Genomic DNA, 528,946 nt, shown 5'->3' with positions numbered 1-528,946 from the left:
TCTTTTTCAGCTATGTGCTACTCTCTTTAATTCTTTTTTTTTCTTTGCTTTGTTTTACATTCTTTGAAAACGGAAATAAACTGAAACGCTCTTCGGCTAAAATCCAGAACATAATTTAAAAAATGTTCAACCGTCTGTTCTGTCGAACAAAACAAAGAAACAAATGTCAGTTTTGCCTACTGGAAGATTTTTATTCCCATAGGCTACATTTAAGTAATTATGGCTGGATGCTTTTAGAAAACTATCCTCGTTCGTACAAATATTGTGAGTTGTAGCTGAAATATCACAGGAGACATTTCTAAAACAGTCACCAAAAGGTGTTTTTTTGTTGTTTTTTCCCCTCCAGGCTTTACAGCACAGCTATGTGAATATTTGTTCTTCGTTAAAAGTGCTGTTAGGGAAACGCACATTACGGCGTCTGAAATAACTTGTGCTTTTCCTGCACCTGGATTTCCCATCTCCCCAACGGTGGCAGTTAACCTTTGTTCAAACCGAGCGACTCTTGGTGAGGCGTGACCACAGCTTTTTCCAGTCCGTGATATTTTCCCAACGTGAGGGGCAAACCGAGAAAACAAGACAAAGTTTGACTCAGGTTTTATTTTTTGTTAAACTTCGGGAACAAAGCATCATAAGTGTTACAGAAAAAAACAAAAAAAAAAACAAAGCACGAGTCGATGCAAACGACGCGCACAGCCGACGTTACGGAGTGCGTAAATATAGATGTCGTGCAGCCCCGTGAAGGAAAGCCACTTCCCCAAAAAGATTGACATCTGGGGAAGCTCAGGTGGTTTTGCTGTGTAAATATGCACAGTTGTGGGTTTTTCTTTTTTGCTAAGAAAAAAGATTGGCATGGAGACGAGGCGTAGAGGAAATACGTCAGCAGACGGGGGACTACTAACCTCTGAAACAAACCCGTCCTTTCACAGACAGACTGGAGTAAATTCAGGCTCAGTGTGAGGATGTGTGTGTGTGTGTGTGTGTGCGTGCGTGCGTGCGTGTGCGGGTGCGTGCCTGTGTGTGTGTGACTTTGCATAGTCAGGTTCATTGTCTCATAGTGCATGGAAAGGTGGTAAAAACTTGAAATGAAACTTATTTTTATAAGTTGTATAACAATAGTTTTGAGTGCGACTAAATCATATGATTATATAAATGTATATGGAAAAGACTCATCAGTCACAAACGTGACTTTAAAGGCATAAAGACTCTAAGTTAAAGCTGCAGTATGTAACTTTTATTAAAAAAAAAAAAAAATGGACTCTGACCAACTTCTTTGCCCACACTAAAGGATCCCCTCATCATGATGCTGCCACAGTGATGTCGTGTTCAGGCACACGTACAGTTTTGAACTGACCACAGTTCAGTTCTGTTCTCCTCTGTTTAGATCTCTCTCCCACCTGCTTGCCGTGTCTGCTGCCTTGCTCACAGGTCCTCTGCCTTCAGCGCTCCGTCCCCTTTCAGAAAGAACAACATCCACTCTCTGAAAAGTAAATACAATCAGCTTTTCGCGAATGGCTTTTCATGAACGGGCACTTTAAACGCAGCAGAGAGATGGAGAGCCTGAATAAAGTCCTGTGTGCACATGCAAACTAATTATTTAATTTGAGCTCCGGTGCATTCCAGAGGCGCCCAGGTAGTAAGAGCCGGGCTGCTCTCCGGGAAACGGGATCATTTCTCTTCCGTCTCCCTCTCTAGTTGAAGTAGCATTACATCGGACTAGACCCAGCACCTGCCTTAGGAATGAAAAGGTTTTGATCGCACATATTTAACTACCCCAGAGTCCCCAAAATGATTTTTTTTAAGACTTTCACTATATTGTCTTTTTGCCTTGACTTCTGTAACGCCTATTATTTCTGAGTGGAAGACAATCTGACTTCTCATGCAGAAGGAAGCTCCTCGTCTGGTGAAAAACTTTTAAAAAGTTTTCCTGTGAAGTTGGAGTTAAATTTAAAATTTGAATTTTTATTTTTAGATCACTGCACAAGGGAATGTACTGATCATCCTTACTGTTCTTCAGAACTTCTGAGCTGCTTTAAATGGTGTTGCAGAAATAAAGTAATTTGATTATTTGACTTCTAATTTGAATTCCAAGGAAATGTCTGCAAATTTTTTAAATAACGAAGTAAAAATAATAAATAAATAAGAAATCAGCAGCAAACAGAAAAAAAAAAACCCTGAAAAGTTTTTTCTCATTTACTGTCAGACATTGAGGAAAAATGTTGTTTCTGTATATCAGAATCAATGTGAGTTTCTCTTCTGCAGCACTGCAGAATAGAAATTTGATTTTTGTGGGGATAAAAATCACATTTGATTTGCTTGAAGTAAAACCGATTCTTCCGACTTTTAAAAGACCAAATCGTTTGCCGACAAGATGCGACACGACGGCTGTGTTTTCCGTTGCCATGATAGGTTAAAAATCACCTTATGTTGATTATTTTCTTTCTTTATTTCTTGCTCGTCAGTCTCTCTGCTGCAACCTGCTGCCCCAGACGTTTATTTTTTGCACATGCTCACCTGGTTGCCTTAGGACTTGATTTCAGACATGAAATTAAATTAATTCAAGTTCAGGCAGATGATCAGGCCTCAGGAGCAGTGTGATATAAGCAGGGAAGAAATCTTTTTAAATATATTTCCTGTACGGTGTCTGCTTTATCATGATAAATGACTTGAGTGTGGTTTTCACTGATCTGTCCCAATAAGTTTGGCTTAATTTATTACAGCAGATTGCGTCTGCTCACATACTTTATATCCGAATCTGTAATGATAAATACAACAATTAGACAGAAAAACGTATTTTCTACATTTGTTTTTGAGGGCTGATTAATTATTTTGTTATGTAGTGTTGTAATCGCTGAAATGTGTTGTTTCTAATAGAACAGTTTTATTATATAAACTGAGATTATTGTGCATTTCTGAATTAATGTGCTATGTTTTTGATATACTAAGTGTAACTGTTTTCGTACTACTTTTTTATGAGGTGGACCCCAGGATCAGTTGCCATGGTTATGGCGGCAATGGCTAATGTGTACAAACAAACAGCTTTACACAAATCACAAAAATTATTTTTCATAACATTTTATATATATATATATATATATATATATATATATATATATAAAAAGAACTGGTCATCAAATTAAAAGGTGGATGGGTTGAGGAATGGAAATGTGGACGCAGAGAGAAACTAAAAGTGAGGTGACTGACATGAAAAATATTCCAGGCATGCACCTCCATGTAATGGCTAACTGAGCTACACACACACGCACACACACACACAATCTCTGCGTTTTCACTCACTTTCCATAATGTTATCTGATTTAAGGGAACTTCCTGTTTACGCTTCATTAGATGGCAATGGTGCAGCGTTTGCAAGTTGAGCCCGATGACGTTTTTTTTCTCTCCACCTGGCCAACTCTTTCTCCCACATAATTTCTTAAACGAGAAGACGAAAACGTTGTGGTTTTGTGTCGCATTAACAACCGCTGACATCATCCTCACACTCCATCATCCTATTGTGAAGTATCTGTCTCTCCCTCGCTCTCCAGAGAAGTCGAGGAGCAGCACAAAGGGCCAGTGAAAGCAGCTCCTCCGTTCCTTTTGGTCCCTGTTGTCCCTCTGGTTGTTCAGTAGTGGCTTACTGCTAAAGAGCCTCAAATGGCCACATTTTCTTTCATCTCGATCCCTTTCAAAATGGTTTTCATGTCTAATGCAAATAAACACACACACGTTCTGACTCACGCACTGTGCGCACACTCGTTGCTCTCAAATGTCCTGCAGGTGTGTGTTAATCTTTTAAATCCGATAATAATGGCAAGCCTGATCTTCATACAATGCCATTGATTTCAATGGAACAGCTGTGGGGCGTGTTTACAGATTAATAGACAGGTTCACCAGAATAAACATGTGCATATCTGTAACACACACACACACGTATCCCATGCAGTTTACATTTAAAGTTATTTTCAATCAGCTACTGTTTGCTACTGATGGGAAACGATAGGCGACCATCAAAATACCCTAGAAGGAGAATTTTTATTTGTTGAAATTATCCTTATTTACATTTTGTTGACTAATGGCATGCTCTAGTATTATGTATTATTATTAGTAGTAATAGTATTACTATTCACTATAATACAGACCGCTACAAGAAAGGTAGCCATCACTAGCTACAGTAACTCTTAATATGAGTTACAACAGTATTTAAATTCCTCTTAGGAACAATAAAAGTATTTCTGAATTTGAATTGAATTTGAATGTCAGCTTGGTGTTAGCAATAAGCTTCAAGTCTTTGAGGTTGGAAAGCCTCATTGTCATCACCTTAATCTTGAGCTCAATCCAGAGATTTCAGTCCGGACTTTTGCTGGGACACTTTAACACCTTAATATCACTTCCAGGCAGAAGAAAACCTGCTGGTCAAATTAAAGGATTACATTAAAATCTAGATCATCTGGAGGTATGAATACGTTTGGGGTTAGCTGCATGTGTCACAGCATTTATGAAATCAGATTAAAGATAAATTAGGCAAGTGTGACTGAAAATTCCCAGCTTAATCCCTTTTCCCGGTTTTCATCACGCAACCCCCGACCTGGAGATGCCACGCTGCAAATGAAATATCACCGAGGACCAGACAGAGACAAGACCAGGAGCTTTTGTGTCGCTGACTAAATTGCGGTTGCAAGTGTGACGATCAGGAAAGAGGATTGTAGGTAGGGAGCAGAAATAACAACGTGCAGTCAATTGAAACAGTTTGGACACTCCATTAACTGAGGTTTCTCAAAAAAGAACTACTTCAAATACTAATGTCTAATTACTATTTCTTAATCCTGGAAAAAAAAGAGAAATTGAGTAGCTAAGAACAAAGCCAGGACATCCTACTCCCTAACAGCTAATCTTACCTCGTCTATGCTTGATATCAGTGTGAGGCCTTAAATCAACCAGGACTATTTATTTCTTATTTCTCTGCCAGGCTCTGGTGAATTTCGTGGTATGTTTTGGGTCATTGTCATGTTACAGAATTTAGACTCATCTGGCCTGATGTTTTCTGTAGAAACCGTTTGATGCAACGTGACGTCAACAGACCTACGCTCGGTGAACTTGGCTGAAGTTGGCATGTAATTGGTGACGTGGCTAAAGAGCGATTCCACTTAACTTTTTTCCACCACCTTAAGCATCTTTAATCCACTATAGTTTAGAAACTTCCATACTTTGACTCTTAAAACCTGGACCAGATTATTCTACACTAAAAGCATTATATGTGAAAACCCAGTTTGTCTAATTGATTGACGAGTTCTTCGTTTCTTTTAAATGTTTTGTTGCCTCTTAGCAAAGTCACAGACAACTTCTTCAATCTCACCAAAAGTGTTCACTAAACCGAATGGCAAAGAATTAAAGAGGGCAAAGTTACATTGAAATGCTGTGTATTCATGCTAGCCATCTATTACATTTACAGCAAATTCTACCCACTCTGACTGGCTGTGCTGTTCACTTACAAGCAGGGGTGAAAGTAAGGGGGTACGGCAGGGTACTGCATACCCCTAAAAGATTTAGCGGGGGAAGCGGTACCTGCAAGAGAGGGGAGCAGCTGCCTGCTGTAAAACATCAATGGGTTCACTGTGCAGCCGTGAGTTCACCCACTAATCAGCCGTGACTGATTAGTTTTTCAAGAACAATCTAAAACACGACTTAATCAGTTAATAACTACCTTTTTCTCATTTCATATTGTTTCTGAACTGTTCATGCTTTGCTAGAGCAGTGGTGCAATACGTAGATCGCGGAAGGTTTTGAGTCGATCTCGGCATTAGGTGACAAACTGAACGCAGCCAGGACGCTGAGACCAGCAAGTCCTCCTCTGGCTCACTTAAAACGTTTGAAACTTTATGAAAGATCAACAAAAAAAAAAACAACAAAACATGTTCAAATTAATGACCCAACAAACAATCTCAGTGATTTTTGTTTCAACAAGAAGTTGCGCAATTCTGTGCTTTTCGGTTCCATTATCAAAATAAATAGCAGAGCAGGAGTTTAAAATGAACTAATCAACCACCTCTGTGTTCATGAGAGGTTTATTGATGATCGCAAAATAAATATCAACCCTGCAAACCTAATATTGTAACGGACTGAATGTTATATTTTTAACGTCATCTCGGGTCGGCTTGTGGAGCGCAGGAGGTTGCCATGGCAACGGGTGTGCTTAAATGACAGAGAGAGACGGAGAGTAAAAAGGAGCGGGTGGTTTAGAGTTGATTACCTGTTCGGGTTGTTTTACCTTTGCTGTGACTCATCACAGCCGCTGTAGTTTCTGAACATTCAATAAAAGACAAACTTAGACTAATTACCTCGTTCTTTGTGACTATATGTCATTTACAACAAACATCAAACACGGTATATATTTTTCATTAAGTATTTAACAAACAAATGGCTTCTTCCGTGATAATTATGTGAAATTTAATTAATTGTCTAATATAAAAAATAGTTTGGTGCAGTCGAGCTCAGAGTCTGAGAGGCTTGTCCTTTATCAAACAATTTTGTTTTTTGCCTCTTAATGGAAATATTGATGTTGATGAGATTTTCTCCAAAATAATAACCTTTTTCAACCTTTATAGCTCCACTGTTGAAAATGAGGCTCTAACATTCACAAATGACATTTAAATAAAATCCAGTCCAACATCTGGTTTGAGGTGATTCCTCTGGAACCTGTTGGAGGAAAAATATCCCAACTTCAGAAGATGAGCTTTAACCTAACAGAGCTCTGTGGTTCCTCCTATCAGTCTGAGATTCAGGGTGAGGAGGCATCATGTTAGGAAGAGAAATGGAAGCTGCAGGATCTTCAGAACAAACAGGTCATGATGCTAGGCTACTGATTATCCCTCTGTCTGGACACAGGATCAATATAACCAGTTTAAAACCTAAACTGAATGGTTATATGTCAGACATGAAAAACTGGGATGCACTCCATGCCATGATGTTCAGGATTTAGGTCTCATGGCATCTCAAGGTGTCAACATTGCAGCCAGTAGGCTGAGAGAAATACAGCTTTATTTTGTAGCAATACAAGAGCTACCAGCTTTTATTGCTTCGCAAAAAAATTAATCAGCACAGAAACTCCAAAGCACACAAAGAAGTAATATGTATGTATATATATATATTTGTTATAGTACCCCCAATAATTTAAAACTACTTTCACCCCTGCTTACAAGTTTACATGACTGCATGAAATACGACTTATGTATTCACAACAGCACCACGGGAACTGCAAAAACAGATGGAGACTAATACTAACAATATATTTAGTGTCATGTTCAGTTAACAGAGCAACAAGAACCGTTTCCTGTAGATGTCATTACGTAACCTCACGTTTAATTGAAGGGCAAAGCAAATGTTCCCCATCTTGCTTCTCATATTGTACATGAAGACGGATGCAGCGGATAAGTTATTCATGATCTATTGTACGTTATGGAAAAGACTGTTCGTCCAAAAACAGACGGGGGACTTTACAGGTCTGAGACAATGGAAGAAATTTAGGGAAACAAACCCAATGACATCACCACCAAAATCACAGAGAAGCAACTGAACATGTCAGAGGCAGAAAGAAGTAGAAAGAAAAGGCATAAAAAAAGAGTGATGTCAGGAGTGTAGGGGGGATTCGATTACTGGAAAATGTGATTGAGGTAATTAGATATTTTAAATTTATGGCAGGGGGAGTGGCAGCACAGTCGAGACAGAGCAATGTAATGAGGAGAGGGATTAAAAGGAAGATAGAAATCAAGGTGAGAGGATTTAAAATGACGTAAACAAAAAAATAAGTAGGAAGCGAGAAGTGAGAGAAGAAGGAAGGTCAGAAAATGAAATAAAATGGAGGAAGTGGCACTAAAGAAAAAAATTGAGTGGCTGACTGATAAGGACCAAAGGACAGCAACACGGGGGAAATGAACAAATGATGGGAACAAAAAGATAGCGTATTGAGGAAGATGGTAAGAGACGGTACCGAGACAGAGCATGGGGATGAGTGGATGAAATCTAGGTTCATGAAGTAAGAAGTCAAATCAATTAATGAAAGAAGATTGTTCACTATAACCTTTGGGTTCTGATGTCTTCCGATTAGCTTTTCTAAATTATTCCTTCTCAGCTGGAAAAATAAACCAGAAAAGCACACCAACCACCAAAATCATGCATGAAACATGGATGGTTTATGTTTTAAAATCAACGTGTAAAAGTAGCATTACTTCTTAGTTACATTTTCAAAGTATGTAAATGAGTACAATGCTCTGTATGCTAGACCCACAAAAATTCTGAATTGGATTTCAATACAATTCAATCAATGCACTTTAGATCAACTTTGTTAAATCCAGTTCAGTTCAAGCGAGTGTAACTCAGTTCAATTCGATTTGAGTTCAGCTTACTTTGGTCAAGTCAAAGCAGCATTCCTTATTCCTCCTTTTTCAAATTAACTAAATGAGATCTATTGTATGTGTAACAGCATATGATGGTTCTAAGCATTCAGGTTTTAGATTGTCATTAAATTTATCTAAGTTTAGCTAAATTCAAGCCAATTCAATTTTGGTTCAATTCCGTAAATTTTACTCAAATTAGTTGTATTTTTTATTTTTTTCTGTTGCACTTGTTTTATGTAGTTGATTGCGATTCAGTTTTTTCTAATTCGATTCAGTTGAATTCAATTAAGGCCTTTTACGTTTACGACTAATCGGTTAAATTCACACATTCTAATATTTTTATTTTTGGTTCAATTTAACTGCAACACAATATCCGTTCAGTAAACTTAAATAAAATCTTTAAATTCAACTAGATTCAGCTCAGAAATTGGACTTCTGACACAAATCGGTCTGAATCCACAGCGAATCAAACTGTAATACTTTCAATTACTTGTGAGCCTTAAAGCAAAACATATCATTTTAGATTCTGAAAGATCATCCACATTAACACATAGCAGAATCATCCATGAGGACTTTGATTTAAATTTGGGACGTGTTTGGACCGACTCTAGCACATTTCAGTTTAATCGGGAAGAGACTCGTGAAACAAGAAGCAGCAGCAGCAGACGGGAAGCTGAGGCAAGGAAAGAGGCCATGATGTATGGCAGAAAGAAAGACAGGAGGTAATTAGTGCGGGAGAGAAGGAGAGAAAACATGTTCCTCATTAAAGCCACAGCTGAGAGCGAAGCGCCGCAGCTCTTTCATCAGTGATCTGCTGCGTGCCTGCCAAGTGTAAGAGTGCACACAGCCATGCAGCTGCATGCGTGATGTTACGTGTGTCAGGTCAGAGCCGGGGGGGCCGTAACTGAGCGACTGACTAATTGTGCTGTCTGCTCACCATAACAGACACACTCCCAATGCGCGCACACACACACCGTGATTACGCAATCATCATCATCATCAGTATAATCTTCTTGGCTTAAAATTGTTTTCTCTTTTTTTCTTTACCCCCTCAGAGAATGAATATCGGCACGTCTACCCTGTCTTCTAGAAATCCTCCGCTCTGCATGTCTAATCCCTGACCAGTGCTTACATTACACCATGCTGTTACCACACTAAACATGCTTTGAAGGGGGCAGTAGTATGTTACATTGTTGACGTTTTTTTTTTTTGTTCTTTGTTTTTCAGCTCTAGTGCTTACCGGGAGTGTTGCTTCGATTCCTTTATGCATGTTTGAGAAGTCCCTTAATCTCCCGTGGCAACCGTTCAACTGTTCAAAACGCCTGGTGGGACCTAGCCCCGCCTCCCAGGACGAAGTTGAGTCAAAAGTTATTTATGTAGCACATTTACAGCGACTTCAGCAGACCAAAGTGTTTCACAATAATCACAACATCACAGGTAGATAAATGATACGACAAAAACTAAAAGTTTAGTAAAAATATAAGAGAATTGTAAAATTGGCAGAAAGTAGGAAAAACTAATAATATGAATAAAACCCCAATTCATATTATTCAAGTTTTATTCAAATTAGTTTTTCTTACTAATAATAATATTACATGCTCCCACCTCTCCCAATCAGCTCCTTCAGACTAGCCAGCAACAATTAGCAAACACCTGGTGGAACTACGAATCTTCTGAGATACTTCTCACTGCAATGCTAGTAAAACATTGTTAAAGGGTTAATGGAGGAGCCATGTTGTGATGACTTCCTGAAGGCGGCGATTCAGAAAGAACAGGGGCTTCTTAAAGAGACTGGCCCAATTTCAAGGCGTTAAATTACGAAGTCACATTTCTATTAAGTCATACTTGATATCAAAACATTTTTATAACAACTGGAGGTAATATAATTACTTGATTGTGCTGTAAAATGTCACTGTGTGGTTGGAATATAATTTACATAATATTGCCCCTTTGAAATGGCATTTTGCTTTGGTTCAGTGAGATATCTTGTGTTATTTTATCCTGTAAGTTTTTTGTTGTTGTTTTTTTACTTATCACATTACTGCATTTGGAAAAAAATACAGGCCACGTAAAATGCTTTGTCAAATCACGACTGTAATTCCTGCTGTAAAGAAACAGATTTGAATTTTGGCGTACAGACTTTTAATCTGGGTTTTACATAAACACAAAGGGGCAAGAATCAGAAATTATAAGACTCCCACACACAGAGACTGATTTATTTTCATTTCATTGCGCCACTCGCATCAGGTAAATAGTTTATTGTGCCGATTAGTAGCCATCCTAATTTCCAATTTGTGTTATGCCTTAAAATCCAGTAAATCTCTTTCTCTGTTCAGACAGTTTTGACTGGATCAAAAGTGTTGACATGAATTCTATACACTCTTAATTCCCCACAAAGCCAATTTTAGTCGGATTGTCCAAGTATGTTTGCAGAGACAACTTGTCAAGATTTATATTATTCCTCAGAAGAAAGAGAAAGTCTCTTTCTCTCTGTCTGTTGTCTTTTTACAGAGACACACACACTCTAAACGCTCGCACACATGTCCACATACGCCACAGAACTACCTTGAGCATTTGCAATTTGCTGTCTCCAGATTTGAAGGTGATAAAACCTGCTCAGGCGTATAACACCAACAGCCGCCGTTGACATTCATCATATTGCGCTTTTATGTGACATGTCAATGATGTTTATGGCAGCCTGGAGCAGTTTCACCTTCCGTCCATCCTTCCTCAGCTACTGCACGAGTCTCTGTTCGTCCGCGCGTGAGCGCCTGTGTGCGTTAGTCCGCGCGCGCGCAAAGCGAAGTGTCAGCCACAGTTCAGCTGGCGCTTAAACACCGAGCAACAAGTGAAAATCAAAACATGGACAGCTGGTCCCATGCCCAAGGCGGACTGTTTGCTGCGGAAGAGTTAGCACAGACAAATACAAAGTGAAAAGGAGACAGACGGAACGGGAAGGAGGAGAGAGAAAAGGTATTCATGGCTATTCACCGTTAAGACTGATTTTAGAGGCGTCAGAAGAGCGACTCTAGTGAATGCTAATATGAATGCTAACGTCTTAGAAATGGCGTACTCTGAAAGCAAACCTTATTGTTGACGCTAGATATTCCCGTTTCAAGAAATAAATGTGTCTATGTGATAAATGCCTGGATTTTTTTCTATCCTCATCGCATTTTCTTTCATCATAAATTGACGTCAGAGATGGATTCAAATCAGTAGGTTCGTGATGCAGAGCATTAGCAAAGCAAGGAAAACAGAAAATCTTAACAGGTGGGACTAAAATAAGTGAAAATCTACAAAGCAGAATCACAAAACGGAGTAGAGTGGTCACTGACAAAATATGGCCAAATGAAATATAGAAATACCTATATTTCTATATTTCCCTGTGGGGAAAAAAAGACAAACAAATTGTAACATTAATAATAGGTATCATGAACCATTGCTTTTCAAAGATTAAATTGTTACAAATTGCTCTAAGCTTTGTGTATTTATTGTTGTATTTTGATCAATATGAGATTTTCTGTGTGAAATACAAACATTTCTATAATTCCAAATTACCATATCAATGCTGCCAGAGTGAAATGTCCCTCTTTTAATGAATGCTACATCAACAACTGTCAAGTGAAAAGATGGATAACCCATCCTGCAAACTGTCTAATTGCCAATTCTATTATTGGTGCTACTATACCAGACATATTACTCACCTGTGCTGGAACCAAAGAGCCTGGTGATGTGAGGCTTGAATGGAAACATTTCTGTAACTACAGGTGAGTGATGATGATTCAAAACACAACATGCTTTTATTTTTAGCATCATTATTATAATTTTTAGAGGTCAAATATTAAAAAACGGAATGAAACTAAAAGTTCTGTCAAATGAAGAAGAAAACGAGGCTCAAAAGGAGGGGGAAAAAAAATCAATCAGTCCTTCAGGTCACGGCCCGAACAAATATGAGTCTCTGGCGCTTGCTTCATACTCTTCATCTGGCAGATTTGTCCTCATAAATCTCTTTCCATCACACTCTCGGACACACACTCAACATCATGAGTTCAAACACTCACTCCCTCCGTCCGTCCAGTCTTTAATGTATCAATGCCTCCATTGATGCTCGTCCGTGAGTCTCTCTGGGTGGATTCTGCCTTTTGGGGGTCCGGCCTGCCATGAAACATCTTTCCTTGTATAGTAAGGAGAATGGCATCCTTTCAGAGTGATCAGCCACATATCAAAATGAGATCAAATATAACATTCTGGATGTGAATTTTCCAGTTTTTTTGAAAGAGTTGCCAAAGATCTCAGCTTCTAGGAAAAGCCCTAACTCAATCTTCAAGAAGGTAGTTCTGATTCTTGGACAACTCTTCTGATTGTTGGTTTGATTTCTCTGCTACCAGTGTTGAAAGGATTACCTCGTCTAGTATAGTTTATGTTGCATTACATATACTACTTTTTTTTTGTCTAATTGGGAAATTAAGACGTGAGGAAACACATATGTAAGCAATGATTTCCATTTGTTTTACAAAGATGAGGTTGGAATAACTCTCCTGTGTCAATATTCAGCTAATGCCGACAAAACACAATTTAGCAATTTCTGTGCTTTCGTTAAACAAGAAATCACATGAGAATAATTTTGTTCACACAGTAAGTTGTTAAAAAACAAGTCAGGCAATCATCCTGCTACCACTATCTGTCTTTTTCTTCTTCATGGTTTGCGTCAGTGGCAACATCTAGTTGATCACGTGACTTGTGTGATTTTAAAAAAGTGTTTCCATTGCAGCTTTGCGAAAGAAACCAATGTCGATGCGGCTAAATAAAACGCCTCATCCCAGCGTCAAAATTCTTTATCGAGAAACATGGTTTGTTTTGTGTTTGTTTTTTCTGAAATTGAAATTTTTTTGTCATTAAGCGAAAATATTTTAGAAAGGTCGAATTGCACAACTACATGGTCATTGGAAACACAGCTAGAAATACTTTGGCAATAAAAAAAAACCCTTTTACAGGCCATCAATTGGGACGAAACCAATGAAATTGACACTGACTGAGGTCAAGATTGTTTATTGACACATTTGACATATATTTATTTGTGGGTGTGATGATCAAGACATCCCACTGTTTTTTCTGAGTAACTTAAAGCTATTCTAAGGACTGAACTACTGTATCAATTACATTGGAATTTGTTGCATATGCAATTTTAATGCAATTTTGATTTCACGTTCCATGAAAAAAAAAGCAACAGGTTACTGTAAACATAAATGCATTAATGGTAGACAGTACAATGGAATTCATTAGTTATTATATAATATTCTCTAATATTATTAAGCACAAGCTTACCGAATGTTGGTTCTGCAGCGTAATTCATTTTCAGACAGGCAGAGCTCCAGACATGAGCTCACAGGGAGACTCCCTCTGGGGCTTTGGGGAGGTGAGAGGTGAACACTTGTGGTGTCTTCAGCACTCAGGTGGGGCTGCTGTGTTTTGGAAATGGTTGATAAACATTATAACTGCGCTTAGATATGCAGAAACACACACACACACTTTCAGTAAGCGAGCAATGACTTGTACATATCAGCGCATTGACAACAACTAGACCTTCCTTTTGTGCGCAGAAAACAGTTTACAGTCCAGAGCAACTATTTGCTGAAGATTGATTGGTTAGGAGATGTTCTCGCTATTAATTGAAGCTCTTAAATTGAGTTTTGACTGAAATGAGGTCTGGTGTAAAAAAAAAAAATCAGGACTCTGAATCCTGCAGCTGCCTTGTGCCCAGCTTTATACAACTGTGGGATTATAAATCAAATTCCAGGAATTATGCAATAAAGACTAGTCTAGTATGCTCCTATCTTTTATGATTTTGACGATAGTCATTAAAATGGCATTGGAGATCAGCTATTTGGTGATGTGATTGTAAACAAAATAACTGATTGGTAATATAAACAGTTTAACATTTTAACATTCTTTGCTAATGACAATAAAAGGAGAACACACATAAGCTGCCTATCAAATGTAAAATCAACTTTTTTTGAGCTTTGACTCTTTCATGCATGTTTGAAAAATCATTTAGTCTCCCATGGCAACCATTCAGCTGTGCAAAACGCCTGGGTGGAACTAGCCCCGCCTTCAAGAGGCATGTCCTCCTCGGAGCTGCAGTTTCCTTCCCCTAACCTAACTCAGCTCCTTCAGACTAGCCAGCAGCAATTAGCAAACACCTGGTAGAACTGCTCATCTGCTGAATTCATTATAGGAACTTCTTCTCAGTGCGACGCTGTTAAAAATGTTGTTAAAGGGTTAATAGAGGAGCCATGTTGGGATGATTTCTTCAAGGCAGACATTCAGAAAGAGTAGGAGTATTTAAAGTGACAGAGGCCCAATTTCAAGAAGTTACATTAAAAAGACAAATTTCTTTTAAATTTTATTTGGCAAGTATAGTGTTTTTATATAAAAAAATGTGTACAGAAAGCCACAGAGTAACAGAGTTATTTGATTGTGCTATAAAATGGTACTATGTGGCTAGAAAACACCTAATACTGTCCCTTTAAATTGTGAGACATCCACATGTCAGAAACCAGTGTCTCTTTTCATATCAATCTTTTTTACTATCGTTCTCAGTCTTGTTTTTGAAGGCAATGGCAAATCAGTGCATTTTATCCGCTTTCAATTTTAACCTAAAATGTTTTCCGGTAAAAGATGTTTGAACTTTATTTGTTCTTGTCGGTGTAAGTTCCAGATTAACTCAGGATGGCCAGGGTTTGGGAAATAAGTCCAACTTGCTCCCTTAGCTAAAATAATGAATAAACAATGCTTGTGTAAGCAACAATGCTTGTGTTGCTTGTGTAAACAGAATTTACACAAGCAAGTGTGGATAATATTTTTCACAGTCACTGCCTCTGGATAAGATTGAGGCATCTTCCGGTCCACTCAACCTCTGAGACAATCGGAGGAAGCAGAGATGATGTGTCTTAATGTTGCTAAACAGGAACAGCAAAACGGCATCATCGCTCGCCTTTTAAGGTGACTTCTCTCTCATTTCCCAAACCTCTTCGTCGGTCCATACCTGTGATGTCACCGATGAAAAATCTCCCGCTTCCGAGACTGCAGGGAGTTTCTGGTTAATAAGTGACGGGACCTTAAACCAGCTTGGCCCTTATGTCACACTAATACACAGAAAGAGAGACACTGTCTGGATTGTTTCAGTTTCGTAAGAAAACATAGGTCCAGACACACACAATGCGAATTAGAAGCGTGTGTAATACCCAGTCTAGGAAAGAATGGTAAGATATGAAGTTTGAATTAAATATGTCCTACACAGGAATAAACATAAATTCTATGATAAAACATCCGTGCTTGACAGAATTCCACCGTTAAACTATGGGTAAAACATTTTTTATCTTTCACGTTTAGACGGTATTGTCATTGTTTATTTTACAGTAAAAAATGGTGCTGGAATCAATGTACTGTTCTTTTTCCTGAAATGAACATAAAGACAGCCTATAAAATAATGTACAAATGTAATATTTACAAATTACTGCTTTCACCGATTAATTTACTTACGCCAACTTCACATCAAGTCGTCAGTTTTAAATTGTTTTATAGTTTATGTCATAATTGGTGCTGGTGATGGTGGTGAGAGAACGCAGGAGACCCAGGATGTAGATGATGATGATGATGATGATGATGTGATGATGAATTTAATGGTAGAAGTCAAGGTACAGAACAACAGGGAGCACAAGGAAACAGACTGGTACACACGACGACTACGTTAGACAGGATCCAACGAAGAAAGACAACAGGTGAGACTAAATACACATGGGGTAATCAAGGGAACGAGACACACCTGGGAGACAATCAACGGGGAAGCCGCAGAGACAGGACTCACAGGATCACACAGAAAAACTCAAAAATAAACACAGAAACACGGATCATGACAGTTTACAGATTTTTTCCGTCTCTATTTTATTGTTTATTGGTGTTAGATATACAGATCGTTTGAAATTGGAGTAAAATTAATACCAACATAATTTTCTTACAACAAGAAATGTAAAGTACAACACAAAGTATTTTATAACCAAGCTTTTATAATAAGTAGAATGACGTTTATTCAGAGACTTTTACTGAAAAACCGACATTGCTGGCTCCAATTCAGCTTTTATCTATAAAACTAGGTTAAACTTTGCCAAACGATTTGAAAGAAAGTGTTGAATCAAGCTCAAAATAATTTGAAAATCGGATTCCTTTCATTTAATACAGCAAACATGCAAAATCCTTTTTAACTTTTGGATCTGTAATGAGTAACGTCCCTTTCCTACAAAACAAAACAAAAAATTGGAGCGATTTATTTGCTTGATTTTAGTCTTACAGTTACAATATTCAAAATACTGACCCTGAAATACATGCCATAAATTAATGGGAAACTTCAACATGTATTCAGAACAAGCTAAAAGTCACTGGGAGCTTTGGGAAATTGAGTCTTGAAAAGTATTGAAAAATAGCAGAAACCCTACAAAATGCTCTTAGTAAAACTTTGAGGGAGTAACAACCTTCGTTGAATTTCATATAAATGCATATAAATCAAAAACTGAAAAGTGCGGTGTGCAAAATATTTGTCTTTCAGTCAGATCCAGTGACTGAAATTTTTTGCTCATTCTTCTTTGCACAACATCTCAAGCTCGGTCAGATTAGATGGAGAGCACTTTTGCATTTTTTTACTCGTAAAAAATGTCTTGAATCGTGTAATTTTCTTTAACAATAGTGTACCACTTTGTTTTGGTCTTTCACATCAAATTGTGGCTGTAATGTGACAAAATATGGAAAAGTTCTATGGTGCATGAATACTTTTTTGTAAGCCACTGTATAATGCAAAAAAATGTTCATTCAAGCAACCTCATTCGATGACTGGCCTTCTGTTAGAAGTCGCTCTTTTGGCATCTTTCTGTCACGGGCGAATGTGCGGCTGTCTCAGAGTTTCCTCACTTTCTCAGACGTGTCTGACTCACCTTCATGACATCACTGCGGTGAAGTCACTGTCCTGCAAGCGGATTAAGCCGCCGATGGAAGGCTGTCACGATGGGTCCAGGGTAGCTTAGCGCGGTCACACAGATCAGCGTGTGTGTGGCTCAGCAGATTAAAGTACGCGCTGTGCTGCATGATGTCATGAGGTTGAGGCCTGAGCGTGACCTATATTGCCTTTCATCCCCGTGTCTTTGCTTTCCATATAATCTCCACAGTCATTTCGGCGAACCCCAGCCATTGAATGATCATTTTTGAAGTCTGAAGTGAAATTTGAAAGTTAAAATGGTAGCACAGTCTCTTCATATGACTGAAGTCATATGAATTTCATGAGTAAAATAGTCACGTGGTTATAGCAGAGCACCAATCATACATTTGAATTCTGCTGCTTTTTGATACCTGACCACTCCATTATGTTTTGGTAGTTTGCAAGCACTGGCTGGTGTAGTACAAGATGTCCCTAGCTGTGTTTGTATTGACCAAATAATTGCGAAAATTGGAATTCTGAACATAAATTGGCTTAATGGAAACATAAAAAAAAAAAAAACTCACGTTTTTTGCTACATTTTTGAATCATGAGGTGGTTTTCCATCCCATATCAAAATGTATGTAGTTCATAAAAACTGCAATGGAAGCATTTTTTTTTGCATCGCTAGTTATGTGCTCAACAACTGGATGTCGCTACTGGTGGACAAAACAACAAAGATGACAAGAAGTGGTAGGAGGACAATGGCACAGCATGTTTTTTAATGTCGTTGCATGAACAAACTTTTTCATCCTGTGTCTTTTTTAATCAAAACCCCACAATTGCAAATTTGTACAGAGGGGTGGAGCAAGGGCCGGGCTGGGAATCTGTTGCTAACTGCTTGCTATTCTAGTATTTATTAAAGTATTCAAAATTCTATGTTACATGCCACTATTTACACATGAACCCCCCTTACAATGTGGTCAAATGTTGCTTAGCTAGTGGTAAAGAAATTCAACAAGGTTATGGAAATAATGTCACTTAATATTTATTTAGAACAGGGCTGCTGTGTGAGGCAGAAGTTTGAAAGCAACAGCTCTGAGGAGGAGCTGCGCCTTGAAGGCGGAGCTAGGTCCACATGAGCGGTTAGCACGGCTGAATAGTTTCCATGGGAGATTAAAGAATTTCTCAGACATGTAAGAGAGAATCAAGGCAACACTCCAGCTATGTTTTTGATGAAGAAATAATAAAATAATATGATGTAAAGCTTAAAAAAGTTAATCTTACATAATACTGCCTAACTCTATGCCTAAAGACTCTAAACCAGCTTTGTATGGATGTTCAAGTACCTAACAACAGGCTGAAGCCTGTGATAACCTGGAATCTGCTGGAACAACAGCATCACTGTCCACTTAAGTTTAAAGTCAACAAGAGTTAAGAGGGTGTTCACCAGTATAACAGTGTCTGCCCCTAAGTCAACAACTTTGAACACTAAGGACATCTGCCTGTGTGTGTGTGTGTGTGTGTGTGTGCGTGCGTGTGTGTGTGTGTGTTGGGGTGTCCCTTATAAACTGTAAAAGCTTGTCGGCGACTAAGGAAAATCCATCCTGTTTATGGACTTTCCTGAAATTCCAACGGTCATACTTCAGCTATTTTCCTAACAGGAAAACAGATTTTTGGCTGGAAATGTCCTGCCAGCTTCTCATGAAAGGCATCACCGTTCTTAGAGTCTGGGAAGGGGCTCCATTTTCTGGTCAGCTCAGTGATAAAAGTTGGCTCAACGCAACAGTGTTGACTGACAGGCACTTTCTCTGTAAGTCTGCGACGTGAATAAGAAACAATATTAATGCATAAAACTTTTTTTTTTGAGGATATCAAAATTATTGCAAGCAAAACGCAGGTTTCAGTCACTTTTGACTTTTTTCTACAAAACCTTCAAGGAGAAAATTAAGGTTTTTGTTTGAGGCTTAGTGACCACTGAGATTTTCAGCTCTTTTCCTCAAAAACATGTCATCAGGTAGCGGTCGTAAATGTCTGGCTCGGTTCCCAGACTTTCTAAATATAAGCTTCTCAACAGACTTGTGCGATAAAATATTTAGTGAATGTGACCTGAAATAAATGGAGCAAAGCCAGTTTCAGTTGAGTCAGAAAGAGACCATGGGAGCAATGCACGTCTGATAATTCCCTGCTAAATGCTTTATAGAGCATGAATGTCCGTCTCTTCCAGGCATCTTTACAACTTTGGCTTGTTTTCCCATTTGCATCACCCTTGTGTTTTCTTTCTGTAGCCTTAGTGCCTTTCATATAAAATGGCTGATGGCGATTAACATTTTCATGTATTATTCATCTGCTCAACCTTAGAAGTCCTCAGACAAAAGTGGGAGATAAAGGCTCGTATCCTGGGAATTTTTGAATATTTATGATGCAAAGAAAAATGTGATTTCCTTCTGAGAACACAATTTCTGTGGCAAGAGTTTTCTTCAAGTTTTACTCAGCACCAAGAAACTGAACGATTTTGTGATGCTATGATCAACATCGTGGTGTAAAATAATGAAAATCCATTGTGTCTTAAATCATCGCCCTTTGCGTATAGGTACATCACCTTGCAAAAGTATTCCTACTCTTTGAATTTTTGGGACATTTTTTCACATTGCAACCACAAAAATCTTGAGTTTTCTGTTGGTATTTTACACATTGGACCAGTGCAAACAAGTACATTATTGAATTGTGAAGGGAAAATCTGAAATTGTGATTCAGATTTGTATTCCATCCCATTAAGCCAATGCTTTGTTTTACCACCTTATGCTTTAATTACTTTGCCATGGACCTCTAAGCAGTTTCTTTGTTTGCTGCTCTTATTGAATAACTGATAGTTTAGGTGTTAAACACAAAATTTCTGTGAGATGGTCATTTTATTATTGGTTATGCAAAGTAAGCCTTCTTTGTGCTTCTCCTCAACTTTATCCCTGACCTCTTTGTTTCTTGGACTTGTGAACTTTGGTCACAAATATTCTCTAAAACACATTAATTGACTTCTCAAGGCAATCGTATCAACCTTCCAGAGATAGCAGGTCTTCCAGATGTAGCAGGTCTTTGCATCCCCAGAACCAGAACCAAACATGGAGAACATAGTGGAGTTTCTATGCTCCAGTAATCCAGAACAAACTTCCAGAAAACTGCAAAGATGCCAAAACGCTGACTTCCTTTGAAAAGAGGGTGAAAATCCACCTGTTTAGAGTTTACTTTAATTAATAATAAGTGCAGCATTTATCTACACATTGTGTATTTGGTTGCTGATTTTGACAATGGCATTTTACAAAATGTAACGTTTGTTGCTCGTTTAATAATTGGTTACTGTATTTACGTTTCTGCGGCATGAAGCACTTGCTGCCTTGTTGCTGAAATGTGCTATACAAATAAACTTGACTTGACTTGAAGACCCATTAAGATAAACAGAAGTTTGTGGTTGTCATGTGACAAAATGTGGAAAAAATGGCTCTGAGGTAAAACAATGGTTCTGAGGTAAAACAATGGTTCTGTAGGTATAGAATAATTAACCCTGGTAGACTTGTTGCACTAAGTTTTAATGCTTTCTGCTGATGGGACCTTGATAATGGATTGTCAGTGATGACTCAGGCCGTTTGAGTGTGTGCATGTCTGTGTGAGTGGGCCTTGTGTGTCACTGTCTATAGGTGTGTTCTCCCTCCCCCGTCTGTTTTCTTAAAACAAATCACTCTCTCATCTATCCTCCCTGTCTCTGCGCTCATGTTCCTTGATTATACACAACCCCTACTTAAGCTGTCTTGTTGCCTCAAATATACACCCACACACACATTTCACTCACTCTATTTTGATCACATTCCACCCCAATGACATTAGCTAGTGTATGTGTGCATGTGTCCCATGACATCAGCTGTTTGTTTGCATACTGTGATTGTGTCTGGGGCAAAAGCTGGGCAGATAAGCAGGGTGGGAGTCTATGTGTTTGCATGTGTGAGTGTGTGTGCGGGCGTGTGTGTGCGAGAGAGCATTGTGAGAGTTGAAGGGAACTGAGAAGGGAAATACCAGGGCATGAAAGAGAGCATTAAAATGTTCTGTCTGGAAATCAGTGGAGTTGGCACTAGCGATGGGCTTGGAGACTTTATTACAGACACTTTATTGTCGTGGAAACGATGATTGAGTGTAATTGTGTTTATCTGTCTCTGTCGCTCCTTCACCCCGGCTGAAGGAAACTGCAGACTAATGATAACACCTTCTGAGACGGTGGCATACACACTGATGCACGGTGTATTCACAATCATTTTGCTGGTGAAGCTCTGAAGTTATTAATAATTAAAGAAAGGGGCAGTATTATGTGTTTTCCAGGCACATAGTGCCATTTTATTGCATAGTCAAGTAACTATACTTGTCAGTAGTAGTTGTTGTAAGAAAGCTATATAAATCAAATATAACTTAAAAGAAATTTGACTTTCTAATTGAAATTGGGCCTCTGTCTCTTTAAGAAGTTTCTGCTCTTTAAGAAACTCTGCCTTCAGGGGGTCTTAACAAAATGGCTCCTTTATTAACCCTTTAGCAATGTTTTTACCAGCATTGCACTAATAGCTCATATAATGAGCTCAGCAGACGTGCAGTTTCACCAGGTGTTTGCTAATTGCTGCTGGCTAGTCTGAAGGAGCTGAGTGAGGCAGAAGCTCAGAAGCTTGGAAACTGCAGCTCTGAGGTGCAGCTTCACCCTCAAAGGCGGGGCTAGGTCCAACCAGGCATTTTGCACAGCTGAATGGTTGCCACGGAAGATTAAAGGACTTCTCAAAGATGCATGAAAGAATCAGGTATGTTCTGATGAGGGATTAACATTAGAGTATAATGTAAAGCTCAAAGTCCATTTTATATAATACTGCCTCCTTAACGATGTGGGCAGAATTTCTAAGTTTTGTACATCCAGTTTTCCCCTGAAATCACCTGTTGAAGAACCCGACCTGTGCGGTCTGTTCTGTGACTGCAGTGACAAGGTCAGATCGGGTTTATTTTAAGCTGCTTTTACAGAAACCATTCGGGAGCTCCTTAAAAGGTTGTTGTTTTGCTGAGTGTTTTTGGCGACACCTCACTTTGCTTTCTAAAAGGTTTGGCCTCAGGTGGTCACAAGTACCTGCTGCTTGGAGTGTTGGCGTTTCAGAAACGGAAAGTGTGTGTGTGTGTGTGTGTGTGTGTGTGTGTGTGTGTGTGTGTGTGTGTGTGTGTGTGTGTGTGTGTGTGTGTGTGTGTGTGTGTGTGGGTGTGCGTGTGCGTGTGTGTGTGCGTGTGTGTGTGCGTGTGCGTGCGTGTGTGTGTGTGTGTGTTTTTTTTCCTGCGTACTGAAGAAATCAAAGAACATGATTCTTACAGTGAACTGTTATCTCTTTGCTGAGGTGACAGTTTGTTTGTTGAAGCAGGTGTATGACGACGCCTTCAACTCCAACAAAACAGCAATGTGCAAACAGCAGGGGGTTCTGATATGGGCTTGTTTACTTAGTCAGGTGGGCCAGCAGGAGTCTCTCCAGGACCTTCATGTGGGATGTCAGAGTAACAGGTCTATTGTCATTGATGACTGAAGAGTGAGTTTTCTTTGGTACTGGAATAAATCAGGATTTCTTCCACAACACTGAAACCTTTTCTTGGGTCAGGCTATGACTATTGTGGTGCTGCAGAATCCCACATAGCTGCTCTAAAGACCTTCAGAACTCTGGAGCCGCCTTCTTTCAGCCAGCTAACCAACAGTGAGCAGCAAAATGTCAGGGAGTTCCCACGGTGTTTTACTCTGTGCTCAATATAATCGACAAAAACTTTGTTTTGTTGAAATTTTGTCTAATCAAGTAAATTGTAAACGACACAGTTTACAGTATTGTTTACCGTACAGAGTTTTTTTTTATCAGCTCTGTGATGAAAAAAGCTTAGATTTACTTTGGAAACCACAGCTTGTTTGAACCTTGATGTATCTTAAATTTTGTTTTATTTTTACAAGCACCTCTGACTGCATTCAGTTTTTGTGCACTTCTACCTCATCTTGTGTGTCTGTGTTGCCCTGTGATGGACTGGCAACCTGTCCAAAGTGTCCTCTGCCTCTCACCCAGTGACCGCTGAAGATAAGCACCAACCATACCCCTCCCAAACTCCCTGTGACCATGCAAGGGTACGCGGGTCTAGACAATGGATGGATGTATAGTAACAAGTCAACCACAAACACTTTCACCATACCCCATATTTTTATGGAATAACGGTAAAATTAACTGGTAAGATGAATAAACCATGACAATTCTGACATTTAAACAAAATAAATTCTGGCATTTAAATGATCTTAAATTTGATCATTTGAAAACTAAATGGGAGTTCTAGATCTGTAGCAAACGTTTATGTCTTTGATCTGTCTTAGCTAAATGGCTCCCCCTTGTGACAGATGGTTTAAATTACAGCGGGCATACGGGGATACCAGCTACCGACCCCTAACAGCATGACGTCGTTTGGTAGCATTGGTAGCTGCTTACTGCTGGGAAATGCAAAAGCGTCACCGGAAGCAGTTTGAAAGTGAACAACATCACCGGTGTGGTCGTGTACAGCTGCAGATAAATAAATAAATAAATAAATAAATAAATAAATAAATAAATAAATAAATAAATAGAAGGGGGCTGGCTGGCTGTGGTCCACATTTCCGGTGAGATATATATTTTTTGCTTTAACTGATCACATAAATCAATATTACACTTGATGGTTGTTAATTTATTAAATAATAGTAATAATAAACGGCTATCCATTGTTATGCATTACTGCAGTTGCAATACAGAAAATAAAGAAGAAAAGAATACAAAAATAAACTACATAAAAGCATCTAAAGCATTAATGCTGAGAAGTCTTCACTTAGAGCGTTTAATTTAACTATCACAAGTATGAATTTCACATTAGTTTTCAATTGCTATGTGTCAACTACAAAAGAGCGACAATTAAAAAATACTAGCGGAAGGACGGCAATTGAAAGATAAGCAAACAATATTAATAATAAAAGTGCCACTGTCAAATTCCAAAATGTTAACTGGTACTAGCAAACAAGAGTAGATGTACCTAATACTGGCAGTTGTTCACAGCCTTTTCTAAATTATTTTATTGTACTTTATTTGTTAGCTGTAACGTTTCACTTGTCTGAACTACTTCTATTATTAGTATTACTATTATCCTCACAAACGTCTTTATTTTGAAAATCTCACCCGGAAGTCTGTTTTAGCCTGTTAGCTTGACTACTGTCAACAAGCGGCGAAGCGAAGCCATCCCAACGACCGTCAGTGCTTGCACCGCAGCTTTACTCTGCTGTCATGGTATCCAAAATTAAAACCTAACTTAATGAAATACAACGCAGTTTAGTTTTAGCTTCGGCTATTTCGTAGCAGAAACTTGAGCGGGATTATGACGCTTTAAATGAAGCTTAATGGTTGAGTCTAACCTTCCAGAAAGAGGATTATCATCTCCTGAGCAACTGGAAACTGACAGTTGTGTTGGCTGTTAGCGACTTGTTCTGTTTATCTGCGGCAGACGGCTCTACATGACGAGGTAAGTTATGAACGCCCAGTAAACAACCGCTCCTCGTGCCGTGACACGGTTTGCGTTTAGGTTTCACACACTTTCTCCGCTTCATGTGTCCACCACATTGTTCTTCGTGATGCTACTTTTGTCGGTTGGGCACCCTGCTGCGTTCATGAACCACCCCGGCTTGTGGATACTGTGCTGCTTTATTTTATAAACATGTGCAGGCATTTCAAATCTGGATGTTTAAATTTATGTAAAATTTAAATGAAAAAAGACCATTATTTCCAACTTAACGGTTAAAAAAATAGATCTAAAACAATATCAGTATTTTTATGTGGAAAAGTAATTTATTAGAAGAAAAAAACCTGCTTAAATTAGCATTTATTGTCAAATTTATATTAAAAACACTAGTTGATCCTTTATAATTTTAAGCTAGAGTTATTCAGAGCTATTGTAGAGGGTTCAAAGACCCACAGGTTGCAAATATGTAAGATTTTAAATTTGAGTTTGTAAAAAATAAATTTTGGACTCAATAAAACTCACTGAAACAGTCTGTAATTTAGCACAGTAATGATTTACTATGTTGCTCACACACAATTGACATGAACACAAACAAAAAAAAAACTCTTCGTGTACAGTTCAAAAACATCACTCCCTCTTGTGGTGCCCCCTACAGTGTGTCATCCTGGGCTGTTTTTGTGTTGTAGCGTTTCCTTAGAAACGCAGCACCACTGTAGGGGTTTTCCTGAAAATGTGTTTAGTTGTCACACATATGTGACAACTAAACACTGTATCATCCTGAAAATTAAATAAATATATAAAACTTGGTGCAGAACGTCACTGCACCGATTTAGATCCAATCTGGCTACAGCAAAAGAACAGCTGTGCCTTACTGGAGCACAAATGGTTTGAATACATTCCTTATTACCAGGCACGGCTCCAAGGTCTCAAGTAGTTTGATTTCCAATCTAGAAGCACAATTATTCATTCATTCCCAAAAAGAGCCACAGAGTAAGCAAAATGAGACGGAAGAATCAGAAATAAACACAAAGAGGTGAAAAACGACAAAATGATGATGCAGATTCACAAGACTTTTAACCTTTAATATCAAATGTTAAATATAGCCATATTTGAAAACACATCCAGATGAATTTCAAAATTAAACAATGTATGTCCACAATATTGTCATGGTTTAGACAACACGTGGACTCCTGTTTGAACTAAATTATTATTAAATTACTAGGTATAATGATGAGGGCCTTGTACTTTTTCACATGACAAGCTTTATGAGGCACATAATATTCGGCTCATAAAGCTGATTCTCATTTGGTTATTAGGTTTACGACCTAACAACACAAAAAGACCAAAATAATAGTAATGGTTGTTATAGTGGGCTGCACAGTGGTGCAGTTGGTAGCACTGTTGCCTTGCAGCAAGAAGGTTCTGGGTTCGATTCCTGGCCCGGGGTCTTTCTGCATGGAGCTTGCATGTTCTGTGTGTGTGTGTGTGTGTATGGTTGTTTGTCCTGTCTGTCTCTATGTTGCCCTGCGACAGACTGGCGACCTATCCAGGGTGAACCCCGCCTCTCGTCCGAAACGTTAGCTGGAGATGGGCACCAGCACCCTCACTGACCCCACCAAGGGACAAGGGTGTATAGAAAATGGATGAATGGATGGGTTGTTATAGTGCAATTATCCCATTTTTAAAAAATCTGAAAAACTGCTGTTATTATATCTTTATACAACTTGGTTCTTTATTACTTTTTGGTGAAGTTACTATTGCTTCTTTGGATCTTCCACAGTGACCTATGAGGTTATCCTTCCATGAGGAACTACCCTAAACAAACACCAGAGCTACAATGAAATGGTTAAGATCAAAGAGTTTTCATGTGTTTTTCTGGTGATGTATGAGAGTTAAAGCTTCAGTGCTGGATTCACTGATTAGCCCATCTGCTGCTTATTGTAAACCAGAACAAAGAAAACTACCCATTGCCACAGACAAAACCAGAAAGCAACTATAGAAAGTGAGAGAATGCAAAGGAAACATCTGGATGGCACTGATGTAAACAGAATTTATTAGGTAGCAACCAGATCCAAGCGCTTCTGTACCTTCTACGCTGCTTTCAGGGTAACCGAGGAGACGACTTCTTTGTGTTTGAGTCATATTTCACTGGCATTGTCCCAGCAGTGTTGGCCACATCCTCCGCTATTTACCAGCCAGTTTGGCCCTGATTAAAACCAATTCACTGCATTCCATTCTAAGTTTGCCCCTTCCAACTGTACTCACATTCTTCCAAGATGTTTTCCCTTTTCCCCCGCCCCTTCTTTTTCCATTCAAGTTAAACCTAAACGTTCTCTGGCTGTTTTTCTGGCTGGCAGTGTTACCCTCCATTCACTTGCCTTCTGTGGTTTTGTTTCTTTTCCTCTAAAAAGTTCTTGTCTACATCCCTCTTTCATCTTAACCTTTTTTCGTCATTTTATCCACCCATCTTTTTTGTGACCTGTTTCTTCTTTTTTTCGTTTTTCGTCTAGCCTTTTAACAGTCTGGTTCTCACTCTTTTTTTTTTCACCTCTCTCTCTCTCATGCCATTTTTCCGTCTTCGTGTTTTGCCAGTGTCAACAGTTGGGCTCTCAGACCCAGCAGAAACGCCTCACGCTGCCTGCTGCTGAGTTTAAAATGTTACTCTTTATGTGCAAATTGCCCTGTTATTTCTCACCTAATTCCTCATTCGGGCCAGTGGTTTATAAATGTATTGCATTTTTTGTGGTTGTTGCTTTGTTTTACTTTTTTTTTTTTTTTTCACAGACAAATGTTGAGACCAAAATAAGGAGCATAATGTCCTGAGAGAGAATCAATTTCATTATCTCATTAGATGCTTGGTTTGCTGCTAATCTTGTTTGAGGAGAGAAACCAGAAGTGTAAATACACCATATAAAAAGATATGCCTGCTTTTTTCCCTCTCAGTGTTTGAAGTTAAATCCCTTGTAATTACCAAAATTGTTTCTATTTGCTAAATATCACAATAATGAGGGAATGAATATGTCAGAGTTATTGATTAATTTCTTTAAAACCAGAAGTTTATATGCATTTCCTGAGTATTCAGTAGTGTTGCCTTTGAACTGTATGCCTTCGATCAAATGATTTGGGTTTCCTACCATCAGCTTATAACAATAGTTTGTTGGAGTTCTGGTCCATTCCTCCAGACAGATCTGGTGGAACTCAGTCCGGTCTGTATGTTGTTTTGCTCTCACATGCCTTGGCAGATCAGCCCACAAATTCAGTTTAGATCAAGACAACCCCTAAAAAATAACTTTGTTGTCCTTAAGACACTTTGGAACCACTTTTGCTGCATTCTTTGGGCCATTATCCATTTGGACAATTCATTCATTTTAACTTCCTGACTGATATCTTTAGATGTAGCTTCAATAGTGCCGCTTAATGTTCTTCCCTTGTGATGCCATCTATTTTATGAAGTGCACCAGCTCTTCCCCAGTCTTGGGATGGTGTTGATTGGGTACAAGCATCTGTTTTTTTTTTTTTTTTTGGGGGGAGGGGGGGTTCCTCCAAATGTTTTGACAGTCATTATGTCCAAGCAGTTCTACTTTAGTTTCATCAGACCACAGGACATATCTTCAAGAACAAAGACCTTTGTTCCTTTGTGAAACTGCAGTCTGTCATTTTAAGTTAGTTTTGGAGAAATTGCTTCCTCTTTGCTGAGTGGCCTTTCAGCCCAATGACACCACTTGCGCCAGCATCTTCACAAAGCCTTTGACTTTTGTTGTGCTGGCTTTTGACTTTTAATCAGGCACTTTCTTTGGATTCTGATTTACTTCTTCGAAGGTAGATTTTGTACCCAACCTTTTTGTGCTCCTGGTGCCTTGAAAAAGTATTCACATTTGGGATGTTACAACCACAACGTGTTGGGTGTGTAGGTATGCAGTCGGTTGCCTGTTGAACCAACTTCATTCCAATTGGTGCTGAATATCTTTTTGGGTATTTCAATGTGTTCTTGATTTGATGTAGAGTTGGAGAGCCTGTAATATCAACAGGACAGTTAAAAAATGGGAATTACACAAGTTTTGTCCTTTTATTCAACACATAGTACAAACCTTACAAAGCCCAGTTGAACAGTTGTCCTCTCATCATACATAAAGTCTAAGAGTCTATGTAACACATTATCATAAATAATTGCTTAATTTCTTACTGTGACAGGCTTAGTTCCAACAGTCCAAAATCTGGAAAAGGGGACAGATTATCTGTGAAAGAAAAGCAGTAATGTCACCCTGCTTCACATGTATTTGTGTGAAAAGACTGTGCTGCTCATTCTGGATAAAGTCCCCTTTTGTCTGTTTTTGCACATGATCCCTGGTAGAACTTAAATCAGATTTTTTTTTTCCCCAGGGGAATGTTTTCATCTTCCTGACACTGTTTTCTGTTCACATTTTCACACGTCTGCACAGGCGGTTCTGTACGAGGCCTGGAACCCCGTCTCGCCTTTTCATTACAAATACGACTGTCCAACGATTTGAGAAAGAGCGGTGAGTTGTTGTGTTTTGTCTGGCTTTGCAAGATGCAGCTTTTAAAGAAGAGATTAAGCTTTGTGCTGAGGTATCAGGTCATGCTGACCGGGGAGGGAGTTGGCATGTCCACGAATTACAGTGCAAATTGCTCCCTCAGTTCATTTTCAGATGCATTAAAAAAAGGAAATGCTAAAATGGTTTTTTTTTCTTTGCTGTTGCTGTGGAGTCCAAATATTTTGAAACAGTTTTATCTCTATTGTCAGATAGGATCAGTGTTATGGTTTCAAAAATATGCTTCAACTAGAAATGGCATCATTTTGCATCTCTTTTTTTTGTTGATCAGTTGAGTAGCCTTTTCATCAAATACTTTTTTTATAATAGAGTAACTTCTTGGATGTCTACTTTTTACTTTTATTTGAGTAAAAATATGTTGATGTAGTTCTGCTCTTAAGTACAGGCTTTTAGTACCTCAGTAAGTAATGAAGATGTAAATAATTCTCCTTTTCTTGTGGAAGCTGAGATAATTCACTTTTGAATCATAATTTTAAAAGCAAAATTGATAAATATTGCCATTCTGACCCACCCAAAAGATGTTCAGTTAGAGAAAAATGAATGTACAACGCCTTGATGAATCAGTATTTTTTTTACCCACCTGTAGTTTACTGTCCATCGTATCAGAATGACCTTCTCCTGTTGCCTCTGTTGAAAATTTGATAAGATATAAACAATGGACGCTTCCATGCAAATGAATACATTGCACGAGAATCCTGGTCTTTATCATGAGAGAGGGGGGAAAAACTATTAATATCTAATCCCTAAACTCTACCTCAGTGTTGTTTAGTGTTACTGTAGCAGTTCTGACCTTTATTCTTCAGTGTGAAGATGTATTCCACAGTGTGGAGTCACGCCTGTGTGTGCAACATGGTTCAGAAGAGAAACACTCACTGTCCTGTTGTTATTTATTGTAAACAGAGAAAGGCCTGTTTCCACTGCACTGGAAGGCACAGTTAGCATGGTGATGCTATTACTGTCTGCTTGCATAAACATCACCTCTTCCTGGTTTACCTTTTTTGCTTTAACTCGGCGGCGGTTGATAAACAGACAGAAGGTAATGTTAAGCCTTTAAGCCAGACAAGATCTCATTGGAAAAAATGTTTGTGTCTCATTTTCCTACTAATGCTAATTAGTCAATATGAAATGTTTGGACGACAGTGTTTTCTGTGTGCATGCGTGCTGTCATACAGACTTCCTGTCTGTTGGGTCGGGACTGCCACAGCTTCCCCTTCTGTCATCATCTGCCGCTCTTTTTTAGTCAGTGTTGTAGTTGCGCTCGGCTGCACATTCGAACCCACGTTAGTGACTTCAGGATTCCTGCCAACTTTGACCAGGGTAAGAATTTAAGACAATACGAGTTTCTTTCTCTGCTGAAAGTTTGACATCTCGGTTACGTTCTCGTGAGTTGAGCGTTGACTGTCTCTCTGCTGGTTAACACCCTGTCGAGAAGATGGGCTGATGATTAGAACCGGGTTCTTTCTAAGTCTTCGTCTGTTTGAATTACTAAGTTGTAAGTAACTCTGCTCAAATGAGTTTGGTCAGTTTATGGGTCTATTAATATATGGCCATAATGACACCCACAGCTCTGGGAGCCTGTAGTTACAACTTTAGCTCTTCTTAGCATGCTAATGTGTTTCCACTAATGGAGCTTGCATTAAGGTTCATGCTCCTTTTGCTTTTTCTCATTTTATAGCCACAAAATTGAATGTATTTTGAATTTTATTTGATGCACAAACTCAAAGTAGCACATTTTTGTGGAGTGGAAGTATTTATTGTACAGCACATTTCAGCAACACATGCAGTTCAAATTGCTTTACCTGATTAAAAATATAACAATTATGAACATAAAACATCACATTTTCTCAAATGCCATAATCTAAAGTCATTATAGTAAAATATTGGAATGAAGACGAGAACTCTCAGTTTTCAATGTTCCAGTTAATATTGACCAAAAATAACTTTAAACAGATGGGGTTTTGACCTTGCTTTGAAGGAACTCAATGTTTCGGCTTTTTTGCAGTTTTCTGGACATTTGTTTCAGATTTGTGGTGCATGAAGGCAGACCGCTGCTTCTCCGTGTTGGGTTCTGACTCCGGGTAAGCAGAGACTAGAACCAGAGGGAGGTTTACACAAGGACAACAGCTCTATGACGTATTTTTGTTCCACGCCATTCAGTGATTTGTGAACTAACAACAGTATTTTAGAGTCTATCCTCTGAGCTACAGGGAGCCCATGTAGGGACTGAGATGATGTGAACACAAGCAGCAATGTTCTGGATCTGCAGAACATTGCAGATCCAGCTGTCAGATTAACTTCTTAGGCAAACCTATGAAGAAACTATTGCAGTAATCAATGCGACTAGAGATAAATACATGTAAGAGTTTTTCTAGATCTTGCTGTGACATTAGACCTTTAATCCTGGAGATGTTCTTCAGGTGACAGAAGACTGACTTTGTGACTGTCTTAATGTGACTCTGAAGGTTCCGGTCAGAGTCCATCACTACCCCAGATTTCAGGCCTGATCCGTAGTTTTTATCTGTGATACCGAAGCTGTATGCTGACTCTAGATTATTCCTCTCAGTTCCAAAGACAGTAACTTCAACATATCAGGTGTGTAGTTTTAACGTAGAGCTCACCAGAGCGTTGGCACAGTCAGATGTAAAGCTGCGAGCAGTTTACTCTGCTTATCTTCACTGTGAGAACACATCTTTAACCAATCGGACCGCACAGCTTAAAGTTGCTGTTGCATCATCGTTGGGATTCCTTGTGTTACTGGCAGGTGTTACTGTTTGAGCTTATCCTGCAAGTGTGACCACAAGCTAACAAAGCAGCTGAGACCAGGTTGCTCCCTCCTTCTATCAGTCTTTTTTGATTGAACAGTAAGATATTTTCCTTTAAGTTCACCGGCTCTGTTGAGGTCTGCAGGAGGTACGTGTGTGTTTTTGTTTGCATCACATCGCAAGAGCAATTGTTTGCATGTCCTGTACAGTTGCGCTTATGTACTCCTGCTGTGTAACCCCAGGGTGTGGGCAGTATTAGTTGGATTACACATGCGCAAGATTAACTGCAAAAGCGCCTTTTAAAGACTTAACTGTTGGCATGGCTACCACCACCACTGCTGTTTTATGTTTCACTGCTGCTGTGCCACCACAGCGTGTTGCTCCTTCTACGGTTGTATCCACTACTATTATTATGGCTGTGTGAATGAATTATTATTATTATAAATTATTAAACTACTCCCAGCTGGGATGTGGAGAGTCTGCATGTCTTTCCTGTGAGCATGGATTTGTTGTTAAAATCAATTTCAGTTATTGATAGTAAATAAAATAAAAAAATCAATCGGTGTGATCGTAAATGTATTTTTTACTAATTTCTCCTTTGTTCACGGAAGGATCAGTAAATATCAGTAAATTTGAAGATATGATTAAATGCAGTTACTGTGTAAAGTTTAGTAATACAAACCACACTATTTTTAAGTAAGTGTTGTCCAGAAGACGCCTGTTTCAAATGGGAATTTTTTTTAAGAACAATGTGTTTGTGGCGCTATGAATGCTGAGCCATGCAGTCACCTGAAAAATAGGTAATACATAGTTATTGTTGTTTTTTTTTTTTGCATAATCTTTATCGTTATCATGATAGTTCCACAAAATATTGCAATAAAATTCTAAGTCTATATCTCCCACTCGTTATATATTGTCTTTAACTGATATTTACCAATCTTTACTACCCTTCTGACATCTTGAAAAGAAACAGGCAGCCTGCTGGCTTCACCATTGCTTCCCACAATTCTTTGCTACATCACTGTTACTGTCACATGACCAAACATGACGAACCTTTTCCTTTTCCCGTCTAGAAATAAACAGCAACAAGATTTAATTAATTAGCAGTTGTTAATATCGACTCCATTTTATTTATCAAACTGAAACCGATACGTTAAAACTGACTAATTTCAACCAATGCCGATGTTAGTGCCGATATATTGAATATCGCTAGTAAAACTACCTTTCTTAATCCTATGATTTCTTCATCATATCTCTTCAGTCATGGCTCGTAGGAGTTCTCGCCTGGTGTCTGGTGGCTACTACCATTCAGATGAGGAATCCGACTCCAGCAGTGTGACCAACATATCCTACAGAGAAAACCCTGTCAAGCAAGTATCTCCAGTATTTATGTGCAAAGCATAGATTCTGGCTTGGAAATCCAACTCGAGTCCCATGTGTGATTGTTCTCTGACAGCCATTTGTCCTCCAGGGTTTTCAAGAAGAAGTCCGGAGGTCGGAGGTCGGCTTCCCGCACGAGCAGCAACTGCAGTTCTGCCAGCCCAGAAACTCCGGTCCCTGAGCCAGGCCAGTAGACTCTGTGACTCCTGAACATTTAGTCAGATCTCTGTTGTAGAGCTCTTTTCAAAACAGCAAAGCTAAATAATTACTAATTTAACAAAACCATAATAATTAGACAGCTAATTAAATGTCCTGTCGTCCGTCACACTGAGGAAGCACCATCCATGTGGGAATGGGACAATCTGACACGACAGCTCTCTGTTCCCTTCCAGGTCTGACGGCAGGGAGCGCTCCCACCCTGTCGCCCCTGAGGAGCGTCACCTTCGCCCCCACCTCGCCGACCCCTCGGCCGGCTCTGACTCCGTCGCCTCCTCAGAACCACACGTCCAAGCGATGCTACTCGATGACCCCGGAGAGGAGCTCTTCTCCTGGCCACTGCAGCACCGGCCTGCAGCCCAGATCCAAAAACAAGGAACAGAGTCAAAGTGGCGTCGACAGCTCAGGGTACTCGTCTGCCGAGGGCCCCTACAGGAAGCCTTCACCTGCTCCCAGCACAACCAGAACCCTGCCCGGCAATAGTGGTGCAGCTCCCAGTCCAGGATACAGGAGCAGGATCAGTGGTGCCTTTTCTAATCTAATGAGTGAGTACTACTTTGTGTTTTGTGTGCGTGCGTGTGTGTGTGTTTCTGGAGAACCCTAATGAAAGTCTTTGTCTCTACTCTGCAACAGATTCAGCCTCAGTGATGGCTGCTCATGCACACAGAAAAGTGCTTCATCTCACATCTTCAGGTTCGTCATCTTCAGTTGTGTTTCCACTGACCATACAAGTTCACATTTCGAAAATAAATTAGCTTAATGGAAACACATAATTTTTAAACTTTTTTTTTTTTACTAAAAAGTTTTGGCGCTAGGGTAGATAGAGGTAGGGTTTTTTTTTGTTGTTGTTTTTTTTACCGTATTGGTATTTTGCAAAACTGCTAAGTTTGCCATGAGAAGACAAGCAGGTTTGTCATCTATTGCTTTGTTTGGGGACATAGTGAGATTTATGGGCGTTCTAGAAACAGACAACAAAGGTTCTGATTTGGTATGTAAAATACCAAAATACTTTGGTGTGCAAAAAATAATTAAAGCAATTTTTACACCTTACAATCTAGAAATAAACATCGGTTGTCGATATCGGACTGATGCGTTAAAAAAGTGACTAACAATAACATCGGACAGTAACAATATTATTGCCGATGAATGGTGCATAACCTAGACAACGGCAGTATTTTTATTACTTTTTAACATCTGCCTGTGGATCATAAGCTGCTTTCACATGCCAATATTTATGTAAAAATTGCTTCTTGTGATTTTTCTAGCTTATAAAAATATCTCTGTAAGTAAAACATGAGTTCTCTTTCTTGCATCTAACGATTCAGTCAGGGACCGGACGAAGAAGGCTCTCCTGCTGGCCCTCCTGCTCCTCATCATACTTCTGTGTAAGTTACGCCAACATTCAACGTATCTGAGCCTGCTTGGTTATCTGGTTGATGTTTCAGTCTCGTGTTAAAGACACTAACATTATTCTAGCAGATCTGTGGAGATCTCTGCAGATCACGTTTCTTTTTAATGAAAGCAGGACACGCCCTTTTGCGGCGCTGCTAGAGCCGCTGTCGTGTGAAGGGCTTAAAGTGATCGAGAGCAGGGTTTTCCCCAGGAAATCAGAGGAGGTGGCAGGGTCTGACTCAAAGCAGCCGTGTTTCATGTTCCACCCCACAGTGACCCAACGTGTCACGCAGCAGTTCAATGACGCTGTAGTTACTGTGTGTTTCTGACTGCCTTATCTGAAGCGTTGTTTTTCCCTCTTTATTTTTTTCTCCAGGTATTTGGTTGCTTCTTCCTTTTTTCACCTCTTTCGTCATTCGCACACAACCCGGGATTCAACCCAGCACCTTCCACACAACTGTGGTGGTAGGACTCGGCTACAGCTTGTGTGCTTCTCTCTGTGTGTCTGTGCTGGTTAAGCCGGTTTCCACGGTGCCCTGCTGGGAAAAACTATTCTTTCCTCTTACAGATTTGTTCTGTTCTCACTAGAGATGCACCGATCTGATATTAATATCGTTATTGAAATTAATTCTAGATTTGGTTTTTGCGACAATGTGGCTGATCAATAAGAGTCAATCTATTGACTTGGTCTATTGTTAGACCCAGTTTTAAAAAGTAGGTCAAGGTCAGTCCAACGCAGTATTAAAAATGTAATGGGAACTGGAGGGACTGGGGCTGAACAGCTGTATTGTCATAACAAAACCATTAACCAGGGATGGATGGATGGATGGATGGATGGATGGATGGATGGATGGATGGATGGATGGATGGATGGATGGATGGATGGATGGATGGATGGATGGATGGATGGATGGATGGATGGATGATGGATGGATGGATGGATGGATGGATGGATGGATGGATGGATGGATGGATGGATGGATGGATGGATGGATGGATGGATGGATGGATGGATGGATGATGGATGGATGGATGGATGGATGGATGGATGGATGATGGATGGATGGATGGATGGATGGATGGATGGATGGATGGATGGATGGATGGATGGATGGATGGATGGATGGATGGATGGATGGATGAATGGTTGGTGGGATGGATGGATGGATGGATGGATGATGGATGGATGGATGGATGGATGGATGGATGGATGGATGGATGGATGGATGGATGGATGGATGGATGGATGGATGGATGGATGGATGGATGGATGGATGGATGGATGATGGATGGATGGATGGATGGATGGATGGATGGATGGATGGATGGATGGATGGATGGATGGATGGATGGATGGATGGATGGATGGATGGATGGATGGATGGATGGATGGATGGATGGATGGATGGATGGATGGATGGATTCCTAATTGCACTTTGTGAAACAATTGAAATGAAGTGTGTTGCAGTTTATTTGTGTGTGTTTGGCCATGGTTGTCAGCCTGTTGTTTTTGTCAGTTTCTTTATTATTTATTTTACATTGGTTGTTCTACCGACTGAACAAATTAAAGTTGTTTTTCACAACAAGCTTGTGAAGGTATTTGTGTAATTAGCTGTCTTCTTTACTGGTGCAGAGTTATCAAATACATTTGTAATTCGGTACATTTATGTCTGTGTTTAAAAAAAAAAAAGAAACGTTTTAATCCAGTTAGCTGTGTTTCCGTATCAGATCAGTATCAGCTGATACTAAACTTCAGATATCGGTATTGGAAGCGAATAAAGTGGATCCGTGCATCTCTAGTTTTTGCTACTTTGTAAAACGGAAATATTTCAGGTTCTCAAACAAATTCTGATATCAGACAAAAGTTAATCTGAGTAAATTCAAAAGCTGCATTTTACTTTATGAGTCACATGCAGGCCTGATCTCTGCAGAGTTTTAAAGTGAAAACCAGTTCTAGCTAAATACTCCAACTCACATTTAGACTGACGTGAAAAAAACAAACTTTCTGAAGGTTTGTGTTTGCTGTCACATAATAACGTACTTTGTAGAAAGGGCATCATGTCCACAGTCAAAATATGGTTTTAGTAAGTAGTGAGAGCATGAAGAGGTGTGAACATTTATTTACAACCTGCTTGTTTTAAAAGATGCCGTGTGTTCTAGCTTTGCTCACAGCTGTGATGTTTTCTTTTCACCTTTGAGTTGATTATTAAAAGTATATTTTTCTTCCATCCAGGATCCAGATGTCGTTTCTGCTGCTGTACAAGCAAAGATGCAAGATTTTCTGGTAAGACAAAGGAAATGCATCAATAGAGAAAAAACTAGAGAGAAATTTAACATTTGTAATATTTAGTTATTGCAAATGGTATCGAACAATAAATAAAATAAGTTGCTTAGAATGGATTCGAGGCCTGATCCCTGGTCCAGAAACAGATTTTTATTAAATCTGTTTGTGTTTTTCTATCCCAGGTGGCCCTTCAGCTGAAACAGGAACAGCTTCTCTGTCAGGTTGGCTTACTTTTGTGTTTGTTCCTCTTTTTTTTTTTTTTTGGTACATTTATCCAGCTGTCATGGCAGCATCTATGGTGATCAATTCATACAATGTAAAGGAAAATCTAAATCAGAACAACCTTCACCTTCATTTTCTCTTCAGCTGCCAGAGATCACTTGACAAAAAGAGAAAATGTCATTATTGCATTTTAGCATACAAATGGCATACAAAAGTGATTGTTGTATGTTTTGTTGGAGAAACTTTTGGAAAAAACAGCTAAATGAATCCATTCACCAATGATAACAGCAGAAGCAAAATTATGTCATTTTAACCCATCAACAAATTTAGATTTTAATTGGACTGAAAGCATTGTCTTTATATTTATGTATCAGCAAATTGGCTGGAAAACTGAGAATTTGTTCTCATTTGGCTGAACCAAATCCAGTGTCCTGTTTTATTATATTCATTTTTATTTTTTAACGTCCTTTAATGAGACGTTTCTGTTATTTAAGATTCTTTAAAGAAAATGAGGTTCAGTTTAACTTATCTCAGCTGCGCCTATGGTGACCTCTGGTGCCTGAGACGTGAAACTGCAGAAATTAAAGATTTTCTGTTGGATTTTTATTTGCGGTTGCAGGTTTAAAAACGAGCGTGCTTTATTTTTAATAACTTTGATTATATACAATGACAAAAATATATTTAATAGCTCTTATGTCTAATATTTTAACCTCATTACTTTAATTTTCTGACATCACTGGGATTTAATAATAATAATTATACCTTCTATTTACATAGCACTTGTTTCTTTTTTTTTTGATGGATAAATTTCAAATCTGCTCAGATTTCTTTCTTTTTTTTCCAGAGTGAGACACGATGTGTCGGTTTTGATAACTTTTTTGAAGTACATAAAATCATTATTGGAAAACTGCGTTTTGTGTTTATCTTAGTTTGATACTAAAATGTCTCTGAGAATATGAATTGTGAGAGTAATTAAATGAGCCAAAACAGAAGAAATCTGGGAGTGGGGTTGGGAGCGGAGGGCAAATACTTTCTCATAGCTCAGTCTGTACACAATGTGCAGAATGAGTGTGTGATTATTTTGATAAATAACTGCCTGCCCGTAAGGAGCAGCAGTATCCACACCCACCAGCTTCTCTGTATCTTTCTCCCGCAGCTGAAGGAGAAACTTCAGCTGGACGTGGATTTCCTGAAGGCGAAGATCGAGTCGGACTCTGACATCCGCCGCCTCCTGCAGCAGGAGGTTTCTGGTCTGGGGAAGCAGATGGATAATCATCAGCTGGACAGCCGCTCCACTGCTGCCAGCCTCAGCCTCAAGATCCAAACTCTGGAGACCCAGAACGCCAAGGTAACCCACGGAAACGTGTCTGACTGGCAGAGACGTTTCCTCCCTCCCCCAGCATTTTGTTCCGGTTTCACCGAGGCTCCTCTCTGTTGCCGTAGTTGTCCCAGGAGCTGTCCTCCATGCAGGCGACGCCGCCTCCAGACTCCGCCCACAACAAGCTCACACCAGAACTCCAGCAGGCCATGGAGAAGTGGCTCACTGACCGCATCAAGGTAGCCAGTCTGGACATCGTCATGGAAGTGTGAACTCCTAACTGTGTGTGTTTCTTACTGTTGGCTCTGTTCTTCAATCAGGAACAGAAAACAAACAAGCTGGAGTTCAAAATGGACTGCACAGGGTGTAGACGTCCAGAGGCGGACAAAATGCCTGACTTTGCTCTTGAGACTCAAGGTCAGAAGTTTAAAATCTCCTGCATGATGTTTGTGTTTAAAACTCTACCAAGTCTGTTTGGTACGGAAGCCGAGACCACAGATACTTTCCCCCGATGGTTTTCTCCAGATAACGAACTAATTTGATGATAGTTTTCTCCAGATAAGTTAATTTCCAGATCTCTTTGTTGAGATAAGTTGATTAGTGTGTATGTGTGTTTTAAGCCTGATTCCATTCTGCCTGTCATGACAGCCTGAGAGGACTTCTAAGTGTAAGTCATGGCATGTGTGTGTAACCATAACTCATTATCTCCAGAAAACCATTGAAAAACTAAATCACGATAACGGAAGAAGCTATTATCTGAAGAAAAGTTATTTCCTGATAACAAAACATCTTGTTATATTGAGGAGGAGAAATAAACTACGCAAATACGGCATTTCTCGGCTTCCTTAGGTTTTATATTTTTTCAAATAAAAACCCTCCACCCCCCAGAAATATTTAAATATTTATATCAATCTGAATGTTCTTCTGAGTATGTGTAAAATATCTTGTTATTTTTAATTGTGCATTGAAGACGCACAATGACCGTTTCTTCTTTCCATTAACCCGGTCTTTTTGTGTGTGGGTGTGTGTGTGTATGTGTGTGTGTGTCTGTCTGTGAAGGTGCCAGCATCGTCAGCACGCGGTGTTCAGAGACGTATCGCATTCGCTCGGCATGCTTCGTTGTCTTTGGTTTCCCTCTCTGGTATCCGTCTGAGAGCCCGCGCACCGTCATCCAGGTACCACATCCTGTCTGCTCCGTCGCTAAACGTTAGCTTTCCCAGGCAGGCTTGCTAACGAAGCCTGCTGTCCCTCCAGGGTTACCCGGTACTGCTCCCTGGGAAATGCTGGGCGTTCCACGGCGTCCAAGGCACCCTGGTCATCTCTCTGTCTCACCCCATCAGGATAAGTCATGTGACTCTGGACCACCTGCCTCGCTACAACTCCCCCACCGGCCACATCGACTCGGCACCGAAAGACTTTGAAGTCTACGTGAGTTCTACGATGCTCCACGTGTTATTTTTTTGTTTTGTGTGTCCTGGTAGCTCAAACATAACTCTGTGGTGGGACTGGTTGCCCTGCAGTGTCAGTGACACGTTTTGCACTACAAATCTCTCCTTTCAGCTGATTGGAATACATTTGTGGCACCACATGCCTTTCAGGCAGCAAGTCAGCCGGTTACAAAAATGACAATAACACACAGCAACATAAAAGAGGAAAAATGATAAGTGATTCAAATGTCAGTAATGGATAACTTTCTGCAATTATTTCAGCTTGTTCATTAGCAAATATAAAATGTAGAGATTTATTCATCCCTCCCACTGTATTTAAATTGAGGGTAAAAAAAATCCATTGGCAAATATTGGAGCTGACTTTTATAAATCAAATGTGATGCACTGTGTTTATTATGTCATTTCTATTTCAGAAGATCTAACCGAGCCTTAACTGTGCTCCAAACCTTCATATTGCTAATCTTGTATGAAACATATTATTATGATTAATATTTTGTATTTTTGTTATTATCTAATGGTGGAACTTGATTTAAAAAAGAAAAACAACTTGCACACAACAATAGTTTCTTCAGTAAAAAAGTCAAATTGAACTCCCAGTGGCTTTGTCAACCATCGCTGTTGTTTGTAGTTGTGCGTCAGATTTACCAGAAACACGCAAAGACTTTTGTTTAAAAAAAAACAAAATAAAAAAAGAATGTGATTAATTGCGTTAACACACATGTATAGAGCTTCATTAACAGCAGCTTTCCTCTGTTTCTTTCTCTTCCAGGGATTGAAAAATGACACAGAAGAAGGAACGCTGCTCGGGAAGTTTTTTTATGATGAAGACGGAGAGTCAACTCAGACGTTTAAACTGCCTGTAAGTTCAAATTGGTCTGTGTTATACGGCGATGTTTTAGGGATATTGTAAATTTTTTTTAAAAAAACTAAAAAAGAGGAGTGAATTTCCACCAGAAGTTTCAGAAATTTTGAGATTCATCTCAAAAATTTTGTACAAAAGAACTTCAAAGTTTCTGAGTTTGAAAAGTCAAAAATTTTCTAGAAAAAAAAACTAACTTAAAAAACTTTAGATTAATCTCAGAAGTTTCCTAGAAAGAAACATTGAAATTTCAGAGCATCAAAAGTGGAAAATGTTTGACTTGCAAAAAATGTTGTTTTTTTTTGCAAGTTTTTTTTCCAGCAAACTTTTGACTTTTTAAACTCTTTCAATTTCTGAGATTTTTGGCAGAAATGTTCCCCTCCTTCACTTTTCTATCTGCAACATCCCTAATAACCCGTCGTACTATTTACCAGTACATCTCGTTCCTGTTTCCATAGTAACAGAATACAGTCTAACTCTTCATTAACCTCTCTCGCCACTCATCTCTTCCATTTGTCTCCCTCTCCCCTGCTCTCGCTCAGAACCCCAGTGACGAGGTGTATCGGTTCGTGGAGCTGCGAGTTCTCTCTAACTGGGGTCACGTCGAATACACGTGTCTTTACCGGTTCCGTGTCCACGGGAAGCTCGCCGCCCACGTTTGAGAATCCCTTTGCATCACGTGTTTATAGACATGAAAGTTCTCCCTTATTGTCCGATGAGTAAAGGACTCATTTCTACTGAAAAGGTGTTGAGTAACGTTACTCCTGTTCCAGCTGTCCAGCAGCAGGTTGATTTTTTTGCAGTGATTTATTTTTGTTTTTTTTGGTAATATTAAAGTTAGAGGAGCTCTTTGTGCAGCGCACAATTAGCTTAGCGGACAGAAGAATGAAGTTTGATCAAACGTCTGCCTGGTGAAACCTTTTAGTAGCATGAGGTTCTGGTAACTTTATGCTTCCAATCATGAGCGTGCCACTAGATCATTTTTAATATTTTTGCTATTGATTATTTCTATTTATGAGTATTTTCCCGTTTCGTGGTTCAGTGTACTAGCATACGCAAGAATTCTTTTCTAGTTAAGTGGTGTTTTTTTTTGTTCTGCTTTGTTTTACTAGTTCTTCTGATTATAAAACGACTGAGCAAGACTGAATTAATAAATAATATTGTTGACACAAATAAGGTGTCAAAACAAAACAAAAATTTGCACATTGTGACTAACAGGTTCTGTCCATGTTGGACGACTTTTTGAAATAAATTTTCAATTTTTGTCTCACCGCCATGATCGATCACATTTTGATTGACTAGTGAGAATCATGGCAGGCAGCAGTGGAGCAAATTTAATCAGTATTGTGTCTTATTGAGGTAAATTCTAAAAAAAAAATGCAGCTTTGTGTGATTATATTTTGCACTTTTTTAGGAGACTTTAGTGTGCTTATTTAATTTCTGATACTTGAAATACTTGAACATGTTTTTTTAATAGATGCCATGCTAATCGCATGAAAGATCTCTTTCCATTTCCTTGTACTGAGGAGTTTATAGGAACTTTTCAAGCTAAACTGCTGTTTTTATTTGTTAGCCAAAAATATAATTTATAAATCTATATTATTTGCTTTGAAGGATAGACTTGACTACAACTGTATTCTTAAATCATTAAAAATTCTCATAAATGAATCAGAATTTTAATTAATTGGCAGAACTGCCAGTACCTTTTGTTTTATGTCATATACATATTAAGCATATGTATTAATTTACTCAGATACGCACTAGATATGATGGAAGATCATTTATTCCTACCCACCTTTTCAAATCTAAATCTAAATTCAGGATCTGTTTCTTCTCAGAGATCGTAGCACAGGTTTGAGATCGCTTCAAAGTTTAAGGTGATTTCTATTTATTTTTATACATGTCTGACTCATTACCACCCATTTTTAAAAGCCGCTGCACAAATAGAATCAAACAAGATGGCGGGTAAAGTCCAACCGAAGTGCTACTTTTTAAAACAGACTTTGTGTCTTTCATCCTCGTATTAAAGTGCAAAGAACTGAAGTAAAGAAACTCTTTGCTTAATCTCCGATTTTATTTTTTTATCAGTTAAGAAAACTGATCATCCCTGAATACGCTTTACTAAACAATGAATGTCTTACATCTTTACAACATAATGCTTGCGTTTATGTTGTAAATGTTTGGTTTTTTTGTTTTTGTTTTTTTTACGGTGTGTTGAGTTCTTTTACTGGCTTTTCTGTCTCGACAACTCAACATATGTAACTCTTAAGCTTTTGCATAAATAAATCTGTGTGAGAAAGTTGGGGGGGGAGGGATGAATCATATTTTTGCTTTTTTCTGTTTTCTTTAATAAAAACAAAGTAGAAAAATTGCCCAACTGCTTCAATTTTGAAATGAAGTCATCACACATGCAGACTCCGTTAAACTAGAAAATTTGATAAAGTTATTGTTTAATAAAGGATTATAACATCTTTGTTGTTGTTTTTTTTTTCTTTCCTGCTGAAATTGGTAGAGTTGGAAAAATCTGCTCAGAAAAGAAACGTTATGTTGACAGATCGTGAATAATCTAACAGAAAAATGGAAAAAGTTTGACTTAAGACAAATGTCACCATCAGATTTTATTTTTGACTTGGTAATGTAGCAAGGATAAGGCTATTATGTTGTATTTGTACATTAAAAGTTCTCATCAGTCTCATATAATGCTATTAATGATCTGAATGATAAATTACCTTAGTCATTGCACCACCTTGTTGCACAGTTTAAAGAGAAATAAAACATAATTAGTAAAAACATTTCAGAATCACAATGTTGACTCTTCATTTGAAAAAATGTAACAATTAGCTTGGTTTACATTTTCAGAGACAAATGGTTTGGAGGCTACAGACATGTAATATTCAAACTAAAAAAAAAAAGCTTATTCATAGAGGTATAACTACTCACGATTTCATTGTGGTTCTAAACTATCGGAATAAACTTAATGATTTCAGGACCGTTTCGGGTCAGAACACAAAGTTTGGATGATTTGAAGATCTCAAAAAGTTTCAGCTCAGTCTTCTGTCAAGATGGAGACCTCCTGCAGAAGTCATAGTCAGCCAGTGATGCTAAAATACCAGAGAAATATCATCACACTACAATTTGAAAAACCAATTCCATATCTCTCCAACATAATAATGCATCTATTTGTGTCCATTGTGAAGTTCCTTACCTCAGTCGAAGCTCTACAGTAACACCTTGCATTAGATTTCTCATTTGCCAACCTTACATCAGTTGTTTACGGTTTCAGGTTGCATCAGTGAGATGAAGCTTCTGTACGGCTACTGTAGATAAAATACTCATGGGAGAATCATCATGCTGCCAAGAAACATAAAACTTACCATCCAGTTGGTGGCTTATGTTTTATGTGTCCTACTAAAGAGTCTGTAACCTAAAATATAATTTTCTAAACTCCAAAAAAGGAGAAATGTTGGGTAACAGGAAAGCTTTTACAACGTTGTATAGAAAAGTTGCTCCACCTCAACCTAAACACGCCTTTCATCCATCTCCACACCATCCAATCACTGAAGACAGTGACTCAAGTTCATGTAGCTAACCAATTACAACTTAGCTCAATGTTATGAACGTGAATCACATGATCTAAATTCTGTCCCTTTCTTGAAACTGTACACTTGGTCCTTGTAGAGTGAGTTATTTGTCCCAGTGATCATCAGTGCCATCAGGATCAGAGGGTCAGTGCCGTGTTGAGGTAAGGCGTTTGACGAATCAAGTACGATCTGAATGAATTAGACATGAATGACAACCATTAACTTTTACTCCAACTTCTTTCTTCTTCTAGCATTTCCTTCCAGATTTCAAACATGTTGAACACCAGCCTTTATGACAACTCGACCAGCACCGGGGGTCGTGTTCGCCCGCTCTGGTACAATTACCCAGAATGCGTTGTGTCCCCTCAGCCCTTTGCCTTCTACTTTGCGTGCAAGTTGATCAACCTCGTCGTTGGCACTCCAGGCAACATCTACGTCATCTGGCAAATCGCTTCAAAAAAGAAGAACACCTCAACGTCAGACATCTTCTTCTTCAACCTGGCCGTGCTGGACGCCTACTTCTGCTTGATGACCCCTATAGAGTTGGCCAACCGTCTGGATCTGGACAACAAAAAGATCTGGATCTTCCAGAGGTTTGCGTATGGGGTGAAGGACCTAGCACCACTCTTTCTTGTAAGTTTTTCTTGACTTTGTCCTTCTACTGTGACTGTGAGGATCCAACCAACTAGTGGAAAAGGATGAGTGGGGCTTAGTAAAGTATCAATATTATTAGAGGAAGTAATTTATTTGCTAGATTGGTATAGAATCCTTATATTATTAACTGTAAGCTTTAAAAATAATAGGGAAAATCTTTTTTTTTTCTTACCTCTTTTAATGGCGCCCCCTGGACTGGCGCCCTTAGCCTTTGCCTACATCGCCTGGATGGGACTGGTCCTGCTCAAGTTTTAAACATGGCGTTAGGAGCAGTTGGCTTGGTTTCGGTCTCTGTGAGACAAAATCAGTCCTTTGTTCTCAACCAGCTAAGACGCAGATAGTACGTCATGAACAATCTGCTTCTTGGATACAAAAGAATCATCGGTGCTCCGGCTCCCTGTGATGAACTGAGGAAACGGTATCTGAATGTCTGCCCGACCGTCCGTCGAAATATCTATGAACAGAAACGTAGTTTATCTGATGAGAGCGCACGAGCAAAAAAGCATACAAGCAACAAGTTCGTCGAAACACGTGGCCTAATATCACGGTGTCATTGGTTCTCTTGCGACGCGAGCGCAGCGCGCCGCTTGTGAGCTCGCGCGTTTTTTTGTCGCGCGGACTGTTTGAAGCTGTGCTTTGGCGCAGGTGAAACACTGTCTGAATTCAAAACTGCTTTCATCCTGCCTGGTGGTGAACGTAAACACACACCACATTTCACATATTTTATCAATCATTTTCATTTCGCTTTTCACTTTTGCTCTACGTTTTTCCAGTTCATCAGACAAGATCAAATACTCAAAAGTTCATGGTTCTAATGTGAAAAGGTAGTAAGGGTATGAAGGCTTTTATCTAGCTCTGCACAGATACCCAAATTAGATAACATAGCTGAAAAAGCACAAGTAGCCTGCAGTAAATTTACAAGCCTAAAAGCCAAATAAATGAACAGACCTAATAAAAGCTAAGTAGTTCTTCCTCCCTCTGTGTGCCCCCAGGTGTGTATCTGTGTGGACCGCTACATGGCTGTCGTACACCCAGTGTTTTTCTCAAGGTACCAAGAGACCATCACCCGCATCTGCGTTTGTATCATAATCTGGAGTTTGATAATGCCCTACAGCATCTACAAGGGGATCAACGGCATTATGAGCGTGACCGGCATCTTCGGCGGGGTCATCCTCTTTGCATTCGCCGTCATGGTCTTCTGCAACATCTCCGTCATCTGGGTCCTCCGGCACTCGGTGGCGGGGAAGGAAAAGATGCACCCGGTGAAGAAGAGAGCCTTCAAGATGGTGCTGAAGAACCTGGGCATCATCGTCTTCAACTACCTGCCCCCTGTGGCCTTCATGCCCTTTGTGTCTTACTACACGTTATTCGTGTACCGCTGTCTGATCAGCATCAGCGTGTTCGCCATCATGGACCTGAGCTGCAGCATCGAGCCCCTGCTCTACATCTCAAAGTCAGAGGGACTGAACAGTATCTGCTGCAAGAAGGCCTCGGAAACCCCGGCCGACGTCAAGGTTTGACCCGGCCGTGTGTAAAGTCACTGCCCGTCCATCGACACACCTACGGTTACAGATGCACACAAGAGTCTTAAAATAAATAGTTACCATGGAAACTTGGTAAAACCCAAGAAAACGTTTTTCTCCCGTTATCCTCAATCACTTTTTTTTTTTACCAACTGATGAAGATATTCACATTAATCTTGTGCTGAAAAAAGAGAATTGTTGATCCCACTTAAATAAATTGCTTCAATTAGTAACAAGGAATTGAATCATGTTCATCCATGTTAATAATTATGCTGTTAAGTTAAATAAAGACAATAAGTTAACTTGTTTCCCATCACCAGTCATACCTGAGGGAAACATGTTGGCTACTGATTAAACATTCTTTGAGTATTTGGTTAACTCAAAAAGTAAAGTATAACTTAACAAAATCATATTTGAACAGAATAATTTAAAATGAATTTTTTTAGTTTGTTTTTTTTCCCATTGAAAAGACTGCACTCAATAATTGCTAAATGGCTCATTTTCAGATTATGAATCAGCAAAAAAAAAAAAACAGTTGTACATCAAATAAAATATATTTTAAAATTGTTTTAAAAGAAATCATATCTTGCCGCTCGTTTAAATATACCTCTCTCTCGCAGGGGTTTAAATTTATCAGTAATCTTTGCAGCTGAATTACGTTTCACTGCTGGTTGCTACGGAAACTCTTAAGCTTTTTATTTTTAATGAAACTCTAAAGCTGTGTGGGATTTATAAAACTCTTAATGGGCACTTAGGATCTAATTAATTTAGCTCCATAGCAAGAAATGCCCAGTGGAACCAATTAGGAGTGATGTAATGAGGAGTTATGTAGTTTATGCAAGATGATTAACTAAATACGTCAGGAAGTAAATATTCCAGGAAATATGTGGCACTGAAAGCAATTATCCTTCTGGTTTACTCACTTTAATAACGTGTGAATTTCTCTATAATAACTGTTTTTTTTTTTTTGTTTGTTTCATTTATTGGTGGGGGGACATTGTGTTTGTAACTTTTGTGTTGAATATATGATAAAGTTAGAGTTTATATTAAGAAGTTATTTAAAATGCCTACACATGGAGTCTCATTTGTAAAGATCACAACTTTGAAATTTACTGGAATGTTAGTATTCACATTGTTTTAATCAGATCTCTGAATAAAAAGTCAATGTTTTTGATGGAAAGACAAAATACTTGCTTGATGATTTATATTATTTACATGCTTGCCTGAAGGAAAACAAGCACAGTTTTGTGATTAGTCAAGAAAAAAAAAACCTTCACTGAAACGCAGCGACATTAAGCTTCAGTAATTTTAGCATGCATCTCCTTCAGGTTCTCCGGGTCAGCTTCAGGTCCGTCCTCTGACGTGACATAACCCGGGTAAGTGGGGTGGAAGTGCGGGCAGCGAGGCGTAGTGGCTTCGCTTCCTTCCCCTGACGGTGAAGGTGACAGCAGCGGAATCAGCTTGGCGTGAGCGTAGTCGATCTCAAAGCCCTCGAAAATAAGCCCCACCCCCCAGGCGCCGAGTCCTTCCACCAAGAGCAGCGACACCTTCCTGGCAGCCGACGCCAGCGCTTCGTAGTCTCCTCTCTGCAGTCTGAATATGTCGGAGGTCAGAGGTCGCCGCGGAACCAGCACGGTGAAGCCGGGGGAGTTGGGGAACGGAGTGAGAAAGGCGACGTGGCTTTCGTCCTCCCACACGCGCCACTGCTTCTCCTCCCCTCGGACGATGCGCGAGAAGAGGCCGGCGTGAGCCGGGTCGTCGCCCAGGAACGTGAGATCGGGCGGCGCGTCGGGGAGCGGCAGCCTCGCCCTGATTCGGTTCTGGACGTCAGTCAGGCTGGCGTCGCTCCATCGAGGAGCCGTTTTGGAGGTGCAGTATCCCGGGTCGTGAGCGTTGTGCTCCTCCTCTCCGGCCAGGTGGGGGCGCCACTCTGCGTCCAGACCGTGGAGGGGCAGCACACGGATCTGTGGGGAGCAAAGCCAATTCAACTTGATTAACCAAAGCGATGCAAACCAAGAACACCTGAAGTGGAAAAAATATGCAGAACACACTAATTACTTTAACGTTACAGTATTTAAGCTTCAGACATGCACAGCTTAAGTGATACTTAAAACGTTGTTAAGAAACAGCAAATGAAGCCTTAAAAACATAAAATTTTATCAATTTCATTTGTACTGATACAAGCAGCAAATTACCTTGGAGTAATAACAGTTTTAGGTGAGGATATTTTAACTTATTTACAAAAACAAAACATGTACTGTGATCTCTCTTCTTTTTAGTGGTGGGCACAATTCTACTAATGTGCAAATAGCAGAGCTAATCTGTGGTTTACATTAAAGTTTTGGTTATCAACTTAAGAATTATTCAAGTATATAGATGTTTATATTCTACTTTATTAGCATTAGCGAAACTAATATCCGCTACAGCGCTAGATGCCCTAACCTTAAAGCGCCACTAGCTTTTTTGTTAGCTGTGCCCACTGCTGCTTTTTTTTATTTATTTGAACAGCAGAAAATAAAGTATTACCCTATAATATAACATATTCATTAGTATGGTTAAGATATGAATTATCTATTTAGGATAGCTGGTAGATTTAATATAGAACTTTAGGTAAACTTTCTTATTAAGCACAATATTCATCGTTTTAGGTGTTAGCTGCAGCATAACAAGCTAACACTCAGGATGTCTCCATGGTAATCTAGCTAGCTAGCTAGGTAGCCAGGTGGTATGTTGTAGCTTTCACAACAGTAGTTTCAAAACTTAAGTGATCGGTAGAGTTTGTTTGGATTCTGCAACATGAATACCCATTGATTCTGCAGCTGGAATCGTCTAATAGACTCGTATTTTGCAACGGAAAAAATTCTGACTCCATTTTTCTGTGTGATAGAAACTAGCCCCCATGGCTAAGGGCAAATCCTTTAAACCCGAGTTTATTTTTCCTCCAGAGTAATTCTTTTCACCTGAGCAGGTCTGTCTCTGTGGGGTCTGCTGACCAGAGCACACCTCCGAACACCCAGCCTGTCACACAGCAGCTCAGCGACGGTCCTCGCCCCCAGCAGCCAGGTCGAGCACTCAGACTCGCTGAGGTGGAAGATGCTGCCTCCTGCACTGCCTGGAGCGCGGCTCTCCAGGATCACGGAGCCCGGGGTCCAGGGCCGGGGGTTCAGGTAGGCCACCAGCCCCTCGGACTGCCAGATCACATGACGAGTTAGAGCGGAGGACATGCTGCGGAGCCAAGAGATGTAGGAGAAGATAGATGAGGTTACCTTCCAGGTAGAACTGGAAAGTTTTTTTTATTTATTGTGAAATAAAGTCATTAAAAGATATTATACAAGAGATTTTAAATGAGAGGGTTAGGGGTTTTGGTTAAAAAGAGCACTTAAAAAGATGATTGCTGAAAGAACAATATAGTCAGAGCAGTAACAAATCCAAAACTGTACAAAAGAATCTACACATTTTGCATTTAAGACTAAAGAAAAAAACTTTCCCCAAAACTTCTCAAGTGTTATAGTTTTAGCTTCACCTGTTCAACTTCTGTAAAAACAAACAAACAAAAAAAAACTCCTGTTAAGCACATTTTGCTATCCAATTATTAACCAATAATCCAAAAAAAGAATCAACCTCTGTATTTATGTTGAATCAAGCAGAGATTAGAAATATTGTTGTGGCCATTCAAGTTTAATTTTGTAAATTGTAACTTCTGTCAATATAGTTTCTCTTTGGGCAGTTAAGTTAATTTAGAACCAAAATTCATAATTAATTTTTATCTTTGGAATAGTTTAGATCACTTTGGTAACTAGGATCTTCCTATTAATTTAAGTGATTACGAACACACCGGGTAGGTGGAGGTATAGTGTTTGACAAATGTCCGGTGTGATGGCGGAGGTTTTTGGAAACTGATTTTTTTTTTGTTCTTCACCACTTTTTGAAAGCTAAAGGAGCTGCATGAAGCTGACACCCCACCCACGTCAAAAAATCCAGCAGTCAAAATACCATCGATGAGGCACACCTGGTTTTATTCCATGCTACTTTTTTTTTCTTCAATAGTTTCCTCATTTTGGATCTTTTTACATTTTTTACGTAATTTTGCATTTAAGAAATGCGATTAGGTTTTAATAGCTTACATGTCCCACTGACAAGGAATAAAATGTTTAAATGGAATAAAAGTGCCTCATCTTCTGTCTAGTACAGCAATTTCACACTGATTTAGTGTAAATGGGTCACATGACCCAGAAGCTATAAGAAAAACACTAAATTTTGATAAAGAAATGATAAAATGATATCAAAAAAATTAAAATGCAATAACAATGAGTGTGCCTCATAGAACAACAGTTTCACGCTGATTTTGAGTCAATAGGACACATGACTTGGAAGCTATTGAAGAAAAAAGATATACTTTTTAATATTACAATTATTAAAAATATTGAGTATGACTTAAAAATTCACTAGAGAACAGAACTGTGCGTCTCGTGTAACAGCATGAATTGTGTATCAGTTGGTCACAAGGCAATATATCTATTTACATTTGTTTCTTAGTTTGAGTGTTTTGTTCGGAAATGTGTTGACAATCCCTAAGTGAAGCTCCGAGCGCTTAGGAGCGAGAGGGAGAGAACGGCTGGCCGACACTAGCGTTCATAAATCGGATCAAGCTTGAGCTAAACGCCGATGTCCAACTTGGAAACAACTTCGCTGCGGTAGATTTAACGGCACAAACGGAGCGCGGGACTGTGACGTCATCGGTCAAAATTATAACTTTTAATACCTCAGAAACTAAAGCTGCACAAACGAAAACTTTTAACGGCACAAACCTGCACAAACGGAGCATTAACCACTCAGACTATTTGCTGGATTTGTTGACGTGGGTGGGATGTCAGCTTCACGCAGCTGAGGAAGCTTCAGAGTAATTTACTTTCGCTTTCTGTGCAGCGGTTGGCTTACAGTAACTCCAAAGTCTCTGAGAGAGAGAGAGATTATAAAAAGCTTCTGTTGTACGAGTGAAAACCAAACGAAAGTGAAGCACGGAATTATTTAAGATACAATAGGACAGGTTAGTAAAGATTCTGAAGCATCAGCAGTCTAATTTCTTAAAGGCTCATAAATGCCAGGGGGAAAAAAAAAAAAAAAAGCTTTTTAAGAAAACCTGTTATTCTATTGTGCTGAGTCAGCATTGAGTTTGAGTATGGAAACCTGGAACGAAATATATTTCCTTTCGGAACTAGTTCTGACGAGCACAAGAGGAACGGGCGGCGCTGACGTACAGCTAGCAAAGAAGACGGTTATCTGAGACTGAAGATTAGACTAAACCAGCTCAAATGTCGTCAACGGGCACCGATAACGAACAGTGTGAAAGTAACAGTTTTTACTCTACAGCAGTCACGGAGAATTTAATTAGATATTTCAAATTAAATTCTGCCCGCTCGGCAGATGCTACGTGGAGCGGGAACGCGTGCCCTGTCGCGGGAACGCGCATCGCTCTGAACTGTCGCATATGAGAAAACGGACTGAAATATATGACAGAAGAGTTAACTTTTAAAGATATTCGTAACATTATCATGTTTCTTAACCATGTAAGCCCTAAAACGGTGGGTTTTAATTTCGCAAATGAATTTAAATAAATATTTACACCTGTATATAAATATCCATATATGTATGAAGACATATATGTATGGATATTTATATATACATGTATGGAGACATATACGAGTCGAATGTTTTAGTCAGTGTCTGATGAACATGTTCTGCGCTGTTTGCAGTTCCTCGCTTTTTCTTTTAACACCACAATAGATTAACGCATGAAGAGAATATAGGGCCTGTAACAGAATATTTTATATCACCCTGAAGTCTTTTAATATAGGAGATGGTTTTTTTTTTGTTTGTTTTTTTGTTTGGCAATACGATTTCTGCGCCTGCCAATATCTGCACGGTCTATTTTCCCTCATTTTTGACCTATTAATATGAAATCTATCCTCAGAGAAGAAGTGTGAGTATGTAGAAAAGGTGAAATCCCTCTTAACTCGTTATTTCTCCAAATTAGCAGGGGGACGCATATGATTGGTATGAGTTTCATATCAGTAATTACGAATATTTTTCATAAGTTGCCTCTTCGGTCATGTTTCAGTCCACTTTCTCATCAGTCAGTTTCGTTCCCGCGACAGCTTCACACTGCTTCATGTTTCTCGAAAACGCACGCCGAGAAACTGGAGAACCTCAGTGCGGTTATTTCGAACCGCACGAAATAACCGCATTCCGTTGACACAAAATGTTTCTAACAAAATAAACATTTATAGTATACAATTATAAATGTTTTACATTATATCCCCCAAGAATAATTTCTACACGTGAAGATCCCTGCGCATTCAGTCACCTGCATGGAGCCAGAGGTTAAAGTTCACACTTACCTGCGAAAAAGGAGCCTGACCAGCATACAACCTGTAGGGACGAAAACCCATCCGAGACCCGAGCGGCGCTCCACTTCTTTAATCCGCCCCGGACGAGAGAACCACGGAGGAACCGCGTGAATACGGAGTTTCAGGGTCTGAAATCTACTTACTGAAATCTGAGTTTATGATGGCAGGCCGTTTTAACATAAAATCCCTTCCACCACGTTCCAGATATCTGAAGCTAGATGTCTTGGTAAATTTGGGACATCTCTAATTAAATTTTCACAAGACTAAGTGCCAATTTTAGATATTTCAAATTACATTCTGACGAGCATAAATGACGTCAGATTTGCTATTAAGCTATATGGAAGCTTTAATTCAAGATATTTCACCATTTGATACATAGCCTATATTTCAACTAAATTGTGACTAGGCATAAAGTAAATAAAAGATAGCTCACTTTTATTTTGTACTAGTTATGATTCTAAGTAAGAATGTATTGAACGACACCATAATTCAAGATATATTAAAGGTTTTATATAAGAGATTATGGATTTGACTAATATTGCTGATAGCTTGAAAGCAAATAGCGACTAGACAAAACTAAATTAAAGATATGTAGACCTGCAATTTTGACTAGTCAAAATGTATTTTAAAATCAATTACAGACATCTTCAATTAGGTTTTTTTTATTTCAGATATCCTGCATTAACATTCTGAAGAGAGACATACTGATAGTTTGAATTTGCATAGCCATCCAGTCAAAATCTCATTGAAATTTCAGCCGTTTTTAAATACATTGTGTTTGTTGGAATAAGTAAAAAATTATTTGGAGATTTCTGAAGCAATCTTAAAGTCCGTTAATTTTTGCGATTTCCGAATATTTCATACTGTTGAACTCTTTCTACTTTGTGACATTTTTTGACAATTTGATTTCGATATCTACAAAGTCAGAGGAAACCGATTTTATGATACAATGGCCTGCCATACAGCTGCAAAAAAAACGTTCTGGTCTGCTGATAGATCAGAACATAGACATGTTTGTGTAGACGCCGCATGTACTTGCGGGAGGCCGCCATCTTGGAAAGGTCTCCCACTCGACTCAGTGTAAAGAAGTCGCTGAATACCGCAGTGATTTTCACGTCTTTGCTGCAAACCCTATACATATAACAAGATGTATAGCGACACATATTTTTTAAATATATTTTTGAATTGAATTGACACGACTCGTATGACGCATATTTATATCTCACATTTTTTTCCTTTGGAAACCTTTATTGATTCCAGTCATCGTTACAAGCATAATTATGGAGCACAATACACTTGAAACTAATTTGTTCGTTTTACTATTTTTTTTATTATTTAGTTTTTATTAAAGCTCCAGACAACTTTACTTCCTAATCTCCTGCTATTTGTAGTAAAAGTAATTTAATGTCTGCGCAGTTAGCTTAGAGCCAAGTGTGGGAAGGGACAAACAGACAAAAAATATCCACCCATTCACTGTATGTGTGCAGTACTACCTATTTTGTGTAAGCTGAATCACAGATAAAGTAAGAAATTTAGATATTTTTTTTAATTATTATTGTTATTTTTGAGCATATTTTACTTAAGTGGTTCAGACTGCTGCTGTCCCGAACAGAAATGCTGCTTTCCCAGCAAGTAAGAGAAAACAACAGAAGTCTGAAAAGATTTTGTCTTAATCAATTTCTACTTCTTTACAATATGTGATGCTGGGTTTTGGTTTGAGTTTGTTCTGCCTAAAATCAATTATTATTTCTTTAGTTTTTGACGCATTCAGGAGGGGGGGGGGGGAAACTGTCATCACACCAAGCAACTGAAGATGAGAGAACAGGACCATGACTAACCGTCTCACCATGAAGGAGAGAGAGAGACAGAGAGAGAGCAGTGTTGCTGGGTAAGATTTTAATTCAGTGATTGATTTTATTTAACTATCTGTGTATAAGACAGAAAGCAGTGAAGGTAGTGACCAAATCTCTGATCAGAGAAAGTCAGTGGATGGATGAACATTTCTGCTGTGTGCTTTAGAACTAGGTTAGACTGTCAAATGTGAAAACGCGACAGAAAGCATTCGATGATTTTTGACATTTTTAAGTCTTTGTCCTCTTTCCATACAAGTTCTGTGGAAGATGTCGCTTGCAGACAAAAGAAGTGACACAAGGGGGCGCCCTTGAGCTAGAAAAACCATGAGCTTCAAAGGAACTTAAACGTTCTCAATTTTATATATAAAAAAACCCACTTCTAGGAATAAACATTTACGTCAATCACTTACCGTATTTTCTGTTTATGTCCTTCACATATTTAGAATCTCCCCATTTACTCAGCATGCTTTTTCAACAGCATGTCAAAACACTACTAGTAGAATGGCTTAGTGAGTCATGATGACACACAACTACCCACATATTCACTGTTTTCATTGGTCATACAAGAAAACTAACCTTTCCTGTTCTATTGTAACAAAGGCCTGACCAGAAAATAGACTCACCTCCACCCTGTCATTTTAGATTAAAAGAAGGTGGAGTACATTCCACCAAATTCGAATGGATTGATGGGGGAAAAAAAATCAAAGTTTGAGATTGATTTCAGAAATTTTCTTACAAGAAAGCAAAAAAGAACTGATTAGAACTTATTATTATTAAATTCAGACAAAGAAATGTCTGAGTTTAAAAAGTAAAAAATCTGTGAGAAAAACTGTAGAAGTTTTGAGATTATTTTTCATAAATCTTCCATTAAAAAAAAAAAAAACAAGAAAATTTCTGAGTTTGGAAGATAAAATGTGCTAGAAAAAACATAGAAATTTTGAGATTATGTGTGGAAATTTTCCAGAAAAATCAAGGACCTTTCTGAGCTTGAAAAGTCCAAAATTGGCTAGAAAAATCCCCAAAACTTTAAGATTAATCTCAGAAATTTTCCAGGAAAAAAAACGAGGAAATGTATGAGATTGAAAAAAGTCAAAACTTTGTTAGAAAAACTTTTGAAATTTTGAGATTATTCTCAGAAATTTTCTAGTTTGAAAAGATGAAAATGTGCTAAAGCTTCACAACTGGAAAATGTCTGATATTTGAGACTTGAGACTTTTTCTAGAAAATTTCAGAGATTAATCTAAAAATTTCTGAAATTTTACCAAATTTTGGACTCTTGCAACTCCGAAATGTCTTTCTATTTTCATATTGCCCTGATACAGCTGAGCACCAAATTCAGATTATTTGCCAGTGTCTTCACAGAAAGACTTCAATCAGATGTGGTGACCCACTTTGGAGGAGTAAATCTGTCTTCCTAATCCCGCAGCCCATGACCTCAGTAATGATCTGAGCCGCTCAGGTTTCCTCTGTGGACGATGTCAGCCGAAGACGAGGCTGATTCACCCGGCTGAGGAGGAGAGAGGGCGACTCAGCCAAACCTAAAAATGTAGCCGAAATGTAGGAGTTTCAACGGCTGCTGTATTCATACCTCTTGAAATGTTTCGAATGCTGTAGTTTTATTACGACCGGAATCTCAATTCACAGGGGATGGTTTGTTCTACAAACGTTTGACTGTGAACGTCGCATTACAAACCACTTTGAAATCACACATTTTTGACCAAGTTCAAGGCAATGATACTGACTTCCTGGTCTTAAAGGTCACAGATGAATTCTGGTTAATTTTCTGGTAAAGCTTAAAAAAGAAGGAAGAAGTAGGCTACAGATAAAGAGCAAAATGAAGAAATATTTTAAGGAAATTGCATAATACAAACGTCTGATTAAAGGTGAAAATGCTTATCGACAGCCACTTCGCTTTTTCCTCTATTAGCAAGTTTCTGTTTCTCGGGTTCTTTCATTTACTGGTATGAGCCAAAGGTGTTAAGAAGGGAAAAAAAACGTCTTCCTGTTTCAGTGCACAGGAGATGGTACAGTAACACTGAATCATCAGTGTTTTTTTCCTGAGACTGCAGGGGAAAAAAACAGATTCTGACAGAGAAGATGTTAATTTTGATGAGAAATAAAAACTTTATTCATTACAAAAATAAAATAGAGAGGAACAAAGATAAAAAGCTTTGGAAAGACCAACCACCCAGTTAATTTAATGGTAGGCAGTTGCTTCAGGCAGAACTGCTACGGATTTTATCACATCCCGGTTTTCAGGTGATTTTTGATTGTTTGGAGGAAAAACAAGATCACACAGGGAACCTTTACCTGAAATAAAGCTGCTATTGTCATACAGTGCAATCTCGATGGTTTCTATAAAAATACAAAATTACATTATAATTAAAACTGTATTATCTACTGAAATGCTTTATTTCTGGTAAAACATGTCTTTAACAAGGCTTACTTCAATGGTCTTTGGCAACTGGACATGTTTGGTAGTCAGATATTAATCACTGAGCTTTTCTCAGCAACACAACCAACTTTATTTACAGTAAACTGTGTGAACTGTAGCCTCAAACAAACCTCTGACTTGTAGGCAGAGAAAGCTCTGAGGTCTAAGTGATTCCTTTCATATAATATTCCCTAAAACTGTGACATAAAAAAAAACATAGATTAAGGAATTTATTATTATTAGAATATTAATTCAAAGTAAAGGTATAAGGTTTTTAAGAACTAAAAACTATGTTTGAAAAATTCATTGACCTAACCACATTTTAGCAATAAAGCAGTTTAAAGTGCTTTACCTCATAAAAATATAATGCAGTCACCAATAACAGTTCTCATGTGATATCATGAAATCCTCCTGAGACAGCAAAGGATAATATATTTTTTGACCAAGCTATAAAAAACTAAAGATTTTCATTTACTTTTGAGCAGAGACTTAGACACAGAGGACCGTAATGCAAAGCAATTTCACATAAATCATCTTAGGATCACTTATTAAAAATGCCTCATTATTTTTGCCATGTTCAACATAATCCCGGACAAGCCCCCACTTATGTCTATTTGGGGGAACTGTGTATTGTGAAACAATGTTACAGTTACTGTCATCAAAGGCAGCTCTGAACAGGTGTGTTTTTAGACTTGATTTAAAGGAACTGAGCATTTCAGTTGAGTTCACAGTTTTCTTGATGTTTGTCCCCTAAAAATACGTGCAGAATTAAAAAAAAACAAAAACAAAGAAGTGGATATTGTTGAGTTGCATTCCTTTTAATGAAAAGAAAAACTGAAGAATTTTCTACATTTCATTCTCAAATTATCTAAACTTGTAGCTGAAGCCATGAAGTACTATCCAGCTGCCTCAGTTGCATTTCAAATCAGTCAGAAATAGACATGTTAAAATCCAGAGGGTGTCACTGCCCTACAGTAGACGAGCTACAAATAGCTCCCCCATCCTGGCTGTGCAAATGCCAAAACCTCAGGATACTCCCTACAGCTTGAACTGCAACGTTTCGAACACCGAACACGCTGCAAAGGACATGAATCAGAAATAGGTATAGTGATTTTACACCAGGTTTCAACTCTGAACTGTAAATTGAAGACAATACCAGGAAGTAAAGCAGCCACTATGATCATTTTATTAGGTACACCAGTTCAATCAGCATCTAAATGTGGGAAAGGAGACTTGCTTGAGTTTCGACTGAGCATCTGAATGAGGAAGTGCAAAGGCATTCGTTTGACTTCGATTATCATGGTTGTTGGTGCCAAATGTGCTGGTCAGTTAAGTTTATGAGAATCTTGAAGCAGATGGACAGATGGAAATCTTGAAGACCAATTGGAAGAACCTGTCCTTTTGAGTTAACAAATGTTAACACCTCAGCCTTCTTCCTCTCAAAGTAAACCATTATTACCAATAAAGACAAATGATTTACTGCTACAGAATGTCACATCATAATGGCATCAAGAATAAAAACATTTAGATTACCAGGTCAATGCTTAATTTCCACAGTTCAGAAAATGTATGCTGGTAATTTTAAGTTTCTAGGTGTGCAAATTCGGCATAATTTGCACAAGGTTATCCGTTTTTTTTTATTTTTATCTCCCTTCTTTTTTTAAATTGCGTGAGTGTAAATGTGCAGGCACATGACCAGCTGCAACTGCTTTCATTGTTTTTATGTAGAGGAATGTGCAAGAACAAGAGCAACCTGTATTTCTTTTCTTCTTGTAATCATGTGCGTTGTCTGCCTGTTGACTCTAACAGGGCAGGAAATGTCTTTGAAAAATCTTAAATGCCGATACTTCCTGGAAGGCTGTAGGACAACTGGACACTTCCAAATCTCTGTATGATCTCAGTGAAACATTTTCAAAGCTTATCTCATAATAACTAGAATACTCATCATTAGGTGGAGATTTAAAGAGCATTTTGTGTTTGTTTTTCGAACAAAACTGGCACTCGTCCTCAGAGGAAGATATCTTAACTATGTTATTAGAGCTGGTGTTAGGCCACACTGTCCATAGTCAGCACAGATCTGTCAGGTTATTTCAGCTAAAAGTGGGTAACACATCATTCAGGGTATAGGGTGTCCTAACTTTTAGCTAGAATTGGCATTTTGTTGACATAATTTGTGTAATGAGAACAAGGTTAGCTTTGTTCTTTAAATAGAATTACATGAATTTCTTTTCCAGAAAAAAAAAATCTTCAAACATCAATTGAATATTTCTTTTGTATGTATTAACAGTTTTTTTTTTCATGATTATATGTATATCAGATATTTTTTTGTAACTGTGGGGCTTATTTGTATGTGTCTTCTGAAGAGGAGAAAGTTGTTGCTGACAAACACACCAAAGAGAAGTTTATGGTGTAGTTGTGTGCTTAAAGGAGTTTGGTGCCAAGACTAAATTTACACAGCTGCTTTGGAGAAGTCAGCAAACTGACATTGCAGAAGTCAGCAAGCAAATATTTCATTCCCCAACACAAGGGGAATATTGTAATCATATCCAGAAAAAATAAGAGATGTCAGACATTTAAAATGCTGTTTGTTGTACGGCTTTCTGCAGCTTTCTGCGTATTTGGTCAACAGTTTTGTTGTCACGAGGTGAAATGCAACCTGGCGTGTCTGCCTGTCGCAGTCGGGTGCTGAAAAAACGGAACGCATCCCCTACTATCTGCTTCCTGTCCCGCATAGTGTGGGGCCATAATGTGACAGACTAGTCTGGTTCCAGAATTACAAGTTCTGCCATCTGCTTCTCTCCAGCTGTTTCGCTTCTCGTTTTACGGCAGAGATGGACTTTTAGTGCAAGGTGTGAACATGAGACCCTTCCCCCGTATGTCGCAATCCGAGTGCATCTTGCATTTTACAATCTTTACAATTCAAAGGAAAATTTTACAGCAATTCAGACACCGTTTGAAGATGTATTTAATGTGGAGCAACTATTTGGAAGTTTTAAATTCCTTTTAGCACATTAAGTACATTTTTGCCTGAACAATTTTGTGTTTCTTATAGAGTCGATTGGGTCACTTTGTTGAACGGATGAAGTTTGTAGAAACAAAACATGGTGTCACAATTTAACTGTTAGATGTTACCACACACCACTAAGCGGTTGGGGGCTGGCAAAAAATACAGGAAGTGTTTCCTTTCAGATGTGACACTATTAAAAATTAAATAAACAGCCATTTGGTTTGACTTGTTCACTGTTATTTATGCTTCACACCACTGCATAAATAAGGAGTATAACAGAATGGCTGCAACACAAACATACTAAGATTTAACCAGTCTTTTTATATACATCATCAGCTATTCCTGTATCGGTTCTTTTGTCTGTGCCGTGTTCTCAAATCCCGTCGATCATGGAAGATGGCTGCTAGTGTGCCAGGTTCTGCTGGGATCCATCATCAACGATCAAACGAAATATGACTGAATAGAAATTACATTTAAGAGCCTTGAGATGACATCTGTTGTAAATTGGTGCTACATAATCTCAATTACTGATTTCAGAGTACAAACATAAATCTTCCAAGTTCAATGTTGTCAAGAAGTATTTTAGGTAGGAAATAATCCTTAACAGAATCAAATGTTGATACTGTTGCTGTACATATATACACTGCTCAAAAAAAAAAATAAAGGGAACACTTAAACAACACAATATAACTCCAAGTAAATCAAACTGTCCACTTAGGAAGCAGAATTTTTAAGTGCAACATTGTCTGTTTTATGACCAACATGCTCCAGGCTGGTGTCTGACTCAAATGTATTGCCAATGATATTGAAAGGAGGCAGAATGTCATGTTTAGTATCGATAGATCTTTATTAGGAAACAACCCGAAAGCAATGCGTTTTACAAGCCAACCATGTGCATCAAGTCAGGAAACTAAAACAGATATCAAGATTTATCTACCATTAAATAGAGTCACAAATCCACAACCAAGTGATGGGGAGAAAAAAAAAAAAAAAAGACTATTTACACAAATTCTTGTTGACATTTGACCAACCGTTTGAAAATTATTAGGCCCCTTTCTGGACTTGAAGCTTTCAAGAGGAAGATGAAACTGGGGGGTTATAGCAGGTTAAAAAGAACTCTGCAACGTCAAGGTGGAAGGAAAATCATACTTTGCAGAAAAATCACTTGCTACTCTTGGGTCTGGTTGACAACTGAGCTACTTTGATTCCCGTTGTGCATCCCTAGTCTACAAAATAAACACAGAAGCTGCCCGTTTGTACAGGTGGTGATGTAAAGTCACAGTTCAAACAGGGGGCTGAGAGACTAGCATGTACAGATGCTTCACCTAACTACCCCCCAGCCCCCTGTTCCTAGCTAATCTCATTAACTTCCATACTCTTCTCAAACTAAAACATTCCCTGTCAGGAATCCGTTTCAACACCTTCACACACCAACCTCTAATTTCCTAACGCTACAAAATAGTTAACTTCGCTAAAGCGTGCGAACATGGAAGCACAAACTAAAGACACCTCGACTCTTAACTGCGGAGATTGGGCCATATCCTGGTGTCTAGGCGACTGAGGCGGTCTTCCCGCGGTGGTGTTTGCGGACTTCCTCCATCAGGTCCTTGAGGTACTGGATCTCTCGGCTGATGGACTCGGCCTTCTCTTTCAGCTCGTTGTTTCTCTTCTCCAGGTCTTCCAGTTCCGAGCCGAGCTGCTCCTGCTCAACCCTCTTCTTCTGCCGGTAGCGAGTGGCGGCCGTCTTGTTCTGCTCCATCTTTTTCAATTTCTTTTCCACCACCTTGGGCGCACCAGACACTGATTTGATTTTGGGAGTTTTGGGGGATGGAGGCTGTGGTTTGCAGTAGGGTTTGGTTCTGGAGGAACCAGCGACGGGGGAGCTCGGGGGGGACGGGCGACGTGGGGGCGACCCGGCAGCCGACTCTATGCCGGAGTCGCTTTCGGAGTCGCTCGACTGAGCAGTGCTAGGGGACAAGTTGGGGAGAGCATCTTTGTTTGACAGAACCACTACAAAGTGAGTGGTGGGAAGAGAGAGAACAATTGGACTGGTGGTCTGGAGGATTTCACTGGGGTTTGAGATGATGGCCGTGGCGACAGATGGGGACATTTTCTCAACATGCAAGACGTCAACTTCACTCCCCAGCTCCAACGTGTAGGCCGGAGAGGCAGGGGATGACGAAAGGTGTGGGGATGAAGGCTCAGACTTCAGGACAAGTTCCTGATCTAGAACCACCTCGTCTTCAGAAACAGGAGGGACTTCCGGAAGTGGTGATGGGACGTCTGGGTCTGGGCTGATGTGCAGGGATGAGACGGTTTTGTCAAAGGAATCTAGATCCATGTGGGAATCAAGTGAGGCCAGGAGATCTTCAGGGGAGCTTGGCGACTCGGTTGAGCAAGAGCCAATTAGAGATTCCAAATCAAAGTCGCTCAAGTCGATCTTTTCTGACATCCACTCCATGTCGCCCAAATCGTCATCTGTTGACAAAAAGATTGTTAGCTTTGGTAAAGCTTCAACAAAAAAGCATTTCAGACATTTTTTTAAGCAACCATTTACCTCTGCCGACACCTGCTCCGTGGCCACTGAGCAGATCGCTGGCTCCCAGCAGGGACAGCAGCTCGGCTTCAGGCTTGATGGGGTGAGAAAGGGGAGGGGATGGAGGAGGGGAAGCGGAGGAGAATGGGGAGAATGACATTGTCTGATAAGGAGAAGTGGAGGATGCGTAGGAAGAAGACAAAGAGAGGGAGGGCGAAGCAGGCGCCTTCACCTCGAAAGAGGAGGAAGGAGAAAAAGCTTCTTCTTCATCTTGGTCCAGAAGGGGCCCCATGGGGTCAGCCATCAAAAACGAGGACCCTGTGGACAAGCAGTTACCATGAGACTCAAATCTACCAATAAATAACCTCTAATTATATATTTAAAAAAACACAAATTTCTCCCTGCAAAGATTCCAAAGTGAGATGCAAGATGAATGATTTTGCAAAACCTCTGAGTCAAAGGTCTATACTCAATATTCTGTATTGGAAATAAAGCGTCAGTGACATCTGCCACCCAAACACGAACCTAAGTACAGGGCCTCCATGTCCTCCAAGGCTAGCTGGGAGAGCGTCATGGCTGCTGCTGCTGGTCGGTAATGGTCTCAAAAGGGTTTGGGGAAACAAACGGGATTCTGACGTCAGCAAGTCGAGGGGTTTGGTACTGCTGTCGAGGGCAGCAAAGCTGAGGGTGGTTGCTGAGAGAGACCTGGGGGAAAAGCATTGGGTCATGGTTAATAGAAATGTAAAATTTATTCCTACAATTAAAAACTTATTGATTTCAATAAAAAAAAAAAACAATCACATGTGTTCTTAATGGAACAAATGGCATACAACTCTTTCATATGCCAGTCGGGACACCGGCTCCCATTCTAAATGTATTATTTTTATATCAATAATGTCACTAGCTTTTACTTGATGCATTTAGTATGGGACATTTTACAAGACAAGCGAGTTCACTGATCAACCCTTTATTGCACAGAGGCAGACTAGTGTTTTGACATGCACTTTTCTTTAAAGTAAAAACTTCTTAAGGGCTTGTAATCATATTACGCACATAGACCTCATATTTTATTGAGGTGAGAATAATTTATGTGCTGTAAATTAACTAATAGCACAACAAAGTAAATCAGATTAAATCTTTGACATTCCCAAAACTGCATAATACCCGATCCCTATTCTTATGTGTGTATGTAGAAAAGCATATAGTTTATTCTTTGGGATAAAAAAATAAACTAGCATATACATGGTCTGATGTCATAAATTTTGTAAATATTTCTTGTAGTAAGTTCTTGTGCCAAAAATGACATTCATGAAAATAAATGGAAAATTGTTGATATAGAATATTTGTATTGAAATCCACAAGAGGGAATTTGTTTTGTCCAAGAAACAGGTGGAACACAAATTGAAGGAAATTAGCAACTATGAAGCGTGGTGCTACATGATTTGCAAACAATTCAGGTTTGGCCAGTGTCGGTGCTGAAACCAATTCAACATTTTCACTTCCTTGAATGAAGCTACTAAGCTCTTCTGACGATACAAATTCTCGGAATGTAGTGTAACATTTTGGCTACATCTCTGCAGTTGGGGCGGAGGCCAGTTCCAGCTAATTACGCCTAAAGCTTCAATGCGTGTTTGATGGGAAACGCCCCGCCCTCCACCGGGGAATAACGTTTCCTAATTTGGTCATGCATTTGGCGACAGGCTCCTCCCTCTTGTATGAGTCACAGATAAGATGTGGGAGGATGACCGCCATTTTCACAACCGTGCCATCTGTGCATGGCGGTCGAACCAGGGTGAAAAAAAAAGGCCCGCGCCATTTTGGCCACGCCACGTTGACAGTGTCTAATGTATACAAACACGACAACTGTTTAAATACGCACGTGTATTACCGCAGTTATAACACTTTAAATAATAAAAACTATTTTATGAACTTCCATTTAAGTTAGGCGACATGCGCCCTACGTTTGATTAAATACAGTCACCATAAACTGCTGCCGGCTGGTCAGCCGCAGCCGACACGCCGAAATTTGACACCAAACCACTAAATTCTTATAATTTTAAATATTTCCTGTCATCGACAAAACTTCAAAACTCGAGGCCACGTAGCAAAGATAACAATGGGAGACACACAACTGCCCATTATAAAAGCCTCACAATGTGATATAATGAATCAAAAATACTTACGCCATTTTGCAAGAAATAGCCAGTGCACTTAGCCTCTGCACTGCCGAGTTTTTGCCGCTGCAAAAGTTGCTGCCGCACGCCTTTACTCTGCCATTTTTGAGCTTTAGAGCTTCTGACGACTATCCCATTCAATGTACAGCTACAAAACCGAAGAACAGGCAGAGACGGCCGCACCAAGCTATAAGAGAGTCGAAGCACCTCCTCCTGTATTCTTCCGCGATTGCTATTCGTTAGAGGCGTTTGTTTTAATTAAAACGACAGCACGAGGGGGTTCTGTTGGAGAATATGAACGAAGACACGGATAGCTCCGCTCACCAAGTTAATTGTGTAGTTTTAAACAAATGGCCCCTGTGAACGTCATCGACATCTGGCAGAGTTTCAAAACAGAACTCCTAAGTCAAATGTAGGTCAGTGTAGGATGTAAACAGTAAAACAAGAAACAGTTTGTAGGCACTCATCCTTGGTTTTCAGCTGACACAAACATCGTGCCTTAAACCTATATTGTTGCTAAACAGAAAATACCTTAATGGGGAACACTTGAATTAATATTTTCTTTATGCATTTTTACATAATGACAAAATTATTTGTATGCATTTCTATGACGTTTTAACAGTAATCTAAAAATATATAACATTTCATATTCTTTATTGTCTCGTTCTCGCAAGGTTTAGTATATATATGTATACTAATCCAATTGAAGTAAAACTACTTTTATAGAGATAAATTGAACATATTTCTCTTCCATTCACTTCAGTCACAGGTTGGATTTTGTGTTTATTTTGTTGTGTAGTTACGTTTTTCCAATTAAAGTAGTAGTCTTTCTTCGGACTTATTTGTAGTTTCATTCCTTATTTTAGTTAGTCTGACCTTTGCTGATCTGTTGCCTTCCTGTTTTCGTTCTCTTCTGTTTTTGTTTGTTGCAGTGCCTCTTTTTGTTTTATTATTATTATTATTATTATTATTATTATTATGAAGTTGAGTGATTTTCTGTTTGTGTGCGGTTTTCTAGTTTCTTCAAACAAAAACCCAACCTCAACGTCTTCAGACCCGAAGCTTCATGATACAAAATTTAAAGCGTGCAATTGATGCGAGTTAATGCTGCTTCACGCTCATGTACAGTAGATGGCGGTATTCACCTTGAAGTTGCTTGCGATCCGTCATCATAGAAAAGAATAAAGAAGAAGTCGTTGTCGGCAGAGCTGAAAACTGGAGGTTAAAGTGTGCCTTTAACTTACATTTAGTGTGATAGACAACAAAACCAGCCTGAACAGAGACACCAAATAAGCGACACTCATAACACAGTGATGTTTCATGCTTGACTACAGAACTTTATTAAAAAGCTCAAGAGTAAAAATAACATGAAATATCAAAGAAGCCAATAGATCATGGAAAAGTAAATACAAGCTTATTTTCTAGTGTTTATAACCATTACATATAGGGCTGATTAAGCATTTTAAAATATTGCATGAATTGAAAGAAATTGCGATTTCTTTCAAAAATCGCAATTTCTGAAAGGTACAAGATTTATATTTTAAACGTCATTGAACACATCCTTTATCTTATGAAGCTCTTTCAGACCAGAATCAAGGTCTTCTGCTAGTTTGCGGAGCTTCCTGGCGAGCTGCGATGCAAGCTTTTTCTTCACCGTCTGTCCATCTTTGTTGAAGTAGATATCCATGCCAAGTGCGAAGCCATCCAGCAGGCCGGAAGCATTGTTGCTCTTCTCTGAATCTATGGCACTCGCTTTCCCAATAGTCAGCTGCACGGCAGAGGTTGCCTCCTTTGAAACCATCTCGTTTTTGTCCACCATGACTTTGAGAACAGACACACCATGGCACTTCAGCACGTCCATGCCCTCGTTAATGAACTTCAGGCATGTTAGGATTTCTTCATAAGCCTCTTTGAACTCCTGAAGGGTTCTCTCAATTTTCTTTTTGTCTTGATTTAGATTAGCCTGAAAAAACAGATGTTAGAAGTTCAGAAATTGGGTTTGTTGCACTAAAAATAATTATTTATATCGTGTAAACCTCCTATTCACTTCACTTTATTAAGTAGCAACACTGCTGCAGTAAAAAGTCATTCTGTGAGTGGAGCATGTTCAACAACAGTAATGCAAAAGAAGCTAATGACCACAAAAAATTATTGGAACATTGAGATTAAGGAAAAGGTTTGGGAAAATGTGAATTAGCTGAAACTATTCAATAATTTACTAATCGCAATGCAACTGCAGGATTTTCTAATACTGTGGGACTTAAATGAAACCATTAACAAAGTCCTGAATAAGACTTGAGTAAGCCTGAATAAGAGCTTGCAAACAAGGTTACCTTGTTTGCGATGGCTGCTGACGCCCCAGTGACACCGCCAGCTGCAGCCACTCCGGCCCCAACAACGGTCAGGGCCAGTGAGGCTCCCGCTGTGAAAGGGGCCAGGATCACCCCGGCGGCAGCTGCCACTCCTCCTGCTGCTGTTGATGCTCCTCCAGTGATGCCAGCGATCTTTGTTCCCCTTGAAACCTGAAAGTATAATCGTTCTCACGTGACACAATGAACTCAGCTCAGCCAAAAGTCAACAGACTTTCACTACAACGAGAGAGAGAGACATCTTCTTGAACGTTCACGTCTTCTTTTCATAGGATTGTATCGTGTGACATTACCTTGTCCAAGTTATCAGCGATCCTACTTAGCTCCGAGATGAGCACTTTAAGATTTCCATCATGTGTAGACATTAGTTGGATGTAACTCTGGATTGCTTTGTACAGATGCCCAGCTTTAACATTGATGGCCCTGGAACATTGCAAGAATACCTGAGTACTTTGAAGATGTTCAGTTCAGAAAGATGGAACATTTGAACCATTGAAAATATAGACATTGGATATAAGTTTTGAAAACTACTAAATTGGTGTGTTTTTTGTTTTACAACCAAAACTTGTAAATGGTTGTAAATAAAAACGCAGCAATTAGATGAGAACCTGTTCTATGTTCCATCCAATACACATCCATTACTGGATGTGTATTTGGAGGTTTCTCTGTTCATCAATTCATCACAGGGCAATACAGAAACACACCAACATGCATCCACACACTCATAACCAAGGACAATCAACCAGTCAACCAAACAGTCATGTTTGTGAACTGCAGGAGGAAGTTGGAGTACCAGAAGAGAGATCCCACATATGAGGCTTTCCAATCTAGGCAATTCTTTCCATGAGGCAACAGTGCTACCTCTGTTATTTTCTGTAATTTATTCTAAAAATATTCCACATACAATAGAAGATGAGATGCAATAGTCTACTTACTGTTTGTTGGATAATTCTTTAAGTTTGAGGTTCCTCAAAGCCTTGTCCGATGCTGCAAATTAACAAAAAATAGTTCAGCAATAAAGGCCTTCAGGTTAAGTTAGACCCTTCTGCTTTGTCTGCTTCAACAATCTGAACCTCTATTTTTAGCTAGTAGCAAGTTGCACCAAATAGTATTTATTTATTTCTCTTAATAATTTTAATTGGTTGAGTGTTTGATTAGTTATTGAAACAAATAGATATGCTTAAAACAGAAAAATGGCAAAACTGGTGAAGGGCTGGCACCTCAACAAAATGATTTCATTTTACATCGGATGGTAAATTATTTCTACTCACGTGTCATTGGCTTGAAGGAAACAGATGAGACATCCTGCATACAGGGTTACAGCGAAACGTCAATGCTCCATTTGGAGGATCTACTAAAACAATGAAGGATCTACTGTGTTTGTTGAAAATACTCACGTATTTTATAATTTTCCGTGTGGCCTGTTCGCTCGGTGGCTTGGTCGGCAATGGAGGACGTTGTTGGTAACAGTCGTTAAAAGTCTTGCAAAAAAGCAACAGTCCAGTTTTACAATTGGGTCAGTTCTTGCCATTATGGTTCTTGTACAAACTTCTCACAAAGCTTCTTAACTCTTTCAGCACATGTATGTTTAGCTCACGTATGTACTTGGAAAGACTATGTGTTATGATAGCTTTTCTAAAACGTGATAAATTCCACACAGAGTTGTTGAGTCAATAAAAATAAAAACTAAAGAGCAAACATATACCTTGACTAGCTCTTTGACGTTCATGGTTTGCTCTTGTTCAGAGTATTCTTTCTCGACATTCGCCTGTGAGATCACCGGTGGAGGAGTGGAGTCTCCCGAACCGTTCTGAGTTGACGACACAAAAACGAACGTCACCTTGTCTGTTAAAGAATTTTATCCCAAAGACTTTTAGTAATGACCCACACGACTGCATAGAACCCAGCCAGCATACCTGGGCCCCATATGGGAAAAAGAGGGCAGAAAGTATGGGTCCCAAAATGGTTTGTCTGTAGTTTCCATGGTGGCCCTACATGGGCAAACGCATGTAGGGCCCTGTACAAATAAGGGGCCTACATGTAGGGCCCTACATGGAAGCTGCGGACAAACCGTTTTGGGGCCCATATTGTCTGCCCTCTTTTTTCCCATGTGGGGCGCAACTAGGTATACTGGCTGGGGAAGTATGAATTTAAAGATTTCTTCTCTTTCAAACCTCAGACGGAGGAGGGTCACATCTCAGCCACTCATCATCAACGGATAGTGTTTGAAGGTGTATTTTCCTCGGAAGCGGAACAGGAGGCTGCAAATGGTAAGATGTGGCAGGCCAAGCTTATTTGTACAGTCCCATTTGTAAAATGAAGTGATTTACAGGGGGAACAAAAATAAATGAAAAGGAAACTACAATGAAGTTAAGAAAGACATTTAAAAAAGTCCATCCATCCATTTTCTTTGCACCTTTGTCCCTTGGTGGGGTTGGGCGGGTTGCTGGTGCCTATCTAGCTAATGTTCCGGGCAAGGGACAGGGTCACCTGGACAGGTCGCCAGTCTGTCACAGGGCAACACAGAGACAGACAGGACAAACAAACATGCACACACACACTCACACCTAGAGGCAATTTGGAGAGGCCAATTAACCTGACAGTCATGTTTTTGGACTGTAGGAGGAAGCCGGGGTACCCGGAGAAAACCCACACATGCACAGGGAGAACATGCAAACTCCATGCAGAAAGACCGGGGCTGGGAATTGAACCCAGAGCCTTCTTGCTGCAAGGTAACAGCTCTACCAACTGCACCACTGTGCATCCCCCCCATTTAAAAAGTAATTGAAGGAAACATTCAAGTTTGAATTAAGAACAAATAAATGACATCATGGAAATCAACAGATAAAATAATCTACTGCCCCGTATCCTTGGTTCGTTACAGTAAACAAAATTCATGATTTAAATGAGCCCACAGTTTCGACATATCTCAGGGTGCATTCACACCAGACTTTTAGTCCGCTTTAATCGAACTCTAGTTCATTTGTCAAGAAAGTGTGGTTTGTTTGGAGGACGGGGTGAATGCGCAATCCAACTCTGGTCCGCCTAAAAACCTAAGTCTCAGTTCTGTTGAAGTGAACTCTGTTTGGGTTTGAAATGTGAATGGTAAGCGGACCTGGAGACCACTCCAAAAACAGGTAGTGAACTACGGCGCAAAGATCCGGGGTAACTAAAACCAAAACAAACGGCAATCAAGCCAGAGGAAAAAATGGCTTATGGTCTTTTGCCAAAGATAAAAGGGAAATCCTACAACCGCTAAAATTTGACACCACTCAATTCCTGTTTACATTTTCTGAAGAAGGAAGTTGCACTCAGTGTCGTTTTCTCCAGTGGTTTTGGTTGCAGCGCCACCACAGGCGAGGAGGGTAATCAGGTTTTGTCAAAAAGTTTAGTTTGTTTGACACAGTGCAGCATGAAAAACAACCACGCTGCAATTTTAGCCCCCACTGAATCAAGTCTGTCAGACCATGTGTCCAGGGCAGTCTTATGTTTTTTTTAAATTAGTGAGAGTTCAATAAAAATACAATTATAATAATCTTAATGTGCTGAAAATAAAGGTATCTACCGCTATTTTTTTGTTTCTGTCTCAAAACTCTGTCCTACAAATTTTTGAAACTGATTTAGTTGCAGGATGCATATGGATGTGGTTAAATCAAATAGGTGTGAGCCCAGGTGGTTTTTAATCTTAGTGTTGGTCTCTAATCTTACATTTGTGAGGAATACTAACGTCTGTATTTTCTGCATTAGGTGTTAGGCAATTCCAACCCATCTAAGCTAAGATTTGAATACAAACTTAGGGACTGAAGTAACACAGAAATGTAATGCTGTGTGTCATCATCATGTAGGAAATGTAGTAATATTATGTATTCTGAGAAAGAGAAATCAAACCCTAAATAAATGTGCTCCAATAATGGAGTCTTGAGGGTCTGTATTCTTTTGTAACTTTCTTCAAATTCAGAACATTTGGTCAACATCAGAGATAATCATCTTTCAAAACGTATTACTAAATAACTTAAAGCAATTGAATTTTAATCTGATTTAACTTCAGTCAGATAAAATGTGCACATGTCGTCTCATTAGATGTATGTAAGCGTGTTTTCAAATGTAAGAGCTTGAAAAATAATTTCTCAACTTTGTTTGGCATATTTTTTGTGAGTCTTAAAAACAAATCTGAAACCAATATCTGGTACGGCTCGTGCAGCGAGATTAGCTGTTTAGCTGGTAAATCCAGATTTAATACTTTCACTTTTAGTTTTACTAAAAACTACGCAAGAAAGATTAGAAAGTTATGTAAGATAAACAAATTATTTTACTGCCTTCATTTTTATAAGTTTTTCTCCATACACAGAAGCAAATCAGAAATGTCTCAGTGTGAAAAGATGTGGTCTTAAAAAGTTCAGATGGTGGCTCTTAATTACATGCAATGTATTAAAAATGGAGTGGTGACAAAATCACATGAAAAGTCTTCCTGACCTCAGAGAAGAAAGTATTGCTTTGAACATCACAATTTTTGTTAAATTGAATTTTGTGAATCTTTTTTCTGTTCAGTGCAAAGTATTGGATCGTTTTGTGATGTAATGACATTGTAACACCACGCACTGATTTGTGTAAGAACTCTCCAAAAGTATAGTTTTAAAGCAAAATATTATTTTTGAGCCAAATGGTTTCTGATGTAGTATGGAAATGAAAAAAAAAAAAAAAACTAATAAAATCAGCATTTTAGTTTCCCTCCTCATTTCCAAAACTTAAAACCGAATTCAATTCGTCTGTTAGAATTAATTATGAATGCACTACCATGCATTCATGATGAAAACTGAATCTGTGCTTCATTAGGTAAAACGTTTTATGACTATCATTATGAGTTACGGCTTAAGCAGTTAAAAAATGTAAAACAAAACAAAAAAATTAATTTGTTTCTCACCTGCTCCATGATGAAGGCTGCAGTGTCTGGCTGTTCCGCTTTTAAACTGAATGTAGCATAACTAGTACGAACGAGCTGGGTGCATTTTGACGTGCTATCATGATGAATTTGAGGAGATTAAAGGGTGTGACTAGAAAAACAAAATGCCTGAACGCGTAAGAAAAGCCACACATAATTCTGTACTGTTGGATCAAACTATACAAACTAATTTTCTGTCTGACTGCTTCTCCCTCCTCGCTAGAAAAAAATCACAATTTCGCAGTTGCGGTGTTTCCGTTCAATAAGAAATTAAATTAAAATAACACTATGAAATAAACTGCAGTCTTCTTTTACAGAAGAGTTACGGATTCAACATGTTGGAATGACAACTTTTTATGAATTGTGTGATGCTGTGAGAGCCGCGGTGGAGACAGCTGCACATTGACCGAAAAAAAGAGCAAAAAGCAAACTATAAATCATGAAGACTATTTCCTGTCATCTACTTCGTGATTTTCCCTAGTAACTGTTTTGTCACGTGACTCATGTGATGCAAAATAAAGGGTTTCGTTTGCAGTTTGGCCAATTTCAATATGGCAAAAAAAAAAAAAAGACCAAGTGATCCCTTACTGAAACACAAGAAATTTTTCGAAATTGGCGTGTTTCCATTAAGCAAATTTATTTTTTCAATTTCATTTTGCGCAATGCTATTTTTAATATAAAGTTAATAAAAAATACATCATAGAAACCACACCCTCTGTTTTTATGACTGACAGATCAAACGTCATGGTCACTACAGGCATCATTCACACCAAGAAATTAAACAGGACTCCTTTCAGTGGGATTGTTGATCTTTGTTGTACTTTATTAAAAAGACAATTCGAAAAATCACAAAATAACTCAAAGGAATGCAAATAAAAGCTCAGTTTCATAGAATTCATAATCATATTTATCTTGTCTAAACATTCAAAGCTGGTTAAACATTATTTTCATCCCAATGTTAAACCTTGACCTGCACTTTTATTCAAATAGAAAAGAAAAAAAGACTGTTAATCAACATGCTTACGGAACACCTCATTTATTTTCATGAGCTCGTTCAGACCAGTTTCAAGGTCTCCCACTAGTTTGCGGAGCTTTTGCGCGAGCTTCGACTCGAGGCCTTTCTTCAGCTTCTGTCCATCCTTGTCTTTGGTGAAGTAGAAGTCCATGCCAATGGCAAAGCCTTTCAGCATCCCCGAGGCGTTGCTGCTCTTCTCCGAGGCCATGGAGCTCGCCTCGCCGGTGGCCAACTGCACCGCGCAGGCCGCCGCCTTCGAGTCCATCATGGTTTCTTTGAGAAGAGTCACGCCGTGCTGCTTCAGGAGGTCCATGCCTTCGTTGATGAACTTCAAGCAGGTCAGGATCTCTTCATACCGGACGCTAAAGTCGTTTAACGTTTTGTCAATTTTCTTCTTGTCTTGATTTAAATTTGCCTGGAAAAACAGATTTTAGAAATTGTTATAGAAAAGGTTTAAACTAACGCAATGATGGCTGGTTGTGTGACGTCTTCGTTAATATTCTTTAACGTCTTGTGTAAAATATAAAGTACTTAAATTTCTGTCTTTTAGGTGTCTTATGTCAAAAAAACTATTTCACAATTGCGTTTTCGTTTAGTAAGAAATGAAATTAAAATCACACGTAAATAAGCTTGCTTAGGCTTGTTCAAGCCAGCCCAGCCAGCCAGCCAGCCAACCAACCCTGCTTATCCGGGGTCGGGTCGCGGGGGCAGCAGCTTCAGAATGGAGGCCCAGACTTCCCTCTCCCCAGCCACTTCTTCCAGCTCCTCCGGGGGAATCCCAAGGCGTTCCTAGGTCAGCCGAGAGACATAGTCCCTCCAGCGTGTCCTTGGTCTTCCCCGAGGCCTCCTCCCGGTGTGACGTGCCCGGAACACCTCACCAGGGAGGCGTCCAGGAGGCATCCTTACCAGATGCCCGAGCCACCTCTACAGGCTCCTCTCGACATGGAGGAGCAGCGGCTCTACTCTGAGTCCCTCCCGGATGACCGAGCTTCTCACCTTATCTCTAAGGGAGAGGCCCAGCCACCCTTCGGAGGAAACCCATTTCGGCTGCTTGTATCCGTGATCTCGTTCTTTCGGTCATGACCCAAAGCTCATGACCATAGATGAGGATTGGGTACGTAGATCGACCGGTAAATCGAGAGCTTCAATTTTTGACTCAGCTCTCTCTTCACCACGACGGACCGGTACAGCGCCCACTTTACGGCAGACGCTGCCCCAATCCGCCTGTCGATCTCTCGCTCCCTTCCCTCATTCGTGAACAAGATCCCCAGATACTTAAACTCCTCCACTTGAGGCAGGACGACCCCCCTGACCCAGAGAAGGCACTCTACCCTTTTCCGACTCAAGACCATGGCCTCGGATTTGGAGGCACTGAGCCTCATCCCGGCCGCTTCACACTCGGCCGTGAACCGCTCCAGTGAGAGCTGCAGATCACGATCTGATGAAGCCAACAGGACCACACCATCCGCAAAAAGCAGAGATGCGATAACAAGGCCACCAAAACGGATCCCCTCAACACCTCGGCTGCGCCTAGAAATTCTGTCCATGAAGGTAATGAACAGAGTCAGTGACAAAGGGCAGCCTTGGCGGAGTCCAACTCTCACCGGAAACGAGCCCGACTTACTGCCGGCAGTTCAAGTGACAAGTTATTCAAAATCATGGCAGAGATGGATGTAAACAGTTACATAAGATAATTGAGACATAGTTCATCAACAATCAGCCAATCAATCTTATTCAGGCATTGGAGCAACAAGCCTCTTATATTTGGGAGCTATACGTCTGCGGCGTTTTGGGAAATTGTAGTTCTATAAAACAAGTCAACTTTACAGAAAAGCTCTGGATTGAACTTGCTGGAATGACGGTACTTTTTATGAATTGTGTGATGCTGTCAGGTGGAGCCGGCTGCTCATTGTCCGAAAAACAAAAACAAACCACTGCTACTTCCTGTTGTCTTCTTTGACATTTCAGACAGTAGTAACATCCGAGTTTTGATCACAACTTGTGTGATGTGAAAAATCTTTTTCCATTACAGTTCTGCCAAATATACCTATTTGGGTACAGCTAAAAAAATAAAATAAAATTCATTGTAGCACAAAAACTTTTTTTTTTTCCAAAATGTGAGTTTTGTCAAAATTTGCATGTTTCCTTTAAGTGAATAGATTTTCTTAATTTTCATTTGCGCAATTTTATGGTTGATAGAAACCCAGCTGTTGATATAAATCAGTCAGAGATGACAAATTATATTTTACTCAAGTACACATGTACAAATAATTCTGTACAAAGGTACAAAGGATTTTGATCGGTCAGTACTTTTTTTATCCATTGTTGCACATTTATCAAATGTGAAAGATGGCATATTCTAATAACAATCATTGCAAAAATAAACAAATAAGCTGAAAACTATTTCAACACATACTAATCATTGTGTCAGGTTTAGTCTTCAGGTTACCTTGTTTGCGATGGCTGCTGACGCCCCGGTGACACCGCCGGCTGCAGCCACTCCGGCCCCAACAACGGTCAGGGCCAGTGAGGCTCCCGCTGTGAAAGGGGCCAGGATCACCCCAGCGGCAGCTGCCACTCCTCCTGCTGCTGTTGATGCTCCTCCAGTGATGCCAGCGATCTTTGTGTTTTTTGCAAACTTAAAGGAATCCAGATCAAGTTTAAACTTTTAGGCAGCTCAATCAAATTCTAATGATTCTTAAAAGAAAAAAATATATATGAACATTTGGATTTTCAAACCTCTCTGTCATCAGAAAGATTCCCTCACCTTGTTCAAGTTGTTAGAAATGTTGTTCAGCTCATGGATGTGTGACTTGAGATCAATTTGCTAATTTGTTATTTAGCACTTTATAGTATCTGCTAACTTTGAAAGCAATTAGCGCACTTAGCTTCCACTAAATTAATTCTTCCAGATAAAATTGAAAGTACAGATTTACTTGGCTGTTTTGTAAATTTTCTGTTTAATAAGGTTTTACCTCCATGTTAAGGTTTTGGCTATCATCGGGGACGAATGATAGCGTCCCCGATGGTACGTAATTTAAAACTCCACAGATTTTCTTCCAAAAATCCCACAATGCACCAAGACTTCTTACGTCACCAGCTTTTATATAATTGTGTCCATTTAAAACAAGTATAATGTACTTGCGTTTTCTCTGAGAATCCTCTACATTGGAGACCTTCAAGCATATCTTTCCATGCTGCAGTCAACAAGATCGCGGTTTAGCGAATGAGAGTCTTTTTTCAACAACATCAGAAATAACTGAGGCTTCCTACTCACGTTTCATCTCCTCATTAGGGGACGTTTCACCCTTGTAGAAGACAAAAATTACATTATACCATCGCTCGAAGTTTTCAGTTGTATCCAATATCAATATACTATAGGAGTTTTTTTGTAATTACCTGGATAATTTCCAGGTAAACAGGTTCCTGTGAAAGCTGTTTTAGTGGCGGCCTGGCCGGCAGCGGAGGAGGTCGGGGCTTAATGAGCTCCTTATCCACCTTTGAAGAAAAAACAGGTATTCTCCACACTACTCAAATAATAGAAATAGTTATCAAAAAAAGAAAAAAAAAACTGTATACCTGGACTTCATATTGTTCAGAGTATTGTCTTCTAATATTCATGCGCAAGGGCACCGGTGGAGGAGTGGAGTCCCCCGAACCGTTCTGGGTCGATGACACACAAAAACAAATGTCACCTTAAAGACTTTTAACAATGTATCAATAATCAATATTCATGGTAATGACCACACTGCTGCATATGGGTATGAATTTAAAGATTTCTTCTCTCTCAAACCTGAGACTGAGGAGGAGCGGGCTCACACCTCAGCCACTCCTCATCAACGGATTGTGTGTGAAGGCGTATCTTCCTCGGGAGAGGAACAGGAGGCTGCAAATGGTAAGGCATGGCAGGTAAGCTAAATGAACAAAAATCATGATTTAAACGAGCTCCAAGTGTCTGCACATCTCACGTTCAGGACATTTAGTCTATAGGTTACCTCTGTATTTTCTGCCTCAGGTGTTAGGAAATTCTGGCTCATTTACTAAGACTTAGGGAGTGTAATTAACTGTGGTCATGTAGTGACAAACACATCGCTGTGTGTGACCTTCACAGGTAGGAAATGTCATAACATATTCTGATGTGGGGAATCAGACCCTAAACAAATGTGTCCCAATAATGGATCCCTGAGGAACCCCACGTTGTCTTTGTTCATTCAAATTTAGATCTAAACCAGTTTAGAACAAGACAAGGCAATTCTTCCAGGTTTTGCACCTGTATCAAGTGAAGATACGAAGTCTTTATGACAAAACAGAATTTTTATATGTTTGTGTTAATCTTTACCTCTTAGAGTTGTGCTGTGGTCAAAAACCTGACTAGATTAGGCATCCATCATGGAATATGCCGTAGAAGAACGCACCATTAATCGGAGCGTCTAATTGTCTGGTGTGTAACCCATGACACTAACTTTTGCTTTTCACAAAGTTCCAAGTTTTACCAATAAATTATTTATTTGCAAAGGCCAACTTATTTATTCAGTTGATGTAATCAAATGCATTTACATAAATGCTGGAAAAGCGGTTTCTCAACTTGCTTTGCACATTTTTGTGTGTAGATTACGGAGTTAAAAACAAGTCCGAAGCCTTTTACAAAACGTATTCAAGCGTGACGTGGAACGTTTAAAGACCAACGGACAACAGAAATAATGTTGCACGGCTTGTCCAACAAGATTCACCGTCTAGCTGGTACATCCAGATTTAACACTTTCACTTTTAGTTTCAAACACTTAGAAAGTTTCCTAAGATAAACATGGTTACCAATTTATTGTTATTTTGTTTACAGAAACAAATCACTGGAGCAGTTAGGTGTGAAAAGCTGGTGGGTTTAAAATGAGTTCAGAATGTGGTTTTGAATGAATTCAATGAGTTTATTTATTTATTATATAAAGTATTACAATAAACACTTCATATGTATAAAAGTTAGATGTCCTAAAAATGTGTGATGAAATGTGACATTAAAAACCTCCCTAACATGTGAAAACATGAGTAATAAGTGTTGTTTTGAAGATTTTGGTATGGAACATATTTATTTTCACCGTCACATTTGTGTAAAAAAATTTTGTGCAAACGTTTTTTCGTTTTCTGGGTAGGACATGGTGTAGTATTCAAACATTTAAACACATTCTGATTTATGCAAGAAACCTTTAAAAGTACAACTTTAAAGCAAAAATAACCAAACAGTTTCTGGGATTATGTGTACATGAAAAAATGTTCACAAAATTTAAAACTGAATGAAAGCAGTCTGATCTAGAATTTTAATCGTGTAAAAACATGAATATTAATATTCATAGTATTCAAGAATATGAATATTTTGCATTCACAACAAAAGTGACACCTGTGCTTTAATAGGTAATTTTTCTTTCTTTTTACTTTTACTCCCTTGCAACTAGAGAAGTTAAAATTCTCTCACCTGTTCCATGGTGCAGCCTGCAGGTTCTTGTTGTTCTGAGTTAAAACTGATTGTGGCTCATGTGGACATTCGACGTATAAGAATGTAACATTTTAACAGATTAAAGGGCGTGAACAAAGAAACAAAACACCTCTCTTGGCTCTGAGTGAATGAACGTATCGGCACGGTCTCACATAATCCTGATCTGAACCACAAGCTGAGAATTTGTGGAACTGGAAAGGACCTGTATAAACATCCATTTCATATTTTTTTTTATATCTCTGAGTTGTTTTACAGATTCTATTTTAGAAACCTAGCATAACAAAATGCATTTCTTTACAGCATACAGAGATTCAAGTTTTTTCTGGAATGTTAGACATGTAGCAGCTAAGCTTCTAGTGAGACAGAATCAAGTGTATGGAGTCTGAACATTTTCTCCAGGGCAAACAAATAAAAACTTCTTAAAGTAGTCATTAATGTTTGTGTCTCATCAAACATTTGGCTAATCTGAGTCTGTTTGGGTGACTCTCGGTCTTATATTCCTTACGATGCTATGGCAGGATTAATTACGTTGGCATCTCCCAATACAAAGGTGGTAATTATTCTGGTATGTAGCGAGTTGTACTGTTTATACAACTAATTTGCTTAAACAGTTCATACGTTCAGTTTTATTATATTTTGAGTCTGCAACTTTAATCAGATGTGCAATACAAAGGTATAAATATGGCTTATTATAATTTTGGGGATAATTTGATGTCCAGTAAAATATGCTGATAGACCCTAGACATGACAGCAACAACTCAGTTTTTATCACTCGAAAATATATATTAAGCTTTTTTATACGTATCAAGAATCGGGTTTAAAACAAAAGAAAAACGGGAACAAAAATTCCACCTTTTTCAAATCCCAATATGACCTCAATTGCAGCAGGATTTGTATCTTCGGGCAGAAGTGAAAGTACAACACGAAGAGGGGAGGTTACAGTAGAAATAGTGCAATACTTCACACTGTAACATTGTGTCAAGTATTTGAACTCAAACATGATTTCTTTTCTTCATCATTTTTTAATTAGAAAAACATAACGTGCACAAATCATCCATGACTGTTTTCCACAGTAAGTTTTGAAATATCTGATAAACCTGCACACTCCACTTCTAAATACTTTGTATTTCCTGTTTCGGTAATAAAGTATTTCTGTGGAGTGCAGTGGAACTTAATTCTACTACAGTCTCACTGAAAAATCCACTTTGATCCACACATCACAGTCCGGGCTGCTTCCTCTGTGGTTTGCGTCCTTTTTTTATGTTTCCCCTCAGAGTTGGTGTCATTTCTTTTCCTCCACAGTTCTGCCAAAGTATTCCCTCTGGAACTGCTGGAACTCCTCCTCCGTGAACAACGACTGAGCCTCCCTGGACTTTATCACTGGTTTGTCCGGGCGATTTCTTGACTGCCTCCCTCTACTGTGCCCCAAAATCTGAGTCACACCAAGAAAAGGAAAAAAGAAGCAATCGTGTGCGCAGTCATCAAATATCATGGTTTCTTATTTGTGTGAAAGAATACTGAAAACACTAACAGTATGGCTTTGATTTATTGTGCATTTCTTAAATTTTCTTAGAAAGTGCCTTACAATGACATTAGTTTTAAATTTTTCAATAAATAATTATTCATTTTTCAATAAATAAACTAAGCTGAAGAAATAATAAAGGAATCAGCGTCTGACTTAATTGGCCATAAACATGATTTTCAGGACCTGAACGATCCCTCTGATATTTCAGCATCGTTTGGTTAATTTTTGTTTATGTGTATTTTTTTTTGTGAATATTACTAAAAGCTAGCATATTGATAAGTGAGAAATAACTCATCTTTACCTTCTTTGTATCAGAGGCTTCTGCTTTGCCTGCCGTTTCCAAAAAGTACTTCAGATTGGCGTCCAGGTGGCTCTTTCGTTGTTTTTTCCTAAAATCCTCTGCAAGAATACAACATAAAAAGATAATAATTTAAACCACTTCTTTTTACATAGTGCCATAAAGATATGATGGATATAGAATATAAGTAGCCAAGACCATTCTTTTCTCCAGGGTGTTTGAGACCAGCTGTGTAACTTACAACAACTAATCTTGATTCTGGACACAAATAGTTAATATCGACTGAAGTACGAAAGTAGGTTCTGACCCACTGCTGATCTGATCCGCTTGTCTTTGACTGTGGCCTTGCTTTTCCCGGGCCCGAGGCGACCCTGCAGCCTCTTGACCTGTTTGGTGACCCCCTGCCGGTTGGTGCTGACCAGATCCATCACTGCGGCCGAACTGGGGGTCTGCTTCTTCTTCACTTGACTGATGTCTGGAAGAAGCCACGGAAATGTCAGATTAGGATGGAACATGTCCTCAATGTTACTAAGATGATTTAGTTCCTGGTTTGTTGGTTTTATTTATTAACGACAGCCGCAACAAACTATTCTGAAAGCATCGTGCTTTTGTCAAATACTCCACTGACTGCCCAACAGTTCAAAACACACTTTCAAAAAGGTTTTATTACTGACTGAATACTGAATGTTTAGTTTGTCATAAAAAAACATTCAAATAAACTTTCAAACATTATTTAAAACTTAATTTCACCTAGAGCAAATTTAAAATCAGCTCTTAGCCTTAATTTAGCTCCACTGCTAATGTTAGCATCGTGACAAGCTAACAGGCTAAACTGACCTTTAATATCATCATTCAGCAGCTCCAGGCCTCTCCTGATCAATGACGCTGACATCTCCGCTTAAGAATGTCTGATTTGTTGCACCGCATTAAAACTACATCTAAAGTAACCTACTTTAGAACTACCAAACAAACATGTGTCCGTCAGCTTCCTCGTGTGTGCTCACTGAAAGCAGCTCTCCGCACAACAGCTTATAAGCAATTAGTTCCTACCCAACAATAACAATCGCAACCATGCTAGCATAAAGTAAAACTACTACTACTGCTATTACTACTAATAATAATATACTATCTCTTTTATGCTGGTCTTTATTACTAAATAATAATATTAAATAATACACAATAAATACAAACAAGGCAAGCATTGTGGGAAGATAATTTCCGAACTTTTAAAAAATGTGTTTAGGTAAAATTTTGCTAATAAGCTTTTCTTAAAAATCAATGTTTTATGTGTTTTGATAGAAACTGCTTCAGGGTAAATTTGGACTTTGGATAGTGAACAGAAGGCTGACACGCGTTCTTCTCTCCGCTGATTTTACCTTTACACCTACTGCAGTGTTCAACCCCCGGCAGAGGTCCGACTCCATACCCAACCAGACACAAGTGGCTCACTCTCCTCTGCGGGACCGACCATGGCGCTTCAAGCTCGAGCTCTGGTCAGCACTAAATGGCTCGCGGACGCAATAACGACTCGGGGGAAAATGCGCGTCTTGGACAGCTCCTGGTATTTGCCCAAAATGGGGAGAAACGCCAAAAGGGAGTTCAAAGCGAGGCACATCCCCGGCGCCGCGTTCTTCGACATAGACCAGTGCTGCGATAAAACCTCCCCCCTGGACCACATGCTGCCGTCGGAGAAAGTTTTCGCAGATTACGTTGGAAATTTGGGGATAGAAAACGACACACACGTCGTGATATACGACCGCAGCGACTTCGGTGCGTTCTCGGCGCCCCGCGTTTGGTGGATGTTCAGGCTGTTCGGGCATAACGCGGTGTCTCTGCTGAACGGGGGGTTCAGGAACTGGGAACTGGAGGGTCGACCGGTTAGCGACAAGTATGTCAGACCCTCTCCCACCGAGTTCAAGGCGTCCATAAAGCGCTCCTGGATTAAAACCTATGACGACCTGCTGAATAACCTGGACACCAAAGAGTTCCAGGTGGTGGATGCCAGGTCCGCCGGAAGATTCAGAGGAGTGGACCCTGAACCCAGAGACAGTGAGTGTAACATGATCCCCCAAATAACTTTCAACTCTGAGTTGTAAAGTGCCAAAGTGACTGTGACCTTCACAGCCACCTTGGCACCTCAAGACTGAAAGTAATCTCCACGCAACTCTTCATCCAGTTTTTCAGCTACAGTATTCAACTTTTAGGATGTTATTATCATAAAATCACTTCCTCCCAATAACCAACCAATGTAAATCAGACACTTGTTTTGTTTTGTGTACGTTTACTAAACGTACACAAAACTTGCTCTGCAGAAACGTGCAGAGCAAGTTTTTTTTTTTCTTTCCTTTTTGGGGGTGAGGAGAGTAAAAATCTTATAATGTGAACTAAAGGCTTGGGCATTTGTTCAACTTTCTGCATGGCATGGTGAAGTAAGGCAAGGTGGAGGCAGCAGCATCCTGTGGAGATGCCTTTCTTCACCACAGAGTTGAAATGAGCAAAGTTAAAGATGCAGTAACTTTTATTTTAAAAAAAAGTTTTTACATATTTATTTAAACTGTCACCATGTTGTGATAATATGAGGTGGATAATCTGTGAAAAGGTCAATCTCCTCTCTGATTATTACTTTTACGCAAAAAACAATGACGTAAACGCTGATAGAGGCGTAACCCATAAGATGTGTAGCTGTTGCAGAACGTTGACTCTCAGGGGTCAAACATAAATTCTCACTGTGCTTTTCAAATGTTTGTTCTGTAAAACATTTAGAAATAATTTTAAACTGTGCATCATTTCACAACTCTGCAATGCTTCGTGTTGGTGTATCCACACACAATCAAAATAAAGTAGATGGAAAGTTGTGTTAATAAATTGCGAAACATTAGAAAAGTTTAGGAACTTTGAGTTAGCATTTCTAAAAATGTTAAATTTGTTTTTTTTTTTGTTGAAATTCAACATTTTAGTGACTTCTTCATATGAATTAAAAAGAGCTTTGGAAGAATTAAGAGGATAAAAGTATTGTGTTACCTTTGGTAAAATTTGCATAGGCTTACGTGTGGATTGTCAGACAGCTGCTCATGACGTTTCCAGTAAACAAATATGCTGAGTCAGACTGACTCGACACCTACAGTTACAATGCAGTGGACTTTCTTAAAATGATGGCTTTAGTTATATAAATTTGTACTAATTATGATAATGAAGTGATTTTATGAATCTTAGTAAGAAGATGGCATTGGCCATGTTGACGCTACCTGTGTTTAGGGAGATGTGTTGGTTTTCAGTCCTCTGGGTGGAAGTTGAGTGATCACTCTAAAGGTTTTTGTTTCATACAAGGTACACCAGGAGCTGGATAAAGTTTTGAGTTTTAGGATACGTCACTTAAAATGCTTTCTAATGCAAAAAGACCTTAAATTACACCATCAGATGGAATGTTTTGCAAGGTCAAAATGAGGAAATCCCTAAAAAAAACTATGTCAGTGTTTGACTGAGTCCAACAGGTATCGTAATCAACATAAAAACATTAGACCAGTGCATTTCTTTGAGATAATGGAATGGAAGAAATAAAACACTAACCTGCAACATGCAGGTGCAGAACTGGGTTGCAGTTGGTATCGTGAAGTATTGACCAAGAGCCTTCTGCGTATCCGGTGTGACTTCGTATGAATTAAGAAAGGCTTGCGTCACTTGCTGTTAAATGTCATCTGAAAAGTGAGAAATTATAAGTGAAAAAAAAAAAATAAGGAGGAAGTGACTGAGTCAGATCTGTCCTCTTTCTAGTTAACTTAACTGAAATGTGCTTAATACGATGTTCATGTTAAAACTTAAATCACTTTAAGTACCATGGTACTTTAAAAATTAGTGGGGGTTTCCACAAACTGTTTTTAGAAACGGACAAGAATGAACACGGAGGACTGGTGCACATTTACTTAATGTATTAACTGTCTGGGTGCCGTGGTGGGGCAGGGGTTACACACAACCTACATATGGAGGCCTTAGTCCTCAACGTGGCTGTTGCAGGTTCGATTCCCGGCCTGGTGACCTTTGCCGCATGTCTTCCCCTTCTCTCATTACCCTCTTTCCTGTCTATTCACTATCAAATAAAGGCCACTAGAGCCAATAAAACCTTAAAAAATGTATCAACTGTCTAGTGTATTCATTAAAATGACTGGTAATTGTTATTTAGTTGCCTGTTCACAATTAAACCTTCACAATTGAGCTGCAGTCATACTCGTAATTGTAACATCGTTGTGTTCGATATGAAAATCACAAAAGGCTGCAGTTTTTTAAAGGCTGTTATATATCAAGTGCTAAAGGTTCTCACTCTGGATGCTAATCACATAATTGGCTAATTGGATGGACTCTAATCACACCTGGTGTAGATTATAGTGTCTGAGGTGTTGAAGTTCAACAACAGTGGTAGAGAAGAAAGCAAAGAGGAGGACGAATGTGAGATGTTTGACAGTAATAGTCATGTGGGGAAAAAAAGCATACACTCCTAAAAAATGATCATATATTAATGAATAATTGTCCTTTAGTTATTTTTGGGAAATAATCTGATGAAAATGCAAACAAGTGACCAAAGTTAACCTTCTCTTAAAATACTTTTAGCGAGGCGCTTCTAGCAGCTGCTGGTTTGTGTAAAAATGTTCGCCCCACTTTGAGATTCCTCTTCCTGTAATGTTGTATTTGGTTTACGTCTCTGGGGTTCAGATCATTCAGTTTCTCACTCTTCTGTACAACAGACATTATTCTAAGATTTAACTAGTGTTTTTTCTCAAGCCTTTTAGATCATGGTTACACAATGATTCTACAGAAATATCACTGATTTGGTGGGGCTACTTTAGAAACATTTGCAAGGAATTTTTGCAATATTTTCTCCTCATTAAATACCTTCCAAAATCTACAGGTAGAAAACAAAAATACGAGAAAAAGATTCAACATCTTTTTTCCTTAAATAGTTCAAATTGCTCAATTTTTGTCACTCCACATATCAACCACGGACTGTAACTTGAACTTTCTTGTAAAAGAAAAGTCAACACTGTGTCAGTAGTGTTGTAGAAGTTAGAAATGCTGCCACCTGCAGGTGGGAGTTAGGAGTCACTTAAACCCAATATTATTGACTATCTTCGTGAAAACCCCCAGACCCCTCAATTGTGTATTAACACAAAAAAATGCAGGGATCTGTTGATTTTGCTTGAATTCCACAAACTGTAGGTGGGAGTTAGCCGTCACTTAAGCCCAATGTTATTCACTTTTTTTGCAAAAAAAAAAAATCTATTATGAAAAATGCAGGGATCTGTTGCCTTTGTGTGAATTCTGCAAACACAGAATTGCAAAAAAATGTTGTTGCTCTTGCAGTTCAGATGTTTCAGTTCATGTTTTTGTCTCCAAGTGTTATGAGTGTTTGTGAAAATAGATACCCTCATGGAAAGTTAAAACAGGGAAGTTAGCAGTGTACTCAAAATACAACTGTGTTTTCTGTCTTTTTAAATGTCATAAACTGCCTCGTTAGCTCTTGGGAACTGTCTCAAATCAATAAACAATTCCATAATTATCTCTCTCCTTCCTGTTTCACAGACACAGAGCCCGGCCACATCCCTGGTTCCGCCAGCATTCCTTTTCAGTCCTGCCTGTCCGAGTCCGGACACTTCCTGCCCAAGGAGAACCTCCGGGAGCTCTTTGTCCGAGCCGGAGTGGACCTCAGCCGCTCCGTGTGCGTGTCGTGCGGTTCCGGCGTGACGGCGTGCGTCCTGGCGCTGGCGGCATATGAGTGTGGACACCCGGAGGTGTCCGTGTACGACGGCGCGTGGTCGGAGTGGTACACCCGTGCCGTTCCCGAGCACGTCATATCCGAAGGCCGGGGGAAGCATTTGTGATCGGCTGAGAAGACGTAGCGCGGGACTAGATGACGAAAACCTCGTTCAGCACCTCAAGTTACAAAGTTACAGCCAGCCGTGGATCTGGCATGGAAAGAAGCAGATTTCAATTTCTAGTTTAAAGTTACAAAGAAGGTTTTTCATCGGCTCTTAAACTGACACTACGCCACCTCCACCTTTATTTAATCCATGAGTACACAGAAGTATTTACCCATGGATGATTCATCTCAGATAACTACATCCTGTTTTTGTTCATCTTGTGCAAAGATGATAGCACATGTTTTATTGTAACGTATATCCAAAAGTGGAACAGATACTTTTCATCCAATGTGTGTACTAGTAAAGACAAAGCAACATATGAACACTAAAATTTTTTACTCAGTATGTTTACAGTTGGAAAGGTCATTTTTAAAATAAAGTATGTGTTTGCTTTAAGCCGTCTCCTCTGGGTGTTCAACACTGAATGCGTGTTTGAATGTTAACCACTGCGACCTTTGGCCCCGTAGAAAACACACAGCACTGATCCAGAGTTTAGTTTGCATCATTTGCTAAAACGATGAGCTGAGTCAATGGACTTCTGACCTATGACCTGTACTTTCTAAATGCTGTTTTGTGCACATTATGACATTCTGATCATGGAGCATATTTTCCAGTAAGAATTATGCTCAGTGCACATAAAGAAAAAAATAAACCATCATTCACACTGCAAATCCAAAATTCTCCTTTAAACCAGTTACAGCTTTGCTAAAAATAACCTTTAACCTGGTCTTATGCGTAGTTATGTATTTCTATGTATTTAGGTTTTTGGGTAGCTTCAAGGTTTGATCTTTATTTTACAATTTGCACACACACTCAGTGTGAAATTCCTTTGCACAGCTTAAGATGAATAAAGAAGAAAATAACTCAAAATATGGAACTCCCATGCTGTCAATATTGTGTGTTGTCAATATATATAGAATACTTTTAACATATTTAATTCTAGGGGTGAGCAATATTAAGAAAATATGTGATATTGTATAATTACTGGTGAACTGGTGAAAGATGTGACTTACAATAAAAAATATAAACAAGCGATAGAAAAGTATTTCTGCTTTGGTTTCATGGCAAACATGGACCCCAGATAATGAATCTCTCTGGCTACAGGAGAAGAGAAATGAATGTTTTGTTTGTCTGAGCCAGGCCATTAGATCTTTCCGGAACCTAATTTAAATCCTCAAAAAGGTTCTAAAATAAAGCCGCTGTTATGTTTAGCCCCTTAAGCATAATGGAAAGACAAGACTTGGTAAATACAAGACGTACAGCGTTTTGTATCGATTCCTTATTTGGGCGGGGCTTCCTTATTTGGCTCCAACAGTTGAACAGAACAGTTGTTCTGTTCAACTGTTGGACTCGTTTTTTGAGTCATCGTTCACAGCTCATCCTACAGGACGAGTCAGGGACACGTCATCTTGTCAGACGACACAACCAATAAAAATAAACTAAATATGCTATTTTAACAAATTTCACTGAAATCAGAATAACACAAAAGCTCGAATAACTGTCCCTGCCGCCAGTTTGACGCCACGAAGCTAACAGGACATTAACAGCATCCATCGCTATGAGGGGAGAAGAGCCGAGCCGTTAATATCGATCCGATATTTGGAAGTGTGGCCAACATGGACTGAATGACTTCATCCACTTCCTCCGCTGCCATGGCCATGAAACTACAGACTGCAGATCTAAAACTGCACAGAAAATCAACATCATCGTTCACAACTTGTCCTTCTGTTCGCTGATTGACCCGCTTGAAATTCTACTGGAGAAATCCGCTTGATTTGAACGAACAACGCCCATCGTTTGTTCACTGCAGGGAGGTGAGAATCCACAGGAAATGCATTCGAAGGCTGGTAGGGGAAGGAAGCAGTAGAAAGTCTGTGAAAGATCGGAGTTAAAGTCATATGCTCTACAATGAAGAAAAATTCAGTGAATTTCTGTGGACATTTGGTAAAAATATTCTGGATTTAATTAGTGACAGACTCTCATCTGTTCTTTTTTTTTTTTTGCCTCAAAGGCAACTTCCTTCACAGATTTTATTGTAGTCACATGAGAGGAGGCTACTTACAGCCTAGTGCTGCAGTCATAAGTTTAAGATATATTTTAAGATCTGCACCATTTTATTTTACTGGGAAACAAACATAAAAATTTGCCTCAGTCATTCTTTTGTTGCATCGTACTTCTAAAGCATTAAGGTTATTTTCCACATTGGTTCAGATTAAAAAACCCACTTCATTAAATAGTCACAAGCAAGCGTGTGGGTGGGTTCCTCTTCCTTTTTGGTTGCTTCCACAGTTAGGAGTCAGTAGTCTACGCTTAGAACTTTAGTAACCTCTAAGGCTGATGGAGCTACAGATACCAGCAGGGCCATGAAGCCGTCATGTTCTAAGGAGCAGCTGTTCCCTCTGTACCAGGTGAGTATCACTTTCTGATTAATATACATTCATCTTGGCTTGAGCACTTGTATAAGTTCAACTGATTGGGATCCATCCGCTTCGTCCATTTTGTCCTACACAAACCGATCCATCCTCACAGAAGGTGGGTAAAATGATCAAAAGGTCTTTAAACAACTGGATGAAAGTTCAAGACGTGAAACAGGACCAGAGAGATAACTCATTGTTGGGTCTATGACCTGCTAGTTGCTCTTTGACAATCAGCTCTTTGGTGATAAAACAGTATTTGTAGCATTATGCTAGTAAAAATGCCTTAAAGATCCTATTTCTGTTTTGCTAAAGCTACAGTTAAATGGAATTTAATGGGGGCAATGTTATGCGATTTCCAGCTTCAGAATAGTAAATGTTAACTTCAGTTGTTCTAAAAATGCTGAATATATGACTTAAAAACAATTGGACCTCATAATTTATTTATGTTTTTTAATTGGGCAGCTCTCTTTAAAAACATTTTAAAACATTTTACCATCGTTGCACAAAAAAGTAACTGTATAATGAAATAATTATTGGGAAATCTTTAAAAAGAGTCATAGTCAGCTGTGACACAGAGTTTTTCTTTGAATCCCATTTCCTGAGTGCAGAATACTTCCTCTTGCCTTTTCTGACAGTTTTTATTATCACTTAGCTTAACTACAGCATTTTGTGTGTTTACTTATTATTTTAATAATAAATCCCACAGGAAATCATATAATTTTAGATTGACATTATTTTGATTGAGTTCTTTGGATAGCTGTGGTGTAATTGTAACACTGTCCACATGGGGGCAGCAATGTTTGACCAAACAGAGAAGGATCCAGACTGTTTCAATACACATATTTACTATTAGAGTCTCGTCAAGGTGTGTAAGGTTGTTTTAATCTTTTAAAACATCACAGTATTTCTTTGTTTTGTTAAAGGCAAACAAAACAGTTGCAACTGGGGCAACGGGGAACTTCACTAAGTAAAAGACAACATGCAGGAAAATACAGATGTGAAAGTTCGGCAGATTTTCTGTGGCTTAACAGAAAGCTGAAGTTGAACACATTTTGGTATTTCAGAAACAGAAGCATCATGTTTTCCAAGTTTTTCTTACAAGCACTGACTCGTTCCAAACTCTGCAACTTTTAGGTTGGTTTTATGCATCGCAGTCAGAAGTTTGACTTGGTATTTTTAACATTTTCAAAAGAATAAGCAAACAATATTATGGAGGTCGCCATGACATCATGCCTGAGCATGATGTCATGCTCAGGCATGACAACCCATTCGCTAAACGCGAATGGGTTGTCATTTGGTGTCCTACGAGTTATTCTAGAGTTACAATATGTTTTCTTGTTGGTCTGCTTTATTATTGTATGAACAACTGAAACCGGATGTTTTACACAAATCTTTTCTTTTTCTCTGATGTTAATTTATGCTTCTCCTGGTTTTGGTCAACTGGGATTAACAAAATTACTTTGTGATGACAAAGAAATCACATCTTTGGACTGGTCGCCAGTCCACTTTTGAATATGTTTTAAAATAACTTCTTACACGTTAAAAGCTAGATTAAAGTTTTAAAGTGCACTCGTAGATGTTACATTTTGGAGCAATGCATTGTGGTCTGAAAAAGTAAGATTGAAGTGTTTGGCCATTATTAGCATTATTACATTTGGAACAATAAGAGGGAAACTTCACCAGTCTTCTCTGTGACTTATGGGAATTCCAGCATCATGTTTATGGGAGTTTTGCAGCAGGAGGGACTGGTGCACTTCTTAAAACTGTTGATATCACGATGAAGAAAAATACTGTTTCAAAGCCAGTGAAGCCAGTCAGTCTAGGTCAAAAAACATTTGATCTGAGTCATACAATTTAAAATGTGCTTCCAAATATATTTGTACATCTCTGAATTCAAAGAGTTTTAAGAAAATGAATCATAATTACATCAACCTTAACTGTATGTCAACAGGAAGGCTTTAGTCTCATTTAATATTTGTGAGGTAAAAAAAAAGGTTATGCATGTTTTTATACAATGTAAGAAATCATCTGAGCACTAATATGTAGATCTAAATAAATATTCTCGAAGTCAATAGCTTACTCACACCACATGAAAACACACACAACCTTCTTTTCCTTCGTTAGTCGTTCTTTCTAACAAAACCTGCCTCAGCAAAACAAAAAAGGAGGAAAAGAAAGAAGATCCCAAAAAGAGCTGAGGCAAAGGTCAGGTCCATTATACCAGCAGGACTGATTGAGTCTCCATCTGTAAAAAAAACAAAACAAAACCCCACCCCAGAAAACAGAGATAAAATGCTAAAAACCACAATCCACTGTGGTTTTCAGGCTCTTCCGTGTTCATCAGGTCAGGTGGAGGAGCGAATGTTCAACAGTTTCATTAACGCAGCCTGAGACTGGGTGACATGTTGGCTGCGGTGCTGCTACGTTTTATTATGTTGTATATATGAAGGCTTTGCAACTTTATACATTTGCTTTGTTGATACCTTAAAATTAATTATGGGACAGATGAATATGACGCAACTTCTGCAGTCCATTAAAGTCTTTGAGATGTTGTAATGCAAATAGTGCGCCTTAATAATTTATGCAAATTCTGAATTCAGACATATTCACTGCTATATTTAAAATGAAATAAAAAAGCAAATATGTCAGATCTTTTCAATTCTGTATAAATTATTTTAATTATTTTTTTAAATTATACTTTTAATTTAAAGCTGAAATTCTTAAAGCGTTTTGTTGACATTCTGCTTTGAGGTCTGTCTGTGTTCTGTGGGAATTTAAGCGCTCTTGGGCTCCCCCTGCTGGAATCATGGGCTTATGTCACTGTAAGACATGTTATCAGAAAACAATTACCAGAAAAGTTATGATTTGTCAAATGGAGTCACAATTTACAAAAATAAATAAATAAATAAAAATAGTAATTTTTATTCTTTCATATAATTCTTATTTCTCAAGCAGAATCCTCTCACTCTTGCAGATTCTGCTTACAATATTGAGGCAAATGTTAAAAGAATAATGTTCTTAGTAAGTAACATTCAAAGCATAGACCAGGATGTGCTTATTGAAAACACTTTGATGGATGATCTGTCTGTAATTATCACAGATTTAGTTTTCTTTGCCTCTCCTGAATATTTAAACCAAGAGTTTTAAAACTCTTTAAAATTCTACAGCAATGAAGAAATTGGTCTCTCAGAACTGAAATCATCACCACTGCTGCATTTCCATTGAGCATATAATTTGATGTTTCGAAATTAAATTCACTTAATGGTAACATGCCAATTACAAAATAGCTCTCCTTTCTCCCTAAAAGGTTTTGGCGCTAGGACGAGGTGGTTGTTTTTTGGTCATACCAAATTTGGTTTATTTCGCAATGAAAACACTTTCTTCGCATCATGAGTCACATGATCAACAACCGGATGTTGCCTCTGTTGCAAACCATGAAGAAAAAGATGACAGGAAGTAGCTGGGAGGATCGTGGCGCGGTACGTTTGTTTTTTCACAACATTAAAGGAATAGCAGCGGCATTTCCAACTTTGTCTGTATTCTGCTATTGTTGAAACATCACAATTTCTCAAGTGCAGTTTATCCATTACATAAGAAACGCAAATATAATCACACGTGAATAAATTTATGTAGACGATAATTCATTAAAAATCATGCCGCGTTATCATCCTCCAACTACTTCCTGTCGTCTTCTTTTTTGTGGTTTACGCAAGTGTCAACATCCGATTGATGATCATGTGACTTGTGGGATGCGAAAAAAAGAGTTTCCATTACAGTTTTGCAAATTAAACCAATTTCGACACCAACAAAAAACCCACGTCATGTTAGCGCCAAAACCTTTCATTGAAAACCAAGGTTTTTTTTAATTTACAAAAAGTCTAATTGCACAATTATATGGTCAATGAAAACACAGCTACTGTGAACACAGGTCACAGGACAACATCACAATTTCAAATTAGTGTTTTTTTCAACATCAGGGGGATATCGACATCGTTTCACGTGCTTTTGCAATGGAAACGCAGCGACTGGTGACTGCGAAATATGGATTCAGTCTGATTACAAAATTATAGAGTTCCTTCTGAAATTGTGTAAAAACCTCTGAATGATCTTGAAGACTAATGTGTATTTACATAAACACAGTGGCTAATGTAAATTTGATAAAAGGTTAAACTATATTATTACACTGATCTAATTCAAGACAAAATGGGGGAGAAACTAAAAAAAAATGTTCTTTAAAATGTAATACTGGAAAGCAGGAGACAGGTCCTCACGAGAGTTTGATGACTATCTTTCAAGAGCATCTAATTCCTGGTTTGAGGGAAGAAGAAAAAAGAAAACTGCGTAAATCGTCACATGGTAAGCAAAACGCAGCAGTTTCCAAAAAGGCAGGTTCTACTTCCTTCAACTTAGAGATAAAGTGCTGTGAAAAAGGAAACGGAAAAAAAAAAGAGCAAAACAAAAGCTTGGGGTTTTCACCCTGACGTTTCGTATTGCAGATCACACAGTTACTATCAGCAAAACCACACGCCGCAGTCCAGCCACAGCTTTGTTGTCAGCTTTACGTACGTTTCCCCGTCGTCACTTTAGAGAGGGAGAACGAGAAACATGAAAACTACAGACTAGTCACTTTGAGTTCAGGAGGTACGAAGTAATCAGAAAAGCTCAGAACTCTCTACTGAACAGCGCCGCGCAGGTAGGCTGCTTTCCTGACTGATTTTGGTGAACAGGTATTGATTTTAAGCCATCGTTTTTTCACTACAAGTCTTGAATGACTCTGGCGAGAAGCTATGTCATCTCAGTCTTAATATCCTGATGTAGATGACGATAAAGTCGTGTGTTCGGAGAAAACAAAGCGGGTTTCATTGGTGTCTTTTTCGGCTGAGTGAGATAAAGCTGTCATATTGTGATAACAGCTTGACAACATTAAGCAATCGTGAAAGCCTTTTTCTTTAGCTTTTGTTGTGTGTCTCTCTTGAAGTTGTTAAATAAAAAGGTATTTTAATGTGCTGATGAAACATCTCCATTTAAGCCACACGTGTGGTAAACCATGTGAGGTTTTTAAAAAAAGATTTCAGTCATGGTAAACGCTCACAAACATTTAATTCTTACCCTTTGACTGTGTTTTTATAGTAAAATTTTAAATTAAAAGAGAAAAGGGAAAGTTTTTGTCTATTTGAAATGTGCGGTAAATGCAGGAAACGTGTGGAAAGTGCAACAAGATGGAGAAATGACGCTGACAAATGAGGAGGTGGGTAGAAGACAGCCAAACGTCACAGAGTATCCAAAGGTCATCTGCTCAAGGTGGTGACACGACCAGGTGTTGTTGTTTTTTTACTACTGGTGCAGTCAGGGGATTCAAATTATTATTGGGAAAGAACTAGTGAGGGATCGTTTTAAATCCAGCAACAAGCCCACACCTTTTTTCCACCGAGCCGTGCCACGCGGTCTGCTGCCGGGGTTTACATCGCTCACTCCCACATGTCACATCCTGCTGTCGAGCCAGCTTCTCCTTCCATCCACCCACTTTCATTCAGTTATGAAAAAAAGCCATAAATCATCATGTACAACCAGAAACGGAGGTAACAAAGTCTTTGTAAAGTCCTGGCTGAGGAAACTAGATAAGATGTGACTGATTTAAAAGGGAACTCAGCTCTGTTGAAATGCCAGGTTTTTGATGAGACCAGGGCCAGATTTGCAATGATGCGGGGCTCTGGGCTGGATCCAGTTTTGGTGCCCTGTCCTCTAAAAAATATGTTTTTTACTAATTCAAGAACTGTAATTTCTACTAATTACAGTTCATTAATAGGTAGTCATATACACCAACGTGTATGAACTGATTTAATGGTAGGTTTAATACGTTCCCTGTCCAACAGCTCCATGTTGTTCCTAAAGAAACAGCTAAATGTTATAATTTTCAAATATCTTGATATTGTTTTTATTTATAAAATCCCAAAATATTGAGATAACTCACCGGAAAACTTCAGTTTCAGTAATTGTACCATTTCTATATTTTCTATAAATATTGGATAACTGTATTAACTCTTCCGTAGTGTACATATAATCTTGCGGACTTACTTTATACCCTTCTCCTGACTGATACCCTTGTTCAATGTGGTTACATTACCCATCGTAACCTCTCTGTGGACCAGAGCGAAAGTTAAATGATGTAAATGCCAAGATAATTATAGGACAACTGAACCTAACTTTAGTATTATCAGATTATCTGTAAGCAATGTGAGGCTTTTACCCCAGAAGACTGAAGGCTGGAACTAAAACTAAGGCTGTTTTCACACTGGACAGTCCGGTAGGCTGTTTGATTGGGGACCAAAATAGCAACATTTGTTACATTTTCAGCTGGTGTGGTTCGCATTCGCACAGTACTTTGTCAAATGAACCAAACCCTTTGAGAAATCGGTTCCCCCTCTTGCCTGTGGTGGCGCTGCACCGAGAACCACTGCTGAAAATGATACGCAAGCCTCTGAAGAAGACATAAAGCGCAACGTCCTTCGCAAAATGTGAACAAAAATGTAATGGTGTCAGATTTTAGCGATTGCAGGATTTCTCCTCTGTCTTTGCTAAAAGACTGCGAGCCATTTCACCTGCTCTCACATTTGTTTTGGTTGTAGTTACCCAGAATGCCGTGCGCCTTAGACTGCTTCCTCCTTTTGGAGCGGTCTCCGGTCTGCTTGCGTCGCCACCAGAGTGGTGGCGGAGACCTAGGGTGTTAGGAGGACCAGAGTTCGATTGCGTAGTCACACCTCCACAAACGAGGGCTGGTGTGACACCCTGGGGGTGTGAATGCACCCCAATGGGTTCATTCACACCAGTCCTGCTTAGTCTGCTTTAATCAAACTATCAGGTGTGAAAACACCCTAATGTTCTTCAAAAAAGTCCTATATGAAGACCATGTACCCTTCTACACTGTTTTACTGCTAAACCGTACAGTTATTATTAAGGGAAGGAGAGTTTGGGAGTGATTTATAATGTTCTCTAGTTTTTTAGACCTGGAGTTTCAGAGGTATGTTCACTTTTGAGAGCCACTCCGTTTCATAAGAGGTGAACTGGTTCACTGTTTTTTGCAACGCCACCAAAATAGGCCACTCACTTGGCCTATTTTGTGCTCAAACACTCAACCTTTCTTCTTCCACTATACAGCTTTAGTGCAAAATACCAATCACCTTCATAGAATCTGCTTTTCCAAGAATACAAAAACAGTGAAATTTATCAGTAAAGAAAAGGACATGCCTCCGCCTATAGTTCAGCCAGATGAAAGATTTGCACAATATCCCTTCTTTAAATGCCTCAGTTGACAATAAAAAAACAAAACCCTGCACTTTCTCTGTTAGATTTCAGTATTATTATAAGTTACCAGTCAATAAAAGTTATAGATCAGGACATGACCAAAAGGGTTTTTTCTTCGTTTATTTCTTGTCAGAAAACAAAAGTAGATTTCCGGGAAGAAAAATAGGTTAGGAAGTGGGTTTTTTTCTCTACTTTCTGTAGTTTGTGGTTGTTTTCTTGCTTAGGTCTCTATAAAAACAGAGTGAAAAAAAGAGAGTCTGCGTTTTCAGTTTTTCTGTTGGACCTGATCAGGGGAAGTCCAAATGTCAGAGGAAGACAGAAAGAGAGCATGAATGTAGTTTTTTTTTTTAAGCTATAGGCACAGTTTAAGTAGAGCCCTAACAAGTGAGATAAGACTGTTTTAATCTGATTATACTAATAAAAATGTTGTTTCCAAACATGTTACTGCTGTTTTGTACATGGGCTTTAAGGTTAACTGAAGTGAGTCACTCAAATTTCCAAATGTGACTCATTGTACAAAACTAGGCTGCCCTTAATCTCGTTCTGTGGCTTTAAAGCTTGTTGTGCAGAAGCCTAACTGATCTGGACGTGACGCTTTGGGCATGGTGTGTGACGTTTGGGCATTTTCAGCATGAAAGGTACAATGCTGAAAATGTTTGCAGCTTTTCAGTCAGTCCGTCCGTCCATACAGGCCTGAGTTCAAATAAGACTCAGTGTCTCAGCAGCAGAGTTATGTAGTATCATTACTTCAGCAACTTTAGAAATACTCTATTTCTACTATGCTGTACTTTTTTCTTTTACTTAAGTCATTTTATCATGAAGTATTGCTACTCTTACTTGAGAGTAACATTTCTGGATACTCTGCCCACGTTGACTAACTTTACAGAATGAAGAAGAAGGTTGTTTTAACTAAAAATCCACTCATGCCTGCAATTTTTCTTAAAGTTTCATGTTGAAAAAAAAATTGACTTGGAAAAATGTTCACATTTGCCTGATTTTGTTATTTTGTAATCATCTTACCTATAAGAATTATTTTCATTTTGGTCTTTAAAATACTTAAATTTCCAAAAAGCTTTACATTTTGGTCCATCTGATGACGTCATTTAACTTTTTCTTTTTTTAAGTTGCCTGTTTTACCAAATCTTTTTTTTATATCCTTACTTGAGTAATTTCTCAGATGGTTACTTTTTACTCTACCTCAGCAGTAAATGGTTGATAATTTATCTGCTTTCTGACGCTAATATAAACCAAAGGAAATCCCATTATTGAACTGTGGCCTACATTGTTATGGTCTAGTAATTTAAACAGGTTAGTGACATTTTTACACCAGAACCTTGTTCTACGCTTCACTTCATGCGAAGGCTCTCAGCCGTTGATAAACGTTTGCTTCCTGGTGGCATGGACTCTGTTGAAGTTTTGAACTTTACCCAGGCGCTAACATTTGGCTGTGACTTATATAATGTGCCAGTTGGACGCTGTAATGCAGATGCTAATGCTAATTCAATATTTGTAAGAGTGGCCAACAGGGACTGAAAGGCTTCGTTCACTTCCTCCGTTGCTAAAACTATGGGCAGACTATGATTCTGAAACGGCGTGGAAAATCGATGTCATCGTTCACAACTTCTTCTGTTTGCTCATAGAAATTCTGCTGGAGGAATCCAGGTCAACGGGAGAAATCCCAGACAAAGAAGTTAAGGGAGATGAGAATCAGGCAGAACTGAGTAGGAAGGAAATGAACAAGCTAGTTCATTATACCGTCAGTGTTTCAAATAATCTTTCTGTTCCAAACTGGAAAAAAAAAAAGATCTGAAAGAAGCAAAAATAAATCATAAAGAATCATTTTGACTTGGGATATTTTTGCACAAAAGCAAATAGCCGTTAGTTAAGGTAAAGGTTATTGGTGGTAGCTGTAGGTCACCAACCTGATCGGAAAATCTGACTAAAATAAAAGAGTGCAATTTCTTTCCAGAATAACCATTAAATATTACTAAATACTAAAATATCTACTTCTTCTTTTCTTGTTACTGATAACACACCAAAGCAAAAACTACACCCTTCACTTTTTTTAAATGTTGCCTCTTTTCGGTAAACTATATGACTTCTAAAGAAGTCCCACCGTCTAATCAGATTAAAATTGCTTACAGGGGTGGAGGTGTTGTTGAGCAGGATGTGCACCTGTCAGAAATAATGGAACATGTTCTGGTTTTTATAAAAAACACTTTGACCTTTTATTAAACCGCACAAACAGGTGACCGGAGAAGGTGAGAACGCCTGCACATGGAAATGAAAGAACACACACAGCGCTGTGCAGAAATAATTAGAATAATAGCACTGATTAAAAAAAAAAGAGGCAGTCATTAATTGTTCCATTTATTAGTTTGGGGAATAAAAAATATTGCGCCAAAGACATTCATGTTCTCTTGGGATTGCGTTATGACTGGTTAAAAAAAAAAAGTTTTTAAAAATGTCAGCATTAGCACTGACTGAGAATCGTCTCCAGCTGTTGCTCCTGTTGCTGTTGTTGTGCAGAGACGTTTGCAGGGGGGCTCTGGTGTGCTTCCTGGTCGCTTTGCATTAGACTGCAGGAACCGCAGACCACAAATCCTACGTGAACCCACACATGCATTTCTTTTCGTCCTGTTTGTGACTCACTTCGAATGCTCCTGAGATTCTGATGCAGAAGCTTGAGAGCGGCCATGTTCAGTTGGATTGTTTCAAACTGTTGATTGTTGGTCAACAATCGGGTAAAAGTGCGTAGCAGGACGCGAAGGGGGTCGAGGTGGAGAGCGTGCCAAAATCTAATGCATGTTTTGTAATTTGAGATTTCGCATCAAGAATGTCACACACTGACTACATTCACAGCTTGTTTCTTCCTGTGTTCAGGTGCTACGGAGCCCCCTAGGGTACTGCGGAGTACCACTCTCTGTAACTGCAATATTTTCCTTTTGCGAGGGAACACAAAAGACATTTTTTCCCCATTCCCCCTTGGGGGCTCTGTAAGATCCACAGCAGGTGTTATTATAGAAAATCCCTGATCATCACAGGAAGAGACGAAGAGCAAAACACTTCTCTCGAAAATAGATTTCTTACCATTAGAGGATGTTATTTGAAATGCAGAAAGAATCGACTTAAAGTGAGAAAACACGCCTTTTGTTCATGAGGCAGCACTTCTCAGTAGTGATCTGGCACTAGTTCAGACGTTAGTTTCTGTGTTATCAGTTTATCTGTGATTTTTTTCATACTGAAAAAAAACCTTGTCTGACGTTCGTTTCGCAGCAGGTGGGAGGAAATAAATTGAGGAACTTGAAGAAGACGCTGAGCTGCTTCGCAGACAGGTAAGATGCTAAATGTTTCTCGTCTCCGTTCATGTTTATATTCTTCTTCTAAAAGAAAAGATGATTCATTACTTATTGCTGTCAGTTTTGAAAGGGGGATTACTTCCTATCATCAGAGAAAAACAAGCAGAACTAAACACTGATGATTCTGTGTGGCCTGCCACAACGAGTGGTTGAGGCAGGGGAGACTTTTTATTTTTAATTAAAGCAAAGTTATTACTGACAAATTAAAGTTTTCTGCAATGGAAAATATTAAGCGTAACACAAAGTGTTTGACTTTTAGCAACCATGTTTTCTCCTTTCTCTTAAATTTTGTAGTAAATATCAACGGACTGAGAGCACAAATCTGCTTTTATTAATTATTTAATTAAACCTCGCTTGATACAGCAGGTGTTTTTAAAGAGACAGCGACGCAAATCCTGAGAACACGCAGAATCTTTTTCTTTATTTTTGGGTTTGAGTTCTTTTGAGCCCAAAGGAATTAATTTGCAAACTCTTTCTTTTATTAATTTGGAAAAACTCTTTACGTTTTGCATCTACAGTGACTTAAGCTTCCATTTTCTATGAAAACAGAGTTATTTAATTGTTTAATTTGAGTTACTGCATGCTTAGCTTATTGTTGAGCAGTGTAAAATCAAATGCTGGAGTTTTTTTCTGACTTCCCCATTTTGGCCCAAAAAGTTAGAACGCCACTGCGTTATGGGACGTTGGAAGTTCAGAAGTAGATTCAAACAGAGGCAAGACATCAAACACCTTTTTGTTATCAAAACAATTCTCATTAGCAAACTTTAAGAAGTTTAGAAATGACTTTCTGTCTTATTAATCTTATCTGCGGTTGGTTGGTGTGTGTGTGTGTGTGTGTGTGAAATCTGTACTCAGAAGAAGAAAAAAAGTCGTTCGACACTCTTTCGCTGCAGGTGGGAGGAAATAACTTGAGGGATAAAAAGCAGACCTCGTCTCCACTCGGTGTTTTGCTCTTCTGAAAGGAAAAGGATTTTTTACATGTTGTGAGGTGAAGAGAAAAGAGCCGACTTTCTGAAATGTGGGAGTACTTTCTTGTAGAGGACATGTTGCGATGAGATTTGCATACAAGACATTTCGTAGGAAATGTTTTACCAAAGATTTTTCGGTTAGAACATCTTAGTCTGTATACCTCTACACCCACATCTCCAGACACTGTGGGAGACTGTTTTCATTATTCAGCTGAGGAACAACAATTATTATTAAAACAGTCTCACCTTTTTACCACTTCTAGTACATTCTAAGTACTTTCCTCTCCTCACATACGTTTTTGTCAAACAAGAAACAGGAAAAATACACGACAGCAGAAAACAAGATGTAAACATGAATACAATATCTAAGGACATTATAGATCATGTAAATGACATTAAAATTAAATTAGCACTCCAGGGTTGTAGTCTTTTAAGGGCAGATGTCATTTGAAATGAAGTTAGCGCATTAGCTTCTGCTAAATACCACATTGTTCCAGTTCTTTACTGTTTGCGGCGTTAACGTTTATGATTAATGCTCTAAGGTTAATGCAACTAACATTTTAGTTAGTTATCCACCAATGAATCTCCTCAGTTAGCTAGTAGCATGAAGACCAAGAGAAAAGTCAGGGAGTATCCCAACCTTGTATGTAAAGGTTATTATAATGTTTTTTATATATATATTTGTTAAAACTGTGTCACTCTCTCATGACAGTTTAGAATGAGACAGATAACCTGTAAACATTCTAGTGTGGCCAACTGAAGAAAATGCACCTGTCAAAAACAACCAATCAGAGGCAGGAGGAAGGTCTTAGTGCTGTCAACCATGCTGGTGTACACACTGCTAAACGTACTAATGATGGCAAAACATTTACCATTACAGAAAAACTGTTTATCTGACGTCATCTGTGGCTATGCTAACTAAGCTTGGCTGTCATGGCAGATTGTGCCATCAGGAAGATGCTGTAGCGTAGCAACGAGCATTGGGGAGGATGTGAGCGGCACTAACACAAGCATGATTGACAACGCCCGTCTCCTCCTGTCTCCTCCTGTCTGTGATTGGTTGTTTCTGTCTGAGCCACGTAGCTCTGTAGTAGGCACTGGGAGGAGGAGGAGGAGTTTGATTGCTTTCACAGATTATCCGTCTCATGCTGTACTGTCACGACATCGTGACGGTTTTAACAAATATGTAAAAGACACGTTTGTTAAACGTTACCTGCTGCAGCTTTAAATCTACTGGTTCACTCAAATAATGGTGTCGTGTTTGTCGAGTGTAGTATGTGAAGTTGAAGACACTGTGATGTGCCATGAAACACGGTGAAGCGATGTGAGCGGTAAAACTCCCGCTCACAGGTGTTTTCTGACCAGGTGTTTTCTCAGTACGTGTAAGTGGAACCACAGTGCAGTTGACCTGAAACATTTCCTAACCCTTTCAATACGTGTGTTCAGTAAATTGGTGTTGAAAAGAGTAACACTTATTTTCTTTTTTTTTCTATTTGTCAACTACAGGATGAGAAGAAGAACAGCTAGAAAGTGACTGATACCCTCAAACCTTCTGGTCACACATGTTGGAAATCCATCCATCCTGGTGATTCATATCTCAAAGAAAATAACTTGTTAAAAAATGGCGACAACTAGGATAGGACTCTTCCTTTTCCTTGTACTTTGTATCTGCAGATCTAGAGCTGATAATTGCCCCAGCCTTCCTCTAAAGAGTGAGTCATTTAACTCGATATTTGACAAATACCTGAAATTCTTCTTCTTTTTACGTTAATTAAATGCCCACCTTCTTGTTTATAGGTCTCACTTGCTACAATGACTTCAACAATGTTATAAACTGTGTGTGGAACAGCTCTCATGTCCAAAATCCTGCAGACGATGTGTGCACAGTACATGCAAAAAAACTTGGTTTCAAGTAAGAACAGCAGCAGTTTTTTTTCCCCTACATGAAATGCTTCTAAGCAACGCTGAAGAAAATTAATTAATGGTTTTTCTCTTTTAACCAGTCACTACAGTGCTTCATGTGAGCTAAAGCCCATTGATGCATCAAACCCAGCTTTAAAAAACTGCTCAATGAAATTCAGGAAGACCTTTATTGTGAGTATGCAACATTATTCTTTGGCTAAGAAGGTTCAAATTGGCAGCTTCTGCTTCTGGAAAAGCTTTGAATCTTAAATATGTCTCAAATAAAATAAATGTCCTAACTAGCTCTCAATTCTTTTCTACTTTTTCATGTTTAGTCTCAATTTAGCTTTGTCAGGAATCGTGTTCAGTTTTACAGAAGCATAGAGCTGCCACTCAGGCTGATGAAAAACAGACATTTCATGTAGACTGGATTAGTCTGATGTGACATAAGTTAAAAAGTTATGTTGTTCAAAGATGAAACAAATATTATCAGGGGACCCAGATGATTTAACACAGTACTTTAACTGATGTATTTATATTTTTATCCCCTATTTTAATCCATTGCTTGAACCCTTTACTCAAATGATAATGTCTGTATTTGACGAGAAAGAAAAAGGGAAAATTTTTCATTTTCAAAATTTCTAAATGTTTCTATTATGTAGGAATGGCCAACAAAAGCTGATGTAATTGCTTCTTAAAATGTTTAAAATGGCTATGTGTTCTGAAAGTAACAATTATTTTATTAATTTTCAGTTCCAGTCATTTCATAACCTAACCCTTAATGTGAGCTGCATGCCTTCAGGACATCGTGAAGTCATTTACTACGAGCCGGCGTGTCACAGTGAGTATAAACTAAGCACACTGACTTGCTAAAATAAATCCGCTAAAAAGGAGCTGGTTAGTTGTACATTCGAATTTCAGCTGGGATGTGGGTCTTGCTTAGGCGTCTGGCAGCTGAAGGAGGAACAGCTTATCCTGCTCTCTCCCGTCCTTACTGATAACTTTGCTTGTGAATTATTTTTAAAGTCACAATTTTTATGGTTTTGTTCACATTATCGACATCATAACTGGATTACTTCAAACCTAAAGACCAGGAGATTTTCTCACTTTTATTTTTACCTCACTTTTCTTCACCTCCAAGTTGAACTAGGGCAAAATGCCCCCGTCTGACCCCAAGGACATTAGCAGTATTCTACAACGACTTCAGTTTTTAGAAACAAAGATTCAACGGCTGGAGGTGAACTTTGAGATCAACGCTACCTGTGGATATGAAACAACTCTTCCTCAAATCAGCGGAGAAGTCGTACACCCCGCACCAAACAGCTCACCCTGGATCGCTCAGGGAGCCAAGCCAAAACAAAAGTCTCACACTGCAGATCCCATGACGACTAACGGGGAGAACCCCTCACCTGGATGAATCAGCGTGGCCAGCTCTGAGCAGAAACCCACCTTCAACCTCAACACCTGCTCCGCCAAAGAATAGCAAACAAGCAGCTGGAACCAAAACGACTACACCGAGCCCACTCCCAAGGACAAAGCGACCAGCCCGAGCCTCAAAACATCCTGACTCCGTGGGAATCCCACTGAAAAACAGATTTTCTGCACTTCAGCACGAGCCTCTGAGTGAAAACCCACCTTCAAACATCAGCAATGAGGCTAAACCAACGCATCCACCGCACAAAGCTCCGAAGGACAAAGTGACCACCAGGAAAACGAAAGGTATGCCAAGAGTGCTTATTGTTGGAGATGAGGCAGTAAATGGAATCAGTCATGTTTGCAATCCCAAGAAAACGAGAGTGGTTTCTTTTCTTGGTGACACTGTATCTGATTTGACCCGCAAAGTGCTCTCTCTAACCACTGATCAGCCAAACATGGAGACTTTAGTTGTGCATGTTGGAGTCAACGATCTGGCAAAGCAAAAATCCGAGATTCTGAAAAAGGACTTTAATATTCTTCTGGACACTATGGGAAAATTAAAAATGAAGTTATTTCTCAGTGGTCCAATTCCATCGCCTCAATGGGGAGACGAAAAACATTCCAGGCTGCTTATGATAAACAAATGGCTTATTAAAACCTGCTCTGCCAGCTCAGTGACCTTCATCGATAACCTCTGGATCTACTGGCAGCGCTTTCACCTCTTTGGAAGAGGAGGACGCAATCTTAACAAACACGGAATAAGGCTGCTCACTGCAAACATTTTTCATTTTATCAACAAGAACAACAATGTGACCATCGCTTCAGAAGAACAGGCTCAAGGATGTCTGACTAGGATGGAGCCCTCCGCATATCAAGAACAAACTATTCCAATACAAACTGATAAAACATCGGCTGTGAACAGAATGACTGGTTCCCCTCCTCCTTCCCCCATCCCACATCTTTCCCCCCTCCCTCCTCCTTCCCCCCTCCCTCTCTGCTCCTACACTCACTCACAAGATCAGAGTTTCTCAGAAAGTGAACCACTAAAGAGAGTCGGGCTTCACCTGAGCCGCCTGAAAATGCTGGTGGAGAATTCAGGTCAGAGAGAAAGACGGACGGACTCTTTCTCATCCCAGCTGGATAGTATGGATCAACAGGTTCGCCTCGGCACAACTCTCACTTCATCTAAGCCACCTGCCTCTGACCTCCCTGAAGATCCAGCACTCCGCATTTCTGAGGTCTGAGACCGGGGTCCAGATATTATCCTTACACCCGTCTTCCTCCAGAATGTGTCTGGCCCCCCAACATTGCGTAGCAGGACAATACCTGAACAGTTACAAAAAACAGAAATACAAAAAACAGTGGTCTTAATTCAAACCTCAGACTGATCCCCTATCTAAAGGAACCTCAGACTGAAGAGCTTTCAGCCTCCAAGTCACTTAAACTGGCTCTTTTAAATACCAGATCTCTCTGTGCTAAAGCTCTATTAATTAATGATTTCATCACTGAGCATAATATTGATGTTTTATTTCTGACAGAAACATGGCTGAACGACAATAATGAAGCAATCGTACTAATTGAATCAAGGCCTCCTACGTACAATTTTTTAAGTGAAAATAGAAAAGACAAAAAAGGAGGAGGTGTGGCTTTAATATTTAAGAATACCATGAGCTGTAGTAAAATCTCTCTGGGTAATTGTATGTCTTTTGAATATCTTGGAATAGAGGTTTAAAAGGTCACAAACGAACTTTGACAATAACTCTATACAAAACACCAACATATGTGGAAAATGTCTTTGCGGACTTCAATGAGCTTCTATCTCTCATATGTATTGATTACGATTGTTTGATAATTGTCAGTGATTTCAACATTCATGTTGACAGCCCCCAAGACCGAGGGGCTAAAAAGCTCTGTAATATATTAGAGAAATTTGGTTTAACACAACATGTCAAACAAGCAACACACACTCAGGGACACACACTGGACCTGGTTATCAGTAAGAGTGTGAATATTTCCAATGTCTCTGTAACTGATATTGCCCTGTCGGATTATTTTGCTGTTTTCTTTGACAGTTCTTTATCCGTTGACCCACTTGGACAAACAGCTACTATCACAAAACGTACTTTCACAGAAAACACAGCAGAAACATTTAATCAAATCTACTCTTCTTCCTCACTCTTAAGTTATAGTGACGTAGATAAGTTGGTGGATGATTTTCAGTGCAAACTTTCAGATATCATTGATTACGTTGCCCCCACTAAAGTAAAGGTTGTGACTGGTAGGAAGAAATCTCCATGGAGAAATGCACAAATGGTTCAATCTGCAAGACAACTCTGCCGTAGGGCCGAACGGAAATGGCGTAAAGCTCAACTGCACGTTTATTGTGACATCTACAAGGAAAGACTACGTAACTATCACACAACACTAAAACATGCAAGAGAGGCTTTCTTTGCAGATGTCATAAACAAAAACATTAACAATGCTCGAGCTTTATTTGCTACTGTTGACAGGCTCACAAATCCTCCAATGACGTTGCCACCTGAACTTCAATCTATTGCCGCCTGCAACAAGTTTTCAAGTTTCTTTTCAGAGAAAATTCAAAAGATCAGAGGATTAATCTGCACATCCACTCCAAAGCCAGTACCAATGCTGTGCCCAAACAAAACAAATGCAGGAAAAATGACCCAATTTCAACTACTAAATTATAAAACCCTAGAAGAAATTATAAGTCAATTAAGCTCCGTTTCCTGCTGTCTGGATGTCCTACCCACACATTTCTTTAAGAAAGTCCTGCCTGTTGTTGCTAATGATCTGATCCAAATAGTAAACTCATCAGGTGTTTTCCCCCAGGCTTTGAAAACACCGGTTGTCAAACCACTGATAAAAAAGAACAATCTAGACAAATCACTACTGCAGAATTACAGGCCGATCTCCAACCTCCCATTCATCAGCAAAATTATTGAAAAAGCAGTTTTTAAACAATTAAATAACTTCCTAACAATAATGAATCGCTTTGACTCCTTCCAGTCTGGTTTTCGTGCTCACCACAGCACGGAGACGGCCCTTGTAAAAGTGTTCAATGACATCCATATAAATACGGACTGTGGGAGAACCACAGTGCTGGTTCTGTTGGACCTCAGTGCAGCTTTCGACACTGTTGACCATGACATTCTACTTAATTGACTGGAGAGTTGGGTCGGACTCTCCGGTCCAGTGCTCAACTGGTTTGAATCTTACATAAAGAACAGGGATTTCTTTGTTTCAATCGGAAACTTCTCATCAGAGAGGTCAAAGGTCACATGTGGGGTACCCCAAGGTTCAATCCTAGGACCCCTTCTTTTCAATATTTATATGCTCCCACTGGCAAAGATTATAACAGGACATAGGATTAGCTACCACAATTATGCGGATGATGCACAGCTCTACATCACGATGTCACCAGGTGACTCTGAACCCATCCAATCACTGAACAGATCAATGTGTGGATGTGCCAAAACTTTCTCAGCTAAACAGAAACAAAACTGAAGTTATTATCTTTGGACCTAAAGATGAGCGAACTAGAATCAATGCACAGCTTCAGTTATTACAACTAAAAACCAGCGATCAGACCCTGGGAGTAGTGATGGACTCTGACCTGAACCTTCAGAGCCACATTAAGACAATCACAAAGTTGGCCTTCTATCACCTGAAGAACATCTCCAGGGTTAGAGGACTGATGTCTCAGCACGATCTAGAGAAGCTCATCCATGCGTTTATCTTTAGCCGCATTGATTACTGCAACAGCGTCTTCACAGGTCTGACTAATAAATCAATCAAACAGCTGCAGCTGATCCAGAACGCTGCTGCTCGGGTTCTCACTAAAACCAGGAAGATAGAGCACATAACACCCTACACTGGCTCCCTGTAGCTCAGAGAATAGACTTTAAAATACTGATGTTAGTTTATAAATCTCTGAACGGTTTAGCACCACAATATCTTAAAGATCTGTTAATGCTGTACCAACCGTCTAGACCCCTCAGATCTTCTGGTTCTGGTCTGCTCTGCATCCCCAGAACCAGAACCAGACGAGGAGAAGCAGCATTCAGTTTCTATGCACCACAGATTTGGAACAAACTTCCAGAAAACTGTAAAACAGCTGAAACACTGGGTGCCTTTAAATCTCAACTTATAACCCACCTGTTTAGAGTTGCTTATGGCTAAATTAGGGTTAGAGTGTGGGTTTTGATGTCTTCCATGTTTTTATGTCTTTTCGACGTTTTAATGATGTAATGTTTTTTGTTTTTATTTTTTTTTAAATCTCTCCCTTTCTCACTGATTATTTCTGTTTTTATTTTAATTATGTAAAGCACTTTGAAATGCCTTGCTGCTGAAATGTGCTATACAAATAAAATTTGATTGATTGATTGATTGGGCTATTTATTATTGGGGTCTGGCGGTCGGGGGAGGGTGTAATTTTCAGTTGCGGGTTGAAAATCTAAAGTGACAATTATAAAAGTATGAAACTTTTATGATTGCATAAAAGGTTAATCCTTTTCAGAAGCTGTTTCTTCAATCGTAACCTCATTGATTGCTTGTGTGTTTTTAACACGCACTAGCTGAAATCACAGCTTTAGCTTAGTCTAGTTAAAGGTGCTGCTGCCAAAAGCATCAATCAATCAATCAATCAATCAATCAATCAATCAATCAATCAATCAATCAATCAATCAATCAATCAATCAATCAATCAATCAATCAATCAATCAATCAATCAAATTTTATTTGTATAGCACATTTCAGCATCAAGGCATTTCAAAATGCTTTACATCATTAAAAACAAAAACACAGAGTCAACAAGTTGGGTTCTTTTTAACAAGTCCGAGCTTCAAAAGGACACATCTGTAGGTGTAAATGTAGCTAAACTGCTGAAGATTTATTTTTAAAAATACAGCAGTTCTCAGTAAGTCTCTGTAAAAATCACCTAAGTTTTACAGTCAAGTCATTTCCATGTTTATTGAAACAAGCAAACAAACAAACAAAAAAAATAATAAGTGTCCCGTGTAAAAAACACAAAGCACATAGTTTGCAACTAATTAACACAAAATGATAAAAAAAATAAATCCTGTAAGACATTTCATTGTTGACATTTTGTACAGAGGAACTGTTAGAGCCACCATTCATAGGTAGCTATCATTTTGTTATAGCCATGTAGTAAAGAAACTCTCAGATTTTAAAAACCCAATAAGATGATTTTGAGTTTTTGGCTGTAATGTGACAAATTCTGAAAAAGTTCAGTGAGCAGTAAGTGTTTTCGCTAGGAACCGTGTAACCTATTTGTGCATTATCTGATAGCTAACATCTGAATGTTGGATTTTGCAGTAAAATTGGACCCACCAGGACAACCTAATGTAAACCAGACCACTGTGACTTGGACCTTTCAAGCTGAAAACCACAAGAGAATTGACGAGTTCCAGTCTGAGCTACAGTGGAAGCAAAAGGATAAGTCATGGACTGTAAGTAAATATTTTAATATATTATAATACTATAATAAACATACTTCACCTGGTTAACTGCACCAGTGGCAACGAGATCATGTGACCCCTGCGCTGCGGGAAAAAAACCCATTTCCATTGCAGTTTTGCAAAATAAACAAATTTCGGTACGGCTGAAAAACTACCTCTTCCTAGCACCAAAACTTTTTATAAAATAACAGATTTTTTTTTTCTAAATTAGCGTGTTTGCATTAAGTGAATTAATTTTCAAAATGTCAAATTGCTCAATTATATGGTCGATGTAAACGTGGCTAATGAAAAACGATTTGGTCACTTCAGATGAAGTATGCTGGGTCTTAATGGTAGACTGTTGCAATGAGAGATCGAGAAACTACCAGCCTGCTGACTGTGTGTACCTTCTGTTTTTTCTTTACAGGATCACCCTGAAAAGAAAATAAAGGGCATCTATTGTAAAAGTAACTGCAGAGCTCGGCTGGATCCCAGTTGGTTCATAAAAGATGAGACTTACGAAGCTCGTGTTCGAGTGTTCATCTATAACAGATATCTTTCGGGAACCTGGAGTGACTGGAGCCCCACGAGTTCATGGGTGTCAGAAGTGGGAACATTGAAATCAACCCCAGGTAAAATGTTAGCAAACCTGAACAAAGGTTTTGTTGAACCCATTTTGATGATAACAATAATAATGGAAAACAGGAATGTTGCACATCAACTTTCTAAAATTGAACATAAAAACGGTGCATCCATCCCAAACACAACACACTTCTTTACAGAATCTCTACAGCAGTACAAACTTTGTAAGTAATGCCTCTCAACTAATGTGACCTTCTGTGTTTTTCAGAGTTGCATGTGGGTTTTTCCACCACCAGGGGCGTTTTGGCCCTGGCAGTGTTGGGTCTTTTGCTCGCCGGCGTAGGCCTGTGTACTCGCAAAAAACAACTGTGAGAAACTAAGACCATTTTCCAAAAACAGTTTTGTTAGATTTGCCATGTGTTATGTTAAGAGTTTGACCCCCATTGGGTGTCAGTCATCTTTGGCTTCGGTTTATGATGGAGTTTTTAATTGTTTCAGGATCTACGTAGTGAAAAGCTTTAAAGGCGAACCCATACCGGACCCTGGGAAATCTGAAATTTTCCAGGTAATTGAATTTATTTCTCTTAATTCTGTTTTTGTTGTTAATTTAGTGGAATGCTCTTAAAGCAATACTTAATTTAAGAAAAGTCTTGCAAAGCAATTTAAATATCACATTTTTATGCTAACCCACCTTATGTTTCGGCACAGGACTGGTTTTCTCTGAACTCGAAAGGTCAAGAAGTTATTCCTTCTTCAAAGCCCGAAAAATCTGCAGTCCGAGTGAGCTTTTAGGTTTTTTTTCTGGTTGTTTTTCTCAATACATTCACGTAATTGCTGTTAAAAAAGATTCCTCAAAAGATTAGATATTTGTGACACAATACAGAAATGTGAAAGCTTACAAAGTGTTTAACATTTAAGACATCAGTCAAGGAAAATGAGCAGGAAAATGAAAAAAGAAAAAAACATCTGAGCGATTACATATCCTATTTATTTTCATATAAACTTCCTAAAAAGTCTCATTATCATAAGAGTTTCACAACAAAAAGGTCAAACATGTAGATGGTACCATAGGAAGACAGAGTGATTGTACAGCAGTGACAACAACTAAACTAAAACTTTAATACAGAATGTTGTCAAGTTTTACTCTCTATAACGGAGGTAGTTGGTCCATACAAATAAATCTCAACAATTTATTATTGAAATATTATTTTTGGACTATTTCAAAAAGTGAAAGTGGGTTATCTTCCAGGTGTAAAATTTTCTATTAAATATAAGTGATTTCAGCCCACAGTCCTACTTGCTCTTTACCTGCCCATATTAATTAAGAGGGGGGTGGAAGGGAAAATGTAAAAAAAAAAAAAAAAATCCACCACATTTACTCTCACAAATGGAGCATGGCTTCTGCCATGATGGAACACAATTCAACGCCCTAGAAGTCTGCCTCTAGACCTGCAGAAAGAGTGAAAAAACAAAACCACAGCAGCATCACTGGGTAGTGTGCAGTCCAAGTTATTACAAGACGTATTTAGTGGCAACGGTGCTCCAACATAGAGCTCGGTGACATTTAAACTCATTTAAAACATCTGCTTTTTTTGGTTCCATCCATTGAATTCTCCCCCATCTTCATTTGTTTTTTCTGCAGATGTGGCTAAGTTCCCACTTCACCGGGGAATGCGTTCAGTCTTTCTTGAGCTCAGTGAATATTGTCTCCTACGAAGTAACCTCCACTGTGGACGCCATGAAGTTCTGCAGACCAGAAATAAAAACGATGCCAGACAGTGACAGCTATGACTCCAGCTGCTCCAGTTTCTCCAACCCCAGTTACTCCGAGCTCTGCTCTTCAGATTGCACGCCTGCTAAGAAGCTGCAGCCCTGCGCGCCCGACGCCCCTTACAAGCCGGCCGGCGGCCGAGGCGAAGAACGGGACGCTGAAAAGGATAGCGGAGCCACGGCGACAAAAGAACTGGAAATGGTCAAGTTGCTTTTTATGGGCGGTGATAAACAGAAGGCAGTGATTGTTTCAGACTACGAGAAAGTAGAAAAACAGCAACTGCAGCAGCAGGCTGAGAGGCTCAGGCTAAACAGTGTAGATTCGGGTATGTGCAGCTGTGAGGAAGTCAGTCAAGAGAGCATGGAAGCAGACAGCATCAATACGGCCGACGGACACGACGAAGGGACGAAGGAAGGAAAACAGGAGGACGAGGAAGGGGAGGGAGGGAACGCGGCAAAACTAGATTTCCAGATCTTGTTTGGTAGCAGTGGGAACGTCTTGGGCAAAAACTCTATCCAGACTTGTTTAGATTACAAACAAATCCCAAAGATGCAACCTGAGAGCCCCGCACCTCCATGCCAGGATTCAGGTGTTAGCATGATAGCGAAGGAGAACGAGGAACAGGAAAACGGCACAGAGGACGATAACAAACCCTCCGAAACGACCCGCTTCCTTTTCACACCTCATCCTCCAGGGGCCCTACCACAGCAGCCTTTAAGCACCACTCTGAGTTCGTTTTTACCGCCTCTCCACGGTAACGACATCCTGAAGCAGATTGCTCTGTCAGGTAGCATGCTGAGGCAGACCTGTAGCGACGGCTACATGCCGGTGAAGCAGAGAGAGAGCTGATAACGGACAGCAGGCCTTATGTCGCAGTTGGACAGCACTCATTGTTCCAACAGAGGGCGGTGCTCTTAATGAATGTATTTTCTCCGTTTTTATTCCAGCTTATTTATCAGTATGAGATACGAGGCACATGAGTCATAACCTACATGCTATTTGTATGAAAAATGCCTTTCTGTAGTTTGCTGTGGTGGCGCAGGGGCAAAGCACAACACACGTATTGAGGCCTTTGTCCTTGTGCTGGTGGCTGCAGGTTCGATTCCCGGCCTGACAATGTGTGCCGCATGTCTTCCCTCTCTCATTACCTTCTTTCCCGTCGAACTACTTTCAAATAGCGGCCACTAGAGCCAACAAAACCTTTAAAAAAAGCCTTTCCTTGTAACCATGGACACTGCCTTGTTGTGCGCCTGAAGAAACTATGTTACTATGGGTGCACAATATTTTTACATTAAAGTCACAGAACGTCACTTTTGAAAAGTATTTTTTACACGTTTGCTAAAACTGTCACTATGTTATGACAATATAATATATAATAGATAATCAGTGGTCAAACCTACCTCCTCTGCTAGAGACTCTTCCCGATAGTAGAATGCTAGGGCTAGTTAGCATAGCCACCGATGATGGGGGATAAACAGTTTTCATGTCACGATAAGATGTTTCTCCGCCATTAGCACATATCACGAGATTGACTGACAACGCTAGGACCCTCCTCCTGGCTCTGATTGGTTAGTTTACACAGTGCATTTTTTCAGATAATTAAGAATTTATCTTTTCACAGATTATCTGTCTCATGTCACATTTGTAAAAACTGTCACCACATAGTAACAGTTTTTACAAATTTGGAAAAACCTTTTCTTTTTTTTATAAAGGTTACATACTGCAGACTAGCAGATGAAAGCAGTGATCTTATCTCAGTATGGCTAAAGCTAAAAGTGCAACATCTTAATGTTTGATTCACTGTTAAAGTGAAACTGTGAAGGTAAAAAACCTGAAATTGGTACACTGGATCAATTATGATTTCTGTGCAATTCATTAAAAGATATTAATTTACTACTATATCATCAGTACAGCGGTAATAGTGGAGGACCAGGTTCAGTTCTGCTGGGGCTCTGGTCCCTTTATTCCCCCATCTAGAACCGCCCATGATGAGGTCAATTTGCCTTTACACAACTCACAAATTTATTCTTATTACAGCAACTCTATTGTGTAGTTTTGAATAGCATACTTTTATAGATTTTTTTTTTTTTACAAAGAATATTGTAACTTTTTCAGGCGATCCCTTTTCTTTTGTTCTTTCTTTCTTGCTTTTTTTTGGTTTGTTTTGGTCAAAAATTAATAAAAATACATTTCTGTTGTATATGATCTAATGTGAGTAAAAATGTTATCTTTTGGTGACAATGACACCCACACTGATCAGATGACATATTGGCAGCTGATATATTTTCCAATACTTGACCTTATTTATTTCCAAACATGGAGGAGTAGCTGTGCTATTTTTGAAATGACTGTTATGCCTACTAGTAAACAGTTTGTTTCTATTTATCATTTCTTTTTACTTTTAAATGTAGAAAACTTACCTTGCTATCGTGTTTTACTTTTATTTTACTATTTACTATTGCTTACTGACTTTGTATGTCAGTAAGCAAATACCAAATATTTTCCTTCTAAGAAATGTACAACAAATAAGCAGTACATGTAAATGTAGATAAAATACATTAAAATACATTTTAATACACGTATTAAAATGAAAACAGTTCTGTGTTTTGTCTTGCTTTTTTTTATTTAGACTTGAATGGATTTAAATAAATATATTTCCTGAGTAAAATCTTTTAACTTTACCTCTCTTTTTGGCAAAGAAAAGGCTCCTTTCTCCCTGGTTGTACTAACCATTTGACTTTTCAAACAGTGATGCCTCAAATTCACCGTGACATTCTCAATACTAGTTTTACCGGCTGAATATGATTATTTTGATGTTATTAATGAAACAAAAACATTTCCTGAAGACATTTTGACAGAGTCAGATGCTTGTTTTGCTTGAAGACGAGCCCAATGGAGAGTTTTGACCAAAAACCATGAAACCTACAACAACAAAAATCATATTTTCTTATAAAAGCATAAAAATTAGGTGGAAAAAGTTCAATCTGCAGTCACAATAATATCCTAGGTATATTTTTCGGAGAGATTTCCCAAATGTATCTGATTAGTAACTGTGGTAATAAAACAGTGAGCTTGAACATGTGAAAATATAAAATAAAGTTTGCTCCAGGTGTGGTAGGCGTACACACCTGGACAACGATAATCAAATTGTTGTCGCTGTTGTGCTTATTGCACCGCATCCTGCCCGTCGTGTGAAATTTTTCACCACGAATTCAGAAAACGTGCCGGGAAAAATGACAGCAGAAACGAGCAGCAAGTACGACGAAGGCAAAAGGATTCTTAACAGAAATCAAAACCAGACGATGTTTAGAGACGAGAAGGAAAACCAGTGAGATATGCCGCAATTTTAGAAGACATCAGAAAAAAAGAAAAGAACATGCTTCGTCACATTTTGAGGTGACGTTTAGTTTTCACACATGCAAAAAGCCTTCAGAAAAGTATATAAAAGGTTGGGTTCGGATCGATGACTGAAAAGCCACCTCCTGTGGTGGCGTTTCCTGGTAAAGAGGCATAATTTGTCTTATCTGTTGGGAAGATTAGGTGTGAAAAACGTCTTTTTTCTTAATGATTTTACTCTATCACTATATCAAAAACCAAACCCTTTAGATTTTCCGAAACAGATAAGCTAGTTAAAATTAATTTTTGATGTGTTAAAAGGATTTCCTGAATGATAACAGCTAAGCACACGTCAGCAGATGATTATTCAGTCTTACATGATTATTCTTGCAAAAGAGGGATAATAGTAATATGGTGATGTGAACAGAGCAGCCATTCTGGAAAAAAAAGAAGTATGTATTTGTAAGAAAACAACATGCTAATACGAGGTGAAGGCAAGTCGTCAGGTTTTCACACATGCACTGGCTTTCAAAAGTATTCATACCCTTTTAAACTATCCCATATTTTGCCACACAAGTATGAACATATTTAATCAGAGTTTAATGTGAAAGCCCGACACAAAGTGGTACACATTGTGAAGTAGCAAGAAAATAATGCATGATTCAAAATGGGTTTTGTTTTACCACTAAAAAACTGAAAAGTGCGTTGTGCAACATCATTCAGCCCTGCTGAATCAATACTTTGTGGAGCCACTTTTTGCCGCAGGGTTTGTCTCTACCAGCTCTCTGCATCTGCTGACCAGTGGTGCAACTATTACACATTTTCCGAACACAACTGAAAAGGCAGCTGAATACTTTCGCACATCGCACTTTTCATTATTTGATTTGAATCATTCATAATTTTTTTTCTACTTCACAATTGTATGCCATTATGTGTTGGTCTTTCACATTAAATGTCAATGAAATATGTTTATGTTTGTGGTTGTAATGTGACAAAATATGGAAAAGTTCAAGGGGAGAAATGCAATAAAAAAACTCATCTAAATTTCTCTAATCTACATTGACTAATACATGTTGAGCCCTGAATAAGGAAAAACTGCATTTTTAATACTTTATTAAAAATCCAGCAAAACTCTTGAGTTGAAAAACCTTTTTCAGAAACTGAGTTTCTATAAGCATGTAACTGGTTTTCTTAATCAAACAGGATGATTTCATTTCAGCCTGAGTTCTGAAAGAGCCTAGTTTTAAAGGAGAAAAATAGAACTGCATTTAAAATATCAAAAACAAACGATAAAAATACAAACAATTAGTGATATGAAACAAAAATAACTTCTACTTGAAGCTCCAATCACGGGTTAGGAAAATTACCACAACGTTGTGATGAAATGTCACCGTAACTATTCACGTAAAACATGTCTAACTCAATACATGCATCTGCAACCGTCACTAAACCTTCACCTTGGTCCTGCATGCTTTTTTGGGATTTTTTTTGACAAGCTGTTTTCTTTGGAACTGCACATTAGCATATTGATGTTTTGACATGACTCACTGAGAATCATATCAATACAGTTTGTAGTTGTGAGCTGACAAAGTAACAGAAAGATTTCTTTTCAGGCTAGCATTTTAATCAGTAGCAGAGCTAGAAAATCTTCCATGGGGCGGGGGTCTAAGGAGAGGCCCCCCCTCCAGCCCCCGTGTGGAAGGCCTCATCGATTAAAGTATGTTAAAGTCCACCACATGCAAATCGACAAAGTATCCACAAAAACACTTAAAAACTGTTTATTGTACTTCTACTGCTTCCTCTAAGAGAACAGGTATTTTAAAAGTATTTTTGTCTTGTATGGTAAAATGTATAAAAAAACATTTACTTTCTGTTGCTCTCTCTCCTGGTTCCAGCTAAACGGCCCACTCATATTGAACGCTTTCACTGGTATGTTTTGCATTTCTGGGCCACCAAGTATCAGGTTTGCTCATGAGCTTTAACATGTCGTGAAATTCACCTTCTTTTCTGAGGTTTCAGTTTCAGCCTGGCTTTGTGAGAAATGTTTTGAGTGGCTGTCAAAAGCAACGTTTCAGCCAGAGCGTTAATATAATTCTGCTTTTTAAGAATTTTTTATTTTAATAAAATCTTCCTTCCTTTTGAGTACAAATGTAATATTTTTTATATCTGTACTTTGCATTCACTGCATGCTGAAATGGCATTCACATCTGCACAGGCAGTATAACCAGTGGTAAACAAAATATTCCAACGTCAAGATTAAACTCAAGTTATAGCAGCCAAGAAAAAATACAAAAGCATTCAAGAGTACAAATTATATTTTCTAACATCAGTACATTGCTGTGTTGTTTTCTGCGTGTTTTTATGGAACACAGTAACTCTCTGAAACCACACTGTAAAAAAAACAAAAAAAACCCATCTCTAATTTATAGTAAAATACCAGCAGCTGTAGTTGCCAGAATTTTACCATATTTATACGAGAAAATACATATAAATACAGATTTTACCATATTTATGGAGTAAAATTCTGGCCCCCACCCTGTTGGTATTCTTCCATAAATTAGGGATGTCATCAGTGCACCTGATGCTACGCTCACATGTAGAACCACTCTGCTACAAACATGGAAGTCTACATCAGCTGTAAAAATTTAACCATAAAGATGTGATGCAAAACAGGGCTGCTATTTTAATAGTTGTTGCTTCTTTTTTTTTTAACATCCTCACCCAAAAAACTGCCCTTTTTTTCTCCCCACATGTTAACTATGGGGTAGAAGTTTACTGTTGAGTCCATTTCTAAGAACAAACTACATTGCACTTGGCTTTCCCTGTGTGGCCTTGGAAGGGCTGCATATTTCCAAACTACTTGAAGATACGTAAACACAACGCTCTTCCCTCCTCATCCCCTCCTGTTTCCATGGAGCTGTGGAGCTGACGCTCCCAAGGATATTCCTCGATAACAACACCTCTATCAAACTTTGCCAGGAGTGTCAGCGACATCGCTCCATGGCCCTTTGACGTCACCGCCTTCACTCATGTCTTTGTTTTGCCCATTGTTTTGTCTGAATGTTGCCATCTGCCCTAATGTGTCCTTTCCTCTTTTTCCTTTGGTTTGTTATTTTGTTTGTATTTCCTTTTAACTCATGTAAAGCACTTTGAATTGCCTTGTTGCTGAAAATGTGCTATATAAATAAAATTACCTTACCTTACACTGTTTTCAACAACTAAAACCTGTAAAACACAATCATTGTCTGTCCTGCTGTTTTACGTGTATGTGGAAAGTCATGAAAATTGTTAAAAGATTATGCACTTTCAATCTCTTTCCTCAGTTTCAGAATTCATACAGAGCATTGTGTATGTGTGTGAAGGTGCAGGTGTGTGTTGACAGCAACAACTTAATATAGGAAAGGAAACAGTGACGCTGATAACTGAAAGTGCATGGAAGCTTACAAAACAATGAATGCTCTGCACCAGCAAGGTACAAATCTCAACGATTGGCCAACAAAATATGACAGTATAAAACATATGCAGGTTTATTGTTGTTTTGAGGACTTAATCTTATTTCCCAGCTGAAAACATTTTGGTAATTTAGCGTGTTTTCACACCTGATAGTTTGATACACTAGGTTTGATTGGGGGCCAGAGTTGCGTTTGTTTCATTTCCAGCTGATGCAGTTTACTTTGACACAGCACTGTGTTAAACAAACTAAACCCTATGAAAAACTTGTCCCCCCCTCGCTTGTGGCTGAAGGAAGGAAACGATACAAAAACCTCTGAAGACAATGACCAACTTCCTCCTTCACAAAATATAATGTAAAATGGAGTGGTGTGAGATTTTAGAGGTTGTAGGATTTCACATTTTTATCTTCTGCAAAAAGGTAAAAAGCGTCTCGCATTTGTTTTGGTGGCATTTACCCAGAATGCCCTGTGTTGTAGTCCCCTTCCTGCTTTTGGAGCAGTTAACAATCCGCTTGGCATTCACATATACATCGGAACTGAACTAGAGTTCGCTTTAACCAAACAGAGAGCTGGGTTTTTAGGCTGACCAGAGTTCACTTTTCTGACCCATGTTGGAGTTTGATTACGCGTTCACATCTTCCTAGCCTGGCCACTGCCTTCCCACATTGCCCTGCTCGATTCTGCTGGTTTTTACCAAGCCAACACCTTCTCAAATGAACAAAACCTTCTAGGCAAATGAACCAGAGTCTGATGAAAGTGGACTAAAAAGGTCTCATACAAATTCACCTTAAAACTAAAGGTTCAGCGTAGATTTTTGGGTCTTGCCCTCATGCAGATTCACCTCAGATTTTAAACCAGATTTAATAAGCCAAATAAGGTGTGCAAACTATAGTGCAGTTTTTTAAAGCCGTGCACATAAAAATAGCATGTGATGAAAAAAAAGAAATTGTTGCACAAAATGTGACCATGGACCTCCCTGCGGATGCATCTGAAATGATCAGAGATTAGCAATGAATAGCAAGAATTGAGTTTCGTCAGGCACTACCAATAAATATCATTTATTAATATTTGTGACCTGAAGTGGCTACTTTGGCCCTAGCATGAAGACTGATCAAAAGCCCAGCCAGAATCACACCAGAGGCCTGTTGATGGCCACATGTAGTCTAACCCGTTGTTAACTGGAATACATGGAGAAATTTGATCAATTCAAACACGTGCAACAAATTCTTGCTTTTACAAACTCTTTCATATTCATCTTAGTAAAATCTACGGCTCCAAATTAATGACCTTCATCTCTGCTGTGAGTACATTTAAACTTCCAGGGACAGTGGGTATTTAAACAAAATTTGTTGACAGTAACTAAAAACAACTTGCTTATATGTGTTTGAAACATCATCGCACTCAATTAGCTTTCACACTTACTCCTAAAAAGTGTTATGACTCATCCCTCCAGTGACCTTTTCTTGTAGTCGATGCATATTAATAACGTGGCTGTGGTTAAGGTGAGGAGTTAACGTTAGTTATGAGAGTTGCTCCTTCCGTGTCAGTTGCATTGAATGCAGCACCTAAAGTGGATTTATGCGCCTTCCTAAGCAGGTGAGACACACACTTCAATTATTTGTATCGTCTGTTGATTGTTAAACTCTATAGTAAAAGGTTTTTGAGTGGTCGACCGCGTTTGGAGGGGATGAGGTAGGCAAGCAGATAGCTAAAATGTCTTACTGCTGACAGGAAAACAGTAAGAAACAGTTTCTGCTGTCTGACTGTTGAGCACATAGTGGAAATTAGAGGTGGGTGATATGGACTGAAGGTTTTTAACACAATATTTCATTGTTCTATTGTGATAAGGGACAATAAAAACAATTTATTACTTCTTTTCACATAAAGTAGCATTGTATCACTAAATTGCTCACAGCAACTGCCTTTCATCCTGTTTTCTAATGTATTGATAAGTAAGGACATCATTTTTGAACAAACAGTGGAAAAAATGCTAAAACTAACAATCTGGACAGTTCTTCATACACTGAAATGTATCATACAACAATAAATCAAAATTCTTATGTAAGAAATTTATCACAATAAATGATAAACAATATTAATGAGAATATTTTGAAGACTTTTTTTCCCGACGGCTTGTGTTAATCTATTGAAACTAAAAATGCTTCAATAGATTTTTTTATTGTTTTTGGAAATGAAAACGAGTTTTAAAAGTAATATTCTGACATAAATGCCTCGAATCATGTTTCCAAACATTTCAAACAGTTCTAACTTGTCTCAACATACAGTTCAAGTACTGCATGTTGACTTTGGAAATTTTTGAACACAAACATGTTTTTTTTAGTAACCACATGCTAAACCTGACCTGAAATACACACCGGATCTATTAACCCAAGCAGTGCAGGAGCACAAATAAATGAGCAACTATTTGGCTTCAGTCAGGTGTAACAAGGTGAAAAATACTGGATGAAATTAAAATAATACTTAGTAGAAAACCTTGTTTTGATCATGGCAGCCCCAGGTTGCCTCCTGTATGGAGAAACTGGTTGTGTTTATCGCTCAGGTGTGACGTATTCCTCGAAATCGTTCTCAGATCTGTTACGTTCTGTCAGCTCCTTCGATGAACTTTACTTTTCATAGTTCATTGGAAAACTGTACATGCTACTCTTAGATCTTTGCAAGAGGACAACTCTAATATTTTTGACACTGTCAAAAGTTTCATGAGGAGCACCTGCTGGTGGCTGATGAAAGGTGAGATGATTCCTCCAACTTTTAGATTCTGGACTCCACAGTGCCAACAGGAAGATTAGAAAGTTTATGATACAACCACAAGTGAGGGTTTTGTTATGTTTCTCCCGTCACTCTACTTTAATCCAATAACTTAGTTAATTGATGTATTTGTTTTCATTTATTTAAATGTGGGTCTTTATAGGATTGCTATCTACAACTGGTGCACATTTCAAAGCAAAAACACAGCATTATATCTAACCTCTCCTCAGAACAGAATTTTTTTATGTTCACAGCAAATTGACTGAAAACAAAATCCCCTGCACACACTCCTAGGAAATTCTCATCTCCCATCAATGCTCCATCTGGTATTTCTCCCATTGTGCTCGATTTCTCAGAATTTCAACTGGGTCATAGTTGCATAGTGTTGAACTGCCGCATTACATAGCTCATGACCAAACATGTAGTTTACACCATCTTCCATTTTGAAACTGCTGTTGTGTTTGCAAACATGCCTTCCACAGGTAAACATCAAAGAAGGTTTTCCATACTTGCAGACAAACCAGCAATCACTGCCTCCAACATTTAATCCTGTTTTTCTAAATGTTCTCATATCACATATTCAGGTCATGCAGGCTTAAAAGCTGTACCACAGATCTGCTAAAGGAAACACTGGCAGGAAACAGAGAAAAACATGGCCACTCCTTTTCTGTTCATCCTGCTCCATCTGCTTTCAACCTCCGCCGATGATTGCAAGAGCCCTCCACATAACAGTCAGTGCTTTCTTTCACTTGAACTGTGCTGAGTAAATTAAAAAGTTTATACTTTGCTTGTTCTCATCCTCTTTGTCCTAGGTCTCACTTGCTACAATGATTACAGTCATAATATCAGCTGCACATGGAAAAGCTCACGTCATAAGAATGATGCCTGCTCAATATATGCTGAACTGCCCAGAAAAAAGTATTTATTTAAATATAGATATAAGTACTGTATAGAGCCATATACGTTTTATACCACATTCTAACTAATTATTAAAAACACAAGAAAACAATAGAAAAGCTCCATGATTCTCCCTCTTATCTTATTTTTTTACTCAGATATGCTTCCTGTAAGCTGCAGCCTTTTGATAATACCAGACCAGACTTGAAGTGCTCGTTGATTTTTAAGGGAACCGAACTGGTGAGTATTAAAGTACTATTTATACTACAAAACATTTAACATCTCTGTACATTACTGTGCTCTTGAATGTTGTTCTAATACCCAGTGAGCTAAAGACCATTTAATTTGTCATGTGACAAACTGTGTTTTGTCCAACAATCCTTATGTTAAAGGGCTTATGATAAACATTTTTCATTTTATTTTTTAAATATTTCCACATTTATTCTATAAATCTTTTATGAACTCAGAAGGTACAGTTAAGCTGAAAATTATCCATACTAGATCTGGATGTAAAACGATTTCCATTCAACCAAAAATGTTTGCTTCTTTATTTACAGAAAAAGAGACATAAGAGTATCAATTTGGGAAAAATGTGTGAAATTTTAACAATTAAGACATTGTTGGCTTTATAGGAATTACACGCTTCTTGTAAATTTTCAGTTTCAATTCGATCCAGTGTTAGTAAATGTAAGGATTATGTTAAACCCAAATCTGCCAGGGGTATTAACAAATTTGTGATTGACTGTAATATATGGTAATTATCATAAATTGAGAAATAATCTTACTGGACATTTTCTTCCTTAGTCTTTGAGTATGAATAGAGTATATACTCTATTCTAACATTTCTTTATTAACACAGTTACAACTATTTTCTCCTAATTTCTTCAGTTTAGTTGAATGTAAAAATGCACACATTTCTCCATGAAGGAGCTAAATTACTGTCTAAGATAAAGAACTTAAGAAGCTTTGCACATTTCTGAAAATATACATTTAAGAATCAAAAATAAACAGTTTAAGTGTAATCTAGCTATCAGTGCTACTTAGGAATTAAAATTATAGTAATCACACACATGTACTTGCTAATGATTAATCAACCCCAAACCCAAAGGTTATAAACATTATGAAAACTAATTCATACTTAAAAGTTTCTAGAAATGGGAACGATCGACAATCATTTATGGATAAATGATTCTGTTTTTTCTCTGTCTCTTTTAGCTTCTTGCATGCTCGCATACACGCACGCACATACATATTCACACGTATGGTCAAGAAAAGAGAGCGTTCCTTTAGATAGAGGCTTAGAAAAGGAACCAGGAACTGTTGTCCAGGGCCATTTCCTGTTTCTCATAAGAAAGCATGGTGATGTACAAGCGCTGTAATGGTAAACTATAAACCCTCTTGTTCCAAAACAATGTTAGCACTTATTTGGCTTTACTAAATTGGACTGAAGATTTTAACTCAGTTTTTATGGTTGCTTGAGATGATCCCTCCCAAAAAAATTAGTCCAGAACAATAATGTATTAGCTTCTGTGCGTGTATGGCTGTTTCTATTTTGTCCTGAAAACAGGGAGGGCTAACCTGTTTAAGATCCATTGATGTGGATGGATGAAAACATTGCATGTTATTTCTCTTATTTGTGAGAAAGTGTGATAATCGATTAAAACAGAAAAAAATCAATAAAAGGTTGAGAAGATGTTTTAAGATAAATGAAAACAAAAAAGTGGTAAAAATGTAGCCTAAGGGCTTGTCTTGTGTTTGTTTTTCTTTTCTTAAAATGACCTATTTCCTTCCAGTTCAAAAGCAGTACTAATGTGTCCATGAATTTGAGCTGCTTCCCTTCAAAACAAAGTGAAATTATTTTTTACCAGCCAGCATGTCACAGTAAGTAGGAACCATCAATTTTACCATCTTGTCGCATTACCTAGCGAGCCTTTTACATTTTATGATTCTGCAGTAAAGGTGAACCCTCCTCCAAAGCCTGAAGTCAACTTTACCATGGTTTCCTGGTTCTCCCAAGTTCCAAAGCCTACATACATTGAATATTACCGATACAATACAGAGCTACAGTGGAAACGAAAGGGACACGGATGGAGCGTGAGTAGAAAATAATAAAGGATTTAACCATGATGCGTGGTAAACAACCTTTAAAAAAATCCTGCCGTGAGCAACTTTCATAAAAAGAATTGTGCATAAAATACTGTATTTTTCAGACTATAAGCCGCTACTTTTTTGCTTTGAACCACGCGGCTTGTAGCCCGGTGTGGATTTTTCTTCAACCACCAGGGGGCTCTTTAGCAGGAAGTGAATCATTGGAAGTCAAAATTGGAAATCAAAGAATAAAGCGCTAATTTTCATTTAGAAAATCAGCTGCTAGCATGTGCTTGCCTGCTGCTAGCATGCGCAAGATGGAGAAATTTATTCAAACTCATACCCCCTCATCATGGAAACCACACAAAGAAGTTCATATGAAGCTGCTTTTAAGTTGAGGGCTAAAGATCTGTTACAACAGGAGGGAAATGGAGCTGCTGCACGTAAGCTCTGCATGAACGAATCCATGGTTCAGCATTGGAGACGGAGAGCTGCGTCCTTAATAAATCCAGCAGGTTTATTAAGGACGCAGCCCTCTGCTGCATCCTTGGGAAAACTGAGAGCGGCGGCGATACCAGCGGCTTGTAGCCCAGTGCGGCTTAAATATGTACGTTTCCAGTTAAAAAAAAAAAAAAAAAAACTTTGTAGATGTTTCTTATAGTAAGGTGTGCTCTATAGTCCGGAAAATACGGTACATATTTTCTTAAACTTTCCGTGTAATGTGAGACAGATAATGTATGAAAAAATGGAGCTCCTCTGCCTACTGCCACTGTAGCTGTGTCAATACAGAAATAAATGCAGAAACAAATTACCGTAGGAGCAAAACGGGTTATCCACCATCCTTGGTGCTAATGAGACTTAGCATTCACGGCGGGCTCCACCATGTGAGTGGAGCTGTGGCGTAGCAGAGAGTAAGAGAGAGGAGCAAAGAGTTCACAAGCAAATTTGACACAGCCAAGTCCCTCCTCCTGACTGATTGCTCTCAGTCAGAAACAACCAGAGTATTTCTGCATATGGCAGTAGGACCACAGGGAAGAAGCAGATCATCTGTCTCAATTTACACTGTTAGGACATAGTGAAAGTTTAAACATGTGAAAAACATTTTTATAATCTACTGCATCTTTGACTGATGTGAAACGTCTAAAAATATCTGTCTCTATAGGATCTCCAGACCAAAGAGAGTTCATGTCATTGGGAATGTACGGCGCAGCTGGATGAAGACTTGCTTCTAGAAGGCAAGACATATGACGCCCGCGTTCGTGTGTTGGCCAATTATCGCTTTGGCTTGAATGGGGCGAGCTGGAGTGATTGGAGCCCCACTGTGTCTTGGGTGCCCAGACCAAGATCAGGTAAAAAAAAAATAAAAATAAAAATTAGGCCACCTTAAATGAAGCCTGTGGGATTAGTTGGGCAAATTCGTTTGGTGTCCAAATACAGCTCTCCTTTGTTTGTCCTGTCACCATGGAGATATGTTTTCTGAGATTGTGTTGTGTATCAGAAATCTAACAATAAATCCTAAGCATAAAACTCAAAAAGATGTCGCAGAAGAACGCAAACCATCAGGACTTGTACTTTTTTGCGTGTTTCAGGAGAGGATGTGGTTGATCTGAACTGGGTTATTTTGAGCCTAGCAGTGTTTGGTTTGTTGCTGTTGCCTGGCGTGTTCATCGCAATGCGCAAGAAAGCCTGGTAAGTAACAAAAATAAATAAATAAATTCAAATATATCAGACAAATTATCACAGACCTGTATAGATTTAATGTGTGCTTAGTTCCAGGATCTACATACTGAAGAAGATTACAGGCCCACCTCTGCCTGATCCTACAAAGTCAACACAATTCCAGGCAATCTTTTGGTTTTCTTTTATTTTTCTGCTTTGCTTTTTAGCAACAAACATGTGATGGGCTAAATGTAATGCTAACAATTACATAAACAAAAAAACAAACTGGAAATGTGCAAAATCACATTTGAAAATAATGATTTCTTAATTTCTCATATATGAATGTTACACATTTTAAAAACATTTTAATACAATAATGTGAGAAACACAATGGAAGACCGAAAAGACTGAAGGTGATCTATTATATTATGTTATTATAGAATAGTTGTATGGGCTATACAAAGCATGTTCATTACCTCTTTTCAGAATGAGTTTCTTGTTACTTTAAATCCAACTGAGCTGCTGCAGGCCACGCCCCCAACTCAACGTTTAGCTGAATCGTGCCAACTTAAGGATTTTTCTTGGTTTTAGGTCAAAAACCTGACTGGTTTTTAACATTTCTTCCATCTTCTCTTGCTTCCCCACTCTCATATTTCTTTCCACAGACCTGGTTGGATCCGTATTTCACCAGTGAATTCTATCAGTCCTTCTTAAAATTAGCAGATATCGTCTGTGTTGAAGAAACGTCCGCCGTGGACGACATCACACTCTGCACGCCGGACATAAAAATGATGCCAGAGTTCAACGAACACGAGTCCAGTTGTTCCAGCTTCTCCAACCACAGTTACTCTGGGTGTTGTAGTCCTCCTGTGTTCCCTCTCACCGCTGGGAGTCCGAAGCCCCGTGCCATCGAAGCCTCCTACAAGAACGTTCCTGGTCCCGAAGCTGAGGAAAGTAAAAACCGGGACAGTGATGTTGCGAGAAGAGAAGCGGAAATGGTTATGGCACTTCTGATGGATGGAATTAACCATGAGGCAGTGGTGATTTCTGACTACAAAAGTGTTCAGAAACTCCAGACCGAACTCCACAGTTTCCATAGTGTGGACTCAGGCATGACCAGTTATGAAGAAGTCAGTCAGGAAAGCATGGAGGCAGACAGCATCAATATGGTTGAGGGGACACCATGGGCGCAAGAAAACCAGGAAATAAATAATGAAGGGAACGAGACAAAATCAGTTATTCAGAAGTTGTTTGAAGGCAGTGAGAGCATCTTGGGCAAAATCACCGTTGTTTCAGATTACAAACAAATTCCGACAATCCGGGTCGAGAATGCAGAGCTCCTCCGGCTCCACAGCGCAGATTCGGGCATGGACAGTTATGAGGAAGTCAGTCAGGAGAGCATGGAGGAAGACAGCATTTATATGATGGAAGGACATGATGATGGGTCACTGAGCAAGGAGCGGAAGGAGAGTGAAATTCAGAAATTGTTTGGAGGCATTTTCTGTCAAAATCCTCCTCAGGGTTTTTCAGATTACAAACAAGTCCCAACATTCCAGGCTGAAAGCCTTGAGCTTTCCTGGGCTTCCTGCCTGGATTCAGGCATTAACAAGGTAGACTAGGAGAGTCTGGAGGACATCATGGAGGAGGATGATAAGACCGCCAAAGGTACTCGCTTCTTCTTTCCACCTTTTCTTCCCCCTGCTTTGGCAAACCCCTTGATATTTTTGTCACAACAGTCCTTGTATATATCTCAATCAAATCTGGGTTCTGTTTTGCCACCACTGCAAATGTCAGGTAGTGTTGTACACCAGTCCCGTGATAAAGATTACATACCAGTAAGGCAGGGATGGAGCAAAGAATGGGAGGCTTAAGTGTCTGTCCCATGCAAGGCAAACAACAAGCCATAATGCCCAGCAAAATATGACAATATAAAACATATGCAGTTAGTCACTGGTATTATTATTGTTGTGAGGATTTTATCCATTTTCCCATTGTGGAAACTGTGGAAGTTGTGATACTTCAGAGTGTTTTCTGATAATCCAGTAGACTCGGTTTGATTGGGGACCAAAGTTACATTTGTTGCATTTTCAGCAGGTATGATTCACTTTGATGCTGTACTGTGTCAAACGAACCAAGCCATTTGAAAAACCTCTTGCCCCTCCCCATCACCTATGGTGGCGCTGCAACAAGGACCACTGAAGGAAACTACACAGAAACCTCTGAAGAAGACGTAAGCACAACTTCCGAAACGTACAGAAAAATGGAAGGTGCCAGATTTCAGCGGCTGTAGGATTTCTCTTTTGTTCTTGGCGAAAGACCATGAGCCATTTCTGCCACTAGCGCTGGACTCACAGGTTTGGTTTTGTTGTATTTACTAGAGGTGTGCCGATCGATCGGCCACCAATCATAATCGGCCGATTTCCGTGAAAAAGTGTATGATCAGTGATCGCCAATCACAGTCTCTTGTTGCCGATCACACAAACCGATCACCTGCATCTCATTTCGCAGCCGGCCTGTGCAGCTGGTCTCCTCTTTCCTTCACACTGCGCAAACACGCAGAAACAAATCCTAAGCGATGTGGAACTATAACGCACTGAGTGAATGGGGAAGTTTGCGTGTTGCGGCGGAAAATTGAAGCACGTCAAAATGCATCAACACGACGAATCTAATATGGCATAAAAACAATGCCATATTTGACAGAGTTTGGCTACATCGAGGCTCACTGCAGTAAAAATGACATATGGAGGATCAGATAGCAGGTAAAGCAGCGCACAGCTACAAACACTCACCCGGATTAGCATGACGGTCAGAAAGCTAAACAAATAACCCGCAAAATAATTTAAGTCTTCGAGCTGCGAAGTAAGACGCTGGTTCTGCTCTCACTGTTGAACCGCTGCTACGCGCTACAGGTAGTAATATTTCACAGACGGAGCGCCGCTTCTGCTCCACCTGGTAGTGACTCTCACACCGAACCTCTGCTTAAAGCTGCAGCATCTAATCTAAAAAATACATTTTACATACTATTAAAACTTTCGCATGACATGAGACAGATAATCTCTAAAAAAATAATCGATCTCCTCCCTGCTCTGCATAATTACTCCACTCAGTCAGAAACAGCCACTCAGAACTAGCAGTAATCAGATAGCCGCCATGCTATCAAGAAGTTTTCATTCAGTAAGTCTGGATTGTTTATTGTAATGGATCCTGTATTTGCCTTTGAATGTTAAGTTTTATACTTGAATTTTTTGGCAATGTTGAGAGGTTTTATTTTGACTCTGCATTATTTAGCCTCTTCAGAGCCTTCATATGTTATCAGTCTGTTAAAGATAGTATTACTGATAGCAGTACAATTTGCAGAATGCCTGTTTTGTTTAGTTTTCTTCTTGGAAAAAGTTATTAAAAACAAGTTTTTGTCTAAATTAAGGTGAATTCATGGTTCCTTTTTCCACATAATGTAACCGGTAGTGTTTATGATATAAAAAAAAAAATAATAATAATTATTATGTGATCGGTATCGGTGATCGTCCCTCATGGGTTATCGGTATGGGTATCGGCAAGAAAAAACCTGATCGGCACATCTCTAGTATTTACCCAGAATGCCCTGCACCATAGTCTGCTTCCTGCTTTTGGAGTGGTCTCCAGTCCACTTGACGTTCACATATGCATTCAAGCCCCAACATTGTTCCATAGTTCACGGATCAGAATTCGCTTTTTTGGTCCGCATTAGAGTTAGCCTGCACATTCACATCTCTGCAAACAAACCAGACTTTCCAGACTAACAAGCCAGAGTTTGATGAATGCACCCTTAATTGATGCATGTTATCTGACTTTTTTTTTTTTTTTCCTTTATCCCCGCTCTCTCATTAAAAGTAAAAAAAAAACAACAACAACAAAAAAAACAGTAAGCAGTGGCAGTTTTTGCATGTATGCCACCCTGGGCAGCATGTTTGGCCTCTTGCTAACAGCAAAAAGAATGCCACAGGTTGACTTGTACTCCACCTATTGTGGGCTGACTGCCATACCGCCTGAAAATTAATCAAAGCCCAGGATATCCTCTCAGACGTGGGCTGGGCTGAATCATGTTCAGCTCAGCCAGGCAACCCGCCTCCTCTTGCGTCACCAGCAAACAGGATGCAGATCAACACAGGGGGCTGAACAGCACACCACAAATCATGGAGAGGGAGGTAATATGTCAAGTATTGTCTGACTACTTGTGCAGAAGATTGAGTAATCACATGTGCAAAAGGCTATGCAATTTACTTAGGAAGTTCTAAATTGTAAACATTTTTCTTATGTTTTCCATTGTTCTAATACTTCCCCGAGCAACTGCTAATGTTTACCCTTGTCAAAAACTGCCACTGAATATAAGTGAGCTTTGTGAGAGCTTATAATGCATTTATTATACAAAAATGTATTGTCAATACTATATCCAGTGTTATGACAAGTTGTTTATCTTTATTTCTAAGAAAATAATGGGTCTATTGTATGCTAGATCCTAAATCCAGACCATTTTTATTGATAATTTCCTCAAATGTTGCTTAAGAGTTGTTTTTTAAAAGATTTGGCTGCTCTAGTAACATGAGTGGCACTACTCAGGAGGAGATGGAAGCAAATACATACATCCCAAATGTAAAGCTAGTTGATGATAAAGGAATATAAAGTATTTGAAGCAGCAGACTTAAATGTAAGAAATCCCTGTCTGTCTTCTGTTATAAAACATGTACAGTAGCACTTAATTTAATGTTTTTTCTCAGAAAAAAAACAAGGACTTGTGAAGTTTAGATCTGTGGTGCTAAGGTGAACTTTGAACTTCAAAGCAGCTTGGATGGATGATGCGTGTCGATTTGTGATGGAGGGTGGATGTAAATTGCAGAAAATGTTAAGTAGCAATAAATGTTCAACTATTAAATCATAATGCATGACCTACAGCACAGTCAGGTGTTTTACAAATTTTTTCTATTACTTCATTATCAATAGTGCAGGGATTAATGTTTTTGTCTTTAAATGAGATTTTATTTTTTGTTTATACTGCCAATATATTGAATGTATTTTATTCTTTTTATTGGTGTTATTTGTATTGCCTATGCTATCAAGTAAAAACTTAAACAAATGTATGGCACTGTAAGAAGTTTAATTCCAATAAAATAAGTTTTGCATCTTCTCTAGATATACCGCTGTGTGTTTGGCTTTGGGCTTGACATGAACTGCAGAAGCAACCTTCACAATGCCTTGTTCCCAACAGATTTACCTGTGCAGGGGGGGTGTTGACTGGTTACCTTAGTGTTGCTAGGCGATGCCATTAGCGCAACTGCGATGCACCTGACTCTCGCTCCTGTTGCTGTATGTGAATTTGCCAAGCGCTGTGTGGAGATAAAACAAAGCCTTTCTGAGCTTTGCGGATGCCAGCCCTGCCTGACATCAACGTCCGAATTCAACCGAGCCCTGGGAACCTTTGGACTTACAAACACACACAACAGGAGCTGCAGTGGAAAACAGCAGCTTTTGCTGTTTGTAAGCTGAAAACTATTAATAAGAGTCTTATGGTTGAACAACTGCGAGCCCTCCAGGAGGCTACAATGTCTACTCAGGCAACAAGTTACTTGGAGTGATTCAATGGCACTCGGGTGCGGCTCGAAGGAGTCCGTTTCTTGTCACCAGGAGGTTACACCTGCCACTCTGAGCAATGAGGTCAGTAATGCTGAAACGCCAAAAAAGAAAACTTTAAAGCACCGTCTAACATGCAGTTTTTATTGCCTCATATTTCATAATACACGTCCTTGTTTATGGAAACAGAAACTTCTGCTGTGGTTTTAAGTGTAAACTGAAATCTAAGGACATGAAAAATGGGCTTTCACATGGCTTTAGTTTCATGCTAACTTTCGGGTTCCTGTGCTCAAAACCCCTTCCTGTTATGTGTTCGTCAGCCACACTCGAGTTCAGGGGTTTTAAAACCGTCTTGTACACAATTTCACAGAAGCCTAGACAGGGGAACTCCTTCATATATGCAATAAAGTATGGTTCAACTTAATGGAAAAAATGTGCACGTATAAAAAGGCAGGTTGACGTGTAGCTGCCACTCATGAGTCAGAGTCGGCTTTTGGTATTACTTTGAAGATGAGTAAGATAAGAGAAAGAAACCTGTGCTAAACATCAGAGTAGCCACTTAAAAGATCTAAAGATTAATAATCGGTATTACTGCAAAGTATTTTAGCGTGCATAGACATGAAAAACGTTTTTAGAATTAATATGATGACCAGCAAAACCACTAGAAACTTTGAAAATACTAAGTTATACATGCAAATATTCAGTTTCTAGTATAAGTTTTTTTTACATTTTTGTATGACACATTTTTTACAGTGATTGTACATTTAAAACAGTAACATTCTAATTTCTGTTGGGCTTTTTATTAAATAGTATTTGAGCTTAATGTCTTTTTTGGAGTTTTGTCAGAAATCCCTTTTTATAGAGAGCCAGAAAAGAAAATGCATTGCAAACAAGTTCTTAAATATATAGCCACAGCTCCAAAACAATGGTGCTGTAGGGATGATCGACATTAAAATCGAGATTTAACTTGTGGAAAGTTGAAAAGAAGCATAACACAGTATCATGCTCAAAAGGTGCACTTTAGTTATAAAGATCAAATTATCAATACTGTTATTAAAAAACTTTACAAAATAAAAGGGGGCCTAAGAATGACCCTTGTAGGACTCCATTTAAAATCAAAATTTGCGAAACGTTCACTGGAGATAGACACCAGCAACCCTCCTGACCCCACTGGGACAAGGATGTACAGAAAATGGATGGATGGATGAAGGAAGACAAAAGTTTGACTTTAGACATTACTGTAAGCCAAAGCTTGCTGCAGACAAACTCTGTTTTCAGATTCTAGGATTTTGGCAAAAAGTAGAAAGTTTGGAGCATCCCACAGATTTATGGATTTATGAAACTTACTGGGTTTCATTCTGCACTTCTCTCAAAAAGATAAAACATCATTATTTATTAATGGTGATTTAGAAATTAAATGATGTTTTTATAAATATGCATATTCTTTTCATTTTCTGTTTTATAAGAGGGTGAGATCCAAAAATATCAGTTTTTTAGAAAAGCATTATTATTATTATTTTCTACATACTGTATCTCTGTTTAAGCAAATGAGTGTTGATGAATTTAGCCAAAGCAGTTTCTAATTTAAACAGTGATGAAAAGTGTCAATTGAACATCCCTCATGTTCAAACCACATGAGGAATGGGAAAGAAAAAAATCACAAATTTTCTTAACCAAGGGAATTATTGAACATGACTTTGAACTCGTAGCGTCTCAGATTTATTTGCCTTCTGAAGTCAGATTGTTATTGTTATCTCTCAAAAATTTTACCCAGAGGAATAAAATAGCAGCTACCTTACTGTAAAGATTACGTATGGCAACAATCTACTGGTAAACCACCTGAGATCTGTATTTCCCCCTGATGAACCAAGACGTTACACAAGCAAAACATGTCTTATATTACCTAAATTTATGTTTAGATATCATAGTAATTTATATTGGGGACACACATACTGTCATTTTTGTTTTGTTTTGTTCTAAGCAGGTAGGAGCTGCTACACAAAATGAAGAACTACGTATAAAGACGACGCGCACCTGCAAGTGTTTGCTTGCCTCCCTCGTCGTCCTTTTCGTCTTCCTTATAGCGGTCACAGCCACACTGGCCTGGTACTTCCTGGGTGAGCGATTCTTTCCCAGTTTCTCAGTGTGGATTTATTCATCTTTGGCCAAGCAAATACTTTAGAATGTCTGAAATTAAAAAAATAATAACATAAAATAAAAAAGTTATACAGTTTTTGGTCAGATAGTCATCTTAAATCTGGTGATGTACTGACTTCCCATGAATTCACCAAGTGTGGGGATGAAGGGAGGGGTTAAGCACGGCTGTGGTCAAGACAAAAGTAGCACTGTTGTTTACTTAGAAACTTTGTTGCTATATTTAGTGACTGTCCAGAAGCCTATGGTGACTCTTTATCAAAAACAAAACAACAAATGAAAAATCTAGGGAGTTTTTCCTGTGTTGTTGGAGACTTTTAGCTTTGCTGTGTGACATAAAGCGTAAGTCTTTGAATGAAAGCTTGTGAATCATTTGGTCTCTCTGCTGTTGCACTAACATAAGAAAGGAAGTTCCACTAAGATCTTTATCATTGTATGAATTTAAGGTGAAAAACTGTCTTTTTCTGAAGCTCTTTAGGCCACCGTCCACCTTATACCACCTTTTCAATCAGCTGTAAGGCAAGTGGTTGGACTATAATAAAGACCTTTTGGTACCATATTTTCCGCACTATAAGGCGCACCTAAAAACCTTCAATGTCCTCAAAAGCCGACAGTGCGCCTTATAATCTGGTGCACCTTATATATGGACCAATACTGAGCCACAACAGGTCTAGCAACTACGATAAGCAGCCGCCGACTTCATTTTCCCCCATAGAAGAAGAAGTGCGCGGGATGCTGGGATAGTTGTCAGAACGCTGGTTTGTTAATAAAGTTTGATAATACATTTAAAGCCAGGGGGGTGGAGCGGCGGGGGAAGAGAGAAAGAGACTGCTGCGGCAGCGTGTCGGTTGGTCTGTGTTACCCAGAAAGCAGTTGGGCACAATATCGCAACACCAACACTGTGAGTGAAACAATGACTGGGGCAGACTACTATATAAAGCACTCGGGGAGCAATTCTTTATAAATGTGGATGTGTAATAATAGAGTGCGGAACAAATTGGCAACCCAAACTGAAGTGTCTATTCTATGCGCCTTATAATCAGGTGCGCCTTATAGTGCGGAAAATACGGTAGATGTTATTCAGTAAAACATTTGGGACAATTTTTTTATTTTGTTTTTCCAATGAAAGTTGGGGTTTTGACCTGATGTCACATAAGTATGAACAATTTCAAATGTGCCAACTTATTGTCCATATGTACGGATTAAATTCTAATGCGTTTTGTTCTTTATATGTGACAGAATACAGTGTTTGGACGTTAGAGCCTCGTGTCCAGCAGCAGTACACGGCTTACTTGACCATCGTCAACAGGAACTTCTCAGCAGATCTGGCCTCTCACAATAACCCAACGTTTAAGACTGAAGCAAAATATGTACAGAACACGGTGAGCAGGAAACACAGTTTTCTTTCAATACTGGTTTACACTAATTCATGCAGTACTGGTGATTCTGAGATACACTGACGCACAAAATGTACGTCCTGCCTTCAGAATAAAAGCACAGCAATGTTCTCTGTTTACTTTCACTTATTAGTAGCTGCGTTTCCATTAACCATAAAATTGCGCAAATTGAAATTACAAAAATAAATTTGCTAAATGGAAACATTCTGACTTAAAGAGAAACAAAAGTTTTTTGATTTAAAAAAAATTGTGCTAGGATGAGGTGTTTAATCAGCCTATCGAAATAATGTATTTTGCAAAACTGCAATGGAAACACTTTTTTCGAATCACACAAGTCACATGATCAAAAGCCGGATGTTAGTACTGGCAAAACGTTGAAGAAGACAACAGGAAGAAATAGCATTTCATTTCTTATTTAATGGCAACATCACTATTGTGAAATTGTGTTTTTCTGGATATTAGTAGAATATAGATGAAGATGTTTGCACTTTTGTGATGGAAATGCAGTTAGTCACACTAAAATAAAATCACACCAATTCAAAACACAGGATAAAGGCTGCTGAATGTTTAATGTGTTTTTTTATCTTTTAGTTAAAGAAGATCATGAAAGCCTCATTTCTTTCCAGATACTTTAACTACACCACTGTCTTTGCATTTGGGTATGTGGACCTCTGTTTTTCTTGAAGTAGTGGATTAATAAAAGTTAAAACCAAATTGACTGAACATTGCTTCATTTCATAAAGCATACACCTAAAACCTGCTTCCTCTGACAAGTGGGTGATGTCTAAATCAGTAGTGAAAAGTGCTTATGAGCTGCAGAGCAGTTTACTTTTATTTATTTATTTCTCTATTATCAATTGTGTTAATTTAAGGCTTGTCTGTGTGCCTGTAGGCAGGGCAGTGTGGTGGCTCACTTCTGGATAGTGCTGTCGGTCCCCAGCAGTCATGTTGGAAAAGTCACAGTAGAAGAAGTCACAAGAAGCCTGGAGGACGGCCTCAGGTGGTACGGAAGTTCACAGCGCGGGGAGATGGCAAACGTCGATGGCTTCCTGTTCCACCTCCCTACCCTGTTGGTTACTGGTGAGACACAGAATTATGAATGAAGTCATGAAACAGATCGTATTCCTGATATAATTTCGGTTTCACTGGTTTTTTGTTCACCTCCCCACAGAAACTGACTCCAAAGTTGTAGAAGTTTTGACATCTTCGTTTGGTATTACGTCTTTCTTTTTTCCATTTCATCATTTTTTACTTTGTAATTTGTTCATTTTATTATCAATCTGTGGGTTTTATGTCATATAGCGAGTGTCACTAAGGGCACAAGTAACCTGTTTTTGGTTGGAATCAATGTGGATTTTTATTTTTAGTGTCATTTTCCCATATTTTCTAAGATACATTTTATGTTTATCTTTCCTTTAAATCTTAAAAATAGAAATAAAATGGTGGTTCTTTAAAAATGACAACAAATTTCCAATAATAGACATTTATCTAAAATTATGAGTTGTCTTTTTTGATAAAATCGTTTGTTGCTTTCAACAGGTTTCTTTGGTTGGCCTGTGAATAAACAAGGCCCTATGCGTTGTAAATGTTGTAGACTCCCGGATCAGTTAATAAAATCTCCAAAATATACTGAAATCTGTAGCTGTAAAGCGAAAAGAGTTCATACACTGAATTAGTATGAATACTTTCACAACACAGTGAAGATAGATAAGTGCGTTTATGATAGATAAAAGGAAAATATTTTAAGTACAGCCAAGCAGCAAGTTGATGTAATTTTAGGCTGATTTAGTGAAAAACCACAAATTACAACAGAAGACAGAACAGCTGGCAGATTGTCAAACCCTCCATGTTTCTTTCAGCTGAATATTATCAAGGATTTATAAGTGGTCATTTTGCAGAGGCTTTTAGTCAAAGCACCTCAAAAGAAAAGCAAAACAAGATTTTGTGCAGTTATTTTGGTGTTAGCGTGTGGTACCAGAAAAAGACACTGCGTAAAACTAATGCAAATATCATGGCACTACAGTAGTCATTCTGCAATAATTCAGTATTCATTTTTCACTATTTAGTTTTCATCTCTTGATGAGCCCTTAAAGTGTAAATGAAGGGTTTCTTCTTCTTCTTAGCATTAATTGTAAGTTCTGGCTTCTTCGTCCTCAGACTGTTACCGTTACCAGAAGGTGGTGTCCAGCAGTCCCATGGCTTTGCGCGGCCCTGAAACACATCGGCCCTCCTGCTTGTGGCACCTCCAGACCGACCCCGGGTTCCAGCTGGAGCTCCACATGGAGTGGCTGCTCCCCGAGTGCCGAGACCGGCTGGTGGTGTACGACTCCATCACCCCCTCCGATCACCATCTAATTACGTCGTAAGTTGTTTTTTTTCCCCCAACAAATACTACAAACTCGATCGCTTTAAGATCTGAGCTCTATGAAATCCAAAATTCATGACCTCAAAAAAGAACAATCAAGTGGCTACATTTCAGCTTTGTTTTCTAACTGAAGGGTGTATGGCTGCAGCAGACACGAAGACATGGTGCGCGTGCTCTCATCCCGCGAGTGGATGACGGTGGTTTGGAAAAAAGGCCTTTACAATTACAAGGACCCATTTTCTTTGTCTGCGCAAGCTTGGCCCCAACAGGGTAAGACTGAAGCTGCCTGAAAGAAATATTGTTTATGCAGCCGTGGTGTTTATGCAGCCGTGGTGTAGTTTTCAATAGCAACATATTATGTTGCCATCAAAAGCTGTGTTTCCATTACAAACGTGCGACAAACGTTGCCGACATTCCGCTGTCGAAAAAACAAAATTTCGGAATTATAGTGTTTCCACTGAATAAGAAAAGCAATTAAAATCACATCACGAGTAAGTTTCTTCACGCAATGTCATTAAAAAAAACATGACAGTAAGTTTGTAGAAGTACACAGTTTCATTAGCAAACCACATGCAGCTGAATTCCTGAGTTTCATACCACAAGGGCAAACAGATTTATAACCCAGATTTTTTCTGCTCGGTATTCTCAGACTGCATCTCCTCCATTCAGCTGAAGGAAGTACAGGGGGTGCAGGGGACTCTGCAGACGCCTTTCTTCCCCAGCTTCTACCCTCCGAACACCAACTGTACCTGGACTTTCATCGTCAGAGTCCCTTCCATCCGTACCTCTACACTGTTTCTTTTAACACGTAGTTATAGCCGGCAAAATAAACCCCAAACATTTCCTGTTTTCGCTCAGATGCCGGGCGCAGCGCTGGGTTTAGCTCTGGAGTTTGAAGGCTATGAGCTGAGCAGAGCCAGCTACAACCAGGCCTGCACCCAGGGTCAGTGGGTCATCCAGAACCGCAGGTATGGTCTGTTACAATCAGTCTGGATGGCCTTCTTTTTCCACTGTTCAACTAAACCACAGGTTTAAACCACAAACAGAAATCTACTTCTAATGTGAAGACTTTACAGAATCCTAAGTGATTTAAAATAGAAAAAGTTGTGTATTTTAATGTTAAGACAGTCAGGGGGAAAAAACACACAAAAAAACGTCTGGCTTCATAAATATTTCTGTTCCTTTATAAAAAAGTCTTTTTCAGTAAAGTCCAGGTGCTGCACCGCTGAAGTTTAAAGGCAGGTTTATGGTTAAGGCCCACTTCTTTGTTTTTCTTCCTCCATTTAGACATGCAGGTGGCAGCTAAAAGGCCAGTAGACATTACAAAAAATAATCTGCTAACTGGATCTTTCACATTGTGCGTCTCAGTTTAGTTGTAATCACATTAAATTATGTCCATGTGTCAAAACATTTACTATAACATATACTTCTTTAAAGCCTGACTGAATCCCATTCCCAACTAAAATACGTTTTTGTAACTACAATTTCAGATATATTTTTTAAAAATCATTCACAAGACTCAAGTGAGGGGACTGTCAGTCGTCTGAACACAAGGTGGCACTATTGTCACACGAAAGCATCCTAATACAATCTAGTGACCTTTTTATGTTGTTTTTTTTACCTGCAGGTTTCATATTCTCATCCTTATCTACAGAATATGTTTTGATCAGGCAAAAATGAAATCAATCTGTTTGGATAAAAATATATGATTTTCATTTTACATACTGTCTAGCTTAGGTTGTTAAAAACCACTCAGGTATGTGAACATTAACAGCATGACTCTGTGTGTGTGTGTGTGTATGCCAGTGGTTAAGTCTGTACATGTGTGTTTGTGTATTGTGAATAGAAAACAACTCAGTGTTGTATTTTCTATCTTATTTTATTATTGTATGTCCATTTTTATAACAAGTCAAGGTACTGCAGATGCAAATTAGTTTTTACTATAATCTGGTTCAGTGCATCAAATGGCAACATTTATGTTTTGAGTTCTACATTGTCCCTTTTTTATCATTGTAAAAGAATCGATGCTGGTTGAATTCTCAGGCTGTGCGGTACCAGAGGTCTGCAGCCGCACTGTGAACGCCTCTCCCTGCTCACGAACTCAACCACCGTCATTATGACCTCCGAGGTGCCGCTGACCGGGCCAGGCCTTCAGATTCACTACAGTGTCTTTAACCTTTCCGACCGTAAGTCGTGGATGCAGGAAAGATTCCCGAGAAGAGACCCTTTCTCCAACGTGAGTTTCGGTTGTTTTCCGTGTGTGCAGCTTGTCCAGGTCAGTTCCTGTGTACTGTGAGTGGACTCTGTGTCCCCCTGTGTGACGGAATCAAGGACTGCTCCAACGGACTGGATGAGAGGAACTGTGGTACGAAGTTTAGATTTTAAATTCATGACTGCATACATCATTGAGGCTTTTCAACAAAAGAAAACATTGTCAAATCTATAACTGAAATACTCGACACAGAGGCGACCGTTTTGTTGCCAATTCTTGGGAGCTGGCCCAAGGAGATGCCAGCGGGAGCCTTTAAAAACTCTGTAATACAGATCTCAGAACCTTCGGCTGTTTGTATTGAAGCTTACCAAATTGTTGAATGTATTATTACTTAGTCTGTCATAAGATAACTAGTTCATTGATTTATAAATGTCGCCAAAGTAAATGTTTAAATAGCAAGTAAAAGGTTTGCCAACTTTATATATTTACCTCCACTTTAAATATTATGGGTGTTTTCATACCTAGACTCGGTTCGATTGGGGATCAAAGTTGCAACATTTGATTCATTTTCAGCTGGTGTGGTTCACTTTCACACTGCAATGTGTGAAACGATCCAAACTCTTTCAAAATCCCGCTCCCTGTTCATCTCACCTCTGGTGGGGCTGCACCAAAAACCACTGAAGGAAATGACACACAAGCCTCCAAAAATGACACTGAGCACAACTTCCTGCTTGGCAAAATGTAAACAAAAATAGAGTAGGGTCAGATATTAGCGGTTGGAGCATTTCTCTTTCGCAAAAGAGAAATGCTACATTGTTCCCTCTAGCGTTAGCATCACGCATTTGATTTGGTTATAGTTACCCAGAATGCCCTGCACTGTAGTCCTAAATATTTGTCTTCCTAACTAAATACTTAGCTTTAAACCAAATTTTTAGTTTGAAGCTAACTTGTTTGGAGCTAAATATTAATATGGTGAACAAAATATTAATCTTGCTAACTTAATAGTTAGTATCAAACTAACTATTAAGTTACTTGTACTTATTTTCTTTATTTTCTGAAGCTTGGCAACTAAATATTTAGTTTGGAGCTAAATGGTTAACTAGATCATTAACTAAATATTTTTCTTGCTAATTAAATATTTGACTTCAATCTAAATATTTAGTCTGTTGGCTAAACATTTTTTAAAGCTAAATAATTACCTTATTAATTGAATATTTGTAGTTTGAAATGGTCACATTTATAAATGAATGAATATGATTGGTTTGAATATATTGAAAAAAGAGTCAATTTTTTTTCTTACAGGCTACGTAACTCAAATAATTGTGCAAACGGCACCGCATACGGTACCAAATGTATTTATTTAAAAAAATCTATGTATTTAATTTTTAATCAAAAGTAAAATTTATTACAATGTTTTCTAAGACATGTGCAAAGCGATACTTTATCGTGTGTTTCAGTGTGTGTGGCACAGTACACGTGCCCCGAGGACAGTCAGTGTGTCGACTATTATAAAGTGTGTGACCAACACCCAGACTGCCCTGAAGCCTCCGACGAGATGAACTGCACTGCTGGTAACTCTGACCTCCAAGACTCACACACACACATTAGAAGGTGTCACAGCATGAAGAAAATATCCCTTTCCTTTAATCTTTGCAGTAATTCAAAGCAAGCTGCTTGTGATAATTAGATGTGAAACATTAAGTTACAAAATCTCTCCACGTTAGCTTTCTTGAACAGCGTTGGGTTCTCAGTGTGTCTGTTTGTGCGTTCAGGAGTGGAATGCACAGATATGACCTACGTCTGCGCTGACGGCACGTGCCTGAAGAAGCCGAACCCAGAGTGCGACTCTGTCACCGACTGTCCCGACGCCTCGGATGAGAATCGATGCGGTGAGATCAGACAACATTCCATAAGCTGATCTAGGTTTTATCATAATTATTCTGTGGATGTTATGAGGGTAGCACTTTATTTTGCATGTAGACCAATCAATCATACTCTTATAACTTTACACTAAATATTATTCATTGTTTTCCTTTTAAAGGGGTAGTATTATGTAAAAAAAAAAGTTGTTTGAGCTTTACATCATGTTATATTGTTATTCTTTTGTCAAAAACATACCTGGAGTGTTGATTTGATTCTTTCATGCATGTTAGAGAAATCCTTTAATCTCCCTTGGCAACCATTCAGCTGTGCAAAACGCCTGGGTGGACCTAGCTCCGCCTTTCAGAACAAAGCCCCTCCTTGGAGCTGCAGTTTCCAAGCTTCCAAAAACTGGAAGTTTGTTTCAGATTTGTGGTTCATAAAAACTGAATGCTGTTTCTCTATGTTTGATTCTGGTTCTGGGGATGCGGAGCAGACCAGCAGCACAAGACCTGAGAGGTCTGGAAGGGTTGAAAACATCACAACAGGTCTTTAATGTATGCTGGTGGTAGGCCGTTCAGTGATTTATAAACTAACAGAAGTATTTTTAAGTCTATTCTCTAAGCTATATAAAGCCAGTGGAAGAGCTTTAAAACCTTCCACTAGGAAAATATACGGCTGAACTCTAAATGTTACGGAGTTCATAGCGACGGAGTAACTCCCAACCGTTTTAGTTGCCACCTTCTGCTCATGAAAACTTTATAGCTTGTTTGAGTAAACATTTCCAAATAAGGCTAGCTCCTTCAACGTAAATGCTTAAAAGCAGCCATGAAGGAAATGCAGTCAGAGCTTAAAAGCCCCCATGTATTAGAACAATGCAACCCTTGGCCTTACCTTGCGGTTTAATAAATAAATCCATCACATTTTAAATTAGGTCGCTGAGATGTTTCTGTTGAGTTATCTGAGGATTTATGGGTGTGCAACGGTGCAGAAGCATTAATGTCTCTCAAACCTGTTTACATTTTTTCAAGTTAGAACCAAACACCAATCTGTTTTATTAAGACGTGCTGATAGAACATAAAGTACACAATTGTGGAGTGAATGAAAATTAGTTATCTTCTACATTTTGTTACATTAAGTTCTTAAAAGAAGTTTGTAGCTGCGACGAGGCAAAATGTGAAAGGTTTAGAGGGCAGGAATACATTTCAAGGTGTTTTTTCAATGTCTGCCCATGTCCAGAATGTGGTCTGAGACAGTTCTCCACCCGCATCGTCGGGGGCAGCGACGCCTTAGAGGGGGAGTGGCCCTGGCAGACCAGTCTGCAGGTACGAGGGACCCACATTTGCGGAGGAGCGCTGATCTCCAGTCAATGGGTGGCGTCGGCTGCACACTGCTTCTACGACGACAGGTGAGTGCCAACAGCAAACAGACAACCCGAAGAGCTTTGTTGATGCAAATGTCATGTTTTTTCTCCCTGCCTACGCTTTGAAGGATGCTCTTTCATTTCCCTGTTGCTTAAATCAGGATCGTCTCTTTGTTTTATTTTAAACTCCCTCTGTGTTTGGCTCAAGTAATGGATAAGGATGTAGGAGTTAAAACCGTCTCAGAGTGAGTGAGGGAGCAAAGTGAGTGAGTGCATTTCTGGTCTCATCTGCACCCGTCTCTCAAAAACAGCTTAACTGGGATGCAGCCCAAAAGAATTACGGTAATGTTTTGCAGGAGGATTAACACTTTTGAAAATTTTCTTGGGAAGGATTAAAAGCTTTTTGAGTTGTACTGTTTAAGTTTGTTTGATGTATATGGATCAAAAATCTGGGTTGAACAAAGTGGCACCCCTAAGGAGGTTCAGTGGAGTATGTGGCCCCTAGCTGAAAATCTTGCTCAATCCACTGGACCCTTCCTAGGCAATGATGTTCAGGTCACAGAAACCAATATAGTCATGTTCTAACAAGGAATAAATGCAAAGCCTAATAAATTAATAGATACATTTATAAAATAAAAAATGTATTAAAGCTGCAGTATGCAAGTTTTATATATAAAAAATATTTTCTACTTACTTGTCAAAATTATCATTATGCCATGAGAGTATAAGACATAATATGATCATATAATCTGTGAAAGGAAGTGCTTCTACATATATATATATATATATATATATATATATATATATATATATATATATGTGTGTGTGTGTGTGTGTACATATATAGATATGTGGCAGAATGTATTACATGTATATATATGTATATATATATATATAAAATCTGTGCCAGTAACTTTTACAAAATATATTTTTTCCATTTGTGTTCAAACTGTCATCATGTTGTGACAGTAAAATATGAGTCAGATAATCTGTGTAAAGATCAGCCTCCTCCACCACCTTTGCATTATTTTTCCAGTTTCTCTTTCTACCAAAAACTGGATGAAAAAAGTCTTCTGTCTAATGCTTTGGTCTCAACTAGCCCTTTTTTGAAGGACAATTTTGTTTACAGAGACTTAATATTTCATTTTATTTGTTATTTCTGTTTATTTATTTTGGATATATAAAACGTCTTCCGGTTCCAGTGTTAAATGATCATTAGAAGTTAAATTTAACTATCTTTGAGAATGTGCTCTTGCATTACTATGCGATGTATTATCTGAAAATAGTCTCAAAACAGTAACATTATGTTTTATCGCCATAACTTCTGTGACGATTTATGGTGCTGGAACATTTATCACCATGACAGGCCTTTACCCTCTCTCCGATATTCCCGCTGCAGTGTGTACTCCCCCTCGGTGTGGACAGTGTATCTGGGTAAACTGCTGCTCAACCGCAGCAGCTCCATAGAGGAGGTGGCTCGGGTTCAGCAGATCCACCTCCACCAATACTATGACAGCGAGTCCCACGACTACGACCTGGCCCTGCTGAAGCTGGACCGGCCCGCGTACGCACTGCTGAGCGGACACGCTCGGCCCGCCTGTCTGCCGCCGCCCACCCACCAGCTGGAGCCGGGCCTGCTCTGCTGGGTCACCGGCTGGGGAGCGCAGCGGGAGGGAGGTGAGCTGGCCAACAGGTCGGAGGTCTCGGGAAGAGAGCAGAGCAACCCACGAATAGAAGCAAAACCAAAATACTACAGTGTCTGGAAAGATCACGTCATTGAATTCAACGTGTATCAGAGCACGCTTGAGGAAAATGTGAGATAATCTGGGAAAAGATTAAAGCTGAAGTAAAATTGGACGGGGTGACACGACAATGACGTAAAACGTACTGCTAAATTGAATTAAGAAACGAAGAGACCAATTCTGACATAATGCCCAGATCCTTGATTTCACTGAGATGCTGCATGGCAGGGTAACAATTTTCTATTTTGCTTGATATCAAGATCGTGACTGTTCTCACAGGGCCGTTAGTGGCAGAATGTATTCATAAAATATGAATAAATAGCCGTCTCTGCATTCAATAAGAACTTAAGATTAAATAATGTTGAACATCTTTCTAAATTAGCGTCACAAAATTAGTGATTTTGACTGCAAAAAAGTGAAAATCAAAAATTTTGTGGCACTATTTTGGAAATACAAGGAATTTTTATGATATTTCCTCTAAAGCAAATATGAGTTTTTGTTACTCGCCACATCGATCACAGACTTTGACTTGACTTCCAGTGAGGCTGAGGAAGACGGGAAGTAGAAATAAGAAATATTGCAGCCTGCAGGTGGGAGCTAGCAATGACTTTAACCCAATGTCTGTCACGCTTCTTGTGAAAAAAAGGAACTGATAGAGTGATCCTGATGTCTGACCTCTGACCCCCTGCAGGTGGAACCAACAATGTTCTGCAGAAAGTAGACGTTCGCCTGGTCAGCGAGGAAGCCTGTGTTCGCTCTTACGGCTACCTAGTCACTCCCAGAATGCTTTGTGCCGGTTATCGTAGTGGAGGGAAAGACGCCTGTCAGGTACAGACATATGAACACAACACTAAGTGTTTGCTAACCAATCTGCATTGATTTCTTTCTATTAGCAAAGAAAAACTGCATCAGACTACAGGCTGTGAACCACACAGCTCCTCTGTTTTTCTGATCACGGGAACTTTTTTTTCTCTCCGTACTTTTTGTTGTTTTGACTAAGTTTTAGTAACATTGGGTGGACAGAAACACATCTGTTTGGTGACATGCAGAAATTAGAAATATGTCCACTGCCAACTGAATAAGTAAAAACGCTTGATTTAAAACAATGTTCTATAAGTGAAACGTTCTGATTCATATAGATTGTACATGCAAACCCCTTATACAGATCTTTCCATGTACCCACTTCCCAAAAAGAAAATGGAAATTTGTTCCATGTCTTACTTTTATAGTTGCTTTCTAAATTACTTACACTTCTTTACCAATTGAACAGATTCATTGTCTTCAAAATCAGTTTGAAATAAATGTATTATTGCTAAATGACAGAAAACTTAGCAAGAATATTTCGTAGAATTTCTTTAGTCATTTTCCTCAAATTCAAACTTTTACATAGTATCAGTGATAGCTGTCTTTTAAAATGTATGTTTTGGGTCAAACCTTCTAGGTTTTCTTCCTCAAGAACTGGTGGAGCCGTTTGTAGGCCGCCAATCTCACACACACACACACACACACACACACGCCTTTTCAGAAATTCCCACAACTTCTCCAAACTTTTGAATTCGAGGAACTTTACAAATAAACTATTTTTTTATATATTTCTGCCAAGTATTTTGGCATTTACCAAACAGAAGCAATTTTAGTAATTCTAACTAAGCTAAAACAAAAGAAGTCTGGTCTGATTTCACTTCAGATACTAAGAAAAAAAAGATATATGTGTGTTGTTACTCAGTTTATGTTAATATCTGGTTTCAACCATACCTCAAAAAACGAAGATGGTTCTAGGAAGTATTGACTGAATTAACTTTTCTGACTTTTATTTGCAAAACTTTTTTTGAAAATTGTATCATTTTCTTAATTTATTATTATACAGTTATTTGTGTCATTAATAACTATAAAAACTATGAAAGCTTTCTTTGTAACTTGATAAAATATGACAAGGTTCAAAGGGTAGAAATAACTTTGTAAGGTGCAAATATATAAAACACATAGTTTAGGTTAACGTAATCTGTCACAAGTTACAGGCTGATATGCGTTTATTTTCTACTAATACTAAAGAGACGTAGCAGTATTCCACAATGAAATTCTGCTGCATTACAAATAATAAAAAAGTATAATAATAGTAACTAATTTACCTCTTTTAGATATTTGTATGATATTTCTCCTTCTTTAATTCTGTGACTGTCTGTGCCAGGGGGACTCTGGCGGGCCCCTGGTCTGCCAGGAGCCGTCAGGGCGCTGGTTCTTGGCCGGAGTGGTGAGCTGGGGCAAAGGCTGCGGCCGTCCAGATTACTACGGCGTCTACACTCGCATCACCAGACTGACCAACTGGATCAAGCAGGTCATCAGCAGCCCGTAAATCACTGGGGATCAGTCCCACAGCGGCGATGCATAAGTTTCAACCAATCAGAGAAGCCTCTAGGTAAAATGGAGGAGACTTCTGTTTAAAAGTCAACAAGTAATAAAGCTTATATCATTATTTATTTGGCACCTTTAAAACTAATTTGGACAGTTTTTGTCCCTATTACTTATAAATCCCATATCCTGATATATACATATGTTTTCCCCCTTAAAAATATATTTGTAATAAAAATACAAAGCAGGAGAAAAAGTTCATAAAAATGCTAACAGCTGAGAGGAAATGTACAACTGAGAATGAGAATTTTATGCTTTCGGAACAAATCTTTAAAAATGTGTTGTTGTTTTTTTTTTACATATGGTTCTTGCCCAGGGCGACACTGCCTATGGGGGACCACAATGTAGAAAAATATATATATATACAGTATATATATAATCTGTGTATTCTAGCCTAATTGCTTTTTTGTCGTTTGTGAATATGTCCAGTCAATTAGGAGTCACTGCCCCCATGTGGTGAACACAATGAAAGCACTGAAAAAAAATACTGTAAAGTCATATTCAATAAATTTGAATATGACTTCATGTTTGTTGGATTAAAATTACATTTAAAAATAACATCCTAAAGTAGGCATTAAACATATTTTTTATAAAGCCCATAGTTCTGTATTAAAAATGTTTTTTTTATTGGTCCGATGGAACATTCTAAATTAAAATGTCGTGTTTTCATTTGCTGTAAGCAGAAATCATCATAATTAGCAGAAATAAAGGCTTTCTAGCATCCACCTGTGTGTAATTAATCTATATAATGTGATAAAGTTTTGAAATAAATTGACTTTTCAATATTATCTAATATTTATCAAATGGATCTTTGCACTTCATATTTGTTATTTCACTGAAGTTAGTATATGGTTTGAAGGTTATGAATAAGCACAAAATTAAAGGTCTACTCTGGTCTTTTAAAGCGTAGATAATATTTAACTCACTCTTATCCACTTTTTAAATCATTCATTCATTAAATATATAAAAACACAAAAATTGCACTCAAAATACTTTTTTCGCCTCTACCTCAAATTGAAAAGCTCTATATGTACCTCGGTTACAGCTTGTAATTAGTGAAACTCAAACTTTAATTTAAAAAAGTTTCATTGATCAGATCAATATTTTTGCTCAATCATGCAGCTGACATGTAACTGTTTAAACATGCGTCACTGTTAGAGAGAGCAGAACAAGTTCGCATTTTGACGTCTAGATTCCAACTTTAGTTTCATCATATGTCCCGTTATCATATTTGAACGCTTCTTTTCCATTTCTAATCACATAACCCAACAAATAAAACATTGTTGCATATCCTTCATGTTCAAGAGTATCACCCTGTGAGCTACCAGTGAAGCAAAGGCAACAATATTAGACTGACAATGGTGGGACACAGAAAATCGCAAAGGTCTAAATACAAATTTCTTTTACCAGTATGAGAAAAGCATTGAAGATACCATCCCAATAGTCAGGTAAGGCGATGCGAGACCAAACATGTGACTAGTGGGGACCAGTGATCATTATCCAGGGTAGCGCATGTCAGCCAGTTTGACTTTAGTTAAATGATCACGGTGAAACACTTTAAACTCTGTCAGACGTATACAAACATCATTTCCATTTTTAACAAGCAAAAATGTCCAAATACAAAGTTAGATAAATTGAACAAAAAAGACAGCTGTGTGAAAGAGGGTTCTCACCAACTCTCACCCCAGAATCCAAAATACCTTAAACATGCTGCTTTTATTGATCACAAGGTCTCCAGGCTTTAACATGGCCATTATAAGATCTATATCTTATCAAATCTTTCTCAATGTTCCATAAAACCCACTTTAGCAGAAGCAACCACAGCAATTGTCGCTGGTATAAAGTTATCAACTTCATACACCTCAATCCGGGAGTTCCCTCAATGCACATCTGTTTTGACAGGTTTATGAAGAAACAAACATCAATTTGCTTTAAAAGCTTTTTTGGCTGCTCATGCTTCATACATCTACATCACACTAAATGTGCTTCTCTTTACCTCTCATGTCATTTATATCAAAGATTCTTCTGAGTACCTCCAAAAGGCAGCCAAAGCACCACAATTAGTCCTTTCACTACAGCTTTAGAACCATCTCCAACAAACACTTTCAGACCTAAATGTAAAATTTTGTAATTTGTCACCGTGGAAAGTAAATTCACCTGAAGTATTATGCAAGCAAACAGCTCTGGATATGAATACTAACATCATTCCTGGAACCGTAATGATGAAAACTCCCATCACTTCAGCCGTTCACACACCAGAGAGTAACGGCGCTCTCAGTTGAAAATCAATGAATCTGCAGCCAAGAACATACATCACTCGACAATATTTTATTAATCAAAACACGGTACTAATGTGAGGTGCAATGCCTACATTAGCACTCCAGCTGTTTCTTCATTCTGGCTGAACTTCGTTGGCAAGGCTTTGTTTCAAGCAGACTTGTTTAATTTCAGGCATTTCTGCAATTGTCTTATGCTTCTCTGTGGAAACGAGTCCCTATCCTCAGGGAAAGTTTCCTCATCCACAAGTTCCCATTTTGAGCTTTTACTAGGCTGTAAAACATTGCAGTAGTTCTGCTCTATGAAGCACAACTACAGCCACAAAACAAGACTTCAGTGAGAACAGACACGATCAATCAAAACAACTGCTTCCAGTAATGTTTGAACTACCCACAGTTTCCTGTTTAGTGTGTTTCAAATAGCCGTGATGGCTGGGATTCATTTGTAAAACCGTAACTGAACAAATATTTCTAAGGGTGCGTTCACACCAGACCCGTTCAGTCGGCTTTCATCAAACTCTAGTCAAGTCCGGTTCGTTTGGGAAGGTCTGAGTGGGAAAAGGCCCACTCTAGTTCACTGAAAAACTTAGAAAGCAGAGCATTCTGAGTAATTACAGCCAAAACAAATACGCTAAGCTAGCACTAGCGGGAGAAATGGTCTTTTACCAACGACAGAGAAATTCTACAGCCGCTAAAATCCGGCACCACTCCATTTGTATTTACATTTCATGAAGAAGGAAGTTGTACTTGTGTCTCCTTCTGCGGTTTTTGTGCCATTTCTTTCAGTAGCTCTTGGTGCAGCACCAACACAGGCCAGTAGGGGAAAAGTTTTTTTAAGGGTTTGGTTAATTTAAAAAAGTAGACTGTGAAGGCAAACCGCACCAGCTGAAAATGTAACAAATGTTGGAAATTTGGTCCCAAATCGAACCGAGTCTACTGGACTATCAGGTGTGAAAACAACCTAAGGACAATGCTAAGCACAAGTAAACATTTTATTTACCTCAGGTGTCTTTTGAAAAACAAGTAGATACTTTTTGAAATTTAGACTGGACTATGTTCATAAGCAAGTAGGGGAGAACATTTATCTTATCGTTTATCATTTATTGGGATAAATTTAATCTTTTTGTTTATTATTAGGTTTATAGTAATATTTAAAAAAAACAAGAAATTGTCTGTATTTTCAGGATTATATTTACTATTTTTCACCACCATTAGTTCAATAAAGGAGTATCAATAAATACTAAAGAATTTTAAAATATTACTAAATATGTGTATTACAAATGGGTATGTTTTTCAAGAGCAGACCAAAAAAAGTAATAGTCACTTTTATTGTTATCACAATAGTACTAGAAAATATTGTGATAAAACTCATATCACCCACTCACATAAGCAAAGCATTGTTAATACTACACAGTCTCAGACTGTTTGTCTGCAAAGGTCATTTAGATTTTTATCATTAAAAAACATTGCCTTCACAGCTACCCTATTACATCTATCTAAACCAGCTGTAGTGCATGAAGTGAAACAGACTCCCGATTTCACACAAATCACAAGATATTCTGATATAAAGTTCACACTGACCTCCAAAAATGTAAGACTTCTGCAAAAAAAAAAAAAAAAAGTGTGTGTTTCTGGGTTTGTTGTTTGTTGTGCTGCATAATCGACTGTGCCAGACTCAGCCTTGGGGAGGTTAATCATTTCCATGCCACTGATAGACAGCTATGCTAAAAAGAGTGGCAGCTGGGGAGGAGAAGTAAACAGATCGTTCTGCCAAAGGGTGGCCAGAAGCTCCTTCAGATTTATTCTCTGCTGGGTCAAATCACCAGATATGTGGGAATACAGATTCATATAAATGAGTGAATAATGCGGAGAATGAATTAGCATTGCATACCAAAGACCAGTAAACCTAGAGTGGGGTGTTTATTAAATATTTGGCATGGATTCAGCTTGTTGATCTGTTGCATTTTCGTTTCTTTTTTTTTTAAAGGCAATTATGAAAGATGAATTTGGTTTAATTTAAGCTAATGAGGCATAATGATGCTCGTCATTACCAGACTCAAGCTCTCCTTTCACGCACTAACTACAATATTTATGAGCCAATTTCAGCATATTTCCATGAGTTACACTTGGAATTAAAGGGAAGGAGCTTGTATTAAGTGACATGCCATTTCATACGTTGTGTATACATACAGAGAATAATGCTTTGACGTTTAGCTGAGCATCAGCATGTAGGTTTCACTTCTGGATGGACTAATGTTAGCAGGAAGTGGAAAGGAAAACTCCCCTCAAGATGTCTGTTATCTTTCACAGATCATTGAAACTCATCTTCATCATTAAACAAAACAAATCAATCCGTAGCACAAAGAAGCAAAAGCTGTTCGCTTTTTAAAATGTTTTTGGAAAATTATATTATCAGATAAAAGGTGTTGAGTAAAGAGGTAAGCTTGTATTTTACCCAAGAAGAGGATAAATCCTGATATGACTGAAAATATTAAAGGAGCAGTGTTATGTAAAATTACATTTTTTGAGCTTTACATCATGCTACCATGTGATCCCCTCTTACATGGAGTGTTGCCTTGATTGTTTCATGCATGTTTGAGAAATTCTTTTAATCTCCATGGCAACCATGCAGCTGGGTAAAACAACTGGGTAGACCTAGCCCCGCCTTTGAGAGCTAAGCTCCTCCTCTGAGCTACAGTTTCGAAGCTGCCACCTCACAGAGCAGTCCCCCCATGATTTCCCCACTCAGCTCCTTCAGATTAGCCAGTTGGCAAACATCAGGTAAAACAGCACATCTTCTGAGCTCATAATACAAACTACTTCTTATACAATGCTGGTAAAAATGTGGTTAAAGGGTTAATAGAGGAGCCATGTTGTGATGACTTCCTGGAGGCGGAGTTTCAGAAAGAGCAGGAGTTTCTTAAAAAGACAGAGGCGTTCATTTACCAAGTCAAATTTCTTTTAAGTCATATTTGACATGTAAGTAACATATTTACTAGATTGTGCCATAAATTGGTTCTATGTGGCTGGAAAATACATAGTACTGCCCCTTTAAGGATACGCATTTGAACAGGAGATACCACCAAGTCTTTCTTCAGAGGATGTACCAAATGTTTGGTTTCTTTTTTTCCATTTTGAGCAGTTTATCTGTGCTGAAATGAGAGAAAACAGAGGAGTGAAGAACATCAAGAGCTGAAGCTTTGAAAAACAAAAACAAGCTGTGGTCACTGTTTTTCTTCTTTTTTTCTGAGTATGACTTCCAGATGTGTTTGTGGTCACTCAGCAACTTTTGGAGATTAGTAGACTTTGTGTTTCTCTATAGTTTAAAGGAGGATATGGTTTGACCTTTGCAGTTATTTCTATTCTCTGCTTGTTTCACAATAACTTTGTGAAAGTGTTGCACCCCGAACTGGTCAGGTTTCCTGTAACGGTGCTAAATTAGCTTTAGCTCTAAAAGAATTAGGTATAGCTATGACTTTAAAATAAATCCCAAACGCTTCATATAAAAATAAAAAATAAAAAAACTAATGGGGTTTTATAAACAGTCGTATCAAATGCCCCCGACTCCCTGGCTAGAAAGGGGACTGTTGCTGCTCCGTCACCCCGTTTACTTCATGGATTGACGTTGTTGAACAAGAGTTAAGTGCACTTTTACAAGCTTTTCTTACTGGGTTGCTGTGTTCTTTAGTGACACGAACAAAACATTTTCTCTTAAAGATCAAAATGTTAAATCCCTTTCATGTTTTACAATAGCTGCTCTTAGAATGCGCTCCTTTTCTGGTAAATGTTTACATCCCGCGGCTATAAGGAGGATGTTGACCTTTCTTTCCGGTGCCTGATGTGTAAGACATAAGTTTTAGCACTCTCTGAAGACAAACAGAGCTCGAAATACTGCAACTAAATCCTACTGATGAGGTGGAGAAATCAGCTCCCAACACATTTAACTCTCTTCTGATTGACAAAAGCTAATAGCTCTTTCTCAAACTGGCAGGAGATGAACCCTGATGGAGCGACGTTATCCTATTCTGGTGAGGTTTTTAACCTTGGTAACTTAGTGATGGATGTTCAGCAATATCTAACAGATGGGTCGACAGATAGCACTGCTCCCACACAGTAATTACGATGAAAACTCAAACAAAAACAGCCAAATATATCAGAATCTTAACTTGTAAATACCAGTAGAGAAGAATTTATATTTTTATTTTATCATTTATCCATTATAAGACGAATAATCTTCACTCAACACCTGCTGCACCACCTAATCGTCATGTGTTTCACATCATGTGTTGACTTTTCACTGTTCAGCGTCGGATTCTCTGTTTTTATGCCATAATTCACATCTAGTTCGTCGCTCCATTTATGTCCCGCTTCTCCTGTTTCTGAGTTTTGCGCAATGTGCGCTTCGTTTTTTTTTTTTTTTTTTTAAGCCCCTAAGGTGGCAGTCGGGAAGCGTATCGATGGGGAAAAGGCAGACTGACATAAACCTTTTAAAACAACGGAAACAATTTCTGCATTCTGATTATTGAAATGTAAAAGTGCTGTGTTGTTCTATCACCCCCATTTCATACCGGACCACTTACAGCACCGGTGTTAACGCTATAAAATGAACGCTCTCTGTCGTGGTATCACCCATGGAGGGATTTCTTGCTTTCTTTATTTAAATGGGTTCATTTTTCAGAGGGATACACAGTGAGGGTATCGTGATTTTAGCTACCAGTAGCAGGAGAACGGAGCTGCGCCAAGAAGCTAACAGAAGCTAACAAACACTGAATAGCAGAAGAGCTGCCATCGATACAGTTGCAGCCAAGCATGATTTAATGTTACACAATACAGTTTTACCAAGTTGCTCAAAGTCTAAACTGGCATTGTTGTGCATTTAAGGTGTAAAGTTTACCTTCGACCAAATGCCCCCCAAAGGCATCTGAGCGCCCCCCTTTTGTAAAAATTCCCGCCACCGCCCCCTGCTGTCCTCTGAACGCCCCCTGGGGCGCAGTACCGCCCACGTTGAGAACCACTAAGCTACAATGTATTTTATTAGGATGTGATTCAGTAGACCAACACACAGTACTTTTGAAATAAATGGGTAAATGGTTTTCTTGACAAGTTGACCTCACTTTAAAAAAATCTAGGAAACCGACTGAATACAAAAATGTAAGTATCTATTAGCTTTCTATTTTGTTTGTTTAATTGTGGATATTCTTACCATAACAAAACAGGCAATAACCCAACAGGAACCTGGGTGAAGTCTGCCATGTCTAGGCGAAAAAGATAAAAAAATGACTTTTTGACAGGCTTTTATTTTGAAATTAAACATCAGATCTTGTTGCCACTTTCTGGTTCTGTTCTAGAGGTGTCCCTCTGTCACTCTGAAGTGGTAGCAGTCTTTGAAACAGAGAGTTTCTCAGCAATGGGCACGGCAACTTAGAGAAAAGATACAAAGTACTATTTTAATAGTGTTTTATTTTGAAATTACACATCAGATCTAGTTGCCACTTTCAGGTTCTGTTCTAGAGGTGTCCCTCTGTCACTCTGAAGTGGTAGCAGTCTTTGGAAACAGAGTTTCTCAGCAATGGGCACGGCATCTTAGACGAAAAAGATAAAAAAATGACTTTTTGACAGGCTTTTATTTTGAAATTAGACATCAGATCTTGTTGCCACTTTCTGGTTCTGTTCTAGAGGTGTCCCTCTGTCACTCTGAAGTTGTAGAAGTCTTTGGAAACAGAGAGTTTCTCAGCAATGGGCATGGGAACTTAGGGGAAAAAGATTTTTTTTAATACTTTTTAAGGCTTTTATTTTGAAATTATACATCAGATCATGTTGCCACTTTCTGGTTCTGTTCTAGACGTGTCCCTCTGTCACTCTGAAGTGGTAGCAGTCTTTGCAAACAAAGAGTTTCTCAGCAATGGGCATGGGAACTCAGGGAAAAAAGATTTTAAAAATGACTTTTTAAGGCTTTTATTTTGAAATTAGACATCAGATCTTGTTGCCACTTTCAGGTTCTGTTCTAGAGGTGTCCCTCTGTCACTCTGAAGTGGTAGCAGTCTTTGGAAACAAAGAGTTTCTCAGCAATGGGCATGGGAACTTAGGGAAAAAAGATTTAAAAAAAAACTTTTTAAGGCTTTTATTTTAAAATTAGACATCCGATCTTGTTGTCACTTTCTGGTTCTGTTCTAGAGGTGTCCCTCTGTCACTCTGAAGTGGTAGCAGTCTTTGGAAATAGAGAGTTTGTCAGCAATGGGCACGGCAACTTAGAGAGAAAAGATACAAAGTACTATTTTAATGGTGTTTTATTTTGAAATTAGACATCAGATCTAGTTGCCACTTTCAGGTTCTGTTCTAGAGGTGTCCCTCTGTCACTCTGAAGTGGTAGCAGTCTTTGGAAACAGAGAGTTTCTCAGCAATGGGCATGACAACTTTGGGGAAAAAGATTAAAAAATGACTTTTTTGACAGGCTTTCATTTTGAAATTATACATCAGATCTAATTGCAACTTTCTGATGTATATATAAGAGAAAGAGAGAGAGAGAGAGAGAGAGAGAGAGAGATATTAGTTTTTATTTTGAAATAGTTTTTCAGCATATATTATTTTCTGTTTGCAAATGCAGCGGCTGGAAACCTATTTTGAGTATCTCAAACATGGACAGGATGTGCGCTTTTATTGTGAAAGCAGCACGTAAATGGGTTTACCATAATGTCTTGCGCTACCGCGCACTTGTATATCGTGTGCTGGGCCGGCTGGAAGCAGAGCCGGCTAGCTTTACCGCGGTAAAAATCGAATACATTTGTAAAAAATAATTGTATTTCTTTTTGAATAATCATTTGAAGATTAAAAGAAAGCAATGAAATCAAGAAAATAAAAATACATAAAATTAACAAGTGAGAGATTTTTAGTGGAATGCATTTTTTTCTTCCATGCTACATGTGCAACAAGCAAAGTCATAAAAAAAACAAAGAACGGCTCTCACAAACTGAGACCTGAGTCCTAAGGTTCACGGAATAGAGCCGTTCAAAAGAATCGAAATGTTTGTGAATGCCGCAACGGCCGAATGAAATTAATGCTACATGAGTGTTGGCAGTCTTGGTTTATGCTTACATACATGCTAAAGGGCTACAACTGAAAGACAAGTAATATTTTGCCAGAGCTCTTATCATGGACGAAAACATTAATAAAGGCTCTCAAGTTAAACATATGGCAGTTTTAGCTAATGTTAGCCTCAGAAGCATATGCTAATATTAGCATAATAGTCTGCAAAGACTTTTATGCATCATCTTTTATGAGAAAAATTAATATGTAATAGTAAATGTGAATATTAATGGCCTCCATGACACATGAAAATAAATCGTAGACGAATGACTCACCTTTAGAGAAGCTCTGCTTCTTCCAATATGCAAGTCCACAAACCGTCTGGAAGCTTCCCTCGCTACTTTAATGCGCATGCGCACTGCTGCGCTCACGCATACTGCAGTAACGTCCAGTTTACACGCAAGAACTTAGTCCTGTACCCCTCTCAGGCTAAAACACGTATACATTACTCAACAAATTACTTGAGAAAAGCACACAAACATAATTTAAGTGAGAACAGATGTTGCCTTTTAGAGTGCAGACATAGCCAAAAAAACTACACAGATCCAAAGTTCGAGGTAGGGGTGGGGGGAGAGGAGGGGGCATAGAAACAATGAAAGAAAAGCAAATACGCAATCCAACTAACATGTTCAGAATGTAAAAGTTCAGATGAGACCAAAATTGAACTTCTTATAAATATAAACAAAAGTAACTGTTCATTACCCTAAACAAACTATCCTTACAATGAAACATGGTGATGGCTGCATGATGTTGCAGGCACAGGAACTAATAATAGATGGAGGAAAAAATGACCTGGTCCAAGAAAAAATCAAAATTGAAAATCTGTGGAATTTACCAAATTTTGCAAAGAAAGGATGTACAGACATTTTTATACACTTACAAATATTACAACTGTTATTGCAAAGGGGTCATTTAGGGGCCATGAATATAAATGTTTCAGATTTGTATTTTATAAATTGTAATTTATTCCCTACTATCGATTAAAGTCCAACTGAAATACATTCAAGGTTTTCAAAAACTATTGCGAAGCACTGCAAGTCAATTTCGTCTTTTTAAAACAATATATTTTTTTCCCTTTCTCTTCATGTATCCTTTTCTCCGTCGCTCCCTTGGGATCCTCTCCCCGGATGATGGTTTCCACAGCTGAAGCCTGTGTGGGTGTTTTTGCTAACAGCGGTTCGGATTTATCTTGGGAGTAGTGGTTAGGCTCAGAAGGACGTGGGAGGAGGGTGTTTCAAGTGCATAGAGGTCACAAAGAATATACAAGCACAGAGGACAAAAGGATTTGTAAAAACAAACAATAAAAAAAAAACTGCAAGCAGAAATTTGAAGACAGCATTTTTTACATTCTCTGGACAAAAGTATAGGCAGAACAGTCTCTGGTTAAACTATTTGAGTTTGTTTAAATAAAAAGAAAACTATTCAAATCCTCTGCTAAATCTTACTAAATTATCAATTGAAAACTCTTTTTGCAACGACTCTGTTTGGGTTTTTAAATCGCTCAACTACCTCAGGAATAAAACCATTCCCACATCAAAAGTAAAATAATTAAACTTTCTCTGCCACTTCACTGGGTTTAAAAAAATCAAAAACATTCTCATATCAAATTTACAACTAACACAAAACCTTCTCATTGAGTCAATAAATCAGTGGTTACATTGCAATTTTTTTCTTAAATATAAATTTAAGAAATGTACTTGCAGTTTTTGGAGAAAGTGTGAGACACTTTCTCCTGGTTTTGGTTTTTCTTACATCAAGTTAAAGAAAGCTCCTGCCGGAAATGCTGAGAGTCAGATATAACATATCGCATACAGGGATCATTTCTGACTTAAAAATACTGCATTGATTAATTTGACCTACATCCACTGTCTGAGGAAGTGAAACTTGACCTGAGGTCTGCAGCTGTAGTGTAATGATGTGTTGAGTCATACATCTGAACTGTTCCAGAGTCCATCAGTCTATTCCAGACTTATCAGATTTATATTCCTAACACCTATTGACCCCAATCTAAAACAGAGAAGCTTGAAAAAATAACAACGTTTAACTGGCCTAAAAAAAAAAAAATCAGCAAAAGGAACATTTTCATGCATTTGTTCACAAAAAACTATACTGAATTCCTAAGTCTACAGGTATTTATTTCCTTGTTATATTGATACCATTGTTGTTAGTTGTTGGATACAAAATGGAACGCAAACCCATCAATCCTGTTTTCAGAAACAATGGGACAAAATTTACTTCAGTGAAACAACATAAAGCTGAGATACCAATAGATTAAAAGTTTTTATTGGAATATGAGGAGAATAAGCAGCTATTTTACCCTGTAACTCACTGAAAGATTCTGTGGTTATTGGGGAGAGACAAACAACGACGTTTAACATAATGTGACTTTTAAAGCGTTTTTCAGTCATGCTGAATTTTAGATGACATGAAGGTTTTAAAATGATAAAATCTGTCTATCAGTTTCTTGCAAAGTTGGAACTGCCAGTTAAATGGAAAATAAAACATGTGAGATAAAAGCAAAAGAGGAGGCAAACCAAATAATGAGCTCAACTCAGATATACTGTAAAATCATTGAAATAAACAAGCTCTATTTAAATGATTTACTTGCAGGTCAAGTAGTAATCAGACCTGGGTGTGGCTTGCTAAAATGAGCCAAAAGTGTTTTTGCTCATAATTATGATTTAACAAGGGTTGCTTGGGCGAGGCTGCTTTACATAAATTATTCCCTTAAAGTTATTAATTTTAACGTATTGTAAAAGTACATTTTTTGTTTTCTTTTACATGTTAGCAATGTAACATGACAGTGTAATATAAGGCAGGTAATCTGTGAAAAGATCAGGTTTCTCCTCCTCCTAATGCTTCTATAGCCGTCTGAGGAAATGCACCAGTCCCGGTCAGAAACAACCAATCAGAGCCAAGGGGAAGGTCTTAGCGCTGTCAATCAACCTTGTTTACATGCTGCTAAATGTCCTAATGACAGAAACAGTTACCAAAAAACGTTATCTGACGTCAACAGTGTCTATGTTAACTAGCTTGAGTTAGTATGGCAGGGTCTGTTGTTGGGAAGAAGCGGTAGCACAGCAGAGAACAAGTGGCAGGGTGTAAGTAGCATATATAAGCGTGATTGACAGCGTTAAGACCTTCCTACTGACTCTGATTGGTTGTTTCTGACCGAGAAGTGTATTTCTGTAGCAGAGGACCTCAAAGTTTGTTATGAGACATTATCTGTCTCATAACAACAAACTGTCACAAATTAATGGCAGTTTTAACAAATATAAAAAAAAATCTAAATTATATATGTATATATCTATACGTATATATGTGTGTGTGTGTGTGTGTGTGTGTGTGTGTGTGTGTGTGTGTGTGTGCGTGGGTGTGTGTGTGTGTGCATGTGCGTGTGTGTTTTATATAAAAGTTACACGCTACAAACACTTTAACGAACACAATTATTTGAAATCTGCTTTTTTTCATTTTCTCAGGTTATCTGATAAAAATAGGAGAAACAGAATTCATAATGCTGCATAGGGAGAGGAAAAAGGATATCTGCGAAAATGTTTGGAGAAAAAAAGGATCCAAAGTGTTGTGAAAAAGAGGAATTTAGAAGGAGATTTGCAAATTGAAACAGACAAAAAAGTGATCTCAAAGCTGCAGACTTCTGACGGCAAATCCCAGTGAAGAAGACAGCATGACAGAAAGATGAAAAGAGCTGAAAAGTGTGAAGGAGTGCGGCTGCCGGCGCAGGAGATGACGGGAGGAAGGAAGATGGGAAAATTGGATCTAACAAGTGAAAAACAGATGAAAGAAAAAGAAAAGTGGTGGGTGCAGACAGACAGATGGAGGTGAAGGATGGAGCTGAGATATGGGGCAAAACACATCATATATTATTAGTTTGGCCACTATGGTAGTCAGTTACAATTCACGGGAGAATGAAGACACTCGTTCATTACGATGCAAGATAGGTTCAGTTCGATTCAAATGACAATCGGGGCTAAATAATGAAAGGAAATTTGTGGAATTTAAGGGAAAAAACACAGAAAGGGTCAAAATGAAACAGCAAAAAGCAAAATCTATAGGATTCACAGGGAGAAACAGGTGAGTTCACTGCAAAAACAAAAAATCTTACAGAGTAGTTTTGTTCTACTTTTTAATGCAAATATCTTAGTTCACTTGAAATAAGATAACACTAACTGTTCAGAAAGATGCAGGAGTTTGTTTGAGGTAAAAAAAAATTCAGTACTAGTTTCACTGGCAGGTTATTTTAATTAAGGAAAAATGTCTTGTACTTAAGGATGTTTTTTTAAACTTAAAATAAACTCCTGCATCTTTCTGAAAAGTTATCTATAAGTCAGTTTTATCTTATTTCAAGTGAACCAAGATATTTCACATTAGAAAGTAGACAAAAAAACAAATTTATGTTAAAACTTTGCGTTTTTGCATAGTGCATTACCAGACTGAAGACGATTCAAGGGAAGCAGCCCCAATGAATCACTGTAAATGTGAAGAACGAAACCCTGAAGCTTGGTGGACAAACCACACGTGACTCAGTGTGAAGCATGGAGCAGGAATTCAGCAACAAAGTTAAAGAGCCTCTGGTAACAAATACACTTTACGAGGCAACGCATGGGGCGATCGGCGTGTAATTATCTGTCTTTACCATCAAAGCCCATCGTTCTGCGTTTTAGTCGATGAGAACTGCATGAACTGGCTTCAGGCTGATGGCACCAAAGTGGGAATTTACTCCACTTCACTTTGATTTGTTTGTGGAGACCAAGGCTCGTGTCATCTCATCTCAAATTGAATTAAACCATCATGTTTCACTCTTTTTTTTCTTTCTAATTTATCTGTACTTATCAGAAATTAATTAACATTAATCAGGACAATTTCATCCAATCCATTTTTGTCAGTAGAGGTTGTTCTGTAATTGTAGCTTTTCGTTCACGTTAGGCAGTGGTATTAATTGAATGATTGTGTTAGCACAACGGCTTGGGATTAAGGCCTGTAAAAATGTTTTATTAGCTCCAATAAACGAGACGTTTCTTTAGTAAGCCCCGCAAACAATCAATAGGCTCTGGGCATAAAACAAAACACTCAATTAGCCGTAAGAAATGAGCCCATTTGCTTTGCAGATGTCAGTGGTGATCAGAGGGATTTTTTTGTTCACAGATTTCTTTTTTTTTTTGTCAAATTGTGGGCTGAAAAAGTGTGAAGATACTTTGAATTTATTTTCCTAACTAAAACTATGCACTATGTCTGGACATAAATGTATCATTTTTAGATTTTAATGTTGGTTAATGTGATGTTTTACATGAAAACACAGAGGATGCATCATCACACATCGTAAAATGCAATCCAGAGTGAGAAAACGAAGTAACAGATAAATGTAACATTTTTAAATGAAAGAAATACTCAAAAAAGAAACAGAAAATATAAAGGAGTATGACAAACGTATGTAATTCTTCAAAGGGGCAGAAATACCTAAAACTGACTTTTTGATCTTCACATCATGTTATAAAGGTTTTTTTTTCATCAAAAATATATCTGGAGTGTTGCCTTGATTCTTTAGTGCTTTTTTGAGAAATCATTGAATCTCCCCTATGAAACACTCAGTTGTGCCGCCCCCTGATGAGATGCAGCCCTGGGCGGTGCCCAAGTTGCCCATTTCAGAAACCATCAACGGTTCCTCACACCAACCACCAGCAAACTATCTTACATCAATTAGATTGATCAAAATTAATTTCGCAATATTAATAGCAATATGACAAAAGACCCTAACAGTATTTTCTTTTAATTAACAATGTTCATTAAATCACACATTTATTGTGAACTTTTTTTTACCTGATCAACAATTATCTAATCCTGATGCATCTGTAAATCACTGTAGATCCCAAATGAAATGAATCTCACGTTTTCTGTATTAAAGCATACAATTTCCAAAAGTTTTTGGTTGACTGTTTTTGATGTTTTTATTTTACAAAAAAAGAAAAAGAAAAAGATTGGGTTAAATTTTTGCGCCAGCAGGATTTTTCGAGCAATGGTTGCTAGATGCTTGTGATCCTTCATAGCATCACATTCAGCTCAAAATAGACAAATACTTGGTGCTTTACCCAAAATGCAATATTTTAAGAAGAGTTTAAGCTGTCAAGTAAAAAGTATAGGTCTACCAACTTTTTGTGCTGGTTGACCAGTTTTGTGTCATTCTTAAATTGTGATTACAGAGGCCACACTATCATTTCAGATGCCTCAAATTGTCCACAGGACACACTTTGGACATCCCTGCTTTCAGTCAAAATCTGCAATCAAGTTTATCAGGGTAAAGAAGAGAAGGAGCTCCGTCGTTCTTCACAAAGCGCCATTTTGAATAATAAAATGACTTGATCATAATTTGTTGAATCTTTTCAATAGGATAAAATAAGAAATGGTAAGAGAATGAAATTATGTTGCATTATTTATTTTTTTCTCCCATTGAACTGAATTTCATTCAGCCAATCAGGGGGAAGATGACGTCCCTTTTCTGTGTTTTAGAATAGTAGAATTCTATTTTTAGCAGCAGAGGAAACATCTTTCTTCGCAGTTAGTTAAGTGAGGGATGGTTGTTTACAACGAAGCCTATTTCCGATATCGTCGATTGGCCAAACGTTATAGCGATTGTAAAGTTTAAAACTTCAACATAGCCCACGCTTCCAGGAAGCAAATGTTTCTCAATACCATATCAAGCAAATAGCAGTCGCTTTTTAAGTTCTCAATGTTTTTAACCCAACCGTGTTGAGTGTATTTAATGAAATAATCCTACACAACATGGCCTTTTCAGCAGGAGCTCGAGAATTAAACCAGCAGATGACGGCTTGGTGTGCAATTAAGATTGCTGAAATTAAAGGTCCGCATTGGGGCTGTATATTAGTACAGATGGAAAGCACCATGTAAACACCAAATTCAATGCATAAAACACACCGTATAGAAGTGCAGTGTGTAGGCAGAAGGCAGAGAGGGAGGAGTAATGACTTAAACACACTTCTCTTTAAGTTGTCAGTGCCACTCTCTGCTCTCAACAGAACATCTGGAAGGAGGAACAGCAGCCTAAACCTCTGCAGTAGGGGGGAGACTGGTGTGCAGGAAGATAAACTTCTGACTTCTGGAGTTTCATGATGGAGGGAGGACTGCAATGGGTTTGCGTGTGTCGTGTGTGAGTGTACAGATTTGAGCAGTAGGGAGAGAGAGTGTGTGTGTTTTTAGAGAGGTTTCCTCTAAGTCGTTCCACCGCTCAATCTGACAGCAGCAGCAGCAACAGCAGCACTGCCTCTTTTCCCCCCTCCTCCTCCTCGACTGTGGAGAAAATCCACCAGGTAAGAGAAGCGACCCGCACACTCTCTCGCGCGCGCGCGTTGTGACAGCTAGCGACCTGCGACGAGCGCGCGAGCGTCTGCAAAAAATTCTCGGAAGACAGAGACGGAGGGAAGAAAGGGAGGAAAAATGTCAAAGAGGGCCGGGAAGGAGGGAAAAGAAAAGAAACACCCGGCGGCGCGTTTGCGTGCCTGCAGAGACGCGCAGGATTGTTGAAGTTCCTCACAAGTCGCCAACTCAGCAGAAGTTTTCTTTGTTCAAAAGTTACAGTAACGGCGCCCGCGCGCGTTCTCACGCGCCCCGACGCTCTACCCGGCTTTTAGTTTGTGTGTGTGTGAGAGCGTGTGTGCGTGTGCGTAAGGGAGTTGTGTAACTCTTTCTGTCGGGTTTATCCGGACTCCCGCTGCATGCCAAATTGATGCTCTGGCGTTGTAGACGTGGCTTCCACAATGAAATCCCTCTGACTGCTGGATGTGGTTGACTCAGTTCCAGTAGAGTGTGTTCACTTCGTTGAAGCGCTATAGCTAGGACTAAGTTGGACAAGTTGTACATAGATTGTTTGGGGAAAGGAAGGAGTTTTAGAATGAGGGTAGTTCAGATACCGCAGTAACTGTGAGTGCAGTAAATTTAAGCTTCTTTGTCAGAGCAGGCGGTTTTTGGGTGTGGACATATCTGAACTTGACCCTTCTCTAACACGGGGTCAAAGCCAACGATGATGCAACAGATAGAGCTCAGTTAAATGAGTCAAAGTTATTACCCTGATTCTGTGCTCCACTTTTTTTTTTTTTTTGCCAAGGTTTAGAAAAAGCATGATTGTATGTTGTGAAAGTACAGTTCAGAGTAACTGAGTCAAGTCAAATTTATTTGTAGAGCGCATTTCAGCGACTATCCAACGTGCTTTATGTCATAAAACGCAATAGAGCAAGTAATTATGAAACAAGCAATGAACATTACATTTTGTTAAATGCCATCAAGTAAATATACATCAATCAATGCTCCAGTTATTATGAATCAAAATCAACTCTAAACAGGTGGGTTTTTAGCCTTGATTTAAAGCCACTCTGTGTTTCAACTGTTTTGCAGTTTTCTGGAAATTTGTTCTAGATTAGTGGCGCATAGAAGCTGAATGCTACTTCTCCATGCTTAGTTGTGGCTCTGGGGATGCAGAACCAGATACCTGTAAGAGCGCTCACTTGAGATTTCTGGGAGAAGTAAGAACGCTGTGTTGCCGATTTGTGGAAGAATGCATTGCCATTTTATGCATTTATTTATTTATTTTTTTGTGAAAAAAATAAATAAATAAATGCATTTATTTATTATTTACCTACCTACAGCAGGTAGGAAGAATACCTGCTGTAGGTATTCTTCCTACCTACAGCAGTAGCCCCTGGTGCTCTATGGTCACAGATATTTTAGATTTAAAGATTTCAGGGTCATATAACTAGACATTGGTGCTGGGTTTATATAAAGGTTGATGAGCTGGCTTTTCTGTGCTCTGTGAGACATTCTCATCTTTATGCTAGCAAGAGCTCAAAACAACCCAAATAGTGTTTTATTTTTAGTAACTTCTATTGGTACACTTGTACAATATCTATAGCCTCATGGATACCCATAATGCAACACCTAAAGACATGTCAAGGGACTGTTTGCGTCTGTTGTGGATGATCTGGTAAATGTATAACACTTTGCGTTTCTGTATCTTTACTTTTGACACAAGGTGAAATTTCCTGCAGAAGACCATCACAAAACACACACTCCAAAAAACACACACCTGTTACATTTTCATAAAGAAGTCGCTCGCAGCCGATCTTGAGATGTGGAGAGGTATTTTATGAAAATGTCAAGTCTGGTTACAGCAGTCAGGCTACACACTGCAGATCAGGTTTTATGTGTTGTAGCTTTGGTGTCAAACCTCATTGCATTCAGCAAGTTAATAAGTCTTTTGACTCACAGCCAGAAAATGCAAACCGCTCATAGTTTCTAACATCTGAGGTAAAACAATTCACCCTGGAAGAGCACGCTTAATGGAAATCTTCTGTATCCATGTCCAGGTGACGATCAGTCCTGCTCCAGCTGTAAGGGACATTAATGTGGTCAAGATTAGGACAAAATGCAGGCCAGCTAAAATGACGCATATTAAAACAAGATGTTTTAATGATAACCAGCAAATCAACTTTCCTTCGTCTGTCAAACTTTGGTTCATCTGAAGTGAAATCGTCACTTGTTAGAGGAGCTAAAGGATGTTTTTTGGGGGGGGGATTTTAACCAAGAAAAAAGAAAACAAAGTAAATGCGAGCTAATTAAATCTGCCCAAATTATTGTAACAGTTGTTCTTGATGAATGCTGTTCAATTCAGCTGATTCATGTGGCGCCAATTCACAACAAACGTCTAAGCAAGCATCTGGCGACAGTTGAAAGGAAGGGCTTTCTTTTAAACGGGAGGAAAAAAAACCCACCAACCGTCTGTCTCAACCGACTGGGACTCTATTTGAAAAATATAGCTTAAGAATATCAAAACTCCATATTTGCTGCAATCTGTGTAGACCAGCAGGACAATAAATACTCCAGTATATGTCAACACTAAGAAGAGAAGTTTTAAATCAACAACATGAATATAATTGGAAAAGTTAGCAGTAGCTTGTCTTCTGACAGCAGGCCGACTTCAACAGTGACACAGATGCTCATTATAACTACAGTGGTTGTGTTTTACTGGCAGAAGTCGGATAGAAACGTTGAGGCGGAGCTCCAAACATTTCATTTTCTCACTGTCAAGCTCCATCCGTCATCTGAAATATTAACATTCATCCATCATTGGAAAAACACAAGAGGAGCTCTGTTATTTCCCTCCTGTGTCTCATCACGCTTTATTTTATATCCTTGCTTTCTACGTCCCGTAAATAAAGGCTATTGGAGAAAGTGGTAGAAAAGAGGAGGAGAGATTCAAAGATGGAGATGAAGTACACTGGAAACTGAGAAAGAACATGCAATGAAGAGGGGAAAAAAACAATGAACACAGTGATGCAATCTGGCTTTTATATCCAAAATGTCCACTCGTTAGCTTTGTTAATTTAATCAGAAAAGAGCGTATGGGGTCACATTATGGTGATCAGCGTTAATCAGATAATTCTAATAAATAAACTTAATGATTTGGATGTTTATTTGTCTTGCAGGAGTTAAAACTTCCTCCACGTTTCAAGTCTATTTCAGGTTTTCTTCCATGATTACCAGGCATGCACAATATATCGGCACTGACATTGGCCAATATTAATCTTTTTTTTTTTACGCTTAATGGAATCAGTTTTGTTCTACACATGCCATTTTCCACAGGGTTTGTTTGTTCTCCACTGAGCTGGGCACTTTATTCCATGTCTCCCCAACATGGCAAACCTCCCATTTGATTTATTGTGACAGCATTTTGTGTTTTCCAGGCATAAAGTGCCATTTTACAGCTCAGTCAAGTAACTGTTAGCTTTAATTGCTATAAAAATTTTATAAATGGCAAATATAACTTCCCGATATAATGCCTTGAAATTATACCTTTATCTCTTTAAGAAACTCCTGCTCTTTCTGAAACTCCACCTCCAAGGCGTCACCACACCATCACTCTTCTGTTGACGTTTTTACCACCATTGCCCTGAGAAGTAGCTCCTATAATGAGCTCAGCAGATAACAGTTCCACCAGGTGTTTACTAATTGCTGCTGGCTAGTCTGAAGGAGCTGTGAGGGGAAGTCGCAGGGGAGAGCTGCTCTGTAACGCAGAAGCTTGGAAACTGCAGTTCAGGGGAGGAGCTTCCTCTCGAAGGCGGGACTAGGTTCACCAAAACATTTTACACAGCTGAATGGTTGCCATGGAGATTAATGGATTTCACAAACATGCATGAAAGAATCAAAGCAACACTCCAGGTATGTTTTTGATGAGGGAATAACATTATTACATGGTATAAAGCTATAAAAAAGTATTTAACATAATACTGCTCCTTTAACAACAGCTCTCATTCATCCATAAAGTGTAAAATGTTGAGAACGACTAATAGCTCACCTGTCAACTGACTGTCCACCTTAACGCTGGAACTCTGCCACTCCTCTATTTCATTCCATTAAATGAAAGAGAGATGAAGAAAAAAACAACAAATGTTTGTTGTCAGAGATCTACCATATATTTGGGCATTTCTGAAACAGATAAAGTCAGTATGGAGATTAGGAGGCTGGATTTGTTTCGATGAATATAATTCTGTCGTTTATTGTTCTGCGTTTTGGACCATATTTGCATTTGAATGCCCTGGGAAGCTGCTACTTTGTCACATTTTCATGCAAATCAAACAAATCTCTGAGGTGGTTCAGGAAAATCATGCACAGAAATCTGTGGGCTTAGAAAGCGCACACATTTCCCCTGGAAATATTTGTGAAAGCAAATCAAAGGATCAAATCCATACTTTTTTTTTGGTTTGTTTGTTTGCATTCACTTGAATGCAATCTGAAAGCAATCCTGCAGCATATCCTCATTTTTAGTCTCGAAGTTTGCCTCATGTTTTTTTGGTCCAACACCTCCAAATGGCCAAGAATCAGGCATAGAGGTTTTTAAGATTTGCTTCGGTTTTTATGTTTGCAAGTCTGAATCCCTGGAGAAATCACAGTAAACGCAGCATGCACTTCATCCTGCGTGTCTCGGATGTGCAGCACGTTCCAGGCCTCCATTAAATGAGAAGAGTTATGGCCAGATCCATAACGTTTGGCAGTCATGTGTGAGAATTACTTTTGGAGGAGGATATTCTTATTGTCAAAGAAGTATTTGCACATTTGACCAGAAATCCACAGGAATGTGAAAGAAAAAAAAAATCTAACACAGTCAAAACCAACAAAGAAAATCGTGGTTTTAGTTTTAGCTTGATGTTTCAGACGTTCAATGGAAGAAAAAAACCCCATCAATGTTAAAAAAAAACATTTTATGATTTTTTTCAGCATAGTTCAGTGAGTATGTTTTTTTGTTTTTCTGTTCTCCCTCCTCAGGTGATGGCAGCCATGTTGACTGCTAGCTCCAGCCTGCTGTTCCTCCTTGCCTTGGTGTGCTGCGTCTCCTCTTCACCCAGATCGCCGTCTCGGCTCTGCAGGCGATGCTGTGACCAGCTGGATCCACCGGATCCACCGGACACCACCGCTCATTACCAAATGCCTGAAGTCAGAACTGTCATCAACATGACCATTCTCAAAGGTACCGCAAGTCTAGCTAGCTAACTTACTGCGTCACGGTGGTACTTCTCCAAACTGTGTTGGTTGTAGGAAGAAGCTTAAAGATCAGAGAGAAATTCAGGGTTTTACTTTTCTTCTGATTCCTAAAGCCCAGAAAATCCATGCAGGAAGAAATGCAGAAGGCATATTGTGTTTTACTGTGACTTTTTAATCCCTGTGTATCTGCAAGTATTTCATTTCTATGACGACGTACTGGGGCCTTTGTATAGAAAATAGGAAGAGCAGTAAATCTCTGCTAAAGTATCCCAGACAACTAAGAAACTTCTGAGTTTGTAAAATCAAAAAATTGCTGGAATAAACTTAAATATTTTGACATTAATCACTAAAATGTGGACATGTGAGTTTGAAAAGCTGCAAATTTTCTAGAATTTTCAAGTTTTTTTCTCAAAAATTTCTGAGTTTAATCTCAAAAGTTTTGTGTTTTTTTTTTGAGCAAATGTTTTACTTTTCAAACTGAGAAATTAACTTGTTTTTACTAGAAAATTTCTGAGATTGATCTTAAAATTTAAAACTTTTTAAGTGTGAAATGTACTCCTTTTTATTTCTGTCTATAATGACACCTGTACACTGTCGTATCTCTGCGCCGCTTTGCTTTAATCACTTGTTCGACTTAAAGCAGAAGGCCGTGTGCCTGGTGTAGTAGTGCTTAATCAGAAGAGCAATCATCCTGGAACTGTGCAGCCGACTGTAACGATGCATTCATGGTTAAGTGGAAATGAGATACGAGACGTGCTGTTGAAAAGGAAATTAGATGCTCCATTGATAGAAACGACCAGGAACCACTTTTAAAATCAACCACAGTTCAATGACTCTTGGTAAACAATCAGTGCCAGTAATCTTTACAACTTTTGACAATTTCTATCGAAGGGAAATGCATCAAAAAATATAGATTCAGAGAAGCCCTGGATGCTGATTTATTTAAAGTGCTGAAGCATACACCTGTATTTGCATTGTCAACATGCCATTTGTAAGCAGGCCTTAGTGCATACATCATTTTGTGCTCTATGTGAAGTGGACCCAACACATAACTGATATAAACATAAATTCATTAGAAATTAAGGTCTGATGAGGTCAGGAATAGTCTAAATTAAACCTAAAAATAAATAAATAAATTATGCTAAGTAAAACATTGACTCGCTCATTTTGTTTATAATATGTAAAATTACCCAATTTAAATTTAATAGGTTACTTAAGCCAAGCAGAACAAGGTTCATACAAAAAAAATACATTGAACTTTTTTTTTTTTTAATGATTTTTTTAGGATCAATTTGATCCTAAACATAACAGGAGCCTTAAAGAGACAGAGGCCAATTTCAAGATACTTGATGCCTGGATTTGGTGCAAAGTGTAGTAACGTTATTACATATAGATCAGAAAGCATAACAAAATGTGTTCAAGGATTTTATTACATTTGTGCCATTTACTATATACTTTGGTTTCAGTGATATTTTACTACATTTTGAAGCCTGGTTTTATTACATAAAACGTTGTTTCAGATGCTTCACAACCAACTTAACCAGAGTAGTTTAAACACTATATGATCATTTTTGTGGTTTCACATGCTGGACCTTTAGCAACTAAAACATCACATCTTCTCTGACCTTTTGTCTTTTGGATTTAATGTTTAAAAAAAAAAGCGCCAAAAGTCAACAATCATAACCTCTGAACTACGACAGATTCACTCTTAGTAAGGCTTAATGGTAATGTTTCAAACCCAAAGTCCACATCTTTATTCAACATTAAACATAAAGACTTTTGAGCATCTAAGTCAGAACTTCACACACTGTAGAAAGATTGTGAAGCGTAATGGAGAGAAACCATCCACACCAATCAGCTCATGCACACAGTTCTGGCTAAAACTATTAGCAGTTTTGTTATGAAGTTTTTTTTTGTAGATTTAGATAGTGTAACCTTCAAGCCAAAAGAGAGCATACCAAAAGAGAACAGAGTGTTCAGTCATATCAGGAGTAGTTCTTCAAAAATGCAAATCTGCAATTACATTCAATTCAGTTTATTCAGACTGCGTCATTTTTACAACAAATGCATCAGATTATTATTAAAATTTTAGGTCTAAAGAACTTCAGCAGATGCCTTGTAGCATTCACTCCTGGACGAGTACATGGAGTGTACTCTAGCTTTGCAGCAATGCTTCACACCGAGCATGCCTGTAGTGACAGAAAAAAAAACTATCATTTAACAGGAAGAAAACTCCAGCAGAACCAGAACCTGGCTCAGTCCAAGCGACCAACTCAGGGTTTGACAGAGCAGAGACACACAAAAGGAAGAAGAGCTGATATTGGAGAACTTTCTATGTTAATGAGAAGAAATAAGTTAATAGCAGGAGATGGTGAGAGTTCATTCAGGAAGGATTCACAACCAAACAGAACGTCAAACCAGGTGTAACTTGTACAGAAACAGAAAACCCCTAAAAGTTAGCAAAAATAATAAATTGGAGAGTAGCAGAAGAAGAAAGTGAGGAAAAGTTTCTTTCTCCCATCAGCCGGTCTCAGAAGTCATTTAAATGAGCAAAACCCTTTAGAGGTTTTTTTTTTTTTTTATCTGCATGTGTAACGGAAATTATTTTAACTTATCAGTTAAAACTGAATCAGAGAACATGTGGCCTCTTCTGAAAGCTCACATTTCCAAGAAATTTTATAATTAGCTTTAGCTTAAAAAGCATAAACTGTCATAATGTGTGTTTTGATGGTGGACCCAAATGCAGAAAGGTAAACATGTTGAGTAAATAAAAAATGTTTAATGAAAAAAATGATGGACAAACTTACAAAAATCACAGGGAGCCAGAGAAAAACAAAAACCATAAATACAAGGAAAAAAGCCAGCAGGGAACACAGGGAAGAAACAGAGAAAATAACAGGGTGTAACGGGAGCAACCAGCAAGGAGTGACTGAGAATGAGGAGCTTAAGTACTGGGAGTTTGAATGCTGAACAAAAGACCTGGGCTTATTGGCTAACTGGTTGCAGGTGTGAGGGGAGGGAGAGCGAGAAATAGGAAGAGACACATTGAGGATTAGAAAATTAAGCTAACAAAATAACAAAAAAAAACATAGCATATGCATAGCTATCATTGCTATGTGCAACGAAATTGCTTGTGTCATTGTCTTCTATGTAGATAGCAAATTCCTCCATCAAACTTCCCCCTGTTCCTGTGTCTGCAGGTGACAAAGGCGACCGAGGAGACAAAGGCACACCCGGGAAGCCGGGTCTGGAAGGGCCCGCCGGGCAGCGAGGACCCCTTGGGCCAAAGGGCAGCAAAGGCCATGTGGGCGCCCCCGGCGACGCCTGCAAGATCCCGCACTCTTCCTTCTCCGTTGGGCGTCGCAAGTCCCTGCACAGTGTGGAGTACTACCAGGCGCTGGTCTTCGACACGGTGTTCGTCAACCTCCACGAGCACTTCAACATGTTCAAGGGGAAGTTCTACTGCTATGTGCCGGGGATCTACTTCTTCAACGTCAACATCCACACCTGGAACTTCAAGGAGACCTACCTGCACCTCATGCACAACGACAAGGAGAAGGTGATTCTGTACGCGCAGCCCAGCGAGAGGTCCATCATGCAGAGCCAGAGCGTCATGCTGGACCTGGCCCTGAACGACGAGGTGTGGGTCCGCCTCTACAAGCGGGAGCGCGAGAACGCCATCTACAGCGACGACGTGGATGTTTACATCACGTTCAATGGATACCTGGTGGCGCCGGGCATCCAGTAAGACTGGAAGTGAAATCGGGATTGGCGGAGCATCTAGGTTCGGTTATTCACTTTTTTTTTTCTTTCAATTCTCTCAATGTTCTCTACTAGAATATTGTGTAGTAGAAAACATTGTACAAGTGGTGCTATTGAATATTCCTTTCACCAGTGAGAGGAAATGTGCTGCTTTCATAAATAGAGGCTGTCCAAAAAAATAAAAATAAAGAGGAACAATAAATAAGTAGTATTTGGGAAAGAAAGCAGAGAAATCTTTTTGTACTTGAATTATATTTTTGTACAAATTATGTCATGTTTGATGTTCTTTGTGCTGCTAAAAATTTCCTCTGAAATCCTTTTCACAGGGTTTATGGAAGAAAAATTAGTTTAAATGCAATCAGACCAACTATAAAATATTTATAGGGCCATCTCTTGTGGACCAAATTTAGTTATTAGCTATTAGCTTTAGTAGTTAGCTACTAGCTATAGTCATTCGCTATTAACTTAATAATTAGATATTATCTCAATTATTAGCTTTAGTAGTTAGCTATTAGCTATTAACTTCTTTATAAGCCATTAGTGTTAGTTGTTAGCTACTAGCTATTGCGTTTAGCCTTAATTATTACCCGTTAACTTTAGTTATTTTCTATTAGCTAGAGTTATTAGCTATTGACATTTGGCCATCAAAAGTAGACTCCATCATGGTAATGTTCAAATCCCAATATCATCTCTCCGTGTTTTTAAAAAATTTAATTGCACACTTTATGACAAATGAAATCAAATCTATTTTTCATAATTTTGTCTATTTGTTTTCTCTCACATTAGAAATTAACTGAGTGCATTCTTTTTACACTTGATTAAAAAAAATTAATTCTCACCCTGAATAAAAGATGAATGCTACTTTGATAAATCATTAAGTGGAAATCAATAATGATGATCAATATCAAAGAGATCTGAAGCACGAACGACACATATGCTGCATAAAAAACTCTCTAAAACAACCTGACACTAATTTAGCAGTACAAACAAGTACAGACGTCATGCCAGTGTGAACACTGCTGCAGCATTTCTTTCCAATTCCCATGCAGGCCTTGTCTTACTCTTCATTAATTTTTCCCAAGATGCATTTTGTTTGGTTTAAAAATTGGAATACCTCTGGAGAGAGTCCTCCATATTGTAAGTTTGACTGTCAGAAGTTTCCGTTTATTGCTCATAGCTATACTTTGTCTGACCTAGATTTTAATAAGATTCTTCAAAACTGTCTGACAGGCCAGGAGTATTTTTCTGTTTGCTTGTTTTCTCAGAGTGCTGCATTAATTATAAATGGAATGAAAAGAGGCGCGGCTGAATACAATCTTGTAAAAAAAAAAAAAAAAAAAGATATTTTCAGCAATTACAGTATCAAAATATTGTGAACCTCGTTTGTCCCATTGCTAAGTTGCAAAAACCTGACCCATTAGCCTCTTCAGCTGAATGCGAAAACATTCAAAATTAGGCCAAGCTTCATCACAAACGAATATCTTTTTCAACATTTATTGTACATTTAATTTCGTAAAATTCACAAAAAAGAAAATCATCACTAACTATCATCACTAACTGTTGCTTTTCTTTCACATGTAAACCTGTATTTTTTTTTATTATGTTAGTGAACTGAATATTAGAAAAATGAACAACAAATCTGCTGTGTGTTCTAATCCAAGCATACGTCAGGGATATACTAAAGAAACGCCTTGTATTCTTGCTGGACGGACTACAAACTGCAGAGCAGTTTTATGTAAATATTTGTATATTTTCTGTCTGTAATGGCTTCCAGATTTGCAATCACTCATGTTGTTGAGGCTGTAAACTATTTGTAAACAGTTTTCCTCTTTATAAGGTCATCTTGTATTGTGTCACTGACACACGCAAATAAAGAAATATTGCATAATTTCATCTGTCCCTCATAAAAGAAGGTGGCTCTTCTGTCCAGATCTTGATTGAAATCTTTTTGCAAAGGAGTGAGTTTGTTTCGCACTTCTGCTGTGAAGAGTTACCTCACCGTTTGGTTCTTGATGCTTTTTGGCTCCCGACGAAGCGCTTGAAGCCCACGAGGAGAGACCGGATTCGAGATTAACCCCATAAACGAGCCACTTCTCCAGCACAAACAAATAAAAGCCCATTTAAACATCTCGGAGACAGCAGATGAGTCTGCGGCTCCATCTGTTTGGCCGCACCTCTCCCATTAGTGATGCCGTCCAACGGGACGCTTCGCTGGAGGAAAACACACTGCGGCGTTGTAAATACTTTAGATTTTCAGAGGAGATCCGCAAAGCTCTGCGGGAGAAACAACACATGGCATTTTTCCTGCTTTGTCAGCCCAGAATGATGGAGGCTGTTCCAACAGGCACAACAGACGAGCTGTGCGAGTTGGAGGACGACTGAAAGTTTCTAAATCTCACATACTTCAGGTTGTTTTGACTTTGTTTTGGTCGTTAGTGCTTCCTATCCAAACACAGAATGGCAAAATTTGAGATAAATGTCCATTTAGCAAATGGTAAGTGAAGACTACATATTGGATTACCATTAATCTGATTAGAATATTTTATTGCTATACTGAGCCAATTTCAGTTACGAAAAAATTTAAAAATTGACAACCGTCAAAGATTCAACCTGCAAATTTCTAACTTTAAGATTAAAAAAGAGACTTCTATTGATTCAAAAAACAGCAAAACAAGTCAGGGAGACTGATGTACGTACCAGTGTCCAAATAACGGATTTAATAAGTTATAAGAGCAAGCGTACTTTGACTTTCTTCAAACTGTCGACCAATCAAACGACTGTTCTTACCAGCTCACTTTCTATAAGACAGCTACATTTGAGGCAGCCTTCCTTTTTAGCTGGAACACAAGATGGCTGCCACAGAGGACACACCCACACGGTAAACATTCTAACCATATTAGCACAAAACAGAATGTTTACAATTCCTCCCACACTGTGGAACTAACATAGAAAACTTAAAGTGGAACATAGTTCTTCTTAACAAGCTTCATTATCTGTTTGGGCCAGTCAACAGGAAAACGATTACATTATTGGGAATCCGGCCTGGTTTTCAATCACACAGGACTTGCATTACTTAGCTTTATGTAGATAACATTCTGAGCATAACCTGCACCACACAGCGTAGTGATCTGGTGTTTTAAAGTTGTGCCAGCACACCTCTAAAGATGCGTTCACACCAGCCCCGTTTAGTCCGCTTTAATCAGACGACTAAAATCACGGTTTGGTTGAACTGAACTCCGGTGCAGTTCGAATGCAAGCGGACTGGAGACCGCTCCAAAAGCAAGAAGTGACTAGTGGAAGAAATGGCTCAAAGGTTTTTTATCAACGACAAATGAGAAATCCTACAACCGTTAAACTCCAATTTGGTTTACATTTTGTGAAGATGTAAGCTGCATTCATGTCTTCTTCTGTGATTTTTGTGTCATTTCCTTCAGTAGTTCTTGGTGCAGCGCCACCACAGGCCAGGGGTGGAACAAGTTTTTCAAAGGGTTTGGTTGGTTTGACACAGTGCAGTGTGAAAGATAACCACAGCAGCTGAAAATGTAAAAAAAAAATGCTGGTCCCAATCGAATCGAGTCTACCAAGCTATCAGATGTGAAGACATCATAAAACTCCATACTTATATCTATGCCGGAAGACCCGGGGGCCAATGTAGACACTATATATATATATATATATATATATATATATATATATATATATATATATATATATATATATATATATATATATATATAAGATCAGACCTAAGAACACATTTGGATCCCCTGTTGAGCTGGTGGAGAGAGTTATCAGGTATTGGACAAATGTGGAGTGGAGGTTTGGATTTCCCTCCTGGACCTGTTCACCCCACGACCCAACCTTATACATAGGGAAGATGAAGGACTGATGTTTTAAATTTTCAAAAACACCTCAAAAAGTCAAGAGTTGTATTCAGAGGAAATGTCCAAGCCATATAGAACTAAATACTTTATCTCAACGTGACACAAAGACAAATTTGAATTTCGTCGTGAAGCCAAACAAGTTCTGAAAAAAGCTTTCTTTGGACAGAAAACGCCGATCTGCTGCAGAGAAGGAAGGAAAACTGTACGAGTGAGGCTTGAAAACGGCTCAGGATCTGAAGGCATTCGGCATTATCCGTGTCAAAGCATTACGGTGATGCAATCAGGCCGAGGATGTGAGGGAAGCGGCTTTATCGCTTCCACTGTGAAAATAGATAATGTTTGTTTGTAAGGTGAATCGGAGGGCACCGAAAGCTGCAGGAGGACGGAAGTCAGAAAGAGTGCAAAAGCAGCGAGAGCAGCAGAGAAAATAAAACGCAACACTGTGCACTGGCTGACGCAACACCTCAGCTTCGTCCTTTTGTTTTCCTGACGGCAGCCAGCTCACAAACAGACAACAACTGAAGAAAGTTACAGTGAAGGCTTACCAAAATACATTTTCCACATCTTTATAGACATATTATCCAATGGGTTATGTTGGGAATTTATGTGAGAGACCAACACTAAGTATTTCTTCATTCTGGGTATGAAGAGAACCGTACATTGTCTCCAATATATGAAAAACACAGTCTGCATGTTTGTTCACAAACAGCTCTGTGTGCAGAGCAGAAAATGTCTGAGTGTGAGCAAGGCAGTCTATAAAGGTTATTTGTGGAAAAATACAGCTGTAAATTTGGACTTATTTTTCTTAATAAATTCTCAGACTCAATTGGAAATAAGCGTGTCAGTGTGAAGGGTTTCTGAGTTCATTCCTTCAAGAGAGACGAAGTTTGACTCATAATACTCAAAAGTTTTGCAAGGTAGCGCAAAAGAAAAATCTTCCCCATGTCCTCTAGGGGGCTCTGGGGGAGAAAGTACTCAAAAAATTTACTTAAGTAAAAGTACAAATACACAGACAAAACTGTACTCAAGTAAAAGTCAAAGTACCACATTAACATTTTACTTAAGTAAAAGTAAAAAAGTACTGGCTTTTAAAAATACTTAAGTATTAAAAGTAAAAGTACTTGCTGAATGGATTACCTAATCACTAATATCATTAAGTGAACCGATTGTTTTTAATTTTAATACATCAGTAATGTACCATTTTAATGAACAATGCCACAGATAAAGCATGTTTTTATTGTTTACTCTGTAAAATAGTTTAGACTTAGATATATGATTCTATGCATCATAATTTCATGGATGGAAACATTTTGTCTCCTGTCCTAACATAACATGAACTTCACTTTTTTTTTTTGCCTCTAGTGGCATTTATTTTGAAAGAAATCCAACTGGCAGAGGATGACATGGAACCAAGGAGCCACGTAGCAGAGTTGTAGTCTAGACCAGACCACCAAACCCAAGACCAAATCTCAGCACCCCATGCTACATGACACAATAAAATTAAGTGCACCTATCAAAATTGCTTCTCAAATTGATCTGAAAGATCCACATTCCCATAAAAACACCTAGATATTAAATACCTAGGGCTGAAATAAATTTAACCAGTATTAATTCAAACTCTTCATTCTGTTTTGCTTTCATCTCTGTGCCACAATCCAGAGGTCTCCTGCCATCCCTAAAAAAAATAATGCCCTGGGCGGTTGCCCATATTGCCAATGTCAGAAACCACAGCTGTCTGCACCATTAAACATAGCAATTAACGGTAAACAAGGCTCAACTATGAACACTGTCCAAGGCCCAATAAGCAAGAAGTAACCAAGCAGAAGGAGCACTGTGACTGTTTTCATCCTCCCTCCTGCTGCGAAGTGACGAAAACAAAGAGGAATGAGCATGCTCTGTGTTCTTACGTTCTGTTTTATTTATTCGCCAATTAAATATATATATGAAATAAAATAACTGCAGTGTGTACGCACGCATTGAGGCTTCAGTCTTATCAACCTTAGTAAAGATCCGTCCAGAAGAATCGGATTGTTCCTGAATGTCATATCACTATATTGCCGACTTTGGTCACAGCGTTGTCCCATAAATGCGACACCTCAGTCAACACCTCCACACAATAATTCAGTGCATGAGTGACGACTTTTTTTCATTGCGGATGCAACATGTGTCTCAGTCAGTACAGGTAGCTTTGCTGGCATCACGTCCACGGACCTTTCTTGACCTTTCTTTAAGCTTTCCTTCCAAGTGACGCTAAAAAGTGGACGAAGTCCCCACCGTCTGTGAAAGCAAAGCGCTGCTGATTTTACATGTCGCCATATCTTATGATTTATGCAGCGCTATTATATTACTGACAATTAGACAGACATCTTCTCCCGCTCAGAAGAAACCACTGCGCATTTCTTGGAGCTCCGCGAGCGAGTAAAGGGGGAGGTGATAGGTGACAAGACACTCAAGTCACGTTATTGCTTGGATTTTACGGCGCCACCTTAAGTCCCTGAACTTCACATTTTAACGGACAAAAAGCGCAACGCGACTTGGATGTAACGAGTAACGTGACAGCTTTGTAGAAATGTAGTGAAGTAAAAAGTACAGATACTTACTGTAAAATGTAGTGGAGTAAAAGTAGAAAGTATCCATTATTAAAACTACTTGAGTAAAGTACAGATACACGAAAATTGTACTTAAGTACAGTAACAAAGTAGCTACTTGTACTTCGTTACTTCCCACCACTGCAGTTCAGTCACTCATTTGTGAAAATGTAAGTGTGGAATGTTTTTGTATAAAAAAACCTGCAATCTGCAGCTGTTAAACGCAAGTACATAAAAATTACAACAACTTAAAATTGTGTTTAAAAAAATGCTACTTATTTAAGTAAGTGTTTGCAGTTTCCGCTCCTCTGCTGTGGTCCTAGACAACAACAACAACAAAAAGGAAATGCGTTTTCAACAGATGTTGCCGTCCTTACGGGAGGCAGGAGGCACATCCGACTTGATGCAGCTTGTATCTTGATGTAGGTACTTTACATAATTCTCCACTCGTCTCTACGGCAGTAAAACATTCAACTTCTCTTTCATGCAGCAGCCTCTTCATTTGCCAGATGTTTAGGGGACTTCCCTGCATCACTTCAGATTTCTCCCAAAGTGTTTCAACTGGATTCAACTCAAATTTTTTACTTTGGCTCCCTAACAGAGAGCCTGGGTCTATTAGGCGAATCCACAATGAATTAATCATGTTGTCGGAAGGTTAGCTTACAGTTCACTTTCAGCTTTTCATTCACTTTTGATTTTAGGTGGAAAAGTTGAGCAGCAACTGTGAGCTGCAGCGTCCCAGAGGGAGCAGAGCGATCCAAACTGCAACATTCCACAATTATGTTTCACATCTTGCTTGATGTTACATTTCTCCTGCGAAAGATTCGGTCGGCACCAAACTTAAAAACATAAAACAATTTCTCTATCTGAAAACAACTCTTTCATTTATCTGTACAAATAGTTTTATTCTCCAGAGACGCCGTTCTGACGATCTTGTTCAGCAGAAAACTGTTGTTGTGTTCTAATCTTGCGTTTGGTTTCACGAATCTCTTTCCTGGCAGGCCTCCGGATCAAAATCAGCTCAGCTCTTTTGCTGCAAGTCGATACATGTAACTTGAAACCGACCAGCGGAGTCCAGGGAAAATCCTGCAGGGAGGTCTTGAGATTGTCAGGGACTTCTTTTCACATCAAACGTTCAGCAAATTGATCTTAATTTAGTTGGACCAGCCACCACCAGCAAACATTTCACAACCGATTACCTGTGAAGGCTAAGATAAAAGATATTTTTATCATTATTACGTTGCACTTGATGATCTTTTGTATTTAAATGTCCTCTTTGACTTTGCATTGAATTCAGGGCTGATATAATTAATCAGATTAATCGGAATAATCAATTAATGAAATAATCGTCAACTAATTTAGTAATCGACTAAACTTAAGCTGTTAATTGGGGCATGCAGACTCCTAAAAAAAGAATATTTGATGAAAGAACTAAAGGCAGAAATGAAACCAAAACTGTAAAAAGTAAGATAAATAAAAAAAGAAGACATCTTTACTCCTAAATATGTCATCTGCAAATTGTATAGTTTCACCTGGTTCAGATTATGTAAAAAGAAAACAAAAATTGTATTAACCAATTTAGTGCATTACGGGAATTTAATGAATCCCCATACTGCACTAAATTGGTTAATACAAAAAGAATTGCTAGTATTGTGTAGTATTAATCTGCAGAATGTGCCCGTTTTTTTTTTTTTTTACCAGATTAATCAATAAACCGTCAGATAGAATAAGTGATTACTAAAATAATTGTCAGCTGCAGCCCTGATTGAATTATGGATTTTATGCAAAGGCACAACAACAGAGATGATGTTTCTGGTACCAAACCTGAAATCTGACACCGTCTTAAATCTCAGACTCAGGAGTCCATCTCAGGCCTCAAGTCTTCAGGTGAACAAGTCAAAGTCGAGTTTGAGCTTTTTCATTGTTGGGACTTAACTAATAATTATTTGACCACTTGAGGCACTCGTGTTAGATAATCTTTTGTCATGAAAAAGATGACCTCTTCAAAGGGAGATTAGCGCACCCCATCATGATGCGTCTGAAAATGACCATTTCCACACCTTTGATCCCAACAGACATGCACCTTTCAAATCATCAAAAGCCACACGCATAATTCAAACACGTGGACGGACATGAAGTGAAAAAAACCCGAAAAACTCCCCATATACTTCCTCATGTTTAGAAACAGAAAAGTGTTTTCTGGTACATCAGCACACATAAGAGCGGAGATAGTCCAACAGCTGAACAGATTTCTCACTACCAGCTGCAGTAAATTAAACTGTTTGAACTCTTCAGTATAAATGCGAAATGTAAGTTGATGGTAAATAATTAATGTAAAACCGAGGCTGTATAACAGTGAGACAAAGCATTTTTGCTGCTTCCTCCATAACATCCTTGTTATCTTTCAAATGTAAACACTCATGAACATCGGCATGTTTTCACTCTGCATTTCCGCTGTCAGTGATTAGAAATGGGCTAGCCAAAGTACATCCTGTTTAGCACTGTACACAAATGGCAGGATTTCAGGACGGGAGAGGGAAAACAGACTGAAATACAGCGCTCTTTTGGAATCACTAAAAAAAATACTTAAGGACACTGATAGCAAAAACCATCAAGCCATTAAACTGCCTCTGTTAGACTGCTGAATTTTCCCATCAACTTATCCTCCCCCCTCTTTCCTCCATAAATAGCTGCTTTGAAGGGGTCATCACACAACATGATCTTCCAGAAAACATACTGCAGGCTGGAAAAAGACTAAAGCTGACAAGAACGACCTCTAAACTTACACAGGTTCTTGACTGAATGAACCGGAGGAGACCGTGGAGGTGCCTGACACCCTATCAGCCTTTATGAGATGATAAAGTTCACTTCAAAACATAATTGAGGAGATTTTCAGAAAGTTGCCATGGTGATAAGATCTAGTCAGGAAGTACAAAGCACTTAGGGTCACAAGAGGACAGTCTTCCTTCTTCTACTCAGTCAAGAAAATGACTATATCATGAGTGCCTTGCAAAAAGGTTCATACTGAGACCAAGTGGTGCCCTTTAAACCGTGACCTTAGCCCTAGTACTATCATAGCGGTACTACCTACTGCTATGACAGGGGCCGTATTAGTATCTGTGGTGGGACAGAGTCAGACTTGTCTGGAAACGACAGGCAGTTTCATACTTTGCAGCAGCAAAGTGCGAAGCAGAACAGCCATCAGATGCAAACTTAGCAAAACTGTTGTTGTATTTATACTTTTCAGACATTTCTTTTTCAAAAAAGTGACTAGAAAAGGCACCAGCATTCAAAATAAAGCATTTGCTTTTCGTTTTATGCATGATCCGCATTCAGCATTAGTGTGCATGCTTTTAATTCCTTCCTCCAGATAAATGAAGGTCTTCAGACTGAACTCAGCGCTCGGTCAGTGTCAGTAAGAGGCAAGAGGATTCCAGTGGGCAGTGCTGCAGTTATGTAACCGACCCAGCAAGAAAGGGAAATGACTGAGCGGCGAGCTGGGCTGTCGGTGGAAACCTTACAGTACGAGTTATGAGACTATAAAAGACAGTTTTATTTCAATTTAAGAGTTTGAGGAGCGAGCCCCGGGGCTAACAGCTGTTTTCAGGGCTGGCTGGGCTGCAAGACGATCTGTTGTAGTCTGGAAACAGGAAACGGGGTCTATCGCTCCGGCACAGCCCTCCTAATTACAACCACATAACCTCTGACCACACTCATATGTCAGCTGGAGACACAGCCAAGGGGGACATGAGGGGAAAAAAAAAAGATAAAAGTGCTGAGGTGGAATGGAGCGATGAGGGAGCAAGGAAGCTTTAATAGGAACAAACAAGCTTACTGTTGAATAAAAATGTAAATATTACTTCAGTTTCTTTTGGAAAACAATACAATGTGAAGATCTGCAGCATAAGTAGAGAAGACAGGAAAGCAAAGGAAATGACATAATTTCTAGAATCTCATGTATGTATTTCTTACATAATGGAGACACATTTAGGTTGTTTTGACTTTCTACTGGCATCAGTTATGTTTTTTTTCACTTATATATATATAACTTTTACCCAAAATGATGGTGTCTAGACATTGGATTACACAAGTACGCCCTAAAGTAGAACAAGAAGAAACAGTGCAATCTAATCTGGAGATTAAATTGAAGTTTGGTTTATAGGTCCCAAAGAGTACATGTTTGACCTGTAGAAAAATGTTCTCTGTGTCCTTATTTTGTGGAAATCTAGATTTGTTAGTTCCTGAGGGTGAAATGATGGTAACTGTAGTCTCAAAAGCATAATAGCATTTTATGCTAACAATATTTTATGAACTTTCAGTCTGCCTTTACACCTGCACTGAGCAGTTCTTTACAAAGAGGTCAGTGATTATTTGCAAGAGAAATAGAGTTTGGAGGCAGTGCGCCACCATTTATCGTCCTATGAGAAACACAGAGCTTTGTGGGGGCGCCCTGGTTTATCATGCAGAGATTCCTAACTCCGTTGACGACGCACTACAATAACACCATTTGTTATATTTTACAAACAAAACAGGCCCCAGTTAAAGTTACACATCTTGATGTGAATTACATCTCCACTTCTCCTGCCCACAACGTCATCAAACCTGCTGTTTTTATCTTTTGGCTGTCTTCCTTTCTTCCTTCCTAACGTTTCTTTTTTCTTTCTGTTTTTCCAAGCCACTGATGCGTCACCAAACTTCTTTTGGTTGCTAACTGTCTGGTTTCATTTTGTTGCTAATGGGTAGCTGTCATCATAACTGTCTGTGGTCCGCTACACCGCTCCATGTAACAGCACGGTCCAATAACAAGAACCTAAAAGTGGCAGCGACAAAAAAAAAATAGACCTGGCAAGGTTAGTCTTTGCAGTTTAATCTATTTATATCCAATATTTATAGTATTACTTACAAAATATGTGATAAATACAGATAGACAGGACACTTTAGTTTTTCTGAGACGAGGTGGAACGTGTAGCTTTAGCGCCCTCTTGTGGCAGCCACTAAAGTTTGCTTGTAGCAGAAGCCGACCCTGGAAACATATAGGCATGTAAAATGTTGTTTGCCTGAAATAAAAGTATTATTTGCTATGGGTTACTGTTGGGAAGGACCAAAGGCCCACATGAGGCAGGCAGGTTGTGCTTTGAATGGATTTTATTGATAAATTAGAGAACTGGATCTACCGACCAAATGTTGTTACGTAATGCTGCTAACAGCAGGATCCGACAAAGAACAATGGACAAGTACATTTATGCTAGAGGTGATTACTAGATTAGAAACATGTGTGAGCTTATGCAAAATACAGGAAACATGCCAGGCCAACTTTATTTCTAAATCACTTTTCAAACAGCAGGCACTGACGGAAATGCTGACCAGAAAGAAACATAAATGATCAGGAAATGTCATTGATTATTTAACTTCCTGCTTTTATTTTGGCTTCTTTCCTACTGTCTGGATTGACAGTAAATAAACATGCCAGGACAGTTATCCACTGCAGATAGGTGAATGAATCTTACCACTTCAAAAACTCTGCACTATCCCTTTAAAACCTCTCGAGTGACAGAAACAACCAGGTTGATAAGAGCGTATGATGACAAAAGGTGCAGTTTTACAGGACAGTCAGAATCAGGTCGCTCAGCTTTATTTCATACATGTGCTCCAAGTCGATCTCTAAATTTAATTGGGCGGTATATTACCACAACGTTTACTCATTTAAAATCTATAATATGCCATTTATTTGTTACATTTATGTAAGCAGGAATTATATTTGCTGCTGCTCTCTTCAGTGTCTTCTTGTGATCCGCCACAAAGCTGGAGATTAATTTAAATCCTCAGGATCTCTGCTGTATTGGTTTTATTAAAAGATGTCATTACATAAGTCAGGACATAAGAAGAAGAAGAAGAAGAAGAAAAGGAAGAAGACCACGATGGTGTTTGTTGATAGTAAAAACAACCAGAGTCCTCATTACTTAAAAAGTCATCATAATGTTTGAAACTTCCCATAAGCTTTTCAAGTAACAGCAGTCAGTTTTTCTTTTATCCTTTTTTAAATTACATAACAGGAACTGAAATGCTATTACACACGTCAACAACAAACACCAAGAACTTAAATGTGTTTTAATATTACATTTGCGAACAGGTCCACTCACTCTGTCATGTATTTTCTCTATAATTTGTTGGTACTTCTTGCTAAAAAAGTTGCGTTCGCAGAAACTCTTCATAGTTTTGAACTGATACAACCTGCAGGGACGTGATTGGTCCCCTTCTCTGATACGAAATAAGCTTTGACTAAACAAACAGGTCCAATTCAAATCTAGACTCAGTTCACACCAAACTTCAGTACAATAGTATTCAAAAATCAAACATTAGCCACAATGAGAGTCAGTTATGGTACATTATGAAATGTTTGAAGTCGACTGATGTGACGAATGTCTGATGTGATGCTAATGAAAAGTGTGACTTTGGTTACCTAAATGGGTTTTATTTTCAGTTTAAATAAAATTACCACACGAAGGAAATAAAGAAAACGGCCTCATAGTGCATTATAAGACTTATTTAACGAACGTTTGAATTTGTATAATAAAGTTTATTGAATCTGTTTTGAGTTTGTGAGCGATTCTTTGTCAAAATGTGAATGTTGATCCAGTGACATTAGTCATGTTAGAAAACATTATTTGGTCTGTTTATTTCTCGTTTCGTCAGATTCAGTGAAGAAGTGTGACGAGGTCATAAAGTTCAAGATGGCGGCCCGTGGAGAATCAGTCTCCTCTGTTTTTGTGTGATACATGATCTGAATTACACTTTATGGCTGTATAATAAAACACAGATTCAGCATTTTCAGCATTTTATCTTTGAGGTGGATCTTTCTTACATCCACCTTAAAGAGGTTTTAATCTATTAAAATCCCAAAGTATTTTATACCTCTATTGTTCCAGCACTCTGCCTCGCTTTATGACTTTCTTTCAACCTTCACCTTTCTGTATCTGCTCTGTTCAAAAAAAGGAAAATAAAAAAAAAGAACAAAAAGTCTGCATTGGCTCTGAGGAGAGAGCTGCGGGGTAAGCTGGGGAAAGAAACCACATGGCTGCTGTTCCACGCTCCGTTAGCTTCATTTCGCTCATGTTCGAGGGTCAGATCGGAGCAGATGAAGGCTTGTGAAAACAAAGTGAAGCGCTGAGTCAACAGAGACGGCCGGTGGGTCGAGGACACGGGCAGATGGAGCTGCTCCGAAAACTTATGAGATCAACACATTTAAATGCTTACATTTGATTGTTTTTTATTTTGTTTTTTTATTATTTTGGATCCATTTTTAAACTGGTCATGAAGCTAAAAAATGTACATTAGCATTATTAGCATTTGATAGTGAACCTCTTTTTGTTCCTGTTGGACGTGTGCCTCTGTACGTATTTGAAACATTGTAATGAAGTCGTCGTTGTGACAGTAAATGTCTGGATGAGTCAGGTTTCTGCTTGGTCACATGAAGGAAAAGTGGTTTTTAGTCAGACTCCTCTCTATCTGTGGCTAATTTAGTTTGGCATTTAGAGGCAGATGGGTTTTTTTTTTCCTCCTCTCATCCAAGCCCTGATCTGCCCTGCAGGCGGCCTCTGTCCACTGAAAACACACAATATGCCAGGAGTAAAACACACACCTCGGGTCAGAAGTTTCATTTACCCTCTGGATGCAGAATAGTGTTGAGTTTTTTTTAAAAAAAGAAGCTGATTCGGTGGTCAAAGTCTGCTTTCTGGGGTGTAGAGTTACACTTCAAACCAGATATATGTATGCAAAATAAAATAAAATATTTTATTAAAGTTACATACTGCAGTTTAGGAATATTTTGGTGTTTTTTTTATGTGAAAAAATTATGGCGAACAATTTCACCGTGTTTGCTCTTTAGATTAACCGACTTCCTTGATACCCAGGAAGTGTTTTTTCTCTCTCTCTCTCTCTCTCTCTCTCTCTCTCTCTCTCTCTCTTGATCTGTTTGGGTGAGAGATTTCCCAGAGACCACTGGAGACATTTCTCACTCCCATGTGTTGGGCAAAGGTAATGAAAGGTCTGAAAAAAAAAGAAGAAAAAAATCAGTGTCATATTTTTGAGCAACTCAAGATGCTCAGAGTGACTGTTTGTTAAATTCTTCACCTAGAGGCAGAATAACTGTACACAATTAAGATGAATTAATCGATCAATTTACGTTTATTATTTCATTCTGCTGTTGAGTAATAGGGCGCCTTTTAATTTACACAGCTTTAAGTTTAAGTTGTTTTTTTCCTCTCAGGCAGTGAAAGGGCACCCTGATCTCAGATCTGGGAGTTGGTCGGGTAGAGTCAAAGAAACACGTGTGAAAACGGCTAATTATGAGAAGGGCCGTCATCAGGTGTGAAGTTTGGCACATTAGTGTCAGCCAACGTCTCAGACGCTTGAGGCAAACTTGAACTGAGACACTGGAGGAAGAATAATCTATTGTTTAAAGAACAGCTTTTTTTTTCTTCTACCAGGTGTGCAGCAGCACACTGAGTACTCCAGGTCTTTTATTGTTCCCGTTACACCTGAACTGTTTAGAGCAGGAGTTCTTCAAAAACTTAATGCGGCGTAAAATCACCGTGTGGTAGCTGATCCTTATAACTCGCTGTTTATCGACTCCAGATGTACAGCAGCTTAAAGCAGATGGGATTTACTAGATATCAGCAGAGCATCTTCAAAATACCAATTATGCAACCAAAACCTGTTTTACTTTGTCTTTTATTTCTATCAAATTATGTGTTACATTGTTTTATGTCATCAGTTCATTAGTCAGAGATAAAACTGATATAAACAACTTGAAAACATTTTTTACACTTTCTAAGATGCTCTAGATTCGACTCACCTGAATGACGAACATGACTGGTGTCCAACGTTTGTGCAGTAAAAGTTTTCGTTTGTGCCGCCATCATCCAGAGGTCATTATCAATACCTTCAAATCAAAAGCAGCACAAACAAAAATCTGTGCTGCACAAATGTAACTTGAGTCGATTGGCACCAAATTCGTTTGATTTCCTAAATGTGTGTAAATCTTTTGGGTTTGGGAGGTTGACCTCTGATGACCTCTGGAAACATATTTATTAATGTCTTTAAAATGACAGTGGCACAAATGAAAATTCGTGCTGCACAAATCAGCACGAACGTTTGACACCAAATTTGTTCAATTTGAAGAAGGGACAGGGGTTGTGACCTCACTGAGGTCTCTATTTGTAGCTGTAGCCTGCTAGCTAAGATAAATACTGACCTCCCCTCCCGCTAATTGTGAGCTGATGTTTCCCTTTGTGTGAGACCGCCAACCGGACCAGACCGAGGACTGTAAATACAAGTTGGTAGGAAAAACACTGGCAGCCAAATGTTAAGAAAAGCAAACGAAAATATCTTTTTTTGGTTCTGCTTTGGTTCGTTCTGATAAATACAGTCTCTGATTTAGCCGGCACTTTGGATTTTCATTTTTGCCCTCCTTTCTTTTATTTCAGTCTGTTTTGGTGACTTGTATAGAAACTTTTATATAAAGTCATGTTTAACTTTTTCTTGTTTTCCCTTCCATCATTTTGCGTGGTTATTTTTCCTTTATTTGCTATACAATCTCTTTTCCATGGGTATAACCACTCACCTTTTAAAACTCCACTAATCACCAGTGGTGGGAAGTAACAAAGTACTTTGTTACTGTATTTAAGTACAATTTTTGTGTATCTGTACTTTACTTAAGTAGATTTAATAATGGATACTTTCTACTTTTACTCCACTACATTTTACAGTAAGTATCTGTACTTTCTACTTCACCAGTGGCGGAGCTAGACTTTTAAAGTTGGGGGGGCTAAGGGGGGGCCAGGACTACCTCTGGGGGGGCAACATTTAAAATGTGTGTGTACATCTATCTATCTATCTATCTATCTATCTATCTATCTATCTATCTATCTATCTATCTATCTATCTATCTATCTATCTATCTATCTATCTATCTATCTATCTATCTATAATTTAAAAAAATAACCAAACTGAATATTTGGTTATTTTTAAGCCCCTCTGTCATTTGACATGTTATAATTAACACCTTTGACTGGCGCACATGGAGACATGATAGACTTTATGCAGAGTTCATCGCAGAGGAAACTAAAATCAATCAAATAAAAGATCCTTTCTGAATATCATCTCATGGACACTGAACTAAATGCGTCTTTCTGACCGAGAGCTGACAGCGTGTTGAAGAGTTATGGACACCTTGGTTAGGAAGCTCTGTTTGGACAGGTAATTTGACAGGTAACAATATTTCGGGTCGGACCAGAATTATTTGCCTGATGGAGGCTCAGGCTTCTAATGAGTTTACATTTAATGAGTTTGCAGCACACAGAGAAAACCTAAAGAGAATGTGATCTACTTATTGTAGTTTAAGTAGAGGAATAGCAGCTGACTGTTGAGAGAGGAAAGAATTTAAAGTGCAGATCCGTTAGGCAGAAACAAGCGCAGAGCGCTGGGCAATAAATGCGCGTAAATGCTCCACCGTTACGCTCCAACTAATCACACATGAGATGACAAACGCCAAATATACAATTTATAGTTACACTGCTTAGTTAATGGTGTTTTAAAAACAAAACCAGTAAAAACTAGTTAATATGTCAGATTCCCTCCTCAGCCTCGTCTTGATAAGAACAGAGAGCAGTCCGCTGGTTTCTGTCCAGACTGTGGTCAGCTGACCACTTGGTGCGCAGACAGTTTCAACTTTACGCACAAAGAACATCGTGGAGCTCATTATTAATCATACTAAGAACAATATCAGTCAGAGAATCATCTCTGATCTGGACGCTTTAACGGACCAGAGACTTTGGAGCTTCTAGCTCAGCTGATCCGCTTCTGCGGAGTTTTTCTCCCGCTGAGGGAAGTCAGTGCGGGATCAGGAAACGATCAGAGTTCTGTCGTCTTCTAATCACGTCATTTCGTGAATTGTTACCTGATTTCAAAAACGTTCTAACAGAGAAATAATAAATGTTTCGTTTGATGACTACAAATTGGAAATAAAATTATGTTTTTCTTTGACGGACAACGAAAAAACTCTAGCGCCACCTCTCCTCCAAACTACGAACATCGTCGGCCCCTCTTCGGTTTTTTCTTTTTTTTTGCGGAGGATCAATAAATAACTTATTGGTGTTTTACAACCACCAGGTATGAAGTGCTTTAGCCTTTGAGTTGCACCACAGCGCAGCACAACTGAAACACCCAGGACAAGAATTTCAGCTTGTTTTTATGAGTATAAAGGAGGCTGGTATCGCGCCTGATCTAAATCTATTTATTTATGTCATCACATGGACTTATATAAAGTTTTATACATTTTCTTTTGATATATTTATTATTGTCTTTCTTCTTTAGATATTAGGTTGACTTAGAATGATTCCAAATAATGTACAGGAATAACCTGGTGCTGTTACATGTCAATCATCTGGGGGGGCCACTGGGGGGGCCAATCAGATGACAGGGGGGGCACTGGCCCCCCTGGCCCCCCCTCTGGCTCCGCCACTGTACTTCACCACATTTCTACAAAACTGTTGCATTACTCGTTACATCCAAGTCGTGTTGCGCTTTTTGTCCGTTAAAATGTGAAGTTCAGGAACTTGAGGTGGCGCCGTAAAATCCAAGCAATAACGGGATTTACGTGTCTGTTGTCACCCATCGCCTCCCCATTTACTCTCACGCGAAGCTCCAAGACATGCGCAGTGGTTTCCTCTGAGCGGGAGGAGATGTCTGTCTAATCGTCAGTAATATAATAGCGCTGCATAAATCATAAGATATGGCGACATGTAAAATCAGCAGCGCTTCGCTTTCACAGACAGTGGGGACTTCGTCCAACTTTTAGCGTCAATTGGAAGGAAAACTTAAAGAAAAGTAAGATCTGTGGACGTGATGCTAGCTAAGCATCACGTCCACAGAGACACATGTTGCATCTGCGATGAAAAAAAAGTTGTCACTCATGCGCTGAATTATTGTGTGGAGGTGTTGACTGAGGTGTCGCATTTATGCTGTGACCAAAGTGCAATATAGTGATATGACATTCAGGAACAATCCGATTCTTCTGGACAGATCTTTCCTGATTTTTTTTTCTAATTATTCAGATTCATTTGTTGAACCTCTAAAGATGGAGTCGCAGGGTGACCACCAGGGGGCAGAGTTGCAGCCTGACACGCTTCCTTGCCGCTAACGTCTGAACACGCCATTGACGCTACATAGAGGAATGAATACTTAAAAACGTCGACATTCCTCAAACCAACAGCAGAGAAGAAAGAGGAGCAGTGGGCCTTTAAAAGCAGACATGCTAGTTAGCATCAAACGTAAGTTGTTTTTGTTTTTTTTACATTCCAAAAATTGGGAAAAAGAAGGTTTTTCTTGTAATGTACCATAAAGTGTAAGGCATTAGCAAACCTGTAACTATGGAGAACAGTCTTTAACTGTATTTGAGTTGACTTTGTGACCACATGCCTCCAGAACAAAAACAAAAACCTGCAATCACTCATTTTGCTATTTACACCAGATCTCAAACCTTCTGGATTACATTTGTAATTCTTGAGTCACAAATTACAGACTTATTTGAATGAGTGGCAGAACCCTCTAAACACTTTTCTGAAAAGCCACAGACTTACAAACACAGAGATTTGTTTAGCCTGAGGCTTTTTACGCAGCTCTGCACAGCAATTTTGGAAGTGTTCCAGCAACTCCTACAGTTAAATTTTACACTTTTAAGGTGTCTATATGGGTCCACACTAGATGATGTAGAACAGGGGTGTCAAACTCCAGTCCTCAAGGGCCGCTGTCCAGCAGTTTTTAGATGTGCGACGGGAACAAAACACTGGAATGAAATTACTTAATTACCTCCCTCTTGTTTAAATAAGTTCTCCAGAGCCTTGCTAACGACCTAATTATTCTATTCAGCAGCAGAGACACATCTAAAAGTTGCAGGACAGTGGCCCTTGAGGACTGGAGTTTGACACCTGTGATGTAGAAGTTACACTTTTGAAAGTGTTATTTGTGATAAGAGTTGAATCAACACTCAGTAGTTGAAATCAAATACAATTCAGTGTTAATTTAACCAAAAACTAGTGTATATTGTCAAAAGTTAACACTATGAATGTGTTAATCCAACACAGAATGCTTTAAAGTATATATTAACATAGAAATCTGAGTTTTGAAATACTACTGGCAGGCAGGGTACGCTGTGGTGGTGCAGGGGTTAAGCACAGCCCACATATGAAGGCTCTAGTTTTCAATGCGGCTGTCATGGGTTCGCTTCCCGGTCTTCCCCTTGTCTCATCACTCACTTTTTTTTGTCAATTTACTACCAAATAAAAGCCACTAGAGCAATTAAAACCTTTTTCCCCCCAGAAACTACTGGCCATCAATAATCTCCAAATTCAAGACATTAGATGCTACAAAAACACCAGCACCATTCTCAGAATATAATCTACTTTTATTTCAAAACATCAAACAGCACTGACAGCAATATTCAACAAAGGTCATACATTCATGGTACTTTGCACTGAAGGTGAAGTGTGCTTTGAAAGTTCATTGGAATCTAATGACCGGGAGCAAATAATAAAGCTCATGATAATTTAACTTTACAACATAGACGAGCTAACAAGTTTCACCACCACAGAGAGCGACTATGTAATTTTGAAGTCCATCTGACATGAAGTACAATAAACCAAGAGAAGAACAGAAACATCAGGATACTAGTCACTAATGATGAAACAACACAAATTCAAAACATGTTAACGTTCCGTAGCTCTAGCTAGTTTGCCATTTGCTGCCAAGTGACTGATGATGACGTTGGTGACAAGCTTCACCCAGAATGCACCTGGAGAAAATAAGGACGATTAATTTGTAGTTTTGTGTGTCATAAAGTCAAATATAAGAGTGAAAATAAAATAAAGCCAGTCATGTGGCACAACATTTTATTCCATATTTTACACCTGTTATGTCACTAAAATCAGTCAGTCTGGTAAAGTTTTTAGCAACCAGGAGTCAACAATGGGGCACCCTACTATATAAGCTATCTAAATCAACGCCAGACTGAGTGTTGAGTTAGGACTGGACTAACTCTTTGGAACTCTTAGGGAATCTAACACTCACCAACACTCGTGTTGTTGAATTAACGTCAACAAGTGTTGGACTGATGCCGTATTTTTAATGTACAACACTTTCACTGGAAATCTGACACTTCCAAATTTGCTGTGTGCAGCTTCTCTGAGGTTTTTTATTTTTATCTGCAGGAGGTCGCAGTTCTTTCTGATCATTGGAACCGACGTGGCAGGGTTGTAAGTTTTGATCTTGTTTGATTGTTCTGACAGTGTTGTTCTGCTATATGTTCTCGAGCCCGACTACAACAACGGATTGGCAGCAAAATCAGCATCTACAAGCCTGAGGTTTTCCCAGTGAGGAAATGTTTACATTTTCCAACAAGAGCTCTCCGAAAATACTGAGAAGTAACTTTAAAAAACGAAAAACTTAGATAGATAAAATTCAAATCAGAAGATATTTCTCTGGCAGAAGGAATAACACAAAAACAACTTGTGTGTATTTGAATTAAAGGGGAGGTATTCTGAAAAGTTGACTTTTTTTTTAGCATTTCCCCCCAATCAGCTCCTTCAGACTAGTCAGCAGCAATTAGCAAACACCTGGTGGAATTGAACATCTGCTGAGCTCAGTATGCTGACTACTGCTCAGTTCAACGCTGGTAAAAACGTTGTTATAGGGTTAATAGAGGAGCCGTGTTGTGATGACTTCCTGAAGGAGGAGTTCCAGAAAGACCAAGAGTTCTTAGAGACAGAGGCCCAATTTGAAGACGCGAAATTGCAAAATCTAATTTCTTTTAAGTCAAATCTGATTCTTGTGGCATTTTCTTAATAACAGAATATACCTGATCATGCTATAAAATAGCACTATGTGCCTGGATAATACGTAATATTACTCCTTTAATACTTTTTTTTAGCATTTATTTTGGTCTTCATCACTGAGGCCAAAACAGTCTGGTGCTTAGACGCTTTTCCAAACCAACACAAAAGGGCTGCTTACCCTAAAAAAGTGACTAAGCAAAGTCTGGAGAACATGGTGTAATCTGAGGTCCAACTAATGAAAATGAACGCCAACATTTTTATTGTTATTTTTTGATCAGCCTTAAGCTAGGACGTCAAAGACATGAAACGCTACGATGTAATGTCATGGTCCATTAGCATGCTTACTAGCACAAAGTTTAGGTGCTGAGGAGCTTAGTTCATATTTCTGAACTTTGACCTCATAAAGCACACACAGTATGTACAGCTAGATTTGTGCCACAGAGGTTTCCATGGAGACAGTCAAAAACAAAATCACAGTCTTGTTTTACCTGCAAATGTACATGCTGTGCGGGTACTTCCAGCTGTTAACCGCCTGTCTAATGGTGTAACGCAGGAACAACGGCAGGATGACGGTGTTGGAGTAGTTCTGCGCTCACGCACCTGCGTGGTTAGCATCTCTGTTCCCAGCATTATGTTTCCCCAGCCGGCTGCCACTTCACCAGCTGTGTGTCTTTAATGCTCTTCTACGACTCACCAAATATACTCTTGTTTTCATGCTGGGTTTCAGGCTTCCACCGATTCTACTCGTAGTGGCGTCTAGCCTCTATTTCATCTCTTTCTTGACATGACCCGATGTGGGAGTGATAGCACAGAAACACAACTCTTACTCATAGGTGTTTGAGCTTCACACCAGGGTTCTGCTCTGGCTTGTTCTGGTTTTATTCGTAGACGTTTCTTGGAGTGTTACTCAAACTGTGAAGCTGCTTTCTGCTTCGGCTGCTCAGAGTTTAAATTACCGTCTTTCTAGAAATTGAGATCAGAATTTATTAATATGAGTTTCATTCCTTTCACGATGATTCACATGCACAGGCGGCAAGTGTGAATGAGAATCATAGGTCAAAAAAAATCAATTGGGCCGGCAGATGATAAAAAGCTTCAAATTGACAAATAAACTGAAGAAGGGATCATTATTCTGATGGATTCGACAGAGATGAGAACATTTTACGGATGAGGTGTTGAAAGAGTGCTTTGTTCTACAATCATTGGCACAAACATAAACTGAATGCAGCTAATAAGATTTTAAAAAATTCACCTGCAGGGGATTTCAGCACTTCAGCTGAACAAAAGACCAAATCTACACGATCGTTTATTTGAATTTTATGATGATTACTAATATTCCCTGCTGTCCTGCAGCACATTTCCCCCCTCACCGCTCGTTTCTGTATGTGATTTCATGTCAATTGCACATCCAGATGTTGATAGTTTCCATGAGACGATCTTCGTTACTTAAAGGTCTTTTTCCTTTTTCTTTTCTTTTTGTTTTTTTAAGTTCAATGTTTCCTCCTCATAATGAGAAAAACAGCATGAGCAGATTTCTTTGTGTGTGTGGCTGATTTGGGGCACAACCGGACCGCTGACCTATCGTATTGTTTTAGGAAGCATTCTGTGGTTACTTTTTATTATTATAATTATTGCGAACGTTGCTGGACGTTTCTGATGTAATGCTCAGGGTCACGTACCGTTTCAAAGCTAGTCGGACATTTCCCACTGCGAGACGACAATCAGTCGACCTTTAACTCCGTTTTTAAAGGCTACATTTTATCGCTGTTGTTCAGAAAACTGCCGACATGATTCGCTGCCAGCGGTTGAACGCATTTTAAATCGGCTGCTAGCTAACAGAGTTCGCAGTAAGTGCTGTGTTAAGACCTTGAAGGTTTTCACATGTTATGCTACAACCTTGGTGACTGTTATTAGGATTTTAGGTGAGAGACAAATACAAAGTACCCCTCCTGACCCCACTAAGGGACAAGGGTGTAAAGAAAATGGATGGATGGATGGACAAAGTTGTACAAAATTGTGAAGTGGAAGCAAAATTCTAACAGTTTGTGACAAACCATGAAGAAGACAAGCCTGTGGGAGAAGGGAGGCTGTCATCCTCACAGCGGAACATGGTGGTGGCACCATCATGCTGTGGGGAGGCTTTTTACTTTTTTTTTGGTAAAAACTGGAACACTGCTCAGACTTGTGAAGATGGATTGAACTATATTCAAAAATCCCACTATAGTTGGTGGAATGGTTTGGATTTAGAAAGACCCAGTCGAAGTCCAGGACTAATCTGAGAATCTGTGGCATTGAAAACTGCAATCCACAGACGCTCGCTATGTGACCGCCTCACGGTTATGAGACGTTTTACTTGTGAATTTTTTTTCTAAATATTATGAGTAACCAAAAGCATATTAAAACACATTAAAGCCAGGGTGTCCAAAATGTGGCCCATGGGCTATTTGTGGCCCTTTGAATTGATTTTGACCGGCCTCTCCTGTCCACAAGTCAAGAAAAGTACAAATTTGGCCAACCACATAGAAAACAACTGATGACTTCCCCACATTTGTTTTGCTTATAATGCAAGCGAAACTAAAACAAAAAGAGGGAGAAAAAACTCCCAATACACTCATTTTTGCATTTTAAATTTAATTAATATTTTCAGTCTACCAGTTGTGGCAGAGATTGACAGTTTGGACACCCACTGCATTAAAGTCTGAGTTTATCAAGTGAATACAAAGGAAAAAGTTCACAAAATGGTTAATATAACATGTCAGTTTTTACCTCACATTCATAATTTCAGGCTCAAAACTGATTTTTAATCACACAAAACTGAGATGTTCCAGTTAAATCAACGCTTTTGTGAGTTTTCTCAGTCTGTTGAATAAGGCTCTTAAAGTGTTCAAATCTCCATCTTAAAGTGAGAACCTCTCACTTTAGAACTTCTCACTTTTTTAACCTTTTTATTTGAAATGTTTCTTGTATTCGGAGCAGAACACAAAGCATTAAAGTTAATAAAAACACCCAGTGGAACTTGTCCAACAAAAAAATGAGTTGGATCAGATGACATTTTATTCTAAATTTAAAAACAAAAAATCTGCTTCTTCCAACCATAACATCACAGTTTTTTATTTGAGTTTTAGATATAAATTTCAGTGAGTCGAATTAAGTATAAACATTTTGCTAAACTGAAGTAAATCCAAAGTTCCACAGTTTTTTCCCCTGTGATGACTCCTATCCAGGTGAATTGATGTGTTTTACAGTGCTGCCCTCTAGTGTTACGACTGACTGATGATGCGAACCATTGACATGCAGAGCAGAGAAACATTTTACCACCAACATTTCCACAGATGCTTTCAAGAAGAAACGAGAGAAAAAAAACATGCCGACAATGTCACATTTTCATATTTAATTTATTTCCTTTTTTAATGGTAGATCTCATTGCTTTTTCATGGTTAACATACAGCCATTCGTATAGAGAACAAATAAGATTCAGTTTTCAATTAACTTAGAAATATACACACTTCTTTGTGACCACACCCAGGAGAAAAATATCCTTTATTCAAAAGTATCGTCTCTCTTTTGGGGAAAGTTTGTTTGTTTTTTTCTCCTGATGGAGAATGTGTTCATTTTTATCCTCCTGCTAACTCTGCATGTTCCCTCCGTTTCCGATTCTGTTTGTTTGGATCAGCGGACATGGAGGTCAGGGAACACCTGGACACACCGGCACGACGACGAGCTGAGCACTAAACGGCTCCATTTCCACTCACGTCCCGCTCACTGTACAGAAACTAAATGAACATCTCACATCGACAAACACAGTTCAACAGAGCGCCGCTTGTAAAGCTACAAAAAAATAAATAAAAAAATTAACAGCAATAATTTGGTCTATTTAGCCTGACAGAGAGAAAACAAAAATATGTGTGAGTTATATTTTTGCCTTTTTATTCCAAAATTTATGAATGCCAGAGTTTCAACTAAGAAACCAAGTATTTAATTCACCAGCTAAATATTGAGTTTACACACAGCAGGGCTTATAAAGCCCAGCTTTTATATCCCACTTCTGCTTGTCGGCAAGTTCATTTGCATGTTAGCTAAATACTTAGCTTAGCCTTAAATATTCAGCTAAAGTTAGATATTTAGCTAGCAACCTAAATATTTAGATTGAAAATTAAATGCTTAGTTTGGAAATTAAATATTTAAATTGGGCCTAAATATTTAGATGCGAGTTAAATATTTAGCTAGCAACCTAAGTATTTGCAAGCAAGAAATATTCAGTTTAGAAAATAAATATTTGGTTTGAAAATTAAATGTATAGTTTGGAAAATATTTCATTTGGAGCCAAATATTTAAGTAAATCTTCAGCTTCAAATTAAATATTCCCTTGGGAACTAAATATTTTTGCAAACTAAATAACTCGTATCTATGTATTTAGGTCCAAATTTATAAACGAGTGAATGACATGGTGAAAATATGACCTTAAAAAATGAACATCATGTCTTTATGACCGGCTAAATAAACTAAATTAGTGCTGTTGTGCAACTTTACAAACGGCATCTCATACAGTTCCTCCTGCCACAAGTTAAATGTAAATAAAAAAGACCCCAAAATGTGACCAAAACACCAGCAGTGATATGAAAAAAAGAAAGAAATTATGTAAAATTACAGTCAGTGCATGGGAACAAAACAATAGAAATTATTTTCTTTCCTTCGTTTGAACAAGTTCACTTCATCGTTTTAGCATAAAGAGCAGCAAAAATAAGACAATCTGAGAGCTTCCAGAAACTGTTGCTCCAGCTCTGTAAACAGCATTTAGTCAGAGAAAGAGCCGACGGGTCAATTTGGCAAAGCGATGGAAGGGATGGAGGGAGGATTAGACCTGGCAGGCGCCGCTGCTAGTCGATTGGCCGCGGACAGAACTCTGGCCTGAGGACATGGGACCGGGTGGCAGTGCTGCGCCGAGCGCCAGGCTTCTGCCAAATTTGGACTGCTAATGCGTGCGTGTGTGTGTGTGTGTGTGCGTGTGAGTTTGTTTGTAATACCTTGTGGGGACCATTTTCCTGACACTACGTTGTGAGGACCCATTGCTTCTTATGGGACTGAAGCCTGGTCCCCACAAGAGGAAATGCTGTTTTTGTGTCAGGGGTCATATTTAGGACTAAGGTGTGAATTGAGTTTTGGTTAGGGTTAAGTATGTAATGGATAGAGTTAGGATAAGGGTAAAGCTGTAGAAATGAATGGAAGTCAATGGAAAGTCCCCACAACGATACCCACGCAAACGTGTGCGTGTGTGAGAGTGAGAGAGTGTGTGTGTGTGTATGAGTGCATCTTCCCAGTTCAAAATGGACACGCAGTGGAGGGGAATGTTTATGTTGACTATACAAAGTGACATGCAAAGTGTCTCATAGTGGTCACGGGTCCAAAACGGACCAGGTGTGTGGGTGCGGCGACGCAAATAGGAAATCTCCACACAGCTCCATAGCAGTGCACGTTGTTTAAAAGGCAAACACACAACTGCTAACTTATTGCGTCATAAAAAACCCCCACATTTTGATTATTTGATTAATTTAAATGTTTTTATATTACATAATTTAAGGAAAAAAGTCAAGAAAGGATTGTTTGTGACTGGAAACGGTAGGCACAAAATGGGAATGTACCACCAGGTATAGGGGTGCTGCGTTAGAGGGGGCGCCAAACGAAGGAGTAAAAATGATTTCTGGTCAGCATTTTCAGTATTTGACAGCTGTTTCTGCATGTGCAAATGATGTGATTTATAACAGAGGCACGCCTGCAGTGTGTCAGAAAGCAGAAAGTTTAGTCCCGGACACCAGCACTGGAGGAAACTAATCATTTCAAACAAATCATGTGCCATTGCACGTTTGCTTTTCCTTTAGTTAACCATTTCTTGCTTAAAGGACACACAGTTACATAAAATGCCTAAATCTCACCTATAATTCAACCTAATATATTGTTTCCTGGAAACATGATAATATTTTTTATTTATTTCATCCTCTTACCAGTTTGGAGTCTTTATGCTAAATTCAAACTCCTGATCAAATCAAAATAACTGAGAGATCCTGACATGTTGGAGTTGTGAAAACACACATATAAAATAAATTATGAGCACATCTTCCAAAATTTGTCTGATTGCTCAGAATGAAACGCTGGGCGGCTCCGTTACCTGGAAACGAAACGGCGAAGGCACCAAATGACCAGAACCGCTGCAGGCTTGTTTACACGCTGCATCAAGCCTTAACGGGTTGAAACCAGTATCAACATGGAAACCAGTAGTTACCAGTTAGTGAATTATTTCTAACTTGGGCTCAATGAAAGCTCATTGGCTGATTAGGTGAAGAACAAGAAAACATTAAAGAGGACAAACAGCAAAGAAAATAAATTAGAACCCTGTTTAAGATACATAATGTGCACCGAGTAGCTCTTTTATAAAACACACACACACATGCACACACACACTCATATATAAATACATGTATGTATGCATAAAGAAAAAAACAAAACCACATCCTTCCAATAAGGTGCAACACATGATTTTGCAGGCAGTTGAATTGTTAACATGGAAAACAACAGGTAAAGGTTACTGTGATATCTTTATAGATCTGGAAGGAAATGAGGACAAAAAAAAGCAACTTTATGACAAATACAGATCATAGATGAGAGCAATGTTATCAATATCCTGAATTATTTATTATTAATAATGATACGTTTTTTTTGTGTGCGCCAAACAAGTGGAAGCCTTCACAGTAATCAGTGAGGGCACAAACCGAGTGCCTAGTAGTCAGAGTTATAAAAAATGATTATATATTTTCTAGCAATAAGTTTTTTTTTGTCTTGCTTTATATTCTGGGTTCATTTTTAAGTTATTGTCATCAAGTAACTAAAACAGATTCTGAAGCAGATAAGCGTCATGGAAAAACCGAGTGCTGATGAAAACCAGTAGAGAACGGCTTGATCTGAGCGACGGCGTGAACAAGACGGAAACAAAAAAGAGCCACTGAAACCAGAGCCGAGGGACCCCGACCTCACACAGCACCCCGAAGAGATGTTAGAGACAGAGCCGCCGATTAGATGGACCTACAAAATAAAGTACAAAAAATAGTGGAATTTTGGGGGGGGAAACCAAACATTCCCTGTCAATTTACATAAAAAAATATTTTATAAATATAAAAAAGAAAAAAAAACCTTTATCTGAGTCCACTCAAAATGCATAGGTGCAAATCAAAACCAAAACAAGCAGAGCAAACACAGAAAGTGTGGCGTTTGAGTGGAAAATCCCTCCTTCTCTCTGTTTCTGACTGCGGGGAACTCAAAGCTCTCCAGAGGATCGCCTCCCCTTCACTCGCCTTTTCCCTGAACCCGCCACCCTCTCTGTGTGCTGGGCGCTGAGGCAAGATACAAGCAAAACAAAAAACCTCCAGCAGTATGCAGACATGAGAATTATAGTTTCTGTTGGATTTCCTGGTAAAGATGTGCAAAAGAAAAAAAAAAAAAAAGCCTCGAGTTCATCAGAATGGTCAAAAACTGAACAACTTTTAATTTGAGTAAGTTTATTCCATTTTAAAAATGGAAAGAATAATAAAATTGTGATTTAATACAAAATCACAATTATGGTCCTTTAAATTCATGAAAGCTAAAAATATAAAGAAGCATTTTGTTCTAATTACTGCTTTTCTTTTTTTCCCCCCGCTGAGTCTGAATCCAAAAATATTTCATTAGTAATCCATGACTTCCTGTTTGACTTTGACAAGGAAGACCCTTTAACATCCGAGTCATTTAGCAATCCATGTTTTATGGTAGGTGAGTGAGTGCAAGGTCAGAATTCATTTAGTTCTCTGTGTCCGTCTCTACCAGCAGCTGTACTGTGTGTTAAACAAATGGCAGTGATCTGAAAAATAACAATAAAGATGGTGTGTTTTTCCCCAGGTGAGCTACTTTCTGATCATTTTCTTTATAATAATGGACAAAATTTGAGCCACAAGCTCCAACTTGGATGTAATTCAGCGTAACTAGAAAGACCTCAGGACAGGTAGTAGTTGAAATTGGAAGTCTGCGTGTTAAATGATCGCAGGTCATGACAGCAGGAAAACGGCGGCAAATGTCCCGGCGCCAGTCCACACGAGCGAAAGCGGCCAAATCCTCCATTATTTCAGGATGAAAACGGGATCATCAAAGAGAGGGGGCTCAGCTGAGGGTTCTGATCCGATTCATCTAAACAGTGAGTAAAAAAAAAAATAAAAATCCCCGAACTAAAACTGTTTCCTTTTCTTTTTTCTCACAGTCCGTCAGTCAGACCGGTCCCCTCCCCTCCGGCTTCAGACGGGAACCGATCCGCGGCGGGGCCAGGTGCCGGCGGCTGGTTCCGCCCACTCGCTTTCTCAGGCCCGTATGTGTCACTGCACCCGTCTCGTCTTTCTGTTGTGTCACTCTGACTTTCATCATTTTTAAAAAAAATTATTTTGATCTTTTTATCATCTGCTGTGCCACAACATATGGAGCCCTGGACCTGATTTGCCTAATACCCGCCCCAGAGCCAAACAATCTGCTGCGGAGCACTTTCAGAAACGCAGAGACTAACAAACACATACCACAGATTCCAGACATCCGTATGCTAAACGCCACCATGTTGACAGAGGAGCTGTCTCCAAGTCACAGAGCAGCGAATCTTAGCTGCTTGTTGATTCAATGAGTTTCTTCTACCAATGAGCCCATCCGTTCTCTGACGGAGAAGATTTTATTAACGGGGCTGTATTTTGTAAAATGGACTTTTTTGAGCTTTATAGCTTGCTATAATTTTTTTCCTTCACCCACGTTTGAGAAATCTGTGAATTTCCATGACAACCATTCAGCTGTACAAAGCGCCTGGGAGGAACCAACGCCACCATTGCCACCAACGCCACCATTCAGCTCCTTCAGACTAGCCAGCAGCAATTACAGACAGAACACCTGGTGAAACTGTCCATCTTCTGAGCTCATTATAGGAGCTACTTCACAGAGCAACGCTGGTAAAAATGTTGCTAAAGTGTTAACATAGGAGCCGTGTTGTGGTGACTTTCTGAAGACGGGGTTTCAGAAAGAGCACAACCTTCTTAAAGAGACAGAGGCCCAATTTCAAGGCGTTAACTTGCAAAGTCAAATTTCTTTTATATATACGGCTTTATTATAACAACTGAAGATAACATAGTTCCTCGATTGTGCTATAAAATGGCAGTATGTGCCTGGAAAATACACAACACTGCCCGTTTGACCTTTTACACCAGTTGGCTGGACTTTGTTCAGCAGAACTATTCAGTTGTGTGTATTCTCAATATTTTTAATCTGTGAATTAAGTAAACTCTGATAACGGCCAGTACAAAATTTGTGTGGGTTAAAAATTTAATGCCAAAAAATGATGGCATAGTATGAATTTAATAAAGAACAATCATTGGGAGCACATTACTTCCTACCAGGACTCTCCATATAAAACAACTTAACTTTTTTTGATAAATAATCACACAATGCAATCATGACAGATTTAAAAGTGAATTAAATAGTCTGGATGAACCGTTTTAGCGTTTTTAAGATCAGAGTTGTTTTAAAGGTTTGTTTTGGTCTTAGTCCTTTCTGGATTAGCCACCAGCTAGCCATTAGCTTGAACCTCAAAGCCCAAGCTAATGCCTAGCCACGCATATTAGCTTAAAAACTTTCAACACAACTTCACCCCAGGTTTTAAAGTGAATTAAACAGTCTTTGGATTAAATGTTCTGATGTTTTAAATTCAAAGTTGTTTTAAACGTTTGTTTTAATCTTAGTTCCTCCCAGATTAGCCATTAGTGTCAACCTCAAGGTTTAAGCTAATGCCTAGCGACAAATATTAGCTTAAAAACTTTCAGCAGAAGCTCACTTAAAGAATTCCTTTAAATACATTAGCAATAGGAAGGTTTTATTCTAACATACATACTCTGAACATTACAGATCTACAATGATGCTAACAGCTTGCCTGAAAGAATTTTGCGACTAAACCCCAGTTTTATTTGTGCTGGCATATTAATGTAGCCATTTGATTCGGCGCTGTAATGCATTTTTCTGAATGTAAGTTTTCCCATTTTAGTTTCAGCCTCTATGAAGGATTCTTAAAGTTTACGTTTCATCACAGATTTCTGACATTGGCTAGATCTTAACTCCACATTTTCCAAACCCACATAAGAACCGATCAAATATGACAAAAACAAAACCGTAACATAAGAAAACAAAAACTTGAGAATGAACTCTATTAAACATTCAGTCCCTTTCCTCGACACCCCCAAGCATTGACTTCTCTTTTCATTTCCACTCCAGTAGCTGCCAATGTTTTTTTTTTTTGTTTTTTTTTTAAGAAAGCTGTTTTCTGTCTTTTTTTTGTTTGTTTGTTTGCTGTTTTTTTAATAAAACAGCTTATTAGTGGAAGCAACAATGCTGGACGGGGTCCAGAGTCATGTAGGAATGTCGGCTGAGTGCGCAGGCGGCCAATCAGCTTTAATGACACAACAAAAACAGATGGGAGAGAGGTCAGCGCTACCCAGAATGCCATCTGAATAGAAAGCGCACGTGCTGAACTCCACAAATATATTAAATGTATTGTGAATTCATCTTAAGAGTTGATTCAACTTCTATTTTATTTGTTTTCAAGTCGTGCGCAGAAACATTCCCTGCCGACTTAAAATCACTCCCATTTTTGCCAAAAAAGGAATTCAAGGACCTCTGACCAATGTCCAGCTACTAATTATGAACTGATGAACTACAGTAACGCTGCGCACTAAATAGGAAACCCTTCCCTGGTATCCCTTTACAGTCTAAGTTTAGACACCACTGGTTTCATACTCTGAATGCCCGTTCCCCGTCGCTAACATCAATAACTCCAAGCAATTAAAGCTTGCACAGAGCCGTTTCCTAGCAACTCCAAAACCCCTCTGCAGCAGGATCGCTCTGTCTTCTCTACAGTTTTGCATTTTATGCTTAATAAATCCCCTCTTTTCCAGTCAACAGAATCAAGTCAGCCACATTTACTGCAGCGGATGCCCGATAAAGGATAATACATCAAGTCTGTCACTTATGTTGGATACGCTGTGAATAAAAGAATAAAGTTCATTTTGCTCAAACATTTACCCATGAAGAAAAAGAGCAACATGTTACTCACTATTAATAAGAGAGAACAGGGATAATCCTAGCTTTGATTTTAAATGCACAGTCAAAGGTCTGTTTGACCAGGCAGTCATAATCTGGAAAGTCAGTTCTATGAAAAAGAACTCCATGGGTCAGTTATTACTCTTTATTAATACAGAATGAGAATCCTGGGTTTCTTTTCAGTCGTAGCTCTGCTCGTCCAGCCGTTCCTTTAGTACTCAGAGATGTTTTCATGGGATTCTGTGAAAATAAAACAGTTTCTGCCAGAAATAAAATTTACAATATGTTATGTGCTTTAAACTGAATGAGGCAGTCTTTAGGTGTCTTCACACCTGATAGTGCGGTAGACTCGATTCGATTGAGGCCCAAAATTACATTTGTTATATTTTCAGCTGTCGGTTTTCACTTTTACACTGCATCAAACCAACTAAACCTTTTGAAAAACTTGTTCCCCTCCTCGCCTGTGGTGGCGCTGCAGCAAGAACCGCTAAAGGAAACGACACAAAAACAACAGAAGACATGAGTGCAACTTTCGTCTTCAATAAATGGAGTGATGTGAGGCTTTAGGAGTTGCAGGATTTCTCTTTCGTCACCGACAAAAGACAAGACATTTCTCCTGCCAATGTTAGACTAGTGTCTGTTTTGGTCATATTTACCCAGAATGCCTTGCACTATAGTCCTCTTTCTCCTTGTGGAGCAGTCTCCGGACCACTTACATCCACATATGCTTTCGAACCAAACCAGAGTTCACTTCAAGCGAACCAACCCAACCAACCATCTTGGTTCGTCTTGGTTCGCTTCTGAAGAGCAAAGTGTTGTAGAGACACAACAGCTCCGTAAAAACGCTGACTAGAGCAATGGTCCCGTGAACTCTGGAAGACTTGGAGGGATGTTTGAATTCGTCCACTCCCATTTAACTTCGGCATCATTATTTCTTTGCCAATTCAAGGCTTGATTATAATAAAACGAGACAGCAAACTGGCGAGGGTTGCAGTCGGACTGTCCGCACGCATCAAGGCCTCATCGCTTTTAACATCTGCTGAGCGGACGCAATCTGCAGCGAGGTCCTTGAGCGAGACAGACCTTCCAATTCGGAGAACGGCTTAAAAAAAGAATAAAAAAACCCCCCAGAAATAAACAAAAGGAAGAAATTACTGCAAGCCCAGCGAGGAGGCACCGCCTCAAAACATTGCAACTTCATCCGGGCTGCATCCGTCACCGCTTTATAGATTTTCTTTTCCAGGGATGACGTACGGCTCGATTCACTTTGGACGGCTTTCGTTTCATCACTGTGATGACTCTACTTCAAAGTGAAAAAAATCAAGCCCTCCCTCTCTCTTCCACACAAACACGTTTCACACAATAAAGCTGTGAAATATCTCCCTGCTTTACAAGCTGCTCCACATTCTCTCGGTTTTGATCTGCCCATGTTTTATTTGCAGTTTGCGCTACAGAGGTGGCACCTGCGCTGCTCTTCATGCATAATAACGGGGCTACTGGCCACGAGCGCACAACCGCTCCGAGCATCTACTTCTTTATTTTCACTAGGCTCTGCATCAGCTGCTGAGGAAGGAAGTGGTCTGTGATTTCTCCCGATAACTGCCTCTTGAACCACCGGTCCGCAGTCTTGATGACCTCAGGCTGTTGAGGATCTCGGGAACCCGAGGGGGGATTGCTGCCATGGCGATAAAGCCGGTAACCGGCCGAGCCTTGAAGCGGATAAACTTCCTTGGATGGCCCAGGCTGGCACAGGCTGCTGCTCTCAGACAAAGGCTCAAAAAATGTACGCAGAAATGTAAACATGGGCGCTGTTCACCAGATGTTTGGCGTGATGTGACTGCAGCAGACTGGGAGCGGGGTGTTAACTCAAAGTCAATACCTCCTGGCAAGGCGAGAGCACAAATAGCCGCCCACGTTCTTTTATGGGGACCCTGCTTGTGGTTTTGTTTCTCAGATGCCGTTGAGCTAATGCAAAACTTTTCTCTCTCCACTTTTTAAATGGTAGCACCACAAAGACCGATAGGGCAGAGGGCATGAAGCCAGAGATGAGGAGGGTGGGTAATTTAACTGCTCAGTGGGATTTTTCTTACTTCAAATGTTCAGAAAGTCAAATACTTTTTTTTTTTTTTTTTTAAATCTGCACCAGATTAATGCAGTTTCCCCCAAAAATTCAGGAAAAATACAGCTGATAATTATGTTTTTTGATGCGAACGTGATTCCCTGAATAAATCTGCATGTGCTAACACTGCAACCACGCTGCACATGCCTCACAGCTCAATCAGGAATAACTAGGGAAAGCCCACTCCAGTCCCAAAGTCTGGATCAGGGCCTTGTTCACATTGTTTTCCAATGAACAGTAAATAAATCCTGGTCTAATCTCAGCTCCCAGTTCCTGCGGTTGTACTGTCTGTGATTTTACATCAGCAACACCCCCAGCGAGCCTGTGGGCAGCAATTTGCACGGCACTCTTTCAGTGTGTGCACAGCTAGCAAAGACATATTAGAGACCGTCCAGTTTATTTGGTTGATATAATAAAGTTCCCTGTGTCGGTTTCCTGTGACCTGCTGCGGCTGGAAAGCTCTCAGTGTGGGAGACGGCTGGACCTAAAGCAGCCGAAACGCGAGTCATTAAAGTTTATGCCGTTCAAATCAAATTGTTTAGTTAGTAAAGCAGAACAACGACTTAATCGTTGTCTGCATGTGATGAACTGAAACTGCACAGAAATGTGTTATCAAATTACCAATGAATGTCGGTGGAGAGAAACTTACGTTGGATTTAGCTCTCCTACTGCGACATGTCGTTCTTTGACTGGACCGTCTAAAGCTACAGATTTTTCAAGCATTTACCAGGCCCCCCAGCCAGCTGCAGATTTGGGAGGTGCACACCAAATCAGCAATTGGTTTCTGAAACTTTCTTCAACTCAAATTTAAGACATCTTTAAGATTAAAAAGTAACATTTAAAACCTATATATTGATGGAAAAATATGCCATTAAGCACACTTGCTAAAATACACTTACTTTAACGTGCTTATTCAGTCATTTCCTGTTGCATGCCCCATTTCTGGACCATAGTTGCTCCCTCTCCCAAAAACTTTAGTGTAGGTCTCATTGTTTGGTTCCTGTAGTTTGATTTTAGATTTTTGGACTCTAAGTTGCACTTAGCTTCATTTACAACATTCGTTTACAACAGAAGTGAATCGATGGAGAAAACTAACCAACTGGCGATAAATTTGCACTTTTACCCATGATAAAAAAAAATAAAAAGCTAGCTAGCTAAGGTATGTTTGCTACTGGTAACCTCAACTTCTTGAAGTCACAGAATACATTGAAAGTGTCTGACTCAAGAATTTGCCTGATGGGAATGTTCTGCAGGAAAACATATAGCCTACGAGTTAAGCCGAAATTAAACAGAACTGCCATGAAGAAATTTAAGACCTGTGGTTAATGTATTTAAGGCCAACTTTTGTTTCTTTAAATGAATTTAAGATGTTTTAAGGCCTTAGTTTTAAACACATGAATTTAAGACTTTTCAAGAATATGCGGACACCCTGGTATTCTTAAATGACCCAGATTTGTGTTAGAGTCGTCCTTACCCAACATCGACCTTTTCCAAATCACGCGCACACAAAAAACTACAATCTAATTTAAAGCCTCCCACAAAGAGTCCCTGGCCATCTGATTTCAAATCCTATTTGGAGCTAATTTCTCTGCTGCCTCCCAGGAATTAGATGGTTGATACCAACACCAAACCCCCGACAGCTGCTGCTGTTGCATTCCACTGTACGCCGTCGGAGCAGCCGTCCAGCCCAGAAACAGAATCCAGCATCACCGGCCTTCTGACTAATCTCATTTTCTCCTCCCCGAGCAAAGAGGCCAACAATCTCAGGCCAACATCCGGCCTCCAAATCAAATCACAGCTTTAAGAGAAAACTTTTTGCCTGGAGAGGGTTTAATAAAATGGTAAATATAATGGAAAATGATTACTTCTTAAACTGAAGAGAACGTTTTCTGTTTTAGGTCTTAGCAACACTAAGTTACCTCTAGATGGAGCTGGTCAATCTGCTTAAAAAAAAAAATCATTAAGGTTTTTCTCATTTTTAGTCGCTGTGTTCCTTGTAAAGTTTTTCATTTGGGTTTGTGGTGATGTCAACATTTCTGCCATGATTTGCTTCACCCTTGACAAGAACGAAAACAGAGCAGACTTTTGAAGTGAGGCTCTGGTGGTTCCGATATCCCACCTGCACTATGTAGTTTCTTGCTATAATTTGTTGAGATTAAAACTAATGGCTAGTCAGAGAAGGGCAGAGCTCTACAGTGTTAAAAAGAACCCTGGAAACGGTTTGTGTGTATGTTTTTTTAAAGTAAGGCCACCGATTAATTACACAGGAAATTGAGGTCGGAGGAGGCGCGCCATCGATGATCTTCCAGAGTGAAACGTCGAGAAAAGAACATGTAAAGGGAAACTAATAATTTAAGCATTCTGAAGAGCAAAAATATTACTGATTGAGACAAACTGCCTTATTTAATTTATTTTTTGCTAGGTTAGCTGCAAATGTTTTTGTTTTTAAGCATTTTTCACACATTATGATTATCGGTGGCGCACCGCCTTCGACCTCCTGTTTCCATGTTTACCAGCCTCTTTGCAAAAAAGAAGATTTTAAATAAAGATGATTTAAAAATCAATAAAATAACTTTCATATAAATGCTTTGATATACAACAGCCGCCAAGCTTCCACTTTCAGTACTAATTTCAACGTATGCTGAGTTAAGATGCAAAGTTTTTTTTAGTTTGTTTTTTTTCAGCTGGTAAGATATTATCTGAATTTATGAATCAAAGCATATGTTCCTAACCTGCATTAAGTTTATTAGACTCAAAATAAATGAATCAATGCAGATGAGGTCAGTTGGTGTGTCCTTTGAGAAAAACGGTGGGAAGCAAGTTTGTAACTAATTAAAGGCAAAATGAATTAAAATTCACTGGATAATTTGAATTCTGATGATATTTGTTTACAGAAACTTCATAATCCATTTTATTTATGTTGCGGTTGCGTATGTTTTTTTATTTTCATTTTATTTATTATTTTTGTTTTTATTTGGATATTTAATATGTCTTCTGGTTACAGTGTGGATTTTCTGTACAAAATTAAATCTAGTCTTTGAGACAGTGAACGTAAATTATTATGCCATTATCATTATACAAGTTGAAAATTGACTCAAAATGACATTATTGTTTATCGCAATAATTACTGGGACAATTTATCGTCCAGCAAAATTAGTTATTGTGACATTTTTTCCCATACTCATTGATCAGAGCCGATCAGGAGAATATTGGCAGGTTCCAATGTCTTCCTGAATGACTGGCGCATTTCTAACAGATAGCAAAATTGAAAACGGAGCCATTTTCAGCTCATCTGACTTAACACATGAAAATAAGGAATTTAAAGAGCATAAAAATGGAGAATGGAAAACAAGACGGGACTTAAGAAGGAATATGGAGACAAGAAACGCTCAGAGGAGCCTCCAGCAGACATTCGACCATTGGCAGCGACGCATAAAGACTCGTCCAGGGGACTTTTAGTGTTCAGAAGCATCTAAGCGCCGATGTGTGAACATCCTCGCACCGCACCACCACCAGTCCTTCTCCGCAAGATTCCAAGGAAAACCCGGCGACCCCAGCTGCTAATCTGACAGATCTGAAAACCCAAGGCTGCAGCTTCTCCTCTGATGGGACCAAAACGCTTCGCTCCAATCTGTCCGCAAGCTCCGGAAAACACACTCCCAACTCAGTACACACCATCCATGTGGTATTTCATTTTATTTCCTTTTCATTACGGCACACTTTTTCCTTCATGAACCTTTTTCACTCGCATTGATTTTTTTAGTCCGAACGGCACAAACAGAGCACGCACGCACACACACACACACGCACACTATTTACAACCACGCAGACGAGCTTAAGGTGCATGATCATGAACGTGAGCAGAAACCTGTGACACTTGTTTGGTACTCTCAGCAGACCTTAAGGTCTCCATGTTTTGCCTCTGAACCTGCGTCCGGCTCTGGAAGGAGGTCACTGAGAATGACAGGAAGACATCAGAGGGCGAGGGGGTTGAAAGCCGAGCGTCTGGCAGGCTGTAAACTTCAGTGAAAGCAGACAGGAATAGGCAGAAAATTAAATAAAAACGCTTGTTGCTTCCCTGCCTTTTTTTTTTTATTATTTATTTTTCTTCCTACAAGTGTGTCCAGTGGTGGATGAGATACAAAGTAAGCGGGCGCGGAGAAATAGCTTGGCCTCTCACTGTGACGACGGAACGACGGGGAAAGCAGTGATTTTTTTATTTTTGTTCATCCACTGGTTTCGTCCTGCCGATGCTGAATTTGTAAACCCATTGTTGTCATGTTCCCTTTTTAAAACCCCCAAATAATTTGAAGAGCTTTTAAATCCCTGCATCACCTTCATTGTCGTCATCCGTCGAGATTTCGTCCGTCGGTGTCAGCCCACCTCCAGAGCTCAGTGCGAAGGCCTCTCTCCGGCACTTCTGTTAGGTATGTTCCCAAAGCATGGTCTCTTAGACTTCATTCGTTCTGGACTTTGTGTTTATAAGGGTTCTCTAGGAGGTAGTGATACCTTTTGTGGTTCTCCAGCATGTACTTGGGGGCGAACATGTGCTCTTTGGGGTCCGCAGGGGGATATTCCTGCACGGAGCCGTCAAACCAGCCCCCTGTCCGGATCAGTTCCCGGATGTAGTTGAGGTCGCGTTTGTCTTCGTAGTCCCCCCACCTGGGGAAGTCCCCATTCTGCGCCGACACCAGCTTGAAGTAAATCCCCTCGGGTGTGAAGCACCAGGAGCAGTGCCAGCCAGCGAAGTGGAAGGGGCTTCCCACGGACCACTGCACCAGGATGTGGCCCGTGTCGTTCTCGTACTTGCGGAAGCCTGGCATGGTGTAGTACTCGCGGCGCCGCAGCTTGATGCCGTCGCCGTCGTAGACGTCACGGAGCATCCTGAGTGTGCAGCCGGACACCACCTCCAGAGTCCCAAACTGCTTCCAGAAGAAGCCGTACAAAGACTGGAGACAGAGAGACAACCACAGTTACAAACAGCTCTGCCATATGGTCGCTGTGCACACGCCACTCCGTGGGGTACCGCTTGCGTACCTTTCGCATGTGTATGGCGAACGGTTCGGTCCAACCGTCGAACAGCTTGAGGAAAAGGAGGCCTTCCTGCGCCGGGATTTCGTCTGCGTCGTTGATGACGAACACGTCGTCTGATCTGGCCCCCTTCACCCTGGACAAGCCATTGCGCGTCAGGAACGTCCGCAGATAGTCGTCGGCTATCCATCCGTCCTGCCGGCCGCCATCGGGGAAGTGGTCGAGGAACACATAGAGGATCTTATGACGGACGTAGTCGTACGTTCCGTTCAGAAGGAGACGCAGGAAACTAGGGAGACAGATAAAAGGAAATTGTCAAAGCTAAAGTCGCCATTTCCAATTCTCTTAACTTCGGCCAGTCATGTCAAACTTACAGTGCCTCATTTCGTTACACTTATGTATTTAATACAAGTAAATGTGATAGGTCAACACAAACCGGTTGGTCTATCAACAACTGATAGACCAACGGGTTTATCCAAAACGACACATGGTTTTCAGTATTTGTTTTACAAAAAAAATAAAGGAATGGTGTGTAGCTGTATTCAACGAAGTCAGCACTTTGTAGACCTTTTACTCCAATGACAACCAGAAGTGTTTTGGGCTGTGTCTCTGCCAGCTTTACACATCTAGAATAAACATAGATTTTCAATTCATTCTACAGACTCTTAATTGAAGTTAGGTCTGGATTTCAACTGGGACAACACTTCAACATTATTTGATTTTAACTCCAGTTTAGGCAGGTTTGTAGTCAGTGTAAAACTATTTTCATTTTCAGACAAACTGAACTTTGCTGTTAGATGTTTGGGGAAAAAGTTGTAGAACGCTGGTTTAAACATCCTGGCTGACCCGTCTCAGGCGTTCTTTGGTCTCTGTGTTGCTTTTCATTTATAGATCTTGTCCAATAAATCTCTCTGGCCTTCATAGAAAAATTTCAGATTTTTATTTGGAATGAAGAGTCTCTTTAAAGCTGCTAAAATCACATTTCTCTACCTAACCATTTCCCTTGGTGAATTAAAAATGAATTATGATTGTGGTTATTCTGTCTAACGGAAACCGACGAGGTCAGATGATCACTGCTGGGTTGAAAACCAAATGGAGATCCAAAACGAATCCGCTGGGCATTCGCTTGACAAACACCAGCTCTCTGCTCAACACACACCAGACTTCCTGAGAGGACCAACTCTATTAACCTGTTGATATGTGTAGCCAAAAAAAAAAAAAAACCAAGGCGTGTAGCTGCTTTCATGCTGTGCCACATCCTGTGATTGAACACACCAATCTCCCTCCTCGCCCAGTCAATCATGCCGCTCGTCATAATCTCCTGGAAAATTGCTTTCAAGGTGTTTCACGTCGTTGCCAAAGAAACCAAACTGTAATTATTATTCTGCACACCGAGTCTCAACAAGCATGAAGAATGACTGTGTACAACAGAGGGAAGGTAGAAGGAAAAAAAAGAAAAAGAAAAACACTCAAAGCCTTAGGATCGCATCTCTGCTTTTTACGGATGATGTGGTCCTGTTGGCTTCATCAGATCGTGATCTGCAGCTCTCACTGGAGCGGTTCGCGGCTGAGTGCGAAGCGGCCGGGATGAGGCTCAGTGCCTCCAAATCCGAGGCCATGGTCTTGAGCCGGAAAAGGGTAGAGTGCCTTCTCCGGGTCAGGGGGGTCGTCCTGCCTCAAGTGGAGGAGTTTAAGTATCTGGGGATCTTGTTCACGAATGAGGGAAGAAGGGAGCGGGAGATCGACAGGCGGATTGGGGCAGCGTCTACTGTGAAGCGGGCGCTGTACCGGTCCGTTGTTGTGAAAAGAGAGCTGAGTCAAAAAGTGAAGCTCTCGATTTACCGGTCGATCTACGTACCCAATCCTCATCTATGGTCATGAGCTTTGGGTCATGACCGAAAGAACGAGATCACGGATACAAGCAGCCGAAATGGGTTTCCTCCGAAGGGTGGCTGGGCTCTCCCTTAGAGATAGGGTGAGAAGCTCGGTCATCCGGGAGGGACTCAGAGTAGAGCCGCTGCTCCTCCATGTCGAGAGGAGCCAGTAGAGGTGGCTCGGGCATCTGGTCAAGATGCCTCCTGGACGCCTCCCTGGTGAGGTGTTTTGGCCACGTCCCACCGGGAGGAGGCCTCGGGGAAGACCCAGGACACGCTGGAGGGATTACGTCTCTCGGCTGACCTAGGTACGCCTTGGGATTCCCCCGGAGGAGCTGGAAGAAGTGGCTGGGGAGAGGGAAGTCTGGGCCTCCATTCTGAAGCTGCTGCACCCGCGACCCGACCCCGGATAAGCAGAAGAAAATGGATGGATGGACTCAAAGCTCAACAGTTTGTTTTTGCCATCTGAATGGGAACATAGAGCATGAATAGAGCTCCTCTGGTATTGATGACCTTAAAGCAGGCATTCAGCAGAGCATCAACAGGTACAGCAGCATCAGAACAGCTGCAGCAGCAACACACATTTGATGCTCTGCACTATCCAATTTCAAAATTAATTACCAGATACCAAAAAAAAAAAAAAAATCAAAAGAAGTGGTCACAGAACATCCATCCATCCATTTTCTTTACACCTTTGTCCCTTAGTGGGGTCGGGAGAGGTGCTGGTGCCTATCTCCAGTTAATGTTCTGGGCGAGAGGTGGGGTACAGAACCTTTTAGCACAAATTTATAATGTGTCATTAAAAAGAAACTAAAAATTAAAACAATAAGTAAATAAAATCTGATGCCGATCAGATTTTATTTACTTATAAAAAATAAGTAAATTTTTTATAAGTAAAAAATTTTAGACACTGCTCATGTCTAAAATTGTTAGACATGAGCAGTTATTGTAAAACCAAAGTACAACCACTATCAATTCAACAACTTTACTTATCAGCTCAGTAATTTATTGAGTGTCTAAATTTAATCTAAAAAGCACAAAAACACACAATTGATCCAAAACTCATTGATTATTCAACAAAAATAAAGCTGAGAGGAGTGAGTAACCTGAGGCAGCAGCCATTTGTTGATGATTAAATGCATTTATTTAACTGTTTAGGTTTAATAGGAGTGTCTCAGTAAAGACCATGACCCCAAACAACTGAAAACCCTACAACCAAGTGTTAGAAAAAGAAAAACAACGGTGTTGTAATTAGGTCTAAGGTTCAGACCTAAACCTGACGCTACGCCTGTGCAGAGACACGTCGGTAAACCTCCAACGACGGCATGGATGCTGTAAAGTTGGTCACAATTCCTCTGCAATAATGTGAGAGACTGACGGAGGAAAACACATTTCTGACTCTGATAAATGTTAAAGACTTCGACACAAGCTGTTGACTCGGGCCGCGTACTTTGTTTAACCACCCACAGCTTTTCATTGTGGATTTATTTGTGCTGGATAAATAATAAAGTGTAATAAGTTGTATGTTTTTCAATCTTAGAGATATGTTAACCCTGATCTGTAAAGCCTTAGCCTGTCACAATAAGCTATAAATCAATTCATCACATGAGAAATGAACAAATTTCATTTGGACGACAGTCGTCAAAGAGACGCTCCCATTTCATATCGTTGAAGAGCCTTGCAACATTCAGCCTTGCAAACATTCAACACCTGGTGTGAAGTATTTGGTCTGCACTGTCTGCCACTTTTGCCTGTTTTCCCTGTTGAGACAGATTGACCGTAACAGAAAGTGCTCCGTTTTCTTTCTTTTTTAATATTTAAAATGTCTTCTGGTATCAGTGTTAAATTTTCTTTTCGAAATTCAAGTTTGTTTGACTTTTCAGTATGTGTGCTCGCATTATTATGCCATTATTATTATGAGTTGAAACTGGTCTTAACATGACAATATTATCGTTCATCGAGATAATTTCTGGAGCAATTTATCGTGCTGTAAACTTTATTGTCGTGATCGTGCATTACATCCCGCTCCCAAATGAAGAAATGAAGATCATGCCATACCTCAGCGGCCGTTTCTCTCCGTATGCGGTAAAGTTTGACTCGCACACCAGGAACAAGTCCACGGACTGTGAAAGCTCGTGAAAGCGCGTATGCAGCAGGTCGAACTCGTGGTTGATGTTGATGGCGTTGATGACTCTCCGCGGCGTCTTTCTGGGCGTCAGCCGCTCCTTCGTCGGCAGGTTGGAGTGGTACACCATGGTGGGAACCCCACAATAAGGTCCGTGCCAGCCCGGCCGGCAAACACACTTCACCAGCTGCTTCCCGCTGCCCAAAGGCTGACCTTTGCCCCTTATCTTTCCGGGCTGCTGCTGAAGCCCCAGAGGTTTCCGCTGAGCGGCTTTATCCACATCCAAAACGTCACCAGCCGCACCCGCTGCTGCTTTTGCAGAGGATTCCTTGATCTCTGTCCCCTGTCTGAAACAGTAGGCCCCACGACTCGTACGCACAAAATACGAGGTTTTGTCATCCTGGAGCTGGTGACTGCGGGTGTGAAGGTCTCCCATGGACTTTATCGGGTCGGGCAGCTTTTCTTTTCCTAATTGTTCCCGCAGTTTTTGTAGGTTGGGTTCAACGTGACTACCGTCACTTTTTTTCTAGAAGGAAGAAGATAAGAAAGAGTTCAGGTACACTTCAGGTAAATACTCTGGCATTTCATTTACCACGATTTTACTATTAGCACTCATTGTGCTAACTCTCAAAGTAAGTTTATTTGTAAAATGACTGCTCTAGAAATGAGTGGCGTACGCTAAACCTTCAAAAGATTTTGTTTTTTAAAGTTCTGAATTACATAAAAAATATATATATAAAAGTTGACAGTGCCAACTAAAACATTAGCTGCACTAACCCCAAAGCACTGATAATGAAACATCAACTCTATTTGCGGAAAGCGCTATGCCAACATGGTACTTAGTGCTAATGCTACACCGCTAACTTCAACCAAGAGGAGAATGTGAGATCTCACACACAAGACGTTTTGTATATGCATAATTAACAGCCATGCTTGTTAATTTCCCTCTGGGATTAATAAAGTATTTTTGAATTTGTTTATGAGTGCTATATTCTGCTTAAAATATATCCAGAAAAACTAATTTAGTGGACGCTAAGTGCTCTTAGCATTTTCAAAGTTAGCTAAACAAATAATTAGCTTCCCTATTAGCACATTAGCAGAGGGGTACCCACCACTGCTTACATATTTGTATATATATTCTCTGTGCAACGGGCACAAAATTATGTTGTGCTTGTGGAGGCTTTTAGGTCACAGAGTTCATATGAAGGAGAAAAATCTGAAATCTAGCCTTCATATGGCTCTCTGGTCTGGTGTAGAATTGATCAGAGAAACAACTAAGAGTGTAAAAAAAGTGTTAGAATAGAATATATACTGCTCAAAAAAATAAAGGGGAACACTTAAGTGTTCACTTAAGTGTTTAAGTCTTCCCTTTATTTTTTGAGCAGTGTACTTTATTGATCCCCAAGGGGAAATTGCTTATTTGTTGAAAGCTACTCCATCTTAGGTAATTAATACAAACTTTGTAAAATATATATATACCCAAGAGTGATAAGTTAAAAATGACTAGATATAAATTAATTAATTAATAACAAGCAATCACATGCAATATATTAATCAATAAATAACCTATAAATGAGCGCAGAAACAATTTGAATCAATTAGCACAGACTTGGGCATTATGAAGCCTGATGGCAAAAGGCAGGAATGACTTTCTGTGGTTCACTTTGGCAAAATGAGTCTCTGGCTGAAGCTGCTCCTGTATCTGGCCAGCAGGTCATGGAGTGGATGAGACTCGTTGTCCAAGATGGCCTGCATCTTGGACAGGATCCTCCTACAGCTTGTGTCAATATTTTTTCCCCTCCTGGACTTAATATTTACCGGTCCACATAAGAGACAGATTTTTATCTTTCAAATTTAGATATGTTTACAAACCAAACACAAAATCTATTTTCGTCAGAATAAATTTGGCTCATCTCGATGATGGGAGAGAGAAGGTCTTATGTTACGTCACCTTCCTTAGATGATGGTCTAAGTCTTTTTTTTTTGCCAAAAGATGATTTAGGCAAAAAAAGAAAAAAAAAAAGAAAAATCACATTTGGCAAAATAAAATAAGTGACGTAGGCCATCATTTTAGAAAGGTGACAATATCATGAATCCATTTAAACCTGTGTTGATAATACTCTAATATGAGCTATTCAACAAAGAGTAAATTAAAGCTAAAAAAATCTTTAAAACATCTATGTTGTAAACTGAGGTCACCATCCTACTCTGCCTTCATTTGGACAAAGACAAATCGACCATCCCAACAACAACAACAAAAAAAGACAAGTCTAAGCTTTTCTCTTGTAACAGGATTCATCTTTAAGTTCTGATGCCGAAGCTGGAGGCCTCAGCCATATATTCCATTTTGCATGCACTGTTAGCATGCAGTAACTCAGAAAGCCAGGGTGTTGAACCTCTCTTGGCGAGTCTCCCAGCTGGTTCTCCTCTGGTTTTTCCCAGGGATGCGGAGGCTCCGGCTCCTTCATCGCTCTCACCTCGAAATGTTTAAGGCCGGCCACACCGGCCACTCTGATGTTGGTGTCCAATGCTCCTGGGTCTACCGCTCCCCCTCCTCCGCCTCCGTCCCCCAGAGACCCCGCCCCTCCGCCAGGCTTCATCGCGCCCTGGCGGAGGACGGGCAGCGGCGGGGCCTCTTCAGGAGAGGCGGGACTGAGCGGGGTGGCAGCGACGCCCTTCTCCCTCCAGAAGAAGCCCGAGACCATGATGAAGGACTTGATGTTGGGGTACGGAGCGGAGAGCTCACGCAGCAGGGAGACGTAGTGCAGGGCCTTGTAGTAATGGAGGAAGGAGATGACACACAGACCCACCGTGCACAGCAAGAACACTCTGTGCCGCCGCATTTTCATCCTGACGGGGGAAAAAGCGGACAGAAACGAGGAAACGTGTCAATAAAAACGTGACATCCTCCACCAGTCCACAGGCTGATGAAGCTAGCTCAGCACACACACACAGTAAAGTACCAGGCTCTGCAGCTCCATAATTCCTTGATATTAATTTTTTTTTAAAGTACTAGTTCTACTGGTAGATTATTTAATTCATAACATGAGAAAAACGTCTCGTTATAAATGAAATAATCTGCCATTTGAACTAGTATTCTTTTCTTATATTAATAAATAACTGACCTCTTGCTTGTTTTACATCCTGCTGAAAAGTTATTTATAAGTTAGTTTTGTCTTATTTCAGTTGTACTGAGATATTTGTTCTAGAAACTCGACCAAAAATATTTGGTAAGATTTTGTGTTCTTTGCAGTGTGTCAGACTTTGACTAGGCCAGAATATGAATAAGCCTTAAGCTAATGCTAGGTGATTTTAGCATAACATGGTTTGTGACGACGACATGGATAATAACAAACCCTAATGTGTTTTTTTCTCAGGCTCCAACAGCTTTTTTTTTTTTAAGCGTTTTGATATCAAGAAGCATGATGCTGCCACTGCCATGTTTTCCACCAGGTTGCCTTCAGGATGATGTGCAGAGTTCAGTTTCTTCCAGGCATATTTAGCAAATTGTTCAATCTTGGGTCTCATTTGGACACAATATCTTTTATGAACAGCCCATTTCAGCTTTAAAGTGAGGTTTCCCAAATTTTGGGATATTGCTTTTGTAACCTAATCATGCTTTCAACCCATCCACAACCAAACTACACGGACTCGTGCAGTTTATTTCTATATAAATTACACAAAAGTAAACTTCATTCACTAATTAGGCAAGAGCTGGAGGGAGTTTGTTGTACTGGGTTTCATTCATTTGTATAAGGGGGGCTAAAAACAAAACCACACCACACTTTTCAGATTTTTAGTGGCTAAAAATGCCGTTGCTACTGCTACCAAAACCACGTGTCACTACTTTGTGTCAACATGTCTATTAAAAGTTATAATATACAATGAAGGTTGACATTTTAACATGACAAAATATAGAAAAATGTTCCACATCATGAAATACTTCTGCAATAAACTGAATGGGAAGTGAGTGTTACGCATAAAAAGGAAGTCAGAACAGCAATGACCAAAACGCAGATGACAAGGTGAGCAGTGAGAAAGAGTTTCAGCTTTCCAAGCTCAGATCAAACAAGTCCCAGAAATTGGTCTGTTTTCAAATGTTTTCCATTTTCATAAAAGTTTCCATGAATAAAAAAAATAAAATAAAAAAATAGAGCAGCTGCAAGAATTCGCTCTCGACTTGAGTGGACTGGAAGGTTCACTTTCAAACGGGCTTGACCGAGCGCCACTGGAGTGGAAAGTCCTCCAGATCCAGGGGAAGAGCAGATGTGTGACGACTCCACAGATCCGGTCTCACACACTCCCAGCGTCCTCAGCATCCTTTCTGTACGGGAACCCAGCAGTGAAGTGTGTGAGCACCAGAAGATTCCAGACATTCCTAACAAAAATGTCTCTTTTGTGCGTAAAAACAAGCAACGCATTAAATCACTACCACATTTACAGCTGAGACTGCACCAACAGGCTGCGCACATGTGGAGAACTTGTGATAAAACAGAACGCATTTAATGAAAAGCAAAAAATCACACATGCGTGTTGGAATATCAGAGAGGCAGCCGTGACCCGGTCACATCCGCTTCAAACCTTCCACTTGCAAAATGACCTGTAACTCTAGCAGCGGGAGTCAAAGCCAGCAGCGTCAAACGCTTGTGAATCCAGAGCGCCAAGCGCGGGGTTCAGGAAAAACAGACCGGCAGTCTGGAACTAAATACTGCTGCGGTTGCTCGGTTGCAAATAAAACCACATTTAACAACGGTGCAAAGCACATATGACTAAGACAGGCCGCCTGCGCTCGGGCCAGAGCAGAAATCAATTTAGGGCTCAACCACGGCCCTAAATTGGCTTTTAAATTCTGGTAAATCCTGCAGATTAAGGCGGCCCAGCCTGTCGCTCTCCTTTACTACTTTTGTGGCACTCGCAGGTTGTGAAACAGTTATTTGTTTTGATTTGGTCGAGTTAATGCCAAGAGAAAAATGTACACACGTTTCAACAGGCACGGAAGAAGGAAAGAGTTTTCAAATTTAGAAAAAAAGCAAAAGATGCCTAAGTGACAGACAAAGACGTAAGAGACAGCTCGTGTCATACTTTTCTCATAAACTATTTTTACTAACTTATTTATACAAGCTGTCTCATTTAGATCCAAGATCTCATTAACTAGACAGACCAGTTTTCATAACAAAACAAATGATTAAGAAATTTGACTCAATAAGATAAGCTAATGAAATATAAGCTTAAAACAAGAGCAAGTTTCAGAAGATTTCTCTTTTTGTCTTGAAGTTTGAATCGTCCCAAAGGAATCAAAGTGGGTGTTGACCGCGTAGATTAAGAAAATGCCTTTTTTATTTTTACATTTACGAAATCTTGTGGAGAAGCCAAATTTTCTCCAGGTATTCAGAAATAATTTAAAATGTTGACACCAAAAAATGTACGGTGAAAACGTGTGAATGCTACACATCTATTCAGACACGCACTAAAAAGAACAAGACATCTACACATTTCTTATGCTGAAGTTCATTTTAATACGTTTGGTCACATTTTAAACTTTCAGCTCTTCATAAACGCTTAATTGCTTTGTGTTAATGCTGGGTTTAAATTTGTGTATGTAAAAGTTTTCAATGCAGAAATGACAAAAAAAAAAAAATTTAAAATTTGTAAATAAACTATTTTGGGAATAAGGCGCAGAAGCTGTAGCCTGGTCCTAGAGTTGAAAAATAGAGTTTAAAAAAAGTCTATTTTCAGAGACAATGTGCTCGATCCATAAGGGAAGATCTATTCAGTCTAGTTCTACGCTTTGGCTTCCTGTTGTTTATTTCTACATGTTCTACAAAGGTAGTCAACCTATTGGTTTTGTCATTTTATAATTTATTTTCCATTGGCTGTTCTGGTGACTGAACAAACTAACGTTGTTTTTACATGTTTGATCAACCTTCAGAAGCTTTTGGTGTGTTTAAGTGTGCTGTAATGGTGCAGTTATCTGATAAATTTGTAATTTAGTACATTTACGTCTTAAGAAAAAGAAACGTTATAATTAGTTCAGCTTTGGTTTTCAGTATCGGAATCAGCCGATACAAAATCTGTATCGGTATCAGGAGTGAAAAAAAAGTGGATTGGTGCTTGTCTACTTAAAATTCCCCTTCATGTTTTTTTTTTCCCACACCCAGTTTTGAATTTGAAAAGCTCAACAGCAGAGAGAAGAATCCCAAGCCGCAGGCCCAAAAGTCCAAAAGGCGGCAGCAGCAGGTAGTTCAGCAAGCAGAGCCCACCACCAGTCCTTACACAAAAATCACTTACGGATGGAGCAGCCGTCGCCATTTTTGCGTTGAATTCAGCAGGCCGAGGCATACCCTGGGCCACCTAAGCCAAGTCATGACTGTCAAAATTAATCCAGGTTGCTCATGTCAGCGGTTGCTTCCACACTGTTGCCGCCGAGCGATCCTGCCTGTCGGATAACGTACAGGGTCGAGTTTTACAAGTCAAGCAGAGTCTGCAATGCCGCAACTGCGATTAAAAAGAGGCAACACATCTCTCCTTCAAGTTCAACAAACGTCCCCGCCCACCAGTCACCCGCATGGGGTGACTGGACACAAGCCGCACACACAAAAGAAAAAATGTTGGCCTTCTGGAATAACTCACCAAGCCAGCTGAAAATATTATAACGTAATACTTCTGGTTTTTTTCCTCCCCCATTGGTGTTTAAACACACCAACGTTTCAAAAAGCCGTCAAAAGATTGACATTTAGTCAAGCAGAACGTTAAAAACAGTCAACCGAAGAAAGAGGGAAGTTTCTCTTCTTTGCTCTATTTAAGCGGCTGAAGTTCCTGTATTTACACAACCGGCGACTGTTAATAGAGGCACGGCTCTTATCAGAATGATCTCTGCTCCCAACCTGCAATAAATGTTTCATCATGTGTTTTTTTTTTTTTTTTTTTTTATAGCTTCACACCTTTTGAACAAACAACAACCCGCCAGAGAGTTTGTAAGCTTCGACCGCAAACAACCCTCTGGTATGCAGAGTCACAAACACTGAAGAGGGACAATTCTCCCTGTTCACAGTGAACATGTGAACCTGCAAACATTGAACGTTTTACCAAAGTTTTTCATATAAATTCATTCACCATAAATGTTGCAAAAAAAACAAAACATGGAGACGATTAACTAAAAGTTTTGTAGGAAATCCGCAGGAACTGCAGCAAAGAGTGGAGCGTTGGGGTCTTCAGGTTTCTATAGCAACCGCTTTAAAACTGGAGGCCATTTTTACAAGACGAAACGTTCACCTGCTGATTAACTGTAAGGTCACATGGCGTCCAAATGTTTCCCAACGTGGGCCGGAGTGCCACAGTTGAAAATAAGCTAATTGTTGTTCAAAATTAAAATGCTAAATAATTCTGTAGTTATCCCCCCCATCTGGGGTTTATAATTGTTTTGGTTTTTTCATTATTGTATTTTTACATTGTAACTTTTTATTTGTTTGATTCAATTAGGTTTTAAGAGTGTGTTTTTATTATTTGTTAGTTAAATGTTTAGTTTTAGTCTTTATTATAGTAGTAGTTATTGCTTTGGTTCATTTTTAGGTGCAAAATTCAAAAAGGCTAATAAATATATTCATAAACACAAAGACAAAATATGTTATAGCTATGATTTCAGAACGTTTTAGCGAGTTCTATAAACAAGCATTATAGTTCCAGTTAGTTTAAGTTTTCATTATTTTGTTAGTTCAATGTTAATTATAATAACCTTGCAAAAAGGCACCATTTTTTTAACAAAAGGTGGACAGTTTCCTAACTTTATTTTCTTTTAGTTTATTTGGTCTATTAAATCTTTGCAAAAAAAAAAAAAGGAAATTTTCCTCAAAAAAAGTTTATATTAATGTTTAACAAAGTAACTTGTCCCTGGATGTGTATAGTTCTATTTCTATTAAATTAAATTAAAAAGAAAAACCCTTTTAGTCAAAGAAGAATCAGATTTGTCATTGAAATTGACATGATAAAAAAAAAAAAGACATAAGTGTCCACTGGAGGGCCAAATTTGTACTATTTCTGAACTGCATTGGTTAAGTAGTGGGCGGCACATAAATATGCTCAAAGGGCCAAAAACGTTTCCAGGGAAACACTTTGGACACCCTGAATTAACAGATGATCATGAAATGACGGCACATCCATCCAAAATGGACAAATATATTCTGCAGGTGTAAAATGTGATTGGTTGAGCCTTCCATGTGCGCCTATGTCAGTGTGAGATAAATTGATTAGTAGCAGTAGGAAAGATGTCTGATGGAACATTTGATATTATATATAATATGCATCAAACTCTGATATAGAACCTCACAGCATTCTGGGAGATGGAGGCAGAGGAAAGACTTTAGTTGCTCAACCTCTCACCCTATGGCGAGCTAACTAGCCGGTAGCACCAACTCACTTGCTCTTTGGTTACCTAGCAACAACCTGTTGAGTAACTTGTGCAGCAGCAGTTTCAAGTTTTTCTTTAACCGCTTAAAAATAAAGAAGAAAAAAAAACAACGGTGTGGAGACAAAACTATAAAACAGGGAAGGTTTGGTGGTATTTCAGACATTTGAAACAAAAAACTAAAATCAATAATTATCGCCATGGGCTGATATGAAACGCTTGTATCGTGATACATTTCTCATATTGTCCAGCCCTATGGCAAATATTAGCAAATCCACTTTTTTAACTGTATACATTTTTATTTCTGTTTTAATGATCAGCCATTTCTTTAACAAATTATCTACTCTGCTCATTCCATACGAGTGTATATGCAAATAGTTTTAGAAAAAACAAAAACAATCCCATGTAAAAACCTCTAAATTATTATTTTTTTGCATGTACACACACACACACACACACACACACACACACACACACACGCACACGCACACACACACGCACACACACACCCTTTAGTTCTAGAAAAGCTTCGCTTTGTCTGGGCTTCAAAGCTCCTTTCTGATTATATAGTAGCACACCGACCCCTCTGGCCAGTCTGCTGATCTCACCTAACAAGCCCCCAGGGGGAATCGAAAAGCAAAAACAAGACACCTTGCAGCTGCTGGAGAGAGAGGCTTCCTGCTAGAAAATCGCTCATCTGTAAAACTTTCAGCTGCAAGTGGTCACTGTAGTGAAACTCATAGATTTAGCTTAGTCAGACTCTCAGAATGAAACTCGGGAAGAGAGAAACACATTATCCATAGAGATAAAAAAAAAAAAAAAGTTTTACTAACCTGATCCCCCTGCTGCTACACGAATTAATGATCTTTTTATACACCGCTCACATGAGCCACTTTCCAGCTGCTCATATGACTTTTATGTGGCTGGGCTCTCACCTGACAAACGCATATGTTTTCCTGTTAATATTCTGAAGAGGTCAATGTTCAAATGAGCCTGGTGGAGCCCCTGCAGATGATGAGATCGTGCAAACTGTCATTGACAAAAACAAAACCTGCCTCAGGTAAAAACACAGGACTCTGTTTACAGACGCATGCTTCTACAAGGTAAAGATATACTGATACGCTCTCATGGCGCTGCGGTTAAACGATGCAGGACGAATGACAGAAGTCTTTGATCATGAACTGTCAAAAAAAATCAACTAACTTATGTCCGTCTATGAAGCTGCTCACTCATACAGTAAATGAATTCTGAAGAAAACATCTGGGTTATTTCTTCAGCCCAAATGCAAGTTAGTTTTAACCCAAGCGTCCTGCACATTTACCAGGTAAAAATTACAGACTTTTCCAGAATTAGTTTACCTGTCAGTCCACTATGTTCAAATAAAATTATAGAGATCACTTTAAATTCAACACACATATTGGTACAGTGGTTTGCCTGGAAAACCACTGTACCACTGGAAGGAAGGAGAAACAAAAAAAAGCAAGAAAAAGAAATGAAAATGGGATTGGAAATCAAGTTGAAATTCAGAGTTATTCCCCAAACTCTTATTTTCTTTACTTAATCAGACCTGAAAAATACTAGAAACAAATTCAGAACATGTGTGAAATAAAGAAAAATCTACTGAAAGATCTGGTGACCTCCTGTTCACCTCAGTAGTTTCAAAGGTTTTGCTGGTTTTCCTTTTTTTTTTTTTCTTCTTCCGAGAAGTCAACACCTTGTTGAACCTCAAAGCCTGGCTCGCTTTGGCAGCAAAAGCAGGAAATCCATCTCATCTTAGAAGTACACGGACCACAAAGCAACCTTCGGAAGTTTCCTTAAGCAAATGCAGTTTCACACGTGTGCGTTTGTGAAACTGTGTTTGTGTAATAATAATAATTTTTTAAAAAGGACACACTTCTTTAAGAGTAGAGGTCTGGAGTTGAAGTATGAATGTGTGAAACCTCTGAGCTTCAAGGCAGCATGCACAGTTTGTTGGCTTAGTATGAATGTGTGCGTGTCTGTGTGTGTGTGTGTGCTCCTAAGTGATGGCGCTTGAACTGAGGTGGGACGATGGGGTAAGCCAGAGGAGTGCCTCCATGTCTCTAACCTCATCTATAATTCAGTGCCGGGGCCGTCCACCAGGCCTTTCCAGCTTTCCCCACAACAGCAGCTGGAGAGAACTGCTCAAGTGTTCTGTGTTACGTCTCACCATCGATCTATTTTTATACACTAATGCCTCTCTCAAGGGTCATCGTGTACATGGGCAGCGGCATTGTAATCTTTTCCACAATGAGCCATGTTGAAAATGGAGAAACGCTACAAAAAAAGAGAGAGGAAATATCAGGCAATCATAAGGGCGACCTGAAGTGAGGTGCACTTTAAATTTCCAAAAAGCAAGTGCTAAAGAGGCAATTGAAAACAGAACTGCAGCCACCAATAGAAAAGCACCGGGTGAACTTATGCTCAGTTCACCCATGTTCCTCAAACAATCTAAATAAAATTTTTTAATATATGGTTGGAATAATATATTCTTCACAGTTCTTTGGGATTAAATGTTCACAATATGCTGTGGGAATGTGTTGACAGCAGTGAAAGAAAGAAAAATCCCAGCAAAATCTTTTAAAATGATCTAAAAGAAGCAAATAATGCACAAAAAAAAAAACAGACAGAAATGTGTTCAAGATGTCTCCTTCTGTGACATTCATTAATTCAGTTCAGCTTATTTATATACTGCCAATTCACAACAAATGTCATTACGAAAAAATAATTTCAGTTCAATCACAAATGCATTCTCATTGATCCTAGTTATCAAACTATTATGCTCAATAATTAATCAAAAAGTTTCTAGGAAACCACGGCCAGCAGACCGCTTTAAAAACAAGAACGTCCAACTAAAGCTCCATTCACAGACATATTCTACAGCTCAGCGGTAAAGCTATCGCGCCAACAGTTTTATCAGCTTCCTAATGAAAACTGCATCCACAATCATCTGTTTTCACAGGCAGCTGACCTTGTCCCAACTTTGTTTGGTGGGAAAAATGCAGCCAAGCTGATTTAGCTGCAACAGCTCAAATGGTAAAACGATGACTAGGCCCTTTAATTTTAACGAGATATATTCTTCACATGCTCTCAGATGAATTTGAACTGAAACCATTTGAGGGACCTAAACATCTGATTTGTGTTTGTGATGATCTCAGCCAGCTGCTCCCAATCAGTCCACAGCCAGTAAAGATGGTAAGTTTATCATGATTTGTGAAGTCAAACCATTTCATGACTGTTTCATTTAATTTAGGAACTTTAGCAACCATGCACAGTTGATGGTTGCATTTAAAACTATTATGCATAGTTTCCTGCTACACTTATCATGTCGTCCCTTTGTGAGTTACCTGGGCTGGGCATCGACTGCTTCCTGCTTCAGCAAAAGGTGTGGCCAAGATCTGAGGAAACCAAAATCACAAAGTCTGATCCTCAGGGTGAACCAGCAGCTTGGCATTTATTCGAGTTCAGATGGTTTATCTCAGGTTTAGCTAGTATTAATGTCCAGCTGTGACTTTCCCTGTTATTGGTAAATATTTTGACCACTAGATGTTAAGATGGCCTTAGGTCATTTTTGTGAGTTTAAAGGGAACATTTCAATACATTAAAAGTGATCTTTCATGTCTAACTACAAAAACATAGCTACCTATTGCTGTGAACAGAAATGGGATTGGAGACCAGGCTGTAAGAAACAGCTCCAGTTGGAAGAAAGAGGAAAGAGTTCTTCAGTCTATCTGCTGTTTTTACTACAGGATAATGAAAAAGTTGGATTCCTTAATCCAAGAATGAGAACACAGCACAGATAAACACTGGTGTCTGTGGGAATACTGTTTCTAAGTCAAAAATGTACAAGGTGGTTTCAATTCTTCAAATGCTCTCCCGTGAATGCAAAATGTCTGCCCACATCGAACTGAGTGGAATTAAATTAAAGACGGACATTTTTATTTCCTCCACTTTTGAGCCAAAGTCAGATTTCTATACATTGCGTTATCACTTTTGTCCTCAAGTTTTCCTTAATTACTGAACTTTTCAGGTAAACAAAGGAAGAGAAAAAAAAAACTTTTCCAGTGTCGCCGTCAGGCCTTTAACAATGTTTATAAGTCTTAAATCTAGACAGTAAGTCCCCCTCTCGGTCTGCGGAGACGAAACTGAATTCTACTTTTTTCCTCAAGTCGAATCAGCCATTTTAACTTTTTTTTTTGTTCACTTCCTTGCCTCCTTTCATTTCAGCTTACTGTCACTGGTTCTCAGCTGCATCGCTGACACCAGAGGTTCACACAGGCAGTCGAGGCATATTCACATCCCAATCTTCCCCTCAGCTGAACTGAATCTTTTCCTTTGCTCTGTCTGTGCAGCGCCTGGTTCCTGTGGAGAGGGTGGCTCTCGCTGAATTGAACCCTCCTCCCCCCGCTGCCATTCCCCCTCTAATTACATTTCCTCCACTTACTGAAGGTCACTGCAGAGATTTTAATGCTGATAGATGCTTTTCAAAAATCTGTCAGCCCATGATTTATTACAGAGCCTGCTATTTTTAGAAGCAACCAAATGATGTCAAAGGCTGCTGGAGTCTGCAGTTGGAGTTTTTTTTTTTTTTATTGGATTTTCATGTAATTCCATCATTTTTGCGTGATTGCTTGATTTTTCAACAGACAATCCTGCACAAGCGGATAAGGAAACAGACTTGCATACAAAGAAAATCTTTAAAAAAAGCACAATAAAACAGTTTGAGAATACTTTTTTTTCAGTTTTGTAGGATTACACTGAGGAATCCTGTTATTTGGTTACCATAATTGATGCTGAGAGTTTAAAATCTTTAATGCAACACAAGAGGAAATCTATTAAAGATTTGAACCAATTTGTCTATCAAACACATTTATTTCATATTAAAAAAAAATTGTTTATGGGTTAAAAAAACAAAATGTTAACAGCTGCATAAAATCAGTCAAATTCAATTAAGAAGTTTCCTTTCTGACACTAAAAGGGAATTATATGTTGCTGTAACTCATATTAAAGTGATAAGTCTCCTTCCCTCAAAAATGTTGATGAAAAATGACAATGCCATGAGTGTTGAAGCATCAAAACTTGCAGTTTGTTTTCTACAACTGAATGTTTTAGTGAAGCTCCGCTTACAAAGAGCTTCTTTCTTTATTGTGATTTCCCCCTTTTTTTGTCTCACCCACTCACTCCCTTCTCCATGAGAAACTGAATCAGTTAAAGGTACTGCGGGCGTGATTTGACTGTGTAGTGAACCGAAAACAAACAGAAAAGAAAAAATCTGTGGTAATGTCTGAACTTTACTCCCTATACATGTCTTTATTTTTAATTTTGCATAAAATCCAAAATCGTTTTATTTTTTCTTCCATCTTGTCTACTTTCATCTTTTCTAAAGACTGCCGAATTAAAAATTGTTTTGGACAAAACAAACTGCACAGACTGATTTTAAGCGATACTTATTCTGGATATTCAACTGTGTACTGTGTATATGGGGGCAGAAACGACACCACATTCCCTGCTAAAACACACATCAAGCTAGAGAAATGCCCACCTCTATTGCATCCTCTCAAACTGACAGATAACAATCACAAAATAACGCTCCATCAAAACTGCTGACACATCACTGCTTGTTTTTTTAATTTCAGCTGCATGTAAGCGTGTACAAGCAGGCCAGGGATTAACTAAAGTAGGTCAGCTGGCATTAAAAAAACAAATCAGGCTCCTATTGTCTCTCCTGCTATCAATGTTATTATGGAAACAGGAAGATTGAAGCCATTAGAAATATTCCATTTTGGCCTTATGGTCTCTTGCGGTCGCCGTGGTAATTGCTGAATCAGGCCTGATACAGTGGGAGAACGGCGCCGTTGTGTCCGTTACTGTCCAGTGTTGTGGCCCCGGTGCTGATAAGTGGCTTACGCTGGTTCAAGACACAGCAATTTGTTTGGTCACAAACTGATGAGTAAACATCCAGTTCTCGCCAGCGGCTCTCCCCCGCACCGATAAGCATTTTGGGTGACGAGAGGAGGAAGTTCTGCAGGAGAGGCTAAGCGGCAAATGAGCCCTCCACCAAAGAACGGCGGCACGCTTCAGTCAGAAGAGTTGCACCTGAACGCAACTCTTCAGCCCAGACAGCGGTTTGTAATTACAGGTGTACAAAGGAGGCCAATGAAGAAACGGCACCGCAGGGCGAGACGGTTCAGGAAACGGACAAAGCCAGAGCCACAAGGGTCAAAGTGGAGAGAAAGTAGAGATGCACCGATCCGATATTAATATCTGTATCGGTCAGATATTAATATTATTGAAATAAATTCTTCATCGGGTATCGTTGACAACGTACCCGATCCATAGGGGCAGATCTCCTCGCTCTAGTTCTATGCTTTGCACTCTATTAGGTGTTTAGTCCTTAAAATGTTACATTTTCTTTTGTTTCATTTCATTCATCTATGGAACAAACTTCCAAAACTTCCAGAAAACAACAAAAATGCCCATTTAACCCATTTGTTTTAAAAACCCATTTGTTTAGAGTTGCCTTTCACTCATAATACCAACTGATATTCATTTGTCTTTAGTTCAACTTCTCTCTACTTTTATTTGCGACATCACTGCGCTGTGCTCTTTTATGTTTTCATAATTTAAAGTACTTTGAACTGTTTTGGTGGAGAAATGTGTTCTACGAGTAAGCTTACCCAGCATCGCCATTAAGACTGTCGTGTTTTTTTTTTTTAAGGTCAAAGTAAAGCTCGGCTTCATCCCGCCATCCGACAAAGTTCTCCAACTGCTGGCGTGTGCTTGCAATGAACGGAGCAAGCGAGTATCTTCTCTGTGACATGTTAAACTTCCTGAAATCTGCTGATATCTAACTTCCTGTTTCGGCAGCCTTGAAGTACCAACAATAATCCACAGTAATGCAGTTTCCTGTGTAGAAGGATCCTTTGCGCTTCATCTAATTTTCATACAAAACTCCATGTTGATGAAAATAAAACTACCGAAAGTTTCGTCTTAGTCTCTGTGGTAACAACTTCCACGCTGAAGAGCGTTAACGAGGCGCTTCACTGAGCACAAAAAGATCAAGATTTAAATTTCTTATCATCCTATCATGCAAAAAAGGAAATAAAAAAAAAACTGAATCCAGTTATAAGTCTGTTTCTGCATAATTTACATTAATTCAGTTAACTGGGTTTTTTGTTGTTGTAGGTTTCCTTTGCTAGGCCTTTTCAGTTTCACTTGTAGAAATTAGCTTTAGTCATATTGTAACATACAAAATGGCTAAAGTTAAAAATAACTAAAGTTAATTTGAACTGAACCGACCTAAAAAAAAAGGTCATTAGTGGCCATTTGTTCATACAAAACAATAACTTTGACAATAATCCATCCATTTCAATTCTTATTTAAATGTTTAAGATGGTTGCATATTGGGAGTTAATTGCATCATTCTGCTTACATGCTACGTATTGCCAGTTCAATAAGTGGCGCCGATTTTACGTCTCCTTAAACCACAGAAAAATTTCTCCATTAAAATAGAAAATTTACTCCATATCTCTGAAGCCGCACAGAGTAACTTGGGTTTCTCCGTTTCTCCTTTGCTTGAGGCCTTTCTGCTTCGTGCTGACTGAATGTTTTCGGTGTTTGCAGAACTCAACTGGAACACGAGCCGCTCTATGAAAACAAACCCAGAAAGGGGGCGACAGGGTTACAACTAAAAAAGAAACCTTAAAAAGTTACTGGTAATACCTGGCAGCTCCTGAATTAACATTCCTCACGAAGCAGCAAAATCTGCCACCAAATCCCAGACAGGATGTGGTGCTGAGTTTTCAAAGAGCAACTGAGATTTGCCAACACTAGTCAGTCACTTTAAACCTATTGCAATTTGTTATACGTTGGTTTAATTTAAAATGGACTTTAAATCAAAAGATACTAATTCTAGAGGTACCAAAGAGAAAAAACAAACAAAGATGAGAAATAATTATGAACAGTAGTCTGACATTTTCATTTAGGCATTTGTTGTAATGTAATGTAGAAAAACAGTGCTTCTGCCTTGGGCCACAAAAAAGTAGCAACCTTTTATTTCCAGAACCAAGTCTTGAGGTGTGGTAAGAGCTAAGAGGCATTAGGAAAAACCCAACTAAGTTAATTGAGTTCCACTTGTGTGATTACAAATTTAATCTGAGTTAAACAACCCTTAAGGGATTCTGGCAGCTGGAATATTACCCTGCTGGCTCTAATCTCCCCCATAAAAACGAATGTAAACAGAGCGGAGTACACAGAGGGGAAGGAGGAGGAGTGAGGGACGCATGGCAACAGATGGACATTTTGTTTCAAGTGAAGTAAGAAAAGAAGATGCTGACAAGGATATGTAAAACTTTTCTGACTCCTCTCAGAAAGTTCCCATTGGCAATCAACCCTTTGATTGCCAGTCAGCAATCTCACTCTCCCATTCGCACCTCCAGCTATTTAAACATGGATTAAAATCAGTTTAAGCACTTTATATTGGACAAGATTCTTCATATACATGAGACAATAGGTTTCCGCTTTCCCTATACTTCAGGCTTGAATATAGAGGACCCCCCCCCACCCAGAAAAGTCATTGGCTGAACATATGTCGTTCTGTATTTCGAAAACAAACTGACTCTACCGGCATCGTTGTGTATAACGCTACGTTTACACAAGACCTCTGTCTGAAAACTGACGGTAATTTCAGAGAGGAGCTCAGCATACAGACTGTGCCTCCAAGACACCTGAAATTCACTGTAGTTGTCATCCCAGCGCACTAGATGGCGCTGTCATTTTAGCATGTAGTTGAAACGAGCCCACACTTTTGACTATTCGCTTCCACCTCGTTTAGAAAACAGTAACCCGTCTCCGATGAACCAACAAAACACTTTTCAGAGGGAGTTTCGAAAAGTACCAAACATGTGTAAATACGTTGCTGGACCGCAACAAAAATGCTACGGTTTCACTAGGCGTTGGAGCGACAAGCTGCTTATAAGAGGGACCGGATACGTGTTTGGTTCTACTACTTCCTGTCATCTTCTTCATCATTTTTGCCAGTAGGTCACATGACTCAAGATGCAAAAAAGTGTTTAAATTGCAGTTTTGCAAAATACATCTATTTCAGTACGACTGACAAACCATTTCGTTGAAGCGCTGCAACTTTATATCTAAAAAAAATTTTGTTTTTTATTGGAGTGTTTTTGTTAAGTAAATTTATTTGCATAATTTCAATTTGCTAAATTTTAAGGTTAATGGAAAATGTTACTGAAACTCGTCTCCATGTAAAGGAGTCCAAAGAGTGCACCTGTTGAATTTACAGCTTTACTGCTATCAGTCAGACTTAAACACAAATCGGTACAAGTAGCACTGGTATGGAGTAAAGTCACCTTCGGACCAGTAACCACTTTTCTATGGCAGATATTCTTCTCGCCGAGGGTGCCTTGTTGTTGCAACGTGGCATGAGTGTTTGGGAAATTTGCCTCCAATTAAATTTTTATTGCTTAGTAACATGTTATTATTTGCAATAGGGAGTGGGTGCCGCCCTCCCTGTTGCTTGTTGTGCGCATTACAAACCCCATCATAACATATGAACATTTACCACGGCAGCCAACGATCCTCATGTTAGTGTCCGATTTCCAATTCAGCCCTTCACAGTTTTGTAAAGAAAACTGAACTCAGTTGTTATTCATCAATTAGAAATTCCTGAGAAACAGTGAAAACTTAAGGCTACTACGACGAGTACAAAGCAGTTGAAGATATAGTATTTTTATGGTAAAGATAAATTAGTTCTTGGACTATAATCGGGTTGGAAAGATGACTATATTTTCAGGTTACTATGATGTAAAACGTCTTGTTTTCCTGAGCAGCCGGCATCAAAGCTGTACACTACACCACCACAGCTAAAAACATTCAATTATGTGATTATTTCCCCAGCGTTCGATAATATTTTTCTAAACTCAGCTGGAATTCAGGAAACATTTTCACGCCTGCGGCTCATTCTTTGATTGTTCCACTCTTTTTTCCTCTCCTTTCACTGGTCACCAGCTACCTGTAATTAAGCGGCTGATTTCTATGAAAACTTTTGAGCGGCCGAACGCAGCTCTGAAAACCCTCATGAAAGGATCACAAAGGTTCCCACTTCAAAAGTGGACAAGTGCTAATTAACGGCCATCTGCGGGATTTAGATTTTCTTTTTTTGTTTTTTTCTTGTGACTTTGCCGTTATAATTACGATTAAATTACTTTAAAATGTGTTTTTCTTTTAGGATTCTATTGAGTTGTCAGCTAACGAATGACGAGATGAAGTGAACATGTTCAGCTGTTGGTTAGAAATCACGCTGGGCAAGTTTTTTTTTAACATGTTTTTTGACACGAACCAGTTATATACCTCACCTCACATGACCCCCGGAGAACACATTCTATCCTACACTACACACACACACACACACACACACACACGCACACACACACACACACACACACACACACACACACACACACACACACACACACACACACACACACACACACACACACACACACAGAGACTTACCAAAGACCTCCTCTGTTTCCTGCTCTGTGTGTGTTACTCCCAGCTCCGCTCCCAAACGGAGAGCAACTTTCCAGGCACAGTGACAGATTGATCTGCCATCGCTGCCGCTCATGTGAGGGCGACAGTGTCCGATGAAGAGTGGCAGACTGCAGAGAGCGGTTAGTGTTACACGTTTGTAACAACTCCAATTGCCAAAGGCAAAAACAAGGGTCCCTATTCGCACCGGTGGGCTAACTTATCTGAGATGAGAACAGGTCAGGACGTTAGGCAACACTCTGGGTTTGTGTGAAAGATGTCCAAGTGGGAAAAAAAAAAAAAAAAACTCTCCTGGGTACCTTCCAAGTTGCACGTGTATACATGTCTGTTTGAGAAACTGTAAAATGTTTGTTACTTGAGATCATGCCACAACACAAAGCTTATTTTCACCACACCCTCTCGTGTGCAGACTTGACCTGCCATTCAACTTAGCTAATTTTAAACACAAAGAGGAGGGAGGGGAAATGTCTGCAGCCATATGATGAATAAAGATGTAATTTCAATCTCACTACATCGTTGTCCTCGGTGGAGCAAAATCCCGTTTTGACCTCTGAGACTCTTGTAAGAACAGTAATCGAGATCCTGACAAGAAAGCAGCCTCCATCCAAAACACTGTTGATTCCTTATGTTGCAGCATCATAAAGTCATTTTTATCATATCATTTAACGGCAATATATCCACAGGAATGACAGCAGGAGCTTTTTTCTGCATTCTGGGACCCGTAACAGCCTCTGTGTTTATATGTAGCATCTCTCCTGCTGACAGTGACATGAATATAGTCATTGCAGGGCCTTTTATTAAATTATATTTTGCTCTTTATGCATCTTTTCTTCTGCTTTGCTTTGTAAATGCATTAAAAATGCAGACGCATTAAAAGTCAACAGTGGATAAAAACCCGCAAGATATGATGGAGACATATTCAAATGTCGGGTTTTGTCTACTTTCTCTTGTTCTGCTTGAAGCAACGGTCAATATTTTACATCACACAGTAGATTGTGACCACGAAGGGTGCAAACAGCTTCAGCAAAAATTTTACTTCTGCTTTCTTTACTCAAGTGTTGCTACAAAATATTAAAAAATGTCCCTGCATGTTACTGCAGAGATATGATAATACAGGAACTAAAAAAGAAAAATAAAGCATAGTGTAGTATACAATTTAACAAAAACTACGCTCTCTCTAACTCTCTGAAGCATCTTTCTCAGTTTTGAATGTGAATTAGTGTAAGCCGACACCCCTACAGGCTCCGTCTTATTTAAAAGACTCCTTTGTCCTGTAGCAGCCCACAAGATCACTTTACTTCCAGGTTTACGAGTCATTCCCCGAATTAAAAATTCAGTGAATGACGAGCAAAATGCCATCGTAACGGGAGATTACCTGTTTCGTGGAAGCAGCTCTCCCTTTGGGTGTGGCACACAGACACCATCTCTTTGTCTGAAGCCAAGATCAAAACTTACTCTATCAAAGAGGAGTAGTTCAATCTAACTCTGTGTTTACTAATTGCTTAAATATGCTCGTCTTCTCAAATTTACAGTTTTCCTGCTTTTGATATAAATTTTTCAGTCATCACACACTGACATTATTAATATTCTTAACCCTTTTTTCCCCATTTCTGATGTTTAAATCCTGTTGCAACTTTACTTTAATGCCTAGATTTTTTTTTTTAAGGGAGTGTGGTTAAATTCTAAGCTTTTGTCAGCAGATAGCCAGGACCAAATAGTGCTCTGCAGTGCCATCAAGCAGCTTTTATGGGTTTATCACAGATGTTGCTAATAGTAACGGGCTCCATAATGATGAGAACAAAGGTTGTGAGTGGTTGAACAAAAAGGTACATAATAGTTGTGTGTTGATTTAAGACTGGTTGAAAAAAACAAACAAAAAATGAAATAATTTCAACTTTACAAATATTGTGTTTATAATTCTTTTAAAAAACGACACAAAGCTGTTAACCTTAAATTAAGGACCAGTAAGTGAGCTAACTTACTAACATTGAAGCTTAAGACCTTTGAAAAGCAGAGAGGAGCAGGTGTTATCACTCAGCCTGTCACAATAATCAATAAATCAATTAATTGCATCATAAATGAAAATGAGCACAACAATTTCTGTTTGGACGGCAGTTCTTAAAGGGACGGTCCCTTCGATCTCGTAGGAAAGCCGGCACTTTGAGAAATGCTGCAAACGTTTGCAGCACAAAGTAGTTAGCTTACTCTTACCTGCCGCTTTGGCCTGCGCTTGCATTAATATGTTGCTATTATTGTTATATCTGTTGAAAATAGACACAAAATGACAATATTATCATCTTTTTCGATAATTTCTGAAACAATTTCTCGTCCAGTGAAAATTATTATCATGAAAGGCCTAGTTGTTCCATTTCCATATTTTCTTTCTTGCTTGCTTTCATCCTTAGTTTTTAGTTTTGTCAATAATTTTTTTTGTAGGTCCCTAATTAGCCAAAGGCAGCATAAAGTCAGTAGTCAATGACTTTTTTTCCTAGATTGAAGCTTTGCACTGAGCTCATGTTTCCCTGCTGGTGGAAACACGACCATTTAGCAAGCTCAGGAAGTCGACTGAAATCTGTCTCTGTGCTCATGTCGGCCAATCTGTCTTTGTTTACAGTACAAACCGGAAAGGTCACAGAGGAAGAGGAAAAAGAAAACTGAAAGGAAAAGAAAAAAAAGCAGCATGCTAGCATATCCAGACAACCTGAGAGTCTAAACAACCCAGGGCCATTTCCTGGCCTCCTCTCCACTCCAATGTTTATGCTAAGTTTCACAGAGGCGAACAAACAAACCTGCCAACATTTTTAACCTTCCCCTGTCATTTATTCCCAATTCCCGTCTCTCCTGATAACATTTCCCTCAAATTTTCATCTTAATTTCTTTAACAAAGTTTGAAAAACACAACATAAAAAATCCCTCACACAATATTTTGATGTCGCAAAGGACAAAAGATGGATATTAATTATTAACAAACCAGAAAAAGTATAAGAATAGGTTTAAAATAAAAAAGAAACCAAAACATAAACCTCGTGTCCTGCTTTAATCCAGACCGGATTGCTGGTGTTTACACTCATTTGCAGTTTTTGTCCCTGAGCTCCACCGTAGGGTACAGGAAAACACAGCAGTGGTCAGGCTGTTCCAGATCAATGGTGAAGGAGAGGGAATAACCAAATTGTTTCCTAGTCTACGTTTGAATACAAAAGCTATCAAACGAACCGCAACAAAGCTGAAAGTGCCTCGCTGTGTTTTGCATCAGATAGGAAAAGAAAACAGAGTCACTGGCGTGTGTGAGACACTGGGAAAGTTTACTTCAAAACTGGCAAACATTTAGACAACGTCCCATGTCAGGGAAATCAGACAAAACCAACAGGCACGTTAAATATAGACGGAATGTGGATGTGATTTGTTGCTAATTCTTATCCTATACAGGTATATCTCAATTAACCAGAATATCATCAAAATGGTCATCTATTTCACCAAAACTTAAGTGAAACACATTTACATTGGATTAGGCACTCTAAGAGTCATGTATGTCAAGCTTTTTATGTTTGTTTTCCGGTGACAATAAATGTGAAACATTTCTCAGCAGTCTAGCATGACCTGAATTCATTCTTGATAACAATCTTGGTCAGAGCTCTCTGGAGGTCCAGCAGATTTGAGGTATGGAGGAGTTACATGGAAGAAGTGCGAGTTTATCTGGATGCAGTAAGCTACGCTAATGTACACAAACAACCTAGAACCACCACAGGCAAAAGATGCTGACACAGACACAGAGTATGAAAATGCCTTTATCATTTTAGTAGTTGGATCAGCACTTGGGGAAAAGGAGTTGAAAGAACAGATTAAGTCAACCGTAATAGCATAAAGAGTTTAAGAAGTATTTTTTCAGGTTATTGTTTATTCATCCTCCGTGTTTTCAAGTGTTTATGAAAAAGCAAAACTTAAGAAAATTTGCAATAACGTTACATTATGTCAAGCTAAGCTATGCAGACTCTTTGTCTGCACTGATAAAGATTAGTCAGAGCTACGCAGTATACAAAATTGCAATCATCGATAAGAGTGTGCACAATATGGCAAAGGGAAAGCACTCTGTATGTTTTAGAAAGGGGCATTATGCAAGTGAAGAAACAGCCAGAAAAATTAAGCTGTGCAATTTTCAGCAATAGTACGGTATTCTGCATTTTCCTGGTATTGTGCAAAACAAGCATTTTTGTATCTTACTCACAATTCTTGCAACATCATTCTGCCATCTCCAATGACAAACCACAACGCATCCTTTGTTAGATCTTAGGCCATTTTCACGCCTTAGTTTGATAGGTTTCAGCTGATGCAGTTTGTTTTCACGCTGCTCTTTGTCAAACCAACCAAACACAGAAAAACCTGTTCCACCTCCTCGCCTGTGGCGGCGCTGCACCAAGAACCACTGAAGGAGACACTAAGCCCAACTTTCTTTTTCACAACATGTAAACAAAAATGGAGAGGCGTTATTTTAGGATGTTGGCTTTCTCTTTTGCTAGCACACACACTCGCGTTTGTTTTTGGGTTGTATTTATCCAAGATGCCCTGCTCTTGGAGCGATCACCAGGTCGCTTATATCCTCAGATGCATTTGAATCGCACCAGAATTCACTTCAGCTGGACCAAGACCTAGGAATGTAGGCGGACCAGAGTTCACTTTCACACCTTCCCAAACAAGCCAAACTTCCTAGGTAAACAAACTAGGGTTCCATTAAAACCAGGCTACTGGATTACATAAATATACATGTTCAATTTGTGCATGCAGACCTAATACGGTTTTTAGAAAGCATCCGATTCACTGCACTGTTTCGAGAAGTTGAACTGATGCCACAGTGACACAAAACCAGACTGACCGGGCATATGCGGAAGATTTTCTCCCCTCAAAACTGACACATTAGCAAATGAGCATTGCTCCCATTGGGCCACAGTGGCTGTCTCTGTGGGAATATGTGTGAGGAGAGATATCCTGCAGGCAGCTAATTATACAGCACAACCAGTAATGATGTGGGCCGTGGTTACATCTGAGGCCTATCGCTGGAGATACTCCTGAGCTTCTATATCTATCAATAAAGACTCTTTACAGCCGGGGATTTTAATGTGCGGGGCAAGACCCCTGATGAGAGAAGTGGGGTTTGAGGGAAGGGGGTGTGTGTTGTTCTGACAAAATAATCTTATTTTTTACAAATGGAAGTATAGTCTACCCTGGCCTATTTTTCCAAATTACACAATCAACGAAGACCTCTGTGTTGCATCTGATGGCATGAAACTTATAAAATATTTGTAAACACTCTACTTAAAACAAGTCATACAAATTGAAAAAAAAAGAGATGATTAATTTTATATACTATGACTAAAGTAAAATGTATTGTTTCAGTTTTGTCCAGTAAGGAGGCCTAGAAAATGCTCTTCTCCTCTTAAGAACTGTTTTAAAACATTATCGCTTTTTTACACATCCAGATACATCCCAGCATCAGATATTATATTTATGGGGTAGTAAATCTAACAAAGTAGTAAAGTCTAATTAAACCCATGCCAATGCTGCTAAATCTGTCCAAATATCAGACTTGGGTCATCTATAAACAGAAACTACAACACGCATACATGGGGTAACAATCTTCATCTTCTTCTTAGGTAGGCTGAAAGAGTTCGTCTATAATCACTGCTGTAGATTTACAGACCTAATGAACAGAGTGTGAGTGCTTTACAAACCTGATAGATTAAGTTTGCAACCTGAGTCAGGACTCCACAGTTCTCTTTCTCATTTCCTGTTCTTTGGATTGCTTACCACGTACATTTTTGGCATTCGGAGAATAAACTTCATTTCCTGGATCACTTCAGTTTTTATTTTTTTCTCACGAAACGCGGGATAAAAAGCTCAGGCCCACATCGTTGAAGATGGAACACCAAATACCTTGGACCTCGGACAGATCTTAGTGAGAAGAGCTAAACATGTGGCAGTAAAAAGCGGACTTTAGAGACGAGTTGATGGTGTGAATGGAGGTGGACGGTGATGGAGATGGAGTGCGGTTCAGTGTGGCGGTATGGGGTTACTCTTTGTTTAAGAAGTGTGAAAGAGCAACCCCGTTGTCATTGTTATCTCAGTTTGTCAATATGTCGCTCAGTGACCCTGTTTTAATACACAGCGGAGAAACTTTTCAATTAAAGGGACACAAAAACTGTCAATAAATCCCTGAATCAGGAGACGCGGTCAAGCAACCAGTGCTGTTAAAGTTTTTATGCACAAATGCGTGGCTGTATGCTGGATAAAATAAAAAAAAGATAATTTAGATTCACACAAAGCCTCCCTCTTCTTCACTGAAATGCTGCATTGTGCTCCTGAAACAGTGCGCTCCTTTTTTTCCAAATTCAGCTGTCATCAGTGAGTAAAAGAGCAAAGTATGGACATTCCAGTACATAAGCAGGCATATTCACTCAAGCAAAGAAAAATACAATGGCTCTCCGGTGTTTGCAGGGTTAGGGACCACAGAGGCCTGCAAGTAGCACAACTTCGCAAATATTTGAGTACAAATGCTTCTAAATGCCTTTTATAACCCTTCCGCAGTCTTAAGAGATGGCATCCCCGTGCGCTTTTACAAGGTTTCTTTTTTGTGTCTGTGTGGTTTCGAGAATTGACGGTCTGAGGGTATATCATTTTGTATGATTACTAAATCCTAGGGATACAATGATATGAAAATTTGGCCCAATATCAATATTCGACATTAATATTGTTGTTATGGCCCGAAACAGACATTTACTCATATTATGCATATATAACTAACCTTTTGACACCATTAAGAACAACCCGCACTGCATGTGTAGCTGCGTTTCCATTTCAATTGTGTGCAAAACTTTGTTGATATTCCGCTATTGTTGAAATAACACAAATTTGCAATTGTAGTGTTTCCATTAAATAAAAACACAATTGAAATCACACCTGAGTGATTAAGATTTTCCATGCGGTAACTGACTAAAAGAACATGCCATACCATCATCCTCCAACTACTTCCTGTCGTCTTCTTCATTCTTCCAACATCCAGTTGTCGGTGACGTGACTTTTGTGTTGCAAAAAAATATTCCATTGTAGTTTTGCGAAATACACTAATTTTGATGCAAGCACCTCATCCAAACACAAAAACTCTACTGTAGTACTTGAGTTTTTCAGCAATTGGTGCGTTTCCAACAAAATTATTTCCATAATTCCAATTTTGCAAAATTTTATGATAAATGGAAACACGGCTACCGTCACTGTCACACCACCAAACAAAGGCTAAAATAAAACTCTGAGCAGCCTCTCTGTCACCACACCACAACGACGAAGATCACTAATGACACGCTGACAGTAGTAGAAGGAGAGGCGCAGCAGGACAACTCCCAGACAGAGAAGAAGACATAAATAGTAAAGGAGCTGATGGGGAAAGAAGTGGAGGCCGGGGGTTGACACAGATGTGTGTGTGTGAATTACAAAAGGTGAGTGGACTACTGATTACAGGCACGACCTTGTGATCACAAGAACCCTGTCAAGAAGAAGGATAAATGTTTTACTAACGCTCGTTTCTGGGAGCAAAATGCACAAAAGAGAGCAAAGCATGGTAGAATAAATATTCCCCACTACCAACAATCATACGTGAGCTCACAGAATATTTTTCTCTCAAAACGGTCCGATTGTCAGATAAGAAATTATTCCTGTGTTGCCCAAGTAAACAAAAGCAAGTAGCTGATTTAGCTTGACTGATTATCATATTCAAAAACCCAATGACTGAGTCCGGCGGAGCACGGTGCAACATATAGCAACCGTACTTCAGCCCTGCTTGTGGGGCTCGCCGTAACAACCAGGCATTTGTCAAATGAAATGAGGGCAGAATGATTTTGGGTGTAATTTATTGGGTTTGACACAGTCGGCGGGAACATTTTTTTTCAGGCTCTATCTTTTTCCAACAAGCTGATTTATATTCAAATAGTGTATAGCTGTGGGCTGTAAATCCACCAAGAGTGCTATAGAACACCGGAGGGGAGAGAGGGAGCTTTTGTTATGTGTGTGTGTGTGTGGGGGGGGGGTGCGGGTGTGTGTGTGTGAGGTGCTGAAATTGAATTACCACAGTGTGTATGTGTGGCGAACGTAATATTAATTTCTGTAACCAAAGCTTAAGCGTTTTACTTGCACTGCTTTACAAAAGTGTTGATATTTTGATATTGAAATTTTCCACCAATTGTTTTCACATTAGAGCCGCAAACTTCACTGGGATTTTTATGTGGTGGATAAACACAAAATGATACATAACTAGGAAATGTAAATGTAAAAGTTGTGCTGTGTAATTGTACTTTGATAAATGCAATCCAGAGCAACCGAATGCCCTAATTAGTAACCAGAGGCCAACTGTGTGTAATTTAACTTCAGTGTAGCTACAGCTTGTCTTGTGAAGGCATCAGATGTTTTGTTAGAGAACATTAGTGAACAAAGGCCCTCATGAAGACCAGCTAGCACAGCAGACAGGTCAGGGAAATTGTTGTGGAGAAGATTAAAGCAGGGTTAGGTCAGAAAACAATACAGTAGTGATACATCGATTGTAGTTTTCTGGACGATCACAGACAGGCGATATTTTTAAAAGTCTAGGCTGCCAATTTCAATGTTGGCTGAAACCATAAAAAGTTGCTTACTTCATAACAATGGGCTGACTATTGTTAACCGTGCAAGTGCAGATGTGGCCTGGTGAGCGCGGTCTGTCAGTCAGCCCTCTCTCACAGCAGAGCGATGGGACAATAACTGTGTTTCTATTACAAATGTCCACATATCTCTGTCAATACTGTGCTAATGTAAAAATATTAATAAATTTCGCAAGTGCAGTGTTTCCATGAAATAAGACGTGAAAATGAAAATCATAAGTGAATAAACTTGTTCATGCAATAAGACGTTAAAAATCATGGCAGTGACGGATGTAAACAGTTACATGGGATATAGTCATAACTCAGCCAATCAGAGGAGACGTTTGCGTTATTGCGCCTCAACTTAGCGCAATAACTTTTTGTCATGTGTTTTTCCAAACTGTCACTCATACATGTTTCCATTTTCCATTTTTTTTTTTTGTAATTTCAATTGGCTCAATTTTATGGTCAATGGAAACACAGCTATTGGAAATCGTCTGTATTTAAGCAAGTCCAAAGCGCAAGGTATTGACTTTACACATGCAGGCAAAATTCCTATGATATGGTTTAGATCACAGCATATACATGTGCTAAATGGCCCAGTCAAAGTTTTCTGTATGTTTGTTTCATCTAAACAGGTCTCTTGTGCGATCTTGGATCTCAATGAGACGACCTGCATAAATAAAGGTAAAAAATTCAAAGAAATACAAGTCCAGGTCTAAAACAAAAGGTGACAAGTTATACTGCAGTCTAACTGAGCTTGATCTGTTTTGCAAAGATAATTTAACCTCATCCAATGCCTGCAGCCAACAACAAAGCCAGCAGCTATCTTTGCACCGCATCACCATAGCAATCATTCGCCTTCTTTAATAAGCTTATTTCATTTTTTAGCTGTTAGGTACGCTAAACCTAGCAGCAGGTAAACAGCAGAACACACTCAGCAGCACATCAAAAATTAACCATAAAATTTAATCACAAATAGGGTTAGAGAAGCCATGAACCGAGTCGAGAAGTAAAATAGTGCCGCACCAAAACAAAAAGAATATTCAGGTTAGTTTTTTTGTTTTTCCATTCCACCCGGAACACCGACAGAAAAATATTAACAGCAGGCTACGTTTTCATTTGATCTCCACGCTGTTCAAAAATGAAGACATCATAATTACCAACATCTCTGCCGAAGATTATTTTTTTCCAGCAAACACAACGAGCTCAAACGGCATAAACATGCAACACTTACTAGAAAACAAGATTTTCCATTAATTCCTCTACAGCGCCCTTCATTATGTGTGTGTGTCTGGATGCATGTGGTGTGTATATGAGAATGTGCACCACCAAGACAGTGCTGCTGGAAAACAACAGGGCTCATTCAATCCAACGACCTGTGGGTTAAAGAAGTGCTGTCCCCCTCAGAATGGGCGGGACGCACACACACTCATCCTCAGTCACACACCATTTCTAAATAATCCTCATGATGAATAAATTTCACTGCAGGAGATTGTTACGCAGAGAGTGACCACGGGGAGTTGCTGTTTTTTATTTTTTTTTTATTTTTTAATAAACGTAAAACCGAATACCGCTTCAGGAATTCTTGAAAAACAACAATAACTCATCTTATCTCAGCTATAAATGCAAAAAGCATGTTGGTGGGTGTTGTAAATTCTTCATGGCGAGAGCAGATATGATCAATAAAAAGGCTTCTGTGAGGGAAAGGGTCAAGGCTCAACTCATTTCTGAAACTTCATATAATGCAGCACCCTAGGCAATTATTAGCATGCCTGGTAAATTCATGGCCAGTGGTCTAAATATCACTTGTTGTTGCTATGGTTACTTGGTGACCCAAGGATGCCGTTCTTCATTTCAAGATAAGAGCATGAACCTAAATGTCTAGATACCTGAAGATAATCAAAACCTCATCACGGATGTCAAACTTTATTTGAGTGAAAGATTACAAAACAGACAAGTAAGTTAGTGCTTTAGAATTTATCTCCTAAATTAATTTAGGGGAAGCTAAGTGTGCTAAAGCGCTAACCGAAAAACTAGCTTTGGTAATAGTACGTTAGCAGAAAGTGTGCCTGTGAGTTTAGTCATTCCCCGACTTATAATGATCAACACAATGCCTTACTTAAATAACATGTTTTCCATTGTTTCCCATTTATTTTACAGAAATTGTTACGGGTTTTTTTTTCACCCACATAATAAATGCACTTAAATGAAACATTGTACTTTTCAGAAATCTTCAACTGTAGCTGAAATACCTTTGTTTTAAGGCTTCTTATTAATTTTTATTAGCCATGCTAATAAGTGTAGAGTGTGTGGTATTTCCCAAAGGTTGCAAGTGAAATGCTTTTATGCTCACTTTATGACTAAACTGGTTACAGTGAAACATTTACAGGTGCATTATTTCTCTAACTATTGACTGGTTCAGACAGTAATGATCCCCACAAGGCTTAACTCGACTAAATGTACCTTAGCTGATTAGATTTTGTTTAATTCGCTGGCCTGTGACCAAATGCCTGTAACATTTTTGCCAACTTCATGTTTGCTGGTAACAAATGTTAAAACCCTAAAAAGGGGTGGCTGCTTTAAACACTCATACATGACAGACAACAGGACGTTAGCCAAAAAGGAAAACAAAATAACAAAAACCAAACATCACTGGAGTCAATTAAAAAGTCATTCTGTGGGATATTTAAACAGCTTTTAAGAGAATGTATTTTATATTAAACAATAAAGAAGTTATTCATTTTTAAGAGTCACTAATTTTACTTCCAATACTTTATTAAAAAATGTTAGCATAATTACAAAACCACATATAATGGTTTTATGAGCATTTTTCTTTTCCTTCTAAAACTGACAGTAAAAAAATTATGTATTATTTATCTATTGATTTTCAGTATTTTCAGTACATTTTTTGTTTGTGTTTGAGTGCACATTTTAGCTTAATCATGAGAAAGCAATCTAATTTTGGGGTACAACTAAAACTTTCATTTTAGCTGTGTGTTAAGCTTGACTTTTGTTGTAAGAACTATTAAAAAAACTTTAAATAAAATATTGATCTTAAAATGCTAGGTGTCACCGTTTGACAAGCACAATTGTTAGGTTAAATTAAAGACATGTCTCTAACGTCAGCAGAGAAAAATCAAACGGTAGGTTCTTTCCTGCAGCATCATATTATTTTACTCATTCATAATCTATTGCTTTAGGTGACAAGTTTTCTTAGGTGTTGGTTCGGTAAAGGATCTATTCACAAGGTGAGACAGGAAATGCCCTGCTGATATAGTGGTTAGCGGTTAGTTTTTAGCTGTGTCTACTTGATGCGACCTAGTTCCTGCAAACACACACCAAGTCCCAAACCACACCTGATCGTTGTCATTCTTAGCTTTCCTCCCAATCTGTCAGCGATTAAAGCCCCTGCGTTGTCTTTAATCTGTCTACAACCAAGATATCATCCCAGAGGGACTGGTGTCCTCTTATGGATTCTTTACAGAACAATGCTCATCCCGCTGGGCTGAGCCCTCAAACAGAAACACAATCTGATCATTATTTGACAATGAGGCAGGAAGCGGGGCTGCTCTTAAATAGGATGCATTGTTATGGTGGAAACTCAAGACTGAGCAGAATGCTGACTGCGCAAAGTCGGAAGAGTCACTTTCTGGCACAACAGCAGCAGCCAATGGTTAAATTAGTCCAAATTTCTCCAATATGTACATATTTATAACAAGATGATAAAGTTAAGTTTCTTTCAATAAGCTAGGACTTTTCATTTTAATCTTTTGAATTATGTAATCTGTGTATTTTTGCTATGTAAACATGTTCAAGAAGTGAAAAGAACAAAACCACCTAATTCTTCAGAGGCCCCTTCTTTTTTTTGTTTTAAATGTTATATTGATTATGGTTATATTTACCAATAAGCAACACTTTGGATGGAGCTGCTGGTCAGCAAATAAGCAATTTTCCCTTTAGGATCAATGAAGTATAATATATTCATATTCAATTTTGTTTTCTGTGTTTCTTGGATACTTTTTTTGGGAAGAGATGTTATGCAAGTGTCAAAATTAGCAACACTGTTAATTCTTTGTAAATAAGTTTACAAAGAATTGATCTGACGCAAAATGTAGTCTTTTAAAGATAGAAATATTTGCTTTATCAATCTAGTTCTTCAATTCTTTTATGAATGTTATTATTAGCACACTAAGTATGCTAGTGCACGTCTTACAATCCTGAGGGTTTTTTATTAATTTGCATTATTTTGACTTTACTCAAGTACAAGTTTATTCTTATAATATGACTTTATTCTTGTAATTTAATGCTTTTTATTTTCTTATTGTGGCCCTAATACTCTGTCATATTTTCTTTCTTTGGCAGTGTCAATAAAAGTTATCAACAACTTGAATTGTTGCCAACTTTTAGTAAGTGGTCATTTTAAATTTACAGTAAAATTACATTTAGGAAAAAAAAACTTAAAGCACATAATTTCAACATCATGACCTGAAAAATTAGAATCCAGGTGTATTTTTGAATCTGGTTGCCAGGAAAAAAAAAAAAAAAAAAAAACGGCTGGCGTGCCCACAATGGTCTGTTTAGATCAAAAGTAGCTGATCCAGAAGAGAACTAGAAGAAAAACACTGAAAGATAAAATCTTCCCCTGAAATTACACAACCTTACCACATTTTATGCAATTTGTATGACAAAAGCCAAACTTGTGCAAAACAGGCCGAATAAAATAACGTCAACAAGGTTGAGGAGTTTATGCCAAAGTCCAATACTTTAAAGAAATAGCAAAAGGTTATCTTTAGTTTATAATAAATCTGTTTATAATAAGTAAAATATCTCAGTCTTTTCTTTGTCCTGTTTTTAAAAATATGTTAATGTGGAGGCCTTGAGTGAAGGTCCAGGATGTTTGAAGTGCAGCTCATCTCTCTGAAGTGTGTCAGTGTTGCAGAGGAGAAAGACGTGAAGCACTTGACATTGTGCGAATATATCAAGTCAGATCCCCAAGATATTTTTATAAATCTAACAAGCAAATCCATTACTTTCTACTGCGGTATGGTTTACATTCTGATTCAGTCTATGCGGTTTCATTTTACTGCCGTCTCTAGACCAAAAAATACTAAACCAAACCCAGCATTTATTCATGGCCGCATGTTGTAATCTGTTGAGTATTTTAAGCTAAAATAAAACAGAAAATGAAAAATAATAACTAGCTACAAGATAACAGTGATAAGAGTGTAAAAAAGAAACATCACTGATACAGTAAATTCAAACTTTGTTATGTTTTAAAGATCTATGTGTGGGCTCTCTCAATTTCCTTACAGCAGATGTATCCATTTAGATGCTTGTCAATAAGCTACTTTTCCTCCTGACAATAATGCTACTGCTGTAGCAGAGCAGAGTCCTTAGTAGCTGCCCTTTTACCACCAGGAAAGGTGTTTCTTTAGATGATTGATCAGGCAACAGACCAACGGCTTGTTTGTCTTTTGCTGTAGGTGTGGACAGGCTAACATTGTAGTCCTATAATTCCAACTCTTTCAGAAGGAATTGTTTTTTCTGTAGCAGCAGCTGAGGAGGGACAACACATCCATCTTTAGGTAAGAGGCGATACATTTTGTTTTTACACCTTTGTTTTAAAGAATCTTTAGGTCCCACGGTGACAGCAGTTTGATAGTCTTGTGGGACAGGCTTAGAAAATAATCAGGGTTTCTCCTAATGTATTTTAAGTCTGGTGGGTCACCAGGCTTTATTTGCCCCCCACCAGGCTAAGAGTTGTTTATTGAGTAACAGTGACAAATTAAGCCAATACTACCGCTTTAAGCAAAGCAGGTGGCTCTTGCACCTCCAAATTTTTGGATCATTTTTCAGCAAAAAGCTCAGGTGGGCTGCCGTAGCGCCCCTACCACCAGGCTTAGCAGGTTTTCTGGGGGAAACCCTGTATAACCTTTAGTTAGTGCAGCATGTCAAGCCACAAGATCCTTGAGGCACTAGTGCTTCTGCAAGTCGTGAATCTACATCACTGCCTCATATTTTCGTCAGTTAACTTTTAATGCAGGGGTGTCCACAGTGCGGCCCGGGGGTCATTAGTGGCCCTTGGACTGAGTTTGTGTGGCCCCCCAAATACAATTAAAAAATTATCCAAATTTGGCCAGTGTTTCTCTTTTTATAACAGAGTTTTAAGAAAATGTGAAATCATGTTTATTTAGAGACTTTTAATGAAAAGGCAATTTTGATTCACACAAATCAACTTTTATTTAATTTATTAAATTTGGCTAAATCTAGCAAATGTTTTGAAAGAAAGTGACCCAAATTCTTATTACTGAAAATAGATTTGCTAAATCGAGCCCAAAGGAAACAGAAAACTAGTTGTTTTTCCTACAACAGCGTATTGGAAAAACAAGGAGAAGTAAAAAAAAAAGTTGAAATTTTTTAGATTAATCTCAGAAATCTTTTACAAAAAGCTTGGACAGTTCTGGGCTTTAAAACTTGAAAATTTTTGTCATTTTACTAGAAAATTTCTGAGATGAATATCAATTACTAAGTTTTTTTGGTGGAAATGTACTTTTTTATTTTTTATTATCTACAACGGCTCTAACACATCATCATAAAAATTCCTTTTAAGCTTTGGAACTACAAGCTAACTACAAGCTTTGGAACTATTTCAGAAAAAAAAAATTCAAAAATGGGGGCTACTTCATTTGCCTAATTTGAGGTTGGGTTTTTTTTTTATTTTGGCCCATCACTACTTTTGACTCAACAATATTGGCCCACGTGACAAAAAGTTTGGACACAACATACGTCTCAAATACTGCAGTGTGACATCCGTATGTCAAAGTCCAGAAGCAGCTCTGTGGCTCTAGTCCCTGCATGTGCGTACCGTCAGCAGAGGAATGCAAAGCACGGAAAAGCCGTTGAGGGTTTCCTCCTGGCTGTGGCCTGCTGGTGGGCAGGAGTCTGGGGATATGCGAAGAATAAACAGTGTAATCAAGTGGGAGGAATTCCAGGGAGACACGGCATAGCGAGCAGACAAACAAAGCACGTAAACACATACGTACCATTTCAGAGCGCGGTACTGTGCGGTCAAGTGGCCGTGTCTTTCTGGAAAAGCTGCGGCGGTTTTTCTTTTTCTTTTGAGGGTTGAGGGTATGCTTGTTTTTATTTGCTCCATAAGCACTGGGCTACTTTCCCAGGTGATATTCTGTACTGCAAGGTAATCCTTCCGCTCAGTCATTATTTCTCCATACGTGAGCCCAACCCTCAAACATGCAGCTTCTCTTCCTTTCCTGTCTATTTCTACTTTCCCTTTGCAAAACGGTCAATGGCAGCCTACTCTCTGACGTCTACGTCTCACACAGCAGAAGATGAAAAATGAATGCCTCAAACCTGCGTCAACAAGGGTAAACGATGAATGTGCCGCTTTGTTGCTCAGACTGACTCATATTCTTGTCCTCCTAACTTCACCTTATCTGAGCGTTTGCCTTGGCCTCCGGGGGATTTACTACAATTGCTCCGTTTCTTTCGTTTGCTCTTCTATCTCTTTCACTAACATTGATACAGCACTGGAAGCAGATGATACAAAAAATGATTGCTACATGCATTCTTAGTTGGATAAGAACATTTTTTTATAGCTTAAAGCGGAGTTGCAAAACTCAAATTCTGCTAAGCAACAATGACTCATACGTTTGTAACTTCCATTTGGGACAGTAACTCCTCTTGAAAAGCCCTTACTTAGCTTGAATATTGTAGACACTCATCGAAAGTAGCTGTGGTATGCATATTGGGGATTTCGGCGTAACATTAAAGCTTAAAAATGCTTTTTAGCTTCTCCTTGTCCAACACGACATGGCCAGGTCACCCAGCAGTTATTATGATATGTATACCAAAACATTAACAACGATCACAGAAGAAGAAACAGCATCATCATCATCAACAATTAAAAAAAGAAATCTTAGCGACATTTATCCTGAGCATCATTAGCATCATGCTAACCAGAGCATCGTAAGCGTTCAGAATTGATTCAGAACTGACAGAAAAAGTTAATGAGAAAGGAGAGGAGTAACTATTGAAACTAAAACTAATAAAAGAAATTGTAAGTTTGGTCTAAGTTTGGAACCATTTATCTTCTAAATGAAATAATTGATCAAAATAATGACTGAAGCATCACCCAAATGTCACGTCCCTCTGACTGTTTCAACAACTGGAAGTTTTTGAGCTCATCTCTGACAGGGATGATGATGGACTTGACTTTTTGCAAATCTCAACGTAGTAATCTATAATCTGAAGATGGTACACAGAGAGAACGATGGTAGCAATGATTGCTGCTAACACTCCTAAAAACGCTGTTTAAGCTGCTAGCCTGGTGAATTTCTCATTTAATGTTACTTAGACATAAGTCCAAACTTATTCATACTTGTGGCCGATTGAGGTTCAAAATATTCTAAATTTTATCAAAGTGTTTCTTCTGACTGGAAATAGTATTGCAATAATGTCTTAGTATGGCAGCGGAGGAAGTGAACAAAGTCGGCCGATCCGCTGCGGCCACGCTTCCAAATACTGAATCAACGTTAGCAGCCATTTGGTTTGGCTTACCACTTCTTTCTTCGCAGTGAAGAATGGTTGTTTACAGCTTTCATAGCGAAGCACTGAAGCACTGCGTATGTCGCAGCCAAATGTTAGCGACTGGGTAAATTTTAAAACTTCCAACAGAGCCCACGCCTCCAGGAAGCAATCGTTTCTCAAGAGCTAAGCGCTAAATAGAGAGAGAAATCTTTCAAATTCCATCACAGGAGAGTTTCAGAACGTACAGAAGCTCCTGCATTTAAAAAAAATTAACAGCTTTAAAAGGAATTTGTATTAATTTAATTTTTTTTAGTTGTGGCGGTTCTTTAACAAGTAGCTGGACAGGCCCTTATATTTTTAGTCACACACACTTCCTACTACACATGGCTAAACACACTCAGTAATAGCTTCTTAAATAACTTATCAGAATCATTAAGAGCCAAACATAAGCTGACGTGTTTGACATTACGACACAGTTTTATGAACCAGTGGGCTTAAATTTGGGAAGAAGATTTATCTGTCTGTGCCTTTAGAGATTAGGCAGTGCAGACATTTATGTTTACACATCTGCTCCCTTCGCACACAACCGCCATGGGAGAGGGATTCCTCAGAGGAGATAACATCTGAGCTACCTGCCGGTTGAAAATTGTTGCTTACTAAGCTATATCTGTCAGAAAGTTTCTTCGTAATCCAGTCTTCCTGCTGGATTACAACATGAGTGTTAAATCTGTGACGCTTCGTACTTTTACCATCGAACGCAAGCAGACAGAAACTCTGCTGCTCACAAACGCGCCTCCTCTGTCAGCGGCTTAGTGAGCTTAAAGGGGCAGTACTTTGTGTTTCCCAAACACATGGTGTCATTTTATAGCACAGTTAAGTAGCTATGTTTAACTTCACTTGTCATAAAAATGCTATATATATCAAATAAATGAAAAGAAATTTGACTTTTTACTTTAACGCCTTTGAATTGGGCCTCTGTCTCTTTAAGAAATGTCTGCTCTTTCTGAACCTCCGCTTCAGGAAGTTATCACATCACTCCTCTATTAAACCTCCTCGGTGCAGCTACTTCTTGCTGTACCAAGAAGTATCTCCTATAATGAGCTCAGCAGATGCTCAGTTCCATCAGGTGTTTGCCAATTGCTACTGGCTAGTCTGAAGGAGCTGAGTGAGGGATTTGCGGGGAGGGGAGTTCTGTGAGGATCAGAGGAGGAGCTTCGTCTTGAAGGCAGAGCTAGGTTTAACCAGCGTTTTGAACAGCTGAATAGTTGCCATGGAAGGTTAAAGGATTTCCTAAAACATGCATGAAAGAATCAAAGCAATGCTCCAGCGATGTTTTTGATTAAAGAATATCATTATAATATGATGTACAGCTAAAAAAGGTAAATTTTACATAACAGTGCCCCTTTAAGCAAAGCAGGTGGCTGCTTTTTAAAAAATGGCTTCCTAATTTGTCATCTAATGGATACATGGGACTACCTCTAGCACTTTGATAAGACAAAAAGACTTCAAATGAAGAGATTACAGGGTAATATCTGCACATTCATCCTCACTCAGATAATTCAATTCTAGTAATCTCACAAATACGCTTTAGCAGTCGCAGATAAGGACAGCACATAGACTTCTGTTCTGCACACTGGAAAAAAAATAATTCCAAAGTTTTTTATTAAGCCTTTTATTTTTGGAACACATACGCAGACGGGCACGCACACACACACACACACGCACACGCACACACACACAAACCCATCTGCGTCACCCCCACGACAGAGCCGCATTTTCATCCGTGACCCTGCCGTGCTGCATTTCCAACTGGCACCAGGCACCTCCTATAAATTCTACAGCAGAGATACATTCTGGCATCACAGCCTCTACGAACATACACACACGCATGCACTCTGGGTCAGGCACAGGTCAGAAGCATTTCCACTCGCCCGTGGGTCTCCCAAGGTGTCCCACTGTCTCCGTGACTGCAACTAGACACCGAGGAGGGGCCAGAAAAGGAAAAGGGAGAAGCAGATCCTAAAGGACAGACAGCTTCTGTTTCGACCCGGTCACTCGTTTAAGACAGTTTGGCAGCGAGACCACGGCATAAGACATGGTTTGTCTCTGTGTTGTTGAAGAGAGTGCTAAAGCAGGGAGGAGGGAAGGAAAGTCAAACACTCTCAGTGGGAAGAATAAGGAAAAAAAAGAAACATTCTTAAAAATAGTAAGAAGCAGAAATGGACAAAAATGAGGTAGAACATGAAAAAAAAAAAACGTTGCAAAGCAGCTCCGTATCGCCGTGTTTAGACAGCAGCACTGCGACGAGTGTTCTTCATCCCCGTGCAGATAAGCCTCAGTTTTACCTGCCACCCTGGAAAGCCATATTTATTCATCACCAGAACAGGCTCTCAAAAGCCCCCGCTCGCAAAGCGTTTGTGGGTGGGAATGGTATCCTCGTTCAAACAAACCTGTCACGGTTTGTTATGGTGACACCGGCAGAAAACCCAGTGATGTTTCAAGGGAGGGCCTGCTGTTTTTTTTTTTTGTGTTTTTTTTGCTTGTAGTCTCTAAAATCTAATTTAAGAACTGGTTTATTTGTTTGTTTGGCTGGGAATGGTACTTTAAAATGATCACACTTTGTTTTTGTTTTTTTTCCCTATTAAAGAACTGATTTCACAGAGCTAGCTCGGTGCCACATCAGTCTGACAGTAAAAGCTGAGAAAATTTAAGATGAGGATCAGACGGTTCAATGGCCTTGGGTTTGAACTGACAATGAGTTTTATTTTCCACTAATGCCCATGAAAATCACTGTCGATGTTTGGCCGACTTCGTGAGCAAATCCGCACGTGTGAACATTTGTCAGAATCGAGATTTTAGGTGAGTAATGCACACGCATTTATCCTTTATTTTTCCAGAGATATCTCACTCATAGTTTTGTGTAATTGCTGTCAAACGACAACAGCTGTAAATATCTAAAGCATATCCCATGTGACACCTGTTCTGCTGTGTACCACGCCGCTCGCTCGGTTGACATGCCTTCTCCCGGAACCGAGCTCAATCAGCCTCGGGTGGAAGTGGGCCTTCACAATGACAGCAGAACACAATAGCGCTGGCTTTTAATGTGATATTTTTATCTGCACGGCTTGTTGGCTGACAGCAGGTAAGCGACTGGAAAACTGTGCAGCGTTCACGCGTGAAACCTTTGGCGCTCTCCGACCGACTTAATGAGGTGCTCTCAACGCTCAAATCTGTTCCGTACCTTTTAAAGATTCTCCTCGTACGTCCTGGTTCTGTTTTCGAACACGACACGGGAAACGCATAATGTGTGGGAAGGGAAAGTTGTAATGCATGTATACAGCGGAGGCTCAACATGCATTTATGCAAAGCGTAGGCAGAGGAAGTAAGGAACCCAAGTAAAGTGAAATGGGAACGTTATGCCAAGAGAGACGTGTGCTTGTCAGTTTCTCACAAGGAGGAGTGTTAGGAAGGAGAATAGCAGTGTGTGTGTGTGTGTGTGTGTGTGTGTGTGTGTGTGTGTGTGTGTGTGTGTGTGTGTGTGTGTGTGTGTGTGTGTGTGTGTGTGCGTGCCTCTGTAGATGTGTGTCCAGGGATGCCAGATCAGAGGTTGAGCACAGTCTAATTCCCTAAGCAAGCAACAGCTGCAGTCTCTGCTCAACTGAACGTAACCTGTTAGGAACATCCTGAAGCCTCAGACGACCCCTTCTGAACAGCGAGACAGAGAGAGATTACTCAACATGGTGGCAATGATTTGCACAGAGATTTGTTCTGCCGGAAGATTCGGAAAAACACCAACAAAACGCAGCACAGCGGAAAAACAAGAACTATTGACCCGAAATCCTCAAACGCTGATTATCTAAGTGTTTTCCCCTTGCTGCAAAACGGTTCTTTTTTCCCCCTAATCTTCACTGAGCTATCTCTTATAATTGCTGTTTGTAGTAACACATGCTGTTTTATCAGTAAGAAATATTCTTTGTCCCTCTGAACACTTGTACAACCTGGACCAGTCCTCCAGGAATCAACCTTATTAATGATACAAGTCATTAATAATTACCAGCAGCCAATCAACGATCTTTGAAACACCTGACCTGCCAATTCTAATTTTATACAAGAGTTTTTTTGTTGTTGCTTTTTTGACAGAGAAATTGCTTCATATAGCCCCAAAGTTGCTAAGTTGTCAACAGTGGGGTGACTTGTTAACTGTGCAGGTGCAGACGTGACTTGGAGGTCAATAATTACAGTGATGAAGCAGGAGATTATCCTTATTCTAGGTTTTACACCCAGATAATTAACTGGAACTTCTAGAGAATGTTAACCAAATTATCAGCAAGTTATATCAAAACAGAAAAAAAATTAAGCTAGCTGACACTAGCCTAGCATCTCATTTACAAGTAAAGCTTTATCTGGGAGGTGTAGCGTTTTGCAATTACAAAAACGACCCATATGATTAGATCATTTTAAAGGTTAAAGAAATGTTTGATCTACGGATTAAATTAAATTGAACGACTTTAGATAGAATACATATAGTATATATATATATCCTTGATCAATATTTTGCCACCCAGCAAGTATTAGCATGTAGACAGAGACGATGCAAAGCTAAAAGAAAATACTATTACATGCAGGCAGAGTTTATTTCAAAAACCAGATATATTACCTACAGTAACACACAGAGAAAGAAATCGTTCAACTTCAGCGACCTGCAAGAAGTTGGTTGTGAGTGCCGTTTGAACCCTCAAAACCCACAGGGCCAACTTTCTGTCAGAATATGATTCACAGGAAGAGCCCTATTTCAACCCACTGCCTGTCACTGAAAACTGCCAATGTGTTTTGCTCAACAGAAAGAAAAAAAAAGCTTCAATATTTCACAGTCATGAGAAGCATTAAAAGTCAAATCTGTTCTAGTTAATTGTATTAACCTTGGTGCCATCTGGTTTCAAAGTAAAACTGATGGGGTAGTGTCCATATTATGAGCTCACTACTGTGTCTCATAACTTCAAACGACGGTGGGGCGAACGAACTGTTAAGATCAGTGGTGGAGTTTCAACTTTAAAGTGTCAAATGATCAAAAAGCCTCAGAAAACCAATGATATGCATCAGTTTCTGTGAAATACGTTCATGTTTCCTCTGACTTTTATATTTCACTTCATATATATTGAGCTAAGCTAACACTTATGACAATACAAAATGACAGTTGTCACACATATTAGTTTACAAACTGAAATCATCCCTTTTATGGTGCCAATTTACAGAAATCCATGATATTTCTGCATTAACATCAATATCGGTTGAAACTTTTCACAATACGCAATAGATCAACTGCATAATAAATTATAAGGAGCTCGTGAATCTATACATATATATCAGTTATAACAATTTTAATAATGGATATCGATACAGGGCCAAACCTTTTTTGTATTTGGATTGTTTACGTCCACTGTGTCCCATTTGCCGTGTGCCAACGCTTCAGAACAAAAAGCACTACTTCCCAGGTATCTCCCTTGACAAGATTGTGGAGATTTCCTTTGACGAAGGAAAACAGACTCTCCTGCACTTTGCCTTCATTCACTGCCGTTTGCACACTACAGGATATCAGATGTCGTTTCCTGGAGATCTTCACGCAAACGCAACACGCAACTTGGGAAATTATTCAATTTTTTTAGCCTGTTTTAAAGAATTGGGTGAAGTGAGAAGACCCTTTGACTTTTAGGGTTTACAGCGAAGGTTGGCATAACAGGAAGCTAATCACCTCTGGAAATATCTCCCAGACAACTCCTCCATGTGCCAGAAAAGCCATTTGGGTCAGAATGCAACCTGAGTCACGGGCCCTGAAAAGAAGGCCCAACATAATGCAAGAGCTGTGTGAGAGCATGAAAAGGACAGAGGATGATGGAGTGGGAAAGGCGTGACATTACTGACACAAACTAAGATTCATATGGCTGATGGCTGATGAGATACGGCCCAATTTCTGGACTCAATAATCGTTTTTACGAATCCTTTTCACATTTAGTCCTAAAGCGAAACGTTCTGACATTTTGTGAAGTGCAGGTTGTCTAATTAAGTGGCAGGTCTTCACCTTTTGAGACACTATGACACAGATCATTTCCCCGACTTCAGTGCCTACGGCTTTGTTATCCGTCATGGGAAAAGTGATTGAGGACAAACGATCTGCCAGTCTACATTTCATTGCCTTTAAGTAATTGTTTGACATTTTAGGGGGCTGAAATGATTAGTTTTCCCATCAAAGTGACAAGAATAATTGTGAAAACAACAACAAAAACAGTTGATTTCTCTGATAAAACGGGATAAATAGAACCGATCTGGATTGGTTTAGAATGGCATCATGTGTGATATCAATAGCACAAAAGACTGCTGGAGCTGCAATAAATAGCAGACTATTACATTTCCTCAGCTCTAGATGTCCGCAGCCGAGAAGCTAAAGCACACGGAGGCAGAAAGTGTTGCATGGTTACCGAGAGCAGGAGACGCAAGGAGATGGATGGCTTCCCTAATTTGTGCAGCCGTAATATGAAGCATGGTTTTCTCTCAAGTACTTTCCTCGCGCAGCCGCATCTTCCTTTCGTCTACTTAATGGACCATTGTCTCCGCTTGAAGGTCCTTACCACGCAAGTGTATTTACAAGTCATGCCGATACGTCAAACTGAAAGTGAAGCTGGGAGAGTGTGGGAGAAATCCATCGAGTTTGTTCTGGATCAAATCTGACACAGGAAGTGAGCTTCAGCCAGGCGGCTCAGGTGGGTTTCCCGAGTCTACATGGTTTTGGAGTTTTTTGTTTGTTTGTCCTTCCAATATCTAAATGACATTCTTCCTTTCAGTCTATTTATGACTCCGGTCTTCAAGCTGACCTACACAGTCATTTGCTTTCAGTTTTCTTGAAAACCACAAATCCAACTCATTTCTTCCTATTACATGTGCTTTTGCACATGTGAAAAGGTTCTCCACCCAGTCTTTGCACATCTGCATTTCTCTTCATCGTGAAGAGAAAAGACCATCAGAGAGTTCTCCGCAGCGTCTGTGAGGTAAGATTACAGCTGTGCTCATTGTTTGGCATCTTCTACTTACTTTTTTCTTTTGTCATTCAGGTCAGTTTATCCATTCAGAATCAGCAGATCTCTACTTGATCGGTTATTAGTAAAGGTCTGACACGATAAAAATTTTTACTGGACGATGAATTGTCCCAGAAGTTATTGTAATGAACGATGATATTGTTGTTTTGAGACTATTTTTAAGTAATGTACTGGTAAGGGCATAATAATGCAAGAACACATTGTAAAAGGCTAATAAACTTTAAGTTCTAATGATGGAACTGGAAGATATTTTAAATATTCAAAATAAATAAATAGAAACAAGTAAAATGAATTATGAAGTCTCTGTAAAGTTGAGACAAACGCAACAGATTGAAGACTTTTGCCGTCCTGTATTTGATAGAAAGAGAGAAAAGACAAAAATGATAAACCACACAACTGGAAATTATTGTTATCTCACACTCGTTACAATTTATCATACAAATAATTGTTTATTGCGACAGCACGTCAAATATGACTTTCCCACTAATCTGCTATCAATAAACACACCAACAGATGGCACGAGGCGTGAACCAATTGCTGTTTTCTGGCTGATCACCGTTCTTTAAAAAGCCCAACATGCCAATTCTGAATTTGGCCCAATACCAATTTTTTTTGTCTGAACAGTCGCTAAATAGAGCTTTGCAAAGGTAGATGAACTTAGATGCGAGATTGCACCAATGATAAATGAATCGGTCCGATTAATTGATAGGACACTTTGTGTGCGTCTTGATTCCTTTATTTTCAAGTGGATTGTAAGCTACGACATCAGTCAAAGAAATTACATTAAATCTGAGTCAACAGGTTGGTGTTGGAAAAGACTCCTCTTTAGTTTGCTATTTTATCTACTAGTTGTCAGTGTAACAGTCACAGCTGCTGTTACACTGATAAAAAAGATATCAAGCAGAACAATGACATTTTTGTATGAACTGATTATACATTTTGACTAATGCCTTAATGTTTAAAAACCTGAAAGCACAAAGAACCTGCTTATTAGTGAAGTCCCAGAGCACACAATTGCACCCAGGGGCAGTCAGGTTTTACTGCGGCTCAGGCTGTCGTACAGCTCAGCCCGTTTTACAGTTACTGCTGAATAATAACCATACTTGGTGGTAACTATCATGAGAAACAAAAAGTGAAACACATGCATGCTCCACGGAAAGATTTGCCCAGTGTCGTTCTTACACAGCGAAAGTCTTCTGTCCGACTCCCTTCAGCCTTCCCCACACCTCCTTGTTTATTAGAGCAACGATTCCACCCAACTGTCCATCGGAGGCCGGCGAGTTCAATCTCACATGTAGGCGCGCTTCCCCCAAGATCAATACCTGACCCCCTTAGCGCCGGCCGGGGAGCCGGAGCCTGCTCTCACAGGAAATTAGAAATGCGATTCAGCGTGATGGCGGTATAGCGGGCCTGAGTTTTGGTTTCAGTTGACTATCTGCAAGATGAAAATAGAATCTGCCAGCTTGGCTCGCAGCCGGCACATTCGGGAGACGACCGCCAGGGGCAGAGAGTTTCAAACGTTTGGGAGGTGATGTGTGGCATTGGTTTTTCCTCTGGGAAGGAGGATGGAGCACAGACAGATGAGGAGTGTTGTATCAATGCCGTTGTTTTTTGTGTTTGTGTGGGGAAACAGGAAGCGCACTACAAACCCAGCTGTTCCAGTAATAATGCACCGAACCGCTTGGAATTGAATTTAAGACACTGTTGTTTCTATATTTGATGCGTTGTTCTCAATTTAAGTTTTATAGATGTTTTACATTTGGAAGTGTAAAATTGTCAGCTGACAATTTTAGACAGGGCCGTGACCTTTTGACCTCACAGCCTGTGCTTCCAAAATCCTCACTTTAAATATTTTTTTTTAAAGATATGCTTTATTACCGTGTATTTCCAGTGAGATGTCTGGAGAAAAAAAAAAGTATTTTTGCACTTCTCTGTCATTTTCAAGACACATTTTGGCTTTTTGAAAATGTTTCAGTGGCTTTTAATGTATATAAATATACAAATATATTTCGAAATCATTCTAAAAACTAAAAATTCCCGGAAAATGTAACAGCAAATTTAAAGCTAAGCTATTTTCTTTTCTAAATCGGATGACAAATGAATTTTTTTGGAGACCTATATTTTTTACAATAAGTCAATGCTTTTTGGCGCTCCCTACTGGGATGAGATAATATTACTGTCAATGTGCATATATATATATATATAATCACTACCTTTTCAAAACTTTGAAAAAACTGACCACACCGCTGACTTCACAATTCTTCTTCAGTTTGACTACCCACAATCCTGCACTTCATCACTGTCACATGACCAAACAAATACCAAATGACCAATCTTTTCCCTTTCACGTCCAGAACAGGGAAATACATATCTGTTAATATTGATCTGACTTTATCATATGTTAGCCGATACCGATGTGCTGATATATCGTGCACAGCTACTTCAAAAGATTTTACTTTCACTGTGTTTTATACGTTTCTGAGGCCAGTCTTTCTCCCACTTTTCCAAGTTGAATTCCAAATTCTGAGTACTTGTTGTATTCTGAAAATCTGATTTACGAGTACGTATAGAATGCTGCATAGCTTATCATCTTTATTAACAGAGAAGAGAAATGCTCTTGGGGGTCACCTGCTAGCCTGCTAACCCTTTCTAGCTTCTAAGTTTGTTTATGGCAGCTAGAGGAATGAGTCCATTCGAGTTGGTCAGCTGGAAAACCAGAGTACTGACTAATATCAGCAATACTATTCCATGCCATCAAACGCTGAATGAACCAGTTTACTGGTTCATTCAGAAGGTATACCTTTTTGTAGCCTCTGGTTTAAGAACATACAAACCACTGGAGGGAGTTAAAAATATGTTATACCAGTAAATTTATTTTTGTTTTATAGGAAGCAATCTTGAACTGCTTAATGGCCTTGTTTTTCTAAGCATAAAAATAGAACATGCCATTTATGGAGTTTCTGAGACATCCCGAGGGCCTCCTGCTGGCCTGGAGGTCTTATAGCAGTTGCTTATGTTTCTCACCGGCTTTACATCTGGACAAAACTAAACCCAGCAGATGATTTTAAATGGGAGCCATAAACCTCGCTACGAGCTCTAAAAGCTTGTGGTTACTTCTACCCAGGTTCCACTACATTTGACTGGTACAACTCCCATCAGCATCATAAACACGTTATGTACCCTGTTCAATTCCAGACCAACGGTGTTAACGTCTTCACGCCAAAATCAGTCCTGATCCACATCCACACACCCCACCCAGTCTGAATACTCCTATTAAAAAAAGAAACACTCATAAGGAGAGCATCTCCTCTTACCCATCTGTGCCCGTGTCGGATGTCTTTTCAGAGGCTCATGGTGGAGACGAGCAGCGCCGATCTGACTCGAGCCTTTCGGTATTGCTGCAGGAGCCGCTATGCCATCGCATTGGTGATGCTGGAGACTCGGAGGGAAGAACCGGGGGGTCGGTGGAGGGGTGGGGGGAGGTCTCCGCTCCGCTCCTGCTCAGCAGCTACAATCCTCTTTGCCTCTCCCGACTCTCCTCTCCGGGGTTTTATCCGCCGCGGAAGCGTCCTGTGCTCGTTGGGAATCCTGTCGGTTCGTTCCGCTGCTGCTGCTGCTGTCGCTGGCGCTCGTGCACAGCCTCCTTATTTCTGCCTCCGATGTTTATTCCGCAAAAACCCGGAGCTAACAAGAAGCTACTCTCGCGAGCGGAGCCACCGAGTCAAACAGCGTAAAAAACGAACGGGATGGAGATGAGAAGGTGATGGTGTCGGTGGTGGTGGGGGGTCACCGCTGTCCGCCGCTCTATTCGCCCGTTTTTTGTCGTGTTTACGCTCCGCTGTCGCCTCCTCCCTTCCGTACTCCGCGCGCTGCCCCCTGCACCCGCCGTGACGCCTGTTCTGATACCAAGAAACTGAAAAAAAAAAAAAAAAAAAAACCCAATCCCTACTCGCCTCTTTTTTTTTTTTCTTACAGGTTTTTCATCTCTCTTCTTGACACACCAGGCTGCTAGGAGAAGGAGGAGGTGGAGACGAGTGCTTGAAGGGGGGTGTGAGAGGTGACGGGGTGGGAGGGGGGACAAGTGGAAGAAAACGGGAGAGAACGGGAAGGAGGAGCCCCACGATCAGAGAGCTCCTCCCCGCTTTATGCTGCTTTATCAGCGGGTAGAAGGGCTGGGGGGCCGCAAATCATGAGACATCTACATTTTGAAATATGAGAGACAGAGAAAGAGAAAGAGAGAGGCTGGGTGGGGGTGGACAGAGAGGCTTCTATTGGAAAGTGTCAATTCCTCAAAGATGCTTTGACACGGACCAGCTGCATGCATCCAACTGTACATAAGTTTTTTTCTGCAAAAACAAGACTGAAAAAAATTATAAAAATTGAGATCAGAGCCACACTGATCAATGCACGCAATAAAAGCTATGCAGTTACTCAAAACGTTGCAGCTGCGAGGCTCGGTGCATTTTGTTAGCTCGTAGAGAAACTCACTATGCCCTGAAGGGGCGCCAAAGAAACAGCAGTGACTATCATAAAAACAAATCAAAATTATGCTAAAAGAGCAGTATTGTGTATTTCTAAAGCACATAGCAACATTTTATAGCACAGTCAAGCACATAGGTTGCCATTAGAAGTCATAGAAATGTTTTTAGGCTGTATATCAAACATAACTTATAGGAAATTTGCCCTTGCAATTTGACGCAATAAAACTGGGCCAACAGAGGAAATGAGATGACTTCCTGAAGGCAGTGTGTCAGAAAGAGTAATATTTTCTTAGAGTGACAGAGACCCAATTTCAAGACGTTTAAATTAGGAAGTCAAATTTCTTTTAAGTTATATTTTGACTTGACAGCATTTTCATAGGTAACATAGTTACTTGATATACTTGATACAAAATGGTACCGTGTCTTGAAAATACATAATATCGCCCCTTAGAGCTTTATCTCCAGCTTTAACTGGTTCATTTCCAGTCAGCCTCAAACAGATTTGTCTCCATTAGCAGATTCTTTGCGGTTCCTTCCCCGTTTTTTGGGACCACTTCTGGGGTGGTACAACCCAACTTAGCCAGGTATTGCGAGAAAGCAATTTGATTGACAACAAACTGTTTTGATGACTGGCTGGTGTAAACCACAACAAGACCTAGCAGTTGGCGAGATGGCTAGCTGAAAATCGATAACTCTGTGGTCCAGCTTTTTTTTGTCAACTGAGAACTTCCGTATTATATCATATGCTCTCCATTTCAATCAAATCTGGTTTGGGCGTTCCTAAAACAAACTGCAGTGCAGGTAGTCCCATAAAGCATTGACTCTCGGGGACTGAACATAAATTCCATGCCATATGTTTTAAAATGTTATTTGTAAAGAAAAAAAAACTCTCCACAAATATCATGCATCGATTTTCCTTCTGCTTCATACTCATATACTACTTTGTGTTGGTCGGAAGAACGAAGATGTTAAAAAAATGTGAAAAAGTTTAAGCAAAATGCAGATACGTTTGCAAGACTCTTGATACAAAGATGGATTATTTGGAGGACAAAAAAAAAGATCCTAAATTATTTTCTTAAAATATTAATAAAACTCACATTTTTACAGGGTTCCAGTAAGTTGGCTGTTTAGATCATTTCAGAAAAATTCATCTGGACACACAGGTGTGGTTCTGTTTCCAGCTCTATGGAAACATGTTTCTCCCAACTTTTTTTTTTTACTAACATTTTCCCCGAAGGAGCTGTTGGAGGAACTGTGTGGACTTTTGATCCCTGCATCTCATGAAACCCATATGGCGAGGCTTAATTTTATTTTATTGTAACTGTTGCAATACTTCATGTTTCACTGAAACTTTTGAGTGGAGTGAACAAAGGCCCAGGTGCCTTTTATTTGGCCACCACGTGGGGCTTATGACTCATTGCCTTCAGTGAGACTCGGCATCAGCGAAGCTCGCAACACCTCATCTTGTTACGGCTAATCCAGCTGGCTGCTGCGCCTCCTGGAGTGTAACATCGCTCATATCGGTCTGGGATCCTCATCCTCAAAGGCCGTGTTTGTTCTCCCTCTGAGCAATCAGTAACCATAAAGGGAGATGCAGCAGCCCCACATATCATGCTGCTTCTCGTCTTTATCAAATATTGATGTCAGCCTGTCAGTGGCATCCACTTGGATGGTTAGACTCAGTTTTCTTCTTTTAGTTTTTCCATCAACCGGTGGCTCCTACAGCTTAGGTTCAGAACTAGCCAAACACAGCAGATGCTTTTTAAGTCTGGCAGATGGTAAACAATCAGGACAGTTTCAGTGATCAACATATAAATGAATTCTAAGGGGAGAGAAAAGACATTTTTATCGCCTGGAAACCAGTTTTCATGTTGGGGTGGTCAACGACTGATCATCGCCTGAGTCACTTCGGAGCACAACATCTGTATTTTCCAAAGGATTAATTAAAAATAGAGTGTCTTTTCTTAAACTGAATAAATATATGGCAATATTTTTAAAATATATCTAGTGTAAGCATATACCACTGCTGCCACCAACTGTTTTGGAGGGGAACTGCATCACAACAACCAATCACGTGTCAGGGTTGGCTGCCAAGTGATTGGTTTAATTTTACATGCCATCAAACACAAGAGACACTTTGATCAAGGTTCAGGGAAACTAAAATATGATAAAGTCAGTGACGTGCGGTGAGGTTCATAGCTGGTGAGGTACCGACTTAATTATAATCGGATTTACAAATCTAGACCCCCTACATGTTATTGTTTACATAATGGAATTTCGCGCATGCGTATAATGCTGGAGGGCAAAAAGACTATTCTTTAACATGTGATGCTTAGCCGCGCCGCTGAATAATTCGGTTATCTCAATCAAACTTTGACATGTAGATATTAATTTCGCGCTGTGCTTAACAGCAAAGGGAGAAACCGTTAAGTACAACGTAAAACCACGTCTTTCTCGCTCTCTGTATCGGCGCAGCTTCTGTATGGCTAGATCGCTGTTACCGTCTCTTACTCTGCAGTTGTGGAGTCACAATGTCTGGGTTCATGAGCGCCCCCAGCGGTGAGGCACGAGAACTGCCTGCCTCACCTGGAATCTGTTCTCTGCAGTTTCTGATCGCTCCTTAGCACACAAAACACGTTACACACACAGTTGGTGACAATAAAAACACAGTACATTAAATACATAAGCTAAATTATGGAAAATCAGTTCATACATTAAATGTTTTTAACCATTTAACTGGCGACGTACAGACAGGAGGAGCATGCGCTCATAGAATGGCAGCTAGTGCAGTTAGCTAGAGGTTGAGGCTCAGCTCACTGCTGCCTCACCGACTTTGCTTCTGAGCATTTAAATGGAAAAATGTGAAAATTCAGCGATTTTGAAGAAAAATAACATCAAATTTGGTTAAATTAAATGAAAAATAGGTAATTTATAATACAAACCACAGGGTGAAAATATCTTTATAAATGATTTTATTATTATATATTATTTTTCCATGATGACAGGTGAGGCTCTGGATCACCTGCCTCCCCTGACCACACGTCACTGGATAAAGCAAATCACCAAGCTGATGAAACAAGGACAGACTGACGTGAAGAAACATCTGAATGTGTGGGTGAAAATTTAAATTCCTGTTTCTAATCCAAACTAAGACGGAAAAGTAGCGCGAGAGGCAAAAGTCATTCAGTTCGCGCTCGCCATGTTGGTGAAAACCCGAAGTGGTTGCTTTAGACTGGAAGACAAGCATGTAGGTGGATTCATATTAACCTTTTTGGACAGAAGCAGGAAGACGGTTTTTATGACCGGCAGATCTGCGAGTGTTGTCAAAGGTTACCGATTACTGCTGACTGGCCATTACTGCTTTCCATTTAAGAGACCTGCAGCTGTTTACGGTTTTAATGTTCTTTCTGATACAAACCTGCATTGTTTATGAACATGATGTATTCACAAAACATGTAATGGAAAGAAAGTTTTCTCCTTATATTAAATAACACATCTTAGAGGTGTTGAGCTTATGGTTGCCAACCATAAGGCATTTGGGTCAGCCCCCATTGTTTTACCTGAATAGGTAAATGGGAGCTTTACAAGCAAGGTAACAAATATTAAAAATGTGAACACTCAGGCCATTTGAAAAGATGACAGAATGAGCATGTATTCAACAATTTACTGATGATTCGCATCAATCTGCTGCCTATTTTCTGTCACCATAACTAGATTTAAGAGCTGCAGACCTTAGAACGAGCAAGAAGCAAAAAGAGCAACCCAATTATTTCACTACCAGAAAATGATAAAAAAGACAAACAAACAGATGTAGCAGTTAGAGGATCTTAGTAAAAGAATATTTACCACATCATGAACTGACTTTTATTCCAGTCGAACTGCTGTCAACGTTTTCTGGACTGCCTTCCAGAAAAAGCGCAGTACTCTCTGATTACAGACTTGTAAACAATAAGGTGGACGTGTTGCAGGTAAAAAACAAACAAAAAAAAAAAAACTGTAGTTATAGTAAGACTTGAGTTAATATTGCACTTCAGCATTACAGCTCAAACACGCCCACATGGAGGGATATCCACTGAGCGGCTGGTAACTCTTTAACAGGAAATAAACGCTGCAATAAAAAAGAAGAAGACACAGAGAGAGAGCGTTGATCTCAGTGTTGATTTTGTTGTATTTCATCTTTAAAGAAATTATATTTTACGCTTCAGCTTACGCTTTTATTCTGAAAATGAACGCAACGCCTTACAGGGTGGAAGTTAGAAACACTCCAGTGTGCAGCTTAGAAATGAGAGGTACAAGCTGAAGTTTGGTATTCTTTTAGAAGAAAATTAAGTCATATTTTTTTGTATCTACCATTTTTTCCCCTTCTATTTATTTTTCAGATCAGAATCCAACGTCTCTCTTGCAGAGAATTTCATGAACAGGTTCTACAGATTAGTGATGTTGCTAGGGTCTATGCGGTGGGTGTTTCTGGTTTGTCATCCACAGCTGAATAACCTGAATAACTTGTTCTCTGTTAGGAAGATAAATGCTGCACACTTACCACCATCACACCTACATAAATAAATGGCTGTTCTATATTGAAATGTACATATTTCTATTAGAACTGTTTCCATATTCAAAGGTTTTAGGCCGAGTTCTAAGACTATGGGGATAAATAGAGAAGTTTAGAAATGACTAAACTCCACTCAGAAATATGAACGTTCATTCATCCTTGAGGCAGATTTTATTAATGTTCATTTAAAAAAACAATGATAAAAAAAATGCTAATCATATTTAGGGATACAAATTTAAACTTCCTATCCTAAAATTATTCCTATTAAACCGTCCACATTTCTTAAAAACATGGACTGCAGATGGTGGCCATGGGCAGAAAACTGATTTATCAAACAAACAAGGCCGTTCCCCTCCCCCTCCCCCCACCCCACCCTTGATCAACCATTTTCACGTTGACTGCAATTCCAGAAATTCGACTCTGCTGCCGCCAAATCCCCTTTTCTGTAACATGTGCAGAATGTGTTTTGAAGCTTTGCTTGGTGACATATGGCCGGTAATTCAAAACATGTGTCTGTAAGGCCGTCTTCAACACAAAGAGCCCCCCGACCCACTGTACAGAGAGAGCTGCACTGAAATGCACGAGCGAGGTGCGGACCGATCCAAACATGCTGCACGCGAAGACGAGACGTCCAGCAGTACAGAAATGTCACAAACACAAGGCATGTTCACGTCGGTGTTTTTTCTAGTCTTACAAATGTAAACGCCCTCACACAAACAAAACCAGATTTTTAAAAAAGTATTTCTTGTCATATTCTGATGGAATTATCAGCTACAGAAATATCTTAATCAAATGTTACTGGTTTTCTAGTCTGCTCCCAGAAATAAGGTCAAGTGTCACAAAGTGCCAGAACAGGCACGTGCAGAGGGGGGAGCTGGGGTGCTTGAGCACCTGCCCTTTTTGCTCCTTGCCCCCAAGTGCCCTTTTGGTCAAATTTTTTTTTTTTTGGTATTATTATTTCCTAAGCCCTCTTCTGACACATAAAAACATGTGCTGAAATTCTTTGCTTTTCTGTTTTTTTGTATAACATAATAAGCCGGTCACCTTGTTACCTTTGACCTTTTGCCCGTGACGCATGACGCAATTGCCTCTGGCGCAGTGCGATAAGGCGGCTAACTGAGGAGCTCAACGTAGTGAACGTTCCAGATTACAGAACAGTTTTTGGTGAATTCAAAAAAAAAAGTGTTTGGTGAATAAAGTGGAGTAGGCTTGCTACTTGTCAGATGACGGAAAACGTTGAAGTATCGTTTCTGCTTCAGCTCAGAGTCGCGGTTTAAGCAGAGAGGTAATGAAATACAACAGACACTGACAGGCCTCTGCGTCTGTCTTTCTCTGAAGAACTACTGAGCGGGAGGAGGCAGCCAGGTGAGGAGAAACTGTTCTAATCTATCGATTCACTATTATTATCATACAGACATTAGGTTGTTGTTGTTGTGCTACTAGCTAGCTGACTTTGCTAGCAAAGCAAGATAACTAAAAAGCTTCTCCCCTGTATCTTTAATAATATCAGTCATTCTTCAGTATCGCTCATGCAATAAGGGCACATCGCCCGTCCAAAACCGATCATCTCCATAATGGATATATGTCCGATCTTCTAATTTCCTTTGCTGCATAATGTACATTGCATTTATTCTGGCATTAGGTAAATGTATATTGAAGGAGAATAACACTTAAATAAAAGACCAACAAAGATATTCATTTAGAATTAAAAATAACTCACCCTGATTACCATGATAGATATAATGAATGTAATAAAAGTGTGTCATTAATGAAGGGGGAAAAACTCAACCCAGAGTTTAAGTTTAGGGTCTGGTTCACAGAGTATTAAGTTAAATTTGTTTCCCAATTATTCAATGGAAAAAAAAATACTAACCTCAGTTAAGTAAAATAAAATTGTAATCAAAACTTTTGGAATTGTAATGATTCCTTTAAAAAAAGTTTTGTTTAAAAGACTTTTTTAAATTAAATAACTAATTTTTAGAAAACAAACATTTATTTGCACACATCAGTAATCTTTTGTTGTGATTTTAGGCCCTGCTCAAGACGTCATGTGAGAATCACAAGGAAAACTTTGAGTCACAAACAAAAACTTAGAATAGCAAGAAAAGATTTCTGATAAGGGCAAATAAGTTTGTTTCCCAAAAAAGAAAGTTAACTTCATGAGTCAAAAATGTGATTTAAATGTTTAAAAGTTTTTTTTAAGCAAAACTCAGTAGGCTTTTCTCATGGTGACATGCATTAACAATTAAATTTTTGCTTTTGTGTTTTTCTTTTTTCTGCAGTTCCACGATAGTTTGATGCAGCTCTGCTTCCAGAATGGACCATCTTCATCTCCACTGCAAGTGTAGCAAACAGGCAGCTCTTTGTTTTATAGATTACAGTCACTAAAAGGTTGCTTTGTGCCCTTGTTTATATTTTTAATAGTGTAATTCAGTAAAGACAAAATATGTCTGGTGGTGTAGCTCTGATTTACATATTATGCTAAATTGCGTGTTTGAATATTACAATACTTCCCTATAACAAAATAGACCTGCAGAAAGAAATTACTAATAAAATATCTTACATAGGCATAGTGTTATGCTCTATATGGAGATGTTCGTTAGCTTTGATTGTATATGTCACATTTTTGTAATTTATCATTGTTTATTAAACTCTGAAAGCTGAGTGGCTTTGTTAATATTCTGTCCTAAAATACGGTTGGATGTGCCCTTTTTTTTGTTGTTGAGCACCTGCCCCTTTAGTGGTCTCTGCACGGCCCTGTGCCAGAATGTTGGCCAAATGGCCCCTTTAGTAGTTCTGCTGGAAAATGTAAAAAAAAAAAAAAAAAAAAAAAAAAAAAGGCTTTTGGCTCTGCCACCTAAAGTTGTTGTCTGACTTTTTTTTATTATTATCTAGATAAAAAATCTACTTTTAAGTTGTGGAGACATTCTTCAGCCGTTTTGGACAGGAGGTCAGAAAAAGTTTAAAATGACACGTCTATGTGTGTGTGTGTTTTTTTTTTAACTTGTCATATTTAAGTGTACGAAGGTGTTGAGAGCAAGAAGTCTGATGAAGTATTCTATAAAAAGAAACGGCGAGCCTCTCAAGAGGTCTGACCACAAGGCTTTGGGTAGAGCTCCAGAGAGAAAAAAGAGCCGCCGCTTCATTACACGATTTAAGGTACTGCTTATAATATGAAAGTACGTAACCTTTTCTTTACATGCAAAGTAAAATGCCTTATTCTAATAAGGTGTTGCCAAATGCATTTATAGAAACAATAAAATTACTTTAACATTGTGCAAAGGAGCACATCATGCCAGACATATTTATCAAAAATCTGTGAGATTGGTCTGAGGTGGATTTGCGATGCAAGTTACCTATATAAATAAATGCTACAGTGACTGAAGATGATCACTGAATTTTTTATTTTATTTAATACGCTTGCAAAATTGAATCCCTACAGATACATTTATCATAATCTATGACAGTGTTTGAAATAACTGATATTTGGAGGCATTTTTTAGCGTCCATGAAGTGTCAGAATTGTGGCTGGAACTTTTATGTGTTCATTTCGATGAATTGCATAGATTTTGATTCGTTAAAAATAGTTTAACAGGTTAATTTATTAATTAGTTTTTCTTTAACATACAAAGGTTCTGGCTGGAACCTTTGTACTGGTGTGTTTCCGGGATGCCTGTAAATCTAACACACAAGTGACACAAGTGACAGACATAAGCAGTGGACATCAAAACTGCTCATCTTGGCCCAAAAAAACCCACATTTTTGCTTCACAAAAATAATCTGACGGGACGCTGGAGAAGTCCATCGTTGTGTTCAACTTGTGTTAAAATGAGTTAGTGACAATAGTGGTAATTTAGCAGCAAAAAGGGTTTTGAATTGAAAATGTTGCTTGTTTTTGTCGACATACAGTTTTGGATGAACTCGATTAAAAATTTGAATCGAGTCCCACTACAAGTCAAAATAAATGGAATATAATGATGATAAAAATGTGCATAGAAAAAAAAATTAGACAAGTCCTTAAATTATCTGGAGATAGAATATATATATATATTTGGACAGCAAATAAAAATGTACTTTCAGATGCTTTCATTCATTCATTAGTTACAGTTTAAGGCCTTGAATAAAACATCCTTGTCCAGGTCCTGGAGTTCCCTTCAACAGGAACTTCACCAATCTGGATTACTGTAACCAAGTTGTGATTGTTTATGTTTCAAAGAGAAGCAAACATTAATTGATTGGGGTGTGGTGTGACGCCACTTCCTCACAGTTTTCATTGCAGAAATAATAGAAAGCCCCGGTCCCTTCCAACTCATGCTCACAAAGTCTCTTTTGCAGTACATATTGTTCATAATTCCACAAGTTTGATTAAAAAAACAAAAAAACAAAACAAAAACAACATTTCTCCTTGTAGTTCATGCCCCTCCTTCAGACCTTCCTCCTTACTGGGGTCCAAGGCCTCCCTGTGTGCTTTGGCTGTCGCTGTTGTCCCCTCCCCAAAGTCGGTAGAACTGACTAAAGTCCACGTAGGGCGGGACCCTGCCGGTCTCGTCGGGCTGCACTGCTTGGCTCCCTCTCTGACGAAACAGGCTTCCATCCCCTGAGCTGGAGCTGGAGCTCTGTGTTTGGGTGTTGGTGGACTGCAGGGTGGCTGTAGGGCTCTGGCTGCTGGGATGAGAAGAGGAGGAAGAGGGCGGGGAGGAAGAGAAAGTTGGGTGGTGGGGAACAGTGGAGGAGGAAAAGGAGACGGCAGGTATGAGAGTTGGGATAGACGAAGAGAACGGGGGAAATAGGTCCATGTCACGAGTGGAGAGACAAAACAGAGAGGTGGAGAGAGGGAGGGGAGGCCAGGGAGTGGTGGAGAGAGAGGAGTCGGAGATAGAGAGAGGGAGAGGGGAAGGAGGGGGTTTGGGAAGGGGGAGTTCAATTATAGGCTGCAGGATGTCAACAGAGGCTTGGCTCGCGGTCGGGTTCAGCATGCTAACGGAGTAGTGGAAAAACAACAGGCAAAGATGGAGAGTAGGACGCAGGACGGAGAACGACAAGCCAGGGCCAGTTAAGAAAAAAAAAAAAAAAGACAAACAGAGATGTGAGTCAAACAGCAAGAGAGAGAAAGAGAGAGAGACTGGAACTCATAAAAGGAGGAGGACCTGGATTGTTACCCCTCAGAGGGACTAAATAAAGACGATTTGCACAGACAGCAGCCATATTCAAGTGCTACTTATCATTAGCTACAGTCAGCTGTACAAGAGGCTGAACAGTAAAGGCTGGCAAACACTTATCCTGTCAAATAAAACATACATAATTAATAGGGATGCAAACAATTAATCATATCGCAATTGTCCACTAATTTCTAGTTTCAAATTATTTCCAATTGATTAGCTTAGACCTCCGTTTAGTGTTGTAGTTTGACCGCCATCCAGCAGAGGGCGCCGCTGGTCATCTTTATGCAAAGCGGACCCACTTAACACTGGATCCAAGATGGCGGTGATATAGAAGAACGGAAAAAGAAACGATCCCAACAGAGCCTCGCGAGGGTTGGAAATGCACTTTATGCGGTTCTGTTTTGAAATATATGTACAGTCAATACGCTCTTTGAATTATCACCTTAATAGTAGAACCTCTATCTCTCTGTTCAAGGAGGATCAAGTGTTTCACATGTTTTATTTTCATGTCTTATTTTTCTATTCAGCAACCTAACTGGTTCCTGATTTGCTATGGTTTATAAATACGTCTTAGCTAAATAACGTGAGCCACAGCATTTAATACAACTGACACAAAATAATCTTTAAATTTACTCCTTTTTTAATTTAATTTCACCACATGAAAAATGTAGCCCCTTCATCTTGTGGAAAACCGGTTGCTTCTGTTTATACAAGAGAAAACCGAGGTTCTTAAGAAGATGCCCACTTATCAATTACTCATTAGTTGATCAGTATGATTAATTAACTTTATCTTAACTTAGTCGACAAATCGCACCTCTAATTATTATAATAAATACAGCTGCTGCCGCAGATAAATTCCATTTAAAAATGCTGATCAAAAAATAAAATAAACTAAAAACCAATTTAATACTTCACGTCTCATATCCTGACGTAGCGTGTTTTACACTGCATCAGAAGCTGAAATTCTCCAAGTGTTTTTTTAGTGTTGAGTTTTGATGACTCCAACGCCTCACTTGAAGTAGAAGGTGATCAGAATAATCTCAGTTTTGCATAAGCTTGTTGTTTACGGGGTGACTGCCTGTGCTGAGGTTCCCTGAAGCACAACAGTCTGCCATGAGTCACAGTTCCAGTTTAATCCCAAAGCAACAGCAGCAGACAGAAAAAATTAGCGATTATGAAAGTGAAGATCAGCTGTCATATTTTGCGTATGTAGGAAGTGAATCGCAGTCAGAGCTAAATTATACGCAGGAAGAACAGTTTGGAGAGAAATTGCTGTTAATCTGCAAGCTAATTTAGAATGAAGTTAGCATATCAAGCCGCAGATTGCCACAAATGGCACTGCACACAAACCGGAACCTTGGAAGTTTTGAGTTTTTATTGTTTCCTAACTAAAGGGTTCTGTCAAGCAGCTGCTTCCTGCTTGATCTTCCTGAGATCTTCCTTCTTCTTCTTCTGTGCCATTTTCTCACATGTTGCTTGTCCGTCTTGCAAAAAAGGACCACAGCAAAAATGTACAACACCAGTTTAAACTCTGAACCGCATTTCCATGTCCATGGCACTGCAGCTGTATTGATGGTAACTTTTCTTCCTTTCAGCGCTTCTGTCTGCTTCTTGTGGTGTGCTGCCTTCAGGAGAGCGGGACATTAGAATACGTCACCCTCATGGTATTTACTGTGTAAACTCTGAAAAATGAGCGCTCTCTTTCATGAACTTACCTTCATTGTGAGCAAATTGTTATCTCGGTGGTTATATATTTACGAGATTAGATGTTCCATTGTCGGACATCCCCTGATAGCGTCCAGCATTCAAACGCACATTAAAACACTTTTTAATGCAAGTTGCTATGTTTACATTACATGTCCTGCAATTAAACTAAGTATTCCATGGTTTTTCACAAGTAGTTCAAAGTTTAAACTGGTATTGTTATGCATACTTGGTGTAAACTGTAAGCTAACGCTCCCCAAAAGAATGGCAGCGCTCTCCTTTTGTAACAAGGTGACAGCAGGTTTCACCAACTCAAAATTAAGACTTTTTAAGAACCTTATGAATGAAGTTTAAGACCCGTATCGTGACAGAAATGCTATTTGTGAAAATAATTAAAAATCTTGTTATCCCTCATCTTTTTTCCCCCATTTGTCAACCTAGCTGCATCTACTGTGTTTTTCTTCTCAGCTTCTCAGCTGTAGTTCCCTGCGTAGTAACAACTTTGTTGCAATAAAAGTCTTAAATAGGTCAGACTGGTGCTTGACTGCCATGTTTGGCCACAGAAGTGGGCCAATGGTGAAGATGATCGTCGTTCCTCCAACTGGCGATAAATTTGCACATGATTGACGTGAAAATGCTAGCTAGCTAGCAGGGGTATATTAGCAGCTATATCGGTAGCTGCAACTGCCTCAAGTCACAGATGAAGATGTCTGCATGTGATAAACTTCTGCCTCACAGAAAAGTTCCATGAGAAAAAAACTGAAAAACTACTTAAGACTATATCAAATGAAATAATCCTGCCACGACAAAATTTAAGACCATTAACATATTAAAGGATAACTTTTTTTTTAAATGAATTTAAGACATTTTAAAGCCTGCTTACACTTTCTGTCCTCCTCTACTTGCTCTGTGGTACCACAGAGGAAGGGGTGGTACCACTTATTAAGAAGCACTAATACAATGCAATGCAATATTCAGATTTTTTTAAACCAACTTTATGCAGGTTTTTTTTCTTTTTGCAAATTTATTTAAAAAACTATTTGTAATCAGCTCACTGCATAAATATTTTGTGGAACCTCCTTTCCCTGAAATAGCAGCAAGTCCTTTGTCAACTACAGTGAATTTGAGTACTTTAACACATGTAAAACTATTGTTTGACATATGCTATGTGTAAGAGTATTATTAAATATTACAATACCCGTTTTCAGCTGCAAAATGATAAGCTACCCAGATCAACCCACAGCGCAAGTGTGAGGAATAAAAACTTTGCCTAATGTAAATAAACACAGCCGCGGAGGCTGGAGGCAGGGGAGTGAAAATCAAGCGCACCTTAAAATAAATACACCAGAGGAAGAATGAGGAAGTCTAATCATGCTTATTTTTAATACATTTAAAATAAACTCGCCCACAGCCGTAGAAACAAAGACAAAGGTTGAGCAAGGAAAACAAAACGGCGGCATTTCGAGAAGAAGGGACAAAAATAGCAACAGAAGGAGAAAGCCTGCAGGGAGTTAAAAAAGCCAAGCTTACCCCGGTGTGGGGGTGCCTTCCTCCAGGGTGGAGGCGGTGTTAGTCCCGTTGGTCAGGGTGCTTTGAGACGGCATTACCAGTGAGAGGGTCACGCTGGTTTTACTGGTGCTCTGGCTGTTGGAGTACGGTACCGAAACTGGATAGATTCGCCCGCCTGAAAGAGGTGCAGGAGAAGATGTTAAAATCTGCGGCAAAACGTCCCAGTTATTCATATTTTCCCTTCCGTTTAAAAGTGTTGATGGTTTGCTTAAACATGGAAATGGGACATCATTTTTTAACGTTTTCTCAAAAATATTTCCATACAACTAAACAGTAATGAACAGCATGCGATTTCAGTGAAAATTTGCTTCTTGGTAATGTGTTTTAAAAAATTGAGAAGGTTATTTTGACCTTTTTTATTCTTGACAACACTGATAAGAGTCGTGTTTTCATTTTCTCAAGGCTCAGAACTAAACACTAAAAACAACTAACGATTGGAGCGATCCAGGAAAAGAAACTGCTCTGAAACTCAGAAACATTCTGCAGCGAACACGACGACATTCTTCAGATATAATAAACATATGTACTTCAGTAAGGAATGTTTTGGTTCATCTTAAAGATGGACTGAACGTAGGATCCTGTATTTACGAAGCAAATGGAAGCAGGCTAAAACTTCTCATGTTACTAAACAAAAGAATTTGCAAAAAGAGCAAAACGGGAGTGAATGGAAGCAACTGACTGTCTTTCATTTTTATAAATTATGAATCAGGGTTTAAACTGAAACTGCATTCAAGTAATCGTCCCATGAGATCGAGAAAAAACATTAGTACAATAATATTTCTATCACAGCATTCAAACTAAGTTTGCCTGGAGCTAGTTTCCTTCATTAACATTTGTTATTTACACATAAGACAAAAAGATGCACAGTACTGTGTTAAACAGCCAATGAGAGTAGATAAAGTACAAATAACTAAAAGTCGGACAGCAGCTGTAACTCGTTTCGCTCATACACTAAGGGAAAAAAAGACGTTGTGCTACAGCTAATTAGACCGTTAGCATTCAGTAAACATACAGTAAAGACAGTTGTTTTTTAAAACATAATTAATTGGAATTTATTGTTACAACAATTAACTGAAATTATCATCATAAGTAATGATAATTGATACGATACTTATCACCTGACTGCTCCCTGATTGGTACAAACACACATACATGTACCGCAATATTAAAATCCCAACTTTTTGTGAACTGCTGAGTACAAATACAAGAAACTGAGATGTTGATTTTAACAGATCTTATATTTGCTCATTTAAAAACAAAACTGAGAAAAATAAGTCTAGACCTTACATAGGACAAACTTAAGATATTATTTAGCAAGAGGTTGTTAGCTGAGTTTGCAAAAAATAAAAGCTAACCCATCGTATTTAAATGTTGAGAGTAGGAAATCGGCAATAATAAAAAGAAAACACTGCAGTTTTGTAGCCGTTGTAGAAGTCTTTAACCTTCCCAGAATTTTCTCCAATGCGGTGGAACGGGAATTTTCCTTCTGAGAATAACACTTTCTACCTTGTGTGGGCGTGAGCGCGGCGTCCGCCAGCGGGTAATTGATCGTGCGAATGAGCAGGGTCATGTCCTCGTGCCGAGAGCAGAAGGCCGCTCTCTGACGGCCGGACACGAAGACGTCGTGGTGAAGCCTCTTGACCCGCTCCACCACGGACTGAGCCACCGCCTCCAAACTGGTCTGCTGGGCCAGCTCGGCCGCTACCATGGCTACAATTTCCTACGTAGGAGAGGGGAGACAATTAAAAAAAGAATAATAGCCACATTTGAGAAGACAAGAGGAAAAAAGACTTGAACGCCAAGGAAGTGAAAAGACGTTTCATGTGAGGCTTGAAGAGCGAAAAGAACCAAAAAAAGAACAATAGCGTTATTGCTAACCTGGTTGACTTGTTCTGGACCGTGGGCGGACTCAAGGGCGTTTATTAGACCCTCTGACATCAGCAGCAGGAATCCTGTTACACCGTCCAAAGGGTGGCTGCCATGGATCTCCGGCTCAGAGATGATGGGCTTCGCTTTGGCCGCACTAACGGAGAGCGACAGAAAAGCGTGAGACAAAGACAAGACAGGACAAGGTTGGCAAAATACGAGTGGAAACAGAAAAACCAACAAAAAAACAATTAAAGTCGATACAGCAACAGAACATTAGAGGCTTGACATCAACACCAGTTTATTGTATTGATCCAAAGAATGCCTTAGACTTTTTTTTATGAATTATATTGGATGTTCTGCTTTCTCCTTGATAGCAGTAAGGAGATAATGCAATACAGATTCCATTCTGTGTCTGATGGGGGTTAAAATTTGAATGATGCAAAAGTATTTGGATATGATTTGCCTGGATATTGTATAACCACAGGAAATGAGGAAATGGGTGTGTGTGTGTGTGTGTGTGTGTGTGTGTGTGTGTGTGTGTGTGTGTGTGTTTGTGAATAAAGCACTTTAAAGAGGCTTGGCTCTGGTACGGTAATGACGGCCATGAGAAGAAAAAGTAGAGATGAGAGATTAAACACTTTCAAATACTTTCTTAATAATCACAGCATTGATTTCATGCAACATTAATAAAAGGAGTTTACAGACAAAGAGTTTAACGATGCGTTTTTCTTCCGGGGTGTTATCATTATATAACATTCAACATCTGTGGTTTTCTCAAAATAATTGGCTCCACAACTTTGAATTCCTAATGAATTTTCTTCAACCAGCAAAACGTGATGCAATGGAAAAGGCAGACTGACATAAACTTTTTAAAACAACAAAAACAATTTCGGTATTCTGATCATTGAAATTTAAAAGTGCTGTGGTACCGTTGTTCTATCACACCCATTTCCGGACCACTTACAGCACCGGTGTTAACGCTATAAAATGAACGCTCTCTATCGTGGTATCACCCATGGAGGGATTTCTTTATTTAAATGGGTTCATTTTTCAGAGGGATACAAAGTGAGGGTATCGTGATTTTAGTAATTACATGCTTATAAGAGCGATTTTCTGTTGTCCTTCCAGGGAAGCTGGCAGCTTTCAAATGTAAATAAAACACTTTTTAATTTAAGTTGCTGCTTAACATGATCAAAGCACTACCAAAACATATGTACAAAAATACCAAAGTGAATCACAGCAGCGGTGAAGCTACCAGTAGCAGGAGAACGGAGCTGCGCCAAGAAGCTAACAGAAGCTAACAAACACTGAATAGCAGAAGAGCTGCCATCGATACAGTTGCAGCCAAGCATGATTTAATGTTACACAATACAGTTTTACCAAGTTGCTCAAAGTCTAAACTGGCATTGTTGTGCATTTAAGGTGTAAAGTTTACCTTCGACCAAACGCCCCCCAAAGGCATCCTAGCGCCCCCCTTTTGTAAAAATGTCTGCCAGCACCCCGTGCCGTCCCCTGAACGCCCCCTGGGGGGGCGGTACCGCCCACGTTGAGAACCGCTAAGCTAGGCATTTCTCAAAACTTTCAAGTTGTCAAAACAAAAGGTATTGTAACATTTGCAGCTGTACGGTGTTATTTAGCTGGACTGAAGGCAAATATGGCTCCTAGGATAAGAAAGGATCAACAGCTACAAAAATCATGTTGCTCCTCTGACACTTTATCAAAAACATGAGTGAATATCTGTAAGTATCTCAGCCTCTTGGTGAAATTTTGCTCCTGTGTGGATTAAAAACATCAACAAATTCAAATTTGTAGATAAATGTCTTGCTTTTCACAATCAGTCAAGTTGTATACTGTGTTACAGTAAACGTGAACACATGTCGGTGGTTTCTCAGAAATGGACAAAGCACAAAGATAACACAACCTGCATGAACTCATGTAAACGTAGTCGGAAAGCCGACGGCAGGCGTCACCTGAGCAGATCTATCTCAGAGTAGTTGATCTTCACTCTGCTGTCTCCCAGCCGCCTGGTGCTGCTCTGTCCAGCGATCTGTCCTGCTTGCCGTATTCGAGCCACGTCCACACCTATGACACAGGAGACACGCTGTAGACCACAGTGGAGCGGGCATTAAACACACACACGCACGCACACACGAGATGAATCGTAAGGAGCAGAGGAAGAACGAAAGCAATGAAAGCAGCAGGAAACGGAGGCTGGGAAAATCAAAACAGCACGAGTTTGCAGGTTGACGTTTCTCTTGTTTTGAATCATTTATCATTTTCTCTCTTCTTCACTTTAGTGTTTCACATTAAATCCCAATGGAAAACATTTATGTTTATGTTGTAATGTGACAAAATGTAAAGAAGTTGTGTGACGACCACCAGGCTGGACTTGCTGCCCCCACCAGGCTGAGAATTGTTTGCTTGTTTATTTGATTTTATTTGAACACCAGTAACAGTGATAGCAAAGATGGGTTAAAGAGACTCTTTATTCTATATTCTCAGCAAATAAAATGAATTAAATGACTAAAAAAACTTTGGACACTTTAATTAGGGTGAAATAACTGGAGTGAAATATATATATATATATTTAAATTGTATTTGTTTTATGTTTGCCTGTGTCTAAGACTTTATAATTGGTGTTTAGATATTATTAATAATGCCATCCAATACCACATAATTACCTAGTAATATTTTCAAATTTCCTGTTGCTTTAAACATTTTCCACTTTTTAGTGGAAAAACACAGCCACTAAGGCTGTGACATCACACATTACACTCATGTGACTTATCTGGAAAGTACTCACAGCACTTCACTTGTTCCACATTTTATTATTCAAAATGTAAATAATTCTTTTTAAAAAATAACACGTCACATTTAATGTAAATATTCAGTCTTTGCCCAGAAAATGGTCTGAATTACTAGCCTAACTAAACAATGAAAAAAGACTAATACTAAATAATTATGGGTCCTAAACAGACCATAATTAGCTATTTCCTTGTCAGATTTTAGTTTAAAGTTATGTTTTAAGTTATTAACATGATTATTCTAATTCTGAATGGTCCAGCTAGAGTTACAGCTTGAATCTGAGAGAGAATTTGAGATGGAAGTTAAAGTTTAGGATGATCTCAACATCAAACACAAAATAATTCAGCAAATTGCAAGTGGAGACCAGCAAGAATCGGGTCAAAAGTTAGAAAGATTTGGTGGCTGTAATACCAGTGAAGATGTCAGTTTTTTTTATTGATCACAGAGAATGTTAGAAATAATTTTCGACATGAACGTTTTAAATAAAACTGAGTTTTTTTCTAAATTGATCCTCTTTTTGAGAGATCCCTGACTCACTGTCAATCACAAGCAAACCTGGTTGAATGGAAACCATTTTTTATTTCAGTCACTCAATAATAAATATGAATAGTTCATGTAAAAACTGAAAGAAACAGTCAATGAAAAGGAGCATGAAGAAGAATGAAGTGACAATATCAGCCTCTTAAAAAGAAAATCAGATATTCAGCTCAGAAGACTGTTACAGATTGTAACAAAAAATATCCAACAAAACATTATTCAATGCCATATCGCTTCATCATAATGGTTTTCAAATTTATTTAAATGCATAAAAATATTAAGATCCTTTTATCCCACAGTTGAGATTGTTCCATAAACTGACAGCTTTAATTGAAAAGCATCTTTTCCTTCGTTCTGAATCAAATTTTCTGAAAATCTCAATTCTTTTTAAGTTGCATTTGCTTTTTATTTTTATAATTATGTTTATGTGCTTCGAACATAAATTTGAGGGGTTTTTTTTAAAAGTGTTGTAAAAAAATTATCTATTTGTTTTACAAGTACTAATAAAAATAATTTGCATTTTTTCACGTTTAAAGTTGATATACGGTCTTTGTGCCAACATTTAAATGACATATTGGGCCCCAGTGAATAACTGACTGCAGCCTGAGACCAAAGCAAAATTTCTCTAATATTTGATTTAATTTAACAAAAAAAAAAACTCATACCTTATCTTTTGTTATGCTACAAATGTTTAAAAAAGTGACAAATGTATTTGTTGGGTTCAGGCTGGACTTGTTAGTCCTGTTAAAGCCTGTCGTATGGAACAAACTGTTCCTTCAGCAGAACTCGGTATTAGCATCTCCGTTGAGAAACGTTGATGCCTAAATGACACATTTATTCTGTAAGGAACACAGGATAAATGTAATGGCAATCCTGATGCATTCATTTTCACATTTCCATCCCATCACAGATGTGAGCACGTCAACGCGCCTCACCCATTGCAGCCAGTCGTTGTAGCTCGTCTTCGTTGTCGGTGCTGTGTGGCCGCCCGATCTGGAGGACCTGGTTCTGACCGTCGCTGCTGGACTTGCACAGCAGAACCCGGTTTGTACCTGAAATCACAAACAAAGAATTTTAACGACATTTTAAATAAGTGTTGATCAGGTCAACACAATCTGATATTTATAAATCTGATATAAAAAAAAAAAAAAACTGTTTCTGTTGGAGACATCATGTTCCGTGGTGTGAAAAAGTAATTCCTCCCTTCTGCTTCTTTTTGCCGTAATGAAATGTTGCAGAGCAACAAGATCATTTTAGCACCAGACAAAGAAGTAACTTTATTACATAAACCAGGATTTACTCCACTAAGAAGAAAAGTAAACTAAACCAAAGTGGTTGTATGTAAAAAAAAAAAAAAAGGTGAGTTTTCTAGCTGCATGCTTTTAACTAGACCATCTCAAAACCTCTGTTAGTTATTTTTACACCAGATTTAACAGGAAGCACAACTTACAAAATGATCAACTTTTGTTTCTTTTTCCAATTCTCTTTTTTTTTTTTCTTTCTAGAATGATTTATGTTTTGACACATATGAACTCAACTTCTTTGTGCATGGCTGAGAATGTTGAATCCATCCATACGTTCACAAACTTAAACATAGCGATGATTGGTTTTCCCTATTTACCATTCAGGGATTTCAATTTGAGAAACGCACAATAAAGAGCAAATTCTGGGGAGATTCTAAGAAAGTTAAAAACACGAAAAATGTAAACGAATGCGACTTAAATAGGTCAAACCGCTGCAAAATATCTAATAATCCATCTTTAAAAATATACCAGTCTGCAGTCTTATTGCAAAAGTTATTCCATCCATGCTAAAAATGTCCAATTATGTCATAGCACACTTTTTGATAAGATAAAAGCAAAAAGCAAAAGCAAAAGCAATTTTTTAAATATCACAGGGACCATCCAGATGTTTTTTGACAAATAAGAAAAGAAAATGTGTTTTGTTTTTGGTCAGCAGCACTTAATTTTGTCTTGGAAATCTTTTGTTTTTTTCCAGCCCTCCTTATTGCTGAGTCATAAAAAAAAGACCTTTAGAAAGAACTGCAGTTTATCAACCACAGTGGGGAAGTTTCACTACCGCTTCATGCATTTTCCATTAATAAATAACTTATCGGATCGTTATTGGCCGACACCAAACCTCACATATCTGTACCGATACCAGAAGTGAACAAAGTGGATCAGTGACTTTCTTTCTCATCTGCTCTGGGAATAACATACTTATTTATTTACATTATCTGTCTAATACAGACATTTTTTGATTATCTAAAAAAATGTGACAAAGAAGCAGAGCTGAAACCAGCATGTTAGACGTACTGAATCTTAACAACTGAAAATGACTGGATAAAGTTCACAACGCCTTGAGTGGAGATGTTTGTATATTGAGAACTGACTTCAATGTCTAAAACATCAAAGCAGCTCTGCTATCAATATTGCAAAAATGATTACAGGGTCAACATGCCCCATGAAGCAAAGAAAAGACACTTCTGCTGTATCATTAAACTTCACTGAAAAACTTCATCTGAAGTTGCTTTGAAAAAGGATTAAAAAAAAAAGAATCGGTCTTCTAGCTGGGGAAGCATAAGACAGATCAATGATTAATTAACTTTTAAAATTACATTTCTGGGTCAGTAAGCAGATGCTACATGCAGGTCCAGAGCAACCAACAGATTTCATATCCCTAAACTGCCTCAAGCTGTGTGTTGTAACGTTCTCATCAGCCGAACAAGGCCAGTCAATGCAGCCAATTTGCTTTATGTCAATCACAATCAGGCTTCTCTGTCCTCAACTAGAAAAAAAAAAGAAAACATCCGCCCGTTTGTCGAGCAAGGTTTTATGTTCATGTGAGCAAAAACGTTGAAAGTTTATGTAGCGCAGCTTTTCGCTCCACACGTACCCAGCTATGATGTGTTCAACACAGACAAACAGCTGGGAGTCGTTTACAAAACGCACTAATGTCTCGGTTCAAACCTTCCTGCTAAACTTTGAACTCCTGATCCTCCCAGCGGCCAATCATTCATGTAATGAATCAGTCCTAAAGATAAGCTAGCACTTTTTATTTTTATTTTTGCTAAATACTGCATTAGTGACCAAGTAAACAAGAATTATTTTTTTTGTAACTTCATCCAAAATCAAATACATAGTCAGAATTGGATCCAACGCCGACTTCCTTCAAAATTCGATCCAAACTAAGGAATAATCTCTTCTTTTGCGTACACGCTAATGACTTTTTAAAGACAAACCGACTGGGGCGTTAAACAAACCTGTCCCTCAACTTTCTTTAGTTTTACAGCTACTTCCCTAACATGCTCTATGTCATACTGCATGTCATTATTTATTAATAGCTGAAATTTCTGTTCTGTGGCTTCAGGCGCTGGGTTGGTATTTGCTCAAACACTTGTGCAATCAAGCAAGCAAAGTTCTCCAGCTTCAAGCAGTCGCCTGTAGGATCTGCTTTATGGAATGACAGCAGATCAACTGACAATAGAGCCAATGATTTATGTCTTGTCTACACCAGATTAAACCTTCCTTTAGGTTTCCAGGACAGACAGAGACTGAAAATCGTCGGGATTGTTGAATGTTTGTGCTCAGTAGTTTGCTCACAGTCTACGTTGTGTCTCTGTTTGGGAGGTTTCTGCACCTCCACCAATAGCGTCAGCTCAGCTGCGGCTGAAACATTGAGAGTCAATCACAGCTAATCTCTGACACCTGGAGCAGTTTGGTATGTCGATGGCTCAGGAGATAGGAGGGTTTGTCCTGGAGCCAAAGAGCTGCAGCAACACCAAGAGTGTCACACACCAAAACTGAGCAAAACCATTTCAGTCTAGAAAGTTAAAATGCACCAGTTGGACATTATTTTCCTGATGTAGATGAGAATAAGTCATCTTTTCCATCAGTACATGTCACATTTTAGATGACAGACAGACAGAAACATAATAGTACTAGAATATTCTCAAATAACCACAAAAACACCTCGTATTCTGGCTTTCTTCTATTGCAATGACGGCAAACTTTGACTCAACTGATATTGAAAACAGAGTTTGGATTGAAACTCTGAATGTTTAATTGATTACTTAACTAGAATTTAAGTTTCAGTGTAATGTTTATATCAGATTTTCTGTATATCAAACGACTCAAATCTGCATCAAGTCTGACATCTGCTGGTGGAAAGCAGGAAGCATTCTTCCTTTTTAACGATCTTTGGCAGGCAGATACTGCCTCTTTAGTGCTGCAAATAAACAAATACCACTCAGAAAGTGTAAAATTTTACACAAATAAAACATGTATCCATACCAACATTGGCAATGTAAAGCTTATTGTTGAGAATCAGAGCCACCACAGCCGTAGCGCCTCCTGACACCTCCTGCTCCAGCTCCTTCAGGCGCTCCTGGACCTTCTGACTCCGAGGACGGACAGACAGACAGAGAGACAGACAGACAGAGAGAGACTGTGGGACGGCACATTCTGACCAGCGGGGAAGCATTCAGAGAAATAAAAATAACAGATGATGACGGCAGGAAGCCGGAGAAACAGAGACGAAAGAAACTGAGAAAATCAATAAGAAAAAACCAGACAGGATAACTAGAGATGCACCGATCGGTCGCAATATTGAAAAAAATTCTAGACTGGGTATCGGTGACAATGTGCCTGATCTATTCAGTCTGATTCTATGCTCTGAGCCATGTCATGCTTTATTGTTTATTTTCCATTACATTTAGAAATCCTAATTGAACTTTCTGAACCGTTAGTTGCATTTTTTTTTTTTTGTCAGTTTCAGTTCCTCTTGTTATTTATTTTACATTGGCTGTTATACTACTAAATTCACTGACTGAACATAATAAAGTTGTGTTGTTTTTACATGTTTGACCAAGCCTGCGAAGCTATTGGTATATTTAAGAGCTGTGTAAGTCAGTTCATTGTGTTTAAAAAAAAAAAAAATGTTTTCAGTCAATTCAGCTGTTTTTCTGTATCGGATCAATTTCGGCTGATACCAAACCTCAGATCTCTGTATCGGAAGTGGAAAAAAAGTGGATCAATGGATCTATATGAGAAATGCAAGTGAAACCCAAAGCAAAAAAAACAAAAAACAAGTCGATTGAAACAATCAGGAAAACAGCAGAATAACAAGAAAAACTACAACGAGCGAAGGAGAGCCGAGTCAGACTGATGAGGTCGTAACCTCATGTTCTTATGTACATCACTGCTTTTTTGTATCATAAAGTCACCTCTCTATGTGTGCATACCTCATTGTGTGGCAGGAGGTAGTTGGACAGGTGAGCCTTTTTAGCCAAAGCATCACCTATTGTATTAAAGTAACTCTCCTCCACCGCCTCAAAGGCCTGTAACAAAGAGAACACGTATTATAATTCACTCAGCGGCTCCCTAGCACATGAGAGGAGCTACAAAAAACTGATAAAACTGCTAAATCAGAAGCGAAAAAACTCAACGGATAAAAGGTTTCACGGAAGAGATGTGACTCCACAGACAGACAGACCAGTAAACAGTCAGAGACCTGAATGAGGATCCGGCGGACGTCACCGTCTGTGTGACTTGAGTTGATCTCCCCGAGTAGGAGTTCAGCGGTCAGACACTGGGCTGCAAAGTCCGCCACCCTGCTGCCGTCATAGCCGTTAAAAACGCCATAGAGGAAACAGTTCTCGCCTCTGATTGGATGACAAAGCGCAAGGAACATGAGCAAACGTTGATCGTTTTGAGAGCAGCAATGCCATATTCAAATTTAAGTCCAAAAGGAATTACAAAAAAAATAGTTAATAGCTTGATAATTTAAGGAGTTAAATTTTTCGAGTGGGTTTACACTTTGGTTATCCAACTTTGATGCCACCGTACAGTAGACTGCAAGACTCGTATGACAAGTTTGAACCAATGTTTGAAAACTAACCCAAAGCTAGTCCTGGATAACGTAACCAGAATGTTTAGCTGCCTAAAAGTACAACGTGATAATTACTGGTGGAAAAAAAAATAGCTTCAACATGCAACTAAATGATATATATGACATAAACAAGGTTTAATGAATCTTCATTACATTTCACACATCGAGTATTGTTTATATTCACAAAAGTCCCCATATATACATACAACTCAACTTTATTTGGGTCTCTGAGTTTTATATGAAGTGAAAAAGAGAAAGAAAAACGTCTTTGAGGCCCCCAGAAAAACTGCCGCCCTGGGCTACCATCCCTGTAAGAACTTTGTAAAGTCTTTAAGAATATTTACCATCTGAAAAATAAAAACATCTGTTGTTAATTGGAGAAGGAAGGTTACAACCAATTCATTTTGAACACTACCCTAGAAACTTCTGAAAAGAAAATGTGTCACAATCAGTTGAAATGCGCCAACCTCCCCCCTCATAGCTGCTCTATCTTACACACCTCAGCCTGAGATGCCTGTCCTCCATGGGGTGGCTCTGGGTTCCTTTACCATCTTGGCTGTACACACAGTTGGGCGCCACTCCCACGCCACACATCTCACACAGAGGCAGGTCATCTGTCCAGCTCTGCTGCTGCTGCAAACAGAAAAAAAGAAAGAAAAAAAACAGCATAAGAAAAGCTGTGTAAATATTTGTTAATTTTAACTTTTTATTTCTAAATGACATGTCTGCTCGTGTAATATGTTTAACTACGGCTATTTAAAAAAGCAGGAAAATAGAGAGTTGAGTGCTAAACCTAAACTCCCCCAGGTGTTATGACTAAGTAATAAAATAGTAGAAGTCTACTTAGCTAGTTCGCTGTAAATAAATAAATAAGACCAGAAATACACGGTTCAGTGACATTACTGATAATCACTCCTTCTGCTTCTTGTTAACTCAAGCATTTTTATTTTCCAGTCGTTTTAAAGTGTTGTTGGTTAGCTTACTGTTAGCAAGGCACCTAATGAGCTCTACTAAAAATAGCTACAACTGGCATTATTAAAAGGCAATAATTGCCAATGAAAGAGCCAAAGTAAGCAACAAAGACCCCCGCGAGACACAAACGGGGTTAAAGTAATGTCCATGAGGAACATTAGCTGCCAGTGACAGCTATAAACAACACTTTTCACTTACGCTTTGCATCAAAGTCTTCGGCTCTGCCGCCATGTTGGATGCTATTTGCTGCGTTCAGGATCACGCCGCAGTGTCAGATATGATATCTCCGACTACACAAATGCACATTTTTTTATGTTAGGAAATAAAAAATCGCAACAAAGGCTTTTATTAGTTCTATTATATTTGTATTAGTTTTAATTCCTGATGTGACTCTGTCGGTAGCTTTCTTGGAGTATATTCTGGATTCTAGTCATTAGACACAGTACAGCTGCCTATGAAGGCAACATACTTAAGGACTTAGCGTCAGTTTATAATAAGCTATAATAAAATAACATTTTAAAAATGTTTTACGGTAACAATTACCATCGTTTTCCTATTTTTAAAATTAAATATGCGTTGCAAATGAAATACAGAGAAGACAATTCTTCAACACTATCGAGTGGTTTAATCGTGAGTGGTTCCTTTAACAATACTGCCACCGTGTGGGATTGTAATGAACTACAACCAGCTGAGAAGAAGTCCACACCGAAGATCTTCACAGATTTTGATTTGGCAGAGGTCTTCAAATTCAGGCTTCAAAGTCCGGTGTCCCGTGACTTTTAGACTGCTTCTGCTTCAACACATCTGAGTCAGATAATCAGGTCAGCAGCAGGACTCTGGAGAACTTAACTAAGTTAACTAAAATTGTGAAATTTACAACAGCAAATCCTGCAAAGTAGCAGGTGCAAACAGAAGGTTTGTCATCCATCCATCCATCCATCCGTCCGTCCAACCATCTGTCTATTCATCCATCAATTATCTTCCGTTCTGACGTCTTCGAAAAAATTATTTGAAAATGGAAGTATGCCACAACTTCACACAAAGATATTAGCTTCTACCTAAACTGACTAGCTTGGCAAAGAGACCATTAGGCAGACAGAAATCTGTCTGCCAGAGGAGTCCTCTAAAATCTGTGGCTAGTGAAAGAGTGGGAAGAAGAAAGTCTTTCCTTAAAAAACAAAGTAAAGGGAAGTCCTTTCCACTGTTTTGTAAACATTGAAAATATGTGACAGAAAGAGCCCTTGAAAGGGAAGCTGGCCACAGTTGATGAGTAAAAGTAAACTGGGGACAATCCATGAAGGAAAGTAGCTAGATGTCATAAAATACTTGAGATTGGTGCAACTGTTAACCTGGCTATTGCTTTCCAATACAATTCCACTTTGATTCGCACCGCCCTTCAATGTTCTGTTTGGCATTTCTCACACTGTCTTGGATTCCTCTGGTAGAATACTGGGCCAATCAGCAAGCAGAAAGAGAAATAGTGAACGATGAATTTCTTGTGCTGTTTTATAATTATAGTCCACCTGCAGCTTTAGCAATGGCAGCAGAAGAAGTGATAGAAGACGTTCAGTCCGTGTTGACCACGCCTCCAAATGTTGAACGTTAACAGCCATCTCCTGTCTTTGCAGTGGGCTATGGGTGTTTACAGTGCAGGCAATTTCCAGTAAGCTTCATAACATTGAACTGGTGCATTACATACAGTACGTCAACGGCTAAACGTTAGCGACTGGGTAAAACTTAAAGCTTCACCACCTCCAGGAAGCAATAGTTTCTTAATAGCCGAGGGTTCAGGAACTCTGTACGAAGTAAAGTGTAGAACAAGGAGCTAGTTTTTACCAGGCTGGCCAGCTTGCGTAACTCTCTGAAAAACCAGTTCTTCTTTTACTCAGATGAGCTACAATCAAACCGAATGCCATGCTTTTCAGAAATGTGTAAGTAATAAAATGCTGCAAACCGTGGGTCACTCCTTCCGCCTCACATTTCCGCTCTGCTGTGCCAGCAAAATGAAAACCAAGACCAGAAGCCCGACATGTTTATCAGTATTTTCTTTATTTTTATGACTGAAATCAGATACATCAAAAACACACACTGTTGTTCTTAAGCCGTACCTTGCTTTGTTTAACAAATCTCACAGAGAAAACATCACACATTTCTACGACTACACAGAGGTATAAAGTACAATATACTTTAGAATTTTTTTCTCTTTTTGTTTATTTTAGTAGTTATTGTATTGTTATCCCAAAAATAAAAACATCTCCCTATCTCAAAAGCAAAGTAAAAGACGAGGCATAGACAGCCCCGTCATATATATCTTATCACAATAACACTCAACAGACAATAGAATTTCTTTATCTTGTCTTTTCATCATTATTTTTTCTTTATTATACATAACTAGCGTAATGCCCTAAAATAAAGCAGAATCTCTCTGTCGAACACTGAATTACCGCTTTACACATATGTATATATTTATAGAGAGAGATAGGTGTACATTACTGTAGAAGAAAATAGAGCGATGCGCGTTCATAAATACTCAGGAGGTTCACGGTTGAATCCTTTTGTTGAAACAAAACCGAGATGAAGAGTTCTTTTGATAACGTCGACAAGTGTGGCATTGATAATGCAGCATCATTTTAACTAAAGCTTGGTTTTGTTCACTCGGTTTTGTTCCCTCCGAGACCAAAGCCGCAGAAAATGAACTTTAGTGGGGAAAGGTTAGGAGAGAAAAGTGTAAGTTGGGACGTCGGGTGTACAAGTGTGTCGCCTTTGATGGTTGCCTTTTGCTTGGCAGTCAGCACTAAGGCAACAATTGAAAAAAAAAACAAAACAGAAAAACAAAAAAATCTGTCTAACATACAAGTATCAGGGGAACAAAACATTGCAATACACACGCATACACACACGCATACACACGCACACACACGTAAATACACTGTTATTAGATACCAGATATGCTTTTTTCTGCATTAAACCGTGCATCTCATTAAAAATCAATCTACTCTTAATTTATTACCCGCTCTGGATGTGGGAGTTTTTATAGCTAACAGTGATTTACGCTACTGAGCTCACTGAGCGGAAAACAATGTGATCAGAAGTATTGATTTGTGAAAGGGTGATAATTTCCCCATAACTACGCAATCTTCTCTGTATAGTTCCCTCCATTTCCAAACCATTTTTATCCAACTAATCTTGTATTTCAAAACATTTTCCCACACCTGTTCACATCACATTCGTCTCCAAAGTGTAAACCATGACCGCAGTGCCTTCGCATCCATTGGAACCCCTGGTAAAAAATGTTTTAAAAAGCCCTGAAATAATTTTATTTTTTTTTTTTAAGTAGCATCATCTCAGACAAAATGGGGAAAAAACAGCCTTTTATAGGTATAATTATTCAGAAGAAAAATGTTTATTCCTTCAATTCTCTTTATATATGTACAAAATTACCAGTACCACACTTATTTGAACCCTAACCTTTCCTTTGGTCATTTTATACTTAATTCCTTGGGAACATGGGGACTTTAAGTTAGAAAAACACTATTTCCTGTTTCCTTGGGCAAACAGGAAGGGACATGAGCAAATCATTGCTGCTTAAGGCCTCCAGCCAGCAGGGGTCCCCCAAGAGCCACTCCAATTCTCAGTTTGTTTCTCACAACTTGTTTTTGTTGTTGTTTGTAGTTTAATTCATCAAAGACTTGAGCCAATTTGTAAAAAGACAACATTGCTTCTAAAATACTAGTTCTAAATAATAATAATAATAATAATAATAATAATAATAATAATAATAATAATAATAATAATAATAATAATAATATAAGCAAAAAAGCTAACACGTTTAAATGTAAAGTGTAGTGCAGTGAAGCTGAAGAAATGTTTTTCATAGTTTCACACATCAATGCTGATGATTTAGTTGAATAATTTCTGCTTCTTTTTTCTGAGCTTTTCCTCACTTTTCATCACCTTGCCACCATTTGCAAATACATGTCAACAAGTAATTAGCAGGTTTCTGAAGGTGCTTTTAAATAAATCAATCTTTAAATAAAGCCACTTTTTTCTTTAACTCTGCTAAGTCTGTATTGAAACAGCGTACACTATACCTGACTGCCAACAACAAATGAGCAAGTGAGAGAAATGATCCAATTTCAACTCTTTGTTTACGGCTGTCACATTCTAAAACCCCTAATTCAAAGTGTAATTCAATAAATAAATAATATAAACTATAATTGGACTATTACATGTAATTCTAAGAAGTCTCAGCCCTGTAAACCTAACCCTGTAAACGCAAAGAAAACTTGCCATTGATGAAAGGAAGATTCATGTCACTCTTCTTATTTAAAGAAGTACAGTTACCCCAACAATTAGCCCAAACTGATTTACATCTAAGTTAAAGGTTTGTTCCTGATAGGAAAGAAAACAGAAAAGTTTCCTTAAAAAGATCATACAACATTATGAAAGGAGTATGACTTTCGAAAAATATGAATTATCTGTCTTTGTTTACGTGTCAATTGTCAAAAATTATTCGTACCCTCCTTAATAATCAGCAAACCTTGAATGGCATTGCTGGACTCAGCCTTCTTATAATTGCTGATGACATTTTTGCATATTTCTGCTGTTATTATGACAGTTTATCTCTGCCGATGAGCTCCACGTCTTGAAGTCGGACGGATTCTCTGCCATCACCCTAATTTTAACAACCTTCTCAGATTCACTGTCAGATTCCAGTTTGGACTTGGCCGTGTCTACCATCAGAGTAACAATTAAAAGGCTTAAAATAGGAACAAAATGTTAATCCCAACTCCATTTTATCACCAGGCACAGCAACCATGGCAGTAACGGAGTCCTCCACGGTTGCCAACAGAGAAATGCAACAAAAACAAGTGCATGTTGGAGTTAGTGATCATTTATTTTAAGGCTTTTTAAAGCATCTTGACCAGGGGCGCTAATACGTGTTAACATATTCTAGAGATAAATCCAAACATGGAGAGAGCTTCAAGCAACACAATAAAGTCAGAAAAAGTAATTGGTACAAACTGTCCCTCTCATTGGTACCATACTTTCTACCAGTGGTAGAAAATCTCTATAAATCTCTACAAATTTTCCACCAAAGGTAGAGAATATGGTCCTCTCACACTGTTAATTCTTTGAGACAATTTGTTACAGATCATAACCCACTTGTCTGAGTTACCATGTCAACTTTCAGCCATTGTGTCAAACAGCGGTCTAAAACAGCCCATCAGAACTGCGTGAACTCCGATTATTAGAGACCCATAACCAGGGTCGGTTTGAGGCAGTAGTTTTCAGTGACAGAAAACAACAAAAATATTCATTCAAATTGGAATTTTTCTCTCCTTGTTTTGTTTGGGCAACAACATCTCAATCCCAAAGCACATCTGAACCTCGACATCTCAGTAGTCTTGGCGCTGGTAGCCTCCGGAGCCGTCGAAGGCCCCGTCGCTGTTGGCCTGGCCGCCTCCGCTGCCCGGGCTCTCCAAGTCATTCCCTCCGAAGGACGTGTAGGGCGCTCCGGCCGCATCCTGGCTGGGGTCGGTGTATTCGTGGGAGAAGAGGGCGGAGTCGGCCCCCAGCTTGTATCTCTGGAAGGCGAGGAACGACTGTCCCGCCTTTGGCGAAAACGGACAACGGAGATAGATGGAAGATGGAAGAGCAAGCAAGGGTGCAAGGAGCGCGATCGAATGGCGAGGAGACAAGAGTTTGAAGCAGTGGTGTTAAGTGAAGCGTTTGGAAGAGAAGAGAAAGAGAGCAGGAAGAAAACATCGGTTAGTTTGCCGGAAACCTTGGGAAGCCATTTAGTCAGTCAAAGCAGATGACATCTAGTTGAGCTCGTCATTAGCTGCGTTTCCTTTGCGAAGGTACGGGAAAGTTTGTCAAATTAACACAATTTCGCAATTGCGGTGCATTCATTAATTAACATTATTAAAATCACATGGGAATAAGTTTGTTCACGTGATAAGTTGTTGAAAAATCTGCCATGCCATCATCCTTCCACTTCCTGTCGTCTTCTTCACATTTTTCGCCTGTAGTTACATCCAGTTTGTTGATCATGATCGCAATTGTGCGAAACACATCAATCTTGGTATGGCTGAAGGCCCCCACCCCTGCCTCATCCTGGTGTAAAAACTTTGATAAAAAATCTCACGTTTTTTCAAAATTGTGAGTGAATTTATCCTCGTAATTCTGATTTGCACAATTTTGATGGCAATGGAAATGGCAGCTAGGGAGACACAAAACCTCAATTCTACTTTGGTCTACTATCTTGATGCAAACGAGAAGTGTGTCTGTGTGTTGCTAAGGCAAAACAATCCATATACATCTAATAAATATCCAATGAAAGTGTTGTTGCCTTTTAAATCAAACTAGACACCCTCTAAAAAACTGCTAGCAACACAGCGTCCATATGAACCTCCATGAAATAGTAAAACAAACTGCATACAAGACTTCCTAAGTCCCTAGTATTAATAATGATTGATCTGCAAAACCCGGTGACCCATCTTAAATAAACTGAATTAATTTGTTGCAAGTACTCAAATTAAGTTCATCCAACTAAATATTATGTTTATCCAGTTGGCATGTTAAACAAGCATAAATAAGGTAAGTTTGACTAACTTAATAGAGCAGAGAACTTTGTTATCTTTTTTCAGTGCACATACTTAGACGTATTTTAGAAGAAATACATACATAGTTTTGAAATTTTACATTAAATAAAGTCTCAAAGCTGACACACATTAATATTCGACCTCACCTTTCACTAGAGTTACACCTGCAAACCTTTCAGAATATTTAATTAGCTATTTAATTATGCACTACTAAAAATTCCAACAAGGTACACTAAAGCAATTGGATATAATAACATGTTGAAAGATCAGGTTCTGGAAGTGTGAATACCTCCATCAGGTGGTGCAAGTAAAGAAAGATGTGCATGGCACTTCAATCTCTCTAAACTCTGGAAAAGATAGTTTTACTTAAAAAAAAGAAATGCTAAAAAATAGAGATCCGTAGATTTGCCTGAGGGGAGAGAAACACACCAAAGCTTCCTTGATCAATAAATCATGTCCTGTTGCTCATTCAACCCTGAAGTACCTCAACTGAAAGCTTAAGGTAATCCACCGACTTCCTAAACTGCTTAATGCTTCCGTCGAAAACCGGAGAGACGGAGCCGAATATCTTTTATTTTGTCTTTGATTGAAAGACAAAATGTTACTGTTCATGCTTAACAGTCACAAATGCAGGTTTATCATGTCAGTTGCTAGAATTGTTATTAAAATGAGCCTGAGTCAGGATTCAGATTTTCATACATCCACTTCCTCTAAAGACATTCAGCCACTAAAACATGACAGGGTTGTGTGTGAGCAGCTGCAGAGGGTTCAGGTAGCAGGCATGGGAGACAGAACAGAGTCAGACAAAAGGTTGATGTGGCTGAGGGGGGAACAGCTTGGTGTACTCCTCTTCAAACGACACGTTCTTTAATTTCTCCATAGAGAAGAGAGCCTGAACGCCCTGTTGGAGAGACAGCCGCACTCTGGTCATTAATGTTCACATTTGCGACGGACGTCTGGGCGACAAGCATCAAAACAAGAAGCATTTTCAAAAAAATTATTGTTTTTTTTGCAGTATCTTAATTTCACGCTGGAAAAAAGGGAGAAAAATCCAACTTTCAATTTGAAATGATTTCAAATTAAATATGTTAGGAAATAATTGTCTTCAACAAAAACGCCAGTTTCAAAGTTATTGGTAACTTTGGCAATCACCATGAAACAAATGTAACTGGAAACTGTCTTAAACAATAATAATAAGTAAACAAGTAATTTATTCTATAATATGGGAAAGACAAAAGAAGGCACCTGTAAGTGTAGCCTGAAATATCTCACCATTTTTGCTGATTAAGTCTTACAGAAAGTATTTTCTGCTTTTTTATGGTTTAGTTACATGAATTAAATCTCTCACTTAGAAAATGAATGTCATCTATTCACATGTCCCTACTGGAAACAGGCCTTCACAGGGTGTCAAAACTCATTCACAGGTCTGTTTTTCCTAATGGAAATACATTTTGTGAAGACGGTCGGTGCCCTCATGTCTTCTTCAGAGGTTTTCGTGTCGTTTCCTTTTGGTGCAGCGCCACCACAGGCGAAGGGGGGGAACAGGTTTTTCAATTGCTTTGGATTGCTTGACACAATGTTGCAATCAAACTGAGTCTAGCTGACGGTCAGGTGTAAAAACACCCTTGAATTGATGTAGTTGATTCAGGCTGATTAAATACTCTCAAATTAAACGTTGGATTTTTCTAAGCTTTCCCGTGTAACATCACTCTTCCACCAGTGTGTCTGGTCTTCAGGTGCTCTGTGGCTGCTCATGCCTCAGTGTCCTACAATTTGTGGATTAACGAGAGCAAAACGAAGCTCTTACCCAGGTGAAGATTGAGAAAAAGGAGAAGGTGATGGCCGCCCGAGCAGCGTCGCCTCCCTCTCTCAGGGGGTTGTCCTCTTGCTTGGTCACCTGCCACTGATTCGCCAAAAAGCAGAAACCCACAAACCACATGAACGACCAAAACGCTGTAAGGACAAGAAAACAGAAACAAACAGAACAGAGTTCAGACCCTGAACAAAGTGTCAACAGGATCTTTCCGATTATCATTAACTCGTTTGGTTCACGCACCATTGCTACAAACAAGACAAATTCATTTTGATTGTCTTGATGTACAAATCTCTGAGACTGAATCCTGGGGTTTCTGCTGGTCTCAACAATTCATATTTAAGGCTTTTTCAAGGACATTACCAATGAAATTTAAGAGCTGTATCACAACAGAAATATATAAAAGAAAACTTCATATTTTATATACCAGAAAGCTTTTGGCAGTTCTACAAACTGGCGATAAATTCACACTTAACAATGATAGAGGCAAAAAAAAAGCTAGCTAGTTAGCAACTAGTTAGCGGTAACCTCAACCTCCTCAAGTCTCAGAGGTTGTCTGCGTGCGACTCAAAAGTTTGTTTGACAGAAATATCCCGCAAGAAAAAAATAAAACTACACAAAATAAACAAGACAAAATATAAGACCGGTGATCAAGACCACTTGCATTTTCTTTTTATGAACTTAAATCATTTTAAGGTCTTAATTGTGGATAAGCATGATTTAAGACTGTTTAAAACATTTTTAAGAAAGTGTGGACACCCTGGAATCAATCTGTCAAACAAAATGTTTAACCAAGGGTTGAGCAAATCTTATGATACTCGAGTCAAGATCGCCAAGCTCAAGAAATTCAGAAACATCTGATCAGACTTCCAGCAGTTCTTTGGTTTTACTAATTTGCCAACTTTCATGGAAACATATGGTGACAAAGAGAAAGAGAGAAAGAGAGTGTGTGTGAATGTGTGTGTGCGTGTGCAGAAAAAAAAAAAAGCAAAAGGCAGTATTGTCTGTGACAGGAAGTACCTCATTAAAAAGCCTCTGTGCTTGACAATCTTGTCAGGTTCGGGGCAGAAGCAGTGCAGCAGGGAGGCAGACTGTCTGACACAGTGAAGCTCATCGCACAGACTTGTTAGCACCAGAGGAGAAGCTGTCTGCTTAACAAGCGCTTTCATTCCCCTCCTCTGTGATCACACTTTAAAAACAAACACTGCACCAAAGACGCTCGCCGCTGTTAGATAACGCGCTACTATGCCGATCAGCAAGAAATGCACAGAAAGAAAACAGTTTTTTTTAAATCGAAACAAAAATGCAAACACGAAGGTAATCAAAAGAAGAGGCCTGATTCGAATGTTGTTGGGGTTTTTTGCCTAAGTTTAAGGATACGTGAAATGGAGTCATTTTTTTTTAACAGAGCTACGAAATAAAATGTAAAAAAAGAGGATTAAAAAAATGTTTTAGTTTAGTACATTTCTATTTATGTAAATAGAGCGCCTTCATCTTTTTTTCACAGTTTGTTACAATGAACTTTAATAAGTTTGATCATTTTTCCCAATAGAACGATAAAAAGTGTTGCATGATTGAGAAAAATTTGATTTAGTTTTTATGTTTGTATGAAAATAGTAAAAGGTAAAATGTATTTTACTTTTTACTTTAATAGAGCTATGAAATATGTAAAAAACGGTATTGAAACATTTTTTAATTTAGCAAATTTCTATTTTATATTTATGTAAATTTCTATTTATGTAAATAGGACTTTTTTCACATTTTCACATTACGACTATATTGAATTTTATGATTTTTCCCAGTAGACCGAAAGCAAGTGTTGCATAACTGAGAAGCAGAAGAGAAATTAGATTTGTTTTTGTTATTTTTGTATTAAAATAAAATAAAAGTAATAAAATGTATTAATATTTATGAAACTTCTAACATATTTCCTTATTATTCTTTGGATGCACCTATTGAGGCATCTTTTAAGCTTTGACACAGACTCTTAATTCAATTTCGGTCTGGACCTTGAGTCCGCCATTTATACAAAAAACATACTTTGATCTAAGTTGTTTAATTTAATCTCTGGCTGTATGTTTTGGGTTTTCTGTAAAGCAATGCCCTGTATTTAGCGCCATCCATTTTCCCGTTAACTCTGGGACAGCAACATGGCAAAATGGAGGCTAAAGCTCCTCTACCAAAGAGCTGCTGTTGGGAAGAGGAAGATGTTGGGAAGAGGAAGAGGAATCATTTGAATCAACGTCGTAGTTACAAATCAATCATTTGAATTCCTCTCTCAGACCGCAACCCAACTTCCTCCATTAGGAAGAGGAGGTGGAGGAGGAGGAGGAGGAGGAGGAGGAGGAGGAGGAGGAGGAGGAGGAGGAGGAGGAGGAGGAGGAGGAGGAGGAGGAGGAGGAGGAGGAGAAGGAGGAGGAGGAGGAGAAGGAGGAGGAGGAGGAGGAGGAGTGGCTTTACCTGAAATCCCGATGTCAGCCAACACGGCCTTCTTCCGGTCTTTAACGCTGCTGATCTGAGGAAAGTAGACGTCCAGGGCCAGGAAGGCGACGCAGCAGAGAAAGGCCATGGAGCCCATGAACACGCCGTAGTTACAAGCGTTCTGGTTGCGGTTGAAGATGCAGTACTCCTCCACTTCGTCTGGCCGGTTGATGTAGCCCTCGTTGGCGATGCAGCCGAAGATCACAATGGAGAAGAGCTGAAAGAGACGAGAAACGCTATCAGGGAAATGTAGAGATAAAAACCAGGAGACGCACAGGGAGAAAAAAAAAGCTATGAGCAGAAAGTCAGGTGTCAGAATTAAAAACACTTAAAAACTTGGACCTAAAATAATAATTTTACATTACATTTTGGACATAACTGGACTGTATAATGGTAAACTATTTGTCTTTTATTAATTTTTTAGGAAAATTTGACTCATTCATTCTCCTGCCACCAGTTTTACAACAGATAGAAAATGATGCGTTTTCTCATTTTCAGAGCTGAAAATAGTTATTTTCAGCAAGTTCTACGATTTACACGCATTTTAAATGAGAGTAAAAAACATAAAGCTAGATGAAACAAAGCATTCCTGCTATTGTCTGTAGCGCTGCCAGTGCATTTCCAATGATAAAAAGCATCCCACTCCATGTCTGCTGCATCAATTTGGCTGCAGTATGAGGCTAAGTACATTGGAGAATAAAAAAGCAATTACAGACTTATTTTCTGTTGATTTTTTTCCCCCTCTTTGCTTCTGAAAAGCAAATAAAACGACAATGTTTCTTCCATAATTCCTCCTGCATCTTTTATTTTCGCATCTCTCTCTCTCTCTCCTTTTTTTTTTTCCATTTCCCAAAAGGACAGACGATACAACAGGCTACAAAATGGAGTCAATACCAAGAGCAGGTTACTAAGATACCATCTAATCCCCTCTCTCTGCTCACTTCCACAGCGCAGCGTCGCAGAAACGCCCTTGTCAATATGAGACCACACATATAAACAAACAGGATCCCACAACCCAGCTTTCTTTTTTTTATTTATTTATTTATTTTTAGCAGTCAGACTCATACTCCTGTTGATAAAAGCAGATCAGACAAACTCCATCCAGATGTCAAATCCTCCCGGGAACTCGATGCGTCCGGGTGAAAGAGAAGGTTTGTGGACTTTCCTGAGATGAGCGATGGACTCGTGAATGTGACCGGGAGTGTGAAGCAGAGACAGAAGGTCGGAAGTGAACCTTGAGGTTGGTGAGTGGCTCCGTTTATTCAGCTGGTGTGTCGGTGTTTGAGTGGAGAATGACAGCGAAACAAAAGGAGAAAAAAAAGAAAGAACACAAAACACTAATTTCAGCACGGACACCAAGAGCTCATCATCTCATAAGCTCCATCAAAACCAAGCTGATCACATGGTTTGGAGTTCTGAACGGGTATGCAGACAAACAGTTCATTATTAATTCATTCTGAGGCACGAGTGGCTTTTATTCAGGTATTAGACGGGACTTGGGCAGAGAGAGAGAGAGAGAGACACGGGATCCAAAAAGCATTTCTAGAGAAAAACATCACAGTGACTTCTAGATGTGGTGACATCACTGTAGCACAGTGGTTCCCAAACTTTTTCTGGGCCCCCCCTATGGATTACAAATCGGGAGAGTTAGACTCCTGCTGTCTAGTTGAACGATGTGTGTGACCAGGGGGGGCGCGGACTTCCGGTTATATGATGTGTGTCAAACTCAAACACCCCCGGACCCCACCTTAGCGCACACGGTTTTAGCGTTTTTTTTTTTTTCATTCATCCATATCACTTCCCACGTCCCCCTTGCAATGGCACCCCACAGTTTGGGAACCTCTGCTATAGTGTATGATGATGTTTCACATCTACTCAGTGTTTGAGGACGAACTGCAACATAAGTGTGTCAGTATCTCTAAGGTGAAACACTAAAGATGCACTGATGTGAAAATTTGGGCTGATATCGTTATCCGATATTAATACTGTTGATATGACCAATAACCAATATTTATTGAAATTATATATCATATGTATATATTTCTCTACACTTTTGACATCATGTAAAAGCAGCCACATTGTCTACTTTGCACCCCCACAGTCCTGTTTTTCATCACTACCACTGTCACATGACTCAGGAGGCACCAATATGAAAATTTAGGACAATATCGATATCGATATTAATAATGCTGACATGGCTGATAACCGATATTTACACATATTGTGCATATATATTCATATATATATTTCACCACCCTTTTGACACTTTGGGAAAAGAAAACAAACAAATGGCAACAAGATGAAAATAAATGTTGTCTGTTGTTAATAAATTAATTTATTGATTCTAAACTGATATACAAAAAAAAAAAAAGATAATATCAGCGCATACTGATGTTGGTGCCAATGTTTTTGTTAGTGAGCAAAAACATTATACAAAAACATTATACCCAAGCTCCACCCTCTCCTGAAACACCAATGGAAACAAGACTGGAATAAACATTGGTTGTGAATATGCCGAGTTTCAGTTATTGGGCCGACACCAATATGTTGGAAAAACAACTAACATTGACCAATTCAGCTGTTGATGTCGCTATTTCCAGCGTCACTATAGCAAACCTGAAAAAAAAGAGTTGTTTTCAAAGTTCGGACTAAACCCAAAATTGTTTAATCTGTTGTGTTTGGGTAAAGTGTTATTCTTGAAGTAGTTGCAGGTCAGCACAGAGCAGTATAAATCAAAAATATGAGTTGCCCTAAAAAGAAAATCTGAACATAATAGTGACTTTTAACATTTAAAAGAGTCATTTAAAAAGAAAATTCTGAATAAAAGTAAAAATGAAATAAAGCTGCACTATGTTCACATGGATAACTCGAGTAGTTTGCTCTGAATTTTATATGATAAAAGATAACTGAGTGAAGAATTTCTTTCAAGATTGCTGTTAGTAATAAATCATTTAACAATACTAATAACTAAGCAGTAAAAAAAGTATTACTGTTGTTAATTTGGTGTATAGAGTTGAAACTGTGCCTTGGCACAGTTGAGCTGGTTGTATGTAAACCAGAAGTTTACATACAACAAATAAGACGAAAATCTCTAAAAGTGTTCTTGCAATGTTTTATGTCATTTAATATAAATAATTAACAAATATAAATAATTATGGTAATTCTAATTGGCCAAAAACAGGAGAAGTTTGGTCTGATTTAACTTCAGAGAGAAGGGGAAAAAAATTTTTTTTTTCTTTTTTTTATTCCATGTATGTAAATATCTGGTTTCAACTGTAGCACTACAAACGGGTCATTTAAAAAAAAATCATAAATAATATAGCTGTTTTCATTCCTAAACGTTAAATGACAATAATTCTGACCTTAAAAATGTAACTTTTGGGAATGTTTTGCATGTAACTCAATTGACTATGCTTCATAACACTGAAAGAGACTTGGAAAATGCTTCCTTGTGTATTCCAGTTTGACTGAAGAAAGACAGAATATATTTCCAATAATTTCAATACAATTGGGGGCTAGAAGAGTTAGTCAGTGAGTACGTTTCCCTCCGTATCTTCATCGCTCCCGCTGAAACTCCCCTACCCCACCCCACGCCGCTTTCGCTGTTTGGAGGATGAAACTGACACCTGAATCCCCCACATCTACATAATGTCTTCTTCAATAGGGACGGAGAGGATGAAGAGATTGCGGAAAGAATGCAGGGATTGTGGAGGCAGGAGGGATATGGAGGTGGTGCTATTTTTAGCATGCCTGCATCATGGCTCCGTCCTTCCCTCCCTCCCCCACTTCGTTTTCTCCCATCGCCCCTTGTTACTGGCCTCGCCTCTGCCCACAAGCATTCTTGAGAAGAATGAGTGCGCTTCGTCACACAGATACATGCAGCTAAATCGCACCCTCGCTGCGTCCACTGCTTCACACAGAACACAAAGTCACAAGCACTAATATGTTTCTCTCCTCCTCCCACGCTATTCAGGACATTGCATGATGTCAGAGGGATCGCAGAAAACTCAAAAAAAAAAAAAAGTCAATTTACAAAGACAATTTGAAGATTTCAACCTCAAACATTGCTAACTGCCACTTATACACAAGCTTGTTTGCTTGCTAGCTAGGATATATATTTTTAGATATTTTGGATATATTTGGATAAATATATCCAAAGTATAAAGCTAATTAATATAATTAACTCACTAAACATCATTATGTTGATAAGAAACTTAAGATTTGACAAAGAAGTAAAGTGGATTGGACTTCATAAAAGCAGGAACTGTTCATTCATGCTAATGCAAAGGCTATCTACTTTAGGTAGCGGAGGCTAATGCTTGTAAGTAAAAATTGCTACTCTAAAACACTTGAGCAATGTTTCGGAAAGAAATTATTTGAAGACGATATATTTTTTTAACAGAAACCTCACTTTTATGTGGAATCAAGGAAGAACTTAGAGGCTTTACAATTTTCAAAATGCTGACATGCTAGTTAGCGTAGTCTCTCCGACTCCAAGAAAATCTAACAAAAACTATCTGTTTTTGTTAGATTTTACAGTATGGGATGTAACAGGGGCTTGCTATGGAGGAGGGGGCAGCAGTTCAAACAGTAAAGATGCACACAACGGTTTTGATTGAAGATAGAGGCTGAACCGCAGATGCAATAAGCCAAGACTGGCCTAAAGCTGACCTGTATAAAGCAATTAAACCACATCTTTTTCCTGCTAATGTTCATCCGCTGGACAACAAGATAGACTACATACAGCTGTAAACAAACATGGAGTTTATCCACATTTTTCCTGGTGGAGTTACTGCTCTCGCTCTTCAGAGAGCAAAAGTTGCAATAAAACAGTTGGTTTGGATGGCTGGTTTTGTTCAAAGTGAGACAGGATCATCTCTGCAGGAATCACAACAAATGTGGCATCTGAACTGGAAGCAACCATCAAAACTTTATTTGTCCATTCCTTTCTCCTTTCATCCTGTCTTCTTAACCCATAACAACAACATTTAACAAGAAAATGCAGTTTTGTTTTACTCATACATATGCAAAATAGGAAAGAGTGTTGTTTAAAACTTGGAGATTTTAAAGTTGTCTTTTATATGAAAAACCTGACAACGCAGCTGATTGGGATCACATGAATGGATAAACTAATGCACTTGGTGCCCCTTTTTATTTTCTGTTCCCCCATTTCCCTCATCTAACTGAACTGATTCAGGTTTTGGTCACAAGGACTGATATGAACAAAATGATTAATTAGACACAAAGAATATTTTTGATATCATATTATCTCATTACTGTTTTAGTCCACACGGTAACAATGGCTACATTTTTGTATTCTAAATAAAAGTTTAAAAATGAGTTAAAAGAAACGTCAAAAGTCGAGAAACTGACATTTTGGTTCAGTTCAAGTCACATTTTACATGATCACCCCACAACAACATTTGACAAATGATGACTGTGGATTGTTTTCAACTTTAAAAAAAAAATTGAACACGTTCAAATATATGTTTTGTGGTTTTTGAGTAGGATGCTAAAGAAGTTAGTTCAGTTCTCTTATCGAGGACAGTCAGACCCGGAGGGCAACTAGTGTAGTGACACACTTTAGTTTTTCGGCTAGTCCCTTGAGTAATTCCTCCAGCAGATAAGCTCACCACCAGGGACTCCCTGCTCTCTGCATTCCTTCAATTTCCTAATTCTTACTTTTTCTACCTGCTCCATTAACACATCCATAAGATCCACAAATATTCTTATCAGATAACGATTGGTTTATGCATGGTCTAGTTTGTAGGAACTAGACCATGGGCTATATTGCCAGAAGTCTTGAACCACTGAATTCATGTGTTCAGTTTGCTTCCATGGCCATAGGGGTGTAAAGTGAAGCATGTAGTGATTCGGACTGCTTCAACTGAAATTTGTGAAGGACTGAGCTGATCTCAGAAGCTCATTAATAAACTTGTACGATAAGTCAAGAACTGGTAGGCAAAGTAAATTCACAGACAAGGGTCAACAGATGATGAAGAACAAAGTGCAAAGAGATCAAAAGCTGTCTGCGCACACCAGACTTAAAGCAGGCTTCAGATTAAGTCAAGAACAGTGCCTTGAGATCTTAATGAAATGGGTTTCCATGACTGGGAGCTTGCATCAAAGTCTTACATCACCAAGAGCAATGGTACACATCATCGAGTTGCCACTGGAATGCAGAGACGCGTTCCCTGGATCATGCCTCTGTCTGGCAATCCAATGGATGAGTTTGGGCTCAGTCGCAGTTATCTGGCCTGGCCTGGTTGATTTTCATGTCCCTTTATTGCTCTGTCTGGGATTTTTCCCATTCAACAAATGGTCGAATTTGAACCAGGCCAATCAGCGAACAGACAAAGTTGTGAATGACAACATTTATTTTCCATGCTGTTTTAGAATTGTAGTTTGCCTATATAGGGTTATGATTTGGCAATGGCAGTGAATGAAGTGGACAAAGTCATTTAGTCTGTATCGGCCATGCTTTTAAAATATTAGGTGATTAAAATTGGAACAATAGGAATGGGTCAGACATTTTATTCCTTTCAAGTAGTAGTGGCCATACTCCCCATGGAGTTGCTTACAGCGCAAGCAATTTCCAGTAAGCTTCATCGAACTGCTGCATCACGGCCAAACGATAGTGACAGGGTAAAAATAAATCGAATCATTTAAATCTTCAACAGAGTCCACGCCTCCTGCAAGAAGTTGTTTCTCAGTAGCTGATGCTCTTGACTCTTTGTACGAAGGAAAGTGGCTGGTTTTTACCAGGCTAGCTATTTCTCAGGAGCTGGGTTCATCCCTTAAGTCCATTGAAACAAACCCCTCATGATTCAGGCATACAAGGATACAAACTGGACAATTCCTTGCCCCTAACTTTGTAGAAACAGTTTTGGGTTGGCCCCTTTGTGTTCCAACTTGAGTGTTCATCAGTCACACATTTATGTTTGAGTTTGGTCAGGAGGAACTTGACTGGCCTGTACCGAGTCCTGTCCTCAACCTGACAGAACACCTTTGGCATGAATTAGTGCGGAGATGATGATCCAGGCCTTGTTGCCCAACAGCAATGTCTCACCTTACAAATGCTGACCTGAATGAGTGTTCAGAGCTTTCCTTTTTGAAAGCTGAAGGTTTTCTAGTGGCCTGTATTCAACAGTAGCTTGACAGGAAGAAGGGCAGAGAGAAAGAAGTGGGAACATATGCAGCAAATGGCCCTAGATAGGAATCAAAGCGGCTGAGCTACCACTGCGCCATGTGTTACCCCTGAATGGTTAGATCTTCCCATAAACACACTCTGAACCTTGTAGATGTAATAAAAGGGCACAAGGGTGGAAGATTTACTGAGGTATAATGTCAAGATTTTCACTTCTACTTTTGCATTGCTGTTCAGCAGGGGTGTAAAAAAAAAAAACTAAAAATCTTCTGACACCTTCACTTTCTTCACTTGGTTAGTGAAAGTTAAGCATAGCTCTGAGTGTGTGGCTGTGTTTTTGTGTATTTGGAAAGTGGATCCCGCCCTGATCTGTAAACAGATCACAAGGCTTTAGGAGGTGAAATTAAAGCATGTGGGCTTCTGATCTTGTGACCACTGGAGGGTCACATACAAATTCCTCTTAAAGGGTGCCGCCTGCTGCGACTGTGCGTCCATGCATGCGTGGACATGCTTGTGAAACTGTGTGCATGCATGCCTCAGTGCATGCATGCAACTTTCCTTTTCTACTGTTCCTTGGTTTTGACTACATTTCTGTGTAAGATTTTTTTTTAATTTACAGATTACTTGATTTCTAAGTATAAAAGTCAAAACAGGCCAGTCTTTCATGAGTGATTTAAATTAATGCTGCAATATATTGAGGAGCTTTGAGATACATCACACAGTTAAAACAATTTACAAAATCAGAGGCCAATCTAATCATGGGACTGTGACAGAAACAGCTTACCACATGATGTGGTCAATAATATTGATTCTTATATCAACGATTTATGAAAATACAAGTCTACCAGTTTAATAAATGAATTCTCAATGGTTATATACATGCAGCTCTGGAAAAACTAAAGAAACGACTGCAAAATGATCAGTTTCTCTGATTTTACTCTTTATAGGTGTATATTTGAGTAAAATATTGTTATTTTATTCTATGAACTACTGACAACATGTCTATGAAAGTCCAAGCAAACATTTGGTATTTATTTGCAGAAAATGAGAAATGGTCAAAATAATGAAACAAAGAAAACAAGTTCATATTCATTTAGAAACAACAATACTAATGTTTTAACTCAGGAAGTTTTCAGAAATCAATTATTTGGTGGAATAACCAGGATGTTTTCAATGGGGTTCAGTGCAGTGGCCTCTTCATTTGTTCCAGAGCTGTAGGTACAAATGATTTGTTTACATGTGCAAGTAAACTGATATTATGTAATATGTTTGAATATTTTCTATTTTAAGAAAGTTTGAATTATTGTGCAATGTTTTCTTTACTCTATTCTTGTCATGTTTCAGGGAAACAAAGACTCAGAAGAGAAAAAATGTCACTTTTTTCCATTCACCAGCAAAACCAAAAGTTTCACAAAAAATGTAAAGAATTTTGTTGTTATGACACTAAATACAAAAAATACTGAGAAATTACATAAGTAGTTAGTTGGCTGATAGGGTTTACATTCCCTGTATGTGTGTTTGTGCAGCTTCTGCATTATTGGATGCTGCAGAGCGTCGTCCTGGGCTGGGATACCTGCTGTCACCATGGCAGCAGCAGCTCGCGTAAGGAGAGCGGCAGAGACAGGAGGCCTTGTCAAAATATAATTCAAGGAGAGCCGCTGCAGTATCAAGGGGACGCAATGAGACAAACACACATAATGACAAGTCCGGGACCCACCAGCTCACATGACCTCTCATCCACTGCATTGAGTCACTTTTCACACCACGCATTGTGTCACACTGAAAGCCTTACTTTTATTTTAACTTCACTTAACGTTAGCGAAAGCAAAACCTCTCTCTAGTCCGGAAAAAAAAAAATCTGTGTTCCGCACCGCAGTGTTGATTTAATAAATTATTATTTTTTTTATTTAGAAAGTCAAAGTGGTTAATCCTAGGCGTTCTGTGCAAAGCTGTAATTGTCTTCTGGTAAATGTGTTTAAAGCCGAATAGGAGGGGCATATCTGGACAGATGCCGAGGAACTTGGGTATCCCTTCTTGTTCAACTTTGAATCTTGAAATCTCTTTCAAATCAAGGCTAGCTTTTCATACAAACACGATATACTGTATGCCAGTCTTTAAGTGTTGTGTAATCCATCAGTCACTTCACTAATGCACTTACAACTCTTAAGTGCATTTTTATCAATCTACATTTGATAATAAGCACCCTACTCTATGTTGTGTTTAATCTTTACTGAGAAAATGTTACATGGTAATTACTCAAGAGAGATAAAACAGTATTATCTGTGGAACAACTCCCTCTTTTTCTCCTTTTAGTTACTTTATTTTATCAATGTATGTTGCCTTTGGAGTACAAACTTATCAAAAATCAGCCTAACAAGCCAGTGGTGCTGGGCAACCTAACGACAGAACATTATCAAATTTAAATGCGCCATTTCAGCACTTCTTTACAAAGATATCAAAGATCCTTTGTGATCAACAACACCAAAAAATGTGGCCATGTTTATGTAATCTGAAGAACACAGAGAGGTAGAAAAATAAACATTATTTATTCAGCTAATGTCTAAAAACAAAATAAGAAACGCAGTTAAAATTACATGTGAATACATTTCTTCAAATCATTGAAAAACATGCCATGCCATAGTCCTCTGACTACTTCCTGTCATCTTCTTTTTTTTGTGGTTTGCACCAGTAGCAACATCCGGTTATTGAAAAAGTGTTTCCTTTACAGTTTTGCTAAATAAACCAACTTATTCATGCTAGCACCAACACTTTTTATCGAAAAACTGGAGTTTTTCAAACATTGCTGTGTTTCTGTTAAGTGAATCTATTTTTCAAATGTCAAATCGAGCAACTATATGATCAATGGAAACGCAGCTTCTGAGGGTTCATTTTCAGAAAATACTAGACCAAGGGGGCTGCACAGTGGCGCAGTTAGTAGAGCTGTTGCTTTGCAGCACGAAGGTTCTGGGTTCGATTCCCGGCCCCAGTCTTTCTGCATGGAGTTTGCATGTTCTCCCTGTGCATGCGTGGGTTTTCTCCGGGTACTCCGGTTTCCTCCCACAGTCCAAAAACATGACTGTTAGGTTAATTGGCCTTTCCAAATTGCCCCTAGGTGTAAGTGTGTGTGTGCATGGTTGTTTGTCCTGTGTGTCTCTGTGTTGCCCTGCGACAGACTGGCGACCTGTCCAGTCTGTCCAATTATTAACTATAATTATCACATGCTAAATGAGATTCCGATTTATTGCTTTGTTGTCAGGTGCAAACGGATCTACGCCAAGCTAAGCCTGTTCAACGGACACTGACAAACTGAAAACAGTAAGTGTAATCGTGTGTGTCTAATGGGTAAAGGATGCATTCAGGTTCACCAAAAAAGTTGGTAATAACTGGCTCTGATCCATATCACTCAGAGACGTTTAGGGTGTTATTGACACCGACCCGCTACATTCCTAAATGTTCAGAGACTCCAGATTCACACCAAACTGATTGTTGCTGTGTTATTCATGACTAATAGCTGAAATTATGTGGATGGCTGACTAATAGCAGCAGATTCAAGTGGGTATGTATTCACAGTGCGACCAAACAGATGAAAAAACATCTGAATTCTGACTTGCTTACACACTGACGGTGTGTGAGTGCACTCCTGGTTTAACACGCTGCTGAGAAAATGCTCCACACTGGACAAATAACGCAAACACTGTTATTTGTCTGCGTTGCTACAAATAATAGTGTCTCCTAATACCTAAAATGCTAATCCCTGCTAAAATTTAAATGCTAACTCATGTTACTTTAAGTGAGACCTGATGTCATAGTTTTAAGTTTAAAAACATATGTTTATTTTAAGTGATGTTTCTTGGATAGTCAGTGAAAAACTGACTATCCAAGAACGCTTCACTCTTACAAAGTTTAAAAACGCTGTTTTTAAACTACAGCTGGCAAATTACAAGCTGGCCAACAGATTATTTTACAGTCGCTTATGTCACACATTTTGTGAGAAATAGAATAATAATTTTACTGTGAGAAATAGCTCTATGGCCGCATTACACACTGGTAACAGATGATTTAGAGTTTGCTAACTCAAAAGTTTCACCGTATTACAGGATTTATAATAAGCAAAACAGAAACGGCTAGCATTGCTTTTATTTCTGCTTTATATAAGCTTAATGATTCAACAGCTGTATAGGGTAAAACAGGAAGTAAAGCTGAAAATAGCTTGTTAATAGGTCAAAGTGTCTGGTTACCTAGCCTGCTAGCTGGCCTTATAGTGCTAAGTAACAGGTGGGTAAGGTGCAGTGTTGGTTTCTTAAAAAAAAAAGTAGAAACTGCATAAGTGAAGTTTGAAAATCTTGGTGTACCTTGCTAGCTAAGCGATGCTCATATAACTAGATTTTGCTCTAAAGGACCGTAAGACGTTGAAGGTCATTTATCTAAGCTTTAGACACAATAGTTAAAAATACCAAACACTAAACTTCCTGTGTATTTGTTTTTGAAAAGCAAAGTTAAGCGGTTGAAGAAGTTGTGCGCTACGTTTTGTGCTGCACTGGGTTAATGCTAAATATAAAAACGCTTCAAGCACAAAGCTAAACTGAACATCCCATTTACATTTATAATGATTTGCTCCTGCTGGCAGAATTTCAGGAACTCTGTTCAAAGCAACAAAAGAAAAAAAGATTGGGGAATATCAGCAGCTACAACAGCGGAGTTCTTTCAAAACGCAGATCAAAGTCAAATCTGAGGCGAAAATACGTTCTCTTTGCTTGTTAAGTCAGGCTGACGGTGTTTGGTTTGATTTTCATTTAAGGCTCCGATCATACGCAGGGTACCCTCTTTTCCATCTGTCACTGTGTTCCCTGCTCTACTCTGCCGTGGATCACAACATGCCTCATACACACCCACACACACTCATTATCACCTCCGCAGTCAGCTCCCATGATGGCCAACAAGTGGGACATTGACAGCCCTCCACCGCCATTCATAAACTGCTCTGGTCGTCCCTGTTTGATGTCCTCAGTCCAGGGACATTCAAACAACAGACAGCTTCCTCCCCCACACGCTGCAGCAGACTATCAACTCAAAACACCACAACTCCGCCCGTGGCTGTTACCATGGAGACGTGTTGTTGCTCCGGTGACACCTTGGGGGCGGTGCATTTGATGACTGCATACCTGTATACATGAGCCCGATTAAAACAAATTTTTTTGACCCGCGTTAATACGTTTTAATAACAACAAACAGCAAAATGTCTGGTAAAATGATCAGCTGTTTACATTTTGATAACTCGTCAAATAAAACTTTGAACTCTAAGGGAAATAGAGATAGTTTTAATAAGAAAAATTTAAATCATATTTTAAAAAGTTTTTTGTATCAATACTGAATTAATTTGAAAAAAAATACTAATCAAATAATTAGAATATTGCAGAGAAAGACTTTACAGAAACAGTAAAGTCTTTACTACCAAAGACTTTAGTAGTAAAGACTGCAATCATTTATTGCAAATATAACAATATCCATTATTGTTATTCTTTATTGTAAGTATCCAGATTAGAACAACTTGACATGATAAAGCAAAGATTTATTATTGTTTAATAGACAGTACCACTCTGTCTTGAAGTTAAAAGACGTGCTAGTTAGGCTGGGCAACGTAATTTAAAAATAAAAAAATCTGAGTATTTCTTTTTAATGCCAAATCCAATATCTGATTTTAAAGATATTTTTCCCTCACTTTTTCCCCTTAAACAATAAAGACAAAATTATTGAAAAAATTGTTTAAAAATTTGCTTTTATATCAGTCATTTGGCGTTTTTTCTAGCCTTCCTGTCGTAAAGGATTTGCATGCTGCATCGCTACTACAGTAGCAGATTTTTTTTTTTTTTTAAGGGAATCAGTTTAAAAGTGTCTTAAACCGCGTGTACGTCACACTTGTAAGATTTTTGAACATTTTGTCTCTTTTCACTAACATGTTATCGACAGAAGCTGAAGACAAGGTCACAATTTGAATGAGCAAAACGTGGAATAGTTCTCTTTAAAGAGGCAAAGGCCCACTTTAAAGGGCCTTTCCAAGACACATTCTCAAAATAATCAGGTGCAAAGTTCTGACTAAAATATGTGATATTTATACAACATACTTAAAAAAAAACAGCAAAAAGCATCATCCTGTGACTGGGGAAAATCAGGTCTGATTATGATATGCTTCAGAGGGTAACCCCATGACTTGGCCTCACATGATATTCATGGATAACTAGTTAACGGCATGAAGGCATGCAACTTTCATAAAGCTGAAAGATTTACAAAACCAAGGTCAACATGATAAGGAACTTCACATCGCATTCACATGAGATTTTACCAAAACATAAAGAAATTAGGAGGAAAACTTCAAAGAGTTATTTTTTTTCTCCAGAAATGATACTAGAAAACATCAACTTCAGAAATTCATGAGCAATAACATAAAGTCAGACTTTATGTTATTGCTGGGCAACTAAAGAGTCTGGTTTTAATACTTTCTACAAAACAATATTTCCAGTTTTGCTTCAATTTGTTCTTAATTTGTCTGAAAGTGGATCTGAAAAGTGAACCTCATATATTTATAAATCAGTGCTTCCTCATCCTAAGCATTCAACACCATAGACGTGACTCAGTAAAAAAAATATATTTTTATTACTAAGAGGCTAAGAGGATGAACTCAATGAAGCTCCTTTGTACAAACCAAGGATTTCTTTAAATTAGCAGGGATTATTTATAGTGGAAAATAGACCTTTGTGTCACACATGATTTAAGATTAAGAGCAACTTACTGTGAGAAATGACCATTAAAACCTTGGATCAAATGAAAAAGGATTGCTGAGTTCAGATTCTTTTGGCTGCTGACCTAAAGAGCATCTTAAAAAGTTTCCCCAACTGTTGCCAGGCCTTTGATTAGTGCTGCTCCTCGGTGGTTTTGACAGTGTGCAGCTATTAGAAAAACAAAAACTCTTGATTCAGTTTAAATGTAATTGTATTAAATATTAATACTAAACTAAGAAGTCTTATACTATGGGATACTACAGCAACAACAACAGCCTATGTGTACAGGAAAGATGTAAATTGTAAATAAAGTCACTTGTCCTTGACACCAAAACGAACAAAAACAACGAAAAAAAATGGTGGCAAGGACATTATTTGTGTCTTTGATAAAAATGTTTTTAAGGAATTAATTTTTTTTATTTTATTTTTTTAATGTTTAAGAACAACTCACCAAAGAAGGCCTACACACCAAAGAAGGCTGTGCATGTACGTCTTACACGTAACAAATCCCACTTTTCACATCTGTCATCTCTGAGTTTTGCTTACCCAAGACACGATGCGGAGAATGGTCTGAGGCTGCTGGAGGAAGGTGACAGGGTCGAAGGCTCCCCCGGCTTTCCCGGCTCCGTATGCCTGCATCCCCTCCATTGTCCTCCACCTCCTCTCGAGACAGCCGCCTCTCAGATGATCCCCGTCTCCTTCCCCGCTGTTTTTTTTTTTTCTTCTCAAAGGCACAAGGTAGGTGTGTGTGTGTGTGTGTGTGTGTGTGTGTGTGTGTGTAGAGAACCACCGGGTAGTCGACACGGAAAAATTCCCCCAATCCTGCTCCGGATGGATGCAAAACAAATGTAAAAATTAAAAGCTCTCGAGCGCGCAATATTCTTCTCCTTCGTTTGTCTTTACTTTGTGTTTTTGTTTATTCCTGCTAGGAGCTGAGCTGTCTGGATGGAGGTGTGTTTCAGTGTTTTGATGATGCTGTATTGCCCCGCCACGTGAACGCGCTTCGGTCGTCACGCCTTGAGCGAATCGTGTTATTTCTACGGGAGCGCGCCCCCCCCCCCCTCCCCTCTACACACTGGCCCCGTGAGCTAGCATCACAAGTAGTCTCGCGCTGCTTTAGGTTGCTCGAATTCAAAGCGCCCTTTCCCCTGGGATGATGCCACACCGGTTACATTTGAAACATGTAGAAAACAGTTGCTTACTTTATGTCTATTTAAAGCACACAGTAACACTGCTCCATCACATGAAAAAGACAAAAGTAAATCTAGGCATCTCTGTGTAATTGAGTGATTTATGGTGCATTTTCTGCCCTCTAGTGGTCATATTATACTTTGCTTCAATATGGACTTCTCCTTCTATTTTAATTGCTGCTTTATGCATACTTTGTTTAAAACATCCCATATTGACAACATTTGGTTAGCTGGTTAGCATACGTGGAAATGCCGGAAACTGAGCCGCACACACCAGAAAAGTTTGATATGCTTTTCTTCTCTGTTTACGAAAGCTCTGCCTTACAAGACCTCCTCAGGGGAACTATGCCATGTCATCACAAGTAGCCAATGAGAACATGATATAGCCACTTACGTGCTGGCTAAGTGGACCAATGAGTCGCTACTGGAAACGGTTGCTAGGAAACGTGTTTTGTCCATGTTGCCGAGGCGAATGGAAGATTAAAGCTGCTAGCAGGAATGCTATTTCATTTATTAACAGAAGCTTAACATATTTCTCACGAGGTTTCGAATGTACGCCGTATAATGGTGAAGTTGAGGGCAAGATGTCTTCTTCTCGGTAAGGTTTGTGGAAGTTTAACTGCGAGTTTACGCTGTCTTACAACCCTCGCATAGGGGCTAAAAGCTAATGAATAGTCAAACATCTGCTTCTTCTTTATTAAATACACCCTAAAGCGCAGCTGACATACATGTAAATATCTACGTGTCATCATATACTGGCTACGGTTTGCTGTTCCTCCAATTTGCTGGTTAAATGCAACTAAAAACATTACAGGAAATGATGTTGGACTCTCAGCCAGCTAGATGTAGTGTTTATTGTCAGTATCCACGTTTCCACCTTTTCAAAGCATTTTTCACACACAATATAGCATGAAAAATGATCTGCAGGATAGCAAAGATTTTAAAACACAGAAAAGCCCATTTTAAGATGTACAGCAACAAATGCAGCAGTTGATAACATTTGTTCTTAATGTGTTCTTGTTGTAATGTGATGTAAATAGCAAAAACATAAAACAAACTTTCCAAGTTTTACTGAAAAATCATTATTTAAAAACCTCTGTCTTGTCCTGATTGAGCCAAGAATAATTGCTTATAACCTAATATCCCAATATCTGAAAAGACAATTAAACATTCCATCTATTATAATCGTTTAATGTATAAAACACATCTAAATCACTTAGTGAATATTTATCTATGTTAACAAAAACATAAAAAAAATCATGACTGACAATGTAGTTTAAATAAAGTCAATTTTTTTATTCCTGTGTGTACAGGGGATGCTGCAGTGGGGAAAAGTTGTCTTTCTCACATCTTCTACAATGATGGATCTCTGTTCCAGAAGAACTACAGCTTGGTGAGAGCAAATTACAAAATGTTAATCATATCATGTCATCACCTAAACTAGTCCGGAGAGCTTTCATCACCAATAATATTGGTCTTAGTAGTGCATAAAGTACATAATGTGCTTTTTGAGAGCCCACATTGATCTATTTGGAATCACTGAAGTACAAAATAATCATGAAGGAAGAAACTAAACTATTAATGCGACTCTGTAAACTATGGCTTTCATTGCTGGAGGATTTTAAAAGCTTTGGACTAGTAAGTTGCAGTAAGTTTCTGAAGTTAATCAAATGTAATATTTAAATTTCAGCTTCAACTGAGCACAGCAGGTTGATCCATGGGTATAGATTATTCTTGAAATTGTTTAACTACATTGTGCTTTATTAAATTTGTTGCGAATTGTTGAATTTTACTCACAGAAGCTAACTGAAGAACAAGTACAAAACACAACATATTAGTAGTAGAGATAGGTTATATGTTATATCATTTTATGTCATTTCAGGTGTTGTTACAAAGCTGCAGTTAAAAACAAACACACCAAAAGAAATGGGATATATTCAAGTGATATATATTTGTGCTGATTGTGAATAACATTTTTGAAAAGTACGAGCATCTGTATTTGTATGGCCTACTTCAAGTATTATGGTAAATAAATAATTTGCTGGGGGCCCATTTTGATCAAATGAAAAGAAAGCAACATTAGAGCAATCTAACAAATGCTTTAGTTATGTAACATTAGTAATGTATGTACTGTTAAAAATAATTCACATTCCTGGCAAATTAAGATTTGAAATCTAAAGATTTTCAACAACAAATTCTTTTTGTTGAAAAGAAATTTCAACAAAATTTCTTTTGTTGAAAAGAAATTTCAACAAAATTTCTTTTGTTGAAATTCATGTTTTTTTGAGGTGAACTTATTTTTACACAAACTTTATTATTTTGTCTTTATCTTTTTGTTTCATTTAATTTTCCGTGACACTGACGAGGTTTTATTAATTGAAGATTAGATTCAGCTATTTTTACAAGCCAGTAAAGACCAGATCAAACAATAGGAGTGAAACGTTATTTTCTACATGCCTTTATTGCGTGACTTGTGAGTATAAAGCATATGCAGTAATGTTGCCCTCATTAATTTCTTTCAAAATATATAAATGTTTGCTGAGTGTATCATTTAGTCCAGTGGCTCATTGCTAAACTAAACAGGTTGGAAGATACTGGGGGGAAAAGCCAAGAGTTACTGTGAGTGTGTGTTTGTGTGTGTGTGTTTGTTCTGGCTTTGCTACTTCAGCACTATTGGTGTTCTGAGGTGACAAGAATGTCGATAATTAATACTGCAGGGTTCTGGAAAGCCACTATAGCAGGTACAGCAGCATTGTTGGATGTTTTTATGTTATAACCACAAGTTTACAATGCAACCGAATTTTGTACAATAGGTTAACACCTAAAAAAAGTTAAACACCAAAACAGGATATGCTTGTAAATGTAAAGTTTCAGAAAAACACAAAAATGGTATCTTATGCTAATCGTCACTGCTAGGTTAGAACAATTTTAAAACCCAGTTTAAAATGTGTACTAATAGTCTTTGTTGTAAAAGTAAAAAGTTGCTAGATTTGTCGCTTTTTGTAAAGTATTCGGTAGAGGTGCCTAAAAAGTCGCTAAATATAGCAACATAAGTTCCTAAGTTGGCAACAGTCCTGACTACAACTTGACTTAACCCTCTCTGCTCAACCCCACACATTTGGCCACGCCCCTCAGCGTCCCTTGGCTCCACCCACTTTGGTGGAATTCTTCAAAGTTTGTAGGTTGTGCTTTCACATAGTTACACTTTAAAGAGAAGTTTCAATTTTAATCAATTATTTTAAAACACCTGAACAAAGTAAAGCTGATTGTTGCCTTTTCTGGAATATTCCCACAGCTACGTCTAAACATATATATGCAAAAGAAGGAGCTTCCATGACCTAATGCTAGTGAAAACTTGCTGAATCAACAACGGAGGCAGTGAGCCATCCAGAGTTTGTGCAGAAATCCGATTTATCCAGAAATAACAGTTTTAGAAAATCAGATCTGTTGAGGTCATGTCAGTAATAACGTTCAGCAAATTTGCATAGCTTTAACAGTGACAAGCAAAGATCAAGCACCACCTACATGCACTACGCTGGTTGAATTTAGAAAATAAGCACTAAGTCAATGTAGTACTTGTGTCATAAAAATTTAATCCCTGATGGAAAAAATAAAAAGTGTGTTTATTGATTTAGAATTAACTCTACAAACAGTCTAATGCTACAAATGATCTCCCCCTAGTTCACCTAAATCATCCTTTAGATTGTTCAACTTTTGATGTTGAACGGCGGCCGATGCCGGCCTGCCATTCTGCTCACGTCCTCCTTTGAAAATGTCAGACAGCCTGGTAGCAATATTCCAAGCTTATTTGTTGCTAATAGGCCCTCATTGACATTCCAGCAAGAAGCTTCCTATGCATCACGCCAGCTCATTAGACCGGTCTCTGGTGGGACTGCAGCATGTTCTGTGTGTGTGTGTATGTGTACCAGCGGAACCTCGTTATGAACTGTGACTGTGTATAAATCAGGTAAATGTTGATCCGAAGCTGTGTGTGTTTGTATTTTGCAGAAGCATCGACTGTGAAAGGTACGCGTGGGTGTTTGCAGATTTAAGCCTCTTGCATTTGACATGCTTAGTTAACTACGAGGTGCAGAGATCAAATCAATTTAGAGTTAGATGCTGATGTGAGGAAACCTAGAAATTTACTTCTCCAAGGTCAACTCTAATTGCTAATCAACAATTTTCTCTGAAGATAAACTCCTGGAACAATTATAGCAGAGTGCCTTGGCAGTCTGGAGGAGGATGGAATTTGATTGAAGTCCGTCTTTTTAAGTTTAGTCATTGAAACTATGGCTGGGCGACGTGGCTGAAAAACGTAACACCCTATAGGAGAGAAAAATAACACCATTTATAGTTCAAACCACACTTTATATGCATATTAGTGCAGAAAAACACCCTTAAAAGCTCCATACTTTACTTATTTCCCATGTTTGATATGTATTCCTAACAATATAACTGAACAGACCTTACTGATATCACAAACCCTCACTCTTGATTTAACCAGTAAACCTTTGGATCTCCATCTCTTTGTAACAATACTGCTGTTTAGAGCTTGTACTCCTTTCTTATGAATTTATCCTTATTGAGACATTACTGGGACTTGGATAAAAAGCAAACGAGACACAGTACCTGAGGTCTGGCAAGGATCTCAGCATCAAGGTAGGTAGTGAATTTGCATTCAAGCCAAGTCGAGCAGCAAATTAGTGACGTCTCTGTGTTGGCATGAACCATAAATCACCATGGACAGTTTGCTGAGTGCAAAGACAACTCATTTACCTCTGTGTTTGGCTCTCTTGTTTGTATATAAGCACAATGTAGTTGTAAACTGATAAATTCATTTGAACAAAGCCACGTGTGATGTGACAGAATGTTGTTGTTTTTTGTGTTTGTCAGACAACGGGAGTGGAGCTGGTGATGAAATGTATCAACATTCCAGAGACCAACGACTCTGTGGTAAGTCGATGAAAGTTCATGATCACTCCTTAGGAATTAATTGTATTTCTGTGTAATTGAATTCAAGATAACCTTTTTTTTTTCATAGTGAGCTACAATGTTGATAAAACTTCTATTCAAGATATTTGAATCTACTTGAATGCACAAAAATGTGGGGTGGTGATATATATAATTCACCAAAGCACTGATATGTTATTGCATTTAGGCTCTAACATACTTATTTTCTATTTTATTATCTGTCCATTTGCCTCTTTTAATGTATTTTTAATATTGTTTAAAAAAAAAAAAGCTTAAGAGGTTAAATAAAAAAATCTGCCAAATGTTCCCATTTTTTATCCGATCAATCATCAGAATAATCGATAGAATAATCAATGACTAAAATGATTGTTAGTTGTAGCCCTAGTGTTGAATGGGATTAGGACAAAATGTGGTAAATGAAAACAGTAACTGTGATATTAATGTCAGCTGACAATATGTAGCATGAAATAAGTGCAACAAGAACCTCTTTTGGTATTCATTCACTCTATGCCCACAGTGATATCTTATTACTTTCTCTCTCATTAGGCTGACAATACTTAGTTGTAGCTGTAGTTTATTAAACATGGCTCAGACGGCTCGGTCTTCATAACCAAACCTGATCTGAAGGCTCTTTTTTGTTGTTGACCAAAGAGAAGCAAACGAAGCACCGGTGTTCTGGACCCTGAGTGGGAGTTTTGCCAGCACTTCTTGATCAAAAGCATAATATCTTTGAAATAAAAAGTGATACTAAATTGTGAAATATAGATTCAAACCCCCTACATTGTATTCTTAACAAATTGTTGGACGTCAGTGAACGTATTAAAAGTGTATTTAGTCATGAAATCATCCACGACACAAGGCCTGAATATTAGAAAAACAATTACCTACAACTGCTTTCAGCTATATGCTTGAAAAGATAAGCTGCAGTTATAAAAAAAAAAAAAAGCATCATATTTTATTCCGTTTAATTAGGTGATCTATCTGCTAGTTGCGGTTAGAATTCAGCAGAGGCAACTTCTGGTAATAAATATCCTGAATTACAACAGATTTAGAGACAAATAAGCAACGTTGTAGATTAATCTGTGGTAACATTTAGGCTTATCGGCACAAAATGTATTAGCTACCCAGGCGATGTTCAGGGTTCTGTTTTAAAACTCTCTAAAAAAATCACAGGGGGGGCTGAAAACAGAGAACCAGAAACCATCACTCACAGAGAAAAAGTTTCGCCAGACATGTAACATTGTTAGGTCCTTATCAGTATTCACTAAGCAATACGGCCGAAGAGTAGGGGAAGATGGATCTCTTTGCCACGGAGAAAAGGAATGTTAAGTCGTGTAATTTGACTAAATCTCTGTGGGAAACACCTGTGCCGTCCTTTTCTCTCTTTCCAGGAGCTCTATATCTTAGACTCGGCGGGGAAGGAGACGCTAGTGGAGGGCTGCGAGAAAATGGTCAGAAGCTTCCCTGGATTCTTCTGTTTTCATTTGCATGAAACTAATGAGGTTCTCCGTCTGGAGCTGCTTTACGGTTATTAATGTCGCGGGATTAGAAGAAATGAAACGGGTGTGACACCTCTGCAATCACCTTGCTTTCTGCAGTGGGGGGAGCCATCTTTGCTGTGTCTGGTGTTCGATTTGACCAATGAGCAGTCTTTTGCTAACTGCACATGTTGGATGGAAAGAGTCCAAGCACACTGCAAAGGCCTCCATGTGCCAGGTAAGAGAAGGAGGACAAAAAATGAGGTTAATTTGTGACAAACCTAAAGTTCAATATAAAAACACAGGTCATCTTATAAAGTTTTCTTAATGGAAAAGATGACAAGTGGGAGCCTAATAGCCTCTTTGAAGGTTCTCTAAAGCAGAACTTTGCTAAATTCTCAGCCAATTGGACAGTGGTTCACATCCACAATATTTATACTTTATTTTTGTTTTAATCCTAATAGAATTTTTCAGTAACACAGCAAGTACTTGACAATTACGCAATATTACAAATACATTAATCCATTCTAACAACTTCAAGATGTCATTGGACAACTTTTTTTATTTTTTTATTTTCGGTTAATTTAAATAAAAATAAAAAAACACCCCTCCTCCCCATCATTTAATCATGTTTAACTTTCTCTGAAAACATCAAAGAAAATAAAAAGTTATGAATGAAATTATTGAGATCATTTTGGTTTATTTGTGTACCAAAGTCATTTAGGGGCAACAATAGGCGAGCATAAATATACAGTCTGGGTTTCCCCCCAGTGTATTACAAGCCTGGCGGGCCACCAGGCTTTACTTGTGCCCCCACCAGGCTTAGCATTGCTTATTTATGTAAGTTTTTTCTTTATGTTTGTATTTTTTAGGACCTTATAGTTGCTGTTGAAGTATTAATCTTCCAGTAACACATAATTATCAAGTGATATTTTCAAATTTCCTGTCAACTTTAAAAGTTTTTTAACTCAAAAAACACGACAGTATTCAATGAATTTCATGTTGAAAAGTTCATTCATTTCAGTAACTCAATTCACAAAGTGAAAAATGTTAACTTGGTGAATTATACACAGACTGATGTTTTCAAATGAAAACAAGAAATTTAAAATTAAAATGTTACATCAGACCACTCATATTCTAATGTATTGAATATGACTGCATGTATGTTTCAAAACTAGAGGTGCACCGGTTGCAGTTTTCTGGCCAATCATCGATCGTTTAAAAGCCTGACCTACAGATTCCGATTGTTTTTTTCCTGTCTAAAAAGTTGCTAAATATGCGCGTAAATGTCGACCTCCCAGGTGTTCTGGTGGGCAACAAGTCTGATCTGTCAGCTAGAAGGGAAGTACAAGCGTCCGTGGCCAAGGAGTGGGCCCAAAGCAAGGGACTGGAGTACCACGAGACATCAGCTGTGAGTGTAGCTGAAAACACTTCATGCTGTTAATTGCCTGATAATGAATTGTTTCTCAAACACACCAGTGACATGTCAGCAGCTTCTCAATGTGATCACGCCGATGTCTTTCAGAAAGAGATGGACAACTGTGACGCCCCGCTCCTCAGCTTAGCACAGTCTTTCTACTCTCTCTACCAGGAGCAGCGTGAGCTCATGCAGAACCTCGGGCCGGGCTAGACTCCTCTTCCTTCACCACAGAGCTTACAGCCGTTTGATACGAACCACTGTGAAGGAATTGCTTTAGGAAAATAGGATTTTCTGACAAGGACACTGAAAGGCTTTCTGATTATTTTTGGTTTAAATAAAGGACTAAATAAGGAGCAGGCGGTGTCTTGTTTCATCATCAGGATAGCAAGGTCTGTTTTTACAGCAGAGACCGTTTTCAAAACTACAATATCACTGCAACTCATTCTACAGTAAAAAAAAAGAAACAAAGGCTGCAGTATTTAACTTTTATTAATTTTTTTTTTATATTTGTTTAATCTTATACAATCTTGTGACAGTTTGTTATGACACAGATAATCTGTGTAAAAATCAATCTCCACCTCCTCCTTGAGTTACTATTGACATCTTAAATGCACCAAAAACAACCAATCAGAGCCAGGAGGCGGGGCTTAGCACTGTCGGTCAACTTGCTGCTAAATGTCCTAATGGTGGAAAAACAATTTACTGTCACAGGAAAACTGTTTATACATGGTTTGCTAACTAGACTGAGCAATCATGACAGGCTACGCTAGCTGCAGCGCAGCAGAGAGCAATGATGGGGAGGCAGAGGGAGGATGAGCAGCGCCACATGAAGTTGTGATTGATATTGCTAAGACCCGCCTCCTGGCTCTGATTGGTTGGAGAAGGTGGATAACCTCCATTTTTTCACAGATTATCTGTCTCATGCCATACTGTCATGACACAGTGACAGCTTCAACCAATGCGTAAAAATAATATTTTTTATAAATGTTATTCTGCAACTTCACAGCACCTCCTTTCTCTTTGCCTCTCTACATAGCTGTTCCCAGTTTTAGGTGACACAATTTATTTCATATCAGCATTGCATTTCCACTTGAAATGGATTGAAAGAGAAAAAAGTATTTTTTAAATTGTTTTTACAAAACTCCTGTGTTCTGTGTTCCTGCTTTCACCTTTTCCTCCTGCTCTTAAGATTTTTTCCTCTTGCCGTCTATCTTGCTTGCTCTTTTGTTATGCTGTTAAGCACTCTACTCCAGGCTGTCAAATATACATGTATATTATATATTTCTCTTTGTTTTTTTTGGTCCTGTCCCCGGTGTGGCGCTAGCAACCAGTAATCATCCTAATTAGCGCCCTCCCATTCAAACCAGGTCACAACCATGTCCTTGTTGTCTTTCTGCCTTCCAAGACCAGCTGCCACCTCTCAAATGAGGCCATGATCAGTTCACGCCAGGCACATTGTTTTTAGTTGTTTTGTTTTCTTTTAAATCACATTATGCTATATTATACAATACGCAATACTTCTCATAATATTAATCAATTGCTTTCAAGGGCTCATGTTTTATTAAGCAAAAATATTAGATGAGCAGATGTTAGTACGTCATCTCATTTGACCACAACTAAGGCAAAATGTGACATATTCACTACTTTAAATTTTTTACAATCAAACTTCTGTGCCTAATAAAGTGGCTGGCAAAGGTACAAACTTCATTAATGAATGCAACAATTATTTTCAAACTACAGAAAAACGTGTCTGACATTTTGTGTGAGACAATGTGTGTTCCAGCAACATAATACAATTGTATAGGACTATCAAGTAACTATGTTACCTTCAGTTATAAAAATGATATCAAACATGACTTAAAACAAATTTGACTTCACAATATAAGGCTATGAAATTGGGCCTCTGTTTCTTTAAGAAAGTTCCAGCTTAGCTTGAGGACCCCAAAACCACAAATAAAATTAAATTAAATTTAAAAAAAAAATCCCTTATAAAAGCGCGTGGGGTTGAATGGACCCCGCCTCTTAAGACTTCAGAAAGGTTGGCAAACATTCGTAAGAGCACTGGTCTGAGAAATAGCTCATATAATAAGCTCAGTTGATGCACAGTCACACCAGGTGTTTGCTAATTGCTGCTACTGCAATTAAATAATTAGCAAACAATTTGGAAGCTCAGAAACTTCAACTCTAAGGAGGAGCTGCCTCTGGAAGGCAGCGCTAGGTCCGTCCACCCAGGCGTTATACACATCTGGATGGTTTCCACGGGAGATTAAAGGATTTATCCAGGATGCATGAAAGAATCCAAGCAACCCTCCACAGGTATGTTTTTGATGAGGGAAAAACAATATAACATGATGTAAGGCTCAAAAAAGTTGATTTTACAGAATACTACCTCTTTATGATACCGTTACTACTTTCATAGGAGGCTGTGTTGATCTCATTTAATAACCAGTAAGGATTAGGTGTAAAATGTCCACTTGAATCACGTCATTAATATAGTTGTTTCTTGAGTGCTGCTTTTATAAGCATCCACACAATTGATGAAACAAAATACATGAACTGAAAGACTTTGCTAACACAGAAAGCAAAACGCACAGATCCATTGAACTACAACAAGTTTTATATCTTTCCTGATTTTCATTCTTTGTACCTCGGTTGCAATTCTAGTGTTCTAGTGGTAGCATATCCTGGGAGCAAAACTTAATAATTTCTCAAGACAGAGTGTGGGCTGTTGCTTATTGCTTTGGGAGAAGCCTGTTCATATCCACAGATATTGAAACACTTGGTCAAAGAAAACAGAACTGCTTAGGTCAGGTCATTTTCACAAAAGTTTTCTGCAAGTTTCCCCCCCCAAACATATCCATCTCTTTTGCAATAATTAGTATTTATGCACTTTGGTTTGTAGGTCATATGAAGTCTCCTTTGTGATTTCTAATTTGTGTAAGCTTGTCACACATAAATGTTAGCCCTAACCCCTATTAGTACAAAGTGATGACAGATTATTCAATTCAGTATTTATATATTAAAAACACTTTTTCTGTTTTTAGTATTGCACAAGTAAAGGCTCTCATCATTTCATTTGGTTTCTCATTACAAATAAATGGCTCATGGCCTTGTGTGGTCATGGCGATTAAATTTGATGCCATTCATCAACACTCAAATGAAACGATCAAGATTTCTAGATTAGCACAAATGTTACATCAGTCGTTCCTTTGATTTCATGACGTTGGATCGGCCTCTCAAAAAATTGTATTTAATCCACAACAGGTCAGTTTTACCAAACAAACTGAAGATAACTTGCAGATGACTTTGTGTGTCTCTGCAGCACACGAGTTATTAAATGAATAAATGAGGGGTGACATTGATCCAAATCTTCAACAGACTACCACTTCGAACATTATACCGTCATGATAGAACACTATAAGTCTAAAATGAACGCTGGTGTGTTGAACTGACCTTAACCACAGACTTATTTTTCTAGTTTTCCGTTGATGTGTGTGTGTGTGTGTGTGTGCGCGTGTGTGTACCCAGCACAGCTTGTTCTATAGCCTCAAACAGTCCCTGACCTAAAAAGCTGGCTAATTGCAGGTGTGGAAGGAAACAACAGCTGTTCCTAAAACAAGAAGGGGAAAAAAAATCTGCCATCCCTCTGACTCAACCAGAGAATGCAATAATGAGCTTTAATACCTCCAGTCTCACAAACACGACAACATAGAAGATTAATTTAATTGCCGTTTGCCATTGGAGAATAAAGAATACAACAACAGCGACTGCATTCAACTGACTAACATATTTCGAAATATATCAGTAGCTTTCATACCGTTTCTGTTGTTGCTTTTTCAGATTATTTCAACAGTTTTGAACTTTTGACCTCATAAAACACACAGCAGGACCTGCTGATTGTAACAGAGCTTGAGGTTGAAGTGGTCACAGTATTGGCTATGCATGTACCACCAGACAGACACCCAGTTGGAACTCAATCATATTTGTTGTTTGAATATTATTGCTATTTCTTTATAATTACATACAATCTGTTACTAAATTACCTCAATATGCTTCTCAAAGAATTGTTGAGATTAAGGGTTTCCTGAAGTGACATTCTCTCATTTGAATCCCAACTAAAGAGAATCGTGTCAAAACAAAAACAGTTGAAAGGGTTGTGAACACTTGCGTTAAAAAATAAATAAATAAAAATAAAAAATATATATAAATATATATTTTTTTTTCTGTTATGTGGAAGAATTATGCAACCTAATCCACCTCGAGCAAAGGCTGCTCCAGTCACCAGGATTCCTCCGCGCCAGACGGAGGCAGTGTGGCACCGTTTCAGTCGGGCGCCACAGCTGCCCCGGACCCTTCCAGCTTTCCTCCTTCCCACTCACTCCTCCCTCGCCTCCCCTCGGAGATCACAGCAGTGCTGCAGAGAGACATGGCAGCCTCTCTGATCTTCACACCAGGGGAGGACACCGAGGGAGAGAGAGGGAGCGAGAGAAAAGAGAAAAGGTAGCGACGGATGGAGAAAGAAATGGCTGAAAAGATACACGCAGGATACTGGGGCTGATGTTAAAGAATTAGATTGTTTTATTGCCGTTTCCACAGGAACACATTAAAAAATCCTCCCGAAAGCTGGTTCCTCAAGCTTAAAACCACCATGTCACTTTAGAGAGATTCAGCCGTTTCATTAAATTTACGCTGAGTGAGCAAGAACCCGAACAAACAGAAATCATAATGGTAGAGAAGCCTGCATGTTTGTATGGTACGATGTGTTAGCCAGCAGTTTAGAGAGGATCCATTCTTGTCCAAACCTTTTGGGTGAGCCGGTCTGACTGACAGCTGACCCAGCTGGCGCTCCGAGGCACAAGATAAGCACATTTGCTGTGGCAACTGCAGCTCATAGGTCAGGAACGAACCTATGAGCTGAAAAACAAGGAGCTCACCTTTTAACAAAGGCCAGGACTTATCCATCTGAAGTAAATACTCACTTTAAACCATTAACTTTTAATAATTAAAAGTTACTGCATTTGTTTTTTTTCCCCCTTTGGGCTTTGTGTTCATATTCCCCTGTAGCTTTTTGATACGTTTTCACACCTGATCTTCTGGTAGACTCGGTTCAAATGGGGACTAAAGTTACATTTTGTTATATTTTCAGCTGCTGTGGTTCACGTTAACAGTGCACTGTGTCAAACAAACCAAACCATATGAAAAACCTATTACCCTCCTCGCCTGTGGTGGCGCTGCACAAAGGAATTGACACAAAAACCTCAGAAGACGCTGAGCGCAACTTCCTTCTCTGAAAAATGTGAACATTTAGAGTAGTGCCAGATTTTAACGGTTGTACGATTTCTCTCGTCATTGGTAAAAAAAACCACGAGACTCTTGCAAATGTTTTGGTTTTATTTACCCAGAATGCCCTGCGCCGTAGTCCATTTCCTGTATTTGTAACGATCTCCGGTCCGCTTGTATGCAGCCTTGTTTTCAGAAGCTAAACATTAAGGAGCATACTCATGATCCATGTAAGAGTCTTGTAAAAATATTTTGATAGTTTAATTTCAGCAGCATAAGATCTGCACTTCAACACACCACGTTAGAAACGAACACTTTTAAGAGAAATGTGACTACTTGTGCAATAATGAATATTTTCACGGCCTTTCATATTCTTCTCCTGCTCTAACAGAAATTACGGGCAGTCAAAGCGAGACCTCCTTTCGCCACTAAAAATATGATTTTTTTTCTGATCAAAAATTGCCATTATGTGGAAACAGCTAAACCTGTTGCTACCATCTTGAGCCAAATTCAATTCCTGTACAATTTTTGAAATTACACAAGTTCTAGTTTTAAACCTCGATCGTTTCCCTCATGTTCATTTTTAAAGCACAGCTATTGCACAGTTTTAACAGGTTTGCCGTTACACACTTTGACTGATCCAGTTGTATCCAACCTGCTACATTTAAAAAAAAAAAAAAAAAAACTGTTTAACATCCATTAGCTCCCAACTTAGTCATAGAATCACATTTGGATGAATAGGAGTCCTGCTGTGCAAGCCCCAACCACTTAGCAAAGTAAAGGCTAACACAGATAAAATATAAATATATTGTGTGTTTTTTTTTGAGCACATATAAACAACACACTCATTCAGGTTCTTACAGGGGAGGGGTGAATTTTTATTCGTCATCAGGACTTGAAGCATCCAAGTTCAGAATCATTCAGTTTTGGCACCCTGAAAGATATTAGGCTTTTTTTTTCTTTTTAAATATATATTCTCATTTACAACAACACAATGTTAAAACCAAAGAAGCAAGAGAACTCAGATAAAGAAAGAAAAACAAAAAAAGACTAAGGCTGTATTTGAGTTGAACTTAATCATGAAAACAAAATGAAATGAAAAGGCAAAGATTTTCTTCTCTTAAAAATAGCCTTGATAACGTTTGTCCAAAGTTTTGTTTTTGTTCCAAGCAAAGTAAAGCCCCCACTCCGAAGCCCTGGGCCCCCACCCCTAAAACAGGAAGAAAAATGGAAGAGACACAGTACTGTAACAGTTATTTCTATTTTTCCACTGCCCTTACTCGTACCATAGTCTAATTATTCAAAAAGATAGGTTTCCTTAAAAGCAGATTTGATGTTTTTTTTTTTTTTGATCAGCATGCATGCAAGTTGATAACTTCTGTTTCTTTTCCTTTGTTTTTTTGTGTTTCTTTTTTTTGGAGTCACTTCACTTCAGCTCGCTGGTAGCTGTGTTCTCTCACGCACTACCTTGTGTCTTTGGCAGTAGTGGCGTTTCATTGTCCACAGTCGTCTTCAAGTTTGCAGAGAAACGTATTCCCCTCGCCCCACAGTTCATTTCCTCGCTACCCCTTTGAGGGGCCAAAAATAAATAAGTAAATAAATAGATAGATACATCAATTAAAAAAAGAAAAAACGACAACGGAAAAAAAAAGTTAACTTTTCATCTGCTAACCCTGAACAAATTGGCGGCCAGGGTTTTTTTTCTTTTTTAGTGGACTTCCAAAATGTTTTTATATATATTTTTTTATTTTATTATCATAAAAAATGTGATAATGTGTCTAATACTAACCAATTTCTAATGAATAGGCAGAAGTCCAACAGATGAACCAGTCATGCTGAATCCTCCATCTTGGTTTCAGTTTGCATGACGACTTTAGTTTTACTACAGTAACTCTTCAGTGACTTTACTTTTTTTTCTCGTGGATATTTTTTTGCACCAGGGAAGGCTAGTCATGATATAGTAACATATATTTATATATGATCAGTAGTAACTTATTGATCTTTTTTTTTTTTTTTTTTAATGCGGCCTGAATTGCTCCCTGCTTGAATCCCAAACCGCAGTAGGTTCACAGTTTAATGCGATTAAAGAACGAAATCAAGAGGAAACGCCAACTCAACGAAGGAGTGGGGTGTATGGGACTACACGGTGTGTGTGTGTGTGTAAGAGGGCGTGTGGTATGACAGTGCAAGGGCAGTTTCATAGGCTGGGCCAAAGGGGCAAATTGTGTGCCCAGTAGATTTCAATTAGGAATTTAAGAGAAAAAAACCCCATAATAACCTTCATAAAGACAGTCTGGCCCAGCCTACCACTCCATGGATCCACAGACCCCAGACACCCCCCTCCTGATTTATCAACCCCCTCAAACATGTTTAAAACTTGTTAAACATTGTTCATGGGAAAATCATGCATGTTTCTTTTTTTTATATGCAATTTTGCTTCTTTACGTTTTTTGTTGTTTTTCTTTTAACCAGAAACTCAACAATTATCTGAGGTCTTCTGAAGAGCTCAGAACCTCACCTCCGCTACTCCATCCCTGTCCCCCTTTCCCCCTCCAGTCCAATTCTGTTTCCCCTTCTTTAATGGAGCATTTTTTCATTTGCTACTCTCCTCCAAAATCTACGGTTCGCCTTCCTTTCTCATACAGGTGTTGTGCGCCGGTTGGCTGCTGAGTCTTTGAGGTCCTTTTGAACGCAGTTGTGGACCTGTAGGAAGTTGTGGTCCCTTTCCGTAGAGTTATAGGTCGCTGTTGGGGTGCCTGTTTGACCCTTGGGCAGCGTGTACATAGACAGCTCGGTGGAAGGCAACGTCCCAAAGGCCTTCAGGCCCACCGGCGATGCCTCGCGAGAGTGCGAGGGGTCCGTGGAGCGGGACGAAGAGCGCGAGCGGCGTCGATAGCGGTAACGGTAGCTCGGAATGCGCGTGATGGCAGCACCTTGGAGGTAGTCTGCGGCTCGTGCGCCAACTCGCAGCTCTCTGTGGCGGTCGATAAACATGTGCACCGCTAGCACACCCACCATTTCGGCCATGATGAAGGAGAGGGCGCCAAAGTAAAAGGACCAGCCGTATGAGTAGCTGTTCTTCTTGGAGTCACTCTTTGAAGGGTCGCCGGCGTTGGCTGATATATATACAATGATTCCTATGATGTTGCTCAGTCCTGGAAAGGAGAATGAGTAAAAACTGAATCAATAAAATTCAGAAAAGATCCAAAGACATTTATGTATTAAGAAAATAAGTTAATCTCTGTGGGCAATAGAAGACGGGTGCTCAATAGGGCAATTGCAATCTACAAGTTAATTGTCAAGGAAATTTGGGTAAATCACATGACATAATAAAATAAACAGTCTATCATCCATCCTGTTACTTGATTGATATACAGCCTTACCAGTTGGTGGCAGTAAAGTTTCCTTTAGTTGCCTGCCAACCACCATTATAACTTAAGAAGAAGGGACTCTTTATAACACTCACTTCGCATGCACAAACAACGATGCTAAATGAAATGCAGCAGAACTGGCTGGCTGGCGAGTAACCTCCAATTTTTAGCCCTGGGTTTTTTCTCTTAAATTTAAGAGGTTATAAAAGTAAAGTGGGGGAGCTGGACCAAGTAATTAGACAAAAACTTTTCACTTTCATATGAAATGAAACGTAAACAAAATTCTCAATATAATTGTAAACAAATTCTACAAATAAATAAATAAATAGTATTTTTGTAGCATGTAGTGGGGATTTTGACTTGTCATTTTCTAATGCATGCTGAAAAAGTGTGAGAACCCCTGCTATAGAATGTCCAGCTATACTTTGAGTGATATTAACAAGTGAAACTTTCTTCTAATACAGTATTAAGTATGAAGTAGTGGCCACCGCTAGCTAAAAAGCTAGTTGCGCTAACCATAAAACACTAGACCTTAACGTGCTAACCAACATGGTATTAAACAGATTTTAATGCTAAAGTGCCAAAAGTAAATTAGCACTTCAGAATTTATCCACAGAAAATAACTTGGGGGAAGCTAAATGCACTAAATATTTTTAAAGTTAGCAAAATGCTACAGTGCTAAACAAAAAAATTAGCTCTGGCATTAGTAGATTTGCAGAGGATTGTAGAACATGTGAGCGTTCAAACACTTAATATTTTGCCAGAATACAACGATCTTACTCATCTTTTGTTATAAATCAACCCAATCTAGTTTAAAGCTGTAAAGTTTAAGGTTTTCCAAATAGAAATTTGAAAGTGTCGTATATAAGTTTACAGAGCTCTTTTTAAGCTTATAACCCGAAATAAAATGCCTACACCAACCAACTGGTTTCAGATATCAAGTAGTAAACAGAGTCCATGTGTGTGTAATTGAATCTCGGCATCAACAATTGTTCTGTGAAACAAAGGACTCACCTCTGTCTCTTTCCAAGTTGCACATTATTCTATATTTAATGTGTGATTTTAAGTTTAATTTTTAGGCTGATCTTAACTGCCAAAGTCACTACCGAGGAAAATTAGCTTATTTTTTCTAACTTGGGCACATTTACATTGCATGATGCTGATTAAGGCCGATTCCTTGACAAATAAAACCAAACTGTCACTGAGACGTTATCTGTGGAAAACACATCTGAGCAGAAATTGTCTTGATTACCATAATGTTTGTTCCTGGCAGGAGCAGAAGATTATAATGTAAAATGTGTTATTTCTCTTTAAAAAATTTCTGACCTATAAATATGTCTTTGCCCTTTACTTGTAGCTAATTACATTGTGTCTGTATCTTCACATTCATGTGAAAAATGCACATTTAATGGGAAAATAAAGAGTAAGGATGACTTAAAAAGAACTCTAGAAGATGGAATTGGTTTTTAACTTTAGGATTGTTTCTATCTTTGCATCTTATTGAGCACAAAGTGCATTTAGGATATGACTGTATCTCATCGGGTAGAGCCTTCTCTCAACAGGAATGTAAATCAATACAATGTAATGCTAGGTCCATCCATGATGCCAGAGTGCGGCTCTAGGTAGAACATGCCATACCACTCTATGTCTAAAACAACAAACAAAACCTTTTATTTCACATCCTTTGTAAATCTTTTCAATCTGTTCCAGAGTCAAAACGACAAATCAAACCTAGCTAAAGAACAGTGCTTGAAATAAAAGGTTGTTTTAATTCTCGTTTCCCTCATTTTTCAAAGACCTGATTGAGATGGATCAAAGTAAACGAGTATCAGGGACGCCTTATTTTTAGAGTGCAATCCCAGTGGCCTCCTCCGAGCCTAGCAACAGGGTGAGAAAGAGAGACAGACGCAGCAAAAACCACAGAACAACACAGACTTCTCAACTTGGAGGAGAACTAGTTATGTAGCGCAGCGCAGTAGGCCACGGCCTAGAAACGTAGCACACAGTTAGACACGAAGTGTTCATGAAAATGGCAACCTGCCCTCTCGTTGTCTGCATGGCTTCATCCTGAGGCACTCGTGACACGTACACCGAACGCCAGGCAGCTGACGGTCATCGGTATATTTTCAGCATCAAGTCTAAACTTTTACTTTTGTATTTTTGATCCGTCTTGTCGAAGTTGTAAATTTTAACTTTTAAAGGAGTTCATTATTACTCTCAAGAATGTCAATTCACCTCGCACCATCAAACTTTATTTCTCATTTTCTCTTGGCCCGTTACTCGTCCTTCGGTCCCTTCCTCCCTTTCCTGTCATCACCCCTCCCCCACTCCTCTTCCTCCCTGCATACCTGCAGAGACGAACAGAATGCCGGCGCTGAGGATGATGTTGTGGCGTGACTTGTAGAACTCACTGGCGGCGATGCAGAGCCCCCCCATGAAGAGGAGGATCACACTCAGGATGGGGAAGATGCTGGAGGCTCGTACAGCACCTGGAGGGACACAAATATATATATATATAGTCCTTACTGCTGCGTACAAGCCAGAGATTTGTCAGACGTCGTATTAGTGCAATTGTATGTAAGGGAAGAAGGGAAAAGAGGAGTACATTCCTGGCAAAAAATGAAGAAATTTCTGAGCTCCAAAAGTTGAAAATATGCTTAAAAAAGAACTCTGAAATGTCGACATTAATCTTTAGAAAACACAGAAATTTCAGAGTTTCAAAAGTCGAACATTTTTACCAATCAGGTTTTGTTTGTATTTTTTTTGAAGCAAAAATGAACCCTTAATCGTGAATCACTATTTGTGAATGTTGCTTGTGTATACCAGTGTACCGGAAATGCAAAGGTTTCCCTAGGAACCAGTGTATTTGCAATAATTAATGTGACTAATTATTTAAAATTAATTGCACTAAAATCAATATAATTATTTGATCAATTGGAATTGACGTGTTAAAGTCCAGGCCCTAATATCCTACTTAGAATAACTTATGTACTTTATCGGTTAGGTGACGTCTGGAGATGGCTGGTTGCACTAGATTTTATTTAGGAGTCAGATTTAAAGGGGATGAAAACAAATGCACACTAGACTTTTCATAATTTTAGAAAAATGGGTATTCTTTTTCTCACTTTATAGTTATGTACTGCTTCATGTTTGTTTATTAGTCAAATTCCAAACAAAACTCCAGTATGTGGTAGCAAGGTGACAAAAGCAGAAACGATAGAGCATGAATATTTTTCCAAGCCCCTGTCCTCACGTCAGATAGGATTTGTATTGGTAGTGGATGTAGACAGCTGAAAATCCATCACGCAAATTCAGTCCGACTTGCCGAAGCTAGCACCTGTATGAACAGGTGCCTGAATTGAAGCGTAAGAAAACGGACCCATTAAAAGAAAATGTGTGAAAAATCCTGAAATTATGAAAATACAAGTGATTTTAAACAATAATAATAAAAAAAGCTGCATATTAAAGAGAAATATGAGAGCAGAGGCAAAGGGGAAGACGAGAGGACGAGCACAAAGACTGCAGGCCTTCACTTCTCTGTGAAGCTGCTTTGCCTCCAGCAGTCTTTGTCTCACTGTCTCTCCCTGCTCTCTTTGCACTTGTGCTTTAAGCTGAAGGAAGGCAGTTTAAAAGGAGGATTTTTTTTTTTTAAATATGCGGGCCTCCAGGCACACCCTGCCACCAAGCACATCATGGCACAGACACAGAACGACGGAGCGGATTGAGCTGTGGGCGAATGCGCCGCATGGCAGCGGCATCAAGAGACGCGCTCAGTATGTTTTTAGTTTCCTTTTAAAGCCTCCTTGAGGCCGCCGTGGAGGCTGACACTCCGTCTTTCTGGTTGTTGATTGATGTCGCGTTTTACATAATGCTAGCTTTCCACAGTCTACTGTGCCACTCACACAGCTATGCATACAAACTCAAACTTTTCACGCATAGCTACAGAATCTGGAGGTAAGGCAATCTGATATAAGCATTTTTCTATTCCAAGTAAAAAAAGTTACTGTATGGTTGTATGTTTGTAGCCTTCTGAAGCATACACTTTGTACCAAGAGTCAGCAATTCACTTTTAGTTATTTTGGAGCCTCTGTGATGAATTATGTTCAGTCATAGTGAATATGACTAAATGGTGTAAATTGGTGTTGTAGGCATGTACATAGTTGGTTTGGCTTTTCTGGTTTAGGTCAGTTTGATTACTAGAATACTTTCTTTTTGGTAAATCTCTGCTGACTACACCTTTTAAATGTGTTTTACGGACACACATCGAGCTCATTGCTTTGTTGTGTGCAGTGATAGATGAATGAAAAGAAATCCAATAAGATATATGAAAGAAAACTGGCTAGTGTCTATCACAACAGAGATCATTGTGGTTTTATTGACCAGCCCTGTGGGATTGGTTTCATGGACTGAACAACTGGAGCCAAGCCCTACATTATCAAAGCCAAGTGTTGGATTGGATGGTGTAAAGCCTGCTGCCACTGTACAACAAAACAGTGGAAATATGTTCTCCAGGTTGACCTATCAGACCTCCTCTGTCTGGAAATATACCAGACGAGTCTGGGTTTGGCATTTGCCAGAAGACCAGCACTTGTGATTTATTTGTGTCAAGTTTAAAGACTGGCAGCAGGCATCGAGTTTAGGGTGTGGGGTTGTTTTTAGGAATTGGACTGGGCATCTTCGTTCCTTAGTGCATCATGAACACATTTTGAGCAATGTACCCAACTTTGTGGGAACTGTTTAGGAATGGCCTCTTTGTGTTCCAACTTAACTGTGAACCACTGTATAGGTCAATAAAGAGATGGATCAGTGGGTTTGGTGAGGAAGAACTTGCCTTGTGAGACACAATGTCAGTGTCTCACAAGTCTGCTTCTGGAAGGATTGCTAAAACATTCCTATGAAGATGATCCATGACATCGTGGAAAGTCTTTGCAGAACCTGCCATAGCTGCAGAGGGTGGCCGAGATAATATTCATTTCTATGGATTAAGAAAGATGCCACTTAACCCTTGTGCTTACAAATGGGGTCCAACCGACCCCGCGCCCGTAAAACTTGTATCATTTGCCACAGTCCTCTACGTTTGCCTCAGTCCTCGCACGCACAAGGGTTAAATTATATAAGTGGCAACGTCAATGAACAAATACTTCAAAAATAGCGGATATGGATAAATGGTGTCCAAATGTTTGATGCGATAAGCAACTAAGATTCAAAGCAAATTTGTCATCTTATGATTGTTGGTGGCTACTGTGGTAGGAATTTGCCTCATAATGGATGGGCTGCCAGTTGCTCTTCAGCAAGAAACTTCAGCCGCTTCGCCTGTGGGTGATGACCAGAGGGGCCAGTGGTGCTGGTGGTGCATGGCCGCCAGTTTCTTGCCACCATTGGCGCATCAATGTGTGTGTGAATGAAGGATTTTGTGGTCCTCTGGATTGATAAAGCACTATAAGTACGGACCATTTGCATGTAAAACTTCATCCAAATACTGCTCCTGCTTTGACCGTACAAAACTGTGAGGTGATTGAGTATCTCGTGTAATAAAAACGTGGGGCTGGATGATGGATACCAACTCTGGACTATTTACTGTCATGAAATTGGTTCGTAATATTGTTTCAATTTTCCCCCCTTGGACATTACGAGATTAATGAGTCAGATGTTTCGAAGTGGGTCTGTTATAATTAATCAAAAGTCAAGTCTATTTATCCAAAAGGACGGAGTAGAAAATCTCAATGAGGTTGTTATTGATTATGATTTTCCTAATGGTCAAAAGACGAATTTAGCAGCTCAGTAATGAGTTTTTTGTTGTTTTTTTTGGCTTATAAATCTTAACCTAAAATAAATTGCTAGGTTGAGTTTCACTTTAAGCAACACCCACACTCATACAATGGATCCACAATACAACAATAGAGGTCAGTCCTGCATCTTCTCCTTCCATCGTCCTTTTATTCCTCCCTCTTCCTGGATGCTTCTGCTGCAGTGATGTGTGTTTGTTTGTGTGTGTCTCTCACTGACTTATGGTTTCATTAGTTTCAGCGAAGGGGAGCCTTGTAATTGTTGCTGAATTATGGAGGCGGGGGTGGACATTGCCATGGGAGCTCCCCAGGTTCACACAAACCCACAGTTTAATGTGTATGCACAATCCATCGTGCATAAACCCTCCTATTACTTTATCTCACACACACACACACACACACAGAAACTCATCCTCGCTCAACAAGCTACAAAGTGAACACATTCATCGATCAACCTACCACCTACTCACTCACTCTCTAAAGTGGGGTGTTTCCTAAACACACTGCACGTTGCTCATGCAGGAACAATCTGCTTGCTCTGCCACATGCGTGCTCTCTCTCTCTCTCACACACACACACATGCATAATTCGCCCACGAAGGAGAACCCAGCAGCAAAGAACATGTGGGATCAGGAACTCAGTGAAACAGCTTCAAGGGAGCAGCTCTCCGCACACGCGTGTGTGTGCAGATGCATGCAAGGTTGAGAAGCACGGAATCGTGTCACCGATCTTATTGGAATGGAAGAAAGTAACCAGAACGAGCGCTGTACGCCGATCATCGTTTCCATGTGCCTGGTTGAATATGTGCAGATGTTGTGCATTTTGTAATGAATATAGTACACACACACACACACACACACACACACATGGAGGAGTTCACACAGCCTGCCAGTCATTATCATGCCATATTACTCATGTAAATCGTGATATGCCCCCAATGTCAGGACTCGGGAGCCAAAAATAGCAGCAGAGGCAGAAATGAGTCAGATGACGTCATCAGAGGGGGGTGAGGGAGGGCGGGTGACGTCACGTGTTTCCTAGTATCCCGACCCGAAACATTAGCATTTTGAACAAGCATCCAGCTTTCTAATTTTAGCAACACAAACAGAAATGCAGCCGCACCGCTTCTGCTTTGGCAATTTCGGAGCAAATTTGGAGTCTTCAGGGTTTTTTTTTTTTGTTTCTTTTATTCTTTTGGTTTCTGTCTTTGTGAGTTTTAGATGTTAGGATTGAGCAGATGTTTGAGATGTAAGTTTGTTTTCGCCAAGTTTCGTTCAGCGGGATTTGTATGACAAAAAGTTTCATCTTTTTTTGGCCTTCACTGACAGACTGGAAATGAGTAGAGAGAGAGACATGCCGGACAATGACTAAAAACCTATAACGGTCAAAGGGTGTTATAACCGCCAATATCGATAAATATTAATCAGTATTTTGTTTTAAATATCTCAAATACAGTCATACTGGTGTCGCGACCTTTCCTGTTTTACCCACAGTTTAACCCCACAACGTTTGTTCTACATTTTTATGCAGTTATGAGGCACGTTGGACAAACATGAAACTACTGCTGCATCGGTTACTCACAGGTTGTTGCTAGGTAACCAGAGCTAGCGAGTTCTCTGATCCCTCAAACCTTTTTCAGCTAGTCTGTGGGAGTTTGAGCGGCTAAAGCCTTTCCTCTGTCTGGATTCCCCAGAATGCTGTGCGGTCCCGGATCAAAGTTTGATGAAATTATTGAACATTGTATCAGCGTAGTATCTATATATCAGAAAATATATTGTTACACACGACACCCCAACAAATTTGTCATTTGACAGAAGATGCTAATGAACATTTTTTATTTCTCTCATCTTGTTCCTTATGTTTTTGAATGAAATTATTTTTTAACGATCTGCTCAACAGTCTAAAATCATTACAGCCTAGTTTTTGTCTCCATGATGAATGTTACATGGCGTTACATTCATTTAGTCGTCTCTTTCATCCAAAGCAGCTAGCAAATGTCAGTCATTCAAAGGAGGAGCCACTGAATGCTGTGTTGCAGTTTAATAAGATATATTCAACAAAAATCTCAGCTTTAAAACAGAGGCCAAAAAGCAAGAATCATTTATCTGTGAAAGAACATAGAAAATGTATAAAACAATATCACAAAAACATAACACCCCTGAGAAACGTTTTAAAAAATTGGCTAAATTTGAAATTGCTGAACATTAATACAAAACAATGGTTCAGAACATAGAAAGATATGAGAGTCATGTTTGATCATGCTACTTTGTTACACCTTCAGTCTCTGGTCTTAATTTTATTAAGTCCCTTAGTTGTACTCCACCCAAATCCTTCTAACAATCTTGTGACCCGGTGTCTATTTTAAGCCACCCTTTGCAGCGATTTTAAAGCCACCCGTTCCCATGACATGTAGGTTGGGATCCAAATCCCAACCTAAATGTTTCCAATTCCTAGAAAAAGGCTCACCCCGACCCCCGAAAATAAAAATCTGAAAACATCTTATGTTTAATAGCATATTTTTTTATCTGCAGAATTAACATCTGTGCTTAAATGTTATGAAAATCCCTCAAGCTGTGCGCCTGAATAACTTTGCACTTTAGAGTGTCCATATTAATTTTAATAAATACTTGACTTGACTGTTTCTGAACATTGTAAGCCAAAAAAGAAAAAATGAATAAATAGCAGCCAGGACGCTCCCCGTCTTTAAATGGACCTGAAATGACCTCTTGTCCAGACAACATGCCGACATTTCTGTACAAAGTGGACATGACTTTGGACTAAAGTCCGCCTGAGCAGGCTTGTTCCTGAGTGGTGCGAATTAAATACAGAATATGAAAAATGAGGAAAAACATAAATGTGACAAAGAAAAAAAATGTATTAAAAACAAAATGGCAAAAGAGAAAAAATAATGAAACAACCTAAACAAATTGAGAGATTTCAAAAAATAGAAAATTAAGTAAAAGTAATAATTAAAATTATATTTAACATATAATTAATAATAAATAAATAATATAAATTATAATTAATAATTAAAAATGTCAAATATATTTGTCACATTTTATAATCAGGCAAGTTGGGAAAGTAAATTTTTTTGGATATAATATTTGGCACATAAATTACTTTATCAAGCTTCTTATTTATCTCTATTGCCAGTTTTTGCAGAATCTCCATACAACAAGGCATTCTGTCTAGTTTTTTCTCACCATCATAAAAACACAATCTGTTTATTAAAAGTAGGTTCTGAATAAAGAAACCATAAAAATTCCAGACTTCTTGTTTTCTGGCAACAAAAGCTGCAAAATAGAGAACCGTTTTATTGGGAATTTGCTCACATTAAACAATATGCTTTGTTAACGTACAAAGCATAATGTGTACTTAGATTACAGCATAATAATTTGTTTTTTGGAGATGTATATATTAATGAAAAAATATATCCATAAATTATGTTTGTCACTTTGTTTGGGGTTTTGATGTTTCTTATTTCCAGACCAAACTAATATTAACTGCGTTGCCATTCAAAATGTAAGCTAAACTTTGTCGATATTCGATTAATGTCAAAAAACCCAAGAACCGCAATTAAAATCACTTGTGAATAGATTTGCTCACATGATGAATCATTAAAAAAAACATCCTTCCGCTTCGTGTCATCTTCGTCTTTTTCACCAGTACTAGTTGTTGATTACGCGACATGTATGATGCGAAACAGGGCTGGCCCAAAGTATAAGCAAACTAAGTGGCTGCTTAGGGCCCCAGGACCCCTAAGTGGAAGTTATTTATTTATTTATTTTTTAGTTATGATTTTTATGTGATTATATCAACAAAAACACACAAATTCACAAAGAGGACAGAGGCTGATCTTTAAACCTTTGCTGAGGTGGATAAGATCGGCTTCTCATGTATCGGCCGATCACCCATCCCCCAAAGTTAAGGGAATTGGCGCAGATAAATGGGCCAACACATGTACTGTATCCTATATTATCCGTTGTCATAGGATGTAATGTAAACATCACTGTCAGAGATGCAATAAGTTTGATCGGGTTTTGAATGATCTGATAATCTGACTGTTGATTGGAGCCAGTCCACAATATTAGCAAAACTAGAGGGCCCAAAACCAAATTTTGCTTAGGGCCCCATGAAGGCTTGGGCCGGCACAGATGCGAAACAATGTGTTTCCATTACAGTTTTGCAAAGTACACCAATTTTGATACAGCCAAAAAACCACCTCATCCTAGTGCAACAACTTTTCATCAAAAAACCTGATTTTCTTTCAAAATTACATTGTTTCCATAAACCAAATGTAATTTTCCAATTCCAATTTGCACAATTAGCTGGTGAATGTAATCGCAGCGCTCTAGTGTAGACGATGTGACGCGAGAGAGCTCGCTGTTAAAGCTAAAGACCAAAAGGGGCTGGTGCAGCGTAAGGTCAAACACGCTGAAACGAAGGATGGCTGTGTCTCATAGTAGAACTGCAGCAGCATGAAGGCTGACTGCTCTCTCTGTTACATAACCACACATGCAAATTCACCAAGAGAGGAGCAGGGAGGAAGAGGTGGGGTGAGAGGAGACTGAAGAGACCCCAGGGGGAACGCGAGAGACAGAGAATGAGAGAACAGGAGGAGATGAAGAATTCAAACTCAATGACAGCTTCCAGCCTTTAACGTCACAGCGATCCGCTACCATTTCAGTCGTCGCACGCCGACTAACGTGGTCGCATTGTTTGTGATTTATCACATTCCTGTTTTTCTCTGAAAATGTCAGCCACGTTCAGGGATGTGGATTTTTTTTCCCCTGAATTTCCAGACCTGCTGCAGTGTCTTCACAACTGCAGATTCAGAAATGTTTCAGCGCTTTAGATGAGACGCGTTAATGCCAGAGTGAGACTGAAAGGAGGATCCGCGTGATATTAACCATGTTAGAACTGGTTACAGTTTTTTTTGACTTGATACTGGAATTTATCACAACTTGTGAGTCACTGAAATACATGAATTTTTCATTAATATTCGTTGAAGTTCCACTTTGTAACAATACGTAAAACTCAAAGCATTTTGTCTTTTTACAACAAGAACGTTTCTTGTTTTTACAAAACAAAAAAAGTCCAATTCTTCTCACACCGTACGACTTTTTAAAAAGGCATGAAGGTCCTCTCTACGACTCGCCGACTCCTCACTGTTCCTTCCAAGCATTCCACAAGGTGTTGCCGTTTTAAAAGGCCGTTAAAAAGAGGACATGTTTTGGTTTTAACGAGATGCAACACGAGTTTTACATCTATATTAAAATGAGAAAGCTTCTTGTTTTAACTAAATGATACTCCTGTATTTAGTTTCTATTTCTGGCAGTTTAGACACTTATGTAAAAACGTTATTTATCGTTCAAATTTTAACTATGAACAATTGCAAAAAAAACATTCATATGATTATTTTATTTTTTAGCATAGTTTGCTCTGCAGGTAATTTGTAATGTCCAACCTCAAAGACATGGAGCTCACTGAATCCAACTCCTCAAAATAACAGTGGAAACATGCAAAACTGGTCTGCAGTTATAACAAGGGCTTGATTGGTGTAATTCTTTGCTTTATGAGAAGGTATGGATAACATGTGACACGTGTAAAATAAAATAAAAGTTAATAAAAACAGTTATTTTTTTCTGAGCTTCTTACATTGTTTCATTGTCTTATAAGAGTTGCCTCTCATTTCCTTAGTCAACTGAGCCATGTTTTATGCCATTGCATATTCTCATAAGGTTTTTAGAAAATACTTAAAATGCTTGAAAGTGATAAACTGTGCTTATTTGTTTCTTAAAATTTTTGACTGAAAGCGGTTTGATAGTTGCCAGGTAGTTTCAACACATAATCTTCAATCTGTTAGCGACATGCAACGTTTTAAAGCAATGTAGCCCTAAAAAAGAAATCTGCAAAACAACACAATTTTGTAGTAATGATGTTTCAAAAGCGAGTTCTCGTATATTAAATATTGCAAAACGAGAAAATGTGGAAAACTCCATAACCGAACATTTCATTTAATTATCAGTTAGAAAAAAGGCTGTTTCTTTTATTATTATGTTTCTTAGATTATTATTACTGTTGTAGACATGCTTCAGCGTTGATGTCGTGATCAAAGACGTCTCAGGGAGGAAAACAGCTAGAAGGAATGAATAAGAAAGAGGCTGAAAGTCTGTGTCTGGGTTTTAGTGCCTAATAGGTTGTATTACTAATGAATGAAATTATTATGCAGTAGCTTCTTCATGTAGAGAAACATCTGCCGTAACAAAACTGCAATTTGTGAAGAATTTTCAGTGAAATCATAAAATATACAAAGACAAAAACACAAGTTCTTTCTCTTATTTGAACTACCATCTTCTATAACCTGCATGGTAGTTTAAGAAAGTTTCCAGATTATGAAAATAGTTGATGTGAACAACTTACACCCTCACTAGAACAATAATTTAGCACCCCAACTTCTTTTTCAGTCCATTTTCAGCTGAGTCAGCCTTTATTGAATTACTAATTAGAGAGTAGCAGCGTTTCCATTGATCATAGAATTTCGCAAATTGGAACCATGAAAATAAATTTGCTTAATGGAAACAATTTAGTAAAAAACTCACATTTTTTGATAAAACGTTTTTGAGGTGGTTTTTCAGATGTATCAAAATGATTGTATTTCACATAGTCATGTGATTAACAACCAGATGTTACTACTGGTGGACGAAGACGGCGACAAGAAGCGTTAGGAGGATGACGGCGCAGTATGTTTTTTTTTGTGTTTTTTTTTTTGTTGTAAGTTTCAAAAACTTTCTAAAAAAAAGTTTGTTAACGCTGGCTAAATTTCTCTCCTATTTACACCATCTTCCCATGCTCCACCTCACCATCTCCATCCGGCTGCTTTCGGACAGGCTTAAAGGCCTCGCCAGAGATGGACAGACAGATGGGTGGAAAGAAAAGCGAGAGGAGGTTGAGAGAGACATACGGGAGGAAGGAGGAGAGGGAGACGTGTGACCCACTTTGCAGAGCCTAGAGTATTTATAGAAGTAAGTGTCCTAATTGGTGAGCCACTGGGAGAGCAACAGCACCGAACTGGTGCCCTACTCCTAGTCCTTCACCTCTTTAACCTTTTCCTCCCGCAGTCCTTTCACTTTCCTCCGTTGCCCCGTTCCTCCTGTATTCAGTCTGAAGACCTCATCACTCTTTCTTGTGCCATTTCCGCCTCCTACACTTCACTGATCAGTGACCTTCTCTTCATCCTTGCTCTTCCGTTTCACCCCTCCTCCTCCTTCCCTGCTCTGATTTTTACCTCGTCCTCTCTCCGATTTCACCTCACCAGTTATCGTTCACAGTAAAAGTATTTGAAGAAATATTTAATACGGGTATTATGTAAAAAAAAAAAACCACACAGATTAGTAAAAGGTTATGTGGTGGAGAATAAAACAGATTGTTTTCTGTACATTTTGCAAATCTGAAAAGTGTGAATTTTTTTTATTTAAGACCTCCTGAGTCGATGCTTTGAGGAACTTTTGCAAAAATGATTGGATTAAGGGCATCTGTTAGCATCAATTCTGAAATCCTCAGTTTCATTATTGATTTAAAAGAGCTTTGTGAGCTTTTCAGAGCTAGCTGTAAAAACTAGATCTCTGATTGGCCCGGTTGAAATTCTACCAGAGAAATCCTCTTCAATGTGAGAAAGCCCAAACAGAGCAGTGACGTTGATTTTCTGTAGTCTGTAGTTTAGCAGCAGAGGAAGTGAACTAAGCCGAACTATCCATGTTAGCCACTCTTCCAAATACTGAATCAGCATGAACAGCCACCTCGTTTGGATCGGCACTTCTCTTTTGCGCGGGCAATTTCCGGTAAGCTTCAATGCGTCAAACTGATGGATTACATACGTCACAGGAAAACGTTAGCAGCTGGCTAAAATTTAAAACCTCAACAGAATCCACGCCTCCAGGAAGCGATCGTTTGTTAATAGCCCAGGGTCCAGAGTCGCTGCACGAAGTGAAGCGTACAATCAGGGTCTGGTTTTCACCAGACTCTCCCTGACCTGGCTGGTGTTTTTGCTTTTGTTTTTTTTTTTTGCTAAAACACTAATTACAAATATCCATCCATCCATCCATTTTTTTTCTATACACCCTTGTCCAATAGTGGGGTCTGGAGGTGCTATTGCCTATCTCCAGCTAACATTCCGGGCGAGAGGCGGGGTCAACCCTGGACAGGTAGCCAGTCTGTCGCAGAATTACAAACATTAGGTCTCCTAATGTTAAAACATAATATCAACATTGTATGTACTGGAAGCTACTGGAAATAAGCCAAAGAGCTAAACTGAATCATCTGTCAATGACAACCATTTTCAAAGTTAGAAAAAATGCTAAAGTGCTAAATGAAAAATTAGCTCTGGATCACATTATCAGACAAGCAGAAGTGTTTGACAGAATAGATGAGTAAACATAGATAATCCTACAAAAGAATTAAATTACACACATGTAGCGTCAAAGGTGATTGATTAAAGTGAGTTCAATTTATCTGGGTAGAGGGCTAAATATAAATTGTCCCACTTTTCAGCTGTTTTTATTTGAGATAAAAATGTTCAGTTGGAGGATATCGTACATTAAAGTTTGCTGATGGATTTTGATCAAGTTTATTATGGATATGGACACTTTTCAAGAAAACCCAAAACTTCTTCTGAGGCCAAGAAATAGTCGAGGCACTTATAAATAAAACCGTGGAATAAAACACAAATATGGAGGAAAGGGAGAGAACTCACGTAGGAAGTACTCTGAAGCATCTGCCTCATAGTCCGCATCCTCGGGGAAGTGGTCTATCTGCTTACACATCCCCTTAAAAGAACCTGGAGGGGGAAAAAAATTAAGAAAACATAGAGAATTAGCAGCTAAAAACAAACAATGAAAGGGTAGGTATGTAAAAACAGTGTTTCAGAGAGAAAAATGACTAGAAAATGAAGGCAATAACATTAGAAATGATTGTTATCTTTGGAAATAAAAAAAACATGAAAAGGGCAAACGGCTTTTCAGGGGGTAAAATATATAGAGAGCTTCTGCTAAATGAAGGCGTGTCCTTGTGTGAGGGATGATTGAGTTGAGGGCAGGAGGAGAGAACTAGCCAAGAAAATGGAAGGACAGAATGCAGCTCATTAAGACAGAGCGTGTGTGTGTGTGTGTGTGCGCCTTGGTTCAGCTCCAGTGCTAATTGTATGCCCTCCCAAACCACTGCAATTAAATGGGCCCTTGTTAATTGGCAATTAGAGGACGAAAGACCAGCACTTGGCTTTCAGATGGGCAGCAGTTAACATAAACACACACACCCACACACACACTTAAATATGCCTCACTCTAGCCGCCATATGCTACACATGCGAGTACTTAGACTGCAGCATTGCGTCTCGGTGAAGGAATTCAAATGGAAACTTAAAATATGGACATTTGAGACAAAATCAAATAAATTGCACCCTCAACTGTAAATGTTGTGAATTTGATTATTTTCATTACCACAAACAAAAAATACCATCCCCCCCCCTCTTTTTGTGTTATTGAACTTTATTGAAAAGGTTAAAGAAAATAAATCAACATTTTGAAAAATTATCAATGAAATTTCAGCTTACAAATTCTGTTCTTTTTCATGGAGAACGTTGATGAATGCCAGTGGCATGCAAGTTGGGAATAGCTTATGAAATAATTTCATATAGAACAAGTAAAGGATTCCATTTGCTTTCTTGTGACCATAGCAACATTTTATTTTTATTTCTGCACCGGATTTACAAAGCAGACTGCACTAAATACAAACACACCAATCAGAAGGACCAGATGGGAGCAGAGCACAACTTAATGTTTTGTGTCAGACCACAGAAGTTTCACCTTTAGCCACAAATGGAATAAATGAATTGATTAAATCGCATCAGAGTCGCATTTCTAAACCAATTTGCTGTTGCAAATTGAAAGACATCTGGAAATGAAAAGCACTGAAGTTGAAAATGTACCAGATTATAACATTATCACATGTAGTCGATCCAAAATTTCAGCTCTATGTTCTGATAATATGAGAATATAAGCAAAACACATGTGCTTCATTACATATTTAAAATCAGGGCTCAATCAAGCAAAGAAGAGATTATTCAATGCTCTTCCCCTTGTAATCAAGTCTTCTCTGCTGACAGTTTTTTGAGTTCTGTTTATCAATCTCTGCATGTGAACAGAGCTGAATCCCTTAATGTGTGTGTGTGTGTTTTTAAATAAAGCTGTGTGTGTGTGTTTTTAAATAAATTGAATTATTTAAAAAAATAATTAAATTAATTTGATCGGAGAAAATTAGATTTTTTTTTGTACAGCTACCAGTTTAGCAAGTTGCTGTTCTGTGTCAAGGATGTTTCTGATCCTTGACAATGTAAAATTATTTGCTTTGACTGTAATTTACATATTTCCATGCAAATGAAACCAGACTTTTCCTTAAAAGTATGAATTACTCCCGTATTGGTGCCAATTGCTCTTTTTGGCTGTATTTAGGTAGTTTTAGTTGTAACTAGGCACATTTTTTTCACTAGTGTGTCCAACAAAAACATCTTACTCATAAAACAAACTGCAGTTTTCTAGTATTCCGATAAGGTATTCTGGTTTAGCATTTGCAACATAAATTGTTTGCTTTAGCTACTTTTTTAGTTAACCTTTGAATTCTTAAATTGCTGTACTTTCCAGATTTATGAGAGCAGTTTTATAATTTATGTCCTAATAGGTGAAATTTGAGTTTCCTTTCAGAAGGAAAACATTGCTGTATATTAACAGCCTTGTTTTTCTCTTTCCTCCACGTCCCGTCCAGCAGCATCTTATCTGAGGACCAAAAAAAGGTTTCATTTCCAAAAGTGGAGCATAATCCTGCACCTGATATTGGGCAAAAAACAAACTTTATTAGAATTTACTCATATTGAAATATATCAAAAGTTTAGCAAAATAACATGTAATTCTACACTTAAAAAGCAATTATTATTTTTTTACTAAAACAAAATCGCAGCCTCTCTGTGAGCCCCTTTTGTTAGATTTTACTGAGTAACTGGTAAATATGTTCATATATTTTGTCAAAAAATGACATTGTTGCGTCGTGATGTGTTAACACATTCTCCAAATAACAACAGTAACCGCCGTGCGAGTGGCGTACCCCGTGAATCGGTACACCAAATGACTATAATTTAACACGTCTGCGTCCATCGGCGTCATAAAACTTCGATATAGCAGTTGCTAGGTGATATACAAAGTAGAAGATTCAGCGAAGACATTGTTCCCATCACTCCCACTGCTTTAATTACAATACTATTTGTGTCTGTGTTTAATTTATTGCCATGAGCGCCGGTGCTTTCATGTGATCATCTCACGATTTGACAAATGCATCACTGTGTAGGAATTCCATGCTTTTTGTTTTTCCACCAACACAGTCCTCTCTTTCTCTCTCTCTCTCCAACACATGCCCACCCACGCTGCACCACAAGCACATGTAATCTGGAATTGCATTTTCCCTGTCGTCCTTCTCTCTTCCATCTCCCTCGCTCACACACAGCCCCCTCTCTGAGTTTTTCACCTGCCCTCCCGTCGGTCTTTCACATGCGTAGATGTTGCCGCCTGTACTCTGGAGACCAGACTCTCATTGGAACGGAGCTGGCTGCCACCAACCCTTCTTTCATCCTCTGCTCTTCTCTTTCTCCTTGTGCGGTTCAAATTAAAAGAACATTTTATTGCACCAACGTTGAAGAAGCTTGCACAGTACATTTTATGTTGGCTTTCTGAGCCATACGAAAGAAGCAACTGAAGGCTTTTGGATTAAATGTATCTGAGATTTTGAAGAAAATCTTCAACCATTAGCTGAAGTAATAAAATGTTATTGAAGACTTGACACGAGCCATTTCTCCCTCCAGCTTCTGACTCTGTTTGTTTGTTCTGGTTGCATTTACCCAGAATGCCCTGCACTGCGGTTTGCTTCCTGCTTTCGGAGCGGTCTCCAGTGCGCTTGACATTCAAACCACGCCAGAGTTCACTTTAATCAAACCAAGACCTAGGTTTTGATTCGTTCGAGATTCGTTTCTTTTGTTTGTGCAGGTGTGAATACACTCAACTGAGCCCCGGTTCGGTCCAAACACCCGGAACCAGAGACACTTTTTGAGGCGTCTCCGTCCGCTTCCAAACAAATTCTGGTACGATTCGCTTCTGGTGTGAGTACAGATTGGTTCAATCCAAACCAAATACAGGAAATGCATCTTTTTGGGCTTTGCGAGTCACCGCTGCTGGATAACGTGGTAAAGATTAGCGTCTTCTACTCTAATTGTTCCCTATCTGCCATTTTCTGTTTAGCGATGCTGCTACCAACATGTTGTGGGTCAGAGCATGGAGAGCATCTAGTCTCATCTTGAAACATGCGTTGAATTAGCTGCTCTTGACATTCAAAAGGATGGTAAATGGCCTGTACTTGTACAGCGTTTTATCAACACACTTCATAATGCATTCAGTCGTTAACCCGTTCCCATACACAACAACCGAGGCAGACATCAAACCAGCAACCAACTGTTTGCAGGATGAACTTCTCCTTCACCCCAAATGCAGCAAGCAGGACTTCGAAAGGTTGTTTTCTTTCTGTGCTTTGTCCGGTAACTGTCCTTTCTGTCCAATTGAAGCAGTGATGGCCACCTTTGTTTGCAAAGTGTAGTCCACATGCAAAAACACACATTGTAAAAGCAAACCGCACCAAATGGAAAAAATAAAGTCCACTTTTGGTCCGGACCAAACAAGTGAATATATATATAGATCAGACTAGTTCAAGGTGTAGGTAACCTAGGTAGCCTTAAGCCACCAGGGGGCTCCCTAAAACACATAATGTTTCACAAGAGAAAAGATATGCCAAAACTTTGAATTTGCAGTTATGTTTATAAAGAATAAGCATACAAATTTACTTGGACGTCTTATAAATAGCTACTATAGAAAAATGTACTATAAAATTATTAAAAAAGTAACATTTAGCATGGATTTAAAAGAACTGAGAGATAAGCTAATTGTAGCAATGCGGCCATTTGTTCACCATTAGCTCAAGTTTTTGTTTCTGTTTTATGTACATTAGACTTGTAAATTGACAATGAATGATTACAATTTTGCATGTAAATTCCTGAAACTAATTAACCCCACCTTTCCTTCTAGACTCTAAACCACTAAAGTCTTTTTACAATGACTCATTTCTTGTCACATGATAGCTTTGATGCGCTGAGCACAGCAACCACCTTGGTGTAGAGATCGATGTACACACCACTGTCAAAGTTGAAATTTCACACACACGCAATGACACTGTGGTCATAGCATCTCGGCAGGAGTTTCTCTCCCTTGTTGTTTTTCTTCCTCTATGTGACCCTATCAGAGGGCAGTTCTCAGACAGCTCATTAGGGCAGAAGATCTCAAAGGGTTAATCACCCTGGTGGTGTATAACACCTCCTCCGTTACTGAAAAGTCCAGTGACCAGTTTTGTCTCTTTACTCTCTAGGACAACCTGCCCATTATTACTGTTAATAGCAAGAGATGACGATGCACCACAGCGGTCTGCTTGCTTTTACGTTACATCCCCAGACCGGCTGGTCAAAGACACCATCTGCAGCTGCCACTTTACACAAATGAGTCAAAATAAAACCGTGACTATCTCTCTTGGCATGCCAAAGGCACAACAGCAGCAAATTTATGTTTTCCCCAATACAGTATCAAGATTGGAAATTGGCCCGAAATCAGCCAAAAAACAATGACCCTATGTGAAGAACCTACTGGTTAATAATAAATGGGTCAGTTCTTTTCATAACGATTATTGTTGGCTGTTCTTTGTTTGAGTAATATCACTTGATCAAACCTTTTCTAAAATTCCACTCAACAAAATAAGTATAATAAGTAATAAAAGTATGTAAGATTCATGCTGATATTGCATTGACGAATATTTAAAGCTGTATCATAGTGGAAGTTAAAAAGGTGTGTTGGGACACTCCTAACTTTAACTCCACATATTGAACCAGCTCTTTAAAAACAAAAACAGTCATCAAAAGGCTTGTGGAGCGCAGGTGGTTGCCATGGCAACGGGTGTGCTTAAACGACAGAGACAGAGTAAAAATGTGTGAGTGGTTTAGAGTTGATTACCTGCTCAGGTTGTTTATCTTTGTCTTGGCGCATCACAGCCGCTGTACTTTCTGAACATTCAATAAATGACAAACTTGGACTAATTACTTCGTTCTTTGTGAGTATACGTCATTTACAACAAACATCAAACATGGTAAATACGTTTCATTAAGTATTTAACAAACAAATGGCTTCTACCACGATAATTATGTGAAATTAAATTGTCTAATATTAAACAAATAGTTTGGTGCTGTCAGGCTCAGAGTCTGAGAGGCTTTTCCTTTATCATCAAACAATTTATTTTTTTGCCTCTTATTTAGTGGAAATATTGATGTTGATAAGACTTTCTCCAAAATGATAACCTTTTTCAACCTTTATAGCTTCACTGTTGAAAATGAGGCTCTAACATTCACAAATGACAGTGAAATAAAATCCAGTCCAACATCTGGTTTGAGGTGATTCCTCTGGAACCTGTTGGAGGAAAAATATCCCAACTTCAGAAGATGAGCTTTAACCTAACAGAGCTCTGTGGTTCCTCCTGTCAGAATGAGAGTCAGGGTGAGGAGGCGCCATGTTAGGAAGAGAAGTGGAAGCTGCAGGATCTTCAGAACAAACAGGTCATGATGCTTGTCTACTGATTATCCCTCTGTCTGGACACAGGATCAATAGAACCAGTTTAAAAGCTAAAATTAATGGTTATATGCCAGACATGGAAAACTGGGATGCACTCCATGATGTTTGTAATTTAGGTCTCATGGCATCTCAAGGGGTCAACATTGCAGCCAGTGGGCTGAGAGAAATACAGTTTTCTTTTGTAGCAATTTTGTAGCAATTCAAGAGCTACCCAACATATATATATATATATATATATATATATATATATATATATATATATATTTTTTTTTGTGTGTGTCATAGTTCCCCCAATAATTTAAACTACTTTCACCCCTGCCGATATCTAAGGTGTCCTATCGACCGATAGAGAAAATCAGTGCTGAATTGACTTAAAACGACATAAATGTATTGATTTATAACATTTATTTGACAATACTCTTAAATATATCAATAGCTTCACAAGCTATTGTGTTGTTTTACAATAATTGAATTTATTATTCAGTGGAGTTAGGAGTAGAAATAAAGAATCTGAAACTGGCAAAAACAACAGGTTAGCTATCTTGGTCAAACTGCAACAAACCTTCTTTCAAATGTTTCAGAAAGTGCAATTAGGTATTCTGAGTAATAATAAATGACGTGACTCAGAGCACATTATCACAAGACCCAATCATCTGTAGTGGTGGAGGGTTTACCTGAACCCAAAACCTGCTTAGACTGTGAATCTGCTTTATATGGTGAAGAATCTCTGCAAAAAAAAACACACGCAAGCACATAAATATTTCATTTCGTTGAAGCTGTACACCGCCTTACTGTACTTTAATTTAGCGTTTTCAACAACTGTTGTGTCATGACATAACCAGCATGTCTTTGTTAACACAACCATCTGCATATTTCAGCAGCACCAACGTCGACCCGGCTTTCCCCTCTTCTCTGCGAAACCACTCTGTTCTCCCTCCCTCCCTCCGTCTCCACACTGTTGTCATAATGAAGCGTCGCTCTCCCAAATTGCCCCTTTTAAATTATACATTCAGCTTAAACATGGAAGAGATACTATTATTCTGAAATCAACCTGCACCTCAGGGGTCAAAGTGGCTTTGGCATCCACTTACGCTCACAGCCGGGGGGGGTAAGGGGCTGATTTATGCTAATACAAGGAGACCTTAATGACCCTCTCTTCACGAGCCAATCAGAATCCTGCTTACAGGCTGACCTCACAGCCGTTCAGGATAAGTTAATGTACCGTATTTTCCGCACTATAAGGCGCACTGTCGGCTTTTGAGGAAATTGAAGGTTTTTAGGTGCGCCTTATAGTGCGGAAAACGGTAATCTGATAAAGCATTCACAGGCAACCTTTTATGTAGTATTAACATCTTAACCGTTATTGCAACATGAAATGTATTTTTCTTTCTGTGAATGTGTGTGTGTGTCTCCTCTCAACCAGCTGTTATGTAAACACTCGGCGACGTTTCTTTTATGTCATACATTAATTACGGATCAGTCTATCTGTGTACTAAACTGCTAATTAGAGACCTTACAGCCGAAGTGTTTCATTAGCTCGGCTGTAGGATTACGAAGGTGAGCCACAGAACATTTCACAGGTCTTTTTTTTTGTTTTTTCTTCATCTATTAATGTAAATTCATAGCTGACTTTTTGCACATCGTTCATAATCTTTAAACAATTACTGGGTTTGTGCTTCAAAAGAAGCTCCATTTGAAAATTTACTTAGTCGTTTCCTTTCTTTCTCTCTTTTGGTCCTTTCTTCTTTCTTTCTGAATCTATCCTTTTGTTTTTCTTTCTTTACTTCAGTCTACTACTTTCTTTCATTATGTTTGTCTCTTTCTTTGTCTTTCTTTCTTTCCATCATTGTTTTTTTTCTCTACTTTTTTTTCTTTCTTTCAAGCTAATAATGCCACGTTTGTGGGTGTTTGAAAAGTCAGAGTTCCCCGTTGCTTACTCCCCTCAGAAAATCCCCCAAATCCTTAACAAGACGTTTATTTTAATAGCAGAGATAAACAAAATGCTCTTAGGAAAGTGACTGGAAGAATTTATTTCTTTATTCCAATCAATTTTTTAACTGTGGACGCAGGTTTGCATGTAAAAGAGTAGAAAAAGCAACAGTAAAACAGTCTGGACTTTTAAAACCTCTAAGTTGTTACCCCAGAGTAACGGTGCCATAAAAACACTGAAACAAAAGCACATCAAACTGAGTTCAGGATTTTTGTCCAAAGCTTAGAAACACATGGGGTGCATTCAGACCAACCCAGGATTAGAGTCCTGAATCAGACTGTAGTCTGTTTGTCTAGAAATTCCGATTTTTTTTTTATGTTTTGGGAGGTCTGAATGCAAATTTGAATTCCAAAACTAACTTAAAAACCGAACTCTGATTCGTCTAAAAACCTCAGTCTCGGTTCGGTTGAAGTGGACTCTAAATCGGTAGAAAACCTGTCTGAATGCATCCTGCCTAGAGACCGTTTCAAAAGCAGTAACGCAAAAGCAGAACATTCTGGTCATATATTACTCTCTGCTCTACGGGTTAACGAAGATGTTGTCGGTTGTCATGGCAACGGGTCTGCGTGCAGACACAGAAAGCGAGGAAAAAGGTTTAAAGTTGTTTTACAACTGCTTATCAGCTTATTTTCCCCTTGCAGCTGCTGTAATCTTTAAATCTTTAATAAATGACAAAAACTGAACTAATTGCCTCGTTTGTTTGAGCATAATCATCAAATAGGATGGAGGAATTTGCTTAGTCCTCTCTTGCATCTTGATACAAACCAAACTGTTTATATATTTGTGTCAAGGGAGAATACTTACAAACATCAGCAATTTTCTCAGCCTTAATCTAAGCATTATTTGTAGAAATCGGGTAAGAAATAAAGGCGGTCATGGACCACCTAACCGGAAATTGCCCCCATGATAAGGTAGGTAAGGTAATTTTATTTATATAGCACATTTTCAGCAATAAGGAAATGCAAAGTGTTTTACATGAGTTAAAGGCAAATGCAAACAAAATAAACCAAAGGAAAAGAGGAAGGGACACATTAAGGCAGATGGCAACATTCAGACAAAACAAAGGGGCAAAAGAAAGACATGAGTGAAGGCGGTGACATCAAAGGGCCATGAAACCAGGTGGCTGTGGCTGTGGCCCCTGGCATAGTCTGACAGAGGTGTTTGTTATGGAGGAATGATGTCCTTAGGAGCACGCAGCTCCACAGCTCCATGGAAACAGGAGGGGGTGAGGTGGGAAGGAGCGTTATGTTTACAAATCTTCAAGGAGATTAGAGATATGTAGTCCTTCCAAGGCCACACGGGGAAAGCCAATTCATAAATACAATGTCTTAGGTCAGGAAGATTATGAATTTCAATATTCTCTAAAGTCTCTCCAATACATCTCAGTTCCAAATCATCCAAATTAGTTTGGTCTGAGCCAAAACTAGCAACTTCTCCAAGATCGAGTCCAACTCGTAGTGAGTTTTAGAGTTCTCGTCTCTGTCCACACCAAACAGTCAGAGTGTTCGCTAGCTCGGCCAAGTCCGTCACAAATTTGTCGATAATCCAGAAATCCACAAGATCCAAATAGCAGAAATCCTGTTATCATGAATAAATCCAGGGTGAATCCTGCCAGGTGTGTCCCTGCAGGACAAGAGGGCTCTCCTGTGCCCAGACTTCTCGTCACAAATTTGATCAATTGCATTGAGAGATCAGTTGACCAGCTCCATAATTTGTAGATTTGGATGATGTGCAAAGAAAGGCTCCAAAAATATAAAAAAAGACAGGACAAAAGCAGAGCAAGCAAGGCAGACAAGGCCAGGGAGGGAGCAGAGGAAAAAAGTGTCCGCCTTCATCAAGAGCAAAAGAGAACAAGCTTCACAAGAACAAGAGAACACATCTTAATATAAAATTCAACCTGAAATGAAAATTAGTCTCCAGGCAAGACCACAACTGTGTAAATGTCACTAAATTGTCAGCATGTTGTCAAATTTTTTTGTCAACATTTGTGTCTTGACTGGATGCAAAACATACCAATTCAAATTCAAGTGACTAATTATGTGTCTACGGGTGTAGGAACGAATTTATCATTGGGGGGGACACACATCGGAAACCTGATAGATCCGTAAATAGCTTTAGCAGAAATGTCAAACATTGGGGTTATCAACACGTCACTTAGGCTGCGTTCACACTGCAGACTGAAGTGACCCTATTCTGATTATTTTTTTTTTGTCAGATCCGATTTATTTATTTTTGCCGTGGCCATTCACACTTCCAAATGTGTGCAACCTGTATGTGATCTGCAGTGTGAACGGACAAACGACCTGAAGGTGAAAGTGCGCAATAACGTCAGCGTTTTGCTAACCACACTAAGAAGAAGTGCTCAGTGTTTGTGGAAGTAAACATGGAGGTTGACGGTGGAGCTTAGCTTACACATTTCAAGTTGTTGTCCAACCGTAGCAGCATAATAACTTAATCCTCATTATAGTCCATCCTGGTTGTTGTTTTTGTTCCCGTTTGCGCGTATCAAAACGCAGAATAGTGATATTAGTCGAGTGACTGTGTCATTCAGATTGGATGAATGCGGCCTGGACGTTGGGACACATTTGAATCGGATATGGGTCGCATTTGAAAATAATCCAACCTGTATTGTTCAGACTGTCATGGAAAGATCAGATACAGGACGCATTACTTCAAAAAAATCGGAGCCTGGTCACTTCAGACTGTAGTGTGAACGCAGCCTTATTAAGGCATTACTCTAAGCTGACCTCTTGTTTCAGAAACAAGCAATCTAACGCGTTACTATTTACAATCCAATAATCAAAGTAAAGTTGCGCATCCAAATATCTGTGTGTTATTACATATTTCTAAGTCTATTTAGTAAAAACATATATTGTAGCTTTCCTCTTTTATTCTTGGGGAGTGTAACACCAGCGACACAAACGTAAATAATGGAGGGAAAAGTACTAACTGTAATTTTTCCCTGTAACTGTAACTAACTGTAACATGTACTACCTGGATAGATTTTTCATTGAATAATCAAGTTACTTTTTCAAAGTAACTATGTCATCCTCCCTGGTAATAAATTAACTGCAGCATATATTATACGCATGAGTTTTATGATCTCAAAGTGGCAAACTGTCCCAAAAAACATCTTTCTCCATTTCCTCTTGAACAAAATGGCTTCAGTCTTTAATCAAGCATAATGATTCATTCCAGGACTGAACACTTACTTTATCACTTGCATCATAACTAGCGAGCTGAATACTCTGGCAGCGCACACAAGCTTGATACCATATTCTGATATATTTTATTGGTCAGAATACATTTCATAATTGGTCAAAACTGCATTTATATACGTTGACTGGCAAATGAAGTGGTTCTGCCTCTTCCTAAAACCTTAAGAGAAAAACTGCTAGTAAAGTGGCTGTTTTAAAGTCAATACAGTAGTTTGACCAAAAAATATAAGGTCTAAAAAAAGAGCTTTGTTCTTCTTGAACAACTCTCTACATCAGTGCAGCAGTTTGCCCTACAAAAATAAATAAAAATGATACTTTCCACAACTAACAGACACCTTAGCTCCTCACTGATAACCCAGTGTGCCGTCTCACTTTTTATTTTGTCTCGTCATTTTCAGCCACAAATATTTATTTAGAAATATCTACTGTTGTGTGTTGCTGTCTGTTCCTCACTCTGACTCTCTGCATCCTGATGTCTCTGCATGGCATTCATGCCTTTACAACAGACACTACAGTAAAGTACAGTATCAGAATGTGAACTAACTAAAAATAAAGAAAAGTACGTTTGTGAGAGTGAGAATTTTAACTGATTTGCAGATGTATACATTAGTATAAATCTCATATGCTGTCAACTCTATTTACTGCATAACTTATTTCCTATAACAAATTTTTTCACTCATTTTAAAACCTCTCCTTTTCATGTCTCCTCTCTCAAAATATAAAATAGCCTCAGAGATGCACATCTAAAACCAGCATAAAAATTATTTTAGAGCCAAACAGGAAAAACAAAACCCACTGACAGGTCACCAGACAGAAGCATTTCGCCATGTAAATGTGCAGAACACTAGTGGTGTGTTTTACTGCAGCTGATAACCTAATCATCACCTAACCACTACCCTTATAAATAGTGGAAATAATGAAAAAATAAAAACACGTTGAAAGTTACAAAAATGATCCTGACATCAGTCCTCACCTGTTCTCCTTTCTGGTTCTATCATAATTAATACGATTTTCAAACCTTCACACCCGCCACACTCTCTTCCCTGACCTGCTATTTTCATAGTTAGAAGAGCATTTTTAGATTATTTAAAAGTAATGACAGGATAATACACATTTAAATAAACTAACTGAAGACCTCACCTGAGCTTCCTCAGTCTCTTCACCTTTCTTCAACAGTATCAATATTCTAGCACTGCCATTCTCCTGATGAGACATTACACATAATATACATGTTGATAAATAGTGGAGGATAATCAGGTATTGTGTAGCCATAGCTCACACTGGCATTACACTTTAAATAACAAAAAATGGCTCATTTCAGTCATGTCGCCGGTTTCAGTCTCCGTTGTGATGAAATAACAAAACAGCGTAGCCAGAGTAGCACATGTGCGACTACGCTGCGACCAAAGTCTGCAAAATGGTGACGAGACATTTACGTACGAGCCGATTCTTCTGAATGGCGCTTCACAATGAACTGCAGTAGCTTCTACTACTCTATTGTATTAAAATATATATTTATTTAATTTAATAATAAGCCTCTGATTGAAGACTTGTGGTGTTGTGGTACGTGTGCCTGTGTTACGTTGCAACTGTTAGGCTGGGTGTTGCTAACCTTTAAAACTAAAAAACTAAAAGGAGCATCATCAGCAGGTAGAAACAGAGATGCAGAGGGTTATTTGATGTGTAACAGCAATGTCTTTTATTATGCAACACTCAGCGGTTATACCCATAACCGTGTATAACCGCTGTTTACGTAAAACAGACATTGTAACATGTAAACCATCCGATCATCGCTGTTGGATTCAGAAAGGAAGCTTGTTTCTCCATCTACGTCCACACCACAGCCATATGTTACTCCAACATATTGAGATTTATGGAATTGCATTGTGCGAATGTTTTAGAATTATTTGTACGGCTACAAATGAGAATAAAATTGATAATAAGAGCCTAAACATCTTATTATCAACAATGTAACACATTCCACAAATAAAAGTTGGACGTAGAAAGAATGGAGATAAGAGCAGAAAGCTCTCACTTCATTAAGCGACTTCTTGTGAGCTGCATTTCATTTTAATCTTTGAACCCCGACAGCATATTTCATTTCTGCACAAATTCAGAACACATTCGACAATAGAAAGACCTATTAAAGATAATTGTAATAAACGTGGAATTAGATTCTTACCCCATTTGCTCTAACTAATTTAGAGTAAGCAATTACTTTTCCTATCAGCAGGCTCGCACATGTGTGCACCCACAACGCGTACAGTAGCTTGATGCGCGGCGGAGAAGACTCAGAGAACTGCTGGGTGAGCTGCAAAAACAAAGTTCCAATTGAATTTTTTTTTGTTTTTTTGAGAAGGAGGACCTGTGCTCTGCAATGAGCTGCTGCACAAAAAACACATAAGAATAATATTTATTTATTTTAATTCTGCTGCAAATAGCATCCACAGTCCACATTTCTAATTTTTTTTTATTTTATAAAAGTAACATGAATAATGAAGGTTTCCTGAAACACTTGAATGTTAAATACAGACCAGTCCAGTGAATTGCATTATTATAATAAAGTCCATTTAATTCAAAAACTTTGTCATTCAGTCAAATGCATTATGAAGATTAATTTGAGAGCCTTTCTGTTAACTATGATGATTTTCTACTTCAAGGCAATAAAAACACGACATTTAAACTGATCATTTTAGATTTTATCAATAAGGTGCTTAACACCTGCTTAAACGTCGTCAGTTTTCAAAAGTTAAGTTTTATCTGAGATTCATTGTAACAATTACTTTCCTCAGTATGGCTGTACTGTAGGTATTCAAATCAATCAAATTTTATTCGCATAGTGCATTCAAATAATAAATAATAGTATTTAGCATCAACTTATTAATTGAATGACCTAAATAGCAGATTAAAAACAGTAAATACTTTATTGTTGATCCCATTTGCTTATTTATTCAATAATGTAGCAGCAAAAAATTATTTTAAATTAAAAATGTTGCTTTTCTTGTCCATGTATGGTTTTTGATGAAAACTGTAATTAATTGATTAGACTAAAACTTTTAATTGAGTTCCATCACTACTTAAATCAGATCAGATGTACAGAAAATGTACGTAACAACCGTTTCTATGGAGACTTTCATTCAGCTGCTTATGTAGTTCTGGCATAAATGGCGCCCTGGGCTAACCTCTGCTGCCCCCAACCAATCAAAATCTAGGAAGCCATCTAAGTCCTGGAAAGGGATCAAATGCACAAGTCACAAAAAATAATCACCAGCAAACTATTGAATTAAAAACCTGTTCAAGATACAACAGGTTTGACCAGGCCCCGTCCTCCCCCTTTCTAATGCCACCCTGGGCAATCACCCATACGGCCCATGTCACAAACGAGACAACATGAAGGTAATCATTGTAGAGCAATCTGTTCTGTTTTATCCTTTTGAAGAGTGACGGTCTAGTGAGCTGCTGGGTTGCTAGTTGTCGATAGTTTTTTGGAATCATACGTGGATTTAGTGTTCAATGACAATTATCTTTGCCTCACTGCCAATTAGCACAAATTCACACACAAGAAAATGAATACCTTTGACTTAGAAGTTATCGTTTTTGTACGTCGGCTCGGTAGCCACAGGCTAATCTGAAACCCAGTCCCACATCGGGCCTTTATTAAAGATGGCAAAATTGAAATGAAAGATTCTGTCAAAAAATTTTATTTGACTGTCACTCAAATAAAATAAGGATGCGTTTTAAGTAAGATGTAAGTAAGATAAGATGCAGGTGACAACTGAAAAGGTCAACTCTGAACTCAAGTACTAAGAATCCTGCAGAGCTGTGTAAAGTTGGACCCTGCTAATTTTTTTAAATGATCCTGGAGGGTGGGGGCGGGGGGCGGCTACATAATCAGGGATCCAAAAAAAAACCCCAGAAGGTTAAGTTATGTTTTCTTTTGTAAAAGTATTTGAGACATGCTGTGATATTTTTCAGTTTTATTTCTGCAGACAGTCCAGTAGAAACAAGTAGAAGAAAAAGCGCTATGCTGTTATGTCTGATATGGACAATTGAACTAAAATAAAGAGGAACAAGGAACCTGATGGGCCTCATAAGATGGAGTGTGTGTGTGGAAGGGAAAATGATCGCTGCCGCCATAAAGCATAACATGAGAGTACGTCAGCTTCAGGTAGACTGAGGCCGCAAATACAAATCATACTGATATATATCTCACATCTGGGTGCCTGGGGATAAAAAAAAAAAAAGTCCTCTTTAAATCTCCCATAAACATCTGTAAAAGCTTTCCTTTGCTCACAGAAAAGTTCCTTGCATTTTAAAGCGGTAAAACGGCGCAAAACACATTCTTCCTTTATGACAGAGGACAGAGCTGCAGCAGCTGTAGTTCTGTTGCTCACAGCGGGGCCTTGTGATGTGCCACCGGTGTGCAGCTCGCACAACTGGAACAAGAACATCGGCGCTTTAGTCAGAGGCACACTTGTCTCCAAATAGAACTGCAGGTTTTCTGATGAGCCTCTCGACTCAGAAGTACAAAGTTTTGTAACCTTCCAGCCACAGGAAGAGCGTTGACGCCAGGAAGAAACAATAGAGCTGATGGGAGAAGGCAGACTGACATTTACAGAGTGTGTGTTGTCCTTTAAGACTGAACATTCCTGGGAAGCATGCAGAGCTGCAGTCTTGGTTAAGATAAGTTTGTGCTGAGCGTAAGAGAAAAATATTTAAACGACCCTAATGAAAGTGGATGAATTCAAAATGATTCAATCATGAAAATAAAAAAAATTAAATATAGAAAAATTAAATGGAAAAATTGTGCTCCCCCACTTTCTCCCAAAGCTCTTATTGCCGACTGCAGAAGTGCAACGATCCCGGTCACAAACGACCAATCAGAGCCAGGAGGAAGGTCAGTGGCTAAGCTAGCTAGCCTGAGCATTCACAACAGGCTTTGTTGTGGAAAAATAGCTGTACACTAGATGTTAAATGTAATTAAACTCTTTAGTCATCATAGCTTCCTCTTTTATGTTTGGCATAAATCTTGTGTAATGGTGAAATGAAATTAGTTAATTGTATGGATATTATATTTTTGAAGTGAAGGGGCGGGGCCTATTAAAGCTCACCTCGGCAAGTTCAACCATGGCTCCTTTTTTTTCTTCAATAAACTTTCAGCAAATGGAAAGCATACAATAAATAATAACACTTAAATACAACTAGAAATAACTTTATGTGGGCTAATCAGTTTCAGTAAATGTGTTTTTCTACAATGCACTGAGGTTCTAAGTTAACTAAACTAAACCCGTTTACTTTGATCAGTGTGTAAAAACTAAAGTGCTTCAAAGCAATGGCTCCCAAGTGATTTTCTAGTAAGTCAACCAATTCAGGTAAAGAGTGTCTAGCGTACACAAACATGATTGACAGCGCTAAGACCCTCCTCCTGGCTCTGATTGGCTGTTTCTAACAGCAGTGTATTCCTGCAGATGGCATCAGGTGCACTGGGAGAAGCTCATCTTTTTTAAAGTTTATGTCTCGACACACTTATGACATAACAGTTTTAACAAGTATGTAAAAAAAACAACAACAACAACAAAAAAAACAAATTACAAAAAACTATTTTTTTTAAAACAAATGTTACATAGTGCAGCTTTAATGAAGCTGGTGCAAGACGATTACATTCATTTCATTTTGGGCTGTGATTTCTCTTAGAGCTAATGTCTAAATTATAATAATTTTACTGAACAGTTCCAGAGTAAATATTAAACTTCTCCCTGTTATTGTGAAAACACAATATACTCAGGTGAACCAAAATTTTTGCAAACACGACTGTGATAGAAATATGATGGAGACAAGATGTGAGCTAGCTACCCTGAAGTTTCAAGACTTCCAATTTTTGTGAATTGGAAGACTGGTTTATAATGAGTTACAACTTGTCCTTTTAATAAACAAACCCGTCTTTAAATGGGAGCAAAGCCAAACTCTGGGAAGATCCATGCTGTCCCCCTTTTCCAGTTCTCCCACAACGCTCCATCCTGTCCCCTCACTGCTCTATCCTAGTTTTGTTTAGTGAAACTTTCTGCAATGCTTCCGTTCTCCTCCTCCTCCTCCCACCCTGATGAATACCCTTGGCACAAAAAAAAACATGATAAAAAAGGGAGTGACAGGACCTAATAAAAGGAGGACAAGAGGAAAGAGGGGAAATGAGATAAGGAAAGAGACAGCCGGAGCTGGGAAACCAGAGGGGTGGCGTGAAGAGGGGGAAAAAAGTGATGGACTCGCAGAGCTTTTTGGCATCACTGCAAAACTCGTTGATAAATGGGGCAAAAAAAAAAAAAGTTTGGTCATTTATGAAATCATATAGATTGGTGTTTGTTTCTCCCTAAACTGTTTTGTCGTGACTTTCTGTGCAGCAGAGATGGAGTAAAATGTGGATCCAGACTGACGGTCCATTTTACAGGATTTGCTAAAAGCATTTAATGCTACATGGCAAAAAGAATAATAAGCTCATTACATATTAAAAACACAAAACTTTGCCTTATACTGGTCAGTCTTGCAGACGTAGTTGCACACATTTTGTCACGTTACAACGTTGAACCTCTACGTATTTAATTGGGACTTTAACTGGTTGACGAAAACATCCTCTGGCTCAATTTTCAAACACATTGCCAATACTGAAAAAAATCAGGCTAGAAACGTCCAGACTGAAGAGTGTTGTCTTTGTCCTGTAGCTTAATTCTTTGGTGCATTCGGTGATCGGAAAAACACCGAATTTCAATTTGGTTCCAAAATACTTTCATTCAAAACACAAGCTAAACGGCGTAGCAGCAGTTCTTACTATCTTAGTGTCGTCACATGATTTCTTTCAGTTTCCTACTTCACGGTAAACCCATCAGGTCAGATAAAGCTGAGAATTGACACAATTTCTCAGTGCACCTCTACATAAAACGTGTTGGTTTTGAACTGCGGGAGAGAACCCACGAGTTCATACGGAGCAAAGCAAACCGCACAGAGCCAAGGTTTGCACCTGGAGCGTTCCCTCTGTAGAAGAAACGCAGCGCCAACCACCACACCGTATCTGTCTGCCAGAATCTGTGCCTGCTTCTTCATCGCAAAATCACCTGCATCTGTCGAGGCCAGTTTAGCACCTTCAAATATTAATAATCAACCCTGAACACTCACCAGCTCTAAAAGCCCATTCAACTTAATTAACCTACAGATGTATTCAATAATTTAAGATGAAGTCATACTTTGAGCTCTGAAAGTGGCTCATATCCACCGTGGTACGGTTAAAATGAGAATGAATGTTAGTTGCATACCGAAAATAATATACTACTGTTTTTTTTATTTGTAATAGATTACAATTAGGCCTGTCACAATTACAATTTTTGCTGGATGAGAAATTGTCCCAGAAGATGTTGCGATAAACAATAATATTTCTGTTTTGAGACCATTTTCAACTTGAAGAATGGTAATGTCATAGTAATGCAAGATTACCCTTTTGAAAAATCAATAAACTTTGAATTTCTACATTTGACACTGGAACTGGTAGACATTTTACATATAAAAATAAGTAAACAAAACAACAGAAATAACAAATGAATTGAATTATGAAGTCTCTGTAAATAACAAAAGGGTTAACTGAGACCAAAGCACCAAACTGAAGACGTTTGAGATATGAGAGAGAGATGTGAGAAAAGGCGAAATCCAGCTTGAAATGCATTTTTACACCAGCGCAAGTGTAAACGGATCGGAATCGGACATTAGCTAATGACGGCTAACCGACCAGACCAAAGCGACATTGTGGGTTCCCGACCAATGAAATGGCGAGGTGGCTTATCTTTTTTTTTTCCCCGCCCCTTCACTTTTCCAACACGCCCCATCCGGCACCGTGTGCCTTTTCTTCCTCCTCCTCCTCCTCCTCCTCCTCCTCGACCCACCACCATCCCATGCCCCCCAGTGTGTCTGTGATGGCGGTTGTGTAACATTACTAAAGAAACGGCACACCAGCGAGCATCATCAGTGAGGATGAGGAGGGAGTGGGGGCTGGGGGGGTGGATGCTGAGCAGGAAGCACTGACCCAATATCTAATGAGAAAGCACAAATATGAAGGGGAAAAGGAACAGAGAAAATTATAGAAATTAGAAAATGGAGAAACGGACGGCGGGAGGGAAACGTAAAAAAGAGGGATGAGGAGAATTAGCCTTTGAATTCATGAAAAGATGAGGAGAGGGTGTGTGTGCGTGTGTGTGTGTGTGTGTGTGTGTGTGTGTGTGTGTGTGTGATGAGATGGAGGAACAAAAAAAGGGTAAAGAGGCTGGAGGGAGAGAGTGGGGAAGAAACAGAAAGGGGCAGACAATGAGTTCAGGCAACAAGAGTTGGGGCATTTCGGCTATAAATAGCCGTCATGCTAGCAGCAGCGCTGGGCTTCTTTGTCTCCCAATCTTTGATCCCCTGCATCCTTCACCCCACGTTCAGATGCACACCTCTCTTATCCAATATGGTAGCAAATACACAGCAGATGAATATGTCAGAGACAAAATTCAAACACGTTCGGATGAGGTTGCTGTGCCGGGTTTGTGGTGTCGGGGAAGTTCAAATCGTGAAATAAAACTAGTTAAAGAAACCATAGAAATATTAAGGTTTCTTTGTCAAAATAACATGTAAAGACAATAAATTTAAATTAGTGAAGTAGGCACAAGCTTGGCGCTGTGTTTATATTTGTTTAAAATAAAATGTTGCGTTGAAGGACATGAAAACACGACACGTAATTATTGGATAATTTATTTTTTGTCATTGTCGTTTTTAAAAGTAAGAGCCAGCCTTCTGGCTTTCAGAAAATACACGTAAAGTACAGTTTCAAGGTCAAAGGTCACAGTACCTCTCACTTGTTAATTATCTCTGAATCTTTTCGGTCGTCCCCCAGTTTAAACTCGCCATATTTTCTGTTAGCATTTTTGCATGAAAATACATATTCAACAATTGAAATATTATAATTTTGCTTTCATTGCATTCAAACACCTTGATTAGATCGGTAAACCTTGGTGAGAGTATTTTTAAACAAACTAAAGAAATTTGGATTTCTGCCATCAGCTTCAGAGGCCAGGTGAAGGATGATCTTACCAAAGCAATTTAGAGTAATTTAGATAATTCAGAGAGATTATGTTCCAAGAAAAATGTCAAAACAAACACAACCTACTGTATTGTTTATCTTAGGTTTTTTTTTTTTCATAGGAATGGTCAGACCAGGTCAGTAAAAATATTTCGGGTGGCGTAGCTAAACAAAAAAAAACAAAAAAATGAAGACAACTCTGTCAGCCTCTTTATGACTGAACATGATTGTGTGGCCGAGCGTTAAGGTGGTCATCATTTTTCAAGTGGGTGCCGAAAAGAGAGAAAATGGACCTGAAGAATGTTTAAGAATGTTTCCTCACAGGATAAAAATAGCTGCCTTTTTTTTTCTGTGTTATGAATTTCCAAACAAGGAGAGAAACACTTCAGATTGGGGCAAAAAAAAAAAAAACAACACCAACAACAACAACAAAACAAAAAACTGATTAAGCCTGCAGAAAACAGTGGGGCAGGTGAGGCCACAGCTGCTCTGACCTTATGTGCGTCACTGTTGGGCATATGAGATATGCATGAAAATATGATAAAATATCAGATTTAGAGCTCAAAGCTAATCTAACACAGGAACTGGAGGACAGTAGCAAAAACTGACTGAAACATTATGGAGCTATGTTGCAGTTTTTGTTCAGTCAGTTCTACCCAGTGACATCAAAGCTAACATTTACATGTGGCACGTCGTGAAGCCGTCGCCACGGTAATTCCTCTTAAAAAAAACCCAAAAAAAACTGTGCTGACTCAGCAAAAATAAGGGGTAAAGGGAGTACGTGTGAGCGCGCGCCTGTGGAAGTGAATTTATTGATGTTTGCATACGTCTGCGTGCCTCGCGGTCCTGCGTGCACCTGCGTGTGTGAAGATGTGTGTCCCGGTCTGCATGTATTAAATATGAGCTGCGTGTGCATTGCATGTGCAGCAGTGCGTGCTGCTATATGCATGTATCCAAAAAAAAAAAAAAATCATATTCTGATGTGTGTATGCGTGTCCGTGGGGGTGGGTGTGTGTGTGTGTGTGTGTGTGTGTGTGTGTGTGTGTATGCGTGTGTGTGTGTGTGTGCATACACACATCAGAATATGACCCATGAGCTGTTATCCACAGTGAAGACATGTTAACAGATTAGGCTACCACCAAGAGGATTGCTAAGAAACAACGAGGAGCTGTGTGTGTGTGTTTGTCCAGGTGTGTGCGTGTGCGTGTGTGTGTGTGTGTGTGTGTGTGTGTGTGTGTGCGTGTTTGTGAAGTCCCACTGAGTCAGTGGAAGGAAAGCAGGGGGTATGACTGTGAAGGGTGTGGGGGCTGGAGGCTATGACTCATCTACTGCATGGGCCTCTGGCTCTCGCTCGCTGGCTTCCCCTGCATAGCAACAGCTGTGCAAAAAAACTCACAGAGATCCATAGCAACCAGAGACGATAACGCACTGGACTGTAAACATCGCGCGACCGGTCATGCCAACAAGGTCCGCGCGAGCACCGATGAGATCTCAGGAGGTCGTTTATGGAAAAAATGTTCTAGATGCAACGTTTGACGGGCAGAAAGCTGAGAGGAGGACATTTGTGATATGATTTTTATTTTCTTAAAGCATACATTTGTAGGCAGATGGAATAAATTATGTGGGAACCTAAGCACGGTTGCAAATAAAGAAATGTTGAAAATAATTTAACTAAGACAAATATATGAGGCAAAACATGTTTATGTGTATGGCATCTTTTATACACAGTGGAATTTAAAGTGTTTAACATTAAAATAACAAAGACTTAAAACACTAAATGTATTAATAACATGAAATACAATCAAGCAAAATCCTTTAAAAAAACTCAAATATAACAGATTTACTTTAATAAAAAATTGTCAATACCTTTTTCAACACATACAGTATATTTTTCTCGTGTTAAATATCTTCTATGAAAGAAGTACAGTGAAGATTTAGTGCCACAAGAAAAAAAAAAAAATTGCTTACAAGAATAAAGTCCTAAAATTTCAATAATAAAGTTGCATGAGACTTTAATAATATATTATGACTTTAATCTCATATTACTTTGTTCTTGTATTTTTTCAACTTTATTTTTGTGACTATTTTCAAAATATGATTTAATTCTTGTAATACTTCGATTTTATTGACGCATTATTTCCACTTTATTCTCGTAATTTTCAGCCTATTCTCATGAGAACAATACTCTCTCGTAAAGAACAAAGAATCTGCTAGCATTTTTTTAAATTCATGACATTTTTTCAATTTAACATTGTTTGGCATTCTCTCTCAAAATGCTTCGTTTATGTTCAAGCGAAGCTACAGAGGGGATTATGTGAAGCACGTTTTGACGTTATCAACCTGCAAAAGTTTCTCTGTCACGTTTGCACGGATTCACGAGAAAACTTACGTTTTTTTCTCCATATCGTTCAACATCAAGGAAGTTATTTTTTTTTTCTATCCCATCTCATCTCCTAAAACAACGTTGGGTAAGACTTTATTTGAAGGGGTGTGCATAAGACTGACTTGACACTGTCATAAACATGACATAACATCTGTCATGAAAATGTAGGAGTCTTTATGAATGTTTATGACAATTGTCATAAAGTGTCATTCGGTAAATAATGACACTTTTAATGCAAAGTTGCATTAAAATCCATTAAAAGAGCCAACTTTGCATGATTTTGTAAATTATGATAATTTAATGCAAAGTTGGCATTTTTAATGGACTTTCAATGCAACTTTTAGAGCAACTTTGCATTAAAAGTGTCATTATTAACCGAATGACACTTCCTGACAACTGTCATAAACATTCATAAAGACTTCTTTATGTTCATGACAGATGTTATGTCATGTTTATGACAGTGTCATGTCAGTCTTATGCACACCCCTTCAAATAAAGTGTTACCCAACGTTCCTCCATAACTCATTAGGGGTTCAGCTGATGAGTATGTTTCTCTTTTTTTGAGCGCCTGTTTCTTCGCCCCCTAACAAAATGGTGCGTTGGGCGACTAGCCACATCAAAGCTGCCACTGCCTGTACTGCAGTACATTAAACACTATGCTTGCAATGCATACTGGGTAAAGCACATTTTCCGTTTACCACAGGCTATAACTTGATCATTATTCTTATTCTATGCATATTTCCAATTTTGCCATTTGACCGAACTGGAGAAGAAGACGGACTGTTTTATCAGAGAGACGGATATCGCCATGTCGGTCTTAATCCTACCTATGGCTCTTCATGTTGTGGTAAAATCATAATCTGTTGTTACCAATGTGACATGTATCGCACATATAGCTAAAACAATTATGTAGTCCTTAAATTTCCCTAGCATCTCAGCTGGACTTGTTTCTGGAACTAAAATGGATGAAAATATTTCCTCTGATCTTGTTTAGTTTTAAAGTGAAAAAAGAGCTGCGTTTCCTTTGATAAAAAAAAATTATTTGGATATTTCAATTTACTCAGTGGAAACATGCCAATTAAAAAGAACCCAAGTTTTTTTTTTTTTTTTTTAAAGAAATGCACTAAGATGGCCCGGTTTTTTCAACCACATCAAAATTGAGCAAAACTGCAATGGAAACACTTTTTTTTTTGCATGACAAAATTTACACCAATTCGCATACAGCACCAGCAAAGTGTTCATTTTAGGCAGTGGCATCCTAGGCGAGTGGCAACATTGGTAGAGAGATAATGTGCTACAGTTTGCAAAAAGCCGTTCTGAGTGAATCTGTTTTTAGCTTTAACAAAAGTAGGTTGTTGATGGTACACAATTCAGAAAGTAATGAACACCAGTGTTGGATCAGCTGCAGTGAGTGAGCAGACGTTTGGACTTTCACCTGGAAGATGTGAAAGTCCAAACGTCCAAGAAGAGCCTGTTGAATTCATGGCAACTTCAGTTTCTCCAAAACGTGGACCGTCGCTCCAAAGCCTGAATAAGACGCCGACATCTCCTGTTAGACGATAAGCACCATGCCTGATTCATGGATATACTTCATGTAACTGTTCACATCCATGATTTCCAGTCATAGGCATATTTAATAGCGTGCGATTTTAATTGCGTTTCTCATTTAATGGAAATGTGTTTTGTCGACATTAGCAGAATATCGCAAAAGTTTTGAGCACATTTGTAATGGAAACGCAGCTAATGACCATTTCTTGAGTGCTAAAGCCATTTTTTTGTGGTGATTTTCTGACAATAGTCAGACCCCACTGTTGTTACCATCGTCAAAGTCTGAATGAAAAACAAAATCTCAGTGTCATGCAATCTAATGAAACACGAAAAACAAATGAAGGTGAAAGTCAGCATGTCGTCCATTAACACATTTAAAAATATATACAGTCTTGTTGTGGATGATCCCAGTGTGAACAATATTATTGGACTTTAATGGGCATACTTGGGCACCTGTAGTAATAACACTGACTTATTGCAACACTAGCAATTATTTTGCTACTTGAATGTATTTATAAAAGCAATTCATTTGCACATAAACATTATTTTGACAAAAACCGAGCATTAAGACCCTCACTGTTCGATTGTTGTTTAATTGCGCGCTGATTGCTGCGGCAGCTGAAGCGGCCATAAACGGCAATAGGTGTGGCAAGTAGCAAAGCTAATAAGCCATATTTGTGATGGATGACGCTTCCTAAAGAGCTCGCCTACTGTCTCTGTTCCCCGAAATCAGCAACGCGGTAATTGAATATTCTGTTTATCACTGTGGTCGGATGCGTCTGAGGTTGGGGGAACGTAAACAAACTTCTACTTTACGGTTTCCTCAACGTCCTCGCTGTGTCGACATTACCCATAACTAAGAGCCGCTCAAGCCGGCATCAATCATCACCTCAGCACCTCCATCCTTCCCCCTCACACCTCGCCTCCTTTCTCCCCGGCTCATTACAGATGTTGATCTCTGCGCAGATGTTGTTTGGAAAGAGTTTGCGCCGAACACATCCACAGCTAGCTCTCCCGCCCTCGCAGATGTTGTTTGGCACCTGTCTACCCGTCCCCGTCTTTCTCTGCTTTCTTTTCCTTTACCCCCTTCTTGCCTCTATTGCTTACCGCGATGATTATCTTTGCAATATCTGTTCTTCCCTTTTATTTCCTTCATGATCCAACTTCTATTGGCAGAGGCAGTTCCTCCTGTAATGACACGAAGCTTGAGCATTTCAATTGTCCCATGAACATGTTTTGTCCTGAGCATTGATGCACCTTCAGCTTCTTCACATTTTGTGACTTTACAGCCAGAAATTTTCTTGTATTTTACTGGAGTTTTCTGTGACAGATCAATGCAAAGTAGTACGTGGTTGTGAATTTAAAGGGACAATGAAACGGTAAATACAATTCTAAAAAGTGCAACATACATATTTATTCTACCCTGAGATCTGGTCATATTTTCAGATCATTGTCTGTTTACAATGGAGACCCCCTTTCCACTTCTCTAGTGTGGTGCAGATTTTATGATTTTTTTTTCACTCTTGTTAGTCTGGTAGACTCTGATTGGGGAACAAAATTACTACATTTTCAGAAGGTGTGGTTCTCTTTTACACTGCACTGTGCCGACTCTTTGGAAAACCTTTTTACTTCCTTGCCTGTGGTGGTGCTGCCATAAAAATCTCTGAAGAAGACGCTGAGAGCAACTTCCTTCTTTACAAATGGAGCGGCGTCAGATTGTAGTGATTTTAGCATTTCTCTTTCGTCTTCTGCAAAAGTCCACTTGCCATTTCTCTCGCTAGACACATTCGTTTGTTTTGGTTGCATTTACCCAGAATGCCCTTCTCTGTCATCTGCTTTCTGCTTTTGGAGTGGTCTCCGGTCCGCTTGGCATTCACCTATGCATTCAAACTGCGCCAGAGTTCACACATCAACCAAAGTGAGACCAAGCTTTTGTAGGTGGCTCAGAGTTCAGTCGCTCATTCACACCACCCCAGAACAAACCAGACTGTTAAAGCAGACTAAACAGGGCCTGGTGTGAATATAACCCAAGAGTATTTGTTCCAGGACCTCCATGTATTCAGCTTAATCCGTCTTTCTATCAAAGCTGACAGGTTTCCTATCCACACTGAAGAAAAACGATGTCGTAGCCAATGCTACCATCAGCATGTCTCAACGTAGGTATGGTGTGTTCAAGGTTACCTGCAGTGTTGGTTATCTCGTCAAACAGTACTTTGCCTGGAGGCCAAAACGTTGAGTGTTGATCTTATCCTTTAAGGTCAGATTTGTGGAGGGCATGAGAAGTAATTAGATTATCTTGCCTGAACTGTGGCTGTCTGCATCCTCTGGCGTTACCAAGGACTTCTTGGCAGCTTCTCTAAACAATCCTGTTGTTGCCCCACCTTTCAGTTTAGGTGGCAGGTGTGTAGTTTTGCCACACTACTTAAATTTTTAAGTGATGGATTGAACAGTGCTGTGTAAGATGTTATGATATTGAAAAAATAGTTTTATAACTTAACCCATCATGAGGCTGTTTTGTTTTTCAGCAATGTTCTCCAACAAACCTCTTGAGAGCTTTAAAGAACAACTGTATTTATACTAAGATGACTATTGACCTCTTCCATGTAATCTCAGGCTCTTCAGAAAGTGACCCACTCCACCATGATGGACGGCAAAGCAGTTCATGTAAATAACTCCTCAGTTTTATCAGTTTTATTTAGTTGATTTCACCGTTTGCTGCCCAAATAGAAAAAGCCAAACCAAAAGTGTCATTTTATCGCAAACCTTTGATGATCAAAAAAGGTGGTGATGGTTAGCATCCGTCGGTCATAAGGTCTGGCAGCCATCGGTGTATTCACCAATTTGCAGCCAACGTTTTTTACAAGGTAAAAAACATCAACAATCATATACTTAAGTGAGTAAGAATAGTAAGATGCAATCAAAATGTTGCATTATGGAGAAGGTATGCGTCATTAGGAGCCATGGAGAAAATGCCACACCGTTGTATAACCCAGTGGTCCCCAGACCCCGGTCCGTGGACCAATTGGCACCGGGCCGCGCAAGAAATAATTCAATATTTCCGTTTTATTGTAAGGGTACTCAGAGGGGACCCGGAAATTCAACCACACACAGGAGTATAAAAAGGAAAACAAAGTTTATTCTTTCAGATACTGGTTTCAGCTAAGGGAGAGGTCATCAAACACAGCACTGAGGAGAGAGGGGAGAAGACTGGTGAAGCACGGACAAAGGAGGGGTAGCTTAGAAATGTTCAGCTTAACTGACCTGTAGAGCAGTGGACGGGCGGAGCAGAGGAACAGAGGGTCTGATGACAGGGAGATGCAGGAAACCAGAGGAACAGGCTTCTGTGGAGGCAAGGAAGATCTCCACGGGGAGATCCGAGATGCAGCACCCAGAGACTTTGTCGAAAAACAGGCAGAGGTCATACACAGGAGGACAGAGAGCAGACTTAGCTTAGAGGGGCAGGCAGTAATCGGTGGTCGTGAGGCAGAGCTTGGGTCAGGGTCCAGAAATCCAGAATAGAAGGGATCCGTGAAGGGCTTGGCAGGAGGGGTAAATCCGTGGTCAGAAGGAGGGGTCGAAGAAACACAGAAGGCTTGGCAGGAAACGCTGGATCTCTACTGGCTCGTGGCTGTCGATAATCTGGCAGGGAAGCAGAGGCTGAGGGGTGTTTAAGTAGGGCAAGGCCCAGGTGGAACAGGTAAGCATTCAGGCGTGGCAGGTGAACTGAATGAGTGCTTAACACAGCATGGACAGGACATGAATCATAACAGTACCCCCTCCTCAAGGTCCGGCTCCAGAAGGACCACCAGGCTGGTCAGGGTTGGACCGATGAAACTCCCTGATAAGGGACTTGTCCAAAACATGCCGGGCCGGCACCCAGGAGCGCTCCTCAGGCCCGTATCCCTCCCAGTCCACCAAGTAATGGATGGACCGGCCCCAACGTCTGGACCGAAGGAGACGACGTACAGTGTGAGCGGGGCCCCCATCAATCATCCGGGCGGGAGGAGGGGGTCTGGAGGAGGGCACCAACTGTGAAGTGAAGACAGGTTTGACACGGGACACATGAAAGGTGGGACAAACCCTGAGAGTCCTGGGGAGGCGGAGCCGAACAGCCACTGGGTTGATCACTTTGGAAATCGGGAAGGGTCCTATGAAACGAGGGGCTAGCTTGCGGTTTTCAATCCGCAAGGGGAGGTCCTTGGTGGATAGCCAGACTCTTTGTCCTGTGAGGTAGGTGGGTGCTGGGGTTCTGCGACGATTGGCAAATCTGCAACATAAAGCGGAGGTTTTCAGGAGAGCCCTGCGGGCCTGACGCCATACCTGCTGGCACTTCAAGGCTGAGGCATGGGCAGATGGGACTCTAGTGGGCTTTTCTTGAAGAGACAACACAGGAGGTTGGTAACCGTAAACCGTGTAAAAGGGGGACAGCCCTGTAGAAGTAGAAGGGAGAGAGTTGAGTGCATACTCCACCCATGGTAGGTTCTGTGACCAAGAGGAGGGATCATGTTCACATAGCATCCGAAGCTTGGTCTCCACTTCTTGGTTGATCCTCTCCGTTTGTCCGTCAGTCTGAGGGTGGAACCCTGATGAGAGACTCACTGTGATACCCAGGAGACCACAGAATTCCTTCCAGAATCTAGAGACAAACTGGGGTCCCCTGTCAGAAACAATGTCAGAGGGCAGCCCATGCAGGCGAAACACCTCACGGGCCAGAATCCCTCCCAGCTCCTTGGAGGAAGGCAGTTTGCGAAGAGGAATCAGGTGGGACATCTTGGAGAAGCGATCAACGACTGTGAGAAGGACAGAGTGGTTATTGGAAGAGGGTAGACCAGTCACAAAATCCATGGATATGTGGGACCATGGGCGGTGTGGAACAGGGAGGGGTCGCAGAAGCCCAGAGGGTGGCCGACGGGATGGTTTAGCCTGACAGCAAACTCTGCAAGCCTTGATGAACTCAGTAACATCTTGTAGCATACTTTCCCACCAGAAACAACTCCTGATCACAGATAGGGTCTTAGTGACTCCTGGATGACAGAAAAGTCTAGACTCATGACAAAATGACAGTACCTCAGGTATTAGCTGCTCTGGAACAAAGAGTCGATCTTTAGGACAGTTCTCAGGGATGGGGCTTAGATGATGGGCTTCTCTTATTTTCTGCTCCAGCTCTAGCTTGGAAACTGCTAGATGCACTGACGTGGGGAGCACATAGTCCACCTGCTTTACCTCTTGACCCTCCTCCATAGTCTCATGAAGCCTGGAGAGTGCGTCTGGTTTAGCGTTCTTACTCCCCGGTCTGTAAGACAGTGAAAAATTAAAGCGACAGAAGTACAAGGCCCACCTGGCTTGCCTGGGGTTGAGTCTCCTTGCTGACTTGAGGTACTGCAGATTTTTGTGATCAGTCCAAACCATGAAAGGTTCCTTAGCTCCCTCAAGCCAGTGCCTCCACTCCTCAAGTGCCAGTTTAACTGCCAGTAGTTCACGGTCACCAACATCATAGTTGGTCTCTGCAGAAGACAGTTTTCTGGAAAAGAAGGCACATGGGTGAGTCTTGCCATCAGTGCACCTCTGACTGAGTATGGCTCCCACCCCGGAGGCAGAAGCATCCACTTCAACAATGAATTGGCGGGACGGGTCTGGTGTGCGGAGGACAGGAGCTGAGGTGAAAGCCCTCTTAAGGTGCTCGAATGACTCAGCAGCAGCCTTATCCCAAACAAACTTGCACTTGGATGAGGTAAGTGCGTGAAGTGGAGAGGCTACAGAGCTGAAATTGCGGATGAACCGGCGATAAAAGTTTGCAAACCCCAGAAATCTTTGAAGTTGCTTGCGGTCTTGTGGGTGGGGCCAATTCTTGATGGCATCCGTCTTGCTGGGGTCCATGGAAATCCTGTTAGGAGAGATGACGAAACCCAAGAATGAAGTTGACTGTTTGTGGAACTCACACTTTTCTGCCTTGACAAACAGGTTATTCTGCAGCAAGCGGAGAATGACAGAACGGACATGAGCTTGATGGGCTGTGAGATCCTTAGAAAAAATCAAAATGTCATCCAGATAGACATATACAAAACGACCAACCATGTCCCTGAGGACATCATTGACAAGTGCCTGGAACACAGCAGGAGCATTGGACAGGCCAAAGGGCATTACTAGGTATTCATAATGACCGGTTGGGGTGTTAAAGGCTGTCTTCCACTCATCCCCCTCTTTTATCCGGACCAGATGGTAGGCATTTCTAAGATCTAACTTCGTAAAAACAGTGGATCCCTGGATCAGATCGAAGGCAGTGTTCATTAGAGGAAGTGGGTAACGGTTTTTGACTGTGATGTCATTCAATCCTCTGTAGTCAATACAGGGTCTTAAGGAACCATCCTTTTTGCCCACAAAGAAGAATCCTGCACCAGCTGGGGAGGAAGAAGGACGGATGATGCCTGCCTTGAGTGAGTCACTGACATAATCCCTCATGGCCTTATCCTCTGGGCCAGAGAGGGGGAAAAGACGACCTCTGGGAGGAAAGGTACCAGGGAGCAAATCAATAGCACAATCATAGGGCCGATGGGGTGGAAGGGCAGTGGCTCGATGCTTGTTAAAGACCTCCCTAAGGTCATGGTAAACAGCAGGTACTTTGGATAGGTCGGGGTAGGTCTCCTGTCCTGAGATAGGGACAGTACATGGGACCGAAGCCGCTAAGAGGCAGGTGGAATGGCAAGATGGTGACCAGCCCAACACCTCGCCCCTAACCCAGTCAATGTGGGGGTTGTGTTTTCTCAACCAAGTGGCCCCCAAAATGACAGGGAGACCAGGGGAATTTATTATCAGGAAGGAAATGACTTCATGGTGATTCCCGGAAATACTAAACTTAATGGGGCCCGTTTCGTGGGTGACCTGGTGAAGTACATGGCCGTCAATAGCCAAAACTTCAAGATGCTTAGAGGTGGGTAGGAGTTGGATACCAAGAGATTCGGCAAGGCCACGGTCCATGAACTCAGTGTCTGCTCCTGAATCAATAAAGACAGATAGGTGTTTGGTAAGGCAGTCAGTTTGGAGAAAGGCCTGAACAGAGAAAGGAGAGGATTTAAATCTCTTTTGACTCAGCAGGAGCCTCTTACCTCCTACTGAGCCTGGCCTTTTGCTGGACACAGACGAAGTAGGTGACCCTCTCCACCACAATAGAAACAAAGGCCTCTCTTAAGTCTCCGCTCTCTCTCTTGTGGGGATAAGCGTGATCGACCTATCTGCATAGGCTCCTCTGCCGGAGAGGTGGGAGATGAGCTCAAAGGTGGGGATGAGACCGATTGCTGTGGCCTGGGAACACGTTCAACTTGGTAAGTACGACTGAAAGAACCCCTCTCCAACCTTCTCTCATGAAGCCTCATGTCGATCCTTGCAGCCAGAGTCTCCAGTTCCTCCAAATCCTTGGGAGCATCCCGTGTAGACAGTTCATCCTTTACCTCCTCACTGAGACCCTGGTAGAAAGCGTCACATAGTGCCTCATCGTTCCAGTCACTTCCTGAAGAAAGAGCATGAAAGTCAATTATGTACTCTGTGACTCGCCTCCTGCCTTGTTTGAGTTTGAGCAAACCACGTGCAGCCTCCCTCTCAGGCAGAACAGGATCGAAGACTCTGATTAGCTCCTTAGAAAAGTCCTTGAACTGATAACAAATGAGGGAGTCCTTCTGCCACTCAGCAGTACCCCATAACTTGGCCTTCCCCGAGAGGAGAGAAATAGCATAGGCTACTTTAGCACGTTCAGTTGGGAAAGATGATGGTTGCAGTTCAAAGACAATCTCACATTGAGTAATGAAAGGACGACATTGACTCTGCTCACCCTTGAAAACCTCCGGAGGCGACAGACGGGGCTCATAAATGGGCGAGACCTGGTAGCCAGACTTAGAAGCCTTGGGGCTAGGAGAAGTGCTCTTTGGGGGAGGAGAGGAGGACATCATATCAAGCATAGACATCATTTCTTGCATGTTAGCTTCCAGGCGGTTAATAGCGCCTTCAACACTGGAACGCCACTCCTGTGTGGGTGACGGGTCCATAGTGGCCAGATTATACTGTAAGGGTACTCAGAGGGGACCCGGAAATTCAACCACACACAGGAGTATAAAAAGGAAAACAAAGTTTATTCTTTCAGATACTGGTTTCAGCTAAGGGAGAGGTCATCAAACACAGCACTGAGGAGAGAGGGGAGAAGACTGGTGAAGCACGGACAAAGGAGGGGTAGCTTAGAAATGTTCAGCTTAACTGACCTGTAGAGCAGTGGACGGGCGGAGCAGAGGAACAGAGGGTCTGATGACAGGGAGATGCAGGAAACCAGAGGAACAGGCTTCTGTGGAGGCAAGGAAGATCTCCACGGGGAGATCCGAGATGCAGCACCCAGAGACTTTGTCGAAAAACAGGCAGAGGTCATACACAGGAGGACAGAGAGCAGACTTAGCTTAGAGGGGCAGGCAGTAATCGGTGGTCGTGAGGCAGAGCTTGGGTCAGGGTCCAGAAATCCAGAATAGAAGGGATCCGTGAAGGGCTTGGCAGGAGGGGTAAATCCGTGGTCAGAAGGAGGGGTCGAAGAAACACAGAAGGCTTGGCAGGAAACGCTGGATCTCTACTGGCTCGTGGCTGTCGATAATCTGGCAGGGAAGCAGAGGCTGAGGGGTGTTTAAGTAGGGCAAGGCCCAGGTGGAACAGGTAAGCATTCAGGCGTGGCAGGTGAACTGAATGAGTGCTTAACACAGCATGGACAGGACATGAATCATAACATTTATGTATTATTTGAGTCTGGAGGATCTTTTATTTTGAAAATCCTTTAACCGGATTCTCTCGGTTACTTGCTCGCCAACACTGAGGCCACAAGCAGCAAAATGAGTAAGAAACAGATCAGATGTCTTTGGAAAGTTTCTTTGCAAAGGGGAAAAGGCCCAGAGAAGAGACAGGAGAATGGATTTATCCTGGACCGGTAGGTGAGTCTCACATTACAAGCCCGCTCTGCGTAACATGCGGCGACCGGCTGCTAATGAGGCAATGAAGCTTCAAGCTGCTTCTCCACGTAGAGACCAAGCAGGCTGTGGATATAAACAACACTTCGGGTGTTATTGTCTCCCGTCACTTCCAGATGGGACTGTCTCGTTGCAGAAAAACAAGCTCAGGGCTCCCGTTAGTCAGTATCGTGAGTTAAAATTTTCACGAAAGTAAAATGTTCGTTTTTGTGGCACATCTGTATCTTATTTTGAAGGGATATGTAAATGTTACCATAGCGACCAAAGAGCGTTTGGGCAGAGGTGGAGGAGATGAGTAGAGCTTGTGAGTCTTAAGTCTGGTTTAGACTGCAAGATATTAAGAATTGTCGGCCGATTCTCCAAACCTCTGTGACCACAGAGCTGATAAAAGTCCAACAGGTTCGATCGGTTCGTGTGTCCAAGGCAGGAGCAGCACGAACCGAATCCAGTCATGAACATGTGATTCCAGAGGATAATCCAGTTAAACCCCCAACATAGGGGGTTATTTAGAATAACCAAACACGGATGACGATGTAGAAACAATAGTGATAGTTTGTGGAGTCATTTTAAGAGATAAAAGACGTAACAAAAAGAAAAGGCAGTGGATGAAAGACGACGGTAGCAGCCGCTCTATTTGCTGAACTATGATTTGGAGGTGAATATGTTTTTCATAGTTAACATTTTTAACTGAATAAACATAATAATATATAATAATGACCTTTACATATAATATTAAACATTTCCACATATCATCTCTGATATCCACCGGACTCTTAGTTGTGCGATATGTCATCTGTTTGGGATTCCCCTCTGTTCTTACGTCACCGCAATTTCTGAGGTTACCTGTCACATTCAGCAGGTTGTGTTCTCGTTCCCAGTCAGGGAAAACCCCACAGGCTGCAATAAAAAGGCAAAGACAACCCAAATAGGGTATAATCAGGCTTTAGCGGGAACACCAACATGCAGAAGCCTTATCTGACAGTTCACGCCCCACCCCCGGGCCGCAGCAAAATTTCCAGGTCTTGACCGGTCCGTGGTAATAAAAAGGTTGGGGACCACTGGTATAACCTACCATGTATGAAGCAAACTATTGCCATCTAGACTTTTGTAAACTTTTCAGTCTGCTTTGATGTAAGATGAAACATCTGTGTCCATTATATCATATGACTTATGTCATATGATATAATGACATAAGTCATGTGATGTGAATTCAAGCAAAGTTAATGATTTGATCAAATCAACAAATGTCAGGAAAAAGCATGTACGGGTCAGTTTCTAAGCTAGCTAGTTCCAACTTTTGTAACTACCACTGGGTATAATCCCCAATGAGGTGTGCTATTTCCACAGAAAACGTAGCTCAGCTTGAACTAGTAGTAGTAATAGTAGTAGTAGATGGTAAAAACAATCGCAGTAGCTTTGTTCAAAACGCCCATCCTTCTCTTCCGACATCGTCATGTTGCCTCAAAGTGGTTATGTGACGTAATTGCAAAGGATCAACACACGACATTACATGACTTCTGAAGGCAAGTAGTACCACTGAATTTTATTTAGAGATATCAAAATAAAAACAAAATCTAAGATCCTGTTTCAGTTTCCTTGCACTCATTAAAGATAACTTTCATTCATCTTACGCTTAGCATCTGTTTTTTGAGTTTTACCAAAACGGTCTACATCCTCATAGCAACGAATCTGGCTATAAAAATGTAGGTTAATGAAAGCAATACATTATCAAATTGTCCAACCAAACAGGATCGGCCTCTTCAGGCATCCGCCGCTTTAAAATCTCTCACTGCTGATGTTCCGACCCAAGCAAGATAAATTTCCTCCACAAAATGACATGAGGTGCACCTAATGGGGGGCTGGGGAGGGAGCCACAACCATCGCCATGACAACAATGATTACTCATCCCCAAACAAGTGAAACAACAATGAATAACATCTAATCAGGCTCGACGCGCTGAAGGTGCGATTATACACACTGACGATGCCTTCGCTGCCTTATGCAAACCATCTCTCTGTGTCTCTGTGTTGCTCAAAGTGCTGTGGGCACAATGATTAATTTGCGACTATTGATTCCTTGAGAATGTGGGAGGGATTGAAAGAAAGCGAGGGAGGGGAGGAAGGAGCATCCAGTATTCTCGGTAGCGCCTCGCTGCAGCTCTCGCCTCCAGTGTTTCGTTTGAGGAGAAGAAGAAAGCCGAGTGCAGAGTTTGGATGCGCAAAATCACCTCCATCCATCCTTGTTTCTCTTTCCCTCCTGTCTCTTTCTTCTCCCAGCTCTTCTTTTTTCATTTCTCGCTTTTTTCCCCCTCTTCCCCATGCTCCCCCCCCCTCCTCCCGGCCCCCTAACTCAACCTCCCTCCGCCGCCTCCCGAGTGCCGCACTGTTTAATTTATCGGTGAATATTCAACAAATGCCGGAGCGCTCGGCAATAAGCAGGAAGGAACCACAGGAAGAGGGAGGCGAAGTGCTTAGAAAACAAAAATAAAAATATTAGCACCCTGGATTCATAGAGTGCTAAAAAGCTTAAAGCAAGAAGCTGATGTTTAGTCTTATTACTTCAATACATCAGCTGAACACTGTATCTGCTCTGGTCGTTGTCAAATTTTCTACAAAACGAGAGAAGAAAAAGAAAAACATGTTTACCAGGAGCATTTGTTGTGTATAATTATGTTTTTGAACTATGATCTAAAATTCTTATTTTAGATGATAGTCTAAAATGAAGACTATCATCATTTTAGAATATATTTTTTAAAGTAGCATTTTATTAGTAGGCATGTACATACACAGCAGTGGGTTGACAGGAGCAAGACCAGACAAGATTTCATCAATATTCTGGATGAAACTAGGAATTCCCTTTTTAGTTTTTATCCAAAAGAGTAAAAGCTTCACAAATCATAAACTGTTTTAGACAATCTCAGGGTTTCTCCCAATGTATTATGAGCCTGGCGGGCCACCAGGCTTTTCTTTCACCCCACCAGACTGTCGTTTATTTTAAACATGATTTTTTTTTTTTTTAAACGCCAGTAACTGTGGCAGTAAAGACGGTTTAAGCTAGGTTTATAGTTGAGCCTTGAACTGGGTGTGTGTGGTTGAGCACACATTGCACCATCCCTGCAGCTGCCTGTTAGCCTAACACGCTGTTATTTCCAAATTATGACTGTGCACCATCAAAATTTCTGTAATTTAATTATTTTTTTGACACGGTGGGCCACAGAGCCTTGGTGCCACTACCATCATGGTTGGCAGGTTTTCCGGAGGAAACCCTGAATCTGTAACCTAAAATGCACACTGCTCTATTATCAGTCATCTTTAGAAACCATTTTGTATTATAAAAAGAAAAATATCTCCAGTTGTGAGGTTAAACTTGTGAATTAGCATTAAAAATGTTTTGTGCTGCGACTTCTGACTCTTATCCTCTTTGCCTCGCTGCCACTCTGGCTCGGTCCTCTTAACAATGTAGCAGCTGGAGCGTCGCTGTTTGAACATTTGTGTTTTTGAGTACGACTTTGTGCTTTGAGTGGTCAGTATAGCTAGAAAATTGTAACATAAATTCAGTCAAATTGATATTCAATCAAATCAGATTTATAACTTGGGCAAAACTAATAAAATTAGCTGTAAAAAAAAACAAAAGTAATTTTTAAAAAGTTTTCCCAAAGAAACTTGTTTTTTCAGTGTATACTGTGGGATCATCTCAGACAGACTGTAAATTATAACAATCACACAAAGAAGAAGAAATGTAGCAAAACTTCATTAAGGAGACACATTAGTTTTTTACCCAAACTCGATCAGTATTTTTAATTCACTTTACTTGGTGGAAATCTGAATGGGGTGCAAATACAAAATGATTATTTTTACCACATCATGCTGTTACTTAAAGATCTTTATAAAGTTCCATGATAAAGGATAAAATTCAACAAGGCTCAAATCTTCACATATAAAAAGATTACAAACATGTCAGAATTTAAATTCTACTGTTGACTACAAGTGGACAACACTTGTTTATCAGCTTTTTAAGCTTTACATTCATACGCACAAAATATCACTTCACCCTAAATGTGACGTATTCCATTTTTAAGAGATGTCGGCCAAAACATTCCTGGATTGGCTTTTATCTTAGATCCACAGGTCAAATGCTTAGAAATCTCTTTGGGTTTTCTTCTACTTATAAAATGCATGCAAACTAAAAGTTCCCACCATATTGAATTAATAAAATCATCAATCGACATGATGCTCTTTAATGCACTTTTTATGAGCCGACGTTAAGGTCAGGTAATGTCTGTGTACGTACTCTTAGATGCTTAAAGTCAGAAAAATCTTGTTAGTCCTTCATTTTCTGTTCATTATAAATGTCTTACTTCAATCAAAGAAAGTATAATTTTCTTTTATGTGGTATAGTAAGTAGAAAAAACCCCCCAAAACAATCAGGCAATCAGAGCAAATTAGAAAAGATGTATCTTTACTTTTTACTCCTATTTTTAATAATAAAGATGGTAATAAAAACAATAATATTGTCACGTTCCACAACAATTTAGGCGTACAACAATTAGCAGATGTAGGAAACTAACATTTTAAAAGATTATAATGAAACTAAGACGACACAGAATATAATTAGAACATTATGTTGCGGAGATTGTATTACTATCTACACGTGTTTCAGTCTCTTTGGTCTTTTCTCTGCAACCTGCTGCTCGGCGCCTCAGACTGCGGTTCCAAAACGCCACGCGGGCCGAGTGGCTGTGGGCCGTTTTGCATCCACATGCCCGTGTCACTGAACTCTGAGCACACTGCAGGAACCTGCTGAATAGTTTTTCCTTCTTCTGACTCAGCGCATGCACCGTCAGGCGTGCTGCACAGGACAGGCTACCTGAGCCCTCAGAGCAGAGCAGAGCAGGCGGACACAGACCCCAAATTAAAGCTCCATCAAGACAAAACTAAACGAAAATCTGGATGTCTTCAGTCTATTGTAATTCCTTTCATATGTCTTTATTGTGAGGCAGTAATTCAGTCCATACCATTTAGATTAAAAAATAAAATAAATCGATCAATTAAAAAAGGACACATCCGTCACAAACAGATAAACAATTATTCCAATATAAAAAATAAAAAAAAAGCTACAAGTGTAATAATATTTCTATTTGTTGCAGTAGTCGGAACTCTAAGATTTTGATACATCCAAGCAGCACATAAATTTATACATGACATTTCTCAGCAAAGCATGAAGAGCTGCTACGTTACTCACTTGACTTGTGGAAGTCTGAGGAGGAGTTAAGTTATTGAGTTGCTTATAGTGCAGATTTTTTTATTTTTAGCCGATTTAGTTTTTGCTGTCAACCTGTCTGGGGAAATTAATCTTCACCTAAACTTTTTTTCTTTTTTTTTTACTAAATTTGAAACAGATTCTATATATTTAAACAATGACATGCCCCTTTTAAGATGGAATAGAATAAAATACCTTTATTAGTCCCCCAGGGGGTGAACTGACATTTCACTACAGCCCGTCGAAAACAAAACAAACAAAAAACTAAAACAGGTTAAGCACAGCAGCGATTCCTGAGCAGATCACATCCCATTGCTGCGTTCAGCCAGAATCGCAAAGGCACCACTTGCCCATTACAACCAGTTTTTTACTGGGTCATTTAGCAGCTGCAGTTCATCAATGAGCAGTTAAATGTCTGGGTGGCTGATTCACTTTGGTACTTACTGTACCGTCTCCTGTCCTGCAGGACCGCTAAGATGCAAAAAAAACAAAAAAACAAATGTCACTGAAATTTTGCTGCCATACTTTGTTTTTGCTTGGAAATGTAGAAACTTATCTTGAGATATGATCATTTTAGCTACTGAATATTATTTTTAGTTTAGCCAAAGTGCATCTAAAGTATCAAAAAGCATGTTAAACAGTGGATGACGGTAAAAGATTGTCTATAATAAATAATATAAAGCTGCAAATTATTAAATGGATTAGAAGTTGTTTTTTTACACCCCTTCTGCACAGACATAAGCCCTCTGAGTGTAGTTGGATAATCAGAAAGGTTGAAGGATCAAGCAAGGAAAGCACTCAACTGCTAATTACAGCAATCACCAATCTATTTGCCCTGTTCTGGGGTTAAGACCCATTAATTCAGCATGCTGAGAGCTGAACCGTTTCGCAAAGCAAATGTATGTTTAGTTAAATAATATTAGGATTCCAGTCTAACCCCTGCTGGGGAGGCAGATGGATTTCAGCTGGAGCTTCCGTAATGACCTCGCTGAGAACAACACAGGATGCCGTAAAGAACCGTCCGCTTAGAGACGGCCACTGAGCTATCGCTGTCCAAGGTGGAGCTGAATTTCTTTTGTCTGCTCCTTTTTTTTTTTTTTTACTTGGAGCCTTGACAGGTGCGCAGTCCAGGTAGAAGTAGAAGATACATGGAGGGTAAAGACACGGTCAGTCTGGACCTCTAACAGACTGCATGACTTCAGCATGTGAAATGTGTGCAAACTAGACACCCATTCCTCTAAAACCTCCCACGGGGAGATTAGAAGCAGAAACTCTTTTGTGAAACATCTTTTTTTGCTGGTGCAGTTTTAACACATTTAAGAGTAATGCAAAATCTACTACTGTCAAGAAAGCGTCTGACTTTTAAAGCTACAGATGAATATGTAGCAATCACCTGAAAGATGACGGCAATTAGAACATCGGAGAATTGGAGAACTTTGAAAATAAAAAATATAAGTAAATAAAAACAAGCCGCACTGACGACCTTACATGAAGAAGGCAGGAATGCAGTGGTTGGCCCACTTCCGCTAATAGCCGAGCTAATATCTTGCTTAGTGCTTCAGCATTTTTGCTGCTTTTAAAAATATCAACATGGTTGAATTTAGCGCTTTAGCATTAGCTTTCACTAAGCACCATGTTGGTATAACGCTTTAGCGTTTTTCTTAGTTTTGAAAATGTCAACAGGGTTTGACATTTTTCAATTGGGTGCTTTAGCATCAACTTCCACTAATACTATGCTGGTTTAGCGCCTTAGCACTTTTGTTAGCTATATCACTTTAGCACTGTCAGAACTGACGTTGATGATTAGCGCTTTAGCATTAGTGTAGCTAACGTTTTAGTTAGCAGTGCCCACCACAAATAAAAAGATAACTTCTCTCTCTTCCACTAAGCTGCGCCTGACACTACAGCCAATCATTTTTGTAATTCCAAAGCAAATTAGTCACAATTATCAGTAACATTCTATGTACTGTAAATGTGTTGCAAAGTGTAACAAGATGAAGTTGCTACAGCAGAGCTTTAATCACCTAATGAACAAATATGCGACTGCCTGATTTCTGTATGCGACACGTCACTCGTGGAGCTCCCAGCACACCCAGTTCTAGTGTTTTTAAAAGCCGTGATTAAGAAAATTAGCAAATCTGACAACGCTCTTTATGAAATGATGTGATGAACAAATGACAGTCCGCTCCCAGAACACACGATGCACTCAGCATTCGTACAGAACAGACACGAAATTATTCCAGTCTGCTTTGAAGTCTTAAATGAAGTTCAGAGCACACATTCAGTATTATTTAGTGAATTATTACAATATTAAAAAGTTAATTTATTTCAGTGACTCACTTCACTAAGAAACACATTATGTTGTTAAATTATGCCAGATAATTGTTTTCAAGTGTTTTATTTCTAATTATGATTTTTTTCAATTCACAGCTAATAGAACAGAGTATTACATCAGACCAATAACAAAACAGTTTTTAACACAGAGACTTGAGCTTAACGTATAATATGTTTAATACCTGCTTGTAGTTTATTTTTTAAAGGTACATTTAATCTGAATGCATGTTCTAATTTAGTGAATATGACTCTATATCTCTGAGGGTTTCATTTTGGAGAATTGAAGAAAGTGGTGATTCAGTTCATCATTGGTTTCAGGTAAAAAAAAAGAGAATATTTTCTATTAAAATGTTTGCTTTCCATCCTGTGACAGATTGAGGTGGGGTATGAAGACGTACCCCTCCTCTCACCTGGTTACCGTTGTACGAAGCTACCGGCAGCAGTGCTTTTACAACTTGGGCCAGTGCTTCTTCATGGGGGCACAAAACAAAAGAATAAACCAAAAACAGGCCAACATTTCATCGTTTAATATGTCAAGTGAGTCACCAAGACAAAGAGTCACTTGGAGCTCCGCAGCCCTGAAAACTGTGATCCTGTCTCAATATGGCCGAAGCTAAAAGTACAAAATCTCACATTTTAATTTGCTGTCACATTAAAACTGTGAAAGTAAAAATTCAATTATCCCACAAGACTACTTTAGTTGTGGTTTTGTGCCAGTGGATTTCATAGAACAGATTTCTGACTTTTTACCATAATGCTAGTTCAAGAAATATTAAGACCATTTGAAGACAAGTGAAACGTGAACTTGGTCAGCATTATGTGTGATTATGAACTTTAAAACACAGCTGGATGTAACACTTGGTGGCCTAAATATTCTTGTTCTTGTTTCTGTCAGTGGATATACGCCTGATGTAATTCATCTGAATTATTCCTTATCAGAGGAACTGAATGTTTGTTAGGTGATCATTTTACTTTTAAACATATATTTATGTATGTATGTATTGTAATCACTCCTATCTGGCTCTATGTTCTCTATGGACAATATATGCTGCATTTCCATCAATCGTAAAATTGCATAAATTGAAATTATGAAAATAAATTTGCTTCATGGAAACGCACCAATTAAAAAAAAAAAAAAACACTCATCAATAGAAAGTTTTTGTGCTATGAGATGGTTTATATGTACTTCCCAAACCTGCCACACGAGTCACATGATCAACAGCCGGATGTCATTATAGATGGAAACGATAATGTAGACAACAGGAAGTGGTTGGAGGATGATGATTTTTGTTTGTTTTTTTTCAAATAATGTGCAGCCGGCTCCACCAGCGCTCTCACGCCATCAAACAGTTCATAAGAAGTTGTGTGTCACTCCGTCATGTTGAGTCCATCTCTCTTCTGTGTAAAATCGCTTTTTGCTCCAACATCTGAATCAGACGCTGACGTCTCCTCTGATTGGCTGATGGGTGATGAGTGCTAGCGCCACAGCCGAATTATGAATATGTCTCATGTAACTGTTTACATCCGTCGTTGCAGTGACTTAGCGCGTGAACAAGCTTATTCACGTGTGATTTTAATTTCATTTCGTTTTTAACAGGAACACCGCAATTGTGAAATTTTGTTGTTTCAACATTAGCAGAACATAGATAAAGATTTGTGTATATTTGTAATGAAGACGCAGCTACAGTAGCCCAATCATGTTGATTTTATTCTATGCAATCATTCAAGTAAATGGAGGATAAGTCCATGAAGAAGAAGCATGTTCAGATTTCATTGTGCTGACAAAATGTCTTTTCAACAATCAGGTCAGGTTTGTAGGAATCAAATGACACAACTTCACTCCTCTAGATAACGAGTTCTTGTGTGTGTGCGTGTGTGTGTGTGTGAGCTGTCTATAATGTGTGGATGGATATAAATCTGAGGTTCAAGCAGTGTTGGTTTTGTTTAGATCACTCGCTGCCTAATTCATGTCGGTTAAACTATGAACAAATCTTCTGTGTGCAGACGAGGAAGACTGCGATCTTACACACACACACACCCGCACACACGCAAACACACATGCAAGTGATCTGAGTCATATGGCTTACAGATGACAGCATTGTTACTCTGTCAGTTCGGCCATATGCTACGACTAGCAAACTTCAGAACCGCTTCGCTAGCGTTCACACTGAAGCAGTTCAGCTGATCCATCACTGATTCACGGCATTGAGAGCCTGATGATCCTTTTCTGCCCTACAGCAAACAGGCCTCTATGCAAAATATAGGACACGCTTTTCTTTTTCTTTAAGTCACCACAGATATTTCAGAATTGAAATCGTTCCCAAATTAGACGTTCCCTCCCCTTGTAACGGCTGCAAATGTACAGAGTCAGGGCGATGTCCGTCGGTCGTTCCCGTCGGCTCCTCATATCTTCAGGATTACAGAGCAGTCAGCCTGTCAGCACCTCTCCCACCAGGCGTTAAACAGGCTGTGTGGAGGTGCCAACTGCTCTCTGCGAAACTCTCAGCCCGGTAAACCGGAATACAAGGGGCATGACATACTGTTACTACTGCAGGACGCCGGGCCTCGCTGTGAAACACGGCACAAGCAGCTGTTTTAGGGGAAATCGCAGCAGTCGGGCCATAAACGGCCATTCCCAGGCAAGCACTTGGTGCTGCTTCTTCCAACCTCCAAATGATGCATTATTATACTCCACCGAGCCGACGAACTAACACATTACGTCGCTTTGCAATTCTGCGAACTACAGATGAGTGCGGAGTCCATGTTCAACACATTTGTACTTTACAGAACTCATCCACAGCCTCATTCTGTGTCACATTTTACCGTCGGGATTAAAAAGAAGAATGATGGTTGTGTCTTAAGCTAACATCAGTAGCATAAACCAGCAGCAGCAATAGCGCTTTTATCAGCAGCGACTCGTTTTGGCTTCACCTGCATCCTTCCACATCTGCCTAAATGCCAGAAGATCTGCGAGAACAAATGAGAAACTTTAAGCACATTTCAGTAGTGGTGCACCGACTGCAGTTTTCTGGCCGATCACCAATCTTTTAAAAACCTAACCTGCTAATCCTGATTCTGATTTTGGCCGATACCAAGGTTTTGGGTCTAATAAGTCACTAAATGATTAAACCACTCTGTGACATTAATAAAGCAGATGTCTTACAATAAGAAACTTATCACAATAACTCACTAAACTGCACACAGTAACTGATCAATATGATAATTGTCCACCCCTACAAGAGAGATGGATGTCTGGGTTGTGTTACCCCGGCAACCTGATCTCAGATAATGGGGAAACTGGATGGATGGATAATTTTTTAGAAATTAACTGAGGCATTCTTAACATTTTATTTGTTTACTTCTGCTAAATCTAAGACTGAATCATACCACACTTGGGGTGAATCATAGAGGCGTAAACATGGAAGTAAAAAACACCATTTTCCTGTCCTCTACCTCTACCCCAACTTCTTCACTCGTCTATAAGCGCAAATGAACCTACCCAGTATTGATTAGCTAGTTTTAACAAGCTAAAGCTGTGGGATAAACCGAAACAATACAAACAGGTGCAATTAATATTAGGCTCCTTGGCTAAATGTCATGGGTTTTTATTATAAAACAAAAAACCAGCTGCTGCGGTGAGCTCCAAACTGTGTCGTTTGTGCACAGCAGTGAGTCCTTCATTGATTCTGAGCAGCGGCGCTCCGGCAGAACTCCACCGCACCGGCACGCGTCTCATCACACAGAGCGCCTCACGCACGGGGAACGTGGGGAACTCAAAGTAAAAGACGAAGCGGAGCTGTCACGATCCGTGGAGCGTCACGAGGCTTGCACTGCGGCGTGCGGGTTTGGGCAGGTCGCCAATCCAGAGGACTCCAGCAGCAACCTGAGACGCTTCGGATACGATTTGTTCATATGGAGGCAGGAGGAGAAGAAGAGCAACAACAAGGTGGAATATTTTAAAGCCTTCACAGTTCTGGTTGTAGCTATGGTCACTACAGGAGAGTTCACAGGCAATTTGCATGAGAATTTTGTCCTTTTTTATATAAAACGGTGGGTTAGTAGTTTATTCCATTTTGCTTTATGGGTTTTAAATAAGCAACCAATATTTGTATCGATCCCAATATTGAAAAAATTCTAGATGTCTTCAATCTAACTCTTTGTGCTCCGAGTGATGTCATGTTTTATTGTTGTACATTATATTTACAATTCCTAGTTGCACTTTCTGAAACTTTTGACAGAAGGTTGCAGTTTATTTTTTACGTTTGAGAAGTCAACATGTAGTTTTTTGTCAGTTTCAGTTTATTATTTATTTCACGTTGGCTGTTGTACTTATAATTACACTGACTGAGCAAATTAAAGTTGCGCTGTTTTTACATGTTTGACCACGCTTCTGAAGCTGTTTATGTGTATGTGAGTTATCAAATAAATTTATAATTCAGAACAGTTAAGGCTGCGTTTAAAAAAACGCAGCCTTAACTGGAAACATTTTAAATTAACTCGGCTGTTTTTCTGTATCAGATCGGTATCGGTATCGGCCGATACTAAACCTCAGACATCGGTTTCGGTATCAGAAGTGAAAAAAAGTGGATCGGTGCAAGTAGGACTTAACATTTTATTGCGATATTTTGAGGTAATATTGTGATGGTGATAAAAACCGAGATTAAAAACTTTTTTTTAGGCAACTGTGTGACTGTTTCCATTCATTCCCCCATTTGAAGCAGGCGTCTTCAGGGCGACAACTTAAAGAAGTGAGATTTATTTAAATGTACTTTTGAATTTACTGAAATTTATTGGTGCTCTTGTGGAAAAATAGTGGACGAAATGGTAAAAATGAAATTTTGAATATTAGTTTTTTTATTTAAGATCATTAATTGAAATGATAGAGGCAACAATAAATTAAAATCCTTACAAAATGTGTGTTTTTTTTTTTTTTTTACGATAAATGATAATACGGTAAATACCCACCCTAAAGGTGCAAGACAAAAAAAGAGGGGATAAGAAAGGGGAGCTGGATGAACCGTAACGGGATAAAATATAGAAAACAACACAAAAGACTGGAGAAACAGTTTCTGTAGACCGGATTAGTATCACTGTTATGTCTAAGTTGTTCATTTGTGCTAAAAAAAAATAAATCACAAATTGTCCTTTTTTTTTTTTTTTTTTTTTTTTACAACCTTCCAATAAAGCTGAGAACAGTGGAGGATTTCAGGCAACATGTTGTGCATATAACTCCCACACTATTATGCAATTCCCGTCTTATTCATTTGATATACTTTTACCCACTGCGGCTGCTTCTTTAACCCAAACGCTTCTTTAACCCAAACGCAGAGTTTCTGCTCTGGTTTGTTTTATCTAAATGTTGGAGAAACGTTCAAACGGTCACAATTCTCTTCAAGCCTTCTAAAACTGTTCAGGGATTTCCAGAAATGTCCTTGACGTGAACATGAACCAAAATTAAATTTAAACAGTCTGATCTCTCTTCCGCTGCATCGACACACTGTCATCAGTCCAAAATTCGGATTCTGTTCTGTAAAATTCAGCTTCTATTTAAAGCCGAACTCACAATACACTCAAGGGGGATACGTCACAGGCATCAGGTAAAATATGCTACACCAGTTAATTTGACAAGAAAATAAATAGCCAACAATATGACATTTTTTTTTACTTTTAGCAACAATGATTTATTACAAAAACCACAAGCTAGGAAATAATAATAGTTATCATGATAAATAGATCAGCAACCAAAAATCCCTCAAGAATAAGGTTAGGTTAGATTTAAATCAGTCAGTTCATGTCAGTAAAGAAACCCAAATGGTTAAATGTCCAAATATTCCCGCTCTTTTTTAATGCTAATATTGTCCACAAAAGAGTTCCATATCCTGGGAGAATTTCTCCATTTTAATCCAAAGTCCCAATCCAAAATGAAAAATACAAAGCGCCAAACCCTCCCCCCCCCCCCCCCAAAAAAAATGAGAAAAAAGAGTGGTACCACCAAAAATCCCCACAAAGAAAAGTAAAATCCAGATCTCACCGGGAATGTCTTTCTTTTCCCCCAGGTGGCGTCTGGCTCGCACCGTCGGCGTCCTCTTGCTCCAATCCAGCTTCTAAAGCGCACGATCCGCGGCGCTGGGGCGAACTTTGATTGCTGTTCTGTCTCTTTTCTTTGATGTATTACTTGTTCTAAATATTCAGTCAAGTCTCCCGCTGCACAGATCTGACGGTGAGCGTCTTCCTCTCTGGTTGCGCCGCTGCGCGCCGGCGCACACGCCCCTTTTTAAACACTAATATCAGCCACACCTAAAAACCAGCATGACCTGCTCAAAAATCCGTTTTAAAAGTGGAAATTCTGAATAATTTTACAATGAAATAACAGCAACTGTTATACAAACCAGATGATACATTTACTCTTTAATGTATTTATCCAGGAAAAAAAACAAACATAGCGGTTATGTTACAAGCTTATGAAATTATTAAACTCATTTGTGTCATGATCCGTGGTTCTATGTGTTTATTTTCTAGTTTCTGTGTGATTCTGTTCCCTGTTGGTCCTGTCTCTGCGTCTTTCCCCGTTGATTGTCTCCCAGGTGTGTCTCGTTCCCGTGATTGCCCCGTGTGTATTTAGTCTCCCCTGTTGTCTGTATTCTTCGTCGGGTCCTTGTCTATCGCTTGTCATAGTTTGTCTACTGAATGTCTATTCCTTGTTGGTTGATGTCACCTTCTCCGTGCTATCAGTTTCCTCGTGCTGTCTCCCTGTTGTTCCTTTTGAGAAGTCCTTATCATTAAATTCATCATTTACCGCTACATCCTGGGTCCTGCCTGCGTCTTCACTCACCGGTAAACACCGCTCCCTGACAGAAGGACCCGACCAAACGAACGGTGAGGAAGCTATGGCATACTGCCCCCAGGTGTGGGACCACGTCGCCACGAGCGCCCAAAACCGCTGGAGGTCCCGGCCCCTGGGCGCTGGAATCACCAGCGCTCTGAGCCGCCGGAGGTCCCGGTCCCTAGGCACCCAAGTCACCGACGCGACGACAAGCTGAGTCCCTGGTGGGGAGCACGTTTGGCGTACTGCCCCCCAGGTGTGGGACCACGTCGCCACGAGCGCCCAAAACCGCTGGAGGTCCCGGCCCCTGGGCGCTGGAATCACCAGCGCTCTGAGCCGCCGGAGGTCCCGGTCACTGGGCACTGGCGTCACCATCGCTCTGGGCCACCGGAGGTCCCGGTCCCGGAGCATCGACGTCGTCACCGCCCTCGACCACCGGAGTTTCCCGTGCCCGCTGCCGGTGAGCAGCCGCCGGAGTCCGCTGCCGGTGTACAGTTCCCTCCAGAGTCCCCTAGTGTCCCTCCAGAGTCCCCTAGTGTCCCTCCAGAGTCCCCTAGTGTCCCTCCAGAGTCCCCTAGTGTCCCTCCAGAGTCCCCTAGTGTCCCTCCAGAGTCCCCTAGTGTCCCTCCAGAGTCCCCTAGTGTCCCTCCAGAGTCCCCTAGTGTCCCTCCAGAGTCCCCTAGTGTCCCTCCAGAGTCCCCTAGTGTCCCTCCAGAGTCCCCTAGTGTCCCTCCAGAGTCCCCTAGTGTCCCTCCAGAGTCCCCTAGTGTCCCTCCAGAGTCCCCTAGTGTCCCTCCAGAGTCCCCTAGTGTCCCTCCAGAGTCCCCTAGCGTCCTTCTCGAGTCCCCTAGCGCCCTTCCCGAGTCCCCTAGCGTCCTTCCCGAGTCCCCTAGCGCCCTTCCCGAGTCCCCTAGCGTCCTCCCAGAGCTTCCTAGCGTCCTTCCCGAGTTCCCTAGTGTCCTTCCCGAGCTCCCAGCGCCCGCAGCAGCCGGCGCTCCGCCAGAGCTCCCAGCTCCAGAGCTCCCAGCGCCCGCAGCAGCCGGCGCTCCGCCAGAGCTCCCAGCTCCAGAGCTCCCAGCGCCCGCAGCAGCCGGCGCTCCGCCAGAGCTCCCAGCGCCCGCAGCAGATGGCGCTCCGCCAGAGCTCCCAGCGCCCGGAGCAGCCGGCGCTCCGCCTGAGCTCTCCGAGTCCGCTGCCGGTGAGCAGCTCCCCGGTGAACCTCCCGAGAATCCAGCCGGCCGTCCTGCCGGTTCCACAGCCTCGGCTCCGCCCGAGACTCCGCCCGGCCGTCCTGCCGGTTTCCCGGCCTCTGCTCCGCCCGGCCGTCCTGCCGGTTTCCCGGCCTCTGCTCCGCCCGGCCGTCCTGCCGGTTTCCCGGCCTCTGCTCCGCCCGGCCGTCCTGCCGGTTTCCCGGCCTCTGCTCCGCCCGGCCGTCCTGCCGGTTCCCCGGCCTCTGCTCCGCCCGAGCCCACGGCCTCTGCTCCGCCCGAGCCCACGGTCTCTGCTCCGCCCGGACCCCAGTCTCCAGCGCCTGCAGCAGCCGGCGCTCCGACCGGCCCACCGCGGCACAAGCTCCGCCTCCAGCGTCGCCGCCCACCGCGGCTCAAGCTCCGCCTCCAGCGTCGCCGCCCACCGCGGCTCAAGCTCCGCCTCCAGCGTCGCCGCCCACCGCGGCTCAAGCTCCGCCTCCTGCGTCGCCGCCCACCGCGGCTCAAGCTCCGCCTCCTGCGTCGCCGCCCACCGCGGCTCAAGCTCCGCCTCCTGCGTCGCCGCCCACCGCGGCTCAAGCTCCGCCTCCTGCGTCGCCGCCCACCGCGGCTCAAGCTCCGCCTCCTGCGTCGCCGCCCACCGCGGCTCAAGCTCCGCCTCCAGCGTCGCCGCCCACCGCGGCTCAAGCTCCGCCTCCTGCGTCGCCGCCCACCGCGGCTCAAGCTCCGCCTCCTGCGTCGCCGCCCACCGCGGCTCAAGCTCCGCCTCCTGCGTCGCCGCCCACCGCGGCTCAAGCTCCGCCTCCTGCGTCGCCGCCCACCGCGGCTCAAGCTCCGCCTCCTGCGTCGCCGCCCCGCGCTCAAGCTCCGCCTCCTGCGTCGCCGCCCGCCGGACCTCCCACGAGAGGTCTGCCTCCTGTGCCGTGGTCGGCCCCCGGAGGGTTTTGCGGTGCTTATTTCGTTTTGGATTTGTTTTTTGTTTTTCTGGACTCTGGCCCTCCTACCGTCGCCCCTCCGCCCACCCTGTTGGGATCTGGTTTTTGTTTCTGGACTCTGGCCCTCCTGCCGTCGCCCCTCCGCCCACCCTGTTGGGTTGTTTTTTGTTTTTTGGACTCTTTTTGTTGGGCGCCTGGTAGTCGCCCCTTGAGGAGGGGGTACTGTCATGATCCGTGGTTCTATGTGTTTATTTTCTAGTTTCTGTGTGATTCTGTTCCCTGTTGGTCCTGTCTCTGCGTCTTTCCCCGTTGATTGTCTCCCAGGTGTGTCTCGTTCCCGTGATTGCCCCGTGTGTATTTAGTCTCCCCTGTTGTCTGTATTCTTCGTCGGGTCCTTGTCTATCGCTTGTCATAGTTTGTCTACTGAATGTCTATTCCTTGTTGGTTGATGTCACCTTCTCCGTGCTATCAGTTTCCTCGTGCTGTCTCCCTGTTGTTCCTTTTGAGAAGTCCTTATCATTAAATTCATCATTTACCGCTACATCCTGGGTCCTGCCTGCGTCTTCACTCACCGGTAAACACCGCTCCCTGACAATTTGTGAGAAACTTCGGTGTTACCTGCAACAATGGCTTTAAATTTGACAGATCAGCCTAAAGCTCCTCAAGAGACTTTGGGGGAAAAAAGTAGCTATTGTGTTTTTTTTTATATTTCGCTTGGATTATTGTAAATCTCTGCATGATGGTGTTGATAAAGCTGTAAAAAATGCAGCTGCACACCTTCTGATAAGAGCCAAGAGCTCTGATCCCATCACACCTGTCTGAACTGGCTTCATCTCAAAAACAAGATTTGCTCTTTAAAGTCTCAGAAGCATGGTAACACCATATTAGTCTGAGCTGAGTCGACTCAGATGCAATGTTTGATTACATTTCATATTTCAGGTGTCAATTCGGACAATCGACTGTGATGCTAAAGCTCTAAATTGTACAATCGTAAAAAACAAAAAGTGTCCTGAGAAGGAGAGAGAACCGTAATTGATATTATTATTATTATTATTATTATTATTGACAATTTTTAGGAATAGTGTTTCAAATGATTTGCCAGTGATTGTCAGACCCTTTTAGTTTTAATGTAGAATAAAAATGAACTTTGACTTGACGTTGGCAACAAATTCAATTCTGTGTGTTTACCAGCTGCAGAAGATGCCAGTGTCAGGTCAGAGGGATTTCAAAATAAAGGCACACTTGATTTTTTTTTTGTTGTCGGTTTTTTTGACTTTTTTTAACTTTTGGATCCAAATTTGAAACTGAAAGATTAGGTCAATTAGCTGCATCAACCTAATCTTGAGAATGAAATTAGTTAACAAATTCAGCTGTTTGTTAGTCAAAGTCTTATTAGTAAGACAGAGTATTAATGGTCATAATATTATCAGAATAAAGATGCAATTCTACCAGAAGAAAGTCATAATGTTTGTTCTCATATTATACGACTTTTTTCCTCTTATTATTTTTTTCTCGTATTACTATGATGTTTTTCTCCTAATATTACAACTACACTACAGCCCAAATACACTTTTTAGAGTGTTGTTGTATGACTTCATTCTCAAATTATTGTAAATTAATTTTCGTAATATTACAACTTCATTCTCATATTAGTAGGACTCTTCGCATGTGTCATTTCAACTTTATTTTAGTTATGACTTCGTTCTCATATTATTACAACTTTTTCATCTATTGTTTTGAGTTTATGTTTGTTACAACTTTTTCCACCTATTATTTCAACTTTACCTTTAACATTATTTACTCTCATATTTTGACTTACTGTCGTACGACTTTACCCTCTTAATGTTCAGACTTAATTCTCGTATTATAAGGACTCTTTTCAGATATTATTAGTACTTTATTCTAGTAATATTCTGACTTTATTCTCATATTATGTTTTCCTCCCACATATTATTTTTACTTTATTCTCATATTTTGACCTAATTCTTGTACGTCTTTTATATCTTAACGACTTCATCCTCATATTATTACAACTCTTTTTAGCCTGATCCTAATACTCCACTGTATATTAAAGAATTAACAAAAAAAAAAACTAGGATTATTTATTATCAATTGCTTATCAATCCAAGTTATGAATTATCTTTTTCAATCCACGTTTTGAGAGCCTTGATGTCAGACGTTAGTCTCCAACCGGGTTTGGATTGACCCATATTTGACCCAGGAATGGGTTGGTAATGAAACCTAAATCAAGATGTTTTTAACCCAGCAGGCTTTAGGATGTAAAACTAATTTCTACTTTGTATATGAATGTAAAAACAGCCTGAGGAACAAGTCCTGCTAACATTTCATCCATAGAATAAAAAAAGAAAACAGCAGAACAATATAACGCCTTCATAATTAAGATGAGTTCTCTTACTTCAAACATTAATATAATCATCTTGTGGCCTCAAACCCCTGACAGGGAGCTGCTGCTGCTCCAGTTTCTCTCATGGCCTATTTGTGACTTCCTATTTACTCAACAGCTAACTCTTCAACCAAAAACTGCTAATAAAAAAACGACCACCAAGTGGTGCGTTTTCCAAGGCGGTGTCAGTTATTATTTTTGTCTTTTCCACACTGAATAAAGTAGAGCCATTCAGCGGGGCTAACCCTTAAAATGCAGATTACAAACAACAAAAACAAAGTTTGCATCAAAGTTTTTCACTCTTGAACATCAGAAATGCAGCATCTCACTCAGGATCTCACTGTGGACATTCTCCTGGGTGTGTGTGCTGGGATGCACTTTATACCAACCGCAGCGCTCTACTAGCACACTGTTGCTTCTGTTCACACTGCTAACGGCTCTGTCCTGTTGCATAACCCTGTTAGCTAAACACCTCAGCATCTGCGGCAGAGCAAACACACAACAGAGCAGATGCGCTTGTGCAGCTTTTTATGTCATTCTAAAGGGTTAACACAGAACGCTTTTAGTTCAGAAAACATTTTAAAAATGAGATTTGCTACACAAATTAGCTTCCTGAGATGCAAGCTAAAGCTAGCCAAAACACCAGTAACTGTAATAGCAATATGTGTTCAATTTAACAAAACACTCACATTTGTTGCCACTTTAAAGGGGCAGCATTATGTATTTGTCAGGCACATTTTATAGCACAATCAAGTAACAAAGTTACTTTTAATTGTCATAAAAATACTATGCATGTCAAATATGACAAATTGGACTTCATAATTTAATGCCTTGAAGTTGGGTCTCTGTCTCTTTAAAAATGGCTGCTCTTCCTGAAACTCCGCCTTCATAAAGTCATCACAACATGGCTCCTCTATTAAACTTTAACAACATTTTTACCAGTGTTTCACTGAGAAGAAGCTCCTATAACGCGCTCAGCAGATGCTCAGTTTCACCAGGTGTTTGCTAATTACTGCTGGCTAGTCTGAAGGAGCAGAGTGGGGGAGTCGCTGGTGAGGGGAGCTCTGTAAAGCTGAAGCTTGGAAACTGTAGCTTGTAGGCGGGGCTAGGTCCACCCAGGTGGTTTGTACGTCTGAAAGGTTGCCATGGAAATTCAAGGACTTCTCAAACATGCATTACAGCAAAACTCCAGGTGTGTTTTTGATAAAAGAATAACATCATAATATGAAGCACAGCTCAAAAATTTTGATTTTACGCAATAATGTCACTTGTAAATGTGGGCTATTAGATTACAGTTCCACGAAATAAATTAGTTTCATAAAGAATTAATTCAAAATTGTTCTTTTTTTTAATGGAGTGATTATGCTAGAAATGTAAAAACAAAGAAATTGTCATAATCTGGGATATTTAAAAAAATAAATAAAATACGGAAAGATGAAAACAAAAAAAACAAACTGATTTTTTTTGTTAGCTTACTTTGTCGGACATGTTTCTATGTCTCTTCCGCATGTTTTAATGCAGCATGTAAACATGTCCTGTGTGTGTGTATGCGCGTGTGTGTGTCAGACTGACATCCCCTCCCATGGAGCACAGCGATGTTTGTCAGTCCCAGGTGGTGTGTGTGTGTGTGTGTGTGTGTGTGTGCGTGTGTGTGTGTGTGTGTGTGCACACTCGTAAACAATCCCTTTGATTGAGAGACTGTGATGTCCGTTTGACAGGCGGCCTTGTGCTGCCAACAGACTGCTGCATCGCCATAGTTACACCGTGTCATGTGGCCGCCACCGCCGTGAAAGAGGACAAATGCTACAAACAGAAACTGGGAGCAACTGGAGTAATTTGGTAAGCAGGAGGTCCGGGTAAAAAGGTTGGTGGTGTTTAGTAAAAAAACAACAACAAAAAACCAGCCAAAACATTAAAAGTTCAGGGTAAATACTTGAAATGATCACAAAAATTATTGCTTAAAAGTTCATGGCATATTTTAAACCTTTATTTGAAAGAAAAGGTCTAAACTGGTCACACTGCATGATAATAATACCTGTTATTGAATAGATCATCAATATCTGTGTAATTATGTCCTGTTAGCATCAAAAACTGTCCTTATGTTACTTTTATTTGAATTTATGAGGCAAAAAATGAAAGGCGAAGCCTGAAAACTTCAGTTGCTGTCAAACCATCTTCCTGTATTGCCAGGTTGCCACATTGAGAGATTTCATAGTCAAGGCTAGATGTGATTAAACGAAGCAGATTCTTTGGAACATCAAATCCGTTTCACATCCTTCAAATATTTGCATTGCTTTTCATGAGCGCTCGGTTTAAATGGTGAACACACGTCTTGATCACGGGTGTGGAAATCAGTCTTGGTACGTTCTTCAGCAGTGAGGTCACTGCTAGTTAAGATTCAACTGACCATCTGAAAATGAAATGTTGATGGTCATGTAATTATAGGCAAAATGTATCAAAAAGTAGGTCGTGCTGTCAGTTTCACTTTCGGTTTTGATCGTTCGACATGGTGAGGTCAGTGAATCTTCATCAGAGCAGACTGAGCATCTGCATGGTGTCTTATTGGATGGATTTAAGTTACCATTTACACGTCTGGGGTTGTTGGCAGTGGCATTGATGTAGAAGTGGCACTAAGGCTGTAGAAATTTACTCTAAACTGGACTAGACTCTACATCTTAGCTTAGTCTGTTTTCAAATTATGTCAATTGTTTCCAAATTGATTATTAACATTGCAAAAACCTGACCCAATGACTGACATGCATGAGCTTCCATCTATGCTGGATAATAAAAGTTAGTCTTTGGAGTTACGATTCAGGATTCTATACAGAGATAATAAAACCCCTCTGTTGGAAGCTGCTGCTTCTTCAGTTCTCTCCGGTACGCCGGCTCTTTTCCCAGAAACATATATCCTGTCAAACACACCTCACTTCGCTCTCAAAGCTGCCGTCATGGAGATTAATGGCAGCATTTAGAGCCTGCTGAGTTCCACCTGTCAAGGCCCGGTTCCCCGGGGCCGATCCGGTCTGTGCCTTTGGATGAGAGACCGTCCCGGGGCAAGATCCATCACTGAAACCCATGACAGACTGAGACTCTGGAGGCAGCCTCGATAGCTGGACCACCAACATGGAGCCATTCGTCCAGCATGACAGGCGAGCTGGACGAATCCAAGTGGAGCCGACCCGCGTAGCTTGTTCTAACGCGGGATCAGTCCGACATGAGGTCTGTCAGGTCAGAGCTGGAATTTTTATGGAAATAAATGTACAGGAAGCGTAAATGTTTTTCATTTTCTTAGGGCAGATATGAGCCACGATCAAAAACAGGAGGCGGTCTGACAGATTATTAGAAAGTGTGCATGAAGGAAAACATTCATTCATGTCTATGTTGTGTTTCAGTGATCTGTTGTTTTCTCTGAGGTTTTAGGTCTAAAGCAAGATTTTTTTTTCCAAGTTCGATTTGTCATAACTAGAACAATGACAGGTATGTTTTGACAAGCTGGTAAAAATGTGTTAAAGAAAGAAAGTAAAACAAAAAAAATGTCAGGGATGAAGAGAAACTTTTTTCTGTTCAGCAACTAAACTTAATAAAACCAACAAATATTTAATGTGTGAGGTGTTGCATGACCTGTAAAACCTAATTTTTAATGTTTTGTACACTGAATAAGAAAACAGGTCCTCCAACTTTAAAAAAAAATCAGTTAAAGTAAACTAAGTTTATCCAAGTAAATGTATTAGGATTATTAAGTTGTCATGTTTGTCATAAAGTAAATTTGACAAACTTAATTTGTCTACATGTAACAAATTACTTTTTTTTTAAAAAGTTGGATCTACATTCTTTTTTTTCCCAATGTGAACTGAGAAGTAGTTCATAAATAAAAATGTACGTTTTCTCATAATCATTTCTCATGACAGTCACTAAATGATAAAGTCTTGAGTTAAAAGAGGACGTCGGTCTCCTTCTGTCTTCAAGTTGGTTTTCTTTGAATTTGCCATCTGTACTGCTGTGGCAAAGCTGAAAAGTTAAAAATAATCTAAAAGTCAGTTGTTTGTTTATTGAGAAACATGTGAAGAAACTGTGTGGCTGGGGCATATTGACGACTGAGTTTGACAGCTGTCTTGGCTTGTCAGTCACTTCTATTACAGTATCACCAGCAGGCCGCCCACAGAGCGCCGCTTGATGCTGCCGCACGCCTCCCTGTGAAGGAGGAACGACGGCTTTTTATGTCCTCACCCGGCTTTTCTTTTGTAAAAACGCCATAAATAGTGTGTTGTTTATTTTTAGAGTTTGGACTTTTGCTCGTCCTGAAACTTAGTCAAATTTTGTAATTGGAGATACCCGTCTTGTTATTTTTACAAAATGCTGCATTTTACCAGGTTCATTTACATTTCACATTTGTTCTTCAACAAATGAGCTGTTATGAAGTTAATGTCATGCTCTGTGCGCAGTATCAGCACAAGCTAAATGATCTGGTTTTTTTTTTATTAATTCTGTGGAATAAACAGAAAATATATCAATTAAAGGAGATTTTTTGCAATCGTCACAATTATATAAAATTCCACATATTGTGCAATATAACCTGTGGCAATAACTAATCATCAGACAAAGGTTTTGGATGTTTCATAATGTTTGATATTAAGACAATATCGCGGCATGACAAAAAAATAATAACACCTCCCAGCAAAAAGTTTTAAAAATGATAATTTTCCACCCTGAGTAGTTTTTTCTTTACCAACGGAAATTCAGTGAAGGTAATCAGTCAGTCATTGAAAATGGACAATTTTCCCAGATAAGTTACTGAAAAAATATTTTTCAATTCCTTAAATGAACCAAAACTAAAAAATTTTTTTTTTCTGTCCATAGATCAGTTGAACAATCAACCAGCAATGTCTGCCCACCGGCCTGCGTTCAGTCTCCATGGTAACCAACATCTGAACTAGCCAAACGGTGCTGGTGTCGTTTATCGCAACTGAGTCTTAACTCCATCCAATGCCAATGTTTCACATCATGCTTGAAGATTTCTCACACGCAGTGAAGGACATGAGCAGCTAGCCTGCTAGCATGTCCACCTGGATTCAGGCTTGTTGCTATGGAGCTAGTTAAAAACAAGAACCGCAACAATCCTTTATGTGAAGACGTACGTACTGTGTGTCCAGTGGAAAGAAATTTCCTTCTGGAATTTAAGTCTTGAACATTAACAGAAAACAATCAGTGGTATACTTTTTCCCCCTCAACCTGGACTGCTCAAAGCGTACATGCTAACAGGTATGCTACCTAGCTTCCAGCTGCTCTGTAAACTGACCGTGTCCTCACTCAGTCAGCCCTGTCAACTCATCACCTCACTGATTATAAAATAGAATAGAATATTTTATTATCTCTGGAGGAAAGTGGTCATGAACTCAAGGGTGCAAAGCAGCAGCTGCCCAAATATACAATAAATGCGCGTACAAGTCATATAAACAGCTGGAAATGTAGACTACATACACAACAGCTCGAAAAACAACAGCAGCAAAGTGACTACACACCTCAGTAACTTAAATTTTTGATTCAAACTTTTGATAGAGGAGGGTACATAAAGTAACACTTTAAAGTTAAAAGAAAAAGCTACAAAAAGTTCTAAGGGAAGGAAAACAGGAATTGTCCAAAATGGATTAAAGTGGATTAAAATCATAACTTTTTGTTTGATGTACTGTATTATTTCCAATTATTATAATTTGTGTTGCCACCTACTACAGCTTCCTGACAGATTCTTGATAAGGAGGAGATCGCGTGGATTTATTTTTCTCTAAACAGGATTACTTCAGTCACCAGATTACAGATCGTTTTTGTTCCCCAGCCTCTGAAACTCTTACTGGAGCTTTAGATAAACTGACAGTCTGCATCTTTTTTCTTTCTTTCTTTTTTTTTTTTTTTTTTTAAACCAAAGGATTATTTTTGTAATCTGATTCCCTGCAATTAGTTATTGGACAATCCTAGAATATCACTAGCCGCGGCTTTGGATAATGAGACTTGGCAGTAAGGACAGGAAAATTACTGGACGTGTTGGCTGGAACAAAAAACTAATGTCAGAGCTGCAATGGGTGAAGGGGGGGATCGTTTTAATATTATGACAGAACTTTATTTTTACATCTGTATTCAAGCTGAAGCATAAAAACAATGTAATTTCACATTAAAAAAGCAAAACAAGATTTCAGTGTCAATGGAGGTATTTCCAGTTTTCCAGCGCTAACAGGTAACGACGGGAGCCAAAACTTAAACAGCTTCTCACCAGTATCTGCACATTGTGTACATCGTGTCCCCGGCATTAAGCGGAAATTGCAGCGACGCTGTGATGTATTACGTTAAAAGCTGCAGTGAGATAGGTTAGATAGAACGTGGGCCTGCGTGTTAAAGATAGCATAAGATGCCTGAGGGCGTGTGACAGCAAACCAGAGCTGCTTAGTTTTTCTCTCTCTCTTTTTCTCTTTTTCTTTTTTTCCTTTTTCTTTTCCTGTCTTTCTTAGCACCTCCCAATTGTCCCCTTCTCCCTCTAGCTCCTCGGCGCACAGTTTGTATGGCAACTGTAGCTCCGACGGCAATGCAAGGCGTTCGAGCTGGATATCTTTCAAAATCTCTGCTCTTAATCGTGTTGAATCTCTGGTGCCAAGGACACTGAGTGTGCCGAGAGTGTGCAAAGTAAAGCCACTTTGCAAAGAAAATAAGAGCTTCACTTGCTGCGACTATTCTCTTGAACAAACGTGTTGATGCTTTTGATGTGGTTTCGCATATTTCACGATTTCATACTGAATATTTTTGAGGACATAAACATGGTATCTTATGACTCGAGTAAAATCTGTTGGTCCTATTCCTAAAAACATTTAGACAGTTTGAGTCTCTACTTACACAGTTTATTGTCACTATGTAGCAATGTGACCTAACAATCTGGGAAATCAGTGTAATTAAATTGAATTCAAATAAAAAATAACATAAATGAACATTATTTCGTGTTTATTTAGTAAGAAAAGTCGTTTAGTAAGTAACAATAGCAGCGTTTATAATGACCAAATTGGAATTACAAAAATACATTTGCTTCAAGGAAACAAGCCAATTCAGAAAAAACTCACGTTTTTCGATTGAAATGTTTTGGATCTAGGATAAGATGGTTTTTCAGCTGTCTTGAAATTAGTGTAGACAGCAAAACTGCAATGGGAAAACTTTTTTTGCATTACGGGATCAACAACCTGATGAATACGACAGGAAGTGGTAGGAGGATGAAGGCTTGTCTTTTAATGACTTATCACATGAACAAACTTCTTCACATGTGACACAAGAAATTGTGTTTCTTATTTAATGGATACACCACAATTGCGAAATTGTGTTGTTGTTGTTTTTTTTTTTGACATATCCACAACAATAAGACTCATATCTCAGTCTTATTGTTGAAATCAACATGTAGTCTTTGATGTTATGACTTATTAAAGCAATAGACATCGTTCAAAAAACACATTATTTAGATATATATACCTAAATAATGAAGAATGTCGCAACTACAAATTCACTATTTCAAGTAAACTTCTGAAAAACGTTATTTGTCCAGTTCACTTAAGAGCAAATGACGCAACTACTTTACAAATCATAGAACTTTTTTTTTTCATTTTTGAATAGTTTATCAATTACATTAGTTATCAAATATAAACATAATCTAAATATTAGTTTTCTCTTTACCCCTCCATATTAAGACATGCATGAGCAACATATTGAATACAATTCAAACATAGTTCAATGTAAAGGCAAAAACTCAAGCTTTCCACTTTCTGTAACTCGCTCTTTATATCAATACGTTCCATACATTAGAGTAGTATTACTTAAATGCAGGAATTCTCATCTTCTATAAAGTATCATAAGGTAAAGCCTTAACTGGGAAAAGTATAGATTTAAATGTTTTCTTATTCAAAAGTTCTGACTGACTTTGAAAAGACAAACAGGTTTGTATTTTAATAACCAAGCAGGTTTTTGAGTATTTACAATTAAAGCTCCGAAAATGTCACTAGATGAGCAATGACATATGCCACACGTAAGGTGGTTTCTCTCTATTTTAAACCCTCAGTCAAAACAAAGTAAAAAGCTATTCCTGTGGAAATCTCCCACAGACACAGAGGACCAAATGAATCATGGGAGAAATCCCACAAATGCCGCAAATCTATGTCATCAGTCCATGGTTTTGTCTTGTGAATCAGGTGAATGTGGGGCCCGGTATGTTCTGATTCAGTCTGATGATAGATAGAAGAGGACCGGTCTGTGTGTGTAGGTGTGTGTGTGTGTGCGCGTGTGTGTGCGTGTGTGTGTGTGTGTGTGCGTGTGTATGTGTGTGTGTGCGTGTGTCTGCATGCGTGTGCATGTGTGTGTGTTTGAGTGTGTCGATGTATTGTGTCAAATCTGTTTCACACTTAAGGAGACATTTCACAGTTTCCCTATTGTATAATCACAAACAAACTCACACTGCAAGACACATATGCTTTGAGCTCTCTTTTTTTTCTTAACTTAACTGAACATATGGATGAACAATCAGCCAAACTTATGCCACAGTCTGTCTCATTTATGTCTGTCTCAGGTGTGCAGAATGGTAGCAGGTGTACCCTGCCTTTATCTGAGTTCTGAACCTTACTGTGTTTTCACACCTGATAGTCCGGTAGACTCGGTTCGATTGGGGACCAAAATTGCAACATTTGTTACATTTTCAGTTGGTGCGGTTCTCTTCCACGCTGCACTGTGTCAAGCAATCCAAACCATCTGAAGAACCTGTTCACACACCTCGCCTGTGGTGGCGCTGCACCAAAAACCACTGAAGAAAACAACAGAAAAACCTTAGAAGAAGATATAAGCGCAACTTCCTTATTCATGAAATGCCAACAAAAATGGAGTAGCCTCAGATTCTAGCGGTTTTAGGATTTCTCTTTTCTTTAGCCAAAGATGATGAGCCATTTCAGCCACTAGCACTATACTCGCAAATTTGTTTTGGTTGTATTTACCCAGAATGCCCTGCGCTATAGTCTGCTTCCTAACTAGGGGTCGATTAAGGCGGACTAAACAGGGCTGGTGTGAATGTACCCTTACAGAAGGTCAGATGTTTTTGGAAAAGAAATATATATAACTGGGTCTTCAGTAACCCTTTAAACTGTCATAACCAGATAACTGCTGGTTCACAGCTGATTTATCTCCAGATTGCTGAAATTAGGGTGAGGGCTTTTTCCACTGAAATGACTCCAGTGCTAGGGACTGGTGCTAGATCGTCCATAGCAGCAGGTTCATGTGTGTCCACTGACTAAACCTGACCCAAAGGACTGGTGCTAACCTTTAATAGGCTGACTATTGGAAACAGCAGTCAATCAAAACTTTGTAAGCCCCAACATTTATAAAATGCCAGAATTTCGCTTTTCTTCAGCTCCGGTGACGTCGGACATAAAACAGTGATAAATCTTCTTCTAAAAAGTTGAGTTGGACTCATATCCAAACCCAGCACCTTCTTGGTGCAAGGCAACTGTTGTTCTGACTGTTGCTCCCCTATCCAGCCTTTATCCTTTCCTGTCATTACTTTATGATCTTTATATCATCACTCTGTTGCCCGAATCAAATTCAGTACACCGTCCCTTCAATGTAATAGTCAGTTAGGCAAACAACTCCCCTGTGAAGGGCAAATCTGCAGCTGATGCTGCAAGGCAACCAATTCCACTATGCCAAAAAAAACAAGGTTACCAAACATCCCCTCTAAGACCTGAATCAAGAGTCCATTTATCAGCTAAAACATTATATTGTCCATGACTTCTGCAGAGGACGTGAAATTTTTACCACTTATGGGTTTATAAAGGAGATGTGAGTGAACTGTACACCTGATGTTAGATAGATAGATAGATAGATAGATAGATAGATAGATAGATAGATAGATAGATAGATAGATAGATAGATAGATAGATAGATAGATAGATAGATAGATAGATATGCTTTTTTCCTTATGAAGAAAATTATTGCAGAGTACATACAGAAGAGTGTGGGCTTGTGATTTTCTGTGTAGGCATGTAGGTGCAAATGCAGGACCATGTGAAAATGAGTGTGGGCATGAAAGGATTGATCTGCTCACGGCGGCATTGTTGGTGGGTCTGTGCATGTGTGCCTATAGATGTTATATCTATTTACGTGTGCACATACACGGCTACCTTTAAGTCTTTGGCTCACCTTCTAGGCAGCACGTCCTCCACAGGCCCGAATGCGTCATAACCTCCTCGTTCTTCTTGCTCGTCTCGTTCTCGTTGGTGCTCTTGATCTTGCAGACGCCGCGTGAGTACAGCCAGTAGTCCGTCCCCACAGCGATGGTCATGAGGCTGAAGGCGGCAAAGGCCCCCACTGTGGTCAGCAGCATCTGAACTCCGCGGTCAAACACACCCATGTTGCCACATTCCACGAAAGGGGGGCCCCCTTTCCTTTTGATGTACAGGAAGTAAATATTTGTGAGTTTGCGTCGCCACGCCAGCTCGGAAAGCGGGGATTGGGCTGCGTCGGGCGGACGACGGTAGCGGGGGACGGCTGGGGGGGCGGGGGAGTTAGGGGAGCTCGGGGGAAATCGTATGGTTGGTTTTTTGGGGGGGGGGCCGGCACAAAGACGAAAAACAAAATAAAAAATTCGGAAGACGGTTAAGGTTTCGGGTGGGTTTCCTTCTGTTTGACCCAACAAAAAGGGGGTCAAACACCCTTTGGCAATGACGGCAACAGCCTTAAGAGGTAAAGTTCTCTAAATTCTGAACTTCTGATGGCAGTAAATTGCCCTACTCCGGAAATAAAAAAAGGCTGACCTAAAAACACGAGTTTCAGCAGATTCCACAAGAGACCTGGTCTGGGATCGGGGCCTACTTTGTTGAGTTTGAAGGCCTCTAAATGTCAAACTCTGAAAAAGGCCAAGATAATGAGGGGGATGGAGGACTTAGGCTGCTTCAGACCTAATTTTGGCTTTCTGAGCTAACTGAAGGCATGAGATACATTACAGTCCTCACAGCTTTAATGGTGTGGTAATGGAACAACATATGTGGCACGAGAAGACGATCTCAAGCAGCGTACGCCGACTTTTTTACAGACCCAAACTTTCATGCACACACCTGTACATGCATGAGCACCCAGACGCACACAGTTTCAGTTTGAATTAATTGATACCGAAAAGGGATTAAGGGGGGAGTGGCGGTGGAGTGTGGTTAAGACAAACACAGTTGGCGGCCTGGTTTCCTTCAAAATAACCCCCCAAACCCCGAAAGAAACAGAAGCAGCGATCACAAATGGAGAATGACACAAGACTAATTTGATGTGATCAAAAGGATAAGCAAACTGTATAGATTTATCTCGAGCATGATTTGGATAACCGAGCTGTAACATAACACATTATGGGGAAAGAGGGACGATGGAAGGCAGGCAAGACAGACAGGCAGGGCCAGGGACATATGAGGAAATTAACACTAGATGTCTTAAAAGAAATTCAAAGTAGCAGAATCAAGCATTAATCAAACATCAAGGGTAAAACGAAAAATAATGCAAAATATCAGCAAGTAATATGACTGCCGTGGAACCCATTCCTTAAGAGATGATGGAGCATAAAAACAAGGAAGAGATGCCCCTCTCTCTAAAAAAAAAGGAAGAAAAAAAGAAAAAGGATAGATAAATGAAAGAGAAGAAAAATACAGTTTGGAGGAACAAAAAAATCTAACAACAGCCTGTTTAGTTGTTCTTTTTTCTGAAATTACGATCCCCAGTTTCCATATGTGGTCCCTAGACCTTTCTCCGGCAACAGCGGAAACCTGCTGTTAGGGGATCGGGGCAGCGGCAGCGACGGTACACCGTGGATAGAGGGGAGCATCCAGGCAGAGAGGCCGAGCATCACCGGTCATGCAGCCGCTCGCGGCTGGAGGAGAACCCGGTGGAGATGAGCGAAGCTTTCCCGGTGCCCCGGAGCCTCTTCTTCCCGCATGAAAACAACGAATCCCAGCGCTTTCTGTTACGGCCAGCCGGAGAATAGCGAGAGGACACAGACACGGCCACTGACTGTCATCCCGTAAAAATGATGAAACATTATCGAAAACGCGGTTGTTTTTTTTTTTTCTTCTTTTTTGTTTTTTCTTTTGGAAGAGCTGGCGTGGCGCGACGCGTTTGTGTGCGCGCGAGAGACGGAAGGAGAGAGAGAGAGAGAGAGAGAGAGAGAGAGAGAGAGAGAGAGAGAGAGAGAGATGGGGAATAAAATCAAGTAGAGCAACACATCAATCCTTGGTTTCCTGGTTTCTCTTCTTCGCAGAGCTGAGATAGAAGTGGAGAAAAGAGAGGAGGAGGTGGAAGAGGAAGAGGAGGAGGGGGTGGATTATGGTTAGAAGCAGGGAATGAAAAAAATCTACAGTGCCACAGAGCGAGGAAGTAGCGGAGAGAGAGCGAGGAAGATGTTCTGCGCGCAGTGGCGGCAGCAGCAGCGCTGTACGCAAAAACAAGCGCCCCCATCTTCCTCTTAATATATAAACAAATAAATACAGACGTTCAAGTCAAACCTAGCCTTCTTTCCAAAAGAAGGGGGGGAAAAAATCACATTTGGCCATTTTACAACCACAACTTTAAAGATATTTGATCAGGAACTAAAGTGACAAAGCAGCACAAATGGAAAGGAAGATCATTGTTCTTAATTCTTTTGCACATACAAATATGAGAAGCATGTTGATGCCGTCCACTTAACTCTGACAAGTTAAATCTAGTGCAACAAAATGACTCTAGAAGTGATCTAAATAGTAAATAGAGAGCACTTGCATGTGGTTTAATGTTCATAAGAATGCAGCTGTTGTGTGAAGGCGTTAGAGTCACGTTTATTAGCAACAGTGCTTAAAAACATGAAACAAATAGTAAATGTCGCATTTTGTCAGGACAAACACTAGTTTTGCATTCCACTAATCTGAAAGAGCGCTAAGAAAATAGAATAATTCAGTTTGCCACAGGGGAAACAGAGCAGACGAAGCAAATATTTAAAAGAAGGAAGAAGCATGAGAGCAACACAAAGTTCTGCGTTAAAGGAAAATTAACATTGCACATAACACTGAAAACACCGGTCAGTTCGATACCATGACCGGTCCGATACCGGGCCCAGTATTGGTATCAGACCGATACAATACAATGCCAAGTATCTGTATCGGTATCAGTAATCGGTAATACTTTGTCCTAATTCTGTTCTACGTTTGAACAACATAATTAAACGTTTATTGATTCCCACAAAATACTTCAATGATACAATTTGTTTGCAATTTTTCCTAAATAAGCAAAGTGCAAAAAAAAAATTATCCAACAATCCAAACCAAAATTTTTTTGAGGTAGAGTTGCGAAACTATGATACAAAAACAAAATAACATTTTAAGAGGGAATTAGAAACTAAAGTACTGCTCTTATGTATGTTAGTGTCGATCTGATACCGATACCGATTTGGTATCGATATTATCGATATTTTGGATCGTTTCACCCAACTCTGCTTGAAACTGGGTCATAGAGTTATCTCTGAAAATACAACCAGAGATACAGCGGGCGGTTCTGATTGACCCACATGCTAGAATGGCATAGTCAAAGTCCAGACCTGTATTCTAATAAGAATCTTTGACAAGACAATTGATATTCATTGATATTGGAGTTAATCAGATCTTCTTTGGTCATTTTCAGAGCATTAAAAGCCAAAACAATGAAGACCCAACAATATGCCGCTTAACGCTGACAGATCCATCCACTCATCCATCCATGAGAGAAAATGAGAGAAAAATGGGTTTAAAAGTCAAAAACAAACTTTATGTCGCTAGCATAATAATAATAATAACGTGTGTATTTCAAAAGAAAAAGGTCAAACTTAATTCCTGTAATATTGTTAGAATATGTTCTCATCTTAACTTGTCTTTGCGTTATTTTGTGTTATGTGTTCATGTTTTATAATTTACTTTGAAAGGTAAAGCTGCAAGTTCTATATCCTGTCACTTTGTTTATGTGCATGTTGTACTGTTGTTGTCCACCAGGGGCGATGAGAGTGAGTTCTTGTGTAAAAGCAACACTGTTCTAATAAAATGAAGTAGAGATGGAGTTAACGGAAGGCTGAACGTTAGCAATAAAGTGAACACAGCTATCTAACGAAAAGAAGTGTGATTCATTTTAAAGATGAGTTCAGAACAAGAAAACGCAACAGGTTATGGGCCCAGGCACCGCACGGGAGGACGATGGGACAGACTAGTTTTCAACGGAGACGAAAACAACTACGAACTTTGGGAGGTAAAGTTCCTCGCTTACTTAAGAACGCTAGGCTTAAAAGACACCATCCTATCTACCGTGGACCCAGACGAAGAGAAAAACGCGGAATGTTACGCGGAACTAATCCAGGTCCTCGATGATAAGAGCCTGTCGTTGGTGATGAGAGATGCCGCCGACGATGGGAAGAAAGCTCTGCAGATATTACGCGGCCATTACGCCAGCCAGGGTAAGCCCAGGATCATCGCCCTTTACACAGAGCTCACGTCCCTGTTTAAAGAACCTGGCGAAACAATGACAGACTATGTTTTACGTGCTGAAAAAGCAGTAACGTCTCTGAGAAATGCAAAAGAGGTTATTAGTGATGGACTAATAATAGCAATGATTCTGAAAGGACTCCCGGAATCATACAAGCCTTTTGCTATTCACACAACACAGAGCAGTGAAGACTTGACGTTCACTCAGTTTAAGAGCAGACTTCGAAGCTATGAAGAGACAGAAAAGTTTGAGAGCAAACCGAAGTCAGATAATGTAATGAAAGTGGACATGACGACTGTAAACTGCTACAACTGTGGACAGCGCGGGCACATGGCGAGAGACTGCCGCCAAAAGACCGCGCCAAAATGGTGCAGCTACCACAGAAGTACAACTCACAGTGACGAGACATGCAGAAGAAGATCGAAACGGAAAGATGATGCCAAACAGACTTCAGACATGCAGGACATCCATGTGGAGGACCAGACCATGGTGTTCAAAGTCAGCCGGAATCTTCTACCTGACAACATCAAGCTTAATGGAATAATGGTGGACTGTGGAGCCACATCACACATCATCACTGATGAGGAAATGTTCACAAGAATTGACAAGACTTTTAACCCAAGTAGGCACTACATGGAACTGGCAGATGGAAAGAAGATGAACAATGTTGCACTGAAGCGTGGTGATGCACAGATTGAACTGTTGAATTCAAAGGGGAGGTATGTTAAAGTTACTCTGAAAAATGCTTTACTCATCCCATCCTACCCACAGAGCATATTTTCTGTGATATCAGCTACAGCCAATGGAGCCAGTGTAACATTTACAGATGGGCAAAATGAACTGCTGAGCAAGGATGGTACTGTGTTCCCTATTGAGGCACATGAGAAACTATATTACCTGAGAATGAAAAGCAATAATGAAGGATGCATTGAGGAAAACTTAAATGACATGATGAACAGAGATAAAGTGAAGCTAGCTTGTGATCTGAAAACATGGCATGAAATATTAGGACATTGCAACATGGCTGATGTTCTGAAATTACAAAATGTGGTAGAGGGAATGAAAGTCACTGACAATAGTAAAATGGAGTGTAACATCTGTACAGAAGGGAAATTTATCAACAGCAAAAACAAAGAGTCAGATGTTAAAACGAGCAAGCCACTAGAGTTGGTTCATACTGACCTATCAGGACCTATTGACCCTATAGGCTTAGAAGAACACAGGTATGCTATTTCCTTTACCGATGACTTCTCAGGATCTATTGCAGTCTACTTTCTGAAAAACAAAAGTGATGTGACTAAAGCAACAAAACAGTTTCTGGCAGACTGTGCACCCTATGGTAATGTTAAGTGTTTTAGGTCTGACAATGGTACAGAGTACACATGTAATGATTTTCAAACACTACTCAGAGATAAAGGCATTAGACATGAAACGTCATCACCGTACTCCCCACACCAAAACGGAAAAGCAGAGAGACAGTGGAGAACACTCTTTGAAATGGGAAGGTGTATGTTATCAGAAAAGGACTTACCTAAAGAACTGTGGCCATATGCTGTTCAGTGTGCTGCCCACATTCGCAACAGATGTTATAATAACAGAACCAAAAACACCCCATATTTCTTGATGACAGGAAGAAAGCCTGATCTTTCAAACATGTGGGTATTTGGATCAGAGTGTTACTCGTACAACAACCGCCACAAGAAACTAGACTCAAGAGGGGAAAAGGGACTGTTTTTAGGGTACAGCAAGAACAGCCCAGCTTATTTGGTGTACCACCCACAGGTGAGAAAAGTTTCTAGACACAGGCTGGTAAAGTTCATCAAAGAAAATGGTGTTGACCAACAGACACAGACAGATGTTTGGGATCTAGGGACCCAGGATCACAGATACCCGATGCAGACAGACAGACATGATGTAACACCCTTAACCCAGAATGTAACCCCAAGTGACAAAGAGGAAATTACTCTTCAGGAAACTCAAAATGCAGAGTTTTCAGATTATATCACTGGGAGTGAAATTGATGATCAAACAAAACAAAGTGATCGTTATCCAAAAAGAGAGAAAAGACCCCCAAAATACCTTGAAGATTACCAATTAGATTCTAAAACTAAAGATGTCACACAGATAACTGTTGATCACTGTTACAGGGCTGTGTTTGGTATCCCTCAAACATTCAGTGAGGCTCAGAAGTTACCACAGGCAGACAAATGGAGACAGGCAATGAGGGACGAAATTGACTCGCTTAAAGAAAACGAAACATTTGAACTGAGCGTTCTACCAGAAGGTAGGAACACAGTTGGAGGGAAGTGGGTATATACGCTTAAAGAACATGAAGGAAAAGAGATTTTCAAAGCTAGGTATGTAGCAAAAGGCTACAGCCAAACAGAAGGTATAGACTACCATGAAACTTTTGCTCCAACAGCTAACATAACATCAGTGCGAGCATTAATGCAGATAGCAGTTCAGAACAACCTTAAAGTACATCAGATGGATGTCAAAACAGCTTATTTGCATGCCCCAATTGCAGAAGAAATTTACTTGGAACAGCCTGAGGGTTTTGAACAACAAACAGAAACAGGACAAAAATGTGTGTACAAATTAAAGAAATCTCTGTATGGATTAAAACAATCAGGGAGAAATTGGTACAAACTCCTGAACGATCATCTTGAACAAAACGACTTTGAAAGGAACCCAGTCGATCATTGTGTGTACAGAAAACAAACAGAAAATGACACGGTTATTGTGCTCATCTGGGTGGATGACTTGATCATTGCTGCTAGCAGCATTGAAGTTTTGGACAGTTTCAAAGAAACAATGAAATCAAAGTTTAACATGAAGGACTTAGGAAAAATATCAAATTTTTTAGGCATACATTTTGAGCAAAAAGATGATGAAATAAAAATGAGCCAAAAGAAGTACATCCTAAAAATGTTGGAAAAATATGGAATGTTGGACTGCAAACCAAGATCCACCCCATGCGAACTAAGACTTGATCACAAAGAAAATCGTGAGTGCGATGAAGCAAAAGTAATGAATCCTACAAACTATCGCGAGATAGTAGGTAGTCTGATTTATGCCATGACCTGCACCAGACCAGACATCAGTTGGATAGTGAGCAAACTTTCCCAGACATTAGCTAAACCTATGACAGAGGATTTAGTGAATGCTAAACATGTTTTGAGGTATCTAAAAGGTACTTGTGACTATGAACTAAGTTTCAAGAGAAACAATGAAGACTTGAACCTTATAGCCTACAGTGACTCTGACTGGGCATCCTCAGTAGAGGACAGACGCAGCACCACAGGTTATTGTTTCAGTTTAACGCCACAAGGTCCAGCCATTTCCTGGAAATCCAAGAAGCAACCAACTGTGGCTCTTTCCACATGTGAGGCTGAGTACATTGGGTTAACAGCTACTACTCAAGAAAGTCTATATTTAAGTCAACTCTTAAATGGTATTGATAACAAGAAGTACAGCTGCACAATGCTTCATGGCGATAACCAAGGGGCCATTGCATTGTGTAAGAACCCTGTGAACAGACAGAGATCCAAACACATTGATGTGAAGTATCATTTTATACGCGATGCACTGAGAGAGGGAAAAATCAATGTGGTGTACTGTCCATCTGAAAATATGTTTGCTGACATCTTAACCAAACCGGCACCAAAAGCAAAATTTCTGAAATTTAAAGGATGGTTTTTTGGACATTAAATATTTAAAGGTAAAGAAGATGAGGACAAGGGAGGGTGTTAGAATATGTTCTCATCTTAACTTGTCTTTGCGTTATTTTGTGTTATGTGTTCATGTTTTATAATTTACTTTGAAAGGTAAAGCTGCAAGTTCTATATCCTGTCACTTTGTTTATGTGCATGTTGTACTGTTGTTGTCCACCAGGGGCGATGAGAGTGAGTTCTTGTGTAAAAGCAACACTGTTCTAATAAACTGAAGTAGAGATGGAGTTAACGGAAGGCTGAACGTTAGCAATAAAGTGAACACAGCTATCTAACGAAAAGAAGTGTGATTCATTTTAAAGATGAGTTCAGAACAAGAAAACGCAACAAATATCAACGTTCATGTAATCACATTGTTAACTCTACTAAACCTCAAAGATTTTTTTTCCAGACATTTGCATCGGATAACAAAGTCTACTTTTATGGGCCTCGTCGTTAATTGTTGTACATGAATTGTTAAGTGAGCTGGAAGCTCCATAAACCAGGCGCCCTTTGCTCCGGCCTCTTCCATGTTAGCTCCCATAGCTTCACTTTCCCTGCTGCCTGTGCGACTCCTAACGTCTAACCTCCTAACAGAAGGCATTCCTCCTGACAGAGATCAATAAGGTGTCACCTTGTTATCAGAGGTTATGATTTTTTCTCGCCGGCTGCTGTGTTTTATAATTTCCTGGGGAAGGGGAAAGGGAGACATGTTTAATGAAAGACAGGGATCGGCGATCGTAAAACACCTGACTGAGCGGTTAGAGGCTCGGGTGGCCGGGACTGAAGCAGATGTACGAGGCCGTAAAAGTCACCGATCCATGGTCTGTACGTCTGACACGCTCTTCTGTTTCACATCCACTCGCCGCTCTGGAAAGACAACGAACCTATAAGCTGTCACAGCTACACGCAGATTTATAACAAGTTTTTTTTGTTGTTGTTTGGGGTGATCTTGAAGCTAATTTACTTAAAAATGCAACTGGTTTTTTGTTGTTGTTGAGTTTTTAAAGTTTTTTTTATGGAGCTTTCTGCATTCTGTTTTTAATGTTGGTCACTTTTAAGCAAATTGCTGTTTAGGGAATTAGCAAAAAATGACATGCTTGTTTTGTTTTGACCGTTTTATGCTGCGGCTGCTTGTTGGTGCTGCTGAAGCGGACAGCTCCTGCGGTAGGTGGAATCCTGGCAGCTGTCTCCCTCTTGTGATAGGCTGCACTGTTGCCACATGTTCAAAACGGAATAAGCAGAGACACAGAAACAAGTCACGCTAACACAAAGACACCGGCCGACCTTTCCATGATTGCTTCACAAATACTTTACTAATCACGAAGGGAGATTTAATTTTCTTCTAAGACTCGCTAACCTCCTGCAGCAGTCAGTATTGCAGTGGTTCTAAAGAAGCCTCTGTCTGAAGATGCACTGTTGATGTTCAGAGTAGTTCATAATTGGTTAAAATATTCCATTATTTAATGATTTTGTTGATATTTGCTGGAAATTCTTGGCAAAAATAATGGTTTTGATCAAAACTACACATTTTATAGCATTTGTTCTTACAAAAAAAGGAAGAAAAAGTAACATGTTGGAACACCATGAATAAAAATGCAGCTCTCACCAACTTAATGCAATTTATCCACCAAATAGAAACTGTGACAGAGGCGAAGTTTCTATCAGAGGAAGGTCTACAAGAAAAACATGGTGTTTGCATATCGATGATCATTTCAAAGAGAAATGTTTTAACAAAACAAATGATTTAAGAAACAGATCTCCATAGCAGCTCTGTACACCTACAACTAAACCCTTTGACCCCTCTTAATATAGGTCTGGACTTTGACTGGGACATTCCAACACATGACATGATTTGCTGTAAACTATTTTATTTTGGTGCTGTAGAATCCGTCATGTTGTCTCGATGGACGGTGGATTCCTGCGTTCTGCGCTCTCTAACAAACTTTCTTCATCATTACCCTCCATCTTACTTTCTAATATAATAATGTTCTATTGTCACCGTCCATCGTTTAAAAATGCTACCATCAACATGTTTCATCCCACCGTGGGGGATGACATGTTCGGCGTCACCTCCGGTGTTTTATCCTCCACATTGTGTGATGCATTTTAGCTAAAAAAAAAAAAAAGTAAAGTTTTCAACTCATCCAACCAGATTAGCTTCTGCCACATGTTTGTTGTTACCTACGTAAAACTCACATTTGCTCACAGAAACATAGAAACTCATAGAGCAGCAGTTTGTGACGTCGACGGTCAGAGAGGAATGGGCAGACTGGTCAATGAAGACACAAACGCAACAGCTGGTCATCATAACCAGGATGTGAGAACCAACTGAGCGTTTTCAACATTGATACTAAGGCATGCTGTTTCATTTAAACTACGTTTTCCCAATAAACACCTGCTGTTCCAAAAAGAACAAGTTGTATTAATTGCTATAATATCCTAACTTGTAGTTTTTCTTTGGAGTTTTCTCCGTCACATTCCAATGTTTTTACCCTTTAAGTTAGTTCCTCAAAATAAATGAAAAAACAATGCAAGTTTCTAGTTGCATATCTATTCTTTACATGCTTTTTTTTTTTTTTTTTTTTTTACCAATTAGAACTGTCCTAAAGACGAAGTGATTATTAAAAATCGAATTGTTCATTCTGGGTTTTTTTTCTCTTTTCTTTTCTTCTGAAAGGAGACTGAACTTTTGTCAAATGAGACTTACCTAATTGAATGACGCAAATCATTTAGCCTAATGAAATTTCACGCACCGACTGAATTACAATTAGGGCCCCGGACGGCTCGACGGGCCGCAGCCGACGTGCAGAGAGCGACAAATATTAACGGCTCCTGGAATCCAGTGACGCAGAACGACAGAGCCGGAGCCGTTTATGCGGCTGTGGATGAGGAGGGGGAGAGCAGAGGGGGAAACGGTCTCCATATTGGCTGGTGTTCCTCTTCCTCCAGGGTCTAGAGGACATGTTTAACATTCTGTTCAACTCCTCCTCCTCCTCCTCTTCCTCCTCCTCTCATCCAGCTACAGCCTCAAGTCCCTGCTGCACCCTGGTTACTGATGGCCAGAGATGAGAGGAGGAGCACAGCAAATCCCTTCATCATGACCACCGCCACATTGTTGCGGCATTGTTGTGTTCGCCTCCTAAGAGCACGGAAACCCGACGGAGGATTTAGTTTTTCTCTGCGTTTGTTTATTCAGATCTTTAAAATCTCTTTGTCCGTTTGAGAGAATCGAAGTCTAACATATAGAAATGTGTTTTTCTGCCACTTTTCTGAAGTGGTGATGAAAAAGAAAAAGGAAACATGCTTGTGACTTTCCACATGTTGCACCTGCCTAGTTTTGACCTTCTGATCTATATATGAAAAAACTCTGTATATGAAATCAAACTGAGGATCAAATGTCAAACAGATACAGATACTACAGGATATTTGTGTCTATGTCTTTATATCTACAGATCTGGAAAAAATTTAAAGAAGCCACTGCACTGAACCCCATTGAAAACCTCACTGGTTATTTCACCAAATATTGATTTCTTAACTCTTTCTGAGTTAAAACATTAGTGTTGTTGTTTCTAAATGAATATCAACTTGTTTTCTTTGCATTATTTGACGCATCTGTTTCATTATTTTGACCATTTCTCATTTTCTGCAAATAAACACAAAATTTTTGCTTGGAATTTCAGAGACATGCTGTCAGTAGTTCATAGAATAAAAAGAACAATGTTCGTACAAACATAAACCTGTAAAGAGTAAAATCAGAGAAACTGGTCTCTTCATTATTCCCAGACCTGTGTATCTAGAGCCTGTGCTTGCCATTTAAAATTTTCTGGTACAAAATTTAGATGTTAGTTAAACGTCATTGTAGCAGTTTTTTATTCCTTCCAACAGATTACAAATCCTTTTGGACGTGTCTCAATTGTTTGCATGCTGGTTTTTTGCATCATTTGTTTATTTGCTCATATTCTGTCAGTTAAAATGAACTATACCAATTTACAATAAAACTAATGGTCATCATTTCATTGCTTCAGTCACTATAAGTCAAAATGTTGAACTGGTTCTCAAAATCCGACAGTTTTATGTTATTTTTTTCCCCTCGTTCTTTCTAGCCAAAGGCTCCCAGCAGTTTCTCGCTCATCACCAATATCATCAGCTGATATTGTTTACAGTCGTGCGCAGCTTTACCCAAATAGCATTTCTCCTTTTGTTCTAAATAAGTTGGCACTTCGCTTCTGCTTGATGCCGCCAACAAATTAGAATCGCAAAAGACCATGTGAAGTAGAAATGCGAAGAGTCGTGTTCAGTGTCTGCTTCTCATTTACCTCACTGACTGTGACTGTAGATTTTACAGGAGAGTTATGGATTCAACATTTTACAATGACACAAAACTTTTACGAACTGTGTGAAGCTTTGAGAGCTACTATGGATTGTAGCAACCTGCGCCACCCACTGGATGTAGGGAGAAACAACAGCCTCAGCTTTCTGCTCCATGTTACACTAAACATCTGCTAGCAGTGCTACTGTTTGCTAACAGCTACTGATATTAGGCAGGGGTTTGTTCACCCAACCAAGTCCCTACATCCAGTGTGTGGCACAGGTTGCTACCATCTATAGTAGCCACACAGGCACACCCACTAGAATGAAACAAACGCACTCAGTACTACACGTTCATTCTATTGGCTGAGAGGTTGCCAGGCGACGGTGCATTTTTGTTCCAGAAGCAAGCAGAGGTTGTTTTGTAAGCTAGCAGAGAGTCCAAGCAAAGACAGTCTGAGGGCCTGCAGAAGTTCTGAGTACAAGCGTTACAAGTGTTGAGAAGAAAGACATGAAGTCCTGCTTTCAAAATTAAAAAGTAAGCAAAAGTATTAAAAGTTTTGAGAACAAAAGACATGAAATCTTGCTTTCAGACTGAAAATGTGTACTCTTGGATTATGGCAGGAAAATTCCCCCATAAACATGCGGTTGTCGATCACGCAACTCGTGTGATGCAAGAAAAAACATTTCCATTGCAGTTCTGCAGGAAACAAAACAACCTCATCCTAGAACTTTTTTTTTTAATCCAAAAAAGCACATTTATTTTCGTAATTTCAATTCTACGGTTAATGGAAACGCAGTTAGTGAGTCAAGCCTGCTCACAAAATTCATCATGAGCAAATGTTCTCTGATTCTGTTTGTTGTTTTGTACACATTCGTCATGTCTTGGCCTCTGAATTCCTCTAGAAACTTTTTTAAAAAATGCCTTTTTGGCTGTCGTATGCTAACTAGCATTAGCTGGGAAAATGAGCTGTGCGTGCTACGTCTGTCAGTCCATGGAGCTGAAAGTCAGTGAGGACAGACCCTCTTTTTTTAGGCCTGAGTGGCATTTTACAGGGAAAAGAGGAGACAGTTAGTGGAAAGGAGGGTGCAGCGTGAGCTTTGCGCAGGAGCAGCTGTTCTGCATTTTAGATTTAAAGTGCTTTAATTTATGCAGGTTTATGAGTATTTCAACAACTCTCATACTGGAGACCTGTTTGTACCCGTCTCATTTAGGTCACCGCCGCTCCTCTCTCTGCTCTCACCGCCGTTTCATCCGTCTTTGTTCTCTCTTTTTGTAACATTTCACTCTTGCCTTCCACCGTCTTTTTTTCGCCCAAACGCCTTTTCCTCCTTCCTGTTCCTCTTGACGCCTGAGGACAAACCAGGGTGTCCTGTTCCTCTCGCTCTCATCGGGAATCTAAAGTTTGCATGAATGACTCGGTGTTACCCGCTGCAAACTGGCCTACTTCAAAAGCAGCCCCCCTCCTTTCGTCTAAGCTTCGTTGCCACCAGCAAAGTGAAAACCAGACGGGTAGAGACGGCAGTTTGGTATAAATACTGCGGGGAGGGAGCAGAACTGCACAGGTTTCGATGTGTAAGGAGCAAATTAACATCATTTCCTAATCCAAAGTGGATACATGTGTATTTTATTATTTTGACATGAATCGATCAGAAACTGCTTGTTAATGCAGACGTGAAGGACTTCTTGTTCTAGTAAAAACAAATAAAGCCATTTTCTATAATTTAATATATACTTAATATTTAAAACAAACTTTTCTGTAAGGCACCCTGTTCACTGTGGAGGTTTAGAATCAGACCCATACAGTGTTGGGGAAAAAAAAATCTAATTAAGCCCACTGCTCTTCTTCTCCGTTTTTCCTTTGTTCTCATTATCTGTGGTAGCGCCTAGTTCAATCATTTATACATTTACTTTTTAGCGCACGTTGCGAAATTAGGGCATCTGTAAGAAGACAGGAAGGCTGCACAATGAATTTAACTAGGTCAGATACGGAGAGCATTCGGTTAGATTTATACAAAGCAGAAAACTGGAACGCTTCTCTATCAGGACTTTTTTTTTTTAGGAAACCTCTAACCCCTAAATGAAAATCTTATGATGGAAAATGTTAGGTGCAACACAAAGTATCTGTCTGTTAATAACCACACCACTGACTTCTCTTTACATTAAAAGTAAATAAGACTACATTTATACAATAACTTTGACTCAAAAGGAGACATTGGTTTACCCAAATCAGCTTTTATATATTATAAACTTGCATAAATACAACAAGTGTTTTCAAGGAAAAGAGCGACTAAAATCCTGATCTGGTTGCTGAGAGTCGACCACATGCTTTAAAACCCTTTTAAAGTTTTGAATCTGCAGTTATTTGCATTTTCTATTTTCTTGGTTTAATTAAAATATTGAATCTGTCACATATTGTTGTACAAGTGGAATAAATTCACAAACTCAACTTTTTTATATATTTTAGTTTTCTATTTAAAAGCTAAAACAATAGGTAGTACTATTAACAGTTTATATAAATATGTATATTTACAGCTCTCTAACTATCATGTATTATTATATACATATATACTATAGATATCATATAAATTCCATTATTATATTATATGGGATATATATATATATATATATATATATATATATATATATATATATATATATATATATATATATATATATGTAATATACAGCTCTGGAAAAAATTAAAGAAACCACTGCAAAATGATCATTTTCTCAGATTTTACTCTTTACAGGTTTATGTTTGAGTAAAGTCAACATTGTTCTTTTTATTCTATGAACTACTGACAGCATGTCTCTGAAATTCTAAGCAAACATTTGGTATTTATTTGCAAAAAATAAAAGAAAAGATGCAGAGCTTTCAGACCTCAAATAACGCAAAGAAAACAAGTTCATATTCGTTTAGAAACAACAATACTAATGTTTTAACTAAGTTCTGAAATGTAACTAAGTTCTGAAATAAGTATGTGGTGAAATAACCAGGAGCTTTTCAATGGGGTTCTGTGCAGAGGTTTCTTTCCAGATGTGTGTGTGTGTGTGTGTGTGTGTGTGCGTGCGTGTGTGTGTGTGTGTGTGTGTGTGTGTGTGTGTGTGTGTGTGTGTGTGTGTGTGTGTGTGTGTGTGTGCGTGTGTGTGTGTGTGTGCGTGCGTGCGTGTGTGTGTCTGTGTGTGTGTATCTTGGCTCTTGAGTACTGTTGAGTTGACTGTTTGTCCTGTGTGACAAAACGTTTGAACACCGCTGGACTGACTGTGTTGACGTTTGACTTTCTCTGGTGGATTGTCTCTGAATCTCTGATCTCTAAGGTGAGCTCCTTCCCAGTCTGATGGGATGATGTAATTTGGTTTATTTTGATGGCAAATGTGCATATTTCTGGGCTTATCACAAACCAAGACAGAAAGCAGCCTTTTTCTTTTCTTTTCTTTTCTTTCCCTTTCTTCTTTTTCCTTCCCCTTCTTTTTTTCTTTGTTTTTGTTTCATTTCCTTTCCGTTTTCGTTCTGTTCTCTTGTCTTTTCTAATTTCTCTTTCTTTCCTTCCCTTTTCTCTGCTTTCCCTTCGCCTTGTTTCCGCTGCGCAGACACATCAGTCTGACCTTCAGCTGAACAGATCCCAATCAAACCTCAGTGTCAGAAGCCCGCAGCAGCCTGTGGATGATTGGTGGTACATAATTTCTAACATTTTGATCTTCCTGGCCAATATATAATTTAGGATTTCCCTGGTGCGTTATTAAGAGAAGCAGAATCCAGTGCTGCTCAGAGTGAATCAGATGCAGTTTGTCTAAGCTAATCATGACAGCTCAATTTGCCATTTCGACAGTGGAGTATTGTAAGGAATAGGCAATAATCAAGTCCATATGAATGCCCACCATTAACTTTGTTACAAGCTCTTGTAAAATCATAATGAACATAAAGGTAAATTAATAGGAATTTGCTCATAGTTAGGCACAGATTTAGTAGAACATTTCTAAATAATCTTGCGATGAATTTATGTGATGCTATTTAAGAGGAAGATAAGCCTCTTGTTTTAATGTGCTACGCTGTAAAGAAGGGGACGGTAGCTGCTTTTGTACGTTTTCCATTATAAATGCAGTTAACACTTTATTTGAAGGGGGGTGAATAAGACTGTCATGACACTTTCATAAACATGACATAACATGTCATGAACATGAATAAGCCTTCATGAATATTTATGACTGTTGTCATAAAGCGTCATTCGGTAAATTATGACACTTTTAATACAAAGTTGACGTTATTCAAAATGTCTTTGTTATGACAGCTTGACATTAACCAAGAAATCATTACTGTTTAAACTTTACCTTTAATAACATAAAGTTACCTAATTTTTCATGACAGTGTCATGTCAGTCTTATTCACCCCCCTTCAAATAAAGTGTTACCCAAATGCAAAACGTTGTCAATATAATATAAAACCCCCCACAAATTAGCAATTGCGTCATTTCCATTAAATAACAAACAAAATTAAAATCACACGAGAATCGGATTGTTCACACAGTAATTAAAAAACATGTCACGTCATGATCCTTCAACTACTTCCTGTCTTCTTCGTCTTTTCTGCCAGTAGTAACATCCGGTTGTTGATCATGTGACTCGTGTGGCTAAAAAAAAAGAAAAAAGCATTTCTATTGCAGTTTTGTGAAATAAATCAATTTCGATAATGCCAAAAAAAAAAACCACCTCATCTTTAGAACCAAATCTTTTTTGGTGCTATAACCTTTCGTTATCATAAAACGAAAGGTTTTCAAAATTGCCGGGTTTTCACTAAGCGGATTTATTTTTGAAATGTTAAACTGCGCAAGTATCTGGTCAAAGGAAATAATAAACTAACGACTTGAGACCTGACTTAATTCACCCTCTGAAATGAATTGTCAACACGCCTGGCTCTAAAACCGTGGAGGACACGACAACATAAACATTTCACCTGTTGGAAATTTCAAGAAAACAGAAAGCAAGGAGGAACTCCACTCAGTGAACTGAAAGGTGGGCAGTGCAGCTGTGACGACGACGTTTTTGCTCCATTGCAGGAGAAAGTGTGGCCCAGGAAATGTTCATAAAAGCATGCCTCGTTGATTTTAGAGTTGACATCTCGGCTGCAACGTCCTTTAGTTGAAGTCTGGCCTCACCTAAAGCTTGTCTCTCTCTCTGTTTCTTCGTCCGTCTCTCTCCGGAAGTTAAAGGGCTAGTCAAGCCTTATTAGAATGCAGAGGAGGAAGGCTCTGCCGCAAATTGAAAACATATTGATTCTCCTCATGCTTTCAGGCAGAAGGGGCAAAAGAGAGAGGTGGAAGAAGGAGATGGACAGGAGCAAAATGAGAGAGAAACCCTGCTGGAGGAACAGGAGCCTCCCAGTTTGGGTCGCTGCTACATTTCTGTAATAAATGCACACAGGCGCGGTTTCAATTTGTAAAATAACCATCCTCCGGATTCAAAGCGCCAAGTTAGGGGATGCTTTCTTGGTGAGAATGTGTGTGGATTGACAGTTTGTGTTTGCTCTTTTATTATTATTCCTTTTTTTTTTTTTGCATGTGAGAGCACGCTGTCATGTCTGGTTGAGGTGGCGAGAGGCCGCAGGATTCAAATACGAAAGGACAGCGTATAACCCGTACAGATGTGCTGACAGCACAGTTTCCATGGGAACAAATCTACCCCACCCACCATCTTCACCACCACCACCACCACCACCAACGCTCCTCGTTGCAAAACCCTGACGAGCTCATCTAACTCTCCCCGCTTTGTCTTCATGTGTGTCCAGTAGTTCCTGGTTCACTTCTTACATCAGCTGCAGCTCAGGCCTGTCTTCTTCCAAGTGTTCATGTGAAATGTTTGTGCATATGTGAGTATGTGAGTGTGTGTGCGTGTGTGTGTGTGTAAAGACCAGTGTAGGTGCAATGCTTGTCTTCTTCTTTAATCAAAAATGAAGCAAAAGAAAGGGCAGCGTGGGCGAATTCGCTAAGGCTGTCGCTTTTAGGAGCAGGAGCTGTTTGTAAATCCACAACTACAAATAAATTGTTTTGGTTGCGTGACACTTCAAAACAGAAACCTGTTCACTGTATCTATAGGAATATAATTGATATAAGCAAGCTACCATAACAGACATCATGATAACCAAATAAAAAAAAGAAAATAAAAAAGATAGAAATCTTGTATTTTGAGTAAAAGCTGCCATCTTGTGGCTGTTTGCTGAACTGCTATCTCTCTGTTGGAATTTTTCAATACTTTGAGTGTAACTTTCTCTTCCTGATCCAAAAGTCCTCAGTTGGAGAACCAAATATACTGTACATATTTTTATATATAATAAAGATGTAAAATGTGTGTGTTTGTAAATCATTACTCTGCATTGTTGTGTAATCTGTATATCCGTTATTTTACATCATTCTAGCCATAGCATGTCTTAGCCAGTACATACCAAAGACAATTTATGCACATCATTATATCAGTAACATTCATATTGTGTATATTTCTACATCGTATGCTGTTTATTTGCTGCTTAAAGATTTAAAGTAAGATATTCTCCATTTTGTTGCCTCTAACTGGTCACAAAAGTTTCAGAAGAAGTATTTTTTTAAACAAACCTGGCCGGAGGCAAGTTTCATTAGTGTCACGTTATTAGTAGATTTTGTGTCACTTTTTAAAATTTGCATTTTAAATCAATTTCCTGATTCTGTCTTTAACATTATGCCTTTAAAGCAATAATATTGTTTATATATGTAATAGAATGGCATAAACGGAAGCAATTTTTTTAAATCACTAAAAACTTTCTAATAATAATTCTAATAGTACAATTTGACTGAGCAAATTTTAAAACTGTCAAAAATAATGTAAGGCAAAATATGCCATTTCTGCTTTTATTAAAATTGTAATTAGGCATAAAATAAATAAATAAATAAATAAATAAATAAATAAATAAATGTTAAATTCAATCCAATAATATATCCTAGTTTTTATACATGGTGTTAAGCTTTTAATTATTCTAGATTTTAGAATCTATCTATCTATCTATCTATCTATCTATCTATCTATCTATCTATCTATCTATCTATCTATCTATCTATCTATCTATCTATCTATCTATCTATCTATCTATCTATATAGATAGATCTATATCTATCTATATAGATCTATATCTATATAGATCTATATCTATATAGATCTATATAGATAGATCTATATATATCCAGATCTATATCTATATAGATCTATATAGATAGATCTATCTATATCTATATAGATAGATCTATATCTATCTATATCTATATAGATAGATCTATATCTATATAGATAGATAGATAGATAGATAGATAGATAGATAGATAGATAGATAGATAGATAGATAGATAGATCTATGTATCTAACGTTATGTTGTCCTATTAGCACACTTTATGTCGCAAAACTATACATAAACGCAATATATATATGTCATATGTCATTGAGCTTTACAAAAAAATTATGCTAACTTTAAAATAATTTATTTCTTTTTTAATTCTTATTTTCCTTGATGTGAAAATTGCTTTTACAGAGAGAGCAGGTGACGGCTCATTTACGACGGTTTCACAAACATACCACTGTCACAATTTGCGGCAGCGAGAAAGTGGGAGAGTGGCACTGTCGTAAGGTAAAGTTGCTCAAGAAACAAAGAAAAAATACATGTTAAACATTTTTCGTTTTCTAAAAAGTATAAATGTAGTGCTGCGGTGTCCTCTAGTTTCTCTTTGCCTTGTTGTCGTCAGTGGTTTTTTTTGTTGTTGAACTGTTTATATTACTTCTTGCGTGTCATATTTGAATCCTTTACTTCTGATTTTGAATTGATGTGCAGCGCTTGTTAAGTCTTTTGTAGTTTTCGACCTCATGAGTATGTAGTACAAACCGCTGTGATGTCAGGCTTGTGAAGCGACATAATTCCGTTTCAAGCGTTATGAATAAGACGTGAGGGAGAATGAATGTATTCAAACCCAGGACCTGCACAGTCATATAGACTGGCCACTCGTTTCCTGTACCTGTACTGTCTGTTGGAAATAATCGGTTTGAGAAAGTACGCATTGGCAAATAAAACAAGACTATGATACAAGAAACGTGCGTAAATGTATATCTACACAGGCGATGCGCATTGGAGTGCCCGGTGCAGAGACATTCCAGAGTGGATCCTTAAAAGCTCTGATTTTGGTGAGAATTTATGTTGCAGACGTTTCATTTTGACCTTTTACTACATGCACACATGAATTCACTCTTCATGTTATTCAGTTTTTGTTGTTGTTGTTGTTGTTGTTGTTTTGGTTTTTTTGCCACATTGTATAGAGCCCGCACTCCACAACATTGAAATAGTTTGGATCCTCAAGCAGATTTTAATATTAGATAAATATTGTCTGTGTAAATACTAAAACAGTTTCTAAATGGTGATTTCATATATTGGGTAAAAGACTGTTCAAACCAAAACAGTCTTGTGTGAAAACGTGACCCCTCTGTTGTTCAGTGAGGAATCTGACCTTTACAATTAAGAACAAGGGGTGCACCGGAATTTAAAAAGCCTGATTTGTTGATTTCTATTTTTGGTTAATACCGATAACCCCCCTCCCTCCTTTTCTTTTAAATCAGAAAAAGGTTTCTCATGTAGGGATCGCCCAATATCCCCCCCAAAAAATATAATAATAATAATAATAATAATAATAATAATAATAATAATTAATAATTAATAAAAAATCGAGGCCAATTTATCGGTGCACACTTAGAAATTACTTATACACAACCTTTCTGAAAGCATGATGAAGTAGGCTAAAGATCTCAAATACTAACACTCATGGCTAAAGAAATTCAAGAGTAGAGTAGAAACAAATTTACTGACGTCTATCAGTCTGGAAATATCACAAAAATATCAAACAGGAAACCTTTCCAGGAGTAGCTAGCTGATCAGAATTATATCAAAACCTCATCCAGGAAGAGACAAAACAAACCCAGAGCAACATCTAAAGCAGTTCAAATCTCACTTTACAGTTTAATTGACGATGCAGTTCATTATTAACCAATGAGAAAGAGTCTGGGCAGAAATTGAGGGTTCTGGGGTATAAAAATCATTGAGTAAAAAAAAACAGAGGCCAAAAGTATCTTGATGATCTTCAAAGTTGTTGGGGTAAAAGTGGAACTTCTTAACATTGTGTTTGCTCCATGACATCTAGCGCAGACTAACATATTTTTGAAAAAGAACATTAGAAATACAACCAAACATAGAAGTGGCTGGTCCGATGCTTTGAGGTTTTTTTGAGGACTTTCTCTACATAACGAAACCTGCTTTACCACAGAAGAAGAATGTCTAACCTTCAGTTTGTGACCTTAATCTCAAACCCAGTATCAATCTTCATTCCCGGCTGTGTGTGTTTGTGTATTTCAGACGGCGCTCCTGAGTGTGTTTATGTTCCAGCTGCTGAGGTCTGTTGGACTGCGAGCGTTCTCCATGGCATCCGAGACGTACATGTCGGGAACACACTCTGCTGCTTTCGTCACCTGTCCAAATGACACTGTAGCTAAAGACTTGGCTAGGTGAGCCCATGCTCTAAATGCCTGATTTAATAATTAGAGAAAAAAACTCGTTCGAGTCAGTAACTTATGAAACTGTCCTCAATAGTTTAATATAGTAAATATGTATGGATAAAAAGTTTAAACTTTTTTAGCCACGCAATTGACAATATGTTATATTTTTTCCACGTATATATGTATGTGTAATATTAAATATTTACCTTTCAATGCATACAGTTGCTTATTGTTTCCAATTATCTCCCAGGGGGATTGTGGAAAGGAAACTGGCTGCTTGTGTGAACATTGTCCCAGCGATTAAATCGGTGTAAGTTTTCACCTCATTGTCTTTCAGCTTTCTATAAAGGTGAAGTTTTTGTAACATATTTTGTTCCCTATTGATTCAAAAAATTATCTTGGCCTTGTCTTTTATATCTTTTTCTAGATATGAATGGCAGGGAAAGATCGAAGAGGATAATGAAGTGCTTCTGGTGAGTGCTGACTCAGACTTTTTAAAATCCACACTGGAATTGAAACCATAGCACATTAAGTACATTGATTCTTTTTTTTTCTCCAAACACTTCTATAATATAAATAAAATATTTACAACATATGCAGCATATGTGGATATAAAATGGTAATCTAAAATCTGAAGATATAAAATTTGTGATGAAATGCAGCTTAAGCTAGAATGTGACACTCTGAAAAAGACACATGATTCTCTATTTTCTCCTCAATGTGTGAAGTTAAATCACACCAAACCTCTCTGGTTTTAGGTCAGCCAAAATCAGTAAAATTATTTCTATTAGCTAAATGTCACAATAATGAGGAAAAAATAAGTCACTTAGGGTTAGGATTAATGAGACATCATTAAAACACTTCCACAAGGGCTTCTCATGCAGAATATCAAGTTTTAACTTACACTTGGTAAATAAGTTATGACAGATGCTACTTATGTCAGATTATTTCCACAGAAGGAAACTATTTTATCTCCACATTTGATTGATTTTAAAGCAAAATGCATCATTTTGGTGTTTATGAGGCTGGTTATAGCAAATGGAGGATGGTGTAGTACACATGGTTTCAAAGTTGTCTTAAGTGGAGTCTAATGTGTTAGATAAAACCCTAGCTACACTAGTTTTAATATGACTCATATATTTATACTGTTTTATGTTTAACCCAACTGATTTTTAAGAAATCAGTTACAGTACAGTTTGCTAATATTGTCTGCTCAACAAAAAGCTGGACAAACTTTATTCAACATTAGCTCCTGCTCAGCAGTTTGACATCATTAACACTTGTGTCCAAAATCCAATATACAGCATTTTTTTTTAAAATCTATATGACGTTGTGTCTTTCCTATTTAGATGATCAAAACAAGAAGTTCCAGAGTGCCTGCTCTTGCTGAATATGTCCGGTAGGTTTTTATTTTTATTTTGGTCAAATTTTGACCATTTGCTGCAGTCAAATCTAACAGGATAATTATGGCTTCTATCTGGTCCATTAGTTGCCATCGTTTATGCAGTCAAAGAGTACAACCTTAAGTACTGGTGTTGACGTGTTCTGCGTAGTGCAATGTGCTGACTGTAAATGAAATGGTTGTTTTTCCTCACCAGCTCCAACCATCCCTACGAGGTGGCCGAGGTCATCAGTCTGCCTATTGAGCAGGGAAACCCACCTTATCTCAAGTGGATAGGAGATGTTGTGCCCGAGTAGAAATAGATGGATGGGGAAATGTGAAAAAGAAACAAAATTGCAACTGTTACCAAACTGCAGAAAACATAGATGAAAGTGATTATTGTGAAAAAAAAAAATCAAAGAAAACTACAGCGTCATTTAAGTTTTATAAACCCAATACGCTTTCTTACCACTAGAGGGCAGCATCCGTTTCGTTTCTGAAACTAAACGTTTGCTGCTTTGACCTGTTGGAAACGATTTATTGCTGTTTTCTTGGGCTGAAATGTGAAATAAATGTTTCCAATATAATTATTTTGTGCTTTGTCATTTGTTATATTCAATGTTGGCCCACTCAGTTTAAAAATAGTTAAAGTGATAAAGCTTACATCACAAGGTATTCCCATTTATTGAGTGCAATGTCAACACACAAAACACTTTATCTTGTTTATCACCATTCACACAGAATGTCCACTACATATTTTATACAAATATGTTAATTTTGGTTTGATCTATAAGTTTTAAATAATTTATAAAATACACATTTCACCGCAAAATACGATACTACTATATTGACCATAACATTGAAATAATTTAACTGATCCAGGCTATAATGAAGTAAACATTTCTGTATCAATTGAGCTTTAAAAGCTTCATTATTTATCGACACTTAATTATTCAAGTTCCTTTATCTCAGCACAATCATACAGATATTTAAACATAACATTAATGGTATGCTACTGTAATATCATTTAAAACATTTCAACCTGAAAGAAAAAAGACTTTAAAGGACCGTATTAGAGGCTCACTTTTACTCTTACTCCATATCTTTCATCGAAAATTATGGCAAATAGTTGATTTTTGTGAAAATATATGCCTGATATTTAATAATGCTCAGTTCAATCTGCATGCTGTTCCACAAAACACTCAGGTCTGTACATTGAATACTTACTGTTGAAGGATGTAGCAGCTGAACACTTGACATTTTTGTTCCATTTCACAGTAGGTCAATCATTATCTGCCATCTACCACAGAGAACATGATTCATACAGTGTATAAGCCTTTTCAGCACAAGTTGTTCCTTGTTTAGAAGTTAAAATCACCTTTAAAGTACCAGCAGTACATGCTGTAATAAAGCCTTCCCCATGTAAAGGTGAGGAGTTTCATCAGCCTGGTGAGAGCCTCTTTGTCAAAAGTCTAACCTTCTGTCAGTCTGAAGGGAACTTCTGGTCATAATACTGAAAATGTGAGAAAAAAGTAAATGCCAGCAGCAATAACTGAAATACTTCAACCAGTTTCCCCAAAATGAGGGTCTTTCAACATGTTCTACACATTTAAATAAAAGTCCTATCTGAGATTTTGATGGGTTGACATCACAAAGTTAGTTACATCACGTATAAAAACCTTTGCATCAAAACGGTCTCTAAACTTTAAAGAATTGCACAATGTAAATGGCAGGCCCTGTCACCAACTCTTACAGGTAGCTGATATCGAGCACAGAGTTTTTGTCTGTGGCTTCTTCAGTTTGTGAGTTCCTGTTACGACTTTTATTGGCCTTACAATGAGCTACCTCAAGAGCATCATCACCTGGAGTCGGTTCAGGATTAGCTTTCTGCATAACAGGAGATTTACCATCATCTTCTGCTTTGGAGTTTTGTCCTTTATGTGACAATCTGCTCCTTTCTCTCATTTGCAAGCCCCCCTCTGCTCCAACCACTTCCTCCAGTACATCATTTTCACCACAATATTTCTCGTGGGTGTTGGTGATTCTCTTCTGCGATAGGAGTACGATGCCGCCCCACTCCTCCGTCGGCCGCTGTACCTCGGTGCCAGCCTTTTCATTGTTCTTCACCTTGCGTGAAGCGCGGCACAAGGCCTTCTTGAAGCCTCTCTTGAAGTTGTCTGACAGAAAACCGTACAATATGGGGTTGGCGCAGCTATTTGCATATGAAAGCACGACAACAAAATAGTAGAGCCCCCTGAAGTCTCCGGGCAGGACCACGAGGAGGTTTAGGATGTTGAGGGCATAGAACGGTAGCCAACAGAAAACGAACACTGCTACTACCACCACCACCATTCGTGTGATTTTTCGCTCCGACCTCCTGCGTCTGGAAGATGTGGTCTGGGTCCGCCTCCCAACATTCCTCACCTGTAAGGAAAAAGAAAACAGTGTTGTATAGTAACAAAGTAAAAACATTTCACTACTTTACTTAAGTATATTTTGGAGTACTTCATACTTTCCTCGAGTATGAACATTTTTGATAACTTTCACTTTTACTTCACTATATTTCCGAACTTAATTGCATACTTTTACTCCGATACATTTTCAATGAGTGGTTTAGTTACTCGTTACAAAAAAGCGAGGGAGAGAAACGCTAGTGTTTTGACCCCATCTACTGATTGACTGCAACAAAGTCGGACACAAATGGAACCCCATACGATATGGACCACATATGCATATGTGGTTCATGTCAGAAGCTGTTTCAATTGTAAAGCAGGTTAAGTTAACCTTGTGGTATAGGTAAAGCACCTAATTTTCTTAACTAAATGATGCCTGCAGGTATATCTATTGGCAGGTTTAATTTTGCCTGCACTTGGCTGTGTACATTATTTTAAGTGTATTTGACAAGTTCACCAAAATATAAAAAATGTAATTCAAACTGCATTTGCCTTGTTTTACATTTTACTTATTCTTTTCATTACATTACTTGAGTACATCCATTTTTACAGTAATTTCCATACTTAAGTACAAGACGTTTCAGATACTTTAAGACTTTAACTCAAGTAACATTTCAGTCAGTGCCTTAGACTTTTACTAAAGTCATATTTTGGAGAGGTACCTATACTTTTACTTGACTCTGAGATTTCAGTACTTTATACAATACTGAAAAAAAAGGAAATCAAGGAACTTGTTTTTCTTTATTCCTCTCATTCAAAATGTAACTGAGGAATGAGGAATATTTAGAAACACCAATCAACAAGCTCCCCAGTTTTTGCACTGGGGAGCTCCTTCTTTCTTTTGTCTTTTCCAGAACTTTCTTTGAAAGTTAATGTATACCAGGTATGTAATACCCAAAATTATGTCAAAAACTTAATTTTACATTTCAGAAACATAAACAGTGATATTGAAGAGTCAAATCTTGAGTTATCTAATGTTGCTCTCAATGTTTACCCTATAATTTCTTTTGAAATAGTAGAAGAGCTTAGGTCTACTTATGCAGTGTTTCTGTTTATTTAAGCAATAAAAGATATTAGTGAGATTACTTAATTGTTGATTTTATAAGTTACTAAGTCCAAAAGGACCTAAAGAAGTGGATATTTGAAGGAGCGCAGGAACTTAGGGAAAGGTCGTACCTTGACGATGATCAGCAGGTAGCATAAAGAGATGACAAGCAAAGGACAGAAGAAGCCAACAGTGCATGTGTACACAATAAAAGATGTTTTCCACACTTCGGCTGGTTCAGGCCACACGATGCTGCAGTTCCCATCATCCTTCAGAACATCGGCGAAGACCACCACTGGCAGCACCACCACAAAGGAGACCAGCCAAACTGTTGCACTGATGGCCTTTGCTACATGGGGGCGTCGCCACCAGGAGGCCCGGATGGGGTGGACGACAGCCAAGTACCGATCCACTGACATCACAGTGAGACAAAAGATGCTGGTGAACTGGTTGAAGGCGTCCACTGTCATCACAACACGGCACATCAGTGAGCCAAAGGGCCAAGAGAGGAGAGCGTTTTGCACAGCCAAAAAGGGCAAACCTAGCATAAAAAGTTCATCTGCGATGGCAAGATTGAGGATGTAGATGTTTGTGACCGACTCATTCTTGGTGTAGTTTACGATGACGTGGATGACCAGAGTGTTTCCCAGTAAGCCAACTATACACACTATGCCATAAATAAGAGGAATGAAGATTCCTGCCAACCCAGGGAGGGACGTGGGTGTGCTTTTAGTAGAGTTTAAACAACTGCTGTTAAATATTAAAGATTCCTCAGCTGGACTGATGCTGGGAAGTGGTGGGTAGGGGACAGTGGAGAGCAACGGGCGGTAGTAGAGAAGGACTGAGTTGTTGTTCCAGGCAGCAGTGGTTCCTTCCTGCGGCACCATGGAAACCTGGGTGGCCTGGATGAGCTCCATTGAGGTTTTAAAAGATATCACACATTAGTCAAGCCTGCGGGATCCCATCAATGACACATCAGTAGCCCTACAAGGAAAAGAAGAAAAAACTTTCAGAAAATTTGAGATATAAAGACCTTCTAAAGGGCTTGTTACATCAAAAATGTAACTTGATATTTAGTCGAAGATTTGATAAAGGCTAACTAAAGTTATTGTCTATACTAATTGGTGGCTTCCAGGCCTTCCAAGTGACAAGTCAAAATAAAGGAGACCGTATTAAATTCTTACTCCCTAAACTGCTATTATTATTCAAACATAGATTATCTATAGAGTATCTATAAATCTTTGGATGTTGGTCCAAAATCAAGAGAGTAAATTGTGTTATGTGACAAGTTAAGTCCTGCCATAACTATGAGGTCATGTTTTATATCTCAGCCCCTGTTCCATAGGCTAATTCTTCTGTATTTGGGTTAAAGGTTTACATTACATTGTTCTATTGTGTATTGACAATGTTGTCACTACCTTGTTTCCCCCCTTTTTCCATACCTGTCCGTCTTAGATTGACATTTCAATGTATCATATACAGTCTATGATTGTCCCCAAAAGTGGTCAAAGGAAAATCACTCCCATGTGAGCCACTTGAAGCTTGAGTTGAGATCAATTGTTATAATTGCACTACTCCTATGTTTGTGTAGCACTTATCCAGGGTGTATATTGCAGCTCTGAGTTACTAAGCTCATGCTATAGAATATCACAACATTGGAAATCAATTGGAGATTGGCTAGAAATAACAGGACTGTGTAAATTTGTGCTGATTTCTTGTCTTTGTTTTTTGCCCTTCCCCAAACTGCGATAGTGCAAACTGCAGTTTTCAAATGATGATTTTATTCAGATTAAAAAACCCAAAAAAACCCAACCGGCACCGTGGAAAAGTGTGAAATCATGAATTAATTGCGATTAAGCAGAACTTTTTGACAGCTGAGTACAATATGAACAAACCACACCCAAACCTGATGACTGCCAAGTCTGTAGGATAAACAAATCGCTTAAATAGAACCTGACTAGAAACGTGAAGTAGTCTAAAAAATCTAAAAAAACCAACATATTTCTTCTTTAATTTTTTGGTTTGAAGAAATTAAAGAAGAAATCAGAGAATAATTGACATTTATTATTTAAGAAAGTGCTACTCTCCTGGGAACATTCCCCAATGTGAGTCTCAAAGTGTTAGAAATTGCTTTTCTTATTTACTGAGATTGCTGAGGTGTTGGCAACAAGTAGGGCCCCATGTTGCAGAGTTAGGTTTTGAGTGTCTGGCCTACCTAAAGTTTTAATAGAGACAATAAACTAGATTGCACTATTTTAAATGAAGGCAGAACATATTACCTGATGCCTAACATTGACCAAATTAGTCTTTTATCATAGCACAGCAGACTCATAAGAATTTTCTAATCAGTAAATATTAACATGTATAGGTCAGGTTTTTGTAGATAAAAAAGAACCGAGGAAGACGTTGATGTTAACAACAGGAAAAAAGTTTGAAAAGTTTGCCGTCATGTCTGCAGGGCCTCCTGTCGCATACTAAAACGCTGATCAGCTGCACCGGCCCTCCGTCCGTCACAACAAAAACAAACCGGCGACGACACAACCACTCAAAGTACTTAGTCTGATTAGCAGAAGACTTGTTTATAAAGCCATCCTCTGCTTCTTAATAACTACTATGCCACCCACAGGCACACCCTCGTCCCTTACAGCAACCACTAATAATTGGTTCAGCGTTGGAAACAGGATGCACCGACCTATGGAGAGAAAAAAATGTACACAACCGTGGCCACATGCAGATATGGGGTAAGTGTGCAAGGGAAAATAAATTACACTGCAGGAGATGGACAGGTTCAGGAAAGTATAATAATAATAATAATAATAATAATAATATTTCCTACAGTGTTAATCACTAAAACGGAACAGTTACCTTAAGATATTTGGGATTGGGCTAAATGCAAAAGTAACTCCCCACATTTTAAGCTGAAACACTTTAATGAAGAACTACTTCCCTTATTACCTTGTATTAATAATTTCTCTTTACAAGATTTGCAATGCAAACAGAAAAAAATGCACATTCATAAATACTACCATGTGAGTACATTTTACCACGTTCTTAAAAGCTTTTTTTTTTTCTCTCCCAAATATGACTGCAGAATAAGGCTCAAATAAAATTTGTGTATTTTACTGTATTCCTTTCTTTGGATTAAAATACATGATCAGAAGGAGGAAATATGATCCTGGCCTCAGAATGGAGGAATAAATGCCACAAATATACACCTAAAAACTATCTTTAAACAAATTAAACAGTTGTACCAACTCACACAGCTCAATGCAAATTCAATAGTTTAGTTTTATCACCATCGCCATCTTTATTGCTAAGAGTGCAATTAGAAAATCTAAGAAAGAAAATGAGTATCTCGATTTACTTGCAGAGAGCTTGCAATGGAAAGGAGGTCGGGAAAAAACATATGGGTACCTCTGGTGCTCCAACCCCTGAAGACGTATTTGTTTAAACAGGATGATGCTGTAAGTTGGATGGAAAATCCCCTCAAATGAGTCACTGGTGGCTGTGGGGCTGGGAGTGGGAGAGATGATTGGGATCTGGATGGTGTGATGTAGAGCAGGGACTACTGATGAGATAATTACAGAAACTCATGATCCTTTGTCTTGAGTAAAAAAAAAAAGAAAGGTGAATGGAGTGGAGGAAGGGTGCATCAATCTGACAATGAATCAAAGGATCACTGGAAAAAAACATTGTATAATACTGATTGTCAGTGAGGAAATGAGATAAAGATATTTTATATGTCTAAAAAAAAGCACAAAAAACAAGAGGTTACACGGTTCAAATGGATTAGGCTAAAATCACTCAGATACAGCAACACAGGGCATTAATGAAAACAGCATTTTCATTGATTGTTTCTATAAAGGGATACCTTGAATGAAGTACTACAGTAAAACCAATTAACCAATAATTTTGAAGCAAGTAGCCCCTTGTCTACACTCCTGGCTACACTTATTGATTTACTCCTGGCAAATCAATAAGGGGGAGAAAAAAAAGTAAAAATTAGTAACAGAAATACAAGTAGATGAAATACATTTCCAAATCTAATTGCTTCACATCATAAAACTCTAGGGCAGCTCTTCAAATGCTTTTTTAGTAATTCTGATTCAAATAAAAGACTTTTGTTTACTAGATTGTTAATTAAACATTTACATGTCAACATTGCCTTTATTTGAGTGATAAAGAAAGAGATGTAGTTAAATAAATGCCATTCAGTCAAAAATGTAGGCACCCTTAACTTATGTGCTTGGTAACCTAAGAAAATAAAGTTAATTGTACCAGTGAAAAAAGTTTCATAAGTGGTCAAATATCCTGCAAGAAATTTACAACATGCTGAGCAATGCTTACAGAATCATGTTGTCATGTTTCTAAGGGGCATTTGGCCATAATAGTAAATGTATACCCTATATTATTGAGGTTATATGTATGTATTTCATTTTTGTTATATTTGAGGATATATTAAACAAAAAAAGAATTGATCAAATAAAGCATAAAAGCTCAAAATGTATGTGACATATATTCCTATAATGTGTAGAAATCACGTTCTACACGCATATAACGTGATTTCTACTGGAACTGTAGAAATAATTTGATGTGTTTGCACGCTGCAGGCATATTAACACACACATCTCTCTCTCTCTCTCTCTCTCTCTCTCTCTCACACACACACACGCACACACCTTTGCCACACCATCCCATCCTAATCTCAGAGAAACACAACACCAACAGACGGACAATCTTTCTAACCAAAATGAATCTCCTCCCAGTGTCAGCCGCATTGTACAGCCAGATCCAGGAAAAGAAATATCCATTTAGATGTTGCTATGGTAAAATAAGGTCAAGACAAGGCTTAAAAGACCTAGTGTGGAACAAATCAAAGAGATAAATAGGAACATGAATGAATGCTGACTCAAGAGCCTGCCCCCTTTACACTGAGCCACAAAGGCAACGCTGATAGAGGACATGTGAGCGATGCATCTTGGATGCTAAATTTGCCTCATGTGCTTCTGTTGCATGTAGATAGAAAATAATTTAGAACGGTTCCGGAACATTTTTTCACAGTTTTCATTTGTTTATAACGGGGGGGGGAAAAAGGTGGAGTGAAACCGTTAATACAATTACCTTTTTGTCTCCCCGTGAGCCTTTGGGTGATTTTCTACTGGCTTATCTGGTCCCAGTTCATCACAAGTATTAAAAATAGTAACGTAATAAACAGGCAACAACACTTATGCTTGAAAGCAAAACCGCTGTGCATGAAGCTGTGCAAGATTATTAGGTATTACACTAATATTCACTCTGTGATGTCTCACCCTTTTTTAACGTTTCGAATCCTCTGTCACAAATTTCACAAACAGGATTTCGCAGCCATTAGGAGCGCAGCCCTCACTTTTCAAGTTTACATATCCAATTTCCAGCCTTTGTTTGACTGCAAGGTGATTAAAGGAAACATTTTGAAAATGAATGCTGGCTGTTTTGAGTGACTGGGACAGCAATTATTTGTGAATACATTACCATCTTTCTGTGAAAACGTCAGCAGCATGCTCAAATTATATCTAAGTGGCGCTCTTCTCGCTTCTATTTGAGGATACATTTGTCCGGGAAAAAAAAGTGTTGCTGAATAGATGCAGTATTAGTAGGAAATAATGTATAGATAATATTGGTAGCATGTTTGGAGGAAGGCAGGAAAGCATGAGGACAATGGTGTTTCTTTCTAGGTGGTGCTTGGATAATTATGTCAAGCAATGATGAATTAATTTTCAACTTTACAAATTGGACCCAAAGTTTTTATACCCTTGTAATTTCACAAGTCAGAGCCCATGATTGAAAATGACATCTATAAACCAACAGGGTATACAGCGCCAGGCTTCTATATTTTTCATTTGGACTACATGTGATAAATCAACACAAAGTGGTGGAAGTGGAAATGGAATAAAACATGGTTCACAAAATTCTTCCAAAGAACTCAGCATGCCCGCCTTACTTAATTAAAACTAACAGGTCTGTCAAGTAGAGCAAATATCAGCTATAGTTCTGATCTATAAACAATAAAATATCTTTTTTTTATTGCTGTGTTTTAGGGATACACAGATCGATCAGCTCCGATTTACATTTGGGTGATCGACGGTCAGCCAAAACTTACACATGAAAGTGACCCCATTCACCGACTGACAGGCAGACCTGCCCACCAGGTTAACAGCAGTCAGCACCACTGCTGACAACTTAGCCATTTTTTTTTTGGTATATTTAGCATGAAAAAAATAGGTACCTTCCGAAATCACAATTAGCAGTGCTGGTTTTATAAAGATCAGTGATCATCAGCTAGAAAACTGGAATCGATGCAATTCTACTTTCTTTAGACCAATTGATCGCTGTAATCAATGTAATGAGCATTAATACAAAGTAATAATATACCAGACGGCTATACAGGAGATTTTGAACGTCTACATTTTCACAGAAGATTTATAAGAAAAACTGAAAATGTTATTTATTCGTCTTTTATGTACTCTTTTTGTGTTTCATTTCTATAACTTTTTTTATCTGCTTTTCTCCATCTTCCTAACTTTATCTGCTGCATCTTTGTCATACATGCCTTGTCGTGCACCTCTTCATTTTTTCAGTTCATCACAGATTGCACGTCTCCTTTCAATCAAAATTAAGAATTTGGAAGATGTTCTTGCAGAGCAGGTTCACCATAGAGGAATGAGGGCTCATTTTCAGAGAATACTGCATCAACAAATGAGTCAAGTAAAAGCTTGTGACTACAAACATCCATTCATAGTTATAATGGAGTGGTTTGGATTAAAATCATGTTTTAAAGTCCAGATTTAAATTGAACACAATTTGTGTTGTTTGTCATTGGTGCTCTTCATTTGATCTGACTGAGCTTGAGCTACTTAGCAAGTAGAATTTTTTTCCTGATGTGTAAACCTGGTTGAAACGCACCTTAAAAGCTGAAAATAGTGCAAAATGTGGCATCATAAAATATTGAGTCTGGAGGTTGAATATAAATGTATGATCATTTTCTTTTAGATTTTAATACTTAAGAAAAAAGAAACCTTTTCTTTTCAAAACATCAAAATATGCATATTTTTTAAAGATTAACATGAAATCTGTTTGAACTCTGATATACATTCCATGGGGAATTAATGTTTTTTGCATATATGCATCACCTTTTGTTACAGCAGTTTCTCTGCATCCACAACTTGTTTTACTGTATGACCAAGCTGCAAGTCTTTCTTATAACCTTCATTTGAAATGAGTTTCTTGACAACCAAGGTCACACTGAATGCAGGAGTGTTTATTTGAACTGAGCCAGTGGTGTTGCTGTGGGACATTTATACAACTCTGGGTAATGTTCATTTCCATCCATAACAGTGAGAAATATTTAATCAAATCTATTCTTCTGCATCTCATTGCTCGTTTAATCCCCAGTTATAGTTTTTATTCGGATATTTTAATGATCTTCTCTTGTATAGGAATGTCTTTCTGGCAGCTGAAATGTTCGAACTCTGAACTTAAATTCCAGCTAAGAGAGAATGAACAGTTTTATCGAAATAATACTGTTTTGAGCTCTGCTTTGTTTGCTACAGATGAGAGTAAACGGAAATCAGACATCAAGGCTTTAACTGATGTTGAACAAGACTGTTTTCTGATTAGAAAGAAAAAGCCTAAAACCCCCAATTTTATGAATCAGGGATGAATTTTAAATTTTTTTTGCAGTGTATCAATTCTGTTTCTGGGAAGCCTCTTTCCATTAACAATAATGCAAACCGATGCTGCTTCCTGACTGCCCATTTTGTTGATGTTTGCATAATTCCTCATAATCATTAAGACACAGACTGACTGACTCCACACTCCACATCAAACAAGTGCTTGTCTGATTTGTATTTATTCTGAAAATTTTATTTATGCATCGTGACTAATGTCCTAAGTATAAGTAAAATACCACTTGGATGCCAATGCATTGATAATGAAGGGACATTTTTGCTAATGGTACATTTCATCCAATTGAGGGAAAAAATGACAGCGCCTGGTGATTTATGAATCATAAAGCCTGGTTCAATTAGTGCTGCTTTTGTTAATTTGATTAGTCCCAACATTAGACACTCTGGCTTATTGTTAGCAGGTATTCTCAGAGAGAAGGAAACAGGTCTGAAAAATATGGGTTGCGCGGATACGTTTTACATAACAATGGACCTGCGCTGCATGAAATCCACCTCTCACATTGCAACCTGCAGTTCAAAAACATTTCCGATGATTATCAGTTTGGTCTTTAAAGACCAAACCTTTTAGAATATGTTCCTAGCAGTTCCACACATATTGAGACTGATTTTTTGTTGTTGCCCATTTTACATTGTGCAATAAATCAGGCTCAGTATGACCTGCACAGGGCTTTGACTGGGCCATTCTACCATGAAGCTTTGGTCTAGCTCTGGCTGTAAACTTAAGAGTTTCTTTCCTGCAGGAGGTTGAATCTCCATCTAAGCCTGCAATACGTAACTAATCAATTATTTGCATAATAAATTACAAATTACAATTAAGTTGACAATTTCCATTTTAATGAGTAATATTTCTGAAGGCCACTTTTGTTTACAGGGACTCCATAATCTATTTTATTTATGGTTTTTATTTTGGGGTTTTTAACATGTCTTCCAGTTCCAGAGTGAAATGTTCTGTGCAAAATTAAAGTTTATTAGCCTTTGAGAGGACAAATTTGCATTATTATGCCATTATCGATATATTGAAAATGGTCTCCAAACAACATTACGTTTAGCTGCAGAAATTATTCAGATAAACAATGTTGTGCATAGCCTACTATTATAATTTATTGCAATAATTTGTGGGATAATTGTTAATTCTGTAAAATCTCCAAATATTATAAATGTATTAGTTGGAATTGGTCTCAAAATGACAATATTATTGTTTTATCACAATATTTACAATTTATAATCCAGTAAAGTTAATTAACGAGTCTCATCCTAGCCTGGAGTGTCTAACAGATTTCCTCCAGGATCGGCTTGTTTTTATCTTTTAATGCATCTGCTCATCAAGCCTCGCCTAATTCTTGTTTCCTGCTAAAGAAAGGCCTACCCACAGCATAATGCTACCACCACTATGCTGCAGGGATGGCAGGCTAAATGTTTTTTTTGTTTTGTTTTTTTATCCACACATTAGGTCAAACCGTGCCGTTTTTGTCTTGTCTGACCACATGTTTGCTTTATTTCCTACAGTGTTTGTCTTTTTTGTCTAACGGTGAACATTTTGCCAATCTTCTTTAGATTTGGGGAGTGCATGACAAAAAATTGCGACTTTCTTGGAAATTCTGGGAAAATACAGCTGAAATGTGAAGCCATAATGTGACAAAATGCTTGAGCATCGCAGACTGAAAAAACAAGTTCAATGGCTATGAATACTTTTGCCAGGTGCTGTAAATAGAACCACTATTTACATAACTAGCATAATGCTCTACTTAAGTCTCATTATCAGAGAAACTGAGTTCCGTTTGGCAGAGCAAACAGTGAGAAGTGGGGTCATGCTTCTCAAGCATGCCTACTTTTACGAGCAACTGCAAGGATTGTCGCGTTCTCAGAAAATGCAGTTCAAAAAGATTACGCAATCTCTGCAGTTCATATCTATTCCAGGACTCAAAAATATGTTCGAAGTTCGAAGACGTTACATCCAAGGATGAAAAAAGCATGTAGGCTAGGAAAGAGACCACATCAGCTAAGAGGCGTATCAGTCAGTCCTTATCAGTCTTATTCCCCAGGGGAGTCTACCGCGTTTGTTGCAATCCCTTTACCGGATTTGCAGTTGTTTGGATCCAGTTTCATTACAGCCACACAGCCGCCTTCACATTTTTCATTACAAAGACCGACAGCGGCTCATAGATCTGCCACAATCTGATCAATACTCCTACTAGATCTTCATGCTGATCTCGAGGTGGAAACGGTAAACACCGTCACCGAAGGGTGGCTCGCTGTTCAAAAACTGGAGAGAAGAAACAAAAAAACAGTAGAACTCTCAATATTTATTTGATATGTTTTACCACAGCACATGAGAGAATAGATAAACTGTCTGTTCAATTCTACAATAGCAACAATTATTTTGGCCTTCCCACACAATGTTCTGCACACATGCATCTATACAAATTTGTGCCAAATTGACTAGTTGGAAAAAAAATGGGTAAAAAGCTTTAAAAGCTACTAAGTGGACGTTGAGCAATTAAATAAAAAGCTTCTGTATCTACCCACAGCTACGGCTGACGACAGTCAAAGAGACTGGGAGAAAAAAGGGTCACCACAGATTATTTGTTTTCCGTTTCATTCCAGCTTCAGTTAACAGTTTAAAACTCAAAGTGAGAGCCAAACAAAAGTCTCTTTGGGACATTTTTCACTTATCCTCCCTCTTACCTTTTGCTCCTAACCTCTTTTATTTAGCTCTTTGTCTTCTTTTATTTTTGAACCTGGCTTACACATACTCTCAGACCACGCCTGATGTCTCATTAGTCTCCTTAATTTGTCACCAGAGTGCAGGAGAAGGGAAGAGAGTTTGGAGTGAGAAATTTATGATCCATTCTCTGCAAATCACCGTGGATACGCAGCTGAACTGGTGACATTTCATCTGTGATTTTCTACCTGTTTAGAAAAAGTACCTGAAGACCACACAGAGAGAGAAATGATCTACTCAGTCAATTGAGGAATCAAATGACTGAAAGTGGTCCCAAGACCGGTCTGCTCCTCTTCCTCTACCCTGTTTTTCTATCTAATCTCCTTTTTTTGTAGATTAACTCATTTTTTCATTTCACAAACCCATCTTCTCTCACTTTCCTTTGACACTCTGTTCCCACTTGCCTCCTCTGGATTTAATCAACCCGACCTCTCTCTTTCTAACTCATCACAATATCTGTCAGTTTCGCTTTTTAAGGAAGCATTCACACAAGCTCTGCTTTAATACAACTCCAGTCCGTTTGCCTAGAAAATCCAGTTTGTTTGTGGAGGTGTGAATGCGCAATCGAACTCTGGTCCGCCTACAAACAGCGAAAAGCATTCTGGGTAAATACAACCAAAAGAAAAGCAGGAGTGTAGAACTAGTGAGGAAAAATGACTCTTGGTCTACAACTGCTAAAATCTGATGCTAGTCCATTTTTGTTTACACTTTGTGAAGAAGGAAATTGCATTCAGAGTCTTCTTCTGTGGGTTTTGTGTAGATTCCTTCAGTGGTTCTTGGTGCAGCGCCACCACAGGCGAAGGGGGGAACAGGTTTTCAGTGTTTGGTTCATTTGACACAGTGCTGTGTGAAAGTGAACCACAATAACTGAAAATGTAGCAAATGATGCAATCAAGCCGAGTCTGCTGAACTATCAGATGTGAAAACACTTTTAGATTGAGAGCAGCTCATGGCCATAACACGATGCAAATGATGCACTTCCGAAAAATTTGCCCTGAGATTATGAAAGACTGTGTATGATTTAACATTACTATTAGCACATAAGAATGCAAATATTAGAGAAAAAGAAAACTGGGTTATAGCTTGCAATGTTGCACTTTAATATCCGTAAAGGCATCATGTTGTGGCCTTTTAAGATTAATTGAACAGTCATGAGTGAATATCCGGTGATTTACACGTGCTGTCCACTTGGTCAGGTGCTCATTGATCACATTTCACCTTCAGATCTGCCTTCATAATTCATTTCATAGATTTAAAAAACATTTTTCTCTGGCATTCTGGTCCATTATTGGGATCATGTGGTTACTGTGAATTTATCAGAAGATGCTCTATTATATTGTATGGATGTCTGGTGATTGTTGGAAACCAATACACCGACTGTCATATTCTCTTTAAACAAGTTTGAGAAGGTTTAAAGTCTCCAACACGGTACATTATATTGCTCACAGTGGCCATCAGAAGATCTGTACACTGTCTATGAAAGGATGGACATGAGCAGCAACACTAGTAGGATGTGACTCGTTTTGTACTAAGTGGCCCGATGCGTGTGCAAAAAATATCCCCCACACCATTACACCTCCTCCATCAGCCTTAAATGTTGATATTATGCTTACAGACTTTAATATTGTTTAATGCCAAATGTTGACCATACCACCTGAATGTTACAGCAGAAATTGAGACTCATCAGCTCTGGCAACCGTTTTCCAATCTGCTACTCTCACATTTCTGTTAGCCTGACTAAACTGCAGCCTCAGTTTCCTAAAACCAGTCTGTCAATTCACCCCTGGCGTATAACAACAAGGCATTTTATTCCACACAGCTGCTGCTCACTGAATATTTCAAACTGTCTTCTGTACACTGTAATAGATATCTATAAGTTTCTGAAATCTGACATTGAACCTTCAATGTCATTTAAATCCCATTTTCCCCCTCATTCTGATTCTTGGTTTAAACTTCAGCGATTCTTCCACACATCTATAACCTAAAGGAGTTGCTGCCATGAGACAGGATGATTCACTGCTTTATCAGGTGTATCTAATTAAGTGGTTGGCGAGAGTGTATTTTTACTGCCTGGCTAAACTAAGAAGGAATGAAGACGGAATTACTCCTACACTTGATAGGGGAAAAAAAAAACTATCAAGACCTCACAACCAGTTTAATAAAGAAAAAAATCCCGTCACTTGTTGATAAAGGAAAAAAAGAGAGAAAAAAATAGAGGCGCATGAAAACATTAACTGCGAAAATAATACTTCTGAGATGCTCGATAAACCGGGCAAGCTAGCGCCTGTAATTTATTGTTTTACATCTGTTGTGGAATAAAACATGGTTATAGAACACAAACAAAAACAATACAACTAAACAGGCAAAACTGAAATGATAAAAAAAAATACATAAATACCTTTCTCCATATAGTCGTTTTGTTCACCGTTTCCGTGAAGTCAGAGTTGAACCGACAATAAAGTGAACGTGCAAACTGCCGCGTTCATCTGTGAGCTTCGTCCGCGTGCAGCTGAGGGATGCTAGGAGACCCCCACCCTCCTCCTCCTCCTTCTCCACCTCTCCATGCCGCTCACCTACTCGACTTCCCCATCAACCCTCCTCCCCGAGCCGACACACACACACACACACACACACACACACACACACACACACACACACACACACACACACACACACACACACACACACACACACACGGGACCATTATATCAGCAAGTGCAAAAAAACCACACCAGTCACGATTCAGATGGGAACCGCTGAGATTTTACGCCGCCTAATTGAAATAAACGCATTTTTTTTATCCACACAAAAACGGAACCTCAACTGATTGAGAAAAAAAACAAAAACAATCACGCAAAAAAAAAAAAAAAAAAAGTAGTCGAAACATAGTGTTATAGTAAACAGTAATGTACTTGCAATAAATACATGCTATAAAAACACCTGTTGGGTTTTGTATCCCCCAAAATATAGGGAATAGCACATTTAGAGTGCTTTGGAAAAGTATTCAAACTCACTGAAATTTTGTGACAATTTTATAAATTGCAGATCCTACATGAAGTAGAAGGAAAATAATACATGGAGTGCAAGTTAAAAAATGACAAAAATGACAACAACAAAAACTCTAAAAGTAAGGTGTATTTCAGCCTTCTGTCAATGAGAAGTAGTTTTTCTCACCTTTCACTGCACTTGAAGCTGTTTGTGTTTTGGAAAATCAATCACCTTTGTACTCTAGAGATTGAAATTGTCACCCATTTTTAAAAAAAAGCTCAAATGTAGATGGATTAAATAGAATAACAATATTCCAGTCTTACCACATATTCTCAATTTGACTTAAGTCCAGACATTGGGCAGCTCTGAGGAGTAGATATTCTCCTAGGGCTGTGCGATATGAACTTTATTGTAAAAGTTTCATCACGATAATTTGTGGTACTATTTCAATCAAAATAAGTTATGATAAAACTGTTTATCACTTCATAAAAATAACAATCCTGAAAATTTTAGAGGTTTTTAAACATCATTAATTAGAATTTTTTATGACAACAATAAATCAAAATATTATCATAAGAAATGTATCGCGATAAATGATAAACGATGCGATAGACGCCATGAAAACCATTCCATTGTAGCTCAGGCTTTTCTTATCCTGCTTGACCAGTCTGAAGGGTTTTGCTGTTTCAGGCTACTCCAGTTGCCCAGTTGTCAAATTCTTGAAATTTCTCTGTCTCCACTAAGTGGAAGCATTTCCCATTGTCTATTGTTTGCCAGCTGGTTATAAGTTTAATTTCAGATCCGACCAGAATCAGTTTTGTCTACCAGTTTGCTTCGGCATGGCCTGAACCAAAGTGCAAACAAGACTTCTTTTGGGTTCGTGTTAAAGACGGGTGCAATTTGTGCTTGTCCTGTTGACAGACTGAGCTACTTCTCTACAGATCTCTGAACCTCTCCTTGCACAGGTTGTCAGCTCCACTCCATTTTGGGAGATTTGCAATTGTTACCTACTGCGTCAACTTTCAACGCTCAGTCAGCTGCTCAGCATTCGGGATATTGTTGTATAACCTCATCATTTTCTAAACTTCTCCTCAATTTTATCCGTGATCTGTTCAGGCTGTTTCTTGGTCTTCATGTTCATTCACTGCTGTTCTCTAACAAACCTGAAAAGATTGAAAAGAACATCTGGATTTATATTGAGATTAAGTTTCCCTAAACTGGGAAGTAAACTAACACAAATAAGTTCTGCATTGTAAAGCTTCTCAGGGACAAACACCTTTTGATTCGCTGAGAACAAAACAAGTCGTGATCGCACACTTAAAGTGGAAAACATAAAGCAACAAATTGCATGAAAAGGAGGCTGGAGCGGTTTTGCTTTCCAAGGTTTTGAAACAAAGCACCGACTGACTGCTGTAGATGATTGGGCAACTCATGACCAAGGCATCATGCAATCGATACAGTAAAAATATGATACAAGACACAACAACTTTAAGAAGGTAGTTATAAGAAAAACAACTATTCTGAATGATTCTTCTTTATTTTATATCATTTTTATATTGATTATGCTTTTCTATATTTTTCATTAGGGTACAATTAATTTTTGATCTATCGCCTCTGTTATGAAGTTATTTTATTTTGAATTTGTTATACGATTCATGTATGTTGTGGATTTCTAGCATGTGTGGACCTCATGAAGATCAGATGCAGAGAAGTGAAACTAATTGGGCTCTGAAAAAAAATAAAGAAAAAAACTAATAAATCAATAAAAATGTCTGTTTTGCTCAATTTAAAATGCCACCATCACCACCAGCCCAGTCCCATCTGCACAATACGTGAAAGTTGGTAAATTATTCTCAATTATTTGTCTCTGCTCGTTGCTGTGTTTGTTGCTGTGGTCAAACTGGCCCAGTTTTTCCTTTGTCTGGCCATGAAATGTTTCTCTAGAAGGCATTTTATTTTTCAGTGTGAACAGTCACTAATTTGAGTCAACACTTAAAATTTCGATTTGGAATCCGGGGCTTCTCTCCCGGTCGATGCGCTCTAAGCTCCTGGTGATGTAAAACTTGCTTCACTGCGGACAGGAACACCGATCCTCCTCTGTCTGTGACAGATTGGGTCAAAATGGCCGAAACGTAAACAAATTGGTGGGGGGAGGAGGGGGTTAACAGGATAACAACAACAGAATAAAAACTTTGCTCAGGAATCAATGAAGCAGCGTAAAACCAAAGCCTTTGTGAGCGACACTGAAGCTGTTTTAGTGTAAAAATAACAACAGGTTATGAGAAGCCTCTGCCTTCATACTCTGAAAAGTGTTTAAGTATATAATCAATAAAACATAAGCAGCACACCTCATATTACATTCAGCATGTCTGTCAGCTTCTCTGCACATACTTCACTGTTGTCGAGTGAGTCTCGGTGTGTGTGTGTGGGTGGGGGGGGGGAATTGTGTGTTTTCTGGACCTTGTCTAAAGCAAAAGGAGTAATATTATAAATGACAGCAAAACAGCACCAAACTGGGTTGTTATTATTTTCTCCATCATTTGCTGAGGGTGCTGTGGAAAAAAAAAAGAAAAAAAGAAAGAAAGTGCCTCAACTACAGTTTTTGTAATGATGGTGAAAAGACTACATATTCTGACATCATGCAGGCTACACTGTTGACAACTTACAAATATCAGGCTGTGCTGAGCAGAAGTGATCGAGGTTATCCAGACAGTCCTGTGAAAATGTAAACGAATACCGCATCTGCTCTGGATGCTTTGCCAAATTCAAGGTGGTAACATATTTGCAAAATATGAAAAGCAATATGAAAAGTAGGTATAACAGCAAACCCCAAGGTAAAAACGAATCGCTGGTGTTTATCCTTCTAAATTGTTATTTTTCTGAGAGCTGCTAAAAAGCTCCATGAAGGCTTTTGCATTCATAACCACAGGATTCTGACTTGAGCTGTCAGATTGTGAAAAAGCTTTCATATTTTCAGCAGATGAAATCACATGTAGCTCTCACAGAAAGTTTCTTTTTTTATATATTACTTACTGTTAGCAGTATTTGTTTGACTGCTCATAAGAAATACATCAATATTACCTCAACAACTCACAGGTAATTTGTTTCTCCTAGCATTCTGGCTCGAAGATTACGAGGGATTAATAGCGACCCGGTGACAGAGGTGATGCCACTGAAGTTCCCTGACTCGGCACAATTCCAGCTGGGGTGAAATCTATTGACCTTCCTGACTGTAAATCAACCTGGAGGTGCTAAATCAAACCTTACTGGCTGTTTTTTATTCTAACTTTTGTCTGTTTACCCTGGGACTGCAAATCTTGTTAATGAATGTTTGTGTAAAATAATTCCAAGTCTTTAAGATATTATGTGCAGTGATAGTTCTGTTTTTTTATCCTGCTTTGCTCTTGGGGAACAAAGAAGGTTTTGTAGGTTGGTAGTAACACATTCTTATGCAATGTTTAGGCACTGGTATGTTTATTCGGCATGTTTATTTCCCCCTCTTTTCACTTCTGCCTTGAGAATGAATCTTTACTTCTTATCTGGTTTCCTGTCCTGTTTCACGTGAAATCTTGATGCCGAACGTGAATGTCACGATGATGCATCAACAACATGAGACTCTTATCAGCTGAAAAAGGTTCCAGTGTGTAGAGGAGCTTTGTTGCAGTGCATAAAATGTACTTGAGCTCACTTCAGCTTGGCCTGCACCTGCTGCACACTGATATAATTTTAATGTAGACTTAAACGAAGCAGCTGTGAATTGAACAAGTAAAGAAAATTCTTAGTAACGTCTTAATGGCAGGAAGGGGAAGGAGAAGTACCCATAAAGCACATAAGCTCATAAACAATAACTGAGACTGAACTATTTGGTCATTATTTTATAGACATGTTGAAACGTGAAGTCATGCACACACAGGATCCTGATCCAACCGTGATCCAAGAAACTGCTTCCCGACAACCACTGGTTTTAGTTGTACAGTTGTCAACATAAATCACTTAATCTTAAAAGTAAACTATATAACACTATGACAACTACACAACAAAGTCAGGATAAAGCTCTAATAAAAAAATAGCTAGGGTGAGGAAAGTAGTTTGGCTATGCTAGCTTGACATTGACAACCTTAACATGTAGATGTACTGTGGAATACGGTGCGTTTCGGTTTAAGAAAAAAGGCGACACTCACCAACTCTCTGACTGATCATCAGTAGAGCTCATCTGTGGTACGTTAGCTACCACAGCAGCTAATCTACCACAAGGATCATTTACTAATAAAAACATTAATAATAGAGAGATAAACATCAAGCCAGCAAACAAAACTGTAATTCTAAATATTTGTGTCATGTTTCAAATGCAAAACTGTGCTCACAGTTTTTGAACTAAAATAATTCTAAGATGTCAAAACACAACCTATTTAAAGAAATAAACCCCTACTGTAAATAAAAGACTATCCTTTTCAGCACTAGTTATATTTTTGTATTTATTGTTGGCTGATATATAAAAAGTAAATGTTTAACTTAAAGTAGTTTTTGTGCTAACAGTTCCAGTATGTTTCCTCCCCGTTATGAAACATTTCTTCCCCTACTTGCTTCTGTTTTAAAGGTGACTGCTCGTTTTCCCCAAGTTCTCCTTCAGTGATTCACACTAATTGTAACTTTTACTTGTCAGCATGAATAGCAAAAAAACTGAACTGTTTTGCACGAAAAGCCTAACGAATTTCGTTTTGATTATTTTACAATTTATCACTGTCACTAATATGTTTGTCAGAATTGTTCCAAGAAAACTTTAAGGCCTCAACTTCTTGCTATAGTGCCAACTTTCAGAAATCAACATACTTGGTTTGGCTCTGTTACAAAAAACAAAAGGATTTAATAATTTAATTATTAATCAGTTATGCAAAAGAAAATGTATGGTGTACTTTTTACTAGTCATTCTCAGATGTATTTTATTATTTTACTTATGGTCTCATAAAATGTTGTGCTAAAAAAAAAAAATAAAGTTAAATTTCCATGCCAAAACATGTCTGCACAGCAGCAGGATCTCTACTTAGGTTATTTTAATTAAAATATCTTATGTTTTAACACATTTAAAAATGATTTCACAGACATGACTGAGCTACATTTATCTGATGATCTAAAGATATTTCAATCGAACAATTTTATTTGTAGCATATTTCAGCAACATGGCAGTTCAAAGTGCCTTACATCCATCTTACACCCTTGTCCCTTAGTGGGGTCAGGAGTGGTGCTGGTGTCTATCTCCAGCTAACGTTCTGGGCGAGAGGCGGGGTCACCCTGGACAGGTTGCCAGTCTGTCACAGGGCGCTTTACATTATGAAAACAAAGTCTGCAGTTATTAGAATCATCAGCACGATGTGAAGTGATGTAAAGTTTAAGCTTTAGGTTAATCACTTTTTTTTTTTTTTAACATGTCCTGTCCAGCAGTGCCAAGGAGAAACGTAACAGATTTACTTTTACAAGTGACTTTCACTATAACTCTCCACAATTCTTTCAAAAACTTAGAAATTGCTTTTGGTTCATTTTAAATCCACTAAAAATTGACATGGAAAAGAAAAAAAAAAAAAGAAAAAAACTCAAGTCTTCTTCTACACCTGGAGAAAGAGTGGAAAAAAAAGGGAGCAAAGTAATCATATCTTAATATATGCACTATACAATATATGCAATTGAAAAGTACATAACAGGGTTTCCTCCAGAAAACTTGACAGTAAAAACTGCAGGGTTAAAAATAACCCAATTCGTAACCCAGTGCTTGTTCCAAATATGGACCGACCCAATGCAGGGGTGTTTTAACTCAATCGAGTTAATGGTTGATGGTTTGACATTTTAAATTTCACTATAAAAAAAACAAACAAACAAAAAAAAAACCTCTGAATTTAAAGCTTTTTTTATTTCCATGGGATACATATAGAACCAGAAGATTTTATTTACAAATATTATAAAACATAAGTTGTTTCAAAAATATATAATTAAATCACTTCAACTCATTTGGCTACAGCTCCAGAAGCATCTGTTCCGACACATTAGAAAACAGTTCATGTAAAAAGTTTGTTTGAAAGCAAACTACAACTTTACAAGGAATATTTTTCATCAACACTTTAGTAGTTTTGCATGTCTTCCAGCATGTGGACATACGGGTTGTCATAGATATCCCACCAGGTTTGTCCCAACCTGATGGAGAGGGAAAACACACACACACACAAAAATATGCCATTAGTGATGCACTTATATAAACAGCAAACAATTTGAACATGCTTCAGAGGTGAAGGTTGACTTGCAATCTGGGTATCAATGAAGCCAACTGATTGGGTAAATCTACCCAACAGAATTATTCAAGTTGTATGTACCAGTAAATTTTTGACCCAAATCTTGAGTTATGAATTTTGACCCAATATTTGATCAAACTAACCCCTTATATGACCCAACAACTTCTGCCCCAAAATTGGATTATGAAAACACTTAAAACTTAGTCAAAACATGTTTAAATGTTCATACTTTGTTCTCAAACAGAGGACGGGGGCAGAGAGTGTAATACGACCTGGCTCCCACTAGGGGCGCTATCGGAATGACGTCACCGCAGATGTTGAAGGTGGTGTGAGCGGCTTAAGAGGATTCCCTTCTCACGTAAAGAGCGTTGAAGACGAGCGACGACCCGGAACCTGAGGCCTCGACAAGTTGCGACGCTTGCGGTGGAGCGCTGGGATGTGGATGTGTTGGTGTCGTTTGCTTGAGTGACTCAGGAAGAACGAACCTGATGGCTGACGCCTCTAAGCGGTCTATGGCCATGGGACTGGAATGTTATTGGAGGTGAAGGATGAACCTCGGACGGATGTCTACATATATCTACATATTTCTGATGTAGATATTTGTAAAACCGACTATCAGAACTGTTGACGTAAAAGAAAATGACTAAACCTTCCTCAAACTATTTTTTATTTTTTATCATGCATCACTGACTTTATTACAGGACCATTGATGCACATTTAGGATGTGTCTTGGGTTACGATGTACCAATACGCATACCACTGGGTATCTTTAAAAAACCTAAAATATATGAAGATGGACCCTTGTTCAAAAGACGGCAACATGACTTGATGCTGTTGAAGCTGCCTGACGGGGCAACTATTCCAGAAGAAGTGACAGCTGTTGAACTTCCTGACTGCTCAGACCAGACTCTCATGTGAGTAAGAAGTGAAGAATCTTTGACTATCCTGAAAAGCGCTGTATGAATTTGACACATTACAGATGAAGCCTTGTTGGATTTCTTCCAGTGGTTAACTAAATTTTCAGCACTGAGGGTGTTAGCAGGTAGTTTGAGAAAATGCTACAAGTCACCAGGTCTCTTGTCATATGATTAACATTTCCTGTAGAGGGTAGTAATTTTATCTCCCACCATGAATGTTGACATGTTTTTGTGATTGCTGGTTGTTGAGCCTTTGTAAAACTTGTATTTGATCGATTTCAGGGACCATCCGATGCAGATTGCAGGTCACGGTTCGACTTCTGGAAGCGTTTTTACCCGCAGGCGTGAGTTTTTTGTTTTGTAGAGATTATATGAGGCTATCTACAGTCTATTGTGATTGAGAGTGTGTAATAATTAAGCTACTCTTTGCTCCAGAACCTAACGCTACACCAGTTCTTCAGTGTGGGAATATTAATAAGGTTGACTGTACTCCGCTCAGACGACAAATGGTTGCTGAGAACATGTACAGTTACCAATATTGGTTCTGTGGCCAAACTCCAGGAGTGGATACGTGCTTGGTAAGCTGACATTGCAACATGAAGGAAAAATAAATTTTTAAATGCACATCTTTTTGTTACACTTCAGGAAACTGGTCAAGTTTAACATTTGTCTGTCACAGGGCGACTCAGGTGGAGGAGTCGAGTACAAAGGCAAGATTTATGGTGTCATTGCTTTCACTGGAGATGGAAAACATCCATGCAGGGAACCAGCAGCATTCATGGACCTCTGCCATCAAGACTATCTGAGCTGGATTGAGAAAACTATTGGACCACCTTCTAACCCAAGAACATGATGTCTAAATTGTTTTTTTTTTGTTCTATGCATGAATATAAAAGCGGCATCATTGGAACACTTTGCATTAAATGTCTTATTCTAACTTTCTCTTGCATTGAGAGTATTTGCTTTCCTAAGTTACTGGAACATTTTTATCTTTAAGCTACAGTGTGGAAATGATCGATAAAAACCTGAGCAACATTTTTCAATCTCCAAAACAAAATTCAGGACTCTAGCATTTGCATGCTTAAGCCCATTTTATCCAAGTCTTTCTAAGCAAAATTAATTTTGACAAAACGAGTCTAGAATTTTCTATCACCAGTAACTTGGACCAGGCTTAATTAAATCAATTAAATCCATGCTAAAGGGAGCCAAGTGTCTTGGTGTTGGCATCAGATAAAGTACAAATGTGTTTTGGCAAACTACAGTTGCCACAGTAATGTGCCGAATACATGAAGTGAAGGGGGTGGGGACTAAAATCCTAAAAGATGCTGAAAGCGGGGAACGATTGAAAATTTCATTTTTGATATTTCTGTAGAGGAGAAAAATGCAAACATCTGAAGGACAGATTTTTGAAATAGGCAGCCTTTTATTTTTGATTTGACATGCCTTTTATGACTGTTTATGCAGAATTATGAGGCAGGCAGGATCCCTTAAAGCAGTGGTCCCCAACCCCCGGTCCGTGGACCAATTTGTACCGGGCCGCGCAAGAAATATTTCCATTTTAAGTATTTGATTCTGGAGGATCTTTTATTTTGAAAAACCTTTAACCGGATTCTCTCGGTTTCTTGGGCGCCAACACTGAGCCCACAAGCAGCAAAATGAGTAAACAGAACAGATGTCTTTGGAAAGCTTCTTTGCGAAGGGGAAAAGGCCCAGAGAATAAACAAGGAGAATGGATTTATCCCAGACCGGTAGGTGAGTCCCACATTACAAGCCCACTCTGCGTAACATGCGGCAACCGGCTGCTAATGAGGCAATGAAACTTCAAACTGCTTCGCCACGTAGAGACCAAGACAACCAAATTGGGTATATTCAGGATTTAGAGGGAACATCAACATGCAAAAACCTTATCTGACGGTTCACGCCCTGCTCCCCCGGGCTGCATCAAAATTTCCGAGTCTTGACCGGTTCACGGTACTAAAAAGGCTGGGGACCACTGCCTTAAAGAACAGAACAAAGCTGCATTTATCCTTTGATATTTTGGACTTTTTTTCTTACATGGTCCAACCCACATCTGATCTGTTTAGACTTAAGTGACACAAAGTTGCCGTCAAATTTTATTCGAGGTGTAGAAAACATGTCAACTGTGTGTGTTAATGATAAAATTAAAATATGAGCCTTCAACAGTTTACTAAACTAGAAACTCAAAGCAAATAGAAGGGAACAGACCTGTAACGCCCCTACAAAAGAAAACTAACTTTCATCTACATGGCAATGTAGATGGCAGCTTAAACTCATAAGAGCAATTTAGGCTTTTTAACAGCTGAAAACGTAAAACAATTTTTTCCCTCAAACTTAATTTCTTCCTGAGACATCTGGCAAGTTAGTTTCATCCAGCATGAGTCTTGATGTTTGTGATCGAAGGGGTTATGATTATTTTACCATTTATCATCGTCACTAACATGTTTGTCAGAATTGTTCCAAGCAAAAACTTTAAGGCTTCAACTTTTTGCAATAGTGCCAACTTTCAGAAAACATACTTGGTTTAGCTCTGTTACAAAAACAAAAGGATTTAATAACTAATGACAATGTGTAATGCAAAAAAAAGTCTAATGTACTTTTTACTAGTCATTCTCAGATGTATTTTCTATATTTCTTTTACTTGTGTTCTCAGTATAAAATGTTTTTGTGCTAAAAATGTTAATTTCCATGTGAAGACATCTGTCTGCACAGTAGCAGGATCTCTACTTAGGTTATTTTAATTAAAATATCTTATGTTTTAACACATTTAAAAACACTTTTGTTCACAGACATGACTGAGCTACATTTGTCTGATGATCTAAAGATCTATCAACTTTATTTGTAGCATATTTGAAGCAGTTCAAAGTGCCTCACATTATCCATCCATCTTACACCCTTGTCCCTTAGTGGGGTCAGGAGTGGTGCTGGTTCCCATCTCAAGCTAACGTTCCTGGCGAGAGGTGGGGTCACCCTGCACAGGTTGTCAGTCCGTCACAGGGCGTCTTACCTTATGAAAAAGTATGCAGTCATTAGAAGTGATGCAAAGTTACATGTGAAGTGATAAAGTTTAAGCTTTTAAGCTTTAGGTTAATTACTTTCTTACGTGTCCTGTCCAGCAGTCTCAAGGAGAAATGCAACAGATTTACTTTTACAAGTTACTTTCACTATAACTCAATTCTTTTAATATTACAAATTGCTTTGGGTTCATTTTAAATTCACTAAACATGGAAAAGGGAAACAAGATTTAAAAAAAAATCCTCAATTCCGCTTCTACACCAAGAGAGCAAAGAAATTCTTATATGCACTATATACCATTTATATAATTGAAAAGTACACAACAAAGTTTCCCCCAGAAAACCTTAGTAAAAACTGCAGGGTTAAAAATAACCCAATTCGTAACCCAGTGCTTGGTCCAAATATGAACCGACCCAATGCAAGGGTGTTTTAACTCAACTGGGTTGGGTTGATAGTTTGACCCAGCACATTGGGATATGGCAACTAATCTTAAATTGACCCAAAATTGTGTTGAAACCCAAATACCACCATGTCTGGGTGGCAAAGAAAGTTTTTTTTAAATTTTATGTCACTATATAGAAACAGGATTAAAAATAATCTGAATTTAAAGCTTTTTTAATTTTCATGTGATACATGTATATAAACCAGAATTCATTTACAAAAATAAAACAAGTTGTTTCAAAAATATATAATTAAATCACTTCAACTCATTTGGCTACAGCTCCAGAAGCATCTGTTCCTACACATTAGAAAACAGTTCATGTAAAAAGTTTGTTTGAAAGCAAACTACAACTTTAGTATTTTTCACCGACACTTTAGTTTTGAATGTCTTGCAGCATGTGGACATTTATCAGTCACTCAGGTCAGCTGCTCTTTGAGGTACCGAGATCCAGGAGGAAGCTCAGAGGGGACAGGGATTTCTCCGTCATTGGCCTAAAGTTATGGAACGCCTTGCCTTTGCAGGTCAGAGAGGCCCCTTCACTGTCCACCTTTAAAGTTAGTCTTAAAACCCATTTATTTTACTTGGTTTTTAACACCAGCGGGATCTAGTTTTAATTTGTATGTTTTTATTTTTAAACTAAGTTTTTTTTTTTATTTTTTATTTTTTTATTATGTTGTGTTTTACTGTACAGCACTTTGTATCAGCTGTGGTTGTTTTAAAGTGCTTTATAAATAAAGTTGGATTGGATACGGGTTGTCATAAATATCCCACCAGGTTTGTCCCAACCTGATGGAGAGGGAAAACACACACACAAAAAAGTGATGCACTTATTTAAACAGCAAACAATTTGAACATGCTTCAGAGATTAAGGTTGACTTGCATTCTGGGTATCAATGAAGCCAACTGATTGGGTAAATCTACCCAACCCTTGACCCAACAGAATTATTCAAGTTGTAGAGTACCAGTAAATTTTTGACCCAACTCTTGAGTTACAAATTTTGACCCAATATTTGGTCAAACTAACCCCATATATGACCCAACAACTTCTGCCCCAAAATTGGGTTATGAAAACAACCCAGCATTTATACTCTTTTGCTAAGCCCTGTACTCGGGGAGCTGGGGCAGCCAGCTGCCATGTTTTCTAGTTAAAAAAAAAAAAAATGTCTAAAGTTGGCAGAAAATTTGAAAATAGTACTTGATAGTAACCCATTTTTTGAAGACTGGAAGATTAATACCTAAACAACAAATAAAGTCTTAAAAAAAAGGCAATTAAAAAAATAATAATGCTAAGCCTGGTGGGGGCACAAGTAACACCTGAACTGAATACTGATTAATACAAAATATACCTAATAGCAATCGCAGCACAAGATAAAGCACACAGACACCTGAATTTAAAATCAAATACAATATCACATTAGACTAATAAAAAACATTTAATACAGACATGTGGGCTAAAGCATGTCTACTAGCCACTTAAGTTATTGTCAAAAAAACATGTTTAAATGTTCATACTTTGCTCGCAAACAGAGAGGATGGGGGCAGAGAGTGTAATACGACCTGGCTCCCACTAGGGGAGCTATCGGAATGACGTCACCGCAGATGTTGAAGGTCGTCTGAGCGGCTTAAGAGGATTCCCTTCTCACGTAAAGAGCGTTGAAGACGAGCGACGACCCGGAACCTGAGGCCTCGACGAGTTGCGACGCTTGCGGTGGAGCGCTGGGATGTGGATGTGTTGGTGTTGTTTGCTTGAGTGACTCCGGAAGAACGAACCTGATGGCTGACGCCTCTAAGCGGTCTACGGCCATGGGACTGGAATGTTGTTGGAGGTGAAGGATGAACCTCGGACGGATGTTGGGACTGGAATGTTGTTGGAGGTGAAGGATGAACCTCGGACGGATGTTGGAATGACGCCAATGAGGTGCGAGACGGAGCTCGAGTATCTTAGATGAGAGAGCGCAGGAGTTTACTAATTGGAGCTTTATTAATTACTGGAAGAGGAGAATATTTGGCAGCAGATGGAGTATTGATGATCATCGTCTGAATCAGAAGGGTAGAGCTGACTAGTCACGTCGCATTCCGTGGTGAGTTGAATTTAAAGATTTGTAATTGTAGCAAGAATCACGGCTCTGACGGTTGGTAAAGCGTAACAGACTGAAATGAGCAGGTGAGCAGAGTATAAATAGGCCGCCTGGAAATTAGAGGCGTGGTTTGGGCGTGGTCCTGCTCCCGAACTTAAGTTAACACGTGAACTCCATTTGTTGATGAGTCTTTGTGATTGGTTGGTGGACAAATTTGTAGAGTATAAAAGGTCACCAGTTTTTAGGCATTGAGTTACAACAATGGCTGTCTTGAGGGTTCTCCTGGTTCTGCTGTGGCTTGGTGAGTGTCACATGGTGCAGTTGACCATCCTTTATTTGGTATTCCTTGTTTGCAGGTAAAAACTGATGGTTCTGGGTTTTAAATGCTTTGTTCTTACACTAAGTAAATTGGTCTCTGTAGATTCATGGATTATTGGTGAAAGTAACCCATGGAAACTGGAAGAAAAAGATGTGTATTGTGTATAATTGCGTTTTGGGAAGAAATGATTTAACTCTTGGATGTAGAATAATTCAATAAAGTTGAGCTTAGTTTTTAATTTTTGCGAGCTCTTCAATGACAATCTTGGGCGTGTCAAAGGTGTGGTGAACAAAGATCTCTTCACAGAAACCAAAAGTGAAAAACATGTTACAACTTGTTAAATTTTCACCCTGAAACTGGGCCTCACCAGTTGATGACTTTGACTTTTAGGTGTCACGACAAGCTCAAAAGTTGCTCCACAACCGAGGATCATCGGGGGTCGACCATGCAGACAGGATGAGCGCCGGTATCATGCTTGCTTGGTGATAAATGACGGTGAGGACAAAACTCTTTGTGGAGGTTCTCTACTGCGTAACGGCTGGATCCTGACTTCATATCACTGCTGGAAAAGTGGACTGTAAGAACATCTGCATATTTCTGATGTAGAACTTTGTAAAACCGACTATCAGAACTGTTGGCAACAAAAAATAACTAAACCTTCAAACTTTTTTTTAATCATGCATCTCAAAAATACTGACTGCTAACTTTATTACAGGACCATTGATGCACATTTAGGATGTGTCTTGGGTTACAATGTACCAATACGCATACCGCTGGGTAGCTTTAGAAAACCTAAAATTTATGAAGATGGACCCTTGTTCAAAAGACGGCAACATGACTTGATGCTGTTGAAGCTGCCTGACAGGGCAACTATTCCAGAAGAAGTGACGGCTATTGAACTTCCTGACTGCTCAGACCAGACTCTCATGTGAGTAAGAAGTGAAGAATCTTTGACTATCCTGAAAAGCGCCGTATGAATTTGGCACATTACAGATGAAGCCTTGTTGGATTTCTTCCAGTGGTTAACTAAATTTTCAGCACTGATGGTGTTGGCAGGTAGTTTGAGAAAATGCTACAAGTCACCAGGTCTCTTGTTATGATTGTTAAATTTACTGCTTTCCCTCTACTTCAGCGGTGCCCAAAGTCTGTCCTCGAGGGCCGGCATCCTGCATGTTTTAGTTCTCCCTGGTTTCACACCTGCATCAAATGATGGCTCATTAGAGGCCTAAGAAGGACATTGACATGCTCAGGAGGTTGTTGCTACTATAGTGAGGGAACTAAAACATACAGGATGCTGACCCTCCAGGACCGACTTTAGACGCCCCTGCTCTACAGGAAATGTTATCTCCCACCATGAATGTTGACGTGTTTTTGTGATTGCTTGTTGTTGAGCCTTTTTAAAACTTGTATTTGATCGATTTCAGGGACCATCCGATGCAGATTGCAGGTCACGGTTCGACTTCTGGAAGCGTTTTTACCCACAGGCGTGAGTTTTGTTTTGTAGAGATTATATTAGGGTTAGGAAAATATACTGTGTATATATACACAGTCTATTGTGATTGGGTGTGTAATAATTAAGCTACTCTTTTCTCCAGAACCTAACGTTACACCAGTTCTTCAGTGTGGGAATATTAATAAGGTTGACTGTACTCCGCTCAGACGACAAATGGTTGCTGAGAACATGTACAGTTACCAATATTGGTTCTGTGGTCAAACTCCAGGAGTGGATACGTGCTTGGTAAGCTGACATTGCAACATGAAGGAAAATTTTTTTTTAAATGCGCATCTTCATTTTGTTACACTTCAGGAAACTGGTCAAGTTTAACGTTTGTCTGTCACAGGGCGACTCAGGTGGAGGAGTCGAGTACAAAGGCAAGATTTATGGTGTCATTGCTTTCACCGGAGATCTAGAATATCCATGCAGGGAACCGGCAGCATTCATGGACCTCTGCCATCAAGACTATCTGAGCTGGATTGAGAAAACTATTGGACCACCTTCTAACCCAAGAACATAATGTCTAAATTGTTTTTGTTCTATGCATGAATATAAAACCTTAACCTGGTAAAAAAATAAAAGCGGCATCATTGGAACACTTTGCATTAAATGTCTTATTCTAACTTTCTCTTGGATTGAGAGGATTTGCTTTCCTAAGTAACCGGTTTTAAATTGGAACATTTTCATCTTGAAACTAGTGTGAAAAAGATCAATAAAAACCTGAGCAATATTTTTTTTCAATCTCCAAAACAAAATTCAGGACTCCAGCATTTGCATGCTTAAGCCCATTTTATCAAAGTCTTTCTAAACAAAATTAATTCTTTGACAAAACGAGTCAAGAATTTTCCATCACCAGTAACTTGGACCAGGCTTAATTAAATCAAATCTTGGAGCATAATTAAATTCATGCTAAAGGGAGCCAAGTGTCTTGGTGTTGGCAACATCAGAAAGTACAAACGTGTTTTGGCAAACTACAGTTGCCACAGTAATGTGCCGTATGCATGAAATGGATGGGGGGGACAAAAATCCTAAAAGATGCTGAAAGCGGGGAACGATTGAAAATTTCAGTTTTGGATATTTCTGTAGAGGAGAAAAATGCAAACATCTGAAGGACAGATTTTTGAAATTGGCAGCCTTTTATTTTTGATTTGACATGTCTTTTATGACTGTTTATGCAGAATTATGAGGCAGGCAGGATCCCTTAAAGAACAGAACAAAGCTGCATTTATCCTTTGATACTTTGGACTTTTTTTCTTACATGGTCCAACCCACATCTGATCTGTTTAGACTTAAGTGACAAAGTTGCCATCAAATTTTATTTGAGGTATAGAAAACATGTCAACTGTGTGTGTTAATGATAAAATTAAAATATGAGCCTTCAACAGTTTATTAAACTAGAAACTCAAAGCAAATAGAAGGGAACAGACCTGTAACACCCCTACAAAAAACTAACTTTCATCTACATGGCGATGTAGATGGCAGCTTAACCTCATAAGATCAGAGCAATTTAGGCTTTTTAACAGCTGAAAACCTAAAACAATTTTTTTTCCCCTCAAACTTAATTTCTTCTTGAGACATCTGGTAAGTTAGTTTCATCCAGCATGAGTCTTGATGTTTGTGATCGAAGGGGTTATGAATATTTTACCATTTATCACCGTCACTAACTTGTCAGAATTGTTCCAAGCAAAAACTTTAAGGCTTCAACTTTTTGCTATAGTGCCAACTTTCAGAAATCAACATACTTTTTAATGGTTGTTTAGCTCTGTTACAAAAACAAAAGGATTTAATAGCTAATAACTTAATTATTAATGAATTATGCAAAAAAAAATATCATGTACTTTTTACTAGTCATTCTCAGATGTATTTTATATGTATTTTTTACTTGTGTTCTCAGTATAAAATGTTTTTGCGCTAAAAATTTTAATTTCCATGTGAAGACATCTGTCTGCACAGTAGCAGGATCTCTACTTAGGTTATTTTAATTAAAATATCTTATGTTTTAACACATTTAAAAACACTTTTGTTCACATACACAACTGTGACCTACATTTGTCTGATCTACCGCACACTGAAGATCTTTCATGAATTGATCAAGTTTATGTGTAGCATATTTCAGCAACATGGCAGTTCAAAGTCCCTTACATCAAGAAAACATAAGAAAATACCATCATAAACACATCATAAAGTTTACAGCCATTAAAATCACCAGTACAATGTGAAGTGATGTAAAGTTTAAGCTTTAGGTTAATAATTATCATCACTTTTTTTCTTTTAACATGTCCTGTCCAGCAGTGCCAAAGAGAAACTCAACAGATTTACTTTTACAAGTGATAAAACTATAATACTCCACTATTCTTATATGAACTTTATTAGAAATTGCTTTGGGTTTATTGTAAATGCACTGGACATTGACATGTAAAAGATAGAAACATGTTGTTTTTTTTTATTTAGAGAAATAAATAATACCCAAGAAATCTGCTTCTACACCTGGGGAAAGAGAAGAAAAAAAGGGAGCAAAGAAACAAGTTTATATTATATACACTGTATACTATACAATATATGTCATTGAAAAGTAAATAATACCAGGGTTTCCCCCAGAAAACTTTCTAAGCCCTGGACTCCGGGAGCTAGGGGAGTCATCCAGCCGGCTGCCATGTTTTCAAGTTAAAAAATGTTTAAAGTTGATAGAAAATGTGAAAATATTACTTCATAGTTATGCATTTTTGTAAAACTGTAAGAGTAATACCTAAAACACCCAACTATAAAGTCTTAAAAACAAAAGACAATAATAATAATAATAAAAAAAACTAAGATAAATTAACAATGCTAAGCCTGGTGGCCCGCCAGGCTTATAATACACTGAGGGAAACCCTGAATACTGATTAATACAAAATGTACTTGGTAGCAACCACAACCCGAGATAGAGCACAAAGACAACACCTGAGTCCAAATACAATATCACATCAAACTAATAAAAAACATTTTAATACAGACATGTGGGCGTATATAGTATGTCTAATAGCCACTTAAAAAGTTATTGTCAAATCTGACACACCTGCCTTATCAGAACATATTCAAACTTTTTCAATTTGATTTTACACTTAAAATATTCTATTATCAATGGTAAAATATTTAGTAACTCTTTCTACTTGGTGCTGCTGACCAATCTCGATGAATTTGTCTCTTAGCAAGCAAACACATTGATAGCCGTTATCTGAACAGCCAAAGGGTCTGATCGTTTTCTCTTGATGTAAACTCAGTAAAACACGAGTGACTAGCTTTGAAGTTTGAGTTTCCAAGTAAAAAAAGATATCTGTTACTCTTGTTAACTTTAAAGTTAGAAAACCGGGACAGTAGTAAAATCCTGGGTATATTCAAACAGTAACATATGTATCGGACAACATTAGTTCCTCCAGAAAAAGTCTATTTTAATTGAATCTTTGGCAAACGAACAATACAAAAATGTTACAAGATCCGTTTCAGCATCAATTTAATTTCTTTTCACATTGACCTTAGAAGTTAAAGTTTGCATTTATTATTTTTATTTTATTTGTTTGTAATGACAAACAAAATTTGTCATTTGCTAATAACATGCAATGTCACTAACCATTGCACAATGAGGCAACAGAAATATGGTTGCATAACAAATGTATTTTTGCTGATAAGTATTTGAAATGTCATTGGTTGGTGGACAAATTTGTAGAGTATAAAAGGTCACCAGTTTTTAGGCACCAAGTTACAACAATGGCTGTCTTGAGGGTTCTCCTGGTTCTGCTGTGGCTTGGTGAGTGTCACATATTGCATTTGACCATCCTTTATTTGGTATTCCTTGTTTGCAGGTAAACACTGATGTTTCTTTTTTTTTCCCTGTTAAATGCTTACACTAATAAATAAATTGGTCTCTGTAGATTCATGGCTTATTGGTGAAAGTAACCCATGGAAACTGGAAGAAAAAGATGTGTATTGTGTATAGTAATTACCTTTTGGGAAGAAATTATCTAACTTTCAGACATGTGGAATCAGAATTGCTTTCAATAAAGTTGAGTTAATTTTTAACATGAATGTTGCGAGATCTTCAATGACAATCTTAGGCGTGTCGAAGGCATGGTGGGCAAAGAAAGGTCTGTTGGATCTCTGCCAAACGTGGTTCTGGTTAGGCACAAAAACCAAAAGTGAATCTCATATGAAAGTTTGTGACAATTAGATAATTCCAGAACATGCTGTGACTTGTTACATTTTCATCCCGAAACTGAGCCTCACCATTTGATAACTTTGACTTTTAGGTGTGGCGACAAGCTCAAAAGTCGATCTGCAAAAGAGACTCATCGGGGGTCGACCATGCAGACAGGATGAGCGCCGGTATCATGTTCTCTTGGTGATCAAAGATAGTAATAGCGAACGTTTTTGTGGAGGCTCTCTACTGCGTAACGGCTGGATCCTGACTGCAGCTCACTGCTGGAAAAGTGGACTGTAAGAACATCTGCATATTTCTTATGTATAGATCTTTGTAAAACCGACTATCAGAACTGTTGGTAACGTAAAAGAAAATGACTAAACCTTCCTCAAACTATTTCTTTATCATTCATCACTGACTACCATCTTTATTACAGGACCATTGATGCATATTTAGGATGGCACTTAGGTAACAATGTACCAATACGCATACCGCTGGGTATCTTTAAAAAACCTAAAATATATGAAGACGGACCCTTGTTCAAAAAACAGCAGCATGACTTGATGCTGTTGAAGCTGCCTGACAGGGCAACTATTCCACATGGAGTGACAACTGTTGAACTTCCTGACTGCTCAGACCAGCCTCTCATGTGAGTAAGAAGTGAAGAATCTTTGACTATCCTGAGAAGCGCCGTATGAATAAATTTGACATATTATAATATTATATATGAGGCACTGTTGGATTTCTTTCAGTTTACATATATTGGGCCAGTTGACTAAATTTTCAGCACAGATGGTGTTAGCAGGTAGTTTGAGAAAATGCTACTAGGACACCAGGTCCCTTGTTATAATAATATGACTGTTAAAATTAGTACCCTCTACAGGAAATGTTTACTCCCACCATGATGAATAAGGTTGACATGTTTTTGTGATTGCTTTTTAAGCCTTTTTAAAACTTTTACTTGATCAATTTCAGAGGCAATTCGGTGCAGATTGCAGGTCAAGCTTCAACTTCTGGAAGCTTTTTTACAACCAGACGTGAGTTTATTTCCCTTTCTTTTTTATAAATATTATATAATGCTATAGTTTGTCTGAAGCGATTCAGAGTGTATAATAATTTTACATTGAAATATATATAATTAAGCTACTCTTTTTTTTCTCCAGAACCTGGCTTTACACCAGTTCTTCAGTGTGCTAATATTAATAAGGTTAGCTGTACTCGGCTCAGACAACAAGAGGTAGCCAAGAACTCGTGGTACAGTCACCAATATTGGTTCTGTGGCCAAACTCCGGGAGTGGATCTGTGCTTTGTAAGTTGCAATAGATAGTAAAAAAAATAAAGAAAACTTAAAGTTTTAAAGAAACATCTTCATTTTGTTAAATTTGACCAGTTTTCTGAAGTGTAACGTTTGTTTGTCACAGGGCGACTCCGGTGGAGGAGTCGAGTACAAAGGCAGACTCTATGGTGTCAATGCTTTCACCGGAGATCCTGATCATCCATGCAGGAAACCAGTAGCATTCATGGACCTCTGCCATCAAGACTATCTGAGCTGGATTGAAAAAACTATTGGATCACCTCCCAGCTCAGGATAGGATGTCTAAGTTGTTCACTTTGTCATTGTACACGTGAATATTGAACCTTAATCTGGTAAAAAATAAAAATGAATCAGCATCAGAACACTTTGCATTGAATAATGTTTTCTTATTCTAACTTTTTTTCTGGCTTTGATTAGATTTGCTTTCTCAACCGTTACTGTTTTCAAACAACTGGAGCATTTTCATTTTTAACCCCTGGTTGTGTCAAAAATGACAATAAAAACAACTAATAAAAACCAGAGAAACATACTTCAGAACTCAAGGATTTGCATGTTTATAAGCCTAAATCATTAATTATATGTAGAGATTTTAGCTCCAGACACTTTCTTGCTAAGCAAAACTAATTTATTATTTAATTAATAACAAAATTAATCAAATAATTTTCCATCACCAGTAATTTAGACCAGGCTTTCCCAGAGCATAGTTATTAAATTCATGCTAAAGAGATCTAAGATTTCCGTCTTAGCGTCAGCAACATCACATGTGCTACGAAAATGTTTTGGCAAACTACCGTTACCACAGTAACTCACTGAATACATGTGATGAAAGTGTGAAACAAAAATCCTAAAATATGTATTGAAAGCAGAGAAGGCAATGAAAGGGACATTCTTGAGTGAATTTTCATTTTCGATTTTTCTGCCTGTAGAGAAGAAAAATGCAAAAATCTGAAGAACAAAAAGACTTGAAATGTTCTAGCCCACTAGCATAACCTTTGTTTTTGATTTGATGTGCCTTTTATGGCTATTTATGCAGACTTATGAGGCAGGATCCCATAAAGAACGGAACATAGCTGCTTTTGTCCTTTGATACCTTGGATGTTTTTCTAACATGGTCCAACCGACATATGATCTCTGTTTAGACTTATTACCAAGTGACACAAAGAAGTTGCCATCAAATTCAATTTGTGGTATAAAAACACTACGTCAGCTATGTGTGCGTGTGTGTGTGTATTCAGTGATAAAATAAAATTAACAGTTTATTAAACTAGAAACTCAAAGTAAATGTTAGGGAACAGACCTTTAACCCCCCAACTAAAGAAAACTGTAATAACCTTCATCTACATGAAAATGTAAATGGCAGCTTAACCTCGTAAGGTCAGAGCAATTTAGGCTTTTTAACAGCTGAAAATATAAAATGATAAATTTTTTCCCTCAAGCGCATAATTTCCTCATGAGAGCTCTGGCAAGTTAGTTTCATCCAGCACGAGTCTTAATGTTTGTGATTGAAGGGGTAGATTTTATCTTGTGTCATACCATGTCCACATTTATGGACATAAACAAAATGATTAAAATCAGTCTCTATCATCAGCTAAGTGGATGTGCAGAAGACTCACTCTGGATGACATACAGATTTGTCAGGAGAGTTTATTAAATTGAGGTTTGGACCACACTTTTTGATTTTAAGAGGTTAATATAACCTTGAGTTGCAGCCGTAGAACATTGTGCTTTTGGACTGTAATTTGTTGGTGACATCATTTAATAATGGTCAGTTGTCCAATTTGTTTATTTTGTTCATTATCGCTAATAAAAACATCCAAACTAATCTTCTTACCGGCCACACCTGGTGATTCTGGCAGGCAGAGGTTTGTATAATTTTTTACAGAAAGTACAGCTCACTCCTAACACCTCTACCTCTAATAACACTATTAGTGTAAAATTTCTGAAACTTCACACTCTTACATTCAGAAATGGACAACAAAGAAATGTCATTATACTCTTACCTCGGCTTTGAACTTTAGAAAACGGCTTGATCTGGCACACCCTGGACCGCAGATTGAGAGCGGCGAATGCGTTCCACCTCGCAACGAGACGGATAGAACTGCATTCTCACCATTAATCAGGTTTCCCGCTGGTAATTGCCACAAATGAATCAGATTGATGTCATTGCCACAACGTCTTGCCCTTCAGGAAGGCAAAGTGAGACAGATGACGCTCATAACAGATGGCAGAAATGCCATCAGATAAATCGGCATTTTCTCAGACGCTCGCTCATCCATCGCTGCAGTGGTCATGCAGACCGTGATGCACATCTGGCAGCGCAACACGCTGGGAGGGAAATTTTCAGATTTCACAAATCAATTCACATAATTCGTTCTCATGGAAAACTTCACTTTATTTGTGAGTTTTTATTATTTTTTAAAACATAACAAATATATCTTTTTATTACAACACTTTTGATCAAGATGTTTTTTATTCATGCGTTTATATTAAGCGTCTCAACGATACACCAAGAACACATCTCAATGAAACACTGCTTGCTTTTCCTGCTTGCAATAAGAATGGTTATGTTGCATAACTACTTTTGTTTTATGATTGTAAATTAGACACACCAAAAAAAGTAACATATACATTTCTTATAAGCTCATAGAGTGATAACACAGTGTGCAAACCTGGGACAGTTACTATGAGAATTTTCCATATTAGACAGAGAAGTTGAATCTCTTGCAGCATCCGTATTGCTCAGTATTAGAAGGCTGCGAGTAGATGTTTGCTGCTATTTAATCGGAACTGTCCAGGTGTTTTATACAATTACAGTGGAGATTTAGAAGAAACTTTGATAAAAGAACTTTAAAATCTTCTCTTAAGGCAGAGTCAGCAGTCTGAATGCCTAGCGTTGCTCCTCTCCGGTCCTGTAAGAGTTCAAATACAACCTACATAAATCGCATATTTTAGCAGAAATGTAAATCATACAGGATTTTCATTGAAAAACGTGTTCTCAAGATTAATAAAAGGTTGTTTTTTTATCACAGCAGCTCAGGGACTTACTATTCCATATCTTACTCTGGTGAAAAAAATAAATCCTCAGCATATTGCTTTTCTACTGTACAGCAAGGATGCAATTATTGTATTAATTCCAAAACAGCAGGAAACCAAAATTGAGTCATTTAAACATATATATATATATTATTATTATAATTGAATCCTGAGCTTTTTAGCTTTTTACGCAGTACCAGTGGAGTAGCTGCAGTTAACAGTCTTGTTTATCAAATTCCTGGTTTACAGGAAGACTTAAATGTTTGCTCTCTCTCTTCCCAGCTAATTAGAAAGCTTCCCTAACGTGTTCACTATAATTATTGATGTTTTGCTGTGGAAAAGAACTTGAATTAACTAACAATAACGGCTACTCTTCAGTGCTAGCTTGAAAGTAGCTAGCTGTTCTAGTTTAGCTAGCTAGTGCAAGCAGGTTTAATAAAAAATATGTTTATTTTTGACTCTCTCTGTTATGACTCTGCTATTTTTTTTGTCTAAGTTTTGTAGATAAGGATATTATTACTGTTAATGTGAAGTAGCGAAATAAATGAGCTGATTGAGTGAATGCGGTGTTACTGGAGATGGAAACTGAGATATGTGAACTAAGGCTCATTTATGGCTAAACTCCAAGCAACAATGGCTTCTATTTACTTGGAAAACTGAATAAATATTTTACAGCTGCAGAATTTAGTACTTCAAGTTTTTTTGTTTTTTGACAGTCTCCATGGACAGTCAGTTGCAAAATCTGAGGGTATTCTTCAGTATTTGCCTAGAATAATTCAATTCAGGTTGTTCATAAGTGATGGTAAGATGGAGCATGAAGTGGCTGGATGGATTAGGACTTTGTTTGGGGCAATGCTAGCTCATCTACAGTCATGAGCTAGCAGTTCTGGCAGCTAATGTTTCTCCATACAGGTTGTATTTGGGTTTGATGCTAAACCTTCTGTATATTCTGTAGTTATTGTAGATATTAGAGTTGACACCCAAAGCAGCAATCAAAGTAATGGAGTCTGCCACTATCCGGTTGGTTTAGCAGCAGTTATTTTCCAGTGGAGCCTAAAGGCAGACTGACGACCAATTTCTAAAGCAGGTCAACCTGTGGACCATGTTTTCGTCAAGGTCATTTCTAATTCTTCAGAAACTTTGTTTCCGTAATTCTACCTTTTTCTTTTCTTTTTAACTGTTACTCATTTTACTCTCCTTGTCCATGTTGCAAACTGTACAAAATATTGTTTTCTTAAACATCCTGTCCCCTTTCTCCGAGTGTGCCTCACCTTTTACAGCATTGAACAAGAAGTCTTCTTGACCTTGGCAGGCTGGGGGCAGAGCACGGCCCGGATGGCCTCATCGAACACAGTTTTCAAGCCGCGCTGAGTCAAGGCAGAGCACTCCAGGTACTTTACGGCATCTGAACACACGGAGAACGACACACATACATGTAAATAAACCTTCAAATAATGCATATATTCAACAACATTGTAAATTGCAGTGATTTCTTGTTTTAGGGAAGTAAAGGAAGGGCATGAAGACATTCAAAACGTTAAGAAAATGTTGCAAGTGCAACTTACCTATCTCTTTTTTTTATGTAAGGATTTTTTTGGCTCTAGGGGCCTTTATTTCACAGTACACAGAGGGTTGTGAGAGAGGGAGAAGACATTTGGCAAAAGTCAACGAGCTGTGACAAGAGCTGAAGGCTCCGAACATGAGTTGCATTGCTCGCTTTACCGCCACACCCCAACTTACCTATCTCTTTGGCCAGAGCGAGACCCTGTGGGTATGTGATGGGGGCCAGCTTCTTTTCCTTCAGCTTCTCAATGGTCTCCTTCTCATCCCTCAGATCCAGCTTGGTGCCCACCAGGATGATGGGGGTGGATGGGCAGTGGTGACGAACCTCTGGGTACCACTGAAAACAAAGACAAACACCAAGAGAACTTTATTGAAGTGCTGCAATACAAATCAAAAATAGACGCATTTTACTTTAAGAATAAACAGGTTATTGTCAGAATTGCAGTTGTGACCTTTCCTCTTTATGTCACAGACGTTTCTCCCATTTGTTTCCTGCCTCATCATCCTTTTTTCTCATCCACCCTTCCTTTTGTCACGTCTACACTCACTTCTTCCCATCCATTAGTCTGTAATGGATGTGGTATTTGACTGACAAATGGAGCCATCTTAATAGCATTGCTTGCACCAAAGCCATCTGATTGACGTACACTAGTTGTGTGAATTACCAAATGAATCATGCTGCTGCTACCTTTACTGGATTCTTGTTGGGCATTTATTAAACTCAAACAAATATGAAAGTTGCTTCTTGAGCTCAATTTAACTTCTATGTTTTGCAATTAGAATCAGATTTTGAGTAAATAATCAAACTGAAATCTATCTGTATAATTGTGATGCATTGTAAGTGATATGATTATACAGTTCTGGATATGATTTGAACCTTTACCTGATGAGAAGTGCCTTGAGATGACATTGTTGCAAATTGATAAACCGAACTGAATTAAGACAAGTGATTGTTGGTTTAGATAAGTGGCAAATACACCAGATTTATTTTCTTAAGAAAATTATTCTTCCCTATTTACTTTTAGAAATATAAGTGTTAGTTCAATGTACCAACATACACTTTTTATAACAGTTTTTTATCTTGTTGTTTTCTTCTTGGGGCTTATTCCTGTAGATCACTTTGTGTTGCATGTCACTGTATGATAAGTTGCCACACAGATTAGATGCAATTGACTTATAGAAAGCTTTTTGGTGTAAGAAATTGAGACTCACCTTGGCTCTGACGTTCTCATACGAGGCTGGGCTGACCAGGGAAAAACAGATGAGGAAGACGTCCTAGATAGACCAAAAACAAAAAAAAGATTGTTCATCTTAAATTTGTGTGGTTGGTGGGATATTTAATCATCACTTTAAATGTCTACTACCAGATTTTGACCTTGTCTCTCCACACCATCTTTAAAAACCTGTATGCAGCAGTCTCTTATCACCCTCAATATTTTTTTGAAAGACAGATGGTTCATTTCCTTTTACTGTCTGCATCATCATGAAGAAATACTTTTCTTTTATTTCCCTCCCTGTTGCTCCAATCAATGAAAACACGGTTTCCTCAGACTGACATTTGGTATAAATTTGACAGCTGCAATTTAAATTGCATCACTCTTCACAGCTGGGGTTTAAGATGGATTTTGTTTTCTAATGAAACGCCTGGTGTGTGTACTGGTCATGTGGAAATGACTGCATACCGTCTGTGGATAGGACAGCGGGCGGAGCCTGTCGTAATCTTCCTGTCCCGCTGTATCCCAGAGGCCCAAGTTCACCGGCTTGCTGTCCACCATCACATTAGCCGAGTAGTTGTCAAAGCTGTCGAAAACACAGAAGGTCAGTCATCCGTCAGAGAGCCAGTAAGTTGGCCTTCAGCTTAACAAGCAACTTAAGCTATCAGTTGATTTGTTTGTGCTACAGGCACACAGTAAAGTTTATGAAAAATCCTGAACGATTTGAAATGGCAAAGGATAAAAAGAAAGAAAAAAAAAGAAATATGGCGCAGTGGTTAGAGCGCGCGCCCCGTACGGAGGCCATAGATCTTGACGTGACCGTACGGAGGTCGAATCCCATCCTCGGTTTCTGTCTTTACTCCCTTGTATCTGCCCCTTTCTTGACAGAATACTGTCAAATAAAGCTTATTAAAAGATCTAGAAAAAATAAATAAAAATAATGCCTATTGAAAATAATCCAAGAGACTTTGTGATGTCATAAAACAATATAAGAATAAGCCATTTATTTAGGCGCTATTTACAGATCACAATTTTAAGCAACACTGCCACTTAGTGGCCGAAATGAAACACTGCAGACTCCTCTTTGAGCAGGTGTACTTTTCGCCAAAATTATTTTTGAAATAAAAACACAAAACAGTTGTTGCTTCAAAACAAAGCTCAACTGAAAAAAAATTTAAAAAATTCTAAAGTTAAGTACATAAAGCTACAATGTGGCAACTACAAAGCCAAAGCATGACAATGCATGTTTGACTTCCCCTTCTAGGGTCAAAGCAATGTTTCCCTTTAGCAAAGTTCAAACATTCAGCTTCAGTTTTGCTTCTGTGTCACACGTTTGCTCAAATTAACTCTCATATGTCAGTTCCAGACAATTCAAACTTGCAGCAATTACAAAGTGAACTGCTTTCTGATTTATTTATTTTTCTATCTTACTGATTTTGGTATAAGAAATGCTCCAAATACTTAATTGTTTATATGGTGATTATTGTGTGGCAAAATCTCTGTGCTGTAGTTTCGGATCTGTGGGTGTTTGTTTACCTTAAATTATAGTTCAAGCCAACTGATACCATTGAAATGTTTCAATAAAAAAATAATAGCTGTTTAAATCCAAAAGATTTAGTCCTTCCTATTACTTTTTAAAGGGACAGTAATGTACACATTTCAGGCAGGAAACTCCAGTTGTTTCAAATAAGCCATCTCTGTTAAACCAACATTAAAATTGAGGAGGTCGCTTGTCTTCAAACCAAGTGGCTTCACTACAATTTACCAAACATGTGAAAGCAACAGCTTATCTAACATAGTGTCATTATCAAACATCCTGGAAGTAAAAACCACCAAAAGAGTCAGAGGATCAACAGAAAGGAATAATTTAACCTAGACTGTGCTATTACTTTGATGATCCTAACAATGACTAATAAACTTGGACCTCTAAACCAAAAATTTGAATAAAAGAATCCTCTAAAACATGATATATCTTCAAGAATAGTACACGAAGAAGCCAGCCTATTTTAGTTCTTTTAATCACTAAATAACAAATAAAAGGTACCAATAAATTTATCGGGGAAAAATTTCCGAGGTGGTCCAATGGAGAGTGCTAGTATCACAGTATATGGCCAAAACAAAACACTATAGTAGACTTTCAGGCGTTTGTTGAACACTGTCATTGTGTTTAGGAAGCTGGCATTTAAAAGTGGTTCTCTATCAAGGAAACAAAAAAAGGGTGAGGTATGAAAAGCAACAGCAACAATGAAAAGAACATTTAAAAAAATGTGAACAGACACAGAAAACAACAGTATTTGGCTTTTTATATACTTTAATTGTCTCCAGATTAATTCAAGATGTCTTCATTAGACTTCTAGCCAAAACAACTTCTTAATCCACAAAGATAGCAGTGCATAATCTCAAAAATATAAATATTGGCGTATTAGCCCCTTATGATGACTCAGCCCCCAGGAACAAACTGCGGAGTAAGCAATTGTGGCTAAATCTGCTGTAGCTGTCATGCCAGACCACTATATGGCGCTGTGATTTTACCATATCATTGAAGTAACAAGTATGCACTTTTGACCATTAGCATCCACCTCATTTAAAACAGTGACCCGTCTCATGTAACTCATATGTTTCTTATCAAAAGTAGCGCACACAGCCCAATGCGATCCATCATTGTTTTCAATGTTATTTTGCCCATGCATGCATTCTGCACATGTGCGCTTTCACACCTCTGTTGGGGGTTTTTACAGAAAAGTTTCATTCTGAGACCTGGTTTCAAGAAGCGCTGGTGTCAGAGACTCCGATAGCTGGAGGCGAGCAGCTGGATCATAAAGTGACAAACCTATAAGCTTAACAAGTTTGTTAGCTTATAGGTAACATAGCTGAAAGCTAACAAGATGCTAGTTTGTTAAGCTAACATACCTAACAAGTTAATTTAAGAATGTTAGCCAACATATTTTTGATCTTAAGTTAAAGTTTGTTAGCAATAAGCCCCAACTTGTAGCTTAGCAAGCAACAGTATGTTAAACCGTAGCTTAACATAGTGTAGTAGCTAAGCTACAGTTTAACAGGTGGGGGCTACCTGCTAGCATACTATAGTTTAATCATCAAGTGTAAATGGATTCAAATAAATTATATCAGTGATTCCAGTCTTTGCTCCTCGATTTGTTTTAAAAAATTGATTAAAAAAAAGAGTTCTGCACTCTGCTGTCCTTTTGGTTTCCAAAAGAAAAGGTTGATCAGCTGATAAAAATTTTAGCTTTTCCTTAAAACTGAATGATGCAAAATAGTTTATTTTAAATTTGTCAAGAGAATTTTATTTTTTATTTTTTTACAAATTGAGGCATAGTCTGTCAGAATACATGTTGCAACCGAGTGAGTGCAATATTTCCTTTGACTGTGATGCCTGTCATGAAGCACTCTGTGGTGTTTGTGGGTCAGTGGCACAGTGACTCGTAGAGAGGAAATGTGAGTGAAAACGTCTCTTCCTGTTGCCTAAGGTTTGAAGACGCTCGAGTTTTAAAAGAGGCGTTTCTTCCTCTGAGTGTTGCTGCTTGTCCCGACCTGTCCCTGTTAGCTCTTCCAGGTATCTACGGCGGCATGTGTCGGTTATTATTGTCATAAAGACGACCAAAGTCAAACTATTTCAAATTGTTCATGAGTTGTTTGTGTTGCTGCAGATAAATGTCCATGTATGTCTGGATTTTAGATGTAGCCTTAAAACCTAAAAGCAGAAAGTGCGTGAGTGCGTGTGTGTGTGTGTATTATACTCACACTGTAGGAATGTACTCCCCAGGGAAGGCATTGGTGGTATAGCTGATGAGAAGACATGTTTTACCCACAGCTCTGTAACAAAAGAAACAACAACAATCACTCAGGGAAATGTCAAGGAAATGTCACTGTAGAGCACCTGTGTCAAACTCAAGGCCTGGGGGCCAAATCTGGCCTGCATTAGCTGCTTATGAGGCCCTCGAGTCTTCAAAGGGATGCATGAATAGAACAGTTATATGCTCAAATATTATTTTATCAATCAAATCCAAGCAGTTTTTCTTTTTTTGTATGTCGCCAAAATACATCAATCAGTCCCTCCGGTTTTTTGTGAATCCACCATCATGACAATTCAAGCAAATCAACAGATCCTTAAGTGATGCTAACTCCCACCTGCAGGTGGCAGTAGTCCCAACAGTCTGTGGTAGCTGCAGCGTAGCAGAGAGCAAGGGAGGGAGGGCGCCATGCAAGATTGTGATTGACAGCGCTAAGACCCGCCTCCTGGCTCTGATTGGTTGTTTCTAGTTTGCACTGGGAGAAGGCAGAATATCTGAATCATGCCAAACTGTCACAACTTTTGACAGTTTCAACTATATCTATATATCTATATAGATATTTATATCTATATAAATATCTATATAGATATTTATATCTATATAAATATCTATATAGATATTTATATCTATATAGATATATACATGAAAGTTAAATATTGCAGCTTTTACTGATGTCAAGTTATAGCCCATAATTGATGTAGTGAGTAACAAAAAGTCACAATCACATATGCGCAAATATTGGAACATTTCTTGCAGATATTTCTTAAATTAGAACCACAAAATCAGCTGTTTTTGATAGCAAAAGATAAATAAATAAAATCACAAAAACAATTACAAGATCTTGGCAGTACTGATCAATGTGAAAATGTTCAGTACTATTTAATTTTAAAAAGCAGTCACTGAATGCAGACGCATCTTTTTATTAGTATTTCTAACAGTTTGTTGATGGGTTTCTATCATGGCGTTCTGCCACAACGGGCCCTTTGAGAAGACTCCTAACATGACCCAAAATAATAATGAGTTTGACACCCCTGATATAGCATGTTTATTTCAATGCAACATATTTATTGACTAACTCTACATAATACAACTAGAATAAAAAAATAATAAAAAATACATCTTGCACTGACAGGAAATGATGCATCAAGCACACTATCTGAAATTAGTTACTGCGGCTGTGACCTACTTATTTGCAGAGTTGATTAAAAGTGGAGGGGAAAAAAAACAAACAAAAAAAACAGGCCTTCAAACTTTAAGAAGCTTGCCCGGTTTGGATTCTGTGACATTTCAGGCCATGAGGAATCGCATGAAAAACTGCAGAACTTGCAAAACTTATTCCCAGTTCCAAAACGCCGCGCTCAACAGCCAACCTTAGACTCAGGGCGCAGAATAAAACAGCTTTATAGTAAACCGTAAAAACATCACTGCAGGGCTGTAAAACGAGGCGGATGGGAGTGATTACGGGAGCTCGCCAAACGGGCTGCTGCCACAACCGCAGTGACGGAGCAGCGCAGGAGAGAGAGAGGCCGGTCAACAAGCACCGACTGGCCCGCTTCTAATTTTGTTCCAGGAATTTGCTCTTAGTGTTTAACAACAACGTGTCGCCGATTCACAGAAAAACAAAATAATAATAATGAAAAAGAAAATCATACATCGAGCAGACGAGGTTCTGAATAAAACGTCTGAGGAATTTGTTGAACGTGTTTCCCCCCAAAAGTACTTCTCTTGATGTTGTGTCTGAAATGTTTGTAATAAGTTGGGGTTTTTTCCCACATACTAATGTTTTTATATAATTATGATTGACGTGCAACTGTGTTTATTTCCCCTAACGACGACAAAGTTATAAAACAAGATGTCTACTTGACTGATCTTCTATCTATCTATCTATCTATCTATCTATCTATCTATCTATCTATCTATCTATCTATCTATCTATCTATCTATCTATCTATCTATCTATCTATCTATCTATCTATCTATCTATCTATCTATCTATCTATCTATCTATCTATCTATCTATCTATCTATCTATCTATCTATCTATCTATCTATCTATCTATCTATCTATCTATCTATCTATCTATCTAGTAAAAAAGTTTGGCACAAAGTCAGAAGCTGAGTAAGGTTAGGGTTTGAAACGATTGCATTCTATGACTTATTGCCATTATTTGTGTGCATGAGTGTGTGTGTGTGAGAGGGTGTGTGTGCGCGCGCGTGAGTGTGCGAGTTGAGTGGTGAAGTGTATGAGTGTCAGAAAGGAAGTGTTTCAGTAGCATCAGTTGAAGCTGAAAACAGGAACCAGCCATTTTAACTAAACAAGCCTAAATTTAAAGTGAAATCAACTAAATCCTAAAACAAACTTTTTGCTTTCTTCTCCTTTTTTTATGCTTTACATTGTTTCATATTTGTGCATATCTTATGAGAACAACAGTATTAGTTACACACCGAAACATAAAACAAAAAATGCTGCCAAAAAATGTATGTATGTAAGAAGACATACAATTTGACTTCCAAGCAAAGTCTGGCCACCATTTCTTTTAACATGTACAAACTTTTTAATTTTATACAAGAGCTACTCATCTATAGTCACATGAATTAATCTCATCCTATGCTATGCAGATGTTCAGTCTGCACCTTGGCCTTCAAAAGGTCAAAGTGCATACCAACAGAAGCTGGCCCTATTTGCTTTATGAACTCAGCCAATAATTATTCAAGTTCTATACATAAATAATGGCCTATGTCACTTTTTACAAAAACATCTTTTGGTAAAAAAAAACCCCAACAAAACCGAATGGCATTTCACTCCAAGATCAGGTAGTTATTAAAAATGGAAAAAAAGTGACAAACGTAACACGGTGGCAACAGTAATTTACAGACACACACTGTACGTTTCAAACTTGTAATACACATTTCTGTTGGCTGTTTCATACCATAGAAGAAAACCAAAACGGTACAACGGATAAGATGAGCCTTATGATTAACGTCTGTTGTTTGAATTAAGCTATGCTTCATATTTTTAGCCAATATGAATGAATATTCATTCCAGTTACTTTCACTTCCTTATGTTATGATTGTGAATAAATTTGCTGAGTCTGACATAAAATTTCTGAAGTGTTTTAGCTTCTATTAACACACATGTTGATTTAGAGTAAGCAAGAATTTTTCTTCTGTTGTCATTTCCTGCAAGTGTTTTTGGTTTCTCGTCAGACTTGTTTTTTGTGTAGTCACACTACGATGTTCCATTAGGTTCAAATTGTTTTCACGAAGTCAATCTGATAGGTTGACAGATGTCCCTGACTTTGGTCCGATGGCGGCTGACCTGTTGAGTGCATACAGTCGTACACTATCGGACTTTTAGGATTATTGATTACGGTTTGCACTGGATGTAAAAATACTCGTCAAATAAAAATGTCAGTGTTGTAGGTCAGGTGAGAGAGTAGCTGTCGTTTAGTCAGGGCATTGCTGGTTTCCTCCCAGGCATCCAGAATGCTCTAAATCAACCTTCAGTGGAACTTAGGAAAAATATGAGATATAAACACTGTTAAAGAGGCAGCATTGTGTTAAATGGACTTTTTTTTTTTTACTTTCAATCATGTTATTATGTTATCCAGTCATCCAAACATGCCAGGAGTGTTGCCTTAATTCTTTCATTCACGTTTGAGAAATCATTTAATCGCCACGGCAACTATTCAGCTGTGCAAAACACCTTTGAGAACGAAGTTCCTCCTCAGCGCTGCAGTTTCCAAGCCTCACAGATCTCCCCTCCCCCCGCGACTCCCACACTGAGTTCCTTCAGACTAGCCAGCACCGATTAGCAAACACCTGGTGGAGCTGAACATCCACTGAGCTCATTCTAGGAGCTACTTGTCAGTGAAACGCTGGTAAAAATGTTGTGAAAGGGTTAATAGAGGAGCCATGTTGTGATGACTTCCTGAAGGCGGAGGAGTTTTTAAAGAGACAGAGGTCCGATTTTAAGGTGTTAAATTACAAAGTCATATTCCTTTTAGGTCATGTTTCATATATAGCATTTTTATAACAACTGAAGCTAACATAGTTACTTAATTGTGTTACAAAATCTCTCTATGTTGCTGGAAAACACACAATACTGCATCAGTAAATATTTTACTTAATGACAACGGCGCATGGAAGGATTTTAAAAGGTTAACATTTTTGCAAGTCTAGTCTTTGCTTTGTACCATTTGCCTCCTAAATATTGAATTCCTCCACTGAAGTACTGCTAAAAGCTTCATCAGCTTAAAACGTCATGGATTTAACTGGTCCATCCTAAAAAGTGACAGTTCTACATTTATTGGTATTTCTGATCAGTAATGTCCTGAAATCCAGAGCTCTGTTCATCACAAACAAAATCATGCAAACATTTTTCAACTAAGACATCCTTCTTTTTTTCCACATTCTCTAAAATATTTTTAGAATTGCATATTTTATAGGTCAAACTGTAACCACTTTGACTCATGAAGGCCTTTAAATCACGTTAATCAGGTTATAAATATTAAAAGCGGTCAAGTTTAACACGAAGGTTATATGGAGACTCAGAGAGCAAACTTCCCTGCAATCTAAAACCGACTTCCTCTTTTTGGAGCTGCACTGTCAGAAGCAACAGACACGTGTTCACCCAAAACGCACAGCTGCTCCACTTCTTTTAATAGTTTCCACAAAGTCCAGCTCACAAGGCCGAGCCCGACTCGGTGTTGCGTCACCAGCGCAACTGAGGTCTCTGCTGCTGCGTCAACGAAACGTGGAAATGTTTCCATCAGAGTTGTTAAATAACAGTTTTACATGATTTGCTGGCTTTTTCTGGCAGGTTTTGGACGCCTGTTGCTAAAGTCATAATCTATTTTTAATCATCCAAAAAGAAGCATTTTGAGTTGTGTGTTTTTGACACTCATCCCCACACCAATACACACACACAAAAAAAGTAAAAACTCCTACTGTTGACTAATTTTTTATTCTTTTCCACTTATTTCTTCGACCTTTGGATTGTCACTCAGTTCGCTTTTACATTTTCGGCAGTGGAAGCGTCACCCCCGTGCTTTGACTTTTACTGACGAGCAACGTTATTCATATGTTGCTGCTTAGTTCCTCTGAGTTTGCTTGACATCTCTAAATCAGAGATGTGCAACAGGAAGCTCAGCACATGAGGAAATGCAGCCGCACTACCTGTGTGAAACCTCCGATGGGTTAACTGCCTTTTTCATCGCTCAACCAGGCGAGGAAAGTAGCTTTAGTCTGAATAAATCATCTCAAAAGATGTTGCTTTGAGAAGCCAAACACAAAAAGGCTATTTGTTTTTTTTTTATTTATGACATGTTTCAAATTTGTCATAGCAGAAGAGTTTCAAACAAATAAATTCACCAAATTCAGTTTTTCTTCTTATTTTCTCCGTTAATGAACAGTTGTTTCAATCCCTTCTCTAAAAACGGGAGTTGTACTTTTACTTTGCTCCTTCAACGCATTTTCCTGCATGTTGTGACCTGCACAGCTCATTCAGTGCCCTCACAGCGAAATCAGTACCATTTTTTAAAAAAAAGAAGAAAAAAAAACCACACACACACAGAGAGAGAGAAGGCTACGGGTTTAACGCGGGACATTCGTCATTCGAGTTGCCGACACATCACTGCGGAAGTTGGTGAAACTCTGATTCAGCCTCGTTTCTCTGCTGGAATCCTGACACCTAAGCTCAGGGTCTGGCATCATCATCATCATCATCATCACCACCATCAACTCCATCAACTGATCTGAACTTTGGCTGAGACAACCCCAGAAGGCAGCTGAAGCTAAGGCAAGAAAAGTGAGGAAGAAATAATGGCGTACCCGTCTCCAACGACCACACATTTGATGGCCTGCATCCTGTTCCGCTCAGCTTCGTCTCTGCTCCGCTCTGCGACAAACAAACTCAGAGAGGAGAGCTTGAAAGACTCAGATCAGCATGCAACTACAGGAAATTGTTGCACGCCTCCCTCTCTTCCTCCCTCCCTCCCTCCCCGCCTCTCCCCTCATGCACCCTTTGCTACCTCTTTTTCTTCTTCTTCTTCTCTCATGCTCACCCTCTTCCTTACTCGTTGCACACATCTTCTCTTCCTGTTTGCTTTTCTTTCTGTCATTTTTTTTCCTTCTTCTTCAGAGCGGCATAAATTTGAAGAGTTTTCTCACGGAAATGTTTTAACGATTGTTTCTGATGAGACTGATAAAGAAAATGACAATTCAAACAACAAAAAAAAGAGGAAGACTGTCCGTTGATCATAACAGTTCAATCTGAAACTTCCTCCTTTGCTACACTGGACCAAACACTATTCTGTTTCTCATTCCTCTTGAAATACAAAAGTCTGGACTTAAATACGGCGAGTTTGGGGGAAGAAATGCATTAGAAATTGACAGTAACACAGTCTTGCTTGCCATTCTCAAGAAGACCATTCGGCGTATAAACATCAATCTGTTATTATCTTCCCCTTGTCTTGAGACCATTTTGATCCGATGCCCAAAGCACCAGAACTGACTGGTTTTGATGAGATCCAGTGGTTCTATTCCAAATTTTCCTCTGGATCATGGAGTTCTGCATCGTACCACTGCAGCCAGTTCAATAGATTTAACGCACAAAGTACATTTCAAACACTAGTACTGGTAATCACTTTCCTTTGTCAGAAATTCATCTCTCATTACCCTAGCAGAGAGGAGGTACACAGACAGATTTGAAAATTGTAAACTTTGGCTTTTGTCGCAGCTTTTTTTTCGCCACTAAAGTCATGGTAGTGCCTGTGTCACTGCGGACAAGGCCCCGGTATGCCTTTCTCAATGCTACCATAAATCCAATCCAATCCACTCCACTCCAATGTTTTATATTGCCACAAGGGACCAAAGTGCTGTACAGCATAAATATAAGCATTAAAATTATAAGTGTCATTACAAAACTGCAAAATACTTCCAAAACAGAAATAACAGGCCCAACGACACATCTTGTAAATGACTATTCAGGTATTTACTTTACAGAAAAGTGCCGCAAAGTTTGCCTTGCAGGCCTAATTACAGTTATAAATACACTAGCTCAGCGCTGGCCACCTCTTATATATCTCTATCGCCAATTGACTTCAGACTTTGGACAGAGGCGTAAATAGGAAGGGGCAAAGAACTTTCACCTTTAGATTCATGAGCAACAGATCCTACACTCTTCCATAAGTAGATGAGGAAATTTAAAGGTAAAACAATATGCTTGAATTGTAAACAAACCTGATTAGCAACATGCATGCGAACAGCGAGAGCCAACACACACAGAAACACCAGCGCAATTCATACAGTAATGGCAGCTAGCTAGTTCAGCAAATTCTAAAACTAGCTAATTATTGGTTGATGACAAATAAGACATATTGTTCCACACAATAGTCATCAATGACAAACACACACTATAAATAGGGTAATGTTAGCTAGTTCAGAAAACAATAAAATAGAGAAAATGTTCAGTCGACGGTAAACAGTCACAAAGAGCAAAGAATCAAACATCCACACAGACACAACAGAGAGAGGTTTTCTTTTCCTCTGTTGCTACATACTCTTTATAAGTTCCATGGGACGATGTGTTTTGAATTAACAATGTGTATAAATAATCTGAACTGAGAAAATGAGCTCAATTAGCTAGCTAGCTAATGCTAATATTTCACTACATCTCTTTCACACAGTACAAATACTGTGAGGTGAAAATCTGAAGATATTTACATGAGTCAGATGTTGCTGTTTAACAAAATGGTTCGTTGTTTCCTTGGGCGAGACGATTTAGGTTTTACCGTATCAGTGACAGATTTGGGATCTGGGAAAGGTGTTTATTTTTTATTGAGCTAGAACAACTGTTTTAAATTCACAGGAACATGAGGACAAACTGTTGTAAAAAAAACAGCAGACAGAGTCCTCTAGAGGGGTGGAGACTGAAAAACAAAGTCAAGCATCAAATGAGGGAACCTGTTGGGTTTAAGAGACCAACACTCTCATGTAAAGAAGACTTTCACATGCTAACGTTTGCTAATATAATGGATCTTATAGACATAATGAGGTTTTACAAATTACAACATTCATCTTAACATCAGTGTTTTCTAGCTGATTAATCTCGCTTCAGGTCTAAGGATAGCAATAACTCTACTCTGCAAAAACACCAAATCTTAGAGCATTTTTTAATCTAGTTTCAAGTGCGAACATCTTAGTACACTTCAAATAAGAGAAAAGTTAACTTCATTAATGTACGAGTAACTTTTCAGCAAGACAGTCAAAAACTATGTAATTTGTTTTCTCTCCACTTTCTACGTTTTTGTAACGTAGACGTAGATAAAATTAATTTCAGTCTGATGTGGGGAAAATAAACTGATTTTGGGTAACGTGAGGTCATCATTGGTGACAGTGAATAATTCCTCAATACTTATGATAAAGTAATAGTTCAACTGGCAGAATATTTTACTTGTAACATGGGAAAAACATAAGTGAAAAAAAAAGCTATTTTTAAAATTAATATTCAAAAATTATTGACTTCAAACAGACACCCATATTTTGTTTTTGAGGTATAAACTTATACAAGTTTAGAATAGTATAGATTTGAGTTTTGTTTCAAATGTACATGTTTGTTTCACACAACACTGTGTAAATTACATTCATATGTACTTATGTTCTTCTTGTTTTTTCTGTTTTGGTTTCAGAAAACATCCAGCAGCAGGACCTGTGATTTTGCTCTTTGACCATAAGATGGCGCTTTAGCACCATCTTTCTCCTGAACCGCCTTATTTCAACCTCTATCACACAGTTGCTGTGCTCCGCTCACACCGGTTGCACAGACCTTGTTCTCCTTTCAGCATTTTTTTTGTTCCCTTTTTAGCTAGAACTTTGCCCCCCCCCCTCATTTTGTAAAAATAAATTCTGATGCAACGGCACCTTAACCTCAAGAAGCCTGAAATGCAGCAGCACGTACACAATTAATAATATTTCAATGTGCGGATATATCGGATGATCATGTTGGCCCTTCTGGTTGATAAAAACAAATCTGATGCAAATATGCTAAATTGGACTAAACCTTCATTAGAAACACATGTGTTCAATGTTGACATAGAAACAGGCCGTCCACCTCCTAGTTAGCAGTAAATAAAATGCTTATTTTAATACCAAATAACCCTTCATGTCTGCAGACATTGATAGAATAAGGGGCTTTAAAAGGCTTTATTTTGAAAAGTTGCTCATGTGTTGGTCCTGTAGAAGTGTGATGGATGAGGAAGAGGTGTGGTTTAAAGTCAGCTTTCTGCTGCAGCTGCCCAACACTTCTCTGTGCTTTTCTCTCTAGAGACGCCAACATTTCTTTTATTACTTTTGGGGCCATAAATGACCGATTGCCAAATGGGTAAGAGACGCTTTGGTGTTTTTATTGCTGTATGTTGAAAATTTTATCAGATAACTTTACATATTAAGATAGGGACATAAGTGGTTGCCTTTATTTAAACTGTCTTTATGTGCAAAAAATATATATATATAAGCTGTAAAACAATAACAACAAAAACTAACGACATTGTAAAATGACGGAGGAAGTTCTATCGGATCTTGTTTTTATTTTGTATGTTCATCTGCAAATCTTTGTGTGTTTTTCTTAAATATTTCTTAATATACTGAACATACTGAGGACAATGTGACACAGTCTCAGATCTGGGACTCCAGGAGTCATGACTCAAATTACTAAAACATTAAATGTTTTAAACTATGATTTTATTTATTTGCTCTCCATTTTCTGAGTTTTTGTGGTATGACTGTACTTACAATATAGTTCACAGTCTGACCTGGTATGTTAGACTGAAGAAAAAAAAAACAGGTTTTGGGTAACATTTGATGTCACTGGTGCACAGTGGTAAGCACTTGTTGCTGTTAGCAACCAGGGTTAGAAAAAAAAAGACTCTTCTCAGCTGAAAATGCAGAAGAGACACTCATAGTCACTCATAGGACTGCGCATCAGAGGTAATAATACAAAAAAAAACAACTAAAAAAAAACAGAAGTTATTATCTAAGATTTAGAAAGCTAAACGGTGTAGTTTTTAGTTTCAAACAGGGTTACTGTAAATTTGCAGCTTCCTTTGTTTATCACCAGAAACTCAGACTGGGTGTATTTGTGACGGGTTGTGCCTTTAAGCTTTTGCTTCTCAAGATGAGCAAAGGAAGGGTGGAGAAGTGGAAGTCTTGTGGTCAGATCATTAACAGCAAACAAGTCACATATCACTCAGGAAGGGCTGAAAACTGCCATTTCTGTAACTACACACATACATACATATATATCCATATGTATATTTATATGTGCATACAGTACACATACGCTATAAAGATGCTTTTAATGCCGTTTTTTTCTCCTGGCTGATAAGAAACTGAAATACGTGACTTCTGTTCTTTTATGCTAATCAGTTTTCACTGGAAATGGCTGCTGCACATGAACGTTTTAATGGTCACATATGATTAAGCAAATATAACAATAGTGCAAAAAAAAAAAAAAAGCTGTGGGGAAGTTAACTCATTCAAATCAAACTGAGGAACCAGAAGAGCATCATGGTGGTCTTGTTAGGCCCGAGCAGCTAAGCGCTGCGAAGGCCTATTGTTTTTCAAATGTTTATTATTATTTTTTTATTTTTTTTTTTTTTATTTTTCTTCTGTCAAATGAATTGCCTTTTTGGGGGCTTTAACATATTCAAAAACTCACCAAAATTGGTAGGCCCATAGAGACTGTGAAAAATTTATGTATTTTAAGGTCCGCGCAAAAATCGCAAAAAAATTGGCTCAACGGCGCCCCCTAGAAAATTTCAAAAGACCCTTTCCTATTCAGTTACTTTATTGTAGAGACTTGAAATTTGGTACACTTGTAGAGCTCCCCAAGCCACTCAGAATTTATAATTGTTCTCATAGTGTATGTCAAACAGGAAGTCGGCCATTTTGGATTGAATTTGCAAATTTCACCCCATTTTGGCCGTTTACACACGTCGCATTTGATCGAACTCCTCCTAGGGCTTTTGATGGATCGGCTTCAAACTTGGTCAGTTTGTTCATAAGGCATGCCCGATTAAAAGTTATCAAAACGGTGAGTTTTCGTGCATGCTGAAGGGGTGATACCAGGGGTCAAAGTTCACTGACTTACCATAAAACAATAAACAGTTATATCTCCTACAAAGAAACTCACAGAGCCACCAAACTTTCTGTGTGTGATCACCTTTGGATGCCCTACAAGACCCAATTGTGACATTTTGAGATCACATAAGCCACGCCCCCTTAGAACAGGAAGTGTCATGTTTTATTGTGATCGGTCCCTATCTGACCTCTTTAACCTAATCAACATGAAACTGTGTCCACAAACAGAAGACATGTTGGTGTGTTATGGTTTCCAACGCTGTTTGTTTTGGATGCAGCAGGTGTGCGTGGCGGCGTGGCGAATATACCTGTAACGCCGTGTCCATACGTTTGGCTGTTAATTCCACAATTGTGAGTCCAGCTGCACCAAACTCACTGAGATCGATCCTTATCCAACTCCGGACAGTAATCCAGTGCAATATTTGGTGGGCGTGGCTTAATGTCTCAACAGCGCCCCCTAGAAGAGTTTAAATCATCAGCCCCAAGCCATGCTTTAACCTAGAATTATGAAACTTGGTACACATGTGTATCTTGTCAGGATGTACAAAAAAGTCTCTTGGAGCCATGGTCCAAACCCAACAGGAAGTCGGCCATTTTGGATCAAAGCCGCCATTTCCGGTTTTTCATAGACGTCGCATCTGATCGAACTCCTCCTACAGCTTTTGAGATACAGACTTCAAACTCGCTCAGCACACACTTAAGACATTGAAGATGAAAAGTTATCAAAAGAATTCTCGTACATCAAAGCATGTGGGCGTGGCTAAGTGTCAAACTTTGGCTTTGTGCCATGAAATACTAAAATGCAATAACTTCTACAGGAAAAGTGACAACTTCATCAGACTTTCCATGTCTCATTATTGGCCAGCCTTGATCACATTCACAAGGTCATATGATGACATCACCTTAGCCACGCCCCCCTCCAACAGGAAGTCACCTGTTTTTGTCTACCGGAAGTCTTTCTTTTACTCTGACTCAAATGGGTTCAGTGCTGTGTAAATTGATATAACATGACATGATGATGATGAACTCTGTGTATGTTGACTGCTAGCTGAAGCATGTGGACGTTCCTTATTAGCAAATAGCAATGCTAGCCATGTCTACGATCATCTCTAAATCAACCAGGCTTCATCCAATTTGCACCAGATTTTCTATGATCGACTGTGTTGATCCTCTAAAGATTGGATTATAACTTGACTTCACTTCACTCCCTAGGTTAATCTAACAGCTGTATCTCCTCTCTACATTGGCCAAACTGCATGAGATGCTGCGGGCTGCACCAGAGAGCGCTGCTGTAAACACAATGTAGCTAATGTCAACACAAGTGACAAGATAAAGTATCAATGAAGCTGTTCAGATGCACATACATTCTCCCAAAACTTAAACTGTCATGATTTGTGGTTGTTGGTGGTGAGGATAAACACTGAGACCCAGGTGATGATGATGATGTTTATTATAATTTAATAAAGAGAAGCTCAAACACAATCCAGTACGGGCAACACCGGCAGGAATTCTTGCACACAGCTAATACAGGTAGCCACTGAAACAACTGAACAACAAAGTTTTTTAATTATACATTTAGATGTTTGCACGCCAGCTGGAGATGGGCACCAGCAGCCCTCCCGACCCCACTAAGGGACAAGGGTGCAGGAAAAAGGAAGGATGGATTTAGATGTTTACCATTATTCAAATATAAACAAAATGCCTTGTAAATATTATTTTGATCTTTACACACCTTTTTGTTGCTGGACATGTTCAATTTCATGTGTCCCCAGTGCAGCGTAATAGACTTCCTCATGACATTTAAACTATAAAATATATTTATATTTATTTTTTTCTTCAACAAGTTGATTGACTGGACTACACCTTATTTTAATATGTAATTTAATCTACTGAAACTATTTTCACATTTGATATTTTCTTCATATTATACATGTCCCAGTACTAACTTTCCACCCTGTTATGATGTTTCATTTCTGCCTTCAAAAAGTCTAAAATTCCACAAAATCCATTTAATGTAAGTGACATCAATTGGTTTTGATGTGAATTCAACCATGGAAAACAAAGTGAGCTTCAACTGTCACCATCTCTGTAGTCTTACATTTACTCTGACTCAAATGGGTTCAATGCTGTGCAAATTGATATAAAATGACATGATGATCAACTCTGTGTAAAACTGAGTTTTACACAGACTCAGTTTTGAGTCTGTGTTTTACACAGACTCATTTTGTGTAAAACACAAACTGAGTCTGTGTAAAAGACTCAGTTTTTTATTGAGTAAAAAACTGAGTAAAAAACTCAGTTTTTTACTGAGTTTTTTACTCAGTAAAAAAAACCCCCATCTCTAATGGTGATGTCACCCCCCGTTTCCAACTGCTGATTTCAAGTGTGCTTCAGCCGAAGCGTGCTGAAGCATGTGGCTTCAGCTAGCAGCCGACTAGCTGAAGCATGTGGGCGTGCCTTATTAGCAAATAGCAATACCAGCCATGTCAACGATCGTCTCTAAATCAACCAGGCTTCATGTGATTTCCATCAGATATTTATGGCTGACTTCAGTGAACCTCTAAAGACCCCAATAGCATTAGATTATAACTTGACTCCACTTCCCCCCTTCGGTTAATCAAATAGCTATATCTCCTCTCTACATTGGCTAATCTGCATGAGATGTTGCGGGCTGCAGCAGGGAGCGCTGCTGTAAACAGTGGTGGGAAGTACTGTACTTAAGTAGAGTTTTCGTGTTTCTGTACTTTACTTAAGCAGATTTAATAATGGGTTCTTTCTACTTTTACTCCACTACATTTTACAGTACATATCTGTACTTTCTACTTCACTACATTTCTACAAAACTGTCTCGTTACTTGTTACATCCAAGTCGCATTGCTCTTTTCTTCCGTTAAAATGTGAAGTTCAGGGATTTAAGGTAGCGCCGTAAAATCCCAGCAATAACATGACGTAGTGTCTGTTGTTACCCATCGGCTCCACCTTTACTCGCACGCGGAGCTCCAAAACATGCGCAGTGGTTTCCTCTGAGCGGGTGAAGCTGCCTAATCATCAGTAATATAAAAGCGCTGCATAAATCAAAATAAATGGCGACATGTAAAATCAGCAGCGCTTCGCTTTCACAGACGGCGGGGACTTCGTCCAACTTTTAGCGTCACTTGGAAGGATAGCTTAAAGAAAGGTAATATCTGTGGACGTGATGCTAGCTAAGCTAGCTGTACAGACACACATGTTGCATCTGATTAAGAAAAGTTGTCACTATGCGCTGAATTATACGGTGTTTACTGAGGTGTTACAACAGTTATAATTTTGTTAAAAATGCAGCAGATTTGGTCATGAGTTCAAAATGTGACAAGATTTTTTTAAAAATATGTAAGTTGATTTTTCTTTATCATTACATAATTGATAACTTTTTGAAGCATGGTGCAACATAGTTCATGATTTGTTGAAAAAATTGTTTGAGTGGCTAGTAAAAATTGGATATTTTTCCTATGAAATGTAGAGATGTAAGTGGTTATCTAAAAATGTAACAATTGGGTGATTTTTTTTGCGGCAACATTCCATGTCCCCATGTTTTGCTTACTATTAATTTTTGTAAAATGTGCCAAATATTTACAACAAAGTATTTTAATTATACATTTAGATGTTTGTCATTATTCAAATATAAACGAAATGCCTTTCAAATATTTTGTTCTTTACACACCTTTTGTTGACGGACATGTTCAATTTCATGTTTGACCAGTGCAGCGTAATAGATTTCCTCATGACATTTAAACTATAAAATATATTTATATTTATGTTTTTCTTCAATAAGTTGATTGACTGGAGTACACCTTATTTTAATATGCAATTTAATCTACTGAAGCCATTTTCTCATTTGATATTTTCTTCATCTTATACATGTGCCAGTACTAACTTTCCACCCTGTTAGGATGTTTCATTTCTGCATTCAAAAAGTCTAAAATTCCTTAAAAACCATTTAATGTAAGTGACATCAATTGGTTTTGATGAGAGTTCAACCATGGAAAACAAAGTGAGCTTCAACAATCACCGTCTCTGTACTTTTTCTTATCTTAAATATGTTAAACCTGTATATGTAAATCTTAAAGTTCCACCCTGTTAGGAATCCTGCAACTAATAATGAAAATCATCAGATTTTAGAATCAAATACTTTTATTTTCCACCCTGTTATGGGACAATCCACCATGTTATGTTCCATTCCACACATGTTTTTATTAAATATTGTTACAGAAACATTAAGTACTGTGGATTTTTCTGAGCCATGTTGGGAGTTGAAGACCAATAAATGCAAATATTGGTCTAAGTTTTTGAAATTACCAATATATTCAATGCTGTCAGTAATAATGAAACCCCACATGTAATAATTAATTTATCCAATCCTGTGCTTGCCCATTATTAATTTCTTATTGTTAAACATGTCAGTGTTGTAACAAAATATTTAAAACTTAAAACAATACTTTTTTTCAAAAATCCTGAGGCCGAAATGTTGCTGCAAAAAAGAATCACACAATTACTGAGATTAAAAGAGATAAAGTGCTGAATATTGATATCTGTTTCCCACCTTGTTTTTGTTGCTAATTGTTGTGAGAAATCATTAACATGAACAGTGCCTTCTCATGGATGAGTATTCTCATGGATCAGTATCATTAATCATTACTGATAATGTATAAGGCAAACTGAGTAAATTTGTTATTTCAGAAGAGCGTGTCAAACTGGTAGCCTTTATATGACTCGGTACCCATGAAGTAGCTCTCAGTTTCAAAAAGGTTGGTGACCCCTGATTTACTCGCTGCAGCCAATCAGCAACAGATTTTTGTGCATTGTCTGTGAGCAAAGCCAAACATGACACACTGAGTAAATTCAAGGAGGGCGGGTTCGGCTGTTCCGTCAGAGCACCGGTGGTGGCTGGGGGAAGGCGGTGCTGGGCACACGCGGTGGCTATAGGCCGAGCGGCGCTTGGCTGCGAGGGCCGCTCGATGCTCCGCGGAGCTTTAATTATTTTATTATTTTTTTAAGACTAAAAGAAAGCTAGTGTGGCGTTAGATGCTGACATTTAACTGCAAAGCGTTTCTGTAACACATGTTGATTTTGACACATTTTTTTCCTTCCACTCAACTTTTAATTAACCAAATAGCGAAATATAGCTTTGATGTCCAACATATTAGTAAATTGGTCAACAATTTAAGATAACAATGTGTTTTTACAAGAACATTAGGAAGAAATTCAACATCTGATTGATAAAGAGCGCCAATGGACAGTCAGGGCAGGCGACACACGACCAACAAAAAGCCTGTGCATGTTGACAGAAGAGACGTTTTGCAATGTGGGAATGTGACAAAGTCGGAGGGGAAGCATTTCATCCATCACATGTGGAAACAGAGGCAGGTCACGCGAGTGATTCAGTGCTGCTTCAGCTCACTAACCAGCTTCAAAAAGCAAAAGTCCTTCTTTGAGAATGAGATTTCTTTGTGTGTTTCATGTTAACTGGAAATGCAATTTATAGTAAAACTCAGGCCGCAGGAAGAGCGAGCTATTCTCATCTGGTTCTAGAGCTTGGCGTCGGTCTGAACAGGTGTGACGGGTTTCACAAAAATAACAACGCCACAGAGTTCAGATGTCTTCTTTTAGAACATGATTTCAGTCTGGAAGGAGATGTATTAAAAATATGTTTACAAAGAAACAGCATACTAGGGAAATTCTGGTTCCTAAAACATTAATTATTGTTAAAGGGGAGTTTTTCCTCTCCACCGTCGCTACGTGCGCGGTCGGTATGCGGGATTGTTGGATAATAAACTGAACTTAACGCTTTGCTGGATAACTTGGATCAATGGGAACGTGCGTGTGGTTGAATTGAAATTACTTTTCTTTTTTTTTAACAAAGTACCTTGAGTCGGCGTTTGTTGTGAATTGAAAAGATCAGAGAGCTTCACTGCATAAACACTGAATTTTACCAAGCATTTCTGGTCGAGTCTCTCGTGCAAATATCTCAGTGCGCATGAAATAAGACTAAACTAACTTATAACATTTCAGCAAGATATAGGAGCTTGTTTTAAGTCAATAATTCCTTAATGTCGATGAAAAGGTTCTGGTTATAATCAATCTGAAAAACTAACAGTTTTTTATCAACATTAAATAATTATTGACTTAAAGGAAGCTCATGTATCTTGGTGAAAAGTTACCAGTAAGTAACATTTGTCTTATTACAAGTGAACTGAGATACTTTGCACTAGAATTTAGAGCAAAAATACTTTGTCATTTTTACAATCTCTGGTTTAGATATTAATAACTTCTCCTTTTGGCTGAATTTGCAGACATGATGGAAATTGTTGAAGAACCATGACTCAGACTGACTTTTTTTTTTGTTGTTGTTCTAATATTTTGCTCAGTTTCTTCAGACTTCACAGCTGATGAGAGGCTGGAGATCGAAAGCATCAAGATGTATAAAAAGGACCTTCTGGACGACATCCAGGTAACGTTTCATCAGACGTCACATTCCTCAGAGGCCAAAGCGATTCGCTTTTCATGCGACCTGCGTTTGATACCTCTTTGTTCTCACTGCAGAAGTTGAAGTTGGAGATAGACAATGTCATGGCAGAAATACTCAGCTTTGAGTCTACAGAGGAAAAGTAAGTGCTAGTCTGGGAAAAACCCTTTGCCTCTTTTACATACCACACTTTCTTTCAGAGTATTTGATGTCTTAAATATCTGCCAGACATTCCACTTATCTGGCAGGTTTGCTGAAAGTCTGTGGCTTTGGTCACTTTTTGAAAAACATTTTTTTTTTTAGCCGCCCCCCCTTATTTTTATTATTTGTGGAGAAATTAGTCTTATTCATTTGACAAAACAAAGTTTATTTCAGGAATAATTCTTTGAGAAAACTTCCTAACAATTTAAAAAGTCAATTTTCTACACAAAGCTGAACAGAATTGAAGTTAGTATTGTGTAAGTCGCCTTCAATATGCTGTTTTAGCAGTGCGGTGATGAACCCTCTTCTCTGCAAAGTTCTGTTTTTACTATTTCCTTGCCTTCAAAAAACAAACCCTGATTAGTTCTTACTGGTCAGCTGACTGATCAGAAATGATGGCTTCTTTTGGTTATTTGGTTAAGAATATCAAATTAGCACAATCTGAGACATGATGCTAATTATTTTGGCGGTTACGAAATATGACGGAGAGAGCTGTGTTTGGACTACATGTCACGTAAAGCACTTTGAATCGCCTTGTTGCTGAAATGTGCTACACAAACTTGGCTAGACAAAGATTTCAAGTGTAAAACGTGGCATAAAAGTTGTAAAATGGCAGAAATTTCCATTAAGTAAAGAATTTAAAAAAACTATTGCAAGTTGTTTTTTTTTTAATAAGTATTCATTGTTGTAGTGGTCAAAAGCACCACAACAAAGATGGTAATTTGAAAAAGTGCTGTTTGGATCTGGACTTTTTTCAGTCGTGCTACTCGATTAAAAATGATTCTCATTCACACTACATGTTTGGTTATTTTTACACAAGGATTGATGTATTGCTACCAACCTTGACCTACAATCCAATATGGCCGTCTATAAACTCAGTGATAGCTGCAGTAAATTTATTTGCACTCGTCAGAATTTTTACACATTCCTTTCACAAACACGTTGTTTAATGGTTTGACAGAACACAGTGCCAAAAAAATCACAATGTTTATAGATCCCCTTGCTATTGTAGTTAGCCTGGTTAGAAATCACTTCAGTTAGTAAATGTAATTGTTTAAGCTAATCATAGTTAGCCTGGTCAAATAGCATTTCAGTTAATAAAACTAACTCAAGTACCTTTGAAAGTACTTCAGTTACTAGAACCATTGAAGGTAGCCCAGGTACCTTCAATGGTTCTTGAACTAGAGTTTGAGAGCCACAGAACAGAGACATAGTTTGTCTAGAAACTGTGGATGAAGACATAGATTACAATGTTGGAGAGGAACTTTTCCAACATCTAAGCTGTGCTGGTCAACACCAAAACAAATTATCAATCGCTCAACAGAAAGATGCAAAAAGACTATTAGCAAATACACCTAGCCTTTTATTACTGTAGAACCAACAAAGACTCTTCCAGTGACTACAGACAAGGACTTAAAGGAGCATTCAGCACCAAGTAAACAAGTCTTTAGTAAACCTGGTGTATTATCTTTGAGGAGATTCCTTTGGCATTTATAAAAGCAAATAAGATTCTTGCTTGAATGAAAAAAACTTTAGATCCAGATTCACGGTGTGAATAATATTGGGCCTTGTTGTATGTGAGGTCGTGACAGAGCAGGGAAAGCCCCAGACTTTGAATTATTTTTAAATGCTTGGCGATGAACTGAAAATGGCGCCAGTCACTTCAGGGTGCAGCTAGTCAGATGGGGCAGATGGCTGTTCGTACTCAGCCGGGTTCTGGTTCTGGTTCTGCTGGAGGCTTTTTCCTGTTGAAGGGGGGAGTTTTTTTCTCTCCACTGTCGCTACATGCATGCTTGGTGTGACGGATTGATGCAAAGACAACAACACAAGGCGAGTCTTTTGTTGCTACAAGTGAGTAACTGAAGGCAGTGACTCAATGCAATCTGCTGCGTTTCTTGACAGAAACTTTTTAAGCTAATTTGAATAATAAATGGAGCTTAGTGCACCGTTTGTTGACTAGGATGAATTGGAATGCATGTGCAGTTGAATTGAAATGACTTTTTCTGGAAAGAAATGACATTTTGTTGGAAATTGGCACTATATGAGCAAACTGAGTTGAAGTGAGTAGGTTTTTAGGATAAAAATGGTCTCAATTTTGTTAAAGATTTGAACAAACCTGACAACAGATTTAGCTTTCACTCTGACAAAGTACATAAAGCATTAAGTACTCCATAATATTTTCTGAATTACAGCAAAACCATTGAGAAGAACCAGCGGTTTTTAAACGGGAAGAAAAAATTCAACATGGACCCAAAAAAGGTAAGCCGAAACACAAGTTTTTTTCTCAGCCTATGGTTGGCGAGGCACAGTTATCAATGAAAAATGAACAAGTTCGCCTCTTACTTTGTCATTTTTTAGGCCTCCTTGCTTTTTAGCGGTCTCAGTGTGTTTTAGCAAAACACACTCAGCAGTTGTGTCATTTCCGCTTCGCTCCTCTCTGTTGCTGTAAGCCTGCGAACCGCAGTGACAGAAAGCCACGGCCAAGTTTCTGTGGTTTCGCTGGAAGGTCAAGCATGTCGCTGTAGTAAGATCAAAAACGGAGAAACTGAGATGGCGACTTTTGTTCGGGTGGGTTAGGTTGAGTTTGAGATCGATCCAGTTGTTTAAATGGCTCCTTCTTGCTTCCCTCAGGATAACATAGCTAAAGCAGAAAGGAAAACCAGCGATACCTACCAGTGGTAATGAAACCACATTAGATCACAAAAACGCAAGATCCACGTATTGCAGATTCCAGAAATGTGCATGGAAGCGGTACGTTTTTAATCAGGCCTTCTTCTCAAAGCCCAGCGATGGAGCAGAAAGAGGAAGAGAGATTAGTTTAAGGAATTGGGATTACGGAAGCTGTAAGCCCTCATTTACCAGCTACAGATGAGATCATTGAGAAACCAAAATGCTGCGTGGAGGGTAAGATTTGGAAAACTGCATCTGCTTCAACAAAATCTAATAATGGAAATGATTTCTGCTGACTGCCAGCCACAGAAATTGCTTGAAAAAGCTTTTTTGTTTAGGGTGTGATTTATAATATATTTCATGAAGGAAGCCGCAGCTGGTACAAAATGGGCATGTCTGTTATGACTAATAGGCTAAAATGAGAGAAAAAAAAATTCTTTAAACTTTCCAAAACTCACCTCACGTACACTATCCCTTATTTCCTCCAGGGCATCAATTTCCTGGTGGAGAACAAGCTGCTGGATGGAAGCGCAAAATCTATTGCAGAGTTTCTTTACAAGGAGGAGGGACTCAACAAGACGGCCATCGGAGAGTTCCTTGGAGAGAGGTGATACTCAGAGGGGTCAAGGGATGAATACATGGAGGGGGCGGGAGAAAACAGAGAAGTGGGGAAAAAAATGGTGGACAATAAAAAGGAGAAAATTCAGAAAACTCTTTAGAACTTTGTTTACAAAAATACACATTTTTCTATTTAAAAGTGGCCAAAAAGGATTAATGTAAGGAACAATGTATGCTACGTAGAGAGAGGAGGGCTGTAATTGGCTGGTTTTGTTACAAACACCTTCAGGGTTTTATTCTCCTCCTCCGTCACACAGAGAGGAGCTTCATCTTCAGACCCTGAAAGCCTTTGTGGAGCTGCACGAATTCGCTGACCTCCACCTGGTTCTGGCGCTCAGGTCAGTCTCCTTTATCTTCAGTTTCTTAATGTTTTGTGTTGAGCACTGTGGGTTGATCAATCTTTGTGGTAAATGCTGCAAATGTTCACTTCCCAGTTTATCCACGGGAAGCTCGCCAACAGCCAGTGAAACTAAACGTGGGTATACAGTATGTGCCACACATGGGGGCGCTGCGCTAGAGTGGGCGCCGAAAAGCGATGACGGCAAAATTGATTATAGTCGGCATTATCTATATTTAACAGTTGTCGGTGGGTGTGGAAATAATATGAACATTAACAAAGGTATGACACTGATTGTTCAATGTGAACGTTTAGCTCACATTTTTTTTAATTAAGCTCTGTAAAGTTCAAATTTGTGTGACTTCAGAGTGTGGGTCCAAATACTCAACCCGGTTCTTTGTGCCTTGAAGTGGAAACAAATGTGGAAGAGCACAGCGGCTGATCAGTCTAACGTTTGTGTCAGTTAGCAAAAATAACATTAATAAAAAAATAATTGGAACGTGAGTGGACCATTTGTCCATTTTTCCCAATAACTTTTATCAAATTTTTGCATTTACGATCAGCGTTAGCGTGTTTTGACCCAAACGTTGGAGTCAAAACAGAGATTCTGTTTTAATATAGAGTACGGTGTTGCAGATTGATGGGATGCTGTTTTATATCTTAGCATTCCTTTTAAATTCAGAGTATGCCTCAGTTTGTACCGCTTGCCTTAAATTTAGTCTAATTCACAAAATGCTTAAATAAGAGAATTAGTTAATTTTAAAACTTATGAAAGACACAGACTTGCATTTCAGTGTTTGTTTTGATGTACAGTCGACTGGAAAATTTCCAATGCCAACTTAAAAAGGGACGCTGGAAAGCCCTGTCCATGGAGACTTAGACAAATAAAAACTGGTTATTGTCTTTTCCTCGAGTGCTGCAAGTCCCGATTAAAAGTTTACAAGTTCTAGAGCCGAAACTCAGGACAGGTTTGTATGAAAATGATTATTAGGAAAAAAAGGAGAAATTCACATAAAACTGTTAATAATGGGCATCAAAGAGATTAAACCAGTAAGACATCCAAGGATGAAATATACATAATCAAATGAAAAATTGCACAGTATCATAAATCATAACGCAGTTTTTGATTTGCTGGATATAACCAAGCCCTTAACTAAAACTAACCACAAACCAAAGGTGAGAGGCGGACTGCTGCTTGCTCTAAAATGTCACTCGACATAGAAAGTCACCTACGGTTTCTCCAGTCAACACCTTTCACCACACACAGACAGTCACTAACATTTTTAACATAACCTGGTTAATGGCTGTTTCTGCTCACCAGAATCACTCATTAATATTAGTGAGCATGTTCATATGAGTTTTACTACAGACAAGCAAACACGGCTAATGGATTTGCTGTAAATTACATTTTACAAAGTTATGTGTGGCATAATGCCCTATTTACTTATTTTACCAAAATGAAACTTTTTTTCAAACACACTGACACGTTTCTCTGACATGTGTTCTAAAGTTGTATGCTGTTTTTGCAACAGAAAATGATTTGCTGCATCCGTAGCTTTAAGAAACGACACAAACGCAGCAAAATGAAAACGATCATTGAAAATGAACGCTACCAGACACAAAGTTAAAAAGGGAAAAGGCTGCGGTTTCAGATTTAATCTCTTTATTCTGTGACTAAATGTAGTTAAATAATCTTTACGATCTAAATGTGATGTCATTGTTGTTTCACGTAAATATCAGACATGTCAGGATACTAATTAGGGGTTGGAGCTAATGAAACGACTCGATTACGAACCCTCCGTAGCCTTTTGAAGCAAAAAAAAAAAAAAAAAAAAGCAGTTTCCTGACTACATCATTGTAAGCACGCAGGTAGATATATTTTCAGAACAGAACTAAGCGAGTGTAATAATAAGAAAGATATTTTTGAAAATCTAGACTATAATTAATTCTACTTAGCTCAATAATTTTGTTGACCTTCTGCAAGAGCGACCAACAATCACCGCCTCAAAGAAAGTGACATGAAATATGCTTAGCCTACATCATCAAAGTGGTCAAACTGACGTGTTGAAGCGTACGCAGCCAGACCAACAGCCTACGGTCTACCCTCTCACATCTCAGGATGACAGGCTGCTAAACATCACCGTGTTGTGGTGTTTATGTGACAGACAGTTTCTGTGGAGTTTCCGTCTGCCGGGTGAAGCTCAGAAAATTGACCGGATGATGGAGGCCTTCGCCACACGCTACTGTGAATGCAACGCTCACGTCTTCCAGTCCACAGGTTAGCTTCTTTCAAACAAACCTACTTCCTCTCTAGATTGCAACTGTGTGTGTGTGTGTGGGCGTGTGTGTGCGTGTGTGCGTGCGTGTGCGTGTGTGTGCATGCGCATGTGTGTGTCAAGCTTGTACAAGTGCAAGAGGGGATATTTTTACATGACGACACCACAGCTATGATCCTCACTGCTTTCTGACTTAACTTTTTTTTTCCATCTCTCTGTTCAATGATATTTATATATTTATATGGACCTACAAAAAAAAAAGACTGTTACAGAAAACTTTTTCACATTTAGACTCTTGAAAACCACAAAGCGGTAGTGCATTTTATCAAGATTTTAAGTGGCAGATTTTTTTGTTTTTTTTTGTTTACAAATGTAAAATGTATTTGGCTCCTGTGAGTCAACTTGTCATTGCAATTAAAACCGCAGGTATCTTTAAGCACTTTTACCAGCTTTTCACAGCTACTGAAATTTGAACCCATAAATCACAAAACCATCTACAAATAAAGAGGTTCTGGTCTGGAGGCCTGGACTGTGTTGAGGTTTTACATTTTACCCCATGGCAATGACGTATGTGATGCGCCAGTTTGGCGTTATGAAGTTTCCCGGAAGTTGTCTGCACTGTAAACAACCATCTTCGACTGCGAGGAGAGAAATGCCAAACCGAACCAGATGGCTGTTAATGTTGAATCAAGGAAGCGTGACCAGCACCGACTGAACGGCTTCATTCACTTCCTCCGTTGATCAAACGACAGGCAGACTGCAATTCTAAAACAACAACTTCAACGTTCACAACTTCTCCTTCTGTTCGCTGATTGGCGTGGTTGATATTATACCAGAGGAACATAAGTTAGTGGACGAAGTCCCAGACGGAGCTGTGAAGCGAGATTACGATCGAGCGGAATCACGTAGGAAGGCCATGGCCATGCTAGAGCTTCCCTGTTCCAGCTCAGGAAAATGTCTGCAGTGTTGGTTTTTCCAGCAGACACAGCATGTTGGACATATCCCAAAAGCTATATTTCGTATTCCTGGGCATTATTATTCCATTTGTTTATATTGTCTCCTTTGTGGCTTGTGGCCATCTTTGAATTTGATTTCTTCAGATTTTCTTTCAACATGTACTTTTTCAGATCAGATATTCAAAAACATTCTCCTGCTGTGTTTCCATGAAGCTTCTCCAGAGTTCCCATGGGCCTCTTGGCTGCTTTGCTGTTTAATGCCCAGAGTAATTAAGGATGATGGATTGGTCAGAGTGTGAAATATTGTTTTATGACCTAACGTCTTTGAATTTTCCCACATCATCCTCAGTCTGTTTGCTGTGTTTCCTGGTCTTCATGATGCTGTTTGCTCACAGGTGTTTGCAGAACGGCTACAATTATCATCAGATTATTGTGGATGCTGTTTACTGATTACATGACTTCTGAAGACAAGTGGTGACACTGGTTTTTTAAACCTATTATAGTAGAGAGAGAGAAAGAGAGGAGGGAATACAAAGGTACACAAAGACTTGTACAAGTTTTTTAAAGAAATACACAGCCTGGCTAAAATGTCACTTCACAGACATTCAGGGCTTTCACCCATTCACTTGAATTCCTCAGGCAGATATTCTACCAGGCCAATCAGTGAACAGAACGATGACATCATTGTTTTAGAATCGCAGTCTGCCTGTAGTTTTAGCAATGGTCCATGTTGAAATGTTGAACATTAAAAGCCTTTGGTTTGGCACTTCTCTCTCCGCATCGGAGGATGGTTGTTTACAGCACAAACAATTTCTGGTAAGCATCACAGCGTCAAACTGGAGCGTTGCATGCTTCACAGGCATACGTTTGCAATTGGGTAAAATTTAAAACTTCAACACAGTTTGTGCCTCAAGCAAGGAAAATGTCTCTCTAAAGTCTAGGGCCCATAGAACAAGGGGCTGGTTTTCACAATGCTAACGCCCCCAAACAATCATTTTCCCAATACTTTAACATTATGCACTGCTTTGCTTTGGTATATTATCAATCCCATTAAAATATATTGGGTAGTTGAAATGTGACAGAATGTTAAAAAGTTCGATGTACATAAATACCTGGGCAAGATACTATTTTGTTGATTGGTGTCCTTTGAATTTGACGTTTGCTTTCCATGCCTCCTCAAACCCAGACACGTGCTACATCCTGTCGTTTGCCATCATCATGTTGAACACGAGCCTCCACAACCCCAACGTGAAGGACAAAACCACCCTGGAGCGATTCATCTCCATGAACAGAGGGATCAACAACGGCGAGGATCTGCCCAGCGACCTTCTCTCCGTAAGACCCTTCAGCTCATTTCAGCCATGAAACCTTTCGACATAAAATGAATTTAATGTATTTAGATTGAATCTTACTCTTTAGTTTTATAGAAGCAGTGAGTTTTGAAGGCGATGGCTAATTTTCATTGAGTTCATTATCCTAACCGGCCTTGCTAATGACAGGTTAGCCCACAGGAGCAATTGTGCCACTATTGATTTCAAGTGTGTAACTCTTGTGCTCTTAGAAACTCTACGAGAGCATACGCAACGAGCCTTTCAAAATCCCAGAGGACGACGGAAATGACCTGACTCACACGTTTTTCAACCCTGACAGAGAAGGCTGGCTCCTTAAACTCGGCAAGTCCCTGTTTTACATTGTTATTAACACGGCTTGTTTATAAAATTAACAAAACTCTAACCAACATGTACCGAATGAATGCAGGAAAGTACAGAGGAAGTCTTTCGAGCATAACTCAACTTTGGGCTGTTTGCTTGGAAACATAAGGGGCTGGTTGCACAAGGCTTCAATTGGCGCAAACAACCTCAGGAGTTTTGTTTTTAGCGAGGGGATTTTGAACAAGCCAGTGTCCGATAATAACTGACAGCAAATATGAAAATAGGTTTAACTTTTGCTGCGTCTTTGCATTTCAGGAGGTCGTGTTAAAACGTGGAAAAGGCGATGGTTTATCCTGACAGACAACTGCCTCTACTACTTCGAGTATACAGCAGTAAGGATTCAACCGTACCACAGACATACCCTAATTTATGAAAAACTTTTAAATGAACAAACCCTGAGAGCTTAAAGTAAAAAAGTACAAACTAAACAGTTTAACTATTCAAAGGTGAAGTGTTTTTCAACCTTATAAGCACATCGTGTTTCCTTTAACTATATATTACAATTTAATCAGATGACATTTTTCTGTTCTTTTTCTTCTTATTAAATATAGCCTAATGTAATCCGTCTCTTCAAAATGTTTTATTTTTCAGGATAAAGAACCCAGAGGTATCATTCCACTAGAAAATCTGTGCGTGAGGGAAGTGCAGTACTCCCGCAAACAGGTAAGATTCAGAAAGATGTTCAACACATCCTCATTTTAAAAAGCTACTCAAAGCTGTCTGAAACTGAAAGGAGGACTTCTTTGAGTTATTTTTTTAGTTAAAAAACAACATTTCATTGTTTATATTGGATTAACTCTAATGTCCGAATCGTATTGTCACGTAGTACTGTCTGGAGCTGTACAACCCCAACAGTCACGGGCAGAAGATCAAAGCGTGTAAGACGGAGACGGACGGCAGGGTGGTGGAGGGAAAACATCAGTCCTACACCATTTGTGCCTCCAGCGCTGAAGAGAGAGACTCCTGGATTGAAGCCATCAGGTCAGACAGCAAACACACCGAGCACTTTCACATACTAGGACCTGTGGAGATGTTCTTCACCCCAAGCTAATCCTGATCAGTCAACTCAGAATATATTCTGAAGGGAAATTGGGTATTCTCTTTGAGCATGTCTCTGTTGAGGACATTAAAGTTATGGTGGATGACTTAGTCTACGAAAGCGCTAACAAATGTAAATCCACAAACAACTAACGTCAACCGTCTTTACTGGAAACAGGGCGAGTATCACCAAGGATCCGTTCTACGACCTGGTCTCAGTCAGGAAGAAGAAGGTGATAAACCAAACTCCTCAGGACTGAGCGCCGCTGGCATCCCCAGAACTTCCACGTTGACGCCGCCGCGCCGGTTTTGCGTCGGCCTTCGTTCGAGGCTGCCTGGAATTACCTCATTGCCGCGTGCGGACACAAGGGGCGCGTGAAGATGAACGAAACCACACTGACATTGGGAACTTCTCTTTTCATAAACCGAGTAAAGACTTTGCCAAAAGGTGAAAACGAAATCAAACGAGTCAGTATTAGCGTGACAGACCAGAGGGAATCCCTCAAGGGCTCCTCTGGAACTTTGCAACAAGGATTTTAGTCAAAACAAAAATATCGTTAGCTTTTTTGTTGTTGTTGTTGTTACAGAAGGCAGATGCTTGCAGTAGTGAGAGCTACCATTGTGGGATTGTCTTTATGTGATTTAGTTTCACAACCCAGAGAGGAATAGAACATGTCATATCTTATCATGAATGCAATAAAAACATCTCCGTGTCTGCTTTCTCACAGCTCTCATACAGCTCTGACACTCACAAAGCCATACCCAGCCTTTATCTTTAGTCTGACAGAGTCAACTGAAGAGCTTCACCTGTAAAATATGCCAGTTTACACGGAAATCTTGTGAAAATTGTAAATGAGTTTGAGGAATGATCTTATTTTGGTTTGTACTTTATAATGTATGTAATTGTTAAAGCAAAAACGTCAAAAGATTGTGCAATAGATGTTACCACTCAAATGTTTCATTGCAAGCTGTATTGTGTTGCCTATCAAAATGTACATGATGCCTTCTACACTTTATCTTTGTAACTACAGTATTGTTTTTTGGGTGTTTTTGGTGTTCCGGTGAATTCATTTTCGAATTAAAAATATTCATTTAATAGAAACCGAACTGAATTCTTCTCTTTTCTTTTAAAGTTCAGGAATAGCCAGTCAACAGCTGCGTTTTCAGTTGAATGCTCTCTAATTTCATCTAAACTTCCTCATTGTTTGCCTTTTCCATGCGAGCCGAAATGGTTTCTTCGCATGAGTGTATGACCTTGTTGACCTCTGTGGTTAAACTGTAAGGTTTTAAAAGCATACAAAGTATGAATTATGAAGCTCAAATGTGTGTGTTTTTAACAGAGCATGGCAGCTAAAACTATGCTAACAGTGTTTTGAAGGTCTTGTGTCATGTTTCTGAATTTATCGACACTAAATACTTCATTGCAGACACTTTACAAAAATTCGTCCAATGACAAACAGCATTACCCACTACAAAACATTTATATTATTAGGTTGCTGCAATCTTCCACTTATCAAGCAGCTAGCCATGGCGTTTGGGTTGACTGGTGTCATGCTTCTGCTTAAGAAAAACTTGCATGCAGTGTTGCATGATCAACATGCGTGTTTCACAGGAAATAACACATTCTCGTGCCTGCTGGTGTGTCAGTAAAATTAGCCGGTGAATTATTGTGAGAATGTCTCTTCCTGTTGCACCTCAAACTTCCTGTTTCAGTATTTCACCACAGCCTGCCCCGCCCTCATCCACAGCTCGGTGAGCAGTTCCCATCAGAGCACTGGTTCCCCTTTGAGCGTTGGGCGACTGCTTAGCGGCGTGCAGTGGTCAGTTTGTGAAATCCAAGTCATGCGTTTGTTTTTGTTGCGATTTATGGTGAAATGTTAACAAAAAACAGCGTGTTAATGGTTTCTTTTCTGTTAAATAACTTGTCAAAGCTGAAGCACGAAACTATTAAACAGGGCAGTTGCGTTTCAACAAGCATGCGAGTCTGACCGAATGGTTTTTGAATCTTCTGCCACAATGAAAGGCGGTATGTTTTTGCAGGCAGATGACAAGACACCAAAAACGTTTCAAACTACTTTGAATAATGAATTGAGCATAATTTATTGTTTGATAACTGGCATCAATTGGAATCTGACTGAATTGAAATTATTTTTTGCAAACTGCCTTGTGACGACCTTTGTTGTGAATTGGCGCTAAAGAACTAAACTGAATTGAATGGAAAACTTTCAGTCAAGAATCCGTGAAAAACAAAACACCTAAATTAAGTAGTGCATTAAATTGACTCAGTGGATAACAGATTTATTGAAACGTACAAAAACAATAAATGATAGACATCAAACCTTTGTCTATATCCAACAACCCAACATGCCAAGAAATGGGTAACAATGTCTGTTCATTTAAGTGTTAAGGCTTTGAGGATCTCTTCTTTTTTACTGAGTGAATCAAAACGTAACACAAAAATCAAAACGGTTCAAAGTTACTTGTGCGAAATGATGCAAAAAGAATTAAAAGTCTCCTAAAGTTCATCACAGTATATAATTTTTAAGTTTAATACAACTTAATGGAGTGGTTTTATTTCAAGTGCAAAGAAACAAAACCAACCATGGTGTATCTCTTTATACAGGCATTTCTATCAACTGACATCTGCTGCTCCATCGCATCTTCCTGTCACCAAGATGAGAGTAATCTGATGGTAAGCAATTCTCTCATAAAAAAAAAAAGAAAACACAAATGCTACCATGAGCTTTCACACACTGTAAACACACACCATGCAAATGAGGGCTGCCTACTTCAAATAAAAGGGAACTTTTTTTATGTAGCGCCATCCGGAGTCAAGAAAAATACCATAGAGGCTGATCATGTTGCTGAAAAGAAGACAGAGGATTCTGGGTAAATGTCAAATTAAACTTGAAACATATCCTTTACGGTATAGTTGGACTTCTGAATGGTTCCCATTACAAATAAGAGCAGTTAACAGTTAAACTTCACACACTGTTTGTGGTGCTCAATATTTGGGTTCAGTGCATCAGGTCCAGAAACCTTTGCAAAGTATTTATTTAGTGTGGTAACTCAAGAGTAGCTCATCTTTAGCATTGAAAAGCATGTCTATGTCTCTTTAAACACCTCTACTTTAAATTATTTCCCATTGTTAGGAAAGTTAATGTGTCGGTTGAGCAGATACCAATTCTATCTTCTTAACATCATCCATCTACAAACGGCAAAGAAAGGCAATGCACAGGAATCATCGTTCAGTACATAATCATATATGTGGGCAAAAATAAAAGTAAAATGACCCGATTCAGTAAATACAAATCTAATCTGTAGTCTGTTAGCAGCAATATCAGTAGTGTATAAACTTTGTCGCAAACCAGGATTCATCATAGTAATATATGCTCGATATATTTTGAAGAGTCAGCGTGGCTGAATAGGTTTGAAAAAACATTTTAAGATGCAACTCATCGCAACTAATTTAAATCTGAAACCAAACAATATTTCTCTAGGATAAATGTGGCTTTTCTTACTTTGTAATTTAGTTAAACAGGTGCGACGCATAAATACATTCCCTGAACAACTTTAAAAATTCACCCATGTTTGCAAGAAAAAATAAAAATAGACAACAAACCCGGATTCCTAACAAGATGTGTTAAAAGGTCTCAATACAAATATGTGATTCCAGAGATTCTGCCAGATCAGCCTCATGATACATTAGGCTCCAGATGTGAAACCAGTAGATAAAAACCTGAAGGACTGGACATTCATCTGGTCTTCATTCAAACGTGCATGACGCTGCAGTGTGCCTCACCAGCGTCATTAAAGTCATTTCCTCATCTGTTTTAAGATCATGTAACTGTACACTATTAAAACTGTCAAACAAGTTCAGCTTAGGATGCTTTACATCCTGATTTTCCATGACGACGACTCTTCAAACCTGTGGAAAGAAGGACAAAAAAAGACCATTTAAAACGTTAGTGAGATGAAACACTTCAATATTAAATGAAAACAAACAATAAAAGCTAGTGAACTATTTTCATGCAAAAAGAGAAGTACTCCAGTTTTAAATGTGTTTTTGTTGTGCTTTTCTGCATACTTCTATTCTGTTTTTGATTTGCATTAGTAGTAAAATCTTTCTGCCTGTTGCCATTTTGTACGTTTGCAATGTTTTGGTGAAACACCGGATTTTTCCTGGGTAAGAAACAACCAAGCAGAAAGTACAAAATACGGTTGTAAAACCTTCGACGATTTTATGCCAAAAACATGGCAGTTCATACCTTTTAGGAGGATCATAACAGCATTGACAACCAATAACTTAATCTTTTATATTTAAATTTAAAAAAAGAAGAAAAAATTGGTTGAATGTCTTTATGAAATATACACCAGCATATGGAGACTTGGGAGTGACTTTGGTTTGATAAAAGGTCTGACTGATCATATTTAATAAATAAATACGTACAGAGGATAATATCAGTATTTTATGACCATTTTTCAGTAAAAAAAAAGAACTCACATGATGTTTTAAGTAAAAAAAAGCAGGAATTTGTTTAAAATTAATGAATGGTAGTATAAAATGACAATGTTTGGGTGTGAAAAGAGGCTAAAAAGTGAACCAAACCTTCTTACATTCACATCCGTTACTCTATGACTACAGGCATATAGTCCTGTCCCTTCACAGAAGGGTTTTGTGAAGGAACAGAAGTAGATTTTGTTACATTAGGCACTTACTTTCTTTGTCATGCGACGTGGTGACAGTTTGCTGAGACAACGTTCTTTGGTCCAGTTTAGAAAGCTTCTTACTGAGTTTGGTTGGGGTTACCACAACCACCGTGGCACCGTCTTCCAATTCATTGGGATGAGTCTCTGTCGGTGAAGCATTTCCTATATTTTTAACAGAAAGCTTACTCGGAGATTTTTTCCTCGACAACTTCCAAGTAAAGCCTCTCTTTTTCCCCAGAGATACTTTGTTTGGCATATTGAAGTTCTCACTTGGGGCCTCTGAGGGCAACGGACTCTGAGGATCTAGTGTAAGACTGCTGGCCACGCGAGGCGTTCCCTCCTCTTCGTGAAGATCTGCGAGACCCGGCTGTGATCTTTCGTCATGCAGAGATCTTGCAGGAAGTGCAGAGCCTCCGAACAGCAGCGAGTATTTGGGATTGTAGTATTTGTGGGCAGGAACCTGGATTTCAACATTCCGAGAGTCTCCGAGGCTGACCTGGAAACGGGATGTGGTCGCCGGTAACGGAGGGCGTTTGGGCTCCAATTTGGAGCGAATAGTGGCGGTGACGTTGGCAGCAGGGGGACTGACGTGAAACTCCTTGTAGAGGTCCAACTTCTCTGATATGGCATACAGCTCACGGAAGTCTCTGTCGAAGGCATCCACCACCTGCCCCGTCATCACAGTGATCATGTTTCGGTCCATACGGGAAGCAGACCAAGAGAAACTGGAACCGAGATAAGAATAAAGACAATCATCAGTGCTCTTCATCATCTCTTTAGCTTTAACTAGGTAATGTTAAATTTAATGGGACTAAGCATTGGTATTGTTTTTTGTTTTTTTTATATTGTATAACAATATGCAGCTTTTTATCTACAGTGACCACATGTGGCCCACAGTGAGGTTTCCTGGTGTTGGACATGGACACTTTGACAGGTAGAGGATTGAACCATAACATTTTAAACTGATAGAAGACTTTCTCTTACCTAAAACGCTAAGAGTAACAAGAGGCAACAAAGTGAGAAACACTTTAAAGTTTGGTGACATTAATAGTAACAACTATTTTCCTAACGTCTAAAATCTACAATGCGAGAGCACATTGGTAGTCATGAAGATTGTGAAGAGATATCATGGCATATTAAACCTTACAAAATAGGGTTGTTTTTTTTTAAATTAAAATTAGGTGGTGCAATGTGAGCTAATGTTATTAATTCTGTATCTGAAAAAAGCTGCTTTATGCTGGCACCCTTTGGGTCTCCTTTCGAAACAATAAAAGAAAGATTTTTCAACCTGCCTCGCCTTGTTTTATTGACACAGTCAAGCTCATTGACATTGATGAAAAGATATTAATAAATAACATAGAAGAAACGTTCGTCACCTTGAAATGATTTGTTTGTTTTGGACACATTAACAAGATTAATGATTACAGCGGGTATGTCTACCAGCTTTGGTTAAAATAATGAATGAATGAATGAATCAAGACTGTACTTTACTACCTCAACTTCAAAATCTAAATTACTTTGACTGATCCAACTTGATTTCTGTTCTCAGTGGAGATTCTTTGAAGCACATTTTTAAAGTTTTGAAACGTACATCAATGGTTAAAGAAAAAAAAAGGGAATTTATTAATGCTCCTTTTGCATTCAGACTAAGAATTTGTTAAAATATTTTGTCATTTGTAAAATGTTCACAAACGTTTTATTGCCCTAACTTGTATTGGGAATACATTTCAGGATAAGTATTTATACATTTGAAGTACATTGAACAAAATGATTTTGTTTCATCGTCAATTTTTGGTTTATAGAGGATGAAATGAATCAAAAGTATAAAGAAATCTAAATCTGACTGCCTTTCTTTAGCCTGCACATCTTATACTTTTTTTATGTATGGTATAAAACAAACACTCTTACCTGTAAGAGCCAAAGGCAACTTTGTCTCCATCCACCAGCATGTATTTACTAAAAAGCGAACCAGGGAGTTTACCATAGGACATACTGAAGCCAACTCCTTGAAGCGATCTTGCTCGGATGAACTGCAACGACAAGTTAAGAGATGGTTAGATTGGGAAATAATACAGACAACATGTGAGATGTTTTAAACCAGAGTTCAGAGCAAAATCAAGCTGCAAATAGCACTGGAGATTTAGTAAGAACAATTTAAAGCATCATTCATAATAAAATAACAAAACATTCATTTGAGTGATGCATTGATTTCTTCAAGTCTTTTAGAATTTCCTTTATGTTTTTTACAATCAGTCCTTATTTTACTTGTTAAAGATTAACAAAAAGGATGAAATAGAAATAAACTGACTTTCAACACTGCAACCCCTCTAGTTTACATAATGCAAGTCAAATATTTTTGGAACTTTTTTTAGAAGATTCAGTTATTTGGGCTTGGCTCCCTTGAAATGTACACACGACTTTCATGTAGTTTCACACAGAATTTTATTGTAGCCTGATCTGGAAAATACGAATGTTTTGTTCATTCTGCATTTGAGAAAAAAAACCCTTATTTTTCTGGATTTTTGGAGACAAAAAAAACAGTTGCTATTGTTCAAATATGTAATAAAATGTTTGAATGAAACTAAGCTTTTACTTTCAGGTTGCAGCAGTACGACAGACAGATTCAGTTTCTTTTTCTGTTTTGCTTTTCTTCTTCTGCCCTCTCAATGTTCTCACAGTTAAATCTAGATGCCTGTCTCACTCATCCTATTGAGAATCTCACTCTTTCCACTTTTTTCTTACACAATGTTATGACTCTAGTCTGCCGTTGCGTGCAATTAGCGGCCTCTTGTGGCCACCAAAAGTAGTGCTTATGAAGAAGCAGAAGCAGAAGAAGCAGTTCTGACCATTTAATTAAGTCACCTAATTTCCTCAGAAAGTTCACCTAGTATTGGTAGTGACATCAACAAATGCGTTGGTAAGCTTGATTTAAGCACATCATTTTCACCTTTCAAAATTAAGTTTAATTTCTATAAAAATCCGTCAAAACTTCAATTTTTTTCTTCTTTGATGGCACTTTTTTTTTTTTTTACTTAAAATGCTGCCTATGTAAAAGTGCTGACTAACCCGGAGATGCTGTGAGCCAATCTGAAGCCTGGAACACATGTCCAGGAAGTGAGGAACAGCTTGGTCATCCAACACAATGTAAACAGGCACAGACCGACGGCAAGCTGCATCCATCAGGTCCTGCAGGATGTGGATGTCTGTGAGCATGTCCATCACTATGGCGATGACCTGCAGAGAGAGAGAAAGAGAGAAAAAAAAGTCCAATAGTCTGTGGATCTATGTTGTTTTCTCAGCGACATCTGGTACATTTTCTCTAGAAACCTACAGTGAAATTGGTGGGTGTTGCATTTTATCAAGTCAGTTAAAAAAACAACTACACAGTAAACAAAGATTTCAGGGGTTTCTATCTGTGCTTTAATTAATTAAAATGTAAACCCTAATAAGCTATTAGACACACTGTCAAAAGTTTTCTTTTTTTTTAATCAGAAGATTTAGACTGAACTTTTGCTTACTTCTTTGCCCCACATCCAGAATCCCACCTTCTGATTATAGAGGGAAAAACTGAAGATCTGGACAGTGAGCAACGGGAGGCTGCCAAAGGAACCATGCAGTGAAGCTAACGTTGCTCAGCCAAAATCCCTGAAAACCACTGATGCTTTGCCTGCTTTGATAATGTGCTAAAAAGTCCCTTTGAGTTGTTTTTTACCCCCAAACAGCTCAAGAGTAGAAATTGTGACATGAGTAAAAATTAGATGTGTAAATATGTATAATGTGGAACATATTTGGATGAAACAATTGAGGGCGATATTTAATAAGCTTCATCTTCTCCATTTTGAATCTGATATCAAAGTCTTGTTTTTATATATAATTATTAGCATGATATATCATTTTTTTTTGTTTTCTTATATTTTCTGATATTTGTTCAAAATAAACATTTAAAGTACACACTTTCATTCTGCTGCTTTCTTTTAGACAGGTTTATCAATCCTGCAGATGCATCTTCTAAACTACAAAACGATTTTAAGTCCTAAATCCATTTGTTGTGTAAAAACCATGTGCCTTCTTTTCTATAGGGGTTGTAATAACTACAGGTTTAGCATTCACCCAATAAAAAACAAATAGATGTTTATAAGTTACAATACACATCAAGTATCCATCGAAAAGTAAATGCTTCAGAAACAAGCAAAAGTAGCTTTAAGGCATGTTTGAACATGCTCCGAGCAAGCTAGCAGGAAAAGAGCGGGAGAAAGGTGAAGTCACGGAAAAGATTTCTCTTTAAATGCCAGCAAATGTTTTTTTTTCCTGTTTGGAAGAAAAGCCCTGCTGGTTCCACTCACAGGAAAAATACTGAACAGGCTTGCTTAGGGTAATAACTGGAGCAACAAGTTATGGCCTGCAGACAGTTGCCCTTTATCTTTTGCAATTAAACAAACAAAACACGTACAAGAGAACTATATAGAATAAAGTCATGTGCATATAATTCTTACAAATATGTACTTTGATTCTATATCACTTTTAAGTGTGTGTGTTGCCTGTTGTAAGGTCAAAATTATGCTGACCGGCTTAGTTTCTGGCAGGTTTCAACAGAAACCTACCAGTTTCTATTGTCCTGCTTTCTATTAGGAAAATGTATTTTCATAGCAAAACACCCTATGGTGTTACTAAAAGCCTTACTAAAATGTATGGCTATTAAAAAACGTTTTAATACCGTTATGGATGAAATTTAAGACTTGTATCATGACAGAAATGTATAAAATAAAACATATTTTATATAGTAGCAGTGCCAAGCTTTTTCTTTTTAAAACAGAATTGACGTAGCATCGTATGGTTGGCAACAGAAGAGAGCCGGTGGCCAAGGCCAACGCCACTCAGCCAAGTGGCATTAAATTTACACTAAGATTCAAAAAAGCTTGCTAGCTAGCAAGGGTATATTAGCAGCTAGTTAGTGGTAGCCTCAAATCACACAATGTAAACATGTCTGTGTGCGACTCAAACGTTTGCCAAAAATAAACTATATAGAATATAAAAGATTTAAGACCTGTGATTACTGTACTTAAGGCCAACTTACATTTATTTTTTAAATGAATTTAAGACATATCAAGGCCTTAATTTTAGATACATGAGTTTAAGGCTTTTTAAGACCTAAAAAGGATGCGTCAACACTATGTAAAATATAGAAATACAATAAAAGAAGTAGAAGCATATTACTATTACTCTGAGTTATTCTTAGAACCCTAAGAACAAGCCAGGTTATTCTTTCTGGGGTTACAACCAAAAGTTAGTAATTAAAACTTTGAATTGGTTGCTGCCTATATAGCTAACATAATAACTGGAAGACATACAACTGATTAGGCAGTGAAATACATTGCAAGTCACTGTCTATACGTCAAGCCTTACCACTTAGAAAACCAGTAATATGTTGTCATTTTCAACCAGGGAGTTGTCAAAGAAACAATTGTAAGAATGTTAGCAAGCAAGTCAGAACCACTGAGGCAAATGAAGTGAAAGCCAAACAGGCACATTAAATCACAGAAGACAAAATGGGAACAAAGACAAAGGAAAAAGACAGGGGGGAATTCAAAAGTGTTCCAGGAAAATGTGGAGATAAGCTAGGAAATAAAACAATAAAAACTAAAAACAGTAAATTAAGGCTTCACACTCATGCCCCTGTACTCCTGACCCACTTTTAAAGAGGAAAGCAGAGGCAAGCCCAGGCCAAAGGGGGGAACACATCATTGCCTCACTGTGAGCAAGAGGAACGGATGACTCAGCTCAGGTCCGGCACTGAATGAGTAAACACTGCAGCTGCCTGTTGCATGGTTACTCTCATTCAGGTCCAAAGTTACAATCACTCAAAGCTGTCTCTAAGCTAAAGTTTACGCTTACAGGCCTTCACCTTATGAAGGGAAGTAAGATTTTCAGATGTGGGTGTATCCTGGGCAGATAGTTTCACTGCTGGGTTTTTCTTTTAGCATTCTAACTCAATGTTTTTAAAAAAAAAAGACTGGAAAAATAATTCAGTAAGCTAAGTAACAAAGTTTGTTAGAATACAATGTTCTACTATGTTATATTTCTGAGTCTGTTTGAGTTTCAGCCTTCAAGTTGGATTATTTGTGCCAGGAGAGTCACATGATACTTTCTTTTGCCCCACTGACTAACAAAAGGGACAAGAAAGTCCCATTATTCAGGCTGTAAAAAATGTGATGTCATTTCCTGTAGAGGCTGACATACAAATCTGAGTTTTCCCATTATGTTAAAGAAACTCCCATGTTTGGACTTAGTTTCTAACACTTTGGCATTAAAAGCATTTGCTCTCACTTAATTAATTACTTCTTATATATATCAGCTAAAAAATATTTCATTGGTATTAATTTACCTTTCATTATTTAAAATGACTAAACCCCGAAGAATGCTTCAGCATAATCCATGCCAAAAAACAAAACAAAACAAAACAAAAACAAACAAAAAAAAAACATAAATTAACTTTTGGGGTAGGGTTTAGTGGATAAAACTCTTTCAAGAAATAATGCAGGAATATGAAAGACAAACAAATTTATGTTCGGAGGACACTAAAGCACAAACTACAGTCCATGGACCCAAAGCATCATGGTCCTGTTCATTGCACATCTGTTTCTAATGGGTTTCCATCTTTTTCTGGATGTATATGGTAAATGTAAAAGCTGAACCTTTTGCTTTGCATCATTATGTAAAACAAACTCTCCGGTTGACATCATTTAAATATAACTATTTTCTAGGTCCCTGAACTCTCCTCACCTTGCTCGCCTCCTGGATGAGCCGCCGTACCACCTCCTTGATGTGCGGTCCGTTGTCTTTGGGTGGGTGGGTGTGCACTGCCACCCGGGTCACCCCTCTGAAGAACCCCCCGCTGGGCCAGCCGATGTCCAGCGACGGGACCTCGGTGTCCGACATCAGTGGCCAGTAGGTAGAATGAACCCCTGAGTCTGCGTCGGTTCCAGAGGCTCCCTGTTCCGCCGTCCTGCTGCTGCTGGTGTCATTAGAGTCATATTGTTTGAAAGTGCTCACGAAAACTTTAACTTCCCTCGCGGATAAAAAGTCTTTCGCGTCGTCTTCCTTGAGTCGCGTCTTGAAGGCGCCGTCGCCATTCTTCAGCAGCTCCTCGATGGCAGCACGCTGCTCTTCGCTGTAGTAGAACTCCGGCTTGGACTCCGGGACTTTGACACCGATGTGCCCGTCCTCCATGCACATAAGCTGGGATTCAGCCATGGCTACGGAAGCCCTGACACCCCTAGGGAGGTCAAACTCCCCCCTACTTTACTGACGGAATTTTCAGAGTGTTTACCTGTGTGACCGCACAGGTAAAAAAATAAAAAATAAAATAAAGCTGGGAAGTTTTCTTACCTGACCGGGTGCGTCAGAGGTGGGACAGAGAACACGTCTCAATCTCTGGTGCTTTCAAGTGAAATGGAAAAAAAGAGAACTATCCTACAGCACATCGATTTGAGTCAAATACATCTTCTTTCGGATTGTCTAAGTAAAAAACTGTTGCGTACTCGAAATGATTAGTTAGATTTTTTTGTTTGTTTGTTTAAAATGATTTAATCAAAAAACCTTGTTATTCTTTCATATGTGATTTTATTTATTTTAACCAAAATCGCCTGCAAATATTTAGTATTTATCGTCGTTCTGCACTTTCTTGCTTAAATAAACCACAGGTGTACATATTATTACAAAAATTATTGAAAAACATTCTGATAAAAGAGTGGGAAGGGGAAAGTTTATTACCCTGAAGACATAAAGGTTTAATGAACCAGGTGACCCTGAAGAGGGTTGCCCTGGCGGATTCTCAAAGCGTTGAGTTTATTTCTCTTTTCTTTTTGTGGGGAACATATTACATATTAAAGTTTTTTACAGCATAAATCCTGTGTAAATAGAATAAAGAATGCTCTGCTCATTCCCCTTGAAAATTCATTTTATTACCGGGAAATTGGCGGGGCAAGCAAAAATGATTTCCTCTGCACATGTTGTACATGTATAGCTCATGCATTTGGGGCAGTGTTCTATTTGTATTTTCAACTACTTTTAAAACTACTTTTCTCAAAACTAACCACGCATTTCAGAAAAGTCCCAGAGACAATTACAAATACGTTGTTTGTTTGACTCTAAGCTGCAGTATTTAATAACAAATATATTTTTTTACATATTTGTTGACAGTATGACATGATCTGTGAAAAACATTGAGCTCCAACTGCCTTCTCCCAGTGTTCCTGGTGCTGACTCCAAATAACCAATCAGACCCCGGAGGTGGGTAATAGTGCTGTCGGTCAACCTCTGTGTGGCGCTGCTCAACCCCCCCCCTTTCACAGTGTAGCTAGTAGAGTCTGTTGTGAATGCTCAGGTCAGTTAGCATAGCCACCGATGACAGTGTTTTCTGTAATGGTAAGTTGTTTCTCCACCACTAGCACATTTAGCAGGGCATACAGGAGACTGATTAACAGCGCTAAGACCCTCCTCCTGGCTCTGATTGGTTGTTTTTGGTAGGACGTAGCCTATTGCCTTCAGACAGCTCAAAGAGGAAGTGGAGCAGATTGCTTTTTCACAGAACGTACTGTCACAACATGGGGACATTTTTAACAAATATGGGGGGGGGGAACTTTTTTTATTTTTATTTTTTAAAGTTACATACTGTAGCTTTTAGTGTATATGCTTTGAACTGGGTGAGAGGGGCGCACGCCAAACAAGCCGTTCCCGCCTAGTGGGTCTGTCTCGCGCGTTGTCGTGGCACATGGTCGTGCTCGTGGACCTGAATTCTTTTTTTACTGGATAGTGCGCCACCTTCACTCAAGCTGGATGATTTGGAAGGTGCTCTGGTAGAACAGGTCCCTCTCCACTGGAATTCATGTAATCCCTCGTTTTCTGAGAATATCTACGTCACCGATGTTCGGCGTCAACTAGAAACGCTCACTGCTTGCTCCGCTCACGCGAGCTCGACACTAGCTAGACGCGAGCTTTCAAAAGCGCGACAATAACTTAACAAACCGTGACAGACTTAACTTGCAATTAATCTGTCACGGTTTGGATTTTCTGTCGTGTCAGAATCACTCACCATGCGTCACACCACAACTTAACACACGTTCCTCTGTGTACATTTGAAATTCATTTCAAGAGTTTACTGGAAGTGACAAATACCAGCTTTTTGTTTGCAGTAGGAACATCAGCTTGTTTGAGACACACCCTCACCTACGTATGCCGTCACACTTGAGCTAAAAAAAGACAGCACATACAAACACACACACACCATAGCACTGCATTTCTAAACAATACCAAAGTGTTACAAAATATTTCATTTACTAATCTCACGACTCGCAATTACATTTGGACACGCCATTAAAAAGTTACGCATTGCTCTTGTTTTAGATAAATTTATCATTTTGCTAAAGGTGATAAAAAAAAAATTTCCCACAAGCCCCGCCCAGTTGATATTCATTGGAAGTGACTGTGGATTCTCAGGTAGTGAGGAGGAACCTGCTGCATCAAAGCTTCCAGTCATGCCACATCCTGCTCCATAGAGCTTCACCAACGTTATTCCCACATTGTTGGATAATAATGTTGGATTCATGCCAATATAGCGTGTCACTGTGTTCTGGCTGCTCTAATTTAAATTCACCTGACCAAACAACATTATTCTTGAGGTCCTCATTCTTTCCAGCAGCAATTAAACACCTGAGCTTATTATGCTAGCTGCTTCTGGATCTTTATGTGATTATTATTATTATTTATTTTATTTTATTTTTCCCTTGAAGCTCTAAAGTCATACGGGAAACACAATCAGACTTTATTTTTACTTTGCTGCCTCTTTCTAAAAACATCCAACATGCAAACTAACCTAATAGTGATTTTTACATACTTCAACATAAGCATAAAAAAATAATTCCTGTGAGTAGCTGTGGCGGATGAGAGTGGAAGATTAGTAGCTGGCTTAAAGAAAAAATATGAAAGGGCTAATTACAGAGCGAGAAAAAAAAAAACAGAGTCGGAAAGAAAATGAGAGGATTTAGAAATGCAACACACAAATGAACACACTACCACCATTAACCCCTTTTTCTTTCTTCTTCTGTCACTCCCTGTGATATTCTCAGCCGGTCTCAGTGGTCGGTCTTGCATGAATGCTTGAATCACAGTGTGGGGTACAGTGGGGATTTTATCCTGTGGCTAAGCTGAAAAGCAAATGTGCTTTACAACTCAATAACTAACTAAATATAACCGACTGAACACACGGTCCAACAAATAAAGCTTGTGCCAAAGAATTTCTTACAATGAGGGAACTGACAAAATGACTCATGTTCCCTTTTGTATGGTAGTACATTCTACCTTTTTGAATATTGGCTCTCAGTAGCAGTTGCCAAGGTGACGTACAGCTGTACCTGAGTTTAATTTATTGTTATTCACCATTTATGCAGGTGTAACTACTCATATTCTGTATACTGCTCTATCTGCTTAAAAGCAGCCATGGCATGATATTTATGTTGGCATAATATGGCATAATATACTATGTTTATAGATTTGGGCCAATTAAAGGTCCAGTTTCATCACAGCACTCATAAAGCTAAGTCATGTTGGAAATAACTTATGTTTTGCTCTATCATTTCTAAATTGTGTACGAGAAAGAAATTTGAGAGAAAATACTGGCAGAAATGAAACAGGCAAACATGCTCCACGATGCAATATGTCTGATATATTTTTGTCAAACAAATTAAAGGGGCAGTATTTTGTTATATTGACTTTAACAAAATACAAAAACATACCTGGAATGTTGTTGTGATCCTTTCATGCATGTTAGAGAAATCCTTTAGTCTCCCATGGCAACCATTAAGCTGTGCTAAATGCCTGGTTGGACCTAGCCCCGCCTTCAAGACGCAGCTCCTCCTCTAAGTTGCATTTTACAAGCTTCCGCCTCACAGACCAGCTCTCCCACTCAGCTCCTTCAGACTAGCCAGCAGCAATTAGCAAACAGCTGATGGAACTGAGCTCAATATATGAACTTCTTCTCAGAGCAACGCTGGTAAAAACATTGTAAAATGGTTAATAGAGGAGCCATGTTGGAATGACCTCCTGAAGGCGGAGTGTCAGAGCCAGAGTTTTACAGAGGCCCAATTTCAACGTGCTAAAGATCAAAGTCAATTTTATTTTAAGTCATATTTGATATACAAAGCATTTTCAGAACAACTGAAGCTAACATAGTTACTTGATTGTGTTATAAAATGGCATGATGTGCCTAGAAAATGCATACTGACCCTTTAAGAATTTTTGCACTGCTACATTTTTGTCAGTTTATTTGTATAGCACATCTCCAATGACCTCATTTGACCAAAGAGCTTCACAATAATTACATCATAGATTGACATATGATAAATTAAGAAATAAAATTAATTTTGTTAAAAGAAAAAAAATAAATGCAATGATGAAATTGGCAGTAAAATACCATTAAAGATAACAATATGAATAAAAACCAAGGCATACTAAATTTCAGTTGCAGCAATTTCCCAAAAAACTCAAAGTAAAAAGTAAAAAAAAAAACAAAAAAGAAATTCTTCCCTTTTTTAATTGCTATTGAAGACCAAGGGAAAATAGATGCATTTTCAGTCTGGGCTTAAATTGACAGTCAAGTTTTCTTTTATCTATTTATGAATGAATCTATTTCACTAAGTTCCTTTGAGATTTTTGAACACATTCTGTAGAGAAATTTTTATGTGGAGCAGGTCTGACAATTTTTCATACATTTGAAGATTTGGCTCATCCCAGTGTTATGTTAAGTTGTTCATTGTTTGACAGCTCTGTTTTATGACTGCAAAATCAATGATATTTCTAATAATATAAAATATGCATTATTATGTATAATACATACAAAAATAAATAATTCTCAGATTGTTGGCAGCATGTTGGTGTACCTTTTCTTTATGTTTGGATTTTTTTTTTTTTTTTTACTTAGTTTCTCCTTTTCTGGCAGAAAAATAAAAAATTTTGGACGGCCATTCTCTCTCATTTTGGATGCTGTGCAGCTGGAAGTATTTTTGCTGATACTTTTTTTTTTTTTTTACTTTTCGCCAATTGTTATGAAGCATAACCATAGCAACAAGGTTGTTTAAAACCAGGAGCAGCTGATTAAAATCACAAAAGCTGAAATAATACCTCAACAGAAGCCACAAATACCAGATGAGTAGAAGGGTAAAGCAGGAGCAAAGAGAAGAGAGAAAAGAAGGAGGAAGCCCAAACCATCTCTTCCATCCATCATAATAAGAAATGTTAAGTTTTGAGCATTTGTTTATTTAAGGTAGCAGAATTCTTCTTCTGTAAATGTAATTTATGTCAGTATAAGAAGTACAAAATTAACACAAGCCATTCAGAGATTCAACTCTTTCAAATTATGGGAAGGAGTTATCAAAAACACCGTGTCACGGCTGCGATTAAAGACAGAAGTCTGCATGTAATTGTTTTAGAGCTTTACTTCAATAGAAACCACGAGGAGACTCTACAGCTTCATGCAGCACATTGTATGCAAACAGTGTGAAAGTAGCTGTTGAGAGGAGAGAGCGTTTTTCTTAAAAACGTTTTCCTTGGAATGTCCTAAAAATCCGTAGGAACACCGGTCTTGTCGATGTGGAAAATCGTGACCTTCAAGAAAATCTAATAGAAAAGCCACACTTTCCTTTGACTGTCTTTGCTCCTGCGTTGCGTTCATGTGTGAAGGGTGAAATAAAGATCAACTCAGAGGACTCAACCGTGTTCAAGCGGCTCTTTAATGAATTAATGCGGGTTGCTGAGCTGGACCTTCCTGAAAAAAAAAGAAGAAAAGAATCTATGGCGCATTATGAATTAGATGATGTGACAGTGAGTGCTCTGGTCCTTATTAAACAGAGGAGCTTGCTTGTCCTTGTCAGCTGGCAACCAGCCCACACCGGTTCAGATTCACACATCTCGTATCTTTACGCCGTTGCACTACACATAAACACACCAGACGCCTTATGAGCAACACTTTGACAGTACTGGCTTGGATTTGCTTCCAAGATGGACTTTTGTAATGGAAAATCTTCCATTCCACCACATCCCACTGCATAGAGACTGTAGATTCCAATATGTTACTGGGAATATATTGTAATATATTCTAATCCATTATTTCCCCAATATTATTATGTAAATACACTGAATTATACATTGAGGATACATGAATTATACACTTGATCATATTTTCATGTAATGTATTGAAATGTATTGCAAAATATGTAAATGATTGCCAGTCGTTACTGATTTTGACTTCCTTTCAACCACAATCAGCTGATGCACTCTGAGCTCCAATCTTACATGGCTTTTTTTTTTTCTTAATCAAGTTGAAGCTCACTGCCTTTGACACACAAAATCCCCCCAAAAATGTCCACTCATTAAACGAAATGAGCAATTACCACGGTAACCCTCTGCGTCCCTGTCGTGACCCTCGTTTCGACCACCATGCATATTCATCTCATCTGGATGACGGACGGACAGCGGACAGATCAGACGGAGTGAAGATGAAGGGAAAGTGTTGGGGATGAAGGGATGTAGGTGCAGCATGGACACGGATTTCTATAGGAGCACATGTCCACACACACACACACACACACACGCACACACACACACACACACACACACACACACACACACACCCACACACACGCACGCATACATACACACTGGCCGCCGCTCCACCTCCGTTGAATAATTCAACAGAACAGAGGTGTTATACGGAGGGCAGCGGTCTGTGGAGTGCGCTCTGTCAATCTCACAGTAAAATATTGTGGTACTTGTCCGTGTGTTTTATCCCTCGGCGTGAGATGAGATTAAATTCACTGGATTTTTCTGATCCAGCTGCTTTAATCAGATGTTACTCAAATCCAGACTGGCTTTCTGAAATAAATAGTCAGAATAATAATAATAATAAAAAGGGCAGTTCTAAAACGATAATAAAATAGCCCAGTGATTCTGATTATGCGCAATGATATGCTCAGTCCAAGAATTAGACAATTCAAGGATTTTTTAGAGCATAACCAGCCTGACAGGAAGCAGTCGACTCCATGAACCCAAAGGGGGAACTCAGGAATTACTTCCTTTCTTACTTCAATATGAGGGTCTTAAAAGTCGACACTGGCAGAACGTCTGACTTAAAGGGGCAGTACTGTGAAGCTTTATATCATAATGTTATTCCCTCATCAAAAACATACCTGGAGTGTTGTCTTGATTCTTTCATTTATGGTAGAGAAATCCTTGAGTCTCTTCTGGAAACTATTCAGCTGTGCAAAACACCTGGTGGGACTGAGCTCCACCCTTAGCTCCTTCAGACTGACCAGCAGCAATAGGCAAACACCTGTTGGAGCTGTGCATCTGCTGAGCTTATTATAGGAGCTACTTCTCAGTGAAACACTCGTTAATATATTGTTATGGGGTTAATAGAGGAGTGATGTTGTGATGACCTCCTGAAGGTGGAGTGTTGGAAAGAGCAGGAGTTTCTTAAAGAGACAGAGGCCCAATTTCAAGGCTTTAAATTACAAGGTCAATTTTCTTTTAAGTCACATTTGAAATGTATGTTTTTTTATAACAACTGAAGTTAACAATAGTTACTTGATTGTGCTACAAAATGGCACTATGTGCCTGGAAAATGCACGTTACTGCCCCTTTAATAACCAGAAGTAGCAGTATAGCAGTCACAGCTTGGTTGTATATCCCGGCACTATTATTATTTTTTCTTTTTAAGATTTCTATTGCCCCTTGAAAGTTAGTTGACTTAATTGCTGAAATTGTTTTAATCGTTGATTAGATCTGTCCCTATGCTTACAGTGTAGATGCATCATTACACCCTAACCTTCTTTTCAGGAAAGAATCAAAACACAACTGAAAGAAGAAAATATCTCTTTTGTCCCAATTTATTTTAATGTAAATTCCAAAATTAAAAACCTTCTCTGTAATGCAGTTTAAAAAAAAAAAAAATCCCCCATAAAGCTAAAAATGTATTTTGTTTTTCTGGGGGAAAAAAAAAATCCTTGTATCTCCATTCACTTTTCTGAACCTAAATATACATGAGAAATGTCCACAGAGCCTCGTCACAGAATTATATAATGTGAGGTAATACATTTTTTAAATGTTACTTTTTGTTCAGTTCCACAGTCAATATGTCACGTATCACTGGATTCACTCTGTTTGCATAAAACGTCATTATTTCCCTGTGAACAGCAAGAAAAATAAAGTTATCTGGTTGACTAAAATGTGTTTAGATTTTTTTACTATTCATTGGTAAAACTAAATTGAAGAAAATTTAATTAATCTAATCATTTAAGGAAATATTTAAATGTTAACAAGAACAAAAGAGAACAAAGCAAAAGGTACACTGATTAATTTATATTCTGTAACATGGGACTTAGTTTCAAAATGATAAGTACCAAATACTGATCAGCAGGGGGCAGTGGAGTGCTGCATAGTCATTAGGACTGAAACTGAAAACACAAGAGAAGCACAACTTCACTGTTAGATGGGAAACTAGGCTAGCCTGCTCGACGACGTAATAATGTTAAAGTGTGAAAAAAAAAATACAGGACAGCCAAACACTGATGGATTTTGTATTTGTTCAGCTCAGTCACTCAGAAACATTATATTTTGTGAACACTGCAGTCAGTGATTGAATGAATGAGTCATATTCATACATTCAGAGAATCATACCTCTTGATTTTTTCTCCACACCTTTTTCCATTTTCAGCCACAAAAATCAACGGGACATTCTTATGACTTTTCCTATAACAAACAGCATCTATTTGTTTTGGCTCATGGGGGATGAAAACAAATCTGTCATAGTTTTCAGGTTACTTGCTAGGAATATTGAAACATTTTTAAATCCTATAGTTACATTTTTATTTGCGTCTTTCTCCTAAAATCTCAATACAATATCTAAAAAAATTGTGGTTGTATTGCCACAGAAATTGAAAGAAAATGAAAGGGTTATCAATATTATTGCAAGGTGCTGCATGCAGATAAATTGTTGATACCTCTTGCAATTTTCATTCTACCACTGACTCAGGCGTCTCTATGGCGATAACAGTTGACAGCTTGTCTTAGGTGATGTCAGGACTCAGCTGGGCTACATTACACCAGACGACACATGTTGACAAAATTAAAGGGACACATAGTGCCATTTTATGGCACAATCAAGTAACTATGTCACCTTCAGTTGTTACAAAAATACTATGTGTATCAAATGACTGTTATTTAAAGTCTTTAAATTGGGCCTCTGTTTCTTTAAAAACATCTGTTCTTTCTGTTACTCCATCTTCAGGAAGTCATCACAACATGGCTCCTCTACTAACCCCTTAGCAACGTTTTAAGGAGTGTTTCACTGAGAAGTAGCTCCTATAATGAGTTCAGCACATGCTCAGCTCCACCAGGTGTTTGCTAATTGCTGCTGGCTAGTCTGAAGGAGCAGAGTGGGGAGTCGTGGAGGGAGGAGCCCCATGGTGGCGCTCAATCCCCCCCAAGCTTTTTGCACAACAGAATGGTTGCCATGGGAGATTAAAGGATTTCTCAAACATGTAGGAAAGAAACAAGGAAATACTCCAGCTCTGTTTTTGATTAGAGATTTACATTATAACATAAAGAAAACCAATTTTACATAATGCTGCCCCCCAAGTAATAAAGGGCTTAACTATAAATGAGAGCAATTCTGCTACATAACCAGACCTCCATCTCGGATCTCAGCTGGGGTTCTGATGTAGTGTCAATGTGTTTTTTTCTCCAGATCCTCCTGCTTCCTCCTACGGTCAGTTAACATGCGCGCTAGGTTAACTGATGACTGAACTCAAAGCTGACCTCTGAAGAGGGAGAGTTCATGTCTGTGTCTTCGGGTTGGACTGCCATCATGTCCAGGGTATGTCCCGCCTCTCCCCTGTTGACATCCAGGACAGAATCCAACTGGCCTGCCACCCTGAGCAGGATGAGGTTCATTTAAAAAACCAGCGAGGGACCTGGTGAATTATAAAAACATGAATATGTTCTGAAGAATTTTCCCCAAAAAATGTAATTCACTCAAAATGAAGAACTGCTCTTAAATTAGTCGCTATAGAGACTGTGATGTGTGCAGTCTTTATGACAATTGTCATGTTTGGTATGTCGACCCATAGCGTTGCCGTTGCTCGGTAATAGCGGCAGATGGTGCGTCCACAGGAGACGGCCTGGCCACAGGGCTTCCATGTCACCATCAAACAGCACCACGGCCAACACGCCTCAGTGCACCTGAATTTGGTTTTTATTTTTGTTGTTGTTTTTTCTATCAACTAAAAATATGAAATGTAAATGAATCTGAATCTATCTCGTTGATTGTGACAGCACAAAACACAAAAAACCATCACACTCAGACATTTCACTTGTTATACAGTATTATAAAAATGGGATTTATTTTTACTTGTTATGTATGTTTGTTTGTTCATTTGTAATTTGGAAAACATAAAAAAATGCTCCATGTTGTACATCACTTCAAACTCACTTGACATAAAAGGTAATAAACAGCTTTTTTTTTCTTTCCTTTTTTTTTTTACAGAATTTTAAGTGACTGTATGTGAACCGTCTTTGCTACGTAAAATGTAAAATAGTAAAATGCCAGTTAAGGTTCAGGACCTGTCAGAGCGCAGTAGTTCCTTTAAGAGTCTATTTACTCACTAATGTCG

General features: G+C 39.0%; 24 protein-coding genes across 48 annotated transcripts; 13 read left to right on the top strand and 11 right to left on the bottom strand.

The window, feature by feature from the left end:
- Positions 1–24,595: 24,595 nt before the first annotated feature.
- Positions 24,596–43,841, top strand: LOC103477276 (uncharacterized). Of its 5 annotated transcripts, none has more exons than XM_008430328.3 (18): positions 24,596–24,921; positions 29,358–29,435; positions 30,730–30,806; positions 33,513–33,621; positions 33,723–33,817; positions 34,024–34,392; positions 34,481–34,540; positions 35,173–35,232; positions 35,616–35,704; positions 37,473–37,523; positions 37,706–37,744; positions 38,902–39,093; positions 39,189–39,302; positions 39,384–39,480; positions 40,123–40,238; positions 40,318–40,491; positions 41,281–41,370; positions 41,913–43,841. In XM_008430328.3, exons 1-18 carry the CDS (start codon positions 24,914–24,916, stop codon positions 42,030–42,032), a joined length of 1,938 nt encoding a protein of 645 aa, XP_008428550.1. In that variant the 5' UTR covers positions 24,596–24,913; the 3' UTR covers positions 42,033–43,841. The 5 variants fall into 5 exon arrangements, with proteins under 5 accessions (XP_008428550.1, XP_008428783.1, XP_081456975.1 ...); XM_081600849.1 differs by lacking the exon at positions 24,596–24,921 and adding an exon at positions 26,741–26,796; XM_008430407.3 differs by lacking the exons at positions 24,596–24,921; positions 30,730–30,806 and adding an exon at positions 26,769–26,796.
- Positions 43,842–45,054: 1,213 nt separating this feature from the next.
- On the top strand, positions 45,055–47,125 carry LOC103477614 (somatostatin receptor type 2-like). Its single transcript, XM_008430948.2, has 3 exons — positions 45,055–45,112; positions 45,203–45,584; positions 46,598–47,125. Exons 2-3 carry the CDS (start codon positions 45,225–45,227, stop codon positions 47,123–47,125), a joined length of 888 nt encoding a protein of 295 aa, XP_008429170.1. The 5' UTR covers positions 45,055–45,112; positions 45,203–45,224.
- A 1,121-nt stretch (positions 47,126–48,246) lies between these two features.
- LOC103477549 (uncharacterized) lies at positions 48,247–53,695 on the bottom strand. 2 transcript variants are annotated; one of them, XM_081601135.1, is made up of 4 exons: positions 53,527–53,695; positions 51,937–52,082; positions 50,089–50,353; positions 48,247–49,092 (listed from the first exon to the last, which is right to left on the bottom strand). In XM_081601135.1, exons 2-4 carry the CDS (start codon positions 51,951–51,953, stop codon positions 48,421–48,423), a joined length of 954 nt encoding a protein of 317 aa, XP_081457261.1. In that variant the 5' UTR covers positions 51,954–52,082; positions 53,527–53,695; the 3' UTR covers positions 48,247–48,420. The 2 variants fall into 2 exon arrangements, with proteins under 2 accessions (XP_081457261.1, XP_008428965.1); XM_008430743.2 differs by lacking the exon at positions 51,937–52,082 and having other exon boundaries at positions 53,527–53,692.
- Positions 53,696–61,652: 7,957 nt separating this feature from the next.
- On the bottom strand, positions 61,653–65,727 carry atf4a (activating transcription factor 4a). Its single transcript, XM_008431053.2, has 4 exons — positions 65,549–65,727; positions 63,891–64,070; positions 63,387–63,683; positions 61,653–63,307 (listed from the first exon to the last, which is right to left on the bottom strand). Exons 2-4 carry the CDS (start codon positions 63,937–63,939, stop codon positions 62,379–62,381), a joined length of 1,275 nt encoding a protein of 424 aa, XP_008429275.2. The 5' UTR covers positions 63,940–64,070; positions 65,549–65,727; the 3' UTR covers positions 61,653–62,378.
- A 1,012-nt stretch (positions 65,728–66,739) lies between these two features.
- On the bottom strand, positions 66,740–73,391 carry LOC103477815 (apolipoprotein L3). Its single transcript, XM_081600443.1, has 8 exons — positions 70,083–73,391; positions 69,614–69,718; positions 69,306–69,389; positions 69,180–69,213; positions 68,844–68,895; positions 68,202–68,331; positions 67,873–68,061; positions 66,740–67,502 (listed from the first exon to the last, which is right to left on the bottom strand). Exons 2-8 carry the CDS (start codon positions 69,635–69,637, stop codon positions 67,080–67,082), a joined length of 936 nt encoding a protein of 311 aa, XP_081456569.1. The 5' UTR covers positions 69,638–69,718; positions 70,083–73,391; the 3' UTR covers positions 66,740–67,079.
- An 89-nt stretch (positions 73,392–73,480) lies between these two features.
- On the bottom strand, positions 73,481–79,335 carry LOC103462523 (uncharacterized). The gene is made up of 7 exons (XM_081612404.1): positions 79,327–79,335; positions 77,656–77,748; positions 77,442–77,525; positions 77,262–77,360; positions 76,630–76,689; positions 76,312–76,500; positions 73,481–74,277 (listed from the first exon to the last, which is right to left on the bottom strand). Exons 1-7 carry the CDS (start codon positions 79,333–79,335, stop codon positions 73,855–73,857), a joined length of 957 nt encoding a protein of 318 aa, XP_081468530.1. The 3' UTR covers positions 73,481–73,854.
- Positions 79,336–80,349: 1,014 nt separating this feature from the next.
- Positions 80,350–202,905, bottom strand: rps19bp1 (ribosomal protein S19 binding protein 1). 3 transcript variants are annotated; one of them, XM_081600772.1, is made up of 5 exons: positions 202,896–202,905; positions 82,008–82,147; positions 81,478–81,645; positions 81,174–81,271; positions 80,350–80,779 (listed from the first exon to the last, which is right to left on the bottom strand). In XM_081600772.1, exons 2-5 carry the CDS (start codon positions 82,060–82,062, stop codon positions 80,630–80,632), a joined length of 471 nt encoding a protein of 156 aa, XP_081456898.1. In that variant the 5' UTR covers positions 82,063–82,147; positions 202,896–202,905; the 3' UTR covers positions 80,350–80,629. The 3 variants fall into 3 exon arrangements, with proteins under 3 accessions (XP_081456898.1, XP_081456922.1, XP_008429620.1); XM_081600796.1 differs by lacking the exon at positions 202,896–202,905 and adding an exon at positions 97,471–97,480; XM_008431398.3 differs by lacking the exon at positions 202,896–202,905 and having other exon boundaries at positions 82,008–82,203.
- Positions 82,289–87,475, top strand: LOC103477896 (3-mercaptopyruvate sulfurtransferase). Its single transcript, XM_008431275.3, has 2 exons — positions 82,289–83,219; positions 86,742–87,475. The coding sequence occupies exons 1-2, from the start codon at positions 82,640–82,642 to the stop codon at positions 87,038–87,040; spliced, it is 879 nt and encodes a 292-aa protein (XP_008429497.3). The 5' UTR covers positions 82,289–82,639; the 3' UTR covers positions 87,041–87,475.
- LOC103478029 (uncharacterized) lies at positions 88,560–113,978 on the top strand. Of its 4 annotated transcripts, none has more exons than XM_081600204.1 (12): positions 88,560–89,487; positions 100,078–100,133; positions 102,632–102,837; positions 102,923–103,037; positions 103,129–103,219; positions 103,781–103,868; positions 109,799–109,932; positions 110,348–110,552; positions 110,771–110,870; positions 111,001–111,067; positions 111,211–111,282; positions 112,145–113,978. In XM_081600204.1, exons 3-12 carry the CDS (start codon positions 102,747–102,749, stop codon positions 113,120–113,122), a joined length of 1,941 nt encoding a protein of 646 aa, XP_081456330.1. In that variant the 5' UTR covers positions 88,560–89,487; positions 100,078–100,133; positions 102,632–102,746; the 3' UTR covers positions 113,123–113,978. The 4 variants fall into 4 exon arrangements, with proteins under 4 accessions (XP_081456330.1, XP_081456252.1, XP_081456301.1 ...); XM_081600126.1 differs by having other exon boundaries at positions 100,075–100,133; XM_081600175.1 differs by lacking the exon at positions 88,560–89,487 and adding an exon at positions 93,508–94,189.
- Positions 120,584–129,968, top strand: LOC103478275 (uncharacterized). The gene is made up of 10 exons (XM_008432037.2): positions 120,584–120,657; positions 122,412–122,558; positions 122,640–122,745; positions 122,883–122,964; positions 124,518–124,605; positions 124,679–124,818; positions 125,975–126,161; positions 126,402–126,501; positions 126,583–126,655; positions 127,137–129,968. The coding sequence occupies exons 2-10, from the start codon at positions 122,480–122,482 to the stop codon at positions 128,088–128,090; spliced, it is 1,809 nt and encodes a 602-aa protein (XP_008430259.2). The 5' UTR covers positions 120,584–120,657; positions 122,412–122,479; the 3' UTR covers positions 128,091–129,968.
- On the top strand, positions 131,772–148,300 carry tmprss6 (transmembrane serine protease 6). Of its 3 annotated transcripts, XM_008431817.3 has the most exons (18): positions 131,772–132,159; positions 134,060–134,192; positions 135,469–135,611; positions 136,218–136,285; positions 136,519–136,706; positions 136,798–136,839; positions 137,784–137,988; positions 138,125–138,261; positions 138,641–138,753; positions 138,850–138,959; positions 140,035–140,177; positions 140,258–140,356; positions 141,661–141,774; positions 141,976–142,092; positions 143,303–143,471; positions 144,826–145,103; positions 145,860–145,996; positions 147,357–148,300. In XM_008431817.3, exons 1-18 carry the CDS (start codon positions 132,085–132,087, stop codon positions 147,519–147,521), a joined length of 2,436 nt encoding a protein of 811 aa, XP_008430039.2. In that variant the 5' UTR covers positions 131,772–132,084; the 3' UTR covers positions 147,522–148,300. The 3 variants fall into 3 exon arrangements, with proteins under 3 accessions (XP_008430039.2, XP_008430138.2, XP_081456212.1); XM_008431916.3 differs by lacking the exon at positions 136,798–136,839; XM_081600086.1 differs by lacking the exon at positions 144,826–145,103 and having other exon boundaries at positions 147,357–147,494.
- On the top strand, positions 163,969–175,152 carry c1qtnf6b (C1q and TNF related 6b). Its single transcript, XM_008432157.3, has 3 exons — positions 163,969–164,276; positions 169,282–169,483; positions 172,698–175,152. The coding sequence occupies exons 2-3, from the start codon at positions 169,285–169,287 to the stop codon at positions 173,243–173,245; spliced, it is 747 nt and encodes a 248-aa protein (XP_008430379.1). The 5' UTR covers positions 163,969–164,276; positions 169,282–169,284; the 3' UTR covers positions 173,246–175,152.
- On the bottom strand, positions 197,996–290,037 carry tab1 (TGF-beta activated kinase 1/MAP3K7 binding protein 1). Of its 8 annotated transcripts, none has more exons than XM_081599667.1 (14): positions 289,926–290,036; positions 289,255–289,388; positions 288,378–288,528; positions 288,109–288,204; positions 287,159–287,261; positions 283,802–283,918; positions 281,495–281,606; positions 279,534–279,678; positions 279,159–279,375; positions 277,617–277,770; positions 219,304–219,757; positions 216,841–217,433; positions 212,915–213,197; positions 197,996–212,826 (listed from the first exon to the last, which is right to left on the bottom strand). In XM_081599667.1, exons 1-14 carry the CDS (start codon positions 289,956–289,958, stop codon positions 212,335–212,337), a joined length of 3,084 nt encoding a protein of 1,027 aa, XP_081455793.1. In that variant the 5' UTR covers positions 289,959–290,036; the 3' UTR covers positions 197,996–212,334. The 8 variants fall into 8 exon arrangements, with proteins under 8 accessions (XP_081455793.1, XP_081455863.1, XP_081455829.1 ...); XM_081599737.1 differs by having other exon boundaries at positions 219,385–219,757; XM_081599703.1 differs by having other exon boundaries at positions 279,162–279,375.
- A 1,720-nt stretch (positions 290,038–291,757) lies between these two features.
- On the bottom strand, positions 291,758–315,208 carry syngr1b (synaptogyrin 1b). 2 transcript variants are annotated; one of them, XM_008432682.3, is made up of 4 exons: positions 315,099–315,208; positions 300,609–300,846; positions 298,143–298,288; positions 291,758–295,342 (listed from the first exon to the last, which is right to left on the bottom strand). In XM_008432682.3, the coding sequence occupies exons 1-4, from the start codon at positions 315,198–315,200 to the stop codon at positions 295,127–295,129; spliced, it is 702 nt and encodes a 233-aa protein (XP_008430904.1). In that variant the 5' UTR covers positions 315,201–315,208; the 3' UTR covers positions 291,758–295,126. The 2 variants fall into 2 exon arrangements, with proteins under 2 accessions (XP_008430904.1, XP_008430965.1); XM_008432743.3 differs by lacking the exon at positions 291,758–295,342 and adding an exon at positions 295,349–297,236.
- Positions 315,182–323,964, top strand: ift27 (intraflagellar transport 27 homolog (Chlamydomonas)). Of its 3 annotated transcripts, none has more exons than XM_008432482.3 (7): positions 315,182–315,290; positions 317,056–317,135; positions 320,636–320,695; positions 322,105–322,164; positions 322,312–322,429; positions 323,493–323,602; positions 323,783–323,964. In XM_008432482.3, the coding sequence occupies exons 1-7, from the start codon at positions 315,182–315,184 to the stop codon at positions 323,819–323,821; spliced, it is 576 nt and encodes a 191-aa protein (XP_008430704.2). In that variant the 3' UTR covers positions 323,822–323,964. The 3 variants fall into 3 exon arrangements, with proteins under 3 accessions (XP_008430704.2, XP_008430624.2, XP_008430784.1); XM_008432402.3 differs by having other exon boundaries at positions 323,717–323,964; XM_008432562.3 differs by lacking the exon at positions 315,182–315,290 and adding an exon at positions 315,927–316,340 and having other exon boundaries at positions 323,717–323,964.
- Positions 323,965–329,739: 5,775 nt separating this feature from the next.
- Positions 329,740–409,540, bottom strand: cacng2b (calcium channel, voltage-dependent, gamma subunit 2b). Its single transcript, XM_008433427.3, has 4 exons — positions 409,194–409,540; positions 346,801–346,884; positions 334,611–334,751; positions 329,740–332,046 (listed from the first exon to the last, which is right to left on the bottom strand). The coding sequence occupies exons 1-4, from the start codon at positions 409,402–409,404 to the stop codon at positions 331,529–331,531; spliced, it is 954 nt and encodes a 317-aa protein (XP_008431649.1). The 5' UTR covers positions 409,405–409,540; the 3' UTR covers positions 329,740–331,528.
- Positions 409,541–429,087: 19,547 nt separating this feature from the next.
- Positions 429,088–433,049, top strand: LOC103479204 (protein CutA homolog). Its single transcript, XM_008433538.2, has 7 exons — positions 429,088–429,174; positions 429,657–429,722; positions 430,942–431,090; positions 431,332–431,391; positions 431,509–431,554; positions 432,431–432,480; positions 432,680–433,049. The coding sequence occupies exons 2-7, from the start codon at positions 429,660–429,662 to the stop codon at positions 432,777–432,779; spliced, it is 468 nt and encodes a 155-aa protein (XP_008431760.1). The 5' UTR covers positions 429,088–429,174; positions 429,657–429,659; the 3' UTR covers positions 432,780–433,049.
- Positions 433,050–433,136: 87 nt separating this feature from the next.
- On the bottom strand, positions 433,137–449,938 carry sst3b (somatostatin receptor 3b). 3 transcript variants are annotated; one of them, XR_001776880.2, is made up of 4 exons: positions 448,805–449,933; positions 436,092–436,944; positions 433,841–434,886; positions 433,137–433,762 (listed from the first exon to the last, which is right to left on the bottom strand). XR_001776880.2 is itself a non-coding variant. In XM_017306345.2 (4 exons), the coding sequence occupies exons 2-4, from the start codon at positions 436,875–436,877 to the stop codon at positions 433,968–433,970; spliced, it is 1,311 nt and encodes a 436-aa protein (XP_017161834.2). In that variant the 5' UTR covers positions 436,878–436,944; positions 448,805–449,938; the 3' UTR covers positions 433,137–433,967. The 3 variants fall into 3 exon arrangements, 2 of the variants coding, with proteins under 2 accessions (XP_017161834.2, XP_008431947.2); XM_017306345.2 differs by having other exon boundaries at positions 433,137–433,975; positions 434,370–434,886; positions 448,805–449,938; XM_008433725.3 differs by having other exon boundaries at positions 433,137–434,886.
- Positions 449,939–456,365: 6,427 nt separating this feature from the next.
- Positions 456,366–457,531, top strand: LOC103479459 (serine protease 1-like; the record flags this gene model as incomplete). Its single annotated transcript, XM_081607373.1, has 4 exons — positions 456,366–456,586; positions 456,872–456,933; positions 457,025–457,167; positions 457,269–457,531. Coding segments are annotated over 4 exons (600 nt in total), but the record flags the coding sequence as incomplete, so codon positions are not given.
- Positions 457,532–462,333: 4,802 nt separating this feature from the next.
- On the top strand, positions 462,334–464,584 carry LOC103479523 (serine protease 1-like). The gene is made up of 6 exons (XM_081599246.1): positions 462,334–462,443; positions 462,852–463,038; positions 463,177–463,389; positions 463,886–463,947; positions 464,057–464,199; positions 464,303–464,584. Exons 1-6 carry the CDS (start codon positions 462,404–462,406, stop codon positions 464,474–464,476), a joined length of 819 nt encoding a protein of 272 aa, XP_081455372.1. The 5' UTR covers positions 462,334–462,403; the 3' UTR covers positions 464,477–464,584.
- A 3,088-nt stretch (positions 464,585–467,672) lies between these two features.
- LOC103479592 (serine protease 1-like) lies at positions 467,673–469,807 on the top strand. Its single transcript, XM_008434159.3, has 6 exons — positions 467,673–467,740; positions 468,240–468,426; positions 468,567–468,779; positions 469,106–469,167; positions 469,294–469,439; positions 469,552–469,807. Exons 1-6 carry the CDS (start codon positions 467,701–467,703, stop codon positions 469,720–469,722), a joined length of 819 nt encoding a protein of 272 aa, XP_008432381.1. The 5' UTR covers positions 467,673–467,700; the 3' UTR covers positions 469,723–469,807.
- Positions 469,808–471,816: 2,009 nt separating this feature from the next.
- rac2 (Rac family small GTPase 2) lies at positions 471,817–485,057 on the bottom strand. The gene is made up of 7 exons (XM_008434279.3): positions 484,900–485,057; positions 479,018–479,089; positions 475,724–475,841; positions 475,254–475,316; positions 474,219–474,378; positions 473,750–473,883; positions 471,817–472,354 (listed from the first exon to the last, which is right to left on the bottom strand). The coding sequence occupies exons 1-6, from the start codon at positions 484,932–484,934 to the stop codon at positions 473,753–473,755; spliced, it is 579 nt and encodes a 192-aa protein (XP_008432501.1). The 5' UTR covers positions 484,935–485,057; the 3' UTR covers positions 471,817–472,354; positions 473,750–473,752.
- A 3,248-nt stretch (positions 485,058–488,305) lies between these two features.
- Positions 488,306–507,609, top strand: cyth4b (cytohesin 4b). The gene is made up of 13 exons (XM_008434401.2): positions 488,306–488,449; positions 496,611–496,693; positions 496,786–496,850; positions 499,102–499,168; positions 500,068–500,186; positions 500,455–500,535; positions 502,700–502,812; positions 504,953–505,101; positions 505,328–505,439; positions 505,734–505,810; positions 506,070–506,141; positions 506,305–506,459; positions 506,695–507,609. The coding sequence occupies exons 1-13, from the start codon at positions 488,431–488,433 to the stop codon at positions 506,774–506,776; spliced, it is 1,194 nt and encodes a 397-aa protein (XP_008432623.1). The 5' UTR covers positions 488,306–488,430; the 3' UTR covers positions 506,777–507,609.
- A 1,189-nt stretch (positions 507,610–508,798) lies between these two features.
- Positions 508,799–518,767, bottom strand: fam83fb (family with sequence similarity 83 member Fb). Its single transcript, XM_008434514.3, has 5 exons — positions 518,007–518,767; positions 514,293–514,460; positions 513,135–513,256; positions 511,236–511,951; positions 508,799–510,444 (listed from the first exon to the last, which is right to left on the bottom strand). The coding sequence occupies exons 1-5, from the start codon at positions 518,475–518,477 to the stop codon at positions 510,398–510,400; spliced, it is 1,524 nt and encodes a 507-aa protein (XP_008432736.1). The 5' UTR covers positions 518,478–518,767; the 3' UTR covers positions 508,799–510,397.
- Between the last annotated feature and the right edge of the window lie 10,179 nt (positions 518,768–528,946).

The sequence above is a fragment of the Poecilia reticulata genome, chromosome 1 (assembly GCF_904066995.2).
Source record: "Poecilia reticulata chromosome 1, P_reticulata-male-v2, whole genome shotgun sequence".
Classification (NCBI taxonomy): Eukaryota; Metazoa; Chordata; class Actinopteri; order Cyprinodontiformes; family Poeciliidae; genus Poecilia; species Poecilia reticulata.
Note: the sequence above shows the minus strand (reverse complement) of the source record. Positions and strands in the feature narration are given on the sequence as shown.

Bases quoted from the DNA above. Each gene is read 5' to 3' on its own strand.
- LOC103477276 (XM_081600849.1), top strand. From the start codon at position 26,756: ATGAAATGGTTAAGATCAAAGAGTTTTCATGTGTTTTTCTG. The intron at 26,797-29,357 runs GTGATGTATGAG...ACGTCTGCACAG, and splicing joins AGTTTTCATGTGTTTTTCTG to GCGGTTCTGTACGAGGCCTG. The intron at 29,436-30,729 runs GTGAGTTGTTGT...GCTCTTTTTTAG, and splicing joins CAACGATTTGAGAAAGAGCG to TCAGTGTTGTAGTTGCGCTC.
- LOC103477614 (XM_008430948.2), top strand. From the start codon at position 45,225: ATGTTGAACACCAGCCTTTATGACAACTCGACCAGCACCGGGGGTCGT. The intron at 45,585-46,597 runs GTAAGTTTTTCT...GTGTGCCCCCAG, and splicing joins ACCTAGCACCACTCTTTCTT to GTGTGTATCTGTGTGGACCG.
- LOC103477549 (XM_008430743.2), bottom strand. From the start codon at position 53,552: ATGCTGGTCAGGCTCCTTTTTCGCAG. The intron at 50,354-53,526 runs GTAAGTGTGAAC...TTGGCTCCGCAG, and splicing joins GTCAGGCTCCTTTTTCGCAG to CATGTCCTCCGCTCTAACTC. The intron at 49,093-50,088 runs GTGAAAAGAATT...TGCTCCCCACAG, and splicing joins ACAGAGACAGACCTGCTCAG to ATCCGTGTGCTGCCCCTCCA.
- atf4a (XM_008431053.2), bottom strand. From the start codon at position 63,939: ATGACGCTCTCCCAGCTAGCCTTGGAGGACATGGAGGCCCTGTACTTA. The intron at 63,684-63,890 runs GTTCGTGTTTGG...GCTTGTCCACAG, and splicing joins CATGGAGGCCCTGTACTTAG to GGTCCTCGTTTTTGATGGCT. The intron at 63,308-63,386 runs GTAAATGGTTGC...TTTTGTCAACAG, and splicing joins CGGAGCAGGTGTCGGCAGAG to ATGACGATTTGGGCGACATG.
- LOC103477815 (XM_081600443.1), bottom strand. From the start codon at position 69,637: ATGAACGTCAAAGAGCTAGTCAAG. The intron at 68,896-69,179 runs GTGAGTAGAAAT...GTTAATTTGCAG, and splicing joins TTCCTTCAAGCCAATGACAC to CATCGGACAAGGCTTTGAGG. The intron at 68,332-68,843 runs GTAAGTAGACTA...GCAATGTTCCAG, and splicing joins AAAGAATTATCCAACAAACA to GGCCATCAATGTTAAAGCTG.
- LOC103462523 (XM_081612404.1), bottom strand. The intron at 77,526-77,655 runs GTTTGAGAGAGA...TCATCGACCCAG, and splicing joins CCGCTCCTCCTCAGTCTCAG to AACGGTTCGGGGGACTCCAC. The intron at 77,361-77,441 runs GTATACAGTTTT...TTTTCTTCAAAG, and splicing joins CTGAACAATATGAAGTCCAG to GTGGATAAGGAGCTCATTAA.
- rps19bp1 (XM_081600772.1), bottom strand. From the start codon at position 82,062: ATGTCAGCGTCATTGATCAGGAGAGGCCTGGAGCTGCTGAATGATGAT. The intron at 81,646-82,007 runs GTCAGTTTAGCC...GGCTTCTTCCAG, and splicing joins GCTGAATGATGATATTAAAG to ACATCAGTCAAGTGAAGAAG. The intron at 80,780-81,173 runs GTAAAGATGAGT...GGTGTGACTCAG, and splicing joins AAGCCTCTGATACAAAGAAG to ATTTTGGGGCACAGTAGAGG.
- LOC103477896 (XM_008431275.3), top strand. From the start codon at position 82,640: ATGGCGCTTCAAGCTCGAGCTCTGGTCAGCACTAAATGGCTCGCGGAC. The intron at 83,220-86,741 runs GTGAGTGTAACA...CCTGTTTCACAG, and splicing joins GGACCCTGAACCCAGAGACA to ACACAGAGCCCGGCCACATC.
- LOC103478029 (XM_081600204.1), top strand. From the start codon at position 102,747: ATGGCGACAACTAGGATAGGACTCTTCCTTTTCCTTGTACTTTGTATC. The intron at 103,869-109,798 runs GTGAGTATAAAC...TGGATTTTGCAG, and splicing joins CTACGAGCCGGCGTGTCACA to TAAAATTGGACCCACCAGGA. The intron at 111,068-111,210 runs GTAATTGAATTT...GTTTCGGCACAG, and splicing joins GGAAATCTGAAATTTTCCAG to GACTGGTTTTCTCTGAACTC.
- LOC103478275 (XM_008432037.2), top strand. From the start codon at position 122,480: ATGGCCACTCCTTTTCTGTTCATCCTGCTCCATCTGCTTTCAACCTCC. The intron at 122,559-122,639 runs GTCAGTGCTTTC...TCTTTGTCCTAG, and splicing joins CAAGAGCCCTCCACATAACA to GTCTCACTTGCTACAATGAT. The intron at 124,819-125,974 runs GTGAGTAGAAAA...CTGTCTCTATAG, and splicing joins GAAAGGGACACGGATGGAGC to GATCTCCAGACCAAAGAGAG.
- tmprss6 (XM_008431817.3), top strand. From the start codon at position 132,085: ATGGCACTCGGGTGCGGCTCGAAGGAGTCCGTTTCTTGTCACCAGGAG. The intron at 136,707-136,797 runs GTGAGACACAGA...ACCTCCCCACAG, and splicing joins CCCTACCCTGTTGGTTACTG to AAACTGACTCCAAAGTTGTA. The intron at 141,775-141,975 runs GTAACTCTGACC...TTGTGCGTTCAG, and splicing joins CGAGATGAACTGCACTGCTG to GAGTGGAATGCACAGATATG.
- c1qtnf6b (XM_008432157.3), top strand. From the start codon at position 169,285: ATGGCAGCCATGTTGACTGCTAGCTCCAGCCTGCTGTTCCTCCTTGCC. The intron at 169,484-172,697 runs GTACCGCAAGTC...CTGTGTCTGCAG, and splicing joins CAACATGACCATTCTCAAAG to GTGACAAAGGCGACCGAGGA.
- tab1 (XM_081599667.1), bottom strand. From the start codon at position 289,958: ATGGCGGCAGAGCCGAAGACTTTGATGCAAAGC. The intron at 288,529-289,254 runs GTGTGTAAGATA...TCATCCAATCAG, and splicing joins GACAGGCATCTCAGGCTGAG to AGGCGAGAACTGTTTCCTCT. The intron at 288,205-288,377 runs GTCTCTGACTGT...TCTTTGTTACAG, and splicing joins TCCGCCGGATCCTCATTCAG to GCCTTTGAGGCGGTGGAGGA.
- ift27 (XM_008432402.3), top strand. From the start codon at position 315,182: ATGCCTGCATCCCCTCCATTGTCCTCCACCTCCTCTCGAGACAGCCGC. The intron at 320,696-322,104 runs GTAAGTCGATGA...CTCTCTTTCCAG, and splicing joins CAGAGACCAACGACTCTGTG to GAGCTCTATATCTTAGACTC. The intron at 323,603-323,716 runs GTGAGTGTAGCT...GATGTCTTTCAG, and splicing joins AGTACCACGAGACATCAGCT to AAAGAGATGGACAACTGTGA.
- syngr1b (XM_008432682.3), bottom strand. From the start codon at position 315,200: ATGGAGGGGATGCAGGCATACGGAGCCGGGAAAGCCGGGGGAGCCTTC. The intron at 300,847-315,098 runs GTAAGCAAAACT...CGTCTCTTTCAG, and splicing joins TTCTCCGCATCGTGTCTTGG to CTCTTCTCCATTGTGATCTT. The intron at 298,289-300,608 runs GTAAAGCCACTC...TTGTCCTTACAG, and splicing joins GGCTGACATCGGGATTTCAG to CGTTTTGGTCGTTCATGTGG.
- cacng2b (XM_008433427.3), bottom strand. From the start codon at position 409,404: ATGGGTGTGTTTGACCGCGGAGTTCAGATGCTGCTGACCACAGTGGGG. The intron at 346,885-409,193 runs GTGAGCCAAAGA...TTCCCCCTCCAG, and splicing joins GAGGACGTGCTGCCTAGAAG to GTTCTTTTAAGGGGATGTGT. The intron at 332,047-334,610 runs GTATGCAGGGAG...TCTCCTTTCCAG, and splicing joins CATTCTGTTCGTCTCTGCAG to GACTGAGCAACATCATAGGA.
- LOC103479204 (XM_008433538.2), top strand. From the start codon at position 429,660: ATGCGCATTGGAGTGCCCGGTGCAGAGACATTCCAGAGTGGATCCTTA. The intron at 429,723-430,941 runs GTGAGAATTTAT...TGTGTATTTCAG, and splicing joins CCTTAAAAGCTCTGATTTTG to ACGGCGCTCCTGAGTGTGTT. The intron at 431,555-432,430 runs GTGAGTGCTGAC...TTTCCTATTTAG, and splicing joins AGGATAATGAAGTGCTTCTG to ATGATCAAAACAAGAAGTTC.
- sst3b (XM_008433725.3), bottom strand. From the start codon at position 436,877: ATGGAGCTCATCCAGGCCACCCAGGTTTCCATGGTGCCGCAGGAAGGA. The intron at 434,887-436,091 runs GTACGACCTTTC...TTTTCCTTACAG, and splicing joins ACCTGCTGATCATCGTCAAG to GTGAGGAATGTTGGGAGGCG.
- LOC103479523 (XM_081599246.1), top strand. From the start codon at position 462,404: ATGGCTGTCTTGAGGGTTCTCCTGGTTCTGCTGTGGCTTG. The intron at 463,390-463,885 runs GTGAGTAAGAAG...GATCGATTTCAG, and splicing joins TGCTCAGACCAGACTCTCAT to GGACCATCCGATGCAGATTG. The intron at 463,948-464,056 runs GTGAGTTTTGTT...TCTTTTCTCCAG, and splicing joins AAGCGTTTTTACCCACAGGC to AACCTAACGTTACACCAGTT.
- LOC103479592 (XM_008434159.3), top strand. From the start codon at position 467,701: ATGGCTGTCTTGAGGGTTCTCCTGGTTCTGCTGTGGCTTG. The intron at 468,427-468,566 runs GTAAGAACATCT...TCTTTATTACAG, and splicing joins CACTGCTGGAAAAGTGGACT to GACCATTGATGCATATTTAG. The intron at 469,168-469,293 runs GTGAGTTTATTT...TTTTTTCTCCAG, and splicing joins AAGCTTTTTTACAACCAGAC to AACCTGGCTTTACACCAGTT.
- rac2 (XM_008434279.3), bottom strand. From the start codon at position 484,934: ATGCAGGCCATCAAATGTGTGGTCGTTGGAGACGG. The intron at 479,090-484,899 runs GTACGCCATTAT...CTTTTGTTACAG, and splicing joins TGTGTGGTCGTTGGAGACGG to AGCTGTGGGTAAAACATGTC. The intron at 473,884-474,218 runs GTAAGTTGGGGT...CCGTGTGTTCAG, and splicing joins CGCTCTGGCCAAAGAGATAG to ATGCCGTAAAGTACCTGGAG.
- cyth4b (XM_008434401.2), top strand. The intron at 496,851-499,101 runs GTAAGTGCTAGT...TCTGAATTACAG, and splicing joins TTTGAGTCTACAGAGGAAAA to CAAAACCATTGAGAAGAACC. The intron at 506,460-506,694 runs GTCAGACAGCAA...TACTGGAAACAG, and splicing joins TCCTGGATTGAAGCCATCAG to GGCGAGTATCACCAAGGATC.
- fam83fb (XM_008434514.3), bottom strand. From the start codon at position 518,477: ATGGCTGAATCCCAGCTTATGTGCATGGAGGACGGGCACATCGGTGTC. The intron at 513,257-514,292 runs GTTAGTCAGCAC...TTGTCGTTGCAG, and splicing joins TTGGCTCACAGCATCTCCGG to TTCATCCGAGCAAGATCGCT. The intron at 510,445-511,235 runs GTAAGTGCCTAA...TTCTTTCCACAG, and splicing joins CACGTCGCATGACAAAGAAA to GTTTGAAGAGTCGTCGTCAT.